The sequence below is a fragment of the Aotus nancymaae genome, unplaced genomic scaffold (assembly GCF_030222135.1).
Source record: "Aotus nancymaae isolate 86718 unplaced genomic scaffold, 86718_ANA_hifiasm-v0.15.2.pri h1tg000059l, whole genome shotgun sequence".
Classification (NCBI taxonomy): domain Eukaryota; kingdom Metazoa; phylum Chordata; class Mammalia; order Primates; family Aotidae; genus Aotus; species Aotus nancymaae.
The window spans coordinates 16,779,148-17,269,270 of NW_026988473.1; the positions used below are offsets into that span (position 1 = coordinate 16,779,148).

A 490,123-nucleotide genomic window follows, 5' to 3' on the forward strand; every position below is an offset into this window, starting at 1 on the left:
GGAAAACGGACAGGTTGTGATGGGGCTGGAAGCCTTGGAGCAGGGCAAGGGACGCTGCGGGGCGGCGTAACCGGGACAACCATTCCCCAATCAACCCGTTTCTCGTGGCGTCCTCTACAAGTCCTGTGGCCCAATGGCGGTGTCTCTCCTACCAAGGGAGGATGCGCTGTGTAGGCTCTAAAACTGGGGCAGAAACCCCAATTGGTGATTCCCAGGAAGGCGCCTGGGCGAGGCGCTGTCCCTTGAGAGGCTGTCCCTCCCCCACACGTCCACGAAACCCTGCAAGAGTTGCTCAGACGCCCCCTCCCCCACCAACGAGGGTAGTACCCCAGGGAAGCCTCCTCCCAAGGCAGGTAGAGTTCCCTGTCAACCCTGCTGCTGGCAGTCCTCAGATGGGCATCCATGCTCAGACCTCTGGGCCTGCTCATGGCTTTTGGAATCTGGATGTGGAGCTGGAGGCAGTGGGGATATGAGGGAGGGAACACTGTAGGTTCCACATCATCTGTTTCCCTTGACTGTGGCATCACAAACGCAGCTTCTTGGAATCTCATGCCTGTTATTGGTTGTGTGATCTTGAGCAAGTGGTTTCACCTCTCTGAGCCTTTATTTCCTGCATCTGCAAAGTGGTTCACAGTAATACCCACGTTCCTGACTCTGCATAAGGAGCCACCAGAGTGTATTTAAAGGTGAAGAGAGTGTAACCAGCTGTTCACAGTAGATGCTCAAGATAAAATAACCACCCTAACATTATATGAGGTTCAGCTTGCTTGGTGCCAGGCAGAGTATTGGGTACTGGCGATCCGAGGGGGGGTTCCATGATTAGAATGACAAGATGCTTCAAGGAGGTCTTGGTCTGCCCGGGAGATGAAGGCACTCACAGATAACTTGAATTAATTCAGAACTGAATGCACCTCCAGCTGCACTGAGCATCGTTTCGGATGCCAAGTGCCTGGCTGGGAGAAGGGGCACTGAGGAAGGAGCCATTTATTGTTCCTTCTGAGGAGAAAGGTTCACCAAGGGAGTGATGTCAGAGGCAAGCCTGGAATTTCCACCAGTGGTAGGATGGCATTGCCAGGAAGGCAAACAGCTGGCGCAAAGACCGCGAGGCGTCAACGTGGCCAGGGTGTTGGATATGTGTCCTGCAGTGACTGAGGTAGAGGGTGAGGCAGAGATACTAGCGATGAGGGCAGAAAGAGAAGTAGATAAAGAAGGGGTGTGGTCCCCGCCTTCAGAGAGCAAAAAGATCTTTAAGAGAATGATCTGACAAGTTGGAAGTGAGGTAAGGAGGGTATTTCTTTGGTGCTAGTTTTCTATTTAAATCTCCCCATCCATTTGGCCCAGTCTGGCTTCCTTTGCCAGGAACCATGGGTCCTCAGCTGCATCTGTAGGGTGCGACTGGGTCCGTGGGCATGACAGGCTGGGGAGTCAGCGCTTCATGCATCACGCTGGGACTTGCATAGGAGCTGTGGGGAGCAGAGACATGCAGTATGATCTGGAGACCCAGGTCTGAGTCCCAGCCTGCCGCCTGAAGCATGTGACTTGTCCTCTCGGGGGCCAGTGTTTTCCTGCATGGCATGAGGAGTTGGGACCAGGGGTTCTATATTTTGCCCTCAAGAAGCTGCCCCTGTAGCTACACAGTCAAGGCCAAGGTGCAGGAAGGAATCGGGAACAAGGCTGGGGGAATTGCTGGAGCCATCTCAGCAGGGAAGCCCCAGGCACTCAGAGGGTTGACACACATGCTCTGGGTCAATGTGGGCAGAATGGGATCACCACAGGCAAGCAGTCTAGACAAAGCATGTCTTGTGAGGCTGTGCCTCAGTTTCCCTCTGTGGGCTGAATTGAGCCTGAAACTCAGAAGTAGGGGTGAGATGAGAGCTTCACTGGCATTTCCTGAGAACTTAGGGGAAGGGGAAGGAGAAGAGGATTGAAGTGAATAGGGCATATGGCACACACCTTCTGGGGTATTACCATCTAGCCTCTCAATAATCCAAGATGGATGTCATCATCATCATTTTTTGCAGGCAGAGAAACCATGTTCAGAGAGGTTAAGAGACTTGCCCAAGGTCACACAGCTAGTTTGAGGTAGGGTGAAATGCAAACCTAGGTCTGCCTGACTCCATTCCTCAGTGTCGTCTGCTCTTGGTCATTTCTGCTTCATTGTCCTTTTTTTTAATGCAGCTTTTCAGCCTAATGAGTGGTGAGATATTTTCTTAATTTCTCCATTGAGCGTATCTCACAAAAAGGAGCTGACCACAACGTTGTGATTCAAGGCCAGGTACATTATGACCTCTTCTTGCAAAAAAATGTACTAACAATCCCAGTCACCTCCAGGTCCCTGTGAAGGCTACTGAGATGCTCTAAATGAAGAGAGTTCACTTCTTTAGAAGGAAAAGTCCACCTGAGGCCTTCTCTCCATCCCCTACTAGTAATAGTGACACCAAGCAAAACATACTTCCGGTTAGCTCCAAGGCAAATGCCCCCTGGATCCTAGAAGGAACAGTCACTGGAGAGTCACTGCCACATTCGTTGTAAAACAATGACATTTTCATTGCATTAATGACCTTTCCTAAAACCGCAAGGGAAAAATTTCAATCAGGATTTAGTGCCTGGAAAAAACTAAAACTGAAACACACTGCATCTTCCCCCAAGGAACTGGCAAGCATCTTCCTTGCTAATAAGAAGAGCTCCATAACTGATCAGCCTTCCCTTCTTGCACAGGCTGCCAGGAAGCTCAGAGCCAAATTCCACCTTCACAGCTTTGGCGGTTACATCCTTCTTATTACTGCTTTACCACTTCTAATCCTACTGGCTAGGCCTTGTTTTCTCTGCCTTTTGTTAAAGATGTTGCCCTTTTTGATGGCAAAAAATAAATGCTTTAAATAAATCCACATTTGGAAGAGCTGCTGAAGGGACCTGGATTCCACAGGCCTTATGTTAAGCCAGGCACAGTCCTGTTCTGGTCTTGTCCACTCGCCCAACAGCTGACGGATCCCTCTCTTGGAAAGAAGGAGGGGCTGGCTTACAACCAAGGAATTGCTCATCCAGCTGCTGACAGTGACTAAGATCAAAATGCCTTGGGTCAGATCATCGTTGCCATTTTTCACTCTATGAGAAGCAGCTTGCCTTGCTCCTGCCAGCTCCCTGGGAGGCCCAAACCACTATCCCCTACCTGTGCTCCAGAAAGTCTCCCCCATTAGTCCCTCCTGTTGAGGCATGGCAAGGTGAGGAGGCATGGGGATACTGGTGTGGAAATGAGGGAACAGTCCTAGATCATGAGGACAGGGAAGGCATCCCTGAGGAGGTGGCATTTCAGTGGGGGCCTTGCTAAATACAAAGGAGCCAGCCCCACCAAGGGTTGAGTAGCAGAACTCCTGGGCAGGGGACACAGCCAGTGCAAAGGCCCTGAGCAGGGTGGAATTGGCTTGTTCTAAGAAGTGGCAGAAGGCTAGTGTGCCCAGAGTGTAGTGTGGCAAGAAAGACAAGAAGCGGATGTGGGGAAAAGTAGGTGGGATCTGCTCCAGGCTTTTCCAGTTTGGATTTCTTTGAAGTGCAGTGGAAGCCACTGGTAATTTTACAGCTGCGGAGACCCAGAACTTGATTTATGTTTTCATGAGATCACCTTGGTTGCCATGTGGGCAATAAACATTTACTGAGTGCCAGTGAGTTTGCAGGCATGCTCATAAACCATCTCATTGAATTGTCCCTGAATCCTAGATAAGATTGAAGCAAATATATCTCTTTTTTCTGGCTTCCCAGCATCTGATTCCCCTTCCAGTGGCTGGGGAACATCCCACCTTCTGATCCTTGGGAAGAAACACAGTGTTCCCTTTCCCCAGCCTCCCTGCAGGTAAGGCGCTGGTCCAGGACCCAGGCTCAGTCAGTCAGATGCATCTTCCTGACTTTGAATTGGGAGCTAGAGATAATAGAAGCATGGACCATGGACAGTCCTTTCTGGCAAGAGTAGGGTGCAGTGCAGTCAGTTCTCAGAGGCAGTGGTGCCAATGGCTGGGTCCAACAGAGCTGTGGGCTAGGGCTGGTGGTGCAGGCTTTGGCACCTGTTGGTCAGGTTGGGGAGCAATGTCCTCATCATATCAGGTCTCTAGCATGATCTTGGCTGTGGCTCTGGCTGCATGCACCCCTTGCCTGTTTCTCCAGCCTTCAAGAGGATCATGAACTACCTGAAATCCTTCCACTGTGTTCATTTTCAATTTACAAGTTGTCTATTGCTGCATAACCAATAGCCTGAAACTTAGCAGCTGAAGACAGAAAACGTTTATCACACAGTTTCTGATGGGTCAGGAAAGCCACAACCCTTTATAAATTAATCTCAGAAGTGGCATGCCATCACTACTGCCATATTCTGTGGTCACACAGGCCAACCCTGGTACAGTGTGGAAGGGGACTACACGAGATTGCAGACACCAGGAGGAGGGATCCTTGGTGACCACCTTGGAGGCTGGTGACCAAAATCAGCCACAGCAATTTCTATTGCTTGCAACATTAAAACCAAGACATTATGGAACTTGTAGATGATCACACCATTATTCATCAGAATTTCCTAATACTGTGTCTAGCCAGGGGAATAGGCAAAGGAAACCCCCAGATATCAGATGAGAGCCAGAGGTAGAGCTTGCCTTGTAGACAGGACCTTGGCGGACTGGTGAAATCAGAGAGGTTGAAATCATTGATCAGAATACAAGATGTGGAGTACTCTTTCCAGATTTGAGACTCCGGACAACTCTCTGCATTTTGGGAGATCTCAGTAGGGTTGAGTGTTGGAATTGATGGTTTCTACAGCACTCTTTGTTTCCTCATCTGTAAATAGGGCTGAGAATGTTGGATTCAATCATTATTCAAGAGATGAAGTATGAAGGCTTGTAGAAGGATGCTAGAGAAAGGGATGGGGACTGGGGCATTAAAGAGGCTGTGTTTCTGTCCCAGGAGACTCCAGAATGACTCCTGAGTGCCACATACTCCTAAACCTTGGAGACCCTCATGCAGATGGGGGAGCAGCTTTAGGACTGCTGGGTGGAGCCACAGTGAGACAGATTTAAGCTCCAGGAAAAAAATAACTGCCAAAACAATGGAGCCTCCCAACAAAAAAAGGGGGCTGCCATTGCAAGTGGTGAGCTTCATGTTACTGGAGGTGTATAAGCCAAGGCTGGGGGCTCTTCTGAAGATAATTTATGCCCAGGTAGATGTTACGTTTAATGATCTCCAAAGTCCCACCATAGGGGAATATATTCCTGATTCCAGAAATGGTGCAGCCACATAGCTGGTGGTGAGCACTGTCATCAAAGAATAGAGCTCTGGGCCAGGAGCCAAGAGATGTGGGTTTCGGTCCCCCCCCCCACCCCCCCGTTATTTGACTCCTCAGGGACTACAGTCAGATCTTCTGTCTGCTCAGAGCCTCAGTGGTTTTCTCTCAATTTGTAAAATGAGGGACGAGTCTCCACACGTCAGCCCTTGTCAGAGAACATTTCCCTCATCCTCAAGAAGATGAAAACCATAAAGCAATGTAGCATTATTTTCATAAAGCTAAAGCTATTCAATTTAAACGACGATCTTCAATTTGAGATTATGTATTTCCGGCTGGGTGCAGTTGCTCACACCTGTAATCCCAGGCCGAGGTGGGTGGATCACCTCAGGTCAGGAGTTCAAGACCAGCCTGGCCAACATGGTGAAAACCCATCTCTATTAAAAATATAAAAATTAGCTGGATGTGGTGGTGGGCACCTGTAATCCCAGCTACTCGGGAGGCTGAGGCAGGAGAATTGCTTGAACCTGGGAGGTGGAGGTTGCAGTGAGCCTACACGGCGCCATTGCACTCCAGCCTGGGCGACAGAGCGAGACTCTGTCTCAAAAAAAAAAAAAAAAGAAAAGAAAAGAAAAAGAAAAAGAAAGATTATGTATTTCCTACTATTTCTGGTGTTCAAATGTCCCTTTTCTTTTATGCAGGGGTGATAATAGCATGTGTTGAAGACGGAAGTGGTGTTGTTTTTCCGAGGGACCTTACTTGGCAAAATAAAAAGTTGATAAACATATAGTAGTTCCTCCAATTATGAAATTAAGAAATGTAGGAATCACTGGGCTTAGTGATTCCAAATAACCTTCAACATTGTTTCTCTCTCTTTCCCTCAACTCATCCATCCATTTCTAAAACATTGATTGACACATCAGACACAAGAGCCCCTGAGATGAGTGAGACACCTACAGTCCCTTCCTATGTGAAGGTCAGAGTATCCCAAGGAAGACCAACATCTAGGCACATAAACGAATGGATATTTAGGTTAGTTTACATTTTTAATCATAAAAATGTGGCAGTACACATCCTTAGATGTATCTTTCCTTAGCTTCTCTGATTATTCCCTTAAGGTAAGTTCCCAAAGTGAAATTTCAGGGTCAAAGGATATGCCCTGCTTTACATCCTAAACCTTTCTTTTTTTTTGAGACAGAGTCTTGCCCTGTCACCCAGGCTGGAGTGCAATGGCACCATCTCAGCTCACTGCAACCTCCGCCTCCCAGGTTCAAACGATTCTCCTGCCTCAGCCTCCCGAGTAGCTGGGATTACAGGTGCCCGCTACCACGCCCAGCTAATTTTTGTATTTTTTAGTAGAGATGGGGTTTCACTATTTTGGCCAGGCTGGTCTCAAACTCCTGACCTCATGATCCATCCAGGTTACCCTGCCCCATCCTAAAGCATTTTGCCCAGTTGTCCTGCAAAGAGATTGTGCCTGTGTCAGTTCTCATTGCTTTTGAATGAGCCTGCTTGTTTCCCTGACACCCTTATGCTGAACACCATCAATCTGCTTAATCTTCAGTGGTTTGCTATGCAACTGATGTATTTCATTGTTGTTTTGAATTATATGACACCACCCGCAAGATGAGCTTATTTTAATATGTTTACTGGTCTTTCCTGGTTCTTTTGCACTTGATTGTGCTTTTTGTCCATTTAAAATAAGGACCCTTGTTTTTCTTATTGATTTAGAAATGTAGTTTACATATTAAGGATCACAAAAAGCTTGAGTGAAATATGTAACCCAGTTTTCTCAATGCAGCAATTTTTGTAACTTTCTTTATGATGTCTTTTGCTGTATGGAAATTTAGATGTTTTCTGTTTTTCCTTTATGGTTTTGTGAACAGGGTTAGAAAAGCCTTCCTCTTCAGTAAATTGTAACACATTCTCTTAGATTTTCTTCTTATTTGCTCGTTTTGTTTGTTTGTTTAAATATCTGATACACCTGGAATTTACTTTGGTGCCAAGTGTTGCATAGGGATGGGACTCTGTATTTTCCTTAGTTGAGAGTTGTCCCAACACCAGTTATAGAATAATCCATCTATTCCTCATTGTCTTGTAGTGCCATCTGTATCGTGCATTACATTTATTTTTGAGACAGAGTCTCGCCCTGTCACCCAGGCTGGAGTTCAGTGGCATGATCATGGCTCCCGGCAGCCTCAACTTCTCAGGCTCAAGCAATCCTTCCACTCAGTCTCCCAAGTAGCTGGGACTACAGGCACATACCACCATGCCGGTCTAATTTTTAAAATGTTTTTGTAGAAATGGGGTCTTACTATGTTTCCCAGGCTGATCTTACACTCCTGAGTGTAAGCAATCCTCCCACCTCGGCTGCCCAAAGTGATAGGATTATAGGCGGGAGCCACCACACCCAGCCTGCTTCCTTTATTATTATATTTTTATTTTTGTTTTTTGAGACGGAATCTTGCTCCATCGCTGGGCTGGAATGCAGTGGCGCAATCTTGGCTCACTGCAATCTATGCCTCCCAGGTTCAAGCAATTCTCCTGCCTCAGCCTCCCGAGTAGCTGGGACTACAGGTGTGCGCCACCACACCCAGCTAATTTTTGTGTTTTTAGTAGAGACGGGGTTTCACCATGTTGATCAGGGTAGTCTCGAATTCTTGACCTCATGATCCGGCCGCCTCAGCCTCCCAAAGTGCTGGGATTATAGACGTGAGCCACCATGCCCAGTGCTTCCTTTATTTTGAATGAATGCAATGTTTTCTCTTCTCTAAGAAAATCTTCTTTTCCTCCCGTTCTCTGTATTACCTGCTTCTTCAAGTTATTACCCACCCCATTCACTGGGCTCTTTTTCAGGCGGTGGATTTCTTCAGATGTCTGGTGATCTTTGGCTCCCTTTTCATTCTCGAGGGCAACTTGCTCAACTGGCTTGGTGCACCCAGGCGGGTGGGATTCACAGACTGAACGCTTTACTGGAGGGTGAAGCTGCGTTTTCCCTGTGTGGTGTAGGTCTTCCCTTCTTTTACAGAGAATGACCCTCCACTTTCCCCCCAGTGGGTGTGCGTGTGGGCAGAGGGAGGACACAAGGGTTGAACATCATAAATCTAGGCCCGGCCTGACTTCAAGGTTAGGCTGGGTCAGCAGAGGTCTCTAATTTTGGGCCTGAGTGGGAAGGGAGCTAGAGGGCTCAAACTACTTCTTAAAACTGCTCCTTACCCATCTGCTCTTCTGTGCTCTCTCTCCTGTTCTCTATCTCTCTCTCTCTCTCTCCAGGGTCTTATTGTGTCACCCAGGCTGAATTGGAGGCAGTTGCACATCTCGGTTCACTATAACCTTGTCTGAGTTCAAGCAATCCTCCCACCTCAGCCTCCTGAGTAGCCAGGGCTACAGACGCCTGCCACCATGCCCAGCTAATTTTAATTTATTTTTTTTGAGACGAGATCTCGCCATGTTGCCCAGGCTAGGCTGGAACTCCTCGGCTCACGTGTTTCTCCCACCTTGGCCTCCCAAAGTGTTGGGATGACAGGTATGAACCACCACATTAAGCCTCCCATCTTTTTTTTTCTTTATTTTTCGAGACAGAGTCTCTGTCACCCAGGCTGGAGTGCAATGGTGCAATCTCGGCTCACTGCAACCTTCGCTTCCTGGGTTCAAGCGATTTTCCTGCCTCAGCCTCCATAGTAGCTGAGATTACAGGCGTCTGCCACCACGCCCACCTAATTTTTTGTATTTTTAGTAGACATGGGGTTTCCCAGGCTGGTCTTGAACTTCTGACCTCGAGTGATCCACCCGCCTCAGCCTCCCAAAGTGCTGAGGTTACAGGTGTGAGCCACTGTGCCCGGCCCCCATCTATTTTTGATTCAGCACTTCCCTGCCCTCCTCAGTGCCTGGTGAAACCAACTTAAAAGTCTCTCTATGACCACCGCTCTAGGAAAGGATTCTATGGTGGTCTTCAGGGACAGGAAGGGAGCTGCCTTGGGTGGGCTTGGAATGGGCAATCTGGGGGTCTCAGTGTTTCTTGAAGAAGGTTTGAAAAAAGATTCTTCTATGTTCAGCCACAGCCCTCACCTCAGCCTTCTAAGGGACCTGGCTCCTTCTGTTCCCAAGCCTTTCCTGTGATTCCTGGTGGGCACATTAGCTTTCTCCATTCCAGAGCCCCCATTGAGCACTCAGATTTGATTCCATCTTCTCTGCTAAGGCGGCCCTTCCTCCAGCTGCCCATCCTCCACCTGCCTATGTTGCAATCTGATAATATTTTAGATGCCTCCCCGTTTTATCCAAGGTGGGTTTTGTGTTGTTTTCTGTTCTGCTTGTTTCAGGATTGGTTTTTCAAGAGGAGAAGGGGGTAGACACCTTTTCACTTCACCTTGGCTTACTAGGCTCTCCTTAATTTTAAAATGGGAATTCTGTCCTGTTATCACTCCGTTGTCAATATAAAAATGGAAACATTTTCTCTTCTTCTTCCCCTTCAAACTCCACTGGGACTTGTAAAACCTAGATATTATCTCTAAAACAATTTTAGGTTTACGGAAAAATGGCAAAGCTATTACAGAGAGTTCCCATATTCCCTGTACCCAGTTCCCCCAATTACTAACACCTTCCATTAGTACAGTACGTTGGCTGCAAGTAATGAAGCAAGATCTACATTAAGTAAAGCTCGTAGTTTATTCAGATTTGCTTAGCTTTCACTTAAAGTACATCTTCTGTTCCAGGATCTCATCCACATTGCGTTTAGTCATCACGTTTGCTTAGGCCCCTCGGCTGAGACACTTTCTCACGCTCCCCTTCTTTTGATAGCTCATTTTGGAGGTGTCCTGGGCAGGCCTTTTGTGGAAGTGTCCCCTATTGTAGTTCGTCTGATGTTTTTCTCATCATTAGACTCCAGTTATGGGTTTTGGAGAGGAAGTCATTGGGATTTTGATGGGAATGCCATTAAATTTATAGGTTAATTTGAGGAGAATTGACATTGCTGCAATGTTGAGTTTTCCTTCAGGGACCTGGTGCATTTTTCCACCGTATTTAAGTCTTCTTTTATGATCTTCGGCAAAGTTTTATAGTCAACTTCTTATAAACCTAACATATTTCTGTTTAAATTTATTTCTAGGTATGTGATAGTTTTTGCTGCTATTGTGAGTATGATCTTTTTCAATACATTTATTTTCTAAATTGTCCTTGCTGTTGGAAAGCTAGGATTTGGAAAGCTGTTGGTTTTTATAAATGTATATTCTGACCAGGTCTCTTACTAAATTCACATGTTGTTTCCATTAGTTCTGAGTTGATTCTCTGGAACTTTTTTGATAGACAAGAGTATCTCGTGTAAATAATTATTTTGTGTCTTCCTTTGAAAAAATATTTATGAAAAAAAGTTTTTTGAGATGGAGTCTTGCTCTGTTGCCCAGGCTGCAGTGCAGTGGCACAATCTCAGCTCACTGCAATTTCTACCTCCCAGGTTCAAGTGATTCTTCCGCCTCAGCCTCCCAAGTGACTGGGATTACAAGCAGGTGCCACCGTGACTGGCTAATTTTTTTGTATTTTTAGTAGAGGCAGGGTTTCACCATGTTGGCCAGGCTGGTCTCAAACTCCTGACCTTGTGATCCCCCCGCCTTGGCCTCCCAAAGTGCTGAGATTACAAGTGTGAGCCACTGTGCCCGGCCATATTTATGAATCTCAGTTAATTTTCTTATATCAGTGCATTAGCTAGAAATTCCAAAACAGTGATGATCAGGAATGGAGACAGTAAGCACTGTTGTTTGCAAAGGCAGGTTTTCTCCTGTTTTCATGATGTTTGCTTCAGGTTTCTGATACTCTCATTATGTTTTAGAAATGTCTTTTCATTCCTACTTTAGTGAGACAGAGAGAGACAGTGTGTGTGTGTGTGTGTGTGTGTGTGTGTGTGTGTGTGTGTAATTAAAATTGGATTTTTCTTTTTAGAGATGGGCATCTGACTACGTTGCCCAGGCTGGGCTCAAGCTACCCTCCTGCCTCAGCCTCCCTAATAGCTGGGACTACAAGTGTATGCCACCGTGCCTGGCTAAAATGGAATTGTTATTAATGCCTTTGTTGGAATCTATCAGTATCAGCACCTGTGTTTCCGCATTAACCTCTAGGTGTAATGATTATTGCTCTGTAATAATTTGCAAACATAAAAAACTTTGTAGGCTTTGATAATTATTAAGTCATCTTTGAATTCCTAGAATAAAATGTCAAGTTATTCCTTAATATACTGCTTCATCAAGTTGCTATTATACATTTTTTAAAAAATTAAAAACGATGTGTGGCTAATTATAATGTTTAAATACTACTCTTTTTTTTTTTTTTTTTGAAACAGGGTCTCACTCTATTGCTCAGGCTGGAGTGCAGTGGTGCAATCTCAGCTCACTGCAGCCTCAACCTCCCAGGCTCAAGCAATTCTCCCACCTCAGCCTCCCAAGTAGCTCAGACTATAGGCATGTGCACGACATCTGGCTAATTTTTCTATTTTTTGTAGAGACAGGGTTTTTCCATGTTGCCCAGGCTGGTCTTGATCTCCTGAGTCAAGCGATCCGCCCACCTCAGCCTCCCAAAGTGCTGGAATTACAGGCATGTGTCTCCACACCTGTCTGCTATTATAAATTTTTGTGTGAGTGGCCATTGTTAGTTTTGAACTCAAGTTTATGCTAGTCTTCATAACTTTTTGTTTTCAAATGCTGCTGCCTTTTTTTTTTTTTTTGTAAAAAAGCAGCTGTCTGAGATTATGTTGTCAGTGCAGCACACTTAATGATTCTCAAGGAACCTGATGGTAAGACTAAAGTTTTCTTCTATTTCTTCTGCATTAACTGTACTTCAGCATGGGCTCTTTGGTCTGATTGTTCAGTTCAGGCCACTGATTCTCCTCACGTGTCCAGAGGATTTTCACTGTCTCTTCCCATTTTTAAACAAAGGACTCAACTAATCTCCATCAGTAGCTGATGTGAGCTTTCCCAGCAATTGTGTAGGTGGCTCATTGATTTCCCATGTGTGCCTTGCCCTCTGGGGGTGGACAGAGATGTAGGGTAGTCTTAGGTGAGCTTCATCCAGGGGCAGAGGGCAAAGGCTGGCAGAGAGATTTCCTTTCAGGGTGCCTGTGCCAGGAAGAAGACTGGCATTTGGGGGTTCATCCCAAATAGTGCTGATGGTTGTGGCTGTGCTCAAGTGGCAAAAGCCATTCAGTTTAGCCTGCCTTCTGCATCAAATGAGACCCATGAACTGGAGTGTGTGGGGAAGCAAGTTGCTCTGTTTGAAGTATCCAAAATGGCCATTCTTGAGTTACTTCCCCCTAACTGTATGTCCAGCCTCCACTGTGTGCTCTTTTGGGGATCTGTGTCTAGTTAGTACTATTATTAGTGCTGCAGATGCCAGTAGAAGAAGGGAAGGAGTTACCAAGGGAGAGGATTTCACTGCTGTGCTGAGCTCCATTGGCCAGTGCCAGAAACTCAACGAACACTGATTTGAGCAAAAAGAATAACGTATTGGCTCCTATAACAAAAAAATCCAGGGCAGGCTTCAGGCATGGCTGGATCCAGGTGTTAAAATGATATCATCAGAAATATGTCTTTATCCATCTTCCCAGCCATGAAGAAAAAGTTATGGCCAGAAATTTATGAGAATTGAGGAAAGCATGATATCCTGGAAACCAAGAGAGCAGAACATTCAGAAAAAGAAAGTGGACAATAAGTTTAAATGCTGCAACAGGGAGGTCCAGTAAGATAAGAACTTAAGGATTTCCTCAGATTTCATGACAGGAGGTCACTCGTGTCCTTAGCAAGAAAAATTGTAGTGGTATACCTCGTGGAGTGGTATAGCAGATTGAAATGAGCTGAGGAGAAAATGGGAGGTAAGGAATTAGAAAAAGAAAGCACAGATTATCTATTTAAGCTATTTGGATGAAAAGTGGTAGAAAGAGAATGCAGAGTTAAACATTTTTATTGTTTAAAAGGATGGGAGAAAATTGGATATGTTTCCAGCCTATGTGAATGGAGCTGGCAAAGAAGGCAAGGTTAACAGAAGAGAGGTAACACTAGAAAGCAGGCTGTTGCTCCTCTTTCCCCAGCAAGATGGCTGAGCCATCAGTATTTCCCTGGCTTTTGCTCGATCTTTGCTGCCCTTGGGCTGGCTTTAGGAACTGGAGAAGTATACTCATTAGAGGATTTCTAAAGCACCAATTACTGTCTTTGGGTGCTTCTCCCTAGGTGGCTGGGTGACCTTGAGTAAGCTGCTCTCATTCTGGGTTTCCTCTAATAGGTTGACTTCAGTGTCCTTAGAGGTTCCTTCCATCCAGCATCACTTTGAAGTCAGACTTTGAGTAGCCCAAGGGCAGATTGTGAAAGGATGGAGGAATAGAATGGAAATAGAAGTAGAAAGGAAATGACTGTGGCTTCATAAGCATGACTCTACCTTTTAGAAACATGTCTTTTCAATTTGCAAAGTGCTAGGGATGTACTTAATGATTCTCAAGCACCCTTTTATTTTGAAATTATTGTTTTAAAAATAACATTTAAGACTTTATTATAACATGATACATATTCAATGAAGAAAACCAAGAGCAAAACAATAAAATAATCAACCACAGTTTTACCACCCAGAGGTGAGGTTTATGACCAAGCTCAGAGCTTGGTTTATGCCTTTTGGTGTGTATTTGATGGGATGGACACTCTAGGTCACCTATTCAGTGCCAGTCTATCTTCACTCCTGCTGACTTCTTCTTGACTGGCAAAGCCCTGGTTTTATAGAAGTGTTCAAGCTCCTTGTCGCCATGGGCTCAGGAAAAGTGACCCCCTACACGGCACAGCTCCAGGGAATCCAATCATGATTGGTTTAAGATAATGACGGTGGTCCCATTTTCCTCTTCTGTGACTAATTTAGGCAATGGGCATGTGATACAGTTCTGGCCAGTGAGATGCATGAAAATGACTTTGGGGAAATGTTTCCTTTGTTCTTAGAGATGCACAGAAGATGATGGTCCTCTCTCTGCTGCTCAACTTGGCTCTACAAGGTGGAGATTCAGGGAGCCACTGCAGCCATCCAGCAAGCAAGGAAGAACTAGGCTGAAAACAAAAACCAACACCAAGGAAATAATCTAGGTCCTGGATAACATTTTTGAGCAACTTCATTAGCCAACCCTGAAATTGCCCTATCTTTGGACTCCTGTGATTTGAGATAATCATCTGCCCTTATTTTAGGAAGGTATTTCATTATTTGCAGCTAAAAGCTTTCTAACTGTTGCAAATAGGATCATATTGCTTGTATTATTTTGAGCATGCTCTTTCATTTTATAATATACCATGAAAATTTTTGCAAGTCACTAACTTTTCCCTGTAATAGGATTTCTTTTTTTTGAGACGGAGTTTCGCTCGTGTTACCCAGGCTGGAGTGCAATGGCGCGATCTCGGCTCACCGCAACCTCCGCCTCCTGGGTTCAGGCAATTCTCCTGCCTCAACCTCCTGAGTAGCTGGGATTACAGGCACACGCCACCGTGCCCAGCTAATTTTTTTGTGTATTTTCAGTAGAGACGGGGTTTCACCATGTTGACCAGGATGGTCTTGATCTCTTGACCTCGCGATCCACCCGCCTCAGCCTCCCAAAGTGCTGGGATTACAGGCGTGAGCCACCGCGCCCGGCCCCTGTAATAGGATTTCTAATGGCTGCACTGTATTCAACATATTGTGAGACATCTAGGTGTTGCCAGTTTTTGCCATTATAAATAATGGCATGAAAAGACCCTGCACAAATCTTTGCATGTTTGTTTGGTTCTAGGGGTAATTTTCTAGAAATAAATTACTGGGTAAATGGTTATATATACCATATATATATATATACACACACACACACACCATATATATATACACACATATATATGTATGTATAAATATACTATGAAGTATACATATATATATACTTCATGATATATTGTGAAGTACATAGTACATATATATACTTCATGGTATATTGTGAAATGAAAGAGCATGCTCAAAGTAATATAAGCAATATGACCCTATTTGCAACAGATGGAATGCTTTTAGCTGTAAATAAAATTTGGTGTACATTTAACTTAATATAAAATTTCCAAACAGTTCTCCAAAGTAATTGCATCAATTTACACTCTCAAAAACAATACATGAGAGAGTTCCAGGTGTGCCACATTCTTGCCAACACTTAATATTCACAGTCTTTTTATTTTTACTCATTATAGAGAGTTTGTAGTATGTTCATTGTGGTTTCAATAGACTTTTTCCTTATGAGTGATAATGTTGAACAGCTCATGTGTTGATTGGCCATTTGAATATCCTCTCTTATGAAGTTCTTAAGTTTTTTGCCCAAAGTTGAATTGTGTTTTTCTTATTGATTTTTCAGATATATGTATTGCCTATATCTTATCCCAGTATATGTCTTGCCTTTTCACTCTCCTGATGTCTTTTAATGAACAGAAGTTCTTAATTTTAATGAGGCCTATTTTATGGGAAGTGGCTTTGGTGTTCTAACAACTTTTTGCCTATGCCAACATCATATTCTTCCGTATTTTTTTCTGGAAGCTTTATTGTTTTATCAAATTAATTTTGTATATGTTGTGAGGTAGGGATCGAGCTTCATTTTTTTTTTTTTCCTGTATGAATATCAAATTGATCTAAGAACATTAGGCCATTTATTTAAAAGGCATTCTCTACCCACTGGATTGCAGTGAGACCACTGTCAAAAATCAATTGACCATGTATGGGCCTGTTGTTGGACTCTATTCTACTTCATTCTTCTGTTTATCTGTCTTTGCACCAAATCCACATAGTCGTCTTAACTACTATAGATTTACAAAACTATATCTGATGGTATGAGTTCTCCAACTTTATTCTTCTTCAACATCATTTGGTTATTCTGGGTTTTTCTGCATTTTTATGTATATATTTTACAATCAGCTTTTCGATTTACTTCCAGTATTTTGATTGAGATGGCACAAAATCTATAGATCAATCTGGAGAGAGATTGATATTTGGAGAGAAAAAATACTGAGTCTTCCAATCTATAAACATGAAGTGTTTATGTAAATCCATGTACTTAGGTCTTATTTAATTTCTCTAAACACTGTTTTATAGGGTGGATATCTTGCAATTTTTTATTATATGTATTCATATTTGATTTTAAAAATTCAGTTGTAAATGGTGGCTTTTAAAATTCTATTTCCAATTTGTCTTACTAGTATATAAAAACACAATGATTTTTGAAAAGTCACCTTGTTTAAACAACCTTTCCAAATTTGCTTATTAATTCTAATAGTTTGTGTATAGATCCTTTTGAATTTTTTGCATACATTACTATGTATGTGAGCAAATAATAGTTTTATTCTTTCCTTTTAAGTCTCATACCTTTCAATTTGTTTTCTTGCCATATTGCACTGGCTAGGATCTTGAGTATGATGCTGAATAGAAGTAGTGATAGTAGCCTTGTCTTGTTCCTAACCTCAGAGGAAAAGCAATCACTAATTCACATTAAAAGATGTTAACTAAGTGTTTTTATAGATATCCTTCATTAGATTAGGAAAGTTCTTTTCTACTCCTGTTTTCTGGTAGCTTATTATGAAAAAGTGTTGAATTTGTCAAATGATGTTTCTGTATCTATCAAGATGATTATATAATTTTTCTCCTTTATTATAATACTGTAGTGAATTACATCAAAATATTGTTAAAGTAACTGCATTCTTAGAATAAACACCATGTGGTCATGATATACAATTTTCATATGTCACTAAATTTGATTTGCTAATGTTTTAGTTAAGATTTTCACATTTATACATATGAGTGATATTGGCCTGTAATTTTTTCTTTCCTTTCTTCTAAAACATAATAATAAAATGTCAGATTTTGTTATCAAGTTTATATTAGTCTTGTAAAGCAAGTTTGGTGTTTTTTCTTTCTCTTTTTTTCTGAAATCATTTATAAAAGATTAGCACTGTTTCTGCCTTAAATATTTGTGGAAATTTTCCAGTGAAACTATCTGGCCCTGGAAGCTTCTTTGTAGGAAAATTTTAAATTGCAGATTCAGTTTTTAAATGAAGATCAGACTACAGTATTTTTTTTTTCACTTTTTCTTATACCGTAAGTTGTGATTAAATGAACAACAGAACTTGTTCATTTAATCTAACTTGCCAAATATATTGACAAAAAGTTATTAATACCATGATATCTTTTAAATGTCTCTAGAACTTGTACTGATGACCCCCTTTATTAGCTGATCTTCTCTGTTTCTCTCTCTCTGCCTCTCTCTTCTCGGTAGAGGTTTGTACATTGTATTTATTTATTTAAAGACTTAACTTTTGTCTTTGCTGCTGATTTTCTCCACTGTGCAGTTTATTTTCCTATTTGATTTCTGTTTTCAGTTTGCTATTTCATTCCTTCTACTTTCTTTAGGTTTAATTTGCTGTTGTTTATCTAACTTCCTGAGATGGAAGCTTAGAATCATTAATTTTCTATATGTCTTTTTCTCTAAGAATTGCATTTAAGGCTATAAATGTTTCTGTAACCACTGCCTTTAGATGCAACTCACAATTTTCATTATCCCACTCAAAATATTTGCTATTGTGATGTCTCCTTTGGCCTATGGACTATTTAGCAGTGTTGCTTAATTTTCAAGCATTTAGAGATTTTCTAGTTTCCTTTTTGTATAGATTTCTAATTAGCTCCACTCCAGTTAGAGAGCACATTCTGTATAATTTCAGTTCTTTGAAATTTGTGTTAATTGCTTTATGACCCATTGTGTAGCCTATTGTGGTAAATGTTCCACAGGCATATCAAAATAATAATTACTGTGCAGTTATTCAATATAATGTTGTATATACATTAACTAGATAAAATTGCTTAATTGTGTTGTTTAAATATTCAATATTTCACTTTTTTTTTGTTTGCTTGCTTGTTTTAGCATTTACTGAGAAAGGTGTGTTAAATCTGTAACTTTGATTTTGAATTTGCCCATTTGTTTTTTAAAAATTGTTACTTTTGCTTTGCATATTTGAAGCTTTGAAATGAGGAGCATACTAATTTGGGGAAGTTACTTCTTCCTTTTTGCATTTAATGATACTTCTTGCCTTTAAATCTACTTTATCGGATGGTGATATAACCACACCAGCTTTTTGTTAATGGTTTCCAGCAATATCTTTTCATTCTTTTCTTTTCAACTTGTGTCCTCATATATCATGTGTATCTCTTATAAACAACTAATAGTTGGATCTTGTATTTTTAGTTCAATCTGACTATTATTTCATATTGTACATTTATCCATTTACAATTAATGCAATTGCTAATATAGTTGGGTTGGATATTACTATCGTGTGATTTGATTTTTATTTGAACCCTCTATTCTTTGTTTTTTAATACCTCATTTTCTCTCTTTCTTGACTTAGCAACTGTTTTTGTCAATTCTGTTAGCTTCATGGTTATATATATATGTATATTTCTTTCTGTGGATCTAAACTGCATCCCTGAATTATTACAGTCTACCTTAAGGTTGCAGTGTTACTTCTTCTTGAACAATACAAGAACCTTCAATGCAAGAATCTTACAACAGTTTAACTCAACTTTATCCACTCTTGCCCTTTGCGCTATTATTGTCATATATTGGTGCTCATACATATATTGTAAGCTCAAGGTATATTGTCATTGTTGCTGGTTTAAGTCATCAATATTGTTTTATGTTTACCTGCATACTTTTTGTCTTGGGTACGATTTACTCCTTCCTGTGGTCTGTTCTCTCTGGGATCATTGTCTTTCATTCTGAAGGACAGACTCTCTTTTGATTTCTTGTGATACCGGTCTGCTGGTGATGATTCTGTTTTTTTTAATAAAAAAAATATTTATTCATCTTTAATTTTAAAGGACATTTTAGTGGGTATAGAATTCTAAGTTGGCAATGTTCCTATTCTAGCTTCCACAGATTCTGGTGAAGATCAGTGGTCAGTCTTACTGTTACTTCTTTTAAGGTAATGGTTTCTTTTTCCTCTGGTTGCTTTTACTGTTTCTCTTTATCTTTGTCTTTCAGCAGTTTCTTATGAGCCTGCATGTGGTTTTACATTATATCTATCCTGCTTGGGTTTTGCCTTGCTTTGTAAAACTGAATCTGAGGTATTTGGAAAATTCTCAGGCATTATTTATTCAAATGCTGGTTGTGCCTCATTCCTCTCTCCTTTCTTTCTGATGCTCCACATACAAGTATGTTAGAACGTTAGTTAGTGCCTCACATGCCTTTGTGCTCTGTTCTGTTCCCCCTCCCTCCCCAGCTTTATTTCTGTGTGCTTCAGTGTGGATAATTTCTATTGAGTTCCAGTTAACTATCCAATCATACACTGTGTTCAGTCTCCTGTTAAATATATTCAACAAATTCTTAAAATTTTGATTTATTTTCAATTCAAAGATGGCCATTGGATTTTTAAGAGATATTCTAACTATTTTAATTCTCCATTTTTTAACCATCTTGTGCCTCTTTTCCTGTATTTATTTTCACATATTGTTCATGGCTGGTTTTATGTCCTTGCTGCTAACTCCAGTACCTGGGTCAGCAGTGGCTCTGCTGTTTTTTGTTCATATTTTCCCACTTCCTTGTTTATCTACTACTTTATCACTGTCACTGCCAGATGCTGTTCACAGAAGGACCGTAGAGGCTATAGATAATATCTTTTGGTAATTTTACTCTTTTATTCTGTTAGGAAAATGGGGTAAGGGACTGATAAACTTGTGGCTGCATTACAGTATTAATAAGACTCAGTCCAACACCAGCACCTGCCTATTTTTCCTGGTATGATCCTACCAGGTTTTTCATTGAGAATCTGAAAGTTCCATCTGCCCTTGGAATGTTTTGAGCTTGGCTCTTTCATCTCCCAACCCACAGAAGTTCAAAATTTGGCTAATGTCTCAAGAAAGAAACTAGTTTGTGATTCTTGCAGGTAGGTTCCTGGTCTAGTGTGATTTGTTCTCCTAACCACCTATGCAAGAGTTTCTCCTCTGTCATTATAGATCAGAACCTCAGCTTGCTGCAGCTCCAGAACACAGAAAACTTCTGTGGAAGAATATGGTCTTGTGTTTGTACCTCTTTTAGGTTATAAACCATTGCAACTGACCCAGCAACCACCAACAGGGATTATAATTTATCTCTCCCACAGTGGAGTCCCTCTGTCTGGGCCAAGGCAGACTACCAGTCCATGCCCAAAATGGACTGTTATAACTCTATACAAACTCTGACAGCTCTTCTTTTTCCTTTCCAATTTTTATGCACTTTTTTCCTTCTTTCCTAATTGCCCTAGCTAGAACTATCAGTGCTATGCTGAGTAGAAATAACAAGAGTGAGTATTCTTTTCTTATTGCAAATTTTGGAGGACAAACATTTTGTCATTCGTACTTAACCCAGTACGAAACGAGTTACAGTATTTTATTATATCTACATGGATTTCTTTTATCAGGTGGAGGAAGTTCCCATCTACTGCTAATTTGCTGAATGCTTTTATGACAAATGAGTCTTGAATTCTGTCAAATCATTTTTTTCCTGCATCTGCTGAGATAACTGTATGGTTTTTCCTCTTTATTCCATTAACAGGTGAATTGGTTTTGGAATGTTAAAACAAACTTACATTCCTGGGAGGAAACTCAGTCACAGCGTATCATCATTTTTATATGTTGGTGAATTTCATTTGCTAATATTTTTTATTTTTAGTATATTTTATTTTTTGAAGTTTTAGATTTACAGAGATATTGGGGAAACAGTACAGAGTTCCTATGTACCCCTCACCAATTTCCCCTATTACTAGCATCCTACATTACTATAATACATTTGTTATAGTTAATCAAACAATATTTTGACACATTATGATTAACTAAAGTTTATAGTTTGTTCGTATTTCCTCAGTTTTCACCTAGTTTTTTTTCTCCTTTTCTAGAATTTTATCCAGGATACAGCATTGCATTTAACTGTCAAGTCTCTTTAGGATCCTCTTGGTTGTGGCAATTTCAAAGACTTCTTTTCCTTCTCTTTTTTTTTAATGATCTTGATAGCTTTGAGTGTTCTGGCTAGGTATTTTGCAGACTGCCCCACTATTGGAACTTGTCCAATTTTTTTTAATGACATGACTGTAGTCATGGTTTATTGCGTGGAACATCACAGGTAAAGTGCCATTTTCACCACATCAAATCAAGTACATACATTGTCAACATAATTTATAACTTGATGTTGGCCTTGGTGACCTGGCTGAGTTAGTGTTGGTCAGGTTTCCCCTCAGTACAGGTACCCTGTTTCCTCTTTTTCCATACTATACTCGGCAGAAGGAAGTCACTATTTGCAGCCCACACCTAAAGAGTGGGGAGCTGTGCACCTCCTCTTTTTAAATTATTATTATTTTTTTGGAGATGGCATCTTGCTCTGTCACCCAGCCTGGAGTGCAGTGCTGTGATCATGAATCACTGTAGCCTTGTACTCCTGGGTTCAAGTGATCCTTCTGCCTCAGCCTCTTGAGTAGCTGGGTCTACAGGTGCCTGCCACCAAGCCAGGCTAATTATATTTTTTCTTGTAGAGGTGGGTTTTTGCTATGTTGTTCAGGCTAGTCTCAAACTTCTGGCCTCAGGCAATCCTTCAGTCTCAGCGTCCCAAAATGCTAGGATAACAGGCATTAGCACCACACCCAGCCTACTTCTTCTCTTTGAGGGCTATTTTTACATAAATTATTTGCAATTCTTCTGCATGAGAGATTTATCTGCCTTCTCCTATTTATTAATTTATGGCATCTTGATTTATATCAGTATGGACTCATGGATATTTATTTTATGCTTTGGGCTATCATCTATTAGAACTATATTAATTTTATTGTTCAAATTATTTCTGTGTTGGCCATTGGAAACTTTTTTGTTTTTTTAAGATGGCGTCTCACTTTGTTGCCAATGCTGGAGTGCAGTGGTATGATCTTGGCTCACTGCAACCTGCCTCATGAGTTCAAGCAATTCTCCTGCCTCAGCCTCCCAAGTAGCTGGAACTACAGATGCATGCCACCACACCCGGCTAATTTTTGTATTTTTAGTAGAGATGGGGTTTCACCATATTAGTGAGGCTGGTCTCGAACTCCTGACCTCAAGTGATCTGCCTGCCTCGGCCTCTCCAAGTGCTGGGATTACAAGTGTGAGCTGCCGTGCCGGCCCCATTGAGAACTGTTTAAGTGGACTCCTGTTCTCCTTTGATGTAGCTCATCAATTTGTGGGTGTTTTATTCTTTTTTTCTTTTGGGTCTTTCCTTACTTTCTAGAGCTACAAGATGTTCCAGGCTCTTGTCATATATTTCCTTCCCCAGTCCTAGAGTCAGCCATTTGTCCAAGGAGACCTGATTCTTACTGAAGTGCGATATGTTGTTACATCGTATGAGTTTTCTAGGACTGCCATAACAAAGTACAACAGACTGGGTGGCTTAAACAACAGACATTGCTTTTCTCACATTTCTAGCTCTAAATTTCTAAGCACTGTTTTAGCTGCACCGCACTTATTTTAGGATGTATTTTTGTTATTATTCAGTCCAAAGTATTTGATAATTTTCTTTCTGATTTCTACTTTCACCAAGCAGTTGTTTAATATCTAATTATCTGAGGATTTTCTAGATACCTTATTGTCATTGCTATCCAGCTTAATTCCATTGTTGACAGAGAACATACTTTGTAAAATTTCAATCTTTTGAAAAATTTTACGGCTTATTTTGTAGCTTAGCATGTGGTATGTCTTGGTGAATGTTCTACATGTACTTGTAAAGAACATGGACTCTGGAGATGTTTGGCGTGGTGTTCTATAAATGGCATTAGATCAGAACACTTTATAGTGTTATTCACAATCTTCTGTATCTTAACTGATTTCTGGTCTGTTTGTTCTGTTAATTTCTGAGACAAGGGTTGTAGCATCTCCAAACATGATTGTACATTTTGTCTGTTTCTCCCTTTAGTCTAGTCAGGATTGCTTTTTTATGTATATTGAAGGTGTTTTATTAGGCGCATACATATTTGTATGTAATTGTTACGCCTTTCTGGTGTTTATTTGTAATTGTTATGCCCTTCTGATAAATGGACTATTTTAGCATTGTGAAGTGTTCTTCATCTCAGCTAATACTGGTTATTTTAAAATATATTTAACCTCATAATAATATCACTGCTCTAGGTTTTTTGTTTTTGTTTTTTTGTTTTTTTTTTTTGAGACAATTTCACTCTTGTCACCCAGGCTGGAGTGCAATGGTATAATCTCGGCTCACTGCAACCTCCACCACCTGGGTTCAAGCGATTGTCCTGCCTCAGCCTCCTAAGTAGCTGTGATTACAGGCATCTGCCACCACACCCAGCTAATTTCTGTATTTTTAGTAGAGTTGAGATTTCACCATGTTGGCCAGGCTGATCTCGAACTCCTGACCTCAGGTGATCCACTTGCCTCAGCCTCCTAAAGCCCTGGGATTACAGGCGTGAGCCACCACGCCCGGCCTGCTCTAGCTTTCTAATGCTTGCATGATATGTCTTTTTGTCTCCTTATCCCTTCAACCTAAATATAAATTTCTATTGAAAGAGTGCTTCTTGTAGAGAGCACAATCGGGTCCTTCTCTTTTAGCTCAGTCTGATAAGCTCTGCTTTTTAACTAGAGAGTTTAATCCACTTATATTTAATTATTGACAAAGTTGAGTATAAGTCTATCAATTTTGCTGTTGATTTTCTATTTGTCACCTGGATCTTTTGTTCCTGTCTTCCTCCTTTCTTGTCTTCTTTTGAGTTAAACATTTTTAAAAGAACCTTTTCTCTATTACTTTTTAGCAAAACCTCTTTGCATTTGTAATATTTCCTCTAGCAATTTTAATGAGTCCTTAGCTTATCACATATATTTTGTCACTTCACATCAAAAGTAAGAACCTTTGCTTTGTGTTAATTTTATTTTATACACGCGCGTGCACGCGCACACACACACACACATATTATGGGTCCCATAATACCATGTTATCATTTTTGCTTCAAATAATTATATCTTTTTTAGATTAAGGAAATAAAAAAGTTTTTTTTTCCTTTATAATGATTTACATGTGTACAATTTCTAATGCTCTTCATTCCTTCCTGTAAATATGAGTATCCTTCAATGTAATCTCCCTTCAGCCCGAAGAACTTCTTTTTGTATTTCTTGTGAAACAGGTCTACTGGCAGTAAATTTTCTCAGTTTTCGTTTATTTGAAATATCTTTGTTTCCGCTGTTTAAGGCTATTTTTTCTGGATATGTAATTCTAAGTCCTTTTCTCCCCCTTTCGGCACATTAAAGATGGCATTTCATTATGGTCTGGCTTCTGTTGTCTGTGATGATAACTCATTCATTATTCATGGAAGTGTTCCTCTGTATGTGATTTTTTGTGTGTTTCATTGGTTTGGTTTGGTTTTTGTTTTCATTGGCTGCTTTCAAGATTTTCTCTTTCTCTTAGATCTTTAGACTATGATGTGCCTAGGAATGACTTCCTTTTGTATTTATCCTTCTTGGGGTTCAGTGAGCTTATTAAGTATGTAAGTTGTGTTTTTCACCAAGTTTGGGGTATTTTCAGCCAGTGGTTTATCAAAAAATTTTTTGCTCTGGTATCAATTTTCTCTGCTTCTAAGACTTTAATTACATATTTTAAGGCAATTAATATTACCTTACAGATTTCTGAGACCCTGTTTAGTTTATTTCAAACCTTTTTCCACTTCAGATTGGATAATTTCTGCTTATCAAACTTCAAGTTCACTGACCCTCCTGCCAGTTTGTCTGTTGTTATGCATATCCGGTGAATTTTTTTATTTCATATATGGTACTTTTCAAGTCTACAATTTCTTTTTGGTTCTTATTTAGAGTTTCGACTTCTTCGCTGTGATTTTCCCTCTGTTCGTTCATTATAAACGTTTTTTATCCTTTAAATCCATGAGCATATTTATAAAGTCTGCTTTAAATTCCCTGCGCTAATTCTAACATCTTTGACATATGAGTGGGTCTATTGCATTTCCCCTGAGAATTGGGACAAGACAAGGATGCCCACTTTCACCACTTCTATTCAACATAGTACTAGAAGTCCTGGCCAGAGCAACCAGAAATAAAGGGCATCCAGATTGCAAAAGAGGAAGTCAAACTTTCACCATTCACTTATGATATGATTGTATACCCAGAAAACCCTAAAGACTCATCCAAAAAGCTCCTAGATCTGATAAACAAATTCAGTAAAGTCTCAAGATACAAAATCAATGTGATTTTTTTTGTTGTTTAAAAAAACACAAATCAGTAGCACTCCTATACAACCAAGCTGAGAATTAAATCAAGAACTCAGTCTCTTTTACAACAGCTGCAAAATAATAAATAAATAAATAAACAAAGTATTTAAGAATATACTTAACAAAAGAGGTGAAAGATCTCAAGGAAAATTGCAAAACACTGCTGAAAGAAGTCAGATGACACAAACAAATGGAAATACCTCCCATGCTCATGGATGGAAAGAATCAATATTGTGAAAATTACCATACTGCCCAAAGCAATCTACAAATTCAATGCAATTCCCATCAAAATACCATCATCATTCTTCACAGAATTAGAAAAAACAATCCTATATGGAACCCAAAAAGAGCCTGTATAACCAAAGCAATACTAAGCAAAAAGAACAAATCTGGAAGCATCACATTACTGGACTTCAAACTATACTATAAGGCTATAGTTACCAAAACAGCATGGTACTGGTATAAAAATGCATATGTAGACCAATGGAACAGAAAAGAGAACCCAGAAATAAAGCCAAATAAGTACAACCAACTGATCTTTGACAAAGCATACAAAAGTGTAAATTGGGGACAAGATAGCCTATTCAATAAATGGTGTTGGGAAAACTGGCAAGCCGCATGTAGAAGAATGAAACTGGATCCCCATCTCTCACCTTATAGAAAAATCAATTCATGATGGAGCAAAGACTTAAATCCAAGACCTGAAACCATAAAATTTCTAGAAAATAACATCAGAAAAATTCTTCTATACGTTAGCTTAGGCAAAGAATTCGTGACTAAGACCCCAAAAGCAAATGCAACAAAAACAAAAAATAAATGGATAGAACCTAATTAAATTAAAAAGCTTCTACACAGCAAAAGAAATAATCAGCAGAGTAAACAGACAACCCACAGAGTGGGAGAAAATATTCATAAACTAGGCATTTGACAAAGGATTCATATCCAGAATCTACAAGGAACTCAATCAGCAAGAAAAAAAATAATAATCCCATCAAAAAGTGGGCAAAGAACATGAATACACAGTTCTCAAAGGAAGATATACAAAGAGCCAACAAACATGAAAAATGCTCACCACCACTAATCATCGGGGAAATGCAAATCAAAACCACAATGAGATACCACCTTACTCCTCCAAGAACGGCCATCATTAAAAAAAAAAAAAAAAAAAGAATATTGGCATGGATGTGGTGAGAAGTGAACACTTTTATGCTACTGGTGAGAATGCAAATTAGTACAACCACTATGGAAAACAGTATGGCAATTCCTTAAAGAGCTAAAAATAGAACTATAATTTGATCCAGCAATACCACTACTGGGTGTCTACCCAAAGAAAAATACATTATTATATGAAAGAGACACCTGCACACATGTTTATAGCCTCACAATTTACAATTGCAAAGTTATAGAGCCAACCTTAGTGCCTATCAACAACCAGTGGATAAAAAAGTATATATACACCGTGGAATATGACTCAGCCACAAAAAGGAAAGAAATAATGTCTTTTGCAGAAACTTGGATGGAGCTGGAGGCCGTTATTCTAAGTGAAATAACTTGGGAATGGAAAACCAAATATTGTATGTTCTCACTTATAAGTGGGAGCTAAGCTATGAGGATACAAGGGCATTAGAATGATATAAGGGACTTCGGGGACTCGGGGTGGGGAAGGTGGGGGAAAGGAATGAATCGTATACTGTACATATTGGGTACAGTATACACTGCTTGGGTGACAGGTGCACTAAAATCTCAGAAATCACTGCTAAAGAACTTATCCATGTAACCAAAACTACCTGTACCCCAAAAACTATTAAAATTTTTTTAAAAAGAAAGAGGTACTCCGAGAAAGTCCTCTGGGTTTTAGACAGTCTTCCCATTGTACAGTATCAGCCTGATTTGGTCACCAGGATCAAATGCGCCACACAACAGAGTGACCTCCTCCTGAGTCGTCAGTTCAGCGGCAGGAGGCACCACAGTGTCCTGTACCACGGACCAACTGAATGGACCCCTGGTTGTGTTCCGAGATGGAAGCATTTCTCCCTCGAGAACAAAACCTTTCATATCGGCAGAGCCCAGAGGGTTCGAGTCCATGTGGTTATCAGGTGTCATTGTGAGGAAAGCCATTCCCACTCCCTGATTTTGGGGCCATTATTGTGGATGTGGAAGGGACCATACCTTCTACTGATGGCCGAATCAAAGCATATTCTTCATCCCATAAGACAGAACTTGAACCTTTCAGGCCATCATCTCTCAAGCAGAACCCTAGCTGAGTGTTCACGTGGCCGTTCCACCCTTCAACGTGGCCAGCTGCTTCCGGATGAAGGAGTTGGAGATTTGCGATTTCCACCGGCCCAAGGTCCCTGTTGTCCTGTCGCTGTGAAATGGGTTCCTTGGTCCGAAGCAATGTTGGGTGGAATGCCGTGTGGCACAGAGGGCACCCTGTAAGTCCAGAGATGGCAAAGAAGATGAGTAAATATCAAGAACACTGATTTAACCAAAAATAGGGAGATAATTATGCTGGGAGAGAGGGAAGGGGAAGTGGTGGAGGGACAGGGTGGGGCGGATGGTAAAAAAGATAAATCATCTTCCATCACAGTAAGTAAAAGACGGTGTTGAAAATGGAGAAATTAAGAACTAGTGCTTAGAATTATGGAGATTTAACGGCAGAAGAAACACCTCCCGGAGTTGCCAGTGGTCTCCCGTCCCAAAGAGCTGGTGAGATAAGGTGGAGAGGTGGCGGCTGGGTTTTGTGATAAGTCTTAGAGAACCATTGGACGTCGAAAAATGTAAACCTTTGATTAAAAATAAAGTCATGAACATAGGAAAAAAAGAAGGAATCTGAGTCTTAGATTGGAACCTGGAGATCTGATTGTTTCTCCAAGATTTCTGCCGCCCAGGAGCGGAATCAATGGTTTCTGGGCAACTCAGATAAAGGCGCCTCTTGTTTGGGACACTTGACTGCCACCTGCTGGACAACTGAAGTAATACTCTTGCAAATGGGTGACGGACTGGGACGTGAAGTTCCTCGCACCCCGCACCTGGATTCTGTCCTGCACAACCTGTATAGAGCAAGCGTGGCCTTGCAGTCGGTGGCCACTCGTCCAGGGCACTACTAAAGGGGCCCTGTTTGGTGAGGTCGTTGCGCCAGGGCGGCCAGCGCAGCGGCCTGTCCTCCTTCTGGGCACTTTAGCCCCCAGGTCAGGGGAGAGCCCCTTGGCGTTTCCAGCCCACAGATGCTTGAGACTGGCTGCACGTTGCTTTCAGGGTCTTCCTCCAACCTGGCCCCATCAGTGACTGGCTTAGAAGAAGTTCCTCAAATTCCTACCCGGCCCTTTAGGAAAATTGTAATGCTACCCAAATCCCCGACCTCTCACCCCCGCTCCCCTTTTATATTTTCCTGGTGATTTCGATCAGGGTTGAGGGTGACATGTGGGCAAGTCAGGCCTCCGTAAGGACTTTGTACTCAAGGCTTTCACTTTTATGACTCCGAAGCTTAGCTGCCACTTCTTAGGTCTGGTCTCATAAGCACTAGTCATTCTTGAAAAAAAAAAAAAGGCCCTTGCCCGCCGTCACAGAAAGGAGGTGGAAAATTCTTTCCATGAAAATTAGCATTGCCAAAGGTGTAGGTACTGTCCCTCCCAGGGGCATTTGCACGCAAAGGGTATGAACCACAGAAATAAAGGAGAGGTTTGGATGGAGGTCACTTTGGGTCAGAGTTTTCCTAGTCAGAATCCTGACATGCAGAGGGCTGGTGACCACATGTACGCTATCAGCAGGTTGCACAGGGCACAGATGCCCACCTGCCCACTGCTGCAGTGCCTCCAGCCTTGAAAGGAGCGGTGACTGTGAGCTACCCTGGCCACTGGAATGAGGAAGAAACATCCCTGAACAGGGCTTGGAGAGGATCCTGGAACCAGACACTCAGAAAGGGAAGGAATTTTAGAGGCAAAGCCCACCCTTTTCCATCCAGTGCCTCAATCTTTCTATCCTTTTGCTACCAAGTCATCAGCTTATACTTACTTACCCCTAGAGACAGGGAGCTCACTACCTAATAAGCAGTCCCTGTTTTTCCTGGAAAGAGCTGACTCAGAAAGCACTTTCTGACACCATTCTAAATCTGCCTGGTTCCATCTCCCACATCGGGCTTGGTTCTGGCCTAGCGGAGCCAGAGAGAATAGATCCGCTCCCTCCTCCCCAAGATAGCCTCCAAATATTTTGAGAATGAGCAGGATTCCTCCAAGCAGTCTCCTCTCTAGGGAGGACTGATCAATTAGGACTCTTTCATCTGTGCGTGAGAAGGCCCAGCTCTTATGAGTTTAGGGACAACATGAGGATTTCTGGGCACACACCCCTGTGACACCCAAGGTGCTTCTGGGTCAAGGGGAGTGAGCGATGTTATCGGGGCCCTGCTGTCTCTGGGTGTCCCTTTTCTCGGGCTGTGCTGTTTCCCTTTCAAGGTAGGGGTGGGTGGAACCACAGCCACTAGCATTGCCCAGCCTGCGTCCTACCTGCAGTGGTGAGAGACCACCACTCCTCACCATTCTGGGTCAGGGTCAACTGCAGTTTCAGAGGGACAGAAATAGGAGGTGATCCGAAGAGGGCGCCTAAGCACAGGTCAGAGGTGAAAAGTCAGACCTGACCTTTCCTGAGGGGTGGGGACAACGGTTTTTGGTTTTCAGCCTTGAGTGTCCAGAGGTCCATGGCCGGGAGCTGGGGGTGCTGACAGTCCCACAGGCTCAGCCCGGCATCTTCCTGGAGAGGCGACTTTCCTCACTGGAAGTAATTTAAAGCCCTATTTTTAGATTTAAACAAAAATGGAAACATTATGGAGCAGAACGCAGAATCTGCATGTATTTTTTGAGACAAAACCCAAGACTTCAAAGAAATTTCACACTTGTGTCAGCTGCTTCGGGCGGGCTGCCTGGCTGGCCCGAGGGTGTGTGTGTTCATTCTTGGTTGGCATTAACGGGTATTTCAGGGGCAGGCTGAGAAAGTCTGAGCGGTACTGGGCCTGGGTCCCCACATAACTACAGGCGGGACTGGGGAGAGATGGGTCCAAGGACTTCAAAGACAGCTGCCGCTGAGAGGCCCCTGCTGCCTCCTGGCACTGCGTTCCCTGAGAGGAGGCAGCTCGTCCTCACTTGGGAGTGAGGCCCCGCCGTGAGGACACACCTGCTTCTCAAATCCTGTCCGAGGGCAGGGGCCGGAGCCCAGGCTGAGCAAGGAATCCATGGGCCCCAGCAGGAAATGCTGGCCGAGGGGGCAGGAGGCACTGCCTGGCTGCTCCTTCCAGCTTTTCACAGAGCAGTGGGCACATGGGCAGGAGTGATCTTTGAAATATGTAACCCCAGAAGCTCATGGGACCAACCACTGAGAACAGGCCTGTCCTGGTACCCGAGTAGGTCCCAGGTGCCCAATTGGACCAAGGCCACCCCTCGAGCTGCTGCATCATGGGGAGGCATGGGGATCCCAGGTAAGAGGCCAGGGCAGCAGGGCAGTGGGGCAGTGGGGCAGTGGGGTAGCGGGGCAGCGGGGCAGCAGGGCACACTCATGGGGAATTAGACAGCAGCTATTTACCAACTGGTGCGGACAAATGCTGATATTTTAACAACCAGGACAGCAGCACTGACTGAAAACGAGCCTCGTGCATGAGTCTGATCAAGCGAGATTAAGACAAATCCAGGTCGGAGTGCGGTGGCTCACGCTCGTAATCCCAGCATTTTGGGAGGCCGAGGCCAGGAGTTCGAGACCAGCCTAGTCAACATGGTGAGACCCTGTCTCTACTAAAAACACAAAATACAACAACAACAACAAAAAAGTTAGCCAGTCATGGTGCTGTACACCTGTAGTCCCAGCCACTTGGGAGACTGAGACATGAGAATTGCTTGTACCCTGGAGACAGAGGTTGCAGTGAGTTGAGATAGCACCATTGCACTCCAGCCTGCGAGACAGAGTGAGACTATCTGTTTTTTTTTCATTCGAGAATTTTCTTCCTAGACCAGAGACCATCTTAAGAAAGAAACAAAGAAAGAAAGTAAGAAAGAAAAGACAAATCCAGGCCACATTTATTGAGCGCTTACTATGTGCCAGGAACTGTGCTGGAAACTTTATGTATATTATGTAGTTTAATTTGTACAACACCATGCACATCTATTAATCCATTTAACACTACAAGGGATCAGTGTGAAAGCAACAAGGAAAAGCCAGTCAGCAAACCTGACAGGCTTAGAAGAGCCCCATCCCTACCCCTGCCCCATCCCCTCCTCAACTAGAGATGGGCATTTTCTTAAAGGCAGATGGCACAGAAGTCCAGGCCTCCCTCCTGGCTTTCCCTCTGCACCCCCGCTCTGTTCTTCTTCATCAGTTGTCCAGATTCAGCATTCATCAGACTCACTCTTCACAGCTGTATACACAAAACCATGTGCATCCGTGCTGGCGGAGAGTCTAAGGGGTTCTCAAGGGTAGTTTTGTCTGTACCTGATTTTTGCCTTACTAATTTAGAACTTGCTCCTGAGATGGGCTAAGACTCACTGAACTGTAATTAGCCCCACCTTGCAGGTGAGAAAGTGGAGCTCAGAGATGTCATCTGCCCAGGTCACACGGATGGTGGAGATCAGTGTGGAGCCAGGGAGTGGCCTGAGCTGGACCTTGCACTGAGCCACCCTGGTAGTGCCTGGATTTTGAGCTTCCACGAGACCTCGAGATATTTACCTGTCCTGGCCACCTGGCAACCCTGGTGTGCTAACTTGGCACTTAGCTTGCTGGTGAGGCTTCTGGGTCCCCTAAACACCAGGTGGGAGCCTTCAGCCAGCCCCATACTGACTGATCTGAGAAGCCCAGGTATCACTGGCCAGCCAACCCCACTCAGACACAGAAGTCCTTCTCCGTCTTTTAGCTTTAACAGACCTGCTTCACTTCTCTTCCCCACAAAGCCTGGACTTTGTTCTGGGGGGCTCCTTGTTTGCAGTGAAGCCTCTCCACTCAGCGCTCAATCTGATCCCCACCCCGACCCCCAGCTCTGACTGTGTAGACTCTTGAGACTGCCTTGACCAGTAGAGAATGACAGAAGATGCTCTGTAACTTCCAAGGCTCGATCTAGAAAATGCCATGCTCTTCTGCTTTGCTCTCCTCGTTCTCCCGCTCTTAGAACACAGCTGCCGTGCTGTGAAGAGCTCACAGAAAGACCACGTGGAGTGGAGCGGACAGTCAATGTCCCAGGTGACAGCCAGCGTTGGCCTCAGACCTGCACGTGTGGATGCCAGAGGGTTTCTGCCGCCACCGTCAAGTCACCCCCAGCCTTCATCTTGCAGCCGGCGCCCCGGGCATTATGGGCAGAGGCAAACTGTGTCCATGATGCCCTGTCCTAATTTCTGACCCACAAAATCCATGATCATAATAAAATGGCTGTTTTATGTGCTCAATTTTGGGGTGGCTTATAGCATAGCAGTCTAACTAGTGAGAGATGTAGCTGGTGAGAGAAACAATGAAAGCAAAAGGCACCCCAGCCTGTAAAGGGCCCTGACAGTGCTGGGACCAGTGGGTGACAGGAAGCCAATCCCTGCACCCCAAGAGATGGCAGGGCCTCCGACAGGAACAGCTGTGTGGCATGCGAGGGAGGCTGCACCCTAAGCTGGGGCTGCCAGCCGGGGTGGAAACTGCGGAGCCCCTGCCAGCGTAGGAGCTTGGGACCTCCTGCCTCCACAGACATGGCCAGCCTGGGCTTGAGGCCAGAGGGACTGCAGTGACCCCAGAGGCCCTTTCCTTCCCTCTGGGGTCATGGACACTTGCCCGCATCTGTGCTCTCCCAGGTGGGGGACGTTCAGTCGTGGCTGAGCCCAGGAGGAGGAACTTGAAAGAAAACTGGAAAGAAAACTGGAAAGAAAACGTGAAACTGGATGATTCCTTGCACATCTGAGTTTACGGAGTAAAAGCATTCTCAATGCCATGAGCTCTTCGTTGCCCAAAGGAAATCATGTTAGAAGGGTCTGCCCAGCCTGACTCCATGGTCTCAGAGATGCATGATCCTCACCCCCGGAGAGGCCTCTGTGGCCCTGAAGTAAAGCACCAGGCACTCTATAGGGTCTCAGAAATGCTGCCCACCAGAGCAGAGGGCTTCTGGGAAGACTCATGGGCTCCTCATCTGCCCTGTAGCCGAGGCAGCCTCCAGGGAGAGGGAGGTGGGAGCAGAGCCTGAGGCTCCGTCCTGGTAATGGTTGCTGTGGCCACTAGGTGGCGGGCCAGGGCCATGCCAGGCTGTCGGGAAGGACCGTCCCAGAGGGGCCTGGACTGGGTGGCCCAGCTGCCTCCATGGCTGGAGGGAGGGGCTGCAGAGTCAGCTGTGGCGGTGGAGGCTGAGGCCCTCTCACAGTGAAGAGGTAGCTTTCAGAAGGCCTGAACACCTGTGACTCCTCTCTAGGCCTGGCGGGCCCAGGTCTGGCTTCCAGTCCCAGCTCTGCTGTGCAGCCTCAGACAAGCCCGTTTCCCTCTCTGATAGACGAGGGTTCCCACCAGTTCAGCTCAAGGATCTTGCAGCACCTGGTGGCTGTGACCGGCTGGGTGAACTCAGGTCATGGGGTGCTGTGGTTTGAATGTGTGCTCCCCAAATTCCCATATTGAAACATAATCACCAATGTGATGGTATTGGCAGGTGGGGCTTTGGGGAGGCGATTAGGCCATGGGGACGGCTGACTGGGGTTTGTGCCCTTAGGAAATAGGTGTGAAGGAGCTCTTTCATCCCTTCTACCCTGTGAAGATCCAGCAAGAAGGTGCCATCTGTACATGAGAAAGTGGGGCTCTCCAGGCACCAAATCTTGGGCACCTTGATCTTGGACTTCCCAACCCCCTGAACTATAAGGAATACATGTTCGCTGTTTAGGAACCACCTAGATTATGGTATTTTTGTTAGAGCTGCCCAAGCAGACCAAGACTTGGGGCTACTGGGCCCATGATGGGAATGGGTGGAATTACATCACCCCTGTCCAGGATGCAGGAGGAGGAGATGGTCCCAGGAGCTCCGTGGAGGAAGGAGGCCTGGGAAACTGTTTGGACATCACCAGGCACCAAGGACCCAACTCTGGGTACCTGATCTGAATTAACCTCAGGGCTGGGATGATATTCCTGTCACGTTTGGGTGGTTCTGTGTCATCTGCAGCACTGAGGTTTCTGGCCAGGTTTTAGGACGCCTCCCTCCCAAACCTTTGCTCCTCTTTCCTGGGCTGTTTTTCTGCCATGACTCATCTTAGGGCTGAGGTCCCAGGTGGGAGATGGGTCATAGCTGGGTGGAGTCTGCAGTGTTTATGCCTCAGTTTCCTCATCTGCAAAATGGAGAGGTTCTGGCCCATCCTGTAAGGTCAGTGGGGAACCAGAGTCGTCACTCCATGGTCTCACTCAGCTATCGCAGCAACCTTGAGCAGCAGAAAGGGCACGTGTCTTCGTCCCCATTTTCCAGATGAGAAGCAGCTTGCACACTTTTATCCAGAGGAGGCTGAATTCAGACCAAGATCTGCCTGTCTGGCCCTGTGCCCTGCGCGGCCCTGCTGCCTTCTTCTGCCCCGCTCCTTCTGGCCGGCTGATGCCTGCTTTCTTGAGAGAAGCCCCTCTGGTGCCTCATCACCTGGAAGATCCAGGTCTCCTGGGAACTGGTGGCCAACATTTTGGTGGCCAACATTTTGGTCTGGTGCTTTGCTGGGTGCCGCGGCCCTTGAGGGCCAGCCTGCCCACACTGCTCTGTTGTTCTGGACGCTGCTCAGCCTCTCGTAGCGTGAGGGCTAGGCCCAGGAGAAAAAGTCTAGGGCACGGAATTAGATCATGTGGGGCAAGTTTTCACTGAGCCTCAATCCCTCAGCTATAAAAAGTAAGTCAACTTACAGGGTCATTGCCAAACAAAGCACAGCTATATTTGAAAGTGCTGGGTGACAGCAGGGATGGCCATCGGCCTCATGCATCCTTACTTGGCGCCAGGTCCTGAGCTAAGCCCCTTTCTTACGTGATTTCACTTAGTCCTCACCATTAAAGGTAGATTGGTGTTATTGTTTACTTTATTGTTGAGGTATAATTTATATACATAATATACATACAGTGCATATGTGTTCTATATATACAGTAAAAGTACACAAACCTTTACAACTCAATCACTTTTTGAAACTGTGTGATTATCAAGACAGAGATTATTTCTGAGATCCTCAAAGGTCCCCTCAAGCTCCCTCTTGGTCAATACCCTGCCAAAAGTTAACGCTTAAGTTTGGGTTATTTGTCCTTGTCTTACAGATGGGGAAACTGAGGCTCAGGGAGTAACTGTGAACTGCTCAAAATCGCAAAGCTGCAAAAGGGCAGGGCCTGGATTTGTCTGTCTCTACCAAGGCACATGGTGATCCATACAGGCTATACAAGTTATTTTCTTGTCCTCATTTCCCATCTCCCTCTCATTTTCCACCTTATCCTCCTCCAACTTTTCCTCCTTCACCCTGCTCCCCACTTGCTGTAGTTGCACATTTCTACCACCAGATGGCGCCAAAGGACCAACTGCAGAGTCCAGACTGGGCTCTAGGTCCCGGGAGGAGGGGGCCTGGTGGGTGATCAGGGTTTCTGGGCTTTGGGGAGGGATGCAGAAGAAAGCTGCTGGTGACCATCCTTAGTCTTGTCCAGTAGACATGGCAGAGGCAACTGTCCAGTGATGACCAGACAAGAGAATGAAAATGCAAGGCTAGGGCTCACGCTTAGATGAGCACTGGCTGGGAGGAAGGAGACTTGGGTTCTCTGTTACCCTCATCACACTCTGAGTCAGCTTCCTGTGCACAAAGTAAGTGGGCCTTCCCACTCCAGGTGAACAGTTCTACCGATCTCTGCATCTGCTCTTCCATACATCACGCCTGCTGTCCCCTCTATGGTCAGCCAGTTCACACTAATCAGCTTGGCAAGCCCAGCCCAATTGCTGCTGTTCCCGGCAAGCCTACCCTGACTGCTTGGGCATCCATCTGATGACTCAGATGCCCCCGTGCAATGGGCCAAGCACCACCTTCTGTGGGCAGAGGCTTGCCTGGCATTTCTAGCATCTGCTGGGGTGGCCACGCAGGGCTGGGGACCCAGGGTGTATGTGGCAGGGTGTCTGGACCTAATGGACTGGAAGGAAGCTGTGGTGGGGTGCGAGGGAGATTCATGCAGAGGATGTTGGTGCTCTTCTACTCCCTTCCTGGGAGTGGCTGGATCACAGAGGGCAGTGTTGGGGCCCCAGCTGAGGTGCTTCCCTTCATGCCGACCCTGGGGGAGGGCTGTGAGGCTGAGCTCTAGTTTTCCCTTATCTGTGTCTAGCTGCCAGCTCCACCCTCTGGAAAGTCAGCCTTGCAGAAACTAAGACAGGAGGAGCCCTTGGGGATCATTAAACACACATGGGCCCAGGTCACACAGGCTCTCAGCAATGAGGCTGTGGCTCCACTCAGCCTCTAGCTCTGAGCCCTGAATACCTTTTTTTAAATTTTTTCGAGATCGCCAGGCTGGAGTGCAGTGGCGTGATCTCAGCTCACTGCAACCTCTGCGTTCTGGATTCAAGTGATTCTCCTGCCTCAGCCTCCTGAGAAGCTGGGACTACAGGTGCAATGCCACCATGCCTGCCTAATTTTTGTTATTTTTAGTAGAGACAGTTTTCACCATGTTGTCCAGGATGGTCTCGATTGCCTGGCCTTGTGATCTACCCGCCTTGGCCTCCCAAAGTGCTGGGATTACAAGCGTGAGCCACTGCACCCAGCCTTTTTTCTTTTTTCCTAGATGGAGTCTTGCTCTGTCACCTGGCTGAAGTGCAGTGGTGTGATCTCCACTCACTGTAACCTCCACCTTCCAGATTCAAGCGATTCTCTTGCCTCAGCCTCCCAAGTAGCTGGGATTACAGGCATGCACCACCATGCCCAGCTAACTTTTGCATTTATAGTAGAGATGGGGTTTCACCATGTTGGCCAGGCTGGTCTCAAACTCCTGACCTCGTGATCCACCCACCTGTCTCCCAAAGTGCTAGAATTACAGGCGTGAGCCACCATGCCCAGCCAAATACCTTCTTTTGACACTTGAAGGAAACCTCCCAGGTCTGAGGACTGGGCAATTCTCTGCTCAGCAGCATGGCAGCACCCCCTCCCTAGCTGCAAGTTCTCCTTAGCTCCCTCCTCTGATGGAACAGACACACCTCTCAGCCCAGTAAGGTGACTGAGGTGCAGGAAGTGTGGGGAAAGGGAGAATCTGCTTTCCCTGGTGAAAGTCCTATTAATCCCCCACAAAGCCACAACACTTGTCCCTCTGTTGGAAGGTGCTAGAGCTGGTTAAGAGCCCAGCATCTGTATTACACATCCCTGGGTGCAGATTCCATCTCTGCTGCTTATTGTCTGCAAGACCTTGGGCAAATGCTTAAACTTTGGAAGTGTCTTCTCTGAGAAGTGGAACCAACCTAGTTCCTACCTCAGTCGGTTATTGGGCACATTCATTGAGAGAAAATATGCAAAATACATAGCACAGTCCTGGCCCATAGTAAGTGTTCAATAAAAGGCAGCTTCTGTTGTGACTGTTAGGAGCTCAGTCCCAGTATAAAGAGAGGAACTGCCCATTTGAGGATTGGCTGATGGGTATGCAAATAATCTCTGTGATGTCAACATACCATGGACCTATGGAAGAGAGGGCTGCGGCTCGGAGTGATCTCACCAGCCAATCAGCAGAAGCTGCAGATGATGAGCACCTGTGGGTGAGTGTGGTTTGAGAAGGGGAGAGAGGAAAGAAGAGGCAGACAGAAGGACTGAGAGTTCAGAGCTGTCAGTCAGGAGACCTGGGCTCCCACTCTGACTCTGTAAATGAAGAGCTATTTGGGCAGGCTGTGAAAGGCTGAGCATAAGTTTCTTTACCTGTGACATGTGGTGGCCCCTCTGCCTACTTTTTCTCATGGGGTGAGTGTGAGGATCACCCCATCACTCTGATGTCTAGGACAAGGTTCTGAAAGGTACAAAGAGGTCTCAGTCACTCAGATTTTAGGGACAATTAGTGAATCTGTATGGCTGAGGAATTGCTCTTAATTACTTTAACTTTCAAATCTCATTTAAGCCTTTGGATGGAACTATTTTTAGAAATGTGGTAGATTTCCTGACTTCATTAAATAGTATAATTAATGTAGGTTGTGTTGATGCATTCACAATCTGCCAGATGATGTCATTTTATGATGCTTAAAAAAAAAAAGCTTTGGTCTCCTGATGTTAGCAGCAGCACTCACTGCTATCATTGCACCTGCTTCTCAATTCTTCTCCCATCCTGTAAAACTTTCTACTTCTAATTTGCTATGAATTTGAGAGTCAGACCCACAACTCTGTCAGAATGGCTGGTGAAGTAAGAAGAACTGGGTCCCAAGACAGAGCCTGAGGAACTCAAAAGTGCATGAGCTTTAGAATTGGCAGTCTAGGCCAGGCGCGGTGACTCACACCTATAATCCCAGCACTTTGGGAGGCCCAGCCGGGCAGATCACAAGGTCAGGAGTTCAAGACCAGACTGGCCAACATGGTGAAACCCTGTCTCTACTAAAAATACAAAAATAAGCCGGGCGTGGTGGCGGGCACCTGTAATACCTGCTACTTGGGAGGCTGAGGCAGGAGAATCGCTTGAAACTGGAAGGCAGAGGTCGCAGTGAGCCAAGATCACACCACTGCACTCCGGCCTGGGTGACAGAGCAAGACTCAGTCTCAAAAAAAAAAAAAAGAAAAGAAAAGAAAAAAAGAAAAAAAAGAAAAATCAATGCTTGAAGAAATGTTTTCTAAAAGTCACATTTTAAAGATTGTGCCACTGCACTCCAGCCTGGGAAAAAGAAGGAAACTCCATCTCAAAAAAAAAAAAAAAAAAAAAAAAAAAAAAGAATAGGCAGTCTAAGCTAGAAAGAATATATAAGACCTACTATTTGATAGCACAACAGGGTGACTACAGTCAATCATAACTTAATTTTACATGTTAAAATAATGAAAAGAGTGTGATTGGATTGTTTGTAACACAAGGGATAAATGTTTGAGAGGTGGATACCCCACTCTGCATGATGTGATTATGGTACATTGCATGCCTCTATCAGAACATCTGTTGTGCCCCATAAATATATACACCTGCTATGAAGCCACAGAAATTAAAAATAAAAAGTTAAAATAAAAAAAGGCAGTGTCAGGCAGGTGCCTCCTTCTGGTCTTGACTGTGGACCCATGAGATATGGGCCCAGAGCCTGTGATCTTAATCTCAAGTCCACCAGGGGTCCTGTGGCCATTTCTGCTGTTCCACTGCTTCCGCCCTAGTCTAGCCTTGCCTCCTCCCTCAGCTGGCTTTCCGCAGTAGCCTTCCAGCTAGACATCCCTCCTGCCAATGATCCCTCTCCAGTCCACCTCAACACACTATCAGCCATTTTCCGGAATCTGATTACCTTCCTTTGATGCTTGAAACACTTTACTGCATCTTCAGAGCTGCAGAATCCAGCTCAAACTCCCTTGCTTAGTAGAACACTCCCCAAGAGCCCATCCTTGGGGGTCTTCTAGCCTCACCTTCACCCACCCTCCTGTTCCCACATCCTCTGTGTGACCCTTTCCCGTACCCACCAGGGGCACTGCAGTTCTCAGGCTTCACAGTGCTGTTCTTTCTGACATCCCCCAACTTCCTCACCTGGGAAAATACAACCCAGGTGTAACCCTCTCCAGGAATTCTCCATTGCGCTTTTCTAGACTTAATTGAATTGTTCCTCACCACTGCCCCATAGTCATGGTAGTGGTTAAAATTATGGATCCTGGGACCCGACCACATGCATGCAAATCCCAGCTCTGCCTCCACAAAGCTGTGTGAGCCTGGGCAAATCACCTGGCCTGGTTTCCCACCTGTAAAGTGGAACTAGAGTCAGTAGCAACCTCACTGACCTCATCCTGTGTCAAGCTCTATCTTGTAATGCTTGGTTTCCAGTCTCCCCCACTAACCCCAAGCTTTTCAAGGGCAGGGACAGTTCCATTCATCTGCACTCTTCCTTCCTGGTGTCTGATGCAGAGGCAGGCACACAGCCCCTACTCAGTGATGGCCAGATGCAAGAATGGATGTCAAGGCCAACACTGGCTGGAGGTTCCTTCCTTAGCACGCATGAACACCCAGCACTGTGTGAGTTTTCCTTGAATGTCAGTCTTCTTCCTGGCCCCAGATGATAAGTCCCTGAGGATGAGGGGAGTGAAGCCACCTCTTCCATTGGCTGTGGTGCTAGTCACTGTGCCTGATATTCTGGGTGGGGCGCAGCTAGAGCACTGTCCGTGGTGCTGAAGAGATCTGTCAAGTGACTAATTCCTCCTCCTGAGATGGAATTTGGGAAGTGAAGGGATTTGCTTCAGGGCAGCCAGGAATGGATTTTTCATCTCCAATCCTAGCCAGCACATTTTGTTCTGACATTTCTTTGGCACCTTTGCCAATGACGTGACAGTCCCTATGCAGCTCTTTCCCCTGCCTTCCAAATTCCTTGGAGAACTGTCATATTCCCCCCTCCCCACTCCCTCCCGCCACTGCAGGCACTTCCAAACATGAGTGTATCACCAAGAGATGTGGACTGAAGAGGCTGGATCACTGGCTGTGGCCCCAGTTGCCAACAAGGCGGCTCCATGCTTTCCGTAACCTGCTTGTCTCACCTACAGGTGGTCCTAAGCCTTGGATGTGTCCCGATAGCCCTGTCCTCTAAGACGAGCTAAGCAGGAAAAGGATGGCCAAAAAGTGGGGGTGAAAATAAATTCAGATTCTATGTATGCAGGGGAGTTAAATGGTCTAAGCATCTGAGAGACACTGGAGTTTGAATCCCACTACCCCTGTGTGATCTTGAGTGACTTGTTCCACCCCTGAGCCTCAGTTTCCTCACCTGCTAAATGGGAGGGATGACAGGTTTCCCAGAGGACTGTGGTGAGAACAAAATCAGACAATGTAGGTAAATGTGCTGGCAATTCTGCCGGCAAGTGACAAATGCTCACTAACTGGCAGCTAGTATTCCTCAGACTTTCCTTTGATAGAGAAGCCTGCAAATTTCAGAGCTGGAAGGGAACTTAGTCCATTGCCTTCAGTTTATGTACAAGGAAATTGATGCTCAGCCAGGTGAAGACTTGTTTAAGGTCACATGGACAGTAAGAGAGAGGACTGAGGAGAGAAAGGGAATCTTCAAACTTGTGAGCTATTGATGTGTTAAGTCACCAGGATGCTGATGTTGGAGTACGAGGGCCGCCCACAGGATGAAGGTAAAGGTGCTTTCTATTTAGCTGCAGGAGATGCCCTTGATTTAAACTTTAAAACCAGAATTCCTTGGCCTCATCTCATCTTCATCCCATTTACCTCTCAGCCACACTGCCAGGCTGGTAGCCTCATTATCTCCGTTTGCCCGATGAGAAAAAGGAGGCTCAGAGGAGCAAGGAGACTGGTGCCTGGCCATGCAGATGCCTCCCTGGCAGGATTGGCATGGAGATCATGTGAGAGGAGCAGGCAGGAGTTCCTGAGACAGGCCTGGCAGAGAACGTGCTTGGAAATGACAGCGCCCCCTTCTCCCTCCCGAAGGAGTCAGTCCTCACATTTCAGAGTAGAACAAGGCATTTCTGTTCACGCTACCCAGTGCCTCTGTGATTCCACAGGCTTCTAGCACAATCTCCTCAGGAGACAATCAGAAAGACGCTAAAAATCAAAGCCAGTGAAGAGGCTGCTTAGGAGGCGGTGGGGAGTTGCTTAGCAAGCGGGTGAGAGAATAAGCTGAATGGGAAGCTTTAGGAACATCTGAGGATGTCTTTTATCTTCTGAGAGCCAGACCAGAATAATGAAAACCCATTGGGCTTGATTCAAGGCACCTGAGCTTAAATCCCAGCACCCTGCTCCCCCTTCACCTGCTTAGATCTCTGGGATCTGAGGTTATGTCATCTATAATCTCAAGACTTCAGTTTATAGATGTGAAAAATGAGAGTAGCAATTTGTACCAAAAATGTTAAGATATGTGAATGAAATGGTTTACCTAAAGCATCCAGCACAGTGCCTGCACACAGTAGGTGCTCAATAAATGTCAATTCACTTCCAGTCCTTTCATTTCCACATATATTTATTCACCAAGGATTTGTTGAGCACTTACTATGTGCCAGGTGCTATTCTGAGTCCTAGTGATCTGGCAGTGAACATGGCAGGTGCCTGCTCTCATGGAGCTTACATTTTACTGGCAGAAGTCAGAAAGAGAAAGGGGCAAGTAACAAGAAAATGGAGCTACCAGGGTGTGTGATAAAGAACGTTCCACTTGATGGTGAGAAGGAGTGGAGGGTGTAAATGTTGGACAGGAAAATGGGCACAAGCTTTTCTGAGAAGATGGTAGTAAGCAGAGGCCTGAATAAAGATTTGGAGGAAGAGTATTCACAGGCAGAGGTAGCGGCAAATGCAAGCGTTTTGAGGAGCCCCCAAATTAGCAGCTTAATTTCTCTCTCTGGTAAAAAAAGAGAGGTGAGCATGTCGGGCAGGCCAGCACTCCGCGATCATCAGGGACGCAGACTTCTAATTGGCTCTGCCATATTCAACATGTGAACCCTACTTTGAGACCCGAAATGGCTGCTCCAGCGGCAGCCATCATATCTGCATTCCAGAGCAGAAAGCAGAAGGGTTAACAAAGAGAATGCCTTTCCCCAAGAGGACATGTCCCAGAGGTGTTGGTCAGAACTTTGTCACACAGTGACATGTAACTGCAGAGGAGGCTGGGAAATGTGGTCTCTACTCTCAGCTGCCATGTGCCTGGCGCCAGATTAGGGGTGCTGTTTATCAGAAAGAGGGGAGAATAGACGATGAGAGACAGCTGGCCATCTGTGCCACAACGACAAAGGCAGGACTGAAACTCCATGTCCTGACTCCCCAGTCTGTTTCTATTGCCCTTTCGCATCACCTGCCCCCAACGTGATGAGCAGATAGCAGTGGGGAGCAGGGCCAAATGTCAGGGGAACCCTGGGGAGATCAGCCTGAGGGAGCTGAAGACTGGAGGAAATAAAAGGAGGAGGTGGGTATGGAGGGCCTCCAAGGGGGAGCCATTACAGAGGGAGGCCCAGCTTTAGGTCCTCACCCCCATGGCTTTGCGGGGTTGGCAGCTGGCTCTGAGGCCCATGGCAGGGAGATGTTGCTGTCACCTTCTTTTGGGAGAGACAGCCAGTGACACAGCTTCAGACAGCTCCCTATTGTTCCCAGCAGACAGGGTGGCAGGTTGTCGGGATCACACTGGGGTGGCAGGTGGGGGAAGGGTGTTGTTAAGCAGTTGGCAAGGCCAGCCGGCCCAGTCCCCTCCCCCCATGCCCGTGCTGGCGGCTGGACATGGGCAGTGCTGGCCTCGGACTCTATTTATCTCCTTCTGCCAGGTACTGAGCTGCAAGTGTCTCCCCATCTCCCTCTCTTCCTTCCCTCCTCCCTCCCTTCCTTCCTTTCCTCCATCCCTCCTCCCTTCTTTCCTTCCCTCCCTTCTTACTCCCTTCCATCCTTCCCTCCTTCCTTTAATTCTTTCCTTCCTTCCTTTAATTTCTTCCCTCCCTCCCTTCCTTCCTTCTTTCCTTGCTCCCATTATTTGCTCCCTCTACTTCCTCCCTCCAGTCCTCCCCTCCCTTCCCCTCCCCTGCCCTCCCTTCCTTTCCTCTCCCCTTCCTTCCCCTCCCCTCCCTTCCCCTCTCCCCTCCCCTCCTATCTTCCTTCCTCCCATCATATCCCTCTCTCCCTCTTTTCTTCCTGCGTGTTCTTCCTTCCTGTCTTTTCTCCTCTTCCCTACCATGACTCATTTCCCTCTCCTGATCTTTCAGCCTCCCCCATCCCCTCCCAGCCCATGCCTCACTCTGGGGTTCCTCCATGCAGCTGGGGCCACATGGGCAGAGGACATTCAGGGGCAGCCTGGACGGCAGGTCGCATCTGTCCCAGCCCCTTCCCCAAAGCCACCCATTCCCTGTCCAGCATCAGGGGTTAGGATTTTGCAGCCAGGGCATGGCACCCCATCATCTCACCTCTTGCTACCTGCCACCCACTACCCTGTGATTCCAGCCCACCCCCAGAGGAGGACAGGGGACTCACATTCATTGAGCTGCAACTGCGTGCTAGCCACTTGCACAGCACCTACATTTACTTAAACCTCCCACAGTCCCTTGAGGCTGCTTCCTCTTATTCCCATTTTATAGATGAAAAAACTGAGGCTCAGAGAGGCACAGTGTTTGAAGCCACATGATAAGCTGCAGGAGAGAGGGTCCCCAAGACAGCAGGAACAAGGTGGGTCAGCGGCTCCTGCTGCCTGGCCTCCCAGTGCGGTGCTAGCGCTGATTCCAGCTCTGAGCCTGATGCTACTTTCTGGCCCTTGATCCCCTTCTTGTTTGGTCACCCAGCCATCATCTTCAGCGAGGTCCAGGAGTAAGGAGAGAGAGACTGAGGACCACAGTAGGTACTCAACCATCTTTGCAGTTAACTTCTTGGCTCCTCAGTGCTGCTCAGCCTGAAACTCTCTAAATAGCCTCTCTCCCTCCCCCCACAGCCACCCCGGCACACACAGATGCACACCCCACACATGAAACGGTGAGAGCACACGTGGCCTCCCATGCCACCGCCTCTGTGGGTGTGAGGGCGTAGCCGTGGTGATGGAGGTGGTGGGGTTGTAGTGGCAGTGGGGGGTAGTGGTGGTGATGACAAGCAGCATATCATTTAGCCACCTATATGTCTACAAGATACATACTATACATGCGAACTATAAAGGAAAGCGACAAAATGATTAGCACTGGGCAATGACACATTGTGCTCACAGACAGATAACGTTTCCAAGAAACCACAACCACACTCAAAGACACAGACCAGGCCAACGGTGTGACCCCAGCGGTGAGTAAGCCCTGGTGACAGCCCCTCCTCTCCACTGCCTTTCTGAGTGAGAGTGGCTCACTCACCAGAGACAATGCCAGCACGGTTTTAACCCTTCCGCCTCCAAGATCAAAACGGTTGAGTGCCCAGGCACTCAGCCCAGAACTGGGCTTGCTTTCTTGGCTTCCCCTGGAACCACCCAGCCAAGTCTAGGTCTCCTCAGGAGCTTTCGGATTCCTTTCCCTGAGGCACTGCGAGGTTTCCCTGGGCTGTGCGCTCCCTTGCAGCAACAAGCTGACTAACCCTCCCATTTTTTTACTATAAGCGCATTCCTGGGTCTCTGGGCCTTGGGCTTCCACAGGACAACATGGAACCCAGAGGTTAACCTGGCCAGGTGGATGTGGAGCAGCCACGGGGCAGGCCAAGCGTGGGCTTGGAAGGCATTGGGAATATTTCTTAGGCTGGGTTTCTTTTTTCTTTTCTTTTTCTTTTTTTTTTTTTTTTGAGATGGAGTCTCGCTCTTCAGGTCACTGAGTTTTCCTAGTCAAAATCCTGACATGCAGAGGGCTGGTGACCACATCTATGCTACCAGCAGGTCGCACAGGACACAGATGCCCACCTGCCCACTGCTGCAGTGCCTCCAGCTTTGAAAGGAGCGGTGACTGTGAGCCACCCTCGCCACTGGAATGAGGAAGAAACATCCCTGAACAGGGCTTGTTATGATTTAACATAGTCTTTTAAATGTGTGTATGTTGTGTACCTTATTTTATATGTATGTTTTGAAATAAAAAGTAAAAATAGGCTATGCACAGTGGCTCATGGCTATAATCTCAGCACTTTGGGAGGCCAAGGTGACATGTTCACTTGAGCCCAGGAGTCTGAAACCAGCCTGGGCAATATGAGACCCCCATCTCTACCAAAAAAAAAAAAATTAGCCAGGCATGGTGGCACACACTTGTAGTCCCAGCTATTCAGGAGGCTGAGGTGGGAGGATCACTTGAGCTTGGGAAATGGAGGCTGTGGTGAGCCATGATCATGCCATTATGTTCCAGCCTGGGTGACAGAACAAGACCCTGTCTCTAAAAAAAGAAAGAAAATAAGTAAAAATAAAAAAGTTGATACCAAACAAAGCAAAACAAAACAGATGCCATGTTCTTGCCAGGCGCCCAGGGAATGACTCCGGCCATTTTCCTGGCCCCTAATGGCCTGGGACCAGCAGAGCAGCCCTGGGGCCTGGAGGAGTCAGGGTTGGTTCTCAGGCCTGGGGCGAGGCCCTCTTTGGGGAGGAGGTCTGGACAAGCAACTTGCTTCCCCTCCATTCAGGGCCCAAAATTCCTGACCTGGCCCTGGTGCTGCCTCCCTTAGGGACAAGAGGCGGGGGCCTTTGAGTGTTTGTTTAGAGACATGGTTTCCTTAAAAGGCTGGGTTTTTAAAAAATGTATGTGCCTGTGGCTAACTTCATCTCCCTGACAGCCAGGGCATCGTAGGCAGGAGGGCAGGCTAGAGAGGAGAGGGGGCAGGGAGGAGTTCAGAGATGGGGCGACAGAAGAGCCAGGAAACCAGGCAAGGAGGCAGCTCCTGAAAAGCCTTGGGGCCCCCCTTCCCCTTCAGGAAGAAGACACAAGGACCAGACAGGGAACGTGAGAAGCACACAGCAGGCAGACATTCCCACAGCAAATCAGGGACAACCGTGGGAATGCCAACCTGCTTATTTGTTTTTCTTTCTATTAAGTCTTTTCCTGCCTCTGAGTCTTGGCACCTGCTGTTCCTTCTGCCTGGACCCCCTTTCTTTGGCTCTTCTAGTGACAAGCACCTTGCCGCTCTCCAGATGTGCAGGCGACTTCCTGAGCCATGCTTTCCCTATCCATGGTACCTGAAGGATGCACCGGCCCCTCCCACAGCCCCGACTGTTATTTACATCATCCTACGGAATGAATGAAGTCTGTAGGCTGCGGATTAGGTAGTTGTAGGTTTCCTTTGGAGACAAATCTGCTATACCTTTAAGCAGTGATTTCTTCTCTTTTTTCTGTTTACTTTTGTAGCCACATCAGAAAATCAAACGGCAATTTTAAAACTGTTTTTCCCTAAGTTGTTTATTTACCATGTGAACTATACTCCCTCCAATAGGTTCATTATAGCCTATTGTGAACACTTGAGAACTGTTTCTGAGACATAGCCAAGCTAGAAAATGTATTATTTAACCTAGAGAATAAACTTTGGCATTCTGGTTATTTTTCTTCAATGAAGCGTAGTATTATTTTAACAGGCGTGAGCTTTGATTTCTGAATTTTTAAACTTATGGGCTACAAATAGGAAATGGAGTCATTTTTTAGTCAAAAAGGAAATAGGACAATTTCAACTTGATCAATGAGAAACTTTACACTCCAGGCTAGGAGGCGAATTCTGTGTTTGCTTTCTTGGTTTTTCATCGCCAAGAAAAGCAGGACAAGGTTTCCTGCCTTTAAATTTCCCAGGTGATTTATAGATGTAGCGCAGTGTTATTTATGGGAAAACACTGGAAGAAAATAATCTTTCTGCATTAACAGAAGAAATTTTGGTCCACATTTTTCAATTAATAGTCTTCCTGCATTCTCAGCTGGGCTCTCCCTGTTTGACACCTTGCAAGGGATTCCTCCCGTTTTAGGGCAGAGCCTGAACTCCTTTGGCACCTACAAGGACTGAAATATCTGGCTCCTGTCTTCCTCTTCTGCTTCGTCTACTGCTCCCAGTGCTCTGCGCCCTGATAGAACTTTGCTCCTTGCTCTTTGCACACTTTGTTCCCTCTGCCAGTCTTACTCGCACTCCCTACCCTGTACTCATCAGTCCTGCCTTTCACAGTTTAGATGTTGCCTCTTCCAGGAAGCCTTCCCAGATGCTCTGGGATAAGTGATGTTCCAAGCGGCTTCCCACATGTTCTCTGTCATAATATTCATCTCATTATATTATCTTGGTAATTCTTCAATTTTTTTGTCTAACTACTTCACTAGACTATAAGTTGTATGAGGACAGGGACTGTGTTTGGATTCCTGGGGTCTACCATGATGTTTTACAACACGTGGCAGATGCTCCATTAATGCCAGGTGAATAAATGAACACATGGCCAGAATTTGATTGAGGTTCACCAAATTCTGGTGGCCCATCACCTGTGGTCCATCATTCATAGTTCTTGGATTATTTCCTCTTAGTCATTAATTTGGTCATTCACTCGATCCATCCAACCAATTATCTACCCAACCAACCAACCAACCAACTATCCATCCATACATACATCCATGAATCCATGCATCCATGTGTCCATCCGTTCAGTTATCCATGCATCCATCCATTCAGCCATCCATGCATCCATCCATCCATCCATCCATCCATCCGTCCGTCCATGCATCCATCCATCCATGCATCCATGTGTCCATCCATTCAGCCAACCATCTGTCCATCTGTTCATCCATCTGTCCATCCATCCATCCATCCATCCATGCATCCATCCATCCATGCATCCATGCATCCATGTGTCCATCCATTCAGCCAACCATCTGTCCATCTGTCCATCCATCCATCCGTCCATCCATCCATCCATCCATCCATCCATGCATCCATCGATCCATCCATATATTTCTGTGGCTAGGCAGAAACAGGGAGGTTGAAGTCACAGTCAGTTTTAGCAAAAGAAGAAACAGGATTTCTGATGTTAATGTCAGTTTTGGTGTAAGGTATAGATCAGGCTCAGAAAACCAGAACCACATTCTGGGCACACCCAAGCAGGGAGTGACAGAGCTCGTGGAGGAATGGGTCATGCAGCAGAAGCTAAAGCAATTCAAGCCCCCTGCCTGCACCCCGACACACATGGCCAGCCCAGAAATGTCTACTCTCACCTCCCCTCCCTCCCTCTCTTCCTTCTTCTATTAAGTCTTCATGGAGACCTCTCTCTGGGCCAGGCCTGTCCTTAAGACTATTGAATCAGACCCAGATTTCTGCCCTAAAGCTGCTCTGAGTGTATAGGGGGATTCTGGGATAGGCGTGGAGAACAACACAGGAGACCCACAGTGGCTCCTGCCATCAGAGAGACCCAGGTCATGTGCTCTGAGCACCTGGAGGGAGGAGAGGAAGGGAGGGCTGCATGTAGGAGGGGGCGTTGGAACTGGATCCTGACGAGTGGGTAGGACTTGGGCATGTGAAAACGAGGGGAGAGTGTTCTAGGACACAGTCAAATGAGCCAGGCACAGAAATGGAATGAATCCAGGCAAGTTCAGGGAATCCAGCCTGCTGGGGGGCAGGGAGTAGGATGTGAAAGAGGGCTGAGGAGAAGGCCAGGGAGGAACTGGGCCAGGTCAGAGCCCCAGCCTTGGAGGCCAGCTGGGGAATGACGGATTGAGTAACTCACTCATCTAACAAATATTTTTAGCATTAATATGTTCCAGGCCACAGGCTGTGGGCTGGGTACAAAAACGATGGAAATCTGCCCTCAGATGCCTCAAAGTCTGTGAGCCATTCCTATGCATTGAAGTGGTTCCAGCTCAGGAGGGGCCTTGTCATTCTGGCTGGGTTCCCTGACCTCAACCCACCCTCCCCTCCATGTCCCTTGTTCCCTCCATCTCACAGCCACTGCCACTTTAGGGCCCGTGCCTCTTCCCCAGTGCTTTGCAGAAGCATCCAGCCTGCTCTCCCTGCTTTAGCCTCATCCATCTTCCCCACCCTGTAGGCAGTGGAATCTCCATAAAGGAACATATTGTGGCCAGGAGCGGTGGCTCACACCTGTAATCCCAGCACTTCGAGAGGCCGGGGTGGGTGGATCAGTTGAGCCCAGGAGTGAGTTTCAGACCAGCCTGGGCAATATGGTGAAACCAGCTCTACGAAAAAAATACAAAAATTAGTCGGGCATGGTGGTGTGCACCTGTAGTCCCAGCTACTCCGGAGGCTGAGATGGGAGGATCACCTGAGCCCAGGGAAGTTGAGGCTACAGTGAGGCAGTGCTCACACCACTGCACTCCAGCCTGTGCCACAGAGTAAGACTCCGACTCAAACAAGCAAACAAGAAAAAGGAGGATATCATGGTGCCCCTCCCTTGCCTAAAACCCTTCCTGGCTCCCCAGGGCTCTGAGAATAACTTCCAAGTTCCTTGTCCTGGACTAAGAGCATGCCTCACATTCTCCTCCGACTCCTCCGTGGCCTCACGGGAGTTCTTTCATTTCCTTAAAGGCTCCCCGTGTCTTCCTCTGAGCAGGTTTACCTCCAGCCCTCACTGCCCTCCCTGCACAGGCTCCCTTTGCAGACTCTGCATGTTGGGGGCAGATATCCATTCCTTGGGCCCCTTTCTGGACTCCCCAGGCTATGCTTAGTGTGGTGAGGGGTGTTTTTTCTGCCTGTGTGTTTGCTTGGTTTCTCCACAGCCTGTGAGCTCCTTGGGAGGGGAATGGCATTTGCCAAGTGTCCCATTGTCTCACCATTCTGTCTACAGCTCGGGAGTGCCCATTGTAGAGTGGGCCTTGGATTCCTGGGGACCCGAGGACGGATGAAAGCCAGGCTTAGACAGGGTGGGGTGGGTGCCTCTCCTGCTTCCCATACCCCCAGGCCACTTGGTGGGGAGGGGTCCAGAAATATGATGTGGGTGTCAACTTGGGAGGAAGCTCAGGACCTCTGGGATTTCAGAGAGGTCTGGCAGGCTCCAGGTGTCCTCAGCTGGGAGACAGGGTTGGGCCAAGGCTGAGGATGAGGCAGGTTCCCGCTGCCATGCAGCAGCCGGAGTCCAGCTCCCAGGTCTGGGCGGGAAGGAGCCACCCCCTAGGTGGCCCAGCTGTGACTTTGGCGTCGGCATTCACTTCGCCCTTTCTCTCTTTTCCTCTCTGCCTCTTTCCAACTCGACCCGCCGGGGGCTATTTTTGCTTCCTTCTTGTTCAGCTGCCTGAGCAACATTGTGGCTTTAATTGGTCCATTTTCTGCATGCTGGAAAGATGTTCCCTCCTGGTCCCCTGCCCACCCCCACCCGAGAGTGGGCCCAGGAGTAAAAGCTAGAAGTGAGGCTAATTATGGAGGGAAGGGTGGACAGAGACAGACTCAGGCGAAGGAGAAAGATAAATGGAGGGAAGGGAACAGGTAGAGACAGAGAGGGAGGCAGAGAAAGGAAGAGAGAGAAGGCAAAGGCCAACACACAGAAGAGTAGGAGCCGGAGAGCTGGAGACAGAAATAAATAATTGAGGTAAGAGAGAAACACTGGAAGACAGAGGCACAGAGAAGCAACCAGATGGATTCAAATTCACATTGCGTGACAAGAGAAAGAGAGGCCCGCAGCCACCCTGAGGGGGGAAGGGAGGCAGCCCGCAGCTGGACGGGCAGCGGGGAGCGGCATCCCTAGGGAGGCCATGACTGGCTTAGAACTCCACCACCTCCAGCCGGGGGCCTCTAGCCAGCCTCTGCTTCTCTGGGCCACCTTTGCAACATAGAGATGATGAATGACAGGTCTGCACTCTTTGCAGGGTTTCGCTCGGGAGGACTGCAAGGCCCTTTGTAAATGGTTAGACTTTTGCAAATAGGGGAAGAAGGGAATCACTGTTCCGAAGCATGGGGCTTTACTGTGTACATCTTCCTGCTTCTTGAACTTTAAATGAGTTAGGGTGGAGGAGGGCAATGCCTCACACATTATTTGTTGTCTGTTCCTAGAGCAAAGGTGTACTGAGCGCCTGCTCACTGTGTTCAGCCTCCTTTCTGGGCTCTGAAGGTGAAAGGTGACTGGGGCAGGGTTGCTGCCCTCCTGCTCAAGCCCCGGCCTCTATTAGGTGCTCAGTGTTTAGGAGGAGGAGCTTACACATCTAACTCACTCTAACCTGGCACTTGTTCTAGCTGAGGAATGCCTCTGCCTCCACCCAGGGGAAGCCAGGGACAGCTTCCCAGAGGAGGCAACGTGGGACAAGGCCTTGAAGGCTTTTCTTTACTCAGAAAAGAAGGCTGGGAAGGAATTTCAGGTGGTGGGATCAGCCTATGCAAAGGCACGGCCAGGGCACAGGATGGGGCTGCCGGGGTGGGATGGCACTAAGGGAGTCAAGGGTGAGAGTGAGGGGAGATGGGAGATGAGGCCAGGAAGGTAGGCAGGGGCTGGCTTGGGAGGGGCCTTGAATGCCAGGTAAGGAGTTAGGGTGAATAGGTGGTGATGTCCAGCAACAGAATAGCAGAATCCAATCTGAGTTTTTTTAGAGGAATCCTGATGAGACAGCACAGACTGGAGCAGGGGATGCTGGGGGCGGAGAGAGCAGGAGGAGGCTGGGGCAAGATGCAGGAGGGAGACGCCACAAATCTGGACTGGGGAAGACCCTGGATCATCTGCCTGCAGTACCTGGCCTCTCAGCCCAGCCCAACCGTCTCTCTCTTACCCGTCCCATGATCCAGAGCCACAGAAACCCAGAGAATTGCTTCCTGGTGCCTTTGAGACTAGCTAGTCCAGGGATCTCAAACTCAGATGCCCTCAGGTGCCGCATGGGGTGGCTGGAGTGAGACTGTAGGAAACGGTGGGCCCTGTCTGTAGATGAGAAAACTGAGGCCTGGAGAGAGGCACGGCTTGCCTGAGACCCATGGCTGGTGGGAGGAGGCGTGTGCTTCCTCAGTCAACACTCCTTTCAGGAAAATGACTCAGCCCCTTCCACCAGCACGGACGGAGGGAAGGAGAAACCTCGGAGGGGTAGGAAGATGCTGGTTGAGGAGAGATGATTGGCATGGAGTGGGGAGATCAGCTTAATGAGAGGGCGGCTGAGAGTAGGCACATCACAGTAAAAACCAGCAAGGGGAGGATGGGGTATCCCCAAGGGGAGGCGCCGGCTCCTGGACTCAGCCGACCAGGCCCCCAGCCTGCCCACAGCTTCGGGCAGGGGAATGGGGCCAGGACTGGGGGTTCCTCAGCCTCAGAGGCCCAAATTGCCCTGGCCTACACCTGCTGAGCTGCTGATTATCCAAGGCAGAAATCCTGCCAAGCTGGACTTGAGAGAATAATCATCACAACCAATAACAATGCCTCCCACCTGCGCTGAGCTTTTAACTTGTTCAGCCACTAGCAAGCAGCCTTGTCTGACTCAGAAAGAAAGGCCAGGAGAATCTATGGCAGGCCCAAGAGCAGGAAAGAGCCCAGCAGAAGAATAAGACATCCTCATTTACCTCCTTGAGCCTCAATTTTCTCCGCTCTAAAATGGAGATGTAGTTCTCTGCCTCTGATGGTCTTCCTAGCCTCATCTGGGACCCCAGATCTCCACTCTCACCTCCCTCTCTCCCCCAAGTCAAGCACACTCACATGTAAAGCCCAGGCATGGGGAACTGTTGATGAACCCCTCTGAGGTCTCTGCCTTTGTTTTACATAAATACCAACCTGCTGTGTGCTTTTAGTGAACTCTCTTTTATCCCACAAAGACCAGTGCTGCCTTCTCTGTGAAGGTCTCTGCTGTGGTCTGGATGTTTCTGTCACTCTGAAATTCATGTGTGGAGATCAAATCCCCAGCACATTGGTATTAAGAAACAGGACCTTTGGAAGGTGATTAGGTGATGGGGGGTGTCTGCCCTCATGAATGGGATTAGTGCCCTTATAAAGAGGTTTGAGGGAGTCCTTTTGCCCTTCTACCATGTAGCACATATAGACGACGGAACTGTGAGGAACGTATCTAAGAGGAACAGACCCTTGGCAGACATGGAATCTGCTGGCCCATTGATTTTGGACCTTCCAGTTTCCAGAACTGTGAGCAATAAATTTCTGTATTTTGTAAATTTCTGTAGTTTGTAAATTACTGCTTTGTTACAGCAGCCTGAACATACTAAAACACCCTTTCTGATTCTCTCCCTGAAGAGTTCATCGCTCCCTGTACTTCGCTGCCACTGTAGTGTGTATATTACAGCAACATATTCTATTTCCATCTTTGCCTCTTCCCCCTTCAGTCTGAAAGTTGCTTGAGACTAGGGAGACTAGACCTTATGTACTTCTGTATTCCCAAAGCCCAGCACGGATCTAGCACACAATAGGTGCTCAAGAAACAGTTTTTGGCTGAGCACAGTGGCTCACAAGCTGTAATCCCAGCACCTTGGGAGGCTGAGGTGGAGGTAGGTGGATCACCTGAAGTTAGGAGTTCAAGACCATCCTGGCCAACATGGTGAAACCCCATCTCTACTAAAAATACAAAAATTAGCTGGGCGTGGTGGCGCACACCTGTAATCCCAGCTACTCAGGAGGCTGAGGCAGGAAAATCACTTGAACATGGGAGGCAAAGGTTGCAGTAAGCCGAGATGATCACATCATTGTACTCCAGCTTGGGTAACAGGGTGAGACTCCATCTCAAAAAAAAAGAAAAAAGGAAAGAAAGAAAGAAGAAAGAAAGAAAGAAAGAAAGAGAAAAAGAAACAATTTTTGATTCAAGTGATCACACCAGATTATGCTTGTCACTGTGTCTGTTTCCTCCACTAAACTAGAAGCCTCCTGCGGGTATGATCTGAGTCCTGTTCACCTTCTCTGTGTTGCCTCGCACAGGAGACATCCTCAAAAAGGTTAGGGAAGTGTGTAAACAAAGGAAAGCACTTTGTAGGTTGTAAAGCAAGATCCAGGGTAAAGGAATGAAACCTCTGGATGAAAGAGAAGTAAAGTGAACACATGATTCGATGGCTGTGTCCTTAAGGCGGTGGGTATGCCTGCTTGCATGTTGTGAAAGTATGTCTGCATATATGTATATGAGTGTCATTTGTGAGGTTATGTGTGTGCACGAGTAGGTGTGTGTGCAGGCATGGAAGGATATAGGCATTGCTTGCTTTGTGCATGTGTATGATTGTGTGTAGTGTATGGGTATTCTTGTATTATTGAGTGTGTTGTCTAGAGTCTATTGGTAGGTCTGAGTGTGTACAACTGTATGTGTCTGGGATATGTGTGTAGGTGTGCCCCTGTACGTGTATGTGTAGGTGTAGTGTTGTGTCAGGGGTTGAAAGATGAAGTAGGAAGCAGAAGAAAGAAAGGACTCACTTGTGGCTGAGTGTGGTGGCTCTTGCCTGTAATCCTAGCACTTCGGGAGGCTGAGGTGGGTGGATCACGAGGTCAGGAGTTCAAGACCAGCCTGGCCAAGATGGTAAAGCCCCATCTCTACTAAAAATACAAAATTAGCTGGACATGGTGGTAGGCGCCTGTAATGCCAGGTACTCAGGAGGCTGAGGCAGAGAATTGCTTGAACCCAGGAGGTGGAGGTTGCAGTGAGCCGAGATTGTGCTACTGCACTCCAGCCTGGGTGACACAGCAACATTTGGTCTCAAAAAAAGGCAGGCAGGCAGGTAGGCAGGAAGGAAGGAAGGAAGGAAGGAAGGAAGGAAGGAAAGAAGGAAAGAAAGAAAGAAAAGGAAAGAAAGAAAGAAAGAAACTCACTTGTGATTGTGAGTCATTTGCACAAATGCCAGGTGCAAAGGGCAAGGACTTATAGGTGTTCCCAGCAGAGACCCACATACTTCATATCCCATCTCCAGCTTCCACTCCATTCATTCACGTGTTCATTCACTGATGCATGGATGCCGACTCTGCTAGGCTTTCTGCTGGCTGAGCCCCAGGACCATCATCTTGCTTGAGATGGCTTCCCTGGGCAGCCACCGTCTTGCTGAGGCCCCGGCTGCCCCAGGCTCTGCCTCAGCCTGGTGTTCTCAAATCCCACCTTTCCTGCCTCCCTACCCCACTGCCTCTGTCTATCCTCCCCAGCAAGGCTCTGCAGAGAAGAGGGCTATTCTAACAAAGAGGAAGTGAGAAGAAAACCAGTGAAGAGAAAATGGAGAAGGCTCTTCGCAGCTTGGCAGGGTCTGCCGCAGACGCTTCCTCTCTGCAGGGGCCACATGCCCCTCTGCCACTGCAGCATTGGTGGGCACACAACGCTGGACTTATTTTGTGTGCCCAGCCTGTCTGTTAGCCTGGAGGTTCCTGGAGGGCAGAAGAACATATTTATAGTTTCTTCTCTTCCCTCAACCGTCAAGGAGGGGGTGGCAGAAGGTTCAGACCCTTGTGGCCTGACCTGCAAACTCTACAGCCTGATATTGAGAAACAAACTCGATCTGGTTAACAAAGGAAACTGATCAGCAGCCCAGACCCTGGGAGAAAAGAGTGGGCTCTTATGACTCATGTGATTTTGGATCCTTGTTTACAGGCGGGTGTGGAATTCATTTCTTTCTTTTTTAATTAAGGAAAAAAGCCTGATAGAATAAACGATTCAGTGAATGAGTCAGAACCGGGAGGTATTCACTTCTCTCTGGTGCCTCAATCCCCTACTGAGCACCTACTATGTGCCAGAAGCTGTGCTGGGCATGCAGAGCTGGGAAGCTGTGGCCTGTATATTCTGCTGGTGGTGGGATGCTGCCCTTGCCTGGAGCTCCAGAGAAAGGGCAGACTCTGTCCGGTTGGAGATGAATCTAGAAGAGCTTCTGCAAGAGGTGGCATTTGAGATGAAATTTGAAGAAAGGGACATGTTTTTGAGGAAGACGTCAGCATGTGCAAAGGTCCAGAGGTGGGAACCAGCAGGGGTGTTTTGAGGAATGGTGAGCAGTGCCCTGTGGCTTTGGACTCAAATGCTGGTCAGTCCCGGGAGGCATGAAGTCGTGTGGTGAACTCAAATGGAAGAGTCCAGTGCAGCCTGGGCTCCAGTCCTCCCTGGCCCGCTCTGTGAACTTGCTGCATTTGCTTCTACTCTCTATGGGCTTGTTTACGGGTGGTAGAACCACAGACTGGAAATGTGGTAGGAAAGACTGATAAGAGGTTTGTGTACCCTCCTGTGCCTGCCATGCTGGGGGCAGACACAGGGCATTACATCATCGTGATGGGCTTTTGTGTTGTTTTTGAGGAAGCATGAGATGGGTAGAGGCATGATCTAGAGCCAGACTACAGAGGTGCAGAATCCAGTGATGCCATGTACTAGGAATCCCTGGGCAAGGTCCTTAATCTTCCTATGCCCAGTTTCCTCATCTGTAAAGTGGAGATAATAATACTGACTTATAGTGTTGTTGCCACGGGATTAAATGAGCTCTTAAACAAGATTAAATTAAATTTCATGTAGATATCTGTAAAATGCTTACAACGGTACCGGACATATGGACACAGGGTCTGTAAGTGTTTGATTGTTTTCCTAAACCCACACTCAACCCCAGTGCTTCTCACGACAGTGCTCAGAGCAGCTGTATGAATGAGTTTGCTGCTTCTCCTGTTTTAACCCAATCTCCTTATTGTATATGGCAGGTTGTGGGGGGAGTGAGTCCAGGTGGTGGGAAGCCTTTCCTTAAGGTTTCAGTGACTCAATGGAGCTGGAGCTCACCATTTCCTGAGTCTAACAAACAGACACCAGAATTTGTTACATGAAAGGATGATATGGTCTGGCTTTGTCCCCACCCAAATCTCATCCTGAATTGTAGTTCCCATAATTCCCACATGTTGTGGGAGCGATCTGGCAGGAGATAATGGAATCATTCCCTCTAGTAGTGAGTAAGTCTCTTGAGATCTGATGGTTTTTTAAGGGACTTCTCCTTTTATTTGGCTCTCATTCTGTCTTGCCTGCCGCCATGTAAAAAGTGCCTTTTGACTTCCGCCATGATTGTGAGGCCTCCCCAGCCATTTGGAACTGCGAGTCCATTAAACCTTTTCTTCTTTATAAATCACCCAGCCTTGGGTATATCTTTATCAGCAGCATGGAAATGGACTAATACATATGACTTACAGCATAGGAAGGTGCTAGCAGGAAGGCTCTTAGTGCTTAAGACGGAAACTCCTGAAACTTTTATCCGCCCACTGTGAAGGGGAGAGCTGATCTCCAGTCCTCCCAGCCCTGCAAGACGTGAGGATCACCCACAGGGCTGTCCCAGGGGAGTCGGCATTGGGGGTGCGGCACGGCCAGTCTCCCCGACTCTCCTGCATGGTACCCCCCTCTCCTGGAGGGCCAGTCTATCTCCAATCTCTATGGCAGGCTCCTCTCTATCTCTCTGGGCCCTTTCCTTCCTTCTGTTTCTTCTTAGGAGCTATAGCTACAGCCTGGGGTGGTGGCCACTCAGCTAGCACTTGAGGGGAGCGTCCAGGGAACCAGCTTCAGGCCCTAGATGGGTCCACTCCCAAAGTGACCAGCCTCTGTCTTCAGTGACACTGGAACCATATGACCTGCTGACCGGCCTCCAGCAAGCGGATGGACCTCCATCTTCAACCAGACTGCTTCTAGTTAATCACAGGTGCTTCCAGCCCTTGAGGGAGAAAATTCAAGAAAGTGCTTTCAAGGCATGGTTCAATGACGACCTGCACCAAATCACTTGGGGGTGGGGGTCAGGAGGCTCATGGATGAAAATGCAGATTCTTGGCTCCTACACAAGACCTGCCAGGTTAGACCTTCTGGGGCTGGGAACCCAGGAATCAGCAAGCTTCCCAAGCAACTCCTGCACATTCGAGTTAGTAAACCATGGGACTCACAGGGCAACAGCAACGGGAAAGCCCTCAGGACCAGGAATCCTTGGTACCGTCCCAGCCCCATTGCCAGACTCCCTGAGGGACGCCAGGGATTCACAGTTTGTGCCAGTGAGCGAGCCCAAGCCTGCGTCTTCGCTCCTTTCTCTCCAGCTGCCCACACTGCTCACACGTTCCCCGCAGTTTCTAAATTCAAAGTGGGGCAGTTTGAGCTGTTTACCAACTCCCTTTCCTAGGCACCAGGTCTTAGAAGCCTGCCGCTTGGGAGGGGTCTGGGCTCACATCCTTCTGGGGCTCAGCAGGAGTTTCCCTGGCTGTGGGGAGGGGGCGAGGATGGGACCCCTGAGCGCCCTGGTGCAAGCTGCGTGACTTCCTGGCCTGGAGCAAGCCTCCGACTTTCCGGACACAGCTCGGGCCTCTGAACTACTTCCTTCCAGAAGGCACAGTCTTTACAATCTCCCCCAAGAGCGATGGCAGCCTGAGTGCTGTCAGGCTCACCTGCAGAGGGACGCCCATGCTGCGCCCTGGTGCTGGCGCTGGGGTGGGGGTGGGAGCCTGACACCCACTCTGGCCCCTGCAGATGGTCCAATGCCTCACTGGCAGAGCAAGCATTCGTTGAACACCTGCTGAGTGTGGCTTGCTGTACTGGGTGCTGGAGGGGGGAGGGTGAGGGATGGGGAATCATTGGGGGTGTAGAAAGAAATAGAAGACTGGGGGCGTGGAGAAGCCCACATGCAGGTTTAGAACAATCACCAAGCAGCCTGCCAGGCAAAGCGAAACACACTCATCTGAATCCAGTCTGCGTGAGCTTATTCAGCAGGCCAGGCTGGTGTCTCTGAGGTGTGGGGTGTGTGCTGGCATGGGGGGGTTGCAGGAAAGAGACAGGGGCAGACAGAACTTATGTTCCAGTCCGGAGGCCACCATGGACTTGCTGTGTGGCCTTGGGTAAGTCACTTAACTTCTCTGAGCCTCAGCCATTCCCTTTCTGTGCTCCCCCAATGAATACAACCTGGAAAATTGCCAGCTTAAATCAAATTTTTCTGACACTGGGCAAGGGATGTGGCTTCTTGGTCATCTGAGTGGTCTCAGCTAGAGGCCCATGTCATCCCAACAGGAAGTATGAGGTCATGATTAGAAACTGTGTGCTTTGGGGTCACAGACCTTCACTGAAACCCACTCCCATCTCATGCAAATCAATGCCCTTGTCTATAGAATCAGCAGATCTGTCAGGTTCGTGGCAGGGAGGAGTCAACAAAATTCACTCCTGGCTGGGGAGTAGGGTGCCTGGATGACCTCTTAGGGAAGGGGCAGAGGACGTGAGGTTCACAAAGCACTGCCTTCCTCCTTTGCTGTGAATCATTTTAGTTGCAGTAGTCACTTGCTGGAGATGCTAATGAATACAAAAGCCAGAGAGTGTTTCACTTTTTTCAAAGACTGCACGAGTTATGAGGTTTGAGGAGCGCCAGGGTACAGGATGAAAGGGGCCCAGTGCTGTGCCTGGCGCTTTGTGAGCTCTCCTGACTGTTATAAGATGGAGTTCTTCCCACTGCTTCCTCTCTTTAGTGTCTTCCCACGAAGACACTCCTCCCCTTTCTCCTTCTCAGCTGTGTTTGTCCCCTAGAGACAGCTGGAGCCCCATCCCCCAACAGCTTCTATTTTGCCCACTGGCTAGCGGGGCCTCTCCCCTGCAGCAGTCTGGCTCTGGGCTAATCCTAAACCCTCCCCTAATTAAAAAGCATACAGCTTAGGGGTTAATTTTGCAGTGCTTAAAATTAGAGACCTGTATGCCAATCCTGGCTTGCTATTCACTGGCTGTGTGACTTGGGGCAAATTACTTAGCCTCTCTGTGCTTTGGCTTCCTCCTCCAAAAAAAAGACTACACATCTACGTCACAGGGCTCTTGTCGAGATGAAACCAGCAAGTGCATGTAAAACATTTAGCACTCACTAAGCAGTCAATGAATGTGCAGCTGTTCTTCAGGTTAAAGCCACCCTGGTTATCTGTCTTCTGTTTTCTTCACTTTCGCAGAGCTGCCTCCCGACATGGGCCAGTCTGGCTGGAAACTGTAAGAGTGAATAAGAGAAGGATCCATGTGAGTGCGTGGTCAAAATAGAAGTTGCCGTGGAAAGGCGAGAGATGAGTCTGCCAAGGAGAGCCTGTCTGGATGTCGTCAGCTGTGATGAACCTACAGGTTGTCACGGACTTGGCGACTCTCCGATGCCTGCTGAGCAGTCTTCTGTGTATATGAATCCAGAGCCTGTCGGGATGAACCAGGCTGTGGGGAATCAGTGTTAATGGCACTGGGGGCTGGGTTCGGCGGGAAGCTTCCTCAGAAAGATCCAGACTCCATCACAATCATTGCAGATGGAGTTGGCAGAAAATGTGTGGGGACCAGAACAAGCTGATCAAGCCTTAGGGGGTTAAAATTCTTTCATCCCTCACCACTCACCTCCAAAAAGTGATGCGGTACATTGTGACCAAGCAGGTGAAAATTTGATTCATTATCATCATAAATGCCTTCAAGAGTTGGTAGACCTAAGAGCACAAAAGAAGGCAAGATTCCCTCCACTTCCGAAAATCCTGAGTTGAAAGGATGAATACATATGAATATGTTCAGAGTTAAAACCTACAAATGCAGGCATATGATCAACCCTGTGTAAGCATAGACAAGAATTAAGGAGTGTGTGGATTACCAGAATCCAGGGACTGGGCTGGGGAGCTGGGGAGACAAACCCTCATTTTTTAAGCCTGTGACACAGAGCTGAGGGAGGCCCCTTAGGCCAACACATCCGGGAGAAATTCCCTATCCTAAGCAACCTCAACTGAGAGGCTCATCACAGCTCCCTTGGGGACTTAGCAACCCCAGTTAGTGGGATAATGGGTTTTCTTTGTGGGTGTACATTTTTTCACTCCAGGAGGATTTGGGGTTATGTTAAGACAGGCTTATGGGAATTAAAACCATAGTATTTTATTTTTTCTGTTTTACGCTTACTTGTAATGCTAAGATAATTTTGCCTATTAAAGTGAGAATCTAATCATCCTAATTTAAAATGTAATTGAGCAATTAGATGTGTGAGTTTACATTAAAATCTTTCTAAACTTATGCTCAGTCCTAGAATATTTCAGAGAATTTTAGGTTCACAGCATATATATTTTAATTTGCTAGCTGTATATGAATTAGTTACGTACCCAGGGAGATGTTGCTCAAAACAGGCAAATGAGTTAAAAAGGAAATCCAGTAGATGACGTTAGATGTTAAAAATGTTATTGAAGTATATCATACACTCTGACAAGTCCTGAGATGATCAAGGGACCAGTATCCATGTAACCAGCACCAGATCAAGATGTCTCATCATACTTGAACCTGGAAAACCCCTCAGCAGCTCCCTCCTGCAGTCAGCCCCCCTTCAAGGGAAACCACTCACTCCAAACATTAAATTTATAAAGGCAGTATAAATTGTTTGAGATGTGTTTAATTAATGACGTTTGAAAATGAGATCAAATATCCAAAGACTTCTTAGAAGGAGTTGCTAAAACCCGCTTGATATCAACAGAACAAAGATTTGTAATCAGATTTAAAGACTTAAGAGAGAATTAGGGTTGTGAATGTGTCAGTTTAATAAATTGAACTCTAGTTATTTAAACTCAAAGTAAACGTTTGAGTAGTTTTTTCTGGGCATCACGACTGCCCATGGAAACACCAGAAAACTCAAATGAACGTGCATGTGAGCAGTCACAGTCCAAAGGCGTGAAGGAATTTTCATGATATGATGCATCACGCTTGTACATTTCCTTAGGTAGAAGGCAGTCTTCCAACCTCCAAGGCCACTCTGAATGTTTTGGGCTTTGCAGAGCATGCTCTTTTCTTTAAACTGCATGCCCATATTGCCTGTAATTTACTTTAAAATATTTCAAATAGACGGTGGGACATATTTTGAGTCTATACTCCAGGATACTCTAGAACAGTCAGTTAACGTGAATAGAAACACTGCACACACTCCAAGGATGACTGTTTGGCATTGGAAAGACTCTAATCAAAAGCCCACAATATACAGGGGCAACTATAAGGGTTTCCATTGTCTTTATTTCCAATCAGCTCAAGAGGGCTTGTTCATTAGCATAATGGGTACAAAATGATTTTTCATGGGTGAATCCAGTAGTACAAACAATGCATAATAATTAGCTGGAGAGACAATACGGATCCTGTCACTCTTGCATGAACAGGGTCTTAGAATCCAAGGGTCCAATAGCCCACAGAAGTTCTCTACATTCAGGACACCCTCTAGTCTTGTGCGTGGCCAATTACTTGATTCCCTGTAGAAGCTCAGCTGAGTTCGGCACGAGAATACTGTTGCCTCTACCCTTCATTAAAGAAACATTTAATAGGGAGTGGCTGGGACTTTGGGCAAATCTCTCATTAAAGGCACATCTAACAGGGCAGATAGCTGGAACTTTATGGAGTTCCAGAGCGGGCGGTTGTGGGGCCCGCGTGCTAATAAATACGTGCAGATTTGGTGTAGGACTTGCTTTCATTGTGCCTTACTGCCCCAGTGGTAGGCTCGTGGCAAGGACACAGGGGTCCTCCCTTCCCTCTAGCTATGAGACGCTATGAGTATTAACTGAAGTGAGTCCAATGTCTGTGTCTGACCCATTTGGCTGAGGTCAGTTGACAAAGCAGAGGCTCAGAGAAGTCTGATGGTCTGGGGCAGCAGGCAGTGGGATGCCACGGAGCAGGCTGGGAGTCACATCTTTGGGTGGGACCATTCCACCCCTCCCCACCAACACACACACACGCTTCACCGACCATCATCTGCTCCAGCTCTGGGTAAGTGCACCTCAGGCCTCCGCTCCCTCAGATCCTGTGATGGCCTTTCTGGGGACTCTTCCCACAGCCAAGACCTAGAAGATTAGGGTAGGGATGAGGGTGGGTGGGAATTTCACATTTATAGAATCTGGCGTTAGAGCTCACCTGGGATTATTTTCTCTCTTCTACTTGATGTCAAAGTGGTTGCTCTATCAGCTGTTTTGACAGCATCCCACAGCCCTAGCTACATACAGGTGCACATCTTAGTGACAGAATCAGGTGGGCTTGAAGATACAATGCCTTCTCTTTCAGTGGAAGTCCTGTTGAAAATGGCTCTTCTGAGAACCAGACAGTAAGTACTATACTTAGCACGGTGCCACCTCGCTCCACTTCACTTCTTTTCTTCCTTCCTTCTCCTTTCCTTCCTCTTTAATCCTTGGTATAGAGCTCTCTAGGCCTAAATCACATACAAGCCAATCGCACATGCATTTCTTCACTTGATGCTCCTGGATCCACGCTCAGCCTTGAGCGTGGGAATCCTTGATGGGATTCCTACTTGATGGTGGGAATCCTTGTGAAAAGACGCTGAAGAAAGTGATGTTAAATAGCACTGTCATCTGCAGAACCACCTGTGAGAGGGTGGTTAAAGGCCTTTGATTTTGCCCAATGCCTCTGCATGGGAGGAAGCAGATCCCCCTTCCCCCACTCGGCTCCTCCCCTCTCTCTCCTTGAGGTCAGATCCTGGCTCTGCTCTAGGAGGTGAGAGGGATGGCCCCTCTGCCCTGCCTCTCATGCGTGCAGCTTGGCGGGTTTTTCCTAACAGGGGACGGGGGGATCATTTCACCTACACATCCTTACTCTGGTGTCGCATTAGGAACTGGACCATTTTAACAGATCCAGACAGGGCCCAGACTCTTCACTTTGGTGTTTTTTGCTCCATCCAGGTTCTATGAGACTTCCTTAACACTTATGGATGTTGCAGAACTCTGGATCCTGAAAAGAACACGGGTTTGGAGTCAGAGAGACCTAGGTTCCTATCTGGTTCCTTGAACTCACTAGCTGTGTGACTTTGGGTAAGTCGCTTAACTTCTCTGAGCCTCCGTTTCTTCATCTTAAACATGGAGATGTGTAGCATTGTCCTGGGGGTTAGTGCACCCATGGACCAAATCAATTCCCCAGCATACTCCAGGGCTCAAGAAATGGGGGTCTTCTACCCCTTCCCCTCCCTGGGTGTGGAGGAGAGAGAGGACCCCTGGGCTGCACAGGGAGGCTGGGCCCACCTGGCTGACCCTGGTGCATGGGCTGCTCAGTGGAGTCCAGGTGAAGCCCCTGGGTCTACTGCCGATGCAGCGGGCAATGTTTCTACAGCTGGAGAGGCCCTGGCCCCAGAGTACAAAGAGGTCTCCAAGCCTCTTGCCTCTCTGTAGAAAGCAGCCCAACCCAGAGAGCTCTGGGGTGGGGGTGGGGCTGAGAATCACAGTCGAGGCAATTCAGTCAAGCCTGGAGCTGTCATTAGTTGTTCTGGCCCATAATTGGGCTATAACCACCCTTTGGCCCCCAGTGAGGTTCAGGGACCGTGATTAGCTGTGATTAGCCTCTTCGTGCCTCAGAGTGCTGACTCCACACTGTCCCCTCCTCTCCCGCCCCTGCCCCTCCCTTAGGGCCCTGCCAGAAACATGCAGACAAGAGCTTCCTGTGCACAGAGACACACACATGAGGCTCTTGCCTCTGCTTTGCTCTGCCTGGGCAAGCCACAGCCTGACGCTAGGAAACAGACTTGACCGAATTGCCCTGGTTCTGAGCAGCAAATGCCAGCTTCCTTCTGGTCCGGCTGGCGAGGGAGGTTGCTTATCCCAAGTGAAACTCAGCCTAGGGCGGGTGGTCTGGTAATGAGGGGCAGGCCTGGGCCTTGGGTAACTTAGGAAGTCTTTCTGAGTTTTCTTCATTTATAGGACGAGGGCACTTGTCTCGTGAGGTTGCCGTGAAGATAACATAAGTCAACAAGCCAGTTATGCAGCTGGTCATGACATCTTCACTGAGCCCCTCCTACATCCAGATGCACACCTGCACACACAGGTAAGCAAGACAGACTGAGACCCCACCCTAGACATGTTTGCATTTTGGAGACAGAGGGGCACCCAGCCGAGAAGGCTAAGGAGGAGCAGTATTGAGGTTAGAGAACCAGGTGTGTTGGCTGCATGGATGCTGGAGGAGGCCGGCCCAGCAGATGTGAAGTGCAGAAGTCAGTGCTGGACACAGTAACTGCTCAACAAATCACAGATTTTCTTATAATTATGGGCAATGAGTGACAGTTTAGGGTGTCTTGCATTGTGCTTTGGGAACACAGGAGGGAACAACTCTGCCTGATGGAGTCTAAGAAGACTTCTTTGTCAAAGGAATCAGCATTTGAGCTAGACTTTGAGGGATGAGTAGATGGTCTACAAAAAGAGGAAGGAGTTCCCTTCCTCCCTCCTTCCATCCATCTCTCCCTCCTTTTTCATGAGTACTTTTTGATTCTCACTGTGTACTGGGATAGGGCCTTCTTCATCCCTCCCTGGCCTGATCCAGCCCTTAGTGCAGAGCCTGATAGAAGGATTCAGGCTGTAGCACCTGCAGTTCCATTAATCCCTAATGCCATCCACAGTTCACTGGCTCTCCTCCCAAGCGAGGAGCAGAATCTCAAACCAGCCTCACCTGTGTCTTCCATCTCCTCTTGCCCCTCCCCACCTGGTGCTCCAGGCACACTGGCCTTGGCCAGGCCCCACAGAATGATCCAGGTTCCCCCACCACCTCAGGGCCTTTGTTCATGCCCTTTCCTCATCTCTCTGTCTAGTTACTCTCATTCATTAGACGTAATGTCATTTCTTTTTTTGTTGTTGTTTTCTTTCTCTTTTTAAGACAGAATGTCACTCTAGGGCCCACATGGGAGTGCAGTGGCATAATCTCAGCTCACTGCAAACTCTGCCTCCCAGGGTCAAGCGATTCTCCTGCCTCAGCCTCCTGAGTAGCTAGGATTACAACAAGGATGCACCACTATGCCCGGCTAATTTTTGTATTTTTAGTAGACTCAGGTTTCACTGTGTTGCCCAGGCTGGTCTCAAACTCCTGACCTCAGGTGATCTGCCTGCCTTGGCCTCCCATTGTGCTAGGATTACAGGCATGAGCCACTGCGCCCAGAGGAAGGTCATTTCTTTAGGAAAGACCTTGACGACTCCATGGAGAAGATCAGGCCTGCCAACTCTACCTCCTTGGAGCTCCCAAACTCCCATTATTCACAGCACCCACCATAATTCAAGTTACACACCTGTGCTATTATCTGATCCATGTCTGCCTCCCCCACTAGACTAGGAGCCCTGTAAGGGGCAGGATCTGCCTCTGCTTTAACACCACTGAAGTGCTAGAGCTAAGATTTTTGTGAGCTCTTACTGTATGCCAAGTACACTTCAAAATATTGTGGAGAAATTAACTCATTTAACCCAAGAAACGACCGTGTGAAGAAAATATTATCATCACCATTTTACCAGTGTAGAAACAAGAGACAGGAGAGTAAAGTGACTTGCCCAAGATCATCACACAGCTGTGAGAGGCTGGGCAGGGGGCTTGAACCCCAGCAGTCCAGTTCCAGATCCTATGTTCCTCACCACCAGGGCCTGCTGCCCAGCCTGTGACAAGGAGTCAATACCTATTTCTCATTCATTTCTTCCTTCCTTCATCCATTCAACAAGTGCTTTCGAGGACCCACTAGGTGTCAGAGGCCCCGTTTTAGGTGCTGGGATGCAGCAGTGGAGAAGCTCAAGTCTCTGTGTCTTGGAGGGTACGTGTTAGTAGAGGCCAGATTAATAGAGAACAGAATGTCTGGTGGTGAAATATGCCACGAGGGAAAGTGAAGCCGGTTAAGGGGCAGAGAGTGGCTAGTTTTGGACAGGACGGTCAGAGCAAAGACCTGTGAGGGAGAGAGCCCTCTGGATGTCCCAGGAAGGTGTGTTCCAGGCTGGGGGAACCACATGGGCAAAGATCTAGTGGTGGGAATGTGTGTGTTGTGATGAGGGAGAATGGAAGTGGGAGGTTAGAGATGGGGAGAGGTCATGGGGGATTTGGGAGGCTGACCTAAAAGTTTGGTTTTATTTTAAATGTTGGGAAGCCATTGGAGGTATCCACAGATGAATGAGTGAATGCATGCATGAATGAAGTAGTGCAGCTGACTTCACTGGCTTGTGTGGTGCGATCTGGAGATGGGCAGAGGTGTCAGCTACAAGGAATGGATCCTTTAAACCTTGCCACTCTGGCCAGAGCTGATGCTTTCTCAGCCAGGGCCAAGGTATGTAAAGTTCCAAGCCCAGGAGGGCCCTGGGTGCCCAGGGAAGGAGCTGTCACTGCTCAGGCCTGGGTGCAGCCAGGCCTGGTTTCAGATGAGGCTGATTTTAAAATCTGTACCTTAAACTCTCTGTTCTGTGACATCCTGAAGGTCTTTGCAATTAGAGCATTAGTGGCACAGATCTTGGCTCAGGGTGTAAGCAGCCGTGGGTTTGAATCCCTACGTGGCCAATATCTCACTGTTTTGACATTAGGCTTGCTACACAGTCTCTCTGTAGAAACTCCATTTCCTCCTCTACAAATGGAGATCCTAATATCCCGGAAGCATTTGGTCCACTTCGTCTCATTGTTCCCTACAATAGCCCTATGTGAGCAGTGCTATTAGGATGGATAGAATAGGACAGGGAAGAGCTGGCTTTCCTAGCTTCCTCAATTCTCTTCCTGGGACAGATCCCTGGCCAAGCCCGAGCTGGGCTATTCTTTAAGTAGACATTGAAATTCTAACCTGCATGGCTCTGGACTGGGTGCTATAGATGTGCAGGGTCCTGGGAAGGTGTTGGACCTATTAGGATGGATAGCACTGCCCACATAGGGCAATTATAAAGAATAGTGAGACAAAGTGGCCAAAATGCTTCTGGGACCACCACATATGGTTGTTCAAGCTGGGCACTGCACAACTCCAGGTTGCTGAGCAGTGCACAACATCTACAACTGTGCTTCATCATTACCACCTACTGTTTGCTTTCAGGAAAGTTACTCTGAACTTCTGTCTCCTTTTCTCACCTCCTTTTTTCACCAGGCTTGTAGATCAAAGCTGCCAGCCTAGGCTTCACTGTTCCACTTGACTTCCCACCTCCGCCCTCACCCAGCGCCACCATGGATTTCATTTGGAAATGGCCAGTTTCAGGCAAGCAGCAGGACACTGCTATCTTGCCTGCAACAAATTGCCTCCTGCACAGCAAGACAAGCTCCTTCCAAGGAAAGATGTAATCAGCGCTGAGTTTAGTGCCTATGTTGTGAGAAAAAGCTGGATTTGCTCCTTTGAGGCTGAGAGCTGGGGAAAGCAGAGCATCCAGTGATGGGTCCATGCTGTGGATTGAGGCTTCTCTGTGGCCTTGGCATTGCTGCCCAAAGGACCAAGCTGAACATAGGGGATGCTGAGTGGTCTCCCATTGAGAAAAGAGGGCCACAGACTTACTAAGAGCAGGCAAAACAGCTCCCTACCTGCATCACATACACACAAATACAGACACCGCCAAGCCTGTGTGAACCGAAGCCTTGGGATGCAGGAGGAATTCTTCCGAGGAGTGTCATCAGCCCAGGGGTGGGGGAGTGTGATGTGGCTGTTCCATCCCCTTCCATGGGGGTCCTTCCACCGAGGTAAATGTGGCAGCTCCACTAGGGCATCATAGAGAACAGGAAAGAACTGGCTTTCCTATCCTCCCCCCATTCTCTTCCTGGGGCAGGTCCCTGGCCAAGACAGAGCTGGGCTATTCTTTAAGTCGACGTTGAAGTTCTAACCTGCATGGCTCTGGGCTGAGCCCTATAGATGTGCAAGGTGCCTGGGAAGGTGTTGGATCTGCCTGGATTACATTAAAGCACTTGACAGGAGAGTAGATAGAACAGATCTGGGGCAGTGATAAGAGAAAAATAAAATGGGTCGTGACTGCATCTACTTGGTTCAGACTGTTTGACAGAATAAACAAGAATGTAGGACTCTTCTTGTGGTCCGTCTTCTTTCAAAGTGGCTGTGTTTGAAAGTATTTAAGAGTGTGTGTGTGTGTGTATGTGTGTGTATGTGTGTGTGTGTGAGAGTGAGAGAGAGAGAGACAATTAGAGACAGAGAGCTTGAATCCTAATTTATTTAGGTTAATCAAGGAAGGTCATGGAAGAAGCTGGTTGAGCAAAGAAGATTCACTATGATGGGCTGAGGCAAAATCTGAAAGATTGAGGGTGAAGGAAGGAAGAGGCAGGCTAGCTGTGTGTTTCAGAGCTGAGATTAGAGTTGGGATCATGCTCACCCACCTGTAGTCCATGTGGCCTTTGCAAGGCACGCAGCCTCATGGGTTATCTGGGAGCCTTTGTAAATTACAATTTACTTTCTAAAAGAGTCACTGTGAGGATTCAATAATATAATCTATGAGTACTTGCCTGAGTGTCCCAACAAGAAAAAGCAAAAGAAACAAAAATGAAGGAGTGATACTTTGCCTTATAAAAATATAGTTAAGAAGTCACTCCTACAGTTACATTCTTTACTATACATATGTTGCTTCATCTGTGATGGGGTTGTGTCCTGATAAATCCATCATAAGTTGAAAATGCATTTAATACACCTAACTAATTGACCATCATAGCTTAGCCTGGCCTACCTTAAATGTGCTCAGAACACTTGCAGCCACCTACAGTTGGGTAAAATCATCTAACACAAAGCCTATTTTATAGTAAAGTGTTGAACATCTCATGTCATTTATCACTGTTCTATTGAACTTGTTATAGCTTTTGCCCCATCAAAGAGTTTAAAAATCCTAAGGCAGATTATCCAAGGGAACTCTGGGACTGTCTGTATATACCTCTTGTGCATTTGATAACAGGCTAGTCCAACTTTGACTTACAAACTCCTTTCCAGGAACTTGTAGAAATGGTGAGCAAGGACTGAACACTTGCTGGATGTCAAGTTCTGTTCTCAATGTTTTACTTGTATTGCTTGGTGGCCATGGCTCAGCATGAGGCCTATGTGGGTGGGAAGGGTCACTCTTCATGTTGGACACCCTATTATAGCTTCATCTGGACTTCTGAAGAGAGACTAGGAGACTTCGGATCCTGGGAAATGCTGGTTGGTGAGCATGCTGTGTGCCAGGTGGCCTGAGTACATAAGTGGGGATGAGTAAGTACGTGCACGTGGGCCGTGATACAGAAGGTCACCACCATGAGCAATGAGCACAGATGTCCAAGGTGCTGTGGTACGCTTGCCAGAACACCAAACTACTCCCTTGCTGTGTGACATTGGGCCCTTTGCTTAGTATGACAAAGGGAACGCCCAGTGATAGCCTGCCTCCTGGTGTTCATGCCTTTGTGATCTCCCCTCCCCTTGAGAGTGCATGGGAACTTCAACTTGCTACCAAGGAACAGAATATGGCAAAGGTATATAAGACTCCATCATAGACTAGAGAAAAAGAAAGAAAAGAGAAAATGACTCTTGTTGGCTCGGAAGAAGTGAGTAAGCTGCCACGTGGTGACGGAGCGTATGGAAAGGGCCACTTGGCAAAGAACTGTTGCTGACTTCCAGGACCTGAAAGTGGCCTTCGGCTGGCAGCCAGCAAGGAAATGGTAATCACAGTCCTAGAGCTACAAAGACGTGAATTCTGCCACCAACTGAATGAGCTTGAAGCAGATCTCTCCCCACTTGAGCCTCTGATGAGGGTACAGCACTGGCTAACACCTGGAGTAAAGTCTGGTGAGCCCCTAAAGCAGACCCCACTAAGCCACATGCAGACTTTTGACTTAGAGAAACTGTGAGAGAATAAATGTGTGTATAGTGTAAGTCTCAAAATTCATGGTATTTTATTATGCAGCGATAGAAAACTTAACCTCTCTGTGTAAATTCCACTTTTGGTAAGACAGTTAAAAAAAAAAACCCTGCTTTCTTTCTCCCCCTCCAGACTCCTACCAAGCAGTCTCACAGGGATGCAGTGCGGTGAACTGGATGACTATCTATAAATTATTCTAATATCCTGGAGAAAATTGCTAATACAAAGTATATTGATTATATCATCAAAATAGCTTTTAAATTCATCCAAAAAAAGCAAATCTAATGAATTGGATGAATAGAAGTTTTGGGGAAAGTCTGCAAATATAAAACACTTGGTAAATGCTGGAAATTAGGAAGAGTTCCATTAGAGGTGCTCAGTTCTCATGATGGGTAGTTATTGAGGCAGAACAGGCAAAGCTGCTCTTTCCTGGGTCCTAACAATAGACACAGGGAAATGAGGTTAATAATTCCTAATAAGGAAGATAAATGAAGTTGGTGTATCAAAGAGTAATTGCCATCCCCAAGGCCAGTGGAGTCTCCTTATTAATGTTTAATCCTTGGACCAAAAGTTCAGATGATGTGCCTTTTGAAGGTGGCACAGCATGAGACAGCCATTCTTATTGCTGGTAGGTGGGGGAAGTGGTGACTCCCACATCATTAGGCCTGGCTTTTTTCAGCTCACTTTCTGCACCTCAAAGCTTTGAATATCAGCAAAATTTGGATGTAAATGGTGTAGTGCTGTGATTAAGATCTTCCACTTTGGAATCAGGTCTGACAGACCCTAGTCCAAATCTCCTCTGTATCTATATCACCACATTGGCTAGCTCTTCCTGCATAACAAACAACCCCAAACTTAATTATGTAAAGCATTTATTTAGCTCACAAGTTTGCAGATTGGCTGGGTAGTTTGGTTATTCTGGACTTAGCTTGGCTGATCTTCACTGGGATGATTCATAAATCTGCAATCATTGGGTCAGCTGGGGTATGGCTGGTCCGAGGTGGCTTCAGCAGGGGAAATTGGGCTGACTTGGGTCTGTTCCTCATAGTTTTTCATCCTTCAGCAGGCTAGTTTAGTCTTATTCACATGACAGCTGGCAGAGTTCGAAAGAAAGAGAAGAAGCTTAGAACAGGAACAATTCACTCCTACTGCATTCTGTTGATCCAAGCAAATTATAAAGCCAGCCTAGATTCAAGGAGTTGGGGGAATCAACTCTACCTCTTGGTGGTGGAGACTTGGAAATCAGATGCAAAGGGGGTGGATGCAGGAAGGCTATTAATTGAGGTTATCAGTGCTTCATCCCAAGGCAGCAGCACTCCAAAGGTAGCAAGAAATAGCAAGATCTAATGCACAAGCACTTTTCAAGCACCCACTCGGGTCATGTTTACTAATGCCCATTGGCTACAGCAAGTGGCATGGCCATGCCAGAATCAGAGGGTGCAGAAATAAACTCTGCTTCTTGATGGGAGGGAAAGACTGTGTGGCCATTTTTGCAGTCCTCCACACTACCCCTCCAAGTGTTATCTGGGAAAATCTTAACTATCATCAAATCAATAAATTCCAGATAAGACACATATGCAACAAAATCTTGATAACTGTCAAATCTGGAAGGACAGTGATCAGCAGGTAGGTGACCACACAAGTTCAGCACTACTACGGTCATCTCTGAACCTCTTGTTTTCAACCCAATCTTCTCTAGTTCTGGGACTGGCCACCTTTACCAACCTTAGGCCTGCACAACTGAAACCCCTGCCCTGGGATCCACACTTTTATCCACACTTTTAGAGCATCTCTGTGCAATAAAAATAAAACATGAGCTACTTACAGAGTTTTAAATTTTCTAGCAGCCCTTTAAAAAAGTTTTAAAAGTCAGGTGAAATTAACGCCAGTAATATTTTAAATGTAATATATTCAAATATTATTTCAACAAGTAATCAATGTAAAAATTATTACTGAGCTATATTTTTCACATACTAAGTCTTCAAAATTCAGTATGTATCTTATACTTACAGCCCATTCCTATTAGACAGCCTCATCTGAAGTACTCAATGGCCTCCTGTGGCAACTGGTTACCATATTAGGACAGCACAGCTTTAGTGGGCCCTTCTCTGCCCGCTCCAGCTGCATCTCTCTGGTGGAGTGAGGAATCCATGGAGCAAAAAGGATGTGACCATTTGTAGCTCACATCCGCTTTTTCTAGGCCAGATTCTAGGGGCCTAATGAATCCCAGGTGCTCTGAATACTCTGAAAATCAGCTCTATGCCAGCTTCCCGGGATTTCCTGGGCTTCTTCCCCAAGTCCAGCCTCCAGGCATCTGTCCTGGTGCTCACTCCTAGGCCCAGGGTAGCCAGCCAAAAGGTGACTGTTTGCTGGGTGGTGTGTATGGACATTGCTGGGATATGATGTGTATGAGCCCCTTGCAATGAGAGACAAAGCTATTGGTGGGAGGAGAAGGGGAGTGGCCCTTGATCCAGAGGTCTCTATTGTTACTCTTTCCCATGCACCCAAATGTGAGGGGTGAGCATGGGTACCACCATTGCCAAGGAGGCAGACCAAGAATGTAGGGGTCCTCTGGTTCTTCTTCCCCCTTCACATCTAATTTTGTTGGCAAGTCCTGTTGATTCCACCTCCAAAATACAGTTAATCTCATTATTTGCAGTAGTTATCCTCTGTAAAGTTGCCAGAAACACTGAATTAGAGAATACTGAATCATTGCTCCTAGGGGAAATATGGGGTTAGGTTCCCGTGAGCTTTTGGTCAAAACATTTTCATCAATATATATCTACCTAACCTTGTTATATGTGTGTTTTCTGCTTAAAGACACCTTATTTAATACACACTGTTGATTTATTAACATTGAAATCATGGCCAACAGCTCTATCATTTATGCCTGAAACAAGCTTATCTAACACACGTATTTTCTCCATAAGCTATATGACATTTAGGAACTTGGGAATACTTGCACTAAGGAATGCCAGACAGCACTCAGCACTACATTTGAGTACCATTTTAAGCAGTCAAATTACCAATAAAAGCACAAACATGAAAAATGGGGCACTAAATATACAGCCATGCATTGCATAAGGACATTTCAGGAAACAACAGACTGCCTATACAACAATGCTTCTGTAAGATTATGATGAAGCTGAAATATATCTATCGGCTAGTGATGCCTTAGCTATTGTAATTAATAGCTGTAATGAATATGTCACATTACTCATGTGATGCTGGTGTAAACACACCCACTATGCTGCCAGTCTTATAAAAGTATAGCACATACAATTACGTACAGTCCGTAATACCCAATAATAAATAACTACGTTACTGGTTTATGTCCTTACTATACTACACTTTTTATGTTAGAGTGTACTCCTATTTATTTTTGTAAAAGTTCACTGTGAAACTATGTCATGTTACTCCAGCAGCAGCCACATACATCTCATGTTTTCCTGGTCTCTTGATTGCATCATTTTCTCCTGTGCTTGATTTACTCTTATGTTGTTTTGATCATTGTGGCTCCTAAGTGTACAAAATCCAGAGCCAATGCTGCCAGGCCACATTGAGTGACTGAGCTTGAAACAAAATTGAAAGTGATTAAGGATTGTGAAGGTGGAAAACCAGTGATGGTTATTGCTCTCCAGTCAGGCATGTCTTATTCCACCCTAGCTATGATCTTGAAGAACAAACACAAAGTGATAGAGGCTTTTAAAGAATCTACTTCATTGAAGACAATGAGAATAATAAAAACTTGAAAAGGGCCTATATCAGATACAGAGAAACTTCTAACAGCCTGAATTGAAGATCAGACAGAGAAGCGTATCCCTCTCCTTCCTAATGATCATGGTCAAAGCAGAAAGTTTGCTGTTGAAAGACAAGGCTGGACCCAACTATGATGTTGAATTTACTGCTAACTCTGGATGGTTTAAACAATTCAAGAATTGTTACTTGTTACGTATGTAAAAGTGAGTGGTGAGTCTGTGAGAGCTGATGTGAAGGCAGCTAAAGAATTTTTGGAAACTCAACATAAACTGACTGCAGAGGGAAATTACTTGCCAGAGCAAATCGTCAATGTGGATGAAAGCTCCGTATTCTGGAAAAGGATGCCTGAAAGAACTTTCACCAGAAGGAAGCTGAGTTGGTGCCAGGTTTCATGGCTTTGAAGGATAGGATCACAGTCTTGCTTGGGACAATGTTGCAGGCTGCAAATGGAAACCGTTTGTGATCTGGCACAGTGGGAAAGCCGGGACCTTTGGGCATATCAGTAAGCACACGCTGTCCCTGTACTACGGGAGCAGTAAGAAGTCATGGATGACACAACTCTGTCACCCAGGCTGGAGTGCAATGTGGCGCAATCACAGATCAATGCAGCCTCGACCTCCTGGGTTCAAGTGATCCTCCCACCTCAGCCTCTCCAGTGGCTGGGACTACAGGCACGTGTCACCATGACCAACTAGTTTTTGTATTTTTAGTAGAGACAGGGTTTCATCATGTTGCCCAGGCTGGTTCTGAACTCCTGAACTCAAGCAATCCACTTATCTCAGCTTCCAAAATTGCTGGGATTACAGGCATGTAATTTACAGGCTGGGATTACACTGCACCCAGCCCATGTCTTGGTTTTTAACAAAAAACTTAAAAAGTAAACAGAAAAAGTTTAAAAATACATACAATCTTATAGAATGAGAATATAAAGAAAGAAAGCACTTTGGCACAGCTGTTCAGTGTTTTTGTGTTTTATGCTAAATGTTATCAGGAAAGTCAAAAAACTAAACAAAATTTAAAAGTTTATAGAGTAAAAATGTTATAGCAAGCTAAGCTTAATTTATTACTGAAGAAAGAAAAATATTTTGATAAAAGTTTGGTCTAGCTTACAGTGTTTATAAAGTCTACAGCAGTGTAGAATAGTGTCCTAGCTCTTCACATTCATTCACCACTCAACTCATTGACTCACCCAGAGCAACCTGCAGTCCTGCAGGCTCCGTTCATGGTAAGTGCCTTACACAGGTGAACCACTTTTTATCTTTTAGTTCGTATTTTTACCATACCTTTTCCATATTTTGATACACAAATACTTACAATTGCATGACAATTGCCTACTGTATTCAGTACAGTAATCTGCTGTACAGGTTTGCAGCCTGGGAGCGATAGGCGATATCATATAGCCTATGGGTGTAGCAGGCTGTACCATCTAGGTTTGTGTGAGTACACTCTATAGCATTCACATAACGAGGAAGTCACCTAACGTTTCTCAGAACGTCGTATCCCTGTTGTTAAGTGGCATGTGACTGTACGGCATAAAGAACCCTTGTTTACAGTATGAGAAGCTGAACCAAGAAGGCAAAGTGTCACCTTGTTTGACTTCAGCTGGAAATGTGCACGTTGGTGACAGATTTTTCACTGTCCTGGACATGTCTACAAAAGACCAGGAAAGCGCCACGAGTATTGATTTTGGGGTTACAAATAAAATGTGATGAGTAGGTGAGTTTGCAGATATGGAGCCCACTGATAATAAGGATTAACGCATCTTCCCCAGCCCACTGCTCCATCCTTCCTCCAGCCACTGTTTATGCTAGAAATTCAACATTAACTGACTGTGGAGAGAAATTACTTGCCAGAGCAAATCCTCAGTGTGCATGAAAGCTCGCTCCTTCCTTCCTTTCTTCCTTCCTTCCTTCCTTCTTCCCTCCCTCCCTCCCTTCCTTCCTCCCTCCCTCCCTCCCTTCCTTCCTCCCTTCCTTCCTTCCTTCCTTCCTTCGTCCCTCCCTCCCTCCCTCCCTCCCTTCCTTCCTTCTTTCTTCCTTTCTTTCCTTCTTTCGACAAGATCTTGCTTTGTCACCCAGGCTGCAGTGCAGTAGCGTGATCTCAGCTCACTGCAACTTCCTCCGCCTCCTGGGTTCAAGTGATTCTCTTGCCTCAGCCTCCCAAGTAGCTGGGATCACAGGTGTGTTCCACCACACCCGGCTACTTTTTGTATTTTTTGTAGAGATGGGATTTCACCATCTTGGCCAGGCTGGTCTCAAACTCCTGACTTCAGGTGATCCATCCACCTTGGCCTCCCAAAGTGCTGGGATTACAGGTGTGAGTCACCACTTCAGGCCAGAGTCCTCTTTCTAAAAGATGAAGCCTTCTACGTCTTTTTGGCCCGACTCGGGACTGAGTCCAAACTGCTCACTGTGGCCTGTAGGCCCTCCTTGGCCTGCCCCTGTGGTCCCCTAGGGCATAGTCTCGTGCCCTCTCCCCTCACTTGCCCCTTCCAGCCATGCTGGTCCTCTCATCCTTTCTCCAGCATGCCAAGCTGTCCTACCTCTGGGCTTTGCACCAGCAGTTCTTACCTCCTCATCAATTCAGGTCTCAGTCTGAAATTCTGCCTGCTCATATAGGCTCCCCTAACCACCCCAAAATCATCCCATCTCTCTATCAGGGCCCCCTGTGAGTTGCCTGCCTAGTTCGTATGGATTGCAATGGAACAATTATTCATAGCATTGCTTGTGAGTGCTGCCATTGGACTTTAACCTCTTCAAGGCAAGTTGGTGTTGGATTTATTCACCTGTGGGCCTTGAGGTCTGGAGTAGTGTTCCATAATAGGCTTGTTGCTAAGTGTGTGAGCAACCTGTAGTTGGAGTGGCCTATTGGAGTTCAGTCCTCCAGCCTCATGGAAGCAGGAGCCTGTGAGCGTGGTCCGGGTCCGGAGGGCCAGAGTTCACCCTCCTTCACAAGGCTGCACGTGGGTCCTGCAGCCCCCACTCTCACCAGGCTTGGTATCATCTCCATGAGCTGCACATCACGTGCCTTCTTCAGGCCCCTGGGAGGCGCATTTCTGATCAGAAATACTTGATGGCCAAGACCTTTGCAGCCACAGGGTCTTCTGGCCTTGCCTCAGAAACCAACCACCTCCCTGTGGGAAAATGCAAGATTCTTAAATTTAGAAACCACAGGGCCTTGTGATTCCAAATAGCACATCCTTATAATCTTGAAACCTCAGAAACTCAAAGCCTCCCTCAAAGGAACTGACTGCCCATCTTGTCCTCTGAAACCCTTCTTTTGGTAAGTACAACATTTTTGTAATTACAAAATAGCAGGATTTCATGGTCCACCCAAGGATCTGACCACACTTCCCAGGCCCGCTTTTGGGTAAACACCACATCCTTATGTTTCCCAGGCCATGGACCCTCACGGGCCCCACCCATAAGGAAGAGGGTCCCCTTATTGGCCTGAGCTGCACTTTGGGTAAATGCCACACTTGGAATGATGGTATTCATATAGCAATACCAAGAAATGTTTTTGGTATTATAGGGAATTTGAAATAAAGACAGGAAAGAAAACAAAATATCCTCATTGCCTATACCCTCATCTGTATTTACAGGAAGACCTGGCCTACGCCCGGCCGAGTATGCAGAAATAGAATCAGTCCCAGAGGCATGATGGGTGATGCTGCTTTCTCTACTTCCTAAACTTTCTGTAATATTGCTTCCTTTATGATAAAAACTGTGACAAAGAAAAAAAACAAGCTTTGTTCTCCCTGTGGAGTGATGAGGATGATTTATCAGAGTTTAACAGCCAAGTTACCTCTCTGCCCCAGGCCTGCTAACCTTCTGGAAAATCACTGCGATTTATCATCATTACCAACATTCATGCACTGGGTCCCAGCGGGGTGCGTGTTTACCCTGCATGTCATGGCTGAGGGCAAGGATGGGTGCTTGGATGAGAGAGGTACATCTATATTGGAAGGACCTGCTACAATTAGGCAGTTATGGTCTATTTCATGGCCGATGATGGTGTCGGCCCTAGAAAAGATTGCTGCCTGTTCTCTGGGGAGGGCCCATCACCCAGCAGCAACTTGAAGTGGGGAGCAGGGCTGCTCCCTAGGAGTATATAAGGATGCTATTCCTGGGTACAGGATCCAGGAGGTCTGAGCCTGGGCCCAGGGAGGGAGGCCTTAGAGCAGTGGTGGTTCCCAACTGGAGTGATTCTCCTAAGCTCCCATCCCCAGGGACGTTTGGTAATATCTAGAGATATTTTTGGTCCTCACAGCTAGAAAAAAGTGCCACTGGCATCTAGTGGGTTGAGGTCAAAGATGCTGCCAAACATCCTAAAATGGACGGGACAGACCCACCACAGCAAAGAATTGTCCTGCTGAAAATGTCAGCCATACTGAGGTGGAGAAATACCAGCCTAGATTAAGGGAGGTCTTTGTCTCAAGAAGTTGGGGTTTCAGGTAGCAGTTAAAGTCCTGATACGGAAGTGGGCCAAGCACCCATGGAGGTGCTGCTGTCACAGCTGACACTGAGCAAGGAGGGAGCTGGAGAGTTTCTTTGAAGCTGGTTCTACTTAAGGCTTCAGGGCCCAAGGCTTGTTAGGGCCTCCTAGTTTTGAGTGACTTCCTCATTCCACCCCCCACCTCACCAGAGGGACCACGTGCTCACCTCCAATTGTGTCAGTAATGTTATTCTCTGTGCTTTTGCATGCTGTTCCCCTACCTTTCCCTTCCCCTATTTCTACCTACTACAATTGAACTCATCCTTCCAGGTTTCAATGCTACTTCCTCCATAAAGCCTGCCCTGAATTCCTCTCCGTGTATCAACATCAGTGACTTCCTTTCCTTCCTGGGGCTGAGGTAGGGAATCACCTCCAAACTGGGGGGGAGGTATGATGTTAAGAAGTTAGCCAGTTTGCCTCAGGCAGACAATAAGGGAAGGGTCCCTGGAGAACCTCCAACCGGTGTTTATGTGAGATGTTTTGTGCAGATAAGGAGACTTGCAAAGGGGGATTGCCTCTCTCTCTCCTGCCTCCATGGGAGGAAGGTCCTTGCTTCCCCTTCATCTTCTGCCATGACTGTAAGTTTCCTGAGGCCTCCCAGTCATGCCTCCTGTTCAGCCTGTGGAACTGTGAGTTGATTAAACCTCTTTTCTTCATAAATTACCCAGTCTCAGTTCTTTATAGCAGCAATAACAGGACACCAGCCCAGTTGCCCGAAGCCAAAGTCTGTGTTTTTACCCATGGTATCTTCCTCGCCCTACAAGTTAAGAGCGCTATGCTTTAATGATAATAACCAAATAATCATCACAAGTGAATACGGTAATAATAGCTAACAATAGCATGTATTGTATTCCAGGGACAGTGCTAAGTATTCTATAGGTAACCAGGTATCCACTGTTGTCACCAACTTACAGGTCAGCACACTGGGGCTTCCAGGGAGAATCACTGTCCTGAGGTTCCCAATCACTCCGACTCCTACATCCCTGGCCTACCGACTTTCCAGAAGCTGACTGTCCCATGTCAAGAACTCTGTGCCTGCTGCCAGGCCCCTGCCCCAGAAGTTCTTCACAAATTGCCTTGGCCACATCATTGTGCCCCTGGCATGCCTAGTCTCACCCCCGCAGGCTGAGCTCAGCTGATCTCTAATAAGCATCTCTGGGAGACAAAGGCAGCTAGAGCTCCTTGTTCAGGGCCCTGTTTTGGGGACAAAGACACAAGTTGATGCATTCTCTGTTCTTTTGTACTAAATAATTGGCTTCAATTAAGTGGGTTGGCTAGAGTGAGGCACTTGGAGAAGCAGGAACGTGGAACTTATGCAAATGGCGGTCTGAGGATGGGAAGCCAGGAGGAGGGGGCTCCCAGGGGCCCCCAGGGATCCACCCTCCTCTCTGTACCCTAGAAAAGGGTCTTATCCTCTCTTGGTTCAGTTTCCTCCTCTGTAGAATGGAGAGAGGAAGAGGAATTTCTGTCTGGGTTTTCAAAGCCCTGGGAGTCCACAGAGGTCTGGGGTGGGGCAGGGCCTCAGCTAGAACGGCTCTTTCCTCTCTACCTGTTTGACATGTTGGGCTGCTACCATCTGCTTTTTGTCCAGGGCATGTGAACGACATCAAAAAAGAGCTTGAAACCTCAAGGCAGATGATATTCAGGCTCCATTCCAGCTCTAGTACTTTCTAAGCCTTGCCTTGAAGTTTTGGGGTCTGATACGGCTTGGCTCTGTGTCCCCCCCCAAATCTCATGTCAAATTGTAATTCCCAATGTTGGGGTTGGGGAAGTACCTGGTGGGAGGTGATTGGATCATGGGAGTGGATTTCCCCATGCTGTTCTCGTGATAGTGAGTTCTCATGAGATCTGATGGTTTAAAAGTGTGTGGCACTTCCGTCCCTCACTCTCTCACTCTCTCTCTCTCCTGCTACCATAGGAGGAAGGTCCTTGCTTCCCCTTCATCTTCTGCCATGACTGTAAGTTTTCTGAGGCCTCCCAGTCATGTGTCCTGTTAAGCCTATGGAACTGTGAGTCTAATAAACCTCTTTTCTTCATTAATTGGGACCCAGTCTCAGATAGTCTTTTATAGCAGTGCAATACAGACTAATTAATGCAGGGTCTTAGAGCAGAGGGGTGGCCCATCTGTTACAGGGGAGGGGGAGTTGGTCCAGGTGGGCCTGATCAGTTCTGGCCGTGCTCTGTGACCTTGAGCCAGGTCTTGAGTGTCTGAGCCCTGCTTTCTCCATCTGTGAAAAAGTAAAGGATGACAATGGCAGCAGTGACAATCACATAACTGCCAACTTCTACCACGTGGCATCCACGTGCCCCAGGCTGGGTGCCTTACCCGAGCTCTATCATTAAAGCCAAAACCCTACAGGGTAGCTTGTCTTTGCTCACTTGATGGTTCATTAACAGGTATTGAGCACCCCTTGTGTTCTAGGTGTGATGATGAAATGAAACAACACACACAATCCCTGCACTTATGAAGCTGACATTCTAGGGTGGAAACCAGCAATAAAAGCAATAACTAAGCAGCACAGAGCGAGATCCAGTGGGTGGAGAGGTACATCTATCTTGAAGGACACGCTACAATTAGGCAATTATGGTCTATTTCATAGCAGATGATGATGTCAGCCCTAGAAAAGACTGCTGCCTGGGGGCTGCTGAGTGGTGAGGTTGGGGTGGGATTTGCAGTGAGGAGGCAGTGAGACTGGAGCCCAGGTCCGGAGGAAGATGGCAGACCAGGGAGCTGTGTGGTGTGGAGTGAGGTGCCCCGTGGAGGGGCAGCCCTGCAGAGGCTGTAAGGTGGGGTGTGCCCTCCCGGGGTGTTTGAGGAGCAGCCAGGGGATCAGTGTGACGACAGGGAGGGAACAGAGTGGGCAAGGGGGAGAGGAGTGGGAGATGAGTCTGAGGTCCCAGGAGCTGAGCATGGAGGGCTCTGTGGGTCAGGGCGGGACCTCAGCATTTGCCTTGAGTGCAATGGAGCACCTTGGGGTAGTGGGGAGGTCCTTGGAAAAGTCACAGGCAGGGATGGCTCTGGAAGGAGGAGGGGAGGAAGAGAGAGACGTCAGCAGATTAGGGACACATTCTGACGTGAGATGCCCATTAGAATGGAAAGTCCATTAGAATGGGCTTTCTACAGAGGTCTACTATGCTGAGGGACAGGAGGGGACATCAGAGGGAGAAAGTTGTCAAGAGTCACCCCAGGATGTTGGACTGAGTGTCTGGAAGCGGGGGCTGTTTCTTTCCATCTGCTGAGATGGGGATACACTGAGGTGCTGGCTGTGGAGGCGCGGGGCGTTAGATGCCTATTAGCCGTGGAAGTGGAGCTCTCCAAAGGCTGGTGGGTCAGAGGGCAGGTCTGGGTGGGTATCCTCCCGTGCATAAGCCGTATTTGCATCTGCGACCCCCAGGGATGTGAGTGTGGACAGAGCCCTGGGCCCTCGGTGTTAGAAGCCAGCAGGTGAGGTGGAACCAACAGAGGATGGGGCCAGCTGACAGCGAGGAGGCCAGAGGAAAACCAGGAACACAGAGGCCCTGTGACATGGGGAGGCGGGAGCCACAGGGGCTATGACTGGTGATGGGAGCCTGGGAGACGAGCCTGTGAAGTGCAGTGGACTTAGCAACACGGACCACTGGTGACCCTGACGAGAGTGTTTTTGTGGAATCATGGGGACAAAAACCTCCTGAAGTAGGTTGAGAGGGAACAGGAGGAGGAGAAATGGAGGCTGCTGGCTTCCCAGGTGCTGCCCGGCAGCTCTTCAAGTTTTCCTGTAAAGGGCACAGGGGAAAATCGGTGTGCAGAGGAGCTGACCTGAGGAGGCTTTTCTGGTTGTTCCCTTGTTTTGAGATGGGCAGGATTAGAGCAGTTTGCATGCTGTCGAGGGTGATCCAGGATGGAGGAAGAATTCGAGGCAGGAGGGAGGGAGGGAAGAACCGCTGGAGTGACGTCTTCAAGTCAGTGAGAGAGGCTGGCACGTAAGGCTCAAATGGAGGGCTGGCTTGAGTCAGCTACAACAGAAGAAACTGAGGCCGGAGAGGCAAAGTGACTTGCCCAAAGTCCCACAGGTAACCAGTGGCAGAACGGGGATTGAACCGAAAAGTCTGACACCCGAGTACAATTCTGTCCACTCCCCCATGCCCAAAATCCTTGCCTCCCCTGCTCAGGGATGGGCCCTGAAGCTAAGCCAGAATGTCAGCAAAGGTCCCCAGGGCTCCTCAGGACAGGAGCAAGGCGTGGCTCGGAGGCAGGGTCACCATGGCTGCAGCAGCTGCGACTGGGGCTGGATCTCTGACATCTGGCATAGCTCTCCCATCTGCTAAGCAACCTCCCTTCAGCCTGCTGACATCAGCATAGGCTAAGAGGATCCCAGAATTCCAGATCTGGTGGGGCTCCAAGGTCCCCAACCTCCGGAAAGAAAATGCCCAGTAGGATGTTGGATTGTGTCCACCCAGCAATCCCTAACTGCACATTTTGTGTGCTGAGCCCTGCCTGGGTCATATTGGGACACAGAGACGACCCAGGCACGGCCCTGCCCTCAGTTCTCCCCAGGCTCTTGATTGAAGAAAGAAGGGCACAGAATCCCAGCCTTGGGTTAGCAGTAAGGCCCACTGAGGGTCTCCTGCAAAGACCACTAGTGTGATTTAGTGACACACATACGGGACAGTCCAGGCTCCCCGCCTGAGGGGGGAGTCATAGGTGCTTTGTAGTTTGTGTATCTGTGATATGCATCTGGCATATGTTTGTGGATGAACTTGCATTCGTGTTGTTTGAGCACACGTGTGTGTATTTATATCTGGTGTATTAGTCCCGCTTGCTGCAATAATACTGAAGAACAAACAGCAAAATTGCAATGGCCCACAGGAACAGATATTTATTTTTCTCACTTCTGGGTCTCAAGTTGGCCAGGACTCAGCTGTTCGCTGCTCCATTCACTCGGGTGTGGCTCTGGGGCGGGGCTGGGCTCAGGTCGGAGCCCTGCTTTCCTGCTGCCCCTTGCGGTATGCTCTTCTCAGGGCAGATGGCAGGAGCACATGAGGCCAAACCAAATTATGTAAACACATTTGAAACCTCACAGGATGTTTGCTGCATTCCATTGGCCCAAGCAAGGCCCACGGCCAGGCCCAACATGGCAAAGGGTGCGGACTTGTCATTCTGTGACAGGGAGGCAGTGGAGAGCTGGCGACAATAATCCGACCTTCATGGCAGGGGGTGGTGCGTCCATTGATAATGGGGGAGAAGTGGGGAGAGGTCACTGTGGCAGGCACTTCCTAGCCTGCTCATCTTTCTCATTTACAGCAAGAATGGCATGTCCCCCCAACCTGGGTAACTCCCGAAAGCCACCAGTCCTTCACCAGCTTCTCTTCCTAACCTGCTTGGGGAGTGAGTCGATCTAATTTTGAGCATTTGTGAAGGAGGAAAGGGGTATTTTGGATGGTGCCCAGGATCGCAGAATCCCACAGGTGGATGGCATCTCCAGCGCTGGCATCTGACAGACCAAACATTGACAACGGGCCCAGGGTAACTAGTAGCGAATCTCCCTCCCTTCCTCTCTCTGCCCTCCATGGCGTCCAGATCTGGGCCTGCTCCATCCATGCAACTGCCCAGGAGATGCTGGAATGAATCTGGAGAGGCAGCCCTGTCTCAAAGGAGGGCTTTTGAGAAGCCAGTCTCCGGGCCCAAAGCATCCTTCCTCCCTGGCATTCCCGCAAGCAGCTCCCCTGAACTGGCACTGGGTGTTTAATTTCCTTTCCCTGCAGTACTGACGCCTTGCAGATTCTGGGGGGAGGTTGCAACATTGCCTTGAAACTGGGGGCTCGGCCAAGAGTTTCTGGATTGGCACTTTCCTTGCCCACCCCCCGGCCCTGCCATTCCTCTGATGAACATTTCCTTGGCATTTGGGAGAGAGCTGGCGAGGACTATGATGGCTCCCAGCATGGCTCCTGGCTCAGAAGAGGCATTCTGCAGACAGGAGAGGAACCGGAATGGAGAGTGGCCTGCAGGGGCACCCTATCTCCCATGGCAAACCAAAGAACCCTTCCCACTCTTTTCATCTCTGTGGACAATCGTTTGAGATGATATGCCTCAACACAACTCTGCCCTCTCATTGGCAGGTGTGTGCCCTACCCAACTGAGATGCCCTCCTCTTGATTTCTGGCCCATTCCGGGCTATAGAGGGCTGGCCGCCATGCCTATACCAATGGGTATTTTGTAGAGATAAATTCTAGCCTCAGTTTAGAGATCACGTACAATGGAATATTATTTAGCCTTAAAGAGGAAGGAAAGTGAAACCCGCTATGACACGAATGAACCTTGATGACATTATGTTAGGTGAAATAAGTGAGTCACGAATGGACAAATACTGTAGGAGTCTACTATGTGAGGTTCCTAGAGTCGTCAAGTTCATAGAGACAGAAGGCAGAATGGAGGCTGCCAGGGCCTGGGATGTGGGGGAATGAGGAGTCATTATTTAATGGGTACAAAGTTTTAGTTTTGCAAGATGGGTGGTGGTGATGGTGTACAAATGCGAGTGTAGTTAATGCTACTAAGCTATACACTTAAACATGGTGAAGATGGTAAGTTTTACATTAAGTGTATTTTATTCTGATTTTTTAAAAAAGAAAGGGAAGCTCAGAGGAGTTATTTGCCTAAGGTCACACAGCTCCTGGGAAGTGGAGCCTGCATTTGAACCCAAGCAGGGTGACTGCAGAGTTCAGACACTCTTAAGCCCTCCACTTCTCACATTGGTCACTGCAGTAAAAGGTGGAAGACAGACCCCGGCAGACAAACAAGGCCAGAGGCCAGCACGACATAGCAGGCCAGAGATGGAGCTCTGCAGGCCTAATCCAGGCTCTTACCTTGGACACGAAGCATGCCTCTCAGCCTCCCTGGGTCAACGGTGCACCAGCGGGAGAGAGATTGTAAAGATACTCCCTCAAGGAGCAGATGTGCAGATGAACAGAGAACATGCTTGTTAAGCTCCTGGCCCAGTGCTGGTCTCAATGAAGAGAAGGTTAAATACAAACATGGTGCAGCCTCAGCTCCACTGCCCTGGGCCCTATAACAAAGGTCCACCCAGTTGGCTCTGGGAGCGTGAAAGGGGAAGCATCTTGACAGCAGTATTTTTGGATGCGCCTTGAAGTAGGTGACATTTGAGTGAAGGGTAGAGTAGCATCTTAACAGGAGACTGTGAGACTGGGATGGCATTCCTGGAAGAGGTTACAGCCTGAGTAACAATCTGGAGGGGGTGGTGTTCAATCTGTTCTGAGAACCTGCAACTAGGCTCATATGGTGCAAGTGTAGGACTAAAAATAATCAGGTTTGTGGGGAGGGGCGAACATTACAGAAGTTCATCTCAAAGGGAATTTTTGCTTGTGTTTTTGGAAGAGTCCAAGAGATGAGCTTCAGGTGCAGCTGGATCCAGGTGCTCAAACTATGTCATTTCAATTTCTTCTTTCTTGTTCCATTTTTCTTGTTCTTCTTTCTTTGGCACTGACTTTTTTCTGAGACAGAGCCTAGCCACATCTTAGGGCTTCCCTGCTCCCTGCCTCAGTCTCAGTGGGGAAAAAATATTGATGTCCCAGTCATTCCAACCACAGTCTCGGGGCTGACACTGGTTGACCCAGCTTCTATGCCAAACCATCCCTGAGCCAGACCCTGCATTCAGGGCTGTACTCCAGGCTGAGACTTGGGTCCGCCCCTGAATCTGAGGGGTGGGGTCAGCCCTGCCCGGACTACATGGGCTGAGAGTGGAGGCAGGGTAGTCTCTCAAAGCCAAATCAGAATGATGTTTCCAGAAGGAAGGATATAAATGTTAAGCAGACAAAAACACCAGATGTCCTCTACAGGTAGCAAGAGCTAAGGCTGAAAGGGAAATCAGAGGCCCTGCTCTCATTCACACCACCGCAGCCCCCGCCCCAGCTTCTCCCACTTCCCAGCCTCCCCCTCTTTCTCTACAAGATGTATTCATTCCCACCTCCTTGGTTTCCCTTGCACACACTCCCAACCTCCCTGGACGCTGGGCATAATCTGGTCCTCATCAGAGGTGCTAGCAATACCTTCTGTCAACACAGCATCTGCCAGTGCCGACCCCACCAACCACAGCTACATCATTTGAGTTAATGGAAACTAGCGGCTGGAGGTGCGTGTGTCTCAGGCTGATGGGTCCCTCCTTTTCTCCACCTCCTGCCTGTGAGATCCTGGGCCATCTGGGGGAGCATGTCACATTCCTGCCCAAACTGACCTTAATCAGGTTTGCGTGCACAAGCCCAGACGACACTCACTGGCTCCACTGATATGCCAGAGCCAAATATAGGACAGGCCCAGTCCCGCCCCTTAATTCTATAATTTATTCAAAATCAGATGATAATGCTAGCCTGGGGAGACATAATTTGTGATAAGCCAGTCTTCCTGGGTTTGGTTCAAGATGACATCAATGTAGAGCAGCATGCCTGTGGCTCAGGCTCCTTCCCTGTGCTCATCATCTTCCCTTTTTAGTCCCTACTCCTGTCCCAATGGCCATCTGCTGCTGCTGCCTCTCTCCCTTTCCCCGGTCCACGACAGACTCACACGATGTGGAGGAAACGTGCCATTTACTCATTCATTCACCCTACCGCTAACCACTGAGCTCATGCTACGTGCAGACACTGTATGAGCAGCTGGGACAGAAGATGGACAGGCCCTGGCTGCCTATGGCTGTCCAGAGATCACAGCCTCCTGGGGCAGGGCAGGCCAATGTCCCTCTCAAAAGGATATGAGGTTTTCAGGGACAAGACTCATGGAAGGCAGAGCTGGGGCGGGGGGGGGGGGCAGTCAGCATTACTTAGGGGGGCAGCAGGGCTTCAGAGGGCAGTCGAGGGCTGCCCATGGTGAACAATGGCGAGGGTACAGAGCTGGGATGTCAGCTTTCAGCCTCCCTCACGAGCTCTGTCCCCTTGACCGTGGCCATGGGCTCTTGTCCTCCCTGGAGACAGAAGATCAGGTCAGCCGTTGGGTAAAGGTCCTATTATCTGAGGGAGGTGTGAGGTGACCACGTGGGTGCTCCAGACCTTCCCTATCAGTCTCCTTCCATTTCCTGGAATAGTTCCTGTTCATTCACACAACAAAAATGGCCGGAGTCCTTGCTAACACCGGGACTGGGGCCAAGACGGGTGGACGGAAACCAGAGGGTTTCACAGGTGAACAGATTGGCATCTGTATGCAGCAAAGGGAAGGTTCAGGGCTGTAAGACACACTAAGAACAAGTGAACTCACCTGGGAGGTCAAGGGGGTGAGGACCGAAGCAAGTTCTATCTGGCAGGAGAGTTAGACTTAAGTAGGGAGACAGGGAAAGAAATGTGCTCCAGGCCAGGGGCACGACAAGGGCAAAGTTCTGGAGGCAGGAACATGTGGGGGTTGGAATAGGGGTGGTGGCCGGGCGCAGTGGCTCACGCCTGTAATCCCAGCACTTTAGGAGGCCAAGGTGGGCAGATCACTTGAGGTCTGGAGTTCAAGACCAGCCTGGCCAATATCGCAAAACCCCATTTCTACTAAAAATACAAAAATCAGCCAGGCGTGGTGGCAGGCACCTATGATCCCAGCTACTAGGGAGGCTGAGGCAGGAGAATGGCTTGAACCCAAGGGGCGGAAGTTATAGTGAGCCGAGATCTCGCCACTTCACTTCAACCTGGGTGAAAGAGTGAAACTCCATCTCAAGAAAAAGGAATGGGGGTGATGTGATACTGGGTCGAAGGTGGGAAATGGCTGGGTCTGACCTTGGCCCTTGAGCTCCATTGGGGCATGACAGGGGCCACTTTGAGGGGTCCAGATGGTCTCAGGCATGGCCCAGGGTACCCAGGTTATGAAGGCCACACTGTCAACCTGGCTCTAGGCCTGCATACAGGATGCCCAGTTATGAATAAACAATGACTAATTTTTGAGTTTCAGATAAACAATAAATTTTTTAGTAGAAGTATGTCTTGGCTTCTCCACACTTACACTAAAAACTTACTTGCTGTTTATCTGAGATCCAAATTTAACTGGGCATCCTGTTTTTTGTTTGTCTGTTGTTTTCGCTAAATCTAGCCGGCTTAGGTGGAGAGATAGGATGTCCTGCCCCTCCTTGGGACTGTCCTTGTCCCCTCTCAGTCATCAGATGTGTCCGGGCTGATTAACCGGACCACAGCCTGTCCGCTCTGACCCTTGCCACTGCCACTTGCTTGAGCCACCAAAACCCGCCTCTCGTTTCCCCAGTACCCTCACCCTGCTCCCTGGGACTCCCACTGAGACAGCCATGGGGAGGCGGAGGAGGAGGCAGGACAGACAGTCAGCCTCCCAAAGTCATAGTCGGGAGTGGATCAAGAATCAGGACCTGCCAGTTGTGTGGCCCAAATAAGCTCCCCCGTCCCGCCTCTGAGCCTTTGCTCAGGCTCTGCCTGGCACTTCCTCCTCGCCTTGCCTGCTGGTCCAAGGCCCAGTTTGTCACGGGCTCAGAAAGGTATTTTCTGACCTCCCTATCTTTCACAGCACCCGGAGACTTTGATGACAATAATATCATAAGCTACTATTTGTCATGCGCAGGGCACGTCACACGCTGGTCTACTGACATCTCACATCACCTGGGGAGGGGGTGGTGGTGGGCTGCCCTCTCCTCATTGTGGCAGATGAAGAAACTGAGGCTGAGAGAGGGTGAATAACAGGATGCAGGCTGGGAGCAGTAGCTCACGCCTGTAATCCCAGCACTCTGGGAGACCGGGGAGGGTGGATCACAAGGTCAGGAGATCGAGACCGTCCTGGCTAACATGGTGAAACCCCGTCTCCACTAAAAATAGAAAAATTAGCCAGACTTGGTGGCATGTGCCTGTAATCCCAGCTACTTGGGAGGCTGAGGCAGGAGAATCTCTTGAACCCGGGAGGCCGAGGTTGCAGTAAGCCGAGATAGCGCCACTGTACAGGAGACAGAGCGAGACCCTGTCTCAAAAAACAAACAAACAAACAAAAACAAAATGCAAATTGTGCAGCATTGGGACCACGTCCATCCCCACTCCCGGGAGACGGGGCAACGCTGAGCTCAGAGACATGGACTGGCCATGCCAATGGCATTTTCAGACCACAGAGACCCCCTAGGTCCCCCTCCTTACCTTTCTCTTTCCAAATATAAACCACTCCTGCTCACACTTCCTGCCAATAGTCAGGAAACAAATTTCCTGCTTCCTTTTAAAATTCCCAGCTAGATTCTTTGACCCCTGTTGCCTGAGCCTGGCCTAGCAGAAATCTGTAGAGTTCTTGATTTAAAAAGTAACCCCTGGTCGTCTCCTGGGCTTTAGTCTGTCTTTTGTCTGTTGTCATCTTGAGCAATATCCTGTGACTCATGCACCCCATGGTTCCCCATCCTCCCCCACTGGCTCGTGGCGGCAGCACAGACACACCTCTGCCTTCACCCACAGTCTCAGCCCATGCCAGCTGCCACCTGGAGCACCACATCCTGGATTCTCCCGGTCAGTCGGCTGATTGGTTTTAATCAGTTCCCTGCTGCCAACAAGCCACCAGGGAGCAGAGTGGATGGGGTGTAGGAGGGGCCATTCAGTGGGCAGGAACTCACTGTGTGTGGCTGGCTGAGCACTCACCCTCTCTGGGTTCTAGTTCCCTCATTCATGTAAAAAGAAAAAGAGAATTTAATTCTATAATAATAGAGTCACTCATTCTTGAGTTTTTTTTGAACACCTACTTTGTGTGCTAGAAAATGTGTTAGGGTGCTGGGCACAGTGGCTCACACCTGTAATCCCAGTACTTTGGGAGGCCGAGGCAGGCAGATCACCTGAGGTCAGGAGTTCAAGGCCAGCCTGGCCAACAGGGTGAAACCCATTTCTACTAAAAATACAAAAATGAGCTGGGTGTGGTGGTAGGTGCCTGTAATTCCAGCTACTTGGAAGATTGAGGTGGGAGAACCACTTGAACCTGGGAGGCAGAGGTTGCAGTGAGCTGAGATCACACCATTGCACTCCAGCCAGGCAACAGAGCGACACTCCATCTCAGAAAAAAAAGAAAGAAGAAAGAAAGAAAGAAAGAAAGAAAGAAAGAAAGAAAGAAAGAAAGAAAGAAAGAAAGAACGAACGAACCAGGAGAAGACTGTTCCAGGCAGAGGAAACAGCAGGTGCAAAGGCCGTGAGGTTGGTGGGCTGAGGGGGAAGGGAATCCAGTGTGGCTAGAGTGGATTGACCTGGGGAAATGTGACAAAAACGAGACCTGACCCATTTGGGGCTGTATGATTTGGGGCCCTGCTCAGCATGGTCAGTTCTCAGGTGTGAAGGGAAGGTAGGTTGCAGACTTGTAGGTTTCAAGCTGCAGAGTGACCCACTCTGATTTACTTGTGAAAAGATGGCTGATTGCTGGGCAGAATGAGGGGTCAAGAGGGGAAGCAGGTGGCCAGCTAGGAGGCTGGTAATTCCGATGATTATCACCAGGGCGGGAGCAGTGGATGTGGTCAGCAGTAGTCATTCTGGAAATGTTTCAAGAGAAGAGCCAGCAGTCTTGCTGACAGATTAGATTTGAGGTGTCAAAAAGAAGAGCAAAATCAAGGATTTCTGGGCTGGGCACCGGTTCGCGACGGGACCACTGAGACACATGCAGAGCCTAGAAGTATAGGGGAAGTCACTGCCCCATGGGGCATTCTTAGCCTGTGGGAGGTGGAGTCTGTGATAAACGCTCCCTCCTTCTTCCTTGGGTGAGTCCTCCTGGCAGTCCCATGGGATGGACTGACTCTGCTCAGAGCTCATCACCATTGCCAGCCCCGACTCACAGCACATGCTCCCAGTCCCTGCATCACACTCTCCAATGACATACTCACAGCTAAGCCTCGGTTGTAGGCTCTGCTCTCTGGAGACCCAGACTAAGACAGGCCCATGATCTGTCCAGCATGGGACATCCACTCCACACAAGGCTAGAATCTAGGGCAGAGGTTATACACCGAGCAGACACTCAGGGCACACAGTTAGTGCTCTGTAAGTGTGGCTGTCATTATTATTGATCTAAGTGTTATCATCCAATTATACTGATGGAAACTGAGGTTCAGAGAGGTTAAGTGACTTGCTGAGGTCACACAGCACGTCAGAGGTGAAACCCGTACTTGAACTATGTCTATTCTAGTCCAGAGTTCTTGGGACCAGGGGACTACTCGTCTTAGTCAGTTCTGGTTGTCATAATAAAATACCTTAAACTAGGTGGCTTAAACAACAGGAATTCTTACAGTTCTAAAGTCTGAAAGTCCAAGATCAAGGTTCTGGCAGATTTGATTCCTGGTAAGAGCTCTCTTCCTGATTGTAGATAGCCATCTTCTCACTATGACCTCACATGAAAGAGAAAGAGAGAGAGAGAAAGAGACAAAGAGAGTTAGTCCTGGTGTCTCTTCCTCTGGTCTTATGAGGACACCAATTCCATGGTGGGGGCCCCACCCTTATTATCCCATCTAAACTTAATTACTTCCTAAAGGCCCTAACTCCAAATATCATCACCTTGGGGGTTAGAGCTTCACAGATAACTTTTGGGAGGACACAGACATGGAGTTCATTACAGGACTGTTTCCTGGTGCTCAGGGGCTGGGCTGCAGCCTGAAACCTCTCTTCCAACTCAAGGGAGGGCTGAGCCCTGCTTGACCTCCCAGCCTGTGGATTGGCTTTGATTATTTGCTGGAAGGACACCATGCAGGGGAAATAAAGGAGCACTTCTGGGGGCCCTTGGAGTACAGATCAGCACCCACTCCCCCAGACCTTACCTCCCTTTCCCTTGGATCTGCTCACCCTTTGCCAGCAGGACACGGACCCATCCTCAGCATTAGTTTTGACCAAGAGGTAACTCTGGGTTGCTGGGATCAAAGAAGGGATCTGTGTATAATGGTGTTTCCCAGGCTGCATCCCAAGGTAAACTCATGCCCTCTGAGTCCCATTAGGGTTAAACAAAGGGCAGGCTCTGTGGTTACAAGTGTCCTGAAAATGTGAGGTTAAATCAAATCAGAAGGCCTTTTTACCCTGGGATTTCTCAGAACCTTGAATACGCCGATCCGGGCTGTGACTGTCCCGAGGGAGCGTGGGGCATGTGGTATTTCCCAAACAGATTTACTGGAGGAACCCTCTTTGCTGAGGACAACTTTTTGGATTTGCAGAACTTGCCTTGGGCACAGCTGCTGTAGTGTTTGGCACATTCTCCCCTTTTCCAGATGGACTGACTGCCTCAGCCAGATGGGGGCTTCCCTGTGGCTGGCTGCTCCCGCCTGGGAAGTCTCTGTTCCCTCTCTTGCTTGCTCTAGGAAGACGGCATGAGTCACTCATCTTGGGCTCTGGGTGCCAGCTCTGGGTGCAGAGCAGGTTGAGCTCAGCAGGAAGCTGTTAACAGCCTCCTCGGTTGCGGCCCTCTGGCTTAGTGGCAAACATCACCTCTAAGGGTAGACCCGATAGGGGATGAAGGTTCTTTTGAGATGCGTTTGTTATTAGAGCGATGCCGGTGATGAAAGACTGAGATTCTTTTATACCCATTGGTTAAAAGCTGCCACCACCAGCCCCTGAGCGTTTTCACCACCACAGCTGTTCCAGCCACTCCAGCCCTCTCCTGAGATCCTTCTTACAATCCGGCAACCAAGGGGTTAATGCTTGCCACAACCAGGGCCCTCCAGGACCCTGCTTCAGGCCTCCAGAAGGCCTGGGTGTGTTCTAGCTGGTCACAGCCCTGCCATACCAGGTGAGGAATCATTTGAATATTTGGTGTCAGCTATGAGCACCCATCAGATGCTCTAGTGTGGGACCATGAGAGCAGATGAAGAGCATGGGGCCAGCAGTGTGCTGGAGGAGAAAGGACTCAGACTCGGGATCGAGACCTTTTCACCTCTTTATCTGCCACATTCTACCTGTGTGCCCTGGAGGGGGTGAGTGGTGTTTTCCTTCCCTGAGTCTCAGTGTTCTTACCTGCAGGATGGGATGCTACTCCCGCCCTCGGGAGGGTGACACGAGGATAAAGAAGCCCTGTAGCCAGCACAGAGCCTGGACCACAAATAATGTGAATTCTTTCTTCCTTCCCCAGCCTGCCCAGGGCCAGAGGCTGGTGGTGGCAGGTGACTGAAGTGACACTTCTCTTGCGTGTCCCTCACCCACAGCAGCCTCCTCATTAAGGGAGCTGTTCCACATCCACATCTAATTACCCTCTAACTGCCTGCACCCCACTGAGTGCCGCCTGCTTTCTGCCTCCTGCCTGGGCAGGAGATGATGTCTAATTGGAAGCCGCTCTGCTAACCTGGTAGGACTCCACTCCTGCTGGAGCAGTCGGTCTCGGGGGAGGCTGACCCCAGCTGGCTCCCGTGGGCGACTTCCAGCTGAGGGGCAGGGACAGCAGAGGCAATGGAGGCAGTTTCCAGTCTGGCTTTGGCTGAGTTACTGACCCATGAGGGCAGAACGATGGCAAGCTGATGGTGGAAGCTCTGTACTGACTTATTTTTCTGTAAAAGCAATTCAGAGTGGTGGTTAGGGGCACATGCGTGGAGCCCAACAGACCTGGTTTGAGTCCGTGGTCTCTGCTTACCAGCTGGTACCTCTGAAAGCCTCTATGATCCCCAGTTTTCCCATCTGAATGGGAATGCTATCGTGGAAAGGAAATGAGAAAAGGATACAAAGGGTTTAGCACGGAGCCCAGCCTGCAGCAAGCCTTTGGTCATTGGGAACTATGTTAAGCTGTAAACCCCTGGTTCCATCCCACCTTTCAGGGGGAAAGGCCCTACTGAGGCTCCTTCCACATATAATGTCTCATTTAATGTCCACACAACCCCGTGCAGTAATGTTTTTTTTCACAGAAAGGGAAACAGATTTTGAGAATAAAATGACTTATCCAAGATCATCCCAAGGGTAAGAAGCCTCATCCCATTGTCCTTTCCACACCCACTCTTGGCATTCATTCATAAATAAGCATCGATTGGGTGCCTGTGATGTTCCTCACTCAATTCCAGGAAGGCTAGACTCCAGACTTTTTGTCTATAGCCCGTTGTTTGGCAGGCCAGGGACACACACTGCACCTTCATTTCCCGCCCCCTTTTCCCTGCATGCCTCCACTAGAGAGGTGAGATAGCTACTCACTCAGCTTTCCAGAATATTTACAGCCAACATATTTACAGTCCACTGTATGCATCTGACAATTTGGTAGGGGGAGTTGGAGCGAGCAGTAGAGGGAGGTGGATTGGTCTTTCAAACAAAACTTTGAATTCCTGGTAAAGAAATCAAACTCCACGACTCCACAAATCCTCTTCTACTCTCTTCCTTCCTTAAATACTCTGCCCTGAAACCCCCATGCCATAAAGAAATCTGGGCTGAAAGACCACGTGGAGATAGAAGGGTCCAGCATCACAGCTACTTAATCCACAGCTGATCTTCCAGGTTCAGACCAGCAGAACTGCCATCAGCTACAGAATCAGGACAAGAATACATTGTTGTCACTTAAGCTACCAAGATTTGGCATGGTTTGTTGTGCAGCAAAATCTAATGAAAACAACTGTCTGCCTCCACACGCTAGCAACCCACAGTGGATAAGCTGCAAGCCCAGCTTGTGACCCTAATGAGAAGGGCGCCTTGGGAATCTGTGGCTGCTGAAAAGAAGAATCCTCACGCACGCTGAACACTCCTTCTGGTCTAATGCAAAAGGGAGAGAGACAAACACTAATTCTGGGTTTTCCATCTGGAACCAAAAAAAAATTTTAAATGGGGCAATTTTATAGCTTTTTGCTTGTATCCAGCCCTCTGAGACTGCTGAGATCAAATCCAGAAAATAATCGTGCACCTTGCCAAATTGCCGCAGCTGAATTTTCTGCCATTCTGGGTTTCTATGATTGAAATTAATTCATTTAATAAAAAAGACTTGCAGAGAAGAGGAAAATTGGGCATTTGAGGCAGAGAAAAGGCTTTGAGCAAAAGCTCAGAGATGTGGTATCAACGAAGCTTGCACTCGGATGTAAGTAAACAAGTACTAGATTAACCAGGCACTTGTGCAGTGGATTCCTAAACTTCAATGTGCATTAGAATCACCTGGAGGATTTGTTGAAACCCAGATAGCTCAGGGTTTGTGATCGTGTACATCTGAGGGGGACCCAAGAATTTGCTTTTTTGACGAGTCTCTATGTGATGCTGGCGATGTTGTTCAAATGAGTACTAGACGCTCAGAACCACTGACCTGAAATTTGGCCCCTATTGATTTAGGGTGTTATCTTCCTCGCCTTACAGTAGGTGACTGGGGTTATAGTTCAGGCCTCAACAATGCCTTCAGAAGCCCAGAATTCCAATCTGTCTTCTTGGACATCCTTGTTCATCTTTATGCTTGAGGTCTCTTGGTCACAAGATGGTTGCTGTAGCTCCAGAACTCATGTCTGTTTCAAAAGAGCAAAAGCAGTAGTCAAAAGGTCTCCTGGTGTCTAGCCCATACAACACAATCTCATTTCTGCCAGATTGTAATAGTGAAAGCAAGTCCAAAGACCACCTTAGATTTCAGGGATGGAAAACAGATTCTTTCTTCTAATGGGAGACTCAACAGTCACATTGCAAATGGGCGAACATATGGGATGGGATTGCAGCCATTACAAATTCTACCACGTCTGCCTTCAAATTATTCACGTTCTTCTGGCCACAAATTATTCATGTTCTTTCCAGGGAAAATTACGTGTATCCTGTCTCCAAGCCCCTGTAAATTTTACCCTAATTATAGCACCAGGATCGTTATCTGGAGTCTCATGGTCTAGATCAGGTTTGGATGTCAGTGGGGCTCCTCTCCATCCAACATTTGTGAACTAAAAAGGCAAGTTGTTTGAACCTGCAGACACGCAACATACAATGGCAAGACATTATGGACACAATCTGTAACAAGGAAGGATCACTAGGCATGCAACAATTGCTGGTTCATAGCAATTTTGAAACCCATCCAGGTGCCTCTTGTCAAGTCTGCCTCCTCTGGGGACAGAAGATGTCCTTGATTAGGGCCTAGCTTGGCTTCCTGGTGGTAGTCTCTGGTTCATTGTTCTCTTTAGCTCTTGGCTTCATTCTCTGAGCTCCTTCCTCTGCTTTCTGAGATTCTCCTATTCCATATGATTTTTTTTGCAACTAAGTAGCTTTTGTGGTCAGCTTTCTGCTTGTAAATTCAGAGGTGCAGAGTACTCTTTTCATTTTAAACTGTCTTAATCCCTTTTAGTCCAAGCTAGTGATATTCTTGTTAATACAATTCCCTCAAACGTTGTGGGTTTTCTACGAACCTTACTGGGGGCATTCAATGCCCCCAAAGCCACATAATTCTCTTTAAGACAGATCTTTTTCCACTTTGGGCATGTCTAGTTGCTGTAACTCAATATTCTTAAGGTCTTTAGAAGACCTTTCATACAGCTGTGAGGTTCTACTAGGCATCACCTGAAATCATTTTAAGGTCTTAACAAAGGGTTTTTACAGCCACACCCTTGATTCTATTTTAACCCTAGGCCCCTTTTCACTAGGAATATTTTTTTCAAGAAAGGTTAAGGATAAAAAACAGTTTTTATTTTTCAACTCATCATATTCTGTTCCTCAGTTACCTCTAAATTTTTCTAACAAACTGAATAGTTTTCTCTTTGGTTCATCTGTCTTCCTGTGTGTTATCATACAACGCTGAAAGGAGCCAATTAGCTCTTTCCATGCTCTGCTTGGAAATCTCCTTAGCCAGATCTGTAAGTTCATTTGGTGACAGCCTTGCCAACTGTTCTGCCATGACATAACATGAGTCCCCTTTCTTCAACCTCCAATGGCAATGTGCTCACAGTCCACCTACTCCAGCCTCCATGAATGGTCTCCCCAGCTCTTAGCCTCCACCCACTGTCTGGGTCCCAGAGCCAATGTACATTGTTCAGCTTTGCTTTGTGGAAGCAACCTACTACCGATTTTTATTAACTGTTATCAACGGCAGTGTAAAACCTACCCCAAAGCTTGGTTTAAAACAATAATCTAACACTTCTCATGTTGTCGAGGTGGTTCCTCTGCTGTTCCTGCTGGGCTCACTCATATGGCTGCATTCAGCTAGAGGACTGGCGGTTGGTGCTGGCTGCTGGCTGAAGTGCCTGGTTCTCCTCCATGTGGTCTCTCAACCTCCAGGCTAACCAGGGCTTGTTTACATGAGTAGGCTCAGGGTAACATTCCAAGAGGGCAAAGGCAGAAACTGAATGGCCTCTTGAGGCCTGGGCTCTGAAATTCACACAACCTCACTTCTGCCAGATTTTATTCCCGCTGACCAGCTTAGATTTAAAGGGATGGAGAAAGAATTCCACCTCTGGCTGGGAGGCTCATCACAGTCACGTTACAAAGAGGAGGCGTGCTGAGATGGAAGGAATTTACGGCCATTTCATCTACCACAATCTTCATTGCCTCTCACTTTGCTTTGATCCCATAGACAGCTCATATTTGCTCCAAGAGCTTATTATTTGCAAGTCTATTATAATTTCCTGTTAGTCAGAGATTGTTTCATTGCAAATAATAGAAACCCTCAAAATAGCTCAATTCAGGTTGGGGAGGGTACAGATATCATGGAAATAAAATGGGAATCTCATGAAACCTGGAACGGGGAGGGACCGAGAAAGTGTCTGTCATTTGTTTCCTGTCCCTCTCCTTCTTCAATACAGTCTCCTATGCTGCTGCTTTTTGGTTTTTTTTTTGTTTGTTTTTATTTTTTGTGCCATTCTTCTCTGAAAATCTGCTTACTGTGCATCCTTGTGGTTTCTTTCGTCCTATAATTTCAATCCAAGGCATGCAAACAGAAGTCCGCTGGTCTATTGGAGGAGGGAGCGTGAAAAAAGAGGCTTGCCAACATGGCGGGGTCCAAAGCCCCAGTTCCACAGACACAGACCCAGAATCACCACCCATTAACCAGAGACTTCATATTCTTTAGATTACATTTTTAATGAAAGAAACATAGGTCTCTGGCCCCTCAGTGGACTGGCTTCTCCTGGATTAGCCGTTCACCCCTGCTCCAATTAGCTACAGATGTCAGGGAAGGCATCACGTGATACAAAACAGCTTTTCCGACGTGCCCCTCCAGCCGGGCTGCGGGTGTGAAGCTCTCCAGGGACTGCTGGTATTCCATCAGGGTTCATCCTGGCATGCTGGGACCCAGTGAGAGACCTCTAGTGTGTCTCCCGGAGACCAAGGTAAGGGGCCCTCAGGGAGACCGTTTTGCTGATCAGTCCAACCCTCCCTCTGATGACATTTTTCTTCAGCCTGCCTCAAAACTGGCTGTTTTGCTCCTAGAAGGGTGAGCCATTCTCTATTTTTGGTGGTGAGGTGCTCTCCATCCAGCATGGGGAAGGAGTTTGCGTCCTGGTTCTGCCTTTTGTGAGCTTCGTGATTGTCCATTCATCTTTCCAGGCTTCTATTTCTTCATCTGCAGGGTGGAGATGCGATCCCTGCCTTGCTTGTCATGGGAGGGCCAAAGATAGTGAATGTCAAGAGCCTAATCAGACACTGCAAATACTGAAAGGTAATGGCTGGAATAACAACAATAATAACTAGCAACATATACTAGATGCGTTCAATAGTTGTTGCCCCTTGGCCTGTGAGTTTTGAGGGGATGAAGAGTGGGGTCTCCTCAGGCTTGGGGACCTGATCAGTGGTATTAAGGTGTGGTGTGACTCAATCAATGACACCTTGGGCCTCCTTGGGCGGCAGGCCTCTGATGACTCAGTGACTCCCAGCACACCAGCTCTCACACCAGTTGGGGCCTGGCAGGAGAAAGGGGGGTGTCTGCAGCAGGCGTAGCTCTGTCTCTGACATGGGGCTCCCCCAAAGCCGGCCCCCACTGGAGGTCCAGGGCCCGGCACCCCAGGATAAGCCATGGGATGCTCTGGCTGAATTCTGGAGATGGATAGCTCCTTGGTGGAAATCTCCTTAGTCAGATCCATAAGTTCATTTGGCACATTTTCTATCTTCCAAGTTTCTTTGGTGACAGCCTTGCCAACTGTTCTGCCATGACATAACACACGTCCCCTTTCTTCAACCTCCGGTGACAATGTGCTCACAGTCCACCTACTCCAGCCTCTATGGATCATTTCCCCAGTGCCCTTAGCCTCCACCCACTGTCTGGGTCGCAGGGCCAAAGCTCCTTTGTCAGCCTTCTGGGGCTGCAGCCTGCTCGGAGCACTCTGTTGGACCATGGGGTCAGGACTGGGTAAGTATGTAAAATTTAAATTTGTAAGTTCAGTTCCCAGGTAGTAGCCCTGACTGAAGATCTAGGAGCTTCTCTGTGTATATGAAGGGTCTACAGAGCATGGGAGGCTGAGCCCCTTGCTTGCTGACTTTAGAGTTTGGATGACCCAGATGGCAGCTGTTGGCCACTCTGCCTCTAAAGCCTAAATGATTGTGTTCACGCCCTTTGTTCTAAGACCTAGTGAAGTTCAAAGCCTTCTCCTGTGTTTTTCCTAACTTCCTGCAGGGGATGGTGGGGAGGTGAAGGGAAGCGCTCACCTCTCAGTGTCTCTCTTCCTCCTGATCCCCAGTTTCCTGGAGCAGCTGCCTCTGACCTGTGCTTCACTGACCCTGACGTGAAATCTGCCTGGTTTCCAGAATAGTAGCAACAACAAGAATTCACATAAAGCATTCGTGAATTTAGCATCTTTCATGAAAAATTGTTTGGAAAGCCTAGGGCTGGGCCTCATCTCAGAATGCACAGCCATGTATCTTTCCCTGGCTATTTGTTACATTTGCTAGCAATGTAGGATAGTGGTTATGGGCATGAAGTTGGAGCCAGACTGCCTGGGTTCAAATCCTGGTTTTGCTCCTGCTTAGTAATTTTGTGACCCTGGGCACCTCCCCTTGCCATTTGGTGCTTCTATAAAGTGGGGATACTAAGGTGTCCTGAATGGTTGTTCTAAGGCTAAGACAAATTTTAAAAGTTAGTATTTTAACCTGCTTACAACCATGCCTAGCTCATCGGAAACACTGCATAAGTGAGTGACAAATATGACTCGTTACGCCTCAATTTCTCTTGAACGCTGGGGCTTATGATGAGATTTACCTCATTGTATGACTGCGAGCATGAAATGGCATGTGTCATGAACATTTGCTTTTGGCTTTCAGGGGTGGTACACACCGTCAGACATCCAACTCCCATCACATTAGGGGAGCAATTCTCAGTTGCCTCTAGTGTGGGTGGGTCCCGTACCCTCTCCTTCCGTGGAAGTCCATGAGGAGAACTGTCCATCCCCTGGCAGTTGGTACTTAGGCTTGTGACATTGACTCCACCTGCAGAACACTGCCCGTCTGGATCTTGTGCAAAGATGCAGGAACAGATGGGAAGTCCTTCTCAGTGACAGCAGTGGCGACATGCCCCAGCAAGCCCGTCCACTAGTGTGATGGGCCTGGGGTCCTGCCCTGTGGCCACCTTTGGCTCCCACCAGTTTTCTAAGCCTGAATCCCCACTCTTCCCAACAATTCTCTCAGCTGCCCAGTCTCATCGGTGGCAGAGACTTGTGGATTCCCCCAAGAGCCATCAGGATACAATGGCTCTTCCAGCTTCCCTTGTTCCAAGTGTGGCTATTGACTATGCTGTGGACAGCAGGTGCGAGCAGAAGAGAGGTGGCCACCTTCCAGGTGGTGCCTTCCAAGGAAGCGCATGCCCCACCCTTGCTTTCTCCCCTCCCTGCTGGCTGGAATGTGGATATGGCGTGAGGCTTCCTGGACCACGTCCTGAGGGCAATACCTAGGGTGGGGGGATCTGCAAACCAGGGCCTGAAAACTTCTTGAAGCAGAACCATTGCTACGATTTGAACAGTTGTACCTCTCTAAAATTCATGTTGAAACGTAATCCCCAATGCAATAGTATTAAGAGATGCGGGCCCTTAGGAGGCAATTGGGCCGTGAGGGCTCTACCCTCACAAATGGGATTCATGCTCCTAGAAAGGGCTCAAGGGGGTCTGTTCACCCCTTCACCCCTTTTGCCCTTCTGCCATGTGAAGATGCTTCACCAAGACTCCATCTATGAGGCCCTCACCGACGCTGAAGCTGCCAGCATCTTGATCTTGGACTTCCCAGCCTCTACAACTGTGAGTAATAAATTTCACAGCTCACCCAATCTGAGCTATTTTGTTACAATATCCTGAACCAACTAAGACAGCTACCATACCATTTTGGCTACTTCCTGAGAAAGAAATCTCTGTCTAATTTAAGCCACTGTTATTTCTGGGCTCTCTTTTCTTCATATATCCATGTGCCTTATATTATATCTAACTCATATGCCTTCTAATAGATTTCCTCCACTGCTTCAGCTAGCCACAGATGGTTCCTTTTTCTTTTTTGTCCTTTTATTTTCCTTTTCTCTCTCTTTTTCTTTTCTGTTCTTTTTTTTTTTTTTTGTGATCCAGCACCTTGATTGCTGTAATACATTAAGCACAAAGTACACACCTTCCTTAGTGCAAAGCAAGGTATCAACAAATATGACGTATTCGTTATCAAGCTGCAAAGTCTCCCTCACAGGGCAGCATCCTCCCTTGCCCCAAAACTTTGGCTCCTGGCTCATGAGTTCTTACCTTCGTCCCTCACACTATTTTTGTCCAAACTGTGTTACAGTTGATCTGAGGCCTGGTGCCAGCTGTTAAGTTAATAAAACTTTCTCCACTCTATCATGTTTGTTTTGTTTTGCCTGGGATCCTGGTGTCTAGCATTTCTGTTCCTTTGATTTCTAAATGGAAAACAAATTCCCAGGAACCCAAACCCATGGCCCATGGAGAGAGGCATGCGGGGTAGAGCTCAGCAGCCCCTGAGCTGCAGCACTGGGTGGCAAATCAGAGAATGTTGGATCTGGAAGGGCCCTGAGAGGCCGGATGGGGAAAGCAAGGCTGTTTCTGGATGTCACATGGCCAGACAGCAGCCACACCAGGAGTCTTGCTTCCTGGTCAACAATTCTGCTGCCAAACCAGAGAGTCTTCTAGGTTGTCCCTGGGTGTTTGTGTCAGAGACACAGAAGAATCAGATGTGGTTCCCTCCATCCAGGAACTCACAGGCTCAGAGAGGAGCTAAGACGTGCTCCCTAAAGTCAATAGCATGTGGCAGAAAGTAATGGTGGCAAAGAGGGCTTGGGCACTCAGGAGGGGGGTGCTACTTGTCTCAGAGGGAGCACAGGAAGACCTCCTGGAGGAGGGAGCGTTTTAGTTGGTCTGGAAGGATAAGGAGGTTAGAATGTATGATTCTGGAAGAGGCAACTGTTTGTGCCATGAATGTTTATCGTGCTTCAACATGCACATGAGAGAGGTGGCCCCATCCTCAAGAGCTCATTGTATAGCAAGAGAGACAGTGAGTGAACAACTAATCACAAAAATCAATCTCCAATTACAATTGCCATGGCTGCTGTAACAAAGAGGGTTAGAAGGCTGTGAGACCATCTAACAGGCCCTGACCCTTTGGGATATGGGAAGGTTCTCTGGAGAGCTGTCATTTCAGCTGAAGGCTGGAGGTTAAGTGGGAGGTATTGCATCCAGAATGGGTAAGTGGGAGGCACTGCACCCAGGATGGGTAAGTGGGAGGCACTGCATCCAGGATGGGTAAGTGGGAGGCACTGCATCCAGGATGGGTAAGTGGGAGGCACTGCATCCAGGATGGGTAAGTGGGAGGCACTGCATCCAGGATGGGTAAGTGGGAGGCACTGCATCCAGGATGGGTAAGTGGGAGGCACTGCATCCAGCATGGGTAAGTGGGAGGCACTGCATCCAGCATGGGTAACCGGGAGGCACTGCATCCAGCATGGGTAACCGGGAGGCACTGCATCCAGGATGGGTAAGTGGGAGGCACTGCATCCAGGATGGGTAAGTGGGAGGCACTGCATCCAGGATGGGTAACCGGGAGGCACTGCATCCAGGATGGGTAACCGGGAGGCACTGTATCCAGGATGGGTAAGTGGGAGGCACTGCATCCAGGATGGGTAAGTGGGAGGCACTGCATCCAGCATGGGTAACCGGGAGGCACTGCATCCAGCATGGGTAAGAGGGAGGCACTGCATCCAGGATGGGTAAGTGGGAGGCACTGCATCCAGGATGGGTAAGTGGGAGGCACTGCATCCAGCATGGGTAAGTGGGAGGCACTGCATCCAGGATGGGTAAGTGGGAGGCACTGCATCCAGGACGGGTAACTGGGAGGCACTGCATCCAGGATGGGTAAGTCAGAGGCACTGTATCCAGGATGGGTAAGTGGGAGGCACTGCATCCAGCATGGGTAAGTGGGAGGCACTGCATCCAGCATGGGTAAGTGGGAGGCGTTGCATTCAGGATGGGTGCCTCTCAGGGAGTCACTGCCAGCAGAGGCATAGTGTTTGAGAGGCTCCAAGGCAGGAGGACTGTGGGGTGCTCAGAGCACAATGAATCAAGGCAAGAGGGGTGAGAAGGTCCTAGAAATGTAGGAAGAGGCCACCATATATTCTCAACAAAGGTATGAAGTCTGGCATGCAAGTTCAAACAAACTATAGCAAAAGGGGGAATGGCCAAGCCTGCTAGTTGCCCCAACTCTCAGTTCTCCCGTTCTTATCTGATCTCAGAATTCCACTTTTTCTGCTGAGAATGTAGCCACTCAGAATAAAAATTACATTTCTTGGCCTTTCTTGCAGCTAGGTATAGCCATGTGTCTAAGCTGTGAACATTGGAGTATAAACAAAAATGATGTATGCAACTTTCTAGATGTATTTTTACATAGAGTGGGAATACTCTTCTCATGGTTGGAATGTAGACGTAATGGTTGGAGCTCAAGCAGCCACATTAAACCATGAGTTAGGAAACTGATATCAAGGGCAGTGAAGCAACCAGGTGGAAGGAGCCTGGATCTTTGATGATCGTGGATCTTCTGTGCCCACCCTGGACCTGTCTCTGAATTTTAAGTTTCTTGATATGGACCAAAGGCAAACAAACAAAAACTTCCCTCTTACGTAAGCTACTTAAAGCTGAATGTAGTCTAAAGTGGTTAGATGGTTCGTTGGATGATGCCGGGGTATTTCATCCAGTCACAGGAAGAATGAAGGCACTGGAGGGTCTTCAAGGAGAACTCACTACGGAACAATGGAACTCGTGATGTTTCTAGGGCATTCTATAAAGAGGGAACCAAGAAAAAGAACATCATAGGAGCCAGGAAAATGGACCACAACAATTATCAGCTCTAGGAAAAACAAAAAGTCCAAGCAAGTGAGCATCCATACACATGACTTGGTTCTGCTGTGAGCAATATTTATTTGGTCACAATTATAAAACATTGACTACCAATTTATTTATTTATTTATTTTAATATATATTTTATTGTGTTTTAGGCTTTGGGGTACATGTGAAGAACATGCAAGATCGTTGCATAGGTACATACATGGCAGTGTGGTTTGCTGCCTTCCTCCCCATCACCTATATGGCATTACTCCCCATGTTATCCCTCCCCAACTCCCCACTCTCCGCTGTCCCTCCCCTAGTTCCCCGCCACAGACCCCAGTGTGTGATGCTCCCCTCCCTGTGTCGATGTGTTCTCATTGTTCAACACCCGCCTATGAGTGAGAACATGCAGTGTTTGATTTTCTGATTCTTGTGTCATTTTGCTGAGAATGATGTTTTCCAGGTTCATCCATGTCCCTACAAAGGACATATTCATTTATTTTTTGAGACAGAGTCTTGCTCTGTCACCAGGCTGGAGTGCCATGGCGCGATCTCGGCTCACTGCAACCTCCACCTCCTAGGTTCAAGGGATTCTCCTGCCTCAGCCTACCAAGTAGCTGGGACTACAGGCGTGTGCCACCATGCCCGGCTAATTTTTGTATTTTTAATAAAGATGGGGTTTCACCATGTTTGCCAGAATGGTCTCGATCTCTTGACCTTATGACCCACTTGTCTCGGCTTCCCAAGGTGGACTATGAATTTAATAAAATAACAGAGATTTAATTCTGTTGGAAGGGGATGGCAGCAGGGAAAAGCTATTCTTAGCCCTTATAAGACCTGTGGGCAACTAGAGAAACAGGCCCTCAAGATGTTTTGCTGACATTGAAAGGAAATTTATCTAGATCATATAGGAATCTATGGTGTTTGCAAGGTGAATAATGCTTCCCAAAATTACATGGTGATCCTGGGGCAGGGGGTGTTCACCATCAAAAGCCCTTATCCAGCCTAAGTCAAGAGGTGGAGTGTAAAACAGATGAAACAAGAAATAATACAAGACAGATATTTTAAAGTATGGAAGTACATACCCGAAAAAGTAGCTAAAAGAGTTGAGAGTTGTTGCTTCTGAGGGCAGAGATGAGAGAGGGTAGGAAGGAACAAGAGCCTGCTTTTTTTTTTTTTAAAGCATTGTTTGATCTTTCAAAACCATACTTTGAAAATACAAAATTCAGGAAAAACCTGGCTTGGGTGTGGTCTCTCCCTCCTTTGAATCTCCAAATCACATGAACAGTTTTTTCTGTGGGTAACACATGGGCTTTGTGGTTAGACTGGGCTTGGTTTGCAGCTGGAGCCCTCACTTCTTAGTTGTTTCCTAGGGAAATGAGTGACTGTCTGAACCTCAGTTTTCTCATCTGTATAGTGGGTATCTTCTTCATGCATTGCTGTAGAGAGTTAGTGTGGGTAAAGTGCTTGGTGTGCGTCTAGCTCACGGTCCTATAGGCAGGTAGTGTTTGCTGTAGTTGCTTTCTGTGTTATGTTGGTGCAAAAGTAATTGCGGTTGTTACCATCAAATGTAATGGCATTAAAAGTACTTTTAATGGCAACAACCGCAATTACTTTTGCACCAACCTAATATTTGTCCTGGGTGAGTCATGCACAAACTTGCCTTATCCCCATTCCATAGTTCTCAAATTTGAGCATGTATCAGAGTCACCTAGAGGGCTTGTTAAAGGACAGGTTGCCGGCCCCCATCCCCAAATGTCTGATTCAGTAGGGCTGAGGTGTGGGGCCAAGAATCAGCATTTCCAGCAAGGTCCCAGGTGAAGCTGAAGCTCCTGTTGCTGGTCTGCGGACCTCACTTTGAGAACCACTGTTCGGCCACATCAGGCTGCCCCTTTGGGGAAGGTTTTGCAAAAGGAGTGATACTTGAGCTGAGCCTTGCGGGACCAGGAGAGATTTGCCACAGTGGCTAGACAAAGAACAACTCAGCAGAGGGAAGAGATGGTGCCCAGGCAGCAAGGTGGCAGAAGAAAATATGGCACATTTGAGGCACAGTCATCTTCCTTAACTCCTAAGGCATCTTTGGAGTGCACGTGAGTGAAGGGGTCACTCAGCAGATTGCGTGTGTTCTTTTGGAGATCTCTTTGAAGGACTGGAGTGATGAACAATACACCTGGTAATGTGCATGGTGGTCAGCTCCTGGGAGAGGCAGCTAGAGCCTTGAAATGAAAAAGCTGCCATCACACCTTCCAGACGGGATGTCTTTGATGACGTGTTGCCGATTTCAGTGATATTACACAGATAAGGAGAACATTACAGAGACTCATAAGAAAATCCTTAATCCTAGTACTGTCCATTCAGTGGATTCATTTTCACATCCTCCTGAGAGATGTAGCTTGGAGGCTCAAATGCTGGCCTTTCCTCAGTGTGCTTGGTGGGGGCAGGAAGGCAGACCAAATCAAATGAGGTCTGGGCCTGAAAACCCATCACGACTTCACCCAAGGACCCAGCCTTCCTCTTTGGAGGCATCATCTCTCCCCAGCCCTCCAAGCCCCTTCTCTTTTCCCATCTCTATCATGCCCGTTGCCTGGCTATTTCCTGCTCTGCTGTAAATCTGACCCCAGAGAACATAGCTACTCGCCTGCAATAGCAATTATGCGTTAATGGAAGACAGCAGTGACGCACGCAGGCAGTTTCTTGGCATTTAAAGGTCCTCTTGCTGAGCTCGAGATCCCAAGGGGCTGCTGGAGCCCTGAACCTCTCTGGGGAAACTGCAGCCTGGCAGCCTCCAGATGTCACCACCTTCATTCGCGTTGCATGTCAGTTCAGCACCTGCCTTATATGAGGCTCCACGCTGGTTGCTGAAGGGGTGATGTCCTGGCTGTCCAATGACCTCCCTTATCAAATGCCTCCTCTGCATATCCCTGTGCCAGGGCCTGCCTGTGCATTCCTGTTCTTCGTTTGTCCTCTAATTTTCCACCTGAGGTAGGTACTATTATACCCATTTCATAGGGGACAAAAGTGAGCTTCATGCGGTTTAATAAGCAAAGCAGCTGAGAAGTGGAGCATGGTGCAGGAATTGAGAGCACAGACTCTGGAAGTAGCCTGCCTGAGTTCAAATCCTAGCTCTGCATGATCTGCTGTGCGGCTTTGGGTGTGTTGCTTAACTCTGTGTGCCTATTCCTCGTCAGTAAAATAAAGAGGAAGAGTATAGGGGCTTCTTTGAGGGTCAAGCCAATATATGTAATATACCTACAACAGTGGCTGCCACATAGGTGCTCTGTACATGTCACTTATGGCTACTGTTAAATGAATTCATGGGCAGCAGGTGAGCAGATCCATGTTCTAGTGCCGATCTTCCATCTGCTCCACTCTCCCTGAGGCTGGTTCCCAAAAGGTGGAGAAATGAGGATGTGAGAGATCATGAAGTTGTCCCTTCCCTGTATCCCATGCCCTGTGCTTTAGAGCATGCTTGTCCAATCCACAGCCCGCGGGCCACATGCAGCTCAGGAAAGCTTTGAATGCAGCCCAACACAAATTCCTAAACTTTCTTTTCTTAAAACATCATGAGATTTTTTTCGCAATTCTTTTCTCAGCTCATCAGCTATTGTTAGTGTTCATGTATTTTATGTGTGACGCAAGACAATTCTTCTTCCAATGTGGCCCAGGGAAGCCAAAAGATTGGACACCCTGCTTTAGAGTCAGCCTGACCTGGGTTCAAATCCTGGCTGTGTGACCTTGGTCATGTCTCTTGACTCTCTGAGCCATGCTTCTCCATCTTTAAAATGTGGTGTCGTGAAGTGTTTGTGAGGGTTAGATAAAATAACGGCAGCCAAGTGTCGAGATTAAGAGGCAGACTCTAGAGCCACGATACTTGGGTAAATTCCCAGTCCTACAGTTTCCCAGCTGCATGACTTTGGCTACGCTACTTCTCTGACTGAGCCTCAGTTTCCTGGTCTGTAAAATGGGGTGATAATAGTTCCCATATCACAGAGCTGTTAGGAAGATAAACTGTCCCATGCAACACCCTTTGCACAGCACTTGATGCATAGGAAGTGTCACACAGGGTATGCTGAGAGTCCTAATGTGTGCATCCCCGCAGCCCGTGCACATAGTAGGCACTCAACTGGCAGAGAGCAACGAAGGGAGGGAATCGCAAAATTCAGCCTTTTCTCTTGCTGACTGAAAAGTCCCTGGGCCAAGGCTTCTCAGTCCCAACTGCACATTCAAACCACGTGGGGTTTTTAAAAATAATGCCAGCACTCAGGACCCGCATCCCAGAGATCCTTAATTAGCCTACACAAGGCCTTGGCACCAAGTTAGTTTTAAAAGCTCCCCACATGTTTCTAACAAGCAGCCAGGACTGAAAACCACTGAGTTAAGAAAAAAACTGAGGGGCACACGTGGAGGAGAGATTGTTAACTAGGTGGGTCAGGGCGGGCCTTCCTGAGGAGGTGCCGTTTGAGCTGAGAACTGAATGTTGACAGGAACAGGCAAAGACCTGGGAGGAGGGGAGGGTTTCAGACAGAGAACAGAGCAGGTGCAAAGGCCCTGAGGCAGGCATGAGCTTGGCGTGTTGGAAGAAGAGCAGGAAGTCCAGGGTGGCCGAGAGGTCACTGTGTGTGAGAGAATGGCCAAGAACCAAGCCCAGGGTGGCAAGAAGGGGAAACTGAGTCCTGTTCTGGCCAGAGAGATGGAGTTAAGCCCTTGGAATAGGCAGAGAGCAGCTGAGGGCATCCGTCACTCATGTCCACAGCTAACTTAGGTCCCTCAGATGTCATCTAGTCAGGGAACTGGGAATTTTGGGAGGATCTTTGCTGATCCAGGCCTCAAGCTCCGGGGAGAGTTTCATTCCAGGCATCCTCAGAAGCAGGCCATTGGGCCAGGAAGGATCCTTTGGGAGAAAAAGATGTGGAAGAATTTCAAGGCCCAGAGAGGGAGGAGAGGGAGACAGGCTGGGCCGTGTGCCCCCTGGGGCTCATCACAAAGGCCACTCAGGCTGGTGGCCACCCTGGCAGTGAGGGGCAGCAGGGCTGCCAGGAAAATGCCAGCCTCCTGTGAAGGCTTAATTAGCCTGCTCCTGCCGCTGCTAGTTAATAGCTTGGTAGGGCGCAGGTGTTTCTATTTTTCAGCACAATTATCTGGGAAGTGAGGGCAGAAACATCAATGGATGTGTCCTCAGCTTTGTGTGTGTATGACTTGTGTAGAATGACATGTTTGAATGTCACATCCTCCTAAGAGGCAGTGTCCTGTTGGAGGGTGTGTGTCTGTGTCTGTCCTACTCACATAACAGCATGTATGTCTGAATCTCATGTAGAACCATGCGAGGTTGTGTTTGTGGGTCTGTGTGTGTGGACACAGGTATGCCCAGCTGGCAGGTACAACCTGGCTCTCGAAACTCCAGCCTTCCTGAGCAGGCCAGTTCGCCTCTTGCCTCTGTTTCTTCAGCTGTAGAATGGGGCCGCAGACCCACTTGGCATCTTTCCACTGTGTGGCTGCTCTGCCTGATGGCTGAGTCTCGGGAGGAACATGTCTCAGGCCAGCTCCTTTGTCTAGAGCAGTATACCGGCTGCCCCCTCAACTCCCCACCACCAACGTAAGCCCTTCCTCTCGCATGAGTCCAGCTGCATCCGGGGCCTGGGCTGACGTGGGCTGGAACCTTGAGGCCCGGCCTAGGGCCATCTGGGCCTGGTGCGCTGTGCGTGCGTGGAGGGTCCGCCACAGCGTGGAGTTTCCATTCCCATGCTGTGCGTCCTCCCTGACAGCTGGGGCTCAGGGTGAGATGCAGAGGAAGAGGAAGTGAGTCCCCAGCCCGGATCAGGGCAGGACCGGAGGGTGGCAGACGATCTCTGGGAGTCTCTCTGGTCACCCACAGGGAGCAGTGATGAGTTTCCATGGAAACACCGCACAGGTTAAGCCTGAAGCCCTCACTTATCAGCTATTTGTCCAGCATGAACTGAGCACTTGCTCTGAATCAGGCCTTAAACCTGAGCTAGTATCAATAATAGCAGCAATAATAACAAAGCAGCCTCCACCCACTTAGGCCACAGCGGCAGCTCCTCCATCTTGCCCCCCTCCCCCTGCCATGTGGCAGCCCCGCTGGCCTCCCCTGGGTTCCTCCTCTCTCCCCCTTCTGTCCCTCCACAGGGCCTTGGCATGTGCTGGCTCCTCTTCCTCTTAGAGTGCCTTTTCTCCTGCTCTTCTTGTGACTGACTCCTGCTTATCAACCACCTCTTGATTTAGATGTCGCCACCCCAGAGAGGCCTTCCCTAGCCCCTATTCCCTGTACCATGTCATGCCTCAGTCCCAGGGGCTCAGACTTTCTGTCCCATGGGGTTCAGAGCATGTGTAACCATCTGCCATCATCTTGTTTTTCAAGCGTTTATTCTGTCTTTCCCTTCTGGACTATAACCTCTGTGAGGGCAGGGCCCTCCTCTGTCCATTCAGCTTCCTAATTCCAGAATCAGCATCAGCATGAAGTATGTGCTCAGTAAACATTTATTGGCAGTTTGACAAATTTACGGAACACTAGCTATGTGCCAGGTATTGACTAGTATCTCATTTTAAACTCACAACCCGTAAGCCAAAGGTGTGTGCATTTTACTGATGAAAGAAAATGTAAGTTCAGAGAAGTTAAGAAACCTATCTAAGGTCACACAGCGAGTAAGTAGGAAAATCAAGATTTGTATCCAGATCTTTCTGATGCAGCTGCATGCTCTTAATATTCTTCTTTGCTGTGATCAGAAGACAGGAAGAAGATTAAGGAAGTCTGGCCAAGGAGACAGATGGACACACAGACAGCGCCTCAATTATATATTGGGGCAAAACAAGCCACCCCAGAACTGAGTGACGTAAAACAACCACCGCTGACTGCTCATGACTCTAGGGTTTGGCAGTTTGGGCAAGGCTCCACTGGGACGGATCCTCTTTGCGTGGTGGTGGCTGGACCAGGTTTAAGCAAGAGGCAAGTGGAGCCACACTCTGAACCTGATCCAACACAGCTCCCATCCTGGCTTCCCCCGTCGCCAGCCGTGTGATCTCCGGCATTCTGTTCGACGTCTCTGGGTCACTGTTCTTCACCTGTAGATTGGCAATGTACTGGGGTAATTTCCAATGTTCACATGGAACATCCGTATTCAGAAGAAAATGAGGCTTAGGAAGTACAAGGCTCTTGCCTGAGGCCACATAGTTTGAAGCAATTTGGAGTCAGGTTGTCCTAATGTTTAAATGCAGATCAGCCTGACTCCACATCTTCAAGTTCTCTCTGGGCATTCTTCCCACTATTTGTGCATCTGTCCCACGAGGCTGTGGATGAAATTTCCAGGCTGGTGCCGCTCAGCTTCTTGGCCCCGGCCCACCTCCCTCCCGCCTTGCACCCTGATAGGGGCCACTGCCCACAGCTGCAGAGCCCCACAAGCTTCCGCAGAGAATGAGAGCAGCACGGGATGGCCAGACACCACCAGACCGCATGAATAAGGCTCATTTTTCCCAGGCAGTGACTGGCAGGTGTTTATTTCCTTTTAAAATGACAATGTCAGCAGCATGCTTATGGTTTAATTTTTGTTTTCTCCTCCACAGCTCTGCACAAAACTGCTGGAAAGGAACAGCTCAGCCTCTCTGCACTGCCCTCCCTTGGAGTTGGCAATGTTGGCCTTCAGCTGAGGCTTGGAGGCAGATGGTTTCTTCAATTAGCCCCATCTGACTGCGTCTAGATGTACCTGGGAGGCCAAAGTCTCCCGGGCCCACCACCTAGGACCTGGGCAGACGTGGCCGGGAAGGTCCCTTTCTCTATTGGGTGTGGCTTTGGGCACTGCACATTCTCCTATTGTAGTTATGCTTGTTTTGTTACTTACATAGCCTTTTAATTCGAAACCTTTTACAACTGACACAAAGTTGCAAAAACAGTTTGGAGAATTCCTACGCACCCTTTACCCACCTCCACCCAATGATAATATCTTCAGTAACTGAAGTACATTGTCAAAATCAGGAAATTGACATTGGTGCAATGTTATTAACTCAGAGACAGACCTTATTCACATTGACCAGTTTTTCATATGCTTTAATTGTATTGTTTTTAATTATCCAGTTTTATCTGTTACCCAAGTGTGCCTAGTTTAGAAAGTCATCTGGTTTAGGAGGCTGGTTCATTCAAGCTGCGCTCTCCAGCCCTTCCCCTCTCCACTTCCTCTTCTCCCCAAACAACTTGCCAGGCCCTCAGCTGACCACTCTGACATATGGTTCCCATGGCTACATAACATGCTTGCAATGCTATGTCTATTTTTCACTTTTAGGCATTGTCCATTGCCTCTTTGCTACAGAGACACCTTTTAAATCTCTGTCCTCTCCTGCCCCTTAACCCTAAACTTCCATCCCTCCCGTCCTCCCTAAATAGATGTGCCATCATTTTGATGAGACTGGTGTTCAGTATTATGGCCATTATGAGTTCATGTGTGTTAACTCTTCTGTGTTGACTACTAATTTTTCTAACCTCAAACTCTTTGCTGATTGTCCAAACCTTTCTCAGTATTTTCATTCACGTCAGGCTTTATATCAATTTAAAAAATTTTTTTTGAGATGGAGTCTCCCTCTGTCGCCCAGGCTGGAGTGCAGTGGCAGGATCTTGGCTCACTGCAACCTCCACCTCCCGGGTTCAAGCGATTCTCCTGCCTCAACCTCCTGGGTAGCTGGGACTACAAGCGCATGTCACTATGCCCAGCTAATATTTTGTACTTTTTTTTTTTTTAGTAGAGATGGGGTTTCACCGTGTTAGCCAGGATGGTCTCTATCTCCTGACCTCATGATCCACCTGCCTTGGCCTCCCAAAGGGAGGATTACAGATGTGAGCCACTGGGCCCAGCCTTATATCAATTTTATATCTTGAAAGAAGTCTCTCCTGGAAATTTCTGGCATTCCCAAACTGGCACCCTGGGCTCTCTCTTCCCTGTCACTCAAACTTCACTCTGAGTTGGACTCTCTCATTTTGGGGAAGCGCATCTTCTAGTAGTTTCCTGTGAAAGGGTAGGTGGGAGGCAAATTTCTCCAGACCTCACATATCTAAGGATATTTTTATATTTTGGCTTCACATAGAACTCTAGGTTAGGAATGCTTTTCCTTCCAAATTTTAAGGGCATTGCTCCACTGTCTTCTTGCTTCCAGGATTACTGAAGAGATGTTTGAAGCTGTTCTGATTTGCAGGAAGTTTGTAGACTCTCTCCACCCTGCCAATGTCCTGAAATTTCCTGTGACCTGCCCTGATGGAAATCTGGAAATCTGGCTTATCCGCTAAGTAAGCACTTGTGGAGTCCTTTCAATCTCGAGATTCATGTCCTTCACTTTTAGAAAGTTTTCTTCTCTTATTTTGTTGAAATTTCCTCCCTACTATTTCCCCTGTTTCTAGAACGCCTATGATTTGAGTAGTAGATCATTAGAGCTCTTGCACTTGTCTCTAATTTTCCTGTCATTTGTCCCCTGGTTTCCATTATTTATTGCGCCGTATATTCTTGAGAGATTTCCTCAACTTTGGCTCTCAAACCTCCTACTGAATTTGTTATTTCCGCTCTCATGTTTTTGTTCTCCAAGACCTGTTCCTTTTTTATGGCGTCATGTTCTTTTTTCACGAATACCTTATCTGCTGTTGTCTCTCTTAGGAGAGAGGGTTTTATTATCATGGTTATATGATGAGGACTTTTCTCCTTGTGTAGCGTCTCTCTTCCATTCATGATCCGTGTGTTCGTGTATCTGTTTAGGTCTCTACATTCACATCAGAGACTTTCAGGGATGCCTGGAAGTCCTTCAGTGTTTGCTCTTGATACAGAACCAGGCCAAGAGTGGGTGGGAGGGTTGAACCTTTAGGGGAAATACTGGATGTTGGTATTCTTAGGTCTGTCTTCTTGAATTGTCAGTTCCCCAGAGGAGACTTCAGAGGTCTGGCTGCCAGTGTTTTGGGGACAGAGCAGGCTGCAGTCTCAGCCTCTGAATGACACATTCGCCGCTCCCCCTGTTGTCAGTGTGGTGCCACATCCTCCCTTGTGCCTGGAGCTCTCGAATGCAGAGACTCCCTGCTTTATGGTCACCAGACAATAAACTCAGAGTCCTCTGTTGGGTGGGATGGGACAGTCACCCTGCAGTGTGGAGCTGGGAAGGGGATCAGCGGGGTTGGGGGGGTGGTATCTAACTACTTCTTCAACAGCTTTCCCCAACTGCCCTTTCCTCTCCCAGGACATCCCCCTGCTGCCTGTCCCTGCCACCCAAGAGCTTGGGGGGTGTGCCCATTTCTTCCTGTACTATGTTCCTAGGATTGGCCAAGGTTGGGTCTCCCCAAGGACAAGAAGTGGTTTCTCAGAGTTAATCAGGCCAGAGAGGGAGCATCAACCCCAAATAGGAATTGGCTCCTTAAGCCTCATCCATCCACATGTCCCCAGGCCTCAGGGGCACTGCAAGATCATCAACCGTGGGATTCCACCTCGCTTTTCTGAGTCTCTAGTCCCCTCATTCGGCCAAGAGGAGTGACAGTGCCTACTCTCTCCACTTAATGAGTGATACGGCACCAATCCTGGTAACAGAAAGCTGTTGACCCAGAATGAGACCACCAGACAAATGAGGGTAGAAAATAATATGTTTAATGTAAGCACTTACATAAAATCAGGTATTTGTCACACCTGAGCATTGCCATTCCCAGTCTGAGTAATGTAATTTACACAAATGTAATTTTGAAACAGTTTAGCATAATTTAAACCTTAATTAGGCGATCTAATGATCTGGAGCCACGCCTTGATATAATCCTAACCAAATCCCCCTCATCCAATGAGTGCTCCACCCACCTGACCCCCATCTCCACAGATGACTCCAGAGCAATATAGTGGTTAGACAACACATATCACCACTTAAAGATATTTTCACGTACATGGGTGGTTCTTAAACTGCCATGCATCAGGGTCAGGGGGAGGGCTTCTTACAACACAGAGGATTACATTTCAGCATGAGATTTAGAGGGGACACCTCTAAATCTCATGTTGAAATGTGATCCCCAACGTTGGATGTGGGGCCTGGTGGGAGGTGTTAGGGTCATGGGGGTGGATCCCTCCTGTCTGGGTGCTGTCCTGGAGATAGTGAGCGAGTACCCGTGAGGTCTGTGTGTTTAAAAGTGTGTGGCGTCTCCTCTCCTCTCCTCTCCTCCCCTCCCCTTGCTCCTGCTCTCGCCACGTGATGCGTCTGCTTCCGCCTCACCTTCTGCCATGACTAAAAGTTGCTGCCGCCATGCTTGTACAGCCTGCAGAACAGCGAGCCAATCAAACCTCTTTTTATTTATTTATTTTACTTCACATTCTGGGATACACGTGCAGAACGTGCAGGTTTGTTACATAGGTATACATGTGCCATGGTGGTTTGCTGCACCTATCAACCCATCATCTAGGTTTTAAGCCCAGCATATACTAGGTATTTGTCCTAATGCTCTCCTGCCCTTTGCCCCCCACCTCGCGACAGGTCCCCGTTTGTGATGTTCATCTCCCTGTGTCCATGTGTTCTCGTTGTTCAACTCCCACTTATGAAGGGGAACATGCACATGTGTTTGTTGAAGCACTATTTACAATAGCAAAGTCTTGGGACCAACCCAAATGCCCGTCAGTGACAGACTGAATAAAGAAAATGGGGCACATATATATTGTGAAATACTATGCAGTCCTAAAAAAAGAATGAGTTCATGTCCTTTGCAGGGATATGGATGAAGCTGGAAGCCATCATTCTCAGCAAACTAACCCAGGAAAAGAAAACATCTTTTCTTTATAAATACCCAGCATCAGATATTTCTTTATGGCAACACAAGAATGGCCTAATACAATGGGAATCTTAAAGGACACACTGAAATCAAACCTTAAAGATTGTCATCTGCAAATACAGATCACATGAACTGTCACCCAAGCCCTCCACTCTCTCATACTACGCCAGATGTTCCTAATCAATCAGGACCCTTTCCCACTGAGCCTGGAGCAGAATTTCTCACCTTGGCATTATTGACATTTGGACAGGAGAGTTCTTGGTTGTAGAGGGCCTGTCCAGCGCACTGCTGCAGAGGGGTTAGCAGCATCCCTGGCCATTACCTGCTAGATTCCGTTGTCCCACCCACCTAAGTCCTGACATCAAAAATCTTTCCAGAAATTATCAAATATCCCCAAGCAGGGCAAACTTATGCTTGTTGGAAAACCACTGACGCAGACTCAGCTTCAGCATCTTTTCAACACGGTTCTCCACAAGCATCTGCCAGCCATCATTGGACCGTAAAATAAGACCTATTTGACCAACAGAGCTGGGCTACCTCAGATAGGTTCAGAACTTAGTAGGTCAACAATGTAATTTTGGCAATTCTATGGCTCAACCTGAGAGCCTTCTATTCCTTCTATTTGAGGATGCCAACAGCTCCAACCTACCATTTCCTGAGGATAAAAAAAGAGCTGGCTGGTTTGGGTGAGGGGCTCCAGCTTTCCTGCATTGTCTCATGCTGACAGCTGGAGACATGGTCCCCCCATGGTACTCCCAGAACCACCTAAATATACCAAGGATGGAAGCTGTTATTTGCTGTATCTGCAGAGTGTGGATAGATGATGTGTTGATGACCAGATGTGATCAGGGTCTTCCTCTAAACCTGTATCTCTGCACAGTGCCTGGCCCCAAGCAGGGAGGTGAAAAAACCTAGGGTGCTTGTCAAAGCATGGCCGTAGATACTGCATCTGGATCACCTGAGGTGCGTGTCAACATGCAGTTTCCTGTACCCCACCCTAGATCTTCTGAACCAGCATCTTTGGAGGCTAAAATCTGAAATGTGTCTTGCTAACAAGCTCACTGGGTGAGAAAACTAATACAACAGTTAAAACATACAGACTTTGACTTTGATTCAAATCCTGATCCTTCTGCTGGTAATATATAACCCAAATAGCTTAATAAGAATGGCTGTTTTTTTAAATTGTACCTTGGGTTCTGGGGAACATGTGCAGATCATGCAGGATTGTTGCATAGGTACATACATGGCAAAGTGGTTTGCTGCCTCTATCCCCTCATCACCTATATCTGGCATTTCTCCGCAAGTTATCTCTCCCCAACCTCCCCAACCCCTGCTGTCTCTCCCCTAGCTGCCCCCGCAACAGACCCCAGTGTGTAGTGCTCCCCTCCCTGTGTCCATATGTTCTCATTGTTCAACACCCGCCTATGAGTGAGAACATGCAGTGTTTGATTTTCTGTTCTTGTGTCAGTTTGCTGAGAATCATGGTTTCCAGATTCATTCATATCCCTACAAAGGACACGAACTCATCATTTTTTATGGCTGCATAGTGTTTCATGGTGTATATGTGCCACATTTTCCTTGTCCAGTCTATCATCGATGGGCATTTGGGTTGGTTCCAGGTCTTTGCTATTGTAAACAGTGCTGCAATGAACATACGTGTGCATGTGTCTTTATAATAGAAGGATTTATAATCCTCTGGGTATATACCCAGTAATGGGATTGCTGGGTCAAGTGGAATTTCTATTTCTAGCTCTTTGAGGAATGGCCACACTGTCTCCCACAATGGTTGAACTAATTTACACTCCCACCAACAGTGTAAGAGTATTCCTATTTCTCCACATCCTCTCCAGCATCTGTTGTCTCCAGATTTTTTAATGATCACCAAGAGAATGGCTATTTTTTATTGAGTGTTTATTATGTGCCAAGCACTGTGCTAAACCACACCATACATTTGCCCAATTAATCAACTACTCTATGTGGAAGGTTACGTTTTTAACACGTATGTTTTAGATGGAAAACTAAGGTTCAGGGTGGTTAAGCGCATTGCTCAAGACCACACAACTTGGAAGTAAGTAAAGCTGGGATTTGAACTGACATGTTTACTACAACACTCTGCATAATTATACTAGCGTCTAAGAGCTGAGTGCAGGCTCTAACAGTGCTGGATGATCAACACCCAGTAGTTTTCTTTGCCCTCACAGGGAGGAGATCAGAGGGATGACTTGGCAGGGACCTTCACTCTCTGGGGCTTGGGTTTAGTAGCAGATCAGAGTCCCTGAAGACCTAGCCTGAGGGTGAATGAACTTCGGGCACTGTCCTGAGCCTCTCAGTCTCCAGCACATAGTGAAGATGTCATTGGGTCATCTTGGAGCCAGAAACCCAATAAGCTTCAGGCAACATGAGGCCATTCTAGAACTTTTTGAGATTTCCCCTTTCTGTCCCATTGCCTAGTTCCCCAGAGCCATTAGCTGCCAAAAGAGAAGGAGAAGGTAGCTGGAAGACAGGGAGCGGGCTCAATGTGTGTGACAGAAGATTCTGAAATCCCTTCAGACATTAGGCTCTTCTGCCAAGTCCAGTTAGAGAGAGAGAGAGAGAGAGAGAGAGAGAGAGAGAGAGAGAGAGTTGTGGGGTGAAGATTTATTCCATCGTTCAATAAATATTTGTTGAGAACTATCTATGCGCTGGGTCCCTAGTCCCTAATTCATAGGCAGGACATTTTATATAGTGCCATTTATTAAGTGCATTTTACATGTCTGGCACTTCAAGTAAATTAAACATTTTTTTTTTTTTGAGATGGAGTCTTACCTTGTCAGTCAGACTAGAGTACAGTGGTGAGATCTCAGCTCACTGCAACCTCCACCTCCCAGGTTCAAGTGATTCTCCTGCCTCAGCCTCCCGAGTAGCTGGGATTACAGGTGCCTGCAATCACACTCCACTAATTCTTTGTATGTTTAGTAGAGACAGGGTCTCACCATGTTGGCCAGGCTGGTCCTGACCTCATGATCTGCCTGTCTCAGCCTCCCAAAGTGCTGGGATTACAGGTATGAATCACCATGCCCAGCCAAATTTTTGTTTTTATAGCAGAGTGGGCAAAAGTCAAGATTCTAGAATTAGATAACGGTTTAAATCCTGACGCTGCTCTTAGCTAGTAATGTGACCTTGGGTGAAGTACTCAGTTTTTCTTAATTTCAGTTTCCTTACCTGCAAAATGGTCATTTTGCCAGAAAATACTCTCAGAGAACAATGTACTTCTGCATAATAGCATTAATCTTCATTGCAGTTATATTCTGTGTGCTTATCTTATTAATGACTGTATTCACTAATAATAATAGTTAACAATTATAGAAATGTCTACTTCCATTTAAGATGTAGAGAGATGTAAAAGGCCTTTGTTCCTTTGGTAACAACAAGAAAAACTCATACAAAATAAAAGCCAGACTTTCCGTGGTGTTAGGGAAAGCTGTAGAATCAAAGAAGCCTCAGTGAACTGAATTCCAGAAACAAGAGCTATGGCAGGTCCACAACTGGAGAGGTGCCATTCTGTGTGGGTGGACAAAGGAACATCAACCATAGACGGAGAGATTTTGCAAGGACAAGGGAAAATTATTCCAGCCTTGGACCAGAGTATGGGATGGCAGATCAAACAGGTCTGGATGAGTCCTGAATCCAAACAGAAGTCACTCAGACCAGCAAGATGGATAATCTTAGATGCAAGTATAGATCATTTGGTCCAGCAATTTAGCAACTCTACCTGTCCTGCTCGTCTTTTCCTAGAGGGTAGTGATAGTGGAAAGATACATGAGCAGGGAAAACTTGCATGGTCTCATGCATTCTCACTGTGATTGGGTTACAGAACCCTGAAGTACTTGAATTAAAGTGTGAACCAAAAATATCTGAAACTGCAGCCATCTGCCTCCTACTTCAAACAGCAAGATTACAAATACAGAGGATGTTGGTGGTTGGCTAATTACAGGTAACTCAATTTAATTAAAGCTGTTTCTTATCACCAGCTCAATTACACTCTAAGAGAAATCTGAGTGATCAGCTTCTCAATCTAACCACCAGACAGCAGAAAGGGTTTAGATGTTCTAAAAAACAAAAGTAAAAATAAAAATTACTCTTCAAACTCAATTGTTATGCACACTCTCAAAATATAATATAATTAAATGCTAGACAAGAGAGTCAATGGGAAAAATGTGACCCACAGTCAAGAGAATGCACAAGCAATAGAAGCAGACATGTTCCAATTAGAATTAGAAAAAAAAAACTTTAAATATATATGAATAGTTTAAGAAATTTATTGGAAATAGAACGGATGAAAAGTTGGGGTATTTCAGACTATCAATGAAAGTTCTAAAAAATAAAATGGCAATTCTGGAGATAAAAATTAAAATATCATAACTGAAAACTTACTGGATAAACAGTAGATACAACACAGCAGAAAAGGAATCAGTAAACTTAAAGACAAGTCAAAATAAATTGAAACTGCAACATAGACGGAAAGAAGATTTTTTGAAAAATGAACAGAGCATCAACCTGTGGTATACCATCAAGTAGTATACAGATGTAGAACTGGAATCTGATAAGGAAAGGAGAACGTAGTATAAACACACAAAAAAAATCACAATTAGGTGTATTACAGTAACATTGATACAAACCAAGGGTAAATAGAAATTACCTAAAAGTATTCCCACCAAAATGCATTACATATAGAAACAAAATAAAAAGAATGAAGGCTAACTTTTTTTTTTTTTTTGAGATAGAGTCTTGCTCTGTTGCCCAGGCTGGAGTGCAGTGGCATGGTCTCGGCTCACTGCAACCTCCACCTCCCAGTTTCAAGAGATTCTCCTGCCTCAGCCTCCCAAGTAGCTGGGACTACAGGCATATGCCATCATGCCTAGTTAATTTTTTGTATTTTAGTAGAAACAGGGTTTTACTGTGTTGCCCAGGCTGGTCACGAACTCCTGAGCTCAAGCAATCTGCTCGCCTCGGCCTCCCAAAGTGCTGGGATTACAGGTGTGAGCCACCGCACCTGGCCAGAATGAAAGCTAACATTTTACTGGAAATGGTGCACGTCAGTAAACAATGGAAAGTATCTTCAAAGTGCTGGAAGAATCCAAAGCTGCCAACTACGAATTCTTTATCCAGTGAACTATCCCTCGAAAATCAAAGTAAAATCAAGGTATTTTCAGGCCGGACACAGTGGCTCATGCCTGTAATCCCAGCACTTTGTGAGGCCAAGGTGGGCAGATCACTTGAGGCTAGGGGTTCAAGACCAGCCTGAGCAACATGGAGAAACCCTGTCTCTACTAAAAATACAAAAATTAGTCGGGTGTGGTGGTGAGTGCCTGTAATCCCAGCAGCTTGGGAGGCTGAGGCCTGAGAATTGCTTGAACCCTGGAGGTTGAGATTGCAGTGAACTGAGATCATGCCACTGCACTCCAGTCTGGATGACAGAGTGAGACCCTGTCTCAGAAAAAAATAAAGATATTTTGGATAAACAAAAGCAGCATTTATCAATAACAAACTCAGATAATAAGATGCTCAGGCTGAAGCGAAATTGTATAGATAGAAACTCAGATCTGTAAGAACACCGTCAAAGCTAAGCATGTATTTTTTAATGTAAAATATTTTTTTTCCTCTTTACTTTAAAAAAAATTGATCATACATGACAGGTGAGAATGTAACATATTCTGGCCATTTTGAAAAACAGTTTAGCAGTTTCTTAAAGAGTTAAACATACATTTGTAATATAACCCAACAATTTCACTGCTAAGGGTATTTACTCAAGAGAGATAAATCATATACACACACAACGATTTTTACAGGACTTCGTAACAGCAATATACATAGTGTCCAAAATGTGGAAACAACACAAATGCCCATCAACTGGTGAATTAATAAACAAAATTTAATACAGCCATACAATGGAATACCACCCAGCAATAAAAAGGGACAGGCCAATAACACAAGCTGCAATATGATGAACATCAAAACGTTATGCTAAATTAAAAAGCCAGAATGAACATATCTGTTCATTCTGAACAGATATGAGCTGTTTGGAAAAGACAAAATGTAGACACAAAAAGTATAGTGGTGGTTGCCTGAGGCTGGAAGAGAGGACAATGGCAAGTTACTAAAAATTGGCACAAGGTACCTTTTTGGGATGATTTCTGAAATTGTACTGTGGCAATGGTTGTACAACACCATAAATTTACTGAAAATCATTGAATTGTACACTTAGAGTGGCTGAACTTTATGCTGTGTAAAGTAAGCCTCAATGAAGATGTTAAAAGTGGACTGTTAAAAGCAAAAATAATGTAACGATAGTGTTAGGGTTTATGTCACATATACAGGTGAAATATTTGACAAGAGCACCATGGATTGAAAGAGGCAAATGGAAGTATAGTGTTGTAAAATTATTACATTATACATGAAGGTATAATATCAATTCAAGGTAGAATTTGGCCATTACAGATGTATATTTTAGTCCCTAGAGCCACCCCTAAAATAAATAGAACAAAAATACATAAAGGCCAACAATTCAAAAGAATTTTTAAAAAAAGGGTGGGAAGATAAAACAAAGATCAGATTATTACAAGTAGAAGACAAATATTAAGATGATAGACTTAAACCCAAATTATCAAAAATTACAATTATATTAAATAAATGTGCTCAACACCCGGGATAAAAGCAATGGTTGTCAGAATGTGCAAAAAAAAAAAGCAAGACGTATGATATGCTGTTCACAGGAAGCCTATTTTAAATACAAAGGTAAGTTAAAAATAAAAGGCTATAAAATGATAAAGTATGCAAACATAAGCATAAGAAAGCTGGGTGGCTAGATTAACGCCTGACAAAGTCAAATATGAGGCAAGAAATATTAAGCAGGGTGTTTTTAAATGATGAAATGGTCAATTATTAAAAAGATGTAACACTCTTGGCTAGGCACAGCGGCTCATGCCTGTAATCCCAGCACTTTGGGAGGCAGGCAGATCACCTGAGGTCAGGAATTCAAGACCAGCCTGCATGGTGAAACTCCATCTCTACTAAAAATACAAAAAACTTAGCCAGGCATGGTAGCATGTGCCTGTAATCCCAGCTATTCAGGAGGCTGAGGCACGAAAACTGCTTGAGCCCGGGAGGCAGAGGTTGCAGTGAGCTGAGATCGTGCCACTGCACTCCAGCCTGGGAGACAGAGCGAGACTCTGTCTTAAATAAATAAATAAATAAATTGATATAAGACTCTTAAATGTATACATAGTAACAGAGCTTCAAAATATGTGACCTACAAGAAGAAAAGAAAAAAATAATAATTATTGTTGGAAATTTAACACTCTTTCCTCAGCAGCTGAGAGACAAAATACCAGGAAGGTTAGAGAAGTCTTGAAGAACATGATTACTCAATTTAAGCTGATTGACATTGGTAGAACGCTACACTCTAGAACCGCAAAATACACGTTTTTTTCAGGTACATGTGGAACAGTCACCAAGACAGACTAAGAGCTGGGCCAAAAAATAAGTTACAAGAAATTTCAAAGCACGATAGTTGAACATTTCTCATAAAGTTGAACATCTACTTATGACCAGTAATTGTTTTAGGTATCCAGTGGAAACATGCCCACAGTGACACAGACATACACAGGAATGTTTATTGCAGCTTTATTACCAATTACCCAGAAGTGTGCACAGTCCAAATGTCCATCAACAAGAAAATGGATAAACGAACTATGGCATATCTATGTGATGGAATGGCCCTGGGCAATAAGAAGGGAGAAACTACTGATACACACAACAAAATGGATAAACTGCAACACCAGGCTGAGCAAAAGAAGCCAGACACTAAAGAACGTGTACTGTTTGATTCATTTAAATGAATCTCATGAATAGGCAACACTTAGCTAGAGTGACAGACGTTAGAATGGTGCAGTCGTTGCTTCTTGGGGAGGGGATATGGCAGGAATTGACTGGGAAGGGGTACAAAAGAATTATATGAAATGATGAGAATGTTCTAGATCCTGCTTGGGGTCTGGATTACCTAGTTGGAGATTATGTGTATATACCTATATATATAGAATTTTTTTTTGATACAGAGTTTCACTCCTGTTGCCCAGGCTGGAGTGCAATGGCATGACCCCGGCTCAGTGTAACCTCTGCCTCCCAGGTTCAAGTGATTCTCCTGCCTCAGCCTCCTGAATAGCTGAGATTACAGGCACCTGCCACCAGGTCCGGCTAATTTTTTGTAATTTTGGTTGAGACAGGGTTTCACCATGTTGGCCAGGCTGGTCTCAAATTCCTGACCTCAGGTGATCCTCCCGCCTTGGCCTCCCAAAGTGCTGGGATTACAGGAGTAAACCACCACACCTGGCCTAGAATTTATACATATTTATATTTACATATACCTCACCTATCAAAAATCTTCTCATTATACATTTAAGATTTGTATACAATTCTTACTTTATATAACATATACAATTAAGTGTAAATTTACTGTGCATAAAATGTACCTTAATTTTCAAAAAAGAAATGTAAAAACAAAACCACTGAGAATTATTAGTGCCAGGCACAGATCCAAAGAGTTAACATGCATTAACTCATGAAAGATTATAAATCTTATAAATAGGGAAATTGAGGCACCCCAAGGTTGTGTAACTTGCTTTAAGTCACACAACTCACTCACCCCAATGGACAAGGTTTGTGTCCGGCATGCTCACCATTGGATCCCAGTGCTCAAATAGCCGCAAAGTGTAGCTTTTGAGAGGAACATCCCTGTGAGGCAAGAATCATCCACTCTGTTGCCCAAAAGGAACTGAGGCTCAGAGAGGCTAAGTGCCTTCTAGAAAGTGGTAGAGTCAGGATTTGAACTTAAGACTCAAGCTTCTGGCATTCAGTCACTTCCCTGTCTGCTCTTGGGAGAAGGTGTGAGCCATGCACGGCCTCTCATACACCGCTGGGTGAGTTGGACCTTTTCAACTGCCCCTTTGGGAGAAGTTCCAATGCTCTGTCCAAAACCTGGTCTGTGTCATCCCCACCTCAGCTGAGGCAGCCATAGATACTCTGTGGGGTAGGGGTGAGTGATTTCAATGAATATGGCAAATTTTAGGGTGGGAGAGTTTAGGATTTCCCAATTTCTCACCAATACACTCCTTCAACAAATCTTTTTAAGTACCAACCAAGAGACGGGGCTGGGGATGCAGCAATGAACAAAGTAACGGAGATTTCATCCCAGCATTTTGGGAGGCTGAGGCTGGAGGATCACTTGAGGCCAGAAGTTCGAGACCAGCCCGGGCGACATAGCCAAGACCCCATCTCTACAAATAATAATAATAATAATAATAATAATAATAATAATAATAATAAATTAGCTGGGTGTGGTGGTGCATGCCTGTAGTTCCAGCTACTCAGGAGGCTGAGGTGGAAGGATCACTTGAACCCAGGAGGTTGAGTTTACAGTGATCTATATTCTTGCCTAGGCAACAGAGCAAGACTCTATCTCTAAACAAGCAAAAACAAAAACAAAAATTTCTGCCTAGTGCTTTAGCAAGGTGCACCTAGTTTATAGTGGTAGCCCAGGAGATACAGTGATTTTTGCTTCTAGCTCCCCTGAGGATGTCTAGATGGGGAGCTGGCCATTGTCTGCAATCCTGCCGAATTGCTCACTCTACCCAGGAAGCTGCAGAGAGGAGTGAGTAACTCTGACCAACTGCTGCTACCTACTGTGCCCTATTTGTGGACCAGCCCACAGGTGGGAGCTGGTCAAAGTGGTCAACCTCACCTATTGGGTGATGAGCTTCTTTGGGATCCCCCAGGAAAGGGGCCTAGACCAGAATGGACATTCATCTGGTTTTACTGGGGATGCAAAGCCTCAGGGTGAGGAATGCTGGGGGGCCGTCTTTGCTGGTTGGGGGAGGGGTGTGTGGGGGAGGAAGGGGCATCATTCCGTGAGTGGGCCTGGGCCTGGTGGCAGGAGACAGCACTCTTGGTGGGGGCCAGTTCCAGAATATTGGAGAAGAAGCCCACATAGTCAGGACTCCATGGAGCTCTTGGGAGACGGATGTCATTGTTTCTCTGTTGTAGAATATTCTGTTTGAAATATAGAGCTGAGCACTTAGGGACATGGAGGCAGAGTGCCCTGGGATAGCGTCCTCCATTCATTAAGTTACCTGTCTTCTCTGAGCCTTAGGGCACAGAGGGGCATGCCTGGGAGTGTCTGACCTGTGTACACCCTATTTCCTTAGGATGGAGTCCCAGCTGCTTAGCACAGCTGAAAGAGCCCCCTGAGCTGCCTCAGTTTACCTCCAGCCCCACCTGGCCTCACTCTTCCTCTCTCTCTCCCTAGGGCTTTTGCACACGTGGTTTTATCTGAACACCCTTCTCCCTTTTCTCTCCGTCTCTTCATGGGGTGTATTCTTCAAGGAAATACTAGCTGCTGTAACATAACTCCAAACAGCCACAGCTTAAGATAACAGAAGTTTATTGATTGTTCTCATAGCAGTACAAAGTGGGTGTTTGTTTGGAAAGAAACAGCAACTCGTTCCCTCTGCCATGCTGTTTTATATACCAGCCCTGTATGAAGGACTGAGCCCACACAGCAGGAAGCGGGCGAGGCCTTGCCTAAGAAGCGAGATTGTTCCTGGGGGCAGTGATCAAGGCAAGCACATGGCTCTCAGATCAAGAACTGGGAGGCAGGAGCAGAGGCTGTAGGAGCTATCTTATCTTGCTCAAAATGTGAAATACTTAGGAGGCAGTGAGTGCTCAGATGGCAACTCCATCCTGAGAGTAGCCCAGTGCTGGCACACAGGAAGTCTAAGAGCAGGAGTGCAGGATCCCAAAGGGCAGATTGAAAGCGACAGGGTCCAGGGCAGAGCTTACCCCATGGAGGTCAGGCTTTACCTTGCAGCAGCCAGAGTGTGTCTTTCACTGTTGTTTTCCTGAAGGGTTTGATCTCTTTGGAGATCCAGCACGTCTCAGCTATGCCCAAGGAAGAATTTGTGTTCATCCTGGCGCCACAGCCTTAAAGAGAAACAGCAGCTGTTAGTGATGGGAATCAAAAAGAGAACAATAATAAAAATAACCACGATCACAATAGCGGCTCAGATATGGAGCAGGTGCTGCACACCGGACCGCACTATTCTAAGCTCTTCACTGGATTAACTCCTTTAATTCATGCAAGTACCCTGTGAGGCAGGTGCTATTTCTACCCCCATTTTACAGCTGAGGAAATGGAGGCAGAAAGATTCGGCAAGTTGTCCAAGGCCACACAGCTAGGAAGTGGCTGGGCTGGGACTTTGCCCCAAACAGTCCCATCACCGAGGGGTGGGGAAACGTAGGCCTGTCTGAGCATCTGTTCTACCACTCATGGCCCACTAGGAGGAATTCCCTGCCATGATAGCCTTGGAAGTTCCAGGATATGTTTTACTCGTCGAAATGATTTTCTTTTCAGAGATCTGCCTTTTTTATTGTTGAGGTATAATTTATATGTAATAAAATGCACAGGTCTTAAAATACAGGTCAATAACTTTTAACAAATGTACACACTGGCATAACCAACATCAACACAGAGGGAGAGAGAACAATTTTCCATCACTCCCGTGCTGCCTACCAATCAATTCCCACCACTAAAAGCTACCATTGTTCCTCACTGCCCGTTCTGCAACTTGACATAAATGGAATTACACAGTGCACCTGCCTCCTTCTTTTGATCCTCCCTCCTCTCCCCTCCGTCTCAGGCCAGTGTCTCCCTAGTCTCAGCACCTTGATTCACACTGAGCTTTTAAGGGTTGCACGCACAGATGGCGTGAACCTGCCCCATGCTCCCCATGCCACTCCCAGAGTCCACAGCAGCCATCACTCATCAGTGAAAGCACTCCTTATCACAGGGCCCATACGTGGCTTCAGACTTCTTAACACTATGAATTGTGGACCAGAGAACCTGTCAGTTGACTAAAATTGGGATGGGAGTTGAAATTCATTTGCCATCACAGAATTAAAGTACATATCTATTGCCTTGTGGGAGCTGCATTTAAAAACATTTTTATTTTGAAATAAAGACTTGCTAAGAACATTAGCACAGAGAGCTCCCATATACCCTTCATTTAGCTGAAACTTGCATAGCCATAATATAGTCTCAAAGTCAGGAAAATGACATTGGTACAATACTGTCAACTAAACTACAGACCTTATTTGGATTTCACCATTTTTTTTACATGCTCATCTGGAGAGGGAATACTTGGTTCTGTGAAGGGTAAGGACCCACACAAGCAAAGAAACTTCCTTATGCTACCCTCCTCCTCCCCTCATAAATGAGTCTTTCATTGATCTAAGTGCCTCTCCCTCCATCAGTACCATGATGTCTTGATTAATGCAGTTATATAATTAAAAAACTGTATTTTAATAGGAATCCAAGCCTTAAGCCAAAAGGAAGGCAATATAGCAAAATTTTGTGAAAACTTGGATTCTATGTTTGACTCTGTGTGACCTTGAACAAGTAACTTCAGAATTTTCAGTCTTCATTTTTTTTATTAGTCAAGTGATGATAACGATAGTCTTTATGTTGCATAACTGAAATGAAGTTTCCAGGAAATTATAAAAAGGAATACTCTTTGACCTATAAAGTATTATCAAGGTGTTAGTGTTGGTATTTTTAAAGGGGTTCAGTGAACATCTCCTCTCTTCCCTAAATTCTAAAACATTAAGAAATAAGACAAAACTGTTACTATTATTCCTGATAAAACAGATAATGGTATTGAAAAGCTACCCATCAAGTGTAATGTTCACTATTTGGGTAATGGGTACCCTAGAGACTCAATCCCCACCAATATGCAATATACCCATATAACAAAAGTGCATGTACCTCCTGAATCTAAAATAAAATAATTTTTTTTTGAGATGGAGTCTCTGTTGCCAGGCTGGAGCGCAGTGGCGAGATCTCGGCTCACTGCAACCTCTGCCTCCCAAGTTCAAGCAATTCTCCTGCCTCAGCCTCCCTAGTAGCTGAGACTACAGGTGCGTGCCACCACACCCAGCTAATTCTTGTATTTTTAGTAGAGATGGGGTTTCACCATGTTGGCCAGGATGGTCTTGATCTCTTGACCTTGTGATCCGCCTGCCTCAGCCTCCCAAAGTGCTGGGATTACAGGTGTGAGACACTGAGCCCGGCCAAAATAAAAATTTTTTTAAAAACTGATAATAGAAAATGCAGCTTATCCTTCTGATAAGAGTCCGGCATGGGCTTCCTTACGCCGGACTCTGGAACAAGGTAGAGATCCCTAGCCAGGAGCTCTGGGCACCGTCCTGGTCTGGATGGCTTGGCCTAAGTTCTCAGCAACTGAGATAGAGACGTGGATGATCTGAGACAGTAATTGGTGATGGCACTGGCAAGGCTTGTTGATGAATTTGATGTGGCTTGTGAGGGAAAGGGAGGAAACTAGGAAAGCTCCCGTGTTTGCAGCCTAAGGAATTTGGGAGATGATAGTGTCATTTACAGAGAAGGAAAAAAATGGGAGTTTGAACTGGTTACTGGGATGGGAAAAAAAATCATAGACTGAGTGACAGCCCATGACTTCTTTGATAGGCCCCAGATGGGCATTGACTCCAATTAGAGGGATGCTTAGCCCTGGTCAATGTCGAAGCATTGTCTCTGTGTTCCAGGATCTTATGCCTATAGTGTCTAAGGAACAAGGCAGGAATGTGGGGCCATGGGTCAACTATCAACTGAAAGGTCAACTATCACACTGGCTCCACGCTGCCCAGGCTCATGTGGCCCCCTGGACCCCACCTTCTCAATGCTAAGGGCACCTCTAAGACTTACAGACCTGAGGACCCAAATAGAACACTGGTCCTTCCCTTCGGGAAAAGACAGCCTGGTGGGAGAAGCTCACCCACCCTGCAGTTACCTCCTCTCCTAAGAGGCTAAGTGGCTCAAGCCCGGGCTTCATGACTCCTCATCGTGTTCCTACTCCATCCACCTCCCTTTCAGAACAACCCCTCTCTTCCCAGCACAGCCCATTCTCCAGGGGCCGCCGTCTGTCCCATCAGAGGGGACAGTTGCGATGATAGCCCCTACAGCGACCTGCATGTGGTACCCACTGTGCTCACAGGACACTGAGCATTTCACTGTGCTCTCTGCCAATTTCCTTGCAGACTGTCCCAAGGTCACCCCAGGGAGCTTTACCCCAGATCACATACAGATTGTGTTTGGGAAAATATGTTATCTCCCAGCTGGGAGCCCAGTGTGTGCCAGAAGGCTTAGGGTAGGTGGGGAAGGGAGCGGAAGGGAACTCCCCACTCTGTACTGAACTCAGTCCTGTGGGGTAGGAGTGCATCGTAGGCATGGAAGGACCCATGGGAAAGTACAGTGCAGGACAGAGGCCCTTCCCCTACAGCGTGACGTTTGGGCAGCTCTTGCTCATCTAACCCTGGCTTCAGCAAGTCTGGCCTGTGAGGATGGCCAGGAGGCTGGTCTTCTGAACTGTGACCAGAAAGAACAATCGCCACGAAACCACAGAACCACCTGGAAGGTGAGCTGAGGGCAGAGGAAATGAATCCAAGTTCAAAACGCAGATGTTCCACCTCCCATCTGCTCAGAGCTTGTCCAGCAAGGACTCAAATCGGGAAATTAGACGAAGATTTTATCAATCAATAACTGAAAAAAATGCAACTGGCTTTTCCCTGGCCCATAAGCCAATTAACAATTTACATATTTATTATTGTTTTTAGTGAATAAAATGATCACCTATTGAGAGTTTACCGCAGACACCATGCTAAGTGCCACTTATACTCTGGTTCATTGAATTCCTTCATCAACTCCAGTGCTGTTATAATATCCATTTTGCTGAACAGAACCTAGAGAAGTTATGTAGATTACTTGAGGCCCCACTGCTAGGAACCGGGGAGGTGAGACTTGAACCAGACCCCTGCAAAGCAGGGTTTACACTCTACTGAGCTGAGACTCCACCATGCCCCACAGAAAGGTCACATCACTGAATGTCTATGAATAATTCATTGAGTCCTCAGAGCAGGAATTCTCATGCAAAACCCACAATCTTTCAATTACTGTCATTTCATCCTATGTTTTGGTTAGCAAGTTAGGCAAGATCTCCTCATCACTATTTCATGATCGTTTTTGTCCCAAATTTTCTTGGCCATTCTTAAGCAAGGACTCTTCCAAATAAACTTCATGCTCCCACTGCTATTTAACCTGGAATTACATTACATGTATTAATTCTGTTAGGGAGAAATGACATCTTTACAATTGAGACTTTCTTTCTAGAAACGGAATGTGTCTCTATTTATTCACATATTCTTCCCCCCGCCCCACGCCGCTGAAATAAAATGTTGAAGATTTCTCTATTTAGCATTTGCAACAGTTCTTGTTAAGTATATTTCCTAGGAGTTTTTCAGCTTTTTGCTGCTATTATGAGCGAGATCTTTTTTTTAATAACATCTTGAAATTAAAAATGGTAACTAAATGGGAAAACAATTTTTACCTAGTTCTTCCATCCAGTTCTTTTACCAAACTTTCTTACCAGAGCCGTTCCTAGTTCCACAGCAGAGTTAGGATTTTTCAAGGTAGAAAATCATACCATCAGCAGATTGTTATTATTTTTGCCTTTCTCCTCAATGTTGATCATTCCTATCTGTGTTTTCTCATCCTTGTTACCACCTGGAGCGATGCTGTCATGTGCTGAGGCTGGGCCATGTCACGGTGAGCTAAGAGCCTGATATTATTGTAGATATCTTTTGCATTTCATATTTTGCTAAGCAGTTTCTCATTTTCTATCTCATTTGATCTTCGAAATAGTCACTTGGTCAATCAATAACCGCGTGCTGAATGGCATGACACACGTGTTTCTAGTCCTCAGGAAGTGTGCAGACCAGTGTGAATGCAGGAAGTAAACAAGTGCACAATTAATTTGACGATCACAAGCAAACGACACACACGCCAGCAAAAGTGTAAATTACCTCCATCCCTATTTTACAGATAAGAAATCAAGGCCCCAGATGGTGAAGTGACTCGCACAAGGTCCTGGAACAAATAGGTACCGAGGCTGAGGTGCAAACCCCTCTTTGCATCTTGAAGCTGGGGAGAGCCTCCTGCCCTGCCCCCACCTATGAACATGCTTCTTCCTGGCCCCAGAGGGCCAGCTGTCTCCCAAAGCAGTGCCAGTTTCCTTGGCAGTGCCCATTCCAGCTGGCTGAGGGCCGAGGAGAGAGCTCTCTGGCTTTCCCTGACAGCCAGCCAGGGAAGGGAACATTACCGTTGGCAGGACCTCCGTGGAGGTCGGCAGCCAGGCTGAAGACCTTGAACCCCACAGCTGCTGACACTCAGTAGGCACCACTTGCCTTTGGGTTTGCTGTGTTTCTGGGTCCTACTTTCCTACCTGGCAGGTTCTGCCCTGAGAAACAAGCTCTGGCCATAGGATGTGACCTAATTCTGGGTCATGTGGCTTAAGGCCCAGCTGAGAACCGAGGCCAATGCCAGGCCTTCTAAAGTGGGAATGAGTGTGGCCTTTGGAAATGAGTGGTTGATATTCACATAGACTAATGGTCTTTGTCTGCAGATGCCCAGTGGCTCCAATGGCGGCTTGGAATATGGTGGTTGGGGCTAGAACTTTCTATGGCTCTCACTTGCTATAGCTCTCACAAAACCAATCCTAAGGCTCCCACCCTTGAGCCCTCTTTGACCTGGTCCAGCCATATTTCTCCCATTTGTGGCCTTTGTGTTCAAGGCCAAATGGTGTTATTCCTTATTCTCCATTTGCCTCCCAAACTTACTTCCTCTGTGTGTTTGATTATTCTGTTCCCTCCACCAGGAATGCTCTTCCCTACTCACTCCAACCCCCCCACCTGAATCCTTTGTCCACAAGATCAAATTCTTCCCATCCCACAGGACACGGCTCAGATGTCTCCTCCAGGAATGTCACCCACTCACCCAGCTGGAAGAGATCAGGCTCCCTCCAAGCTTGGTGTCAGGCCGACAGATATTCCAGTTGGGGAAGTTGCTGGACTTCTCTGAGCCTCATTTTCTCTATTTGCAAAATGGGGATGCTCATTCACCTGTCTCGGCGGGCGAATCGTAGGATCAGAGGATAAAAGAATAACAGTGGCTGATATTCACATAGTACTTGCTAGGTGCCAAGTACTGTTTGAAGGGCTTTACAAACACCCAATCCTCACATCAACCCCGTTAGGCTGGTGTTCTTATTATTCCCCCTCTGTGAAGAGCCAACTAAGGCACAGGGAAGTGAAGGAAGGACCTAATCAGCAGCCGAGATGGGACTGTGACTGTGGGAGGTCCCTGCTTGCTTGCTTTCCTTCTTTTTCTTTCTTTCTTTCCTTTCTTTCTTTCTTTCTTTCTTTCTTTCTTTCTTTCTTTCTTTCTTTCTTTCTTTCTTTCTTTCTTTCTTTTTCTCTCTCTTTCTTTTTTCTTTCCTTCTTTCTTTCTCTTTCTCTCTCTCTTTTTTCTTTCTCTCTTTCTTTCTTTCTCTTTCTCTCTTTCTTTTTTTCTTTCCTTCTTTCTTTCTTTCCTTCTTTCCTTCTTTCCTTCTTTCTTTCTTTCTGTCTGTCTTTCTTTCTCTTTCTCTCTCTCTTTCTTTTTCTCTTTCCTTCTTTCTTTCTTTCCTTCTTTCTTTCTTTCTTTCTGTCTGTCTTTCTTTCTTTCTCTTTCTCTCTGTCTCTCTTTCTTTCTTTCTTTCTTCTGTGTTGTTTTATCAATTTAGTATTCCTAACTTAATCTCCCTACGGGGGACTGTGCACTCCTGTGGCGTGGGGCTCAGGTCTCACCTGCACCTGAATCTCCGGTGCCTGACCCCAGGGCCCTGACATCCCTTTGGCCGTCAGCACTTCCTCTGTGTCTGTCTTCAGCACACCCCTCGTGCCAGCTTGCACCATGTCCGTGTCTGAGTCTCTCGTTTGTTCAGGGGTGGCGGTTCAGGCCCCTCCCAGGCTGTCAGCGCTCTTGCTCTGATTGTGAAGTGCCGGCCCTTCCTCTTTGCTCAGGCCTCGGTTCCATGTCACTGGCTCAGAGAGGCTTCTCCTGACCACTCTTCCTAAAACAGCCCATGCCACCCCAGTCCCTGCCTCCTTGTGGCCCTGTTTTATCCCTTCCTAGAACACGTCGCCCTCTGAGATGATCTCATTCTGTATTTGTTCCTGCCTCCCACACAGGTATGTAAGCCCCAGGAGTAACCAGTCCTTGTCCCTGGGTGGTTTAGAGTCAGCTTTTTAAGCTGTCGTGGGCTCACGAATCGCCTGGGATCTTGCTAAAATGTGGATTCTGGTTGAATTCCAATTGAGTTGTACAAGGCAGAGCCTGGGAGTCTGCATTTCTGACCAGTGCTGGGTGCTGCAGCTCTCCACCCTCTGAGCAGGGAGGCCCCAGCCCTACGGGAGCCGAAGCACAGGGGTAGACCCTGCAGCCAAGGTTTTAACAGGCAAATCCGATGAAACCTCTGATCTACAGCAGTGTGGAGGGCCCCAACCCCCAGAGCCAGGGCTGCCTCAGTGCCAATCCCGAGGCCACTCCACTCATCTGTGCCACTGTTTCTCTGGCTGTACAATGGGGGTGATAACCGCCCTCCCCGTGGGACCGCTCTGAGGACCGAGCGAGCTGTCTACCGCTGTCTACCGCCGCCCTGGCAATTTGTCCAATGAGCGATTAGGATGTCGGCCAGACGCTGTCAACAGGAGGTGATGGGAGTCAGAACCGAAAGTTATGCCGGGCTGGGCGTCTCCCTGGCTGACGGGGAGACTTGTTCGCACCGACTCCCACACTCCAGCAAGATGACAGTGTTGACCTCAGCGCCAGGCTGCTCCCACGGCAACAGTAGCCTGCTTCACAGCCTTTGCTGAAGGCTGGGCCTCACAGGAAAGGAGAGGCTCTGGGTTGCTGGCAATGACCCCTCACTTGGGCCTGCTGCTCCAGGGATGTGGGCTTGAGGGTTGCCTGGGTACCAACAGAGGGCAAGAGCCCAGGTACGGGGCACTTCCTCTTCCCTGCGTATCATGCTGTTTCCCAGATGAATTCAGTGGCGCGCAGGTCAGCCTGTGCACTGGGTGTTATTATCCCCATTTTACAGATGAGAAAAACAAGGCTCAGGAGAGCTCCTGGAAGGGTCTACCAACAAAGACAATGTCCAACTTCCTTGGACAATGGAAGAAGTGAGGAGGGCTGGTCCGGACCTGGAAAGGAATTCCAGGACCCCTTCCCTAGAGGTCATCATCCTTTATGTATTGATCTCCTGAGGCTGAGGGAGGTCCCCTAAACAAACTCAGGGTCCCCAGACTGCCTTGTAACTCAGCCCGGGATCCTGACAACTGATTGGTGGCCGATAAGAGTCAGTGCCATGCCCAGTCAGGCGGAAGGTGAGCCAGGTACTAACAGTAAGGGGGCAGCAGAGTGGGCTTTACAGGACACATTGCGTTTGACAAGCTCATCTCTATGCCTCCCGGTCTGACCACAGCGCTCCAAACCCAGGCTTCACGCTGCTCCTTTACCGTCTTCTCATCATAGTCGTAGCAGCCTTCGGGCAGGTCCATCTGGAGACCTCCAGTGAGTGGGTCCATGGGGAGAGCCCACACACAAGCCCAGTCCTAGATGCCTTCTCCCCTGGATGTGCACAGGCTGCCCTCACTACCGAGGCTAACGGCACGCAGTGCGGGGGCGGGGAGAGCAGGCTACTGTTGATGGAGCCCCCTTGAGAGGTACCAGGCTCAGGGAAATCTGGAAGCATCATCGTAATTCATCATCACTGTGGGCGAGTTCTTGCTGTTTACACAGAGCTCCTGCTCGTGCTCCCATTTAATCCGCACTACCTTCCTGTAAGCGAGTACTACCATCTCCATTTTGCAGTTGAGGCTCAGAGAAGTGGAGCATTTGCCTAAGGTCACACAGCCAGGAAGCAAAGTTGCCTCCGTAGCTTCTGCCCTTTGCTTGAGATATCTGCTGCTTACAGAAGTGGAAACGGGTCTCTGTCTTTATAATTGTGGCTGGCTGGGTGGGAAGCTGGAATTTGTATCTAGAATCTCCCTCCCTCCCTCCCTCCCTTCTTTCCTTCCTTTCCTTCTTCCTTTTTTCTTCCTTCTTTTCTCATCCATCGTGCATCCATCCAACAAACATGTGCCAGGCATTGTACTAAAGGACGCTGAGAAATGCAGTGAAAGAGACATAATCTGGCCTCCATGGAACTTATGGTCTGTGGAGGGGGCAGAAAGAGACAGCCATGACTCAAATAATGACACAAATAAATAAAAATGGCCACAGTGCCAAGTGCTCTGTTCGTGATAGTGTGTCTGGGACTCAGTAGAGGTCAGAGAGGGCCCCCTTCTCTGCCAAGCTGAGGTCTGAAGGGTGTGTAGGACACAACAGCTGAAGAGAAGGGGGAGCCATACCCACGAGGGCGTGGCTGTGCAGAGAAGGGGCCACCCACGCCAGCTCTGGGGTCAGGCTGGGCTTTGAATTTTGGGGTCACTGCCGACCAGTTATGCAACTTTTATAAGCCATCAAGCTTTTAGCCTCCGTTTCCCAAAAACTAGGCTTATAAGAAGACCTACTTTATAGGAATGTCATGAAGATTTAATGGGATGAAGTGAGTAAGTCTCAGTGTGGTGCCTAGCGCCCGGTAAATACTCTGATCAGCATGTGACCCCTTAGTAAGCGTGGACAATGAATAAACAAACCCATAAAAGCACTTCACAGGGAGGTCTGGCCGTGGCACAAACCGAGGGTGTGTATGGAAAGTTCTCTTTGATCACCTAGCAGTGGTTCAACCTCAGCTGCGTGTGAAGGGGTCCTCCAAGGATGGAGATCTGGACACACAGAAAAGACCAGGAAGGGTGCTCCAGACTTGGGGAAGAGGCTGAACCCATTTTTGGAGATTGGGGTAGAGCTTGGTATTTGGGAGGTGAGGCATAATGAAGACTGAAGTGTGTGGGAAGGTGGCTTCAGCAGCAGGGGACTTAAACACAGCGAGCTGGGGGCAGGGGCTCAGGAGGCTTAAGGGCTGCGAGAGGCCTTTGGGCTGGCTGGACTAGAAGCAGCCCTGCAAGAGAGTGGGAATGGAAAATCTCTCATCTGCAGGGCTGCCTTGGTGGAAGGAGCAGGAGGGCGGGGGTATCATCTTCCATGCTCGTTCCCAGTGATTGGAGCAGCTTCTAGGGTGCTGGTTGAGCAGGACTCAGGCTGCGTCTGAGTGTGATTAGCAATGGGGGCCAAGCTTGTGGAGGTCTAGGGAGCAGCACACATGCCAGGTACTTCCCATTCCGGCCAGGTGGAGTTGGAGAGGACAGCTAGGGTAGGGAGCAGGGATTTGCTATTAGCTAAATATGTTCATGTCCCCCCAGATTCCTGTGTTGAAGCCCTCATCCCTAATGCAATGGTATTTGGAGGTGGGACCTTTGGGAGGTGATTAGATAACGAGGGTAGAGCCCTCAGGAATAGGACTAGTGCTGTCATAAGAAAGACAGAAAAGAGAGAGAGATCAATCATCTACCCTGGAAGGAGAGGCAAGAAGGCTGGGCACGGTGGCTCACGTCTGTAATCCCAGTACTTTGGGAGGCTGAGGCGGGTGGATCATGAGGTCAGGAGTTCAAAACTAGCCTGACCAACATGATAAAACCCCATCTCCACCAAAAATACAAAAATTAGTCTGGCGTAGTGGCACGAACCTGTAATCCTGGCTACTTGGGAGTCTGAGGCAGGAGAATCGCTTGAACCCAGGAGGCGGAGGTTACAGTGAGTTGAGATCATCACGCCACTGCACTCCAGCTTGGGCGGCAGAGTGAAACTCCATCTCCAAAAAAAAAAAAAAAAAAGAAGAAGAAGAAGAAGAAAAAGAAAAAGAAGAGGCAGGAAGCAAACAACCATTGCAAACCAGGAAGAGGGCCCTCACCTAGAAGCCAAATCACCAGCACCTTGATCTTGGCCTTCCGAGCCTCCTCAACTGGGAGAAACAAAAAATCTTTTGTTTAAGCCATGCAGTTGGTAGCATTTTGTTCTGGAAACCTGAACTAAACCAGAATTGGTCTTTACTTCTGTGATGCTTCTCTTTCAAGAAAGAGGACCTTCCCCACACCACAGCAATGACAAAGCAAGCCATTTCAATAGCAAAGCAGGGTGACCACAGCTAATGGCAGTGTATGGTATATTCCAAAATGGCTTGAAGAGAGGACTTGAAATATCCCTAATACATAGAAGTGATAAACACCCGAGATGATGGATACCCCAAATTCCTTGACTTGGTTATCACACACTCTATGCCTGTGACAAAATATCACATATACCCCATCAATATGTACAAATATGATGTAGTGGTAAAAAATTTCAAATAAAAGGAAAATAAAGAAGCCCACCAGAGGAAGAGGAAAAGAGCTAGGTCTGTATTGGATAAGGTATGAGGCAGGAAAAAGTTTAATTAGAAAAAATAAATGGGTTGGCTAAGAGATTCCTAGGATGCCTTCTAGTTCTGATATTTGGTGGAGAGGAATTTCCCCTAAATGCATTTGAAAGGGTGTGAGATCCCTGTCACTGGAGGCATTCAAGGAAAAAAGCTAGCAGAGCAGTGAACTGGACTGCACAGGGCCCATTTCTTAAAAATCAGCTAGGTGGGAGGCTCTCTCAGGGTTCACAGTGCGATGATTCTGCAATACGGCCAGCAGCTGTCCAGGAGGCTGAGAAATGACTTGCTCCTGAAGCAAGATCAAGGACTATGAGAGCTGGGTCTGCACCTCAAAGGCCCAGAGATCAGAAATGAGGACCCAGAGGCATGAGCGTGGGAATGTTTACTGGACATCGATTTTACCTGCCTATCCCAGAGAGATAACCTGATGGCGACCAAAGTGCCTCTTCAACTAACTCTCTTGGCGTTATCTGGGGCCTGGGATAGTCTCCCTGGAGCCTCTCTTTTGAACGAGAGAAATGTAGATGTATGTCTTCTCTATCCTCTACTGTTCTGACAAACACATCCTGGAACAGCCAGTGCCTTCTGACGGGGGACAAAGGGGAGGAAAGGAAGTGCCGTCCTTGAGTTCCAATGGGGTCATGGTGACCTTCCAGGGCCCTTCTGTTCCACTCTGCATTCAGGGAGCCAGGACCGCAGTCTAGGCATGGCTACGCAATGCTGTGTGCGTGCTTTCAACCATGGGCTCAGCCCTCCAGCCCCAAGTTCTTCCTGTGCTGCGTGGGGCAGCAGTGAGGCAGCAACCCTGCATGCATGAACACAGAGCCATCTCAAGACAGATGCCGCTGCCTGCGGGAAAAGGCAAGGGGCTGTGCACGGGGTGCTGTCCACCCATCTGTGTAAAGCATACATTTCAAATACATGTATGTTTACACACAGATTAACTCTGGAAGGGCATTCAAACAAAAATACCTGTGGTGGATACATCCTGAGAGAGACTAATTTTTCATTCCATTACTTGGTGTCTTTTGAATTTTGTACCATATGCACAAATTAACTTTTCAAAATTAGATCACTTTTAGAGCTCTACTCTGCAGTCAGACTCTGTGGGTTCAAGCGAATGGCCTTAGCCTCTCTGTGCCTCGGTTTCCTTATCTATAAAAAAAAAAAGGTGTGTTATGAGAATGCATGAGGCTGTGCGTGGTGGCTCGTGCCTGTAATCCCAGCACTGTGGGAGACAGATTTCCTTTCCTGCCCTTTGTCCCCCTGCAATCCCAGCTACTGGGGAGGCTGAGGCAGGAGAATTCCTTGAACCAGGGAGGCAGAGGTTGCAGTGAGCCGAGATCGCGTCATTGCACTCCAGCCTGGGCAACAAGAGAGAGACTCCATGTCAGAAAAAAAAAAAAAAGATGCCATGGTTATCATAGTGCCTGGCACACAGGGAGCACTTGATGACTTAACTACTATGAGGATGACGAGGCTGGTAGAACCATTAACACCCCAAGAGGTTTCAGATGAGGAAACTGAGTCTCGGCTAAGTATCTGGGCCAAGGTCAGGAGCCTGCTCTGGACTGAGGAGGAATGAGACTCCACTGGTCCTCTGCTGAGGGGTCAGGTGAGGACACAGATATGAAGACAGCTGTGCCCAGCACAGTAAGTGCTGCGACAGAGACTGGTATGGAGGACGGTGCACATACTGGGAAGGGGCCATCGGTTCTTCCCAACGAAGGAGGTGGGCACCAAGGACAAAAAGAGAGGGAGTGCTGCGGACTTGATGGATGGGAGGGCATTTGTCAAGGGGAGGGATGCATGCCAGGTGCGGGGCAAAGTTTGGGCAAAGGCGCAAAGTCAGTAAATGGCTGGTGGGGGAAGAGAAAGCCGGGAAGCCCACCCATCCTCGCACGTACTCGAGGCACGCTGAGACTTCATTCTCACCTCACCCAGGGTTCAAGAGACAGTCACACATCAGCACCAATTATATTGAAGCCAATACAAGGAAATCAACACATCAAAAGATGAAGCAGCAAGGAGATACTCAAAAACCAATGTCATCTTCTCTGTGAAGTTGCCCCTGAATAATCTACGTAAAATCGCAGCATCCCCCTCCTCCAGTGCCCTACCCTCCACCTCTCACCATCCTCTGACCCACCCAGTAATTTAGTTGACCAGGCATGGTGGCTCGTGCCTTTAACCCCAGTAGTTTGGGAGGCTGAGGTGTGAGGATCACTTGAGCCCACAAGTTCCAGACGAGCCAGAGCAACATAGTGAAACCTCATCACTATAAATAATTTTTCAAAAATTAGCTAGATGTGGTGGCACACGCCTGTAGTCCCAGCTACTTGGGAGGCCAAGGAAGGAGAATCACTTGAGTCTGGGAGATTGAGCCTGCAGGGAGCTGTGATCAGGCCACTACACTCCAGCCTGGGCAACATAGTCTCAAAAAAAGGTAGTTATGTGTTTATTGTCTGTTTCAGGTCACCAGAATGAACATCTCATGAGGGATGGAGTTTTGTCCATTTTCTTCTCAGATTTATCCCCAGTATCTATAACTGTGCTAGAGTTTTAGCGTCTATGACAGATGCTAAAATAAGGATGATCAGCATTTCCTGGGTAATCACCATGTGCTCATCATTCCTCACGTGTACTTTAGTTTTCACAATGCCATTCTACAAGATGGACATGTAAATTCCAATTTAATGGAAGAGGAAACTGAGGGTTGAGAGTTATCAATTGAAATGCAGTTCCTTGGGTTCCGTGAAACCTTGAGAAGCACCTGGGTGTGTGTTCGAGTCCTCAGAAGCAAGAAGTGAAGTGTTCATGCCCCTGAACCCAGGGCTGCCCTCACCCCACCCAACTTGAGCCCGGGCCTGAGTCCTGCGGGGTGGGGGCGGCAGTGGTTCGTCATTTTCACAAGGGCTCCTTCCCTTGCCATCGGCTCCTCCTTTAACAGTGGGGAGCAGCAGCCTGCTGGGTGGTGACTCGGGTTCTGGAGCCAGAGGGTTGGATGCCACCTCTTTCTATTGACTGTGACCTAAGTCCCACTTTCCCTACCAGTAACATGGGTGATGAGAGGTTAATAAAATAATCAACCATTTCTGACACATATCAGTAGTGGTATGACTCAGGTTCCGGCAGGAAGTACAAGACACACTTGAGGCTTTAACCAAAAGGCAATTTAATGAAGAGGATACTTACAGAAGTGCAGCGTATTAATGTCCTATTCCTGCTGTAAAAAAATAACCACACATTTAGTGGCTTAAAACAACACAAACTTATTTCCTTACAGTTCTGGAAATCAGAAGTCCAAAATGCTAACATCAAGGTGTCAGCAGAGCTGGTTCCTTTTGGAGACCCCAGGGGAGAATCCAGCCCTTGCCTCTCCTGGCTTTCCCTGGCTCCTGGCCACATCACTGTCACCTCTGCTTGCATCATTGGATCACCTTGACCCTCCTGTCTCTGTCTTATGAGGACCCTAATTCCATCATTGGCCCCCCCTTGGATAATTCAGTATAATCTCTCCATCTCAAGAACATTCAGTTAATCACATTTTTTTTTTTTTTGAGATGAAGTCTTGCTCTGTCACCCAGGCTGGAGGGCTGTGGCATGATCTCAACTCACTGCAACCTCTGCCTCCCATGTTCAAGTGATTCTCCGGCCTCAGCCTCCTGAGTAGCTGGGATTACAGGCGCCCGCCACCATGCCCAGCTAATTTTTGTATTTCTTAGTAGAGATGAGGTTTCGCCATGTTGGCCAGGCTAGTGTTGAACTCCTGACCTCAAGTGATCTGCCTGCTTCAGCCTCCCAAAGTGCTGGTATTATAGGCATGAGCCACTGCACCCAGTTAATTTAATCACATCTGCAAAGTCTCATTTGCTATATAAGGTGGCAGGTTCACAGAGCCCAGGGATTAGGACAACTTGAGGGCCCTGGCAATCTATCACACGCAGGAAGGGATAGAGAGGTGGCGGGGACTTAGCATCACTGGGAAACTGTGACCATCCTTAGGCATGAAAGGGCAAGGATGGGGGAGGAATAAACACCGATCTCTCCTTCTGCCGGGGTCTTCCATTGGCTGGAGCCATCAGAGGCCAGAAGGCTGAAAGCCCGTGGTCCGCTGATACGACTGGAACCTGGGACAGAGGAAGGAAGGGATGGAGTAGGGAGAAGCAGAAAATCAGCAGCACAAGACTTGAGTTGTCTTAGCTCAGACCATTGCTACGTTGTGGCCTGGGTCTTCTGAAGGGGGTTCAGGGCGTGGGGTGGCCTGCCTCTGTCTCAGCCTCCCTCTCCAGGACTAGCAGACCCTTCCCACACCATCCCAGGGCACCGGATGGACAGTCTCTTCTCATGCCAAGCTGCCAGGATTTGGGGAAAAGAGCTGCCAGGGAAATTCAAAGCAAAACAGCCAGAAGTCTCTTTGAAGAGCAGTTCCTTAACAAAGGACTTAGAAGAGGTAGGAAGAAAAAGGCTCTGGCCGGCAGGTAGCCGGTGAAGCAGCGCGATGACTGCCCTGAGAAAAGCGAGCTATATGTGGGGACTGGCTCTCTGATCTTCCCCAGACCCCTCGCTGACCCTTAGATAAACAGGAGGGATGGGAGTCCGAAGCTGAGAATTGAGAGTCTGGGGTCCAGCCCCAGCTCTGCCACTGATTCTCTGTGTAACCTTGAACAAGATAGTCATTCTCACTGCACCTCAGTTTCCCCATGTGTGAAATGGGGATGATGTTACAAAGTGACATAGGTCAGGTTCTCAGAAGCAGGGAATCTCATGCAAGTCATTTATTGGTTGGAGGGGGGTGCTCTGGGGTGAAACCTACAGTGGTAAAGGAAACAGGAAAGCAAGGAAGGAAGCCAGGTAAAGATGTGGGTCCAGCTGAATCTAGTCTAAGCCCCATCCCACAGGGAGCTCTGGAGTAGAGCCGAGAGCGGTCCCCTTGAGACAAATGCAGGGCTTTGCATCCATCTTGGGGCAGGCTGAGGTCCCTGTCCTTCCCCTGCTATAGTTGACTGCATAGTGGCCCACAAAGGCGTCCACATCCTCATCCCCAGAACCTGTGGATGAGATGGTAGAATCTAACATGGTAGAATGGGCCTTTGCAGCTACCATTCAGCTAAGGGTCTTGAGATGAGGATGGCATCCCGTGCTGTTCAATCAGGCCCAGTGTTATCACAACGGGAAGGCCAGAAGATCCAGTGGGGGAGGTAATGCTGCAAGTGAAGACTGGAGGGATGTGAGGAAGGAGCCCCAAGCCAAGGAATGCAGGCAGTCCTAGAAGCTGAAAAAGACAAGGAAACAGATTGTCCCGATGCCTTCAGAAGGAGCTCAGTCCTGCTGCCATCCTGATTTTTGACTTCTGATCTCCAGAACCATAAGAGAATGCAATCCATGGATAGAGGTTTAATCCACCGAGGGAGTGGTCATTTATTTCAGCAGCAACAGAAAACTGATACATCTGCCAAGGCTGGGCGGCCACACAAATTGCCCCAGGCCCAAGGGTCCTTGTCCCAGCTCTGTGGGTGCCAGCAGTTACTGACCCTGTTTAATGAGCACCTTCTGTGTGTCAGGCACAGGTGACAGTGTCTGTGCTGCACCTAAATCCCCTTGGGTGCAGCTTACCAATTCTGAGTGCCTGCCCCACCCCTGGCTTCTGTGTGCTTTGGCCTCTAATGGCCTTCAGGCTGCTGGAGCCACTTTGACCCTGAGTGCAGAGAACTGGAAGCCAGGGTGCAATGCTCAGCCAGTGGCGGAGGGCCTTGCTTTGAGTCTGAGCAACAGAGTTGCGATCTACACTGCAAGCACCCCTCCCACCTTCCTGCATAGACCCTGGCTGGGAGCCTCCCTCGCTCTCACCAGCTTCCCCTAGGAGCACACCCTTGACACATCCCCTGTACAGGAATCCTCATCTCAGACTTTACTCCTGGGGTCCGGCCAGAGCAGCACTGTACCAGGGGCGCTTTCTATCTGGTCCTCACAGTTCCTCCCCAAGGCGGGGAGGATGACGATTCTTATCTGACAGGAAACTGAAGCTCTGATCAGCTCTGACCACAAAGGTTAAGCCAGAATCGGAACCCAGACCCTGGAGAGGATGCTTTTCCTTCCTGCACTTGGATTCTTCAGGCTTCCAGACGGCCCTGTCCCCTGGACTCCTTCTGTGGTCCTGGGGAATCGGGAATCGTCCTGGTCTGTATTTCCTGCAGGAGGAAGTGGCTGGGTGCAGTGAGCTGGGCTCTGGAAGAGAAGGGTCTTTTTGGGACCCTGCCCATCTCACCCCAGCCTGGGTCCCTGCAATGGGACTTCGGGTTGGGAGAGGCCTGGGGGGACTACTGGAACCTGAAATGTGGGTGCTGTAGCAGTGGCTCCCTGAGGGCATGAGAATTGCTGAAAACTGTGCAGGTTTCATGCTGATTCTTCAGTCAAATCGTGGTAAATGCCTTATCCCTCCTTTCCCCACCCCTGTTTTCTCTTCTGTAACCTGCGGATCATAATCTTCACCCTACACAGCTGTGGCCAGAATGGAGGGAATAACAGATGGGAACGCAGTTAGCACAGAGCCTGGCACAGTGAGAGCACTCCTTCCCTGCTCAGTGAATCCCTCCGAGCCTCAGTTTCTTCATCTGTAAAGTGGGAATACTATCTACCGCGCAGTCACATCTGGAGAAGCTGTAGTGAGCTGGGGGGTCAGGAGTCCTGATCCTGGGTGATCTCGGACTAGCCACTTGACCTCTCTGTGGTCTGTTCCCTGCTCTGGTTTGTGAGAGCCACATGAGTGAATGCAGTGACGTGCTCAGAACGTGCCCAGCACATAGTAAATGCCATCGTTGTCCTGTGTGTGGAGGCCTGGCTCTGCGCCCGGCATGCAGCAAGGACTCAGGAAACAATGGCAGTTTATTCGTCAGCATTTCCTGGCCCCTGTAATGAGGGAGGTCACCTCCACCTTCCCACACAACCCTACGGCTACCATCCCCAAACTCCCAGGGCCCCGTGCTCAGGCTGGCTGGCTGGAGCTGATGTTGGGAGGAGCACGAGCCCTCCACGTCCCTCCACCTGTTCACGCCTCCAGCTCTCACCCCAAATATGCCTCTTCTGCTCTCTTCTCTCCCCACCGGGGCCCATCCTGTACCTGCTCTTGCTCTACACCTGCCACCAGCTACTCAGTGGTGACTCACACAGGAGCTGGGCTGATGCTGTGCAGGTGTGCTCTCCTTCCTGGAGCTCCTGAAGGCACCCCCCCCACCACCGTCATTGAGCGATGGCCAATCCCTGGCACCCCACAGGGGCACTACCTGGCTCCTCTCCCCAAAGAAGAGTCTGACTTGGCAGCCCCTTCCAGGTGGACAACGGGCTCCCTATGACGTCCCGCAAACGGCTCTCCTGCCCTCCGGGTGTCCCTTCGTGTAGAAGCTGCCACTCTGTATGTTCGTGTGGGTGCACCCCTCCCAGAGGGGAAAAGCTGCCCAGGATCTCAGCCTGGCGCCTCTTGGCCTGAAAGCAGCATCCACGGGGGCTTTCACCTGTCTTTTTCTGGACCACACAGGCCTGCACTGCAAGACTCCTTTTCTTTTTCTTTCCTAGGGCTCAGGATGGACAGGGTAGCCCAGAGCTGGACCAATTGCCAAGAGGAGTCCCCTCTGCCGTCTGCCCACTCAACAGTAAGACTGGCTCCGACTGCCTCCTCCGTTGCACCAGAAACTCATCTGGGCTCCAGCCTGAGGGAGTCAGGCCCATCTCATTCTCCAGGCAGGACTGAAACTGGGCAGGCAAGAATTTGGGTCTGACTCCAGACTGCCTGCCTTGTTAAATCAGACCAACCCAGAAAACAAACAAAGAGTGAAAACCTCCAAAGCCACCTGCTTGGAGCTCAGCCAGTTCAAACAATATTGATGAGTCCCAGCCCTGGGCTAGGCCTGGGGCTCAGGGAGGAAGCCACGCATTGCCCACCCCTGAGACAACCACAGCCTAGTGGGAAAGAGAGACCAGTGGGTTCCAGTACTCAGTGAGGTACACGGCACTGCCAAGGATCCCAGAGCCCAGGGGACACAGGCTGAGTCCTACTGAAGATTTTCAAGGCCTCTGCTAAGAGGAGCCCATCCCCTTCCCCTGCATGAGCGGCGGCTGACACTGTTTTCTCTAGCTCCTCCTCTGACATGCAAGGCTTTCTCTTTCTTTCCCTGGCTTCCTCCTTGAAGCAGCTCTCAGTCTCACTCATTTCAGTCTCCTCTCTGCTCGATCTTGCAGACCCTACACACACATGCACTCACAGGCATACATGTTCTCTCTCACTCTCTCTAACACACACACTCATGCACTCACACACACTCACACACTCACACCCACACACTCGCACACACTCTCACACTAACACACACATGCACTCACACACGCTCTCACATTCTCGCACACATGCACTCACACACACATGCTCTCACTAACACACATGCTCACACACCAACACACAGGCACACACAAGCTCTCACATTCTCACACACATGCTCTCACACTAACACACACGCTCTCACATTAACACACTCATGCTCACACACGAACACACACAGGCACCCACACACTCACACACACTCACATAAACACACATGCCCTCTGACACGCTAACACACTAACACACATTTGCACACACGCACTCACACACTATCACAGTCACATAAACATTCTCTCACACACACACTTTCTCACACACACTGTCTTAAAAACACACACTGTCTCATTCTCTCACATACACACACATTCTCACACACACATTCTCTTTCTCACACACGCTCTTACACACATTCTCTCACATACACTCACACACATTCTTTCACATACACACACATTCTCACATACACAAACACATTCTCACACACACACTCACATTCTCTTTCACATACACACACTCACACACATTCTCTCTCTCACACACACATTCTGTCTCTCCTCATGCCCTCTTCCCTCCTTACTCCACATGAGAGCGATTTAGTATCATTTTCCTCACTTGACTGTCCCCTTGGCATGCCCCCCACTCTCTGCCATCTCTACCGCCCCCTCCACCACCATCAGCCTCCTCCCTGCAACCAGGAGACCCAGCTAAGTGTTGTCTCTGAAGGGAATTCCGATGACTACGATTGTCTCAATCTCATTTCAAATTTGAAAAAGCCTGGCGTTACCAAGGGCTAAACTGCTCATGAATTTTTAAGCGCCAACGCAAGCCTTCGAAGACATTTCCTGCTAATGAGATTAAGTGAGATAATGTACGCGGCGCTGGGCGCACTTCCTGCACGCCTGAGATTGTGCTCTGAGGCTGTTGCTTCAAACCGAGCCTCAGACGGCCAGAGGGTCGCCTTTGCTCTGGAGGGAAAGTCTCAAAGCCTCGTGGTGTGGTGCGACGCTGGCAGCAATGGAGGGGCGCCAGGAAGGAGGCCTGCAGAAACCTTGGAGCAGGAGTGTGTAAGGGGCGTGTGTGCGCGCCTGTGTGTGCCTGTGTGTGATCCGGAGGTGACAGAAACCACACACTTCCTGGCTCGTCCCTCTGTCCCTCCGTTGGGGTCTCACTCAGCTGCTCTCTCTGGCTGCTACCACCAAGCTGGCCTCAGGAGGTCACTGTGACCCTCACAGTCCCTTCTGCTTTAAGGCAACCCTTTTCCCTTAGTTGTTTGCAATAGAATGGAGGTTGGCTGTCATTTCCAAGATAATTTTACAGGAAGAACATGATGGAAACCTGATTATATTTATACTTGCCTTTGCACTATAGTTATTTCTTAAAGCTCAGTTTCCGATTCCCAGAGATCCTGTGGAAGTAGCAAAGACATCGGCAGACGTCTGATTCTCTACCCTAAGAGAACCACAAAGACACAAGTGTCCACCTGGGCATTCGTCTGGGTGCGCTCTGCTGACTGAGGGTCAACCACATTGAGCAGAGATGGGAAGGGACCGCCCATCTCCTGAGCAGCCCCGCCGTGTGCTGGACTGCAATAGGAACTTGATATTCCCATCCGTGAGCTCACTCATGCCCCAAAACACCCTCACACCACATGGTCCAGCAAAGTCTAGCTGCTTGCCTAAGGTCACCGAGTTGGAAATAACGGCCCCATGAATGGAATGTACTATCAATAAATGCAAGGATTCACATGAGCTCAAGCTCAATCTAGGCAAGAAGCATGGGGCTTTGGGGGTGGCCCCCAGCCCAGCTCTGCAGCAGCTCAGCCAAGCCATGCTTCCTTCTCAGCTGGAGCAGGAATTTTGGGTGGTAGGGGCCCAGCGAGCCTCAGCCGGCGGCTCCTTTCTCTTCCTCCTCTACCAGCCACTGAGTCCTCCTGCCCCCACCCAGCCCCAGCCAGCCTCTATAGTTGGGCAGCACTCCTTTCTGGTTCTTAGTTGCCCTGGACCTTACCCTCTGGCAGGATCCCTGCTGTCCTCTCCTGCAGGGTGGACTGGCAAGATGGGACCAGCACAACTCCTGATACAATGAACCCTGGGCTGTAACCCCAGCCCTGACATGTACAAGCTGTGTGACCTCAGCTATGTGAACTCACCTCTCTGTGCCTGTTTGCTCCCTAAGATGCAATTAACAGTAGTACTCTACCCTAAGAGTTGTTGTGGGGCTTACTTCACCTCCCTTCTCCCACCTTTCATTTTTGTATTTTGTATTTTATTTATTTATTTATTTATTTATTGGGACAGTGTCTCACTCTGTCGCCCAGGCTGGAGTGCAGTGGTGACATCTTGGCTCACTGCAACCTCTGTCTCCCCGGTTCAAGCGATTCTCCTGCCTCAGCCTCCTGAGTAGCTGGGACTACAGGCAAGCGTCATCACGCCCAGCTAATTTTTTCTATTTTTAGTAGAGACAGAGTTTCACCATGTTAACCAGGATGGTGTCAATCTTCTGACCTTGTGATCCACCTGCCCAAAGTGCTGGGATTACAGGTGTGAGCCACTACGCCTGGCCCTCTCCTGTCTTTTTTTTTTTTTTTTTTTTTTTTAAAGAAACACTTTATAGCATTTACACTGTGCTGGACACTACGTTAAGCACTTTATCCCTAATTTCATCCTCATGACAACCCTATAAGGGAGGCACTGTTGCTATCTCATTTTACAGAGTAGAACTCTGATGCACAGAGAGATGAAATAACTTCCCTAAGGTCACACAGCTAGTAAGAGGCAGAGGCAGGATTCAAACCCAGGCAGGCTGGCTCTAGCGTTCAGGCACTTGACTTCCTATTCTATAATGAAATGATGGGTGTGAAGCCTTTTAGCATAAAACTCAAGCCTTTTAGTATGCAAATGTTTGGTCAATAGTAGCTATAGTTGCCCTGTGACCTCGGCAGGTCATTTTACTTCTGTCACCATTTCTTCATCCCTAAAATGGGACTAGTGGTAGCTCTCTGCTGGGCTTGGGGTGAGAATTCATTAGAACCATGGGGTGAAGTGTCTGTCACAGATGTTAACACAGAGCAGGGCATGGGCTCTTGGTGGCTCTCCTTCCCAGAAGGGACCTATGGAATGGGGTCGGGACTGGCGGTGACTAGACATGTCCACTGAGTCATCAAGAGCAAGATGTAGGAACACCACCGGACTTGAGGGGCCTGAGCAGAGTGACAGATGTGTGGGCAGCCGGAGGGGCAGAGCACGGGCGCAGGGCCTGTGACGTGGGAGGTGGCATCAGGGGTCCAGATGCAGGATTGGGAAGAAAGGGGTGAACACTTATGGAGCCATCCAATTCTCACAGTGACCCCAAGAAAACAACTTCTCAGAGAGGGGACGTGGTTCGCCCAGGGCCATGTCTCTAGAAAGGGGTGGCAATGAGGTTTGCCTCCAAGACACCTCTGTGGTTTCTCTCTCCCCACACTGCCTGTCAGCAGGATGAAGGGCCCAGCTATGAGGACAAGCTCTAGGTTAGAAGTAACTGTTTATTAGGAAAGTCCAGGCTGGGCACAGTGGCACATGCCTGTAATCCCAAAACTTTTGGAGGCTGAGGCGGGCAGATCACTTGATGTCAGGAGTTCGAGACCAGCCTTGCCAACATGGTGAAACCCCATCTCTATTAAAAATACAAAACTAGCCTCCTGTGGTGATGGATGCCTGTAATCCCAGCAGAATCGCTTGAACCTGAGAGACGGAGATTGCAGGGAGCCGAGATTGCACCGCTGCACTCCAGCCTGGGTGACAAGAGCAAAATTCTGTCTCAAAAAAGAAAAAACAAACAAAAAATTAGCCAGACATGGTGGCACGCGCCTGTAGCCCTAGTTACTTGGGAGGCTGAGGCAGGAGAATCACTTGAACCCAGGAGGCAGAGTTTGCAATGAGCCGAGATTGAGACACTGAACTCCAACCTGGACAACAGAGCAAGACACTGTCTTGAAAAAAAAAAAAAAAAAAAGAAGTCCAGCAAAAGAAAGGCAACGGTCTCTCCTGCAGAAGTGTCCCAAGTAGGCAGGTGGTACGATGGGCCTGGGGCGGGGGAATGCGGAAGGGCTTGGCTGAAGACTGCAGCAGGCAGGCAGGGGTGAACCGGAGGCACGGGTGGCTGGAGGCTGCCTGGAGTCTGGCTCAACCCAGGGGAAGGGGGTGAGCAGGGCCTCACCAGGACATGGAGGGAGGATCCCCTGTGATCCAGAGAAGGGCATAGGGTACTTCCCCCGACCTGTGCCAATCCCCCTGGAAGATTTTCCCCAAGCACAGTAAAAGGAAAGGCTCTCAAAGCAACCCACTGGGGGACCACAGCAGGGGTGATGGGAACCCTTTCTAGGGCAGTTGTCTGCTGTCTTCCTAGGCAGGAAGCCACTTCCTGTGGCCCCAACGGTGCCCTGTGAAAAGCCAGGCCCTGGCCCAGCAGCCAAGAGGGCCCGGATGGGTTCCCCCAGACCCATTGTCCTAAGAGCAGATTTGTGTTTTCCAGAGCGACTCTTCACAGCTTCTCCTCTTTCCTAGGTGACTGTGACAGCCAGCGACGGGCAGGCAGCTTACTCCCAGCCTGGCCTGAGTCTGTGGCCCCAGCGTGAGGTTACTGCAGTGAGTTCTGACTTCAGCATTGCCATGGGGATGCTCGGATGCCAGGCCGCCAGCAGCAGCACCTTTTCCCCCGGGGGGAGTGGGAGGGGACCGTGGCTGATGCTGACTGCCTATGATGTGGCCTGCTCTTGCCTGCTGGGGCTGTTTGTCCCCAGACATATGTTCCAGATCTCAGCTGAGTGGGGTGGGCCAGGGGACTCACTCAGGACCTGCGGGCTCTATTGTGTGTCTGTGTGTTTGGGGTGTGGCGAGAGGTGTTTATTAGACCTCACGGGGAGCCTCATTTTCATGTCTCCCTGGGCTGACCTAGGCTGCTGATCACATGCTCCTAATGGGCCTCCGATTGACATTCACAGCAACCTGGTCTCCATAGCAACCAGCTGTGACATCACAAAGAACCCATGGAAGGAAGCTTAAATGCCTGTCTGGGGGAGACAGAGCCTTTGGTCCCTCTCCTTAGGCCCCTCCTGTGATAGGCGAAGAGGGCCTAGAAACGCTGAGAGAGCCAGGGCCTCCGCTTCTCTCTGGAGGTTTGAGTGGGGTCTACTGGAAATCCTTCCCTTCCTCTCTTTGTCCCCTTTCTCCTCATCCCTCAAAAAATATGTATCTCAGTTTTCCCAACTGTAAAACGGGGATATTAGAAGCCGCTCTTAATTGAGTGTTTATGATGTGCCAGGCACTGTGACAAGCATCTTGCAAGGATTTTCTCATTTCCTTCATGACAACCCTATAAAGTACTTTTCTCTTAGTATTCCCCCTTCTGTAAGCGGAGGGAAAGGAAGCACAGCAGAAGGGCTGGAATCAAGACAGCCTGGCTCCAGAGCCTGTTTTCATAACTATGAGAGAATGCACCAGATTCCTTCTGAACGCCGCCTGCCACGTGCGCGGCTACAACTCTATTTCCAGCCACGCTGTGGCAAGCGGTTCCGGGCGGGCTTCAGCTCCCTGTGCACCACCAGCATCTCGCCTCCTGTCAGCAGGCAGCGGTTTTCATTTTCTGCCCAGGGGCTTCCGCAGCGCCCCAACACGAGGCTGGCAGGAGCGGGCGTGGCGGGAGGATTTGTGGAGGGAAGTTGCTTCCACGGAGCCAGCCTCAACCCGGGGTGCATAGGCACCACCGGGTGAATGCTTCTGCCAGGCCGTCATCTGGCCCATACAGTCCCTCTATACACTGCTTGGAATGTCCTGGCAGCGCTGAGCCCCAGTCACCCGTGGCAGTGACCTAATAATGCACCGTTACATTGGCTCTTCTGCTTTTTCTTTCTTTCTTTCCTTTTTTTATTTTTTTAAGGAGTATTGCTGTCACCCAGGCTGGAGTACAGTGGCATGATCTCGGCTCACTGCACCCTCTGCCTCCCGGGTTTGAGCGATTCTCCTGCCTCAGCCTTCCAAGTAACTGGGACTACAGGCGCGCTACCATGCCCAGCTAATTTTTTTATTTTTGGTAGAGACAGGGTTTCACCATGTTAGCCAGGATAGTCTCAATCTCCTGACTTCATGATCTGCCTGCCTCGGCCTCTCAAAGTGCTGGGATTACAGGCGTGAACCACCGCGCCCGGCCTGCTTTCTTTTTTCCCACTCCTGTTCATTCTTCATGTCTGGTCCCTAAAATTACTTCCAAAATAAACTCCCTGTACACAAGTCTCTGCTTCGGGTTCTGCTTTGAGGGGATCTTTAGCGAAGACCCCACTACAGAGCGGCATTCTGGAGCTGGGTCACTTGGTGAGAGGCAGTGAGGACCCTGTTGTCGTGGGGTGTGTGATGGTGGCCACCCCTGGTACTATGGTGATTAAGATCGTCCCTGTGGTAGGCTGGGAAGGTACAGGTGATGGTGGGGGGTTCGATGAAAGCACTAGCGTCGCAACAACCCAAGGGCGGTGGACCTGATAGGAATGATGAGGCTGGCCGGCGGCTGTTATCTGCTCTGGAAGCTTTAAAGGAAGAAAACAGCAGGCTTGGGTTGATCAACTGTCAACTCAGGCCATGCAGTGAGGAGCAAAATCCCCATGGTGCTATTTTAAGAGACTCTCTCCTTCTGCAACCAAAGGGTACTCTTTGACTCTTGGGGACTCAGACTCCTCTGGAATCTTGAGCACTGAACCCCCACAACTCAGCAAAGCATTCCTCGGCCAGTCAGGCCAGGCCAAGGCTAGGCTTCCTCTAGGGCAAGTTACCATGTCCCCCCATCCCCACCCCATCTCCTGCTTGGCTCAGACCCCCACTGAGAAACCCCTGTTATTAACAGATATTGTCCAAGCAGAATATGAGGTCCCGCAGTTTTAACTCACGTCCAGTGAGATTGGGATTAATTCAGTCTTGAGCAGAAACACAACCTGGGCACTTGGAGAGCAGATCTGGGCTTGGGTTCAGCTACACCTCGGGACTCCTCCCATTCAGGTCCAGGCAGGATGCCACCCTGTCGATTTCAGGGCTTGTTAGGATGCTTGAGGAAGCTCATGGATCCAAAATGCAGTACCAGTGACTGAACAGGTATTTACTGTACACCAGGCACTGCTAGACACGAGACACCAGCTGTAAACCAGCTCTTGTCTCTTTTCAAAGCACCCACATGCGGTGGGGAAGATAAAAGCATCTGCACAGACCATGGTACTCGTAGTAAAGCTGCTTTTGAGACATGACCAAGTGCCTGGCTTTGTGCTGAACTTACCAATACACAGTATGATGATATCCTTAAAAACATCCTACAAGAGAGAGATTTTCACCCCTGTTTTACAAATGGGAATGGGTGATAGGGCTGGGATTTGACCTACTCTTATCTTGCTCTTCCCTCTACATAGCCTGCTTATCTTGAGAGAGCGTGACGGCCTCAGCAGAATGGTGTCCAAGATGCAGGGGAGCGAAAGATTGATTTGGCCTGTTGGGGCGGTCCAGCAAAGCTTCCCAGAGTGGTGATAAGGTAATTTGTGCATTTCAGAAGCTGAGTAACTGTGAACCATGGTTGCGTTATGATTAAGCACCTATAGTGAGGGCTCCATCAAGTTTTTAGAAATGATTCCAATCAAAGCAAACACAAGCTCCAGCCACTGCATAGTACTTAGTTAGAGGTGGCTCCCCAGGTTACAGAGCCCACGTCTGCCCCCAGAACCCTGAGAGACCAACGCTCCTGTGCTCAGCTCTTTCCCTCTCCCAGCCTTTCTGACAAATGGGCCCTGTAGGGTTGGGGGCGGGGGTGGTTCTCATCAGGGTATTTTTTTGCCTGGAGGGAGGTAGGGCTATACTGATTGGGCTCTGGAATTTTGAGTCAGAGGAATTCGCTCAAGCTGGGTTCAGCAAAAAAGGAGGACTTATTTATGAGGTCTCAGGGGTGTCTTCAGCAGGAAGGGCCAAGTCTGGGGAGACTAAATCTGGAACTGGGAGGTCGTCCCACCCTCATCTCAGTTCGTCTCTGCCACGTGGCTTCAGTCCTCTCTCCCTTTGCCAAGCAGAGCCTTCCATTCCACAGAAGCCATGGCTGCCCTGAGCAACTGTCAACTCCTCTGGCCCTAGCGCAGTCACGTGAGAGACCAGCTGGCTGTGCGCTTCCCTCTCTTTGCCTTCCCAAACCTAAATGTTCAGGAGAGAGACGTGATTGGCCCAGACTGGGTCACTTGTTCAGCCCGAGTTCAGTCACCCAAGGTAAGGATGGGGCCCTGCAGTGCAATCCGGAATCCTCCCTTGGGGCTGGGGAGGGGAAAGTCGCTATAGATAGAGGGGTCTTTGGCTCAGGGGGAGTAGACCTTCCCCAAGTTGCCCGTGACCAGGATTTCACCTCTGCATCCACCTCTTACATTCTTCTCCCCACTCTGGCCAAAGGCATACAAAGAACGCTATTTTAAGAAGGTTCAACTGACCCTAGGTCTTGAGAAATTCTGTAAGGCTTTAGCTAAAGCTTTGCCCTGCCTATGGAATTAATCATATGATTTTCATCCATAGAATTATCATTATTGTCGTCTATCATGTATTGCGATCTTCCTATAGTGCCGGTACTAGGCAAAGCCCTGTACACATATTACTTCATTTAATCCTCCTAATAACCTAAGCAGTGTGCTCAGATCTGGCTGGATGCTGCGGGGACACAGAGCTGCGGGGACACAGTAGGTGCCTGACCTGGGAGGTTCTACTCCGTCCTTGAGGCCTCTCCCAAAGCAAGGGTTAGAGCACAAAGGAGGGAGCTCAGAGAGGGCATAATTAGTGAGGGAGGGTTTCCTGAAAGGTTGTCAAGCTTCAGCCTCAAAGAACAAGTGAGACTTGGGAGGTAGAGAAGGGAGCATTTGAGAGAAAGAGAGAGAGCACTTTCCCATTCCTATGGGAAGTCCCATAGGAATATGGCTGGGTGATGGCCCAGGCTGGCTGCAGTGTGAGAGCCATAGCAAACCGTTAGGTGGGTAAGAGGGCAGGCACCAGGTTCCAGTGCACCTCACTTCCTGCCACACCCCCAGAACCCAGCACGCTACAGAGCAATATGGCTGCCCCCAGCATCCATTGAATTGAACTGACTTGGAATAGCAAGTAAAGGTGACTAGAGTGGGAGGAAAGTGCTTTATGCTGCAATTTAAGACGACCAAGTCCTCCCAGAGGCCTTGCATATGTGTCTGTACATGCAGTTGCTCTCTGGGTAGACCTTTACAAGCCAGTACTGTTGACAAGGGTCACTCTTCCTCATTTCCAGATGAAGAAACCAAATTGCCCAAGCAATTTGGTTTGAAGCAAGCTGCCCAAGGTCACACAGCAAGAAGAGGCTCTGGCTCAGTATTCCTTACTGCAAGTGCAGGTATCCCACGAGGAGGGGTTTGCATCACACCTGGAGATAGGTTTCCAGGGTCCAAAATAAACCGTACAATGTTAAGACATTATTTACAGATAGAAGGAAATGCTTTGGGGCCACAGGGACCTGGGTTTTGAATTCTGCCTTTGTCATTTCCTAGGTGAACTCGGGCAAGTGATTTATCTTCTCTGTAAGGACAATGACAGTGCTTCAGAGTATTTTTGGGATTAGCGGAGTCAATCAATGCATTTCACCACTGCAGTGAGCAAATGCTCTTCAATGTATGCTTGATCAAGGTTAACTATTGTTTATTACAGTCATAAGTCACCTAACCTCTGAGCCTTAGTATTCTTGGCTACCAAATGGAGGTAATGATACTTCCTGAACAGAGCTATTGGGAAGATAAAATGAGATAACGTGCCCAAGTCCTACCCTGGCACCTGGCTCCCCACATGTTCACTCCTTCCCCCTGCGATGATACTCCCTCCCGTCAAATTTACGCTTCTAGCATAAATGGCGCGCCAGTCTAAGAAAAGCACCACTTGTGAACTTGAGCGCTTATAGGCGCGAGCTGAGGAAGCATAAAGCGACTTCCCTCTCCCACCTGGTGAGAGAGCCTCCACGGGTTCTGGGGTAAAATGGTCGAGTGCTGAGTGGGTGTTCTTGGTGCTGGAGGGATCCTGCTAGGCCCAGTTCCAGGATTCTCCATGGGGCCGGAGGTGGATTCTCCAGGGGGGCCGTTAGCTAACGGGGCAGAGGCAGCCAGACCTGGCTGTCAGTCTAGGCAGGGCAGTTGGGGCACTTCCACAGGGAGATGCCTTTGGCTGGGATGACCAGACGTAGAGCAGAATGTGCTGGGATGCAGGGCAGGGACAACTTCCCCTGAAGACTGAGACAGACTTAAGACTCCTTCTCTCTGTCTTTTTTAAACAAACCACATTTTTTTTTTTGAGACGGAGTCTCACTCTGTCGCCCAAGCTGGGGTGCAATGGTGCAATCTCGGCTCACTGTAACCTCCGCCTCCTGGGTTCAAGTGATCCTCCTGCCACAGCTTCCTGAGTAGCTGGGATTACAGGTGCCTGGAGTGCTGTGGCACAATCTTGGCTCACTGCAACCTCCGCCTTTTGGGTTCAAGCAATTCTCCTGCCTCAGCCTCCCAAGTAGCTGGGATTACAGACACACACCACCACACCCCAGGCTGGTCTCGAACTCCCGACCTCAGGTGATCCACACACCTCAGCCTCCCAAGTGCTGAGATTACAGATGTGAGCCACCTCGTCAAGCCAATTTTTGTATTTTTAGCAGAGATGGGGTTTCACCATGTTGACCAGGCTGGTCTTGAACTCCTGACCTCAGGTGATCCGCCCGCTGGTCTTGCACTGTTGGTCTCAAACAGTCCTCCCATCTTAGCCTTCCAAAACACTGGCACTATAGGCATGAGCCAGTAGGTCTGGATATTAAACAAGCCACAAATTAATGAGCACTTATGATGTTCCAGGCACTATGCCAAGCAGTTTACATGGATTCCAGCCACTACCATCTGGGTAGCCAGCCTTAGGCAAATGCTAATGTCTCTGAGCCTCAATCTCCTCCCTTGTGAAATGGGCTTTGGGATGGTGTCTACTTCATAGGGCTGTCATGAAAATTAAATGAGCTCATGCATTAGCGGTCTTACTAAATGCTAGCTAAATGTTGGTGTTCCATATAGGCATTCATCCATTTGAGCCTCACAACAATCTTCACTTTTTTGCATGAGAAAATAAAAATTCAGAGAGGTTAAATCAGTGGTTCCTAGGTGCTGACCTGACCACATACAAACGACATGGAGAGCATGAGAGAAACCAGGGTCCTTGCAGCGGATGGTTCCCTGAGTGAGCCTGGCAGGGGCCCCGATGATGCAGGTTTCTCATGCCTGCAGCATCTCCGGTGATTTAGAAGTGGGGAGCCCTGCTGAGTTAGGTGATTTGGCAGAGGTCCCACTGCCGGTAGAGATAGAGGTGGGATTTGAATGTTCAGGCCGGACCCTAAATCACCATTATTTACTATGAAGAGCTGCCCCTGGTGGGCCTGCCCTGACCCACTCTCTGCCACTTCCTAGGGCTGGAGGATTCTGGCCTGGCCAACTCTCTGAGGAGGAGGGCTGGGTGGAGCTCTCATGAGCAGGGTCACTCAAGCAGCCATTTTCAGGCCACCAAGTCCCCATCATGGGTTCCTTTTCCAAAAGCCACCTGAGCGGAGACAGTGGGTACCCATCAGCACTTGTGGATTGTGAGAGGTCTCACTGATGGTCAGAAGATGTCTCCCCTGCTGGCTCCCCACAGCCATCCTCCCCAGGGCCCATTTCCACCCTGTGGTGCCACTGGGCATGGGGAGAGTCTCTGGCAAGCTGCAGGAGGTACCAAAGCATTTGGTTATTTTGCTCACTTTATTAATAAATGTGCACCGACGCCAACCACATGGCAACTGCCACCTGGGAACAGGAGTCGGAACATACTCTGGGGAGATTTCTGGCTGGATTTTGGTGATAGAGGAAACAGACAGGGATCTACAGGGAGAAGGGAGGCGGGCAGCTGGCAGACATCTGGGGGCATGCAAGGACCTCTGTAGTTTGCGAAAGTCTTTTTGGGTAAAGGAGAGTTGAGTGGAATGAGATGGAAGGGGCCTGGGGCCCTGACCCTTTAGCCAGAGGGACTCTGAGCCACATGGAGCCTGGACACCCAGCTTGATCTGACTGCAGGCAGCTGGACACATCTCTCTCCCAGGGTCTGCTGGCCCCTGGGTGCCTGGCGAGGGCGGAGCTGATGGCAACAGTGCTGTACCTGCAAAGGACCTTGAAAACCCCAAAGCAAAGAGCAAGACCTTCCACCAGAGGGGCTGCAGGCCCAATGCAGGTTCCATGGAGGGAGTTGGCCATCAAGTGTGCAGTGCTGGGCCTGGGGCCTATGATACACACAAAGCTGGCATTATTTGCGCCTTTCCGGGATGCTGTGAAGAGAAATTACCCAGGAGTGATGTGTCCTGTAAGGACAGGTTGGACAAGCGGGCCTTTGTGTAGAAGAAGCCAGCAGGCAAACCTCGCAGAGGGCAAGCCCCAGGCCTCCCGGACTCCAGGCCCCTGTGCGGGCGCCAGAATGGCCTCCTCCTCCAGCCAGGATGTGTGTTCTATTCTATTACTGGCCAGCAAATAAATAACCTGCAAGCCTCGCCAGGATCTGCCGTTTACCCTTTAAGGGAATGAACTTCTGTTCATTTGGAAAGGGGGAAAAAAAAGCCTTCCCAGATGAAAGTCTGGGCTGAGGGAAGAGTGAGCTAGGCAGACGGTATGGATGCCAGCGGGAAGCCCTTACTGCCAGCAGGCCGGACCCAGGGTCCCTGGCACCCCCTGGACAGTCAGCACCAACCACAGCAGCCCCAGTCCTGGGCTCCTCACATCTTAGCTCGGGCCTTTCTACTTAGTTTGCTCACGTCTTTAAAGCAGCAAAAAATGTCAGTCACATACTTGATCTAGTAATTCGTTTATAAATAATAAGCATGCATGACTATACTAACATGAACATTGTCACACATACACATAAATACAAATTTAAAAAATAAAACTAAGATAAAATGATATTTTAAAATGCCTTAATTACTGTGGATTTTTTTTAACCACCTCTACTCACAAAAATATACAGTATAGCTAGGTTCATTAGTAATCATAGTAGATATAAATTCTTCTTTCTTTCTTTCTTTTTTTTTTTTTTGAGATGGAGTCTCGCTTTGTTGCCCAGGCTGGAGTGCAGTGGTGCAATGTCAGCTGTTGGCTCACTGCAACCTCCACCTCCTGGGTTTAAGCAGTTCTCTGCCTCATCTTCCTGAGTAGCTGGGATTACAGGTGCTTGCCACCACACCCAGCTAATTTTTGTATTTTTAGTAGAGACGGGGATTCACCATCTTGGCCAGGCTGGTCTTGAACTCCTGACCTCAGCTGACCTTCACTTTGGCCTCCCAAAGTGCTGGGATTACAGGTGTGAGCCACCGTGCCAGGCCAAATTCTTATTTTAAATTGTCTTCTTATTCATAGTATATATAAATGTGGGGTCCACCTTCTTGTGGACCCCAACTGGATCGTCACTGTTTTTCCTTCCTCTGTGGGCCGGAAAGCACCCTGAGGAGTGAAGAGTCCACGCCACGCCATGCTTTTGTTCACCCAACGCTGGAGTTAGGTTCAGCGTCTGTCACTTTTTTCTTTGTTCCTTCTTTGTCTGGCTTCTTTCTTGGTCATCTATCCACTTGATAAATCTATGAATCTGTCTAACTGGTCCCAAATGAATAGAAAAATTCTTCCAAATGCCAACAGCGAGAGTGAGGGCAGAGTGGCTGGCCTCTCTGTGTGGTCCAGCTCCCATTCTTCCCTCTAGTGACACTTCATATAAAGACCTAATATGGACATCAGCATCAATCTATAAATACTGGTAATGCTGAATTCTTTTCTCTTTTTTGGATGAAATAGAAATAGAAATAAAAAAATTAATATTCCTTTCTCCTCAGAAAAGTCCCTTAAACCCCTCCTGTGGTGCCTGTGCTGCCCCCCACTTTGGAGACCCCTGCGTCTCCAGAGCGCCTCACTGTCCCTCTCCCTTCCAAGCCAATCCAACTGCAAACAGAAACATGAGCTTAGAAAATTGTGGACCTGATCAAATCACTGCCCTTCACCTGCTCCCCATGTCTCTTGGTGAAAAGTAAAACTTCTTACCAGCTCTGGCCCCCACTGCCCCTTCAGCATCACTCATGGCCCCCCATATGACACACGGCAGGTTCCCATTCTCATCCTTCAGGTCCCAGCTCCAAGGTCACCCCCAGAGAAGGGCCTGGATCGGCTCCCTCATCTAAAGAATATCACTCTCCCCCTATGACTGTCTCAGGACTTCTTCTATAGCTTTTAAAGCACCCATCACATGTTGTCACTATGTAAATCTGGTCGAGGACTCTGACTACTGTCTCCCAAACTAGGCAATGTGCTTGGGGTTCATCAGGGAGGATTCATGTCTGCTGTTTTCATTGCTCTATGCCCAGAGACCAGTATGGTCCCTGGGATATTGTAGATGCTCAATAAACGCATGAATAATGAGATGAATGAATCAGATCTGAGAGAATCTACAAAGCCCAGTTCTCTTGGACTGGGCTAGTCACAGCTGGAAGCTGCTCGCTATGGGGAAACTGATCTCCCACCTTCCTGGCCTCAGACCTCCCCAGCCTCCCTCCTCACACCAGGGAGCAGCTGGAAGCCCAGCTCCAAGAAACTCAGAGAAAGCCTGAAGTAGTTTTCCAGGAGTGGAAGAGGCTACTGAGAAAGAAGTGTCCGCTTCTTGCCTTGGAGAACTGAGAACTTGGAGTGTCAGGAGGGCAAGACGCACAGCAAGTCAGGGCACAAGCCCTGCTTACAGGCACGTAGTACGTTCCCTGTCCTTGTACTTTAACCAAGGTATCTGTGCTGGATGTGCTCACAGGCATGTCCCAGCTCTCCATCGCTTTTACCTGTTTAGAAAAGCTTTAAGTTGTCAGCCAATCAGGTTTTAGTTTAGATTGTGAGGTCCAGCTCCAGTCAACGGAGATCAGACACAGCAGTAAGGATGACCCCAAATGGATAAGGGATAAATTTGTTTGTTTTCCTTTGTTCTTTGTACTCTTGTGGCAAGATGGCTAGTGAGAGTACCTTTCCTGCAGTCCAGGAAGTAAAAATTACATTGCTGAAAGATCCTTTGTCTCAGTGCTGATTTTTCTTTGGGGCATCGAGCATCTATTTCCAACAATGCAGGCAAAGGGCTGAGTAGGGGACGCCCTTGGCTACGTGGACTTAGGAATCTTGAGACATGAGTGGTTGTTGTGATTAGTGGATTCTGCCCCTGGGCTGGGCCCCAGAGAGGGCAGGGGCTGGGGCCCAACCTCTCCCCTCTGGCAACCAGACCTTATCCAAGCCCTCCCCATAGCCTGGCCAGGGGGGCACAGAGGCAGCTCAAAGGCTTTTCCCAGGCAAGAGGCCTAGTAAATGCTGGATCAGGGATTCACACCTGGGTCTCTCCCCAAAAGGGGATGCCCTTGCTCTCCTCCTCCCATGTCCCCCTCAGAGTGTCTCTCTGAGGCCCCTTTGGCTCCAGCCCAGCAGCTGTGAGGTCCCTTGCAGAGCTTATCACCCCGTGATTATCTCCAAAGCAGGGAGCAGGTGTCTGCAGGCGTGGCTCAGCTCCTGCCTCTGAAAGAAAAGGAAATCCGAGTCTCTGGGAAACCTTGGAGAGAAAGCAGAAAAAATACCTCCTTTCAAGAGAAGAACCCAAAGGGACCCTTGTTTTACCAGATTCCTTGACAGCCTCTCTGAAGTGAAGCTCTTTTTAATATATTTTTAAAGAAAAATGAAGCCCGGGAGAATGGCTGCCAGGGGAGGGTAGTAGTGGGGAACATTTTTAAAAGTCTTTCCCTGCCTGAGTCTCCGTTACTGATTCTTTATCATGAAGAGATTGGCCTCGACAATCCCAAGTGGATGGTGCATGGGCTTTGCATTCTGGATGCTTAGGTTGGGAAGATGGATTGGAAGGCTTCCTGGAGGAGGTGGGGACTTGCTTTGGGTTTTGAAGAATCTGCAGCAGCTAAAGCAGGAGAGGGTTTCAGGCCGGAGTAAGAGGGTGGCAGAGACACAGAGGTGGAGAGGGCTGGCCAGGTCTCAGGAGAGGGAGGCAGAGTGGAGGGGAGGGAGGAGGGGAAGGGGGACTGTCAGGAGGGAAGCTGGAGGAGGGGCAGGAGGAGCCTCAAATATGGTATCAGGATGTCTCGGTTCCAGTCCCAGCTCTGCCACTGACCTGGGGCGTGATGTGGAGCTAGAGCTCTGCGCCTTCCCAGGCCTCAGTTTCTCCATCAGTAAAAACTGGTGGGAAGTCAGGTGCTATGGCTCATGTCTATAATCCCAGCACTTTTGGAGGCTGAGGCAGGTGGATCACCTGAGGTCAGGAGTTTGAGTCCAGCTTAGCCAACATGGTGAAATCCCATCTCTACTGAAAATACAAAAAATAGTTGGGCGTGGTGGCGGGCACCGGTAATCCCAGTTACTCAAGAGGCTGAGGCAGGAGAATCACTTGAACCCAGGAGGCAAAGGTTGCAGTGAGCTGAGATCGCACCACTGCACTCCAGCCTGGGTGACAGAGTGAGACTCCATCTTAAAAAAGAGAGAGAGAGGCCGGGCGCGGTGGCTCAGGCCTGTAATCCCAGCACTTTGGGAGGCCGAGGCGGGTGGATCACGAGGTCGAGAGATCGAGACCATCCTGGTCAACATTGTGAAACCCCGTCTCTATTAATACAAAAAAATTAGCTGGGCACGGTGGCGCGTGCCTGTAATCCCAGCTACTCAGGAGGCTGAGGCAGGAGAATTGCCTGAACCCAGGAGGCGGAGGTTGCGGTGAGCCGAGATCGCGCCATTGCACTCCAGCCTGGGTAACAAGAGCGAGACTCCGTCTCAAAAAAAAAAAAAAAAAAAAAAAAAAAAAAAAAAAAAAGAGAGAGAGAGAGAGAAAGAAAAGAAAAAGAAACCCTGGGGAAGATGTTGGAAGTGGGTGCCCTCCCGCACTGGGTATCCCACTCCCCTTCTGGCTCCGGTGGAAGCTGCAGGTGCTGGGCAGCTTCCCAGCCTTCCCCCAGCAGCCTGCTGTGGGGACCTGCTAATCCCCCTTAAACCAGCTTCTTCCTGGCTGCTGTCACCAAGGGTGCCTTGTGAGGGCCTCCTCACTCAGGAAGAGAGGACTCTGTGACTTAGTGGGGGGTGAGCGGGGGTTGGGGGAAGGCCCGGCCTCTGTCGCCCCCTCATGCACCAGTGCCAGCAGCCCTCAGGCCATCTGTTCTTCAGGCTGGGTCCCAACAGAAAGGCCATTCAGTACTGGATGGTCGGTGTCTGCCCCCCTTCCCCAGCCCATGCCTGAGCAGATGGCCCACCTGCCACCCCTTCATGGAGTCTCCCGGACCTTGGGGCCCAGTCGGAAGCTGGGGTGGTGGGGTTCGCCCTCCCCTTAGAGAATTTGTCAGGGCCAGACTTCAAGTCCTGGCCCTGCCTCACAGGGCCTCTGTCCTGGGTTGCCCTCTCTACCTCCTGCTGGCCAGCCAGCCCCAGCCCAGGCCATTCAGAGAGACACCACAAAGTCTGCACCTGCAGACGCCACCCAGGTCTGTCCCCTGATTTCACACAGGAGGCATCGGCCACGTGCCAGAGGTGGCAGCTCCTCAGAAGAACCCAAATCTCTGGCTTTTGGTGAGTTTTCACTGTGATGACATGAGATCACTTGAGTAGCGGGGAAGGGAGCAGTTAAAAATGCAGATCTCTTGGCTCCAACCCCATGGATATGGACCCAGGAGGCCCAGGGAGGGGCCTGTGAATCTGCACGTGTAACACACTTTGCAGCCGAGTCCCTGAAGTTCTCCCAGGCACTGCCATTTGGCTGTCTCTGTTCATTTCTAGCCTGAATGACAATTAAAGGTCTGTGACATAGGTGAAGTAATAGTAACTATACCCATTCAATAGGTGAAGAAATAGAGGCCCAAAAATGCGTACAGTTTCATAAAGTAAATTTGATGCTGTAAATTCATACCAGAGCTAGGCGTGGGACCCAAGACTTCAGGCTCCTTAGGTAATAGCTTTTGGACACCAGTCCCCAGGGGAGATCAGGGCTGGCCCTTAAACATGCCCCTCCCTTCCTCCCCTGCACAGCTGCAATATTGAAAGGCTCTAAGTCCTGAAAAGATCATGGTTTCTCCCCCGATCCCCAATGAATCCTAAACAAAAATAACACTAAACTGTAACTGTAAGGAAATCCCATGATGACAACAGTACTTTAATGCATTTTTGTAATAAAATTAAATTGTTTGAAAACATTTTTTCTTATTTTACGGGTGGCCCTGCTTTTGTGGTACCCAAGGCAGTATCCTGGCTTCCTAGGAGATAGCACCTTGTCTGCCATGCCCATTCCAGTGTGGGGTCGGGGTGAGGGGCAGGTTGGTCCCTCACACCCCTGGACACTGTCCCCTCTCCACCTCCTTTACTCCTACCTGGTTTCCTGCCCCAGGAGCTGGAATGCAGTCACCAGGAGAGTCTGGCATTTCAAAGACGTGCGCTGGTCAGGCAGCCTCTTACTGATGGGGATTTTATATGTATGCCTCCTGTCTCCTTGACTATCCGGCTTCCCTTCCTGTGGGAGCTTCTTCCAGGGAAAGCCCAGGCTCCATCCCCTCTAGGGAAGGGGCCCCTCTCTAACCCTCCTTAGAGAGGACAGAGGCTCAAGGGAAAGGCAGCCCACCCAGGGGTGCAGCTCAGAAGCCCTGCTCCCGGCTTAGGCCCCTCCATGTTAGACCCTGCTGGAGAATAGAGAAGCCAGGAGGGGCTGCAGGCCAAGAAAGCCCTGCTGTGTGTCCCTGAATATGCCATTGAACCTCTCTGAACCTTACTAAGATAAAACAGGGCCTATATTCTAATCCTACCTTACAGGATTATCCCAGGAATTAAAGACAATGGTGCACATGCGCATAAGGCATTAGCACAGCGCTGGGCTCAAGGTGAGCAAGCCGCACACTGCATCTACTGTCCTATGAGCTAGGCTGGCATCCTAAGAGAGAGCACTGGAGCAGGAGTCAAGGCACCTGCTTTCTAATTTGGGCTCTGCCACTAATGAGCTGATGACTTTGAGCAATTCCCAAAGCCCTTCAGGCCTCAGCTGACTTTCCATCACTCCGCCACTTCCCATAGCTCTCATTCACCCATTCATGCGTCCCAGCTCGGTTGAACCTCACCATCTCTAGAAACCCTTCCCAGAGTCCCGCTCTCTGTACCCGCCTGGCACCACATTTCTCCCACGGGTCCTGTGGTAGGAAGAATGTGAACCCTGATGACTCCCCTGCCAACTCTGTAGACCACCTTAACCTCTGATTTCCAGCCCCAGGGAAAATCAGGAGATTAACCATCAGTTTCTTTGGGCTGATAATATTCCTTCTATTTTACAGATGGAGACACTGAGGTCCTGGATATTAAAAAACAAACCCATATGACACGCTCAGGGAGCCTGGGAGTCCCAGAGCCTCAATCTGATTTTCTGCAGTGACTCAGGGCTTAGACAATCATTACAGCAGCGATTACTCCTTAAATCAGTTATTTTTCACTGTTGAAGCTGCTGTGTGGGCCTTTTTTTTTTTTTTTTTTTCTTTTCAGTTTGGAGTCACCAGGCTGTGGGGGGGATTGAGTATGAGGGCAAAGCAGAAGGAAGAGAAAAAGAGGAGGTGGGAAAGCTGGCCGGCCAGCTGCAGCCAGAGGCCCGGGAGTCTTTGAGATTTCTCACTGTGGGAGTTAGTGGACTGCCCTGGATCCCTGTGGAGGTGGCAGAGAGGGAAGTAGGAGTGGGGGCAGGGAGGCGACAGCAGGCGGTGGGGCCTCATTCAGAGGTTAGCTGCAGCCACGGGCAGTTCTGACCAGCTTCTTAGACTCCTGGGACCAGTGCCTGGGCTGAGGGTGCTGTGTGTGAGGCTGGGGTGGGGCAGCTGAGCCACCTTCGCTCTGACAATCTCCCCTCCACCCTCTCCCCTCCACCTTTCCTCTTCCCACGCCGTTCAGACACCTGCTGTGTTCTTGGCACTGAACTAGGCACAAAGGCATGGCGGGGAAACAAGATAGAGTCCTGCCCTCAAGTAGCTCATGGCCAGCCCTGGGCACCTGGAACCAAGCTGTCAAATTCATTACAGGGCCTGGAGGGAGCTACTGGAGTCAGCTTGGGGGAGTTTCTGGGGCCCAGGGATGTGGCCTGCGCCAACTTTGGTATGAGGCATGGGGGAGGGGGCAATGGAGGAGGGTGGGTAAAGAAAAGTTTCCAGAGGAAATTCTGTTTGTTTATTTTTTGAGTCTCGCTCTGTCGCCCAGGCTGCAGTGCAGTGGCATGATCTCAGCTCACTGCAACCTCTGCCTCCCAGGTTCAAGTGATTCTCTCGCCACAGCCTCCCAAGTAGCTGGGAGTACAGGCATGTGCCACCATGCCCAGCTAATTTTCGTATTTTTAGTGGAGATGGGTTTTACCATGTTGGCCAGTCTGGTCAAACTCCTAACCTCAAGAGATCCTCCTGCTTCGGCCTCCCAAAGTGCTGGGATCACAGGCATGAGCCACAGCGCCCTGCTGGGAAACATTTAAGCTGAGATAAGAGAAGCATGGTCAAGAGCTGGCAGATGAAGACTAGGGTGTGGTGGGTGAGAAAGATCAAGCCAAAGGAACAGCAGGGACAAAGGCAAGGTCCCAGCCCAGGACAGAGCCAGGCACAAGAGGGGGGCTGGGAGTAGCTACTGCTCAGGTGTCTGTCTCTTGTAGATTATGAGCTTCTCTGATTCATAACTGGTGTTGCGCTCATCACTCATTCTGTGGATGTATCTATGTCTGGATGCATGTATTTGTTCCTTCATTTGTTTGAGCTGGAATAATTTAAAGCTCATTATGAATCTTGCAGGATGAAGTTGTAGTTCTATGATGGACTGTCCCCTTGGGCTGCCATGACCTGTTGCCCAGGCTGTGCACTGCACCACTCCATCTGCCATAGGCATAGCAGCCTGCAGCCTTGCTCTACATTGTCACTGATAAGTAGTCATTATTCTCTTCCTGTCTGCCTATATAATCCTCATTTTCAGTTGTGTATGCAGAGAAAAGGGAGGAGTCCTTCTCACGGCCTTGGGGAGACCCACGGGAACTCTCCCTATCTCAGTATCCCCACTGACACCTACTTTCTCGGTAGACCTAGATGGCTGACCTGAGAGCTCCGGGGTCAGACGCCCTTCCTCACTCCAGGAACATGGAACTGCCAGGCAGAGTGGGCTTCTGTTTACTGCCTTGGGCTAAAGACGCATGTCAGCAATTGGCGAAGCACAGGGAAGTTGCAGCTCAACTCGCTAGACTGGCAAATGCATGCTGCGCCCTCCTCTCACTATAAGGATATAAAACAACCATTTCTTTATACTCAGAAACCAGAACACTTCCCTCTGCCAGGTCCTCCTGCCTCCCCCTGCTCAGCCTTAAGGGGCTCCCAGAATGCCGTGGGGCCTATGGCAATGGGGAAGAGAATGGAAGGGGAAACGGAGAGCCACCCTGGGACAGTGGAGGGCAGAAGCATTATTAAGTACCTGCTGTATGCTGGCCCTTAACTGTTTTTCATCTAATTATCAAAATAGCCCTGTGAAAGGAAGTCAGAAGCCCAGGGGACAGAAGTATAAGGCTGATTGCCTCCCCGGGAGCTCGGACGCACACCCCCCTGCCTTTTTTCCGAAAGCTCGGACATGCTCGGGTTGTTCCCTTTTCCCTTTCTCGCACAGCCTGGCCTTCCCTTAAAGAACCCAGTATGCAAGCAGGGTCTTGTGATTCTAGCCAATAAGCAGCCGAGTCTTTCTAGCCAATAGCAGCCGAGTAATTCTAACCAATAGCAGCCAAGTCCTGTATGCAAACAAAGGCTTGTGACCTTACCCAATAGTAGTCCTGCTCTCCCACAACCAATCGAGCTCCTTCACTCCCTATAAAACCCCACGTCTGAGAGGAGTCTGTGTGACTTCTCCGGTCCCTCCTGTCGGACTGCAGAACCTCGCCCGGGAGCCTGAATAAATTCCTTCATATTGGATCTTCTTGTGTTGGCCTCAGTTTCTTCCTTTTAAACTCGGCAAGAACAAACCTCACAAGAAGGAGCACAGTTTGAATCCCGGCTCTGTCCCTCATCAGCTGGAGACTTGGGAGAGTTACTCGTCTATAAAATGGAGATGATAACAGTAACTACCTCCACAAGGCTGGTGTGCAGAGGCCATGAAGCCACCGACTGCAGGTGCTTGGCACAGTGCCCAGCATATAGTAAATGTTCAATAAACACTCACTAGCATCATGAGATCGAGGTTGCTGTGAGCCCTGTTGAACAATGGAGAAACAGAGGCCCAGGGAGGCTACAGAAGTTGCTGGAGGCCACACAGCCTAGGAGTTGGTACAGCCAGAGGTGAGTGTGTAGAGGTTTGAAGGCAGGGTCTGAAGACTGGCACTATGCATTAAATCCACCTGAGCATTCAAACCTTCACCTCAGATTCACCCAGTGCTGTGTGCCCAGCCTTGCACTGAGGGGTGGGATGGAGTGGCTGAGTGAAGATGTGTTAGACTCGGAGTCGTCATCCCAGAGCACGTGGCCTGATGGCGGCAGACAGATGACAGTGGTTCCCATGAAGCAGTGTGGCAGGTGCTGGCATCGGCTGCTCCCAGAGCCAGAGAGGTTGCCTCCAAGGCTTCCTAGGATGTGTGGGAGATGGGAGTGCAGGTCTGGGGAGACTGGGAAGGACTTCTCAGAAATGCCTGGCAGAGGGCTCAGCCTTTGCAAAGGCCAGAAGGGTTAAAGCGCCGGAGCATTTGGAGAAACTGAGGCAAAACCTGATCCATGGTGGTTATAAAACCCCCTTGTGGCAACCAAGGGAAAAAAAAAATGTGGGCTTTGGAGCTGACACATTTGGGGATTCAAAACCCTAGTCTATGAAGCCAGCCCCTTCTGGGCTTCAGTTCCCCATTTTAAAAAATGGACCCCGCTCACAGAGGTTGCTACGAGTTTGCTATGCACACAGAAGTGGTGCAAAAAGTTGGTCATTCTCTCTTTCTCTCCCCCAAACCAGGTGAGAGTGGGGCAAGGACCAGCGGTGGTGAGTTGGGGAGAAGAGACTCTGGTTCAGCCTTGGGGTCCTCTGGGACTGCCGATCTGCCTCCCGGACTCCGTTCTCCAGGCGAAGGGCTGGACCCTGCCGTGCCTGTGTTAACTCGCCTCCTGGCCGCTGGCCGGTGAGTGGGAGGAGGAGAGCGCAGGGTGAAGCAGGGTGAGGACTCTCCAGCAAGTTCTCCCTCCATCTGCCGTCCGCCCAGAGTCCCAGAGCCCCAGATCGCAGCCTCCCTGCTGGCCTAGCCCCCAACACCCGTGGCGCGCCCCTCGGAGCAATTACATAACGAAGCCTCCGGTGCCCGGCAGAGAGGCCGCCTTTGTTATTGCGATCCGCCTCGGCAGCGGCCCAGCGAGTATTAATAAACCGATCACTCAAAACGCCAGCCTGGGCTTTATTTATGTAGATTTGGGTTGGGGCGCCTCCGAGGGAATTATCCCCGCGGCCCGCCCCTCCCCTAGGAGGGAGGGAGGTGGAATCCCTTCCCTCCCCTCCCCTCTGGTCTTTCACCCTTCCCTTCAGCTCGGAGGCCCTCCCCCACCCACCTTGCTCAGCAGCCTGGTCCCAGCAGTGCAAACAAGAATATTCCAGAACCAAAAAGTGTGGGTTCCAGGCCCATCTTCATTTCCCTGATGGGTGATATCTGGCAAATGGAAACTCATTAGCCTTACCTGCAAAATGAGTGGAATAATAGAAAAGTGCCCATTTAAATGAGATAATCTAGGACTCTGCTTTGCAAATTCTAAAGCAATGGTTCTCAAACTTCGGCTTGTCTCAGAATCACGTGGGGGAGTTTTTGGACCACGGATTGCTGCCCTAACTGAGAATTTAGGTGTCTACCATTTTTCTGCCCCCAAGAAGGCTTTGAAACTTCACACTCTAAAGCTATTTATAAACTAGAATCTATTTGGCAGATGTTCCTGTGGGTCTGCGGGTGACACCATCCTCAAACTTTGTGACTTCACTGGGGCAGGGGTAGGCCAGGAGCAGCAGGCCTTACAGGGGATCAGCAATGCCTGCCCTGGCCAGTGACGCAAACAGAACCACCTGAGCTCCGGGTCAGACTGCCAGGGTTCCGGTCCTGCCTCCCTGCTTTCTAGGGTGTGATCTTGGGTGAGTTATGTAACTCAGTGGGCCTCCATTTTACCATCTATAAAATGGGGCTAGTATAGCCCCCTGGGGTTTTATCATTGGGCGGGAGGCAAGTGAAGTGGCAGCCATTGCCCTAGCCAGCTGCCTGGGGTGCAATACTATGATCCCACAGCACAGACCAGCTGCTCTGGGCACTCATTATGAAGGAGTCCTGGGGGTCGCCCAATATGAGGGTCCAAAAGCTGCTACCTTCCTTGCATAGCAATTCTTTTCCTGGCCAGGGCTCAGCACTCAGAGAATCTGGACCCAGCCTGAGGTTCTAATGTCAGCTATGCCCATAAGGGGTCGTCCATACTCCATCCGCCCTGAGCTTTGGAAGCTGTCCCTTCAGTACCAGCACAGAGCAACAGATGTCCAGGTGTCCCAGGCCTCGGATACAAGACTGACAGACATCTCCCCAATTCTCCCAGCTAGTGGAGGCTGGATTTCTTGCAGACAGCCACATGCACCCCACTCACCGCCATTTCCATGTGTCCATTCATTCATTGAGTCAATGAACATTTATTGAGTGCTGACTGTCTGCAGGCCCTGAGCTCAGGTACATGTACTGTCTCACTTAATACCCCAAGAACCCTATGTATCATCATTTTCCTCTTTCCCTTTGACAGACGAACTCGCTGAGTAATTTGCCTAAGGCCACAGAGCTGGTTAGAAGAGGACTAGGACCTTGAACCTAAATCCCGGATGGGTCTAGTTGCTAAATCCTGCTCTCAACTTCCTCCTTGAGCCCTCCCCCACAGGAAGCAGGAAAGCGCTGGCCATGGTCTTCCGGTCCCCTAGCTGTCACACTCTTTCTTTGGGGAGATCTGAGCCTCATTGCTTCCACCCCCATCCTGATCAGTTGTCTCTCCCACAGATAAGAAATTGCTTGACATTTCCTGGTCCTGGAGCAGCAACAGAGGTGGTGGGGATGAGTCACACAGGAGGGAAGCTGCTGGCAGGAGAGTGGGGTGGGGGGAGGAGGGCTGGTCAGTGCTCAAGCTGGAGGGGTGGGGGTGAGAAGCTTTTGGGAGGCCTGCCTGGGGGTTCCCGAGCTCCCAGCTGCTCCTTCCAGTCCCCAGCGCTGTGTGTAACAGAGTTCTCCCCAGGCAGGTTTACAGACAAGGAAGCTCTGGAGGAAATGAGAGGAAACCAGGAGGGGAACCAGAAGCAGTTGTGAAAGCCCAGCTGTCTGCCTTCATCCTTGTGACATGGGACGGAGGCTCCTCCTCTCTGGGCCAAAATGGTGCTCCTTGTGGCAGCCTCCATGAACCCTGGCTAGACAGCTCTCACCCCAGAGCTCTGCTTTCCAGTTGAGAATGCACCAGCATTCCTGAGACCTCTCCCTCCCCTCCTCCAAGGCTGCCTCATCATAACACCAGCAGCAACAACTGATAACTGAAGACCTGCCTGCCCCATGTTGAGGCTTCATGTGCAGCCTCTCTGCTAAACTTCCAATAACTCCCATGAGGTAGGCCCTATCGTTAGCTCCATTTCACAGATGAGCAAACTGAGGCCTGGAGAAGTGAAATCACTGGCCCGTGGTCCCATAACCAGGACTTGAACCCAGATCTGCTTCAGGGAGAGTGGAGGCAGGGGGTTATGGATAGAGTCTGCTGCTTTCCCCCGGCCCCCCTCCAAGCACTTAGCCTGTTAGCCTGAGCAGTTACTGTTGCTGTTATTGACTATCTGGAGTCATCTACGAAGAGGCCGTGACCTCTCCAAGGACAGGGATAGTGTCCTGTTCACCCTGGGCTCAACCACAACAGGCTTCTGACAACACCATGTTAAACGCTCCCATCACTGCTGAAACCTCTTCCCACTGCCCCCCCCGCCCCCGCCCCAGCCCCAAAGATGAGGCCCAACCCCCACTCCGCAGGCCGCTCCTGCAGTCCCGGGTGCTAACAGTAGTCTCACTCCAAGCATCTTTGAAATCCAATTACATCCTCATTCTTCTTCGTCCATAGTGATTTCTGGCTACAGACACCGGCAATCCTTGTGCCCGCCCCACCTTCCTGCACGGGCATGAACACAGACACACAGGCACACTCACTCACACCTGCTCACTCACACCTGGCCACCAAGGAGGTGCTGCTGTCCCAGCTTGTGGAGGGCAACCAGGGCAGATGGAGCCCCTGCTGCTCCCAGGCTCCCATGGGAGTTAGAGGGAGTGACCCTCCCACCCCTGCAACAGCCGCTGGCTGCCTCCTGGCTCCATCGCCACCCTACTCCGGTCCCTACTCCCCGGGGGCCTTGAGAGGAACACCTCACCAAGAATCACAATAGTAATGTTCGTAATAGGAATCAGCATTTCCAGTTTGCAAACCTTGCTCCTCGAATCACCTGACTTGACTCTCACAAGTTCTGCGAGGAGAGGGTCGCGTGGCTACTTAGGAGCAAAGCCAAGGTCCCAGCCGATGTATCTCACCCTCGCTGTGAACAATGATGACTCCTCGTTGTTACCGTGCACCGAGCATCTACTCCTGCCTGGCGTTAGGGGCACACTCAGTGAATGTCAATGTTCATCCTCACAGCAGCCCAGCGAGGTGCATTTTTTGATGCCCAGTGTAAAGATCAGGTAACTCAGAAGAGTTGAGGGCAGAATGGCTGCCTAAGGAATGTGTCTGAACTGGACACATCACTTTAAGAAAAGTAGGCAGGAAGACAATAAGATCCTCTAATGTGCGCTTTAGGGAGAGTTGAGGCAGGGGGTTGTGGATAGAGTCTGCTGCTTCTCCCCTGGCCCCCTCCAAACACTTTACCTGCTATCCTGAGTGATTATTGTTGCTGCTATTGACTATCTGCGCAGTCATCTACCAGGAGGCTGTGAACTCTCCAAGGAGAGGGACAGTGTCCTGTTCACCCCTGGGGTCCCAGCACATAGCACCTTGGCTGGCATACGGGATAGGCACAGTCTGGATGGCCTCCTTCACAAAGGATGGTGGGGCAGCCTTGCCCTCAGCCTTGGCAGCATGAGCTCCCAGCCTCCCCAGCTTCCCCACTGATAAGCTTGGGAGACTGAGAGAATACAGACACCCAGAGGGCAAAGGTTATCCACTCCAAATACCACCTAAAGCGGGAATTCTTCCTGTGGTGTCCTCATCAACCCTTCCCTGGATTTTGCTTGCATGCTGCCGGTGACGGGGCACTCATTCATGACAACTAAGGCAGCCTCTTCCATGTTGGAGAACTTGGAGTGATTGTGACAACCCCCACCCCCCCACCAGGCTGATGTACGATCAGGCTCTCTGGGAATACAAGCACAGACCCTGCTTCTGGTCTTTAGGGTTACACCAAGCAGAACACCGGCAGGTGTCCCCATGTCTGGGAGGACACTGCACTTGAGTGACGCTGGGGGCCCTCCCTTCAGCCACCCGGAGCCCTGAGTGCTGGAAATGCAGAAGAGGGAGTGACAAATGGATTCATGGATTCATCAACCTGGCTTGGCCCAGCTCTGTGAAGGCAGTGAGCTGAGCCTGACGTGCTGAAATTACCACAGGGTCTTGAGTCAGACGGCCCCACCCAACACACCTTAAAAATCATCCTAATCTAGAGTCACATACTTTGATTGATTCACTCATTCATGATTGGTTTTCACTGTCTAGGTGTTTGGCCGGGGGTAGTGTCGGTGGCACTGGGGCATCAGAGTTTACCTACCTTAGTAATCTGACAGCTAACAGTCACTGAGCACTCACTAGGAGCCAAGGACTGTTCTGTTTACTTCCTTGCCAAGGGCACAGCCTCTCCCGCCCAGTCCCGGCTCTGGTGAGGACCGTGGGAGCCTGCTTGGCACACAGTCCATGCTCAATAAACATGAGCAGCTGCTATTAACTCTAAATCTCTACAGCAACTACAGGCGGTTCCTACTATTGGTTGCTCTAAGTGACTTACTTTGTCCAATGCCACATAGTCAGTAAGAGGCAGGGCCAGGATTTGAACCTAGGTGATCTGGTTCCAGAGTCTGCTCTATTAACCCTTAAGGAACTGATGCAGAGAGAACTGAGACCTGGAGTCAGAATGCCCACCTAGCTAGACGCTTGGGGCAGCCACTCACCTCTTTCTGTCCTATTTACTTGTGAAATGGAGCATGTCATCAGCCTCGCCTTCCTCTTCCCGCATGCAGCCCCCATCCCGTTTCCTGGCCCACTGTGACCATCAGAGCAGATGTAAGAGATCCAGGCATTTCTCTAAGGAGAGCACAGGGTACTGGGGGTTGGGGTGGGAGAGAGTACATTATTTTCCCACCATAAGGAGCTGAAGGAGGCCAGAGTTTGGAGGGTGGGGCTTGTCTGTAGGAGCCTGGTTATTTTAGGCTGACAGGCCACCGGAGAGCCTCCATGACCCCCAGCCCCCATCCTCACCTCCAGCCCCCATAGGATGTGTAGCGAAAAACAGTTTGACAACTGTGGCCCCAACAAGTGTCCCAGAGCCCCAGATAAGATCCTAGTCCCCTGACATCAGAATTGACAGCAGCAGCATCTCTGAGGTCGGATTTCAGGGTGGAGTATTGAAGAAGCTGGTGGTAGTGACAGTGGGGTCGTGTTATTTGGCCAAGTTACACCAAGAAGGGAGAGAGAAGGGTGGGCCTAGGTTGGAAACCTGAAGGCTAAGTGAACTCAAACGTTAACCACCACCGCCTGTAAAATGGGACTAATCCCAGCGCCCTCCTGGGCTGCTGTGAAAATCAAATGAGTTAATACTTGTACCTCCTGTAGCATATGGTGCCTGGCACCAGCGGGTGCGCAGCAAACGGTGACTATTGTCGTGACTGTGTTATTACACACTTGGGTATCACCAGCAGCCAAAGCAGTGCCTTCCGTTTTAGACATCGACCTGGGCCTGGGAGACACCGCAAGCCTGTTTAAGATGGTGTGGTTTGCCCATCTACGTTGATCGTCCCAAGAAAGGGGCGCTGTCCGCAGAACTTGCCAGGAAAGTCTTCCTGGGCGGCGCGGGCCACCCCAGGGCCTCCCTACCCGGTTTCCTCCCCCGGCGCCTTCTCCCGGGGCGCGCGTGCGCCCCCTGCAGGCGGCCCCCGGGAGAGCCTCGCGGGGGAGCCGGGAGCCCGGTCTCCCCGCCAACCCCCATCCTGCCCGCCCCGGCGGCCACCCTGGGGGCGAGGCAGCCCTGCGCGTGGGAGGGGACGGCGCGCCATTGGCTTGTGCGCGGAACCGAGAGGAGGGACCAGCTCGGGCCGCCAGACTCGGTAAGCCCCGGCCGCGTAGGGCGCCGCGCGCAGTCCAGCCGGCCCTGCCCTGCCCTGCCCTGTCCTGCATTGCCCGTCCCCGCACGGTCGGCGCGATGTGAGGCGCCCGAGCCCGGAGCCTCCGCCTGGCACCAGCTCCGCGCAGCCTGGCACCGGCACGCGCGAGGCCCGTAAGTTCTCCTCCCTGTCGCCACTTCCGAGCCGCGGACTTTGCTCTCCCGCCGCCCGCTGCCCGCCGCCTGCGCAGCGCAGCCCAGCGGGGCTCCTGCGGCCGCCCGGACCGCAGGGGAGCGGCCGGGACGCCGCGCGCGCTAGCCGGGCGCCCCGGGACACCTCGGCACCCGCGGAGCCCGCCGGGACCCCAGGGGGTCGCCTCTCCAGCTCCCCAGGACGCCGTCCCGCAGCCCCTTCTGTCTCCCCCGCGCGCTCTCCCCTCGCCGCCCCTCCCTCTGACTCGGTTTCCCTTCTCCCCCAGCTCGGCGGTCGCCCTCCACCTAGACTGCTTATTTCCTCCTCGGCCTCCGCCTCTCGGGCTGGAGCTTTCTGCTTCGGAGCAAGGGAGAAACGGAGCGAAAGCAGTTTCTGCCTCCCTGGGGTCTGACTCTGTCCCCGGCGCTCGGTTTTCTGTCCCCTCCCCCTCCCGCCATTGTTCCCGGCTGGAGGAGTGTGCGGCGCAAACTTGCGTGTTACCCCCCGTCTTTGCCCCCGCAGGGCGGCGGACCGAGGTGGTGGCGGAGTTCCCGCTGCCCACAAGTCTAGCCCGACCTTCTGAGGCGGGGAGTGGGGGCAGGGGCGCTGGGCCGGAGGACAAGGGGCCGCCTAACGGCTGGGAGCTCTCCGCCGGGGGACACCGGCTCCCAGGCCCGGGTCTCAGAAAGTGGGTGAGTGTCTGGAGCGGGGATATCAGGGACAGATTGGAGGGGGAGGGGCGAGGCCGGGAGAGTCCCCCGTCCCCAGGCTGGAAAGAGGCGGACAGAAACCCAGGCCGCGCCCGAGCCCAGTTAGGGGGTGGGTAGGGGACGCACAGGTGGAGAGAGACGCCCCCCACTCTCCCCGAAGTCGCGCGATCTGCAGGAAGGGGTCAGTGTGGTGCCACTGGCCGGGCGCTGGGTGGGCCGTGGCCCCTGCCGTGGGCAGAACACTCACACTTAGCCAGGGGAGGCTGTGTGGAGGAAGAGCCAGAATGCCGCGCCCACCCCGGCGCGCCCCGCAAGGCGGGGTTCTCGCTTTGGGTCTTCTCGCTCTACCCTCCTTCGCCCCGACTTAGTCGCGGGCTTCCGCCACCTCCTGGAGTCCGGGGGTCTGGGTTTCTCCGCCGGAGCGATGGAAGCTGAGGCAGGGCGGAGGCCAAGAACCCCGAGGCCCCTCCAAAGCCCAGAGCAGCTGGCCAGGGCCCCCTCACCGCCCCACCACCCCGCACTTCCTGGTTGGCTTCTTTCAAACAAACTTCTTGACGGGGGCGGGCCTGCGGGGAGAGTCCCCGGGGCTGCCCACCCCAACTATGCGGATCCTTGGACCTCCACCCTTGGCGGCCTGTGGAGAGGGGACCGGAACCTGCAGCCCGCAGATCCCAGGGACGCGGGGGTCGTTTTGTTGCAGAGCCAGGAGGGGGCACTGTCCACCCCTTAGCCTCAGTCCCAGAGGTAAAGGAGAGAAAAGATTTTTCTTGTCGGGCTGTTAGGAAGTAAGACTATTCTCCAGGCGTCTGTTGTCCCATCTGTAATATGGGTCATCTCGTTCCTGAGGCCCCCTCTGTCCCCACCTTCCTGGGAGCCCCCTGCCCTGACCTCTTCTTTTCCAGTCACATGTTGTCAGCTTCCTCCCTGCTTCCAAATTTGGAGTGGAGGGCTGAGGCCCAAAGCCCCTTCACCCGTGTCCAGCTGTCGTCACCTGCCGGTTCCAGGACTCCCACCTGTTTTCTGCACAGCTCTGCCTCCAGGCCCCCTGTGGCTTCTCCAGTTCATACCCAGCCCCCCAAGTTCTTTTGATAGCCCCACCTCTGTGGGAAGAAGGGCCTGCTCTTCTTGAGGCGTGGGGGAGGAGGAGGCTGGAATGAACAGGAACGCCCCACAGTCACACCATTTGGGGCCGTTCTTTACTTTTGCTTCTTGAACAAAGTGTTTGTGAGCATTACACACAAAAGGGCTTATGGAGCAAAGTACTAGGGACGGTTTCAGGCCCTGGGAGACAGCTGCGCACAAAACAGAGATTCTTGTCCTCATGGAGCTGACACTTAAAAGCAGGGGGTGGTGGGGGTGGGTCGGGAAATAGCTAATAAAATCAAGAAGCAAATTATATAGCATACTGAGAGGTGAAGGGGAAAAGCTGTGTTGGGGATATTGAGGCCAGGGACCAGACTGCCATTTTAAATAGGGTGTCAGGGAGGCCTCCCTGAGAAAGTAACTTTAGAACTAAAGCTTTGAGTGAATGAATGTGTAGACAGCTGGAGGATAGCCCGTGCAAAGGCCCTGAGGCTGGAATGTGCCTGCCCTGCAGCTAGGGAGGAGTGAGGGGCTGAGGAAGACATAGGAGGCAGGGCTGACTGAGAAGGGATGAGTTCCTCCCATTTCACAGGTGAGGCAAGTAAGGCACAGAGACAGTGTATCCGTCACCCCAGTACACACAGGCCGGGAGTGGCAGCTGCAGGGTGGGGTGCCTGATGTTCTGACTCCTGGCTCACAATACCTCCCCTGCACCCGGTGTCTCACTGTTCATTCTGGCACACTGGCTGGGCCCCTCCCAGGACCAGCAAAGCATCGTCTTCCCGCCCCAAAGTGACCCTTGCTCTCTCTCATCTCACTTCCTTCCTATGACCGCTCTCTTCTGAGCACCCCACTCTGACCCAGCTCGTGATCCCTAGAAGGGAACCTGCTCTGAGGCAGATTTGGTCAAGGGGGAAGCTGAGGCAAGGAAGTGGAGTCTTCTAGTCTAAAAATAACAAGCAGCATTATTATTGAACATGAACTATGAAACAGGCACTGTGCTGGATGTTGTTCGAGCATCTTCTCACCAATGAGAGGTTGGTGTCATTATTACACCCGTTTAACAGATGAGGAAACTGAGGCTCAGGGAGGCGGAGTCACTGGCAGACAGGCATACAGCTCATATGTGGCAGAGCCAGGATGAAGCACAGGCCTTTTAAGTCATGAGCGAGTCCTTTAAGCGCTAAGCCAGCGCCCCAGCATTGGGGAGACACTCAATTCCTGGACTGCGGTCGCAGCCCATCCTATCCTGGGAAAGGACAGGGACCCTTCCACCTGCCTCCCCCAACCCACCCAGCAGACAAATCACCATTTGCTTTTGAAGAAACGGGCTCAAAATGGTGGAGTAGCCCTTGGAGGAAGCTCCTCTCCTTTCCTCTCCCATCTTCCTCCCCTCCCCTCCAAGGCAACCAGGGGGTGGAGGAGGGGCATGAGGGGAGTGGGGGGCGGGAGGAGAGGGCGGTGCCTGCTGGATTCTCACCAGATCCCTAGCCCCATAGGATCTGGAAGCCAGGCTGTCCTGATGACGACACTGGCTGCCCTTGAGGGCCCTGACATGGTCACTGGGCCAAGGGGCAGGCTGGCCTATTCTTCGGGTCGAAAAGGACAGGAATTCTCTGTGTTCTGCCGTGTGAATGACCATCGGGACAGGAAGAACCCTCCCAGTGACTTCTGAGCGGTGATGGAGGCTAACAGAGGGCCTGACCCCCTTGCCCACACCAGCAGTTTCAGCACCCTGGGGGAGGACCCCAGTGATGTCTCCTTGCCACCTGCTCTGCCCTCACCTCTTGCCCTCTTTGGCACAGTAGGAATGTTCATATTTGTCCCTAAAGCTTTGGAAATATTTCTAATGAAAGTTAGGGCTTTCCTCTGCCTTTCTGGAAATTGGAACCCTTCAAAAAAAATGAGTAGGAAGATAGGACCTGTGTGCTGGTCCAGGCTGAGGGGTGGGATAGCTTGAGCTGGGGCCCAGCAGGGAGCTGGAGTGTGGCCGCTGTGAGGCAGGGCTGTGAGACGCCCTAGAGACCACATTCATTTCTTCAGACAAAGAAACCGAGCCCCAAAGACAGGCCCTGGTGTACCAGCGATGGCAGAATCTGCCTGTGACCTCGGCTGTCCTGTCTCCGAGCCCAGTGACTCAGGACATACCGCCACCTTCCAGCTCCAGGGCAAACCGGCTTACTGCCAGATCCCAGGGCTCCTATTCCTGGAGGTTCTTGGAAATGGGGCGTGGAACCTTTCTGTCAGCTGCAGAGCTGTGTCATGGAGATGGGGTTGCCGCTGCCATGAGATTCGCATCCTGCACCCGCCTCTCCAGGCCGGTTCCGCTCTGTCCTCACTCTTTGCAGCAGCCTGGACATGAGCGCAGCGGTGATGCTGAGATGATGAGGGAGACGGATGATGCAGCTCCGCCCTCCACTGGCTCAGGATCTGCTTGAGAGACAAGACTGACTAAGGCAGCCCCAGCCTCTAGCATAGTGATGCTCTCGAGGGATGGCCTGACAGCAAGCCAGCTGGGGCCAGCTGGGGCCAGCCAAGGCCCAGCCACCGGGCAGCCTCACCTCGGCTTCCTCCTTAGAACGCCCCTGATGAAACCTGCACCCCAGAGGCCGCTGTGAGGATGTCAGCAGTGCGGCTGCTTTCATAAAGCCTCCTTTGTGTCCCGTGACTTCTAGATGAGCTCTCAGGTTCCCAACGGCCTCGTGACTCAGGGACCACCGCCCCATTTACAGTGGAAGGAAAGGGGGGTTCCTTCAAAGAGGGGTTTGTCTTCCCAAAGGCACAAGGTTAGTAGTGCAGAGCCAAGATCTGAACACAGGTCCCTTAGTCCCCAAGCCTCTCCAGTACAGCCCTTGACAAGTGGATTCACTGCCTGAGGGCCCAGGTGATAGATTCTGGGCTAGGGCATCTCTAGACCCCATTTTACTCAAGGGGCCAATAGCAGGCATTGGAGGGACCGGCTCTGGATCGTCTGTTCCATCCCGCCCCTCAGGGAGCAGAGATTCTTTCTCCTGCCTCGCCTTCTCTCTGGCCGGGCCCTGAGGCTCTGGCTCTCACTGCCAGCACCCTGCCCCCAACTCTGCATTGCCCTGTCCCAGAACCCATTTCCAGCTATTTTGCACCAAGGCGATAACAGAACAATGGGTCTCCCTGCAGCCCTTCCCAAGTCCTGTTGGAGTTACAGGGCCTTAACCCAAGGGAGGCTGGACCCCAGAGGAGTCCAGATGCTGGCGGCCGCCAGGGACTTTCCGGGGGAGTTGCCATGGAGAAGGTGGCTTAGAGCTCAGTTCTTTATATGGGTCAAGTCCATCAAACGCCCCCCGACCCCCATGACTGCACACATTGCACACATTGCACACACACCACACACACACCAGCTCCTCCCAGGATGTCCAGTGAAAACAGTTACCTTGGCTTGAATGCCACCTCTGCTACTTACCCCAAGGGACACTTGAATAAGTCACCTGAGACTTCGTTTTCTCATCTGTAATATGGGGGTGATAATATGGCCATTCTCATAGGGTTTTGGTGGGGTTGGCAGGGGATTCCTGGTCTTTTTTTTTTTTTTTTTTTTTTTTGAGACGGAGTTTCGCTCTTGTTACCCAGGCTGGAGTGCAATGATGCGATCTCGGCTCACCACAACCTCCGCCTCCTGGGTTCAGGCAATTCTCCTGCCTCAGCCTCCTGACTAGCTGGGATTATAGGCACGCACCACCATGCCCAGCTAATTTTTTGTATTTTTAGTAGAGACGGGGTTTCACCATGTTGACCAGGATGGTCTCGATCTCTTGACCTCGTGATCCACCCGCCTCGGCCTCCCAAAGTGCTGAGATTACAGGCGTGAGCCACCGCGCCCGGTGCCTCCTGGTCTTGAAATACGTGCCTCCCTCCTTCCAGCCCTGGCGTAGGTGGCCCTGGGGGCGGTCTTCCTCATGAGGTGTGGAGGAACAGGTGTGCTGCCTGCCCCTGTAACAGAGGCTCTTGTTTGGAAAGGCAGTGGCTCCTTGGCTGGAGTTCGAGCCAGCGGTGACTCCCCCTTGACTCCTGGGGAGGCTTGACCACTGGTGGATGTTCTAGGCCCCTTCCTCTTCCCCTCTTCATCTCTCCCCCTCCCCCGGGCAGTTAGGTTTTCTAAGCCAGCCCTCATGGGCACAGTCTCCATGCTGGGGACAGCTCGGCAGTCCATCTGTTTCTATGGAAACCAGGCTTCCTGGGAAAGATACAGGGGTTTGGGGAAGTCCTCCAGGATCAGCATGGGAATGATGCCCCAGTCCCATCTGATCTGCCCAGGGCAGAGCCTGGGCAGCCACCTTCTTCATGTTATTAATGGCTGTCCTTTATAGAGCACACACCAGGGGCTAGGCTCCTCAGCTGCACTTTCTCACCATCACACATCGCAAACCTGTGGGCTTTGTAGAAATAGTAGTCTAGTTTCACAGATGAGGACATGGAGGCTCAGAGAGGTTAAGTAACTTTCTTGAGATCACAGAGCAAGGAAGAGGAGTAGGGATTTGAGTCCAAGTTTTCCCAATCATTACAAATATGCCTACCACCTCCCTGTCTGTCATCCTTGCCTGACTCTTGTGCCCCCAACAGGCCCCTCTCTTCCTGGTTGGTTCAGTCTTGGGGGCTTTGCTGTTCCCGCCTCTCCCCTTCTGTCTTGATGCCACTGGGGACCATGTGGAGGTGTTCTTCCCTGGCCTCAGATTCCGAAGCAGATGGGGAGGTGGGAGGGATGCAGGGAGTCAGATCACGGCTAAAGAGGGCACTTAGCTCCTCCCAACTCATTCATTCAATCACAAATGGCTGTTGAGCTCCTCAAGCGCCTGGAGTTGTCCCAGGCTCAGAGAGCAAGACCCAGAGAAATCCCTGCCCTGGGGCGCTCCCCTGCTAGTGATCCACAGCTTCCTGAGGTGGTGGGGGCAAGGACATCCAGTCCTCTGACCTTCACTGCTGCCCAGGCCCCCCTCTACCAGGCCCTCTGCCGAAAGCATTTGCACCCCGTCTCCTGGAGCCTTCAGCACCCCATGACTAAGGCGAATAAGGCGCTGTTGTGTGATTCCCATTGTACTGACGGCTAAGACTGCTCGTCCAGTCCACCTGATCAACAGAAAGTGGGCACCTTTGAACCCAGCTCGGCCTGATTGGAAAGCCCTTTCCTGCCCTGTGCCACCAGCTTCCGTGTGGCCTGGGGCACAGCCTCCCCTCGGCCCAGCACGTCTAACCTGTGGGCTTCTGAGTGTGCTGGTTGGGCTTAGCCCGACAGCTGCTATCACCTGCGTTGACAAAGTGCCTACTGTGCGCCCCAGCCTCAGGGGGAGATATGCGGATGATCACAGTACAAGCCCTACCTTCAGCATGGTTGGTCTTGGGGAGCCAAACTGCCATGAAATGACCAGGAGTAGAGGTGTAACTGGCCAGTGGCTGCAGACACTGAGACCCGTGAGAGTCCGGAGGAGGATGAGGACCCAGTGCCCTGGGAGGGCCCCTGGGAAGAGGGGCTATGCAGATAGCTTCAAGGAACAAGGAGCATGGCAGGGGGACAGTGTCCGGGGACCTTCCCACTTAGGTAAAGGGTCGGCAGGGAGAACCACTGTTGGAAGGTTTTCTAGCTGATTGGGAATGAGGGTGAGAGCGGCCGGCAGGGCAGAAGGGAAAGGTTGGGGATCCCAGGCCTGGGCCCCGGGAGCCATGTCCTTGCTTCTTGCCAGACAGGTGGTGTGGGTGGAGGGTGGCTCTCCTTGCTGCGCCTGCCCCAGCCTCCTGCAGCCTCGCTCCTGGGGAAACCCCAGGGGCCCTTTAGAAGGCAGTGGGGTGGGACAGGAAGCTTCACAGTGCTGAAAGCAGGCTTTTTCCACTGTACGTGGCTGAGTGGAGAAAGGGAAGTAGAAGGAAGGCCAGACCCCTCCCTGGGCAGGGCACTTTCCCCATGGGTGCCCGCCTGCACTCCTTCTTTCTCTCTCCATCAGCACTTCTGTGAGGGGTTCTCTTTACCCCCATTTCACAAGAAGGGAAACTGAGGCTAGGTGAGCTGTAGCAACTCGCCCAAAGCCGGACAGTTGGCAAGAGGGCAGAATGAAGACTCACACCAGGTCCCCCAACCCCAAAGCCAGGGTTTGGCCATAATGCACAGTGGAGTCCTCTGTCCTCACTTAGGTTAAAATGGTGCCAGGACTGAAATCAACACCTGCAGTGAAGGGGAGGAAGGTCAAGGGGAGGCTGAGGGGTGTGTGCGGCTTGCCTTGCGGGTGGGGCGATTGAGTGGCTGCTGGGTGGATCTGATCAGTGCAGCGCCCAGTCCTGGGGGTGAAGCAGGGACAGAGGAAGGTGGGTGTGGGGCCTCCTCCCTGGAGGTAAAGTTCAAGATACTGTTTTCTCTGCGGGGGCCGCAGGGGCCCTTTGTGAGTGATGACCTCCCTGTTAGAGTGGGTTTAGGGTGTGGGCACAGTGGGTCTCACCAGCCCAGACGTCTGATGGCAGTGCCTGTGGATGAAGCTTTTTCCACCCATGAGTGATTCCGTCCATGACACTATAGCGCCCGCTCTGTACCCAGCCCCAGCGGGTGGGCACTGACATGTCCCGCAGCCTTTGATTGACAGCAACTGTTGTGGGCTCCGGCCTGGGGTGCAGAGGGGAATGCTGTGTGTGTGTGTGTGTGTGTGTGTGTGTGTGTGTGTGTAGTGCGCTGTGTGTGGTGTGTGTATGGTTGTGTGTGGTGTGTGTGTGGTATGTGGTGTGTGTGGGGGGATGTGGTGTGTGTGCTGTGTGGTATGTGTGTGGGGATGGTGTGGTATGTGTGGTGTCTGGTGTGTGTGTGTGGCATGTGTGTGGTGTGTGTGTGTGGTGTGGTAGGTGTGTGTGGTGTGTGTGTGGTGTATGTGTGTGGTGTGTGTGTGGTATGTGTGTGGTGTGTGGTAGGTGTGTGTGGTGTGTGTGTGGTGTATGTGTGTGGTGTGTGTGGGGGGTGTGTGGTGTGTGGTGTGTGTGTGGGTGTGTGGTGTGTGTGGTGTGTGTGTGGTGTGTCTGTGTGTGGTGTGTGTGTGGTATGTGTGGTGTACGTGTGTGTGTGGTGTGTATGGTATGTGTGTGGTGTATGTCTGTGTGGTAGGTGTATGTGGTTTTGTGTGGTGTGTGTGGTGTGTCTGTGTTGGATGTGTGTGGTGTCTGTGTGGTGTGTGTGGTATGTGTGTGGTGTACATGTGTGTGGTAAATGTGTGTGTGGTGTCTGTGTGTGGTGTGGTAGGTGTGTGGTGTATGTGTGTGGGGTGTGTGTGTTGGCATGGGGTGTGTGTGGTGTAAGTGTGTGTGGTGTGTGTGGTATGTGTGTGGTGTACATGTGTGTGGTGTGTGCGTGTGTGGTGTGTGTGTGGTTTGTGTGTGTGATGTATGTGCGTGTATGGTGTGTGTGGCGTGCATGTGTGGTGTATGTGGGTGTGTGGTGTGTGTGCGTGTGCATGTGTGGTGTGTGTGGTGTGTCTGTTTGTGGTGTGGTGTGTGTGTGGTGTGTGCATGTGTGTGCAGTGTGGTGTGTAGGGGGTGTGGGGGGTGTGTGTGGCATGTTTGCATGTATGCATTTGTATGTGGTACATGTGTGTGATGTGTGTGCATGTATGTGTAGTCTGGTGTGTGGGGTGTGTGTGGTGTGTGTACATGTGTGCATGTGTGTGTGGTGTGGTATGTGTGTGGTGTGTGTGCATGTGTGTGGTGTGGTGTGCGTGTGTGGTGTGTGTGCATGTGTGTGTGGTGTGTGTGTGAGGTGGTGCGTGGTGTGGTGTGTGTGTGTCTGGTGTGCATATGTGTGTGTGTTGGTGGAGAGGGGTCAGCAGGCAGAGGAAAGCAGTGCGTCCAATGTCTGGAAGCTTCTGCCCCGCGGGGTGGGTCGTGGAAACAGCCTGGGCCTGGTGGGCAGTGGCTGAGCGCCAGCCTTATGCGCTGGGACTGAGGTCTGGGACTTTGCCCAGTGGGGCGGAGAAGTTAAGAAGTGCTAATCAGGCCCATTTCCCGCTCCTCCACGGCCTCCATCCCGGTGCCTCTGCCACATGGGAGAGCTGGGGAAGGTGGCAGTGTCTGTGTCTAATAATCGCCTGTCTTCATTGAGGACTTGCTGTGGGCCAGGCACTTCCCCAGGGCTTCAGGGAGATTATGTCTTTTATTCTCACAACGTTTCTATAGGATAGGACACCTTATTTTCCCAACTACGCGTGGGAAGACTGAGGCTCGTAGTGGTTAAGTGACTGACTTGCCCACCACCCAGCCAAGCAGTGATGGATGTGGGATTGAAACTCGGGGTACGACCTCAGCAGTTAAGCACTTACCCGTTAGGCCTCTGGCTTGAGCAGCGAGCTGGATCTTTCTAAAGCACTGCCTGTCCATCATTTTGTTTCTCCTGAGACCAGCTCTAGGGGAAAAGTGAGGTTGGCTGTTTTCATTTCATAGATGAGAACCCCCAAGCTCAGAGAGGAAAAGTAACTTGCTCTAATCAGTGACTAGCAGATCAGTGCCCCCTCCCTGCCCAGGCTGGGCGCTCTTTCAGGATAGGGGGCCTGTCCCATCACCCATGTCCCTGGCTCACAGCAGACCTCACTAAACGTGATTTCCTCCTGCAAATGTGCAGGTGCTGTGCTGAGTGTTCTGAGCTTTTCTTTATGCCCCGGGCTCCCTAGGAGCTGGGAATGACAGCTCCATTTCATAGATGGGGAAACTGAGACTCAGAGCACAAGGCCATACAGCAGAATGGGGTAAAGCAGGACTGAGGGAGGCAAGACATCTGGCCTGGGAGAGAGTGAACAGCCAGGAGGACTTCACAGAAGGGCTGAAATAAAGACCGACCTCACTGGGTGTTGTTGACCGGGATATGGAGGAACTGGAGCACCCCCACATTGCCAGGGACGTGCAGTGGCATGGCTGCTCTGGAAATAGTTTGATGCTTTCTCTGAAAGTCTGACAGGGACGTGCCATACAGCTCAGCAATCCCACTCCTGGCATTTACCATAGAGAAATGAAAACTTACGGCCTCACAGAAACCCGGGGTTTGTAGCTGCTCTATTCATAGTCTACAACTGGAAATAACCCGCATGGCCTTCGGTGACCGAATGGACAAGCCAGCTCCTACATGTACCCCAGGAATGCTGCTCTCCAATAACCAGGAGTGGACTCTTGATACACGCAGTGGCTTGGAGGAATCTCAGAGGCATTCTGCTCTATGACAGGAGCCAGCCTCAGCAAGTTCTATGCTTTATCATTCCACTTACGTAGCATTTTTTTTGAAACGGTGAGACGGAATCTCGTTCTGTCGCCCAGGCTGGAGTGCGGTGGCGCGATCTTGGCTCACTGCAACTTCCGCCTCCTGGATTCAAACGATTCTCTTGCCTCTGCCTCCCGAGTAGTAGCTGGGACTACAGGCACGTGCCACCATGCCCGGCTAATTTTTTGTATTTTTAGTAGAGATGGGGTTTTACTGTGTTAGCCAGGATGATCTCGATCTCCTGACCTCGTGATCTGCCCACCTTGGCCTCTCAAAGTGCTGGGATTACAGGTGTGAGCCACCACGCCTGGCGACGTAGCATATCTGAAAAAACAAAAGCCATAGTTTCAGAGAATAGATCAGTGTTTGCCAGTGTGGAGGAGTGAGGGGTAGGCGTGGCCAGGACAGCACCAGGGAGTTTTTGGGGTGATAGAACTACCGTTGTCTTGATCTGGATGTGTGTTAAAATTCAAATTATTGTGCAACTAAACCCTGTCAATTTTGCTGTATGTATTAAAAGATAAAAAGCCATGGGGAGACTGGAAGGGGAAGGGCATGGGCCAGGTAGCATCCTTGGCTGAGGAACAGGTGACGGACCCCCGGTTCTGGGCTCTGCTCACCAGCGGCTCAGTGACTTTCAGGGCAGCCTCGCCTGGCAGCCGGAGGGATGCGGCTAATTGCAGCTGCTATCTGCATTCGCCAGAAGGTGGTGGCTAGCAGCTGAGGTGTCGGGACAGTGCCGTGGGCCCTCCAGGATGAAAGGTTAGGCTCTGGCTTCCCTAGCAGGGTGGGGTCGGCCTCCTGTCGTGATGGCTGGCATACCCCACAGCGTTAACCGAGGGGCTCTGTGTGCCGCGCGTGGGACTCCGGTCACAGTTACCACCTGCCAGTGTCTCCTGTCACTGTGGGGCCTGTGTGTGGGGAGGGGAACAGTGTACCCACCCCCTTTTGTAGAGGAGGAACTAAAGCCGGGGGTTGTAGGAGGGTGGTTTGGCCTGGAAATGACATCACAGTCACTAAAGATGGCCAATTTCAACTTTACAGCTTTTTCCCCACGTGACCTGGTGTTCTGCCTCCCTCGCTGATGCAGGCTACAGCCGCATTATTCACACACCCCACAGTTTGGTACTGGGTTCTGACTTCTGTTTGGGTGCATTAAGACACCAGTGGGCTCGTGTTGAAAACGGGAGGTGACCTGGGGACATCATCACACTCTGCCGCTGGCAGACCTGGCGATTTGCCTGGGGCCACAGGGCACTAAGACAGTGGGGTCCCCGGCAGAGGGCTCGGCCCCTTCCGAGCCTGTCTGTAGATGGGGATGGCTTTTCTGCCTTGCGGGAGGGTGGGTGCAGTGGGCATGAGATGCTGGAAGCGGCCCGAGGTGGGGAGTGGTGGGACCGTTATTCATCCTGGTTGGCTGTGAAACCGCGGGAGCTGGGTTTCCTGATTTGCAGCGTGGCCATAGGCAGCACCCATCTTGCAGGGCAGCCGTGATTACAGAAGCCAGGCCACCCCGGAGCCAGCCTCTGAGGCTTCACCTCACCCAGCTTTCAATTCTGTCTTCTCTGCATAGATTTGACTGACCGAGGACGTGACGAGCACTCAGCTTCTCTCTGCATCTGTCGCCCAGCGCAGGGCCTGGCACACAGCAGGTGCTCCCAACCTGGCCCAAGACATTGCTGCGGGTTGGGGAGTCGGGGGCTGGGGAGGATCATGGGCAGACCTAGGGTGCAGGGAGGGGCTGGTGGGGGGCTGGTGGGGGGCTGGTGGTTGGGAGGGACAAGGCCTGAGCAGGGTACCTAGACCACCTCAGCGTCCTTGCCAACACCCCTGGCAGCCTTCTCTGGCTCTGCTGGGTATGAGGGCACTTCCTTCCCTTCTTCAGCCTTGGCAGATTTGAAGTCCCATGAATCCAGGCCCCTTTTCTCTCCATCCCCCCACGAAACTTGGTGTGGCCGCCATCCAGGCCCAAATGCCCTCTCCTAGGCCCTCCCTACTCCTCCAGGGCCAGCTCTGAGGCACCAGGTGGCCTGTCCGCCGGGGTTCGCTTTGTCCACCTGGAGCAGACGGGCTCCCAGAGCCACAGGGGCTGGGGAGCATTTCCTCAACCCGTTTGACAAATCAGGAGTGGAGGCCAGCTGTGCTCTCCCTGCTGCCCTGGGTTTGTGGCAGGCCTCAGCGTGGGGTGTGGCCTTCCCCTGTGTCATGCCCCTCCCCGTAAGGTCTGGAAGCTGGGCAGGAACCCAGGCCTGAGGTGGGTGACTCCCCTCAGCCCTTCTGCAGAGGCCGGGCTGGAGGAGACCATGGCGGCCAAGCAGCCCCCGCCTCTGATGAAGAAGCACAGCCAGACGGACCTCGTGAGCCGCCTGAAGACCCGCAAGATCCTCGGCGTGGGCGGGGAGGACGACGACGGGGAGGTGCATCGCTCCAAGGTGGGGCGCGGAGCAGGGGCCTCCGGCACCCACTGGGCAGGCCAGGCTGACCCACCATTCGGGGAGATTAGCTGAGGCCCATGTAGCCTCAGGAGTTCTAGGACTTGGCTGATTTTCCTAGAAATGTAACGGCAGTGTCAGGGGAGTAACAAGATGGTTGGAATGAAGTGCCTATTACATGTCCGGCTTTGCAGCAGCTGCTGCATAATCATTTTATAATCTTTTTGTTTGCACTCTGAGATGCAGATACTGTAAAATTATTAACCCATTTTATAGATAACAAAACGAAAGGCTCAGAGAGGTTAAGCACCTTACCCAAGGCCACACAGTAAGTGGCAGAACCAGGCTTCAAGCCTGCATTTGACAGAGGCCTAGGTGTTCATGTGTCACCATCCTGTTTTCAGCTTCTTCTAAACCCTAGTGTCAAGGGGCAGCAGGAGAGGAGGCGGCCTCATGTGACCCTCCCCGCCTGAGGGACCCTTTGGCCAAGCTGAGGTGCCCAGGCGGGTCCCGGGGCATGCAGGGCTCTGGGAGGATGAGCGCGTGGGGGCGCCAAGAGCTGTGCCCACCCTGATTGCCTCTGACCCCTCCGTCCACAGATCAGCCAAGTCTTGGGCAATGAAATCAAGTTTACTGTTCGGGAGCCTCTGGGGCTCAGGTGAGCATTTATTTGACTTTTTTTGGGGAGGGGAAAGCTTGAGTGGGGGTGAAATGCCTAAGACCCCCACCTGATTTGGCCTGGTCCCTGGATTTTATTTTGTCTCATGACCTCCCCCAAAGCTGCCATCCCTGAGCATTCGGGCTGGAGAGGGGAGAGTGCCCTGGGACAGGGCTGTGAGCTTCTCTCTGCGCCTCTCAGGGTCTGGCAGTTTGTCTCTGCTGTGCTGTTCTCCGGCATTGCGGTCATGGTGAGCCCCCTCCCCCAGCCCCAGCCCCTGGAATCTGGCCCCCTGTGGCTCCCCCAGCCCTTCTCTGGCTCACCAGGGGTTCCTCCTCCAGCCTGGCCCCTCCTGAAGGTGCAGGGGCCCGTCTGTCAGGCTCTCAGCCTGACTCCTGACACTGCCACACCTGTGCCCTGTCCAGGAGCAAACTCGATCCCATGGTTTGTGGCCTGACTCCTTATCCCAGGAACCCTGGAGTTTTCTGAACTGGTATGGGGGTAGGTGGGGACAATTAGGTCCTGACCCTGGACTGCCCCCGAGGACGGTGATCCTGCTCCTGGGGGAAGGAAGGCATCCGTGGGAAGCAGCTGTCACTCCCCACCCTCTCCCAAGCGGGATCTCTGAGCCCCTCTCGCTGCCCGCAGGCACTTGCCTTCCCTGACCAGCTCTATGATGCGGTCTTTGATGGAGCCCAGGTGACCAGCAAGACCCCTATCCGCCTCTATGGAGGTGCTCTCCTCAGTGAGTACTGCTGGGGTGTACCCTGGGGTGGGGGCGATGGGCAGCTGGGAGACCCGGCGGGGCTGAGAGCACGGGGATCCGTGCCGGGGTACCCCTTCGTTTCTTCGGCGGGATGCTGCAGCCCTCACCCCGGCCTTTGGTGAATCTCTCTGCTGGGGGTGTGCTGCCATCTTGTGGCCATTGATGGAATACACCCAGCGGGGTGGAGCTTGTCTTTGCCACCGTCTGCAGGGAGCGCTCATAAATAGTGTGCACTGCCCTGGGTGTCATGGTCTAGAGACGGAGGAGGTCCAGGCGCAGCCCTCTAGGACTTCACAGTCTAGAGGAGAGGCAGATCAATTCAGTGTCTGCAGAAGCCCTCTCACCCACGCCATTTTATCCCCAAAGCCACTTCTGTTTGAACCGCTTCTGTTTCCTCTCTAATCCGAGATGCATATGTTAGGATTTCGAATTACAGTTTGTAAAGCTCAGCATAGGTAATATGCCTCCCTTTCTACAAAACATTCTATGGCTCCATATTTCCTACAGAATAAGCGCTCAAATCCTCTGGAGTTAAGGTTGTTGGAATAAAATAAATACATGCCCAGTGACATGTCTGGTACCAGTAGACACTGGGTGGGCGGGGCCTGCTAGAGGCCAAGTCCTTGGTTATTCTGCTAAAAAGTATGGCTCATCCCCACCCCCTGGGGAGTCCCTTACAGTGACTCCTTAATGGGCTCAGGTTTTCTGTCTGGGAGTCTATGTGGAAAGAAGACCCAGTCATAGGACCAGGTAACCCATTAACTCACGGATTCCGTCAACACAGCATCCTCCTGACAGACCCCGACATGGGCAGGGACCAGGAGCTCAGTGTTCCCACTGGATAAAGAGATCGTGTCTCCACATGGGGAAGTGACTTGCCCAGTGTCGAACAGGGCCTTGGAATGACAGGAGCAGGCTGAAGCAGCAGCATTGAGTCTGGAGGGGACAGGATGGGGGACAGACAGCTTTGATTTGAGGAGTGTGAGTAGGGGCGGGCACACGGCGTCCAGGACCTTGGCTGTCTTGCAGCAGTGGCCAAAGGAGGGAGGAGCAGGCCTCCTGCTCTGCTGGGAGGGAGTCAGCCGTCCCACCTGCAGCCCCCTCTTCGTCCCTGCCCCAGGCATCTCCCTGATCATGTGGAACGCTCTTTACACGGCTGAGAAGGTCATCATTCGATGGACCCTGCTCACTGAAGCCTGCTACTTCGGGGTCCAGTTCTTGGGTGAGTCCTGAGGTGGGCAGTGAGGGGGGCATCCTACTTTTTGAGGCTGATGAGCAGCTTCCCCCTGACCTGCCTGCTCTAGCCACTCGGGTGTGTGAGAGGTGATGAAAACCTGTCTGTGGGGGCTGGGGAGTGGATAGAGGGGTAAGGGCTCACCTGGCCATGTTTACCTGTGTGCCTGCACACTGTATCCAGCACCTGTGTAATAACATGCGCTCCACCCTCTCCACCTGCTGTGCCCCAGTTCCTGCCACATGGGAGACATCAGATCAGAAACATCTGTGGGGTTGGCAGGGACAAGAGGCAGGTCCTGTGCTTCCCACGTGGGAGGACCCTGGGCTCAAAGTCAGGGCGACGGCCACACCAGGGCTCTGAGCTGGGGGTCGGCGCCGGTACTCATCCCCTCCTCTGACCCTGCCACCTCGACGGCCTCTCTCCCACAGTGGTCACTGCCACGCTAGCCGAGACGGGCCTCATGTCCCTGGGGATCCTGCTGCTCCTGGTCAGCCGCCTCCTTTTTGTCGCCATCAGCATTTACTACTATTACCAAGTCGGCCGAAGACCCAAGAAGGCTTAGCCCCCCGCTGGGCATAGGGCCCCGCCCATGCCCGGAGCAGTGTGGCGCTGGGGCCTCAGTTTCCCTTTGGCTCCTGGAAGGCAGGAGGGTCCCCTGCCCTGCCCCAGCCCTGCCCCAATGAGGCAGGGGGTGGGGGGCCTTCCTTTCCTCCTGGGCTCCCCATATGCTGTGATCTCCTGGGCTTTCAGGTTTGACATGCTGGTTTGGGGAGAGACAGGGCCTCTGCTGCCCTATTCACCCTCACAGTGATACCTCCTTTCCTTGGAGGCCTCCAGATCCCCTCAGTAGACACTAAAGTCAAGCTGGAGTCATGAGGGTAGTGGGCTAAGTCGAGGATCCAGCCTCCTCTGCCAGGAAGCCCTTCTTGCTTTTGAGAGAGGCTGTGACCACACCCCATCCTTCTCCCTCCATCCCCAGCCAACCTAGTGCCCAAACGGCTGGACTTGCTTCCCTGTAATCCTAGAAAACCTGAGAACTTACCCCTCCTCCTCAATCTGGCCCTCTCCACATGCACACCCGGAACACACACGCAGACACACATACACCCATGACGTGAGTAAGCACACAACACGCACACGCACACACACTCGTCTGCATAGCCCAGCCGAGGGCGCACAGGCAGGGTGTGCTGTCTGAGATGGCACCTCCCTTTCAGCCGTTCTTCAAGGATGGGCCACACACAGCCAGAAGCCCTGTCCCCATTCTCCTGGCCTGGCCGCGATGAACTCTCCTGGGACCTGGCTCTGAGGCACTCTGCCTCTACCCCAGGACTCTGGAATCCCCTGGGAACCCCCTCCCTGCAGCCACACCCACAGGCCCCATGGACAAAGGGACACACAACCCCCAACAGAGGCCATTGTAAGTGGCGGGGCTGGGAGAGGAGGAACAGAAGGAAAGTTACAGCGCTCCCTCGTCCCCCAAAGCCTGATGGCCACTGGGCTCAGCCTGTCCCCCACTCCTCCCTGCTTCCTGGAAGCTGCCCTCTGCACCTGCAGCCCAGGCTGCCCCCAAGGTCTGGCTGAGTGGGACTGGGTGGCCCCCAAATTCGGCACGGGAAATAAGTTTCAGTAGGCCACCTCCCCTCACCTCCACAGCCCTGTCCAGTGCCCTGGCGAAGGCTGACAACTGGCTATCTTGGAGCTGAACAACCCCCACCCTGTCTCTCCCCGTGGGCCCCCAACCTGTGCTGTATACCCCCCGTTAGTCCCTATCCCAGCCTCTCCCTCCTGCCAACACGTGGACACACACCGGAAGTGGTGAGCCCAAGCCCTGGGGACAGGTGCAGGAGAGAGGCAGCCACGGCCCCAGCCTCACTTCCCGTCTTGGCGCAGAGTGGGGATGGCTGGAACGTGTCCACAGGTGCAGGCGGTTCTGGGTGCTGCCAGGTGGGCCCCTGCCTGGGGTTCTCACCCTCTCCACCCCCTGCCTGGCTGTCCCTGCACCCAGATGGCCTGTACCCAGTAGAGTGGTGGCACCACCATGGTTACAGTGGATGCCCTGAGGCTGCTTGGTAAACATGGCCGAGCCAAGTGGGAAGCTAGATGCTGAGGAAGGGCCCCTCGGCTGGCATCTGTCTCTTGCTGCCTAAGCCTGTGCCTCTCCCTAAGGAGCTGCTTCCCTGCTGCTGAGCCCTGGTTTGGCCACGAGCCACTGCTGCCTCCCACAGGCTGTGGCGCCAGTGGGCAGTGCCCTCAGGCTGAAGCCTCCATCCCCCATCTGAGCCAGGCCTTTTGAGGTCCAGCTGATCCTCTCATAGCACGGTTGGTTTGTCCTCCCATAACCGCAGGTGGATTCCACACCTGCAGCTCTGAGACATCCGGTCTTCCACACTCAACGGTAGGATGGGAGGGTGGTGGCCCTACCCCACGGGTCTGGCCAGGCTCTGCACAGAGCTGTGCTCACGAAATACCGGGAGGCTTGGTTAAATCTAACTGTAGTGGGGCCTGGGGGTGGGGTGAGGGAGGGGGCTGCAGCTGGGATAAGACCTGGAAGACAGACATACAATCTGCGGGGCAGGGGGCTCTAAGGCAAGGAGGATTTGCAGTCAGGAAGGAGGCAATGGCAGAGGGGCGAGGGACAGAGCGGCCCTGAAGTCCAGCGAGGAAGGCCCAGTGTGGGCCCTGCTCTCTGCTCCATTCGGGGTGACCTGGAATGCCTCCTCTCCCAGCTCCCTCCGGCTGTCAGCAGCCTCTGGTCAAGCTTCTGCCTTGCCCCAGTCTACCCCCACCCCCAAATCAAGACCACCTTTCTTCACGGTCACTATTTATTCTTTGTTCCTTTTTCTTTTTGTAAGAAACAGTCACAAAAACCAGTGCAAAACCATCTGTGTGGGCGTCCTGTTTTATATTACAAAACTTCCTCTGGATAGATCATATAAAAGGGGGCTCACAGGAGAGAAACATGATAAATTAGCTCTGCAATCGACTGCAAGGAACATAGACAGCTTTTAAAATAGACTTTCAACGTGTGACCCATGGGGGAAGGGAGGAGGGGGCTTCCGGGGAGATGGGGGTGCTGGGGCCTCGGCTGGTTTGGGGAATCCTGTCCGGGCCCCTTAGTCATGGATAGACAGATGGACAAGGGAGGCTGAGGAAAGGCCTCAGCACCAAGACTAGAAATTAACAGGGACCCTGGGGAGGGGCCCTCACCCCTAGCCCTTTCTCCAAAAGGGAAAGAGATATGCCCTTTCTCCAAGAGCCAGTAGCTTCGGAGCAGGAAAGTGGCTTTCAATACAGGCCAGCGTGTGTGATGAGTGGTGTAAGTCTTGTTCCTTGCCCTGTTAGTGGGGTCCGAGGAAGTGTCTGCTGTGTGCTGTTGTATTCTGGGGTGAAAAGAGACGAAGAGGTATCCCTGCCACTCTTCCCCCACCCCCAGCCACCACCAGAACCTGCTGTGGGTTGAATCTGGACGAAGCCAGCTGAACCCTGTGCCTCCCCGTGCTCTGGAGGGAGGCTCAAGCCTGATTTGCGCTGAGCTTTCTTTGCCTTGCCTCCAAGAAACGGCCTCAGGCAGCCTTGCAAATAGCTACCAGCCTGAGCAGATGCCAACAGGAGCAGAAACTGCCTGTCTTCCCTTTCCAGGCTAAGAGGGTGGCCAGCAGCTGGCTGGGAGCTGAATCCGGGCTGATTGAGGGTTCCTTGGCACATTTGTGGGAAGCTGTCGAGGAGCAATCTTGTATCTGCCCATGAACCCATCTTAGCCAGATTTCCCTCCGTGACCAGCCCGTTCTCTTGGGTCCTCCCTCTGGCTTGTATGGGCCCCAGAAGCCTGGGTTGCCCCTGGATTAGAGCCATAAAGCTGTGCCATTTGCCTCAGTCCTGCCCAGCCTGGGTTTGTTTTCGTCATCCTCAGACCAGCCGTTTGCCTTTTCCAGGAAGCTGGGGCTAAGCGTGTGGGTGCTTCAAGAGAAGCAGGCGCCAGGCCCTTCCCAGGCTGGCCCGCAGTACCAGCGGCAGGTCTCCCTGGGTCTTGGGAGCTTAGCTTCTATGGAGCTCAGGTGACGTTTATGGGGTCGCCAGAGCAGCTGTTAAAGGGACGATTTGGGAAGACTGAGCTCAGAGACCTGGTGGGAGGGCTCGCACTGGTGGGAGGAGATGGGAGGACGGTCCACCTGAATCTTCGCTGCAGGCACAGAGCTTCTGGCTGCATCTCAAAAGGGGCCAGGTGATACAGGCTGGGGAACACTGGGCTCTAGGCTGTGGCTCCGTGTGTCCCTGGTGGCTGGAAAGCCCAAGGGGAGGCTGGAAACTGGTACCAGGTGCTGGTGGCTTGTGAGACAGAATGAGCTCTTCCTGAAGAGGGACAGAGGGGAGAGAAGAGAGCAGATCTCACACTGCTCCTTCTATCCCTGCCAGTGGCAGACATCACTAATCAAACTTATGGTGCCTGGCAGATATCACTCATCAGGATTGTACCACCATCTCCCACTGAGCCCAGACCAAGCCTCGGATACCAGCACAGCCTTCAGCAGCCACCCCGATCTATCAGGATAGGGGCATCTTGCAATCCAAGTGCCAACACTTGTCTAGAATTTGAGGCCTGAATACTTGCGGGTGTGCATCTGTGAGTCTCCCTGCCCAAGCCTGGAGGGAATACTAAGAAATGTGTGGACAGTGAAGAGACAGGAAGCCTTGTTGCAGCAGAAATGGCCTCGATGCCTTTAGCCTGGAGAGAAGAGGGCTCAGGGGAGTCAATGTGTGACCTTAACACTCCAGGAAGGAGAGCAGGCAAGTGGGATGCTATGGATGGAGCCACAGAAAAACAGAATCTCTTCTGTATATTAAGCTGATGCTCAAGTCAGAGCAGTCCAAAGGCGGGAGGCTGCCTTGGGAGGTAGAAGCTCTGTCCTAGAGGTATGCGAGGGGGTGGAGAAGTCTTGGCCAGGAGCTTGAAGAAGGCTCTCCAAGCCTCAGTTCTGGATGGGGAGAGGGAGACCCAGATGACCTTGGGGATTTCTTCCACTCTGGGAGCTGGAGAGTTGGGGAAGGGCAGGGAAGGGGGTGGCCTTCCCTGTGGAGAGAGGCGGGCAGTGTGGACAAGGGGATGTGATGTGCACCCTTGTGTGTGTTCCTGGGGACTCAGAGCTGTGGGGAGGTGGGAGGGAGGGTGCGGTGGGAAGTCAAGGGACGGAGTTTTCTTAGCTGTAGAGAAGGGAGGAGGCAGTTCCTGGCCAGCTTGCCCTCTCGTCTGGGGGAACCAGGATGCTGAGGCCAGGGATGCAATGTGAACAGCAGAACTGACAGTCCTGGATGCCGTGACAGCAGCCTGGAGCCAACTCAGCTGCTTTTCAGAACCGTCACACGCCTGTGCTGTGTCTGTGGATGGGTCACTGCCCCTCTCTGGGCCTTTGAGAATATTTGGTCCAACAGAAGGGGAAAGCAGGCATCCTGCCGGCTGGGCCAGGCTTGAATGCTGTGTCGGCAGCTCACTCTTGGCCTCGGCCTGAAGCGGGGACAATCCATGGCAGCTGAGTCTCCGTGGGGCCCCCTGGGCTTTGATGACTTCTCGGAGATTGGCTTTTGCCTCCTTCCTTGTTGCCTAAATCCTCACTTCCTTGGCATCAGGTCCTGGAGCAGTGAGGAGGGAGGGGCCGGGGGCCAGCTGGACCAAGGAGGGCACGGGGCCTGGTGTTCCTTTGGTCTCTAGAGCAGCCTCCATCCTGGGCCAGGCGCTGGGGTCTCTGTGGAGAGTCCACAGCACCTGCCCCGACTCCAGGCGAGGATATCTCAGTCCATATTTTTGTATTCATTTTGTTTTGTTAAAAAAATAGCTTTATTCCCCTGGCCCCTTCTCCTGACCATCTGTGATGGCCTCATCTTCTCCTCTGGGGCCAAGAAGACAGAGGAGAGGGGCAGGGGAGGGCATCGGGTGCTGGGCAGTGGTGGGCAGGGTGAGTCTTCCGGCTTCAGGCCACACCCTCTACTGGATGCCCCGGAAGAGGCACATGGCAAAGATCATGGCGAAAAGCTGCAAAAATAAAAAGCAGGAACTGGCTTATCAGGCTGGGCCCTTTGTGGGCTGCCAGGCCCACTGCAGGGGAAGGGGCCATCTGCCTCAGGGACAGAGTGAATGCCTGTCACTCTTAGCATACTCCTCCTCCAAGGATTCCCCTGGGGCCAGTCCTTCTCACCAGCCCCTTCCCCTGGGGCCAGTGCTCACAAGCCCCTGCCTGGCTTCCTTTATGTGGTGGAGTCATGGACCAGGAGGACTTTAGAAACTGAGTCTTGGGTTCAAATCCAGCTCCCTGGCTTACAGGGGTGACCTTAGGCAAAGCACTTCCCTTCTCTGGGCCCGAGTATGTATCCAGAGTTGGCCATGTCCCAGGCACAGTTTTAAGTGCTTTCTTGGGAGGTACATAGCCTACCTGAGGTCACACAGCCACAAGCAAGGGAGCTGGGGTTTGAGTCCAGGCATTCTGACCCCAGAGCCGGTGCTCACAACCCCTGCAGGCTCCCCTCCAGCTCATAGGAAGGTGGTGAGATTTAAGTGTCATGCAATTGCTTAATAACGTAATGTGCCTGTTATGTAGTAGATGCTCAGTAAAAGGTTACCAGGGCTGCTATGAACACGCAGGCAGCTGCAGCCCTTCCTGGAGTTACGTGCTTCATCCCTGAACGCCTGTCTGAGGGCCCTGGGGTGGTGGGGCAGGGAGACCCTAACTCAGGGACTCTTCTGACCAAATTTGCTGATGTCCCCACAGCCCAAGCTCTTTTTGCAAGTAGCTGAGGGAACAGTCCCTAGACCACAGGTCACGGCCACATCACCAGGAGGCTCACTGGGGTGGGGAGGGACGGCCGGGACGGGACCACGTAAAGGTCTCTGTGTTGAACCAGATTCTGCCTCCCATGGGGCTGGCCAGCTGGGCTCGTGGGCTGGGCTGGGAGTGAGGCAGTGGATCAAGTATATGAATGCTGCTTCCTGAGCCCCAGCGGTATGCTGTCCCCGCCATCTGTAATCCCTCTGTGCCGGGGGAGCAGGGTGACCAGCCCACTTTGCAGATGAAGAAACTGTGCCTCAGACATCCCGCCTCTGGAGAGGCAGAGCTGGGAGCTGGACTCTAGGGCCTATGCTCTTCCTGTGTGTGACACATTCCTGAGAGTTCCCTGGGGCTTGGTGCAGATTTATCTCGTTCATTGTTGCCTCCCATGAGGTGACTTGTTCACCTGTAATGGTGCTGGCACGGAGTAGGGCTCAATGCATGCTTGTTGAATACATGAATGAATAATAAATGACCCCTCCCCTCTGCCATCGCCAATAGCCTCTCTGAAGCTGCAGTGGGTGGGGCTGCAGGCACAGTGGGAGAGCCGGCAAGGCGAAGTTCATGGTGCCAGGTGCCCAGGCTGCTGGAGGAGGAAGCTGAGGATAGGACTGCCTGACTTCCTTCCTCCGCAGGCCAAGGGCTGGCTGAGGCCCCAGAGTGCCTCTTCCTGGGGTTGGTCAGGTGTGGGAAACGAGCTGTCCAGGCCCCTGGAGCCGTAGGTCAGAGATCCCGAAGGAGGAGATCCCAGAGGTTGGAGACCGGAGGCGGCTGCTCCTCCCTTTGGCTGAGGCGCCACCTAGTGGTGGTTGCAAAGGGTCTGCAGGAGCTCACCTTTCGAGGGGACTCTGGCGCCCTCAGGTAAAGGAGGCTAAGACCACCGTTGTGGATGAATAAAACCCCATAGGCCTTGAACACCCCACAGAGAAAAAGGCCTGATCTCGAACCACACGCTGCAGCCTGTCCTTCAAGGCAGCTGTGCAGATCCCTCTGCAAGCATGGAATTTCTCTGGACCATGGAGCTGGGGCGGAGGTGGGGACAGGGGTGGGGAGTGGGAGGGAGTGGGGATGACCCTCAGGGCCTGCCCATCCCCACTTCTGGGACACTGGCTCCCAAGTTTCATCTCCAGAGTTAAAGAATGACTCTCAGGCAGCAGAGACACAGCTGGGCTTACCACCCCATAGTGCCCACGGGGGGACCCTTGGGTCTCAGGTGAAGGAAATGGAGAGGGGGGTGCTGGGGGCACAGGCCATGGGGATCTGCCTGGGCTCCACATCAGGCTTTGTCCTGGGGAGTGGGAGAAGTGGGGCCTTTACTTACCTCGATGGCCAATACCCCGATGGCAAGCGCTCCGGCCAGGTAGACATACGTTTCGAAGGTGTTGAGGATCACCGTGTAACAGCCCTGGGAGGGAGGGACAGGAGGTGAGGCAGGAGATTCCTGCAGTCAGAGTCCAGCATGTGGACTAGGGTTCCTGGCAGGTGGCCCCAGAGCTCTTACCCTATCACACGGCTGCTGGGACAGAACAGTGGGGAGGGGGTGCAGGGCAGGAGACCCAGAAATAGCAACTTGGCAGCACTGTACCAAAGACTCTCCTTGCCACCCGGCCCCTAAGGGGGGCAGAGACCTGCCAGGGTGTGGGCCTTGCCTTATGTCACTACTACAGTGATTGGAAGATTGGGAAATTTCCCATAAATATCTGGACTTCCTGCAGCTCTGGGGAAATCAGAAGAACCAGCAAGGGGACCATCCTTATCGTATCAGCACATCAGCAGCTGCTGCCTTCGGATGCAGCAGGTACTCCTTAGGGGTCTAACCTGCCCCTTCCCTGTTGTCCTACCCCCACCCCCTCTACTGTTTCTGGCTGCAGAAGGAGTTCCACTTTTCAGCCACTTCCCCAAGGAAACACAACCCAGCCTTCAAAACCCTGCTTGCATGCTACCTCCTTTGGGCAGCTTTCTGGAACCAGCCCAGCGCACAGGCCCTGGAGCTAATTCCCATGCTCTTACTGCTTTCTTAAGCAATCCTGGAGATATATAAACTGAGACAGAGACAGAGACAGAGACAGAGATCGAGATAAACAGAGTGGCGTGGGGATTGGGGAGAAGGAGAAAAAGCAAGCCAGTGCCAAGCCAGGAGCTGCCAGTCCGTGGCTGCTGCCCATCTGACCCTGCGCACCTCACACCTCTGTTTCTTCATGTTCATCACTCTCCCCTCTCCCATGCTGACCGCAGACACTGATGCATGGTACTTGCTTACAATGACACATATTCTCAAAGTGGAAGAACTTTCCTCTCTTCATAGGAACGTGCAAGGGAACAAGTCCCCAGGTGGGGGTGGATTGATCATGCCAGCCCTTGTTGGGTGGTGGTTGCTATTTCTGGCCTCTGTTGAGACCGGGGATTCTTGGGTGCTCACTTCTGTTGTCCATCACGCAGAAGCTCAGCCCCTTTGGCCAAAAGTTGCTCTGAGGCTGCGCCCAGGCAGGTGGACTGCGGGGCCTGATCTGGGATGAGTGGCCTGGTGGTATCCTAGCACCTGCCTGGAAGCTGACCAGGAGCTGGGAGGGGAAGGCCCCCAAAAGCCCTTTCTGGAGCCCCATGGGGCAAACAGGATATACCCAGATGGAAACAGACCCCACCAGCACAATGATCTGGGTGCATAACCCTCTCGGGGCTGAGTGTGCTTGGAGTAATCTGGGAACTGGTTAGCAATGCAGATACCAAGGCCTCGCCCCACGACACTGGATCAGTGAGTCCGGCGTGGATCCCAGGAATCAGCATTATGGGACGACGCCCAAGGTGATTTCTAGTGACCAGGCTGTGGCCAGGGTTTGAAAGACCTCAAGCCCAGAGATACCAACCAGGAGAAAAGGTCTTCATTGAATATTCCGGCCTTGTCTCTGCTGTGGCACTGGGAGTCCAGTTAAGGCTGTGCGACTGGGATGGAGCCCTAAGGGTGGCTCAGGGGTCCCTACCCCCAGGCCAGGTCAGGACATCAGTGTGGCTGGGGGTCCCTTCAGGGCTGGCCCATCCACTCCATGAGGCCCAGGAGCCATCCTGGATCTGCCAGCAAACCCATGTTGGAGCCTCAAGTCTTTTGTTAAGCAATTTTGAAGCATCGGAACCCTAAAATGCAGAACTATAACAGCAAAAAAGTTAACCTGCTCTGCAGGGAAGGAAAGAGAGACGAGTTGCATGGTTTTGGGATCAGCCCTGGGAGGGGCCGCCTCTGCCCTCCCATCATCCCCTCAGTGTTCTGTGTGCCCGCCAGCCACAGGCGCATCATCCCACCTCCTGCAGCCCCAGCACACCCTGGGTTTGTGAAGCTTTTCCAGGGATTGCCGGGCCAGGAAGCAGCAACGGCCCAGGAGACTGGGGTCTGGCAATGGTTACAGGTGAGCCCTGGGGCCCAGCTGCCTGGGGTCCCAGCCGGCTCTGCCACTTGCTTGCTGTGCGACCTTGGGCTATTTACTTCCTCTCTCTATGCCTCAGTTGCCCCATCCATACAGTGGGGCCAGGTAGATTAATTACCTCATGGTACTGCTGTGAGGATAAAATGAGATACTGCAGGTAAGGCACTAGGAAGAGTGATGGCAGGTAGCAAGCTCTCAATCTCAAACCGTTAGGATTACCAAGGAGTGCCGGCCACCTCTCTGTGCTGCTCTCTAAGCATATCCTGGGTGGTGGAAAGTGTCTGTGCATAGAGTTAAGTGTCATTGCAAGACAATCTCACACACACACACACACACACACACACGCACACACACACAAAGGGGACAGGAGAAGCAGCAAACCCTTCCCAAGCATGAAATTGACTTTGATATGCCTCACCTGGGGAAGTTGGCAAGAAGCTGGGGGACTTGTCCAGCAGAGGGAAGCCGAGCCCTGCTGCGTGGCACCTGGGCCTTGACAGCTCATCTTCCCCAATCAGACTTTGGCACCAAAGACCCTTCGGGCCCCTGAACTCAACCAAGCAGCCCAGGTTGGCCAAGGGAAGCTTCCCAGGAACACAGACACCCTTGGGGAGTTGGGGCGTGGACGGGACGACACCACTTGAGCTGAGCAAGTGTCCGTTCTCTTGAGAACTTTGCTAGGGCCTCATGGGCTCTTTCTCACCTAATCCTCATTACAGCCCCTCAGGGAGGAGGGGTCTTACCTGCTTTTTACCCATGAGAAAAGGGAGGGAGGAGCGGTGGCTAACTTGCTCAAGATCACATATGAGGAGGGGAAGCCAGGGGAAGAAGGTGGATTCCAAGTTCCCACCCTTTCCTCTGTTGTAAAGGGAAGAGGGGCTGGCATGAGCAGCTGAGTTCTCCCTCCTATGGGCCAGGCCGCTGGCTGGAGCCTCAGCTTACATCTACACCCCTGGAGATCGCCTCACTGTCGCCCATCATCTCCCCGCCACGATGCTTTCCCGCCACCACCCGGTGAGACACATGGCGAGGAGCCTCTCTCCCCAGGCTGGCGCCACAGACTGAGTCCTCTAACCATGTGGGCTGTTGCCAGCGCCACCCTCCCTCTCTGCCAGGTGGGCACATCCCCCGCCCCCAGCTGCCACCCACAGTCACCCCCCACTGAATCTGACAAGGGACAGCCAGGCCCGGCTGCCACCATTATGGTCACTCACATGCAATGCTTCCCACATGTGTATCTCCAGCACCACCTGCCTCTAGCTCTACCCCATACACCCGACTGCCCACTGGGAACCTCTGCTTGGCTGTTCCAAAGGCTTCTCTTTTTATGAGATGGAGTCTCACTTTGTCACCCAGGCTAAAGTGCAGTGGTGTGATCTCGGCTCACTCAACCTCTGCCTCCTGGGTTCAAGTGATTCTCCTGCCTCAGCCTCCCAAGTAGCTGGGATAACAGGCACATGCCACCACACCAGGCTAATTTTTATATTTTTAGTACAGAAGGGGTTTCTCCATGTTGGCCGGGCTGGTCTTGAACTCCTGACCTCAGGTGATCTGCCAGCCTCAGCCTCCCAGAGTGCTGGGATAACAGACGTGAGCCACTGTGCCTGGCCTCCAAAGGCTTCTTCCACTCAACATGCCCTAGACTGGATGCAAGATCTTCCCCAAACCAGAAACCAATCATCCTCAGCACCTCTTCCTACCCACTCCTCCAAAGAGGATCCATCAGGAAGGCTCGTAGATTCTGCCTCCTGAACATTTCTCAGATGCACACACCTCTCTGTCTTCACTGCTATCATCCTGGTCTCATATGCTGCCCTTTCTCACTGGGACCAGTGTAAAAGCCCCCTGTCCACCCAGGTCCACCGCCAATCCCTGGCCACAGAGCAGCTAGGGTGCCCCTATGGCCACGCCATGCATCCCTGCACACCTCACCCCCACTCCAACCCCCACAGTGAACTCACTCTTCCTACATCCTTGCCACAGGCCTGCCAGCGAAGTCAGAAATGCATTCTGGGGCTGGGCACAGTGGCTCATGCCTGTAACCTCAACACTTTGTGAAGCCGAGGTGGGTGGATCTCTTGAGGTCAGGAGTTTGAGACCAGCCTGGCCAACATGGTGAAACCCCATCTCTACCAAAAAATATAAAAATTAGCTGGGCATGGTGGCCACGCTCCTGCAGTGCCAGCTACTTGGGAGGTTGAGGTGGGAGAAACACTTGAACCCAGGAGGTGGAGGCTGCAGTGAGCTGGGATTGTGCCACTGCACTCCAACCTGAGCGACAGAGAGAGACTCCATCTCAAAAAAGAAAAAAAATGCATCCTGTGGTTTGGAGAAAAAGACAAATAGAGGCAGTCCCACAGCAGCAGGTGTTTAACGGGAAGAAATGCCCAGGAGGGACATGAATGTCTCAGCAAAGGAACCCCAGGAGTCAATCTCAGAAGATCCTCAGGACAGCAGAGTCACTGGCAAGAAAAATGTGGCTGTGCCGGGACCTCTCTGATGAGCTCCGGTTTTGAAGACTGCCCTGGAGAGGAAAGGAGGCGTCCCAAGAGAGGATGAATCCAGAAATGAGAAACCTATCTGATGCAGAGAATGGGGCCCATGGGAAGCCTCCTGAAACTTACAAGTCGCATTAGAAGGCTCTAAATTTGGCTGTTGGCAACAGGCCTCCCAAACAACAGCTCCTTCATCAAGTTCGAAATTCATTTGTCTTTCACATAAAACCCCGCGCTCTGGTGGCTGCTCTGCGCCATAGAACTGTCCGTGGCCCCGGCTCCTTCTCTCTGGATGCTCTGCCATCCTAGTGGCTACCTCCCTCTGCCAGGTCCCAGCCCGGGAAAAAGGGAGGGGTGGGCACAGCACTTTCTCTTAAGGATGAGACTCAAGTTGCACAAATCACCCCTGCTCACCTCCCGTTGGCCAGAACTGGGTTACATGGTCTTGCTGCAAGGCATGCTGGGAAGCGCAGCCTCTACTTGGTGGTCATGGGGTGTGATAAAACTTTTCTTCCCAAGGGAGTAGGGGTGAATGGAGCGTGCAGTGGCAGCCAGCAGTTGCTGCCAACGTATGGAATCTGAGGTCCAGAGTGGGTGTCTTGGCGAAGACAACCCAACAGTTAACAGCCTCCCCGCATTGAAGCCTGAAACTCACCTCCCCACCCTGCAGCTGCTCCCCGGCAGGTCTCTGTGGACCTAGCCCCTGGGGAAACCCTCTCTGCCTCAAGTCCACAGTGGCCTTGACTCAGGGCCCTCATTTCTCTATTTGAGTCTCTTTCCCCCAATGCAGGAAGGCAGGATGATGACGGACAGAGAGAATGTGGTCCTCAGGGCCTCATGAATCCTAATGAATCCATGGGCAGGTGCCAGGGCCAGAGGGGCCAGGTTCCTGGGGCAGAGTTGAGGCTGGAAAGGGCCCACCAGAGCCCCAGGACCCAGGCCTCTGCTGACCGTCACCTCCTCTGGAACTCTGCAAGGCCTGTCCTAGCCCCCGTCTGGTTTTATTTCTTCGCAGCATCATGACCATGTGAAATGATGACTTCTCGTTTGTTTGCAGCTTGTTCATCTTGTGCTTCAACGAGATCGTGAGCCTCGCAGGAACAGGGACCTTGTCTCCCGTCCCCTGCTGTGTCTCTTGCATCTGGAACTCTCCATGAGACTCTCGTTAAAGTCCTAATCAAGCAAGGGGCCCAGGGTCCAGGCTTAGATCAACCTTGCCGTCTCCCTCCCTCTCCTCCTGCCTAGCCTGGTCACACATCCACACTGGCAGGGTGGGGGCTGGTCAGTGGGAAGAAGGGGATTAAGAGCAAGGGCATTGGCCGGGCGCAGTGGCTCACACCTGTAATCCCAGCACTTTGGGAGGTCGAGGCAGGTGGATCACCTGAGGTTGGGAGTTCAAAACCAGCCTGACCAACATGGTGAAACCCCATCTCTATTAAAAAAGTATATAAAAATTAGCCAGGCATGATGGCACATGCCTATAATCCTAGCTACTCAGGAGGCTGAGGCAGGAGAATCACTTGAACCCAGGAGGCGGAGGTTGCAGTGAGCCAAGATCATGCCATTGCACTCCAGCCTGGGCAACAAGAGCAAAAATCCATCTTGAAAAAAAAAAAAAGAGCAAAGACATTGTGAACTCATGGCGGGGTGGGGGGGAGGGGAGGGGGCAGGAGGCACACAAAGCCAGGCCCTTGTTTTCCCTAGAAATGCAGGAAGGGAAAGGGTTCCTTCCAGGGCTGAGATGAAGTCCTCAGATTGCAAGAGAAGCAGAAAAGTCTAGGAGCTTCTCTGACCTTGGAGAGTCAGGTCAAGGAGACCTTTCTCCCTTAGGGCAAGCCCACATGGCAAATGAGAGCTTCCTCCAAAATACAGTGCATGGCTAAGAAGGGTCCCCCACTGTGTAATTCTGGTTCTGTCCCCCTTCCTCCCTTTGGATCTGCATTATCAGAAACTCAGGAAACACTGGAAAATCCTACTTAACCCTTAGCCCCAGCCCAAACGCCCACTCTAACCGCAGACCGTCTCCCACTGTCATCCTTCCCCACTTTGGTTGGATCTCAGGGGCTTGGACGGAGCTTCTATCAGCCCCTGTTCAGGTGCAGGCATCCCATATCATGGCCAACACTTCCCTGGGATTCCTGGGGTAGCTTCAGCCCCCCTGGGGTGATATCACCTCCCACCCAGCTCTGGCCACCTAAGTCTCCACAGACCCGCTCCCCTGCCTGGAGAGCAGGGCCAGTACCTGCTTATTTAGGAACAGGCTCCTTCCCAGGAGGCACTCCTCCCGGCTCAGCAGGACCCCGTCCTGACTCTGGGGTTCCCTCCGGCAGCAGGCCTCCGGCACCTCTTCACTGTCCAGGGTCAGGAGTCGAAACACAGATGCATACTTAAAGTCTTCAGGCCCGTTGACCCCGCAGCAACCAAACTAGGGGGAAATCCCAGAGAAGGGTCTGGTGGGCAGGCGCCGGAAACGGGGCAGGGACAGAGAAGGACAGACAGCCTCTGCAAAGGAGTGGCATCAGAAGGCTGGGTGTGGGCTGGCTCCACGTGTCCCCACTGTGTGATCATGAGAAAGACATTCGGCTTCTCTGGGCCTTCAGTGCCCTCAGCTCTGTAACAGGGGTGGTAGTAACAATTCCTACCTCACCGGGCACTTAGCTCTCCATAAACAGGTGCTGTGGTTGTGATCATCATGATGATGACCATTGCTTGGGGACCCAAGACAGGGATAGCAAATAGTTTTCATCCCGAGTAGGGACTGTGATCAAGTGGCATGGCTGCCTGGAATGCTGTGTGGATGCAGATTCCAAGGCCAAGTCTGTGATCGATGATCGATGGGACAGTGCCTGGATTGATTACGGATGTCTGGCGTGGGCATGTGAACACTGGGCACCATGGCTCTGAATGCTCACAGCATCTCTGGGGGTCACTCACTGTGATCATGACCGAGTTCCAGGTGGCGGAGAAGACGTCCGTGTCGTTATTGCCCTGGTAGTGCTTGGTGAGCTCCTTGGTGAAGAATTCTCGGGTGAGCTGGGGACAGAGGGAGAAGATGGGCTGGGGCCTAGCTGTTGGGTGCAGCCCCACCTTCCCTCGTCTCTCCATTCACATGCTTGGGAGTTGGGGTAATAAGAGCTAGGGCTCCACGTCCTGGTGCCATGCCCCCTGGGATTCCCTTAAACCACCAACTTGGGGCAGGCTCCTTACCCTTAGTGTAGAAAGGAAGTCTATATACACATACACCTCGGCAGAGCCAAGGTCAGGGCACGCTGAGGCCCCAGCTCTGCCTGCAGCTCTGCCCAGAGGGAGGGCTTATCTGGGTGGGGAGTTTGCCACTCACCCCACTCCTTCCACCCTGAGCTGCTCCCCAGACAGATCCAAGCAGACGCCCTGGGTCCCAGGCCCTGAAGAAGCTAGGGAACCGGGCAGGAAGGCTTTGTATATCAGTTTCCAGAGGACTCCTCCTAAGTTTATCTCACTCTCAAAATATTCTGCTGAGGTCTAACTACCCTCCCTCCTGCTGCAGGGAAAGGCTAGGGCCTTGGGTGGTGCCCGGCAGAGGAGACCATCTGGGCACCATTCTCTGCCCACAGGCTGTGGTGGCCTCCTCCTCTGCTCTGTGCTGAACCGCCCCCACAACCCCACCACCTCCACCCCAGGGCCATCTTGTGTCTCCTGCCCAGTGCTCCTCCTCCCTCCCCTCTTCCCCCCCGCCGCCCCACTGCCCCTCCTCCCTCCCCTCTTTCCCCTTCTCCCTGCCCTACTGCCCCTCCTCCCTCTCCTCTTTCCCCCTCCCCCTGCCCCACTGCCCCTCCTCCCGCCCCTCTTTCCCCTTCTCCCTGCCCCATTACCCCTTCTCCCCTCCCTTCCCCCTACCCAGGCTCCCTTTGGCTATGGTAACTGGCTCTTGTCAACTCAGGAGAGGCAGCTGGTACCCTAGCCACGTGTAGCCTCTGAAACATGGTGGCCTGTGGGGCCAAGGTACTCAGCCTGGGCCTCCTCCGAGAGCAGTCTACCCTGTGCTCCTACACGCTCCTATACTCCAGGGCACAGGACAGCCTCTCTGACTGTCCTGACTGTCTAGCTATCACTGGGCCACTGGGCAAGGTGTGGAAGGGACGTGTCCAGAGTAAAGTATGGGCTTGCACCAGATGCTTTGGGAGCAGAGACCCTTCAGCGCCTCCTGACTCTGCCCTTTGGGAAACGCCCTTGCAGGAACAGGCTTGATGGGGTCTCTCTGGTCTGTGGGGCCTTGCCAGGCAGGGGGGCCATGACTTGGGCTGGAAGCTCCAGATGAGAGGCTGTTCATTCTCTGAGGTCCTTCAAGGAGGGGAGGAGCCAGACCTGAATGGCCACCAAGCCCTTGCTGACAGCAGGAGGCAGGAAAGCGTGGGGCCTGGTACCTACATTTTCCCTGAAGATGAAGGCCAGGATGGCTGCTGAGAGCTCCGCCAGGAAGATGATCAGGATGAACAGGAAAAACTGCGGGGAGAGGAGCAGGCTCGTGAACCCAGAGGGCAGGCAGGGGACATGGCGGCCACTGGCCAATGCATCCATCCATCTGCCTTAGCAGTGGCGCAGTACAGTCATTTTGTAAGGTAAGACACTCCACTGCTATCAGTCAGACATCTTCATAACAAACACACGAGGGATCCCTCCTCAGAGCCAACAGGATTGTGATCAAAATATGAAAAAAATAAACAAATATATACCTTCTGTGCAAATGGTACACCTTAGAGAGGCCCCTTGTACAGTGTGCATCCTGAACAACCCTACGCAGCCACCCTGGAAGGAGATCGCTGATGAAACCTGTTTGAGTCCACTCTGGGTAAGCTTCCTCCCGTGTGGGTTGTATGGGCTGTGAGAATCCTGAGTGCTTTGGGGATCCCCATGTGGATTTCCCCACCCTGCCACCCCAGGGCCACCTCTCCCTGCCCCACTGCCTCTGGTTCCCACGGGAAGTGGGGAGGTCACATTGACCTTCAGCCAAAATTCAAGGAACAAGATTGGAGGGAAGATGGTGTGACTACCAGATCTCAAACCCAGGGCCCAGGAGTTCGGTATCTAACACAGTCTTTTGCTCCTCACTGACTTTGATGTTCCCCGAATGAACCACAGTGCCTCTCATTCGGGGACCTCACAGGCTGTGCTACCTTTGCCAGGAAGGCACCACCCTTCCTTGCCCACCAGTTCCTCATTTCTCTAGATCAGGTGAAGCCTCAGCGCCTCTGCTGGTGAGGAACCTTTCCTGACTTCCCTAAGCAGGGAGAACCCCCCTCTCCTGGGCTCCCCCACATCACAATGCCCAACAGAGGTGCCTGCATGGCATTAGCACAGGGGCTGTCCCTCAGTGCGCTGCCTGCCCGAATGCCTGGGTCAACACAGGTGTCAGCACAGGACTCAGATGGATGAACGAGGCCGAGGCGGAGCACTCGCCATGAAGGTCCTATGACCTGCTGCATCACCGGCCCAGGACATTGCGTGGGTTCCTTTGGGCCGAGAGCAGTCAACAGAAGAAACTGGCTTTGCCTTCATTACTCAGCACAGCTGGTGCCCTTGACAAAGTCCATGCTCACCCTACCTGGAAACCACCAGCAGAGGACTTTAACCCTGACAGACACACAGACTGGTTCTTCCATGCCCTCCCAGGCACCTAGGCAGCGGCCAGGCCTGCTCTCTGGGGTCCCAGTCCTCAGGACTGCCTGCCTGCCCCCGATGTGCCAGGCTGGGAGGAGGCAAAGCGTGCTGGGCTTCAAGTCAGGACACCTCAGAGCCCACCTTGTCTGTCCTTCTGTGTCATGGGACAGTCACTCAAACCAACCCCTTCTAGCCTCAGTTTTCTTGCCAGCAAAATGGGAATGTCAAGACCCACTTCCGGGGGTTCCTCGTGGGGAATCAGGATGCATGTGAAAGCATTTCCTCTGTTGGAAATGAGCCCATGCAGAGCTTCGTGGTGGGCTCTCAGATGCAGAAGGGAAGTGAAAGCGGGCCATGGGCAGCCTCCTCTGTGACCTCCGACGCCCGGCTCCTGGCGATGACCGGCCTCCGAGCAGACGCTCTGCGGGCTGCTGACAATACCTTCGTATGTCTCTCGCCTGGAATGTGCCTCTTTGGTGAGAGGAAGATTCCTGTCACTTTATCCCCACCCCAGGGAGACCTCAGTCCAATTCCTGCCCCGACTTTTCAGCGCCCACAGCAGCTGCCTTCTAGAGGTCCCGGGGCTTCTCCAAACTGTGTGGGCGGGGGATCACCTGAGTGAGAGCCTTGGGAGGGGCGTAGAATCTGCCCATTCAGCACATGCACAGAAAGCATCTCCGCAGCCTGGCAAGTGGGTTTTCATTTTTGAAATCTCCAAACCTAAGGAGAGCCGCTTGCTTCAACAGAGCAGCCAGCCCGCAGTGGGGATGTGTCCACCCTCAGCCCTGCCTTTTGCTGGCAAGCCTCTATTCCCAGCCTCCACGTCACATCTGTTTCAGCCCTCGGAGGTACTGTGGGCTCCTGAGCCCCTGAGGTCTCACCGGGCTTCAGCTCCTCCATCACAGGCTTCTGCTGTCACAGGGGACGGCTGGGCACTGGGTGCTGTTCCCACAATCTCTTTTTTGTGTAGTTCCCACCTTTTCAAAGTTGAGGAAGCTGAAGCGGGAGAAGGGAAATGGCTCTCCACAGGTGCAGAGCTCTTCGGAGCTTTGCAGAGAGAACGTGCTCCTCCTGGCCCAGCTGGCTTTTCAGAGCGCCAGGCTACGTCCCCTCCCTGATGCAGGGTGAGGCTCGGGAACTGCTCTGTTACTCTCTTCTGAGCCCAGGAGTCTGTCCCCACGGGTCAGCGGGCTGCCTGGCTGGGGTCTGCTGGTGGCCTTCCTGACACATCTGGATGAGGGACACCAGGCCAGATGCTCCTGTGCTTCCTGAAGACGGGGTGACCTCGGGCTGAGGCCAGGGAGCAGAGTTCCCCAACCAGAGCAGAATGTGATGAGGGCAGGGCTGAGGAAGCCTCCTGTGCCCCGGGTCACAACGCCCACGGTCCATCCTGCCACTCCTACAATTCTCATTTCCAGCAGACTGGGGGGCTCTGGGCTCAGTGGCCGCTGAGTGATTCATTTTCTGCCTCTGCAGCCTCACCTCCCCTGTGACAGTGACGGAGGCCTCTGGCAGGGGTCCTGGCACTTCCATTTGGCTGGTGATGGATGGTCATCCGCTTCCATTACACTGGGCCTCTACGAGAAGCCCCTCCCTGCCCTCTGCCCTCTCACTGGAGCCACTGGCAGGCTCCCAGGCTGGCAAGGAGCAGCCTCAGCAATGGTCTCCATCCACGGCGATAAGCTGGAGCTGGCATGCCCACCAGTCTCGGCCTGGACAGTCATAAATAATGGACGAAGCAGATCGCGAGCCTTGTGCACTCAGTGTGCCTGTCACTGTGGGACGTGTGTGTGCCATCCAGGATGACTGAGCATGGCTTCACGAGATAATGCAGGTGTGGTGCTTCCCATAAGACTGGCAGGACAGGAGAGCTGCTCAGATGGTGACTGAGAGCCCAGAGGAAGCATCCCACCAACAGAGCCAAGCAAAGCATGCATTTTCCACTGGATTGTGAATACAACACTATGGCTGGGAAGGAAGTATTAGTGTCCTCATTTTATATACCAGGAATCTAAGGTTCAGAGTGGTTAAGGAACCAGCCCCAGGTCACACAGCCAGGAAGTGGCCGAGGAGGAGTTTGAGCCTGGGCTTTTCTGACTCCGAAGTCCATGCTCTTAGCCACATCTCTGACACCACCTCCTCTCTGTTCCTTGGCTCTGGGGCTGCTTATTGCGCACCTGCTCTGTGCCAGGCACTGTGCTAGGTATTGGCAAATAAATACGTACAAGGCAGACTCAGTCCCCATCTTCATGGAGTTCCCACTGAGCTGAAGCATCAGTGGAATGATGATGATGAGATGAGCCTGGTGGATGGGCCTTCTCTTCTCTAAGAGGTCCTGGACTTGGAGATTAAACCTGGGGAGCTGTAGACTGGAGGAAGTGGGCCTCCCCAAGCACAGGGCCCGGGCGGGACTTGAGTATATGGGAGTGTGAATCCTGTCAATCAGAGTGCAAGGCCACTGTGCCCGCGGCAGGCACAATGCCACTTGCGCCAGCTCGCCCTTCTCCAGCGTGAAAATGTCCTCCTGCTTAAGATGGTTCACCAGTGTTCAAGTCCTCTGTGGAATTCCCCTGGACCAGCCATGGCTGGGGCTTCCTTGTCAAGGCCCTTCCCACGGTTCACAACCCATTTGCCTGAGGACACATCTGTCAGCCAGTCCTCGTCCTCTAATTTGCATCACTTTCCTCAGGACGGAAAATTAGCAAAGGGGAGGAAAGTGATCTGTTGGCTGCTTGGGAGGATTTCCAGGCTTTTCTAACCCATCTGCTCATAGGCAATGTCTGCTCACAGTTCCCATTTCTAATAAATATTTACCAAATTTACACACTGCATGTACAATTCAGCTCATTTATCTTTTTTGAACATACTCATCTCTTTTTGCTGTTCTTTTTTATCCAGTTTAGCTTGCCTTCACTATAAAATATTTTTAAAATTAGGATTTTTATATAAGCTGTCTTTAAAAAAATCCTTCAAATACTCAAAGGTAAGCAAACGGGAAAAAGGGATGCCACACATTTTCAATGGTAGGCTGAAATTGCCCTAGTGCATGTGAGTGCTATGATACTGATCAACACAAGTGTTCGGGAAATTATCTTTAGACAGACAAATTGATCATTAGGTGGTCTGGTCATTAGACTGATTGTCCCCAGGTCCTGTGGGACTTCAGTCTCAGAGCAGAGGGAAGGGGACACTCAGCCCCATGTCAAGGCCTCCTTGCTTTGTGAACCTTTAAGCCAGGTTTCTTAGAGTGACTAAAGTCATTCTTTGGCCCCTCTTAAAACAAGCCTCTCTCCCTTCCGACAGGTTGAGAAGGCAGCGAAAGGCTTCTAGTATGATCCCAGAAGCTTCCAGGGGTGAGACTCCATGCCCTCTTTGGTTGGAACCACCACACAGTTAGGTCCAGGTTCAGCCAGGAAGGGAGAAGTGGTTTTTCTTATTTTTTAGGGCATAAATCTTTCTGAAAACCTTCCAAAAACTTTGGTGTCTTTCTCTGGGAACACTCACAGAACCCCCCTAAACCCCATGCACACAACACCCACACACATGTAACACCCACACATGTGTAATACCCACGCACGCACAACACCCAAACACATACAACACCCACACACGCACAACACCCACACATGCACAACACCCATGTACATACAACACCCACGCATGTGTAACACCCACACACATACAACACCCACACATGCACAACATCCACACACACAACACCCACACATGCACAACACCCCCCCACACAACACCCACACATGCACAACACCCACACACGCAACACCCACACATGCACAACACCCATGTACATACAACACCCATGCACGTGTAACACCCACGCATACACAACACCCATACACACAACACCCACACATGCACAACACCCACACACGCAACACCCACACATGCACAACACCCATGTACATACAACACCCATGCACGTGTAACATCCACGCATACACAACACCCATACACACAACACCTGCACATGTACAACACCCATGCACATACAACACCCACGCACGTGTAACACCCACACACGTGTAACACCCATGCATATAACACCCATGCACATACAACAACGACATACACACAGCCACACATGCACAACACCCATACACATACAACACCCACACATGTGTAACACCCCACACACACAACACCCATGCACATACAACACCCATGCATGCACAACACCCACACACACACAAGACCCACACACACAACACACATACATGTGTAACACATATGCACACACAACACCCATGCACGTGTGCATGTGCACAAAGCAGTGTACACATGTACACATAAGCACACACGATGGAACACAACATACACGCACATACAACACACATGCACATACACATGAGTATGCACACAATCCATGTAGACACAATACACATACACAGGCCCGGACCTAACATTTTGCACATAAATTTAGGTAAATCTTGAACTGAGTCCATTCCAGGAGCCTCTAGACAGCCATGGTCTGGAAGCCAGATGACCCTGATCCAAGCATCCTCTGCCTGTGACCCACACTGTGAACTCAGGCTTGTGTGGGCAGGGCCTCAGAGAGGGGAAGCTGAGCAAGGGAAGTGGAGAGAGAGACAGGGAAATGGAGGAGGGAGAGATCAGGACGAGGACAAGGAAAGGGCGCAGGAATAAACATAGAGGTCAAGAGAAAGACAAGGACAAGTGTATGGTGGTCGCATGTAATCCCAACATTTTGGGAGGCTGAGGCGGGTGGATTACCTGAGCCCAGGAGTTCAAGACCAGCCTGAGCAACATGGCAAAACCCTGTCTCTACAAAAATACAAAAATTAGCTGGGTGTGGTGATGCATGCCTGTGGTCCCAGCTACTCAGGGGGCTGAGGTGGGAGGATCACTTGAGCCTAGGAGGTCGAGGCTGCAGTGAGCTGAGATCACACCGCTGCACTCCAGCCTGGGCCACAGACCAAGAGCCTGTGTAAAGAAAGAAAGAAAGAAAGAAAGAAAGAAAGAAATGGGGAGGACAGAGGCAGAAGGAAGGGGGACATACGTAGAGAGACGGGGGCAGGGAGGGGAGGGGAGGAGAGGGGTCTACCATCAGGCCTTGAGGAAGGATCAGCTCTCTCGGGAGGACTGTGGACACATCTCCTGTCCTTGGGTCTCAGTCTTGCCTCCCACAGCATGGGAGGGAGAACGTCCTCCGGCCGCTGGCAGGTTTGCAGGCAGCCACTTACTGGAGGAGGCTGGAGAGCCAGAGCTGCCCCAGCCTGCTCCCAGTCAAGAACACCAGCCTGGCTTCCTGTCTTGGCTTCAAAGACGAGCCCATTAACAATGAATGAGACCCTGGGGGCCGAGGTGAGGAGGGGGAAAGGAAGGCTGGGTGTGTCCTGGGACCCATATTCCAGCTCCTTTTAAAGTCCCCTCGGGCTCCCCAGCCAAGACTTCTGCAAGCACCGTGACAAGCAGTAGAGAACTGTCCACCAGGGGGCGCTCACAGCGTTTCTTTGTTTCTCTCCAAATGAGGTCTGCAGTGTTTGCGCTGTTGAAGGACAAATGGGCCCAAGGCTCCCTGTCACTCATTTCCCAGCTGACTTCACTTCCTCTGGATGGGGGCATCTCACTCGGACACGAATGGGGCTGTGCAGTGTGCCCTCGTCTGGGGAGGAGGCATGGTGCCAGGTCTCTCCTCCCAGCACTGCTGGTGCTGCTGTACCTACAGAACATCGCAAGGCAGCCCTCCAGCCGACCTGCCCAGGTCTCCCTGTCATTCAGCTCCGCCCACAAGGAGCATCGGCAAGTTGACCCAGCCACATGCACACTTCTCTAAACAGGGTTTTAACTTACCCTGTAGCAGGACTGGGCTCAGCCCAGAAGTTCTCCAAGTCCAGGACCTCTTAGAGGAGCGAAGAACCATCCGCCCAGCACAGGAAAGCAGGTAGAGGCCCCAAGTGCCACCGCCCAGGGGAATCCAGAAGACTCGAGAACCAGAACGCCCACTGTTTGTCTGGTTTGGCTGTGATCTAGAGCTGAGCTGGTCGACCCCCTCTTTAGCATAAGACACGACTGCTCAGGGAGGTTGAGGAACTAGGCTGGAGCCGCACCCTTAGAGATGGAGCAGGGAGTCCACTCCAAATAGGCCCGCCCACTGCCCAGCTCATCCACACGGCTCGACCGCCTCCCCTGTGCCTGTTTTGAGAGATGGGACCATGGCCACCGGCGCACCTCCAGCACCCAGTGTACTACATGCCCCTATAGGAGCTTGAGGGTTATTTACTTAAAGAATAAGAAACCTTCAGAGGGCATATCATACCTATTTCAGAATTGGATATCTACAAGGGGAAGGCCTCATCCACTAGCCATTTCAGGGATATTACTGAGGAGTTATATAGTAGAGTTTTTAAAAGCAAGCAAATGGAAAACCAGCAAGGTCCATGTCAGCGACCTCAGTTGACCATGCCTTGGAGAAGCCTGGCTGTTCAGACCTGGACACCAAGGCCCCCTCCACCTGGGCCAGCTCATCTACTGCAGTGATGGGCCTGGTACAAAAGCAGTCTCTGGAAGCTGGGGCCACCAAGGCAAACGGAAAAGGCTGGGGACCGCCCCACCCCTGGAGGTGGGTTCATGTGGCTCAAACCTCATTCTGAGTTTCCTGGCATGCGGACATAGGCCAGGTGTGCCTTGAGCCAAGGGCCCTGACTTGACTGGAGGCAGGCAGCAAAGTGAAGTGGGAGGGAGGAAGGGCGGCCCCAGGGAGAAAATAGTCCCAAAGGCATGGGGAGAGGCAGCCTGAGGCGCTGCAGGGGCCCTGGCCCAGCATCTGTTTTGTCCCCTCCACCCCCAACTCCCATGGGACTCCGGGCTAGTCACTGACCGTCTCAGGGCTTCAGGACCACTGACTCCAGAATGAGTAGGGTCAGATCGTCTCCATGATCCCTTCTGCTTTGACAGCCCCCGGTTTGGGAAGCACTGGTCTGAATGGAAGCCAGCCAGGGCCTGGGAGTCCGCAGCCGATCCCCGACACCCCTCATTGCACCCAAGGGTGGGGTGGGGGCTGGGGTACTCACAAATAGTAGCAGACACTTGTTCTCACGGACGGCCCCGCAGCAGCCCAGGAAGCCGAGCAGAAAGAGCAGGCCCCCCATGGCCAGGAGGATGTAGGCGCCCGTGAGGAGCAGGGGGTTGGCAGCCACGATCTCCCGGAAGCCGGTGGGGTCCACCATGACCCAGATGCCGATGGCCAGCAGGCAGGCTCCGCCCAGCTGCTCGGGCCGGTGGAGGAGTGGGGAGGAGAAACAGGCAGAAAGGGAGGTTAGGCACTCCTGACCCAGCCCCAGGGTTGGAGGCGTCAAGCACTAGGTGAGCTGGGCAGGAATTCATCTGCAGTGAGAGCCAGTGGGTCCCAGCTGCACCTTGAATTGTTTTAAATATTTCTAATTGCCGTGATCTTAAGTGCAAGACGCATCCTCTACATCCAATTTCTGACCCAGGCCCCACCCTGGGCTCTGAAAAAAACACACATCATATACAGGTTATTTTATCTTCTGAAATGTCAACCTGTGGATGAGGAGGCCATCTAGCCCAACCCTCTGATTCCACACAGAGAGGGCCAGCCAGCAACTTGCTGAAGGTCACACAGCAAGTTCATGGGAGAGTCAGGGCTCTGTCCCAGGTCCTTAAACAAAGGTCCATTAACATGTCCTGAGTGAGCCCTACTCTGTGTTCACACCACCTATGCTAAGGGCTGGGAAGACACAGACCAAGTCATCGTCACTGTCCCCCGCGGGACTCTCAGTGAGGTTCCAACCTGAGAGTGGGCTCCCCACTCTCCAATCCGTGGCTCAAAAGCCTTCGGATTTATGTCTCTATCAACATGGGTTCTCCATGCCTTATTTATCTTTGGAAAGAGGCAGTGCAGTCTAGAGAGAGAGAGCTGTGCCACCTATTAGCTGTGTGACCTAAGGCAAGTGGCATAACCTCTCTGAGCCTTTTAGCTTCCTTGTGGTCAAACAAAGACTCAAATACTCACAGGCTAAGGCAGCCCCAGGGAAGAAAGGACAGAAGGTGTTTAGCAGATTTCAATAAATATCTGCTCCATTTTTCTTTTCTTTTTTTTCAGACAGAGTTTTGCCCTGTCACCCAGGCTGGAGTGCAGTGGCAGGATCATGGCTCACTGCAGCCTTGACCTCCCAGGCTCAAGTCATCCTCCCACTTCAGCCTCCCAAGTAACTGGGACCACAGGCACATGCCACCATGCCTGGCTAATTTTTGTATTTTTCTATAGAGACCGAGTTTCGCCGTGTTGCCCAGTCTGGTCTCAAACTCATGGGCTCAAGCAATCCACCTGCCTTGACCTCCCAAACTGTTGGGATTACAGGTGGGAGCCACAGTGCCCCGCCTATTCCATTCTTCTTAGGCACAGATAAGTATTAGTAGCAAACCTGTTGTGGGAAGAACCAAAGTTTGGCACCATGGGACTTAGGGCTGTAAAGTATCTGAAATCCCTTTGTGTGGCGGGAGGATCAGAGGCCCCCAGAGGCCTGTGTGAGGGTGGACAGTGGGGCAATAGGAAAACTGCTGGGCTTTGGCTTGGCTGAGCAGGACTGCGTGCTGAAGAGAGCTGATGGCTTTGGGCAAGGGGCATTTGTAGGTGCCCTCAGGGCAGGAGTCCAGTGGCGAGGCCTGAGGGACCCAGCAGGGGAAAGAGAAGGAAAGATCGAACAGGAGTGGCTAGTGACAGAGTTTCTGTTCTTGCCACCTGCCGTGCCAGGTCTCTCCCTGGTCTCCCAGAGTGACTTCCAGGAAAACCCGCACCTCCTTATCGCTGCTGGTAAGCTTGGGATTCCGCAACCGTATGCTAAACTCTTCACGGACGGCCCAGCTCCATTTCGGGTGGGAACGCTGGGGCTGGAGAGAGGGTGAGCTTGCGTGGGGTCACCCGGCTTGGCAGGTGGTGGCCTTGGGTCTAGAATTCAAATCTGCAAGGCTCGAGGCATTTTAGGATTATAAGGCAGGGAAGAGAAGCTAAGGGAGTTGCTGAAATGTATATATTTTTAAGACACAAAGGTATAGAGATAGAGATAGAGAGGGAAAGACAGACAGAGAGAAATAGATGGTCAGTCCTGGCCAGAAAGAGGACCCGCTCTTTCAAGAGCCTGCCCTGAAGGATGCAAGTAGAGTCTGATTCACCCAGGTCTTAGATGTACCAAGATCAAGGGCTGAGGCTGGACCAGGAAAGCCTGTGGAGGCCCAAGAAGCTGGGGCCATGGCTCCACTCCTGGGAGGGGCCACGAGTCTGAGCAGAGCCTGGGGTGGGTTCAGCAGGCAGGTGGGCTCAGCAGGCAGGTGGGCCACCTGAGTATCTGGGCCTCTGTCCCTTCATATACAGAATCCGTAGGTCAGATGGAAATGGAGCTAAGCTCTGGAGGATGGACCACATCCCGGTCACTTTGTAAACTAATCTTACTTAATTTTCAAAAAGCCTGTTGAGATAGGTCATTAAGAGGTGAAGATACTGAGGTTCAGAGAGCTGAACTGTGTCTCAAATCAGAAGCTGCTAAGATGTAGCACTGGGGTTTGAATGCAGGTCTTCCAGGCCCAGAGGAGTTTCTGATTAGATCCGGCGGCTGCACGGACTTGGCCCCTCCAGCTCTGAAGTCTATCTACCGCTCGCCGAGACAAGTTGGGTGGGGCTCCCTCTTGTTGCCCTCTGATCACCCCCATCCCCTCCTTTCCCACTCCCCACGAGAGGTCAGATCCCAAGACAGTGGCCGGGCCGAGGTCCCCTCCACCTTTGTCAGAGGGGCTGATCACCCTGCAGCCTGTGGAAAATGTCTCTCCTAAGAAGGTGGGCTCTTCAGAGTGGGGTGGGCACTGCTGGGGGCTCCCTTCCCTGAAAGCCTGGTTGACAGGTACCCCTCCCTCTAGTGCTGGCCCCTGTGCTCACCCCAGGGACTCGGCCCAGTGTGACTATTTCAAAGCAGCAGCCAGTTCTGCCCACCCAGCAGAGGTCTGGGAAGACCCAGCAATACTTACAAATATGAAGAAATTGAAAACAAACATCAGATACTTCATGCAGCTCAGACAGTCGCCTTCCATGATGTTCCACCTAAAAACACAAGGCCACCTCAGTCCTCCCGATGGGGGACCCCACCCAGGAAGAACCCCAGCCCTCCCTAGAGGGTCCCCGCAGCCAAACCCGCCCTTGCAAAGGCTGGAAAAAGATGGAGGCTGATGAGATGAGAACACTAGAGCTGGCCTGTCTGGGTTTCAGCCCTGGCTCTAGCTTTCATTCGCTGTGTGATCTTGGGCAAATTACTCCACCTCTCTGGGTGTTGCTCTCTCCAACTTCAAAGTGAAGATTAAGAACAGAACCTTCCTCCTAGCAGTGCTGTGAAAATGAAATGAAATCCCACAGTAACATGCTCAGCACATGGCCGGGCACGTGGTGAGTGCTCAGCCGTCCCGCTTCACGCTGTTGCTCTGCCGCAGGTGTGAGCTGGCCATTTGATAGATGAGAAAACCAAGGCTCAAAGCTGGAGGGCCTTGCTCAGGCCCCAGACCAGGACCAGAGGCTGCGCCTGACAAACGTCCCACCATCCCACACACCCTCCGGCCACAGAACAGACCAGGGTGGTTGCTTGGTGCCAGTGAGACAGGGTGTTGCAGGGAAGAGGAAAGCAGCCTACCGGGGGTCTGAACCCTGCTTCTCGGGCCAAAGCCTCCCTGAGCCTCGGCTACCTGTATCCCGAGACCTCCAGCATCCCACTTCCCCTGGAGGTTTTCCCGTCTTCACCTAAAAGTATACCCACGGCAGCAAGTTGTTGAACACGATTCCATTCAACCAACGCTGATTGAGCACCCGCGGCTTGCCAGGCACGGCCGGGGCTGGACAGAAATGCAAACGTCCCCATCCCCCAGGGGAGGCTAACAGCATCTACCACCATGAGTCAGATTTCAAGGTGCACAAGACATGTTTACATTCCATATCCATTATCTTCACATTTTCTTCCTAACAGCTCTGGGGAGAGACTCGGGGCAGGGATGAGAGAGCCATGTGACAGGTGGGGAGACTGAGGCTATGAATGAAAGCGACACGTCCAGTGTCCCACAGCTAGGAAGGGGCAGGGCCAGAACGCAAGCCAGTCCTGAGCTGCCAGAACTGCAGGTGCTTTGCCGGGGCGGGGGTTGTCCCTCCATGACAGGACTCGGCGCAAAGCGTTCTGGGAGTACGCACTGGGGTGCGGACGGATGTGGGGGAGATGGTGTCTGATTACTTTCTACGGCTCCCACTTTCTCCCACAGGACATGGCTGGACTCCATCTTCCTCCACAAAATAAGGTTGCTAAGTCTTACTCAAAGGGTTTCTGGGAGGCTTATTATTATTAATATTAATAATAGTAAAATGTGTAGCAAAACATCACACTAGACCCCATAAACATATAAAATCATTATTTGTCAATTTATAACAAAGTTGGGGAAATAGTAATAATCGTAGCCACTGTTTGGGGATCCAGCGCTGTGCCCAGGGCTTTGCACATATTATCTCATTTAATCCTTGCAACCACCAAGGAGGTATGTACTCTGATTATCACAAATCCTTCCATCAGCCCAGCCCTCAGAGAGGTTAAGGGATTAGTCCAAGGTCACACAGCTTGTAGAAAGCAGTGACAAGGCCCATGGCACATAATGGGCCTCAGCAACTCTGCCCGCTCCCTGCCCCAAATCACAATCCAACACTCTCCTCAGCAGCCAGGCTGGCACCCTCATATCATAAGGAACAGACGGAGCAGAGAGTGCCTGCCTCTCACCTGCCCGGCCGCTCCACCCCTCTCCTAATCGGTGATGACGGCACCACCCCAGGCTGCATTTTGGTCTGAGCTAGAGTTTTTCTGTAGGTGCACTTGAATCCATGGAGCGAGGAGCACAGACAGAGCCGGCTGGTGGGGAGGGGACCGGCAAATGTTGGTGGTCTCGGGAGTGGTGCCTCGCATCCCTCCTCTCATTGTTTCTGCCAAGGTGCCAGGTGTCTGTCCACCAGCCGACCTTGGCCAGGCAGACATGGCTAAGGCGCCTGGAGCCCGTGAGGAAGACCTGACAGGCACATTGGCTTTGGATTCAGCACTGGCCCCGGGGCCGGAGGGCCTTCCTCCTCCCTAAAGGGACGCCTCCCCCCTGCTGCTCCACAGGCCCTTATTGCAACTTGGAAAAGTGCTGAGCAGGGTAAGAACAGGTGGGGCCACTCAGCATCAAATCCCACAGAGGAAGCCACTCAGAGCCCACCTGGGACAGCCTCCTCCTTACCAGGAGGGAGAAACTGAGGCACCAAGTTAGCTAGTGAGGAACGCAAGGCCATTCAAAGGGAAAAATCTTAGGGTGAACCTGACTCAGGGGCTCCAGGCTCCAAGCCTTTGTCCTTCCAACAGTGCCTCGAGGGCTTCTCTTCAATTGTGCTGGGGGAAGGGAAAATCAGGGTTTTCCTGTGGTCACCCACCCAGGTCTCCACCCCTACAAATAATACTATTTATTGAGCATTTACTATGTGCTGGCTCCGTCCTAATACTTTACATTTAGTAACTCATAACAACCCATGAGATTAGTACTCTTATTATCCTCATTTTCTAGAGGTGGAAACTGGGTCAGATGGAGGCGAGGTGACTTGTCTGAGGTCATAGCTAGTGAGTGGTGAAGCCAAAACTGGAACCCAGGCAGTGTGATGGGGCGCTTTTCTTTACTTCAGTGAGCATGGCCTGAATTCATGACATGCCATCTGCCTTTGGAGGTAGAATCGGATGAAACCATCCTCTCTATCGCAGGGGTCTCTGAAACTTGTCCAGCCGCAGCCCTGCTCCTGGCCTTCTCTCTCATCCAGACACAGCCACCGCCTCTGGGCTGAGACTGGCGTTCCTACCTCCCCTTCAATCAAGTGCTTCCCTGCTGCCAGAAGGATCTTTCCACAAAGCACATGTCACCACAGCCCTCTCTTGCTGAAAACCTGACAGCTACAGGAGACCAAGCTGCCTCCTCCAGACCACAGGACCTCTAAGACTCCCCATGGCCACCTCTTGTTACTCCTGCCCTCACTTTCCAATCACCACCCTCAAAGCAGAGTCCCCCAAAGGTATCTCCCTGAGGCTTACTTGCTGCCTCTGCTCATGCTGATCCCTTCTCTTTCAATTGCCCTTCCACCTACTTCCAGTCTCACTTAATTCCTATTCATCCTTTAAGACTTGTCACAGGCATCACTTCTTCCAGGAAGCCTTCCCAATTGCCCCCCGCCTGTCCCCATCAAGCCAAGCTCAGTGCCTTCCCTAGTATAATATTCCGTGGCCTCTGCTGATGTCCACTGCTGCTCTCACCAAAATATATATCATTACATCACCAACCAGTGTTCCTGGTGAATCCCAGAGGAGCAGAATTGTGGCTGTGCCCTCCTGGGACACAGTAGGGACTGTCCATGGTTCCACATAGGGAGTGTTAATTCAGCAGTGTGTGCAGGAGGCCTGGTGCTGGGCTAAGGCATGCTTCTAGGCATTCGTAGCCTCCTCGCCTTCAACAGCTAGAAAGTGGAGCCACCAGGATTCCAACCCCCAGCCACGCTCTCTTGTGCTCCCTTTCCTCTCTCTGTCGTGCCCTCTCCTGGGTGAGGACAGCTGAGGACAGGGCCCTCTGAATGCCCTGCTTGCTCTCCCTTCTCTCCAGATCTTCCTGAGGCCGGAAAGCCTAGAGCTGCATGGGATGGGAGGCACCAGGAGAACCTATCCCTTCCTTTGCTCCAGGCCCCGCCCTCCCAGAGGCCAGTGGGCAGGGCCTGCAGCAGGATAAAGGGACCCTCTACCCTCATGGGTCCTCACTGGGGATCCATAGGGATGGCCGTCCTGTCTGGCCAGTATCTTCTGGTTGGTTCATGCCAGTGAATCCTGGTTGTTCAGCATCTTGGCCATCATCCCTGACTGTGGGGCCTCTACCCTTCCTTCATCACCAAGGCCAGGCTCTCTTCCTGCAGAACATCCCCCAGGATACCGTTTCCAGCCTGCCAGCCACATCCCTCCTATCATCCCTGACTTTCTAGAAGGAGTATCTAACCTGCATCTAACCAGCATGGTCCTAAGCTTGGACTCTGAAGTCAGACACACCTGGGTTCGAATCCCAGCCTATCACCTTTTCTACCTCTGTGTCTTTGGGCAAGTGACTTAGCCTCTTGGAACCTCCGTTTCTTCATCTATAAAATGTCCCGTGTAAAGGGCTCCCTGCTGTCTGCACAGAGCAGGGTGGACAGCGCCTATCACGTCCACACCTAACTCTGCCTTCATAGGTTACTATAGGCCTGCTGTTCCCTTAGATCGGAAACCCAGGACAGTGCCTTGCACCCCGGAGCCTTTCTCTTCTGACCCATCTCTCCTTTCAGCTCTTGGCTGACTTCAGCTCCACGCATTTCAGAGGCCCTGTGCCCTTTGGAAAGGGAAAAGATGACCGAACATTTATTGAGCACTGACTCATGGCTAGTCACGTGCCAGCTCCACAGAACTGACTGCTTTTAATCTCTCCAGAAAGTCCATAAAGCAGGACATACTATGCCCACTTTACAGATGAGGACACTGAGACTCAGAGAGGTCAAGTAACCTGCCCAGTATCACACAGCATATATGCACAGACTGGGCTTCAAAACCACGACTCACTCAACTCCAGATCCTGTACTCTACCTGATCCAGGAGCAGATGTTCAAGCAGAGAGTTAGGCACAAGGAGCACTGGCCTAGGAGTCTGGAGCCCTGGCTCCTGCTCTCTAAGTCACTGCTGTGTGACCTTGGGCAAATCACTTTCTCTCTCTGGCCTCAGCGTCTTCATGTGTCAAATGGCAGGGCAGGAATGTGCTTCCTCTATCAGGCCAGGATGGATGAACGGCCTTCGGAGGCAGAGCAGCCACAACAGCAAGAGGCTGAGTAGTCCTGTGGAGGGGGGGGCCAGGCTCTACCGTCCCTCCCTCTGCCCACCCAGGAAGAGCTTCTCTCCAGGGTAGGATCCAGCTTCAGCCGGCTCTGGCTCTTTAGCAATTAAGGAGTGTAATAAATATGGCAGCTCATAAACGGGCTACCTGTATTTATTGCATACCACATTCATTGTAGATTACATCTCATAGCCCCGGCTCAAGGAGCACTGGGCTCCAGACAAATGCAATCAAAGGAGACGTGTCTCCTGGGAAGAGCCTCTCAGGACCTCAAAGGTGAGTCAGGTAGGAAAATAGATGATGTGAGCCCGGGGGCTGGCGGAGAATATGGAGGCTCGGGTTCCAGTTTCAGAGCAGAGTGGATGAGTAAAAAGAGGGCTTTGGTGCTCAAGAAGGGACTGTGTCCTGGCTCTGCCAGGCATAGCTGGTGGGTAAGTTACCTAACTGCATACAACTGAATTTCTTCTCTGTAAAGTCAGGATACACATAATGCCTTCCTCACGATGCATGGAAAATACAGAGTGCAGGGCTTGGCACATGGTAGCTAATAATAGTAACCACTGGCATACATCGAGTTCTTACTATGTGCCAGGGAACACGCACGATTTCATTGAATCCTTGTAAAGCTCTGGGAATAGGTAATGTAATTCTGTTTTTCAGGGGAGGGAATTGAGGCTCGGAGAGGTGGAATCACTTGTCTAAGATCACACAGCACAGAAGTGCCTGAGCCAGAATTTGAACCCAGGTCTGTCTTAATCTGGAGCCACAACTCCTAATCATCATTCTGAATAGATGCGAATTCCCTTGCCCCATTCATCCATCCTCCTCCAAAGTGCAGAGCTGTCTTCACACCACCTATGCCATTTTATCTCCCATTCTCCAGCAGGGACAGCCGCCGGAGCCAGCCTCCATTGCCAGGCTGAAGCCTAGAGACCAGGGCTCACCTGCTCCATCCCCTATAGAGACCTTCTGAATGTGGGGACACACCTCCATAGCCAATTGGTAAGACTACAATGACAGACACATGGGACCTCCAATCTCAGCCTGGCTGTTAGCTCCACCCATCCATAGGTGACTTCTAGAAGTTAAGTCATCGCTGCACAGTTCCCTAATTTACTTCTAAAGAGGGGGGAACCATGGAGAATCTCTCGAGGGTGGGGTGGGAAGAAAATTGATACCACGAGGTTCAAGAGCTTTGTTGTTGCTCAAAAAAGAGGCACTTAGGAAGGAGATGGAGGATCTGTCTGCTGAGGGACATGACGCCCTTCCTGGGGCCGGTGGTGGGAGGCCCATCAAAGTCTCCCCATTCCCCTGAGCTGAGGGGGCCCTGGGAGAGAGTAGCAGTGTGGGTGGAGCCTGTGGGGTCAGGTGGGACCCAGCCTGTCACTTTCTTGCCTCGTGACTGTGGACTTCTCCAGGCCTTTGAGATCATGCCTGCAAAGTGGGGCCAGGAATGCTGACCTCCTCTAGAAATTGTGCTAACTGAGCATGAAATGATATCATAGACGTACAGTTTATCACGCTGTGTCTGACACACGGAGGCTCTATCCCAGCTCTGGGCTCTGTTCCTCCCTCCTGCCCTGCCACAAGGTAGCTCCTCTCAGCTGCTCTCCTAGACACCAGGCACATCAGCTTCAGCTTCAGGAAAGGGGAGGACTCTGGGTGGAGGATTCTGAAGCAGGGAGAGCGATTGCGTTCAATGGTTCTCAAACTGGATTCCCTGAGACTAGCCACATCCTAAAGTTATTTTCAATATTTCAAATAACACCTCAGACATCAACCTCTCACCATGGGCTGGCTCAAGGGGCAAGTGTCTTGGGTTTTGGAGCCATTAAACCACCCCCGGGTGGAGGGACCTTGTTTCTCGGGTTGTTCAGAATCTCTGGCCACCAGATCTGTATGACTTTGCAGAACAAAAATGAACATGCTATTTGGTGCATTAAATTATTTACATCCTGAGGCCCAGAGGGATGAAATGCAGGAGTCAGCATCAGAGGCAAGCCTGGCTGAGTGGAAATTCCACTCCCCACGTGCACCTGGAAAGCACATTGGAGAGCAGTTTAGGTACTGTGATCCCTCTGTCCTTCCACATGGCGTCTGCTCAGGATCTGCTCTGTGGATCCTGTGGTCTGAAGGCTCATGTGCCTGTCACAGCAACCCTCATCTGGCCACAGCAAGGTCCTGTGCTTACAGATAGGTGTCTTATACAATATGATCCTCAGATGCAGCCAACTGTTTCATGTATAACAAATCCAGATGTTTAAGGCTGCTATGGTTTGAATGTTTGTCCCCTCTGAAAGTCATGTTGAAACTTAATACTCAATGTAATAGGATGAAGAGATGGGACATTTAAGAGGTGATTAGGGCCAGGCACGGTGGCTCACGCCTGCAATTCCAGCACTTTGGGAGGCCAAGGCAGGTGGATCATAAGGCCAGAAGATTGAGACCATCCTGGCCAACATGGTGAACCCCATATCCACTAAACACAAAAATTAGCCGGGCATGGTGGCACATGCCTGTAGTCCCAGCTACTCAGGAGGCTGAGGCAGGAGAATCACTTGAACCCAGGAGGCGGAGGCTGCAGTAAGCCAAGACAGCACCACTGCACTCCAGCCTGGGTGATGGAGTGAGATTCTGTCTCATAAATAAAAAAAAGGTGATTGGATTGCAAGGGCTCTGCCCTCATGACTGGATCAATACACTCATGGATTAATGGGTTACCCTGGGAATGGGTTGGTTATCCTGAGAGTGGGTCTGTAATAAAAGTCACTTTGGCATGCTCAGCCCTCTTGCCATGTAATGCCCTGCACCGCCTTGGAACTCTGCAAAGAATCCCCCCCAAGCCCCACCAGCAAGATGGCCTTCATCAGATGCAGCCGCTTGACCCTGGACTTCCCAGTCTCCAGAACTGTAAGAAATAAATGCCTTTTCTTTATAAATTATCCAGTCTCAGGTGTTCAGTTATAGCAACAGAAAACACACTAAGACAAAGGGCTTTAAGGGAACTTCAGGTAAACTTCTGACACTACTGTTTGTGTAAGTGCTGACTTCGATCCAGCTCTTGTGTAACTTACATCACCAACAGATCAATACAAGAAGTTCTTCATTGTCAAAGGTTGGGAAGCATGATCTGGCCCAATAGCCTCATTCTGGAAATGAGAAAACTGAGGCTGACAGAGGGAAAAGGAGGTTGGCCAAGTTACAAAACCAATTAATGAGTCATGGATATGAGCTTGGAAGCCCAGCCCAGTGCCTTGTGGATAAATCGCATATTCTATGTGCAACTTATTTATTTTGGGAGTATGTCTCTGCCTTTATTAGAATGCATGTTTCATAAAGGCATGGACTTCTTTCATTCACTGGCTTATTTCTAGTGTCTAGAGCAGTGCCTGGTGCATAGTGGGTCCTCAATTAATATATCTGGATGAATAAATGAATGAATGCATAGTGGGTCCTCAATTAATATATCTGGATGAATAAATGAATGAATGTATAGTGGGAAAAGAGCAAAAAGAAATGGTGGAGTCAGCAAATCAGAGAAATACACAAAGCCAAGTCTGAAAGAGAGGGAGAGACTGAGGGAGACAGACAGGCAGACAGACTGGAAAGGATCAGAGTGGAGCAGGGACAGTGTCAGGCGATGGGGCAGAGGTGCACTGAGAAAGGAGAGGCAGTTGCCAATGTGTCACCTAGGCAGTTCTTTGGGCATCAGCCGGACAGAATCTCCCTTGAGCAGGGCTCATGTATATTTCTTTTATCAGCCCAGCTTGTCCAATAAGAGAAGATGTTCAATTACTACAGGAAGTCAGTAAGGAGCAGCCACATGAAGGGAGCTGTTTATGAAAACCCGCCCACCAGATGCACACACTTGGGGAAAGTGTCCTGCTAATCTGGGCCCGTTAGAGCTCATGAAAAGCTCTCGGTAGCTGGGGCCACTCCAGTGGGGGAGGTCTGCACTGAGTGCCCACCTTCTGCCCAGATGGCAGCTCCTGGGTGCCCTTGCAGGAGCTGCCTGGGAAGCCACATCTTTAAGGGTCTTGCAGATTCTGGCATGGGCTTCACGTATGCTGACATGACTGCATGAGGCTGATGGCCTGGGAGGAGACAATGGGTGTGAGTGGCCTACATCCCTGGATGCCACCCAGGCATCCACCACAATGCCTCAGCAGAGAGAGTGCCGGCAGGGCCCGGTTCATCAACTTCCTCCCCCAAAACCCAAACTCCCAGCACAGAGAGATTTGATGCTGGAAAGTGTTTCTTGGCTTTGCATAAGGATTTGCCAGAAGGTTCCTTCAGAGGGCCAGCTCTCAGCAATGGAAATGACGGTTCAATTTCAGAAATCAAAGAGGCCCAGATGGAGACTCCTATTCTATCACTCCTTCGGGGAATTCCACAGCCAGCTCCTGCTCACACCCTGGGTTAGAGGACAGTCCCAGGAAGAACTGGGACCTGGAGAAGCCTGGGCTGTAGGGTATTTCTAGGGAAGGAAAGGGGAGATATCCATGCCTATTCAGAATCCCTCCTGTTCAAGTACAAGCCTGCCTGGGGTCAGTGAAGGGGCAGTAGGTCAAAGACTCCTCCTCATTTACCCACTCCTCCCTTCCTCTCGCAATCCATCCACTCACCCACCTACTTGCACTCAGTAGATGTACATTGAGTTGCTACTATGTGCCAGGGGCTGTGCCAGGGAGTGCGAGGTACAAATAAGCACGGGTACACAGGTGAGTGGTGGTAGCCTGGAGGTGACAAGCAGGCAGGTAACAGCAGGGCTGGGGAAGCCGCAGTGGGGAGGACTCACTCTGCCTCCAGCATAACTCCAGGTGGGGTGGGGGTGGGGGGTAGTGGGGAAGCGGGTGGCGAAGGTTAGTCTTGCGGGAGTGCAGAGGTAGAAATGGGAAGATTGAAAGGCAGGAGAAGGGGCCCCCCTCCTGAGACGTGACCACAGCCCCAGGAGCTGACACCCCTGTTTGGCCTAAACGTACATATGTGACAGGCCCTTCAACTGCCTGCCCATCTGTGTGCACCAGCTTCAGGCACTCCATGAACTTGGGGTACAGTGCCGACATGCATGAGCTCATGAAATGCTCAGAACAACTCCATGAAGTAGGTATCACACCACCATCCCCACAGTACAATGGGGAAACTGAGTCCAACTGAAAAGAGAGAGAACTGACTTGTCCAATGTCACACTGTTGGTAAGTGACACGGCTGGAATCCAAACTCAGGGGTCAGAGTCAAAAGTGACCTTTGCAGAAAGTGCTTTCTCTTCCTGTGTGATCACAATGAATTCTCACCACAGCCCGCGAGGCAGGCTATCGCCCCATTTTACAGAAGGAAACTGAGGCTTGGAGATGTCAGTGACAAGGCCTAGCAGCTTCAGGAGATTTCAAGCTGTTTCCGGCTTTGCAGTTCAGGGCCTGTGCCCCACGACCAGCCCCAGGGCTCCGGGAAGCAAGGACGGAGTGATGGTTTTTTCCTGCTTCTCTTCTTTTCCTGCTCCATCCCAGCCCTGGTCCCCTACATCACAGTTCCCTGCCCAGCCTCTCAGGCTGCTGCACTGAGTGTGACAGAGCTCATCTCCCTCTGGACATTGAGGCTGAGACAAGAAGCACGGTGACACAGGTCAACTCAGAGACAAGGAGGAGGTACCGAACTCTGGGAGAACGTCTGGCAGTTGCCTACCTCCTCCCCACTGGGGAGCTCCAGCCCCTTTGAATGCTGTCCCCTGTCCTGAAAATGGGCTCACCCCTCGTGGAGTCCCAACTTCCCTGAACTAACCCACTTTCCCCTGTTCTCTTTGTCCTCCGTGAGCCCCCATCTCATTGACTGGCTCATTGACTGATGGGGTGACTGGCTCACCCCATCACTGACGCTTCTGCAGCGGCTGGGTTGGTGCCTGCCTTGGCCAGCTCCCTTGGGGAAGTCACACCCTCTCCAAGGTGCTGGGCTCTCCTTGGAAAACTGTGATGATGAATTTGGAAGCCAAAGGTGGTGGTAAGAATTCACAGTACCATGGGGGCTATTAGTATCAGCAGCATCGAATATTGGAAACAAGGGGATCCCCAGCCCACATCCACCGGTTATGAATGGAGCAGGGTGTGGAGGACAGCCATGGACACATGGCTTGGATACAAACATCTTTCCTCTAAACAAAGTCAAATTCTAATGAATTGCCACAATTTTGTGATAACTGAACCTAGTAACTACTAGGATTGACCAAGTACCAGACTCTGCTGGACCTTTCTCCTACCTTACCTTATTTAATCCTTACCGAGGAGGTGGGTACTGTTATCATCCCATTTTATAGATGAGGAAGCTAAAGCATGGGCAGGGTAACTAACTTGCCTGAGTTCATTTATCTGGTTAGCAAAATCAGTCTCCAAAGTCTCCAGCCCAGCGCTGCTCTGCCCTGAACCAGGCAGCTAGGCACAGAGGCCCAGGAAGTTGGCTAGACTCCTTCCCTGAGCCAGCTGGAGGCCCTTGGGAATGGCCCATGCCCGATATCCCTTGACAGATGGGAGCCCCGAGGCCCAGAAAGGCACAGAGATGGGACGGAGGTCACGCAGGGCCTCGGGGCTTTCCTGGGCCGACCCCTGCCCGGGCCAGACAGCTTTATTAATCTCACCCCTCCTGTCGCCCAGATGGCGGCTAAGCCCCATCTGCACGGCGTGGGGGCCCAGGAGGGGCTGTCTGATTAAGAAGAACAGCTCAGTTCATAAATCACTTCTTTTACTTTCACTCCCCCCAGCCCCCGGGCATGCTTTCTGGAGAGAAGGAAAGGAGGCGGTGGACAAGAGAGATGGAAGCAAACGCAAAGTCTGGGCTGGTGCAGAGCCGAGAAAGGGCCTGCACGTGCCCCAGCCAGGAGAGGGTGCTGTGGTCAAGGGCAGAGCCTCAGCGGACTCCGTGTTCCCCTGCAACCACCGGGTTCCCACCAGTGGAGGATCTGCCTGTACCAGCCCAAAGCCTGAGCCAGACGCCTCACCTTCGGAGCCTCGCCTCTGCATCTGGGAGGTGGGGAGCCTCAGAGCTAACTTCTGGGATCCCTTCCAGAAGGATGCAAGGAGATGATGAGGGTGAAAGCACTTGACAGGCTGCACACCCCGTTCCCTCCTTCCTGCGCTCCCGGCACCAACAGTGCCAGCCCTGTGCTTGCCCAAGGCATAGGGCCAGGGGCTGCCCTTCCTCAAGGACTCACTCAAGTCTAGTGAGACTCAATCACCACAGTCCCTACTCAGAAGTGTTAATGGCCACGTTAACCACGTGTCCTGGGCTTGCCAGGCAAGATACAGAAACGAAACCTTGACTGCCAGGGTGAGGCTGGGGTAGGGGAAGCCTAGATCAGGGAGGCCGTGTGGGGAGGACTGGGACAGGGTCAACAGTTGCTGAGGCCTGATGATCACGTAAGGCAATGCATTATGGGCGTTCACTTAAAATGATCTCACTTGGTCCTCCAAAAAGCTCTACAAAGTAGATGATATTATCATCATTCCCTTTTAGGGATGAGGAAACTAAAGCTCCAAGGGGCTAGAAAGGTTCCGGAGCTGGGAAGAGATGGAGCTGGGATTTGTAGCCAGGCTTTGCAGGACTGCAAAACCACATCCTTTCCTCGGTCAGGACGCCGGCCTGAGGCCTGGAAGGGTAACAGTGATTCTTGCCATCAGGTTCAAGGCTGATGGGGAGGACTTATTTGCTCACTGGCTGCGCCTGCTGGGCCTCATCCCAAGACAGACGGTCTCATAAACAAGCAATTGGCCTGAGATCCTGGCGTGCCTGGTGCTGGCACCAACGGGGACATGGTCGCAGCTGAGAGGGGGGATAAAATCTAATTAGGCTCCTGGGGGCGGTGCCTTGAGGGTTAACCAGGAGCACAGCCTGCTGTGGATGCAATCAAATCCTAAATGACAGCCTCCCCTGCCCCCCAGGCTCACGGAGCTGTGAATGTCAAGGCACAGAGCATCTGCAGGGTCTGGGAAGAACGCCTCTCTAGTCTGTGAGCTGAGCCAGGCTGGGCACCCTGTCCCTGCCACCAGCCCCTTTCCTCTGTCCCATGCAGAACTCCCACAGGGCCATCAGGGAACCATCAAAGAAGGAAGCATCTTAGTGAGGGCTGTCTGCAACTCCTCATTTCACACTGTGGGCGCTGAGGCCCAGAGAGGGCTGGGCTCTTGCCCACAGTCACACAGCACGGCTGGAACCAAGACCTCCTGACATGAAGCCCGCTGCTCTTCCCACCAATCAAAGCAGCCTCCTAGGACCTACACCTGTATTTAGGTAACTCCTGAAAGTGCTTTATACACATTATGTCATCAGAACCCCCCAACTACCCTTCGAGGTAAGCAGTCCTGTTTTATAGAGGAGGAGACTGAGGCTCACTGGCCTGAAGTCACACAACAGGTTAGGACCTGCTGGGACAAAATAAGGTTCCTGGCTCTTCTGCCCTGGCTGTCTTCCAGAAGACTTTCAGCCCCAATCCCCGGGCGACCCTCACACAATCCATGCCTCCCATCCCCCAAAGACTGGGCTGGACTTAAGCCACAGAAGGTGCTGGTCCCAGACATAGGCCGGGGGTCCCTCTGCCTGTCCTAGACACTAGACATTGTGCTGAGACCACCCATTTGCAAAGGCCTCTGCAGAGAAAGCTCCTCACCCTCTTGCAGGGACTGTTACTTTGCCACTTTGTCCGAAGGCAAGGCAGCCTGGGAAACCCACACAATTTGGGGGCAGCACAGAAGCGTGGGGGTCACTCTGTCTGTCAGGAAGAGTGTCTACCTCCAGCAGCCAAGTGTAGTTGAAGCAGGCCAAGCAACCAAGTCCGGGGGCCTGGGAGGGATGGAGCGGGTCAGAGTGAAGCCAGCCTCTCTGCTCAGGATGCCCACTCACACCCTGTCCTTTGGGCCCAGCTGAGCCCTCCAGGAAAGGTGCCCGGCAGCCTAGCTGGCAGTCTGGGGAAAGGCAGGTGCCAGGAGGAGAGGAGCAAACATTCCAGGCAAACAGGGCTCTGGGAGCCCCAGAGGGCAGGTGTGGCAGGGAAACCCCAGTTCTGGGAGATGGTGTAAGCACCAGGGGACGGGAAGGAAGGCTGACTCGGCCTGCTCGGGGGAGTGTAGACAGCCCTGCAGCCTCCCATGGCCTTGGGGAAGGGGCTACAGGCACAAGGCGGCAGGTGGTCTGGCTGCTTCCATGGGGTTCAGAGAGTGCCCACTCAGTGGCTCCCTGGGTAGCCAAAGAGCAAGCTTCCTCCAACCAACCATTATTCTTGTGGTAATTCACACCATAACACTCTTCATTCATTCGCTTCTATGTTCATGCTTTTGTTCATTCCCCATTAGTGAGCATCCTTGACTTTTGCAGGAACTCCAGGGGCCAGAAAGAATGGAAGGACTGGCCCCCAAAACTGAGGTCTGGGGGATCAACCAGTAGCAGCCTCTGAAGCTTCTCTGATGATGGCCCCGCTCTGGCTGCTCCAAAGTGTCCCTGTGCCCTAGTTCCTCAGGAACCCTCGACACGCATACCTGGGCTCACGGTCACAGTAGTCTCAGCAATCCTCACCGTGTCCCCTGCCCAGCCTTGCACAAGCCAGAGCTTCTGGCAACACCTGCTCGGGCTTCACCTGGACTGAGTCTTGTTCTCATCCTCCAGGCTGCCTCCCTGAAGGTTTTGGGAAACTTCATGCTACCCAGAGCCTGGGTTTCGACAGCTCTTTCTGTATACCTGGCCTTTGACTAAAGGCATACGGGTCCTTACAGGAATCTAGAGGGTGTGTCCACTCCCCACTGACCTTATTATTGAACTGGGCTCAGGGACGGTGTGCTACCAACCTTGGGTCATTCAGCCAGGCTGCAGAAGCCATCTGGCCTGACTCCAGAACCCAGCACCTAGCCCCTTAGCAAGGATCTCTCACCCTACCCCACCCTTCAGGAGTCTAGTGAGGCCTCTGGACCCCACTTAAATATAATACATAAGATTAAAAAGGAAACCAATTATTTTGAAATATAGCTATCAAAAATATTGGCGGGGGGATGACAGGGTTTTGCTCTGTTGCCCAGATCTGAATGCAGTGGCATGATCACGGCTCACAGCAGCCTCCACACAGCAGCCTCCAGCTTCTGAGTTCAAGGAATCCTCCCACCTCAGCCTCTCAAGTAGCTGGAACTCCAGATGCTTGCCATCATGCCCAGCTAATTTTTTCTCTTTTTGTAGAGACAGGGCCTCCCTATGACATCCAGGTTGATCTTGAACTCTTGGGCTCAAGCATCCACCTGCTTTGACCTCCCAAAGTGCTGGGATTACAAGTGTGAGCCACTGTGCACAACCAAAATACTTTTTAAAAAGCAAATTTGGAATAGAATAATACAAGTGCTTTTCTTAATGAACATGCAAAATTCAAGATCTAGTGATGGATCTAATAACTATCATTTTAAGAAATTCTCAGCAATTTTTAGGCAATTTGAAAATATGTACTTAGATCTATTGATGACAAAGTCACAAGTTCTGCTAATAGCACTGTGGATTATGGCTTATGCTCATAATTGAAGAAAATACTCATTTTCAGTGAAATGTTAAAGTGAAGATATAATATGTTTCTCAAAGTTCACCAGTCCCTTGAGTTCTATGGAATCAATCCATGGACCCCAGAATGAGAACATCATTTTAACGCCTCACCCTCTCTATGTCTTAGCAGTCCAGTTTACCACTCGACAATTCCCATCCTTCTCCAAATCATCCTTCTCCTCAGTCCCCGCTCTCAGCAGAGGGACACAAAGTTTGCAGCAGGAGCAAACGGGACCACGGGAGCAGGAAAGAGGGTAGGGATCAAAACCCTAAACTCCATGGAAAGAGCCTGTGGGCAGGACTGTGGCCATCTTCCTGCCTAGGGCAGGCCCAGCCATTCTCGGTCATGGGTAGAACAGGGAGCCAGTCAGCATCTGAAAAGCCTCTGGGAGCTTGCTAACCCTCAGCCCTCGGGGATCTAGTCCTAAGATTTGGATTCTGCGGCTCAACGAAGGGTCCCCGAGTCTTTCCTTTAGTCATATCCCTGGGAGATCTATAAAGTTAGCTTCAGAGACCTCAAGATGAGGAGGCCACTGAGGTTTATTTCGGGACCAGGGCTCCAAGCAAGCTGAAAATTAAGGCCCCCAAATCTAGGGGGACATCCAAATCATCAGCCAATGGCCCATCTGCCAGTCAAACCACATGGACCCCTTCCAGGCCATTCCCAGCAGCCAGAGCCCAGGTTTCATGACATCACCCCGTGTGAGCTTTGGCTCTTGGCCTCTGCCCCCTCCTCTCGAGGCAGCCCAAACTGGATGGTTGATGCCACCAGCCTCCTGCTGGAGCCAGCCAGCCTGTGTCTGGAATGGAGACTTTATTCTCTGGAACCCCGCCTACCTCCAGAGAGAGCCTGGGGCTGGGATGTGAGGTGGCAGTGGCCTTTTCTGCTTTCTCCAGAGGTTTGTGGTGGGGAATTAAATGTAGGGAAAGAGGTGCTGTGAGTCCTGCTGGGCCCTCTGGCTGGGGTATGTCTAGGACTTTTGGATGTCCACCTCAGTCCTGAAATCACCTTCAAGAAGCAGGGTTTACACGGGGACCAGGAGGACCTTGCAGGACTGGCCTCATCCTCTTGGGCCCCCTTCCGAAGGGCGTACCCTCAGGACCAAGGGTGGGAGAAACGCCATCTGTATTATGCTATAAATAGGTTTAATTGACTCACAGTTCCGCATGGCTGGGGAGGCCTCAGGCATCTTACAACCATGGCAAAGGGTACCTCTTCACAGGGCGGCAGGAGAGAGAGATGCATTCGAGTGCAGGCAAAACTACCATTTATAAAACCATCAGATCCATGAGAATTCACTCACTAACAAGAGAACACCAAGGTGGAAACTGCCCCCATAATCCAATTACTTCCCTCCCTGGACACGTGTGGGTTACAATTCAAGGTGAGATTTGGGTGGGGACACAGCCAAACCATGTTGCAGTCCTTGTGGTTTTCTGGTGCACCCGTCCCACCTGGGCCTCGGAGCTGCCTTGGAATTCAAATCCTGGACAGGGAGCTGAGTCAGAAAGTAACATAGAGGTTACGCCCATTCTGCAGCTCAGGAGACTGTCGAGAGGGAAAGGGACTGGCCCAGAGGCTCAGGGCAAAGTCAGAGCTGGAGGGCATAGCGCAGGCTCCCCGCCTGGGTACGCCTGGCCACACTCTGGGCAGCCTTCAAATGCAGCCCCAGCAAAGCCCGGCCCCAGGGAAAGGTGACTCTGGACTAACTGCTGTCGAACCTTCTCTACCAGATTATAAATCTGTTGGCGATCGGGGCTGTTTCTCTCACTTCCTCTGAGTCCCTTTAGAGAATACAGGGGGTATGAGGTGGTGCCCCCCCAGTAGAGATTCAGTAATTATAATAATATTGTCAGTGTAATAACTGCTCCTGCTTCATGTATGCCAGGAATCATACTAAGCACTTTCAACATCACCTGAAAGTGGATGAATTATTCCTGAGTAAACTGAGGCTCAGAGAAGGTTAGCAAGCTTCCCAGGTGGTCCAGCAGTGAGGGGAAGAACAGGGGCTCAGATGCCAGAGGGCATGTGACTTCTAAGGGTCAGGGCACCTGCTGGCTAATGGGCACTCATAAGGCAGAAGCAAGTGGCAGCCCTGGGTCCTGGGTTTGAGTCAAGACCCTGATAACTCAGGCAAAGCCTGCCCTCTCTCTGACTCTCAGTTTCTGCTGCTTCTCACAGTCAAGCCTCAGAGGGGGTAAGGAGCCCCCTTACCTCCTCCCCACTAGCTCTCCCTTCCCACATTGCATCCCCCCCAGCGCCTGGAGAGCTCCAAAAAAGACCCTTTGAAAGACAATAATCCATCCCAAAATATGCAGGGCTGTTGCTGGGACAACCTGGCCCACCACACTGCCCAGATTTAAATATTTAATGGCTTCATGGGTATTAAGGGGGCCTGGGAACTTGGAAGGAAATGGCACAGTTCTGAGTCAGGGGCGAGGGATGGGGGAGCCTGGGGTACTCCAGCCAGTGCAGCCCCCACTCCCACCCCTACCCCAGCAGGAAAGGGTGCAGGGAGCTTCCGGCTTTCCTTGGTGCATTTAGTGTCAGACAGGATAAATCAGGTAACGTTTGGAACCCCAGGGAGTGGGTGAGACACCAAATTCCAAACTGGGCTGTGGCAAGGGTCAGGAGAGGGGAAAGGGGGGTCCCAGGGGGAGTTTCCCTTTTGCAGGTGAACAAAGGAAACTTATTTTTACCTCCTGAACACCTACTGTGCAGTGGACACTGTGCTAAGTTCTTACATTATCTCCTTTGAACCCCATATAGTCTATGAGGCAGGCATATTCTATTCCCAGTTGACAGCTGAGGACGCTGGGGTCAGGGAGATGAAGTGACTCCCCCCAGGCTACATGACTGCTGAGCAGCTCCAAAGCCAGTGCTCTCTCGTACAGCCAGCATGCACAAAGCACTTTCCACAGCCCAGGCACTGTGTTAAGGACGTTGCATGTTCTAATTCACTTGGCCCTTGCAATGTCCCTGTGTAGTAGGCATTGCCGCCCCCGTTTTACAGATGTGGAAATTGAGGCCCCGAGAGGGGAAGTAGGAGTTGAGATCATAGGTTGGGCCACAGGGAAGGGGCCCTGGATTCATGCCTCAGCAGTCGATTCTAGAACTGAGGCTCTTCATCTAGCTCTTATTACCTGAAATTTAGAAAATTGGATAATAAAAAATAAATAAAAATCAAATCTAAAACCCTTTTTCACTCTGGTACTTTGTCCAAGTCCTCCCAAGCTGGTTAGGACGGCAAGAGGAAATTCTTCCAACAACTTCATAATGAAGATGAGTCAGCTGGAATTCTGGCTCCCACATCTTGCTCCACATACAGAGACACGTGCAAACAAACCCACACAGACAATATAGACCCTTGGCACACAGACAGGCTATGAATGCAAATCACACATACGCACAAACACACACTTTTGTGCACACACTGATACGGCCATTGATCACTTTCCCACGTGAATGAACTAACTATAGTCTCATGACAAAGACATTCAAAGTCATTTGGCCAATGCCTCTGTGAACAAGACTGTTTCTCAACAGCCAAACTGACCTTATTCTTAAAGATCTTTAGGAAGGAGGGCAAGCCTCACAATCTTATTCCCATGTCTCCTCCTTAAGCAGGGAAGTTCTTCCTGGCATTTAACCAGATTTCCTTCCTCCTTTACATGAATCACAAAACAGCTCTTTGCATGGATGCTCTGCTCCACAGCCCCCAAAGCCCTCGTGTTTACGTCCTTGCTTGATCCCCACAACCATCCAGCAAAGACAGCACAGCAGCGACGATTCTATTTCACCAGGAGTGGGGCCCGGGGAAGTTAAGCAGCTTGCCTGAGATGACACAGTCATGTTGGAGCTGTGCTTGCTTGAGATGAACTAAGTGCTGTGCGTTTGATTTTACTGCTGATTTCACAGGTCCTTCAACTATCCCAGGCTGCTGTCCATGTCCCATCAATTTCACTTTGTCTGCTCCTCTCTGCAATGAGCTTTCTCAGCTCTCAGCCTGTGTACAGCAAAGAGACTTTGCTGGTCTTGTCTCACATCTCCTCCTGCTTGAATAATGCTCGTGTGCAGCATGAAGGAGAGGTCTCTCAGAACTTAAGGGCCTGAAGCTCCCAGAAGCTTCCAGATCCAGAGGCAACAGGTATCTTCCAGTCCCAGGGAGGGTGAGTTTCCTGAGCCTTGAAGGCAGATGGATAGTGGAGGCCTCCCTTCCTTCTCACAGCATCCTCCAGCTCCAAGACAGGCTTCCCCCAACTCCCAGGGCCCAGGAACTGTCATCAGAGCAGAAATGAAGCCCAGTCCCGGGCCTCACCCCACAGGCATGCTGCCCCATTGACATTTGCTCTGTAATAAATACTGGAGACAGAGGGTCTTCTCAGGGCAACTACAATTGATTCTAGTCACCTGGCTCGAATTAGGGGAGGCCGCAACCCCTTCCCATAAGACGAATGACTGCAGGTACTTGGAGCTCAAATTATGGAGGGTGAACAACCGGAAGACAAAGAGACCGTAACAGAAGCACCCTGCGTGGCTGAGAAAAGCCTGTGAGGACATGAATCAAAGAGAGAACCTGGGGCTTGGGCCTTATAGATGGACAGGAGGGAGTCAGAGAGTCTTGTTTTCTTTCCTCCCCATAAAAAGCATCCCAGCTGCTCCTTGGAGTCATAAAGAAAGATGTTCGTCAGGGGAGGGGGGAGGGAGAGGGCTGGGCTTGGAAAGAGACAGGCCTGGGGCTGCCACAAAGGAAAGCTGAGGCATGCCTCATCCCTCCACAGAGGCCCGGTCACCAGCTCCACCAATGCATCAGGACCTCCAGGCCCGGCAGGACGCTGGAAATCCCACCGGGAAGCCCAGGGATGAGGAAGGAGTCACTCTTCCAGAGTGCCAGGACAATATTTCTACTTTGGGAAAAAATATAACAATAATAGCAACAATCATCATCATCTTCTCCGGGTCTTAGTTTCTCCATCTGCGGAATGGGGATGGAAATCCCCGCCTGGCTCCCGTCATGGGAGCTGGGCAGGATGAAAGGTAATCAATACCGGAGAAGGGCTTGGGGAAGGGACATCGATGTGACGGGGACAAGCGAGGATTTGCCAAGTACTCGTCTAGAGCAGTGTTAGCAACTTTTCCCATAAAGGGCCAGATAGTACTTATTTTAGGCTTTGGGGCCATATTGTATCCATCACAGCTACCCAGCGCTGCCTTGAGCTGAGAACGCAGCCATAGAGAGCACGGGGATAGCTTGGCATGATTCTGGGACAACCTCACTTTAGTTACAAATTAACACTAGGCAGGACCTGGCCCACAGGTTATAGTATGTGGATCCCTGACTTTAAGAACTATTGAGGGACTGACTTTGGACTCATGCCACCGACTCTCAGTAAATGTATTTCCCTCTGTTGTGTAGGGATAGAGAATGGAGAGAGAACAGAACTGCATATCCAGAGAGCTGGGTTCAAGTCCCGTGTGGCTGTGCAGCAGTTGGTAAGTCTCTGCACCTCTCTGAGCCTTGGCGGCCTCATCTGGAGCACAGGAATAAAGATGGCACCCACTTCCCAGGGTTGTCATGAGGGTCAAATGCGGCCCTCATGGGTCATAGGCAATGGCCTCAGCAATGAGAAACACTGGGCAAGAGGTGGCTGAATTAAGCCTCTGCAGGGGGAGCTCCGGCCATGACTCCTGGCAGCTGGTGAGGTCCAGCCACAGCCCTGAATGGGGAATGTGAGGGGCTGAACAGCACAGGTGGGATCTTTCCAACAGAAGATGCTAAAGGAACTGGGGGAACTTGGGTTGGTCACCCACTGCGGCCTGGGGCCTGATACTGCTGCCCTGTTTGAACACAGTAAGCCCCTCTACCCCGACCCCTGTACCACCTGGGAACGGAGCTTTGCTGCACAAGGGTTGTCGGAGGACCAGGCAGGGAGGGCACAGAACGGTTGTGCTGAGATCTGTCTGGCAGCCTTGATCTGCCTGCCTGCTGTGGACCTTGGCCCCATCTCTGGGGCCATAATGGATGACAAATGACCCATCCAGCACATATGACAAGCCAAGGGTGTACACTCTGATTAGCCTGCTGGGCCTGGGAAGGTCTCTTCCCTGCTCTGCTGAGGCCCAATAGCACTTAGCAGGGGCAGGGAGGCTGGAGGCAGTGTGGGCAGACTTGGGGCAGAGAGGAGGTTGTGCCCCTGGCAGAGATGAGCTAGTCATCTCCTCTGCATCCCTGGGGAAGAGAGGATATGGTGGTAACGGTGATGATGGCAATAAGAGTTAACACAGAGTGCTTGCTAAGTGCCAGGAATGGTTGGGTCTAAATCCTTTGCATTTGTTAACTCATTTAATTTTCACAACAACCTACAAAGCAGGTAAAATTATTATGTCTATTTTACAAATGAGGGAACCAAGGCACAGAGAGGTGAAGTCACTGGCCCAGAGTCACACAGTGATTAAGTTGGCATCCAAACCTAGGCAGTCTCTCCAGCATCCAGGCTCAGAGGTGTCCAAGTCCCAAAGCTGGTGGGGCAAAGCATGGAGCTCTTCAGAGCCAGAAACCCCACCAGAAAGAGCGTTGTAGTGGGATTTGGGGGACCCAGGGGTCTGGCCCTTGCTCTGCACTAACCAGCCTCTGATGGTGAGCGAGTTCCTTACCCGCTCTGGGCTTCTGCGGGCACATGTCATGCAGAGTGGCTAAGGTGGAGCTGTCCCCGCCACTCACTACCTGTGTGACCTTGGCCTTCCTGAGTCTCAGCGCACCCTGTAATCTCACAGGTCATTGTGAATGTTGAGTGAGACCACACCGCATGAAACATGGAAAAGCAGCATGAGCCATCACCATGATTCATTTAGAGCCACACCTTTTGCTGTCTACCGTGGGCCACGGTGCCCAGCTTTCATGGTTCCCAATGCCAACGCTGTGGAAACATCTAGGTGCCGCTGGCTCCATTTTCGGGAGGAAAGAGCTCAGGTATTGTCCTTTTAGAAATGGAAATGGTGGTCTGAATATTTGATAAGCCAGCCTTATCATTTCAAAATGTATATACAGCCCAATCTGTGGCCTGCAGAGCTGAGAAACGTCACTAAAATTGAAGGATCCTGGTTTTAATGAAACAGAACTCTTGGGAGCAGAGGGAAGGTGGGTCTCACCCTGTAAGAGTGCTGGATCTCAGGGGCTATTGTTCCTGCTGCATGGTGCCCGGTGTCTGAGCTTAGCAGGGGAGGTTGAGGGCACAGTCGGGTACAGTCAGGCACACTCACACTGCCCTGCTAAACACAGACAGCAACGGTCCCTCAACCCAGGAAGGTGCCCCCTGTGTGTCCAGAGTGGGGATGCTGAAAGCAGGGCTTTGATGGGGCTTCAAGCCAGGCACAGATCAGGCAAACTGGTACCTTTCCTGCAGTTCTTGAGGATGTAAGAACAAAAGGCATCACCCTTGGGTCTGGGGGTCTGGGCTTAAGTTCAGGTTTCACGGCCAGTCAGCTAACTCTGTGTCTCGGCCACACCCCACTGTCTGGCCTTGAGTCCCATGTGCCAGGCTGTCCCTCTGTCTCTCTCCGTCTCAAAGTCTTGTCTCTGTCTCTGCCCTCTCTTCCCTGTCAGAACACACATATGCATGCGCTTTCTCTCTCTCTCTCTGTCTCTCTCTCTCTCTCTGTCTCTCTCTCTCTGTTTCTTTCTCTCTCTCTCTCTGACCATTTCCTGGTGAGGTGGAAGACGACCTGCTAACATCAGCAGCAACACATCCTCTTAAAGCACACCTCACACGGGAGCCTGGACATAAATCCCCTGGCCCTGCCCTGGGCCCATGACCCCCAGACGGAGGAGGCTGCCTTTAATTTAGAGGCTCTGCATGTGTGAGCCACCATACAAAGCCCTGCTTGCCCAAGGCAGCCTCAGGACTGTGGAGCCCTGCTGGGAGCAGGGGCCCTAGGGAGCCTCCTTGCTGGGAAAAGGAAGAACTGGTAGGTGTTTCATTTCCCCCCAGCTGCCCCTTAATTAAGGAAGAGGAAGTTCCAAGGGGCAGGGGCAGGGCTTCCCAGGGACCACGTGGATGCTGTGCTTACAGGAAAATGGGAGGCGGCTTTAGAATGAGGCTGTCCAGGGGCCGATCTGACCCTACCCCTGGGTGCTGTGTGACCTTGGGCAAGTCACTTCACATCTGAGCACTGATGAGGTGACTTCAGGACCACCAGGGGCCCTAACCACTTGTGCAGAGCTGGGTCAGGTCCAGAGAGGGTCTAAGAAGCTGGGCCACACAGTAAGAGTTGGGAAGATCATTCTGAAATTAGTCTGAAGTCATTACTTCACCAGTGACCCCTTCCAAGGTCTAATTCGGAACAGCAAATGTTATTAGAGGACAGATTCTATGGGAGACACGTTCTTTCTAGAAGGCATCGTACCAGGCTTGCCAATGTAAATGTTCTGAGGAGTCACAAATCTAAAGCAGAACCCAGATCCTATTTCCTGTGTGCCTGCAACTGCACACAATGAGGACAGGGTCAGGAACCGCTGGCTTCACCTCCTACCTGTGTGCCCTTGGGCAGGCAGTGCCTCCCCTGCCAGTTGGAATGGATGAAGTAGGTGGAGCCTGGCATACAGTGGGGGCTTGCCTTGCTGGGCTGAGGTGGCGGAGATGCGTTTTCCCATACAGTTCACTGAAGCCTTCCAGCCACCTTTTGAAGTACTAATATCCTCAGTTCACAGGCAGGAAACTAGGACGAAGACCCTTTTAAGGTCATGTTTCCCTCTGAAATAGAAATGTGGGAATCCTTTGCTCGTCATGAGTGATGCTCAAAGAAACCCTTCCTTCCCCTGACCTGTCCTGGTCATGATGTGACAGCTGTCCAGCTGCTCCTGGAGGGAACTGGCGTCCAGGGGCAGTGGCTGAGGTTCAGAGGGTGGCCGGGGTCTGGGAAGGACCCTTCCTTCAACTATGGAACTGGCTCACCAGGACAGGACCTGGCTGGGGACCTAGTTCCAGGAAAACAACCAATAACAAGCGGAGTTTGCGCTTGTATAGATCGGTAAGTGCCAGACACGGCTGTCCATTCCCGTAGCCCTGTGTGGTCATGCTGTTATCGCCCCCATTTCTCAGCTGTGAACACTGAGGCTCAGAGAGTTTAAGTCACTTGCCCAAGGCCACACACTGGAAAGTGGCAGCACTGAGATGTGAACCCAGGCAGTCTGGCTGCAGAGTCTGAGCTTACAACAACTGCCCAACACACCTGTTCTCCCAGGCGGGACAGCAGGAGTCCCAGGCCTGCACAGGAGGACAGACAACCAGCCCTTCCAGCCTGCAGGCCAGGCCCTTTGCCCCGCAGCCCTCTGGAGCCACAAGGTGTCATGCTGGCCACCCCTGCAGTCTGCCGTCCTGCCCCAAGTGGAGTAGTACTGCCCTGGCAGGTGGGCTCTCAGGGAGGAATCAGTCACTTTCCCATCATACGCAACATCAGGGCCGGAGGGGGCTCAGAGGTCCTTGAGTCCAACCAGTCCACACACAGATGAGGGCTCTGAGGGCCTGACCCTGGCCACACAGCATGTTCTGGAGGTCTTTGGCAATATGACACAGTGGCTTGGTCTTAAGATTAATCTCTCAGCAGCCTACTTCTCAGCTGAGCTGTGATCAGGTTGCATGGCTCAGAGGTGACTATCAGGCCAGGCCTCTGTACCCCAGGGCTCACACTGGGTGAATATGCCCCATGTGCTTCCCCCACACTCTCATTTAATCCTCAGAACATCACTATCATCCTCATTTTACAGATGAGGAGACAGAGTCCCAGGGAGGTGACACCCCTTCACCAGGGTTACGCAGCTTGGGAGAGGCTCGCAGAGCACGACAGTCTCTCTATCCACAAGCACAGAACCGGTACAGGACGGCTTCCAGCCCTGCGTATGGGACCTGGTGCCAAGGCTGCCCACTGCCCCACTTCCCAGCATTCCTGCCGCACATCTTGGAGTTCACTGGCAGGGCCACGGCTTGGAAAGCGTCACTCTGTGGCCATCCTGGGACTCTTCTGGCACAGGCACTGTCATGGGTGCCTTTTGGGTTAGCCTTTGACTGTGCAGCTTGTCCAAGATGCGGTCATGGAGGCCCAGGATGGAGGATGGCCAGGCTTCCAGAAAGTCAGGCGACTCCTTCCTCCACCGTCCAGCCTCCTCCCAGCTTCACCTGCTTGGTACAGTGAGGCTTGGCTGTCTGGACTGAAGCAGTCATTGTCCAGTTGGAGGAGAGAGCGCTGGGAGAGGAGCCATCTCTTGCCCACAGTGAAGGGCCCTGCATGACAGCTGGCACTCATCCCTTGACCAAAGTTGCCTTGAGTTTCCAGAGGACAACGGGACACCCTTCTCCCTCCCCGTTGCCATCTGGCCTCCAGACACTTACCCTGGGTGGCCAGACATCCAGCTCTGGTGAAGGAGTCCTCTACTCCACGCTGCCATTTACTTACCCCAGCCACGTCCTAACAACTGTGTGCAAGGCCCTCTGTGACCTGGCCCTCCCTTGCTGGGCGACCACCTCAGAGTGGTCATCTGACCTCTGACCACCCTCCTCCTCACCCCGCTCCAGCCAGCTCCGGCTGCTCTGGCCTCCTCCACCGAGGCAAGCACATTCCTGCCTCAGGGCCTTGGCGCCTGCCGGTCCTTCTGCCTGGGACTCTCTTCCCCCAGATATTACACATGGCTCATTTATTCAACTTATTCAGGTCTCTGCTCCAAGAGACAGACCTTCCCTAAGCCCCTCTCACACAAACCCCTGTGCGCTCCGTCACTGTCTGTCTCCTCATTATGGACAGAATCTCCAGCAATGTTTTCTTTCTGTTATTCACCTTCTCTCCCTTTCTCTTGAATGTAAGAGGGCAGGGGCTTGGTTCATGGCTGAATCACAGTACCCAGTACACTTAGTGCTCAATGGATGTTCAGGGAAGGAAGGGAGGGAGGGAGGGAGGGAGGGAGGGAGGGAGGAGAGGAGAGGAGGAGAGGGAATAAATCTCCATGTGGGCTTCGTTCACACATTTCTGATTGAACCCTTGCTAAAACTCTACTGGAAGGTTCAGGACCAGATACCTCATTTCTGGGAAGCAACTATATCATTTGCGGGGCTCAATAAAAATGAGGGGATCCCTTGTTCAAAAGTTATTAGGAATTTCAAGATGATTACCGGGCGCAGTGGCTCACGCCTGTAATCCCAGCACTTTGGGAAGCTGAGGCAGCCAATCACGAGGTCAGGAAACCAGCCTGACCAACATGGTGAAACTCTTTCTCTACTAAAAATACAAAAATTAGCTAGGCGTTGTGGTGCACGCCTATAATCCCAGCTACTCAGGAGGCTGAGGCAGGACAGTCACTTGAACCTGGCGGGCAGAGGTTGTAGTGAGTCGAGATGGTGCCACTGAACTCCAGCCTGGGCGACAGAGCGGACTTCATCTCAAAATAATAATAATAATAATAATAATAATAATAATAATAATAATTTCAAGATAGCAACAGCAGCGCATTGAACCAAGTGTGCGGTCCTTTGAAGCCCAAGGCTCTGCGGGATGCACAGGTCGCATGCCTACGAAACATTCCTGGGGAGGTGCTTCTAGCATTCCCATTGTGCTGCTGAGGGTGGGAGGCTCAGAGAGGTATAGCGCTCGCCCAGCATCACACGGCAGGAGGCTCTCCCCGCTCAGTTCCCGCAATGGTGATGGAAGAAAACATGTCACCGCCATGCTTTTGGAAATCTGGAGACCCAACCCAGATACAAGAGAGGGAGAGCACATTTGACGATAAATCTCCTGTTTTATTTCACATATTCATGCAATTTTTTTTTTGCATCTTACTCCGAAATATACCACATATGAAAAAATATAATTTTTAAATATAAAAGTAAGGTGTTGTCTTCTAAATCTTCAGGAGTTAATGTTCTATTAGGATGCACAGGTCAAATCCTGAGATATTGTGTACCCTCTGGTTCAGGGAACAGTACCCAGGGCCCCGTGGGTACCCTCCACTCAGTTTAAAAAGCACCATCCTATGAAACATTTCCTGGCACAGGCTCATCAGCCCATACTACATAATAAATGTTAGTTTCACTCCCTTATTATTTCCCTCCCTCCTGCTTGTTCCAAAGGAAACCTCCCCCAGGCTGGCCCCAGACCCCAAGAGCAGGGAGCCTTCCTCAGGCCAGGATGGAGACACTGGATCTCATTATCTCTGCAGAGTCTAGAGGGGAGCCCGTCGTGGCTGCCCCTCAGCCTGTTAGCTGGAAGAGGAGAGCGTTCTTACACTGTCCAGCCAGCCAGGTCCGCTGCCTGCCGCTCTAATTGGAACACGTAATGGTTTGTGAATACAGTCTCATTTGGGTAGGCCTGGGAAAGAGTCCCCTGGGGTGTCTGGGGTGGAGCTGGGGGAAGGAGCCTTTGATGGCATTGCCCGGGGGGCCCGAAGCATGGCTGAAATGCTGTTTAGTTTTTGGTGTTTGGCTTTTGCCAAATGATGTCTTAATTCAGGATGGGAAGATGCAGTCTGTTGTGCTGCTGTGTGTATGTGTGTGTGTGTATGCATGTGTGTGTACGTGTGCACGTGCATACACACAGGAGATATGGTGGTCAGTGGGCATGTGCAACTATGTGCCTGTCCACAGTGCAGGGTATTGGGCCAGGAGCAGTGGGGCGAGGGAGAGAAGACAGCCAAGCACTGTTACACCTAAAGGTAGAAAGCCGTGGTCTCCTCTTAAGAATGCAAACAAAGACATCTATTTTCCCCTGACTAGCTTATCCAGCCCCTACTCACACTAATTAGGAGGCCTGGGAATTTCTCCTAACTTCATAATTACCGTTAACAGACTTCACAGGGGCTGTGGGAGAAATGGAACAGCCCATCCTATTCTCATAGCCAAGATGATGATGGCTCAGGTGGTCACCATAACCTGGGCTCTTTCTCCCCGTCCCCTCCCTTCCCTGCTTTCTGGGGCCCCAGATGCTCGGATGCCCAGGGAGACGATGTAACAGAGTGGGAGGGGTGAGGGGTCCTCATGGGTTGTTTTTACTGCTTTATTTAGGTGAGTGGGTCCCGGCTGAGGTTTCTGGAAAAAATTCACTGTGCTGGGGATAGGAGATCAGAGGCAGGAGCCCAAGGAATGGACGCTGAGATCTCTGCAGCCTGTACCTCTCCCCTCGAATGATCATGGACAGCCACTCCAGGCCGCTCTTCCCAGGCCACACACTGCCCCTGCCCAACCCCACCCAATGTCCATTCGATGAACCACATGTTAAAGGCGGCGCTGGAGAACTGGCAAGATCACAGTCATGACTTCACAATGTCATCAGACTCCCGCCCCAGCCTGCTGTACCCTGCGGACGTCTTAGGAAACCACAGTTAAGCCATTAGGGGGACACCTCGACTGTTTGGCAGCGGGATGGCCATTCTCGCCAGCTGACAGGCCCAGGGACTTCCAGAAGTAGCAGTGCACAGTCCTTCCCACAGCTGCATTCGTGCACACAAAGAGCCTCCCTCTGGGAGAAGTCCCTCCGCCCTGGCGTCCGCGGCAGGCTCTGCACGGGCCTGGGGGAGGAGGCGCCAGTGCTCCTGATGGGATCTTCCCAGTCTCAGCTCCATGAAACCCTGTCTGTCTGTCCAGGACTTGCGGCCTGGCTCTGCTTCCAGAAGACAATTCTTTGTTCTTTGCTGTCTGCTAGAAGCTGAGAGTCTCCGTATATCAGGGAGCTTACAAGCCACTTTCTCAACGGTGTGAAAAAGGGCTGAAGCAGTACCATAGAGTAGCTGATGTTGGTGATTTTATCTTACTCTCCATACTCGAATGATTTCTATTTTTTAAAACAAGGAACATGTATTATTTACATAATTAAAGCAAATCATTGTAAAAGGGCCACCACTCAAACCCCATACTCTGAGGTTACTGTGTCTTTGATGGTGCTACAGTCTGGGCCTGGAATGCCTTTTTTTCTTGGTCTGCCTGGAAAACTCCTTCTCACCCTCCAAGGCCCAGTTTGATGTCTCCTCGGCCATGAAGCCTTCCCTGATTTCTCCAGCCTAAGCAGTGGTCCCTTCTGTTTACTTCCAATGCCCTTACTTTGGAGATAAGAAAACAAAGACCAGAGAGGGACAGGGATCTCCTCAGGCCACACAGCAAGGTCACAGGTGGCGAAGGTCACTAAAACCCAGAGGAATGCCTTCTACAGTGTCCAGGCTGGGGACGTTGGCATATATCCTATTTGACTCATGACACCCACCTCCCTGGACTCAGCCCCTATTCTCTCGGAGAAAGAATTGACCCACTTCTTTGTTCATCCAGGGAATGAGCCAGGATGATCTTCTCCCAGTCCCCAGGGGCACAGGTCACTGAGGCAGTGGGATAAGGAACAGAGAATGGCCGTGTTTTATTCCACAGAGGGGCCTGGGGACAGGAAGCACAGGGGTCTTTCCTCTCCAGAGCTCCAGGCTGTGCCTGAATGGCACCCCCAGCCCCATGCAGGGCAGGCTGGCTCTTGCCTGGGACTTTTCCTGACCAGTTGGTTGGAGTCTGGCTCCCACAGGGCCGCACCACCCGGGGTCCGAATCTCAGCTTTGCCACTGAATAGCTATGTGACTCCAGGCAGGCTGTTTCACATACCTGAGCCCTATTTGACCAGAAAGACTAAGATTTTGTAACATCACTTACCACTCATTAAGTACTACTATGGTGCCAGGGCACAGAAGAAGCCTTTTTTTTTTTTTTTTGAGATGGAGTTTCGCTCTCGTTGCCCAGGCTGGAGTGCAGTGGTGCCATCTTGGCTAGCTGCAAACTCCGCCTCCCATGTTCAAGCGATTCTCCTGTCTCAGCCTCCTGAGTAGCTGGGATTACAGGCATGCCCCACCATGCCCGGCTAATTTGGTATTTTTAGTAGAGATGGGGTTTCTCCATGTTGGTCAGGCTGGTCTTGAACTCCCAACCTCAAGTGATCCACCTGCCTCAGGCTCCCAAAGTGCTGGGATTATAGGCATGAGCCACTGCACCTGGCAGATGAGTTGTTTTATATAAATCCTAGCTCATCTTCCTGAGCATGCTTTGAGAAAGCTAGTATCAGTCCTATTTTACAGGTGAAAAACTGAGGCTCATAGGAAATGAAGCCAATTCTCTGAGGTCGAGAGCTAAAAGTGACTGAGCTGGGACTTGAGTCTGGATCTATTTGGGGGCAATAAACTCAACTCCCAAGGTAGTTATGAGGATTTGATAATTTTGCACAGGGTAAGTGCACTGAAAGCTATAACGCCTTCTCGATTCCATTTCATAATGAGAGCAAGCGCTGTGAATTGGGTTGTGCTACCAGCCAGGCTGAGGAAGGGTCGGAAGGTAAAATTTCCTGGTGACCTGGAGGGAGGTGGCGAATCCTTTGGCAGCCCCAGCCTCCCAGGCCCCAGGGCCCAGACTCGCTCCCAGCCAGAGAGTATTGTTTGAGGATAAATATTATTTCATGCTCTAGCTTAATCCAGACCAAGCTTATCTTTCCCACTGAAATGCCCACATCCCAGCGAAAGTTAAGCCCTCTGCTGCTTGCCTAATTGCAGGCTTAGAGCTCTGGTTAGGGACACGGGCTCTCTGGAAAAGCTGGGTAAGTGGTCTGGTATTTGGCAGTAGCATCAGAGAGGCTCTCTGTGAGCTGAGCTGTCTGGTGACCTAGGCCCACATGGGCTGTGAGGGCCCCACGGGGGAGAATGTAGCTCTGCAAAGGGCTGGTTCAAAGCCTCCCCTTCTTGCATGGAGCTGCTGCTCCAGCCCTTGGGGAGATATAACTCCAGGGGATAGGGAAAGTGGGCCTTGCCCCCCTGTTTAATGCTGATCCTCACTTGGCTGGAAAAGCAAAATGGGTCTGTGGGCTGCTTTCCGTTGTGTCTGTTTCCCTCCCTCCTCTTCCGGTGGAATCCTCTGAAAAAGGGTTGCTAAAGGGAGGAGCGCGGTCTCAGCAGGTTCCATTCTGTTGAGGGCTGGAAGATTTTTCAAATGCATCAAGGAGCCAGCCTGGGTGGAACCCAGCCCCAGCCTCTCGTCACAGCCTCGCCACTGGGAACTGCCAGCCCGGCCAGCCACAGACCTGAGGGACAAAGTTGTCCCCTTACCCAAGCACCAACCATGCAATTAGTTCTCCAGCTGGTTCTCATCTGATCATTTTCCTCTTTCTCCCTGGGGTGTTTCTAAAAGAGTACCTGGGAAGAGAGGTGATTAATGTCCAGGCTTTGCAGTCAAGACACTCAGGCATGAATCCTTGCTCTGTGACTTGGGACAGCTGAGTTGCCTTCTCTGTGCCTCAGTTTGCTTGTCTGTAAAATGGGATTGCTATAGTACTATCTCATAGTGTTGGAGGGAAGGCTAAATGAGATCGAGTACCTGGCACAGGGAGCGATCATTCTGGCTCTTCCAAGGATAGAGGAAGGAGGTTTTGTCCAGAGGCTAAGGCTCAGTCCATTGCCTATTAGGGGCCAGATGGGCCCTCTTCTTGAGACCCACCCTTTTCCCCATGCCCAGGTCACCTGGCTGCCATCTCTGATTCAGGCGGAAGAGGTGGAGGTGAAACTGACGTTGATTATTGTATGTCCCACGCTGTGCAAGGCCCATCTCCTTTTTACAGATGAGGAAACTGAAGCTCAGTGGTGTGAAGGAGGTTGCCTAGGAGTGCACAGCTCCATGCGGAGCAGGAATGTGTCCTCATGCCTTTATGCGGGGGTCTTCCCACCCCACTCAGCACCTGCAGCCCCCTAAGAAACAGATGTAGTGCCATACCCATGCTGTGGGTGCTGGGTGGAAGGCAGGGACAGGTGAGGTCACCCAGCCAGCCTGGAGTGGCAGAGCTGGAACAAACCCAGCAATGCCAGCCTGGGAAGGCCTGGATCATATGAGCCCCTGGAGGAGCCAGTCTTGATGCTGGCTCCCCTCACAGATCACAGCTCCCCCGGGCTCTGCCCCATGCTTTGCTCAGAGGGCTCTGAGGACCAGTGCCTCTGCATCCAGGCAACAGGCACAGCCTGAGTCCCCTTCAAGTCACATGCCTACAAGTCAGGACAGCACTCCCCGCAGACCTCCTTGAGGTGGCTCATTTTCAGCTTCCCAGAAGGAAATAAACCCCGCAGAGTCCAGACCCCTCAGCTCCCCTGGGCCTCGAAGGGAGTGGGCTTTCGGCCACAACTGCTTAGACTTTCCTCCTTAGACTCAAGCCCTGTAAAACGCATCTCTGGGTACAGTCCCTTCCATGCTGCTTTCTTTGTCCCCAGTCAAGGGGTTTGTCTGCCCTGAGTTTGCATACTGTTCTTCCTTCAGCCACAAGAACAGGGCCACAGGGCCCGAGAGCTGCCATGCAATCTCTGGGGTTGTCACAGAATCCCCAGGGTTCAAAATGTCTGAACTTCCCGAAGCTGCCACAGTACTCCTGGGATTATCCAGAATCCCTGGGCTGTCATGGTGTCACAAGGCCATATAGGTCCCTTGAACGCTGGAAAAAACGCTGGGCCACCATGAAATTCCCTGAACTAACATGGAACCCCCAGGTTGCCACGAAGTGCTGGGGCACCCCAGGGTCTCTAGGCTATGCAGGGCCCCCTTGCTGCCAAGGGACCACTGGAATATCTTAGAATGGAAATGACTGGCTGAGTCGTCCAGGAACCCACAGCCACGTACCGTCACTTCCAACCCCTAATCCAAGCATTTCTCCCACCTTCTTCCTGACCTCAGCTTAAAATTCCTACCTCCAGGAAGTCCTCCCTGGTGTCTTTCTAGGCCTGGCTAGGCACCACAGCCCTAGGTATCATGGGCTCCATGGCAGTTCCCTGGGTCTGCCCTTCAGAACACTCAGCATGCAGTCCTGCCACTGCCTGCTCAGGGATCTGTCTCCTCTGGAGCACACAGCCTGTGCCCAGCCTGGGTAGATAGCACTCAATGAATATTACTTAAATAGATAACTGTGTGCTATTAACTAACTAGGCACTTGATGGCTGTGTGACTTTGGGCAATTTACTTCACGTCTCTGTGCCTCAGTTCCCTTTTTCATAATAAGGATGCTAAGAGTATAGATCTTATAAGGTTGATGTGAAGCTTCAATAACTTATGCAAAGCATTAAAGCAGAGGCTGGCATATAGTAAGCACAATATAGATGTCTGCTATCATGAAATAACATGTGAACTATATTCATTAGGCTTTCATAGGGTCTAGACTTACAGCAAGGATGGAAAAGGGATTCTCCCACAATGCTCAGTGCTCCAATGGTCATGTACACTAGCATAGCACTTGCCGTGTGCCAGGCACTGACTGCACTTATGTTTTACGTGCATTCACTCAGTGAGTCCTCATGGCAACCCCATGAGGTTGGGGCATGCCATGGACTGAATTATGCCCCCATCCACCCAAATTCATACGTTGATGCCCTAACCCCAATGTGACTTCATTGGAGACAGGACCTTTAGGGAGGTAACTGAAGTTCAATGAGATCATAAGGGTGGGGTCTTCATCTGACAGGATTGGTATCTTGATAAGAAGAGGAAGAGGCCGTGCACAGTGGCTCACGCCTGTAATCCCAGCACTTTGGGAGGCCGAGGTAGGTGGATCACCCGAGGTCAGGAGTTTGAGACCAGCCAGGACAACATGGTAAAACCCTGTCTCTACTAAAAATACAAAAAATTAGCCAAGCATGCTGGTGCATGTCTGTAATCCCAGCTACTAGGGAGGCTGAGGCAGGAGAATCACTTGAACCTGGGAGGCGGAGGTTGCAGTGAGCCGAGATCGCGCCACTGCACTCCAGCCTGAGTGACAGAGTGAGACTCTCTCAAAAAAAAAAAAAAAGAAGAAGAAGAAGAGAAACCATAGAGCTCACTCTCTCTCTTGCTCTGTCTCTGTGCATGGAGAAAAGATCGCATGAGGACACAGTAGGTGGCTTTTCACCGCTGCTCTGAACCTGCTCCAAGTCCAAGGGTGTGGGCTGGGCATCTCTGAGGCAGGGGTGCAGGCATGAACCACATCTACGCCAAGCAACACACATGAGAAGAATGGGTGAAGGAACAGGGCGCATGTTGGCCAAGACTTACAGGCTGCCTCCGGGACTCGCCTGCCAGGCCCAGCATCCTGAGGGCTGGTGGTATGAAAAGGGATTGGCTGTGTCCTACATGGTCCCAAGCTGGTTATGGCAGAATCAGAACTGTTCTGCCATGGGACAGTTTCCCAGGTAAGGTGGTGAGCTCCCTGTCTTTAGAGGTAGTCAAGCACTGCTGCTGGACCACCACTTACTGGTGATGTGTGGGGAGGAATAAAAGTACTGTGGACAGAATGTTTGTGTCACCCCAAATTCATATCTTGAAATCCTCACCCCCAATGTGATGGTATTTGGAGGTGGGAGGTAATTAGGTCATGAGGATGGAGCCCTCATGAGTAAGATTGGTGCCCTTATGAGAAGAGACAAGAGAGCTTGCTTCCTCTTTCTCTGCCACACGAAGGTACAAAGAGAAGACGGCCTTCGCCGAGAACCCTACCATGCTGGCACCCTGATCTTATACTTCCAGTCTCTAGAATCTTGAGAGATAAATAATTGTTGTTTAATCCACCCAGTCCATGGTATTCTGTTATAACAGCCCAAACTTCCAGTGACAGACAGCAAGAGTAAACACTCTAAACCGTTCCCTCCAGTCTTAAGCAGCTGTGAAATATTAAAGAGCTGGCAACTATGAGTCCCTGGAAAGTCTTCCCTACCAGCTCTGCTCATTAAGTCCTGTTTATCTTTTAAGTCCCAACTGAGACATCACCTCCTCTAGGAAGTCCTCATTGTTTCCTTCCTCCCCTCTGGTCTCTATGTCACGCCACTCTCAGGCTGGTGATCTGTGGGTCTAGTCAGCAAAACTAGAAACAATAGGTAGAAGCTATCGACATAAGAAGACAGAGTGAACCCCAATATAAAGATGAGTAGTCTTCCAGCAGAGTGGAATGTGGTGACATCTTGAATGACTGAAATGTGATACAGGTGTTAAACAATGTATCTGAAATCAGAGAGACGTGGGGTTTAAATCCAGTCATCCTCTATGTGACCCTGGGTAAGCGTCTCAACCTCTCTGAGCTACAATGTCCTGAGCTGTAAAATGATTCCATCTCAAAGGATGGAACCAAAGATCAAATGACACTAGCAGGCCTGGCACTCTATGTGATCAGGATCTGAGAATTTCCTATAGTCTCTGGCAAGTAGGGAGCTGCTGACAGTAGGTGTATTCACGCTGACGTCAGAGGGGTCTCAGTGTGGAGATTGGTGCAGAGGATTTCTTTCTTGCACTGAAGTAAACATTGCACTCGGAGGCCTTGATGAGCTCTTCCAACTGTTAAAAAAAAAACAAAAAACCCACCCTTCTGCATTGGCCTTAGCTGGCTGTGGAGAGATGGATGCGTCATTGAGCATACACTGTCTCCTCCCACCTCCACACATGACGTAGGAGCACATTTACATGAAATGCCCAGAAAAGGCAAATCTATAGATACACAGAGTAGATTGGTGGTGGCCAGGGGCTGAGGCAGGAACAGGGACTGATAATAAATGTGTGACGGGTTTCTTTGGGGGATGATGGAAATATTCTAAAATTAGATTATAGTGATGGTTGCAAAACTGTGTAAATTTACTACAGACTATTGAGTCATATCCTTAAAGCAGGTAAATTTTATGGTGTGTAAATTAGACCTCTATAAAACTGTTCAGCACTTTGGGAGGCCGAGGAGGGCAGATCACAAGGTCAGGAGTTCGAGACCAGTCTGGCCAATGTGGTGAAACCCCGTATCTACTAAAAATACAAAAATTAGCTGGGTGTGGTGGCGCACATCTGTAATCCCAAATACTCAGGAGGCTGAGGCAGGAGAATCGCTTGAACCCGGGAGGCAGAGGTTGCAGTGAGCTGAGATCGCGCCACTGCACTCCAGCCTGGACAGCAGAGAGAGACTCCGTCTCAAAAACAAATAAACAAACAAAGTAACAAGAGCAAAACAGGATTGCAGAAGGGTATGGTGGGGGCAAGGCCCAGGCCCTGTGGGAAGGGTGGCACTGTGGGCTGAGGCCTGAGGTCACAAGGTCAGAAGTCACTGCCAGTTTCAGGGATTCCTTCTCCACCTGCGTTGTTACACTGGCACGTTCTTGTTGCTTCCTGTGGGAGTCTAGGCAATGCTGCCCACCCACTCTCGACCTCATTAAAACCCTGAAGCAAAGCCTGGTAATGTGAGGCAGGTGGGCCTGGGGTTCCAACAGGGTCCCAAGAGGGGACTGTGTGAGGGAAGGAGGCCTCCCGGGAGACTGAGCCTCCCAGAAGCCTTTGAACACTGCGCTGGTGTGACGGCTCAGGGCATGCTGTGGTCTGAGGCCTCTTGGGTTAGGATAAAAGCCACGGGCGGGGCCTGGGCATGTCTCTAAGGCACCGTGGTTCCAACAAAGGGAGGAGGGGGTAGCACCAATCACGTCCTGGCATCAGCTACATGCCAGGGAGAAGCTGACATTTATCCTGCTGATACTATCGGACGTGAGACATGTACATTTGCTGAGAATACCATCTGGGTTCAGCTTCTATGCACTGTGGAGAAATCTGACTTGTTCCTGGTTATACAGTTAACTGGTTTTAACCTCTACATGAGTGAGAAGCAGGTGTTTACCAAACCCATTTTAGACAAAAGGAAACTGGGGCTCTAGAAGGTAAGTCACTTGTCTGAGGTCGCACAGCAAGTGGCAGGGATAGGATTTAGACCCAAGGCCTTTGCGAAGCAGGGGAATGACTTTTTTCAAAGCAGTCTGAACACCACTCTCTTGGTTGGTAGTGAGCTCCCCATCGCTAGAGGTATGTAAGCAGAAACTGAATGACCACCTCTCAAGGAGTCAAACAGATAACCTTAAAATCCCTCCCAGCCCAGCCTGTGAGGCCACACATCCTTGCTGATCATTTCCTTTGAGAGTTAAATCTATACTAAGAGTAAAGCAGAAAAAAGGGCCTGAGTCCTCCTAAGGGAGGAGGCCTAGTGGGCAGAGCCTGGCTGGCACCTCCTCAGCCAAAACCACAGTTTCTCTGAGTGCTCACCGCAAATCAGCAGTGATCGCAGGTTGGGGCTAACGTGATCCTTAAATACACACAGACCAGGGCCGGCATCACCTAACTCCAAGTAACTGCTCTTTAAACTAGCACCAGCAGTGGGTGCATTGGAAGCAGGAGCTGCCAGATTCAAAGCATGTAGAGTCCCCACCTGGCCCTCCAGCCAGGGCCTATTTCACACCTGCCCCACCTTCTGCCCTGGTGTGGGGACTCCACCTTCCCTCTCTCCAGTCCTGCCTGCCCCAAGGAGTCGGGGTGTGGTTGGCAAGTTTTCTCCTCTGGGCCAGTGGTTACACTCTCTGTAGGGTGAGTTTATTGGAAGCTCCTTTCCAAATAAGAGCTCTGATCTTGGGGGTGCTCACCACAAATCAGCAGTGATCCCGGGAGAGGTGAGCCCCATTTCCTAAGCTGTGCCCGCATGGCCCTAGGAAAGCAGCAAGGAAGGCTGGGGTCTCTGAGGAAGCAGCTGGGCTGGAGCCTCCTCTGCTACCTCCTCTCCATGGGGCTCCCCATGCCAGTACTGAGGTGGGGAAGCCAGGTGCCCTCCAGACCCACACCCACAGCCCGGCCCCCACCTCAGGCCCCGACAGGAACCTCTCCCAGTCTCCTCACAGTTCCACACTCAGGGGCGTCTGGGTTAGCTCTTGAATGTCTTGGTGCCTCCATTCCAGGCCTAGCACCCAGATGTGCAGATGGTATTTTGGTTTCCGCTACCCACCAAAAGATAAAGGGAGCATGCAAGATGAATTACAGTCCCGGCAGTGACTGAAGCCTTCCACAGCACTCAGACAGAGTGGCAGCAGATGGCCACCAGTGCTCCAGCCTCCAACTGCGTCCCCTGAGAGAAGGATGTAGCGAGAGGCAGGGCTCCTGCGTGACCAGGATATCCACGCTGCACCCGGCCTCCTTCTGCTCCATCTCCTCGAAGGCTCAGCCCTGTGCCCAGAAGCCAGACTGTCACCAGCTGGAGACCTTGCAATGACTGCAACTGAGTCCAGGGGCTGTTCACTCTCAACCATTATCCTACCTCCCTGCCATTTTCCAGGGTATCACCTCTCTGCCTCCTCTGCATAAACCTGTTCATGGCTCCCCAGTGCTCCTGGGGAAAAGTCCAAACTCGGCACAAGAGGCCTATCTGGTATCCCTTCCCCTCCCCTACTTCCTCTGCTCACTCCACCCAGTGCCACCACTTGTAGCTCTTTGAATGCTCTGCGCTGTCATGCCCCAGGGACTTTGCATGTGTTGATCCCTCTGCCAGGAATCTACTGTCTCTCAACTCACACACAAACTCCTTTGTCTGCCTTTAAGACATTTATAAACCAGCCGGGTGTGGTGGCTCACGCCTGTAATCCCAGCACTGTGGGAGGCTGAGGCAGGTGGATCACCTGAGGTCAAGAGTTTGAGACCAGCCTGACCAACATGGTGAAACCCTGTCTCTACTAAAAATACACAAATTAGCTGGGTGTGGTGGTGTGCACCTGTAATCCCAGCTACTCGGGAGGCTGAGGCAGGAGAGTTGCTTGCACCTGGGAAGCAGAGGTTGCAGTGAGTCGAGATCAGGCCACTGCACTCCAGCCTGGATGACAGAGTGAGACTCTGTCAAAAAAAAAAAAAAAAAACCATGGAATACTATGCAGCCATAAAACGATGAGTTCGTGTCCTTCGTAGGGACATGGATGAACCTGGAAACCATCATTCTCAGCAAACTGACACAAGAACAGAAAACCAAACACTGCATGTTCTCACTCATAGGTGGGTGTTGAGCAATGAGAACATGTGGGCACAGGGAGGGGAACATCACACACTGGGGACTGTTGGGGGGTGGGGAGCTAGGGGAGGGATAGTGGGGGGTGGGGAGGTTGGGGAGGGATAACACTGGGAGAAATGCCTGATGGAGGTGACACAGGGATGGAGACAGCAAATCACCATGGCACCGTTGCATTGTGTACCTATGCAACACTCCTGCAAGATCTGCACATGTACCCCAGAACTTAAATTACAATTTAAAAAAAGACATTCATAAACCAAGCCTTCTCCAGTACTGCCCCCTTCCCTAGCATGTATCGCCTGGTCGGGGCTGCTACATCGAGGTGAATTAGACAGACTGCTGCCTGCTGTGGCCCTCAGGGGCCCTCGAAGTGGAGCTTGCATCAGAATCTCCTGGAGGGCTTCTCAAAACCCAGGGTACTGGGCCTCACCACTCCCAAGTTTCTGATTCAGTAGGTCTGGGGTGGAGGTCTGGAAATCTGCATCTCCAGCAAGTTCTCAGGAGATGCTGGTGCTGCTGGTCTGAGGACCATGTTTGAGAACTGCAATTTAAACATCAACTTGAGGTTGGTCGTTGTTGAGTTTTCACCTCCAGTCTCTGAAAGAATCTGCTTTAAGGTTGGTGCTCGATCAATACTTGAATGAAAGGTATTGATGCATTTGTTGCAGCCAATGAGAGTGGCAGGATAACGTCTTGAGACTTTTTTTCCAATGTGTTCATCCGCAGTGGGCATTCTTCCTTCTTCTTTCCCAAGACGGTGGCCAAGTCTTTGGGTCCTATGCCTTGGGGGTGGCTGGTTTCCCAGGCCAGACAGAAAAGTGGCTGGGCCTAGGAAGACAGCTTAGGCTGGAGCAAATGAAGGTGGCCGGGGTGTGAGCCTCCAGAGAAGAGCAGCAGAGGAAGCAGGCAGGAGGGGACGGGTGGAGAGCGTCTCTGGAGATCAGCCAAATTGGTGGGATCCAAAAGCTCCAAGCTCAGGTGCCCTGTTCCCAGAACAGCTCTCCCAGGAGGTGATCAGACTTTGATGGGCTGATCCTGAGATGCCAGGGAATGGTCGGGAGACAACACCAAAGATCATAGCTCGGAGTTGCAACCAAAGGCCACAGCTGTGCCCTGGCTAGCACAGAAACAGCGGCTGCCCGCCTGCCCTCACTAGACCCTGAGATTGGCAAAGAAGCCCGTCTGCGGGGCCCCTGTGCGGGCTCAAGTCCGGCAGCCTTTCCCAAATGTTTCGGATCGCATAAGGCCACCAAGACTCCTACGTGCTCCCAGGTGGCAAGAAATCCCCTCCCCAACATGACTGGGATTGAATGTCTTTCAAACAGGCAGAGGAAGCTGAGGGCAGATTAAATCAGATTTAGAGAAGTAAAGGCAGATGGCATGCCTTGTACCTGCTGCAAGTCCATTTAGCACTGGCGATATGCTCGGCCCCGTGCCAGTCCTGCTGCAGCTTAATGCCAATTGTGTTCACTTGGACCTGGACCTCTGCCCGAGTGTGGCAGCAGAGGGCACAGCTGGGAGTGCAGACAGTCCGAAGGTGAGCAGGAACCATCGGTTGTGCTGCCAGGGTCACAGAAGCTGGAACTGGACTGAGCCCTGGGGCACCATGACAGAAGAGGGGCCCCTGGCAGGTGGCCATCCATGTTGTTTGTGAGCCTGGCACTCCAAGCCTGGCCTGAATGTGGTTCAGCTCATGCCACTCCCATCCCCAGGATTCTGAGACCCTAGAGAGTGCTGGAGATCCCCATGACTCAGAACAAACAGGTGCCGGGAAGCCAGGCTGTGCAAAGGACCGCAGACTGTCCCTGCTCCACTGAGACCCCTTGGCACCAGACTCAGGACTTTTAGCCTGGGTGACAACTGGCTGCAACAGCCACCAGGCTACTGTCCCCCCCTGACTGCATTCCTGTCCCCTGCACTTAAGGAAAGAAAAAAAAAAAAAAGAAAAGGTTTAGTCTTGAAGAGCTCCACATTCCAAGAGCATGTTGCTAGGGAAAGGGACTGATGGGGTTGGCAGGTGGAGGGAAGGAGAATTTGCTTTTTAATTTAAATCCTTCCAGATCATTTGAATTTGTAAGAAGCATATATTGCTTGTGTAATAATAAGTTTTCAAAGTAATTTTTTTTTTTTTTTTTTTTTTTTTTTTTTTTTTTTTTTTTGAGACGGAGTTTCACTCTTGATACCCAGGCTGGAGCGCAATGGCGCGATCTCGGCTCACCGCAATCTCCGCCTCCTGGGTTCAGGCAATTCTCCTGCCTCAGCCTCCTGAGTAGCTGGGATTACAGGCACGCGCCACCGTGCCCAGCTAATTTTTTGTATTAGTAGAGACGGGGTTTCACCATGTTGACCAGGATGGTCTCGATCTCTTGACCTCGTGATCCACCCGCCTCAGCCTCCCAAAGTGCTGGGATTACAGGCTTGAGCCACCGCACCCGGCCAATTTTTTGTTTTACAAATGCAAATAGTCTGCAAAAAACTGTGTGGGAGCAAGAAGATGCAACAAATAGCTTAAGGGTGGTCATTAAATAAACCATCATCATCCTTTCTTGAGCATTTGCCATGTGCCCAGAGCTCTGCTACATGTTTTAACACTCATTATTTAATCTAAAGCTCATCACAGCCCTATGATGCCATTAGTGCCACCATTTTCTAGATGAGAGACTAGAATTTGAGAGCGACTCAACAACGTGCCCAAGGTGAGCCAGCCTCGGAGCTGGCATTTGCAAGCGCTGGTCCTTAAATCAGGGTACACACCAGGCTGCCTCCCTGAAATGAAACTGACAAAGTCGATAAGCTCAAAAGTCATTTGTTTTGTGTCCATTCCACTATTTAAAAATTCCTGATATTCCACGAGAGCCAAAATCAAATTGTCATGAAAAAACAAGCCAAGAGATTGGTGTCTCCAGCCACCCTGGGTGACGCTGGGACAATATGGATTCTAATGAGTCCACTCTGATCCTTCCCCCATCCATCCATTCACCAGCCACTGGCTGATGCCTCACATGCCAGGTTCTGCTGGCTGCCAGAGACCAGAGAGGGTGAGATACCCACAGCCACCGGGAAACCACAAGGCAAACACAGGGGCAGGCTGGACCCCAGCACCTTCCACGTGCAGGCTTGGTGTCCTCCAGAAATAATCAGAACTCCTTGCTATTCAGGATCCAAACGAGCATGATAGTGGGGTGAAAATGAAACATGACCTTGCCATTGGTGCCCAGGGGCCAGCCCATCTTCCCCTCTGAAATACTTTTCACGATGCTGAGCTGGGACTGGCTCAGCCCATTCTTTAGGAACAGGTACAACACTGGACCAGTCCATTTTAGTGGATTCTCTGGCACTTCACCTAGGCCTTAGACCCAAGATGGCAAGAGAAGGTGGAACAAAGCTTCGGGTGCCATGGAAAGCTGGGGTGGGATTTTCCCGCAAGGTCTCAGCCTGAAGACCTGAGCTGCTAAGAGCAGGGACCCTGAATATCCTATCCAATAGGGCCCCATGTGCTTCTCAGAGGCCCAGGCACACAGCAAGTGCTCAATGAAGTGTTGGTGAATGAATGAATAAATGTGATTCTGGGTAAGGCAGCCCCACCCCCATCACTATTTGGAGATGGGAGGGGTGTGACCCCCGCACCCCATCACCAAGTTTTTTGGGACATGGACCAACAGGCACCTATACACTGAAGACTCCCACAGAGTTATATTAATACAATTGAAATATAAATAATAATATCACCAATAGCATCAGTACTACAATGAATGCTGATCCCCATCAGGCAAGTATTTCCTCTCATCTTCATGCAGTCCTATGAGAAGTGTACTATTATTATTCCTAACTTACAGATGAGTACTGAGGCCATACTGCTAGCAGAGCTCACATCTGAACCCAGGTCTGACATGGAATACAACGTTTCAAGCTGGAAGGAGCTTGACAAACTATAAGCCGGGAGGCTAAGGACATCAGTAGCGCAGCAGGGATAAGAACCCAAGTCTCCCAACTTCCAGCCCAGGGTCTGCCACCAGGCCGGCTGCTTGCAATGCTCTAAGTGAAAGAGTACTAAGCTCCATAAAGTATCTCAGGAATGAAAGGATTAGGAACTCTTGGTCTTCACACAGCACCATCTCTTCGAAAGGGCCCTCCAAAACTCCTTTTCCCAGGGACAAAGAGGACGAAGGGAAAAGGGAGGAGCTACTCAATGCCACACCCAAGCTGTAGTTGAAAGTAGCCCTGAAGACAAGATGGCCTTAGGCCCAACATGGCCAAGCCTGGAGGCCTGTGGGAAAGAAGGCTGACCGACTTCATCTGGCTTCCTACCCAGCACAGCCTTTCAAGCCTCAGGGTCCCACCACTGGGCCTCTGCTCTCGCTGTGTCTTCCTCCCGAATGCCCTTTCTAGTGTCCTCACCTGGACCATATCCAGGCGCAGCTCACAGGCCTTGCATCCCCTGATCTTACACCACCAATGTGCAGAAGGAACATCTCCTTGTGGCTCTGAACCCCCAAGACTTCCTTTGTATTTCTGCTCTGGACCTTCCCATTCTTTACCCTGGATGTCTTTTTTTTTTTTTTTTTTTTGAGACAGAGTCTGGATCTGTCATCCAGGCTGGAGTGCAATGGTGCAATCTCGGCTCACTGCAACCTCTACCTCCTGGGTTCTAGCAATTCTCCTGCCTCAGCCTCCTGAGTAGCTGGGATTACAGGCATGCACCACCATGCCCAGCTAATTTTTTTATTTTTAGTAGAGACGGGGTTTCACCATGTTGGTCAGGCTGGTCTCAAACTCCTGACATAGTGATCCATCCACCTCAGCCTCTCAAGGTGCTGGGATTACAGGCATGAGCTACCGCGCCCGGCACCTTTGATGTCTTGACTTTGACATAGTCTCCCTTAGAACTGGCCTCTGAGGTACCAGTTGAGTGCATCTGAATGAATGAAGAATGTCTGAGAAGGAGGGCTTGTCTGATGCGTTTTATTAACAGGTGCACACTCCCAGAGCAGGTCTGCATACACATCTCTAACAGGTGCCCTTCCTCCTCCCCAGGGCCATGACCAACTGCACCTTACACCCTAAGTCCTAAAGGCTGAGAACCAAGTCATTCTGCTAGTTCTGCTGCATCAGGCACAGGTGTGGGGCTTTACAAACGGTGTGGAAAGTAACTGACCGACATATCCACCAGGCCAGCCCAGTTATGGCTTAGCATTGTGCGAGACGTCGGGCGAGGGGTTGGGGGCAAGACACCCAGAGGAGGGTCCTGCCCCCAGGAGGTCTCCCAGAGGAGAGGGCAGGGGACCCTGAGGACAGGGACTTTTGGGCTTTGCTCACCCTCAATTCCCAGCATCTAAAACAGCGCCTGGCTCACGGTAGACACTCAATAGCCTTTGGCTGAATAAATGAATTAACACTCACTGACCCAGAGGTGCTGAGCTCACCATATAAGGCAGGGTGGTGCTGAGCGCTGAGCTGGCTGCATGGTGACTCAGAGCTTCGGAGCCCACAGGCGAGACAGAGAGCGAGAGAAAGACTGGGGGAGGGCCAGGAGGTTTGTGGTTGACCAAAACCAAGCAAGGGGCAGATCTGACAAAGTGCCTGGCCACAGCTGCCTGGGAGGCAGCATCACAAGCTGTGGTTTTCAGTATTTTTTCCACAGAGGAATCTTTTCTTAAATGAAATCACATGCCACACCCTAAATGCAGGACACAGCTGGCACAGTGGAGGGCAGCAGGGCTGCCAGGCTGGTCTGGCCACGTGGACCCTCGTGCCCCAGGAGACAGAGCTTCCACTCAACTAGTGCCCATCCCCCTCCCTCCCCCCGACTCCGTCACTCTAAGGGGCTTCAGAAAAGCAAGGCTGAGGCTGGTCTTCTGGGAAGGGACCCATTTAGGGCAAATAAGCCCTAAAGAGGCTCAAGAAACTTCCCCCAGCCATGAAGGAATTGAGGTGGGGAAGAAGGAAAAGGCTTTCCCAGTGAGTGGAGGTCTACCCAAGGCGGCCAGGCGCTGGGGTGGCTGAAATAGTGGCGCAGCCATCAGAGAGTGCAGGGGCTCTTTATGAGAAGGACGGTCGGGAACGATCTTTTTGGAATGTGAAGCACCACTTGCAGTTCCATCAGATGTGTGTGTGTGTGTGTGTGTGTGTGTGTGTGTGTGAGAGAGAGAGAGAGAGAGAGAGAAAGTCGGGCTTTCAGATACTAGATTCACTAAAAATGAGGCACTCAGAGAGAGGCCAATGCTGGTACCATAAATCACAGGAAGGACCCCAACTGGGACACATGCAACCACCTAGGTGCTTCATCGCCCCCGACTCCCACCATGACACCAATGGGGAGAATCTGCTGTTTTGTCTGCTCAGCGTTCTTTCTCCTTTTTCTAAAAATAATGCCTAGATTTTCCCTTGGAAGTCTATCCCCTTTCATGCATTCAGGCTGACTTCCCCAACCCATGACACCTCCTGACCTCACCATGCCACCACCACCCACCACTGGCCACCACACACCACTGGCCCAGTCTGGCCAATCAGCATATCTTAGCCTCCAGGTTTCAGTGATTGGTCAGAGGTGGTCATGTGACCCAAGACAATCCAATAAGCCTCGACTCTGGGATTTTTGTTGGAACTCCTGGGAGAAAGAAGCTCTCCTTCCATTGAATTTGAAATGAGAAAGTCATCCATCTGGAGCTGCAGGTCCCTGCCCTGCTGCCACATAGTGAGTGCCTGCTGAGGACTGAAGGTCACAAGGAGGGAAGCAGAGGACCCGGATGTGGTGAGACACAGTTCTGACTAACAGCAGCATTTGAGCCCTGGATTCAGCACTGCCTGCCTTGAAACCTATAAATAGGCCCCAAATCATCACTATATTAGAAACCAGTAAAAAAACTAATAAAATGGCCTATCTTGTTAATCCAGTTTAAGTTGAATGTTGGCTCCCAAATGACGCAGCATCTGACCTCAGTTCAGCCTTTGCCCTCTCACCACCCACTGCAGCCAACCTTTACTTCTGACCCACCATTGGTTCCTGCTTACCTGGACAGCAGCTCCATTCTTCCCCAGGTGAGCCTGGGGGCCATGAGCCAGCAACCTGATGGGCCAGCCTGCACCTCAGCCTTCTCAGCTATCTGGCCCCTCTGAGGGTTATCTTTTTGGTGAATCTAGTGAGACCCCAGCAACCCTGGCTCAGATCCACTCACGCTATCTGCACCCCTTACTATCCTGCCATGGACCTTTGGCATGATCGAGGAGACAGACACTAATCCATGGAAGAGAATGAATGATAGAGAATGACAGGTGCCCTGCTGACGGTTACCCTTAGCAACAATAACAGCAACAACGAGAACAACAAAAGTAGCAAAACTCCCCCTGCTGCACAGGCCTAAACCCTGTTACCTGGAGAGCCAGCGTTGAGACGTCTGCAAAAGGATTATGCCCGCGTCTCCAGAAATCAAATTCAAGGGGTTCCAGTTGCTTTATAGCAGTGTTAGAAGCTCAGCTCACCTGAAGCTTGAGGCTGTCTGGGAGATGCTCACCTGTGAGAGAAGCAGAAGCAGTCGTGATTACCTGCCTGAGCTGAGGTCTCTTCTTTCCGTTTGCAAGGCTCTCCCAGCCCTGCAGGAGGCGGGGTGATGAAACCAAGACTGCAGGAGCCTGGGGGTGAGCATCCGGATTGGGGACTCAACATCTAGATCTGACTGAAGTAGGCTGGAAATAATCCTAAGACACAAAGGTACATGTGTGTGGGGTAAAAATACATAAGCATCCTACCCCCTGCATCTAGCATAGTGCCCCTTGCAGAAGGGAGAGGAGGCACAGCAAATGTTTCATGATTTGCTTTGATGTAAAATATAATTTGTATGTCTGAGTGCAAGGCAACTCCATGGGCCCAAGCAGATTGGAGAGAAGTTTCTTCAATGCAAGAAAATGCATTCCCAGGATGCTCCAATGCAGCCAGACCAATAGCCTCTTTCCACCAATAAGGAGACTGATACCCAGAGAGGGGCACTGACTTGCTCAGAGTCACGCAGCAGCAAGTTGGTGGCAGAGGAAGGCCTAGACTCTGAGTCTCTCCTGACTCTTGCTGAAGCTTCTCTCGGGGCCATACCCTCCTCTGTAGCTGTCAAACTGGAGCAGCCCCAGGAGCACAGCCGGAGCCTGTCGCATGCTGTGGTGGGGGAGGGGAGAGGATGCTCACCACCCAATTGTGGGCCTCAGCAGGCAAGTGTTTTCTGACTCTGCTCAAGCCCAGACAAGGAACAAGAGGTTGCCCACAGTGGCCAAGAGCATGGGCTTTGGAAGCATGTAGACCTCGGCCACGGGCTGGCACAACCTCTTTCCAGAAGAGGGAAGTCAGGGGTCCTCTCAGAGCTTCAGACTCTTCATTTGTAAAATAGGAATAATAATAGCACCTTTTCCTGAGGATTGCTGGGAATTAAAATGACTTTCATAAGTCTGTGAAGCCCGCAGAGGAGCATTTGGCATATAGAAATTGCTCAATAAATGCTAAGGAGGCAGCACAGAGGAGGATAGTGCAGTGCATGCCAGGAGAGGTGGAACACTGGACTTGGAGCTGCCTTGTGTTCCTGGCAAGTCTTTAGACAAACAGCCTCTCTAAATTCTGCCAGCCATTTATCTCTTCTGCACCCACCTTCTCCCTTTTCTCTACATCTCAGAGACCTGAGTGGGCCCCCAGCCCAGCAAGCCTGCCTCTCTTTCTAGGCTGGGAACCTCCCACCTTCCTGTAGGATCCCCTTACCCTAGTCACCAAGCACAACCCACATTTCACCAGCCAGCAAAATGCAAATGTCATTAGCACTCTGCAAGCTGGTGAGCACGAATGTCACACCAGACGGTGTGAACTGGGGAGGGATGGGAGGGTGGATTCCCCAGGAGGGGTGGCATTCCCAGCGTTTTCCAAAAGGGCATGGTAAAGAAATAAATAAACGGCTGCAGGAAAGAGGTGACAACAGAGATGGTTTCAGTAGCAGCATCCACAGCCACGCCGTCCTTGCGGGCTCACCAGGGTCACCCGTGGTTCATGCTTCAGCCACCCCTGTCCCAGTCCCCACTGTGTGTCTCCCTCAGCCTCTCTGGGCCTCTCCTCCCCAGCATCTCCACTCCTTTCTGTAACCCGCCATCACACACTTGATAAAGAGACTCATCTGGGGACCCCCTTGGCCTCCACCTTTTCCCCCAACTTCCATGTTCCCTCAAAATGGCTGAGAGAACCAGATCACCCACCCAGCTAACAGATCCATGGAAGGGGGGGAGTCTTCACTCTCAGAAGGAAGTGACAGCTGTAGACCCACAAGCAGGAGTCCAGGGTTCCAGTCCCAACACCACACTAACTGGCTGTGAACACTCAGGCACACCCTCCCCTGCATGGGGCCTCAGTTTCTCCATCTGTGAAACGGGATCACAGACCCTCCATCAGTCTCTACCATCTCTCAGGCCAGCTTTGAAACCTGCGCTTCTAATAACTCACAGTCAGAGGAGCTTCTCCTCCCCTAATTCCCCTGATAACACCTGTGGGCATGTGAAGGCTTCTTGGAGGAGGGGGCAGACACGGGTGTGTGGAGATGGCAGCAGGGCACTGTGAGCAATGGGCCCAGGGTGAGCACAGGCATGGAGATACCTGGACGTGGGGGTCGGGGGGCAGGTGTTTGAGACCACAGGTCAACGCTGCCTGCGGGAGCTGAGTAGAAATGAGACAGAAAGGTCCTGTGGTCAGTGCTTTACGTGTGTCCACCCACTTCATTCTAACAGTGCTATCGTTCCCGTTTTATTGATGAGAAACTGAAGACCGGAGAAGCTAGGTAACTTTCAGACACACAGCTGTGAAATAGACTGAATTTGAACCCCTATTTGCTTTATGAGAGGAAGCTCTCGATCACTGTGGGATGCTGCCACCTAGATTGTTTAAAATAGAGCATGAACTAGAGACATTGAGGAGGACGTGTGTCACGCATGTGTGCATGACTGTCAGCAGCATGTGGGGGTGGACATGCATCTGTGTGTCGGGGATTCAGTGTGTGAACATGTGTCATTGTAAATGCACGCGTGTGTCATCCTCAGATAAAGCTCCTTTCCCAAGTCCAGGCCCAGAAATGCCAGTTGGGGAGGACACAGCTGAGTGGTGGATGGGGCTGGACGTGGACAGTCACAAGGCCCTGGTCATCCCCACAGCCCAGGAAGCCCAGATCTGAGGGCAGTGAGCTGGGCCTGGCCCGTGTCACCTGTCTTCTGATCCCCCGCTACTTGAGGCCAGATCCCTCTCACTGAGGCCTGGCCTGGCATTTTCCTTGGCTCTGTCTCCTTCACTCTTTAGCTGCCTGCTCCAACCAGGGGACTACATCCTGAAGATCAGGTCTGGCATAAACACAAGGCTGCTGCCAGCAGGTAGCCACGCCAGTGAGCATCAGCATCCACGGGGAATGGGGGAGAGCACAGCTGTGGCACAGCCCGACTGGCATTCCAGGCCTGGCTCCGCTGCTAGACACTGGCTGTGTGGTCGAGGCAGGCAACCCACCTCTCTGAGCCTCGGTGAAACCTCCCAGAGAGGCTGAGATGCCTATCTTAGGTCAAGTTCATGCAAACTGTAAAGTGCATGATCACCAACAGAGTGGTAGTTCTAATCCCAGTGATCAAGATAACCCAGGAAATTGCAGAGAAATCCCCAGGGAGCCTGGACTGAGAATTCAGTGGATTCTTTTACCCAAGTTCTTCTTTCCCCACCTCTGGGCCTCAGTTTCCTCATCTACGCAATCCTCAGGCTCAAAAACAGAGTTCTGTGCAGCCCCTAGATGTCTCCTTTTCTTCACCATTATCCACGATGAACATCATAGCTGGAATTGATTTGCCAGAAACCAGAAGGCCATTCACACAGCAGGTGGCCTCCAGGTGGCTAAGGAGGGGTTCATCATATCATTATGAATTCAGAGGAGTGAGAGGCCCCAGGGAAGGCGTCCTGGAGGAGGGGGAAGATTGGAATGTATGGAGATGAGGGGAGGTCACTATAGGCAGAGACCAGGGCGAGCAAAGGCATGGGGCTACCCAGGTGGGGGTAGGTATTCAAGACCATGAGCCAAGCCTGCCTGTTGGGGCAGAGTGGGAAATGAGACCGAAACCGAAGGCAAGGGGTGGATGAAGGTCCTTGAATGCTGGGCCAAAGATGATGAAATTTATCCACAGGCAATGGGGAGCCACTGATGATCATAGGGCAGAAGTGTGCTTTCTGGAGATTAAAAGCAGCAAGAAGCCCAGACAAGTGGAAACAAAACCAGAGGATGGAAGGAGGATGGGTGGGGCCTAGTCGGGGGTAGGGTTGGGGGGATAAAGGGATGTTGACAGGCCAAGGGTAGAGGTGGGAGGGAAGGTGGTGGCTGATTTAGACACTGTGAGGGTTAATTTTAGGTGTCAGCTTGATTCACACAGACATGTTGGGTTTGCATCCCAGCTCTGCCACTGTCACCAACTGTGTGGCCTCAGGCAAGTCATTTAACCTCTCTGGGCCTCAGTTTCTTCCCCTACAAAGTGGGAAAAAATAAAGCCACCTCATAGGAATGTGAGATTCAACCAGCTTATATATGAGAACCACTTTGAATACGGTGATTGTTGAATCCTAGCTTTTAAAATTTATTACTTTTATTAACTAGTGATGTCTTTCCCATATTACGAATAAAGACACTCAAGCTCAAGGTCGAATAACAGGCTAGAGATGGCTGTGCTGGGCGTCAAATCACAGGAGAAGCAAGTTACGAGCAAATAAACCTGAGATGACTCAGAAGAGTCTTGATTTTAAAATATTGTTAAAGAAGAAAGGTATTTTATGACTTTTGCACAATGTGCTTATTAAACCCAAGCTATAAATGTGAACTAATAAGTAAAATGAGTTAATGAAAAAAACAACCTTCAAGATGAATCCATATTATCTAATGGCAGTCCATAAACATAAACATAAAATTTTAAAATACAAGAATGAATTGCAATGCCCAGCAGTTCAAGGAATCTGCAATTTCTCTGTCTGAGAAATAAAAGCTATTGATTTCAGCTGGGTTCTCATTGCTCATGAGTGAGTCTTTGGGAAGTCATAAAGGAAGGAATTATTTCCAATTGTTTACTCACTGAGGATCATATGTATTGAATTTAAATTGTCTCCAATTCCTAATTAGTACACAGCAAATTAGAATCTGAGTACAGCAGAATGGGAAGGGCCCTTGGAGGCCTCTGAGCTCAGTTTTTCTTTGTTTTATAGACCAGGAAGCAGAGAGACAGAGAAGGTGAGTGACTGGCTCAAGATCACACAGCAAGGGTAGGATCCAGGTGAGAACCAGGGCTCCTCATGCAGGTCAGCATCCTGCTTTGGTCCTCACAGTGGCCGAGATCAGGTCGCTAAATCCAGTCCTAATGGGTGTGCTGTGCTGGTACCTGGGCCTCAGCCCAAGTGGTTCCTACAGTGAGAACCTTCTCCCAGCACCTGGGGAAAAGGAATCGGCCTAAGAAAGGGTCCTCAAAGCCAAACACAGCCTAAGAGTGTACAGGAGGGGACTGGTGGCAAAGTGCAGTGAGTTCTAAGACATGACAGCACATGGCCACGTGCGGAGCACTTGAGCCCCCGTGCCAACCCAGCTTGGCCGGGCAGCCCTGCCAGACAGGAGACATCTGGCCTCATGTTCTTTTCTGAGACGGGCCACAGGGTGGCACGGCCCCAGTCCAAGGTCAGTTCCTCCCGGTGTTCCAGGTGAGGCTGGGGAACAAAGTAGTCATTGTATGGTGGGGAGGGAGGGTCTCTAACTCAGTCAGGGACTGTCAAACACACCCATATCTCACACAAACACACACACACACCCAGTGAGCAGAGCCCAAGGAGCTCTGCATGTGGCACAGGCATGTGTGCATGTGTATAAATGTTTGGCCTCAGGCTGTACACGATTATCAAGCAGATGTTTAATTACTACCTGAGTGTAATTAATCAACACGATTAATACACAACCCATACCACATAATTACTTTGCAATTACACCAAAACGAAATATTTTATTGCTGAGGGTCTGCTAATTACCTGGCCTTGCCAAAGGACAGGTATAATGGGCAGCAATTTTTCTTCCTTCCTTTCCTTCCCTTCCTCCCTCCCCTGCCCTCTCATTAATCTTCTGGGCTGATGTCCCCACCACACAGAACGGGAGCCCCAGAGGGCTGCGGCCTCCTCCCTGAGGTGCTGCTTCTGCCCGAGGGTCAGTTTCTACGGGAAGCCTAAATTGCCCTGGTCCCTCTCCTCTCAGTGCTTCAGCTTGAAAATGCGTGTCCACTCCACAAATAAAGACAGGCTCCTGCAGGCCTGTGGATAGAGAGCTGTGTGGATGGGCGTTACCCACGGAATCTCTGCAGGCAGCTGCCTGGAGTGGAATCCTGGCTCTACCAGTTACTGGCTAATCTCTCTCAAGGTAACTGAGCCTCAGTTTCCCCATGTGTAAGATGGAAATGATGGCAGTTATCACCTGAGGGGATTCTGAGTATTTAATACAGCAAAAGCCATAAAGCACAGTGCCTGACAGAGAGAAGGCCTATACAGCAATTACTGTTACTATTGCTCCAGAAATGGCCCCTCCAGGAATGCTTCCAATCATCAGTCTCCCAGACTTACGGGCCTTCGAATTCCACTCTCTCTCGGCTCCCCCAACAACTCAGTCCCATCTGCCTGGAAACATCTCCTTAATGAGGCCCCTCCCTTCTCATCGCCCCCTCCATGGACCCCACCTCCTTAACCCAAGCTTTCATCACCTCTCACCCAGTTCCCAGCTATAACCTCCAGAGTCTCTCTGCTGCCTCTCCATTCCATCCTCCACCAGGCAGGAAGACAGATCTTCAGGAGTGAAGCTTGGACCATGTCCCTCTCCTGCTCAAAAACCTTCTATAGCTCACCATTGCCTCTTCACCAAAGTCTAACACCCTGACCTGCTGTTTTAGGCCCTGGAAGACTGCCCAAGTCCCTCCTTCACTTCTTAGGGCATTAGTATAGCATGAGCGCTTGAGCTTTTGATGAAGCAGTGAGCAACTGATCCCATGAATGGACGTTTTGGTAGATTTTAGATGCATCTGTGCCTTCCAAGTTGGAATGTCCCAGAGCAATTTTATAAGCCTGTATATTTCCCAAGAGTCTCCTGGGAGGCGAGGTTTATCTGTCACAGTTCATTTGTAGACCATCTTGGTTTCTTTCCCCTCCCCTTGACAAACATCCTCCCTGCATTTAGGAACAATTGATCCTTTAGGGCATAGTAACCACGAGTCTGGCTGAGCAAAGAGACTACAGAAGGACCCTCAGACACAGGGCCAGTGCATGGTCCACTTGAGAGGCAAGAATCAGGGACAGGACAATAGACTCCAGTGTAGGCGGCACACACATGTGCACATATGCGTGGTATGGACGTGTTTGCACACAGAAGGTCTCTGCGGCCAGTCCTGCGTGTGAATTAACTCTTTCAGAAGCCAACAGATCAAGTAGCACACGAGTCATTCATTCAGTCACTTAATAAACATAAGGGGCTGAGCTCTGGAGTCAGAGTGCTGGTGTTGGAGTCGTTTCTACACCTGACCAGCTGTGTGACTTGGGGAAAATGCCTTAACTTCTCTGGGCCTCAATTCTTGTTTGTAAAATGGGGACAATCAGAGTGCTTGATAGTGTTGTGACTGCATGTAACATTGCCACTGCCTCTTCACCAAAGCGTCTTTAATCAGGGCCTGGCACAAGAGAAGGGCCAATGTGAGCTATTTTGTTGTTATTATAAATAAGAAGAATACCCTGGGAACACAGAAACTTGGTGCCTAGAGCTGAACACGGCATACAGTACTAGACCAAGGGGTGGTGAAGTCCCAGCAGAGATATTCCAATAGAAGGTAGTAAGTGGTATTCATTTGTTCATCATTCATTCATTCATTCATTCAGCAAACACTCATTGAGTGCCTACTGTAAAAGTTACTATGTTAGGCAAGAGGGGAGGGCAAAGAAATTCTGGCACTGTCTCTGCAGTGAGGCTGAGTTAGAGATGAGTTCCCAAATAGCTGAAGAAGGCAGAGGCTGGGGAATGTTCTGACCCATTGACTGTTGTATTCCCAGGGCCTGGAATGGCTTGTCATGCCTGGGTACTGAATGAATGGATAACAGCGCTGTTGAAGATGGAGAAAGTAGGACCTGGATGGGTGGCTTAGCTGCAACGGGTGCTGGAGATGAGGAAGAAAGGCGCTCTAAGCTGAGAACACCGCCAAGGCAGTGGCGCAGGGGCCTCCATTCGCACGGCAGGTGTAGAAAGCAGCAGGCAGTCTGTGCTTTGGCAGAGGTGTGAGGAGAGAGAGAAGAGAGGAGAGAGAGGAGAGGGAGGGAGACAGGGACCTGGCAGCCGGGGGCCAAGAGTGCCTGGGCTAACAGGGACCCAGAGGAACTCCATGGCTGGGGCAACAGGGACCGCCCTAGGTCCTGGGTTTTGTTTATCCCCCTTGTCTGATGCTCAAACCTTGAGCTTTGGAACTCTGGAGCCCACTCCTGAGAAGCTGATAGAAACGTTTCCAGGGAGCATTGGATCTATTTCTCTCTCCTGGGATTTGTATAAAACCCTCTGTTCAGCCAGAGGCCAGACCACAGAGAAAGTGCTCGGGCCTTAGAGGGCAGCCTCTGGTGGTCAGGGGATGCAAAGCCAGCCCTGCTAGGAAGTGGGAAGTGCGGCATCCAGGGCGATGCAGGAAGAGCAGGTGACGCCGGGAGCAGTTGCTTCCACTCAGAGCCGACCAGTTCCCAGAGACTCCCCGCTGGCCCGCTGGTCAGGCTGTGTGCGGTGAAAGCGACCAAGAAGAGAAGCTTTACTCTTCTCTCCACGCACACACTCACATCCCCCCACACACGGCAGCATGGCCAAGTCTGGGGCTGGATTCAAGCAGAAAGGTCAAAAGGTTAATAATGCTGACCAAGGCCAGGCCTGTAATCCCAGCACTTTGGGAGGCTGAGGTGGGCAGATCACCTGAGGTCAGGAATTCAAGACCAGCCTGGCCAACATGAAGAAACCCTGTCTCTACTAAAAATACCAAAAAAAAAAAAAAAAAATAGCTGGGCATTGTGGCAGTCGCCTGTAATCCCAGCTACTCGGGAGGCTCAGGCAAGAGAATTGCTTAAAGCTGGGAGTTGGAGGTTGCAGTGAGCTGAGATTGTACCATTGCACTCCAGCCTGGGTGACAGAGCGGGACTCTGTCTCAAAAAAAAAAAGAAAAAGAAAAAAACAAGAACAAATGCTGACCAAGAGGAAGGAAACCCTTGTTCTAGCCACAGCTCTGGCATGGCATTGCTGTGTACCCTGGGGCCGATTGAGGTATTCCACCATCTTCAACCCTGGAGTGGAAGGCAGAGGGCTAAGTGCCCACAGATGGGTAAAGGTGAGGTGAGGAGGAATCTGGGGAGCCTGAGCCCAGGGAGTGAAATGGCCTGTACCTAGGATACAGCCAGCTGGCACTGACTGGGACAAGCATCAGGGTCTCCTGCACCACTTCCTGGGAGGGTGAGGCTGAATTTGAACCCTGGCCTCATCACTTACTATGTGACCTTAGATACCTCATGCGAACCTGAACCTCTGCTTTCTCATCTGTAAGATGGGGATATTTCTTATTTGCAGAGTTAAATGAGAAAATGCAAGGAAAAGACCCATCACTGTTATCTGGGGCAGAGTAAAGCTCAGTAAGTGGAAACTATTATTAGTATTATAATGATCGTTCCATCCACATTGAAGGGTTTTTCTGGAAAAACCCAAGCCAGACAGCTCATGCACCCCTCCATGCCATCCTCCGGCCAGCAGGGACCTTGGGAAGCGCCTGGCCTTCACCTTTGTCCTCACTGAGATCCTGTGAGTCCCTCCCAAACCATGGCAGCCCAGCCCTGAAGGAGAACTTTCCCGACCACACCCCAGCCACACAAGGACACAGAGTTGTCATCAGTACTCTTGGCAAATGGTGGCCACTCCTCGGAGCGGTGGGGAAAGGAGTCTGGTAGGAGGGGTTCGAACTGAAATGTGTCCCTTCTTCCAAGCAGAATGTATCTACATATCACTCCATAAATAACAATAGGAATAAATCAGTCATGTGGGGAACAAACACCCCTGGGAAATTCCAGGCCTTGGCCGGCCCTGGGGAGCAGGAGTGGCTTCAGCTGCCTTTCTCATTTCTGGAGGAAGGGAGCTGAGAACAATGGCCTTCTTCTCTGTTGGTCCTGGGGACAGAGGGTTATTAGGGGTCACGGAGTCCATCTCTCACCCTTAAGGGAAGGCATTCACTTGGGCCAGGCCAGGTAGGAGAGACCCCATCCTGGGCCGGTCTCCCTATTTATGGGGAAAGCAACAAGTCAGATGCTCCCGACCCAACTGAAGCTCATAATCTACTGTGTGCTTGGCTGATGAGCTGTGGCATCTGATGTGTCCTTAAGCAAACCCTGTGGGCCCTATGTGGGAGGGGTCATTAAGCTGAGACCCAGGGAGGTGACTGATTCCTGTGAAGTGGCAGAAAGGGCATCACGCCTAAGTCTGCTAGGTGCCACGGCCAGTGCTTTCTTCATCATCCTAGACTGAGGGCTTTCAAGGCACACAGGTGCTTGGGTGCTGTGCCCTGGTCCCATTTCCTGGACAGGGCACCCATCCCAACTACAGCAGTGCCAAGGGCTGCAACCTTCTCCAGGGGAACTGCTGTTGCGATGCCTGGAAGGCCGCACCTTGCCCAGCGATGCCTGGAAGGCCGCACCCCCAGGCCTAGCCCAGAGCCAATGACAGGCTGCCATGGGCTCTAATGGCTCAGCCCCTTTGCCTCTGTTGGGGGCCATGTCTGAGAGGCCATTCATGCCCCAGAGACCAGGCTGAGGCTAGCCTGCTCTTGAATCTCATCCTTGCTTAGCTACTTCTGCCTTCTGCTTCCTTTGCGGGTTTGCAGAGGTCTCCTGAGACTCCTCCTTCACTAGTTCACCTGGTTAACCATCCCTTCAGGTCCTGCTTTTAGAGACCCCCACCTAAAACACAGGGAGCTCACAAAGGAGACAGACATTTCCTCCCAGCACGAGACTCAATGCCCAACAGGAGTCAAACCTGACACAGGAATCAACAAAGATCACTTTGACTGTCACTACTGCCCTCACCCCCGCTCCACCACCCACCACCACGGCCCCTCACATAAGAGATTACCACATGCAGGTGCTGTACAATGCACTTTCCCTCCTGATCTCAAAACCAACGACTCAGCTAAGAGACGTGTTCTTCCATTTTATAGATAAAGAAACAGAGACTCAGAGAGATCATTTGCCCAAGGTCACTTGCAATGCATACATAGCTGCACATGGACTTGAACTCAGTTCTCCCTGACCCGCCTCCTGATCACCAAAGGGACTGAGTACAGCTGAAGAGACAGGGTCAGGGGGCAGGGGGAGCCCATGGTGAGAGTCCTCCCCTGGACAAAACTCACTGCTGTCTTCCTTTGTCACTTTGTGCCACTCATGGGCCATGTGACTCCAGGAAGCAGCTCCGAAGAGAGAGGAAATGGGGGGTACCCCTGTGATTGCTTCTCTGGGTGCTACTGGCTTCTTCCCACATCACAAGTCTGGGGCTCTCTCTTTCTCTCAAATGATTCCTGTTGACACTGGCTCCCTTGCCCTGTCCCCTCTCCACTCCCGATTCCCAGTATGATGCAGACTTTGCAGCTCAGCCAGGGTAACAGGCAGAGAATGGGAATTTTACCTGTTAATTTGGTTTCTGAGCCCCTGCTGCTTGCCAAGCCTGCTCTGAAGAGAAGGAACGAAGTGAGGGGGTGAAAGCAAACAGCAAATAGGGCATCAGTGGTCCTTAAGGGCACACTCTAGGGGGAAGGCAGCTCAGTAGGGCCTGTAGAGCCAGCCTCCCTGGCTCCAAGAGCAGGAAGCGACCTTGTTCCCAGGGTACCAGCTACCCACTCACTTTGCTCTATCTTTGGTGGGCAAAGGTCTGAAAGCCTCCAAGAGCCAAACAGATCGGGGCAGGGGCAAGCTCAGCCAGGCACAGGAGACCCCTGCCCCTCATCCTCCTTTACTGCAACCTGTCAGCCTTCCCTAACACAGCCTCTTCAAAAGGTACTTTGAGGCCAGGCACCATGGCTCACCCCTATAATCCCAGCACTTTCGGAGGCCAAGATGGGCAGATCACCTGAGATCAGGAGTTCAAGTCCAGCCTGGCCAACATGCTGAAAACCTGTCTCTACTAAAAATACAAAAAAATTATCCAGGCATAGTGGTGTGCACCTGTAGTCCCAGCTACTTGGGAGGCTGAGGCAGGAGAATCGCTTGAACCCAGGAGGTAGAGGTTGCAGTGAGCCGAGATCACACTACTGTACTCCAGCCTGTGCAACAGAGCAAGACTCTGTCTCAAGAAAACAAAACAAAACAAACAAACAAACAAACAGAAGCAACAAAAGGCACTTTGAGCCCTCACTATCCTGGGCACTTCATTTAATTCTCAAACCCCTTCCCATCCTCCCCTCATTATGAGACGGCTATTGTTATTAATTCCATCCTGCAGGTGTAGAAATTGAAGTTCAAAGTGATGTTCTACCCTCAGAAAGTTCAACCTAGAGTTACCATACAACCCAGCAACTCACTCCCAGGTTTACACTCAAGAGGACTGAAGGCAGAGACTCAAACAAAGATTGGTACACAAATGCTCAGAGCATCATTATTCATAGTATCCCAAAGGTAGAGACCACTCAAATGCCCATCAACAGATGAATGTGGTATATCCATGCAACGGAATAGTACTCAACCATCAAAAGTAATGAAATTCCGATAAGTGCTACAACATGGAAGAACCTCCCAAACATTATGCAAAGGGGATCACACACTTTAAGATGGTTAATTTTGTGTTATGTAAATTTTGCCTCAATTTTCTTAAAAAAGAGGTGATGTAACCCACAGGAGGTCAAAGAGCTCATAAGTGAGAGCGCCTGATTCACACTTGTGCCTTTCTGAGCCCAGAGCCTGTACCCTTGGCTACTGCCCTGTTGCCTGCCCTGTGCTTGTCACCTCTAGGCCTTTGCCTCTGTTGCTGCCCCTGCCAGGAAAGTTATTCTTCCCCATTTCTGTTGTCAAAATCCTTCCCATTCTTCTAGAGCCTTGGTTAAAAGCCATCCCATTCCTGAAGCCTTCCTGGATTTCCTGGAAGTCTGTCTGCATTGGAGCTGCACAGCCCTGGATCTCCGCCCCCTCCATGGCAAGCGGCTCCTCTGCTTCCTGCTGAAGTGAGTGCTTCCCAAAGCTTCCCACCAGCCTGAGGAAATACTGCAGGCTCAGGGCCTTTCCAAGAGTTAAATACTGTGAATAGCCCCGGAGTTCTCCGCTCTGTGCATGGCATACAGTAGGCACTCAATAGATGATGGCTTTTAATAGGCTGGGTTCACTCCTGAAGCGTGGGGACCTGCCACTTCCAGGCACACATCCTGTGCTCAGCAGGACTCCTCAAATAGCTGCAAAGTGGCTGCAAAGTAGAAGGTGGAGAAGAACTTCCCTGACAAAGGGGCACCTTCCTACCTGGAGAGAGCCTGTGTTTCCCCTGGGCAGGAAACCTATCCTGGTTAACACTTTATGTTATAATAAATGCAACCCCACTCCCTCTCAGCTAGGGTTGGCCTCAGCACCCGTGCACACACAGACACAGACACAGACACCCCTTTGGAAGAGGCTAGCCCAGAGCAGGCTGTTTCTGTTAAATGTTTGGGGCTCCTTGGACTTGACAAGCCCCGCAGTGTTTTGATCCCTGAGGCATCCCCACCACCAGGTTTCACGGGTCAGGGGAAATCAGAAGCTCTAGCCTCAGGGGAGACAGGGCTCTGTCAAGTGCTCTCCCCCATCACTGCACAGGCCTGCACAACACTCTGCAGGAAGGGACAGCCATGTTCACTAAACAGATACTCATTAAACACCAGAGATGTATGTTGAAGTGGTGGGAATGGAGTGTGAGCAGGAAGATCTCTTAGCTACAAGCCAGAATGCTGGAGTCACACAGAGCTGGGCTGGTTCAGATTCTGCCACTCCCTGGCTCCATGAAATGCTGGACAAGTCATTTTACCCTTCTGAGCCTCAATGTCCTCATCTGTAAGATGGGAATAATGAGACCCACCGCTCATAGAGCTGTTGCATAGAAGAAAAGAGATGCCGCATGCAAAGTACTCGGCACGGAGCCTGGAACACAGTAAGGAAAGGTTCCGTCAGTGTGGCCATTATTGTCATTTTTATTCTCCCCATCTTACAGATGCATTAACAGAGGCCCGAGAAGGGCAAGCAGGAGTCTGTGAGTTACAAGGTCCCCAAGCTGATGCTTTGCTCCCGACCGGAAGCCCATTTTTCCCTGCTGCCTTGGGAAATGCTGCAGGTCTGGAATTGGTGACGGCTCAGCCTGCCAGGTGGAAACAGCACAGGTGGTGCCTACCCACCCACTACTGTGTGCCCTGGAGAGTGTCAAGGAGACCGCACAGAGGGCAGATAGAACACAGGTCTGGGATCTGGGAGCAGGCAAGAGGCGCACCCATTTCTTGGCCAGGTAGCCTTGGATAAGTCCCAGCTTCGGGCTTCTCCAGTTCTCTTGGTCTGGAATGCCATTCCTCTCTCCCCCAACCTGATGAACTCCTATTCATGCTTCAAGACCCAGTTCACATATTACCTCCTATGTGAAGCCTTCCATCTAGCCCACGGCAAAGTGGCCACTATTGTGCTGTACTCCCATTGTGTTTTCTTCATCTGTGCAAGCTCAGTGAGGGCAGAGAGTGTTTCTCTTGTATTCTCTGAAGGGTCCTCATCAACAAGCCTGGTATATACACACCATGTGAAAACTCAGTGAGGCACTCATCTGTCAGGGACCGTGCTAAGCATTTACACGCAGTATCACCTTTGATCAATGCGACAGCTCTATGAGTTGTAGGTCTCATTAAACCCATCTTACAAATGAGGACACTGAGGCTCAGAGGGGTAAATCATGAATAAGCCTCTATGATTTCACCCCACATTGGCTGTTGACTTGTATGTCTTACTCACTGGACTTTGAATGCCCAAACGCAGGACTAAATTCCACTGTGTTCCCCTGCTCTGGGTCAGTCTTCAGTAAAAGTCTATGGGACATTACCTCTCTAATAACTGTTGCCTGCCTACCTCACTGGCTGAAACTAATGAAGATGGCATAAGACAGCCATCAGAGAAGCACTTCATAAACTGAAGGAATTACATACATCTAAAGTATTGGCATTAAGGATAATTCCAAACACCACATGCCAATCCTTTCGATACACCTTTGGAACCTCTTTTGAATCTGCAGTGGAATGTGAGTTAGTTGAAGATGCCAAGAAATTCTCTCCACTCCAGGTAACAGAGACATAGGCTTCCCTGATCTTGCCTCTCTGCTTGGCTGTTGACGGTGGAACACACCAAGGACAGGGAGCACCTCCTCTCTGATGGACACCCAAAGCAGAGACAGGGGGCTTTGGGACCAGACAAATCTAGCCCAGCCACGTGCCAACGCTGAGATCTTGGGGAAGTTCCTTAAATCCCTTACTGTCAGGGGGTGGGGGAGGCATAGAGAGGTGGAGGATGATGATTCCTGCCTCACTGAGTTGTGATGAGCGCCAGGCAAGACGAGGTAGATGGACCAGCCCCGGCACAAAAGGAGTTCTCAATAAACATCCATTTTCTTTTTTCTCAAGTGATTCCTGGGCACCATAAGAGAGTAAGAAAGCAAAACACAGACTGGGAAAATATTTGCAACACTTATCCACAACAAAAGACATATCCAGAATACGTAAAGAACTCCTACAAATCAATAAGAAAAAAAAAAAAAAAGAAAACAACCGAGTCTAAAATTGTGCCAAAGATGTAGGCACTTCCCAAAAGAAGCAATCCAAATAGCTGATAAGCATATGGAAAGGTGCTCAGCTTCTTACTACCAGGGAAATTCAAATTAAAAGACACAATGAGATATCACTACAGACCCACCAGTTGGCTAAAACTGGACAGATGATGCCAAGTGCGGGTGAGGAGGTAGGGCAACTAGAACTGTTCCACACTGCTAGCAGGACCGTCCTATGGCATGCCCACTCTATTTGACAGCATCTATTAAAGCCAAACACAAGACATAGCATTTCAACTCCCAGTTACACACCCAAGAGAAATGCCTGCCTAGATCCCTTAAAAGACATGGACTAGGAGTGTTAGTTGTATCTTTAACCATAAGTACCAAAAAAGCTGAAAATAATCCAATGTCCAGAAAAATGGATAAAGTATCATATATTCATACAATGGAATATTACACAGCAATAAAGAAGAACTACTGCTGTCTCCTATATTGGATATATATGGATGAATCATAAAATCATTACGTGGAGCTAAAGAAGGCAGCGTCAGAGGAATGCACACTGTATGATTCCATTTATATGAAGTTCAAGAACATGCACAATTGCTTGAAAGTGATAAAAGCCAGAACGGTAGAGGGAAGTACTGACTGGGATGGGGCACAGGAGAACCTTCTGGGCTGGAGGGATGGTAAAGTTCTGTACTTTGATCTGGATTATGGTAACTTGGTGCATAAAAATTCTTGAGCCGTGCACTGAAGAGATACACATTTTACTGTTTATATGTTATTCTTAAATGGAATTTTAGGAGGATGCATTGAAACACGCCATTGCTGAGGCCTACCAGCTCTATCATTTTATAATTCTCAGAGCCTGGAGAATGATTCTCAGGTTCTAATCCTGGAGTTCAGGACTTCATGCTCAGTTGCTTCTTTCTCTTCCCTTTCCCTGCCCCTGGCTTGCCTAGGAGGTCCTCTCTTGCTCATTATCCCTCCCTGACTTCATGTAAGTCAATCGGCCATTCTTGGCCTCATCATCCCATCTGCACAAAGTGGGTCATGCTGCCTGGACTCTGCTCCAAAAGAGAAAGACACAGTCATGCGTAGAAAATGCTCTGTGCATCACAGAGCAAAAATGTTAAATGCATTCCCAGAATTGCTAGCAGATGTATCTTTACATGAGGTCAAACACGTTCAGGCAGAATTGCAGTTACTACAGAAAGGGTATGGTTTAAAAATCAAACTTGGTCCTCGTGTGTTTCTTTGACATGAAGGAAGGTAATAGTGGCCATGAAGCCAAAGTTATGGGCAAGGGACAGCCACGGTTTGACCTGAGAAGGCCTGGTTGCTGGTGTGGTTCCTCATCCTTGAAGGAGACTGAGGCTGTGCCCAACTTGGGGCTTCTACCCACCTTTCAAAAGAAGCAGCAGTAGAGCTGTAGTCTGAGGATCTGGGTTCAAGGTCTGCTTTTGCCCTGACGTGCTGTGTGACACGGCCAACCTGTTTCCCACCTCTGGGCTCAATTTCCCCACTGCACAATGAAAAGGTGGGCTAGAGGCCGGGCGTGGTGGTTCACACCTGTAATCCCAGCACTTTGGGAGGCCAAGGTGGGCAAATCACAAGGTCAAGAGATCGAGACCATCCTGGCCAACATGGTGAAACCCCATCTCTATTAAAAATACAAAAATTAGCTGGGCGGTGGTGATAGGCGCCTATAATCCCAGCTACTCGAGAGGCTGAGGCAGAAGAATCGCTTGAACCAGAGAAGTGGAGGTTGCAGTGAGCCGAGATCATGCCACTGCATTCCACCCTGGGTGACAGATGGAGTGAGACTCCATCTCGAAGAAAAAAAAAAACAAAGAGAAGAAAATGTGGGTTAGGTCAGATTTAGAGACCCTTCCAACCATAACTACTTATGAGCTTACAAACTGCTCACCTTTTAAAATTTTAATTATAGCATGTTCCTTCCTGTTTAAAGCCTTATTTATGACTTCATATTAGACTTAGAATAAAAGTCTACACTCATCATTTGGACCTGATGGTGGGGTCCCTGCCAATCTCTGCCGGAACCACCGCCCCGTCCCTCATGAGGCCCCAGCTGTATTGCTCTTCTCTCTACCGTGAACAACTCAAACCTATTCCTGTCCCAGGGCCTTTGCACATACTGCCCTCTCGCTTGGAACCCTCTTCCTCCTTGCTCTGCAGTCGGCTCTGCCTGCTTTAAGGCACCAGCCCAAGGGTACCCTCCATAAAGGCCTTTCCTGACTAAGCAAAGCAGCCTGTTTTCCTTATTTTTAAAAAATATTTTCCCACCCTCATACTACTTATTACAACATGCAGTCATTTTTTTTAAAGATGCAATTTCATGCTCTTGCCCAGGCTGGAGTGCAGCAGCGTGATATTAGCTCACTGCAATCTCTGCCTCTGGGGTTCAAGTGATTTTCTTGCCTCAGCCTCCCGAATAGCTTAGAGATTACAGGCACTCATCACCATACTCAGCTAATTTTGTATTTTAAGTAGAGACGGGGTTTCACCATGTTGGCCAGGCTGGTCTTCAACTCCTGACATCAAGTGATCCACCCGCCTCAGCTTCCCAAAGTGCTGGGATTATAGGCTGAGCCACCATGCCCAGCCACATGCAGTCATTTGATGAATTCCTCACTACCTTGTTTTCTGTCCACCTCCTACACTGGAGTATTAAGCTCCATGCAGGCAGCCACTGTGTCTGCCACCACCAAACCCTCCAGCACGTACACGGTAGATACTCAATAAATCTTTGTGCATCTTTAGTCCTGCCAGGCAATACTCCAGGGCCTCTGCTGCCCTGGGGGGCTGATGCAAGAGTTCCCCAAAGGGAAGAAAATGCTCAGGTATTGAGGTCCCGGCAGGCACTGTGATGATATAGACTCTCTGCATCCTTGTGTCATTTAATTCTCACAATACCCTTGGAGACGAGGGGGAAACTGAGGCTAAGAGTAGTGCAGTTGTGCCCACTGTTGTATAGCAGTAACCAGGAGCCCTGAGCTTGCAGGATGATGGCCCCATGCCACCTGCTGGCTAAGGAAAACAGGGATGTGATGCAATCTCATTGATGGTGCTTTTCTGTCTACAAAGTGAAGCTAAGATCTCCCGCCTGAAATGCAAGCTGTATCATGATCAAGCACGATAATGAACGTGGTGTGCTTTGCACACCGTCAAGCAGCACGCCGACGCCTTTCTGTTGAAACAGAAGCAGAGCCTGGGGTTTGCTTTGCCCATGGGAGTCTGCACCCCGCCTCTCCGGGAGGTAGTCCGGGACTGGAATCCTGCTCCATCTCAGCTCTGAGCTGGACACCCTCAGGCACTGATTCTACTTCACTGCTTTGAACATCAGTTTTCTCATTTCCAAAATGAGAATAATTCCCTCACCTCAGGGCTGTTAGGAGTATTAAGCAAGATCACCTGCCAAAAGAACTTTATTCTTTACAAACTTCTGTGCAAATAGTGCTTCCTCTTTTGATGTCTTACGACATCTAGTTATTATTATATCAACTTTCCCTAATGAGGGAGAGAGGCCAGGGGAAATGGGCAAGGACCCTCAAGGCTGCCTCCCCCACTGCCTGGCTGGTGACAACAGGCCAGGCACCGTGCAACGCCCTCGCCAAGCAGTCTCCTTAAGTGCTCAGCCATCAGTCATGTATGATTTGCTCCATTTTACAGATTCACAAACTGAGCCTTCAAACAGCGTTGCTCAAGTTTCCCTGGCCTCGGGAGTTTTCTCCTTGTGGAGGACTTGGCCGGCAGCACGTTGGTTTTGCACAGAGCAAAGCCCTGGTTGACCTAGGATGAGGCTCACTCCTGACGTAGCCATAAGTGCTGGGGAGGTCCTTGGCCATGGGCCCCATCATAGTCCTGTGAGGGGCTGAGGACAGCCACCCACCCTGGATGTGGCATCTAGGAGTGTGTATGCAGAACAAGCCATGTGCTTGGGAGGACTGGACCCCAGGAGATCCATCCTGGGGAGCACCAGGTAATCAACAAGTTGCACTCACCTCTGCCTCCCTAGGCCTACAGCCACTGGCTCTCCCTGCCCTCTGGTTGCCCCTTGGTCCCTAAATGGCCCCTGAGCTTCTGCCCCACAGCACTTCCCTCCCTTTCCTCTAGCATGCTCAGTTCAGTGATGGTGGCTGTCTTAACTCCAGGAAGCAATTAGACAAGATTAGTGGGGCAGAGAAGAGGCAGGTGGTAGCGGTGGTGGAGGATTTGGTAGAGGAACCCCTGGGGCAGACGGGGGAGGGCAGGAGAGACAGAGGCAGGCTAGATAAGAAGGAAAGAATGGCAGAGTGGTTTGCATTCTGAGATGCTGCTGCAGGAGGGACAGAGAAAGACACAAGGATACACTTTCTTTCCTTGTGGGAGGGAAAGTGATGAATGCAAAGATCCAAGGAAAAGTGAAAAGAGCCCGAGGGAGAAACTCATTAGGAGAAAACAGACAGACACAGGCTCATTTATTTGGCCTAATCCCAGCAAGTGTCTGAGAAATGGTTTCTCTTTTTGCAGGAGGCAAAGGAGACAGCCTGAGAAGACAGAGGCCAGACTAGGGAGCCGGGGGACAGAGTCCAAGCCACTGACCCTTCCCACCGCATTGAGGTGAAATGAACAGAAACATATTTGCATGTCCACCAAAACATTCAGAGACATGTACAGTCTGAAAACTATAGGGTAAGCAGTCAGGCTGGAAACTCAGCAGGAGCTGATGCTGTAGGCTTGAGGCAGAGTTCCTTCTTTTCTGGGAAACCCCCATTTTTGCTCTTCCTGCCTTCCAATGGACTGGATGAGGCCCTCCCACATACCTGAAGTTCAACCGACTGTAGATGTTAGCCACATCAACAAAAGTCCTTTCCAGCAATATCTAGATGAGGATTTGATTAAATAGCTAGGTACTCCAGATAGTCAAGTTGACACATAACATTAAACAATTGCACCATCGAAAAGGATCTCCTTTGGCTACTATAATGAATGACCACAAAGTTAGTGGCTAAAAACAACACAACTGTATCATCTTCTTAATTATTCTAGAAGTCCTTTTAAATGGGTCTCACTGTGATACAGTCAAGCTCTGCAGAGTCGCGTTCCTTCTGGAGGTTCTAGGAGAGAACCCTTTTCCTCGCCCTTTCTAGATTCTAGACGTTGCCATCTTCCTTGATTCGTGGTTCCTTCCATCTTCAGAGCTAGCAGCGGCCAGTCCAGTCCTTCATAGGTAGCATCACTCCCACAGCCCTCTTCTGAAGTCAGACTTCCCTTTGTCTCTTTTAAGGACCCACGTGATTTGACTGGCTGCACCTTGACAGCCAGTCCCCACCTCAAAAACATTAACTTAATCACATTTGCAAAGGCCCTTTAGCCATGTGATATGGTTTGGCTGTGTCCCCACCCAAATCTCATCTTGAATTATAGCTCCCATAATTCCCATGTGTCATGGGAGGACCTGGTGGGAGGTAATTGAATTATGGGGGTGGGTCTTTCCCATGCTGTTCTCATTATAGTGAATAAGTCTCATGAGATCTGATTTATAAAGGGGGGTTCCTTTATGCAAGCTCTCTTGCCTCCTGCCACGTAAGTCATGCCTTGCTTTCCCTTTGCCTTCCACTATGATTCTGAGGCCTCACAGCATGGGAAACGTGAGTCAATTAAACCTCTTTCCTGTATAAATTACTCAGTCTCGGGTATGTCTTTATTAGCAGCTTGAGAACAGACTAATACACCATGTAAGAAAATATATTTACAAGTTCCAGGGATTAGGACACGAACATCTTTGTAGGGGGTGTAGGGGCATTATTCTTGTACCCCACCACCCAAATATCATCAATATTTGGGTGGATACTAGCATATCTCAGAGATATTGCATGTTCAGTTCTAACTCAACCCAATAAAGCAAACATCACAATAAAATGAGTCACATAAATTTTGTGGGTTCCCTCTGAAAGTAAAAGTTATGTGTACACCATACTGTGGTCTATTAAGTGTGCAATAGCATTGTTTAAAAAAATGTACATACATTAACTTAAAAATACTTCATTGCTAAAAAATGCTAACTCCTATCTGAGCCTTAAGCAAGTAATAATCTTTTTGCTGGTGGAGGGCCTTGCCTTCATGTCGATGGCCTCTGACTGATCAGGGTGGTGGTTGCTGGCTGTGGCAACTTCTGAAAATAAGACAGTGAAGTTTGCCACACTGATCAACCTGCCTTTCACAAAAGATTTCCCTGTAGCATGTCATGCTGTTCGATGGGATTTTACCCACAGTAAAGCTCCTTTCAGAATTGGAGTCCATTGTTTGAAACACTGCCACTGCTTTAGCAACTAAGTTCATGTAATATTCTAAATCTCTTGTTGTTATTTTAACAATATTTAAAGCAACTTTGCCAGGAGTAGTTTCCATCTCTTTGCTTATCCATAAGAAGTAACTCCTCATCCATTAAGGCTTTATCATGAGATTGTAGCAATTCAGTCACAACTTCAGGCTCCACTTCTAACTCTAGGTCCCTTGCTGTTTCTACCACATCTGCAGCTACTTCCTCCCTGAAAGTCTTCAACTCCCCAAAGTCACTCAAAGGAGTTGGGAATCAACTTCTTCCAAATTCCTGTTCATGTTGCTATCTTGACTTCCTCTCAGGAATCACCAATGTATTTAATGGCATCTGGAACGGTGAATTCTTTCCAGCAAGTTTTCAGTTTACATTGCCCAGACCTATCAGAGGAATCACTATCTGTGACAGCTATAGCCTTACAAAATGTATTTCTTAAATAAGAAGACTTGAAAGTTGAAATGATTTCTTGATCCACAGGCTGCAGATGTGTCTCAGCAGGCATAAAAACAACATGAATCTCCATCAGAGCTCTTGGATGACCATGTGCATTGTCAATGAGCAGTCATATTTTGAAAAGGAATCTTTTTTTCTGAGCAGTGGGTCTCAATAATGGGCTTAAAATATTCAGTAAACCATGCTATAAACAGATGTGCTGTCATCCAGGCTTTGTTCCATTTACAGAGCACAAGCAGAGTAGATTTAGCCTCATTCTTAAGGGCCTTAGAATTTTCAAAATGGTAAATGAACACTGGCATCAACTTAATGTTACCAATTACATTAGCCCCTAAAAGAGAGTCAGACTGTCCTTTGAAGCCTTGAAGCCAGGCATTGACCTCTCTGTAGCTATGGATGTCCTAGATGGTATCTTCTTCCAGTAGAGGCTGCTTCATCTACATTGAAAATCTATTGTTTTGTGTAGCCACCTTCATCCATGATCTTAGCTAGATCTTCTGGATAACTTGCTCAGCTTCTCCATCAGCACTTGCTGCCTAACCTTGGGCTTTTATGTTATGGAAACAACTTCTTTCCTTAGATCTCACAAACCAAACTTGGCTAGCTCCCAATTTTCTTCTGCAGTTTCCTCACCTCTCTCAACCTTCACAGAATTGAAGAGAGTTAGGACCTTGCTCTGGATTAAGCTTTGGCTTAAGAGAATGTTGTAACTGGTAGAATCTTCTATCCAGGCCACTCAAACTTTCTCCATATTAGCACCTGTCTGTTCACTGGAGTAGCACTTTTCATTTCCTTCAAGAACTTGGCATTCACAACTTAGCTAACTAGTGCAAGAAGCCTAGCTTTCAACCTGTCTCAGTTTTCAGCATGCCTTCCTTACTAAGCGTAATCATTTCTAGCTTTTGATTTAAAGTGAGAGATGTGCAACTCTTCCTTTCACTGGAGCACTTAGAGGCCCTCGTAGGGTTACTCACTGGCCTCATGTCAGTATTGTTGTGTATTTGGAAATAGGAGGGCCCAAGGAGAGAAAGAGAGATGGGGGACTGGCCGGTGGCTGGAGCAGTCAGAACATACACCACATTTATTAATTAAATCCACCGTCATATAAGGGTGCAGCTTGCAATGCCCCCAGACAATTATAACAGCAACGGCAAACGTCAGTGATCACATATCACCACAACAGACATGGTAATAATGAAAAGTCTTAATATTACCAAAATGCAACACAGAGATATGAAGTGAACACATGCTGTTGGAAAAATAGTGCTGACAGATTTGCTCTACGCACAGTTGCCGCAAATCTTCCATTTGTAAAAATAAATAAAAACAACGCAATAAACGAAGTGCAATAAAACCAGGTATGCCTGTACATTTTGGTACCACTACCCCGCCCCCAACAGTAAAATGCAATGTGGTTGTGAGAAGAGACAAGCTGGGGAGGGGCTTGATCCAAGCTGGTTTGCAGATCACTTTCTCAGCAAAATCAGGTCTGGTCCAGTAGTGCCTCACCCAAGCTTTCCTTCTTCACTGGGAGCCATCCAAACCCCCAGGGAAGGCACAAGAAGGACTCTCTGGAAATATGAAGATCTGAGGCTGGAATTCCAAAGGACTATGACATTGGAAGGGACATATGTCTGAGAAGGGACTTGCCAACTCCAGCCCCTACATGAATATGCTATGCATCTGCAGGTTATTGTCCTAACCTTTCTGTGATTCTCATCTGTATGAACTGTCCAGGGGCTGACCCAGGACCACGTGCTGAACGCTCACTGTGTGCCAGGCTAGGGGCTGCACATACTGCAGCAGCACTGTCAGGGACCCTCCCAGTGGACCCCTCTTCTGTGTGTTTCTTCCTCAGTGGCCTGCCTAAGCCATCCTCACAGGAGGATGGCCTTTGAGCAACAGGAGCCCCGAGGTGCCTGGAAGATTCCATCCCTCCCCCACCCTCAGGGTGGCCCTTAGTCAATGTCTGAGGGTGTGGAGCATGAAAGCTCAGTTCTCGCCTCTCAAGTTAACAGAAACTTACAGGTTTTCCTGTAGGATCAGCAAGAGCAGCCCCCTGCAGGGCCTAACCTCGCCCCCTTGCTTGGCTTCCTCCCCTTCCCTGCCCTGTACCCCCAACCCCTTAGTGGTTTCTTCTGGGAAATCATCCTTAATACAGCCTCTGTCCCCAAATGCTTGCCTTGGGGTCTACTTCTAGGGCATGTGACAACCATACAAATATTATCCCATTTAACAACTATTGGATACAATGAGTTCTAAATTTCTCTTTGAAGAATGTCATCATGTTCAGTTATTTGTCCTTCATTTTAAAATTTAACTTCCTTGTAGTTCCAGTAAACAACCTTCTCCACCGGTTCTAATCAGTAGTTCACATCTGTTCTTCCCAAGCCCCCCACCCCGCCCCCAGCTTCATCATGACTCATCCTGGTCACTGCTTCAGTCACCTGCTCCGGTCACCTTCTTTGACCTAGGTCACCCCTGGCTACCTGCTCTGACCTGCCTGTTACCGTCCTTCCTGCCACACCATCCACCCTGCCACTCCAAGTCGGACCCCTGCTCTCTTTAAAATAGCCTATTGAGATTAGTCTAGCTTGTGCGGTCTAACCCTAGCCAATAAGGGAATGACACAGCAGTAGGGGCGATCTCCGTCAGGCATAAGTACCTCTTTTTCTCCCTTGTCCAAATATGCAGTCACCATTGCTCCATTCATGAGCCGCATCCTTCTATAGAAGTAAACTGCCTGCGGAGAGGATTTATCTTCGAGTGCTATTTCTTTTGTGGCATCGAAATTTTACTTATAATGCTTTGATGTGAATGTTGTGATTATTCTCATTGTTCAGATGGAGACATCGAGGTCAAAGTTTAGCAACACGCCCGGCTTATAGCTGAGCAGGATCCGAACCCACACCAGCCTGGAGCTGAGCCTGCCTGCCTAACCTCCTCTCTCTATGACTTCCCCAACTGCGTAGGGAAGTGAGAAAATGAAAGAAGGGGTGCTGGGGAAGTGCATTTAGCAAAGGACAATGGTGAAAACTCCTTGTGAGGCCTTGGGTTTCATCAAAGTGGAAAAAAAAAATAGATTCATCATTTGCCAAATTCCCAACCCAGGCACACACAGTGCGCTCTGAAATCAACCAGTCAGCTCTCTCCCTGGGGCCGCTTCTTCCTCCCCAGAAAGAACTTGTATGGCGCTGTCCTTCTGGAGCCAACAAAAAGCCCCAGCTTAGGCAGGGATTTGTTTTCTAAGCAGAGGAGAGAGGCTCTAGGGGCCGTAAGGAACTGGCAGGTCTTTGTGCCAGAGATGCCCGAGGTGCAGGCTGGAAAGAAGTGAATAACTCACTGTTCTGGGTCCCAAGCCCCCCACCTTGCCTCCTTCTTCCCGTGGGACTATTTGAAAGGAAGAAAAAAGAATCATAAAAAGCCCCCTCTTTGCTCCTGGCCTTAGCAATCTCATGGTTCCTGCCTGGGTTTGAGCCTTGGAAACAAAAGCTGATCATTGGAATTCCTGTAGCTGGGTGGAGTGGGCAGCAGTAATTAATTATCTAGGAAGCCGCCATTATAAAGTCCTTTTCAAAGGGAAGCCACACCCAAGTGTTACCTGTCCAGTAGGCTCTCTTTGGGCAGATAGGTTGTGGACAAAGCAGATTCCTCTATTGGGTGGGGATGAGGATCTCACTGCAGGTGATTAGATGGGGAGGATGTCATATTTCCAGCAAGTCCCCAGATCCCAGAGACCCACCAGGTGACTTTTAAGAAAGAAGAATCAAGGCCCAGGTGAGGCATGTATCAGACTGTTGTCTACATGCAGGCTGCAACTGCCAGCATCTTCTCTGCTCAGTAGGGTGACCTGCCTGCTCCTGCATCCCTCTCCCCTGCCCAGCCATCACTCTGGATTTACAGTGATCCACTGTGAAATTTAGCCACCACAGATGAGCTCTTTGAGGGAAGATTATGTCATTCATCCTTATAAGCCTTTTCTAGCATAGAAGATAAAAATCATTCAAATAACTACTCTAAGGGGTGAAAAGTGGTTATTAATGAAGTCATTTGGTGATAACTGGAAGGAGGAATTAAGGCTGGAAATTCAGGGAGCGCTTCCTGGAGGAGGTAGAAGGTAAAGCTCTTGCAATCAGGGCAGCTAGAATTGAATGCGAAATAATTGCCTAAGAGTCACCATTTGCTCAGACCTAAGGTCTTTGTCTCTGATCATTAAACCAACACAGAAAGGTGATCTTATTATTCCTTTTTACAGATGAAGGAATGGGGCTCAGAGAGGTTATGCTACTTGCCCAAGGTTACTAAGCCAATAGGAAGGAAAGCTAGTGTTTGAACCCACTTTCACATGTCTGTCTAGGACCCTGCCCTGTCCCCTCTGTCCAGGACAGCCAGGCACTGAGATGACTAGTAAGGGGCAGACCACAGGCTTTGGAGCCCAAAGTGAGGAGACAGCATTTCTACTGGAGCAGTGGAGGGAGGACTCCTGGAGGAGGTGTCATCAAATATGGAAGCTTTAGGCAGGCAGAGAAGGGAAGAAGGGCATTCCCGGTAGAAGACAGCATGTGAGCAAAGGCACAGAGAGGAAATGTAGCCTGATTTGATAGACATCCAGGGGTCATTGTGAGGAAGGAGACCCTTACCCACCCTTAAGCATCTAAGGCCACCTCCCCCTTGACTTCCACATTGCACTTCAATAGCAGAAGTAAAGGCTGGCAGACCGGGTGCCACCTTTAATCGCCCTCCTATAGATCGCAGGCATGGTATGGAGGAATCTTTCTGGAAGGCATTGTTTTAACTTAAACACGATCAAACCCCCACCTAAGTCACATACCCCATGCCTACTCCATGGACCAAGACCCTTTCACATGTAATTTCTAGAGTTGTAAGCCTTTATAAGGGCAGGGATTTTCTTTGTTCAGGGGCTTGGCTATTTGGGGCATTCAGACCCGCCATAGCTCTGAATAAATCACCACTTCCTTCCCAGTTCTGAGTTCGAGAGGTTTGTTTTGCATCCTTCTCTGCTTCAATTGTTGGAAAATAAGGTCCCAAAGATATCTTAGATATTCAGGGTAATGCATTCGAGAAGGAGACCAGCAGTGGAGAGCCACCAAGGTTTCCTTGGATAAGTGAACATCTGCGAAGCCAGTGGGTGGCGAGGCTGTCCCCTGAACAAGGAGAAGGCTGCAGGCTGCGGCAAAGCCAGGCAGGAGCAGGTGCAGCAGGGACTGAAGAAGGAGGGACAAGGAAGAAGGTCATCTCAATGAGGGTGCCACAGAGAAACAGATCCCTCTGGGGCAGTGGCAGTTTGCGAGGAATATGATTGGCTTGTTCTGGGCTTCTGTTCCAGCTGTCAATGTGGGAAGCAGCAGCCCAGAGCTGGACAGGCTCTTTGGGATCTGAGGAAGGTGGAATTTGGGTGTCTTGGGTAGAGAACTGAAAACAGAACCTGGGCTGCAAGGGAAGAGTGAAGCAGAGGAGAATGAAGCAAAAAGGAAGAGAGGGAGCTGAAGATGAAAATGAGGTTTACCCTCCATCAAGTGGAGCACGAACAAGCATCATTCATTCATTCATAGCACGGACTGTGCTAGGCGTGGAGCTGGATGCCAGATTCATAGGCCCTGGTAAGACGCAGAATGTGTGCTGAGGGAAAGGAGGAGGCTTGGAGGCGGGCTGCCTGGCTTCACATCCCACACACTGCCCACCAGCAGTGGCAGCCACCAGGGTCGAGTGATGTCGCCTCTGTGCTCCACTCCCTCCTCTGATGAAGTGAAGGTAATGATGCCTGTGTCATAGGTAGGGCACTGAAAGTGACTAATGGCAGAAGTCAAGTGCTTGGACAGGTGGCCGCCATCTTCCAGTTAGGGGAGTGATGGTCTCCTTCACTCTCCTCCCCCTCACCCTCTTTGATCAATGTCCTTTTTACTGTTCCTTGAACTCTGAGCTGTTGCATGTAGCGGCCATGGCGCTGGTTCTCCCTCTGCTTAGAACCTCTTATCCTGGATCTTAGCTCAGCTCCTTCCATTTCATTCAGGTCTCTGCTCAAATATCCCCACCTCCAAGAAGGCTTCCTGGACCAGCAGTCCCAGACAGCTCCCCACCCCACCAGCCATGCCCTGCCTTCTCGGCCTAACCACTGCATGACATCAGGTTTATATTCATCTGTTAACTCGTTTCTCCTACTAGAAGCCAAGCTCCAAGAAGGCAGAGACCTCATTCCCTGTTTCCTCAGCATGTAGAATGCCAGTGCATACTGGATACTCAGCCTAGATTTGTGAATAAATGAATGAGTGAGTGAGCAAATGAATGATCTAAATGCTCTGATAACCCAGGCTTCTGCAGCAGGACCTAGAGTGGTCTTAGGACCATGGAAACAAGCACAGTGACACCCAGGTTTGGATCCTTGGACATGCTTTTGCCAAAGCTGAGTTCTGGGTTCTCCTGGGGCTTGTGAGGGCCTGAGTGAGGGACCTTGAAAGCCAGGGACAAAGAAATGTAATCTCACTTGTCAGCTCTAGTGCACAGCAACATACTGATATCTTTTTTGGGGCCACGTCTTTTGTCTGAGTCTGGAGCTCTGAGTATACATAACATCTTCATTGGTTCCTGTGGTAGGAGACAGCCTTTCAAAAGGTCTGAAAGGGTGGAACCGATGGGAGTCCTCAGAGGACTTCTGCTTTTCTGCTCCCTGGACTCTAAACCAGAGTTGAAAAAGGTGGATCATATCTCCATTGGCTTAACACAGCATTGGCACAGTGGCTTTTTTTTTTTTTTTTGAGATGGAGTCTTGCTCTGTGGCCCAGGCTGGAATGCAGTGGCACAATCTCAGCTCACTGCAACTTCCACCTCCTGAGTTCAAGTAATTCTCCTGCCTCAGCCTCCCAAGTAGCTGGTATGACAGGCACCCACCACCAAGCCCAGCTAATTTTCGTATTTTTAGTAGAGACAGGGTTTCACCATGTTGGCCAGGCTGGTCTCGAAGTCCTGACCAGCTTATTCATTGCTGGTGGGAATGCAAAGTGGTGCAGCCATTTTGGAAGAGTTCGGCAGCTTCTTACAAAACTAAACATATTCTTATTATATAATCTGAAAGTTGCACTCCTTAATATTTAACTAAATGAGGTGAAAACTTGTGTCCACACAAAAAACTGCATACTAATGTTTACAAACTTTTTTTCATGATTGCCAAAATTGGAAGCAACTAAGATGTCCTTCAACAGGTAAATGGGTAAACAAATGCATTTTTCCAATAGAATATTATTCAGGGATAAAAAGAAATGGGCTATCATACACAAAAAGACATGGGGGAACCTTCAATGCATATTGCTTAGAAAAGGCTACATACTGTTTAATTCCAATTATATGACACGGAAAGGCAAAACTATGATGACAGTAAAAAGACGAGTGCTTGGGCCGGGCGCGGTGGCTCATGCCTATAATCCCAGCACTTTGGGAGGCCGAGGCGGGTGGATCACGAGGTCAAGAGATCGAGACCATCCTGGTCAACATGGTGAAACCCTGTCTCTACTAAAAATACAAAAAATTAGCTGGGCATGGTGGTGCGTGCCTGTAATCCCAGCTACTCAGGAGACTGAGGCAGGAGAATTGCCTGAACCCAGGAGGCGGAGGTTGCGGTCAGCCGAGATCACGCCATTGCACTCCAGCCTGGGTAACAAGAGCGAAACTCCGTCTAAAAAAAAAAAAAAAAAAAAAGACGAGTGCTTGTGGCACGCTCAGGGGAAGGAAGGGAGGGATGATTAGATGGAGCACAGAGGATTTGGAGGGTAGTGAAACTGCTCTGCGTGACATAGTACTGGTAGACACAGGTCTTTATACGTGTATCAAAGTCTAAGGAATGTACAATGCAAAGAGGAAACCCTAATGGAAACTGTGAACTTTAGTTAATAGCAATGTATCCATATCGGTTCAACTGTTACAAATGTATCACAATGATACTAGATGTAAATATCAGGGAAACTGTGTGTGTGGCTGCCTAAGGGGAGTCTCTTTGGGAACTTTGTACTTTTTGAATCAAATTTTTTGTAAAGCTCAAATTTCTCTAAAAAATTAAGTCAATAAATTAAAAAATGAGTATACATTTTAAAAGCTGGGTTACAGTAGAGAGATGGGATTGGTGAGCAAGGCAGGAGTGGAGGTGGGGAGACAAGTTGTCCAGGCAGGAGATAGTGGGGCTTCCACAGGGCTGGTGATGGAGAGAAGAGGGTAGATTCAAGAGCTATTTAGGAGGTATAATGGAAAGGCGCTGGGGATAGGCTGGATATCGAGGGGCTGGAGTGAAGCAGTGGAGAGTTGGGGAGGATTCCCTGGTAGTGGCCTTGGGCCATAGGTGGACTGAGGCTCCCCATTCACTGCAACTGGGCTGCAGAAGGGGGAAGGGAATGGAGGTCAGGGAAGCTGCTAAGTCAGTAAAGGACCCGTGGGACATGCAAACACCAGGCGTCTGGAGTGCAGGAAAGAGGTCTAGCTAGAAATTCAGAAGCCTCTTTCACACAATGGCAGTTGAAGCCACAAAAGTGGGCTCACCTTCATGCATTCAGTTCAGACCACCTTTCCGGGGCCCCGACCGCAGTGCTTATGGCTTTGTAGACTTACCAAGGCAATACGAGACCTGCAAAGGCCTTCAGCACCCCTTCATCCCCCATAAGTAAGGAAACCGTTCCAGACAAATCAGGAGAATTGCCAAGTTCTTCCAGCCAGCTCATAGAAGATTGTGGCTCTCACCTTTATGCCATCTTTATTTTTCTGTTTAATTAAACTAAACCTTTTTAATACAGTAATCAGTCAACAGGAGAACTGAACCAGATTCAGGATTGACATGTAATCCTCTATGAAGATTTCAAAGCCAGGTTTTTCACCTTAACCTCCAAACTTTCACATAGGTAAAGACCATACCTCAAGTACCTCCAAACCCCCATTCCCCCAGCCTCTACCTTGTGGCCCTCTGCACAGACACCTGTGCAAGACACCTAATGCTTACACAAAGAAGACCCTCAAAATAATAATAATGAGGTTCAAAGCCCATGAACTCCCAGGAAGACAGAAGTCATCCCTGTGGGGAAACATGAGTAAGGCTGAAAGCAAGGCTCAAACCGAACAGCCAGGTGGGAGTCTGCAGCCTGCTTTCCTCAAACTCCTGTGCCCTGGACTCTTCCAGGAGAACTGTGCCAGCCTGCAGAGGAGAAGGCAGCCAAGCTGTCCTGCTCAGGGCCCCAGCCATCCCTGCTTCCCATGTCCCTCTCCTCTCTCTGGCAACTTCTTTTGCACAATTCCACACCACCCTTTCCCCATGCACCTGTCTCCAAATCCCTCAGCATCCCTTCTCGGAAATACACACGGAGCTTCCTACATGGAAAGATATCTTCTGTAGTGGGAATGGGTCTCTTGAGAGGTATTTAAAATCACAAGTAGTTTGGGTTTCCATGTTTTGAAAGAGGGAGAATTTTAACCTGAGTTCAGGCTAAGGCTGTGAGGAAGATAAACCTTCTCCTTTATTCCAGTGAAGTCCCTGATGACCCCAGGGTGGGACACTTCCCCCTTCAGCATAAGGAAATCACCTACCTGGAGACACCCCCATCTCCCACCCCCCACCTGGCTATGCTGCCTTCCAGATTCCAGGCACTTCCCCAGTCTCCTTGCAGAATAATCTACCCTCCTTCAAGGCCTGGGTTTGGGCAGGGCACACCTGTCTGCACAGGTATTCAGGGTCCAGGACTCAGGAGAGGCTGAGGGAGAAAGGCAAGTTATGGCTCAAGGTACCTGCGGCTTTGCTGGTCTTGTTCTGTCTGCTGGCTTCCCACGCTGGGATCCCTGTCGTGTGGTAGGTAAGTAACAATAGGGACCTGGAAAAGCAATCCCAGGGCCTAGAGCTCCTGGGACCGGCCCAGAGGACAGATTATATCAGCCAGCGGGAAAACCATCAGGCCCCCGGAAGGGTCACGTGGAAGCAGCGACCTTGGAGGTGGGAAGGAGCACAGTGGCAGACTTGGCTGGGTCCACCCAAGACTCCAGCCCAGCCCAGAGGGGCCAGATGCCCAGACAGGGCCCTCGTGAGCTAAAAGGCTCTTGGCTTGGCCACAGCAGAAGGTGCCCAAGAGTCAAATGCCTTCACATGTAGAAGACAGAGTCTCTCCCGCCCCTCAATCACATATGACTGTGGTAAGCTAGGCATGGGCGCCAACAGGGCAGGGAGGGCAAAAAATGTATAAAGGAGAAATGACATTATACAGAAAGAGAGTAAAATCCTGCCCCTACCCCAGCCTCCCCAAGTCACTCCCCACACTGCAGCTGACTCAGGCTCTGTGCAGAATCCACACTCCTGTGTGTGTCTGTTCACAAAACCACACAGACATCCAGAGGCAACACTTGCAGCCTAAAGAGCTCTGGCTTTAGATTCTGGCATTTCTGGTTTCAAATCCTGGCTCTACCACCTATTAGCTGTGTAACTTTGGGCAAGTTCCTTAACCACACTGTGCATCAATTTCTTTATCTTTAAACCAGGTGAGACAAGATGAGCCAGGCAAAACCCTGAGAGCAGTGTCTGGCACACAGCAAGCTTAGGTGCTAATATTAGTGGTACCTGCTGGCAACAGACATACAGACGATGAGCCAAAAACGTCCACCATTCATGCACAGGCGAATGCAAACTTTTTCTTTTAGTCTTGTCTGTTCCAGGAAAGCCCTCCTTTCTGCAACGGCCCCCTAACTTTGTGTGTGGTGTGAGAATGTACTATGGCCCCTGTCTCCCCCCAGCTTTCCTCCAGCCTTGTAAGGTAGATCTTACCCTCGTTCCATTGTAATGATGGGAAATGCAAGCTGAGAGGGGAGAAGCTCCTGGCCCAAGGCCCACAATAGGAAGGGGACAGAGTGGGGACCCACACTCTGGTTTTCAAGACTACCTTGCCTCAAATGTGCTGCAAGGCCTGTAGACGGTAGACAGAGCGAGCATCCAACCCTAAACACACCAGTGGAGAAACAAGCCCACCAGGGTCTCTGCTGTGAACTGGGGGAGTCTGAGAATCCATCAGCCTTGTTTAAGAATACAGGTCCTGGGTGATATAAAACCTAGCCAGCTACCCCCGCCACACACACCTGCCACGCTTAAACATTTCTATCAGGCTTAAATGCTGAGAGGGCAACGTCTCTGAAGTCTCTAAGGAGGCAGCTGCCTGGCCCCTGACTCCTATTTCCAGCTAGAGCCTGTCAGGAGGCTTCACACAGGAGGGGGTCCCACTGGGACAGTCAGGGAAGACCAGCCTTGTCCTGGGAGGGGGTCAGTCTCTGCTGCTACCTGAGAAGCCACCAGTGGACTGGGGCGCACACTGCAGAAGGTGGCAGGACCCAGGGAGAAGCTTAAGGGTGCTGGAGTCACACTGACCTGGACTCCCACCCAGGCTGCCCACTTCCTAGTCATGTGAACTGAGCTATTTACTCAACCTGCTATTGACTCAGTCTTCTCATCTGTTATGGAGATCGCTCCACCAGCGTAGAGACCCCTCCGTGTCTCCGCCATGACGGAGTTAGAGCCCGGACAAATTCTCCCCACGCTGAGGGCAGTCGAGCTGAGGAAAAAAGAAGGAAGTGATAGAGGCCTGAGTTTGCAGAAGCCTATTCTTGATCCACTGAGCTAATGGCATTTCTGGGTGAGGCCTGCGTGATTATCTATGAGACTATTGTCTCTTGAAGTTCCCATTCTGGGCTGGTTTTATGACTCTGTCTACCTGCATTCACTAAATCCCGTGATCGCTCACATGTTACTAGAAAAATGCTACCCCTCAAATTATTGCTCGCCTTGATGTTGTTTACTGTAACTGTAGTCATTGATAAGAGGATAAGAATCTTAATAGGATTAGAATCTTTTGTTTGTTTTGGGTTTAGTGATCTTTAGCTTAACCTGTATGCTACCCCCTCCCATACTTACTTTGTAATTTTCTGTTCCCTCCTGATAAAACTTTTGTAATGGGACCTACGTCAGACACTGTATGAAAAAACGTATATAAGCAACTGTGCACAAAGAATAAATCGCTGATCTGAGCATAGCTTTTATCAGACCTCCAGACCCATTTCTTTCTCTATCTCTCTTTTCTTCCGCGCACTCTCTCTTCCAGGTATTAGGACCCTCTTGCTGGTCAAGAGATCCCCGGCAGACGTGCCGATCTCACGGACCCCAACAATCTGTGAAATGGGAAACAAGTCAGCCCTCCCTTGTTGGCTGCCCTGAGGTAATATGCAAAAGCTCTCACACAGTTTCTGTCACGTAGAAGGTACTAGCTAAACATCAGGTGCTACCACCCTGCCTTCTAAGTGTCCCTTTGGTTTGGAGTCAAGGGAAGAGATCAAAAGGGAGCTCTCTGCCCACTTTTGATATTCAGGAGTCAGGAGGAGCACTCAGGTCAGAGCTCTACCGTGACCCAGAGCCCTCCAAAGGAAGGTAAAGCTCCAGCGTCTGCGCAGCTTCAGACCCCCACTGTTGTCTGACCACTCTGAACTGGAAGGATGAGTTTAGTGCTATCTCTAGGACCAGAGAAGGGCACATGGAGGACAAGGGTGAGTTGATGTTGATTTTTACATTCTCAACCTTTGGCTGGTGCCAGAACAAACATCTGTAGCAGGAGTAAATGAATGAATGATAGCAGCACCCCGCAGAAGCATTGGACACAGAGTCTCTCCTAGCTCTGGCTTCTCCTGAAATGGAACAATTATCTCAACAACAACAGCCACAATTAAAACCCGACACTGGCCCTATGAGCCAGGAAGCCCAGCGTGTTTACACTGAAGGCCTCCTCTGCTGGGGTGTGAGGACCCGGCCTCTGGAATCCCAGGCACAGGCCTGTGGGTCCCTGGCTTTATCTCCCTGTTTTCTCCTTCCTCCTATTGTCCTGTCTGGCTTCCCACAGCCCTAGGCAAGCCCCAGCTTTGTTTGGAGGTCACTGGGCAGCCCTGACTGCCCCAGAGGTATTTGGTTAGGGTGGAATGGCCAATGCCCCTCCTAGTGAAGCATTCCTTTCTGATCTTTCCCAGTGACCCTCCCCCATACAGTTTGGTTTCCTCAAAGACATCAAAGGCCACCACACCCCCATCCCTGCCCCCAGCCCTAGTGGGAGGTGGGTGATCAGAGGCCCCCAAAGAGGCCACCTGATTAGCTAAGGTAGGGGGCAGGCCAAAAATTATCAAAGCACACAAATAGCCAGGACCAATAAATTAAAATACTACACAGTGACAGCAAGGAGGGGTATGGGGTGAGAGCGGGGTGCCAATCCGTCCTGCCCTAGCAGAGGAAATTCAAAAGCACCAGAGGTTTCTGAGGACTCAGCTAAAGCAACAAATGATCCCTCAAAGGCCTGAACTCCAAACCCTCAATGGTGGTAGTGAGGAAAGCTTTATGTTGAGGGAAGACCTCAGACAGCAGGAGGCAGAGCCGGGGCTGGTCATGACCAATCCATTTTTTTAACTGATTCCCAGCGACTGGCTACAGTGCAAGACTCTAGTGCCTCTTTTCAGAGACAGACAAGTAATAAGCCCAATGAATCCTGGTTTTCTGGTATGGGTGGTGCCCAGCTCCAAGAGGGTAGCCTCTTTCTCATCCTCTTCCTCCTGTCCTCCAGCTACTTGACTCAAATGAGCTTCTCTAATTGTCTCAGAGCGTGATGGAAAACGTTGATGACAAAAATATGACAATATCAGTTCTATTCATTTTGCCTTAAATCTAAGTCAGGACTTTTACTTTTGATAGCAGCAGGAGGCAAACAGGGGCGGGTCCCGGGTGAAACCCCACCTCCAAGCTGAAGACAGTTTAAAGCCTGAAAGTCAAGCTACAGGTCAAATTCATGGGCCAGATTGAGAACCTGTCTTCCAGTCTAGTGTGCTCTCCTCTGACTGATCCCCACCCTCTACCTATTCTACAATTACCTACCCTTTCCTAATTGGCTTTCTACACTGTTGTGCCCACCTTTGAGTGGTGTCTTTGCTTTAATCTTTTTTGCATTCTCCCCATTCTGAGTCCATAAAAAGCCCTGGACCCAGCCACACTGGGAGAGAAACCACCTGATTTTGGGAATGGGGAAACCCCTCCATCCCTGTATTGCCTCTCCACTAGAGCTCTTCCATTGCTCAATAAAATTATTCTCCACCCATCCTCACCCTTCCAATTATCAGCATATCCTCATTCTTCTTGGACATGGGACAACAGTTTCAGAACCACCAAATGTGGGTACAAGCTATAACACAAGTAGGCCAAGTGAGCAGGGTGCCTCCTGTGGCAGGCCTGGGGCTGAGCAAGGCCTGGGTAGTGGGGGGCATTGCCAACTGTGGATGTACCTGTTTGACAAAGTGGCCAAAAAACATTCTGTGTCACTTTCTGATGTTGCAATGAATGAAGTGATGACCTGGATAGTAACAGCAGCAGCTCACATTCACTGGAGGCTGATTATAAGCCAGAAGTGTCTTGCTGATCCTCATTGCAAATCAGGGAGAATTTGTTCAAAGACTCAGAAAGTCTAAGAAACCTACCCAATGCCACACAGCCGGTGGGAGAATGAACTCAGCTCCACCTGCGTGTGAGACCCTCAGTCCCTTTAATCCCCTTAACTTGGTTCAGCAGGACTTACGTTATACAACTGGGGAAACTGAAGCCCAGGTGGAAGATTTATCTCATTTGTCCTCAGAATCAAGGTCCTGGTCTTCACTTGGGGTCTGACATTTTCCCATAGTTAGCCTGTGTCTACTCAGCCTTTGGGGAAGGACAGCTGAGAGGGGTTGTAATTCCAGAAAGGTGGCTGTCCCCCAAACAGTGGGACGCTCCTTCTAGAGTGAAGTGCTGTGGCTGGGAAGGGCTGGCCAGCCAGGAACTACATTTTCCAGCCTCCTTTGCACCTATGTGGTCATGTGACTCATTCTCACCCATGATTGTGGAAGTGATTTGAGCCAATGTGATAAGAAAATAAGTGAGCCCTCTCCACTCCTTCCTCCTTCCATGTTGACCTTGGAAGCCACACAATGAAGATGGGAGAAACCTGGGACCCAAAATACTGTGTGGACAGCCACCCACCACTTTCACTGAATTGTTGCTGAGTGAGAAATTAATGTGTATTGTATGAAGTCACTGAGATTCTGGGTTTACCTCTTACATCACCTGACACTGCCTTAACTCATATACTAGTAGTCTTGGTTCTCAATTGTTACCAATAATTTATCCACAACCATTCTTGAAAGTGTTGAGAAAGACCCCCAGATCAAAGTTCATTTAAATCAGAGAATATTTACTGAATGCCTCCTATCCGTGGCCCTGTCTTATCAACACATAGAAGTTCTCTGGTATCCCTATCCCTGTACCCCTACCCCGCCTTTCCTGCCTATGGCAGCCAGACCTCTAGGAGGAATTGGCTATACCTCCTGTTGCCATTTCTCCATCTTCTACTCACACCTCAACCCCTCCAGTCTGGCTTCCACTTCCAGCCACCCTCAGAAACAGACCCAGCCAAGCTCACTCTTCCTCCACAACAGTCAAGATTACAGTATCTTGATATTCTGGATCCTCAGCTCCTATATAAATGGCCCCACCTTTCAGGAGCACAGCCCAGCTGACCACACAACCTGTCCACAGACCTGATTCTTTCTGACTCTTCCTACTACCTCGAGGGATTGTTTAGCTAGTTTCTGTAAAGTTTTGCAGAAACCCATTGTGTGCTAGACAATGTTCTGGCCAGGGATAAAGAAGACAAAGAGGAGATAAAGAAGAAACCATCCCTGCCCTTGAATGGCTTTCAGTTCAAGTAGGGTCAAGTATATCCCCATTCTTCAGATGAGAAAACTGAGGCTCAGAAAAGGTAAATGTCTAAAATAACATAGCTGATGAGTGTCATCTCACCCATGGACCCCACACAGAAGTTATCTAAGAAAAATAACCAATGAAGATGATTCAATAATTCAAGAGATGATCAATAATTCAAGAGAAGCCAGAACCTTGATATGCATTTAACTAATCATTCTAATATAGCAATAAAAAAAAGAAAGAAAGAGAGAGAGAGAGAGAGAGAAACATCCCAGGTCCATGTTTTCTTCTACCTGATTTTACTATTTGTAATGTTCCAATTAAAAGTCAACCACTATCAATAATCCCCAGTGGGACCCAAGGAAATGTCTTGATCCTAATTCTAGCTCCACGAAAAACAGTCCAATATTAGATAAAATTATTTGACTCTAAAAAGGGCTCCATCCCCTCTCTGTGCTTCAGTTTCCCCATGTGTCCACTGAGGAGTGTAGTGAGAAACTAGATGGTCTCTCAGGCTTATTGCAATGTTCGATGTCTGTGATTTTAGCAGTTCCTACCTGTTTATCAGACATCAGCAGCTGCCTCATCTATCTTTTTTCTGTACTGTAAAAAGTTAAAATTTTACTGAGTGCCTCTCTGGTGTATCACAAGCACCGATTCACTGTATTAGTTCATATGTGTTGCTCTAGAGGAATAACTGAGACTGTTTAATTTATTTAAAAAAGAGGGTTACTTGGCTCATTGTTCTGCAGGCTACACAGCATCTGCTTGGCTTCTGGTGAAGCCCCAGGAAGCTTTTACTCAGGGCAGAAGGTGAAGGAGGAGCAGGCATGTCGCATGGCAAGAGAGGAAGCAAGAGAGAAGCTATGCTTCTTTCAACACCAGCTCTTGCGTAAACTAATAGAGCAATAATTTACGCGTTACTGCAGGGAGGACACCAAGACGTTCATGACATAACGGGTCCACCCCCATAACCCAAGCACCTTCCACTCGACCCGACCTCCCACACTGGGGGTCAGATTTCAACATGAGATTGGGGCGAGGGAGACAAATATCCAAACCATATCACTCATTTATCCTTCCTAGCCACCTAGGAAAGGATCCGTTTATGAATGAGGATCCCTAGGCTCAGAAAGTTTAAGGAACTTGCCCAAAATGCACAGCAAGTGGCCAAGATAGGATTCGATCCCAAGTAGTCTAGCTTTCAAGCGCCATGTGGCACCTCCCACAGTCTCGTCTATGGCAAAAGGCTCTGTCCATAGCTTCTGAGAAGTGGACAGTGTACCATATGACCCTGTCCACTTGCCACAGATGATTGGACCAGGGAGGATGCCTGCGTCCAGGGCAGTCCACCCATTAACCATTAGCAACAGAAGGCACAGCTGGGTGTGGAAGGCCCTGCCTAACAGCAGGAGGCATTTGGGTTTGCACAGGGAGGCGCCTAGGGCACCGGCCAGTTGGCTGTGAGAAACTGAACTGAAACCCATGAGAATGCGTGGCCCAGGAACCAGGTGGGTCAAGGTTACCATGAGTGAGTAGACCGCGCTAGTCAAAGCACAGAAACTGTGGGCCACCCTGAAGGAGCCTGGCCAGAGACAGAATTCTTCCATTTGCTGGTTCCAGGGGCTCAGAGGTGTTCCAGTTTTGCCCCTTGGATTTCCTTGAGCCCTGACTGTATCTTTTTTTTTTTTTTTTGAGACAGAGTCTCACTCTGTCACCCAGGCTGGAGTGCAATGGTGTGGTCTCGGCTCACTGCAACCTCTGCCTCCTGGGTCCAAGCTATTCTTCTGCCTCAGCCTCCTGAGTAGCTGGGACTACAGGTGCATGCCACCACACCCCACAAATTTTTGTATTTTTAGTAGAGATGGGTTTCACTATGTTGGCCAGGATGGTCTCGAACTCCTGACCTCATGATCCCTGCCCACCTCAGCCTCCCAAAGTGCTGGGATTATAGGCGTGAGCCACCACACCCAGTCTCCTGACTATATCTAGACAGCAATCTTCCTTGGCCGGCGCTAGTGCAGATGGTTTTCTGTGTCTTTAGACCTCGGGAGCTTCCAGAAACCAAAACTTTTGAGCAAATCAACTCCCTTTCCCCTTGCCAGACACCTTTGTCTGGATCTGTCTGTACCTTTACGAAACCAACAGAAGGTAATAAGTAATAAGTAAGCCATTGGCTCAGGCTCTGGACTTTTCTGTTATATAGAGATTTTTGCTGTCACAATATTTATTGTTATAGGATTTGACAGAGCCCTGGCGTGAGAGGTGGTTTGCATAAAAGAAAAAGAAAGAGGGGGGAAAAAAAAGCCTTCCAAGATCAAGAAAATGGAAAAAGCAGAGTGCATAAGAGAAAGGAGAAAAGTCAATTAAATCATGATAATTACTTCCGCTGCCATGCCCAAGAGCAGCATGAGCGTCTATTAATTAGGAGTTCCATGTTGACTGTGGCCATTTGACTTCAACAAGGCTGCCAGTGTGCGCCATAATAACATTCTCCTGGAGAGCAAATGTGTGAAAATATTTTCACCCTGACAATTAGCAGTTTTAAAGAACACGATGCACGTACACATGCGCACAATCCACCTCCCGCCCCCCGCAACACACACACACACACACACACACACACACACACAGCAAGTTCCCTGAGCCCCTGCAATTGGCCTGAAATGCAGCCATTTCTGCTGTCCCCGATCTCTATTCCCCAGAAGTCAAGCTCCCCAACCCCAGTCCCTATAATTAACAGCTCCTCTCATTAGCACTCAGCAGCTTGCCTGGGTGCAAATTCCCAGCCAGGAGCACAGAGCAGGAGCCTGGAGAGGGTAGCAATCCCCTGCCAAAGGCAAAATCGGGCCAAACCACTCTAGAGAAGAGCCCGCCTGAAGGCAGCCTTGACCGAGCGGAGCTCAGAACAGCCTGACTCCATCCCCAGATCCAGCTCCACATCCAGACACCAGGCGTATCCATGGCTTAGATTCCAGGGAATCCATAAACAATCCATGAAACTGGGACCTGGGAAGCCAGGCAAATGCCCGGCTGTTTACCCAGGAGGGGTCTGTCTGGTCCAAACGTGGACTACAGTGTCAGGAGGGATGTGAGAGATCACCTAGGCCATTTGGCAAATGGCAAAACGGGTTCAGGGAAGTCAGGCCACGTGCAGTTAGTGGCATGACCGGGACTCGGACCAAGGCCCCTTTAGCCCCAGCCAGGACTCCCCACTTATATTATAGGCCCATCTAGGACACATTATATCGTATATTATTCTTTCAGTATAATAACCATTACTATATAGGGCCTGGCACGTAAGCGGTCAATACATAACTGTTCACTTCCTCCTCCCTTTCCTTGCAAGGATAAGAGTCAGACATTGACTACTGTGTTTCCCAGCCCCGAGGACTAGAGCTTTGGAGATAAGGCAGATGGTGGGGAATAGGGGTTGCTCTAGCTCTTCCCGGAGTGAAGTGGGCACAAAGGAGAGAAGCTGGGAGCCAGGTCTCAGACAAACACAGGACATTGGGCCACCTGCTCATCTGCACTGATCAGCTGGAAACAGGGAACCCAGGCAAAGACACAGGGTCAGGCCCCTGCTGATGCTCTCTGAAGGGCTGGCTCAGCTGGGGGGCCGAGCCAGGAAATCCTGTGGCGCTTGATCCCCAGGCTCTCCATTGCTTCAGAACTGGGGACAGAGGAAGGTGAGGTTCAGGGCCCTGGAAGGCCTACGTCCTGGAGGATGTTTAGAAATAGCATCCCCTGCCCAGGGAGGGCTGCATGGGTAGGGCCTTGGAGGGAAATGGGCTTTCCTGCCATTCACCGTCAGTTCTGCACCAGCCAAGTTAAACAACAGCGGCTTGCCCACATCACCCACCTAGCCATTTGCAAAATTTGGATATCCTGACTTGCAGGCCAGTGCTCCCTGCTCTCCTAACTTAACAGAGGCTTAAAGGCTAATGGGAACAGGTATTAGCATTCAACATGGAAAGAATCAGAACTCTGCAGATCCCTACCTCAGCCCTACTTCCTGGATAGGTGATAGGTGATCTCAGCTACAGGCCTCTCCTCTCTAGCCTCAGTCCTCTCATTTACAAAGCAGGACTTCAGTTACCACTAAAGACTACTGTCCCGCTGGATTAAATGAAACCACACTGGCAGAAGTGCCTGGACCACCGTGGTCAGGTGGCCTGGGTGACTTCAGCCGCCAGGGACTCATTTCCCATCTGTGAAGTAGATGGGCCGGACGCTATGCATTGTATCAAAGCCCTTGTGCACTTTGGTGGCACGTTGAATTAGGGTTCCCAAGTCTTCCTTCTCCATAAAGCAATGTCTCACCCCACTCTTGCTATAGCCTCACATGGGTGGAGTGACTGTCCACCCATTGACTTCGGCCCTGTCCACATGACTTACTTTGACCAATGGGATGTCAGAGCAGAGGCATGATTGTGCCCAAAGCTGGGAGGGTCCTCTTGCCCTCTGGTCAATTGCTGCAAGAAGAAAATCTCAGTAGTCACTGCCCCTTCAGCCTGAGTCCCAGAATAAACAGATTTAGAGCTGACCACAGGGCCCGGGCAGCTGCTGGCCCAAGGAGGAAGAGAGACACAGAGAGCGAACGGTAACCCCAACCTGCAGCCAAGCCTGGAGCCCCAAGCCTAGGTCTGGGCCAGCCCAGCCATGTGGCAGCCGGCCTACAGCCCTTGAGCTGAGAGTAAATGTTGGTTTCAGCCACTGAGCTTTGGAATCTTTTGTTATGTGGCATTACTTTGGTGATAACCAATATAAATTCCATTTTACTCTGAGAAAGAGGCAGAGTGACTTACTCAAGCTCACAGTGAGTACAGACAGCAAAGTCAAGGCTGGAACCCAGCATGGCGCACCGTGCATGCCCACGCCATCAGCTGCGTATCCAGCCTGCTGATCTTGTGGTGTTCACCAGGGTATCCCCAAAGGGAAGCAAAGCAGGCCCCCAACCCTGCTCCTCGTCTCCAGCCTCACCCTTCCCTGAGAAGAAGCCTTCATTCAAGTGTCTCCACCTGCTAGGCACAGTAGCTCACTGCACATCTGGCACCAGAGCCCAGCTGGCCACAGGATTCCCTGACCTGAAAGTTGCCTCACCAAGGCCTGGCACTCTGCTGTACTGCTCTTCCTCGGCAGGAACAGAACAGAGGTACAATGGGGGGAAGAGGAGAGGCAGACAGCAGCTTGGAAGAGAAAGCTGCCAGGCTGGGCTCCTACTGCTTGGGAGGCACCAGGGCCCACCTCCTTCCTGCACCCAGACAGCAGCAGCTTGGGAGCAGATCCCCCCAAGAAGTCGCTATCACTTGCATTTGGAGGCAAGATTCACTGGAGCCAGGCAGGCTTGGGGAAAGCAGGGGGACACGGGAGAAGCTGCCAGTCAGCACCACCTTCTCATCAACCCATTCCCCAAGCAATTCTCAGGGTGCAGTCTCCAAACATGTGTGGGCCCTCACCTGCTCTGAGGAAGCAGCCTGGTGTAGCAGAAAGAGTGGTATCTGTGGCATTGTTTCCCATCTTACTCTGTCCCTTGCTGGCTGCATGGCCAGAAATGAGTTCTCTGGGTTTTCAATCCCCATGTATGGAGAGAGGAGTTAAGATCCTCTCCTAGGGCTGCTGCCAGGACTACACGGGCCATGAGCACCAGGGCCTGGCGTCAACGCAGAGGCAGCATCGCACATCAGCTGCTATTATTCTCTGATGTTTATCTGTGCCAGAGCACACACAGCACTCAATTCTGATGAACCAGAGGGGAAAAGACACAGATGCTGAAGCTGGTACAAGCACATGCATATCCAGTACAGTCTCTAGACAATTTCAGTCACAGGTGACCCAAGAATGGCAAATGTGTGGCATGCATGCAACTGCCTCCTGGTTCTCACCCATGGCAGACATCACTAATCAATTACAGTACTCTTTGCTGATCCACCTGGAAGGGAGCTCAATGCATCTTTTTGGTCCAGTGCCTTGGCAGCTGCTATCATTGGTCTACATTGGCGATAACAATAAAAGTGATTTATCATCCCTTCTCTAATCCAGCAGTCTTGTTTACAGAGAAGAAACTAAGGCCCAGAGTGGGCAATAAACTTGCCCCAGGTCACATAGGAAGGCACCATAAGAGCTTGGATTTTTATATGCTGGTGCTTTCCCCACTGCATTTGTGCTGCTGGCGGACACTGATTTAGTTTTCTGGATACACTGGGGAGAAGGCTCCGTGGGACTCCGTCATCTGTTCTGCTCCCTCTACCCAGCCACCCAGACTCCTCTTGTGCCCACCTCTTTGCCTTTGCTGGTCTCTTGGCCAGGCACACTTCTCCTGATGACACGTGGCTGGTGGGCTACCAAGCTTGGCTCTCAACTGCCCCCTCCTCCAAGAGAAGCCACCCCGCCCAGTGATCTGAAGTCTCCCACACCCTCCCTGTTCCTCCATCATGCACCTTTTTTTTCTAGGCACTGACGATGGCCTGACTTTATCTAAGGCACATTCATATTTATCACCATCACCATAGTATCCCTGGGGCCATTTTAGAACAATCCCCAGCACAGGTAGGGGCTCAATACATAATGGTTAAATGAGTGACCAAATCCCATCAGCCCTCAACTCCCCAGATGCCCCTTCACACACCACACACTCCAGGGACAAAAGAAGACACCTTGGCTAGGCAAGTCTCCAGACCACACACCCTAACCCAGAGGGTACCCCCACCCCGCCCACAGTCCAGCAGCCCCTGAGGAAGGGCTGATCAGCAGCAGGGCTGGAGAATTCAGCCTTCAGCCTTGATTCTCAGTCACCTTCTGGGAGTGCAGATGGGCTCATTTTGGTCCCTTGTTTCTGACCGAAGATGGAATTGAAAAGGGCATTAAAATGAGGAGAGAGATGCATCCAGCCCATGGATCACTCTAGTCTGTGCCTGGATCCATGTGTCAAGGTAGAAGGCAGGTCCCAATGGGCCTGGAAGCCCCCAGAAGTACCTGTACTACATTACAGGTGGGAGCCTAGCTGTCTGCCTGCTGAGCCCTGCCTAGGCCCACAGTGAAGCCTCTGACAGGCGCCACCATCTGCCACTCTAATCTTCCACTACCATGCCCCATGCCAAGCCCCTTTATACCTGGCAGAAGAGCATTCCAGGTACGTTTCCTCTGCCTGGAATGCTCTTCTGCCAGCTCTCTGCTTAGTGAGATTCTTCTCATGGTTCAGGTCATCATTGCACAAATGTCCTTTCATCAGAGGGACACACCCAACCAGCCCCCATTGTCACCCTTCCATCTTATCATATTTCATCATCTTTGCATCACTTTTTACTCTCTGAGATTATCTTGTTTACTTGCTTCCTTTAGTTTTAGCAGCCTGGTCTACCCGACTTTAAACCCAGTAGGCAGTACCTTCTTGTAGGCTCTGTTCATAGCTTCTACCCCTAGTTGGTCTATTGTAGTGGCCATACAATTTACCATTGATGAATGAGTGGTAAATTGTATGGATGATGTGGTGGGTGGATAGAGGGAGGGAGGGATGGATGGATGGACAGATGGATGGATGGATGGATGGATGGATGGACAGATGTATGAATTGATGGATTCTACCACCAACTCCCTGTGGGACCCTCCTAGACGGTGTTTCTCTCTGAAGCCCCAGTATTAACTCAGGCCTGGTGCACAGCAGGGCACAGACACTAAGAGTGAGTGCACTGTATTATTTTCAGGATCTCAGTCTGCACATCTTTAAAATGAGCACTGGGACTAGTCAATGCTTTTCAAACCATGTGGCTGGAAACCTGGAAGAGGTTCACAAATCCTGGTCTGCTGCTGCAATTTTCAAATAAGCAAGTGAGAAAACTCAAGACAAGACAGTGAGTTTCATGGAGCCACGTGTCTTCATTGTAAAGCCCAGTCCTTCCTATCTAGGGGGTGAGAAGAGGGGCAAATATTCTTTCCTCTAAGAAATAATGTTGATACCAGTTGGTTGTTGTCTTAAAAAAAAAAAATCCTTATTTTGCAACAGGAAGAGGTTGGCAACCAGATGCAGATGTCAATCCTAACTTAAAAAAAAAATGTATTGGTAAAGGAAATGAAGTCTGGGAACCTCCATCCTGGTGCTCTGCAGAGATGCCATAAACAATGAAGCATTTTCCACCAAACAATGAGAATTAAACCGCCTGAGGACTCCTTTTTGGCTTTTGTCTGTTTTCTATTTGAGGTTTCCTTTGAAAAAGTGGCTTTGCTGCTTTATAAAGTTTGACGATCCCTGAGGGATCTAGCTTCAAGGCCCGGTTCCCAGGATCTCTGCACCCTTGATCTTTATTTTCACATCTTGGCCCCTGCATTACGCAGGCTTTTCTCCAGGTCTGGGTGGATCCCAGATGTGCAGAGGACCCAGGAGGGCTCTCTCAGCTCAGCGCCGCCCTCCGTCTTCATCGCCCTCTGGTCTATGCACTCCTTCCTGGGTCTCTCCAGGCAAGGTTTTGTGCATCTTGCAAAATAATAGCCTCTGAGGTGTATTTTTGTCACACATGCAGCTGCAACCCTGGCGTTGATAGTGGTTGTACGATTCCATTTTTAACTTCATTCAGAGAGAACAAGTGTCTTGTACAAGGTCACACAGCAAGGAGAGGCACAAAGCCAGTTCACAGAAGTCTTCCTCCCATCACTGCCTGCTGAGCGGAAATTTTAAGAGTCCCTTGGCAGCCACTCCCGGACATGGGAAAGCGCAAGCCTGTCTCCAGTTCACTCGCCCGGAGCTCATAATCACCGTGTGCTGAGCACTTGAACTGTGCCAGGCACTTTATATACATTATCTTAACCCCACAAATGCAAAAAGTATCATGATTCCCACTTTCCCCCTGTGGAAACCAAGGCTCAGAGAGGTTCCCTGACTTGCCCTGACCACATGGTGAAAACGAAGCCAGGATCTGGCCCGTGTCCACTCAAAGTACACCCTCTTGTTTGTGTCCGTCCTGGTGCTGTGGCCTGTGGCTTCCTGCCCACAGGGCATCCAGCTGGTCTTCCTCTGCTCAGGGTCATCTCTCCAGAAGCAACCTGGCCAGATGCCTGGCTGCTGAGGAGAAGGAAGTGCCAGGCTACTGAGGCCAGGAATGGACTGGCAGAACTGGGAGAAAGCAAGGCAGCCCATTCCCTGGAAGAGCGAGGGAGCTGAGCACAGAGAGACAGCCAGCAGGCTGCTGCAAGGTGAGGGTTATGGGTCCCCAAAAAGAGTAGGGGGGTGTCGGGGAGCCACACACAGACACATGGCTTTTCCCCCCTCATTCAACACAGGAAGCATTAATTTCTCTCAGGGCACATAAGCAATTGTGTGTGTGTGTGTGTGTGTGTGTGTGTGTGTCATCCCCTTTCCCTCCCTCAGATATCCGCTTTGTCTAAGAATCCTGTAGCCTCTCCTCAAGACCAGTGAAGCTATTTCATGAACCTGGTCTGTGTCTTGATGACACCTGGCACCCTTTGCAGGTGGGGTCAGTGAGGGGGCAAAGGAATGTTAGCCTCACCTTTTCCACAATTCATTCTCTAGGAACCAGATTAGGGGGTCTGTGAAGATGGGCCCCCATCAGAGTTTGTGCCACCTCTCCTGGGTTCCAGCAGCACATGGTGCTCCCTCTGTGAGTCTGTTTATGCGTCATCCCCACTGGACTGACCTCGTGAGAGCACAGGAGTCCTTCAGTTTAACCACAGCATCAGTTACACATCAGACACAGGATAGTCCTGTATCATACAAGCAGCAGGAAGGAAGGAGGGAAAGGGCATAGTAACGACAATCACAGAGCTCAGCCCTAGTATGCACCAAGCACCTCGCTGAACATATTACAAGCTAGAGCTCATGTCATCACTCCTATAACCCTATCAGGGAACTGAAGCTGAGAAAGGCTGAGTCATTTGCCCAGGGTCACACAGCCAGGAAGTGGCCAGGCTGGGTTTGGAACTCAGGCCTGCAGATATGCAAAGTGCATGCTCTTTGCCTTATTTAGGCCTGCCTGGCTATACAGGATGGAGGATGCCCTCAGCTTGCAGGCCCACCTGGCAGAGACCTGGGAGGTGGTCTCTGGGTAAGCTTGTTTGATTACTCATTGAGAGTGACCAAAGAAGGAAACTACAGAGCCGGTTTCCACCAAATTCGGCCACTAGCAGCACATGGCATTGCCAGCCCTGCCTACTCACAGGGTTAACTGGGACAGCTGTCAGCCCAGGGAGTGAGCCGACCCTTCTGTTCCGGGAGTTCCTTATTTTACTGATAGCAGCCATCTTCGTTAAGGAACTTGTCAACACATCAAAATCGTGCTATGATTAACTACTTGAACAAATATTTGCAGAGCCCTGACTTTACACTCAGGGCTAAAGGAAATGTTCTTTCAAAAGCATAAAACGTGGGCCAGGCATGGTGGCTCATGGCTGTAATCCCAGCATTTCGGAGGCTGAGGCGGGTGGATCACCTGAGGTCAGGAGTTTGCAACCAGCCTGGCCAACATGGTGAAACCCCATTTCTACTAAAAATACAAAAAAAAAAATTAGCTAGGCATGGTGGCAGGTGCCAGCAATCCCAGCTCCTCTGGAGGCTGAGGCAGGAGAATCATTTGAACTTGGGAGGCAGAGGTTGCAGTGAGCTGAGATCGCGCCACTGCACTCCAGCCTGGGCAACAAGAGTGAAACTCTATCTCAAAAAAAACAAAAACAAAAACATGGTACATGCCATCAAGGCGGTTATCACTAGGAGACTAATTGTGCTTACATTTCTGACTCCCTTTCCAAGGCTAATTGTAGAGTGTGCCTTTCCCTCCCTCTCACTTTTCACTTCCAGTGAATGGTGCTGAGTGTCTAATGAAGGCAGTTAAAAAACAAAACATCAGATTATGTGAATAAACATCAACAGAGATGCAATCTCCAGAATGAGAAAGCACAGGCAGGTAGGGGAGTGTGTGTGTGTGTGTGTGTGTGTGTGTGTGTGTTAAAACTCCAATTACTGGCTGGGCGTGGTGGCTCACACCTGTAATTCCAGCACTTTGGGAGGCCAAGGCAGGCGGATCATGAGGTCAGGAGTTCAAGACCAGCCTGGCCAACATGGTGAGACCCCATCTCTACTAAAAGTACAAAAATTAGCTGGGCGTGGTGGCAGGAGCCTGTAATCCTAGCTAATTGGAAGGCTGAGGCAGGAGAATTGCTTGAACCCCAGAGGCGGAGGTTGTGCCAGGGGTAAAAAAAATCTCTAATTATTGATTAGGGACATAAAAGAGTTTCAACTGTGTCTGTAGAACAGGAAGCCCGTTATTGTTTAGGGACAAGACAGATATCACCCAAATTCTTCCATTAGAAATGCCTACTGGTTGCATCATATTACAAAATGGCAGGGTAGCTTGCTTCCGCCTGTTCTTTAAAAATATACAGAAAACACTATATACCCAAAAGAATTTAAAACAGGTTGGGCATGGTGGCTCACACCTGTAATCCCAGCACTTTGGGAGGCTGTGAAGGGCAGATGACTCAAGCCCAAGAGTTCAAGACCAGCCTGGGCAAAATGGCAAAACTCCCTTTCTGCAAAAAAAAAAAATAATAACAAAAAATTAGCTTGGCATGGTGGCATGTGCCTGTAGTCCCAGCTACTTGGGAGGCTGAGGCAGGAGGATGGCTTGAGCCTAGGAGGAGGTTGCAGTGAGCCATAAGCCAAGATCGAGCCACAGTACTCTAGCCTGGGTGACACAGTAAGCCCCTGTCTCAAAAAACAACCAAAAAAAAAAAAAGAATTGCAAACAGGTGCTCAAACATAGCAGTGCTGTTCACAACAGCCAAAAGATGGAAATAAATATTCATCAACAGATGAATGAGTAAGCAAATTATGATATATACATACTATGGAATATTATTCAGCCACAAAAGGGAATGAAGTTCTGATACCCACTACAACAGAAATGAACCCCGAAAACATGCTAAGAAAAAGCCAGACACATCTATGCTTCTCAAATGGTTCCTTCCCAGTTCCTGGGAAGCCACTGATGTGAATTTCCCTGAAAGTGAATTTCAGATTGGAATCCTTTTGTGACAAGAACATGATTGAATAGTCTCCAAGTGCCAGGTGCCATGCGGGGTCCTGGGGATGCAGAATGAATAAGCTCGTGCCCCAGCTTCAGAGACCTCTGGTTGGAGATAAATGGAAAAATATATGAGCGTTCCTCAGCATTATAAACTCAGTGATGGACATCTCTGCAGTGCACGATGGATGTGTGTAAAGGAACTCCTGGGAAACTCAGAATGGCACAGTGTTAAGAAGGCAGACTCTGGTTCTATTCCTGCTTCCACCACAGATGGGCTGTGTGGCCTTGAAAAGTCACCTAACCTCTCTGTGCCTCATTTGTAAAACAGTGCTCATTGTACCCGTATCAGTGGTTATGGTGAGGATTAACAATTTAGGGCATGAGAAGTGCTTAGAACAAGGTCTGACCCATGCTAATTGCTATAGAATCACTGTTAGCTGTTACCATTACCGTGATTTCTGAGGGGTGTAAGCCTGGAAAGGAGTCAAGGCGCAAAGTTCAAGGATGACACTTGAGACCAGCAACAGACCCAAGTGCCAAATAATACAGGCCTGTTTTCAAGCAAAAAGTCCACGTGGAAATGCAAATCTCATGCGAATATGGATAATCAGCAGTTATCACAAAGCATGGTGAGGGAGACGGAACCCAGATCTGTCCACAAACCCAGATCCATTGGGAAGTGAGAATATCAATTTCCAAGAAACGTTAAATTATATCCTTTTCTCCACACAGCTGCCAGGCCCCACAGAGTAACTTCATGTTCAAATTGCTTTCTGCTCTCCTGAGATTCCATCTCCCCGTTCCAAGTCTTCACCTCCCTCCCCCGTGGTCTCTAGAGAATGTATTTGGACAATGTCACTCACTGCTGTGCCTCAGAGAAAAGTGAAAGCCACAGATTAGGTGATGATCCCCAGTGTCCTTGCTCTAGAAACTCTGGGGAAATGAGCAGAGCCTGTGGATGCCTTTGCCTAGGGGATCCTTACGCATAAATAGGCTGTTCTTTACACAGGCATAGGATTTTCTGGTCAATTTCCTGTCTCTCCCTCCTGTACTGGGTCTGTCCATCATCACAGCTGTGGTCTGAATCCAGGTTCGGAAACAGCTGCCCCCAAGATGCTGGAGGAAGATGGCAGAGGTTTTCAATCCTCGCACCACCTCTTCTAGCTGTGTGACTTTGGTTAAGTTACTTCAGCTCTCTGAGTCTCAGTGCCTTCCTCTGTAAAATGGGAATAATATCACTTTCCTCATGAAGCTGTTGCAGAAACAATGAACATTGATGTGAAGCACCTGGTGCATAATAGGGGCTTATACAAAAAATCAAACCAAAGCTTCCTGTATTACTAAAACAGTATCTGCTCCTGGCCCTATTTCAGTCTTGGATCTTCAAGTGCTGCCTCCTGAGACCACACCCCAGGGTCCAGTGTTCTAGCTGAGAGGCCCAGCTCAGAGCCTCGGGACCTAGCCACCCCCATGCAGCCCCCTCCTTCGAGTAACCCTTGGGCAGATGGGGTGCGTGTCTGTCTTCCTGTCCCACTGGAGGCCACATGGAGCCCATATCAGCCCTCCCTCTGAGCCCAGCGCTCCACAGGGATGCTCATCTGGGTCACGAAGCCTCTTTCCATTCCTACTTAACAGATGGGGAAGCTGATGCCCAAAGGCATTAGTGACTTGTCTGAGGTTACCAGGCCAACAGACAGCGGAGCAGAGATTCAAACCCAAGTACCAATGCCAAAGTCTCTAATCCACTCAACCTGTGATTCCCAAACTTGAGTTGACCCACAACTCCCTAAGGAATTTTGCAATACCCACACCCACTGAATGCTACTTTTATTCACTCATTTTACCCTGTCTATATCCCACCTTGCTATTCTTTTTCTTTTCTTTCTTTCTTTCTTTTTTTTTTTTTTAAGATGTAGTTTTGCTCTTGTGCCCAGGCTGGATGGAGTGCAGTGGTACGATCTCGGCTCACCACAAACTCCAACTCCTGGATTCAAGGAATTCTCCTGCCTCAGCCTCCCAAGTAGTTGGGACTATAGGCACGCTCCACCATGCCTGGCTAATTTTGTATTTTTAGTAGAGACAGGGTTTCCCCATACTGGTCAGGCTGGTCTCGAACTCCTGACCTCAAGTGATCCACCCGCCTCGGCCTCCTTAAGTGCTGGGATTATAGGCAAGAGCCACTGTGCCCGGCCTCTTTCCTTCTTAAGAGACAGGGTCTCGCTAGTTAACCAGGCTGGATGCCAATTCCTGGCCTCAAGTGATCCTCCCACTTCAGTCTCCCAAGTAGCTGGGACTACAAGTGTGAGCCACTGTCCCTGGCTTGTACTGTCCTTCACTGAATCTTTTTCTTTCAAATGACTTAAACCCAACTCATTTTTTAAACTTTGTTTTAAGCAGCACTGTTCAGGAAACCATGGGTTTTACAAGCTAAATACACTTCATCAAATACTCAGATAACTATATAACCATTGAAATAAAAAGCGTTCCAGTTCATGTGAGTGCCACCTAAAATTGTCTGACATACCACATGCCTCTTATTGCTAATATACTTCCTCCTTGCTCTGGAGGTGTTGAAGGAACCAGCTCGAAAAGTTCTGTTTGATTTAGATCTGCCAAAGACTTCCTAGATTATTCAACCAACGTTCCAACAATTGTTGGAGAGAGTCTCTGGAATAAGAAAATGTTCCTTCAGCCCCAGGATGAGTTAGACAGATTTTTATAATGGAGTGGAACAAGTCACACTGAAAAAAGGGGCTTTCACAATTTCCTTTAAACGTCCAAGCAAGTTTGAGGCTGTCTCACACAAACACTACAGGTGTTGTTCTTCAGCAGTTACATGTTTTGGACAAAGTCTGGCTTCTCAGACCCACCCCGCCCATTCTAACAGACCTAGTGCAACTTGAGCTCAAGTTGGCTTGTGACAAATGAGGCTGGCAAATCCAGAACAGTGTCTTCCTTATCTTTGTGCTTCTCCAGCACTATGCACCCAAGAGGCACCTAAAAATTGTTTAGGAAGTACCTATGTCTGGCTTCATACCGTATGACAATGCTTTAAAAGATTGGCCAGGCATGGTGGCTCACGCCTGTAAATCCCAACACTTTGGGAAGCCAAGGCAGGCGGATCACCTGAGGTCAGGAGTTTGAGAGCAGCCTGACCAACACGGCAAAACCCCGTCTCTACTAAAAATATAAAAATTAGCCGGGCATGGTAGCAGGTGCCTGTAATCCCAGCTACTCAAGAGGCTGAGGTGTGAGAATTACTTGAACCTGGGAGGCGGAGGTTGCAGTGAGCCGAGATCGCACCACTACACTCCAGCCTGGGGGATAAAGTGAGACTCGGTCTCCAAAAAGAAAAATTAGGAAAAAAAAGAGTAAGGTGTGCAGAGTCGAATAGTGTTCCCCCAAAATTTGTGTCCACCCAAAACTTCTGCAAGGACCTTATTTGGAAAGAGTCTCTCTGGAGGTTGTGAGGTTGAGGTCTATTGGATTAGAGTCGGCACTAAATTCAGTGACTGTGTCTTGGTAAGAGGAGAGGAGGCACAGAGAGACAGACACAGCGAGGGAAGACAGCCATGTCATTAGAGTGATGTGTCTACAAACCACGAATGCCAGGCTGCCAGCAACCCACAGAAGCTGGAAAAGGCAAGGAGAGATTCTTCCCTCGAGGCTTCAGAGGGGGCGCAACCCTGCCAGCACCTTGACTTTGAACTTCTAGCCTCCAGAACTGTGAGAGATTACATTTCTTCTGTTTTGAGCCACCCAGTTTGTGGGCATTCATTACACCAGCCCTAGCAAATTAATACAGAAGGCAAATATGGAAGCCCAGGGAGACCGTGTGACTGAGCTGAGATCCCACTATTAGTAAAGCTCAGCATGGGACTCTAACTCAAACTCCCTGGCCCGGGGCCTCAATCTCATCTTGAGAAGAACAGGAGCTTCTGGGAAATGAGCCAGAATATGAGGCTAGGCATCAAGACCCTTCCCACCAAACCTTCCCTCATTTTCCAGCACCGGGAAAATGCCTCTGTGGAAGCAGCTTACATATATATTCATTTCTTCGTCACAAAGAACTGTGAGAAGTGGCCAGAAATGCCACCTGTCTTCAGCCACATCCCTCGGTACATTCTCCCTGGCTTTCCCGACAGATGCACGCATCTGCCACTCCCATTTAGAGCTGCCTTTCTTTCTGCCAAGGAGCTTCACCCAGGCATTGATCAGACTCAGTCTTTATGAAAAGGGATAACGAGCTGTTTCTGCTGGTCAGTGTTCAATGCCGGCTGCTCCCGCCCAGTTGGGAGGACCCCCTCCCACTAACAAGGTAGCCAGACAGTCACTCCTGATTCCCCTGACCAAGGGCAGCCACGGCTGCCCTGCTAGCAGCCGACCAGGAGAAGATCTCTTATTTCTCCATAAACTGACTTCTTCCCCTGCGTCCTCCACAGGCCCTCCCCGGGGGCTGGGCTTCTTGCTCGTCCCATTTAAACAGCCCATTCTGTTTCTCTAACTACCTCCATCTCGGAACTCACTATAGCGTGGGCCGTAGAGAGGTTCTCTTGCGTTCTCCTTTTCCTTCTCTCCCCACCCCCACCCTTCCTCCTCGGAAATGCAATCCAGTTGTTGTTTTAGGCTGCGGTTTGTAAAAGCCTTTGGACTTGAAAGAAAAATTTAGATTCAGACCTTAAAAATAAACACACCCCTGTGAGCACAGCAGCTACCAGAGGGAAGCTCTAAAAACCTCAGCCTGCCAAGAATCCCCCGGCTGCTGCTCACCGGCCCCCAGATGTTAGTTACGGAGCTTCTGAGGGCCAGAACTGAGATGGTTAAGACATCCCTCCTTTCCTCCCTCCCTCCCCCCTTTCTTTCCTTCAGTCCACAAATATCTGTTGAACCCGTCCATTGCCAGGCGCTGACGGTGCTGTATCCTGGGTCCACTGAAGTCAAAAAAGAACTGATGTGGCCTCTGCCTGTAGCCCTCAGGAAATTTACCATCCAGGAACAGAAAGAGACAAAGCAGCAAAATAAAGATCAACAGCAATGTCATCTGATACAGACAGCACAGGCAGGCTCAGTGGGCTGGTGACATTCTATTCTCATTTCTCAGGTGTAATGAATGCTGGTCAAACTTCCATCCAAGTGTTGAGAGAATACTACTGGAATGCGGTTTTGATGTAGGAAGGCTGATGGAGTAAGAATCATAACTTCTTTGCCCAAAGCTGAGTTTATCATTTCTCCGGCCCCTCTCACTAGTTTTTCCTCTGTCCTCTGAGTTCCCACCATTTTTCTTAGCAGCCTCAATAATCTAGGCATCTCAGCTCAAATACTCGAGACTCAGAGCATTTCTGTTCTTGCCTTACCCAGTTCATTCCAAAGTCCTATAGAGTCGTCCTGCTACCTCCTGCATCAGCCCCTCATCTCCACCCCAGGGTCCCCTGCTCCAGTTGAGGCCGGCACCTTCCATTGCTTGGACTGTTGCAGTAGACAACTTGTTACAATCTCTCACCTCTTCAATCCATCCTCTACCCTCTCTGAGCCGTATCTCCAGCCCACTGGCCTAATCCAAAACTTTCAAAGACTCCTGATGGCAAAACAATTCAGCCCAAATTCAATTCAGCATTCAAGAACTTTTGTACCCTGGCCTCAACCTCCCTCTCTGATTTATTGTTTCCCTACTCCTGTACATGTTCCCAGAATGCCCATCAAAGGGATTATATACCTTCTTTGCTGAAAAAATACCCCCCCACCCCACCCCACGCTTTCCCACATCTAAGCACTGGCAAATGCTGTCCCTTTACCTGGAATGCTATCTTCTCAGCCCCTGTCCTTCAAGTCCACCTCAGTAAAGCCTTTCTTGGCTTCTCTGTCGATTTCTGTCTTCAGGAAAGCCTTCACCACCTTTGTGAATGTTGCCCCTGCCCTGTTCGCACTGGCCTTGTGTTATGGTCTGCATACACTTCCTTTTCTTACTAGGCTGAATTCCTAGGGGGCAGAAACTTGGTTTTATAGACCAGTGAATACTTTTAACACATAGTAGGGCCTGAAAAACGTCAAGCCCTCAATCACTGGGTGATGAGTGAAAGATTCACCAGCGTCCCGTGCCTCCGCCATTACTCTCCCCAAAGACAGACCCCTCCACTGTCCCCACCATCTTGGAGCTGGTGCATCTGATAATCAGAGCAGCTCAATGTTAAAACCAGAGCAATATGATGAACAACAATAATAAAAGGAATGGGTCTGAGCTGACTCCAGGGAAGACTTCTCTAGTAAAGCACTTTGTATCATTTTGCTTTCACTATTTCCTCTTCCATCCCGGCATTTTGGGAACAAGTCTGGACAAACTGGACCTCTCATCCAGAGCCCCTGGAGTCTCCACCCATAGCCTCTACACCTGCAGCCCCAGCCACCTCTCCCCAAGTCTTGAGCCCCCTATGCCAGAGGCTGTATGTGTGTGTGTGCGTGCACGTGTGTGTGTGTGTGTGTGTGTGTGTGTGCAGTGCTTCCCACCCGCCCCACTCCCGTCTGCTCCATCCAGTGGGGGCTGGGAGGCAGCCCTGACTTCCATCTCCTGTGGTCTCCGGCTCCTACTTTTGCTCGGATAATCCATTCTCCATGCAGCAGCCAGAGGGATTTATTTAAAATGCAAATTAGAACCTGGAGCTCCTCTGCTTAAAACCCTCTGAAGGCGTCTCACTGCACTTAGAATAAAAGTCAAACTCTTCAAGGCCCTGCGGTCCCCACCACTACCCCTCACTTCACCTCCCACAGCTCTCCCCCACCCACCTCCACCACTTTGCGTTTCGTTTCTCGGGCCAGAACCCATCTCAGAGCCTTGGTGTTTATCTGCTGTTTCCTCTCCTGCAGGGTTCCTGACCCATCAAAGACCCCCAGGCGCTGCCGGACCCCACGGTCTGTTCCCCAAACTCCACCTCTATTGCCTTTTCCACCTTGAGGAGAGACTCTCCAGGTCCTAATGTACTTCCCAGTGAGGGAGAGCTAAGACCTGGCAGGGAACTGCATGGATGATGGCATTCGTGAACACCGATGGCTGGAATCCTCTTTATTTTTGAGACAGGGTCTCACTCTGTCACCCAGGCTGGAGTGCAGCGGCTTGACCATGGCACATGCAGTCTTGACCTCCCAGCCTCAAGCAATTCTCCCACCTCAGCCTTCTGAGTAGCTGGGGCCTCAGGCAGACACCACCATGCCCAGCTAATGTTTTTTTTGTTTTGTAGAGACAGGGTCTCACTATGTGGCCCAGGCTGGTCTGAACTCCTGGGTTTAATTGATCCTCCCATCTCAGAGTCCCAAAGTGCTGGGAATACAGGCGTGAGCCACTGAAGCTGGCAGCTAGAACTATTATTGCCACCATTCTATAGGTAAAGAGATAAAGGCTAGCAGGGCATGGTGGTGTGTGCCTCAAATATCAGCTACTCAGGAAGCTGAGGCAGTAGAATCGCTTGAACCTGAGAGGTGGAGGTTGCAGTGAGCTGACATTGCGCCACTGCACTCCAGTCTGGGTGACAGAGCGAGACTCTGCCTTAAAAAAAAAAAAAACAGATAAAGGCTTGGAAAAGGCTAGTAACTCCTCCAAGGTCACTGGTCACTGGGAAAACAGAGCTGGGTTTCAAATTAGGCAGCTTCCTTCTGTCTTTGGAGCTCTTCACCACCACCCTGAGGCACTGCTAACTTATGGAGATTTTTTTTCATTTTTCCCATGACTCCCCACCAACTCCGTGAAGCTAATGTGGTTTCTCCAGATGCCATATCGATATTATTTCCTTCCACAGGTATGTACCGGGTACCTTCTATACGCCCAGCTCTGTGCTGGCAGATACAGAGATACCTGTAAATGAAGCAAATGCACGAAACTCCACTCCAGGGACAGAGGCAGACATGGACAGATAAGAGCCTCACGTTAGAGTAAGTTCTGTGGAAGAGGCAAAGCAGGGGCTGTAGAGGAGAATGCCAGTCTACATTTTTGTTCTGCAAAAGCCTTTCTGAAGTGGTAACATTGCTTTATCATGTGAACTCTTACTTTTGGAAGTTTTCAAGCACACGCAGAGAGAATACTACAGTGAACCCCCATGTACCAACTGCTCAGCCCCAACAAGCCAAGGATCCTGATTTGGAAGCTATTTATACATAAATAAATAAGCAAATACTCTAAGGGCCTTGAGCACCTGCAGATTTTAGCACCCATGGAACCCATCGTCCGTAGATACGAGGAACAACTATGCACATTAAAAAGCTTCAGCCCGGGGGTCAGAAGATGTGAGGGTTGGTCCTGTTTCTGCCCTTGTCAGGCTGTGCGGCTCTGCGATGTGGGGTCAGGCCCCCGCCCCTCGAGGCCCAGGAGGGCCCCTGCATGGCAAAGACTCACTGTGCCCTCTTGGCCTTTTCCCAGGAGACAGACTCTCTGGGCAGACACTGAGCCTCTGTGGAAGGAAGCTTTGCAATTAGCCCCGATTTATGACCCCACTGACTGCCTGAGAAGTCCCTACCCCTACCCGTCCCTGATCTCAGGAAGCCCCCTTCTCAGGAAGGGGCTCCAAGGGGATTGGGCAAAATCTGTTCCAGGTCAGGAGACCAGAAACTTCTGCAGACAGGTGTCACCGGGCATCTTGCTGCACGGCCTAGAAAGAGGCTCTGGCAGAGAACAGCTGCAAATGAGCTTTGAGCAAAGCCTCCCATCCTGCACAAATACAGGCCCTTTGGAAGGGGGACTTTATACAGCCAGGGAAAGCAGTGAACCAGATGGGGGGAGCTCACCCAGCCCTAGGCCCTGGTCTCTTGCAGGTAACCAGGCTTTCATTTACAGCACAGGTATTGAGTCCTGACACTGAGCTGAGGGCTCAGTTGAGATGAAGTGAGCCAGAAGAGGCTCCAATCCCAGATCCGCCAGATCCACCAGCTCTGGGGCCTCTGGCAATGCCTTTCACCTCTTCAAACCTCAGTTTCTCCATCATCAAGATGGGTCTTCTAATTCCTGTATGGTCATCCTGAAGACTACGGTGTGAAAGTATGTTATGAATCTTAAAGCATGAGCCCCAGGGAGAGACAGTTCTAGTGGCAGACAGTACCTGGCTCAATAAATACTTGCCAGGCTGGGCGCAGTGGCTCAGGCCTGTAATCCCAGCACTTTGGGAGGCTGAAACAGGCAGATTACCTGAGGTCAGGAGTTTGAGACTAGCCTGGCCGACATTGTGAAACCCTGTCTCTACTAAAAATACAAAAAATACCCAAAAAATTAGCCAGGCTTGGTGGTGTGCACCTGTAATCGCAGCTACTTGGGAGGCTGGGTCACAAGAATCCCTTGAACCCGGGAGGCAGAGGTTGCAGTGAGCCGAGATCGCATCACTGCACTCCAGCCTGGGCGACAGAGTGAGACTCTGTCTCAATAAATAAATAAATAAATAAATAAATAAATAAATAAATAAGTAAATACTTCCCAAGCATTCTAATAAACACAGTGGGTGGTTAAGAGCAGCTCCAATGGCAGCCTGCCTGGGTTCAAATCCTGGCTCTGCCACTTCTTGACTGATGACATGGGAACAGGTGATCACTCTCATGCCTCAATTTCCTCTTTAGTAGGAAGGGAAAATAGTAGCACCTACCTCATGGGGTTGCTGCGACCACACAGATCATCGCTGACACCTAATAAACACCCAATCAATGTTGTGCCCCACGCAATAGGCCTGGGAGGGTCATCCATCACCCCAGCACGGTGCCCCCTCCACCCGGAGCTACTGCCAGCTCACTGACGTTTTTCCCTCACTTGGAGGGGCTAACAGATGTTTGTGGAATTCAAATGCATTGGAATGTGGGCTGGGGAGAGCTGAGTGAAGAACGAACTTGCTAATCTAATAAAACCTTGAAATCTGAGGTTGGCACGGTGTTGTGGGTATGTCGCTTGGACCGTGGTATGGGGCGTGCACGGGCAGTGGCTGCTCCGAAGTTGGGGTGGGGTGCAGGACAGGCTCCTTAGGCAGACAAAAACCCTCTCCCCACAAGACCGGTTTAGTCTGGTTTTCCAAGGGGAAGAGGGTTCAAGAAGGTCTCGGGCAAGGCTGAGGAATGTTGGACAGGCCTCTGGGGGGGGTTGCAGGAGGGCCACACAATTTCACAAGAGTTCCATTGTGTCCTCTCCGCACCAATGGCCCCACAGCGGTCCACTCTGTGGGGAGCTCCCAGAGGAACAAAAAACGAGGGAGGGCTAGGGTGAGGAGGGGGCAGCATTGCCTGGGAGGGGGTGGGGTGCAGGGCATGACACAAAAAGTCACAAAGGCGGGCTGGGGGTGGGGATAAGTCCCATGAGATGAAGCTTCACTGCCCAGTGTCCTTGGTCAGCCTCGTCTCACCACATTCAATAAAGAGGGACCTGGGAGACAAGAAAAGCAAAAGACAGCCAAGCCCGGACAGGGCTGAATAAAACTCCTTTATCTATCTTCGTATCCCTGAAATGCACAAACTTGAAACTCTAAACTCTCCCTCTCTATTTCTTTTGGATTCGGCTGTGCCTGGCAGAGTTTCCCCACGCTAGCCTGAGCTCCTGACCAAAATTATACCAGTTTCCTGTTTAAAACTCTCCAATTCTATGGGTTTCCAACATACTTAGCATCAGTTCCAGGAAGGCTGGGGGCAGAGCAGGGGGTGGGGACTGCTCAGGGGGGTCCAGACTGAAGCTAGCAATTGCAAACACCAAATCTGGGGCCCCCCCGAGTGGCTTAGCCACGGTCTGAGTCGGATGGGGTAGGCTACCAAGTCCGTCGCAGGACAGGGCAGTGGTTGGGCTTGGGGGAAGGAATGCGCTGAGCTTTTCTGTGACGACATCCTGGCTCTGCTACTTTCCAGCTGCGTGACCTTGGACAAGCGACTTAATCCTCCAAGCCTCGCTTTCCCTGTCTGTGAAATGAGGATGGTGATGACAGCGCCCATGTCATACAGGGCTGCTATGACCCTTACATGAAAGACGCAGGAAAACTGCTTACCACATTGCTTGGGAGTTTAAGGACTGAGTAAGTGAAGCCGTTATTATGATGCTAATGATGGCACCATCTTCAGAATAATCCTCAACAGCAGATAGTGATTTCCTAAGAGCTGAGTGTGGGAGAGCACCCGCCTCTCTGACCCTCTTCAGGGACAGCCAGCCACTGAGCAGACAGGAGGGAGGCTGGCCTGAAGGGCCCTTCTAGAAGTGTGTCCAGATGTTAATAACAGCAGCAACAACAACAAAAAAAGGCACTATGATCCATAAAGTCTGGGAAATGCTGGCTTAACCCAGGTTAAATAGGCTCCCTTGTGAGGAACTTATCAGAGCCTTTATTTGACCCAACGAGCATCTTGACTCTCTAGAAATGGAGGCAGAGTAGACACTGGTTCCTAAACCTCTCTGCTGTGCAATTGTTTAGAGCCAAGCATTAGTGCTCTATGTCACCCACTTAGGGAAAGGCCAGATATCGCTTCACCTGAGGCAGGGGAGTGTTAATTCCTCTCTAATTTTTTCACTTTCATGCCTTTAGGAGCTCCTTCTCCTCCCCCATTCACATCTGCACTTGACAAACCATTCCTGAGAATCTCATCCCATCAGTGTCTTTGCTAGATACAAGGATGATAAAATGATAAACATGGCACAGAACTAGTCCTTAAGAATCTGAGTCCCATCAAGGAGGCGTTCGTTAAAGGTGTTTGCTCCCGCCCTGATTTTCATTCATGGCAAGACTCTGCTCCTGGGTGCTTAGGCTCACAGCCCATTCACCACTCTCCATACTCCCCGCCACCTTGCCATCAGCCCTTGCATCGCTCAGAAAGTCCCACCCGATCTACTCTCCAAGCTGCCAAAATACGGCGGGAAATAATGGTGGGCACAGTGGCCCCCACCAAAGCCTTCCCCCCACACTCCCTCACCCACTCACCAGGCCTCTCAGCCTCTTCTCTTCCCTAACACCCCACCCTGTCAGGCTACTGCGGGGGCTCCAACGTCCAGAGTCCGGTTTGTGAACTCACTGCCCATGTGACTTTTAGAGGAGTCAGCTTCTTGGAGCCTTTCGGTTCTCATCTGTGAAATGGGCAGAAAGAGTCTTGCTTTGTCTGCCTGCTGGATTGTGAGAAATCAGATAAGCCAACAGTACAACCTAACCAACAGACACGAGGGGTTGTTCCTACAAATTTTCTGTGGCCTTAATGAGTCACTCCTCCTAGGGACATCCAGAACGTGGAAGATGATGCTTGTCTCCAAAGACAAAAATCTCCACAGGTAGGATTTCAGGTCCTGTAATACCGAAGTGAGGTGAGGACGCTACTCAGGGGCAGGAAAATGTTCTTGGAATCCTCAAAGCCAATACCATAAGAAACCCACCAGCCATGGCCTTGATGAAGCCACAGTTCTGAACATGCCCGATCAGCCAGTGTCTCAAAGAAAGTGATCGTTTGCTTGAGAAAGTCCTTGCAGACTCAGGCCTGGGGCTTGGGAATATGCATGGGAGCAGATACCTACACACCCTCCTCCAGCCAGGGCAGGAGGCGTGAGGACAGACAGAGGGTGGGTAGGCTCAGGCTGGCCTGGGTCCAGCAGGTCTACATTTTGGTTGTTGCTGTGTGACTGAGGTTATCCTTGACCTTCTGAGGTCATTACTTCCCTCTACTTTCATAAAAAGGGGATTTGGGGAGACCTGTACTCACCAACCTTCTCCCTACCTTGACATTCTGGGTTCCATTCTGGGCGCTTTGTGCATGCCACACTCAGAGGGGCTTGCAGTAAAACCCAAGGAGAAGAAACCCAGCTGGAAACAGGGATGATGACTCCACCAGTCCTCACGACCGACCCTGAGCTCCAGGTTCTTGCTTTTATCTCCACTGTGTGAAGGGAGAATAATGACGGAGGAGGAACCCAAGGAGTGGGGCTAAGGCTGGGGCAGAGGGCCCTGCCATCCATTTCCCATGAATCAGCAAAAACATCATAAAAACTGAAAACCAATCTCCTCCTGCCATGCCTTCTCCACTGCACAAAACACACACCTCAGGTCACTTGCCAGTGAACTCTGAAGAATGATCATAAATAATTAAAATGAAATTACGGTTGTCAAAATAAATTAGCAAAGAACCAGCAGCCTCCATTTTCTCCTCCTCCTTCCATCCTATGAGATCTCAGCTCACTGTTCTGTAAAAGCAGATTGTGCGCACAGGGTTTCCTGGACGCTGGGGTAAATGAGATGCAACCATGATGTGGCGTGGAAAGGGCAACGGGGGGACCACAGGGAGGTCAGAGGGCACAAAAAAAATAGAAGGCGCATTCACAGCAATAGCTCACCCCTGAGGTTTGGGGCAGGCAGTGACAGTGACAGGCTGTGTCTGCAGGCTACAGCTCCACATTCAGCAGGCCTGGGATCAGGGAGCCCTGGCCAGTCCCAGATCACCCTGACACCTCCAGAGGTCCTTGCTGCCAGCTGGTAGTGGGCTCAGGGCACAATGCATCTCATGCCTATACACCCCAAGGCCCCAAATCACATGGAAGCCAACCAGGTTCCGAAAGGTCAAAACTCCAGGGGGTCTGGTGAAAGCGATTTATCCTTTCTTCCTGCTCCTGGGGCAGGAAATGGGGTCTGGACCCCAGAAGCTTGAGCGATCAGAAGTGGCAGGAGTAAGGGGGCGGCAGGGAATGGGTATGAACTCATCACTGGAAATCTGGTGCCTGCCTGATCTTCACACGTGTGTGTCGGGCTGGCCACCACCAGAACTTGCTTGGACGATTGCAGTAGCCTCTCATCTGTTTTCCTGCACTCCCATTGCCATACTGCTGGAAGGAGTGGAGGCAGGACAGCATCATGATCACTGTGCAGATGAGGAAGCTGAGCTTTAGAGAAATCACCTGGCTTACCATTACCGGGCAGGCAGTGGGACCTTGGATCTGAACTCTGCAGGGAAGCTCCAGGGCTGGCATCTTAAACATCACCTGATGCCAACATCAGGACCAGGGGATGAGGCAGCAACCCTTGGATGATGTCAAACCCTTCCATGCTGGAGTGAGCCAGAGAGGAAAGAATGGTCCCGGGACAGCAGCTGGCATGAGGACAGGAGCTTGTTGAAGGAGCCCAGGTGGTGAGGATGAGGCTGGCAGGTGCCAGCCACAGTAAGGAATTTAGATCTGACTCCAGGTGTGATGGGAAGACCCTGGGGGTGGGGATGGGGTTCCAGTGGCAGAAATGGTGGCAGGTCTTTGAGGTGGTCTTCAATGCTGATGTCTGCCTAAAGCCAGTGAGGACCCCCTCTTTATGCTTCACCCAACGTGGCATCATTTTCCCCATTGATTTAATGAAAATGCACGTTAATAACTCGCACTGGTTAAGCACCTACTGTGGAACAGGCAGTGTGCTGATCACTGTTCCATACATTCATTCTCTGTTAAATCCTCACACCCACCTCACGAGGCAGGTGCTTTCATCATTATGCCCATTTTATAGATGAAGAAGCTGAGGGCTCAGCAGGTAGCTTGTCTGATACCTCAGCCACTGATAGGACCAGAATTTGAACTTATGTCTCAGAGCAGAGCCTGAGTTCTCTCTTTTTTTTTCCTGAGACAGACTCTTGCCCTGTCACCCAGGCTGGAGTGCAGTGGTGAGATCTCAGTTCACTGCAGCCTCTGCCTCCTGGGTTAAAGTGATTCTCATGCCTCAGTTTCCCAAGAAGCTGGGATTACAGGTGTGCACCACCATGCCCACTTAATTTTTGTATTTGTAGTAGAGACGGCGTTTTTCCATGTTGTCCAGGATGATCTTGATCTCCTGACCTTAGGTGATCCACCTGTCTCGGCCTCCCAAAATGCTGGGATTACAGGCGTGAGCCACTGCGCCCAGCCAGAGCCTGAGTTCTTAATACCAAAGACCCTGGGCTCTATACGCACATGCATCCACATGCACACACACACTCCCTAAGCTCTACACACATACACACACACACACACACACACACACACACACACAAGCACGCATGTGTGAAGCTCCAGGCTCTTCTGGCCAGGTACTCCCCGGATACCAGGAAACACTTGGAGGGGTGAACCTGGTAGAGGCTAGAGGGCTGCAGTTTCTCAGACAAAACTTGACCATGGTTCTGTCTCTGTCTTCCTCTTGCCATGCATCCAGAGGTAATCCCTACTCAAGTTCACAAGACAGGGTGCCAGGGAAGGGGCCCTGCTTCTCCCTCTTCTAATGGCTCATTCCTGGATAAAGCAATCGGAGCTCAAGGATTAATGGACATGGCTCTTGCTTTCAAGTCCCACCCGCTGACAGATCGCCTAATTCCCCCCACCCCTCTGTTCCTCAACCTTTCAGAAAAAAATACAGGCGGCTTGCTTATCTTAGAGTGGGGTTGCCGTGGAAACGGCATCCCTTGTGAGATGCACTGTCATAACATTTCAGTGCTGTTCGGAACACTTAAAGACACAGCCTCCTCCTCTCCAGGGCCTCAGCCCATGGGCAGTTGTCAAATGACTGGGGAAGGGCTGGGAGGGGAGTGTGGGGGAAGGTAAAGAACAGGAGGATGTTCCCCAGCTGTGGAAATGTCTGCTTTCATCATTCCAGGGCTTGGGGTCACCTGGTGCCTGCCAAGTGGAGAGGAGGGCTTAGAGAGCAAGTGTTCCTCAAGTGGCTTGTAGGCCAGGCAATGAGCTCCACCAGGGTAACGTGCGGTGACTCTCAACAGCATCCCCACAAGGTTGGCTCTATTATGATTCCCAATTTACAGAAAAGTAAACTGAGGCTCAAAAAGGTGAGGTCTGTGTGACAGACACCATTGCTGCTGATGATGACTGACCATCCTGACTTTAGCACTCAGCATCCTACTCCCAGGAAACCCGAGTCACTGACACGCTGGGAGGGCGGGTCACCTTAGCTCAGCCATTTCCCTTCTGACGCCTGGTGCCTTTCTGAGTACATTTGCTCCTAACGCCTGCATCTAGGACTCTTCTTCAGCAGGTGGCCCTCAAGTCCCTGGAGTGGCTCTGCCCCACAAGCAAGAGTCAGAAGTGCTCTGAGCCCCTCCACCTCCTCAGCCAATGACCAGCAGGCATGGGGTAGGAAAGCACAGCTCCCTTGCCACAATGGGGTACAAACTCTGAAGCACAACAGACACCCAGACCCTGCCTGAGGGATAAGGTTGAAGCGCCCATCTGTAGGGCTTGGCCTAGGATCTCACCCTTGTTTGACTATCTCCTTTTCTTCCCCATTTTCCCAGCTCCCTCCCCATCCCCCTGGAAGCACATCCCCATCAGTCTCAGTGTCTGTTTCTGGGACAACTTGACTTTGGGTCCCACAAGAGGCCCTGCAGGAGCTGGACCACTCTCCAGCCTCAGCTCGTGTGGCATCACCCATCCTGCTGCAAACCCTGGATTTCCAGCCATAGTCACTGCCAGCCCTGGCCCCATAAGCCACACTCTCTCCCACCTCTTGGCCTTGGTGGGTACTCTTTGCCCACTCTGTTCAGTACACCCTTCCCAGGCTACCTCCCTAGGGTGGAGGTCCACTGTTCCAAGGGTTAGCTGAGGCATCACCTCTTCTGGGAGGCCTTAGGAACCCCACTGAGTGAGGATCAGAGGGCCACAGAGACCTCTTGGCTCCTACCTCACTCCGCACAGCTCCACCCAAGCCCATGATGGGGGAGCCTCAACGGCTCTCTGAATTCCCACCACTCCGCACAAGGTCTGCCACTGAGAAGGCTCTAAGGAAACAGTGGGTGAAGGGAAGTACACTTAGGTAGCAACTACTGTGTGCCAAGCGGTCAGCAAGACAGATACCACACTCAACTGCCCGCAAGGCCCCTCTTGACCTTCCCTGGCCATCTCTGCTCACTTCCTTTCACTTGGCCTCCATGAACTTGGCTGCAGCCCTGGGACTCACCAGCCCCTGGCTGCTCCAGGCCATGCGTGCCTGCGATTCCCTCTGCCTGCAACTGTCCTTCCTGCAGACACTCCAGGCTGTTCCCTCACTTCCTCAACACTGCCTAAATGTCACCCCTCACAGAGGTGTCCCTGACCTGCACCAAAACAGCTTCCCCCAGTACCACTCACTGAATTTCTCAGGACTATGTACAAAGATATATATAATTAATATACGAGCCAATAAGAAATATAGATTTAATTATGTACATGAAATTACATAATATTTATATAACATACAAACATTGTCTATAAATAGCTTCACATTGAATACCTATTTAATTATCTACCTCTCCCACTAGAGTGCCAGCTCCCCAAGGGAGGGACTTCTGTCACCTGCTGGACCCCTCTACCCAGGACGGTGTCTGCAGCCCACTGTAGGTGCTCAGTCAATATCTTTGAATGAATGAATATAATGCTAGCCCCAAATTTACTGTTGATAAACCATCATCTGCTGAGTGCTCACTGAGCGAAATGGCTTGTCTAAAGCCACACAGCCAAGAAGTGAGGGCACCTTGAGTGCCAGAGCCAGGGAGCTTCACTGCCGCCCTTGGCCACCAGCCCTCCGTGAGCCCTCTCTGGCAATGCCACTGTCCACTGCACTTTGCTCCCGGAGCCCATCCCCTCTTCCCAGAGCAGATGCCCAGACCTTGAAGACTGGCTCCCGGGTGCCTGGGTACACAGGGGGACCAGGAGGAGGAGATAGTCCACAGAAGAGGTGACTAGGACGCCTATGAGTACCTCCCAGTGCCCAGAAGAAGGAGGTGGGGTGAGTGGTATCAGGGCAGTCATTATTCAGAATGGAAGCAAATGCCCCCCTAGCTCCAGAATCCCTGCCAAGGCTTCCAGCCTACCCACATGGGGGGCCAGATGGATGCTCTAAGCCTCTTCAGGGGACCTGGCGTGTCCATTATTAATTAAACAGATGAGCCAATTAGTTCAAAATTGTGCATGAAAGTTATTATGGATGCATTTCAGGCATATCTTCCCCGCTACCCCCCAAAGTGGGAGGAGCAGATTGGCTCCACAGCTCTCACCCTAGATGTGTGTTGGAATCTGCCAAGGGCCAGCACTATGTCCAGGGCACTTCCCCACTGGTGATGCCCCTGCCCCTGGTCAGTGATATGAGGGGAGACTGAGAAAGGGAGAAAGCCACTCCCAGGCTCAGTTCCCAAAACTCAGAGGGAACAAAGTCTCTCAGGAGGCCACTACTCACAGCAGCAGACTGGACACCTGGCCATGAGAACCAGGGTAGCCTTCATTTCTTGAGGGTCTGGAGAGAAGTCTCAGGAGAGACCCTGCATTGATGCCCCCAGGTGAAGAGGGGACCCAGGGGAAGGAAAACTCCAGCTTCAAACACAAAAATAGTATCTCCTAAAGGGGTCCGCGAGAGGAAGACAGCTTTAGGATGATAGCCTCACCACGCCACCCTGTCCTGGCTACGATTTGTCCTCCTGGCCCTACACGGACCTGTCCTCTGACCCTGCGAATTAACTACAAGCAGTCCCACTTTACAGATGAGGAAGCTGAGGCTCAGAGGGGGATGGAGGATTCTAAGCCTCGTGGTGTCATCTCTTCAGGTGTCTCACTCTGCCTGATAAGGTTCCAGGTTTACTTAAACATCTGCCATCCCATGTTCTTCTGTGTTCTCCTGTAGTTCAGAGCAAGTGTGCACATGCACACACACACGTGTGTACATATGCAGAGCCACACCCCTTATAGTCCAGCAGTGAAGCTGCTGCCCCAGTGACCCGGCCCTTGATGTCTGAGGTCTCAGACTCGGGGACAGTATGAGGACACTCCAGAAACCCTGAGAGATCCAGCCACCCTGTGCCCTAGCCAGATCATCCTTTGTGACCCTAAAGCACTGGTCTGAGGCCACACAGCCTCAGAAAGGGGCACAGGCATGAGATAAGAGCTCCAGAGGGGGCCTTCCCGCTCCTCTGAACCCAGCGCAGCCCCACAGAGACAAGAATTCGGAGGAGGGCAGGGCCGCCTTTCCCTAGGGCCCCTGGAGATACATTCTGAACAAGATTATTATTGTTTTTCCCTTTTCTAGTGCTTGTGGTGTCCTGTTGACAGGCAAGGAAAATAGAGTCATTTCCTACTGATCTGGGTTATTTTTTTCCTTCTCATTCCATGAATACCATAATTCTGGGTCTATGGCCCACAGTTCACCCCTGGCCTGCCCCCAGCTCAGTATCAGCAATCTCGAAGCCTCCTCAAGAGCTCACCTCCCTCTGCACAACGTCACGGCCACTTTCAAGGGTGAACAGAGCTTTGTTACTTGCCAAGGCCAGCCTCACTGTTGTCTGCAATCCCCCTTCAAGGTATGCCTTTGTCAGGTGCGGAAATGGGGGCTCAGAGACTTTAAGTAACTTGTCCTAAGCCACACAACAAGTTCATAAACGAACTGACAAATGGAAGAGCTTTTTTCTTGGCAGAAGTCAAAGCCAATAGAACTATTTTTCTTCCAAAGGCTCCAAATTGGATAATTGAATCTCAGTTTTGGCTAAAGATGGGAAGATCCCTACAGGATTTGACATTGGATGGTTGTTTTATCCCCTGCCTGTGACTTCTTTCTGTTGGAAAGTAAGAACCTCAGCTTCTCTGATGATCCCGGCTCTGCATCATGCAAACACTGGTAAGCTGTGAAAAGAATTCATTGATGAATGCATGCCACACTCTCTCCCTGGGTGAATTAAACCCAGTGACTACACTGTCAGGTTAGCACAAAGGGAAAATCCACGGGTCTTCCTTCTTTTGCCGTTCCCATCCCTCTCTGGACAACACACGTGCCTGCATTGCTTTTTGCAGTTTTCTCCACATGCCGAGCCCAGGCACCCCACACAGATGTGTTTGCAGAAAGGCGACACCAGCTGCATGCATGGATTCTTCCTGTCACTTGGCCCTCTCTTCTCTCCATGAAGTGGTGGGGAGGGAATCAGTGTAAAATCAGCTCTGACATATGACCTCCTCTTAATCTCCGGGTTCAGGAGAAACAAAGCCACCAGCAAGGTGCCACCAGCTCTCACAAACACTTCCCTTTGCAGAAAACCCCTCCTCCGACCTGCACTGACCACTATAGTAGCCACAAGTCATGTGTGCCTCTTTATGTTTAAACTAATTAAAATTAAACAGCCAGTCCCCTGGTCGCACTAGTTATACTTAGGAAAGTTTGATGTGTAGGTGGCTCTCCTATTGGTCAGCACACGTAGACAACATTTTAATCCTCATGGAAAGTTCCATTGAGCAGTGCAGCCCAAGAGCTGCTGAGGTTCTGTGGCAGCTAATCCCGCCCATCCAGGGACTGAGGGTCCTGGGATGAGGGCTGCTCCCTGGGTCCCTGCCTTTCCAAAGCTTCAACCACCAACTGTTCACAGAGGGTCCCTGGATCCCTGTGTGAACCATGGAAGAAAAGGCATGAAAAAAAGTTTACCAGCCAGCTCCCATTTCCATGCCCAAGCTTTTCTTCATCTGCAAAATGGTGCTAACGATACTTGTCCTGCCAGAGAGAATGCATGGAACATCCCTGGGCCTGGACCAGGCTCCTGGTAGGTCCACAGTGAACAAAAGCCAGTGTGACTGTCTGCCCTGGTTGTAACGAAGGGCTTTAAGGCATATTCATAGCCTGGGAAGGGCGAGTTAAGTAAGCAGTAACACCGGGGGCTTCTGAGAACTCCAGAGAGCAGCCTCACAAAAAGGGACCACTCCAGATCCCCTTAAAAGCATCCCCAGTCAGCTGGAAGACAGGTCAACCAGATCCCTGCCCAGGCGGGCAGAGATGATCTTCACATCTGCCGACATCTATTATTGCCTTGGGCTCCGTGAGTTTTAATGTTTTACGTGCAGTCTCTCTTTAACCCTCATAACAAGCCCATTAAGTCAGATTATTGTTATTTACACTTTACAGATAAAGAAACACAGGCATGGGGAAGCCAAGAGAGCCAGGCAGTGTGGTTCTTACCCTGTAAGCCTGCCCTTCCCACTCTGTCTAAGAGAATGAGAATCAACCTGCATCGGCCAGCAATGTCAGCACACAGAATTATCCACTGCAGGAATTTTTCCAGCTCTGCACCACCTGTGACTGTGGAAAGATTCGAAGTGCAGGTGGGGAGGGGATGAGTTCAGGTTCTGGAATCCATGGAACCTGACTTTGAATCTCAACTGTGTTCCTCACTAACTAAGAACTAATTCTCCTCTCTGAATCTCAGTTTCCTTATCTGTAAAATGGGAGTCCGAAAAGTACATACATCACAGGGTTGATGTGAGGATTAAGTGAGTTGATGCAGGTAGGAGTGACATATAGAAAGCACTCAAAAATTAGCAGCTTAGATCACTGTTTTTCAAGAGTTGACATTTTTGCCCCAAATGACTTGCATGGATTTAGAATCCATTCTATCTATATTGTGCCTCCGTCCAAATCTTGTCCCCAGCCCACAAGTGTCGTGTGTCTGCCTTCCTAATTGGGCCCTGCCCTGGCTAACAGAACAGTTTGCCTACGTAAGATCACCCTAAACGGTTGGCAGAGGAAAATGGAGCAAGGGTTAAAATTTTTCAGTGGACAGGCCAGGTGCGCTGGCCAACACCTGTAATCCCAGCACTTTGGGAGGCCAAGGAGGGTAGATCATTTGAGGTCAGGAGTTTGAGACCAGCTTGGCCAACATGGTGAAACTCTGTCTCTACTAAAAATACAAAAATTAGCTGGGCATTGTGGTAGGTGCCTGTAATCCCAGCTACTTGGAAGGCTGAGGCAGGAGAATATCTTGAACCGGGGGGATGAAGGTTGCAGTGAGCCGAGATTGCACCACTGCACTCGTGCCTGGGCAACAGAGTAAAACCTCGTCTGAGAAAAAAAAAAGGTAAGTGGACACTCCTGTGCAGGTGGCAGGGAAGTGACCACAGACCTGGGGCAACTTCCACTCACCAGCAGGGTCTGGGGGAGGAAGGCCCTAATGCTTGCCCCTCAGGGGTAGCAGATGCCACACAATTGATAGGGAGTCACACTGAGGACATCACCGAGTTTTACTCCGAACCTACCCAATGCCAGGTTTCAAAGCCCAGACCCACAGTCTCTTTCCCTGCAGCCTCTTCCACCCTGTGTCCCCAGCCCAGATGCCCACCTGGGAGGAGGGCTGGGGCAGGCAGACCACAGGCAGAAAAGAGGCTCGTGCTCCGCTCTGCCACTTAGCAGCAGGGACCATCCTCTGAGCCTCGGTCTGCTTATCTGTCAAATGGAGACACAATGCATGCCCAGCCTCCTGGGAGCAGCATTGGGAGCCTGCATAATCACGATGGGTGTGCAAAGCTCTTTAAATCCCAAACTGCCCAACACCGCAGGGTCCCATGGCATCGCTTGGTGCCCTCATCTCACCTGTCCTACTGACAGCTACCTGGGCAGGGCCCTCGCTGTACATGAGGCACAGTTCTCAGCACTTCAGAGGCGTGGCCCACCTAACCCTCAACACGGCCCAGGTAGGCATGACTGCGTACCCACCTTTTGGAATGGGGAATAGGAAGAGTTAAGTGACTTGCCCAGCATTGCACAGATAGCAAGTACCAAGTGCTTGTAACCCTCTGCCAGCAAGTTCATGGGCACCTCCCACCCTTGCCCCTCGGGCCCCAGCAACGAAGCTGCCCTGGTGCCACCGTTTGGCAGACAGCAAGAGTGAGAGACCCCAGGAATGAAGTTATGCTAAGTCCAGTCCTGCTAAGTACAAAGTTCTGCAGAGTCCCGCCAAAGACCCAAAACACACAGAGTGAAAAGGAAAGGGGCAGGGGGAGGGCCCAGACAAAGGGAACATTATAAAAATTATAAAACCACCTTGCCAAAGCCACAAGTACTTAGTGGAAAAAACTCACAGGGGGCTGCAGTTTGGGCCAAAGCACGAATGAGGCATTTGAGGGGATAAAGGCCTGCTTCAGGGGGTGGTGGGGGGCAGGGGGCACGTACCACGAGGATAACTTTTTTGTAAGAGGGGGAAAAACAGCACCTCTATTTCTTCCTTTCAACAACCGCAGGGCTGCAGGGGTGGAATTCGGAAGTTCTGTAACTCTATCTGTGGTTGCAGAGCTCAACAAGCATTTGCTGAATGAATATATAAATGAATAGAAAACATTAACGTAATGGATGTGAAAAAGTTATAAAAAAAAAAAAAAAGCAAGAGGGAATACATGCATAATCTGGGATGGGAAATGGGTGACTTCAGGCAGAGCATATGAGGTTTTCCGTGTTTCTGTATCTGGCTGGTGGTACTCGTGTTCAACGTAGTGTTATAATCCATCCTCTATATTTATTTTGTAAATAGCCTTTTGTATCTCATCAACGTTTAACAAAAGCATCCACAACGCAAAACATACCAGGCCCCTAGGAAACATCTGGATTTTAGCACCAGCCCTGCCCAGATTTAGAACCACACTTTGTCTCATTACCGTGGTTAAGGATGATTAGAATCACCATCGATATTTTTAATGATACATTTTATTCATACAGCACTCCACATTTTTATAGCATTCACCACTCACATTATTAGGGTTTAAACTTAGGGGTGCGGCTGCCTTAGGGTAGAAATATTCAAAACCAGATCTGGTGTTCACTTGCAACCCTGCCTTTTGTCAACCCTGAGACCCTGAACAAGCCATTTAACTCCCGGAGCCTTGATTTCCCAATTGGGAAAATGGAGAGGATGTACTTGTGCTGTCTACCTTGCCGGTGGTTGCTGGGTAATGATCACTGATTGGTCAAGTCATGGAGCGATTCCTGTGTACCCAGCACAGCCCCGAGGGCAGGGGCCACAGCAGAGAACAAGGCAGCGGTGGCGGCTTCCTTCTCAGAGTCTTCTGTCCCGGCATGGAGTCAGACAGTGAACAAAGAACACTGCAACAGTTCTGCATTACACTGTGATAAATGGGGGAAGTGACAGCACAGGGTCCCCAGACAGAGTGGAGCAAGGAGTCCAACCCGGTTTGCGGGGCCATGCTAGGGGCATTCATGCCTGAATACATTCTCAAAATCTACGTAATGGATGAACATGATTGTGATAAAGACAAGAATAAAAGCAAGACCATGAGCTGGAAACAGGCCCTGGGAGCAGGGCTGAGAGCCTGCCTGTACACATCAGAGAAAAATGCTGCCACACACTGGGACGGGTTGGTCCTCACTATTGCCCAGAGCCCCTGAGTCTTCCTACAGCCTCCTCAGTCCCTCTCCATTCCCCAGTAGCTAAGGCGGGAATGCCTGCCCCAGTAGGGGCCTCTGGATCCAGCACTATGGCCCGTACCGTCTTCATCTTGTCAGTACCAGCACCCCCTTATTAATGCCATGTTGCATTTTATCCCCAAGTCAAGGGATGGGGTTCTAAATTATACCTCAATCTCTCCCTCAGTCAACAATTCAAGTCATGCTCTGATCCCTCCCTGGCTATGCCTCTGGGATCCAAGGAGATTTTCCTTTGGAAGGCACACTGAAGCTGAGCCCTGAGATGGGAGGGGTGAGGGAGCTTTGGGAACGGCCAGGAAGTGTACCAGAAAATAGCCTCTGTGAAGGCAACTACCAAGGTGAAAGAGTTTAGAGCCTTGAGGGATTGAAAAATCATGACACACAACACTGGCAGAGACACTGATGGGGAGAGGGGCAGGATCTGTAGGGCCACACAGGGTCAGGCAAGTGCCTGGCATAAGCAAGTCCTCAGAAACAGTCTTGGTAGGCAGGGTGCGGTGGCTCACGCCTGTAATCCCAACATTTTGGGAGCTCCAGGTGGGTGGATCACGAGGTCAGGAGTTCAAGACCAGCCTGACCAACATGGTGAAACCCCATCTTTACTAAAAATACAAAAATTAGCTGGGCGAAGTGGCACATGCCTGTAGTCCCAGCTCTTCGGGAGGCTGAGGCAGGAGAATGGCTTGAACCCGGGAAGCAGATGTTGTAGTGAGCCAAGATCATGCCACTGCACTCCAGCCTGGGCAACAGAGTGAGACTCCATCTCAAAACAAAAGAAAGAAAGAAATGATTTTGGTATATCATTATGTTGTGATTACTTTCTTCCAGTCTGTAGCTTTCCTATTCATTTTCCTAAGAGTGTCTTTCGAAGAACAGTGGTTTTAATTTCAATGAAGTTAGTTTATCAAGTTTCCCTTTTATGGTTACTATTTTTAATGTCTTGTCTAAGAAATCTTTGCTTACCTCAAGGTCATAAAGATATTCTCCTGTGTTTTCTTCTAGAAATTAAAGAATTCCTTTATAAAAGATAAATTATACAATAAAAATTGGCAAAAGAGGCCGTGTGTGATGGCTCATACCTATAATCCCAGCACTTTGGGAGGCCAAGGTGGGCAGATCGCTGAAGCCCAGGAGTTCGAGACCAGCCCGGCCAACATGAGGAAACCCCACCTCTACTGAAAATACAAAAATTAGCTGGGCATGGTGGTGCACACCTGTAATCCCAGCTACTGGGGAGGCTGAGGCAGGAGAATTGCTTGAACCCAGGAGGCAGAGGCTACAGTGAGCCAAGATCATGCTACTGCACTCCAACCTGGGAGACAGAGCAAGACCCTGTCTCAAAAAAAAGCAAAAGGCTTGAACAGATATTTTAGAAAAAGAAGTGTTCAAATGACAATAAGCCCATGAAGATGTTTAATATCAGTAGTTAAATAGGGAAATATAAATTAAAACCAGAATAAGATACCATTACATAACTATTAGAACATCTAAAACTAAAAAGCTGACCATACAAGCATTGACTAGGCTGCGGAGAGACTGGAACTCTCGTACACAGCTGATGGGAGTGTGAAACAATACAACCATTTTGGAAAACAGCTTGGCAGTTTCTTCTAAGTTACGCATACACCTACCCTATGATGCAGTTACGATGTTCCAGGATACTTACACCAGAGAAAGGAAAGTGTGAGTTCACACAGACTTGTACTCAAATGTCCATAGCAGCTTGATTATGTCAGAGCCAAAAATGGAAAACAATACCACATCCATCAAAGGGTGAATGGATACGCAAATCATTATACATACATACAACGGAATACTACTCAGTAATAAAAAGTCATGAACTTTTTATTGAGGCACCAACGTAAACGAATCTTAGAAACAGCAAGCTGAGCGAAGGGAGCCTGATAGGAGAGTACCTACTGTAGGATTCCATTTATAGAAAGTTCTGGAACAGGCAAATCTAATCTATAGTGATAGAAAGCAGACCAGTGGTTGTCCCATGGGAGGGAACAGAGATTAACTGGGGAGGGCTAAGAGGGAACTTTCTGGGCTGATGGAAAATTTCTATGTCTTACCGGGTCTGATGAAAACCAGGTCAAAATGGATGTTATACAATTTATGTCTGTATATAAATGATAACCTCAATAAAGTTTGTAGTTCTTCGAGGGGAAAAGGAAAAAAGTTGCTGGATAAGCGTGTTTGAAGGTAGTCAGGCTATGGTAAAAGGCTCTACAGTCTTGTGTTGTTACCAAACATGCCCGGGGCTGTGAGAGAAGACAGATGTCCAGTGCAGGCTGCTGGAAGATTCCAGGTATCCATCATCCAGCGAGGAGATGCTGCATCCTACTGTGTGCTCCATCCTACTGTGTGCTGTGTCCTACTGTGTGCTGTGTCCTACTGTGTGCTCCATCCTACTGTGTGCTGCGTCCTACTGTGTGCTGTGTCCTACTGTGTGCTCCGTCCTACTGTGTGCTGCGTCCTTCTGTGTGCTGTGTCCTACTGTGTGCTCCGTCCTACTGTGTGCTGCGTCCTACTGTGTGCTGTGTCCTACTGTGTGCTGCGTCCTACTGTGTGCTGCATCCTACTGTGTGCTGTGTCCTACTGTGCGCTGCTACTACAGCTCCTCCTGCAGCCTCTAGAGCAACACAGACACGATAGTGTCCCATAGTGTCCAGCCATCAAGAAGCTGACAGTCCAGCATTCCAATGACTAATTAAGGTTGTTATAACATTTAACAAACACACCAAACAGCCACTCAGCCACCTCATGGTTTCCACAGGCCCTGGGCAGCCCCGGCTTCTGGACCCGCATACAAGAGCTCTCTCCCTCCTAACAAGAGCCTGGCACTGGACACTGGGTGATGGCAGGCAGCCACCCACCCTGCTCAACATGCTGACATCCATGAGGTTTTCTGAGCCTTCACCAACAGGCTTCCTATCTCTATTCTACAGATGGGGAGAGACTGGCCAGGGTCCTCCAGCAAGGCTGCAGGCATATGATGAGTAAGCCACCCGTGGCTGGCTGCTCCTCCGGCCCTCTGAAGAAACGTCCACAGCATCAGATTTCCTTAATGTTTGTGATAAGCCAGTTCTTTCTCAACCGCTTTCTCTTAAAGGGACAGAAAAAATAAATCGACCGGGCATGTCTGAAAAGCAGGTACTCCACAGATAGGCTCAAAGACTCACCAGGACCTCAGAACTCTTTCCCAGGGTCCTCACCCTAGCTTCAGGAAACTGGCAAGCTGTGGGGCCCTGCTTTAAGGAAGGTTTTGTTGATGAACACAGAAGTCCCAAGTCAGTGCTCACAGCTGCCATCCACAGGGCTCAGTGCTCTCCCCCCGAGTGAGGAATCATGATCACTATTTTACAGATGGGGAAATAGTAAGAGGCTTGGGGGTGACATGACATAGCCAAGGTCTAGCAAGTGGATTCCAGACACAGACTGGATTCCAGGACTGGACATCTGGTTCCAAAAGCAAGTATCAAAGTCCATTGTCATTTTCTCCTCAACACACATGAAGGAAATGATGAAGTCGTTCTCCTCAGAACCATGAAGGCAATGATGAAGTCAGTGGACTGTAACAAGAAGGGAAGCTTTGTCAGGGCAAAGGCCATGGTTTTGTCTGGATCGCTGCTATCAGTACGTGTTGGAATGAACAGAGGGTAGGTGAATGAATGAATGAATGATGAGCAGAGGGAGGTATGAAACAGGAGACTCAGAAAATGTACCCCGCCTCAGAAGGCACTTGTACTGAGCCCAGATTATCCCTGACTCAACCTTCCCACCCTCCCTGGAGCCCCTGCTGGGCTTGGCATCCAGGTAAATGGATAATCTGGAGTAAACAGATAATCCTGCGTTCTGTAGGCCCAGAGCTGAGAAACAAGCAAGATCATGTAATAGCTTAGTTGCAGCTTGTGAAGTGGGGTGTGTGTGTGTGTGTGTGTGTGTGTGTGTGTGTGTGTTGCATACAGTGGGGAGAGGCCGGGAGGACATATTTGGAGTGAATGAATCTGAAGGAAGATGTGTAGGAAGGGATGGGTGGGTGGGTACGTAGGAGATGGGGGTGGTGTAGGAGAGGTGTGTGAAGGTATTCGCACGAATGGGTGTGCGCATGTGTCTGTGAGTGTGCACAAGTGTGTGCATAGGTGTGCACAGGGGTGGGCAGGTATATGCATATACGTGCAGAGGCAGAGCAGGGATGTGGGTAGATATATGCACAGGTATACACAGGTATGTGCGCAGTTGTGCACAGGGATGAGGGTAGGTGTGTGCAGGTATGTGCATAGGCAGACTCAGGAATGTGGGTAGGTGTGTGCAGGCACTTGGATAGGAGTGTACATAGACGTGCACAGGCATGTGGAGGGCTGTGCACAGGTTTATGGGGGTGCAGGTGTGTATGTAGAGTGCACAGGCGTGCAGGTATGTGTGCCTATGTGTGTGTATATATGCACAGGTATGTGAGGAGCTGTGTACATGGAAAGTGGGCATGAAGGTATCATGTACAGCAGTATGTGTACCCATTAGCAGTAGAAGGCCATCTGTGACTTAATAAGGCCATGGTGGTACACTCCATTTTCTCCATGAGGCTGATGAATTTCAGCCACAGCACTGATATCAAAGGCTCCCAGCCTACAAGGACACTACTGATCAACCTTCTCTGGGGTCTAACACCAGCTGACCATCCCTAGTCACTCCTGCCCACAGCAAGTCATGGAGGAGCCCTCACTGAACACAAAAAGGACAGGGTGTTTTTATTGGCAGCTGAGAGCATCTGGCACTGAGGAGCACCTGGACAGTTCTGAACTGCCTGGCCTCTTCCTAACACCATTTCAGAATCCTGAGGGTAAAGGGCTGATCTCACTAGACATGACCTGGGGTAAACTGAGAACACAGTCACGGAATAGGTGGGGAGGAAGGGTTGAGGAGGAGCATGTGTACCTAGAAGGAAACTGAGCACAATAGAGGCCTCTCCCCTGCCAAAAAAGCACCCAGGGTCAATTCTGGGGCAGGCTCCCAGGACAGATACACATGGCCTGGGCCCCCTTCAGGATCCCCAATGCCCAAACCAGCTTGTCGCTTTGCTCAGCAGGACCTGAGGCCTGGGCTGTGGCTCTTATTGCATAGACTGAGCCTCTAATCATCCTGGAAGGATGGCTGGTATATGGGCCCAGAGACCAGGACTGACTTCCCCAGGGATCCCCAAGACCTCCAGCCACTGGACAGCTGGCTGTACTGGGTGCCATCCATCTGGAAGAATCAACACAGCCCTGCCTTTGGTGTCAGCTGATCTCAACACCTGAGGTTCTAAGAACCACAGACCACCAGGACTGTCAGCTTCAGGAGGCCAGGTCTCAGCTGCTGGGATCACCTGTGTATCCCAGAGCCCCACCCAGCACCAGCCAGGGTAAGTGCATACACACTGAATGGAAAACTAAATAAATGCATATATTAACACATGCTGGCTGGCCAGCACTGGGAAAGTCCTCAGAGACCAAATGACACATCCCTCTCCCCATTTTGTGGGTGGAGAAACTGAGGCCAAAAGAGAAGAAGAAATTTCTTCCATTGCAAATTCATTGATGAGACCACCCTACGGTCCAGCCATCCACTAGAAGACCCTTTACCTTCCTTCTAGAAGGCCAGCTGGAATTGATTGGTAGTGCCTGCCTAGCTTGTTTTCCAGAGGATTCTGGAACCAACAGAAGTGCTGAAATTGATTGGTGATGTCTGCAGGGAAAAAGAAGGAGGAGTGCCAGCCCAGAGACTTCCCATTTATGCCTCTTGTCCCCAAGGAAAAGGGAGATGAGGGAGAAACTCTCTTTTCCCCATACGAGGCTACCATTTGCCAACTCAGACCCTTAAATGAGAAGTGTGCTCCTCTGGCTATCTACACAAGTTGCACCATCCTGGACAATCTCTCCCTTCTCCCCACCTTCCTTCCCCAGCTCAGAGCTAGAAAGAACCCAGCCCAGCCCCCATGTCTAGCTCTATCTCATCCTTCTTCCTCCCATGGGTGCTCTAACCACACCGGAAGACTACCGCCCCACCCCCACCCCAAGAGTAATTCCCATCTGCTCGCCCCTGGGAGGCTTCTCCTGTGCGCTTCCCTCTGCCTGGGGTACCCTTTCTGCTGGGGTGGAAACATCCTTCAAGTGGCACCTTCTCTGCCGAGCCAGCCTGCCCCAGAGCACTGCAGACAGAACCCACACATGTGGTGCCCACCCTGGTACCCCTAGTCCCTGAACCAGGGCTTGGCATACAGTTGGCACTCAATAACTGCATGGTAAATTGAATTGGCATGTCTACCCAGACACCCTTCTGGAGCTGGCATAAAGACTACAAGGAGTTGCAAGAAAGGAAAGGGAGGGAGGTGGGAGGCAGGCTTCAGGGAACCACAATGTGATCTATTAACAGTGGGAGAGGAGAGAGAATGAATTCATTTCCTCCCTGCAGTAATTTGCCTGTAAATATTCACAAACCATGCAATTTCTCTCAGCCTTCCCATTAAAGACAAATGCATAAATAAACCAGCCCTACCCAGGGGCTTTGCACACAGGCTGTTGTTCCTCTCCTAAAATACCAGGGTGACTGTTTACTTAGCTGCAACCTCCCCATCCCCACGGAGGTCCAGAGGGGTCCTCGAAGTGGGTGAGCTGGAGGACAAGGCAGCAGCTTGGGAGAAGTAGGTGCTGGTGACAGGGAACTGAAGCAGATTTGCTTGCAGGACCCAGGAGGTGGCTGACCCAGCAGCCCAGAGGCCAGACGAGGTGGCCTCACCTTGGCAGGGTGTCCTCCCCAGCCCCAGCCCAACCCCCATAAGGCTTCAGAAGTCACACACAGATAGTCTCCTCATTCCATGGATCCCTTGATACGGAGAAAAATAAATGCCTCTTGAGATGCTAGAAATGTATGATATATGGAGGTGCACAGACGGTCCCAAACAGGGAGGCTATTTGAGGGGCAGCATCCCCCAGGCAGGGGACCCTACTGCAGGGGCCACGGCAGGGCAGAAGTCTCCCATCTAGGTCCCCTCCTAAGCTACCCGCAGGTCTCTCTTAGCACCTGTCTTTAGAACCAGGCCTGGGGAAGCACCCAGGGAAGGGTAAAGCACCAGATGGTGCAGGAAGCCAGCTCAAGAAAGGAAGCGTCTTTCCTCCTCCCCAGGCTGCCCATGCAGACTCCTGGGTCACCAACAGGGAGTTTAGACCCCAAACCTAATCCCTTTAAAATGCTCAGAATATGAATCAAATCCAGAGAAGCATGGTGAACCTGGTCTCACTCAACCAGGTCCTAGGATGCCATTGGCAAGCCCTGACCCAGCACTTCTCAGCTCCCTTCCCTTGAATCCTCATCATGGCAGCCCTAGGAGGCAGGTTTCCATCATGATCCCCACTTTATACATGGGGAACTGAGACCCAGACTGTAGTCACATGGAGAGTTGGGGCAGAGTCAGGGCTCAATCCCAGACATTCTGGCTGCAGGATCCATGTGTTAAACCACCAGCACTCAGAGAAAGAAGGACAGCAGAGCAGAAAGAAGCCAGATACAGGGTCCCAGCATTGGTGTGCTGATTTCTTTTTTTCTTTTTATTTATTTATTTATTTTTTTGAGACAGAGTCTTACTCTGTCGCCCAGGCTGGAGTGCAGTGGCACGATCTCGGTTCACTGCAACCTCAGCCTTCCATGTTCAAGCGATTCTCCTGCCCCAGCCTCCTGAGTAGCTGGGACTACAAGTGCGTGCCACCATGCCTGGCTAATTTTTGTAGCTTTTAGTAGAGATGGGGTTTCACCATGTTGGCCAGGCTGGTCTTGAACTCCTGACTTCAGGTGATCTACCTGCCTCAGCCTCCCTGTTGATTTCTTTTTTAGGAGGGGTGCTATTTTCCCTTTAAAAATATGAAGGCTGTGGTGTGCAGCCCACCCACATCCTTACACTGAACCCCAGCAGTACCTCTGCAGGGGAAGGTTATCGGGTCCAATTCATAGATAAAGAAACCAAGTCTCATGAAGCTTAGTGGTCTCTCAGTCAGCAAGTGAGAGCCAGAATTTAAATCAGGGCCAATACCACAGCTGTCTCTGCTGGCTTCAGTCCCCACCCCTCCTCCAGCCAGATGTGACTGGGGCCAGTCTTTTCCCCAGGTGGACCTCGGTTTCTACATCCATACAGGGTCTACCTAGTTCCCTTCCTGAGTCCCGGCCCAGGGTGGCTGGGCAGACAGAATGAGAAGACAGCGAGTGTGAAGGCCACCGCAGAGCACGCCAGCCTACGCTGCAGGCTCTAAAGCCCAAGAACTGGGCCACTGGGTGAAGATTGACATTTACAGCAGTGTGCCCAGACGCCCCACAGGACCCTCTGCCAGCAGAGAGATTCAATTATGGTCATTATGGTGCACTTAGGAAAACCAGGGAGCAGCTAATACATTTTAGAAAGATTGGCAACAACAGAGGTTGAATCAAAACGAGTTTTCTACTTAACCCTCAGTTAAACAGAAAATCCATTTAACCACAAGGCAACACCCTGTCTTCTCAGCCTCCAATCACCTTTTTAACTGTCGGCCACTTAGCTTTATATTTTTATCACCCTGAAAGCTGCCTTGGAATGAAAAATAAATCCACTGATGGAGAGAAAGATGTCATCAACCTCTATAGGCTAGCAGGCTGGACCAACATCCTCAAGCCCTTGCTCCCTCCAGCGTGGCAAGAACACAATCCTCGTTTCCATCCCTGCCAAAGATGCCAGTGGACACTGGAGAAAGCAGCCCCAGAGGCCAAAGAGGAGTGCAAATTTACACCTCCCACCGCCCCTCCCACTTCCCCGCTACAGGGAGCAAAACAAACCTCTGCAGTCACTTGAGGCTCCCGAATGAAACGTGCCTGGAGAGGACCTATAGGCATTCGGTGACCTCCAAGTATGCTAAGCTGCACAGTCATCAGAAGCATGGTCAGGAGCAGGAGTGATTCAAGTTAGGAAGAGTGTTCCCCACAAATGGGGAGAGGGAACATATCAGCCAGATAGTCCTCCCCATCATTAAGTAAAGCAGCATTGACTACACACGTGCAAAAAGATACCCCAGGAGCAGGGTTGCCAGATAAAACATAGGATGCCCAGGGAAGTCTGAATTTCGGATAAACAACAAATAATATTTTGGTTAATTGTTCCCAAATAGTACATGGAACAAATATTGCATGGGGCAGACTTATGCTAAAAATGGAGTCACTGTCTATAGGAAGTTCAAATTGAGCTGGGCATCCTTTAATTTTATTTGCTGTACCTGGCGACCCTTCCCAGGAGACATGCAGGTGGCAGCAGACACTAGACACAGCTGAGCGTCCAATAGTAGGGGCCTTCCAGCCCTGTGACGCCCCGGAAGGAATCTCACACACTGTCAGGCCAGGAGAGATGGGAAAAGAGAAGCAGGAAGACAAACTGAGTGGACTTTCTTGTGGCAACTGTTCAACACACGCCTGAGTGTGAACAAAAGCAGGAAATGAAGGAGGCTCTGGTCCTAAGAGAGGAAGTGAATGATTTTTTTTCCCTTCATCTTCCAAGCTCTGAATTGTTTTATTACCTTAATGAGAACAGCCACAGACACACACACACACACACACACACACACACACAACCAAAGTGCTCAACTTTTCTTAACTTTCGAGAGCAACCCGGTTGTTCTATCGGGTGGTGAGCCTCTCGAGGTCAGGGATTGGGAGTTTTTCATCTCTGAACCCCAGTGGATGCTTAGTGAATGGAGGGAAGAAAGAAAGAAGAAAGGGAGGGAAATGAGGAGGGAAGGAGGGAGGATGAAGGAGGCTCTGTCCATGCAAATGCCAAGAGCTGGGAGGTCCCCGATTGGAAGGTGACTTCTGAGGACCACAGGGACCTCCCAGCAGGAGGAGCCAGCTCTGCCACCTCAGCTCTCCTTGTTACCTCTCCTGAGTGGAGGGGCTTTGGTCAGGAGCCTGCATGCTATCTGGACAGCAGTCAGCCCAAAGCCCGGCCCCAGGCCTGTGGCCCCCTGCCATCGCTTCCTCCGCATTGACTGAGAGAGGCTGCCCCGCATGGGACTCACTGTGGGGTGCAGGAATGAGTCTGCCTGGCTGAGCTTCCCCAGGGACAGAAAGCAGATTCCACATCCTCGGACTCTGTCCCCTCCTTCTCCCATGGGACATGCCTGCCTGCCTCTTGGTTCAAGTTCAGTTTAAACAGATGTCCTAGTCCTAAGAAGCCCTGTCTTTGAAGTCCAGGAGAAAAATCTCAGCTCCAAAGGGACCTTTCCTACTGAAGAGACTCTCTGGGGAGTCTTGGCAGAAATAAAAAACAAAACCCTTGGATCCTTATCTCCTGGTATTTATGAGATTTTTAATTAGAACAGCTGCCTCCACAGGCCGCACTGCTGAAAGGGAAAGAGAAAGAGAGAGAGGGACCGAAGGTGGGGGTCTGACTGAGGAGTGCAGGACCGGGAGAGAGGCAGGCTCACAGGCTCCAACTTGGCCCTCTGAGGACGCAGCTTTCAATGCGCAGCTCTCCATAACACCAGGCACAGGTACAGAGATGGTGCTTGGAACCCTGGCAGCTTTCAGGAACTGCAACCAAATACCTACTGACCCAGAGTTCCCAGGACGCCAGGGGTCCCCCAGGCTGCCAGGCTCTGTCTTGACTCTATCCATTCCACCTGGAGACTACCTGGTCCTATTACAGGACTCAGCTACAGGGTCCTCCTCAACTTTCAGCTACAGGGTTCCCCCCACAACCTTCTGACCACTGTTCCATCCCCTGTGCCCCCACAGCAACCCTCTTAGAAGCATCTCGCTATGTGTGTGCCAAGAGCAGGGCGGTGGAAGCTGTCCTTCCATGGAGCTGGCAACAAAGGGATGAGCTGCCTGTAGGGAATTTTAAAACAAACCTAAAACCCATGAAAAGCTGACAGTTCTAAATGATGTCGATGATAAAACACTCTGCTTTGGGGGGAAAAAATCTTTGGGTGATCCAATTTCTAATGCAGCAGTCACTGGTGAGTTTTAATAATATGTATGTAAGCTTCAAATGAGGATATTTTTATTACTGAGCCTTTAAAACACATTGTGTTTGCCTAGGTGTGAATTCAGAGAGCACCTGCTTAGTCAGTCAGAACCCAATATGTGCTGGTCCTGCCATACCCATTCATTTGGAGGATAAAAATTCAGAATCATTAGAGTTATCTTTGAGTGCAGTTCCAGTCTCCAACGTCTGTGGTACTAGGTATCTCTGCACTTAAATAATCATATAAAATAGATGACACACAGTGATTGGAAGAACAAGAACACATCAACTGGGGTACTGCCAATGCTGCCATGGGTTCCCTGCGCAAATCATTCTCTAATCTTTGTAAAACAACCGATCGGATATACAGTCAGCTGGATATACAGATAGGATATCAGGATATATATTTGCTAGGATATACAACCCTCTCTATCCATGGGTTCCTCATCTGTGGATTCAACCAACTGTCAACCAAAAATATTCTAGAAAAAAAAAACAACGTGGCCAGGTGCGGTAATCCCATCACTTTGGGAGGCCGAGGTGGGCGGATCACCTGAGGTCAGGAGTTCTAGACCAGTCTGACCAACATGGTGAAACCCCGGCTCTGCTAAAAATACAAAAATTAGCCGGGCGTGGTGGCGCATGCCTGTAATCCCAGATACTCTGGAGGCTGTGGAAGGAGAATCGCTTGAACCCGGGAAGTCAAAGTTGCAGTGAGCCGAGATCACACCATTGCACTCCAGCCTGGGCAACAATAGCAAAATTCCATCTCAAAATAAATAAGTAAATACATAAATAACAGTGTAAAATAATACAGAAACTCCCAATACATTGTATAAGCGATCATGAGTAAATGAGAGACGATTTAAAGTATACAGGAGGATGGGCATAGGTTGTAAGCAAAGCACTCCATTTTATATTTGGGACTTGAGCACTAATGCATGTCACAAGTTTCTTCATGTATTTTTTTCTCTTTTGTCCAAATATCTATTAATGTAATTAAGAACTGTTGACCCATTACCTTTTTACTTTTTCATGTCATAACATTTGCTTGTTTACTGGCATGGTTATACATACAAAGTTCACAAAACTTTCAGTCTGTTTCTTTTCTGGCCATTATTCTAATTGATTTTACTTCATCAGTATTATTGAAAAGAACGTTGTTGTATAGAGGAAGCAAGAATACAAAAATTATGTGGTCTAGGTGTCAGATATCCTAGAGTGATGGGTAATTTGGGTCAAACATTATTCTGGGAGTGTCTTCCAGGGTATTTCTGGATGAGATCGACATTTAAATAGGTAGACCAGACGGTCCTCCCTAGTGTGGCTGGGTCTCACCCAATCAGCTGGAGACCTGAACAGACCAAAAGGCTGAGTAAGAGGAAACTTCACCAGCCTGACTTTTTGAGCTAGAACATGGGACTTCTCCTGCCCTTAAAATGGAACTTACATCATCGACTCTCTCGAGTCACCAACTTAAAGTGCTGATCTCAGGACTTCTCAGCCTCCATAGTCACATGAGCCAATTCTTCATAACACATTTCTTTATATAAACAGTCATCTCTGGGTATCCAAGGAGGTATCCATCCCTTGCTTCCAGGACCCTCTTCCATACCAAGATGCATTAATGTTTAAGTCCTGGATATAAAATGGAGTGCTTTGCTTATAACCTCTGCACATCCTCCTGTATACTTTAAATCATCTCTAGTTTACTCATGATAGCTAATGTACTGTATTGGGAGTTTTTGTATTATTTTGCATTTTTTTCTAGAATATTTTTGATTTACAGTTGGTTGAATCTACAGATGCAGAACCCATGGAGAGAGGGTTGTACATCCTATTGGATATATATCTTTATATCCTATCTGTATATCCAGCTGACTGTTTATCCTATCGGTTGTTTATCTGGAAAATCTGACTAACACACCCAGAAATGCCTCTGCTGCACCTATTACATTTTTATGTTAGGCATCAACTGCTGAATGGTGGCTTCCTCCAGCTCAGGCACTACGTGTCATTTACATCTGGGGCCCAGAGGTAAATAGCTTTATGTTTCCAGCACAGTTGACATTTGGTAAGTGTTTTGGTTCATACAAATGAATGAATGAATGAATGAATGAATGAAGCAACAAAGATATTAAAAGATACAGCCAGACCTTGCAACAAGGCACAGAGCTTCATTTCTCCACTTATCCTCAAGCCTCTCACCTTTGCCCTGCCTAAGGTGCACACTTCTGTTCAGCATATCCACCCTTCCTGGGACCAGAATTTTCTCAAACAACCCGTGACTGCCCTTGATAGTGGCTCAATCCTCTGTCATCTTTTGCATCTTCACTCACTTCCTGAGTAATCTCATTATGGCCAAAGGTTTGAAATATTCTCTATAAGCTGATGTCTCTCAAATTTGGAGAGCCAGCCCCATCCTCACCCCTGAACCCCAGGTGCAAATCTCCACCTCCACTTTAGTGGTTAATAAGCATCTCAACTTCAAATGCCTGAGAAGAACTCAGTATGCCCTCCCTCCACCCTCTGCCAGAACCCACCCTAGGCTCTTCCATCTCAGGCCAGAAGCTATGGTTGTCCTTGAACTCCTCTTTCTCTCACTCCCATCCTATCAGTGAGTCCTATCTATGCTGCTCTCAAAATAGATCCTGAATGTTGTGGCTTCTCAGCACCTCCACCATATTCCACCTTCCAAGCCACCTTGCCTCTTGCCTGGATTCCAACATCAGTGTTTGTACTGGTCTCCCTGCCCCCTGCAGACTGCCCTCCACCCAGCAGCCAGAGTGATCTTAGTAAAATATAAATTTGATCTTGTCTCTTACTCTCTTACTGGCTTCTTGCCGTGTTTAGAATCTTTAGAATCAAAATGAAAGTCTTTATCCTAGCTAGCAGCACTGTGGATCCTGGGCCTCCAATTCACTCCTGGCCTCCTCTCCATCCGCACTACCCTGGTTGTAACACCCTGGCAACCTCGCTGGTCCTCCAACATGACTGCCAGCCTAATGTGCCTTACTCTTGCTGTTCCCTCAAACAGGAAGGCTCTTCCCCCAGATTATGTCAAGACTTGTTCCTTACTGCCTTCAGGTCTCTGCTCAAATTACATCTGATCAGGAAGGCCTTCCCAGTACCTCCTGTCCATAATAACAATTATGGACCCAGCTCCAACCCACCACCTAAGTCACTCCCTGCCCATTCCTCTCCTTGAACTTCGTAGCACCTAAGAGCACCTGACATTCAATGTATTTGTTTGCTTTCTGTTTCCCTCAACCAGAAGGCAAGCCCCATGAGGGCAGAGACTCTGCTCTTTCATTCACAACGATATTCCCAGCATGTAGAGTGGTGCCAGGAACATGGTAGGGGCTCAACAAATATTTGCTGAATAAATGTATGTGTACTGACATTTGACCTCTGCCCTCAAGTCAACTCAGGGCTAGGCACTGTTATCGCCACAACCATTCTACAGAGGTAAGAACTGAGATGTAGAATCAAAGAGACTTACTCCCAAGATCCCTCAGATACTTAATGATAGAACCATGATTAAAACATAGCCTTCAGGAAACAGGAAATCATTTCAACAAATTTAAATGCTGGTCTTCTGAAAAGACCTATAAAATCAATAGAATTCTAGCTAGGATAACTAAGAAAAACCAGAAAAAACACAAATTACTAATATCAGAAATGAAAAAGAGGACATCACTACAGTTCTCATAGACATGGAAATGTACCATAGACATGAAAGGATAAAAACACAACTCTATGCCCACAAATATGAATAACTTCATGCCCACAAATTTGATATCTTGGATAAAATGTACCAATTCCTAGAAAGACACAATCTGCCAAAGCTCACACAAAAAGAAACTGACAATTTTAATAGGCCTATATTTATTAAAGAAATCTAATCAATAATTTAAAACATTGCAAAAGAGAAAGCATCGGGCCCAGGTGAGTTCACTGGTGAATTCTACCAAACACTTACAGGAGAAATTATACCAATTCTCAGTAATCTCTTCCAGAATATAGAAGTGGAGAGAATACTGCCTAACTCATTCTGTGAGGCCATAATGATTATACCTAAACTAGAAAATAAACATTATGTGAAAAGAATACTACAGACCAATATCTCTCAAGAATGTAAATGCAAAATAACAAATTAAACCCAAGAATGTATAAAAGGATTTATATAACATGATCAGGTGAGATTTATTCCAGATATACAAGACTGGTTTAATATTAAAAAATCAAATAATATAATTCATCATGTCAACAATCTAATAAAGAAAAATTACATGATCATATCAATAAATGCAGACAAAGCATTTGACAAAATCTAATACCTATTCATGATAAAAACTCTCAGCAGACCAGGAATTGAGGGTATCTTCCTCAAGTTGATAAAGAGCATCTACAAAACACTCATAGTTAATATCAAACTCAATGATGAGAAATCTGAGGCTGTCCTGCTAAGATGAGGAATAAGGCAAGGATGGCCCTTCTTACCACTTCATACTGGAAGTCATAGCTACTGTAATAAAACAAGAAAAGAAAAGACATACGGATTGAGAAGGAAACTGTCTTTGTTTGCAGAAAATATGATTGTTTATGTAGAAAATTTGAAAGAAATGACTAAAAAAATCCTGGAACAAATAAGCAATTATACTAAGGTTGTGGGATACAAGGTTAATATACAAAAGTGATTGCTTTCCTATCTACCAGCAACGAGCAAGCAGAATTTGAAATTTAAAAAAAAAAAAAACCATTCCTATTAACACCCAAAGAAATAAAATACTTAAGAATAAATTTGGGAAAGGGTGGGGGCGTAAAAAATAAAAATTTAAAAAAAAAGAATAAATTTAACAAAATATGTATAAGATCTGTATGAAGAAAACTGCAAAACTATATTGAAGAAATCAAAGAAGTAAATAAATGAAAACACTGAAAGATAGTCAATGTTCAAAGATAAGAAGGTTCAATACTGTCAAGATGTCAGTTCTTCCCAACTTGATCTATAGATTCAACACAATCCAATCAAAATCCTGCAAGTTGTTTTATGACTATCAACAAACTGATTCTAAGGTTTATTTGCAGAAATAAAAAACCTAGACTAGCCAACCCAAAATTGAAAGAGAAGAACAATATTGGAAGAATTGACACTACCCAACTTTAAGATTTACTATACAGATAGATTAATAAAATGGTGTGGTATTGGTGAAAGTACAGACAAATAGATTATTGACACAGAATAGACAGCCCAGAAATAGAGCCACATATATATGTCAACTGATATTTGACAGAGGAGTAATGGCAATATACTGGAGAAAATATAGTCTCTTCAACAAATAGTGCAAGGACAACTGGATATCCACATACACTAGAATGACACTGAATCCCTACCTCACACCATATATAAAAATTAACTCAAAAAGGATCAATGACCTAAATATAGGAGCTAAATAAAACTCTCAGAATAAAACATAGGAGTAAATCTCTATGACCTCAAATTTGGCAATGGATTCTTAGATAGAACACAAAAAGCTTGACCAACAATAACAAAAAAAATAGATAAACTGAAGCCTGGGGAATCCATAGAAATTGCCTTCTTTCACTCAGCCTGCCTCAGAGGGCTGGCTAGGGAGATAAAAACATCAGGAGACTTTCATTTCTGCCTGAGCTCCACACTTAGTGCAAGGCTGGGTGGAGAACTGGAGAAGGGTGCCACCATGGGCACAGAGAGTATCTCTAGGTGCAGAGGGTAATGTGAAGAGCTCTCACAAACACACTGTCCTTGGGCCAGGAATATTGTGTTTGGGTCCTTCCTTGCTGCATTTTAGACATGAAGCCTGAAGTCATTTAAAAAGCTTGTTAATGCCTGCCTTCTGGGGTGTGGGTAGGATTAACAATTACCTACAGAAAGGGTCCAGTAAAGATGGCTGTGAGTGAAGTGTCAGCCATCAGGTAGAGGGTTGGGATGAACTGCTCATACCTGAGTTGGCTCCAAGTAATAGCACATCAGGACAGAGAGCTGACACAACCCAAGTCCCTCTCACAGCCCTTTTTTAGAACTCACACAAAAGGAGGTATGTGTCTCCAGGGTAACCCCACTGTTTGGTTACAAACATCCAGCTCTTACATCCCAAGAGCCTGGCCCTCTTCCCAAGAGGTCACCTTGGGAGGTTATACTATTCCAAAGGGGCTGCCGTGGTTCAAAGCAAACAGGGGATTCCCATGGTGGTCACCTTAACCTTACAACCACCCAGTGGGGTACATGACCTTTACCCATCTTACAGATGAGAAAACAGGCTAGCGGGGATCAAGTCACTCACCCCTAAGCCAAACAGCTACTGAAGGGCAGAGCTGGGACTCAGCCCTCACCCTTCTGACTCCAAAACCCCAGCAAAGCTTTTCCATGACAGTGCTTGCCTCTCTGCCTGTTGCTTTATGGTCGTCTTTATATTTTCCCTGTGATGCTATAACATTTATCTGTTTCCTGGCTACCAAGAGGGGCAAGGCTAAATAGCTCTGCTCTTCGGGGTCTCCTCCTGAAAGTAAACCAAGAACAACAACACCCCTGCCACTTTGCTCTGCACTTAAAGGGATTCTTTCCTCTTATACACCGAGGCTTGAGGCCCATCATGTCCCTAGATGGAGAGACATCCTGAGAAGAAAGTTCCTGATGGACGGGAGCTTTTTCTGACTCGCTTCAGCGCCTTCTCCAGATTAAGAAAACCAGGCAGGATTCAGGCTCTGTGATAAGGCAACCACTTCCTGTGGGGATCAGGGCAGCCGCTGCCAGGAGGTTTACAATTAAGATTATGATCCTGGCAGCTGGTGGGGTGAGCCGTGGGACACAGACACTGTCAGTGAGGGACAGCCGGAGCAGGCCCCAGGCCTCACCGCTCCTCCCACACTGTCCACGAAGGCCTCAGCCTGGCCCTGTTTTATCTGCCCCTGGGAGCCGGTCACCCTGTCTTGGATTCCAGCCCAGAATAATCCAGGGCAGCCAAGGGCACACTCTGAAAGGGAGAGTGAACCATCAGATTGGTGACTAAGTAAGTGGCCACATGCTTTCCAACTGTGGGCACAGAGGCAGCCGAAATAGAAAATTCTATTAGGCAGTAGTACAGCCCTTTACAGTCTGCACATCCCATGCACCCTGCCAGCAGCCCCAGGCAGGGGAAGCAGGTGGAGCAGGTGTGAAGGGCACATGTACAAGATCTAGTGCAAGGAGCTCCCCAAGTCTTCCTTGTCTTTTCCCCAAAGCAACACGTGAGTAGGTGTTACTGTCCCATTTTAGAGATCAGAAAATCAAGACCTGCAGGGGTTACATGACATGCCCAAAATTAAAAAAAAAAAAAAAAAAAAAAAAAAAAAAAGTCTAGGACAGGGAAACAAACCATTTTTATGTTTTTGTGGGAAATGGAATTTCAGAGAAATGATTTGGCTAATCATTTTAAATCTTAAGCTTCAAATCACAGACTTAAGCAAAAGACACAAGCATTGTAGGGCAGTTCAGGCAGTGGCTTCAAATCTCGACGACATTACTCAGTGCTGTGTGACCTTGGGCAAGTCATTTAGCTTTTCTGAGGCCTGGTTTTCTCTTCTCTAACATGGAGGTGATCATAGTGGCAATATCACAGGGCGTTTGAGAGGATGGAATGGGATGGTGCAGCAAGTGAGCATCACACTGTGCTTGGCGCATGAAGTGCTCTATCATATTGCTGGTTTCTCTTCTGGTCAGTAGGGACTCAAACCCAGGTTCCTCTGCACCTCAGATCCTGTGATTTACCACCAAGGGTCAGAGCCATTGTCCTTTGACCAAGACTGGCAATCAGATCTCCTTGGAGTTTTCAAATCCCCTCTCCTTTCCATGGCCTTACATAACCTCCCAACCACTGACCTGTCACTTCTTCCAGCTCAGCCCCACTTTTGGAATCCCAGAAATTGAGAGCATGAGTGCTGGAACAGAGATTCAAATCACAGCTACCTCATTTTACGATGAGAAAATGAGGCTCAACGAGGGAAATGACATGCGTCACAATGGTGGTTGAGGCCGCTCAGAGGACAGACATCCTAGCTTTTCATCCAGGAAGCTTCCATGAGGCCACCCAGCCCATCATCAGTCCCAAGATCATGGTCAGTTCAAGAAGGACTTCCCAGAGCCTCTGAAGCAGATTAAGGCTTTTCTGTTCTCAGTTTCACCATGGAATGTGGTGATTGATCCTAGTGCTTGTGGATTTAGACTTTATCCAAAAGACAATCGAGGGCAGAGGGATGGTAATCACCATAGGAAACAGTATCTGTCTCACAGTTCCAAGACTGTGGTGGGTATGGAAGAGGCTGAGTTTGGGGAAGAGTCCTTGACACAGATTCCACAAGCCCTCATGACCCTGCCTAGAACTCCCAGGAGCTCCACTCTTCCTTGAAGAGCTCACTCTCTGCCATACATCCACCCTCATTTCCTGCACAAAGATGGCCCCTTTGTCCCCATCCATGAGCAAATGTCTAGAGGTGAAGACAAGAGTGAAGCCACCCTTCTCCTGCCCTGTATCCCTTGGGCAAGAGCTGAGAGCCCTCTCAAACAGACCTGGTGGTTTGTAGGGCAGGAGGAGAAGAAGAGAGAAGAGCAGACCCTCTTGTTTGTATAAGTGAAGATGCTACCCTGCCATGTTGCTACATCATACCTCTTTCCACTAGTGTCTTTCCCTTTGGGCCAGGGGTGCCAAGATTCTCTTACAGCGTCCTCCTGGCAGCAGCTTCCAGATACACTCTAGAGAAAGAAGAGAGAGAAACACATTTCAAAAAGGCAGGATTCCTTGGGGACCATCTCAATCCACATGGTGCTCCTGCTCTCCAAAGTGGGACACTCCCCACTTCCATCACTGCAAGCACAGAAGCCAGACAGGGCACCCATGGTTGGTGATACAGTTTAAATGTGTCCCCACATCGAATCAAAATTCCCAGTGCTGGAGGTGGGGCCTCAGATGTCCATTCAGGCAGGTGGGAGGTGATTGGATCACAGAGATATGTTTTTTCATAGTTTCAGTAGAAGTTTCAGCTGAAAGCAGCCTAAATCCCCTATACAATTAGTTAGTAAGTAAAGCAAATAGCTAAAGTATGTAAAGAAGTTTACCTAACTAACTTATTCATGTAGTCTTAAAACTAACCTTTAAGCCAGATAGCCCTCTCAAGAAGTCAACCCAAAGATATTACCCTCTAATAGTATTTGCTTTAAGCATCAGAACCTGTCCTTTAATCTTTCAACCTCTAGTAGTATTGACTCAATCTTTTGTCAATGAAAGTTTACTAAATAAATGCAAGTCTCACTAGCTAAAGAAAGCCAGCAGTTGCGACTGTTTACAGCACCCTCCAAAGAGTCTGTACGCAGCCATAGACCCTCAGCCAAACTAGCAAAGCATAATATCTGTATGTTAGTATACTTTATTCATCCATTGCTAAGTCAAAGCCTGAAAGACAGACCTCCACAAATAGTAACCCTGACAGAGACAGTTTCTCATGAATGGGTTAGCACCATCCGTTCAGTGCCATTCTCATGATAGTGGGTTATCATGGGATCTGGTTATTTAAAAGTGTGGGGCACCTTCCCCCTCTCTCTTGCTCCTGTCTCTACCATGCCACCATGTGTGCTTCCCCTTCTGCCAGGAATGTAAGTTTCCTGAGGCCTCTCCAGAAGCAGATGCTGCCATGCTTCCTGTACAGTCTACAGAGCTGTTAGCCAATCAAACTCCTTTCTTTATAAATTACCCAGTCTTGGGTATTTCTTTATAGCAGTGCAAGACTAGACTCATACAGCTGGAAGGGCAGGACTAAGCACTAGCCCCATGAAGCTTCCCAGGATGGTGTCTCCAGAGCCTATGAATGGGGGCATATTTTCAATCTTCCCAAGTCAGCCTGGAGCCTGTACATTCATGTAATGCCATTGAACACGCTAATCAAAACATCACACTATGTTTCTTTGCTTCTAGCTAGAATATTATCAACTGGTGTGGGAATTCCAGTTTCCTCAGGCTGAAAAAAGTCTTTCTGAGTCATTTTGAAAACAGGAAAAAGAATTAATCATTGCCTAATGAATGCAGGCTCTTTGGGCAAACCCAACACTTTCAAGGTCTGCTATCCATGAAGAGATAAGTAATGGGAAGGAAAGTCTCAGTGGTGAAAAAAAGAACTCAGTTCCAGAATGCCAGCTGGGTTAGAAGTCCAGCCTCTCCAACCCTTCCTTTCTGTCAGTTTGATGAAGAGTCCCCAGGTCACCAGAGAAGGATCAAATTCACCACGTCCAGGCCACATACCTGCCAGCAGAGACAGGCCAGTCCTGAGGGATGGGCTTGGTCACATGCACAGCTGAGAAATAAGAGCAAAACTTACAGCCTCCAGAGCACAGGGGAGAAAGCTAAGTTCCCCAGTCTCTCCCCTCCCAGACTCCTGCCCTCAGAGACTAGCTGCACAGTGGAAGCCCTGATCAAGTTTCAGGTCTCTCGAATGATAAAGATGATAATCCTGACATCCCTTACAACCCCAGGAGAAAGTGTCACCACATCAGGAATGAGGACTGTGAGCTCAGAGGAGTTAAATAACTTGCCCAAAGTAACATCACTGAAATGAGGCAGAGCTGGGACTAGAACTTCGGCCATGGGAAGTCAAGCCTGGTGCCAGTGCCGTCACTCCACAGTGGGAGGGTGTAAGCAGGAAGGCGATGAGTTCAAGGTCTACCCCACAGACCCCAGTGTCAGTGCAGCTCATGCATACAAGGGAGTCTCAGAACTCCTGTTAACTGACGGGAAACGGATTGGCTGGAGGATGGGACTTCATTTTATTTGGCCATCTGGGCCTCAAGAGTCTATCCAGGCAGTGTCAGCACGGGGGGCCTTATGCATCATGAACCAGACTAAGGCTACAATCAGAGGAATCTGTTACATGTATAAACTCATAAAGTCACATAGATACACACACATATATATACATATGTGTATATATAGGTATGACCCTGGGCAAGTTATTTATAGAGACAGATAAAGATATAGATAAGTTTTTCATTTTTAAGTACAAAAGTACATGTGCTTCCTTACTAGTCATCCTTTTTAATAGACAGAACCACTGCAAAGACTCTGAAGTGAGACTCTGTAGACTTTATTCTACCCAAACAAATGCATGCATGTATGTGTGTATAAGCATGTACTTATGTGAGCACACAGCAGTGTGACGTTTTACAAAAATAGGATCTCTTTTTTTTTTGAAATGGAGTCTCGCTCTATAGCCCAGGCTGGAGTGCAGTGGCACGATCTCAGTTCAGTGCAACCTACTGCTCCTGGGTTCAAGCCATTCTCCTGCCTCAGCCTCCCAAGCAGCTGGGACTACAGGTGTGTACCACCATACCCAGATAATTTTAGTATTTTTAGTAGAGATGGGTTTCACCATATTGGCCAGGCTGGCCTCAAACTCTGACCTCATGATCCCCCACTTCGGCTTCCCAAAGTGCCGGGATTACCGGCGTGAGCCACTGCTTCTGGCCACAAAAATGCAATCTTACCACACACATTCTACAACATCACTTGCCAATGATGTCATGTCCAAAAAGGATTTTCTTGAGTCCTTTTCATAGCTGCACAGTATCCCATAGTACTCTGTGGGCCACAGTTTATCTACCATTTGTGTATTTCCCACCATGGCTCTGTCGGACAGCTCCATTTCTGGCCTCTAGAGCCTTGCTACAATGATCCCCTGGGTGCCATCTTGGTGCAGAAATGTTCATGCAATTCCAAAGCCCAGATGCGTAGAAGTGGGCAGAGGAGAGGCTGGGTAGTGCTGACAAACTGCCTTCCCCAAATGCTGGATTGAGTCACCTCACAGTGCAGGGCAGAAGGAATCCCTTCTCTCAGATGTAAATTTGAACCCAGGGCTCTGCTTGTGGAATGGCTTTCCTGGGCACCTTCCAGTGGCCTGGGAGGCCGAGAGCCCTGGACAAAGGGAGGTGTGTGGGACTTGGCTGGTGCAGATGTCCCTGTTCTACTGTCTGGAGCATCGCAGAGGAACTCGGGCCTACCTGAGCCAGGAACTACATTTACTGGCTCAGAACTGATAATGAGCTTTTATGAGCTCCAGGGACTACACGGAACACGTATTAGTGTCAAGAGTGCCTGTCAGCCACGCAGCCTGGGTGAATGTCACACATTAACGGAATTAAAGGCCGCAGCCACGCCAGGAAGGAGCTGCGGGCTGTATGTCAGGAGGTGTGGGCAGCGCTTGTCAATAACAAAATTACTTTCCAGGTTTTGTGCTCTGGAGCCTTAAGCTGTCTCCCGTGTTTGGTGGAATTCTGCCTTCCTGCAGCCTCAGAGGAGATTAGTTTATTACCAGCCTGCCAGAAGAGGCAAAACCCAGCACTAATCCTAATTCCCATTTAAGCAAATCTGCGTTGTGTGAGGGAAACCAGCTGGGTTTAGAATGTTTCCCCCTTGCCCCTGAGATTCCATTGTAGCCCCCTCCTCTCCATGGGGGAGGGGAGTCAATACAGATGTTAGAGCCAGAGCTCTCCTGAGAGACAGAGAAAAGAATCCCAGGGTTTAGGGCTAAGAGCAGGAGCGGGTCCTGGGTGAAAGTGGCAGAGTGTAAGCCTGGTGGGCAGGCGATGGGGGTTGCCCTTTACCTGATTAGTCTTGGGCTTTGGGAAGTCCCCACCGCCCTCCTGCCCCCAAACTTGATCTTGCTCTGTGTGTAGTTCTCCTGAATGTTTGGCGGGGGCACAGGCTGAAATCCTAAATCGAGTTCTTACTAGCTGTGACCCAGAGCAAGTGACCTACCTACATCATGCCTGGACTCCTCATCTATGACACAGGGCTAACGACAGCTGATGACTCGCAGGCTGGTGTGAGATTCAGTGAGAAATGTGTGTGCAGTTCTTAGCAGGGAGCCTGGCACATGATATCATGGCTCTTGAATGGACGTCTCCATGGATCATAATGACACCGTAATTTTAAACACTTCTAAGAAACAGAAAACACTACCAACTAATTAAATTAACTATGACGTCACTTTTTGTAAAATGCATCCTGGTTTCAGAGACATTAAAATGTTATTTTAAAAAAGTGTGCCTTAGAATCCACAAAATACAGGAGCTTCATAGGTGGCAGTAACTATGAGAAGTATAAGCCAGGTTCACACATTTTGCAAGGCCTGGCTCAAAAGTTAAAGCTTCTTCCTCCTCTTCCTCCTTCCAAACTAGGGAAGAGCTCTCAATTTACAAGAAAAAATCGGTCAGCCCACTTCCGTGTCCTGGATGAGGCCCAGATGAGAAACTTTAATATGTCTCCTGATGTTTCCTATCCTACTTTTATTGTTTTAATTAAAATATAACATACATACACAATAGCACACATACCATGAATATATACCCCACTGAATTTTCACAAACAGAATATCCCTGTGCAACCAAAACCCAGATCGAAGACTCTTGTGTATTTCCCAGCTACTGATTCTCTTCACCTCATGTGTCCCAAAGTCACCTTGACTCTCTATCCTTATAGCATCTACCCGTCCCCTGGCTGGGCTCACCCTCATTACTGCTGTCTGCTTGCTGCACACAGGCTCCTGGCTGTTCTGCCAGCCTGCAGCCTCTGTTCCCCACTCTGCCCTCTCTTTCACTGTTGGAGTGAGCCCATAAATGTAAAGCACTGTGTCTGTCCCTGCTTTAGTGGGTTCCCTGGCCTCCCTTTGTCTGGACACAAGGCCTTTTATCATCTGATCCCCAGTTCCCGTCCAGGCCCACCTTCAGGTCTTTGCAGTATGCACAGACCCCACAGTCTAATTGACCTCACCTGGACTCAGAGTGTGCTTGGCCCAAGTTCACTGATGTTTGCTCTTCCTGGAATTCCTCTCTTCCTTTCCTAACCCTGTGTTTCACCCCTCCCCTCACTTGGCAAACTCATAATTATCGTTCAAGACCTTCTTTCAGTTAACTTTTTTGTGAAATCTTCCCACTCTCTCAACAGGCATGATAAGTCATTGTTCTCTGGGTGTCCATCACAAATTGGGTGTATAGGTAATAGTGTATTTTTTGTTCATGTGATTTTTCCCACCTACCAGACTATGAGTTCCTCAAAGATATGGGTGGTATCTTACTCCTCCTATGAGTCTCAGTTCCTTATTCTGCAAATAATAGTTGGATGGATAGACAGTTGCTAGGAGAAATGGATGGGTGAGTAGTGAACAGATCTATAAAAGAACCTGAATGGTAGAAAGAAGGAACTAGGCTATAATTGGTTGAGGGATGGGAAGGTGACTGGGTGGATGGAGAGATGGATGAATACAGGGATGAACAGAAGGACAGAGGAAAGATAAGTGGATCTATAAAAGAATGAGTTAGATGAATGTGGGAAGGCAGAACTAGGTTAATGGTGAGAAAGAGAGGAAAGGAATGATCCTCACCTACCTGTATAATTTTCTCTAGACCCTCAGAAACTGAGACTCTTAGGACTATGAAGAGCCTAGCTTTAATCTTCCAGAGTCAGTGGGTCTGAGCAGAGACCACGTGGTCAAACACCATCATCCCCCAGCTCACCCCACTGCGCCACCTGCTCTGTCCTTAGATCTACAGATAAGGCCTTCGAGAAGGAGGGGTCAGAGCTGCCTCTTGTCTTGGTCTTTGCTGACCCAGGTGCTGAAGAATTCAACAGTGCCACAAGGAGACCAAAGCTTTCCTGTGTCTAAGCCAAGCCCCAGTATGCAGGGCAGTTGCTTTACCAACTGTGTTCAGTAGGCCAGTTTGTGAACAGGCATGGGATCGGCAAACTGCCTGATTTATAGCACAAGGACAGCTGCTGATGGAGGCCTTGCAAAGATGCCATTTGGGGGGAACTCTAAAATTGGTAAAGGGTCAGGATAACTGAACAGCATAGCACTGTTTGGATGGTTCCTGTGAATGGGCTTTGTATAGGGACTAATTCCCCAGTGCAGCCTGCTGCCTATCTGCAACAGGGGCAGGAGACATGGTGGGAGATGAGGAGCCCCCAGCATCAAATCAATGTAAAGCACTGTGGTTAAGAAGCCAGGCTTTTGTGCCCCCACAGGCCTGAGTTTAAATCTCAGTTCTGCCTCTTGTTACCATTGTGACCTCAGGAAAGTTCTTTATCCCAACAAATCTCAGGATATTCACTTGCAAAGTGTGAACAACCATAGTCCCAACTCACAAGCTGGAGCTAGGGGTTGGATAAGCTAATAGATTGCAAATGATTCCCACAGTACCCAGCCTATCATAAACACTTGATAGAAGAAGCAATAATTTTGTAAAATATAATCTGCTGCTACTTTCTGTAAAAAGGACAATGAGCCAAGCGTTATTCTAATACCAAAACCAGACAAAGACACTTACCAGAAAAGAAAACTACAGACAAATATCCCTTATGAGCAATGATATAAAAATCCCCAACAAAATACTAGCAATCCAAATTTGGCAGCATATTAAAAGGATTATACACCATGACCAAGTGGGACCTATTCCTGGAATGCAAGGATGGTTAAACATACAAAAATCAAGGTAATATTCCATATCAACAGAATAAAGAGGAAATACCCCCATACAATTATGTCAAATGATGCATAAAAAGCATTGGGCAAATTCGGCACCCTTTTATAATAAAAACATTCAACTAAAAATACAAGAAAACTATCTCAAAACAGTAAAAGTCATATACGAAAAACCCACAGCAAACAGCAAATATCATATTAAATAGTGAAAGACCGAAAGCTTTTCTTCTAAGATTAGGAACAAGACAAGGATGCCCATTTTCGCCACCTCTATTCAACATAGTATTAGAAGTCCTAGCCAGAGCAATTTGACATTGGATTTTATAATGATTTCTTGGATATGACACTAAAAACCAGACAACAAAAGGAAAAATAGACAAACTGGACTTCATGAAAAAATTTTAAATTTGTGCATCAAAAGATAATACAAATACAGCAAAAAGGCAACCAACGGAATGGGAGAACATATTTGCAACTCACATATCTCACAAAGGATTAATATCAGAAAATATAGAAAACTCAAATTCAGCAACAACAACAACAACAAAAAAAAAACAATTAAAAAATGGGCAGAAAAGATTAAAAGACATTTTTTCAAAGATGATATACAAATGGTCAATAAGTATATGAAAATATGCTCACCATAACTAAACATTAGGGAAATGCAACTCAAAACCTGCAACGAGGCCAGGTGTAATGGCTCACACTGCCTGTAATCCCAGCACTTTGGCAGGCAGAGGTGGGTGTACCTCTTGAGCCCAGGAGTCCGAGACCCACCTGGGCGACATAGCAAAACTCTGTCTCTACTAAAAATACAAAAAATCAGCTGGGCATGGTGGCACATGCCTGTAGTCCCAGTTCCTTGGATGGCTGAGGCAAGACAATCACTTAAGCATAGGAGGCAGAGGCTGCAGTGACCCAAGATCACACCACTGCACTCCAACCTGGGCAACAGAGTAAGACCCTGTCTCAAATAAATAAATAAATAAATAAATAAATAATCGCTTCTCAGCCTTTTGGCTAAGATCAAGTGTAAATAAATAAAACTGCAATGAGATACAACTTCACATCCACTAACATGGCTACTATTAAAAAAAAAAACAGAAACAAAATAACAAGTGTTGGCTAGGATGTGAAGGAACTGGAACCCTGCTCCCACTGTTGGTGAGAATGTAAAATGGTATAACCACTGTAGAAAACGGTATGGCAGTTCCTCAAAAAATTAAAAATAGAATTACCATGTGATCCAGCAATTCCACTTCTGGGTGTATACTTAAAAGAAAAAGCATCCGACAAATTTGACATCCTTTTACAATAAAAACATTCAACTAAACAAGAAAACAATCTCAAAACAGTAGAATCATACATGAAACACCCACAGCAAACAGCAAATATCATATTCACTGTTGAAAGACTGAAAGCTTTTCTTCAAAGATTAGGAACCAAGACAGTAGGAAAAGAAAGCAGAGTCTCAAAGAGGTAACTGTCTACTCATATTCACAGTAGGATTATTCACAACAGCTAAAAAGTGCAAGTAACTCAAGTGTCTATCGACAGATGAATGGATAAGCCAAATGTGGTCCATCTACACAATGGAATATTATTCAGCCTCAAAAAAGAAGGAAATTCTGACATGCTACAACATAGATGAACCTTGAAAATGCTATGCTACATTTTAGAAAGCCAGTCACAAAAGACAAATACTGCATGATTCTACTTCCATGAGACATGTAGAATAGTTAAAATCATAGACAGGAAATAGAATGGAGGTTACCAGGGGCTGGGAGGGGAGAGAAATGGGAAGAATTATTGCTTAATGGATATAGATTTTCCATTTTACAAAATGAAAAGAGTTATGGAGATGGATGGCATGGATGGGTGAACAGCATTATGAATGTATTTAAAACCACTGAACCATGTACTTCAAAATGGCCAAGATGGTAAATTTTATGTTTTGTGTATTTTATGACAACTAAAAAAAAACACTAGGGAAAAAAGGGGAGCGGCTATGATCCATGATTCCAAGTTATTCTCCTGGGAACCCTTCCCCCCTCGGGGTTCTACACAAAGAACAGATGAGGGATACACCCCTCCACAAACACACACCAGACACTTAATTCACAACAGCTGGACTTCCTAATAATTTATATATTAAGTTTCCAGATAATATTGAAGACCACTTGTTTAGAGTCTCTTGATATTTTAGAATCCCAAGTCAGTCAGATTTCAGAGGAGGAGGAAAGCCAGGAAGGCTTCCTGGAAGAGGCAGCAAGGAATGAAGGGAGAGAAAGAGAGATGACCAACCCAATGATAAGCCTTTCTCTGGTTAGCTTCTATTAGCAATCTCTCTCTTCATCTCCCTCTCCCCTCCTCCATCTCTCTCTCTTTCCATCTCTCTTTCCCTTTCCATTTCTCTGTCTGCCCTTCTCCCCACCCTGACTCTGTACTCCCCACTCTAGCCACCCTACAGCTCTTCCTGGCTCCTAGGAGAAACAGCCAGACTTCTGAGTCTCGAGGACACAAGAACTTGGCCTTATGTCCTAAGGGGCAGCCTCAGACCTCCTCTCCCACGCCGATGCCAGGCCACAGGATCCAGGCTGGGCCACTGCCAGCCTGATGCATTGCTTGTTGACAGATAAAAGCTCTGCAGTTTATGGCTCCAAAGCAAAGCCCGGGCTTTGTTTTGCTTTGTTTTAAATTAGCTACATAGGGGGTTGGTGTGGGGGCAGGGGAGAGGGAGGGGAGCCAAGGCCTACTCAGGACGCCTGGCTGATGCGTTCCTAGCTCAGCAAACCCCAGGGCAGCCCTTAATGAAGCCGCCTGAGCGCTGAGAACCTTGCAGTGTCTGCCGGGCTCTCCACCTGCTTCCCTCTGGCAGGGGAAAGGCGCTTCCCACCTGCCTCTCCTGTCAATGGGCCCAGCACCCTTTGTTCCCGGAATGAGTCCCAATCAGCCTGCTAATTGTGCCTCAGGGTCTTAGTGAGGCTGAAGTGAAGCCATGACATCCTCAGAAAGATGGGATCTATTTCTACTCAGGAAATGGAGGCTGTTCCCTACTGCAGTTGACCCAGTGCAGCAGGCTCCGGGCACTGCCAGCAGGGGGCCCCAAGGGTCTGCCCAGAGGCACAGGCCTCCCCATCTGAACCCTTTAGCTCTTGGTGGGATGGGGAAGATGGAAGGGCCAGGGAGGGAGGGAATGTCCCAACCCCATAAATGATTGCGTGAAGCTGTTTATTCTCAATGCAACTGCTGTTAAGAATCATCTCTCTGGCCGGGCACGGTGGCTCACACCTGTAATCCCAGTACTTTGGGAGGTCGAGGCGGGATCATGAGGTCAGGAGATCAAGACTATCCTGGCTAACACGGTGAAACCCCGTCTCTACTAAAAATATGAAAAATTAGCCAGGGGTGGTGGCACGTGCCTGTAGTCCCAGCTACTCAGGAGGCTGAGGCAGGAGAATTGCTTGAACCTAGCGGGGCGGAGGTTGCAGTGAGCTAAGATTGCACCACTGCACTCCAGCCTGGGCGACAGAGGGAGACTCCATCAAAAAAAAAAAAAAAAAAGAATCATCTCCCCTCTGGTCTGGTCTGGGGCTTTTCTACAGGCAGCACGTGCCAGTCAGGGTCTCTGCCTGGGTAGGACCTGCCGCAGACAGACACAGCCACACTGGCTGAGTAGGAAAGCGCATATGCAGCCCGCGGGAGCCCAAAACCTCTTACCATTGGTGGGTATCGTCCCATGTCTGCTCCTCCTTTGTGCTGTCTGAAAGCACTTCCTCAGCACTTCAAGGAGGAAAGGACAGGGATATCCACTAGACCTCACTTTTCATCTGCATTGCATTATTCTTTCTCCTACACCAAAAGGTTCAGAGGGGTCAGACATCTTATCCACAGTCACACAGCCGAAGCTGTCCAATCCATGGCGCCCATGAAGTCCAGCCTGCATTACTGGCCACGTGTGGCCAACACCATAGGGTTCATCCTCCCAAGGATACATCTGAGCTCCTACATCTTGGCTCATTGGGCTGTTTGAGCAAAGATACCAGGGCTTTCAAAGGTTACAAGCAGCCAGGGCTTTGGCAGAGGTTCAAGAAGAACAGAGGCTGTCTCAGTGCTGAAGTTGGCTTTGCTATGAATTGTGTCTCAACACGTTCCAGACCTTGAACTCCACGTGGATGCAATGTGCAGTCTTAAACACACAGGAACGCAGGTCCAAGGATAGTCTGCCTCGGAGAGAAGCAGTATTAAAAAGCCACACGACAGTAATAGAGATGCTTCTAAACTGGCCACCCTGCAGCTAGCAAGGAAGCTGAAAGCCGAGAACTTTAAACTGGAATTGAGTGAAGAGCCCAGCCCCACAGCCAACCACAGGCTTTTTCCGCAACTGGGGCTATTAATTCAGACTTTATAACCCACAGGGCTGCGGGGGAATACTGGGAAAACTGCACCCCAACTCTGTAATACTCCCCTGCTCAAGTCCATGTAAATATATTCTAATGCAGAAAAGGTTTGCAGGAGGCAAGACCACAGAGCCATTAGCATTTTGATGGGTTTTCCCAACCGTGGAACCAGAGAGCTTTAAAATTCATAGCATGGGCCCCACTCGGTGGCTCAAGCCTGTAATCCCAGCACTTTGGGAGGCCAAGGCAGGTGGAGCACCTGAGATCAGGAGTTCGAGACCAGCCTGGCCAACATTGAGAAACCCCGCCTCTACTAAAAGTACAAAAAGTAGCTGGGTGTGGTGGCAGGCACCTGTAATCCAAGCTACTCAGGAAGCTGAGGCAGGAGAATCACTTGAACCCAGGAGGCAGAGGTTGCAGTGAGCCACGATCACACCACTGCACTCCAGCCTGGACAACAAGAGCAAGATTCCGTCAAAAAAAAAAAATTCATAATGTGGAGATTAATCCTTCAAGTCACACTTGTCCCTCCTTAGCTTTAGGAGGCCAAGTACTTTTTACCCCTTTAAGACCTTGATTAAGAAAGAAAGTTAGAAAACAAGAGAGCTCGGTCAGGAGAGTCCTAGAGAAAAGAGGCATGACTGATTTTCTAGACTGAGTGTGTTATGTCCAAACACAATTAAATGGCAGAGTTAGAGATGGAAGCAGTGAATAGGCCGTCACCCTGCGTGGGGATTGGGAGCTTCTCTGACTTAAATACTCCAGGAGAGGAGTCCCTGCCGGTCCCTAATAGCACAGCTTGTCTTTTTGTAACTGAAAAAAGCCAGGCTTCTTAAAACCCATGTGTATTCACTCAGCAAGCAACGCTGAAGTCAACAATGCTGAAGTCGCTAATATAATAGATGCTTGAGACAGTGGGATCAGGAAGCCAGTTCAGCTCAACAAATCCCAGATCTCAAGAAACTCAGTTCGAATGGAGAAAGAGACAGGGAAATTGACGATTACAATAAAATGTAAGGGTGGCAGCAGCGAGTCCAGCTACCCTGGGACCCCCAGCAAGAGGCTGGGGGCACCCACAGAGGGCGGGTCAAGCTGGCTTTACAAGCAGGTCACACCCATTGGGGGGTTTCTGATCCTTCCTCCAATCTTTCTTTTGAAAACGGATGTGCTATAATATTAAGTGCGAAAGGTGAGGTGTACAGTGTTTTCTAGCATAGAATCAAAAAGAATAAATGGATACTGTTAAGAAAAATCATCTGAAATGTGGAAAAAAGGCAAAGAGAGGCCTGTGTCTTTTCAACCTCATACTGGAGCACTGTTTAGCAAGCCCACCCAAGGATCCTGTAATGACCCAGGGGATTCTAGAGGAATGTAACTTTGTACAAAGTTATACAGGGACTTGTAGATTTTTTTTGGCTGGTAAAAAAGATAAGCCCCAAGGTTATTGTTTTTTTTGTATTATAGGGCATTAAACAGTTTTATATCCAATCCAGCCATCATATCCAGGCATTCTTTGTCCAGTGCCTACACAGTCACTGTTCCTTGAACTCTCCTGAGAGCTAGCTTTTCCATCCTGCTGGCTTCCTCATTAAATCAATCTTTGACCCATGCTTATTCTAGATTTATATGAGAATCATGGTTTTATGTTTTTTAATTATACTGAAAATACATACTCATTTATATGTAAGTATATTTATGCATACCTGTCCATGCACACACACACACCAACTGTCAAAGAAACAAAATTTCAACAAATTGAGTTGCAAAGATCTAATTTGCTTTTATTAGTGATTCATGAATTGGGCAGCATCCCATCTACAAAACAGAAAGGTGCTCTGTTGCCAAGATAGCACCACTGTGCTTCAGCCTGGGCAGCAGAGTGAGACCCAGTGAAAGAAGGAAAGGGAGGGATGGGAGGGGAGGGGAAGGAAGGGGAGGGGAAGAGGGGATGACGGAGGGAGGGAGGAAGGAAGAAAGGAGGAAAGGAAGGAGGGAGGGAGAGAGAGAAAGAAAGAGAGAGAGAAGGAAGGAAGGAAAGAAAGAGAAAAAGAAAGGGAAAAGAAAAGGAAGGAAGGAAGGAGGGAGGGAGGGAGACAGACAGAAAAAGAAATGAAGAAAGAAAAAAGAAGGAAAGAGAAAAGAAAAGGAGGGAGGGAAGAAGAGAGAGAGAAAGGAAAGAAAGAAAGAGAGAGAGAAAGAAAGAAAGAGAAAGAAAAAAAGAGAGAAAAAAGGAAGGAAGGAAGAAAGGAAGGAAAACAAGTTGTGCTGAGCTGAGTAGAGGGGATGGGCTTTATAGACAGGATAAGGGTAAAGAAGGCAGAAACAACCAAATGTGGATTGGTCATTTAAAGTCACTTTCCTTGTATTGGTTAAAACAGAAAGGACTTCATCACACCAGCGAAAACCGGCTTGTTTTGGAGATTTAGCTATCATCTTCCTCCTGATTTCCTGGAAGGTCAGATCTTACAAGTAAATAATTTAGGGTTGAGTTTGGTAATGTGAAACTTCAGCATGAACTCCATTTTGGGTTGGTGTGTTGGGCCCAGTGCTAGAGTCCAGTCCACAACACTGGCCTCTCATATATTTTACTTACCAACATGCAAACATACACAGTGCACAGGGAAAAGACTGGTAAGAAACATAGGCAAAATATTAGCTTTAGGTAACTGACATATGTATTTATGTGCCTTTTTTTTTTGGAAACGGAGTTCTGCTCTGTCGCCCAGGCTGGAGTGGCGTGATCTCGGCTCACTACAACCTCCGCCTCCCAGGTTCAAGGGATTCTCCTGTCTCAGCTTCCTAAGTAGCTGGGATTATAGGCAGCCGCCACCACATCCAACTAAGTTTTATATTTTTAATAAAGATGGGGTTTTAACACGTTGGCCAGGCTGGTCTTGAACTCTTGACCTCAAGTAATCGGCCTGCCTTGGCCTCCAAAGTGCTGGGATTATAGGCATGAGCCACTGTGCTGGCTTTATGTGTGACTTTTATAATCACAGAAAGTGATAAACGTTATTATTTAAATACAGAAACAGTTGCACTCCCTTCTAAGATGCCCTAAAGTACCAGATAATGCAAACTGCCTGCTTACCGCATCAGGCACTTTCCTACGCATGTATGCCGTGGATTATCACATTAGGACCTCATCACCACACTATGAGAAAGGTACTGTCACTTTCCCCACTCTACAAGCACAAGCAGTTAGCCGAAGATCACAGATCCATGCAGTAAGAGCCAGCATCTGAACTCCAGGCAGCCTGGCCCTGGAGCCTGCCTGCCTCCCAAGCAGAAAAGGAAGAAATGAAATCCGCCGGGCTGCCAGGGTCAGGCTTGGAGAAGACTGTGTTCTCCACCCACTCCCAGAACATGGAGCACTCGAGGAGCCAAGCACGAGCCTCACCAGTCTTGAATTGAATTCACATGTGTTTCTTCCACACTTGCTGGCAGGCACAGGGTCTTCTCTGTTCCTGAACTTCCCATCACTCAGGGACAGCTGGACACACCATGGGTGATCTCTCCCTGCTCTGATGGCATTGCGCATTTATGTGCCCTAAAGGTCATCCTCTAATTAATAGCTTGCTCCCTCTCTCTTTGGCCACACTAAAGGATCAGTTTATTACCTCCATAATAAAGCAAAGGGCAGTCTGCTTTCAGCAAAGAAATGGTTCAGTGTGTTGGAAAGGGTCCCAGCCTAGGAACGCTAGAGGACGAGGTCCCTGCTTACAAGTCACTGTGTGACCTTGGCCAAGTCACCAAGTCTCTCTGAGTCACATCACCTTGCCCTTAAACATCCAATGTCCCAGATGTCGTGCAAGCATCCATCTTTCTCTCGCTGCTCCTCATCCTAGCTGGGATGTTTCACATGCAGCCGGTGTAGAGCCCGCTCCAGGGACCTCGCCTATTGATTCTCACTAAAGCTCTTCATGTAGCTGGTCACTGCTGGCTAAATCCGTGTGGAAATTAGGTTTTGAGGAAAGACAGCCACGTGGTCTAGAACATCAAATTGGTATGGGGCTGCAAAAGGGGGAGTGTGGGAAGTGGGGAGAGAGGCTGCATTCAAATAGGACTCTTACGATCCCTTACAAACGGCTTGATATGGGGATTCATTCTGGTCACAATTTTTATTCACTTATTTTGTCAAATACATTTTCTTGGGTCTCCAAACACCTGCAGACTCAGGCAGCATTATCTGGGTAAATACAGTGTTTCACTTCCAAATAAAAAGCCCCATTTTCCTTGCTTTAACAATAAATATCCATCCAGCCTTTATCTATGGCTGTGAGGAAGGTAGGAGAGAAAATCATTCAGAAGCATCAGCCACTAAGTGTCAATACTGAAAGACACATCTCTAGGTGACTAATTAAAATCGATGGCCAAAAGAAACACAGGAGAGCCCTCTTATAAAAAAGGAAAATGATGCTGCTAATGAAAATAATTCTAGTAGAGTGCCTGCTTCAGGTTCCTGGGTGAGTTACTGCCCCTTTCTGGGTCTCAGTTTCATTACCTGTCACCTGATGGGCTGTGGTTTTCAAAATGGGTTCCCCAGGGATTCCCTAGGAGATGCCAAAGTGAGGAGGTGACTTGGGAGGGTTGAACAGCCCCCTATGCCTGCTTCAACAGGGCAGCCCCATTTGGAGCAATTTCACATTTGAAAGTTCCACGTGGAACTCGCTTTGATTTCTGTGGCTACAAGTAAAGTTGAATACCACTGCACTAAATCATCCCTCATTCATTCCACTTTAGTGCTTGGAATGCAAGTGTGTTAAGATGGTACTTTAAGAAACCCCAAGACACTCTGGTAACCTAATGGGTTTTATACAAAGGCATCATGACGACCCATGCACAATGTTGCTTGGGAATAAATCCTAACTCCAGGCTGGGGCCCTCTATGCCAGGTAGCAAGCCCGCATGCCTAGCAAAAAAGTCTCCTAAGGCAAATCAGAAAACCACGGTAAGAGCTGACACATGGAAGCACTCACGTTGTCCCAGGCACTTTACCTCCCTCACGCCTCACAGCAATCTTGTGCAACGGATTTTAGTTTTTTCTCTATTTTGCAAATGGGGAACCTGAGCAACAGAGGATAAGAGACTCACTCAAGGCTCATAATAAATTAATAGCAGAGCAAGATTAAAATGCAAGCCTCTCATCTTGAAATCCCATGTCTTTCCACTCCACCTTGACACCGGGCCACTTGCGACTACAGGGTTTGGTGGTCAAAACCTTAGTTGGGCCAGCACGGTGGCTCATGCCTGTAATCCTAACACTTTCGGAGGTTGAGGCGGGCGGGTCACCTGAAGTCGGGAGTTCAAGACCAGCCTGACCAACATGGAGAAGCCCCGTCTCTACTGAAAAAACAAAATTAGCCAGGTGTGGTGGCTCACGCCTGCAATCCCAGCTACTGGGGAGGCTGAGGCAGGAGAATCGCTTGAACCCAGGAGGTGGAGGTTGTGGTAAGCTGCAATTGCAACACTGCATTCCAGCCTGGGCAACAAGAGTGAAATTCCAACTCAAAAAAAAAAAAAAAAAGGAAAAGGAAAAAGCTTAGCTCAAGAACCACAGCATCCAGGTGCAGACCCAGCTCTGCCAGACACACGGTGCAATGCCGGCCAGGTATTTAGCCTCACTGTGCACCAGTCTTACCATCCCTAAAATGGGAATGGATCCACACTTAACCTGTAGGGCTGTTGCAAGGATTCAACAGGGTGGTACACACAATGTGGCATGCTCTTGATACATTTTAGCTCTTTCCCGGGAAGTGGTGGGGAGGAGGGATACACACCCAAACGAAGTGGATCCTTCTGGTGGGTTTGGTGCAGGAAACACAAAATCTTTGTCTTGATTTCCCCCTGACGGCCGCCTCTGTTTCCCTCCATCATCTCTGCTGGTGCATGAAGAGGAAGTGAAAAAGAATGAAAGCGAGTGTGGCACCATGACATTGTGGCTTCTCCAAAGTGAAGAGTGAATCACCATCTTGAACTTCCTATTTTCTCTCGACCTTGTGTCAATTTCCAGCTTGAAATCAAGTGATGTCTCCTCAGTACCAGGAAAAGGCTAAAATACTGATAAAATTCCAGGCTGGCACACGGTCTGCCTAATGAGATCCAGTCCACTCACTGGAAGAGTCATGGAATTTAAGACGCAGAAAGAACGTTGTCTCAGATTATCTGAGACACTGTGGAAGTAAGTGATGATCTTTTTTTTTCTTCTGAGATAAGATCTCACTCTGTCACCCAGGCTGGAGTACAGTGGTACAATCTCAACTCATTGCAACCTTTGCCTCTGGGGTTCAGGCAAGTCTTGTGCCTCAGCCTCCTAATTAGCTGGGATTACAGGCGTGCCTGGCTAATTTTTGTATTTGTAGTAAAGATGGTGTTTCACCATGTTGGCCAGGCTGGCCTCGAACTCCTGGACTCAAGTGATCTGCCCGCCTTGGCCTCCCAAAGTGCTGAGATTACAGATTGAGCCACCATGCCCAGCCAGAAAATGATGATCTCTTAAACGTAAACTGGTAGTTCGTCCCTTTCAAGCGGGAGGAAACCAAGGCCCAGAGAGGCTGAGTGACTTGGCCCACATCATACAGCCACAGAGCTGGCTAGTAAGAGACCAGAGAGAGAACTGGGTCTTCTGACCTCACAGCTCTGCTGTGGGAGGGAGGGAATTGGGGGGATGAGATAGGGAGGGAAGTCTGAGTGTGAGGATGACCACGCATACGTGTTTGTGTGTGTGTGGGAGCGGGGAGTGGAAACAATGTAAGCCTTTGAAATAGAAGGAGAACGATTTGGGCCACTGGAAGTTCCACCTGCCCTTTGAGTGTGGAAAGATGAGAGTGAGCGCAAAGAGGTGAGTCCAGGAGTGAGGAAATCTGAGTGCTGAGAGAGAGAGAGAGGGGAGGAAGAGAAACGTTTGGGCCATTTTCAAATTCCCACAGTAGAATAAATCAAAACAGATTATTCTGAGACAGAGGCCATTTCAAATGACATCCTTTCTACCAAAGTCAACCCAAATGGCTTCCCTTGATGCTGCCTCATAACCAATCATAATGGCAACAGTCATGTTCATGAGCATATTTAAGACTCCTGAGAAGCAACCAAGCTCAGTACAAACAGTCCCTCCTCGTAGCAACCCTAAAAGGCCGCTATGATTCATGCCCACTTTCCAGATAAGACTACTGAGTCTTAGAGGAGGGAAGTTTCCTGGTCCCCACAGCTCCCTGCACAAGGGATATCTGGGATAAAAAAGCCGAGAAGGCAGCTGAGATCCAAGCAGCGAGCTCCTTGCTGAAGTTCTGTGTCCCAGAAAGTTGTCTCTTTTAGGCAGGGCTGCTCCTGGCTGCTGCAGGCAGAAAGGGGAAAAAATGCCAGGGAGCTGGCATGTTCCTGGGTGCCGGCTGCCCACAAGGCAAAGCAGATGCTCGCCTGTGGAAGGGCCTGGCACTGTAACCAGCAGGATTAGCTGCTAGGAGCTGCAGCCGCCACCTTGCCTGGGCCCCTAGCCCTGACCAGTCAGAGAAAGACCCTGTTCTTCAATGCCAGCTGGGCTGGGGACACAGGGCTGGGCCAAGGAGGAGGGCACTGCCAGGCCCCAAGAATGGGTTTCCCATATCTCACCCTGACACGAGCAAAGGGAAGGCAGGTTCCAGGCGACTGCACCCCAAGGACTGTCTCCCTTCCTGACAGGAACAAGGGGTGGCACCAGGCAGGCAGTGGGAAAAGTGGGCAAATGAAGATCTGCTGAGCATCCCTGCTGCCCAGGCACACCCTGCATTTTCTTTCTTTCTTTTTTTTTTTTTTTTTGAGATGGAGTCTTGCTCTGTCATCCAGGCTGATCTCGGCTCACTGCAACCTCCACCTCCTGGGTTCAAACTATTGTCCTGTCTCAGCCCCCTGAGTAGCTGGGATAACAGGCACCCACCACCACACCTGGCTAATTTTTTGTGTTTTTAGTAGAGACAGGGTTTCACTGTGTTAGCCAGGATGGTGTCGATCTCCTAACCTTGTGATCTGCCCACCTCGGCCTCCCAAAGTGCTGGGATTACAGGCATTAGCCACCACGCCTGGCCACACCATGCATTTTCTAATCATAGCCTTGTCCTAACCCCAGAACAATTATTTTTTGAGAGAAGGTCTCACTCTGTTGCTCAGGCTGGAGTGCAGTACGTACAATCATAGCTCACTGCAGCCTCTAACTCCTGGGCTCAAGCAATCCTCTCGCCTCAGCCTCCCAAGTAGCTAGGACTGCAGGCACACACCACCACCTGCAGCTCATTTTTTTTTTCTTTATTTTTGTAGAGACAGGGTCCCCGATGTTGTCCAGGCTGCTCTTGAACTCCTGGCCTCAAATAATCTTTCTGCCTCACCTCTCAAAGTGTTAAGATTACAGGCATGAGCCGCTGCTTCTGGCCAAAACAATATTTGGTGTAGGTACTACTCTCCTTGCTTCACAAGTGGGTAAACTGAGGCTCAGAGAGGCTGAACAACTCACCCCAAATCACCAAGATAGTTTAGGTGGAGTCAGGATTGAACCCCAGCATGACCAGGAGACATCTGCTCCCTTCTAACTCACCCAGCACTCATCTGCAAAGACTCCCTGACAGAGGCTGGGAGTCCCAGAGAGAAGCGTTTTGTCCTGGGTCTCATACTCAAATCCCAACAGGGTCTCTGAACCAAAACAGGAGAGAGCAACGTGTCTCAGCCACGGGGGCAGCTGCTGCTTACCCTCAGCCCACGTTTGCCACCAGACCATGCTACGGGTCAAGGAAAGCATAAATCTGGAGTTTTATGCACCTTCTCCCACTTTTCCAACTGATTAGAATCAGCTTTGCTGTTTTTTGTTTTCTTAATAGAATTTTTTTAGTTGAAGTATAACACAGAGAGAGAAGACTACACAGCTCTGAAGTGTACTGCTCAATGAATATTCACAAACTGAGCGTACCGATGTTACCACCAGCCAGGATGAGACGATAAACATGCCAGCACCCAGAAGCCCCTCCTGCCCCTTCTGGACAGCCCCCAATTCATGCCTAAAGGTCATCACTGTCATGACTTTGGCCCCCACAGATTCTCTTGCTGACTTTGAACTTTAATATAAGTAGAATCATACAAGCCATCATTCTGTATCCCTGGCCTGTGCACTTCATTTACTTTAGTCACTGGTCAGACCATCTTCTCTTTGAGCTCATTGGAGTCTCAGAGCTCCAATGCAGTACAGTGAGGAAAACCTACTCTCCACTGATGAGTGAACTGGAGCCTGAACAGGTCGTCAATGGTTATACTTACAGTTTCTCCACCAGGATGAAATTATATTAAAATCACTTGAGTGGCCTCTTCAAAAATACACATGACCAGCAATACACTAGCTCAACTCTACAGTACCAACCAGAACAAAGACGCCACGCATGATTATTTTGAAATCCAGTCCTATATTGGACCCTCACCTTAGGTCATACAGCAACAAAGCCAGTGACAGATCACCCAGGTTCCCCAGTCCCTATGCTCTATACCCAGCGCACCAAAGTTCCCCAAGTCTATTCTGTGCTAGCACTCCTCCAACCATGACAGACATCAATAATTGATCTTGGCACTCCTTCCTGCTGAGCTGGGGTAAAACAGCCTCATCCACCTTTCAGCTACACTCAAGGCAGGCCCTACCAATCGATCAGCGTTGGTGTTTGAGATGAAAAGAATTTGCCATCCAGGTACCACACCATGCTACCCCTGCTGCTCTCCAGAAGTCCTTGCTATTTTCTTTTTCTTTTTTCTTTTTTTTTTTTTTTTTTTGAGACAGAGTGTTGCTCTGTCGCCCAAGCTGGAGTGCAGTGGCACGATCTTGGCTCACTGCAACCTCCGCCTCCAGGGTTCAAGCAATTCTCCTGTGTCAGTCTCCTGAGTAGCTGGGATTAAAGGTGCGTGCCACCACGCCTGGCTAATTTTTTGTATTTTAGTAGAGACAGGGTTTCACCATGTTGGCCATGATGGTCTCGATCTCCTGACCTCGTGATCCACCTGCCCTGTCCTCCCAAAGTGCTGGGATTACAGGCGTGAGCCACCGCGCCCAGCCCAGAAGTCCTTGCCACTTTCTTAAGCAGCCCAGCCTTGTCATATCCAGGGTGGCTATAAGAGAAGCAAGGAAAGAACCAAATCCACACCTGACCCCATTCTTCAGCTTATTTGATTCCATTCCCCATGCCAACCCTGCAAAGCTAGCTGTGAAGGTAACGTATCCCAACCCTGGTGTGTTTTTGTTTGTGTATTAGGTTTTGTATCTTTGCCCTGGTTTCTATAGATGGCAAACAGGCCCAGAGAGGAGTACTGCCTTGCCCAAGGTCACATGGCGAGGCTGGGTCAAAGCTGGAACTTGAAGCTACATCCCGATTTCTAAGCCAGAGCTCTCTCCCCCAACACCATGTAGTTTCTTGCAACCAATTAGGAACCACTGGGAACGCCAGAAACATGACGGTAACCTCATTCATCTCAAACCAATCACATCTGCTTCACTTCTTCCCTGCTAAGCAGTAAACAGTGGAGACAGAGCTCAGGCTGAGACAAGACCACAGCCCAGAGCAGATGTTCTCCTGTCGATGTCTGGGCTAGAAGAAAGAGGTTTTCTCTAATGCAACTGAGATGGGTGATCTGATATCCCCAAAAATTGGCCTTTTTCGAAGCAGTGATACACACAAGCCCAGGGAGGAGGTCCACGGTGAAGGTGTGCCCAGCAGCAGACCAGGAGGCCACTGCTGCCTCATCGCTTTCCGTCTTCATTAGCATTTGCAGAAAAACTCACAGCGCATTTTGCTGCAAATGAAACCAAGCAATCTCATTTTCTCCCCTCCACCAGGCCACGTGGCTCCTTTTTGCTCTTTTCCCCTCACTCATGCTGGAAGTTAAAAAAAAAAAGAAAAAAACTAAAAATATCTAAAAATTCCCTAACATCTGCAAATCTGCCTTTTTGAGGCCTTTTTCAGCAAAATGTGCCCGAAAGTGGGTACTCGGATGGTGCTGCCGCGGCATTTCCTCCCTCAGGAGCAGTTTTATCTTCATCTCTGAAGTCTTTTCCTTCTACGGAGCTCTGGGCCAGAGGAAGACACCCAGCCTGCCGCTCCACAGCCAGGAAGTAAGGCAGGAATCCAGGAACTGCAGACACTCCCAAAAGGAGGCTGGGTGCGGTGGCTGACGCTTGTAATCCCAGCACTTTAGGAGGCTGAGGAGGGTGAGTCACAAGGTCAGGAGTTCAAGACCAGCCTGGCCAGTCTGGTGAAACCCTGTCTCTACTGAAAATACAAAAATTAGCTGGGTGTGGTGATGCATGCCTGTAGTCCCAGCTGCTCAGGAGTCTGAGGCAAGAGAATTGCTTGAATACGGGAGGCGGAGGTTGCAGTGAGCTGAGATAGCACCCGTGCACTCCAACCTGGGCAACAGCGTGAGACCCTGTCTCAAAAAAAAAAAAAAAGAAAGAAAATGAACTCCCAAAAGGGCGATACAGGGTTTGGGAGTCTGCCTGTGGCTCTCAGAGGTGGCAGAATAGGGGTGAAGGGAAATGGCTCAGGGGCAACTTGAAAGGTGCGGATTTCTAAACTTGAGCACACATGTTCCCACAAGGCCTCAAACTTCCGAGGACTCAGCTGTTCCTGCAGAAGCCCCACCAGTGCCCTGCTTGGTTTCTTCCTGGGCCCTTGCCCTGCTATTGTCCCGTGTCACATGGAAGGGCAAGGGCGCACCGAGATGTAACCGGCCTGAGGTCACACAAACCAGAGACAGACAGGGCTGGAATGCGTCCGCGGTGTCCTGACCCCAGACCTTGGCTCTAACCACTGCACTCCACAGCCTTTCCCACTGCCCACTGACCTGGCAGAAGCGCTTGGTCTAATCCTGCTGCTTCTCACTCCAAAGACATTGTCACCCTCTGCCTTCAATGTCACACTTTCCCTGATGCAACCCTTGGGGATGGCTTAAGGCACAAGTTCAGGGCCTGGCAGCACCCACCCATGTGCAGTCCTACGTTCCCAGTTGCAACATCAGCTACTGAATTTTTAGAGAGAAGTGCTGCTCCTGTGGACAGCTCCCCCGACCGACAGGAGAGGCAGGCAGGCAGAGGCGACTCAGGAAGGTGGTCTGCCAGCCCTAAGGGAGGACTCTTAAGAGGAAATTTCTCTAGAAGCCTCCGTATATTGATGCATAATTCAGAAGCAGGCAGCACCAGGAGTGTGAGAGCAGGCGCCAGGCCCCCGTGAAGCCGCCCCTCTGCAGGTCCAAGACAAGGAATCCCCGGCCTGGTGGGCCCATCCACGTCGTCAGCCAAGACCCCAGCCAGGGCCCGTAAGAAAGCATCTCTGTCAATGGGAGAGTGGACAGCAGGAAAGGATGAGGAGTTGGGTGCTGGAGGGGCTATCTCCTCCCACCCTCTTGCTCTCTTTGTATTAGTGGTACCAAGTCTGAGTCACCACGTGGGGGACAGGGGCTCCTTCAAGCAAGACCTGTGTTCTCGGCTGGCCTCTGAGAGAAGGGCAGAGTGGGCCTGAGACAAGGAAGAAGTGTGAGACACGAGGAGTCCAAGTCAGGGACCCGGGGGAGCTCCTATGGCAGGTGTGGCCGAGCAGCTTCTAAGACAGACCAGCCCACTGCGCACTGCTGAGGGACCACCTTCACACTGCTGGTACCCTCTGGATGGATAGCCCTCAGCTTCAAACCTGCAGTAAAAGCCTAGTGCACAGGAAGGGAGGAAGGGAGGAAGGGAGGAAGGGAGGAAGGGAGGAAGGGAGGAAGGGAGGAAGGGAGGAAGGGAGGAAGGGAGGAAGGGAGGAAGGGAGGCAGGGAGCGGGGAAGGAATGAGGGAAGGAAGGAAGGAGGGAAGGAGGGAAGGAGGAAGGAAGGAAGGAAGGAAAAAGGAAAGGAAAGGAGAGAGGAAAGAAAGAAGGAATAAAAGGAAGGGAGCGAGGGAAGGAAAGAAGAAAGGAAGGAAGGAAAAAGGAAAGGAAAGGAGAGAGGAAAGAAAGAAGGAATAAAAGGAAGGGAGCGAGGGAAAGAAGAAAGGAAGGAAAGAAAAAAGGAAGGGAGGGGAGAAGGAGGGAAGAAAGGAAAAGGAGGAAGGGAAGGAAGGAGGAAGAAAGGAAGGAAGGAGGGAGGGAAGGAAGGAAGAAAGGGAGGAAGGAAAAAAGAAGGGAGGGAGGGAAGAAAGAAGGATGGTAGGAAAAAAGGGAGGGAAGAAGGGAGGGAGGGTGGGAAGAAGGGAGGGAGGGAGGAAGGAAGGAGGGAGGGAGGCAGGCTACACCGGAATAACACCAAGAGCCCTTTCTGCTTTCCACATACCTCCCAGGCAAAAATTCCCATACGACGGAAAAGGCCAGGCCTTGCTGTGCTTCAGACAAATATGTCCAGTTTCTCATATCCCCCTCACCTGCTGGGTGATCCACCCAGTTCCATAACTGCAGCACCTCAGGTCTCCATTCTGTAAAATGGAGATAAAAATCCCCTCCGATTGGATCACGGGGCATCGAATGAGCTATAACATATATGGGTCTGGTGCGTACATGGAAAAACTCTGCTGTTTCTGGAGAGAAAAAGGAAGAAAAAGGAAGGGAGTGGGGAGACAGCAGAGAAAGGAGAGGAAGGAGAGGGGCGCAGAGGGGACAGGAGGCGAGGGCCGACCTGACAGCTCACTCCCACACCCAGCCCAGGCTAGGCACTTGATCTGGTTTTTGCTGTCCCTTTTTTCTCGATGAGGAAACCAAGGTTCAGAGGGAATAAATAACTTGGCAAATGTCATGTGGCTGGTAGGGGCTGAGTCAGGATTTGAACCCAGATCCACAGGACTCCAAAACTAGTATTCACCTGACACTACAGCTGCCTTCAGAGTTCTTCCTTCTAGCCAGGTATTTCATGTTAATCCCATGTCTCACCAGCAGACAAGCACAAACTCACACACACAACTTTATATTATCACCATCATTATTATTTTTTCCAGAAAGATTCTATCAATAAGGTCATTTTTCTTTACACACACACACACACACACACGCACACACACACACGTCTCAGACAGGTTTGAATAGACCTTTGTGAGTGGTTAGACTATGAAGAAACAAAAATTGCCCATTATTTAAATTCGATTACATAGCAACCACCTTTTTAAAAGAATATTTTTATTTGAGCTCATTGTGCAGCAAATCATCAGACACTTTCTTTCATCAAACTGCTTTGAGAAGGAAAAATTACCAAATGAAAGGGAGGAAATGTTATGCATATCATCACAGCTCTTGAAAATAATGCCGCAGATTGTCCTCTCTGGCTCTTAATTTATTTAAACAACATCCCCACTTCTATCAACAACCACGCCTCGGCTTCCTGAGAGCTTTCCTCCAGGGGACTCGAGGCTCCGAGGTCATGTTCCCGGTTCCAGACCCTCAGGGGAGACCCAGAGGCTCTGGAGTTAAAAGGAGAACAAGCAGCCCCACTCCCATGATGCGGATGAGATATCAGAAATCCACAGGGATGGCAAAACCCCGTCTCCACTAAAAACATGAAAAAAATTAGCCAGGTATGGTGGTGCACACCTGTAATTCCAGCTGCTCAGGAGACTGGGGCAGGAGAATCGCTTGAACCCGGAGGCGGAAGTTGCAGTGAGCCCAGATGGCGCCATTACACTCCAGCCTGGGCGACAGAGAGACTGTCAAAAAAAGTCCACAGGGGATGGGTGTGGTGGCTCATGCCTGGAATCCCAGCACTTTGGGAGGCTGAAGTGGGTGGATCACCTGACGTGGGGAGTTTGATTCCAGCCTGACCAAGATGGAGAAACCCCATTTCTACTAAAAATACAAAAAATTAGCGGGGCATGGTGGCGTATGTCTGTAGTCCCAGCTCTCAGGAGGATGAGACGGGAGAATCGCTTGAACCTGGGAGGCAGAGATTGCAGTGAGCCGAGATCACGTCACTGCACTCCAGCCTGGGCGACAGAGTGAAACTCTGTCTCAAAAAAAAAGAAGTCCACAGGGAATGTGAGAGTTTGTTAGAACCAAACCAAGACTGTGCTTTAAGCTCAGGCCTTCTGGACTCCCAGTCCAGTGCTCCCTCCATCACTCCATCTGAGGAACAGTGGGAGACAGCAATTGACAGGCTAGGCTGGGGTTGTGGGGCAGCTTCACCAGTTCTTTGCTAATACTCTGCATCTCCAGGCCTCCCTGTCCTGCTGAGGGGCCACAGCATCTGAGCTTGGTCACATCCCCATCAGTTTCTAGGTGCAGAGACCCCCAGGGAAAGCTCCCACCTGTGGCCCAGTCCCAGCCCCCTCAGCAGCACCAGGTGCTCCATGTCCCCGGCTGGCCTTGCCCTCTCACAGGACACACGGGTGGCAGCTGTTCACCTTGGCTCTACAGCCTGCTTTCCCAGCAAGAAGGTTCTGGAAAGGAAAATAAAAACAACAAAAATCCCTTTGATCTGCCAACCGATACCCTCATCGCACACTGGAGGAAGGCAGAGAAGCCCTCTGTTCTGACCTCCGGGTCTCCCGGTCACACATCCTCCCCAAAGGGTCCCAAGGGCTCTTTCACAAACCCCACCTCATCCAGGTCCCTGCAACCCATGAGATGAAAAGGCCAAGATGACATTTGTAGGGACCAACCAGTGATGGGCAAGGGACAGGAAGAGATAGAGAGGGCCAGGCAACCATGACAAAGAGAATACGGCCATCGACCCGGGTGGTCACCCCATTGTAGGTGTCTCTGCTTGGTGGGGCACCAGAAGTGGGTGTGCACGAGACAAGCAGCTCAATCCACCAGTAGGGAATGAATGCATTGCAGCTGTCCATGCAGGGGCGTGCCAGGCACTCATCCCAAAAGGATGCGTCTCTCCCATGTCCCGTGGTCCACCAAGGAGAACCTCCATGGCTTCAGACTAGCTGTTACCCTGGCTCCTCCCACCTCAAGTACTCACTTCAGTCTCTTGGCCTGCAGGCAGGCTGGAAACCCCTGGGAGCAGCCCCGGGCTGTATCTGGGCACAGAGACTGGTGAGTGACTGAGAGTGACCAGTCATTGAATATGCTTGCTCTAGTTCCATATTTTCTTGCTGTGCTACTCTTTATTTTTTTCCTAAGTCTTTCACCAGGAAGATATGATTCTTTCCTTTTCTTTATTTCTTTTTTTGAGACTGGAGTCTCGCCTGGGTTTGTCACCCAGGCTAGAGTGCAGTGGCACAATTTCAGCTCACTACAACCTCTGCCTCTCGGGTTCAAGCAATTTTCCTGCCTCAGCCTCCCGAGTAGCTGGGATTACAGGCACCCGCCACCAAGCCTGCCTAATTTTTTTTTTTTTTTTTGGAGACAGAGTCTGGCTCTGTCACCAGGCTGGAATGTAGTGGCACAATCTCAGCTCACTGCAATTTCCGCCTCCCAAGTTCAAGGGATTCTCTTGCCTCAGGCTCCTGAGTAGCTGGGATTATAGGCACCTGCCACCATGCCCAGCTAATTTTTTTTTTATTTTTTATTTTTAGTAGAGTCGGGGCTTTTACCATGTTGGCCTCCATCTCCTGACCTCGTCATCTACCCACTTCAGCCTCCCAAAGTACTGAGATTACAGAGGTGAGCCACTGCACCTGGCCCTGGCTAATTTTTTGTATTTTTAGTAGAGGTGGGGTTCCACCATGCTGGCCAGGCTGGTCTCAAACTCCTGACCTCAAGTGATCTGCCTGCCTCAGCCTCCCAAAGTGCTGGGATTAATAGGCATGAGCCACCATGCCCAGCCAGACATGATTATTTTCAAAGAGCAGATAACTCCTGGGAAATCAAAAAAATGAGGTATGGAGAGAAGGAAACGCGGGAATCAAGAACCCTCCTCACTTCCTGGGATCTCTGACTACCTCCCCACCCCTCTGGGGCCTCCACCTCCCTGACAGCCTAGGTGCAGAAGGCAAGGTCCCGATTCCCTTGTAGTTTCGGCAGCTGCCACCAAACGAGGGACTCAAGGTTGGATGTGAGCAAAGGACCAGAGGAGAAGTCACTAAGACCCCTGGATCCTGATTTCCTTCCCACCCTGGCTGTTAAGTAATGAACCAGCTCCAAAAGGGAAGACTGTGGGGACCCGCAGTAGAGCAGAGCCAGGAAACAGACCATCTGTTGGTGGAGTGCGGGCTCCAGGTTCGGACTACCTGGGTTTACACTCAACTTGTTTAGCAGCTGCGTGACCTTGGGCAAGTGACTTAACCTCTCTGTGCCCTAGTTTTCTCAACTATAAAATGGTGATAGAATACTGAATTAGAAGATGTCAGGGGCTGAATTGTGCTCCATGCAAACTCATATTTAAGCCCTCACCCCTAGTACTTCAGATTGTGTATGTATTGGTCATTAAGTTAAAATGAGGCTTTAGGGGTCCTAGTCCAATCTAACCAGTATTCTTAGAAGAGGAACACTGGACACACGGGAGACGCCAGGGAAAGACTGTGTGAGGACACGGTGAGAAAGTGGCCATCCGCAAGCCAAGGAAAGAGACGTCAGAAGACACCAACCCTGCCAACACCATGACCATGGACTTGCAGCCTCCAAAACTGGAGAAAACGAATATTACATGAATTAATTTATGTAATCCTCACAACTCATAAGTTAGGTGTTATTTAGTCCCATTTTATGATGGGAAAATGAGGCACAGAGAGGTTGAGGCGCTTGTCCAAGCCTGCAGGTACATGATAGAGCTGGGGCTCAAGCCAGGTGGTCTTCAGCATTCCCACTGTTAACTCTTCTGTTGGTTAATGAAATCCGATTTGTGAAGGACGCCTGGCACCCTGCAAGTGATCAATACATATTAGCTGTGATCATCTACAAGCCAGAGAACACGGAAGATTGCCAGTAACCACCAGAACAATCTAAAAAAGACGGGCTTGCAGGGGGAGAAAAGGGAGAGAAGGCAAGAGAATTTCTCAGGCACCTTCTGAGAACCCGCCAGGTGTGTGGGATATGGGGATGAACAGACAGGCACTGCCTCTGCCTTCCTGGGCTTATACAAAGGTGGAGGGAATAGATTTTTTTTTTTTTTTAATCACGTAGAATAGTCAACAATCATCCAAGAGTGACAAAACACCATCAAGGAGAGGACTGTGGCACCATCTGAGCCTACAGATGGGTAATTTGGCCCATTAGAGAGTCAAGGAGGACTTCCTGGAGGAGGTAATGCGGGGGCTGGGATCCAAAGGATGAGGAGGACTCAGGTAACTAAAGCGGGAGGGAAAGGCAGTCCAGGGGAAGATCACAAAGAGTGATCCACAAAGGTAGGGGCAAGAGAAGAAAACAAGCAGCAGATGGACTGGAGAAGAGGGAGGCAGGCTTGGGTGGGGAGGGGGCAGAGGCCACATGAAAGCCTTTTGAACACAACTGAGCATCCATCGAAGGGTTTTAAGCAAGACGGCTAACATGACCACGTGACAACAGATGTTTTCTGAACAACGCATGTAAGCGGAACTTCTGTAAATGGAATTTATTTCTAAGGCAGGAGGAAGCAATGGGAACCTTAGAGTTAACTTGTCTATAAACTGAATGAAGATTTTCGAATCCAGCTGGCATTTTCATAGATCGGGCTCCCTAAAATGAAGTATGCCTATCGATTTATCACACCGGAGAAGGGCAGCCCTCTCTGGTGTGCTGGAGACGCCAGGGAGTACCTCTGGTGGCTGTGTCGTGGGAGAAACCCCACACTCTGAATGTGATCTTTGGCCACCACGACCTGCTTCCTGCGGTGACTACAATCTTCCCAGCCCCCATTCTCAGTTTCTCCTCATCCTCCAACCCAACTTGTCCTTTGCTTCCAGGAGGTGGCCTTTCTGTCCTGGATGCTCTGAGCATGTTCATGGCATTCTATGGCTCCCTTTTGGCTTTAGTGCTATGACCTCCCCATGCCCCCACATAAGAGGGGCTTAGCGGTAGAGGCCTTGGTGCATGGCAAAGAGGGGTGGAATCTCGAAGAAGCTATAGCTAAGCATCTACCCATTCAATCACTGGTTTCCTCATTCATTCAGCATGTGAGCATCTGTCCAATCCCAGGCACTGAGCTCCACGCTGCAGGCTCCGTGGAAAACCAAACAGAAACTCTCCACCCTCACTCTACGGAGGGAAGCAGATGACAAATAAAATATTTAAAGTAATCCAGACATTCACTGAATACTTGTCATGTACCACATTCCATCCCAAGAGATACATTTATGCATTTTAATCAAACCCCTTGAGTTAAAATGGAGTCAGAGAGAATTTAAGTGATATGTCAAAGATCAAACAAAGGTCATATTGTGAGACTGAACTGGGATTTGAACCCAGGCGCTGTGTTCAGAATATGTCCTAACCCTCCGGAGCAGGCTGCCTCTCCTGCTTCCTTGCACCTGGATGAGGATGCATATCAGAGTCCTCCAGCCTCCACAGCTGAACCCCTAAACCCTCCCAGGCCCAGAGGGAAGGGCTCTGGAGCAAGTCATCTGCTGAGCCTCCCAGGGGCCCTCTCTATACAGATGCTCAGACACCCCCCTGGGAAGAGAAGCCAAAATTGCGAAAGTCACCATGACTTCTGATGCTAAAGGGGAACCCAGGAAAAATGTAAAGCAAGAAAAATGCATCTCAACCGATATTCTCAACTTGCAAGGAGATGGAGCTGGCAGGCAACTCCAGAAAGGCAAGGCGAGTAGAAAACATGCGAAGGGTGCCTTTGATTCAGTCAACTCAAACAATTATTTCTAGAAATGATTCTATCTCCAATTGGCTGTAATTTCTTTTTCTTTTTTTCTTTCTGTTTTTTTTTTTTTTTTTTTGAGATGGAGTCTAGCTCTTTGCCAGGCTGGAGTGCAGTGGTGCAATCTCAGCTCACTACAACCTCTGCCTCCCGGGTTAAAGCGATTCTCCTGCCTCAGTCTCCCGAGTAGCTGGGATCACAGGCACGCACCGCTATGCCCAGCCAATTTTTGTATTTTTAGTAGAGATGGTGCTTTACCATGTTGGCCAGGCTGGCCAACTGGTTATACTTTCTATATGCTGATGTTTCCTGGGAGACATCCCATCTGGGGAGCCAAGATGGATAACACAACTGGCAAACACTTAGCTGTGGACAGAGTGTGTTTTGACACAGACTTTCACCTCCTTTGATGCTTAGGACTAGGCCATGAGGCAGGTGTATTGGTGAGAGGAATGAAATATATCAAGAGTAATTTACCAATCACTTGCTAGTTGTATGGGTATATGGAGAAACTTGGGCAAATTACTTAACCTCTTTGCACTGACGTCCTTGACTGTCAACAGGTCAATAATACTACCCACCTCTATGGGTTGATCTGTATACCCCAGAAAGATGTGTTGACGCCTAACCCCTGGCTATTGGGAGCTTCGCAGATGTAACGGGGTTAAGATGAGGTCACTAGGGTGGGCCCTAATCCAACATGACTGGTGTCCCTATGAGAGAGAGCGGCAGACAGAGGAAGAATGCCGCACGATGGTGGAGGAAGGCATCTACAAGCCAAAGAACACGCAGGGTTCCCAGTAACCACCAGAAGCTAGGGAGAGGAAAGAGGGCCCTCCCCTAGAGCCCTCAGAGACAGCACGTTCCTGCCAACACCTTGACCACAGGCTTTCGGCTTCCAGAACTGTGAGAATCAGTTTCTGCTGTTTTAAGACACCTAGTTGATGGTGCTGTCACAGCTGCCGCAGGAAACCAGTAAGCCACCTCATAGGGCTACAGAGCTGTCTCAGAGCTGCTGCCCCTGCCTATAGAAGCCAAGGTCTGGGTGCAGGAGTGAGTGAGGGGTGTCTGAGGGCCCCAAGTGCCACCATCACAGCCATCGCTGGCCTCTGCGCCTGAGTCAGCATAACTCCAGCTGCAGGGGAAGGCTACACTCTTCAATGACCCCAGGACAAGTGTCCACTCTTCCCAGGAGAAATGCGCATCTCAGAACCCCATCTCTCGAGAGGCCATCCTCTTCCTAACCGCAGGCCCCTCCACTCCCTGTGTCCAGCCCGCCCAGCTTTTCCCCACAGGGTCCGTGAAGGGCGGTGTTTCTGTTTTGGCTGGAGAAGTGCCTCATTCCCCAAGGGCTAAGATACCAGCCAATGAGCAAGTTCCCTGAGCCTGCCCCGCTGGGGGAGCCCTAAATGTCAGGCAGCAGGTGGCCCAGTGCACTTGGCCCACTAGAGCACACTGCAATCTGTGCCCCCAGAAGGAGAGGCAGCAACACAGGGTGGGGGCGGGAGCCTCTCTCAGCAACACCCCAGCCCTGCACCCGCTGTGGGAGTTAGACATGAAAAAACGGACCTAAGTCCAGGAGCCAGGGCTCCAAATTCTTCTCCTGTTTCAAATGGAAGCCATCCATATTAGTTCAACACAAGAGCCCAGCCCCAGGCCTCTGGGAAGGGAAGTGGGTGCCTCTCCATCCAAGGAGAGGTGTCCAAGCACATGTGCCCACCTCTAGCGTCTCCACAGGCATGGTTCCCTTGCCAAGGGCAGCTCTTCCTCTTACTCCAGGAAGAGAGGAGAGGTGCAAATACGATGCCTACTCTGTGCCAGGGACTTGACTCGCTTTTCAGCTTTCCTATATTCTTGCCATTTTGCAGGGGAGAAAACTGAGACAAGCTGAAAGAGATGAACAGGTGCTAAGTAGAGCAGTCAGGATTTGAACCTAGGTGTGGACATCTTACTGTCGCCAGGAAAGCAGACGTGGAAAGCCTCCTCGGGCCCCGTCTTAGCCAGTTTGTGTTGCTATAAAGGAATATACAAGGTTGGGTAATTTATAAAGGAAAAGGGCTTGTTTGGCTCATGGTTCTGCAGGTGGTACACGAAGCGTGGTGCCAGCATGTGTTTCTGGAGAGGACCTCAGGCTGCTTCCATCCAGGGCGGAAGGTGAAGGGGAACTGGCACGGACAGAGATCTTGTGGTGAGAGAGGAAGCAAGAGCGAGGGGAGAGAGGAGCCAGGCCGTGTAACAACCAGCTTTCCTGGGAACTGTCAGCCTGAGAACCGGGCCACTCACGAGGGATCCGCCCCCAAGACCCAAACACCCCCACCTCCAACAATGGGGATCAAATTTCCACATGAGATTTGGAGGGTCAAACAACCCAAACTACAGCTTTCCTGCGCGCTCTCACAAGGATGCAGTGGAGCAGTACGGAGGTGTGTAGGTAGGATGGGAGCTGCAGGTAGCACCTAGTGTGCCCTGGAGAGGCATCCTGGATGCAAAGGTGCCTCTTTGCATCAAAGAGGTTGGATGCACGGCAATTCCCAAAGCAGCAATTCCCAAAACAGCATACGTGGGGCCCAAATTCTTACAACTACCGAAGACTATGGCTTGTCTCACTTCATGGCCCGACCCTTTTCCCTTAGTTTCCAGATAGTTCCCGCAACCTCCCCTCCTCACCATCCATAAAATGAATACAGATATTCCACACTATTGAGGAATGGGGGGAGGAGACAGGAGCAGCAGTGGGTTATGAAAGACCCGGGGAGACCTGCTTGAAAAAGTTCTCAGAGCAGTAAATTTCAGTAAGCCAAGGGAAGTCATGTGAGAACTGGGCTGAAGATGCAGGGCCTGGCTTATAGTGCCCTTGCCAAGCGTGGACTCACCTCCCTCTGGTATATTACAGGCACAATACCATCTGCCCAGAAGTAATTTCAATATGCACAGTCTGTAATCTATAAAGAGCAATGTACATCAGGCATTTCTAGGATTATTAGGGAAAGGAAGCTCCTATGTGTTAAGAACCAGCAGCATTCCAGGTCTATGCTAGAAGCTTTAAATGTACCATCTCAATTGATCTTTAAAACACTCTACTAGGGTAGATGTAAGTGCAGAGACTTAGTGCTCATCAAATATCCATGTGCTTCCTTACATTCTCAGCCTCCCTGGGGGCTGGTTTGGGGCCAGATGACAGTTCTGACCTAGGTGCTAGAGGTGAAGTGATGCGTGTCACCTCCTGGCCAAAGCAGTTGAATATCAGTGTGGTTTTCCTTTCTCCCTCTTCCCCAACTGCAGTAACTCTGGATGCCACATGCTCTAGAAGGGGCAGCTACAAAGATGGGGGAGTCGTCATCAGCCTGGGTCCCTGAGTGACCATGTGGAGCAGAGACCCATGTTAGACAAGTAATGTGATCAGGAGTTAATCGTTTTATTAAGCCACTGAGATTTTAGAATCATCTGTGGTTGCTATTATTCTGATTTTTCACAGATAAGGAAGCCAAGGCCACACAGCCAGTAAATGGCAGAAACAGGATTCAAATTTCACATCTGTGACTCCAATATGCATCCTCTTCCCATTATAACCTTTTGTTGTTTAATAAGATCATTCTCCCCCAACCCCCTGTAATCAGCCATGTCCCAAAAAACTCTCTTCCTCACTGTCCCCAGGATGGCTGAGTAATCCATACAGGACAAAAACAGAATCTCATAAGGTGCTCAGAGCCTGGAAGATGATCAAAGGCAGGAGGAGGGGACCAGACCCAATCTAAGCGATATCTTTCCTGGGGCTTTTGTGGCTCACACGAGCTTTTGATACAAGAGGAAATATAATACAGTGGTTTAGCACACGGGAAGGAGAATCAGATCAACCGAGGATCAAATCCCAATCCCGCCACTCACTCTCAATTCTTTCTAAGCCTTCGCTCTCTAATCTACAGGACGGGGGCAATATCTAAACCATCCTTGTAGGTGGAGACGGGATGAAGCATTATCAAGCTCCCAGCAGACGGAGCATTCCCCAAGTGTCTGCCCCCATGATAATCATCTCTGGGGTATCTCAGAGCAGCAGCCTTGCTGGAACAAGATGAGGCAGAGGCCCAGCCTGGCCTGTCCCCTCCCAAGCTGCTGGAAGAGGCTTCCCCAGCCAGCATGGCCAATAAGGTCCAAAGCTGTAGACCACAGACCTGGCCCAGCCCACATCCTTGCAGCAGACCATGGGCAGAACACAAAAAGGGGTGCAGGGCCAGCCAGACATAAAGCAACACAACAGAAGAACCAGATTGTTTATCTTAAAGTCGAAAGTGTCTTCTAGGAAGGCGGCCTTTTATTTGGGTGACGCTGGGAGAGGCTGATCAGCTTAAACTCATTATCTGCACATATGGTTTTCATACCATGGTGAAGGGTGGGAAACAAAGGGTGGAAGGGAAAGGATGGGCAAATGCTAGCTGATGAAATATCATCCCCCAACTGCCAGGAACCAGGATATTGTCAGTGACGTCAATTTGGGCTTCTTGCCATGGGGACGGGGCTACCATAAGCATGGTCACAAGATTCAGGGGTCCCTCAATGAGTCAGGGAGAGGAAGAAAACAACCAAAAAAGCAACTTATTCACCCTTGCCTTCTACTCTAAAGACAGATTCTCTCTCTCTCTCTCTCTCTCTCTCTCTCTCTCTCTCTCTCTGTCTCTCTCTCTCTCTCTCTCTCTCTCACACACACACACACACACACACACACACACACACACACACAAAATCTAGGCCCCAGAAAACTGGAAAGGACCCAAGTTAATCCCTCCCTTTTTACAATAATAGCAATAATGATAATCATGACAACGATGATAGTGAACATTTATTGAGCACTTACTATATGCCGGGCGTTATGCTAAATGTTCTACCAGTTTTATCTCAAAGACTGTCCATAACCATCCAATGGGGTCTTACTAGTTCCATTTTACAAATCAGGAAACAGAGGCACCAGGGGTTGAATGGTCTAAGGTCATATACCTGATAAGAAGGATAAAGCCAGCATGCAAATCCAGGTAGTCTACCATGCACTGCTGCCTCTAAAGAAATAGGAAACTGAGGCTCAGAGAGGAGCTGTGACACACAAGGCCACATGGCTCCATCTGTAACAGAATCAGGGCTGGAACACAGGTCTAAGGCCTGGTTCAGCTACCTTTCTGCCCCATCCTGTTGCCTTTTGTACACACTTGCCCACGACCAGTGAACATGTTTTTGCTCATCTCCGAGTTGTCGAATTCACTAATTAAGCCAGCCGTCTCGGGTGCAGACCAGGGCCAAGGGCTGGATCTTAAGATAACAAGTGCCCAGATGAAAGACCAGCCCTGCCAGCTGCAAATACAGGCTCACCGTCTTCCTCTCCCACTCTTTATAAAAACTGTCTCACAATCCACCCCTACTCCCTCAGATGGAGTGCTCATGCAGGTCCAAGGTGCCAGCCCCGGTGGCAGGAGGAGCCCAGGCTGGTGCATTTGCTCCATGGCATCAGGTGGTGGAAATGCCTGATCAATGGGCGTCATCTGCTCCATGGGACCAGATGACTGGTTTCCAAGGCCCCCTCCCTGTGCTGTACCCCAGCTGAGCATGAACAAATGTTCCTGATTTTCCCTCTCAATGGCTGATGAAATAGGCCAAAAGAGCAGCCCTCCGGAAAGGGAGAGGTCCCTAAAACCTGCAGCCCAGGAACTGAAAGGACTCTTCCCAGGGAAGAGCAGGAAGCAAGCTTGCAGACTGATGCGGGGTGGGGGGAACTGGTTGCAAATATTCTCCTTTCTACCCAAAACTGCTGGGCACTTTGCCCTTCAGCTCTGATGACAGGAGCTGGTTCCTGGATCTGCTGGGTTCACTCAACGCAGGATTTTGCTGTATACAGACAGGCAGGAAGAGGCAAGCCAGCCAGGAGAGGCACCTTCCACTGAATGGAAGGCGGAGGGAACGGAGCAGGGCTGCACAGCCCTGTATAAGGTTAGACTCTGCTGCTCTAAGTTGCAAGATTGCTCAGAATCTCCTCAGCCAACATATTCATTTTACAGACTGAGGAAGCAGGCTCCGGAGGGGAAATCACTTACCCAAGGCCACATGGGTGACTCAGAAGAGCTAGATTTCAAATCTGTTGTTTTCCCTCTTCCTGACACCCACTCCCACAAATCCTTAAATTAATCCCTTGTCCCTGCCCAGCACCCTGTCCTCCAACGCACCCCTCAGACCATTAAAATCTCATTTTCTAAAGGGGAGAGGGTTCCTTCCTGGACTCAGCCCAAGGTGTCCTAAATCCAACTAACTTCCGCTTCTAGAAAGCGTCCTGGAGCCTTCAATGATAGGCTGCCATTTCAGCCTGGAGCTGGGTAAACGCATCACATACACTGGCCATTTGAATGGGTTTGGGGACAGAGTGCCCAAGACTTGACATGTTTACATCAGAGATCTTGGAGTTCACCTGGGAGAAGACCGAGTCGATACTTTAAGCCCCAACACGAACTTTAGTAGCCCTCGGGGAGCCTCAATTCCCTCTACAATTCAGGAAAAGTGGGGTGTGGGTGGGGAGAAGAGGGGAGGGACAGAACTTGGGAAACGCCAGCCTTCCGGGGTCCCCATGTTCCCAGGCAGGTTCCAAGGCAGGGCTGGTCCAGCAGCTTCCCTCCACAGAAAAGGCAAAACACAACAAAAAAACTTCTTTTGTCTTCCAGCCCCCTGGAATGTCTTAAAGACCTATCCGGAGACAGCGGGCTTCTCCACCCTTTCCCTGCTCTCCTCGCTCCTCCCCCTCTTCTATTCAAAATAAAAATCAAGCGGATCTTTTTTAGGGCAACTTTGTCCTGGAGCATTTCAGTAGCATCCAACAAAAACACGTGGCGTACTACACCGAACAGAGGAACCTCATCTCTTTCGGGGACCTCCATTTCCCCCACCTTTGTAAGGGACATTAAAGACACGGGAGCCCAAGGAGCACAGGTCACCAGCCAAGGGAAAGAGGAAAACTTCTGCCAACCATAGTGAGGCCACGGGGGTTCCAGGATTTGCTCATTTACCCTCACTTGGGGTGAGGAGAGGAGGGAAGGAACTGGAGAGAAAGATGAGGCAATAGCCCCTCCCGTGTCCCTTCAATGTTAGCCCTGCACACGACAAAGATGACACTCCTCACAGATGCCAGCAGCCGTAGACTTCCCAAGGCACAGACACACAGACTCAACATACAGGGACCCTGAGGCCAGACAACTGGGACCCAGGGCAGATTTCCACCGTAACTGTCAAATGACAAGAATGTGGCCTAGAGACCCAGACCCAGGGGGTGAGGGTGGGGGCCAGGGCTCGCTGACTGCTGAGAAATTGAACACTTCTGCCTGGACTGCTAAAGTCTTTAAGGCCCCATCCCCCGCCTCCCACCCTGTGCCTCCCAGTTTACTTGGGCCCAGAGAGAGGATACCCCAAGACCCCCATCCTGCCTTCACCAGTCAGGGATTCAGCCAGATCCAAGGAACAAAGGTGCAACTTTTGCAAAAAGAGCGCAAGCATTTTGGGATTTGGGTTTCTGCAACTCCAAGAAACTTCAAAAAGTTAATTCCCCAATGCACTCTCTCCGCACCGATCCGCAGTTGCCGTTTCTTACGTCTTTTTCTGGGGGTAAATGTCTTACTCATCCACTTGCCCTGCCAGCCTCCCCAAGAAAACTCACATCCCGGCTCCCAGCCTTTCCAGCCCACGGCGCAGGTAGAACTGGGAACCCTTCGCCTCACCCTTGGTCCCGCTCCCCCGTCTGGCCAGTGTAGGGCGGGCTCCTCGGGCGGGCCCCCGCGTCCTGGAGGTCGGCGCAGTTTCCTCACAGGAGCCAGGACGCGCTTCCTGCGGGCGAGGGCCGGGGCAGGGCGCCCCCTGGCGGGAGCCCACTAGCCTCGCTCCAGCAGGACCCAGAGCCGGCGCGATCCCACCCGAGCTGAGCACCCTCCCAACCGGCTCCCACTGCCCCCTAAATCGGAACGTGCCCTAGCCTCCCACCCACCCAGCACCCCACGGAATCTCCGCTTCCCCAAACCGCACACGCATAAGGAATAAGGGGCGTCCTGGAGGAACGCGTGGCGCCACCGCCCCGCCCCGCCCCGCGGCCAGGGACCCCAAAGGCGGCCCGCCCTCCTTGCCGCTGCCCGTCCCCGCAGCCCTCCCGGCCCGGATCGCCGCTCCGGGTCCCTGGTCCCTCCCTGCCCTGCTACCGGGTGGCGTGGCGCGCAGCCCCCTTCCGGGCGCAGCCCTGGCCGAAACCCCGAACCTCGCAACCACACCTGCCACCCCGCGCCGTTCTCCAGAAGCCCCCACTCCCCCGCCCGGAGCGTGGGGCGCCCACCGGCTCTGCACCTGTCCTGAGCGCAGCCCTGGCCCTCGGCGGACCCCGGGCAGGCACCGGCGAGCCCGCCCCCGGCCCCCCAGCCCCCGCCTGCTAGTTTGAGTGGAACTTGGTTGCTGGGCTTCCCGGGACCGTCCTGGGACCCCCGCTCCACCCCACTCGCCCGCCGCGTCCAGCAGCACACCCGGGCCGGCGCGCGGGGCTCCCCAGGTCCCCGGGGGCGCGGCGGTGGCGTGAGGAGGGCGCAGAGGTGCGGAGCCCCCTACCTTCCAGCAGCGGCGGCCGAACCCCGCGCCAACTCCCGCCGGCGGCCGGGGGGAAACTTTCCCGGGCGGAGGGGCGCGCTCGCAACTTGCCCGGCGCCGGGTGCCTTCCCGGCGGTGGCGGCGCGTCCGGGAACCCGCGGCGCGAGGCAGCGGCTTTCGCTCGGGGCTCGGGGCCGGGGCCGGGGCCGGGGCTCGGGCGGCCTCGCGCGGCTCCGCGGTGGATCACTCGGCGCTGCGTCCGCCCCGCAGCCTGGAGCCCCGCGACGCCGGCGGCAGCTGCACGCCCGCCAGCCCGCCGGCCCCACCTCCGCCGCCGTCCGTCCCTCCCCTCCCCCGCGCTCCCTCCCCCTCCCCAAACCTCCGCCCCTCCCCGCTCCCGCCGCCGCAGAGACGCGAGTCTCCTGCGCGGGCTGCCCCTCGCCTCCTGCCAGCCTCGGCCTCCGCGTCCACGCCCTGTCTGGGGGTCCCTGGGCCCGCCCTCTGCCCATCTCCCCTTCCTCCGCCCCCGACCACCTCCCGCTCTGCTCGCCGGCCCTCGCTGCGTCTGAATTCGGAAGATCGTCGCGGGAGTGGGGAGGGGCACGCTGGACCCGGAGTGTTTATTCCCGGGGAACTTTCAGCTGCCCCCGGGGCCCAACCGCTGGGCTTGGGGTGGGATTCTCGGGCCGGACCTCGTTCCTGGGCTTCACGTTGCCCCTGGGAGTACCCGTTGAAAGCCTGGGGAACTCACCCTCCTTTGACTTGCAGATAAGAGAGGGGGCCTGAACGCAGGTCAGATGCAAATGACTTGATTGCTAGGGGCCAGATCTGTGTCTCCAACCTCAGAGCTGAAGTTCTTGGGGGGCTGGGGAGCTTATCTTTTCTTCTTTGTACTGCTGCCACAGCCGCACCCCCTCCCAGACCCTGACCTGACTTCACTGAGACTTTTAACCTCTGAGCTTCCGTTAAAACAGCTACCCGGCCCTGCCCCAGACAAAACGGACAATCCAGCAGATCCCAGCGGACAGCCCAGGTGAAAGTGCTCGGTGACTGCCTTGACGACCGGGGCTCGGGCTGCCCACTCCTCTTCCCTTGGCAACTCTGTTTTGAGTCCCAGCTTGAAGCTTCCACACCTCATCCCCGTGGGCCCTACAATTCAAGCACACTGCAGCTCTGCACCAGGCCCTTGGCCAACTAATTCTCACTAAGGAGTGACTGATAGGAAGGAGTTGACCCTGCTCCTGTCTTGTATATAAATGTTGGTGGTCAGGCCACAGGGCAGAGTTTGGGGCGTCTTTTTGTTTTTGTTTTATTTTGTTTTTGAGACAAGGCCTCGTCTGTTGCCCAGGCTGGAGTACAGGGGGGCAAGCACGGCTCCCTGTAGCCTCCACTTCCTGGGCTCAAGCCAATCCTCCCACCTCAGCCTCCCAAGTAGCTGGGACCAGAGGCATGCACCATCATGCCTGGCTAATGTTTTCTGTTGTTTTTGTGTTTGTGTTTTTGTAGAGCTGGGGTCTTACCATGTTCCCCAGGCTGGTCTCCAACTCCTGGCCTCAAGTGATCCTCCCACCTCAGCCTCCCAAAGTGCTGGGATGACAGGCATAGCCACTTCGCCTGCCCACCGGCCAGAGTTTTGAGAAGCAGAAGTGGCTGCCTTTCCTTGCCCACATTCCAGGAAACCGATACGTCCCTGTAAGGACTTTAGGGATGTCTGGTCCTTTCAAGAACTTCACAGAGTCGCCAGGACTCAGAGTAGGCAGGTCGCTGGAAGAAAAAGTCCTGGATCCATGGTTTTAAAGGGACCCATGGGGAGGAAATCTCTCATGGTGGAATTTCTGTAAGAGGAGGACCAGGGGAAGGCCTCCATGTTCACCCTTCAGCTGCCAAAACAGAATGGAGGGTGGAGGCTGACCCCCTCTCACTGAGAACCACACAGGCCCTGCACTTGGGGATGCTGCCGGGAGAGGCCCTGTGTCCGCCTCCTTGGACACCAGGCCCACGTACCTTTAAAGAAGAAAAATGGGAAGCCCACAGCGAGGGTGCTGGAGCTTGGGAAGTGGAGACCAGAGACAGCCAGAGGAAGGGATAGAGCCTCTAAGGGTCTGGGATTTGGCAGTAGTGGGCAGAGCGTAGGGGAAGAGCCTCAGACAACCAGCTGGGTCTGTAACTCCGGCTCCAAGTCAGTTTCCCGGACCTCCCCCTCTCTCCAGCCTCCGTGGAGAACCTGGCCCTATCTGTGCACCAGCTAAGGACATCTGCTGAATAGCCTTCTCTAAATCAACTCTTATTTTGTCATTTTTTGATTTACTTAAGTGAGCTTGTTTTTAAAAAGATCTGTTAAATTCCTACCATAAATGGAAGACCAGCATCACATTACTATAAATAGAAGGTAACCATTAAAATAAATACAATGAAAATAAAAGTGTTATTAAATTCTAACAATGTATCTTTAACCACAATGATAATAATACAGTCTAACAAGATACTGCTGCCTGAGGAAGGTGCTGAGGCCCAGGCCCCACTTTCTCTTTGAAAGGGAGATTAGCAAAGGCTAGAAAGCTGTTAAAGACACATTAGCAACACACTCTTCATCAAGAGGGTTCAAAGACAACTGGGAAGGGGCCCCCTCCAATCCCACTGCTCACCAGGTCAATTAGGGTATGGGAGGCCGTTGGCTTACCTCCAATGACGTTCATCCTTGAACATCTCTGATGTCCTCTCAATTGGGAAACATAAATATTGGTGTGAAAGTAATTGTGGGCCAGGCATGGTGGCTTATGCCTGTAATCCCAGCACTTTAGGAGGCTGAGGTGAGTGGATCACAAGGTCATGAGATCGAGACCATCCTGGCCAACATGGTGAAACCCCATCTCTACTAAAAATATAAAAATTAGCTGGGCATGGTGGCGCTTGCCTGTATTCAGCTACTTGGGAGGCTGAGGCAGAACCGCTTGAACCTGGGAGGCAGAGATTGCAGTGAGCCGAGATTGCGCCACAGCACTCCAGCCTGGTGACAGAGCAAGACTCTGTCTAAAAAAAAAAAAAAGTAATTGTGGTTTTTGCCATTGAATGTAATAGCAATATCACAGTTACTTTTGTACCAACCTAATATATTAGGCCAAAAAATTGCTTTTCCTTTAAAGTTAGGCGCTCCAAGAATTTAGTCCTGGACAAGATAAGGCCGATCGGGGTTGCAGGAAGAGCTCACCTCCCTTTCACAAGTAATCTTGGGAAAACCCTCCCTTCTCTGGCCTCAGGGCTTCCATCTGTAAAATGGAGGCTTGGGCAAATGGCCCATAGAATCCCTTCGGCTGTCTGATGAAAGCAAGTAAGGCACTAAGGTTATGGCTTACCAGGAAACTCAGAAAGTGAAGGCTCCACCAAGGAGGTAGGTAGAGAGGGGAGAAGCTGGGAAGGAACCACGGAGCAGGCAGTGGGGCTGTGGATGGATGGGCAGTCCTCAGGAGGGAGAAGGAGCGGGGAAGGCCAGAGCCGACCCACTGGAGTCTAGGTTGGCAGAAACCCAGAAGTGGCCTGGCCTGAAAGTTCTGGAAAGATTCGGGAAGGAACCTTATGGAGAATTCACTGTAATCCAACCACTTCATTTTACCAATGGGGAAACTGAGGAAGAAACAAAGACTAGATTTTCATCATGGTTAAGAGCTGGGCATTGGACCCAGAACTCCTGACTCCGAGGCCAGGGTGCTTTCAATATCTCTGGAATTTGGACATCTAGTAGAAGTGGTTCTTCTGAAAATACTCACCTTTCCCCTAAGAAGCTCTTAGGCTTTGCTTTCTCCAGCATCTGGAGAAAAAAGTTGAATTGGCCTAAAAGCCCCAAATTCACCAAAGTGTGTCTAGTGCTGCACCACCCAGGTTCTACACCGCAATCACTATACACAGGACACCTAGGGTGAGCATTTGTCCAGCATCCTGGGAGCACTAATGCCCAGCAAAGATCCCTGAACCCGGAGTCCACAGGCCCACGTTCGAGTCTCAGCCATCTGGGCGATTCCTTCCCCTCTCTGGGCCTCAGTGTTCCCACCTGTGAAATGGGGCATCTGGATCAGCAGTTTCAAGTTGGGTTGGTAGGCCCTGCTTCTAGGTATTTTAAGAATGAGAATGGTGAGAGAGGAAGAGCAATCTCCCTCTCGGCTTTATCGAGAAACAGGTTCCCTTTTTCATCTGTTTTGCATGATAGCGTCTCACATGAGATTTCAAGGAGAAAGTGTCCTTCGCTTAAAAGGCATTTGACATCACTAGAAGGGATGACCTCTGGCTCCTGACATTTATAACGCGATGGCTGATTAGGCTGCATGCTTCTCAAGGTCTGGGGCCCTACTTTGTTCATCTCTGGATCTCCAAGACCCAGGGCAGAGCTGCTACTCAGGGGAATTTTTATACCACCTCCTAACTGTGCCACCTGCAGCCACCTAAACTCTCCCATGCGTTTCTAAATGGGAATGGTAACTGCAACTCTAGCATTGGGTGGCTGTGAGGGTCTCATGGAAAGTTCTCAGTATAGCTCCTGGAACATGCTAAATATGCAATACAGGTGAGCCCAATGCACAAATGGCTGTTTGGGTAACACTAGACTCGTCAGGTTCTTTCTCTGGAGGCATGCCGACCTTACAACCTAGCTTTGCCAAGGCAGTCTGCATTTTAAATGTTTAATCATTGCCTCCCTGATTTTTTTCTGAATTGTCTCCTTTTATATGCAATTTGCAATCATTTCCAAAACGTGACAGTTCATTAAATGTACAACTGAGTGATTAAATTTGTTTATCTTTGCAATGACTTTCATGGAAATAAATTCACAAATCTTAGGAACATCCTGTGGAGATTTGAAGGATGTGGTCTTGACCCTTCCAGGCCTGGACTAGTTGAGAGATTCCTCCACTTTCTCTCTTTTTCTCCCTTCAACAAGCTACACACAGGCCAGGGCCAGCCTTTCTGAGTGTTTTTAGCACAAGGTCCAAGGGCCTGCCTGCTCCTTCTCCACCCTCAGGAATGCTTGCAATTCCCAGGGATGCACGCGCACGCGCACGCGCACACACACCATACACACCCTGCCACACACACACACGCACACACACACCATACACACCCCATCACACACACACACGCACACACACACCATACACACCCTGCCACACACACACGCGCACACACACACCATACACACCCTGCCCCCACACACACATACACACCACGCACACACGGACACACACACACACACACACACACACACACACCCTGCAGGAAAAGAGGTAGAATCTGGATGGCTTTGCTGGGAGGGGTCCAGGGTCAAGCTTCCTCTGAATGCATTGTAGCTGAGCTTTCCAAAAAGTAACTCCCTGGGAATAGCAAGGGAAGGTCCTGCTGGGTAAAGAGATTGCCGAAACTTCATCCTCCACCTTCACTTTTAAATTAACTAATAGTAAACAACACAATAGCAATAATTGCCATTTATGGAGTGCTTACTTGGGTAGAAGCTCAGGTCGCGAGGTTAGAGAAACCCAGGTTTAAAATCTGTCTCATTTGCTCACCAGCTGTTTGGCTTTAGGAAGTTACTTTGCCTCTCTGTGCTTTAGACTCCTAATCTTTAACATGAGGCATGGTGATAAAGCCTTTAGAGGACTACAAGCCTACTTAAGCCTCCAAACAACTCCATGAGGCAGAGATGGTCAGGAAGCTTGTTTTACAAACTCAGAGAAACCTGTCCAAGGTCACCCAGCAAATAAAGAACTGGGATCCAGGCCAGGCTAGGTGGTTCATGCCTGTAATCCCAACACTTTGGGAGGTCAAGGCGGGCGGATCAGGAGGTCAGGAGTTTGAGACCAGCCTGGCCAACATATTGAAACCCCGTCTCTACTAAAAATCCAAAAATTAGCCAGGCGTGGTGGTGGGCACCTATAATCCCAGCTACTCAGGAGGCTGAGGCAGGAGAATTGCTTGAACCCGGGAGGCAGAGTGAGCTGAAACCACGCCATTGCACTCCAGCCTGGGTGACAGAGCAAAAGACTCAGTCTCAAAAAAAAAAGAAAAAGAAAGAAAAGAAAAGAAATGAGATCCAAACCTTTCTCATTGTATTTACATCTGGAATTTGGACCATATGTTCAGGTGACAGGAAGAGAGGAGAGGACAGGGAGGTCAGGAGACCTGGGGCCCATCCTGGCCTTGAACTTCTGGCTGTGTGACCTTGGGCGAGTGGCCTAACTTCTCTGAGCCTGTCTTCTCATCTGTAAAGGGAGATGTTAACACCTACCCTACACAACTGTTGTAAACATTGAAAGAGATGATTTCTGCCAAGAGGCTTTGAAACCAGCAAGCGTGTAACAAATGTAAGACTTTTAAAATCACCATTATCATCTGTGTAGAGCTGCTGAGATTAGAGGTTTAGATCTTGGGGTCTCACAGGGGCACCTGGTACAGTTCAGTCATGAAACAAATATATGTGAAGGTTCAACTGTGGGCCAGGAACTGGCTGTGTACCTGGACACCCGGTCCCTGGCATAATCGGTGCAATCAGTGAATTTTTGAACTTGAGACTAGGCTGGGTGCAGTCACTCAGGCCTTTAAACCCAGAACTTTGTGAGGCTGAGGCGGGCGGATCATTTGATGTCAGGAGTTCAAGACCAGCCTGGCCAACATGGTGAAACCCCATCTCTACTAAAAACACAAAAATTAGCCAGGCATGGTGGCGGGTGCCTGTAATCCCAGCTACTCAGGAGGCTGAGGCAGGAGAATTGCTTGATCCCCAAAGGCAGAGGTTGCAGTGAGCTGAGATCATGCCACTGCGCTCCAGCCTGGGCAACAAGAGTGAAACTCTATCTCAATAAAACAAAAACTACAGACTCGACTTGTACAAAGCTCTCCCATTTCACTGATGATAACATTGTGGTTAAGCTGGCGATGGGCAAGAGGCAGTTATCCAAATCTACCAGCACGTTGAATTCAGAATTTACGGACGTTTGGGTCCTGCCTCCTACATTACTGCTGTCTGTTTCATTTTTTTGCTCTCCCAGACTCACCTGCTCACAGTTACCCTCTTCCTGCTGAACTATTAGTCCCCAGGCCCCTGCTCCCCGGCTCCAGAGCCCCTACATCCATCCACTCCTGCACTTGGATGAAAAGAGAAGAAATGGGAAGGCAAGCACATCTATCTGTCAACCTGGGATCTCGGGCAGTATCCAGGAGTTCCCCTTGGCAAATTCTAGATGTGGGTGCAAGGCCCAGGGCTCTCCTGTACCTGAGCAGATACTGCCTCTGGGTTTCTGAAAATCCCAACATGGAAGTAATAGTGATTGAGACAAATTTACTTGAGGTGTTGCAATGACGGGCCTCTTGGATGCTGGAGGCAAGATTAGATCAGGGCTGAAATCCGTGAACCTGGGCAAGTTACTTCCCTTCCCTGAAGCTCGGGTTTTCTCCTCTGCAAAATGGAGAGGATAACAATCATTGTTTGGGAAGGCTGACTGAAATAACACACGTAAAGGTGCTCACCACAGGGCACATGGTAACACTAATATAGGAAAGCTCCTCTTCAAAGTTTCCTTTCCTGTTAAAGAATAAATTACAAGTGTTAGAAATAATAGTTTGTTTTAAACACTTTCTTTAATGCCTTTTTGCTTTTTATTAATAAACTCTTTGTTAAACCCCATCCTATGTAGTTGTTAGACATGCTCACAGGCACATAGTACATTCTATGCCCTTAAACTTGAACCAAGATATCTGTGCTAGACCTGCTTATAGGCATGTCCCAGCTCACAGCCTATGCCCCTTCCTTATTTAGATTTCCTTTTTGTTCTCCACCGCTTTTGCCTGTTTAGAAAAGTTTTAAGTTGTTAGCCAATCAAGTTTTCATTTTAGATTATGAAGTCTGGCTCCAGCCAATGAAGATCAGACACAGCAGTAAGGATGACCCCAAATGCGTAAAGGATAAATATGTCTGCTCTTCCTTTGTTTGTTGTACTCTTCTGGCAAGATGGCTAACAGGAGTACCCTTTCTGCAGAAAGTAAAGATTGCCTTGCTGAGAGGTCCTTTGTCTCAGTGCTGATTTTTCTTTGCAGCACTGAGCATCTGTTTCCGACAATTAAAGAGAGTGGGGTCTATTTTCCTGGCAGACCAAGTCTAATTGATGCACAAAGCACACGCTGAAAGCCTACTGCAAGTTTAGAGGAAGCCAAAACTGTGAAGACTACAAGCCAAGAACTTTATTTAGCTTTTACTGAGTACTAAACACTTTGCTTAACACTGTACCTCTATTTATTCCTCCAAACTTATCTCTCTTGTAAGATTGTGGGTTCCGAAGGCAATGTCTATCTTAGTCCTCTTTGTCCCTACCATAAACCTAATCTGAGAGGAAGGATCTATTGACATGATTGTCTCCATTTACAGACAGGAAAATTGAAGCTCTGGAAGATTAAGTTACCAGCCCAAGAGCTCCTAGCTGGTAAGCGGCAGAGCTGGAATTTGAACCCAGGCAGTTATATTCCAGAGCCTGTGCTCTGTATCCTGACTCACACTACTTCATTCCCGTTATCTCTTCTATTCTTCCCAAAAACCCTGTGGTTATTAGCATTGCCTCCATTTTACAGATGAGTAAAGTGAGGTTCAGGGAGGTGGAGTGATTCATTGAGAAGTGCAATGGCCATGACTTTTGAGACAAAGGGCAGGTGGCTGACCTATAAGTCTTCTTTAGCCAGTAAGTGCTGCCTGCTTTGAAGCTAAGTGACCCCTAGCAGTTACACAGGGTGCTCAGACCACTGGGGCATGTGCTGGGCATGGTGATAAGCCGGTTCACCTCCTGGTTATTGATTTTGATGCCAGCTTCATTTTCTGGGGTACCAGTGGGCATCAGACAGCAGAACTCAGGAACCTGGATTCCTACTGGGCGACCTCCAGGCTCAAGGACAGATCTTCACCCAACTGTCACAGTGACAGGCATGTCAGGACAGGCTGCCGGGTGGGAAGGACCTCCGTCCTGCTCCTGTTACCTAGGCAGCACAGGCTGCCTGGCACCTGCTCCCTGCTCTCTCCAGCTTTCCCTTCCTCCCTCCCCCTCCTTCTCTCTCCTTCTGTTATGAGTTGATTTGTGTCCTCTCAAAAGATGAAGTTCTAATCCCTAGTCCCCCAACTGGGACTATTTGGAAAAATGATCTCTGCAGATGATCAAGTTAAGATGAGGCACTAACCCAACTTGGCCATGTCCTTAACAGAAAGGGAAATTTGGTCACAGAGGTCAACACGGTGAAGACACAGTGGAGGATGTCATGAGAAGATAGAGATTGAAGGATGTGGCTATAAGCCAAGGACCACCAACAACTGCTGGTCACCCCCAGAAGCCAGCAAAAGGCAAGGAAGATCTTTTCCCAGAGTCTCAGAGGGAGCGTGGCCCTGCTGACACCTCGATTCCAGACTTCTAGCCTCCAGAACGGTGAGGTGATCACTTTCTCTTCCACCATACCATCCAGTTTCTGGCACTTTGTCATGGTAGCCCTAGAAAACTCATACACCCTCTCCCTTCGCCACCCTACTTAGTTCCCATATTCCAAACATACGTGTGAAGGTGACAAGGCTCAAAAGAAATGACCCTATGCCAGGTTCACACTGACAAGCATGTGCTGTGCCCATGGTCCCGGGAGCAGAGGCAGGAAGGAGGACTCCAGAAGCTTCTCCGACCCCTCAGAAATGGTTGACTCCATTAATATTGCAGAGCACGTATTATGGATGGGGCATCTTCTAAGTAATTTCTTAATATTAACTACTGTCATCCATTTCACAGGTGGGGAGGCTGAGACAAGAGATGGCAAAGTAATTTGACAAACATTACCTAGTAAATGGCAGAGCTGGGCTCCAGGCTCAGGCAATCTGATTTTAGGACCTGGACTCTTAACCACTTTATCTTGCTGCCTCTAATAGCTTTACCCTGCTACGTCAGCTTCTCCATCTGTTAAATGGAAACAACTTATGCAGGAGAAGATCAAGTCTCTTCCATGCCCTGGGATTCTGTATCCCATCACGGAGGCCCACAGAGCTCCAGAGATGGAAGGAACCCTGGTGATGGCTCACCCCCTGCTTGAGCGTGTGTGTGTGTGTGTGTGTGTGTGTGTGTGTGTGTGATGATACATGTCTGTGCTTGCGTGTCTGTGTATATGTCATATATACATGTTATATATGCACACATCCATTCTGCTTAATGATATTTTTTTCTTTGTTTCAGAGTGAGGCTTATTCACTTACTCAAATTAGTGTTCCCATCTTGCCTGACTCATTTAATGGGAACAGCTAGTTCTTGTGCCAATACGTGAACTGACCCTGAAGACCTTTCACCAAAAAAATATGGAGAGTCTCTTGTTCTTGAGTTAACAAGCATTGGACAACAACCAGCTTTTCTTTGACTTCCCCTGTTTTCACAGTGACGCCTGCTGACCTCCATCTAGCATTCTGACAAAGGGTGGGTGAGGGCCTCTGCAGGAAGACAGGGAATGAGGACTCCCAGAAAAGAGGAACAGAACATTTTACCATTTCTCAAAAGTGATTCTTACCCAACCAACTTTGCAGATGAGGAAGCTAGCAGATCAGAGTGGGTAAGTGGCTTGGCCAAGTTCGCCCAGGAATTGATTGCAGAGCCAGGGCTAAGCCTCATTTGTCCAGATATCCACTTCTCTCCTTCTCATTTTTCTTCTTCCCAGGTTTTTCTCTGTCTCTGTTACTGTCTGGCTGATTCCTTGCTTTTTATTCCAAATATGTAAACCTCTAATAAACCTAGAGACAGGCTTATGCCTGATTTATCCCCAGTTACAGAGGAGCCGGGACCCATTATAAAGTGGATAAAAGTCCCCATGTGCAGTTTTAGAAATGCTTCTTCACCATAAACAGCTTAACTCCATAAAGCACCCTGAGAATGTTTGCTTAGTGGCTCCAATTTTTAAGAGGCTGACCTTTGCTACAAGACCTTGGGTCTATTCAGACAATTGCAACATAGCAGATCACAGCCGCTCACATCTGAGCGTGGTAAACCAGCCACCTTGGAGAGGCCTTATCCAGAGTTTATTCACAGTGCTTGGCACTTGGTAAGGGCTTGATAAACAGCTGGTGAATTAAAGACTGAATCAAATAGTCAATAAATATTAGCTTTAGCAAAACAGAATTAGGAGGTTAAATCCCCTAAAGCGAAAAAAATCAAGTAGCATATCCTCTCCAGCAAAAAAAAACCATCTTATTAATATTATTTTTTTTACTGTTATCTGTGCCACTGAGTACAGGGACACAAGTCACATTCTGGGGCATGAGCTCTCAAATCTGAGGTTTCATTCAGACATTCAGTATTTTAGAGCACTGTCCATGTGCCCGCAACTATGCTTGGTAAACTGGGTATATAATAGTGAATCCCACAGATATATGGTCCCTGTTTTGCAGAGCTCACAGATCATGGAGAAGACTCTCTGCTTTGGGATTTACTAGAAGGAGACCAGTAATTTCCAAAGGAATCTCAGCTTTCACTCTTGGACTCAGAAGCCAAAGGGCAAGAAAGCCAGTGCTTGTCGTCCAGGGGTTCCAGAGCATCTGGGCTTAGGTTTGGGTCACAGAAGTGGCCCCAGCCATTCCTCATGTTGCAAGCAGGTAAAACCCCTAAGGATGGCCTGTGGGAATAGTGGGTGGCTTCTCATCCTTCCTGAGGGGCCAAGCCAAGGAGACAAACAGTACTTTATTAGAGCTAAAAGCCCATTGAACAATCCATACCCCATTTTTATAGCCTGGAGCCACTGACCCTCCCTAAAACAAACAAATAACAACTCAAGGGAACAGTCGAGCTCTAAGAGGGCCTGGAGTACACCCAAGACCAGGAGGCAGTGAGGGGAGGGACCACCACACAGGACATCAGTGATCAAGTATCCAGTGCCAGCTTTCTGGCAATGTGCTGTTAGCCTGGACAAGTCTCTGCCCTTTCTGAGTTGTCCAGGTTAGGTGAGATGACCTCTGAGTTCCTTCTGATATGGTTTGGTTGTGTCTCCACCCAAAATCTCATCTTGAATTGTGATTTGAATTATAATACCCACATATTGGGGGCAGGACCTGATGGGAGGTGATTAGATCACAGGGGCGATTCCCCGATGCTGTTCTCATGATAGTGGGTGAGTTCTCATGAGATCTGATGGTTTTATAGGGGGCTTTTCTCCTCTTCACTCTGCACTTCTCTCTCCTGCCACCATGTGAAGAAGGATGTGATTGCTTCCCCTTCCACCATGATTGTAGGTTTCCTGAGGCTTCTCCACCAAGCTGAACTGCAAGTCAATTAAACCTCTTTTCTTCGTAAATTACCCAGTCTTGGGTATGTCTTTATTAGCAGTGTGAGAATGGACTAATTCACCCTCCATGTCCATTTCAATGCTTCTCTCGTCCCTGTCTTTGACCCTCTGCCTGTCTCCCTACCCCTTCATAGGCTCCTACTTATGCCTGGATTGTGCTGTGGAATTAGTAGCAGTGCCTTCTCATTCTCCGTGTCTTGGTTTGGATGACAAATTCTATAGCCGCCCTACCCATCTCCCACCCATCTTCTCTTCTTTCCCTCTCTCTTTTTCTCTGTTTTCTTGCAGATTCCTGCAGACCTGGCCAGCCCACTAGTGGTCTTCAAGGATGCAGAGATCCAAGACCACCTGCCCTATGCTGTGTCTCCTCTACGGAGCTTCCACTTCCTCCTTGTCCTTAAGCAGCTCGCCCTACCACAGGCCTAAGAAACAATGACCTGAAGCACCTCCCTCCAGGGTGGGGAAAAAGCCAGTGTTCTAGGGAACCACAGAACACACAGCCACCCCAAAGTCTGGGAAGGAACCTCAGCTTTCACTCTGGACTCAGAAGTCAAAGGACAAAGGAGCCAGTGCTGGTGCGCCAAGGGCCCAGGGAGCACCTGGGTTTAGGTTTGGATGGCTAAAGAAGACTCAGCTCAGACAGACCCCTGCCTCACCACACCCGGTCATCCTGTGGCTTGCCAGAGACCTCGGTCCAGGCCCTTTTTCTGTGTCATCCACAGGGGAGTTCACTTCTACTTGGCATTCGCACAGAGCACCTCCACCCCACACATACCTCTGAGAAGCAGACTGAAATACTGACCGAGAAGACAGGCTTGCATTTGTCCCTGTTGCTTCTCAGAGTAAAAGCCGAAGTCCTGACAATGATGTACAAGGCTCAACATGGTCTGTCTTCCCCTCACCTCCCCAACCCTCTGCCTTAGGCCACCTCTTCCCTTCTCCCATCTGCTTATTCTCCTCCAGCCCGACGAGCCCCTGGCCATTCCTCTAATGCCAACATGCCAGACATGTTCCCACCCCAGGGCCTTTGCACCTGCTGCTCCCTCTGCCTGGCATGTTCTTCCCTCAGATTGGTACCTGACTCATAGTCTGCCTCTCTGAGCTTCCCGTAAATGTCACCTTTGCTGTCAGGATTACCCTGGCTGCTCCATTTAAAATTGCAATCCTAATACCACTTATTCAGTCCTATTTTTCACAGCACTTAGGATCTTCTAAGATTTGTACCCTATACTTATTTATTGTTTTGTTTACCACTACATTCCTGTACCTAGAACAAAGCCTGGTACGGTGGACACTGAATAGACAGGGAATGAATCCCTTGGGCTGGGACTCTCTGAGAGCAGAGGTCATGCTTTTTTTTTTTTTTTAAGATGGAGTCTCACCCTGTTGCCAGGCTAGAGTGCGGTGGGGTGATCTCGGCTCACTGCAACCTCTGCCTCCTAAGTTCAAGCAATTTTCCTGCCTCAGCCTCATTCTGAGTAGCTGGGACTACAGGCACACGCCACCACACCAAGCCAATTTTTGTATTGTTAGTAGAGATGGGTTTCACCATGTTGGCCAGAATGGTCTCTATTTCTTGACCTTGTGATTTGTCTGCCTTGGCCTCCCAGAGTGCTGGCATTACAGGCGTGAGCCACGCACACATCACTTTAATAGTTTTTGTTTCTGTGCAACAGGCCATGACTGGGACCTCCCATGTACCAGGCATAGTGCTAGGCACTGGGGACCCATCAGATCCATCACTAGCACTGCTGTTAACACAAAAGTTCACATTTATTCAGACCTCTAAGCTGCCAGGCACTGTTCTAAGTGCCTTGTAAATACTGACTCATTTAATCCCTGCAAGCACCCTAAATTGTAGATACTATGATCAGCCCTATTTTCAGATGGAAAAACAGAGGCAGAGTGCAGTTAAATAGCTTTCCCCAAAATCTGTGTGGATAAGAGACCGAACTGAGACCTAGATTCAGGGGTGTAACCCCAGAGCCCATACGACTCTCAGGGAGCTCACAGACCTGTAGAGGCGACAGACATGTATAAAGCCATGCTGTGCCACATGACTTGGGGGCAATGACAAACACTAAGCCCAAGCATGCTGAGGAAGCAAAGTGGAGACATTAATATCAAATATGACTAGGGAGGCTGAGAAGTGCTTGTCATGAGAAATGATGTCTCACTGGGGTCTTGAAGGATGTATAGGAGTTCACCAGCTGAAGAAATGGGGAGGGTGTGAAGCAGTATGAGGGTTTCTGGGAATTATGAGGTGTCCATATGATTAAATCATGGAATGCACATGAGGGAGGGGTAAGAGGCAAAGCCAGAGGAGTAGATAGGGAGGCTCATGAAATGCCAACCTGAAGAGTTTGGCCTTTATGAGGAGTTCTGGACAGCGGGGTTTCAAGCAAGGTTGTGAATTCATTTGTTCGTTCAAATAACAAACATTTTTTAAATGTTTACTATGGGCTAGGCAGAGTCCTGTGTTCTGGGATCTGTGTTTGGAGATTATTCCCAGCAGATAGGAAAGGTACCTGGGTTAAATCCTGACTCATAGCAGACACTCTGTGGTTGTCTGTCAATGAAATGAATGAATGAATGAATTTTAAAAAATGGTTCTTATTGCTTTACCCAGCAATCTAGACATGAAACTTTGAAACATTGAATGGAAGTTCTGACCTCCATTCCTCGACAGACCCCCCACTGCATTTTTATCTGAGCTTCCTGGCAGCCAAGGCAAAAAAGGAGATAATAAAGTCTGTAGCTCTCATTTGTCTTCAGGAAAAAAAAAAAAAAACATATTAAGTTATTTGAGAGAGAAATTCTACTTCCTGGTATTACCTTTTGGGAGGAATTTATCTCTTGGCGGCAAAGCAGTAGCTCTTATTTTTTCACTAAAGCGGGAGCTGCAGGTTGCCTGGGAATCCCAGCCTGCCTAGATGGTAACACCACCTTGCAATGGAAAACATTGCCAGCTTCCTTCCCCAACAATTGGCTGTCACCTGCCCGCATGTAAATACAGCTCATAGTTCAGAGGCGAGTTGCTAAGCATATGCAAGAGCATATGGACGGCCCTGGGAGGGCGGCCACCACTGGCAAACACTTCAGCAGCCAACCTGCCGCCGCCGCTGCTCCTTAGGGTCCCCACTGAATAGCCAAGACCCCCGCATCTGGGGCTCGGCTTGGGAACAGGGCACCCCACCCGGCCTGGGGAGACAAGGGGCCGAGTCTGGTGACTTTCTAGTGCAGACTGGGATTTTCTCCGGGTCTTTTACATGGCGGACGGCTCAAGGCCTGCATGGGGTAGGGCTGGGAGCCAGCGACCGCAGCCTGGCCGTGCCTCTGCCAATCTGATCATCTTTCAGCCTCCAGCTCCTCCCTTTCCTTCTCCTGACTGTTTCTGACTCGTTTTCTTCCTCTCATGTTTGCTCACACTCGCCCTGGCCTCTCTCTGGCTGTGCCCTCTGTTTCCCCACCTGTTGATTCCGTGTCTCTGCCCGTTTTTCTCCGGCCTCCCCTTGCTTTTTGTTGCTGTTTCTCCCGCCACCTCTGCCCCATTCTTCTTCACCCTCCCCCGTGAGCTCTTCCCTTTCCCTCTGTCTCTCCACTCATCCTTGTGTGTCTCTCGGTCTCCGTGCTGCTGTTTGTCCTCCTGTCTTCTGATGGTTCTCTTTCTCTATGTGGGTATTGGGCACTCTCTCCTCCCCACCTCTGTGATTTCTCCATCAAACATCCTCTCTCCCTCTCTCTCTCTCTCTCTCTCTCCCCCTCCCTCTCTCCCTCTCCCCCTCTCCCTCTCCTTCTCCCTCCCCTGCCCTCCCTGCTCGGCTCCCTGGCCTCTGCTGTCTTTTATCAGGATCAGCCCCTTTACCTGTACCTCTCACTTGTCTTTCTTTCCTGATCCTCAGAGAAGGGGGCTGAAGCCCGGGGCCCCAGCGTTGTGGGAAACACAAGGACACTTTGCAAGCCCTGAGCTCTGAGTCTGTGCCTTTACAGATCCCCCTTTCCTGCGGCTGGTGTTCTCCTGGCCTCTGGGACACTCACTCCCCACCTCTCCCATCCTCCACCTGATCCTCATACACATGGAGTGGCCCCAAAGCCCAGCCTGGCCTGCTGGCCTCTCTGTGTCTGGCTTCATTCCACTCATTGCTCCTCCCACCTCCTTGCCTGGTTTCCATGGTTACCTTGACTCTCAGAGGCCATAGTGGATGTCTGGTGCTGGTGGCTTAGACTAACTGGGATCGGGAGCCTCCCTCCTCCTCTCCACCCTGGAGAACCCACCATAACACTCTAAGGGCCCACCTGGTTCTCAAAAGGATATTGCCAGTAGCTGGTTTGAAGAAAGGTTAGAACCGTGGCCAGCTCATCCCAGCTGAGACCATGACCAAAAGGACATCATTAGCCAAGTGTAGCTCAGACCAAGATCCAAGCTGCTGAATCCTTACTAACATTCATTCATTCAAGCAATCAACCAAACATCAGAGAATAGAGGGCTCAATCAAGACAAGTCCCTGCCTTTGAGAAGAGAAGCGCCCCCAGATGACAGGGGCAGAGGGTACTGGAAATACTGACCTCCCTGTGTCTGGGGCATCAAAGATGTCCCCCAGAGGACAGGGTAACAATTGAGCCTCAGAGGGTAAATAGGACTAGGACAAAGAGCCAGCTGGTATTTGAAGCGAATGACACAATTTGTGCAAAGGCACTAGGTCGGGGACGGGGTGATGGGAAATGTGAGCTCTAAGAGGTTGTAGCCCTGATGCGTAATTTAGTGTCTGGCAGAGTAGAGGCTAAACACATGCTGATGGAGGAAGGGAATGAATGGGTGAATGGTCTACAGGATGCCCAGTGGAGGCTGGGAGCACGAGGGGACACGGATGGGAAGACGTGTCTGGGCGGGTTTCATTAAAGTCTCATCCACCCGAGCTGAAGAGTTAAGACTTCATGACTTAGCCCACTAGAGATGTGTTTACTACTCCCTTTGTTTTTCTTTTGGAGAAATAACACTCTGGCAGCTGTTTTGAAGATGAACAAGAGCTCGAGCTTGTACATTTTACAAGTTCACAACTAAACCCTTCCTCTTCCCCACCTCCCCACAGAGCCTGCAAGAAGCAGGAAGAACCATGGCCTCATATTTCCAGTTGACTGCAGCTCCATCCTTTCCAGCTGAAAGCCCTGGCGTCACCCCTGACTCATCTCTTTCTCTCACCCCCTGCGTTTGATCTGTCAGGAAATCCTGTTAGCGGCACTTGTAAAATGCGCCCGGAATCCAACCATTTCTCACCACCTCCTCTGCCACCATCCCCCTCCAAAACACCCTCGTCTCTCCCCTGGGCTATTGCAGTGGCCCCTCGCTTTCGGCTCTCACCTTCTCCCTTCCTCCTCCTGCCTCCCCAGCTGCAGGTGTATCTCTTCTTACACACCACGCAGAGGGAGGCTGTTAAAATGTTGGTCACATCACTTCATTCTTCAGCTTGAAACTCTGCGATGGCTATATCTCATACTGAGTCAGAGTCTAGCAATGGTGCAAGGGTGTTGCATGATCTACCTGCTAGCACCCCCATCTCCGCTCTGAGTCCCTCTCTACTACACTGGGTCCCCAGGCACACGGGACTGTGAATCCATTACACCCCCCCGCTCTCTTTTTTAAATAAATTACCCAGTCTAGGGTATGTCTTTATCAGCAGTGTGAAAACAGACTAATACAAGCCCCTACGGTATGATCTACCGTTGGACGTTGGGGCAGGTTCTTGCAGAGGCTCTGAGTGCTATCCTGGCCTCTGGGACACTCACTCCTAGATTGAGAATCTTCTTCTGTCAGGGGAAGTTGGAGAGCTAAGCAGTCATCTTTCCCGGACTCCTTTGCAGCTGGGATCTGGGCTATGATTGAGGTTCTATAGGTAAACATGCCCCCGGGAGGTTGGGAAGGAGGAAGAGAGGTGGCAGCCACCTAGCTGCAGCTGTAGCGGCCCCAGCATCTGCTCACCAGCTTCGCAGGTATGTGGCAGTGCCAGTGGCGGCAGCAGCTTCCACACATGTGAGTCCTAGCAATGGTCACGACCTTCCAAACCAAAGTCGAGGGGTGGGGCTGCCCCTGACTGCCCTTCTCCAGCCCTCCCACAATTGTGCAACCATTTAGTTTTCTGTTTTAATCCATTTGCTGCTTAAAATTCATAGAGTGCTTTCCATTTCCCACAGGGAATCCGAGCAGCCAGTCCTGCTGCATCCTCTGGGGTCCCTACCCCTCTCCCAGGCCACATCCTCTCCTGTCTCCCCCTCCACAGTCTGAATAATTCCTTCTGGCTGGAGGTGCGGGTGGGGATCATTCTTTATCCATCTACCCACATGCAATCCCCAGATCTATCATCCGGGTACCTGAGTACTTCCTGCCCTTTCGAAACTCCAAATCTGGAGTCCATCCCCTTCTGTTCTCAGCTATCTCTGTGACCCTCTGGGGGAGGAAGTCTCATCATCTGCATGGGTTTGCTCTGAAGGGCCCTGGAAGGATTCTCCCCAGCTTTCCCATTCTCCAGACTGACCTTTTTCAAAAGCGTGTTCTGTGCAAGCGGTGTGAATGAGATTCTTAGAAAACAGAGCTACCACGCAGGAAACTGGTAGTTACTCAAAGTTAAACAAGGTTCTTCATAGCAGGACTTCTCAGAGGCTTTACTGTGCTGAGATAAATTGTGAAACCCTGAGAGGGATATCGGAGCACAGTGCTTGGCACAGCACTTCACACATAGTAGTCTCTAAATTAACCTCAGTCATTGGTGAGCAATTTATGATTTGGATTCTCGATTGGGTTGGGTGGGATGAAGTGAGCACTTTTCTGTGTGCTGGAGAGTGTGGACAGAGCACAGGCTTTGCTCTAGAGAGCTCTGAGTGCAGATTACAGTTCTGCCACTTACTGTGAAAAACTGACATCCCCACTCTGAACCTCAGTTTCTTCTTCAGGGACAGGAAACCTACCACTCAGGAGGACTGGGTTGGTGAATGAAATGAAGTCCCAGTGACGCTGGATACACAGTAGCGAGGAGGGCAATCATCATCTGGAATCACAGCACCTCTAAACACAGTCCAGTCCCCCCAATTCAGCCAGGCTGACACAGGGAGGAGAGCGTGGCTGGGCCTGGCAGGCTGTGCAGGGAATCCCGAGGGACCCTTCTCCTGAATTCCAGTCATGCCTGTGGGGCTCTTGGGTTTCAGTACACAACAGCAAGGAGCTGCTCTGCTGCTCGGACGAGTTCCTATAATGGAAGGACTCAGAGATATTCCCAAAACCACTCATGCTGCTGCTTCAGGTGGAAGGAGTCGGGGCCCCGGCTGGGGGCTGGAGGACAAAACGGAAACAGACCGATGTCACAATCATAATGGTACAAACTAAGACCTATGACTACTTACTGTGGGCCAGATACTGCTCTAGGCATTTTGCATTTTCTTTTTTAATTCTCACAGCAAGCCAAAGAGGTAGATGCTATTATTGTTTCTGACGTGTAGCAGAGGAAATTGAGGCTCACAGCCTCCCCGGGCAGCCTCATCTGTGGACGGCTGCCCCGACTCTGACCACGCCCTGCCTCTCCCTGAGTCCATGATTGCTCCCATTCAATGTCCACTCCTTGGCCTCGATTCCATCCTTGGAATCATCTTTGCTTCCCATGGCAACGTGGGAGGCCAAATGGTTTCAGATTCCAGGGATCTTGTCCCATCCAAAATTTCAGGGCCAAGGCAGCCTGACACAGCCAGAGAACTTGAACTTTAGAGTGGAAGATGAGGCCTGAGTCTCAGAACCCCACTCACCTGCTGTGTTATGTGACGGGTCACTCCACTTCTCAGGGCTTTGGGGTGTGACTAGGGACTGCCTTTGTCACTGGGATGCTACGCTGGTGTCGAGGCAGATGACAAAAAGCCCAACTCAAAGTGGCCTAAATAGCAGTGAATTTTTATTTTCTCATATGAATAAAAGTCCAGAACTAGAGTGGGTAATTTATAGCTCTGCGGGGGCATCAAGGACCCAGGTACCCTCCATCTTTCTGTGTATCCATCCTTGCTTGCCTCATGGTGGCAAAATGGCTGCTGCAACTCCAGGCACAGCATACTCAAACAACAATGTCCATAGACCTTCAAAGAGTGGGACTCTTCCTTTTTTTTTGAGACTGGGTCTCATTCTGTCACTCAGGCTGGAATACAGTGGTGCCATCATAGCTCACTGCAGCCTCAATCTTCCATGTTCAAGTGATTCTTCCATTTCCTAGCCTCCCAAGTAGCTGGAACTACAGGCATGCACCACCGTGCTAGACCTTTTAAACAATTTTTAGTAGAAACAGGGTCTCCCTGTGTTACTCAGGCTGGTCTCAAACTTCTGAGTTCAAGCAGTCCTCCCGCCTCGGCCTCCCAAAGCACTGGGGTTACAGGCATGAGCTTTACAAGAGGGAGGAAAACCTCATCAGTACTGCCTTTGCATCTCATTGGCTAGATTTGTACACACCGCCTAGCATCATGCCTGGTGTCTGAGTTTGGTAGAGCTGTTCTGACAAAGTCCCACAGCCTGGCTGGCTTAAACAACAGACATCTACATCCACACAGATCTAGAGGCCAGAAGTCTGAGATCAAGGTGTGAGCAGGCTTGATTTCTTCTGCAGTCTCTCTCCCTGGCTTGTAGTCCACTGTATTCTCCCCATGCCTTCACAGTCTTCTCTCTGTGCGGGTCCATGTCCAAGTCTCTCTTTCTAAGAATATAAATCATATTGGATTAGGAACCATCCTATTGGCCTCATTTTAATGTATTATCTCTTTAAAGACCTTAACTGCAAATACAGTCAAATTCAGAGCTACTGGAGGTTAAGACTTCGGCATGAATTTGGGGAGTACTGAATTCAGCCCGTCACACGTGGCAATAGCTCAATAAACATAAGCTATCAGTATTTGTATTTGCATTTGCATTCACATGAATGTTTTTTAATTGTTGCATTCTCTGTCACTACAATGGAAATTGACATGTCCTATCTATTTATTTACTTATTTATTTTTGACATGGAGTCTCACTCTATCACCTAGCCTGGAATGCAGTGGTGCGACCTCAGCTCACTGCAATATCCATCTCCCGCATTCAAGCAATTCTCCTGCCTCAGCCTACCAAGTAGCTAGGATTACAGGCTCGTGGCACTGTGCCTGGCTCATTTTTGTATTTTTAGTAGGGAAGGTGTTTCGCCATGTTGGCCAGGCTGGTCTTGAACTCCCTACCTCAGGCGATCCGCCCTCTTCAGCTCCCAAAGTGCTGGGATTACAGGCATGAGCCACCACGCCCAGCCGGAAATGGACATAACTGCTCTATCTAACCACATTGTTTAAATTCAGCGGACGGCAGCCAGGATTGATGGGTGGAAGGTACCCGAGCAGTTTCTTCCCTTCAGGGCCAGGCTATATCTTTGCTCTGAGCAACAGCCGGGGAGCTTCTTTTCAGTGATTCTCAAGAACTCAGAATTCCTCCCTCCTCACCCCCATTTCTTAGAGGGAGAAGGCAAGGAAGAGGTGCAGCCAGGCTGGACAGAAGGGTCAGAGGTGCCTTTCACGGCCTTACCCTCAATGACCAAAAGCTTACATTCATCCAATCATTCATTCAGCAAATGTTTACTGAGTGCCTTTGGGTATGCCAGCACTATTCTGGGTAGTAGCGATTTGGTGGAATGAACAATGCCTCTGTTCTTGTGGAGTTCATAGTCTACTGAGGGACACAGACAACGAAGAAACCAAAACTGATCTCATATAACATCAGCACTGTGATGAAAAGAGAAGCAGGGTGAGGGGATAGAAAATAGGAGTGGGGGCCAGGTACAGTGACTCATGCCTGTCATCCCAGAACTTTGGGAAGCCAAGGTGAGAGGTTCACGTGAGCCCAGGAGTTCCAGACTAGCCTGGGAAACATAGCGAGACCTGTCTCTACAAAAAAAAAATTTAAAAAAAAATTAGCCAGGCATGGTGATGCACGCATGCCTGTAGTCCCAGCAACCCAGGAGGCTGAGGTGGGAGAATCACCTGAGCCCAGGAGGTTGAGGCTGCAGTGAACTATGTTTGTGCCACTGCACTCCAGCCTAAGTGACGGAGTGAGACCCTGTCTCAAAATAAATAAATAAATAAAAGAGAAAGAAAACAGGAAAGGGAAAAAACAAAGTGGAGGAGGGGAAGAAAATGGGAGAGGGATTGGTATTTAAATGGGGGGGATCCAGGAGGACTCTCGAACAGATGACACTTGATCAGGGGCTGCAGGAAGTGAGGAGGGAGCCCCAGCTGCAGGACCGGGCTCCAGGCTGTGGGAACTACATACACAAGAGCCCCCGGAGGAGAATTCACAGCCAGAAGCCAGAGTGGCTGGAAAGGAGTGAGCAAGTAGCAGGAGACTTTGGCTTTCACTTCTAGTGGGAAGGGAAACCACTGGACAGTTTTCAAAAGGAAATGTCAGGCCAGGCGCGGTGGCTCACACCTGTAATCTTAGTATTTGTGAAGGCCAAAGCAGGTGGATCACCTGAGGTCAGGAGTTCGAGGCCAGCTTGGCCAACATGGAGAAACCCTGTTTCTACTAAAAATACAAAAATTAGCTGGGCATGGTGGCAGGTGCCTATAATCCCAGCTGCTTGGGAGGCTGAGGCAGGAGAATTGCTTGAACCAGGGAGGCGGAAGTTGCAGTGAGCTGAGATGGCACCATTTCACCCCAGCCTGGCAAAAGAGTGGCACTCCATCTAAAAAAAAAAAAAAAAAAAAGGAAATGTCGTGATATGATTTACTGTGGGCAGAATGGGAGGATGGGAGGTACTTGTAAGAATCAAGTGAGCTCATTCATAAAAAGACTTACATGAAGGGTACCTGGCACATAGTAAGTGCTGTGTGGGATTTTCTATCATTGCAATGTTTATCCTCATCTTATGGAAGAAGAAACTGAGGCTTCAAGTGGAAACTAACTAGTCCAAGATCAACCAAAGGGGTGTAGCCAGACTATTACCAGAGCCTGGGCTGCTCTGCATTGCTACAGATTGAAGTCCCACAGATCCATGTCCAGATCTTGGCCCTGCCACTCACTGGCTGTGACCTTGAATGATTAGCTTCTCATGGTTCTGCTTCTGCATCTCTCAAATGGAGGCATGGCTGACAACCTCTAAGATGGTCCCAGTGACCTTGTCTTCTGGTGTTCATGGCCTTTTGTAATCCTCTCCACTGAGTCACTGACTTCTAATCAATAGGATGCAGCAATGTTGAGGATGTTACCTTATATCTGCTTACATTACAAAAGATTGTGAGTTCTACCTTGCTAGTAGACTCTACCACCTTCCGCTGTGGACTTTGCAAAAGCAGGTGTACTTGTAGGAGAGGCCCATGTGATGAAGAGTTGACAGCAGCCTCTGGCCACAGCCCAGAGATAACTGAATTCTGCCAACAACCACTGACTAAGCTGAGAAAGGGATCCGTTCCCATTCAAGCCTTCAGATGAGACCACAGCCGTGGTAGACGGCTTGATTGCAGCCTTCAGAGACACTGAAGCAGAGGATCCTGCTAGGTCATGCCTGGCTTTCTCACCCACAGAAGCCATGAGACAATAAATGAGTGCTGTCTTAAGCACTAAGCTTTGGGGTGATTTGTTACACAGCAACAGATAACTAATACAGGGGGTGATACTTGTACCTGCAACTGACCGTCACTGGGAATCAAACATAGTGTTTTGTATAAAGTACATAGCTCCATGCCTGGCCCCAAGTGAGTTCTGAATAAACGGTAGCTGTTTTCATTTTAATAATTAAGGCCTCCCAGAGGGCAGATGACAAGTCTGCTCCACCTGGACTCTGAGCCTGAACAATGCCTGGGGTTTGGTAACAGCTTGCTCTGAGGACAGGAACATCCCTGGCCCTTTTGCTCTGCTCCCCACATTCCAGAGCCTTCTAGTAATCCTGATGTCCATGTCATGGCAGATTCCATGCTTTGCACCCCAGTTTCACCCTCAGAGGGTCCCCAAAACTGGCGCTGCACCCTCTTCCCCATTTCCTGACCACCTTCAGAAGGCTCCAGATCAGGCTTCCCAGTCCAGGAGAGGAAAGGGTTGGAGGATGGGAGGGGGACACAGCCCAGTCAGGGGCTCAGAGTTGGGCTTGGCCAAGCCTCTTCTTCCAGGGCAGCCTCTCCGTGTCAGAGGAATCCAGGCAGTAAGCAGGCCCCAGGCGCTGGCCCTGGCTGCAGCGTTTCATCTTCAAAGCTGGAGCTGTCTCCTGCATAGCTGTTGGTATGGGCCTCTACCCCACCACACACACACACACACACACACACACACACACACACACACACACACACAGCAGCCTCCAGCTGTGAGTCATCAACTCCATTAAGGCCTATGGCCACCACCATTTCTCTTGGAGATCAGCAGCCAGGGCACTACCCCCCAGCCCCCTCCTAGGACCTGCCACTCTTTCAAAGGCAGGACACACCATAGCCAGGCACCTGGACCGTCCTCCGGCCTCCACCAGCAAAGACCCTGGGTGTGCGACGGGGTCTGTGGACGTTCTGCTCTCTCTCTCACATTGTCTTGTTGTCTCTGTCTCCCTCCTCTCTCTGGTGTTTCTATCTCTGTTTCATTCTCCTCTCTGTCCCTCCCTGCCTCACCCCCACATCTCTCTTTCCCTGCCCCTACTTCGATATTGCTATTGCTGCATCGCTCACTCTGCGCCCCGCTTCAGGAGACTTCCACCATCCATACACTTCCCACTTCCTAAAGCCGCCTGTGCTTCCCCGAGTGACACCTGAGCCTATCCCTCAACCCACTGCCATCTCCCCTGCCCAAGTGCCACCTCCCCTGAAGCCCACTCTCATTTCTTCCTCCTCCTTTACCCCAAACAGAATGCAGCCTCTCTCTAACTTTGGTCATGTGGTTCGTGGGTAGGACCCCCATCCACTCTTCTCTGCCTCACCTACTCCCACGCTAGGCTCTGCCAGCCTCAAGGGCAGTGGCAAATGTCAACCTGGCTCAGGTAGGTGTTCAGGAAGTCTTGAAAAGGGAAAAGGAGACAGGGAAGACAGAGGAGAGACAGATAAGAAAGTAAAGATGCCAGATGAACTTATTGAGCACCTACTGTATACCAGGCACTGCTCTGGGTGCTGCAGAATTATCAGCTGCCTTGGATAGCAGGGGAAATGGATGTGAGTATGAAATTGTCATTGTCATAAGATCACAGAAAGGGAAGACCAGGGCTGTGGGACTCCATGGCCATGTTTCTTATGCTGGATGTGGGGGGTTTGAGAAGGCTTCCTGGAGAACGTTGTGTCTAAGCTGGGACCTGAAGAATGAGTCAGGAAGGTGAAGAGGAAAGGCAGCTGCGGTTGACAGGAGAAACAGAAGATGGAAGGCTGAGAGGCAGGGAGGCAGGAGGAGTAGATGGATGGATGAGTGGGTGGGGGAAGGAAGGCTTGGATGGAGTCGGGGAGAACTGATCCAATGGGCGTCAGGTCCTGGGTATGGGTGGATGGGGCATTGCACAACCTGCTTGTCCAACTACAGCGTCGGAGCAGCAGGCAGAGGGGAGGGTTCTGGGTCACGTCCTTGTCCTTGTCCTCTGCGTGGCCCTTTGATCTGTATCTCAGGCAGACACTGATGACCCCAGCCTGCTCCCTCAACCACACAGCCCTAACCCTCTGGCCTCAGTCCCTTCTGACTCTCTCTTGGGGGGTCCCAGAGATAGGGTTATTTGTAGACGATAACCTCTCTGCCCCATGTCCTCCACCCCCAAACTCAGACACTTGCCTCTCTCTGGTCACTTCCTTCTATTCTTCTGCCCTGTGTGTGGAGCGGGAGGCAGCAGCCTTAGCTCCAGAGAAGCCTGCCCCTGCTTTCTGTTCTCTTCATCTCTCTCCTGGCCAAGGAGACAGGAGGACCTCCAACCACCCAAAGGTAGAAAGAGGCTGCATTCTGTCTGGGGTAAAGGAGGAGGAAGAAATCAGAGTGTTTCCTGCCCAAGGAGACAGAAATAAAAAGGCAGGCGCTCCCGCAAGTGTTCACAATTCTGGGAGCAGGGCTGTCAGGGTCTCCAGGGCAGGGGCCCCCACTCGGCCTGTTCCTATTGCCAGTGTGAGGTGTCCAGATGTGGGGCACGCCGGCATGGTCTCCAGGCATGTTGAATGCCCAGGCGTGGGGCATCTGCGTGTGGGATACCCAGGTGTAGGGGCGCCAGGTTCGCGGCCGGGGTGGAGATGAGGGTGTACGGCGTGGCAGAGAGCATGGGATTTGTCTGTGCCTGGCTCTCCATCCCGGGGTGAGACACAGCCTCCCTCAGTCTTGGTTTTCCCACCTGGGAAATAGGGATGGTGACAATGCACATCTCCCAGGGCTAGAGTGGGAATTAACAGAGACGCTAGAAGTCACAACATGACTGAGAAGGTTTCACTCCTTTTATTAAGGCCAGATAGTTCCTTGAGGAGCGCTGTAGGGAGAGAAAGAGGGTGCTGGCCCAGCCTGCAGGACCTCTCGAAGGGCAGGGAGGGGGTGGGCTGGAGGGTGTATCTCCAACCTGCTGAGCTCAGGTCTGGCGCTCCCTCCCCTGGGCCTGGGGATTGCTGGGGAACTTGTGCCTCTGGCATCCTGCCTCTGGCTTCCAGGAAGGACTGGCTCCGGTCTGCCTCCCCCTTCCTCCCTCCCAGCCCTAATATCCCCTGTGCACGTACACACACATACACACACACACACACACACACACACACACGGCAGAGATGGAGGGGCCTCCCTCCCACCATCTTCTTACAGCAAGTGAGGAGAGGTCCACAGAGACCCCCAGTCTCTACTCCAGGCTTCCACTAGGAGCCTGACACACCATTCCTAGCTAGGTGGCTCAGAGAGAAATGCTGACGTCCTTCTCAATGACTTATAGAGACCAGTAGGACTGGCGTCAAAGGAGAGAGACTTAAATAGGGGCTTTCAGGGTCTTTTCTTTTCTTTTCTTTTTTGAGATGGAGTCTAGCTCTGTCGCCCAGGCTGGAGTGCAATGGCACAATCTTGGCTCACTGAAACCTCTGCCTCTGAATTCAAGCAATTCTCCTACCTCAGCCTCTTGAGTAGCTGGGATTACAGGCATGTGCCACCACACCTGGCTAATTTTTGTGTGTTTTTAGTAGAGATGGGGTTTCACCATATTGGCCAGGCTGGTCTCAAACTCCTGACCTTGTGATCTGCCCGCCTCAGCCTCCCAAAGTGCTGGGATTACAGGCGTGAGCCACTGCGCCTGGCCAGGCCATTTCTGAGTGCTCACTGAGCATTTCTCCATTGATGTCCTTCTATGTCATTTATTCATTCAACAAACATTTTCAAGCAGGTACTATGTGCCATGCATAGTGTGGCTACGGAAAAGATGGAAAATAGGAAGGATCCTGGCTCTATTTTAGGAAACGGAAAACTAGCAGGTCAAGTTACCAATGATGATAGCTGTTAGAACAGGAATAAGTAGAGAGCTTGGACAGCAACTGAAAAGGTGACAGCTACTTTAGACAGGGAGATCAGCCAGGCTCTCTCAAGAGAGGACATTTAGCGGGAGCCCCAGCCATAGTGAAAGCAGAGGGTGACTGTTCCAGGCAGATGGAGCAGCAGGTGGAGGTGCAGCACTGGGAAGAGTTCAGATTCAACATGTCTTCACCCAGATCCCAGGTCTGCTCGAATTGGTTTCTCCTCCAGCCATTACCTGTTTTCCGAGGTCATTCAAGGCTCCTCTTCAACCTGGACTCACAGCCTGTCTGTTGCGAAGCTGCTAATTCTGCCTCTGAAAGGGCTCTGCTGTCTGGCTCCCATCCACATCCCCTGCCTGGATTGTTGAGACCCAGGATCCCTGGAGGCACACCCTTGCCTCACCCTCCCAGTTCACGCACCTCCCTGCTCCCAGGGATCATTCTAAAACCAACACCTTCATGGAGCTACCCCACTCAAAAACCTCCCATGGCTCCCCATTGCCTGCCCAGCCCAACCGCACGGCTTCACCATGCCTCGGGCTTCACAGTCACATCACTTGTCCAGACCCAGGTCCCTAACACCACCGCCTGCCTCTCACAGACCCCGAGCATTTCATGCTGCCCTGTCCCCCATGCTTGCCCCTGCAGGTCTCCCACCTGGAATGCCAGTCCTTTGCTGCTCCACCATCTCTATACCAGGCTTAGCTGTGGTGCTCTTGCTCTCTGCTCATTCCTCTGCTGCATGTCCCAGCCTGCCACACGTTCCTCTGTCTGAATCTGCACCATGCTGTATAGACAGGGGGTCTCTGCATTGGCCACCCCCAGTTGGGATGCCTTTCTCATATCTGGGTCCTCAGTGCCAGTGCAGGCCCAATGGACACGGGAGAAGGAAATATAGCAAACCACGTGGACTTAAGACAACGTCGGGTGAGAGTCCTGGCTCAGCCATTTCACCTCATCTGTAAAAAGGGGATAATGTTAGTACCTCTAATTTTTTCTTTTTTGGAGCAGAGTCTCACTCTATCAGCCAGGCTGGAGTGCAGTGGCATGATCTGGGCTCACTTTAACCTCTGTCTCCTGGGCTCAAGCAATTCTCCTGCCTCAGCCTCTCAAGTAGCTGGGATTACAGGTGCGTGCCAATACACCCAGCTAATTTTTGCATTTTTAGTAGAGATGGAGTTTCACCATGTTGGCCAGGCTGGTCTTGAACTCCTGACCTCAGGTAATCCACCCTCCTCGGCCTCCCAAAGTGCTGGGATTACAGGCATGAGCCACTTCGCCCAGCCGTTAGTTCCTCTTATATCAGATTGTTGAGATGATTAAACAGCCACATTCAGTTGGGTGGCACTGCCCCCAGGGATGATTTGGAAATGGCTGGGGGCATTTTTGATTGTCACAAAGATAAGGTCATCAGGGGAGCACCACTGAACTGAGAAGGTGGTGTGTCTGGGAAAGCAGGTGATGAATTAAGGGTAGGATAGTCTTTGGGAGGCTGAAGTGGATGGATCACCTGAGGTCGGGAGTTTGAGACCAGCCTGGCCAACATGGTGAAACGCCCATCTCTACTAAAATACAAAAATTAGCCCAGCATGGTGCCACATGCCTGTAGTCCCAGCTACTCAAGAGGCAGGAGAATCACTTGAACCCAGGAGGTGGAGGTTGCAGTGAGCCAAGATCATGCCACTGCACTCTAGCCTGAGTGGCAGAGCAAGACTCTGTCTCAAAAAAAAAAAGTGGGATGGTGCTGCCCAGTGAGGAGCTGTCCCACAAACCATGTGACTTTCATGCATCCTGCTGGACATTCATGTATGGAAGAAAATATGTTTATCATTATGTGAGTCTAGACTTTAGCTCTGCTTTACATGTAAATATAAAGCATTTTGCACACTTTGAATATATACTGAATTTTAAGGATGCAACTAAAGACAAAAACAAGAGAAGAGAACTCTATATTTAGTTTTATTCAGAGCATGCCAAGAACTGCTCACAATTTTGGAAACGCGCATCTGACAGTGACATGATTCGAACGTTGGAGTCTCGGCTCAGAGCCCCGAGTTCCTGTGCATCCATAGCTGTCCCCTTCACGGTGGTCCTGGAGAGGCTGCAAGCCCCTGACTACTTCCTATGTGTTCCAGAGCAGCTAGGCCCGAGCGCTTACTTGCTCAAGGGCAGATTTTATTTTATGGGACACTCTTCATATTTCCTCTTTTGTTATAGATAGGGCATTATACATGGTTATTTTTTTAAATCGTGCATGTAGGTAGGTTACAACATCCATGGGTTTATTTCAGAATATTAACAGGAATGGTAGGCACCTTTAACATAAAAAGAAGGTGTCAGGCACATGAGGATCTGGAAGCAGGGTTGCAGAGTGCTTACGAAGTGGTGAGAATTTAGACACTATTGCTAGGGGCTCAACGCACATTTGATGGGTGTGCGAATGAATGGATACAGGTTGTTGAAGGAGGCTCTCTAGTGCCCCTTATATTACCACTTATGGGTGATCTAATGCTTGAGCCTACCTGGAATTATCTGCTCCCAGTTCTAGAACCTTCTGTGGAGCGAGCTAAGCACAAGGTTTCCTTGGCTCCAGCAGCCAGTTGGCTTCTTGCTGGGTCGGGAAGCTGCTCAGGGCGACTTCAGCCCTGCCTAGGAGGCCCGCCTGGATTTGAAGACCCAGTTAGGGTTGGATCCAGGGAGCTTCTGGGATTTTTGCAACATCTGATAATAGGAGGGGAATTCCCGCCCAGGCCTGGTCAGGAGAGAGGGGCAGGGACAGTGTGGTTCCAGGTGTCATATTCCCTCCTGCTGGGAATAAAAATCATCACATTTGCTTCAAGTTTATTTCATTTACATATTTTCTCGTTTTAAGTAATACATGCTTGTTGCCCAAAGACTTCTCATCGTGGTAGATGTGTGGCCGTATCTGTTCCATCTCCTGTTTCTTACTAACATAGAGAGCAACTGCTTTCTTTGAACTGTTACTGGTTTATAAACAACTTACCATCATTTATTTGTTTTTAATTTTTTAAACTTTTCTCATGGAACGAACCTATGTACATGCATAAAAAAGAAATAAAAAGTAAGTTTCTCTGTTCTCCCAAACACTCCAAGTTTGTTTCTCATTATTATTTATTTAAAAAAAAAAAATTTTAAGAGACAGGGTCTTGCCATGTTGTCCAGGTTGGACTTGAATCCCTGGGCTCAAGCAATCCTCCTACCTCAGCCTCCCAAGTAGCTGGGACCTCAGCATGCACCACTGTGCCCAGCTTGGTTTTTTTTCCCAAATTAAATCATAGAAAACACATTTCTGGCTGAGCTTAGAGGCTCACACCTGTAGCCCCAGCATTTTGGGGCCGAGGCAGGAGGATCGCATGAGCCCAGAAGTTTGAGACCAGCTTGGGCAACATAACAAGACCTTGTCTCTTAAAAAAATACAATCGTTAGCCAGGTGTGGTGGTGCTTGCCTGCAGTCCCAACTACTCAAGAGGCTGAGATAAGAGGTTTCCTTAAGCCCAGGAGATCAAGGCTGCAGTGAGCTATGATCATGCCACTACACTCCAGCCTGGGTGATAGAGAGACACCTTGTCTCGAAATCAATCAATCAATCAATTTTTAAAAAACTATGTTTCTGTTTCTTTATCTACTCTAGGCACTACCTACTAGTGATTCTCCATAAAAGGTGAGGAAATTAACAATCAGTCCCGAATGTTTGCTATGTGATTTTAGCATTTACATTCTATTTTATTTCTCTATAATTGGTTGTCCAAAGTGACAGCTAATAACCAGCATTTTTAGTAACAGTGAATGCTTACAAAGCCCTTGGCCATATCCTGGTGTTGTTCAGAGCGCTTCACATAGAGGCTCACTTGTTTAATCCTCACAACAACTCCAGGAGATGGCAACTGCTATTCACCCCACTATGCAGATGAGGAAACTGAGACGAGGAAAAGTCAAGGGATTTGCTCAAGAAGGCTCAGCTAACACATGGCAGAGTGGGGCCTGGAACCTCAACCGGTCCCACGGTCTGTGTTCTTAACCACCACATTGGACTTTCTCTCTGGGACTATTTCAATATTACATTTTTCTGAAGCATGGCCATCCCCCTTAGATCACTGAGCCTCTCTTCTTCCCGTGTTACAGGTGGAGAAACACGCGCCTAAATTATGATCTTGAAAAGGGCCCTCACTCGGGAGGCTTCGCCATGTGCCAGCCACTTTGCTCAGCACCTTGCAGGTGAGAGCCCAATTAACCTCACAGTAAGCTCCCACGTGGGGCCCACTGCCATCCCCATTTGCGGACGAGGTCATGGAGGGACACAGACTTTAAGAAATCAGAAGAGGAGGGGCCGGGTCTCACACTTGGGTTAGTCTGTCTTCATGAAGCAGGCCCTGAATTAGGAGTCGGGCTGTGAGCTGTCACTCACTGTGGGCCCTGGCACAGGGACTCTAACCTGTCTGGGATCTGGGTTCCCCAACCAATCCCATAGGGTCATCAGGCTCTAGGGCTCTAGGCTCTGCTTGACCCCACTTTGCTAAGTAACTACATGCCAGCCTCTCGCCAGCCAGCCTCAGAAGCTTCAGCTGTGAGAGGGGCATAATAATGACCCTCCTGCATAAAACTATGGGGAGACTAAATGAGATGACCTGGGTAGCGCCCTGAGGACATGATAATGAGGAGGAGGAGGAGGAGCAGGAGTCAAACAGCAGCCCCCCACCCCACCCCAGCCAGCTGCCCTGCCCTCTGCGAGTCCCCAGGGACAGCCTCCTTTCCCCATGCCCTCAGCCGAGGCGGGGCTGGAGATTCCAGGCTGTGGCTCCAGGCTGCAGGAGGAAGTGAGAATGTCCTTTCTTATCAACTCTTGTTCTCGCAGAAACTCCAGGTCCAGGCCTTGGGGGCCAACTGGGCAGGCCTGATCCCTCTGGTGCTGCAGGAAGACTTGGTTTAAGTGACACTGAGCCTGAGTCTAAGTGCGGTTGATGGCTCTCGTTTTCCCCGGCCCTTCAGGTTGCCTTTGGGAAACCACCCATTCCTCACTCCCCTCCACCCACGTGCATTGGATGGGGCTAATTCCGCCCCAGTTCCTGACTCCGGGCATGGTCACGTGATCCAGACCTGGCCAATCAGCCTCTTCTGTCCCCCAGGCCACAGTGATTGGTTTAGGGATGATCATGTGACCTACAGAAGGTTTCAGGATAGTGGCTTCCTTGGGTAGGGAAGGCTGATGGTCATACAGGGAAGGATCCCACAGACAGATGCAAGTGCTAGTAACTGTTCTGATTCTTGTGTTGGATGACCAGGTCTTGGGTGTTTATTTATATAAATAAACAAACAAAGGAGAACCATTTATGAACCTATGGCAAGAGGATGGCATGAATGAAGGATCAAGATTAATAGAATTCTATGACCCAAGGTCCAATACAGAGACAAAGAGAGAAAAAACAAACACCAAAAAACACCTCTGGAACTCGTTGGAGCTCTTGGAAAAGAAAAACTGTGAGCGGATGTCCAAGATGGTAACCTAGGGCCTCAGGCACTGGGCATTAGTACGTTCTTATTGAATCAAAAACAATGAATGAAACCCACAGTGCAGAGAAAACATTGTGATATGAGGGTAAGTAAGAAAAACATCTAGACCGCAGCCTTGGCCCTAGGTCATACTGCAACCCCGTAAGTATTATACCCCAGTGGGGACAGGGACTGAAGGGCCAGGGAGAACGAAAGCAGTTAATTTACAGAGAAGCCCAGCTGGTGGGGGATTGGGATTCAGCTTCGCTTTCCATTAGCGTGGTTTGTGCGGCGCAGGTATGGAAAGGCGGCTCCACGTGAGCGAAGCACGCACCGTGTGCACCGTCCAGCACCCTCACGCATCCTTACAGGAGTCCGGGGGGCCCCTTCGTGATGCCCATTTTACAGACAAGGAAGTCAAGGCCCCGTGCGGCAGAACAAGCTGCAGCAGGGCCAGGACTCGAACTCAGATCTGCCCGCCCCTAAGTCTTCTTTCCCCTGTGGAAGCCCTCTCAGGCTGGAGGACAGTGAGGCGACTTCTTTTGCAGCCCATCGTATGCAGTGAAGCTGGTGGAGATACCTGGTTTCTGCATCTTGGGACCCCATCCCCTGGGGGAAAGTGGGAAGGAGGCTGGTAGGTTGTCGGGGGGATAAAATTTTTTAAAAATTGTTCTTTAGGTTCTGGGGTACATGTGCAGATCATGCAATATTGTTGCATAGGTACATACATGGCAAGGTGGTTTCCTGCCTCCATCCCCCATCACCTATATCTGGCATTTCTCCCCATGTTATCCCTCCTCACCCTCCCCACCCCCCCGCTGTCCCTCCTTTAGCCACCCCGCAACAGACCCCAGTATGTGAGGCTCCGCTCCCTGTGAGCTCTTTTATATCGCCCCACCTCTGTCTCCACTCAGGCAACCCCATTCCAACATCTGCACAGCCCAGGTGAGAGTTTGAGACTTGGTGCTGGCCCAACACCAAGGGCAGACCCTGAATCCCGGGCATGCGGACAGAGCCCCTACCCACCATACACTCCCCGACCTCCCCAGTTCCCAACTCGGGACCCCTTTCCTAGCCCCCAGCCTGGGGCCTGCTGCAGCTCCCCACTCATCACCTGAAGTGGGATTGACTACCCTCACCCCAAAGAGGGCAGCACATGGGGCAGCGCTGATGGGAGAAGCAGACGGGCGGTCTGATGGGGCTCTGGGGAGGGAGGTGCTGAGTGCAGCGGGAGGGGATTATGGCCGGCAGAGCTAATGGCATTAACAGGCCCTCAGGGTGGACAGGGCTAGGCTCTCATCCTGGGGCCCTGGGAGCAAATAAAACATGGGACTAGATGCTGGAACATATATGCCCTGTGAGTCCTGCCTTCTTTACTTAAGCCATGCACTGTCCTTGTGCAGGCAGGGGTTAGCTATGACATTCATAATCACAAAAAGACCAGAGGTCACTATCATCTGCTGATCATTATCAGGCACAGTTGTAATGGCCACTCCTGCCTGGTCTCAGGCTTTATAAGGTCTTTCTAAGCAGTTGTGTTGTCCCCATTTTGTCTCAGATGTAGCCAGAAAGGTTGATTCATTGGCCCAATATCACACAACATCTAACCCATGTCAGAAAGGATCCATAGCCCACTCCTTTAATCTCAATGACTATGTGACCCTCCAGCTTCAATGTTCATCAGATCATTAGAGGTGCTGGTAAAATGCAGGTTCCTGGGCCCCGCCTTTATCCACTGGATTGGGATGCAAGGGAAATGAGACTCTGGAAGCCACTTTTTTTTTTAAGACAGCGTCTCACTTTGTCACCCAGACTGGAGTGCAGTGGTGCAATCTCAGCTCCCTGCAACCTCTACCTCCTGGGTTCAAGCGATTCTCCTGCTTCAGCCACCCAAGCTGGGATTACAGGCATGTGCCACCACACCTAATTTTTGTATTTTAATAGAGACAGGGTTTCACCATGTTGGCCAGGCTGATCTTGAACTCCTGGCCTTGAGCAATCCACCTGCCTCAGCCTTCCAAAGTCCTGGGATTACAGATGTGAGCCACCACACCTGGCCTGGAAGCCATATTTTTGACAAGTGTCCCAGCTGATTCTAGTGATCAGATGTGTTTGGGAACTCCTGCACCAGGCGTTCTAGTCTAGAGACTAGTCAGAGAGAGGTGGAAAGCAGCAGCCTGCAGTGTGGGGCTCCTAAGGCTGTGGCTCATGAATAATAAGGAGGGGCCCTCCGTGACATCTCAGAAGGGGTGGCCGAGAGGCTGTCCCAGGGCTGGTGGAGGTAGAAGACTGCTACCTCCCCGCCTTCCCTGTGTGCCTTTTGGCAGCCTATACAGAGTAGGAGGTCAAAGGCCTTGACTAAGGACATGGCAGGAGGGCCTCTCAGTGCCCAGTCGATCAGTGGGGGGTCAGCCCCTGCGCTGAGGCCGGGTGGGGGAAGATGGCAGATGGACACCCCTGCCCCCAGGCTTCTCCCTGGGGTCAGCAAGAGCTATCCCAGGTCATCTTCCTGGGCTCCTGCTTCCCCTCCCCAGCCCTGTGTTGCCATCACCCTCGACTCCCAACTGGTCACCTCACCACAGCGACAGTCCTGCTCCCCCTCAGACAGGGACAACAGGGGCAGAATCCTGACAGAGTCATCCCACATCCACGGTCACAGCCACACTGATGGACAGATGGGTGCTGTGTGACCCCCACCTAAACAAAGAGGAGACTGAGACCAGAAAGGTAAGCGGGGCCTGCTTTGCAGAAGAACACCCAACTCAAAGATCAGGTTGAAATCCTGCCCAGCCCCACGCTCTGACCTGGGCTGCGTCTTTAGGGCTGGGGTGGGAGGGGCCTGTTTTACAGGTGACACAAGAGCACTGGGGTGGGCGGGTTCCGTCTGCAGGAGGAGGCAGGACTTGCCCAGGATCCATCCGGTAGTTGTCGAGTGGTACTGGGTCTTCAGACGCCTACATCCTTTGTTTGGATCAAACAGTCAGTTCAGATTGCTTTAACCACAGGATGCTTGTTTCAAATAATTTTTTTGTTTGTTTGTTTTTGAGGCAGAGTCTCGCTCTGTCGCCCAGCCTGAAGTGCAATGGCGCAATCTCGGCTCACTACAACCTCTGCCTTCCAGGTTCAAGCAATTCTCATGCCTCAGCCTCCCGAGTAGCTGGGATTACAGGTGCCCGCCACCATGCCCAGCTAATTTTTTTGTATTTTTAGTAGAGATGGAGGTTTTACTATGTTAGCCAGGCTGGTCTCAAACACCTGACCTCAGGTGACCCACCTGCCTTGGCCTCCTAAAGTGCTGAGATTGCAGGCGTGAGCCACCACGCCAGGCCTCAAATAATTTCTTATACAAAATAATAAATAATAACCCTAGCTAACAATAGATGAGCATGTCCTATGTGCCAGGCCCTTCTCATGGATAATCTAATTTACCACTGAAAATAATCTTACGAATAACTACCGTGATTATTACCATTTAATAGAAGCAGAAACTAAAGCATCAATAAAATAGGCAAAAATCATGCTCTCACTGACTCCAGGGGGCCACCCCCACATCTCCAGCCTCCAGGGGTTCCTTGGAGTGCAGTTTGAAAAACAGCACACAGCAATCCTAAGCATATCTGTACTGGAATCAGCAAACACATCAGAATCATGCACCACGTCAAGTTTAATTAGGGGCAGTTCTTCCTACAGTTTAAGCTGCTTCCTAGGGTCTTATCATTCCTACCTCACCACCCTCACTTTCCAGTCTTAGTAAAGAATGGAAACGCTCACCTATTATTTCATCTGCTCAGGCTCCAGGCGGACCAGTTTTTCTGGGGCTCCTACCTTCTCCCATCGATCTCATGCTTTTAGGAGTGGCTGTTCTGCTTTCATATGATCCCACTCCTAGATCACAGGTGACTGGTCCCATCAGAGTTCTGTCTCAGGTTGTTTAGACTGGAATAGAAGAGCCTTCCCGCCTAGTCATGGGGCTGCTAGATGGGACTTGGGAGGGCTCACTGGCCATGTCCCCTTCCCCCCTGCAATCTCAGCTCACTGTGGAGGACTCAGTCTGCAAGGAGAAGGAATGAGGACAGCCCGCAGAGAGAGTAGAGACCCCTGTGACATGTGATGTCCTGCTTCCGGTCCCTGAGATCCAACAGCATCCCAATTCTTCTCATCGGCTGTTCACTCCTTTCATGTGTTGGCTAAGCAAATACAGTTTCTGTTGCTTGCCACCAAAAAAAAAAAAAAAGAGGGCGTGGGGTGTAGGAACGGAAGAACGAAGCTGCTTCCCAGGTTGTAGCTGTGTCATTCAATGCACAATTTTAGCTGATAACTCAGCAGCCATTCTTCTTCTTCTTCTTCTTTTTTTTTTTTTTTTTTTTGAGATGGAGTTTCACTCTTGTTGCTGGAGTGCAATAGTGCAATCTCAGCTCACTGCAACTTCCACCTCCTGGGTTTAGGTGATTCTCCTGCCTCAGCCTCCCTAGTAGCTGGGATTACAGACATGCGCCACCACATCTGGCTAATTTTTGTATTTTTAGTAGAGATGGTATTTCTCCATGTTGATCAGGCTGGTCTTGAACTTCTGACCTCAGGTGATCCGCCCACCTTGGGCTCCCAAAGTGCTGCGATTATAGGCATGAGCCACCACACCCAGCCGCCATTCTTGCCCTTCTGTTTTTCCTGGCAGAACCTGTATCTCAGCCAGCCAGGCTTCCTTGCAGGTTCGGAACTGGCTTGGAGTAAACCTTGCTTAACCAATGAGATGCAAGAGGGAGCCTGGTGGTGGGGTGGTAGTCGGGGGTGCTGGGAAGGTTTTCCTTGTTATTCAAAGTGAACATGAGATAGGGCCTGTGAAGAGATGGCTCTTTGTCTCCAGGTATCTGTTTTCTTCTTTTAACCTGTATGAACAGTATGTATGTATGTATGTATGTATGTATGTATGCATGTATATATGTATTTGTGAGATGGAGTCTTGCTCTGTCACCCAGGCTGGAGTATAGTGGCACAATCTCGGCTCACTGCAACCTCCGCCTCCCAGGTTCCAGCAATTCTTCTGCCTCAACCTCCCAAGTAACTGGGATTACAGGTACATGCCACCACGCATGGCTAATTTTCATATTATTTGTAGAGACAGGGTTTCAGCATGTTGGCCAAGCTGGTCTTGATCTCCTGACCTCAGGTGATCCACTTGCCTTGGCTTCCCAAAGTGCTAGGATTACAGGTGTGAGCCATGGCGCCCGGCCTTAGGAATAGTTTTTAGATGGGCATGTGGCTCCCAGCCAAAAACTACATTTTCCAGCCTCCCTTGTAGGTAGATGTGGCCATGCAGCCATGTTCTAACCAACAATATGAGTAGAGTCGAGGTGTGCAACTACCATGGCTGTACCCACAGAAGGAGGGGCATGTTCTCCCCTCCCTTTCTTCCTCCTCCCTGATGAATAGGTACAGTCATGTGCCTCATAAACATGTTTCCATTTGGGAGGCTGAAATGGGCAGACCACAAGGTCAGGAATTCAAGATCAGCCTGACCAACATGGTGAAACTCTGTATCTACCAAAAATACAAAAATTAGCCAGGCATGGTGGCTAATCCAGCTACTCAGGAGGCTGAGGCAGGAGAATCCTGCCTGAACCATGCTTGAACCTGGGAAGTGGAGGTTGCAGGTTGCAGTGAGCCGAGATTGCGTCTCTGCACTCCAGCCTGGCAACAGAGCGAGACTCCATCTCAAAAAAAAAAAAAAAATGTTTCAGTCAATGACAGACCTCATGGAAGACAATGGTCCTATGAAATTACAGTAGTGTATTTTGACTATACCTTTTCTATGTCTAGATATGTTTGGATCCACAAATACTGTGTTACAATTGCCTACAGTATTCAGAACAGTTACATGCTATACAGGTTTATGGCCTAGGTGCAACGGGCTATGCCGTGTAGCCTAGGTGTGTAGCAGGCTGTACCATCTAGGTTTGTATAAGTGCACTCTATCATGTTTGGACAACAACGAAATCATCTAATGACACATTTCTTAGAACGTGTTCCCATCACTAAGCAACATATGACTGTACTTACATGATGAGCCACATTCAGCCTTGCAATAAGGGCAACAAGATACAGAAACCTAGTCCCCAATACCACTGGGCTGCCTTGTTAACCCTGAACTGTCCTGGGGCTGTAAAAGAACAGGAAAATACTTTTATATTTTGCTTAATCCAGTGCAGTTTTGGGTCTTGTTATAACAACTGGTCCAGTGTCTAATCAGGGATTCTTGCCTTCCTGCTTTAGATCTTGCTGTGATGTCTGGAGCTGTGGTAGCCACCTTGTGACCATGAGGGAAAAGCCAAGAGGCTAGATGAGAAGCTAACTGAGAGTTTTACCTCCATGGAGCTGCTGGATTTGCCAACTCTAGAACCACTCGTTCTGGGTATCTCGTTAGGGAAGATAATAAATTTCTCATTATTCAAGCTGTTTTCTTTGGTCTTTTATTACTTACAGACAAAGCATGACAACTGAAGTACTCAGTGAGGTTTGTGGTGAAGTTGCCTGGAGTCATACTCTGGCCAGGGACAGTGGAAGGCTATGTGGGCTTTGTGAGCCCACTTCCCCAACAGGGGGCTTTGCCCTTTCCAAGCAGGAGGTTCAAAATCAGCCTCAAACCTTTCTAGACAAAGCATCTGTCAAAAGAGTATTGATACAACAGAGCATCTCTGTTTATCCCTCAACAAGAGATAGAGGGAGAGATGAGGACACCCTACGTAAGGTGTGTACTGGAGAAAATGGCTTCTGTCCTCTAAACAGAAGTATGCATGAGTCTCTCCTGTATCCCTGGCAGCCTCAACCTGGGAGCTTTTATTCCTGCCCACGTTTGCACTTCATGGAGCCAGGAGTTCCTGTGGATTAGTCAGGATCTTGAAAGGAAACAGAAGTCACATCTGCTAGGATTTCAAGGAGGATTTAACAGAGGTATGGACAGGACTAAGGGAACTGGCAAGGGATGCTGAGCCACCCAGGGACCAACAGCAGCAGGAAGCCATTACTACCCCATCTTGAAGGCCCTGGGGGAGGGAACAGCATTAGGGAATCTGGCAAGGACTGGAGTGTGGGAGACAGGCCATCGCACCAGAGCTGCCATTATAGAAAGATGCAGCCAAAACCTTGGCGGAAATACCCCGACTCCTCTCTCCTTCCACCCTCTGGTTTCCTGCCAGTGGCTCCCATCACCTAAGCCCGACCACAATCAAGAGAGTAAGGGAGCCTGGGGGTGTAATCCTTAGAGGTCAACCTCCTGGGGAAGGGAGAGTCAGAGCATGGATTGGGACGTGGTGAGAGAGAAGAGGGCAGGAGTGTTGTATTTGTGCTAAGGTATCCACTTACTCCAGATCTTCGGCAGCTCTCACGTGGTGGGGAGATGTGGGTGAGGAAGGGAGAAGGACAAATGTCCCTTAGCCCTGGCAGTCCTGGTGATGGAGGGTCCATGTTTGGAAGATGCTGCATGGGCAGCTGGGGCCGGACTGCCATGCCGGAATGTGAAAGCGCCCAGAAATGAGGGAGACCAGAGCCAGCCACCCTGCCAGGCGAGCACCAGAGGGGCTCTCAGAGCGCTTGCTAATCAATGGCAAATGATGAAAAATGCAGACAGATAAATAACTTAAAAGACCCAGCCTTGCTGGAAATGGTCTCTGATCTAAGCTCAGCTCCTGGGCAGCCAGGCTCACATGCTCTATTTTTAATCAGCGGCCATTGGGTGAAGACAACTGGGTCCTTTGGGTTGCTTTGAAAGGCGACTCTGCCTCTGTCTTCCCTGCTGGGCTGCTTTTGTGCTGGCCCCAGGCATGCCCTTCTCCCCAGCCTCAGCATCAGAAAGGTCACTGTCCTATGTGGACAGAAAGGTGGAGAACACGGGTCTGATCTCAGAAAGGTGTGTTCAAGTCCCAGCTCTGCCACTTAAGTTATGTACTTTGGGGACAAGTCCCTTACATCCCTATGAACCTCAATGGCCTCATCTGTGAAATGGGGGTAACCATAGTGTCTCCCTGGGATTTTGATATGCAATTCTTAGCACACACAGTTCCTGCAGAGAGGAAATATTCAATGTTAAAGGAAACTGAGCTGTGGCTAAGTGTGGTGACTCACGCCTGTAATCTCAACACTTTGGGAGGCCAAGGTGGGAAGATGATGAGGTCAGGAGATCAAGACCATCCTGGCCCACATGGTGAAACCCCGTCTCTACCAAAAATACAAAAATTAGCCGGGCGTGGTGGCGCATGCCTGTACTCCCAGCTACTTGGGAGGCTGAGGCAGGAGAATCACTTGAACCTGGGAGGCAGAGGTTGCAGTGAGCGGAGATCATGCCACTGCACTCCAGCCTGGTGACAGAGCGAGACTCTGTCTCAGAAAGAAAGAAAGATAGAAAGGAAGGAAGGAAGGAGGGAGGGAGGAAGGGAAGGAAGGAAGGAAGGGAGGGAGGGAGGGAGGCAGGGAGCTGAAATTCTGGGGAAAACCAATCCTGGTTCTGCTTTTCCTCTCTAAACTTTAGTTTCCTCCTCTGTAAAAATATGTGCACTAAACTTTGTCCACCTCCCACGTTTAACACAAGGGTCAAGAGAAACGGCGCACATAGGGTGCCCAACCCACAGTGAGCGCCAGACAGTGTCGGCTGTTCCGGTTATCGCTGCTGCTGTTGCTGTTTCGTAAGAAGACTGGGATGAAGGAGCAAATAACTCCAGGTCACCACCGTAGGGTGGAGCCTGGGCTGGGGAAGGAGCTCTTGTAGGCTGGACTCCTACCTATCCCAGGGTCCTTCATCTCTCATTACTGAGTAAGAAACAACGTGGGGAGACACTCCTCATGGTCACGAAATGCAACCTTGGGGTAGACAGAGGGTGCTGGCGAGTTCAGCATCATGCAAAGAGCTCACGCCTCAGCATCAAACAGGCTCCACCTGTCGGCTATGGAACCTGGGGCAAGTCCTTTCACCTTGCTAAGCCTCAGTATCCTCATCTGCAGAATTCCTCCCAGCACAGCTGTTCAAGTCCCACGTAAAGGACTTAGGGTCTGGCTCATGATAAAGGCCGATTGTTTTTAAAAACTATTATTTGGACAGACTCAGGATCTCCAGCACCTTGGAGGGAAGGGAACCAAATTGTCTTTCTTGCTTGAACGAGGGAAGAAGATGCAAGAGAGATTGTGGTCATACCCAGTGAACAGACCACCCCAACAATGCCAGGCAGCCTGGGCAGGGAGCAGTAGGGAAGCTGGCATCTCAGCTGCCACCCTTCTGCCCCCTCTCTCCCCTCCAAGGGCCTGATTTTGAAGTTGATATCATACATGTGGGGTTGTCTGAGTTGCCCAATACCTCCTCCAGCCAACCGGACTCCGCTGGAGACCCAGAGATTATGCCTTTCATTTCCCACCCATCTCATCTGAGTCCTGGCCTGGCATACAATCCGTGCCCAATAAACGGAGTTGCACATTTGTGTATTGTGCTTCTGTTTACAAACATATCCACGTCCATCATCAACTTTCTATCCTACAGAATGGGTCTTACCAACCCCAACTCACTGTTTCAAATGGACCACGGCTGGTGGAATCTAAAGATGCTCCCATCACACCTTGGGTGGCGGAGATTCCGCTAAACCGCTAGGTGAAGGCTATTTGCTGTTTGGTTTGGGGGTTCTTTCTTGTGTGTATTCACTGCATTTCACACCATGTGCTGTGTGCTTTACTGCTGTGATTGCATTTAATCCTCATAACAGCATTGTAAGGTAAATGTTGCTATTGCCCCCATTTTGCAGGTGTGGAAGGTAAGAATCCTCATGTAGTTATTTGCTCAGGATCACACAGCCATGAGAATAACGCTATGATTATAGACCAGGTTCTCCTATCCCCAGACCCCATGCGCTCAGCCACCATACTCCTCTGCCTGTCATTTTCTTCCCCAATTCTGCAGACCTCTTTCTACAAGACATCAATGTTGCTCATCCTGGTGGCCTCCTTCCACCTCATCTCCTGTACCCAGGACAAAGTAAGGCAGAAGGGGCGAATATAGGAGGTGGCGTAACATGATCAGGGTGGCGCAACTGATAAGTAACAAAGCCAAGATAAGAACTGAGGCTGTAGGATCCCAGAGCCTGTGCTCCTAACTAGCACACGCTGTTGCCTCCACTTATAAGTAATTCGATTAGTATTTAATTATCTAGAATTATGTACAGTTGATGAATTTCTGTGTTCATGGTTCTCACACACTGCATTATGATGAAGGGTTCATTCATTATCTTTAAGGGACCGACAAGACCATGTATGTCCAGTGCTTGGGGGACACAGTCCCTGCAATGTAGGGTGTCACCAAGTGGTTATTGAACTCCTGTAGAGCAAGGGCTGGGTCGTGGCCGCCTTTTCAGTGGCAGCACCTACCACAGTGCCTGGCACAGTGCAGGTACTTAGAATTAGAGCAATGAATGAAATGAATGAATGGAAGAGTTGGCCCTCCAACCACGTTTTCCAATTTTCAGTGCTCTTTCCTTGACATCACAACCTCAAAGAGCTTGAGTTTAGGGAGCACTGAGGGGTACCAGGGCACATCTCAGGAGAGATGTGAACTGCCAAAGGGTGGACTGTGGATGGCCAGTTGGCCAAGCATGTGGGCTCTGAACCCAGCTTGCCTGGGTTCAAATTCTGACTCTGCAATGTATTACTTTTGGGACTTTAGGCAAGTTACTCAGCCTCCCTGTTCAGCATAAGGAGTGGCCACCGTCAAGGCTTTAGGGATAGGAAGTCACCTCCATCTGGGCAGAGGGACCTCCATCTTGGATTCCACTGACGGACAAGGCAGACGGGCACCTGCAGTCGGCACCCGAATGCCTCTCTTCCCTCAGACTCCCATTGCGGCCAGCTTTGTACTCCTGCCTGGCCAAACGCATAAAGCCTTGTTAATAATGAATAGGCCCCTGTCTGCCTTACTTAACACTGAAGCTCCAGGCAGATGCACAGCCCTTTATAAACGATCCAGTCCAGCTGATGAGGCCCTGTGGGGCGCATTCCTGCAGCCAGCCTCTTGTTCTCCGTAATGGAATCATAATGTTAATGTGATTTCAATTAGGGCTGTGTTACAGAACACAGGTGCTGGAGTGAGCCTGCAGGCAGGGAGGCCTCCTCAGGGACTCATTTTCCTGGGAAAGGTACGTGTGTTTCCAAGGCCTCAGGAAAAAGCAAGTCACCCAGCTGAAGGGAAGCCATGAAAGCAAGGACAAGAGGTATCAGAGCCCACACTGCCGGCTCTTCAGGGGCCCCAGACCTGTTTCTTATTCCACTAGAGTAGCAGGCCCTTTTATAGGAGAAACTGTGTCTTGGGGGCCCCTGAGATCCACAGGTCCCAATCTGAGAAACAATGGCCCAAGAAACAAAACCTGATCCCAGGAAAATGTCCTTCTGTTGTGAATTATTGCTGCAAAAGAGATGAGTACATGATACACGGGTTTTTAATTTTTCTTAATAAACACAGCTCACATGTATGGAGGCTTCACTATGTCCCAGACACAACTTAGAACATATGTGGATGTACAACCCATTCCTTGAATTTCATTATAAAAATGAAAGCACACAAATATTTTTGGACAATTTTCTTTTCTTTCTTTCTTTTTTTTTTTTTTTGAGACAGAGTCTTGCTCTGTCACCCAGGCTGGAGTGCAGTGGCGCAATCTCAGCTCACTGCAACCTCCACCTCCCAGGTTCAAGTGATTCTCATGCCTCAGCCTCCAGAGTAGTTGGGACTACAGGCACGTGCCACCACACCTGGCTAATTTTTTTTTGTATTTGTAATAGAGATGGGATTTCGTCATGTTGGCCAGGCTGGTCTCGAACTGCTGGCCTCAAGTGATTTGCGCGCCTCGGCCTCCCAAAGTGCTGGGATTACAGGCATGAGTCACTGTGCCTGGCCATTTTTGGGGCAATTTTCATAGACTGCAAGGACCTCCTAAGAACACATTTCCGGACTGCAGTCTGAGAAACCACAGCCTGGGGTAGTTGGGCCATATGGGACCCTCAGGGAGCACTGGGCCAGTTTTCATCCTGTAGGTGAGGAAGCCGAGAGCCAGAAAGGGGAAGGGACTTGCTCAGGTTTCCTTGCAAGTCGGTGGTCAAAAGGGCATCAAACCCAGATGCCCTGCCTCCCAGGCCCTGAGCCTTCCTTCTACCGTGCTCATTATGAAGAAAGTATGGGGAGGAATTAAAAATTATTGCAAACCCCACTACCCAGAGATCTCCATTGCTGACATCCTAGAATATCCTTACAGTCTTTTTCTCCAGACATATACAACTGGCCCTTCATATCTGCAGTTTCTGTGTGTGCAGATTCAACCAACCGAGAGTGAAAAATATTCAAAAAACTAAAACCGGGAGGCCGAGGCGGGTGGATCACGAGGTCAAGAGATCGAGACCATCCTGGTCAACATGGTGAAACCCTGTCTCTACTAATACAAAAAAAAATTAGCTGGGCATGGTGGCGCGTGCCTGTAATCCCAGCTACTCAGGAGGCTGAGGCAGGAGAATTGCCTGAACCCAGGAGGCGGAGGTTACGGTGAACCGAGATCGCGCCATTGCACTCCAGCCTGGGTAACAAGAGCGAAACTCCGTCTCAAAAAAAAAAAAAACTAAAACCAAAAAATGCAACAATAAAAATAATACAAGTTTAAAAAATACACTGCAGTGGCCAGGCGCAGTGGCTCATGTCTGTAATCCCAGCACTTTGGGAGGCCGAGGCAGGTGAATCACGAGGTCAAGAGATCGAGACCAACCTGGCCAACACAGTGAAACCCCATCTCTATTAAAAATACAAAAATTAGCTGAGTGTAGTGACTCATGCCTGTAGTCCCAGCTACTGGGGAGGCTGAGGCAGGATAATCGCTTGAACCCAGGAGGTGTAGGTTGCAGTGAGCTGACATCATGCCACCGCACTCCAGCACTCCAGCCTGGCAACAGAGCGAGACTCCGTCTCAACAACAACAAGAACAAAAATACACTACAGCACTATTTATATAGCATACACCGTATTAGGTATTGTAAGTAATCTCAGGTGATGTGAAGTATATGGGAGGATGTGAGTAAGTTATATGCAAATACAACTCCATTTTATGTCAGGGACTTGAGCATCTGTGGGATGCGTTACCCACGGGGATTGGAACTAATCCCGTAGGGATACTGCTGAAAGATGACTGCACGTGATAGCACACAATCGGATAGCAGTGACTAGACTATTTGGTAATCTGTTATCTTTCACCGCCTAAACATAGTATGTCAACTGGGTAGCACTGGAGCATTTATTTCTGATGCCCATGCCATTCTAATGACACCCCTGGGCTCAAGGTGGCCTCTTTTGAAGGTCTCATCTTGCCCAGGTTCTCCCATGATTCCTTTACTGCAAACACTAAAAGTGATTTGCATTTCTCTGATCAGGTCTTCAATACACACCTCATGCCCTTGCACTTGCTGGTTTCTACCAGCAAAGCCCTTCCCTGCTTAGCAAAACCACACTCAGCTCACATATTGCCTCTGCAGTGAAGCCTTCCCAGCTACTCTAGCATCGTCCTCTCCTCTCCTCGTGCCTTTATCTTCTTGCAGTGCTTCTACAGGACGTTTTACCTCGTCCTGTTGGAGCATCTGTCACTTTGTATTTCTTTCTTTTTTTTTTTTTTTTTTGAGTTGGAGTTTCGCTCTTGTTACCCAGGCTGGAGTGCAATGGCGCGATCTCGGCTCACCGCAACCTTCGCCTCCCGGTTTCAGGCAATTCTCCTGCCTCAGCCTCCTGAGTAGCTGGGATTACAGGCACATGCCACCATGCCCAGCTAATTTTTTGTATTTTTAGTAGAGACGGGGTTTCACCATGTTGACCAGGATGGTCTCGATCTCTTGAACTCATGATCCACCAGCCTCGGCTGTCACTTTGCATTGCTACGGTACAGGATATCCTTAAAATCTGGAAAGAAACATACGGAACGTTGTCAAACACATCTCTCATATGTAACATATATATTAATTGTTATGACTTTCTAGGCTTCTGGACTTCATGGATACCCTGTATTTTCACGGAGCAGTCCCCTTCGTCCCATGGTGAGTACTGGAAGTCAGACAAACACTGTCTTCTTCATATGTGTATCTCCAAGGGAGTATTTAGGTGATTATTGATCACAGTTTCCTCATCTGTGGCATGAGAGCCTTTGGATAGTGGTAGATGAGATGAGATAATGCAAGAAAAGCAATTAGCACAGTGCCTGATGCGCAGTAAGCGTTCCACAGATAGTGGCTATTACTGTTTGTAGTAACAATGTTATTGTTACTAAGCCTGTAGCGTTTTGAACAAGGAATGTGCAGAGCGAGGGAAAGATGACCAAATGACCAGATGATGGATGAATGGATAATGAGGGAAAGGATGAAAATGGATGGGTGATAAATGGAGAATGATGGAGGCTGGATGGATGGTCTTAGAATGGGTAAATGGAAGGATGGGTGGATGGATGGATGCATGGATGAAATGGATAGATGCATAGGTGATGGATGAAGGGGTGTGTGGATGGATGATGGATAGATAGGTGGGTAGGTGAATGGGTACATAATGGATAGAAGGGTGGGTGAGTGATGGATTGATGAATGAGTAAGGATGGAAGAAATGAGGGAAGAGGTTGACAGGAAGACCAAAGGTCTTGGTGGCTAGAGACAAGAGTCAAAGGCTACTTGTTATCCCAGCCTTCTACCATAGCCCAGATCTCAACTAGGTCTCATAACTTAGCCTCCCAGTGACTGTCCCTAAGCCGACTTGAGGTTATGTCTCTGGAATAAAAAGAGACTGCCTGTGGAATAGCTGAAGGAGCAAATGCAGGGCTATAAATCTGCCCTTGGCCGAGAGGTTTTCTTAGAATTCACTTTGAAGTTCGAGGGTCATGAAGTTCGCGGGTCATGAAGTTGTTCCTTGGGGAAGAGAGCCCTAAACCTTCCACCACTGGCAAGGAAGAGTGAGTCATTATGGTGACCTTAAGGTCGCAGAAGCAAACACCACATTGCTGCCCAGCTGGCCCCAGCTGCAGGTCCTGAGGGGCCTTCTCAGACACATCCAAGAGAGGTCTCAGGGAATGATCCCCAACCAGCCACCCAAGTGTGATTACAGGCTTGGAGGGTCCCAGAATCCTGGAGCACCAGCACCAGCTGGGACTCAGGGATCCTTCGGCCCACCCCACCCATGGGGCAGATGGAGACACAGAGGCAAGAGAGGGTGGTGACTTCCCCCGGTGCCCCCCAGGTCAATCAATCAGGGGTGGAGTCGGCCTTGAATGCAGGTCCCAAGCTGTGGGGTCTCTCCAGCCCTCACTGTTAGCTATTCGTTGGCTGCAGGGTAAAACCACCCAGGCTCTCCAGGAATCCCTGAGCCGCTCAGGCCAGGCGTGGCTGGAGGCAGTTTCCTGGGAGCTGGCCTATACTCGGACACTGCTGTGCCTTTCACCACAACCCCCGTAATGTTCCAGGTGAGTCACTCTCTCCAGGATTCTTGGATGCTAAGTGATCCTCCCAGGCTCTGAGGCTGATAAAAAAGTGTTGGGTCAAGTCCCTCTCTGCTAGGTGAGCCCACGGTGATTATTTTTGGTACTCTGACTTGAAGAAGGGCAGGCAGACAGAACAGTGGCTTTTCAGGAGTGGCAGGTCAGGCTGTGCCCAGTGGAAATTCAGCCACACGGGAGAAGCCTACATCCTTTTGTTGGGGAGCCTGGGCCGGGGTCCTGACTCCTCCCCTTACTAAGGTGGCCTTCAGGGAGGCACCTCCTCTCTGCCTGCATTTCATGGCTGAGGAGAGGGGGATGGGGACGAGGGATGGCAAGAAACAGTGGCCTGCTAGAAAAGAGGAAACTTAGGAATGCATTTGGGCCCTGAAGCCCAGGGAAGTGTTTTCAAATAACGCAAGAATTTAGAATGGCAGACTGAACGCCTGTTTACTCTGCTCCTTGCACCGAAAGTCAGCTGAAAATAACAATGAATTTGAAGGGAAAGAAATAGAGCAAGGTCTCTTTTTTTTTTTTTAGATGGAGTCTCGCTCTGTTGCCTAGGCTGAAATGCAACGGTGCGATCTCAGCTCACTGCAGTCTCTGCCTTCTGAGTTCAAGTGATTCTCCTGCCTCAGCCTCCCGAGTAGCTGGGACCACAGGTGCCCACCACCATGCCTGGCTAATTCTTGTACTTTTAGTAGAGATGGGGTTTCACCATGTTGGCCAGGCTGGCCTAGAATTCCTCACCTCAAGTGATCCTGCCTCCTCGGCCTCCCAAAGTGTTGGGATGATAGATACCATTTTTTATTAAACCAGAAAGTATACACACTACTAAATGCCACAAAATATAAAGAGGGCACAGAGAGGCGAGGGGGAAGCGGGCCTCCCTGCAGGCAGCACCACTGGGAGGCCTCCTCCATGGATGACGGGGTCTGGGGGCCACTCAGGCCACAGGGGCGTGAGACACATCCCCCTTTAGACCCATTTCAATAGCACAGGACAGTGCGGGGTGTGAGGGGGTGATGACTGACTATGTCTCCTGCCTGACACCCAACTCTTCCCAGCACCAGGAAACTGCTGGGGTGAGGCATGGGAAGGAGGGCGTTTGAAGGCTTTTGCTGTGTCTTGCCAACCCTCAGTGCTGAAGTGGGAGGTGATGTGTGTCCAGGTAATAACAATAAAGGGTCTGGAAACAGCATGTCTGCGGGCATAAACCCTGATCACTTTCTGGATTGCGTATCTCTCTCTTCAATACCGTCCTGCAGCAAATGACTGGCCGTGATCTAAGGCGAATGAGAATCACAAAAAACCACAATGGGACTAAAGAAAACAAAAAGGCAATAGAGGTAAGGAACGTAAGCAAAGGGCGCAAGAACTGACATCAGAAGAAGACTTATTAAACAAACAAAAAACACAGAGGGAGAGTCTGACACACAGCGCTTCAGGGACTCAAAGAGATTGCAGGTGATTTGACCTCCCTAATAAGCTAAAAGATGTTAAGGGTTCCAGAAGGCACTCGTGAGGCAACATACAGAAAGACAGCTGCTCTCAGGAAAGAAATGGAAGCAACAAATGAAGACATTTTGAAATTAAAAAGACATATGGGCTGGGTGCGGGGTGGCTGACGCCTGTAATCCCAAAAATTTGGGAGGTCAAGGTGGGCAGATTACTTGAGGTCAGGAGTTCGAGACCAGCCTGGTCAACATGGTAAAACCCTGTCTCTACTAAAAATACAAATATAAGCTGGGTATGGTGGTGGGCACCTGTAATTCCAGCTACTCAGGAGGCTGAGGCAGGAGAATCGCTTGAACCCAGGAGACAGAGGTTGCAATGAGCCGAGATCCCACCATTGCACTCCAACCTGGGTGACAAGAGCAAAACTCTGTGCCAATTAAAAAAGAAAAAAAAGACATATGGATACAAACAGCCAACAAACATATACAAACAAATGCCCAACATCACTAATTATCAGGGAACTGCAAATGAATACCACCGTGAGCTACCGCAGTACTCCTGCAAGAATGGCTGTAATTAAAAAGTCAAAAAATGATAGATGTTGACGTGGATGTGGTGAAAAGGGAACACTTGTATTCTGCTGGTGGGAATGTAAACTAGTACAACCACTACTGAAAACAGAATGGAGATTCCTTAAAGAGATACCTTTCCATCCAGCAATCCCACTGCTGGGTATCTACTGAAAGGAAAAGAAGTCATTATATGAAAAAGACACCTGCATGCATATGTGTATAGCAGCACAATTTGCAACTGCCCGATTATGGAACCAATCATATTCAATCAACCACATTCCAAAATATGGAGCCCATATTCAATCAACAAGTGGATAAAGAAAATGTGGTGTATATATACACCATGGAATACTACTCAGCCATTAAAAGGAATGGGATAATGTCTTTTGCAGCCCCTTGGATGGAGCTGGAGGCCATTATTCTAAGTGAAGTAACTCAGGATTGGAAAACCAAATAACATGTGTTCTCACTTATAAATGGGAGCTAAGCTGTGAAGATGCAAAGGCATAAGAATGCTATAATGGACTTTGGGGACTCAGGAGGAAGGATGGTATGGGGGTGAGGGGTAAATGACCACATATTGGGTACAGTGTACACTGCTCAGGTGACAGGTGCACCAAAATCTCAGAAGTCACCACTAAAGAACCTATGCATGTAACCCAAAAGCACCTGTGTCCCCCAAACTATTTAAATTTTTTTAAAAAAGAAGAAGAAAGACGTAATGAAAATGAAAGACAACTCCTGGGCTAAACAGAGACGCAGAGTGGAGAAGTACACATAATGAACATCTGGGGCCTGAATATAAAGCGATGAATATAAAGGAACAAACAAAACATATACAAATAGTCTGTTAATTTTCTCGGGCTGCTGTGGCCAAGGACCGCAAGTACTGCATGGCTTAAAATAAGAGACACGTAACCTCTCACAGTTCTGGAGGCTGGAATTCTGAAATCCTGGTGGTGGTAGAATTGGCTTCTTCTGGGGACCCTGTGGGAGAAGCTGCTCCACGGCTCTAGCCTAACCTTCCAGGGGTGGCTGGCAACCCTCGGCGTTTTTTGGCTTCTATCTGCAGCAGTCTAATCTCTGTCTTTGGCGTTTCACGCATTCTTCTTTCTGCGTGTCTGTATCTCTCTCCTCTTTGTATAAGGACACCAGTCAGATCGGATTTAGGACCACTCTAATCCAGTATGACCTCATCTGGATGAAGTATATCAACCCTATTTCCCAATAAAGTCATGAGGGATAGGGTATCAGGGCTTCAACATGGCTTTTTGAGAGGATCCAACTCAGCCCATAAGAGTTATAGGAAAAACTAAGAGACATGGAGGACAGATCAGAGACAGACAATATTTTGACAGTTGGTTTTTGAAAAGAGAAAGAGAACAAATGGAACAAGGATGAAAAATATCCTGACGTAACAGGGAAAAACATTCCTAAAATAAGGATTTGAATGTGGAGATAAGAGATTGATTCAAGATCATCAGCATCAAGCATTATACTCTAATAAAGGTATTGAAATTCAAGGCTAAAGAATCATATGGGAGTCTGGGTAAAAATCTCAAGTCACACAAATGGGAGAAATCAGGCTGGCTGCAGGCTTCTCTCTAGAAATATACCAGAGTCTATGGGGCAGAGTCTACAAGCTCCCAAAGGATAGAATGTATGACCCAAGAAATTTATACCCAGACAACTTTTGATATAGTTTTGTGGCCTTTCAAATAGAAAGGCCACAGACAGACATTCTCAAGAGTTCTAGAATTTAGGAAAAAAGTGCCTCTTAGTTCTTGAAACAAACAATCTATTGGGCAATGAAATGGAGTCAACAAAGGGATTTATCAAAATAAATAGCTGAGAATGGAGAAGCCAGGGTAAACATATTGGCGATAAGCTCTAAATCCATTTAAATATAGAAATAAAAATCTTTGTGAATTTGGAGTGTGGGACACAGTGCAAAGGTTATATAAACAACAATAAAAATAATATTATTAAGTGACTAACAAGAATTGGGAGAGCTAGGAGAGAAGCAGAGAGAAACTGAATCTGCTAATTTCCTCATTTTTCACAGCAAGAGTCAACTGGTAAGGGATAAACTTGGAAAAAGGTCATTTAAAAAAGAGCATAATTTGCTGGGCATGGTAGCTCACACCTGTAATCCCAGCACTTTGGGAGGGCGAGGCAGGCAGATCACAAGGTCAGGAGATCAAGACCATCCTGGCTAATATGGTAAAATCCTGTCTCTACTAAAAATACAAAAAATTAGCTGGTCATGGTGGCATGCGCCTGTAGTCCTAACTGCTCTGGAGGCTGAGGCAGGAGAACTGCTTGAACCCAGGAGGTGGAGGTTGCTGTGAGCTGGGATCGTGCCACTGCACTCCAGTCTGGATGACAAAGCGAGACTTCTTCTCAAAACAAAAAACAAAAAACCCTAATTGGCTGGGCACAGTAACTCACGCCTGTAATCCTAACACTTTGGAAGACCAAGGTGGATGGGCCATCTGAGGTCAGAAGTTCAAGACCAGCCTGGCCAACGTGGTGAAACCCTGTCTCTATTAAAAACACAAAATAATTAGCTGGGTGTGGTGGTGAGCACCTGTAGTCCCAGCTACTCGGGAGGCCAAGGCAGAAGAATCGCTTGAACCTGAGAGGCGGAGGTTGCAGAGCCAAGATCATGCCACTGCACTCCAGCCTGGGCAGCAGAGCAAAACTCTGTCTCAAAAAATAAAATAAAATGAAATGAAAATAAATAAATAATAACATAATATAATCAAATAATTAATATTACACAAAATTGTTTCTTAACTTTAAAAAGCCTGGTAAAAACTCATATTACTGGAGGTAAAAAGGATTTATCTAAAATTAAGCAGTTCTTTGATTTTAATTTACTAATTTATTTTTAAGCTTTTTATTTTAAAATAATTTTATTTGATTTTTAATTTTTATTTTATTTATTTTTGAGACTGGGTCTTGCTCTGTCACTTGAGTATCTTCTGGGCTTAAGTCATACTTCCACGTCAGCCTCCCAAGCAGCTGGGACTACAGGCACGCACCACCACAGCTGGCTAATTTGTTCATTGTTTTGTAGAGATGGGGGGGTCTCACTATGTTGCCCAGGCCGATCTTGAACTCCTGGCCTCAAGCAATCCTTTCCCCTCAGCTTCTCAAAGTGTTAGTATTACAAGCGTGAGCCACCATGCCTGGCCCTATTTTTAAATTTGTTTTTGAGGCAAGGTCTCACTCTGTCGTCCAGGCTGGAGAGCAGTGGTTCAATCGCAGTTCACTGCAGCCTCAACCTCCGGTCTCAGGTAATCCTCCCACCTTAGCCACCCAAGTAGCCGGGACTACAGGCACGCACCACCAGGCCAGGCTAAATTTGTATTTTTCTGTAGAGATGGGGTTTTGCCATGTTGCCCAGGCTGGTCTTGAACTCCTGGCCTCAAGCAACCCACCTGCCTCACCCTCCCAAAGTCCTAGAATTATAGGCATGAGGCACTACACTGGCCGAAATAACTTTAAATGTACAGAAAATTTGCAAAGTGTTCCCCATATGCCCTTCACTCAGCTTCCCTAATACTAAACATCTTACCTATTTGTCCAAATTAAGATACTAACATTGGTATAAGGCTACTAACTAAATTATAGACTTTATTTCGCCAGTTTTTCCACTAATCTATTTCTGCCCGAGGATTTCATCATTTACTAATCAATATCTCCGTGGCCTCCAATCCCTGACAGTTTCTCAGTCTTTCCTTGTCTTTCATGACCTCGACACTTGAAGAGTCCTGGCCAGATGTTTTGTAGACGATCTCTCTCTCAGTTTGCATTTGCATGATGTTTTCTCATGACTACATTGAGACAGATTTTGGGGAAGAACGTCACAAAGGCAAAAACGCCTATCAAGTGGTGTATAGTATGAACATGACTTATTACAGGTGATGTAACCATGATCACTTGGTTAAGGTGGCATCTACCAGGTTTGTCTGCTGTAAAGTCACTGCTTTTCTCCTCTCCTACTCTGTTTGTTAGAAGTGGATGACTAATCCAGCCCTTACTCAAGAGGAGGGGAATCATCTCCTTCTCCCTGAGGGAACTGGTGGACATAGATGAAAACCACCACAGTAATTAATAAGTATTTTGGAGAGGAACTTTGGGGACTCCATCAGTGGATCTTGCCTGCGGTAATTAGCACTTGTCTTCTAATGGTGATGTTCTAGTGCCCCCATCCTTCTTATTTGGAATATTATTCACATGATTATATCCCACATTTATTATCTGGAATTCTTTACAAAGAAGATTTATCTCCTCTCATCCCCATTTATTTATTTAGTCCATATTTGCTTGTACCAGTATGACTTTGTGAATATTTATTTTATTCTTCGCATTATAATCCAGCACTATCATTATCCATTTTGTTGTTCAAATTATTCTAGCCTTGGCCACTGGGACCTTTTTGCAGGTTGGTTCCTGTGTCCTTTTTCCTTTGTATTACTTAATAGACTATATTTTAGAGTAGTTTTGGGTTTATAGAAAAATTGAGTGGAAAGTGCAGAGAGTTCCTGTATATTCCCTCACTCCCAATCACACACACAGCTTCTCCCATTATTACTATCTTGCCTTGCTGTGGTACCTATGTGACAATTGATGAGCCAATATTGATACATTATTTTTCACTAAAGTCTATAGTTTACATGAGGAGTCACTCTTAGAATTGTGCATTCTGTGGGTTTTGACACATAGGTACTGAAAGTGTCCACCATTATAGTTCACACACAATAGTTTCATAGTCCTGAAAATCTCATGCTCTACCTAGTAATCCTCCCTCTCTTTCTCTGAACCTCTGGCTACCACTGATCCTTTTACTGTGTTTATATGTATTAGTCCATTCTCACATTGCAGTAAAGAACTTCCCAAGACTGGGTAATATATAAAGGAAACAGATTTAATTGGCTCACAGTTCAGCATGGCTGGGAGGCCTCAGGAAACGTACATAATGGCAGAAGGTGAAGGGGAAGCAAGGCGCCTTCTTCACAAGGTGGCAGGAAGGAGAGTGAATGCAGGAGGAACTACCAAACAGTCATAAAACCATCAGATTTTCTGAGAACTCACTCACTACCATGAGAATGGCATGGGGGAAACTGCCCCCATGATTCACTTACCTCCACTTGGTCTCTCCCTTGACACGTGGAGAGAATGAGGATTAAAATTCAAGATGAGATTTTGGGTAGGGACACAGGCAAACCATATCACCATAGTTCAAGAATGTCATATAGTTGGAATCATACAGAAGCCTTTTCAGATTGGCTTTTTGGAGAGAGAGGCTCTCTCTGTCACCCGTGCTGGAGCACAGTGCTGTGATCCTAGCTCATGAAGCCTTGAACTCCTGGGCTCAAGCAATCCTCCCACCTCTGTCTCCCAAGTAGCTGGGACTACAAGCACGTGCCACCATGCCTGGATAATTTGTTTATTTGTGTAGAGATGGGGTCTCATTATGTTTCCCAGCCTGGTCTGGAACTCCTGGCCTGAAGCAATCCCCCCTCACCCCACCCTGGCCTCCCAAAGTGCTTGGATTACAGGTGTGAGCCACTGTGCCCACTCAAGAGATTTAATTTGTTTTATTTTGTTTAGAAATGGGGGACTCACCAGATTGGCTTTTTTCAGTTTACATTATGCATTTAAGTTTCTTCCACATCTTTTTGTGGCTTGAGAGCTCATTTCTTGTTACCTCTGAATAATATTCCATTGTTTAGATGTATCACAGTTTATCTGTTCACCTCTTGAAGAACATCTTGGTTGCTTCCAAGTTTTGACAATTATGAATAAAGCTGTTGTACATATTTATACATGTGTGGGTTTTTGTGTGGCTCTAACTTTTCAACTCATTTGAATGAATACCAAGGAACACAATTTCCAGATTGTTTGGTGAGAGTGTGCTTAGTTTTGTAAGAAACTTCTAAATTGTCTTCCAAAGTGGCTATGTCATTTTGCATTTCCACTAGGAATGAATGAGAGTCCCTGTTGCCATACATCCTCATGGCATTTGGCACTGTCGGTGTTTTAGATTCTTAGCTATTCCAATAGGTGTGTAGTGGTAACTTGTTATATTTTGCAATTCTCTACTGATTTATGATGTTGAGCATATTGTATCCTTTAATATGCCTCTATCCTCTTTGTTTCTGTAACCACTTTCTGACATTGCAAGATGTTCCAGGCTCATCTTACATTTTCTCTGTGTATTCGTTCATTCTTGAATTGCTATAAAGAAATACCTGAGACTGGGTAATTTACAAAGAAAATAGGTTTAATTGGCTCATGGTTCTGTAGGCTGTACTGGAAGCATGGAACTGGCATCTGCTCAGCCTCTGGGGAGGCCCCAGGGAGATTTTACTCATTGTGGAAGGCAAAGGGAGAGCAGGCATCTCACGTGGCTGAGTGAGAGCAAGGGAGAGTGGGGCAGGGGAGGCGTCACACTTTACAATAATCAGATCTCACATAACTAACTTACCATCACAGGGGTAGCACCAAGCCAAGAGGGATCTGCCCCCATGAGCCACACAGCTTCCTCCAGGCTCCACCCCAACACTGGAGATTAGAATTCAACATGAGATTTGATAGGGATATATATTGAGACCATATCATTCTGGCCCGACCCCTCAAATCCCATGTCTTTCTCATATTTCAAAATACAATCACGGCTTCTCAACAGTCCAAAAATCTTAACTCATTTCAGCATCAACTCAATCATCAAAAGTCCCAAGTCCAAAGTTGCATCTGGAAACGAGTTCCTTCCACCTATGAGCCTATAAAATCAAAACAAGTCATTTACTTCAAATATCCAATGAAGATACCAGCACTGGGTAAACATTCCTATTCCAAAAGGGAGAAAATGGCCAAAACAAAGGGGCTCTAGGCCCCACACAGCTCTGAAACCTAGCAGGGCAGTCATTAACTCTTAAGGCTCCAAAATCGTCTCCTTTGACTCCACGTCCCACATCCTAGGCACCCTGCTGCAAATGGTGAGCTCTGAAGGCCTTGGGCCGCTCTGCCCCTGTGACTTTGCAGAATTCAGCCCCCATGGCCCCTCTCACAGGTTGTTGAATGCACACTTCTTTCCCAGGCAAAGAGTGCAAGCTGCTGTGGATCTTCCATTCGGCGGGCTGGAGGATTGTGGCCCCCTTCCCACAGCTCCACTAGGCGGTGTCCTAGTGTGGACTCTGTGTGGGGGCTCCAGCCCCACATTTCCCATCTGCACTGCCCTTGTAAATGTTCTCTAAGCAGGCTCTGTCCTGCAGCAGGCTTCTGCCTGACACACAAACAGTCTTTCTCATACGTCCTCTGAAATGGGCAGAGGCTGACAAGCCTTCACTCTTGCACCCTGTGTACCCACAGGCTTAACACCATGTGGAAGCCACCAAGGCTTATGGCTTGCATTTTCCAAAGTGGCAGCTCAAGGTGTACCTGGGCCCTTGTGAACCCCAGCTAGAGCTGGAGCAGCTGAGGTGTGGGAAACACTGTCCCAAGGCTGTGCAGGGCAGCAGTCTCTCTCTCCCCAAGTCATTCTTTCCTCCTAGATTTTAGGGCCTGTGATGGGAGAGCCTGCCTCTTATATCTCAGAAATGCCTTTGAGACCTTTTCCCCAGCGTCTTGACTATTAGCACTTGCCTACTTTTTAGTTATATGAATTTTTCTAGCAAGTGATTGCTCCACAGCCTGCTTGAATTCCTCTCCCAAAAAAAAAGATTTTCTTTCTTTGCCACATGGCTAGCCTGCAAATTTTCCAAACTTTTATGTCTTGCTTCCTTTTTAAATATAAATTCCAACTTTAGGTCATTTATTTGCTCCCACATCTGAGTGTAGGTAGTTAGAAGCAGCCAGGCCACATCTGGAACACTTTGCTGCTTAGAAGTTTGTCCTTTGAGATACCCTCGGTCATCACTAGTGGATGCAGGTACTTCCCATGGCATAGCAGGAGCAAGAGAGAGACAGTGGAATGGAGGGAGGTGCCAAATACTTAAATAACCAGATCTCACAAGAACTCACGATGGTGAGGACAGCACCAAACCATGAGGAATCCACCTCCATGACCCAAACACCTTCTCCCAGGCCCCACCTCCAACACTGCAGTTCACATTTCAACATGAGACTTGGACGGGGGCTACAATATCCAAACCATGTCACTCTGTTTTACCCCTAGAATCTGCCATTTCTCCAGGCAACCCAGGCTTCTTTATTGGTGAATGTTGTTTAGATTTCAAGATGTGGATGTAAGGCTGAGTATAGTGACTGTAATCCTAGCACTTTGGGAGGCCAACGTGGGATCACCTGTGGTCAGCAGTTTGAGACCAGCCTGGCCAACATGGTAAAACCCCATCTCAACTAAAAATTAAAAAAAAAAAAAAATTAGCTGGGCGGGGTGCTACATGCTACATGCCTGGAATCCCAGCTACTTGGGAGGCTAAGGCAGGAGAATTACTTGAACTGGAAGATAGAGGTTGCAGTGATCTGAGATCGTGCCATGCACTCCAGCCTGGGCCACAGAGCAAGACTCCATCCCCACCCCCGCCAAAAAAAGATGTAGATGCTAGGTGTGCTTGTCATTACTGGAGTGTCACGGCTTCTAGGCCCTCTCAGAGGCAGAGGTATGACATATATGTATGTGTCCACACAGAACTATATTTATATCTCTATCTATCTATATTTACATTAAAATAAGCCTGAATTCACACTGACTCTCATGCAGCTTTCTAGTCTTTATTCTAGACTTCCCATTTCCTCATTTGTAACTATTTTTCTCCAAAAGTAAAAATCCTGGCTCTAGTTATGTACAAAAATGTATACTTACGTGTTCCACCTAGCATACAAGCGCTGTAGTTTCAGGATTGCTAACCTGGAGAAACAGACCAATGACAGTAGTGCCTGTGTTTTGTTCTTTTCCTCTTTAATCCTACAGTATCCAGTCAAAACACCATTTTTCATTTACTTAGGTCAGCTCCTTTTCCCCCACGGAACTTGGCTTTTACGCTCTTAAAGAAAGTCAAATAATGTTAGACATGATACTTTCAAGTTGGAAACAGGATTTAATAGGTTATATTATTAGGCTACACTGCTCTCCTTTTCCTATTATTTATCCGTCCATGCTTCTCTCTGTACGTATGGATAAAAAGATATCTGGAATTGCATGAATCCAATGTTAAAAACAGTTGCTTCTAAATGATGGGGTGTAGAGTGATTTTTCATATTATTCAGATACTGTTCCATTATTCATTTTTATAATAAGTATATATTATTTTTACAGAAAACAATAAATTGTTGTCTAAACTAAGGGGGGAAATGGGCAAAAGGTAAAATGTTGCTGAGGGGGAAATTCCTGTTGGATTTCATGGAACAGAGGTCATTTCCGAGCCTGATGAGAGTCGTCGCTTCTGGAAGAGTCAGTTGAGGAGTGAATGGAAGGTAAGGACAAGGCAAGTGACTAAGATGAGTGCTTCTCATCTTAGTAATCATTACTCCCTGTCGCATGACTGGGAATCACACGTTCAAACATATTTCTGGTCCCCATCCTGCAGAGGTTCAATTCTGTAAGTCTAGTGTAGAGCAGATCACTGGCTGTTTTTACCAAGCTCCCAGGTACTGCTGGTCCCGGGTCCCCACTGAGTGGCACTGGTGTGGATGTGTTGTCTGGGAAGATTAATCAACGGTGAGAGAGGGAGGAGAGGATGATGGCTGGGATGGTTTGTGGGTTAAGGGAGCTTGCTTTGTTCAAATTATTTTGATTGTTGTTTATTTTTTGTATGCATCTAATGCTACATAGGCAAAATAATGAAAGAATCACTGAAAGAAACCCACAAATACAAAACCTGACTGGGAGATTTTAGCACACCTTTCTCAGCAACATAGAGCAAGCTGACGAAAAAACCGTCACCAAGCGTATAGATGATATGAATAACATGATTCACAAACAACGCCTGCGAAATACAGAGAAATACATCAAGCAATGACAGAATTACTTTCAAGGGCACATGGAATTTGCCAAAACAGTCCTACTGGGCCATAGGATCAGTTAACAGATTTCAAAAGATTGAAATAAGAGGATGGTGTGGATTTTGGCCACTGTGAAATCAATAGCCACATAACGTTTTCAGATCTTAGAATTGTTGAAATACTCTTCTACTTTTGTAACTATTTACTTGGAAATAGTTTTAAATTTATCAAAACAATCTGCAAAAATAAAAATAATAGTACGACCACTCATACAACTTTACCCAGATTCCCTTAATTGTCAACATTCTACCCGCTTGGCTTTATCATTCTCTCCCTCCTTCCTTCAAGTAAACCCCCTTAAAGAAGGGCCCCCCCAGCCTCCAGTTGAGCTGCCCCGGTTGATGCTGCACAGAGCAGAGCTGAGCCTTACCTAAAAGTACAGATTTGTAAACTAAATAAATGTTTCTTTGTTTTTATTTTATTATTTTTAATTATTTTTTTTTTTGAGACAGAGTTTCACTTTTGTTGCCCAGGCTGGAGTACAGTGGCACAATCTCCACTCACTGCAACCTCCTCCTCCCGGGTTCAAGTGATTCTCCTGCCTCAGCCTCCTGAGTAGCTGGGATTACAGGCATCCACCACCATGCCTGGCTAATTTTTGTATTTTCAGTAGAGACGGGGTTCCACCATGTTAGCCAGTCTTGTCTCAAACACCTGACCTCAGGTGATTCCCCCACCTCGGCCTTCCAAAGTGCTGGGATTACAGGCATGAGCCACCAAGCTCAGCCTTGTTTTTTTTTTTGTTTTTTTTTAGAGACAGGATCTCACTCTGTTCCAGGCTGGAGTGCAGTGGTGCAATCAAAGCTCATTGTAACCTCAAACTCCTGGCCTCAGGTGATCCTCCAGTCCTAGCCTGTTGAGTAGCTAGGACTGCAGGTGTGCATCACCTTGTCGGGCTAAATTAAAGCCAGTGAGCTTTGGGGTGTCTTGTTACACAGTAATAGAAACTAGAACAGACATTGTGGAGCAGGAGAGGGAGTGGTCCTAAGATGCCTTATTTCCAGGGTACCAGTCTACCCTAGGCGGTGGTTTCCTCCCTCTGCCCTGGTGCAGGTAAAGAAGCAGCTGAGAGTTAACTCATCTAAAGTTGGAATTTCATAGGTGGGTGAAAAAGATAGATGGAAGAAAGGATTCAGGAATTGGCAAGAGTGTTATTGAAGAGGACAACCTCTGAGGATTCTAACTTGAATACAAAGAAAGGGAAGGTGGGAGACGGTTACCAGAAAGGAAGTAAACAGGGAGGTCAGGGCACTGTGGAGCCAGTGAAGGGGAAGGGCTGTTGTAATGGGAGTAGTTCAGTAGACAAGACAGAAACCAGGACCAGGACCTAGCAGCAAGCTGCATTTACAGTCCTGGCCATAGGGCATGACAGTTTGGGGTCTTGATGGGGACTTGATGGGGACTGGCTACCGCTGATTGTCTTTCACATTCCCCCTTCCCTGGCCTCCCAACATCCCTCTGTCAAGAGCCCTTGCCGCACTGGATTCTCATTGCCTCTTCCCTGTTGGCCTTCCCAAGAACTGGCGTGTGTTGGTCATTGCTGTGTCCCCAGCTCCCAGCCTGGGACATCAGGAGGCTAAATGAACCGATGCTTGGATGCAGGGAGTGAAGACGGACCTCCAAGTCCAAATGGTCTTTGAGAATGAGGGGAGTCCAGTGCCCTCTCAGCCTCACCTTCCAGATGGTAAAATGTGAGGCCAGAGAGGTTAGGACACTGTCCAGGGTCACAGAGCAGATCAGCCCTGGTGACTGAAGCTGCAGCAGGATTAAGGGAGAAGAGAGGGGAGTGCTGGGAGGAGGCCCCTGAATCCCTGCTCTGTGATGCCAGCACTAGCTGGAAAGAGTGACTCCCTCCTCTCCTACTGTCCCCACTCCACTGGCTGCAGGGATCCAAGCCCGGCCGAGGGGCCAGAGGTGGCTGCCCTAGAAACTTTGGCAGCCCGCGAACTTAAGCCTCACCCGGCTGGGTGGGGAGCAGGCTGTCACCTCATATCCCAGGCATCTCCAGGTTTCTGGGGAAACAGCTGGACTAACCCAGATGTATTTTCCTCCTCTCTCCTCACCCCAGCACCCCATCCCCAGCAAGTAAAAGGAAGAGGACAATGAAAAGGAAATCCAGAGGAGGGAAGGCAGCTTTACAAGCTAGGGTTGGGGCTGCTCTGGGAGTGAGGAGGTGCTCAGAGGAAATCCCAGTAAATGAATGTTTATTTTAATGAGAGATGAAGGGAGAGGGGCTCAGACCAACCTCGGCGGATGGGGAAGGGGAAGGGCAAGGAGAAGATGCAGGGTCTGGGCTCACAGATGGGCTTTTGTGAGCTTCCCAGGGCTGCCCAGTGAGCGGGGAACCAACCAAGATGCTCAGGCAGACAGCGAGATGGGAGGCGGGGGCTGGGGCTCCATGGGAGGCTGGGGTTGACAGCCAGAGCTGGGGCAGCGGCATTCTCAGCTCACCCTCGCCAACCTTGGTGGGAGGACTGGTTTCAACATGCCCTATCCTCAGCAGGAACATCTCTCCGGCCTGGCCAACTGGCTTGTCCTCTTATTTTTGCTTTCACAACTCATTCATTCCTTCATTCATTCATGCATCCATTTCCTTTCTCCTTCACTCCCCACCCATTCACTCACGTCTCCAACATCCTCTGGGCTCTTATGTACCCCAACCCTAGGCTAGGGGCTGGGCAAACAACGACCAATCAGTCCTGGTCCCCAGCAAGGGAGGGAGTGGGGAGACCCCTAGCTAATCAGTCTATGCTAATAGGGTGGGAGCTGGGACAGCCAGAAGCACAGGCACTATGGGAGCACTGGGAGTCTGGAGGCTGACAGGTTACGGGGCCAGTAGCCTTCCCAAGGCTGCCCAACTTTTAGGACCCAGTGTCCTGAGACAGGGAACTCAGGGGTCTGTCCTCACCACCAGGCAATGTCCTGGAGGGCAGCCACATCCTGAGTGTCTAGGAAACCTAGCCAGACACTGGAGCCCCTCCCACAGCTTCTCTGGCCTGTCCTGATTCTGGTCCAGGTGGGTCCCTGTCATCCTTGATGGGGCTGAGGACATCCTCCATGACCAATTAGAGCCTAATATTCTTCAAGTTCAGGTTAACTTCCAGTCCTCACTCAGCCACAACTCTGCACCACGTCCCTAGGGAGTATTCAAACTCAAGGCAGAAATGCTACATTAAATTGCTCATTCATTCATTCAGCAGACATTCATGGAGCAACCCCTGTGTGTCAGGGCACTGCTCTGGATCCTGGGGGTCTACAGTGAAAAAAAGCAATTCAAAACCCCTGCCCTTTCCTGGTGCGGTCATTCATACCTATAATCCCAGCACTTTGGGAGGCCAAGGAGGGAGGATTGCTTAAGCCCAGGATGTTGAGGCTACAGTGAGCCATGTTTGTGCCACTGCACTCCAGCTTGGGTGACAAAAGGATACCCTGTCCAAAAAAAAAAAAAAAAAAAAATCCCTGCCCTTGTAGAACATCTCGCATAAACAGAGATGATAAAGAAAGGAATGTCAGATAGTAACGAGTGAAACAGAGAAAAACAAGGCAAGGGAGAAGGTAAGGGTAGTAATGATAATAATCATGATATTTCTCTTCATTCCAATATTAAGAGGTGCATCTGACACTGATAAAAACCTGCAAGCTTTTATCTTGCTTCATCCTCACCACTGCTCTACAGGTTGGTTCTGTGATTAGCTCACCTTTTGTGAATGACAACGTAATGAAAGCCAGGTGGACTCAGCCCCCAACATCTAGGAGCCTGGTCTGAGGTAGAAACAAAGAAGGAAGTAAGTATTCCTCAGCCACAGGTGGCACCCCATCTGGGGGCACCGACCACGGGTTGGGTTCCTGCTTTGGCACAGACCCTAGGAGGCCTTCATTGATTAGCAGTCTTGCTGTGTGTGGCTTCTGTCTGGGGAGGTCCCCAGGACTGACCATATCCCAAGGCCTCTTAGGGGGACCCACCTGCCTCTGCTCAGCAGCTGAGAAGCAGGGTGCTTGGGAGAAAGAACGCTGGGCGGCAGGCAGAAGGTCTGGGCTCTAGCTCCACCTCACTCTCACCTACCTTGTCAATTACACATGTCAAGGTCCAGCCACTTCTCTGCATCTCACTCTCCCACAAATGAAGTTTTAGGGGGAGCCAGTGACTCTGGAGGGAGGAAGATGAGAAGGGGAAGTTGACTTTTCATTACTACCCTTTCAAATTATGTAAACTTTCCAAACTGTGTATATTACTAATTAAAAATAAAAGTTTGGGCCGGGTATGGTGACTCATGCCTGCAATCCCAGTACTTTGGGAGGCCGAGGTGAGCGGATCACAAGGAGCGGATCACAAGGTCAGGAGTTCAAGACCAGATTGGCCAACATGGTGAAACCTCATCTATACTAAAAAATACAAAAATTAGCCGGGTGCGGTGGCTCACGCCTGTAATCCCAGCACTTTGGGAGGCCGAGGCAGGTGGATCACGAGGTCAAGAGATCGAGACCATCCTGGTCAACATGGTGAAACCCCGTCTCTACTAAAAATACAAAAAATTAGCTAGGCATGGTGGCGCGTGCCTGTAATCCCAGCTACTCGGGAGGCTGAGGCAGGAGAATTGCCTGAACCCAGGAGGCAGAGGTTGCGGTGAGCCGATATAGCGCCATTGCACTCCAGCCTGGGTAACAAGAGCGAAACTCCGTCTAAAAAAAAAAAAAAATACAAAAATTAGCTGGGCGTGGTGGCTCATGCCTGTAATCCCAGCTAATCGGAAGGCTGAGGTAGAACTGCTTGAACCAGGACCTGGGAGGTGGAGGTTGCAGTGAGCTGAGACGGCGCGACTGCACTCCAGCCTGGGCTACAGAGCGAGACTCTATCTCAAAAACAAATAAAAAAATAAAAATTTTAAAAAAGTTTAAACTTAAGCCCTTCCACATTTCCTCCCCTTCCTGAAACTCCAGGAACCTGCTTAGGAAAGTTCCTGACTTTATCCTTGGGCCTGTCTTGCTGATAATGGTATCTCAGGGACTGGCAGATAGCAACAGCCTCCCCCTGCAACCTTAATATTTGCTCCTGTGGATGCTGGATGCACGTGCCTCCTTCATGTACACGCCTGCTGAAATCAGGCCCTTTGGAACACACAGGCTCTCCTTGGTTCATCCCAGAAACCCCCTTCCCACCCACAGATGTGCAGATAACACATACACACACACAGAGAAATGCACAGACACACTCTCACACAAACACAAACCTACACTGAGACACACACAAACACATGCGTGCACACACACTCCCACCCTGCCCTCTGGGTTGCTTTGCATACCTCTTAGTCAGGAATTGAGACATATTTGCTAAATAATAAATGAATGCGAATCCTCAGATCCAGAAAGCCAGACAGCCCGGCTGGGCACTGCCTGTCTGCAGCCTTCTACCTCTCCAGCTCCCTGAAGCCTGTTTGAGCAGGGCAGGGAGAAAGTGCTGAGCTGGCCGGGCCAGCTAGGGTTGGCCGTGACATTTCGTTTACAAGTTGCTGCAACTGGGAGAGCTGGCGTTGGGTGAGGGGGTATCTAAGGAGAAGGGAAGGATGACCGGGAACTCTGGGAGCATTGCTCTGGCCTGTCCTGGCCTGGGAATGTCTCTCGCCCCACATTCCTGTGGTCTCTAATGGACTCTCCATGCCCTGTAAGTACTTGGGGGCCAGACCAGGTAGGCCACATGTGCTGAGCCTCCCACGCCTTGAGTCATGTCTTCTGTGGCCTGACCCACCCAGCCCGACTGGAGTGCTTCTCTGCTGAACCTGAACTTGACTCTCTCCAGCTGCAACAGTTCATAGGGAGAGGTTATCAGCCCACACTTGCCCTGTGTGGAGTTGTTCTGAGGGGCCTTTTAGGGATCTGGTCACAGGATCACTGGAGGAGTGGACACCTCCCTGTTGAGCTGCAGGTGGTTGTGGGGGAGAGGGTAGGATTGAGGTCAAACTGTGGGGCTGAGATGGCTTGTGGAGGGCAAGGCACTGGTCTGCCCCATAGAGAAGTCTGCCTTCGCCTGAACCTCTATTGACACTGCTTCCTCCAGGGCACAGATGTGAGCTCAAGAGGGAAGTTGTACACATCAAGGTTTCAAATTAGAGCCCTTAATGGAGGCAGACCTATTTCAAGAGTACGTCTGTATTCATTCATTCTTTCAGTGCTAACAAAGACATATCCGAGACTGGGGAATTTATAAAGAAAAAGAGGTTTAGTGGACTCACAGTTCCACATGGCTGGGGAGGCCTCAGACTCATGGCAGAAGGCAAGGAGGAGCAAAGTCACAGGGCAGCAGGCAAGAGAGAGCGTGTGCAGAGGAACCCCCATTTATAAAACCATCGGATCTCGTGAGACTTACTATCATGAAAACAGCATGGGAAAAGCCTGCCCACCTGATTCAATTACCTCCCAGCAGGTCCTCCCTTGACAAGTGGGAATTATGGAAGCTACAGTTCAAGATGAGATTTGGATGGGGACACGGCCAAACAATGTCAACATCTAAGGCAGAGAATCTACCCAGCCCTGGAAGGCCCTTCAGGAATTGTCTTGTCTAGTGGTTCACAATTTGGGATTTTATGCACCAGTTGAAAATTACAAAAAAAATGGGGGTGCTGTCTCACAAGATAACCAGCTACTAGCCCTTATTTCTTAAACGAAGTGGCATTCTTGAACGTCAAAACTGTTGGAGGAGGTGGGTGTGGTTTCACAAAAATGGACAACTCTTCACATGGAAACACTTGACTTTTCAGAAAGCCCAATACACAGTGCTTGACTTTCTCACTTGGAGAGAAAAAATATCCTCACCCTCCCAGTAGGTAGGATGGCAGTTGGAACAATGAGGAAACTGACGAAGATCCAGAAAGAAGGGAGGCATGGTGAAGGGCTGAGGGGGATCAGAGGTCAGATCTTTGGACTTCAAGACCAGGGCTCTGTCCCTGCAGCTGATTCCCCAGAGCTAGAAGGGGCAGCAGAGGCCCTGTGAGGGATGGGGGTGATACCTGAGGGTGGCCCCTTTCTGCTTCTCAGCAGAGGCTGGGAGGGGTGGCTGTGGCTCCAGGCTTCCTGCCATATCCGCAGGGGAACTGAGCCTACCTCTCTCAGCTTCCCTCAGGCCCTTGGGGCCCACCCTAGAACCAGCTCAGACTGCAGCTTCAAACACTTGCCTCCTGCCTGAATGCCAGTTCCCTCTGGGAACGCTCTGTGCCCTTGGCTGCCAGCATCCCTGGCATGACGTTGCTTCAGTGCCAGGAGGGAGGGGGCCACATGTTCCCCATATGCCATCAGGGTGGGAAGTTTATGCTGAACAGCTGAGCCGGCCTCTCCTCCTCCTCCCCCCAGCAGAGACTTTCCTGCCACTCTTCCCTTTGTCCTCCTCAAAGGACCTCCCACTCCCATCCAAGGAGGAGACAGAGCAGAATGTTTCAGCATTTGCAGCATTGCTCCATGCTTTCCAAAGCATGTCTACATGCATGGGTTTTAATTCAACAAATACGAGTGCCCTGAAATCAAATAGACATGTGCCCTGTTCCAGGAAATGCAGGGACAGGTAAAGGTGAGCTCCTCAGGGCACAATGAGCCCTCCAGCTCTCCATCCCATTATCCATCCCTCCATCTCTGCATTTCTCCATCCATCCTTCCCTCTATTTCCTCCTCCTCTCCATTCCTTCTCCAGTGTCTCCATCTCTTTATTCTTCCTTCCCTCTCTACCTTTCAATCTCTTCATCCATCTCTCTCCCTATTCCTCCAGCCACCTCTCCGTCCTTCCTTTCACCCCTCCCTTATGCCTCCACCTATCCCTACACCCTGTTATCCCTCTATCCAGCCACCATCCATCTTTTCCTACCTCTTTCCATCCCATTACACATCATTCACCTCTCCATCCCTGGATCTCAGTCCCTCCATTATTCCATTCATCTTCTACCCTTCCATCCCCTCATCCTTCCATCTCTCTATATCCCCAGCCACCCCTCCACGCTTCCTGCCATGTCTTCATGGCTCCACCCATCCTTTAACCTCTTTATCCTTTTGTTCAGTCATCATTCCCTCCCTCCTTCCATCCCATCATCCCTCCACCTCTCTATCCCTTCCTGAGTTTCTCTATCCCTTTATTATTTCATTCACTTCCACCCTCCCCGCCTTCATCCATGTCTCCATTTCTGCACCCATCCCCTCTATTCCTCCCTCCTCCCAGCCCTCACCTCTCTATCTTTCATTGGGCTAATCAGTCTTCTCTCCCCCTCCCTTCCACCCCTCTCCATTCCCCTCTATCCCTCCCTCCATTCACCCCTCTACCACTTTTTGAGAGTTCTCCATGAACTAGGAAGTGCCATGGTATCTCCTCAGGGGACCAGCATGCTTTGCCCTATGGCATCTTAATAAATGCATATTGCCTGGACCTAATGGTGCCCCCAGGCTTCAGGAGCTTGCACGACGGTGCGTTAAATCCACAGCTGACACCAATTCTGCTGGGTCTGCAGGTGGAACTGGGTCTGTGCTTGTGAAGTAGGTGGGCAGAAGCGAAACATGGGAAAGACCCAGTTGTCAAGAGTGCTTACAATGAGCAGAGGCCTCTCACACACTCTCTCTTTTCCTCCTAGTAGTCCTACAAGGAGGATGTGATTTGTTCTCATTTTATGACTGAGGAGCTGACCAGCAGCCCCGGCCCAGGAAGGGAATCTGAGAGTGCCTCTGCCCTACCATCTGCTCCATTTTGGGGATCATATCTGTGGTGCCTGTTTTTTTTTTTTTTTTTTTAATACAAATAAGAGTGGGTTGATTTATTCCTTTCAGCATACAAAAATAGTAAATTTAATGTAATCCCAGTACAATTTCTCAAAGGCTTGACTCAAGCAAGGAGAAAGCCTGTGGAAATTTCTAGTTTGGCACAGTGACAATTGGTTTTTGATCCTCTTTGGCCCTTATTCTACAAAACCCCCACTTTTTCAAAGTAAATATGTGCCGCTTCCCATTGTTTTTACAAGCGTGTTCCTTACTGACGCCATCAAAGACAGAGAGATAGGTGGGGTACGGCTCGCTCCCTCTCCTAAAAGCATCTGCCGGCATCACGATGACAATACAAATAACAGGGAATGTGTTCTACTTTCCTCAATTATCAGAAAGTCACTCCCACCTGGGTGAAAGAGGGAGACTGTCTCTTTAAAAAATTTAAAAAAGGGAAGTCATTTTTTCTGTTTCTTGCAGGCACATTTATAGCAATGCTTGTACCATGAATTTAAAACTCCCAACCTGATAGCATATTCTATTTTACCTTTTAACATTTATTTATTTATTTATTTTTGTGATGAAGTCTCACTCTGTGGCCCAGGCTGGAGTGCAGTGGTGCGATCTTGGCTCACTGCAACCTCTGCCTCCCGGGCGCAAGAGATTCTCCTGCCTCAGCCTCCTGAGTAGCTGGAACTACAGGTGCCTGCCACCATGCCAGGCTAATTTTTGTATTTTTAGAAGAGACAGGGTTTTGTCATGTTGGCCAGGCTGGTCTCGAACTCCTGACCTCAAGTGATCCACCCACCTTGGCTTCCCAAAGTGCTGGGGTTACAGGCATGGACCACAGCCCCTGGCCCTGATAGCATGTTTTAAAGGGAAGGAATGACATAAGGACAAATTACATGTTATATAATAAATAGCTTTAGCTACTTCTCTTATGCTTCAAACCTCTTGTGCTTAATTATTATGATTATTATTATTTTGAGATGGGGTCCCTTTGTTGCCCAGGCTGGAGTGCAGTGGTGTAATCATAGCTCACTGCAGCCTCAGACTCCTGGGCTCAAGTGATCCTCCCACCTCAGCCTCCCAAACTGCTGCGATTACAGGCATGAGCCACCACGCCTGGCGTAAATTTTTTTTTTTATATAAAAGGATTGATTTATTATAGTTCAATTATATAAACTGGCATTCAAACATCTTAAAATCAAACATCTTAAAATCATTCAAACATCAAAACATCTTAAAATCAAACTTTAGAAACAAAAGTTTAACATTCAAACAGGAGTACAATTTTCAGGGGGCGTCCAGAAAGTAATTCATTGTCTAGTCCAAAATAATGACAAAGATCACTTCATGATCAATAACAAGCATGTTACCAGTAATGTTTTTTTCTTTTTTTCCCTTTCTCATGTCTTTATAAAATTACCAACAGTTCTATCCCAGCCCAAGTCTTATGACTGTGGCCCCATACCTCTCAGTGGTACTTGTGTTTCTTTTGAATTCTTCCCTTGCCCAGTCCTTCAGGAACTTGTTATCAGAATCATTTGAAACTAGCCGAATCGCTTGGAAAATCTTTCTGTAGCAGAGGAAAGCTTGTTGCCTTCTCGTGAACTGCTTTAGATTTTTGTTTTATTTTGACGGAGATTTGCTCATCACCCAGGCTGGAGTGCAGTTGCACGATCTGGGCTCACTGCAACTTCTGCCTCCCAGGTTCAAGCAATTCTCCTGCCTCAGCCTACTGGATAGCTGGGATTACAGGTGCCCACCACCACATCCGGCTAATTTTTGTATTTTTAGTAGAGACAGGGTTTCACCATGTTGTCCAGGCTGGTCTCGAACTCCTGACCTCAGGTGATCCACCTGCCTTGGCCTCCCAAAGTGCTAGGATTACAGGCATGAGCCCCCACGCCCAGCTGAACTTCTTTAGCATTTGGGTCACCAGTGGGGAAACGGGCATCAGCTATGTCTCCCGGACAGCATTCCCCTCAGCACCCTTTTTGATTTCACCATAAATCTCCCCTTCGGCAAATTCTCTGCCCCACCAAGCACAGCTCACTCTCCAAGTCTCCATGTGTTTGCTTCTACCGTTTCCTTTAGCTTGGAATACCCCTGTCTGTTTTTCCACGGGAAGAAATCCTACCCGCCTTACCATACTCATCCCTGAGGACCCCTCCCCCAGAAGGCCTTCCTAAATCGCCCCACCTCCCCCAACTTTAGCAAGAGTTGATGGTTTTCTTCGCTCCCACAAAACTTCATTTACTTGCCCTGTACACACATGCTATTCTCTGCCTTATCTTCAGAACTGTTGTGTGTGGCTTCTCCCTTTGAGCTCCTTAAGCGGGATGGGGCCTGCTGTCTAAATCACCTGGGTCCCCCCACACCCCAATACACACACATAGCCCAACACTAGAGCCACACGCAATGGGCAAGGGATAAATGTAGTTGAGGCAGATTTCTAACCAGGGTGATATTAAGAATATTTACTGACTGGCCGAGTTGCCTCATGCCTAGGAGGCCAAGATGGGCAGATCACCTGAGGTCAGGAGTTTGAGACCTGCCTGGCCAACATGGTGAAACCCTGTCTCTACTAAAAATATAAAAATTAGCCAGGTGTGGTAGTGCACACCTGTAGTTCCAGCTACTCAGGAGGCTGAGGCAGGAAAATCGCTTGAACCTGGGAGGCGGAGGTGGCAGTAAGCTGAGATCGCACCATAGCACTCCGGCCTGGCAACAGAGCGAGATTCCATCTCAAAAAAAAAAAAAAAAGAATATTTACTAGCCAGAGCAGAGTATGGACACCAGTTGGTCAGAAAGGGAAGTAGGACTGCTGTCTGTAATTTCCAAAGAGCTTCGGCCTTTGCCAGCCCCTCACGACCTGACTTCCACCTGAGCATGGGCAAGAGGCTGAGAGGCGTTCGGTACTAGGGGAGGTTGAGAGCAGCAGGCAGCCCTGGGCTGTAAACCTTCCCAGGACTTTCCAGCTAGTAAGCACAGGCCAGGGCTGGAATTCAAGCAGTAGGACTCTCACGACCCCGAGCCTGGTTTTGGAGTAGGCCAAGAGGAAGCCTGGGTGCAGGTGGTGGGCGGGACTTTTTGGAATGGGGAAAGGCTGGAGCTGCAGGGCCAGGTCTGAGCTAGTCACTCCTGGTGGCACCACGTGTGGAAGCTAAGCCTGCAAGGGCCATTTGGAAAAGAGGCCCCCTCGGTGCCCACGGGCTCCCTGTGCGAGCTCTACAGAGGGCCCAGCTTTGGCGGCAACATGGCGAGGCTGTGTGCAAGACTGAGGAGGCATTGCTGAAGTCCCGGAGCCTTGGCTTTAATCTGTAAAATGGGTGCAATGGTGTTTATGCTATAGGCTTGTTAAGAGGAGGGCTTGGGATAAAGCACTCATCTGGGTCCCAGAAGGCGCAAACTCACCTTGGTCCCCTTCCCCTCTGCTCCTCTGCCCTGTACCTGGGCAACCAGGTGGGGCATGGAGGAAGGGGGAGGAAGGATGTGGGGCTCCGGGCACAGCCCAGGCCCCTTCTTTTGCCCAGATCACTCAACAAGGCAGGTGTCTCGGCTACTGACATCCTGACCTTCCTTATTGGCCAGAAGAGCAGGCCGGGAAAGCAGCAGGCTGCCCCATCTCTCCTGGACCATGCCAGGCCAGCCCAGGGGCTTGCTCATAGGGGAGCATTCTCATTGCCACTTGGCAGATGAGAAGACTGAGACTCAGAGAGGCCCATTCTCCCAAGTGGTCACTTAGCGAGTGGCCATGCTGGGGCAAGGCTCCGGCAGTGTGGCCCCGGACCAAGTCCCCTCTGTTATCCCTCGCTGTCTCTCTGATAAGGATGAGTGATTATGCCTAGCGCCACACCACCAGGCACAGGGAGGCAGTCACAGGGCAAGGTCTGGGCACCAGGGCACTGGCCAGGAGGGCAGTTCTGCAGCAGCAAGGAAGGAGCAGTGGAGGGCTCCCTGGGACGAGAGGAGGATGATCAACTCCCAGGCCTCCAAGGTCCCCAAGAGAGGCCTTGGCTCCATCAGGAGCCCCCTGCCCTGAGATCTCCCTTCCGAATGCCCTAAGCAGGAGTCACTGTCTCTCCTAGACCTTGGGTCCCACGTTCCTTGATGGCAGTGACAGTCTTCTGTGGCCGCCTCCCTGGAAAAGCAGGAACAAGTCAGGAACCTCCAGCCTGATTACCTTCGTGTGCCCAAGGCCTGTCATAAATGGGTACCAGACAGTGTGTGCAACCCCTGGCTTTCAGCTTTCTTAAGCAGAAAAGCTGGAGAGGAGAGAATCAGCCAGAAGGCCAGGGGGAGTGGGAGATGAGAGCAGAGACAGGGAAAAGAGCAAAGAGCCCCGAACTTTCCAGGTTCTTCTTGGGGGCCCAGAAACCTGACCTGACCCTGGAGGCCCAGCCCCGTGTTCCCGGCCTCTCCTATTCCAGAGCCTCCAGGCCGATTCTGCCCCTTAGAGCTCCCCAGTCAGAGGGGAGAACAAGGCCGGCTGCAAACAGGAGGGTTTCTTTCCTTTTGTGCCTCCCCGACTTTGATCCAGGCAGGAGCAGAAAAGGCTAAGTCAGCAAAATCCACCCCATTCACTGCCCCCCCGCCACCCCCCGGCCTGCAGCTGCCTCCTCCTATCCCCTAGCGCCCCAGGGCTGCACACTGTTATCAGCTGGAAAGTGCTGGAAAAGCAGTGGCAAGGAGGCCACCCATTGGGAGGCAGGAAAGCCCAGCTCTTCATGGGGATTCCCGGGTGCTGCTCCTTGGCTGCCACTGGGCTCCGGGGTGGGCTGAGGCGGGGAAGGGAGTTAGCATTGGGCAAAGCCACTGTGTGGCAAGCCTTTTATGTCTCCTCCTGTCTTCACAATAACCTGTGGTAGGCATCACTGGCCCCCTTTTTTCCATGAAAAGACTGAGGCTCCGTGAGTGACACAGCTGGGGAGTGGCGAGGTTGGGACCTGAGCTTAGATGTCTGTTCCTTCCGGGCCTGCCCACCAGGCTGGGGAGATGGGATGCCGGTTGCTTTCCATCGTTCACTTTCCAAGTGATACCGCTATTTGTTCTTGGTCGTCTAAGAGGAGAGCTCTTTGCCCAAGAGGGTCTGAGCACATTCGTGGACCATCTTTAACATTTCCTGGAGAATGTCCATTTCATACCATGAGAGTGTTCTCACTGACAGTGACTGTGCCCACTGCAGGCAATTCTCCAGGGCTGTGGTTTTGCGTGGACAATGCACGTGGCCTGAACAGACCATCACAGCTTCAGCCACCTACTCCCGACCTCCTAACATGGGAGCGAACTCAGGGTCCATGGTCCCTGGCAGGTGGCTGCAGGGTCCCCAGTCCAAGGATGCCCTGTGTTCATTAAACACCCATGAAGGAAGAGCATGAAGACGCTGGTGCTGTGTGAAGTGCATGCACCAGAAGGTGGATGCTAGATTCAGGAGACATGGCTCGTAAGAGGTTTTTGCAGCTGTCCAAGAGAATTCAGGCTGGTGTTTCCTGGAGAGGTGATCGGAGTTTGAGACTAGGGAGCCTTCACTTGGGGATCCCTACAATCTCCAGGCCCCATCACCGCCCTCCAAGCCTGTCTCCAGGAGAGACGGGGGATGGGAGGTTCAGCTTCCCAAACATCCTCCAGCCTGGTACCCGCTGTATCCTGTGCTGAGAAGGTATCCTTGGTACCTCCCAAGCTAACTTAGCTTCTGACAGATTTACGATTCAGCATGTTTTGCTTGGCTAGGTCTCCAGCCCATCCTCTGTGGAACTCCAAGGCACAGTTCGGCTTGTATGCATGTGAGCCCCCTACCCACAAACCCACCTAGTAGAAAATGCAAAACACTTTCCTTCCACAATCTGCCTATTTGGGGGCAGAAAATGCCCTCCGGTCCTAGAGCTCCATTAATGGACACTTCAACAGACAGGACCCCAGGTAGAATGGGGTGTCAAAGCCCGGAAGCAGGGGAGGGGGAGAGGGGGATGGGGCATGGCAGCCCCTGATCCACCACAGCTGTTCAAACATCCAGGCCCCCTTCCTCCTTCCTTGCAAAATCCCTGGTCAGCACTCAGACTTGGCTCGTGGCCACCCTGGCTCCCCGGGTCCCTGCAGTAAACACCTTGCAGAGATTTCCTACCGCAGACAGGGGACTTCTCTCTAAGCCTCAGATGGCAGAAGGCCACCAGGTCGAGGGGAGCCACCAGGGCTGGGCAGAGCCAGGAGTGGAATAGATGACACTGCTAAGCTCAGAGACAGGCAAGGTAAGGAGCATAGAAGCGGTCAGAGGTCACGGTGTTGCCACACCCAGGTCTCCTTGCCTGGGCCCCTTCGACAGTGGGACATCTGTGTGATGCCGAAAGTCCCACCATTAGTGACTTCCCCATTCACTGCACACAGTTCTGCTGCGTACATGCCTGACTACAGCCAACACCAACCCTCCTGCCCTAAATCCTCTCCATGCTTCCACTCTAGCCATTGTCTACACTGTCCACAGAGTAGCCTTTATGCTTTTTCTGAATGCCTAGACTCTGCCCACTCTCAGGTCCCTAGTACAGTGCTTCCAGATGGCAAGCATCTCCCACCATTGCCTGCTCCTTCCGCCACCCCCCCATGCCTTATCTCTTGCGTCACTGGTCATTTTCTGCCTTATATGGTAGATATTTGGGTGAGGGTCATACCTGTCTTTCTGGAGCTCCAGAGGCCAAAGATGAGCTGAGTCCTGCCAAGTGGTCTCCAGAATGTCCTTAACCCAGTGCCCAGAGAGAAAGAAGAGAAAGTGACATTTGGTAACTTAGTAACTTTGTACTTGCTAGTTCTTGACTGACTTGTCTCGCTGAATCCTCATGTAAATATGCTGAAGTAGGCACAGCTCCCCACATGCCACAGAGGGGGCAACTATGGTTGACACCATCATTTTCTGTTATTTACATTTTCTAATTGTTTGTACTGGGACCTAGAAATATCATGGATTTTTCCATGCTGATTTTGTTTCTAGCAGCCTCGCTGAATTCTCCTTAATCCTTATAGTACATCCATGAATTCCTTCACGTTGACTGTATAAAAAGTTGCATCATTTGCAAGTATATATTTTTCCTTTCTTTTCAATCTTCATATCATTTAATTTTTTTTAAATTTACTTTATCTTGTTTTTTCTTTAACTATGCTGTACCTCCAATAAAATAGCATCCAGAAATGGCATGAGCAGGCATCTTTGCCTTCTGCCCGATTTTATTTTTATTATTTCTAACGTTTATTCTTAAGAGATAGGGTCTCATTCTGTTACCCAGGCCGGAGTGCAGTGGCATGACCATGGCTCACTGTAACATTGAATTCCTGGGCTCAAGCAATCCTCCCCGCTTAGCCTCCTGAGTAGCTGGGACAACAGGTGTGCACCACCATATCCAGCTAAGTTTTTAATTTTATTTTACTTTCTGTAGAGATGGGGGTCTTGATACGCTCCAAAGGCTGGTCTCAAAATCCTGGCCTCAAGCAATCCTCCCTCCTGAGCCTCCCAAAGCACTGAGATTAGAGGTGTGAGCCCCCACGCCTGGACCTGCCTGATTTTAAAGGGAATGTTTTCAATTCTTCTTCGTGCTAACTGCTTGCTCTAACGTTTCTGTTGCTACCACTTATTAGGTTAAAGAAAATTTTCTTCTCTTCCCATTTTTCTAGGAGTTTTTGTCATGAATGAATGTTGGAATTTGTTGCCCTCTTTCTCTGCACGTGTTGAGATTATTATGTAGCGTCTGCCCTTTGACTTGTCTAATGTGAATTACATTAATCTCTTTCCCAAAGTCAAGCCAACTTTGCATTCTTGAGATAAATTGATGTGTTGATCAATTGATAAGATAAATAGATGAAATAAATTGATGGACAGAATTACAAGATTCTGTCTGCTAATACTTTGTCCAAAGTTTTGTATCCATGTTCAAGGGTAAGGAAGGGTCTTTTCTCTATTGTGTTCCATCTGGTTTGAGTATCAAGGTTATAATAACCTCATAAAAATAAGCTGCAAGGGCTGAGCATGGTGGCTCATGCCTGTAATCTCAACAATTTAGGAGGCTGGGGCAAGAAGGTCACTTGAGCCCAGAAGTTGGAAACCAACCTGGACAACATGGTGAAACCCCATCTCTACAAAAAGTACAAAAAGCAGGGAGGCGTAAGGGCACACCCTATCATCCCAGCCACCCAGGAGGCTAAGGCTAAAAAAAAAAATGAGCTGAGGGCTATCCTCTCTCTTTTCTGGCCTCTGGAATGCTTTGTGTAGGATTAGAATTATCTGAAGCTTGAAGGTTTGGCAGAAGTTGCCTGTAAAGCTGTCCGAACCTGGTGTTCTCATTGCAGAAAATTTGAAACTTTGGATTCAGTTTCAGAACTATTGATATCAGTGGTCACTGGTCCACTTTAGAGGACACTGTTTACATTACATTTCCTTTGGCATCAATTTTCAAGTTTTGCTTTTTTTCAATTCATTCATGTTACATACTTCAAAAAATGTATTTGGATTAAAGTTCATAATGTCCTCTGATTATTTTAATAAGTTAATCGAGAAATAATTGACATAAATTGACTTCACTTATATAAAGCTTACAATTTGATGAGTTTTAGCATATACAATGGGGTTCAGGATACACTACTCCAAAATTCGGCACCTTGGCATTTGAGAAAACAGCAGAAACATGAAAGTCTCTCTGACCTCCCAGCCTCCGCTCCCGAAGCAGATCATAAGACAATTCTCAAGCCATCCTCTAAAGTAAGTCATGAGACCCTCGTGCTAGAGAAGTGCACCCTATATCCAGAGAAAGGTAATTTTCTTCTTCCCAAAAACACAGAGATGCCAAGAATCTGAACAAATAGGGATCTCCAAGTTCCCCCAGATTGTTTCCACTAGATGATACCCCTTTAGTGCAATCATACTTCCACACAACCATCCGTAAAAATAGTTTTCCCTGTCTCTTTGGGTCTTCATTTCTAAAGTTATTTCTGTGATTTCATTCCTCAAGTCACATAAAACTTACATTGAATAAAACTGCATGCTTCTCTCTTGTTAATCTGTCTTTTACTATAGGTGCCTTAGCCATGGACCTTGAGATGCATGAGAAATCTTCCCTCCCCTACATGTACACTAGTGAAACTGTCAATGTGTTCAAGGTACTGAACATTCCCTCATGGGTCTTGATGCTTCCTCCCTGTCCCTCTCCCAACTTCCACCCAGATCCATACCAATCTGCTTTATGTCCCTATATATCTGCTTGCATTTTCTAGAATTTTATAAAGTGAAATAATACAACATGCACTCTATTTTGTCTGGCTTCTTTCACTCAGTGTCATTATTTTTTTTAGGTTTTTTTTTTCTGTTGCTGTTTGTTTTTTGAGACGGAATCTCACTCATTCTCCTAGGCTAGAGTGCAGTGGCACGGTATTGGCTCACAGCAACATTTGCCTCCCAGGTTCTGGCAATTCCCCTGCCTCAGCCTCCTGAGTAGCTGGGATTACAGGTGTGCGCCACCACCCTGCTGATTTTTGTATTTTTAGTAGAGATGGGGTTTTGCCATGTTGGTCTGGCTGGTCTTGAACTTTTGACCTCAGATGATCTGCCTGCCTCAGCCTCCCAAAGAGCTGGGATTACAGACATGAGCCACTGTGCCCTGCCAGTGTCATTATTTTGAGACTCATCTAAGTTCCCATGTGTATCAATAGTTGATTCCTTGTTATTGCTGAGTAGTGTTTTATTGTATAGATACACCATCATTTGTTTGTTTTTAACCTTTCAGTGGACATTTGGGTTGTTTTTGGATTTGGCTACTGCCATCACTGTTGGTGTAGAAATCATTAAACGAACAAAGGCTTTTATTTCTACTTGGTTAAACAGAGGTTGAATGGCTGGGTCATATGGCAGGTATATATTTAACTTTTCAAAAAACTGCCAAACTGTTTTTCAAAGTAGTTTTACCATTTTACATTTCCACAAGCAGTGTATGGCAGTTCCAATGCTTGCCAACATTGGGGGTCAGTCATTTTCATGTTAGACTTTCTAACAGATGTGTAATGGTATCTCATTGTGGTTCTAATCTGCATGTCCCTCTTTGGCTAGTGATGCTGAATATCTTTTATGAGCTTAATTGACATTTGTACTGTACATCTTCCTTGGTGAAGTATTGCTCAATATTTTTGTCTATTTCTAATTTTCATTTGTTGAATTTTAAGAGTTCTTTATGTATTCTGGATACAACTCTTTAATCAGACATGTGATTCACAGTTTCGCCCTGTTTGTGACTTACTTTTCATTCTCTGAACAATGTCTTTTGATACATGTGGCCAATAAACATATGAAAAAAGCTCAACATCACTGATAATTAGAGAAATGCAAATGAGATTTGTTTTTTTAAGAAAACAAAAACAATGCCTTTTGAAGAGCAGAAGTTCTTGCAAATGAGATACCACAAAAGAGGTATCTCAAACCACAATCAAATACCAAAACTACAATGAGATCCATCTCATGCCAATCAGAATGGCTATTATTAGGAATTCTAAAAACAACAGATGCTGGCTAGGTTGTGGAGGAAAAGGAATGCTTTTACACTGTTGGTGGGAATGTAAATTAGCTCAACCATTGTGGAAGACAGCATGGCCACTCCTCAAAGACCAAGAGGCAGAAATGTCATTTGATCCAGGAATCCCATTACTGAGTATGTACCCAAAAGAATTTAAATCATTCTATTATAAAGACACATGCACATGTATGTTCATTGTAATACTGTTTACAATAGCAAAGAGATGAAATCAGCTTAAATGCCTATCAATGATACACTGAATAAAGAAGATGTGGTACACAATGGCATACTATGCAGCCAGAAAAAGATATGAGATTATGTTCCTTGCAGGAACATGGATGGAGATGGAAGCTATTATCCTTGGCAAACTAATGCAGGAACGAAAAACCAAACACCACATGTTCTCACTTATAAGTGGGAACTCAATGATGAGAACACATAGACACATGGTGGGGAACAACGCACACTGGGGCCTGTTGGAGTGAGGGGAGGGAGAGCATCAGGACGAATAGCTAATGGATGCTGGGCTTAATGATTGGGTGATGGGGTGATCTGTGCAGCAAACCATCATGGCACACATTTACCTATGTAGCAAACCTGTAAATCTTGCACATATACCCATGAACTTTAAAAAATTGAAAAAAGAAAAAAAGTCTTTTGAAGAGCAGAAGTTCTTAATGCTGATGAAGTCCAGTTTTTAAATTTTTTTCTTAAATAGCCCAAGGTCACAAATATTTTTCCTTATGTTGTCTTCCAGAGTTTTATAATTTAAAGTTTTACACTTAAGTCTGTGACCCATTTGAGTTATTTTTTATATATGATGTGATATATGGATTGAAGTTATTTTTTAATGTGGATATCCAATTACTGCAGCACCATATGTCCATGTGTCCACTGAATTGCCTGTGTACCTTTGATCAAAATCAATTAACCACCTATAAGCCAGTCTAGCTACAGACGCTTATTTATGCCATTGTTTATTTTGATGCTAATATCACACTGTTTTGATTACTGTGGCTTTGTACAAAGACTTGAAGTGAGATAGTGTAAGTCCTCTGACTCTGTTTTTTTTTTCATCAAGACCGTTTTAGGTATTTTGGGTTCTTTGCATGATGTCCAAGTGAATTTTAGAATCAGCTTGTGGTTTTCTATAAAAATAACTTGCCCATATTTGGAATGGGATAGAGTTGAATCTGTAACTCAATCTGGGAAGAATTGACACTAACAATATTCAGTCTTCCAATCCATTAATATGGTATATCTCTCCATTTATTTAGGTCTTTTTTTAAACTCCTCTCAGCAATATTTTCTAGTTTTTAATGTATAGGTTTTCATGTCTTTTGTCAGACTTATCCCTAAGTATTTTATATTTTTGATACGTTTGTAAATGATATTTTTGGTTTCAATTTCCTGTTGTGACTTGTATATAGACTACAACTGATTTTTACATATTGATCTTATATGCTACCACCATGCTTAACTCACTTATTAGTTATAACAGTATTTTTATAGATTCCATAGGATTTGTTGCATAGACCATCATATCATCTGCAAAATAAAGATAATTTTACTGTAAAGAAAAACAAACTGGATGACTTTTATTTATTTTTTTTACCTGAACACACTGACCAAAAATTCCAGTGCTATATGGAATGGAAGTGGTGACAGCAGACATCCTTGCCTTGTTCCTTATCTTAGGGGAAAAGCATTCAGTCTTTCATCATTAAATACAATGCTAGTTGTATGTTTTCTATAGTTGCCATTTATCAGATTATGAAAGTTCTCTTCTCTCCCTTCCCTTTTCCTTCCTCCTTCCCCCTTTCTGCTTCCCTTCCCTTCTCCCATCCCTTCTTCCTTCTCTTCCCTTCCCTTCCTCCTTCCCTTTTCTTCCCTTCCCTTCCACCTTCCCCCTCCCTTCCCCCTTCCCCCTTCCCCCTTTCCTTCCCCCTTCCCCCTTCCCTTCCCTTCTCCCTTCTCTTCCCTTCCTTTATTGCTGAGAGTTTTAATAAGGAATGGATTTTGGATTTGACAAATACTTTTACTGCATTCATTCAGATGACCAGATGGCATTCCTTTTTTAATCTGTTAATATAATGAATTACACTGATTGACTTTTGAATCTTAAGCCAAACTTATGTTTCTCTAGTAAAACTCCACTTGGTCATGATGCATTATAAATTTAATATATTGTGCTGCAGAGGTATGGTGTATTAAAAATTAATATATTGTTATGTTTAATTCAATAACACTTTGGTTAATAATGTTTACATTTATGTTCATGAGGAAGATTTGTCTATATCAAACACATAGTCTTCTATTTTTATAACATCTTTATTTGGCATTGGTAACAATATAATGCTGACCAAGTAATATGAGTCAAGAATATGTCACTTTTTAAGTTTTTGAAATAATTTATGTAGAATTGGCATTTTTTTTTTCCGTAAAAGTTTGGTAGAATTCCCGACTGGGCACGGTGGCTCATGCCTGTAATCCCAGCACTTTGGGAGGCCAAGGCGGGCAAATCACAAGGGCAGGAGTTACAGACCCGTCTGATCAACATGGTGAAAGCCCGTCTCTACTAAAAATACAAAAATCAGCCTGGCATGGTGGTGTATGCTTGTAATCCTAGCTACTCGGGAGGCTGAGACAAGATAATTGCTTGAACCCAGGAGGCGGAGGTTGCAGTGAGCTGAGATTGTGCCACTGCACTCCAGCCTGGGTGACAGAGCGAGACTCTGTCTCAGAGAAAAAAAAAAAAGTTTGGTAGGATTCTCCAGTGAAGCTATCTGGACCTGGCATCTCCCTTGTGCAAGGTTTTTAACTACATAGCCAATTTCTTTGCTAGAAATAGAGTTAAGTTATTTTCTTCTTGAATAAGCTTTGATAATTGGTGCCTTTGAAGGAATTTTATTTATCTAAGTTGTCAAATTTATTGACATAAAGCCCATAATATCCATACATTTTCCTTTCAGTATCTGTAGAACCTCTAGTATTATTACTTCTCTTATTCCTGATATTGGTAATTGAAGGCATATCTGTTTTTATCTTGACCAGTCTGGCTGGAGGTATCAGTTTTATCAATCTTCTCAATGAATCAGCTTTTAGTTTTACTGATTGTCCTCCACTGCTTATCTATTTTAACATTTTTCACTCTGATCTTCACTATTTTCTTGGGTTTAATTTCCTTTTCTGTTTCTACTTTCTTAAGATGAAAACTGAAGTAATTAATTTCAGATGCTTTTTTTCTAATATGTGTACTTAATAATTTAAGTATCCCTCTAAATATTGCTTTACCTGCATCCTCTGATTTTTAGTATCTCATTTCCATTTTCATTTAATTCACAATAATTTTCTTTCACCAATGGATTATCTAGAACTTTTCATTTGTTAGTTTCCAAATACTTGGAGATTTTCCAGGTGACTTTCTATTAATAATTTCTAATTTAATTTCATTATGGTCAAAAAATGTACCTTTTTAGATTTGAATGCTATAAAATATATAGCAACTTGTTTTGTGGCCAAGAAAACAGTCTGTCTTGGTAAATAATCTATATGTACTTTAGAAAAAGAATGTGAATTCTGCTACTGTGAGTGGAGTGTTTTACAATATCAGACTGAGGTGATAGACTTGTTCAAATAATTACTTACTAATTTTCTGTTTTGTCTCAGCTGACCTTGAGAGAAGACTGTTGAAGTCTCCAAATGTAATTACGGATTTCTCTATTTCCCCTTGTAGCTCTGTCAATTTGGGCTTTGAAACTCTTCTGTTAGGTGCATAAACATTTAGGATTGCTATTTTTTTTCCTTGACGAATTCACCTCTCTGTCATTTTGAAATGACACTCATCATACTTGGGCATAGTCTTTGCTTTGAAATCTACTTTGTTTAATATTAGTATGCTTACTTCGGCTTTCTTTTGATTAGTGTTAGCCAGTGTAACTTTTTTTATACTTTCTTTTTTTTATTTTTTTTTGAGATGGAGTTTCGCTCTTGTTACCCAGGCTGGAGTGCAATGGCGCAATCTCGGCTCACCGCAACCTCCGCCTCCTGGGTTCAGGCAATTCTCCTGCCTCAACCTCCTGAGTAGCTGGGATTACAGGCACACGTCACCGTGCCCAGCTAATTTTTTGTATTTTTAGTAGAGACGGCGTTTCACCGTGTTGACCAGGATGGTCTCTATCTCTTGACCTCGTGATCCACCCACCTCGGCCTCCCAAAGTGCTGGGATTACAGGCTTGAGCCACTGCGCCCGGCCCACTTTTTTTATACTTTTAACCTATTTGTGTCTTTATATTTATAGGCAGCATATGATTAAGACTTGCTTGTCTATTTAATCTGGCAATCTCTTCCTTTTAATTGGGGTGTTTAGGCCATTCATATTAATGTGATTACTGATATGGTTGAATTTAAACCTAGCATCTTGCCATTTATTTTCTCTGTGTCTCATATGTTCCTTGAAAACCCCAATTTTCTTCTTTTTCTGCCTTTTCTTGAATTGAGTATTTTTATCTCATTTTTTAATCTTGTTGCCTGTAATTCTTCATTGTGTTATTTTAGTGTTTAGGTTTTATAGCATAGTATAACTATAAAACTTACATAGTTGCAGTATAACTATAAAACTTACAGTATATAGTTATAGTATATCTATAAAACTTATAGTATATAATTATAGTATAAATATAAAACTTATTGGTCTACTTGCAAGTGATACACCACTTCATGTGTATAAATGTGTACAAGAATATACTACTATTTCTCCTCTTTCTTTGTGCCACTTTTATCATACATTTTACTTCTACATGTATTATAAAATTCTACCACATTGCCATTAATTTTGCTTTAAATAGGAGATTATATTTTTAAATATTTAAATAATAATTACACACATTTTTATACTCATAAAGTTAGCATTTTACCTTTTATTCCTTTGTGTAGATCCAGATTTTCGTCTGGTATCATTTTTGTTCTTTAGAATGAAGGACATTTAACATTTCCTATAGTGTAGGTTTGCTTGTCATGAAATGTGTTAGCTTTTATATGTCAGAAAAGATTTAATTTCACTTCTGTTTTTGAAAAATATTTTTGCTGAATGAAGAATTCTAAGTTGGCAGACTTTTTAAATGCTCCCCTGCCTTCTGACTTGCATTATTTTCAACAAAAAGTCTGCTGTCATTTTTATGTTTCTTCTTCTGCTCATAATGTGTCTTTTCTCTTTGACTGCTCTTAAGATTTTGTCTTTAGCACTGATTCTAAATAATTTGATTATAATGGTGGCTTAGTGTCATTTTCTTAATATTTTCTGTATATATTTGTATCATCAAATTTGGAAAAATTGTGGTCATTATTTCTTTAAATATTTTTTAGCCTCCCTTTCTTAATTCGAAGACTCTAGTTGCACATCTATTAGGCTGCTTGAAGTTGTTCCCAAATCTCACTAATGCTATATTCATTTTTTTAAAAAGTTTTTGGTCCCTTTTCTGGCCATGTTTCTTTTGGTTAATTTCTATTGCAATGACTTCAAGTTCACTAGTCTTTTTTCTGTCTTGTTTAATCGGCCATTAATCCAAGAATATTTTTTATCTCAAATGTAGTTTTTATCTACCTTCCTGGTAATTATCAGTTGAGTGGCAGACATTATAAACTGTACCTTGTTAGATTTTGCATATTTGGTATTCCTATAACTATTCTTGAGCATTATTTTGGAATTCAGTAAAAATACTTGGAAACAGATTCTTGTAGGTCTTGCTTTTAAACTTTATTAGGTGGGACCAGAGAAACACTTAATCTAGGGCTAATTTTCCTCAACACTGAGACAATTCTTTTGAGTATTCTACCCATGATTCATAAATTACGACATTTAAAAAATCCTGGCAGCTGCTAGCAAGAACTATCCCCAGACCTGTGTGAGCTCTAATCTTGTCAAGTGGTTTTATTCCCCCAGACTTGGGTATGTTCCTCACATGCATCTGTTAATCAGTACTCCTCTGAATATTCAAGGAGGATTGTCTGCCTCCAGAATTCTCTCTGTGCAGCTCTCTCCTTTCTAGGACTCTCCCCTGTGAACTTGACTTTTTGTTCTCTTGTAACTCCTAGTTCCATTACCTTAACTCAGAAAGCTGACAGCCTCCACCAGGACTCTTCTTCTCTGTATTATGGCCTGTAAACTCTCAATACAGTAAGTTGGGGACAATTAAAAATGTTCTAAAATTGTTGGTTGCACACATCTGTGATATACTAAAAACCATTGAATCGTACACTTTAAATTGGTGAATTATGTGATATATGAATTATATCTTAATAAAGCTGATATTTTAAAAAATATATAGGCCAGGTACAGTGGCTTAACTTTTATTGAGAAGCTGACATGGGAGGATCACTTGAGTCCAGGAGTTCGAGACCAGCCTGGGGAAGCATAGTGAAGCTGCTGTTTGTATAAAAAATAAATAAAAATTGATAAGCATGTAGTCTCAATGATAAAAAATAACTAGCTTAGAGTTGGAATTTAATTTCTAATTTAGTCTGAAAAATTTATCTTTTAGTCAGAACACTTAGACCATTTATATTGCTTGTGATTACTGATCTATTTGGGTGTATTTCCACCATCTTATTTTGTGCTATGTGTACAGCTTTTTCAGTTTTTTCTCTTTCTTGTCTCATTTTGAATTAAACAAATTGGATCCTCACTGAAAAATATACAGTATGAACAACTTAAGGGAGAAAACTAACAGTATGAACAAAAAGTAATGTTATCCACCAGTGCCTAAAAACCTAGCTCTTAAAATGCCTGTCTGGTTTTGGTTGAGTTCTGCCTCTTTATAGGACTCCAGCCATAATTACAGCTCCTCTTTGATCTGCTTATAGGGTCAGTCATGATCAGGACTAGTTTTCTATGGTTTTTAGTTCAATTTCCCTGTCTACTAGTTAAGCGGTTTCATCTTCTCTATTCTTAACAATGGGGGTACATTCTGAGAAATTTGTCATTAGGTGATCTTGTCATTGTACAAGCATCGTAGATTATGCTTAAATACAAACCTAGATGGTATAGCCTGCTACATATTTAGGCTATATGGTATAGCTCATAGCCCTTAGGCTACAAACCTGTACAGCATATTACTGTACTGAACACTGTAGGCAATTGTAACACACTGGTAAGCATTTGTGTATCTAAACATAGCTAAACGTAGGAAATATAATGCATTGTTCTACATTATATGATGGCTGATGCCTATGATATCACTAGGTGATCAGGATTTTTCAGCCCCATTTTAATCTTATGGGATTGCCCTCGTTTATGAGGTCTGTCATTGACCAAAACATCATTATGTGAAACGTGATTGTATATCCTTATCCATAACAGTTTAACATTCTTACTTAAGAGCTAAGATGAAGTCAATATAATTTTACTCTCTTCCCAAACA

The 490,123-nt window shown here is 49.3% G+C and overlaps 2 protein-coding genes and 1 long non-coding RNA gene across 8 annotated transcripts; 2 read left to right on the forward strand and 1 right to left on the reverse strand.

Annotated features, from left to right (window-relative positions):
- The first annotated feature begins 177,695 nt into the window (after positions 1–177,695).
- TP53I11 (tumor protein p53 inducible protein 11) lies at positions 177,696–195,683 on the forward strand. Of its 4 annotated transcripts, none has more exons than XM_064365002.1 (8): positions 177,696–177,744; positions 190,544–190,622; positions 191,243–191,402; positions 192,002–192,060; positions 192,262–192,310; positions 192,709–192,805; positions 193,947–194,048; positions 194,492–195,683. In XM_064365002.1, the coding sequence occupies exons 3-8, from the start codon at positions 191,274–191,276 to the stop codon at positions 194,623–194,625; spliced, it is 570 nt and encodes a 189-aa protein (XP_064221072.1). In that variant the 5' UTR covers positions 177,696–177,744; positions 190,544–190,622; positions 191,243–191,273; the 3' UTR covers positions 194,626–195,683. The 4 variants fall into 4 exon arrangements, with proteins under 4 accessions (XP_064221072.1, XP_064221070.1, XP_064221074.1 ...); XM_064365000.1 differs by lacking the exon at positions 177,696–177,744 and adding an exon at positions 177,864–177,914; XM_064365004.1 differs by lacking the exon at positions 177,696–177,744 and adding an exon at positions 178,566–178,625 and having other exon boundaries at positions 191,254–191,402.
- Positions 195,684–198,490: 2,807 nt separating this feature from the next.
- TSPAN18 (tetraspanin 18) lies at positions 198,491–403,359 on the reverse strand. 3 transcript variants are annotated; one of them, XM_064364999.1, is made up of 10 exons: positions 403,342–403,359; positions 363,060–363,145; positions 269,122–269,261; positions 222,450–222,522; positions 219,482–219,676; positions 211,200–211,274; positions 209,727–209,825; positions 209,035–209,217; positions 202,203–202,286; positions 198,491–200,091 (listed from the first exon to the last, which is right to left on the reverse strand). In XM_064364999.1, exons 4-10 carry the CDS (start codon positions 222,510–222,512, stop codon positions 200,044–200,046), a joined length of 747 nt encoding a protein of 248 aa, XP_064221069.1. In that variant the 5' UTR covers positions 222,513–222,522; positions 269,122–269,261; positions 363,060–363,145; positions 403,342–403,359; the 3' UTR covers positions 198,491–200,043. The 3 variants fall into 3 exon arrangements, with proteins under 3 accessions (XP_064221069.1, XP_064221067.1, XP_064221068.1); XM_064364997.1 differs by lacking the exon at positions 403,342–403,359 and adding an exon at positions 402,612–402,686; XM_064364998.1 differs by lacking the exon at positions 403,342–403,359 and adding an exon at positions 401,744–401,819.
- LOC135270096 (uncharacterized) lies at positions 393,664–410,940 on the forward strand. Its single transcript, XR_010338318.1, has 3 exons — positions 393,664–393,947; positions 394,321–394,435; positions 410,718–410,940. It is a non-coding gene; the product is annotated as an uncharacterized LOC135270096 (long non-coding RNA).
- The last annotated feature ends 79,183 nt before the right edge of the window (positions 410,941–490,123 follow it).

Excerpts from the sequence above, each read along its gene's own strand:
- TP53I11 (XM_064365002.1), top strand. The coding sequence starts at position 191,274 with ATGGCGGCCAAGCAGCCCCCGCCTCTGATGAAGAAGCACAGCCAGACG. Across the intron at positions 191,403-192,001 it reads GGGAGGTGCATCGCTCCAAG|ATCAGCCAAGTCTTGGGCAA; the intron begins GTGGGGCGCGGA and ends CTCCGTCCACAG. Across the intron at positions 192,061-192,261 it reads CGGGAGCCTCTGGGGCTCAG|GGTCTGGCAGTTTGTCTCTG; the intron begins GTGAGCATTTAT and ends TGCGCCTCTCAG.
- TSPAN18 (XM_064364999.1), bottom strand. The coding sequence starts at position 222,512 with ATGGAAGGCGACTGTCTGAGCTGCATGAAGTATCTGATGTTTGTTTTC. Across the intron at positions 209,826-211,199 it reads CCTTCATCTTCAGGGAAAAT|CTCACCCGAGAATTCTTCAC; the intron begins GTAGGTACCAGG and ends CTCTGTCCCCAG. Across the intron at positions 202,287-209,034 it reads GCCTGTTCCTAAATAAGCAG|GGCTGTTACACGGTGATCCT; the intron begins GTACTGGCCCTG and ends CCTCCCTCCCAG.